We start from the raw sequence: 478213 nt of genomic DNA on the forward strand, positions 1-478213 counted from the left end.
ATGCATTCTAGGGTTAAGTGGCATCAATTGCCCCACAGTTGCTTAAAACGGTTGGTGAGGTGATTTTACCAAATCCTCAAGCTTTTAGTCTCCCCAGGATGACACAGGGGTAGAAAAGTCCTTGCGAATCCATGATTTGTTCATCTTTATGAACGTGAGTCTGTCTATATTCTCAGTGGACAGCCGCGTGCGCTTATCTGTCAGCACACCACCAGCAGCGCTGAACACACGTTCAGAGAGAATGCTGGCTGCAGGGCATGACAAGATCTCCAAGGCGTGAGTGGCGAGCTCCGGCCATTTTTCCAGATTGGAATCCCAAAATGACCAAGGGTCCAGTGACACAGTCATGGCTTCGATGTTCACTTGGAGATACTCCTGTACCATCCTCTCTAGGCGTTGACTATGTGTCAGACTTCTTGTCTCCTGTGGCCTTGCAAAGGATGGTCTAAAAAAGTGGTGAAACGATTCCACAAAATTGCTGTTACCAGCAGATACTGTGTTACTGTTACAGTTGTGTGATGAAGACTCGACAGTCACACGGATTGCAAGTTAGAACTGTGAGATTCACTACGTGCACCACTGGTGTTTTGTGGAAAAGCACATGTAAGATTCTGCAACAACGTCTGCAGATACTCCTGCATGTGTCAATCCCTTTCTATGGCAGGAATTATTACGGCAAATTTACTTTTGTACGGGGGATCTAAGAGTGTGGCAACCCAGTAGTCGGGATTACTTCGAATTCTGACAATCCGAGGGTCATGTTGCAGGTAGTGCAGCAAGAAGTCACTCATGTGTCTTGCGCATCCAGGAGGACCAAGTCCTTGTTGTGTTGGTAGCGAGGTAAGAATCATGCTTCCTTCCTCTGCCCTCTCTCCCCAACCTCGCACAACAGAAATGTGATCAAGGTCTCCCTCATCTGATGAGTCTTACATGCACATCGCCAGTTCGTCGTCCACTTCTTCCTCGGCTCCTGCACCTTCCTCAACAGTTTGGCTGCTACCATGCGCCCTGGTTAATCCCTCTCCCCACCCTCCCATGCCTGCCGCCTTGGTGCTGCAGACCGCCTGGACCTTGGAGATGTTATCCCTTCCGCATACGACTCCTCCTCTACTTCCTCCACCTCCTCTTGTCCCACCACCTGACTCTGAATTCTGTTTAATGTGTGCTCCAGCATGTAAATCACCAGAATAGTCATGCTGAAAATGGCATCGTCGTCAGCATTAAACATCTTCGTCGCCATTTCAAAACTGTGCAGAAGGGTGTGTGGCGCCCCTGAGGGTTCAGTCGCCACAGAGTTACTGCATCTCACCCAGATGTGTGGTATCTCACCCTCAGGTAAGGAAGTAGTATGACTCGGGATCCTAACACCTGCATCCAACACATACCCGCAGTGGGGGTAGGGCGAGATTGCTCCTAAGGGAGAACACAGTCCCAGGTCCCTAGCTGGCGGGAGGGTCCTATGTAGTGGGTGCTTAGGGGAGCAGCTTAGGGGAGCACATGACAGGGAGAGTATAAATAGGAAGCCATCTTAGAAAGAGCAAGCCAGTCAGAGGAGGAAAAGTGACAGGAGCAGAGGCTCGGCATGAACTCTGCTCCGGAGGCGGGCCTAGCCTGGGAGGCCCAGGACTGAAGGAGAGAAGAGAGGAGTGGGAGCAGGAAGGCTCCAGGAACCGAAGGGACCCTAGGGGTGCGGGCCGTGCAGAAGGCCACCCGTACGCCCGCTGCTACCAGGAGGTAGAAGGGTCAGACCAGATAAGGGGAACCGGAGAAACAGCAAGGCTCAACTAGAAACCGGAGGCTGCAGCATTTCATGTACTGCAGGCCAAAATCCACACCAGTCTCACTAAGAAGGTAGCCACATAGGACCCAGGGGACGGAACACACGTCGCCCGCCAATGCCCGAGGATACCGGATAGAAGTGTCACTGGGTGTGAGGTGCAGGGAGAAGGCCAGAGAAAAGACACACAGAAGGGGGTCTTGCTAAGTACTCCAGAGCTATCTGGGGGTGGACTGAGCCCCTCACTGAGTACGCACAGCATGACGGGGGAGATTGCTCTGGTACCTGTAATCTGGACTGCAACAACTGTGAGTAAAGATCTTGGGACTGCATCACACGGACTCTGTGTTCATTACTGACTCCCTGCACTACAACCACCATCATCCACCCACACTGCCCTGAAGCTACACTCTTCCAGTGGGGAGTAATAATACCATTGCTGCAAAACCACCAGCTTCAGAGGACTGTTCCGCAGCGGTGGCCCCTTTGGCCGCACTCCACAGGTGGCGTAGTCGGACATTATAAAACCCATATATACAAATTACCCTTGGATTGACCGCCCTGGGTCACGGACCGGGTCACCGCCACAGTGACTACAACCCCCAGCGTCTACCGGCCCGGCTCCGGGTACCCCACGGCCCAGGGGGCGCGTCAACTTCATAGGTCCCTGATCTGAGACCACTCCTTCAGCGTGATTTGCCCCACCTCTGGATCTCGTTGGCCCAGGCTATACGTCAGAACGTATTGCACCAGGGCTTGTCGGTGCTGCCACAGTCGCTACAACATATGCAGAGTTGAATTCCACCGTGTCTGCACATCGCATTTCAGCTGTTGAACTGGCAGGCCCAACGACTTCTGTAGAGATGTAAGTCGTTGAGCTGCGGGATGCGAACGGTGGAAGTGAGCACACAGCGACCGTGCCCTCTGCAGAAGGCCATCTAGTCCGGGATAGTGGGCTAAAAATTGCTGGACTACCAGGTTCAACACGTGAGCCATACAAGGCATGTGTGTGACATTGCCCCGGTGAAGGGCCGCACCCAGGTTTGCAGCATTGTCGCACACGGCCTTCCCTGGTTACAGGTCCAGTGGAGACAACCATTCATGACCCTGGGTCTCCAGAGCTGACCACAACTCCTCAGCGGTGTGACTCACATTTCCCAGACATTTCAAAGTAAACACTGATGCCGTTGAGCCCTGCTGCCAGCATAGTAAGGAGGTGTGCAGGATTCCTTCTGTGCAGTTAGAAAGCAGGTGGCATTACCAGACAGGCTTTGTGTGCAGGTGGAGGAGGTTGAGGAGGCAGAAGCAGTGGAGGAACTTCGAGATAAAGAGGATTGACGCACAACTCGTGGGGACGGTAAGACTTGGACAGCAGCCCCTTGTCCTGCTGTCACCATAGTTACCCAGTGCCCAGTCAGCGACATGTAACGCCCCTGTCCATGCCTACTCATCCAAGTGTCTGTGGTGAAATGCACCCTGTCACACACAGAGTTTCTCAAAGAAGCGGTGATGCTGAGTGCGACATGCTGGTGGAGCGCAGGCACACCTTTCTTTGAGAAGTAGTGCCGAATGGGCATCTGGTACTGGGGCACTGCGACGGACTTAAGGTATCGAAAATCCTCTGTGTCCACCAGGCGGAAAGGCAGCATTTCTGTAGCCAACAGCTTGCAGATGGTGAAATTCAACCTCTTAGCTTTGTCATGGCTAGGAGGAAATGGTCTTTTACTTGTCCACATCTGAGGGACCGAGGGCTGGCTGTTGTGCTTAGACGGGGTTGAGTAGGGTGTCCCCAGCAAACTGCCGGTCTGTGAGGAAGATGCAGGCGGACATGTTAAGTTGCCTTGATCCAAAGGTGGTGCTCTCGATGTCAGAGAACGCTCAACACCGGCAGGTGTTTCCACTTCCAAATGAACTGACGACCTGCCAATCAAACTGGCTGTTGCGGGTAAAGAGGTGGCAGGTCTGCATCCAAAAACATGTGTGACTGCTGTCCCCCCAGTCACAGAGGATGAAGAGGCCGCGGATGCACAAGATGGGGCAGACGGTGGTTGGCCCGGCCCGCTAGGCCACATTGTAACACAGTGAGTTTCCCACTGCAACTTATGCTTCATATCCATGTGACGGTTCATGCATGAAGTACTCAAACTATGGATTTTTTGGCCTCTACTTAGCTTTTGGTGACAAATATTACAGATAACACGAGTTGGGTCATCCTTATCGATCTGAAAAAATGCCCAGGCTATGCAAGGCTTAGAGCCCATGCGACCTGAAGAGCCACTACGACTTGTGGTTGAGGATGCAGTTGTTGACGTGCTTCCAGTACTCCGTCTCTGTCCAGGAAGGCACAACCTAACCTCGTCGTCAATAGCATCTGTGACGCCCCGCTGCGCTTGGTATCACAGATCCTAGAAGAGTGCATTGATGGAATCATCCACAAGAGGCCCCCATAAATATTCACACATCTCCACCTTCCACTACAGACCAGCAGAGGGAGCCCGTTAGGGATATAAATAGGAAAGGTGGAGCTAGGCAGTTCAGTTCCTCTGAAGAGTTCCTGCAGTAGAGAAGCCTAAGAGAGGTCAGTCTGCAGTGGAGCTCAGTCTAATCTAGAGAACTCAGTTAATAGTTCAGCAGTGGAGCACGAGGCTCCTGCTAGCTAGATTCAGGGAGCCCAGTTAGAGCTTAAGGTGTGCCGGCGCCATAAGATCGGTGAAGCACGGCAAGCTGCCATTAGTGTGTATAGCCTAGTGAGGGCCCGAGTAGGCCGAAGGCGAGTGGCGAGTTAGTACATAAGGGGCAGAGGAGCTTAACCAGCTCACCCCGAAGCATTTACCGGACACCGGATCCGAGCTTACCGGGATCTCTATGACCCAGTAAGGCATAACCGGAATCCCTGGAGAACTACAAGTCCCAAGATCGCTAAGGTGCTGATATGTAACAGAGCCAGGAGACTCTTAGGCCCCGCATACTGGGAGCGTGAACTCCAAGACAAGGCCCTACCATAAGGTCAGCCAGCGCAGGACAGAGACAAAGTTAGGCCTAGCTCCAGGCAGGTCAGAAACTTACTACGCAGAGGCAAGAAACAGGAGGCCCTACACCCGCTCATTGGGGAGGATCCTGATATGCACCCTTCACCCTACAGTGCTCCGGGATGTGCCTGAATTTCCACCAGTAAAAGGTACTGAAGTGACTACCGTGTCCATTCCCATTCTTGCTCTGACCCAGCTGGGTCTCGCCTGTCCTGCATTCCCCCTGCATACGCTTTTCTGAGGCCTAGATCCACCTGTGGGGAGCTATACCATCGAGCTGCCTTATCACCGGCCTCAGTGGACTGCTGCAGCGCTGGTGCTTCTCACCAGATACCACAGGTGGCATCACGAACTCTTATAAAATTAACAATTATCCACCCTTTTAAAGAGTGACCCCAGGGTACGGGCCTGGGAGCCGACCACCGCGACATCCCCAAGGCCAGGCAAAGGCCCGGGTACCGAGTCATCCCCATCCCCTGGGCTAGTCACATCCTCCTCCACCTCCTCTGCTGACCTCATCGACTGGCTGACTGTGGGTTGACAGTAAGTGGGATCTCCAACCTCGTCATCATCACACTGTGTGTTATCACACCCGTCGTCCTCAGAGCCAACCTCTTCCTGCCCTGACAAAAAACTAAAGTTGTCGCTCCAATCAGGTATTTGAGTCTCATCATCGTCTTCATCATTGTCTCCACCAACAGGAGTTACAGTTTGGGAACGAGGGTCTACATTATGCTCAGAACCTTCTTCATCTGGTCCTGGATCCGACTTATAAAGATTCTGGGCATCAGTGCAGATCATTTCCTCGTCTGGATTAACAGAAGCTCTGGAGCAGACCTCCGTTTCCCAGGCTATAGTATGAGTAAACAGCTGTGCAGACTCAACCATCTGTGTTACCCCATACTCAGACGGGCAGCTGGAGACTTGGGAGCTGTGAGGAAGCAAGTGCGATTGGGGTGACACCTCTGAGGACTGGAGTATTTGTGATGTTGAAGTTGAGGTGGAGGAGAGCCCACTTGAAGGAGCACTTGATATCCGTTGAAGCACCTGCTGTTTTTGTGCCTCATCTGGAATTTGTAGCGATGGGCATGTCCGTAAGAAAGGGATCGTATCACATTGTCCATGAAAAGAAGTAGACGTCTTAGTTTGGCTGGAAGATGGTCTTTCTTCGGCAGATGTTACCCCCCCCCACCGCGGGGGGGCTCGACCCACCAGCGGACAGGCACCAGTATTGGGAGAGGGGGGCTGGCCGTCAGGGTCCACCGCGGCTCTGGCACAAACCTGGCGACACGGAGGTGGCACGGGCAGGAACGGACTGGCCGTGTCGGCTTCGCACTTCTTTGGTTTTAGAAGGGCATGACATGCCTATATCTGTGTCTCCCCCTCCTTTTACTCCTCCACCTCTTTTCTTTTCGCATGACTATATGTACTTGTCACTTTTCCATGTGTTAGTTGTGTCTTCTGAGCAGTTTGTCAGCTTTTGGACACCTTTGAAGGTGTTTTCTATGTGTTTCTATGTGTTTTTGTTTGCCTGCCATTGGTTTTAACGGTGTTCGAAGATGTTCGACGAACAGTTCGGCGAACATACGGGTGTTCGATGAACCGAACCGAACTCAAACACTATAGGGGTGGCTCAACACTAATTACAAGCCTTTGCGTTTTGACCAGGAAACCAGCTACTGCTGATAGACCATGGCAATGAGCAGTACACAATTTCCTGAGAGGGGGAGAAAATTTTTAATTTTCAGTTAATTGCAAAGGTGCTTGTTTTACTAAGTAATTTGCAATTTCAACCCTTTATGAAGTTGACACAACACTTTTAAGGTTATGGGTAGGGATGAGCGAACCCGATCTGGAAAGTTCGGGTTTTGTACCGGACTTCTAATGTCTGATACCAGACCCCGAACATGGACTACTTACTGAATGTCCAGCTTCCTGTTCGGATCCGGAAGTCTAATAAAGCTTTTTGAAAGGCTACAACGCAGCCAATCAATAAGCTTTAAGGCTGTGGGCAGTTCCTGTCCATCACAGCCAAGTCAAGTAATGCCATGGCTGTGATTGGCCGGCGCAACACGTGACCCGGCCTGACAGTAGAAAAAAATTAAGTGCGGTCCCCTTAATTTTTAAAACCAGCCAAGGGAAAACAGACAGCTGTGAGCTGGTATTTTTAGACTGGGAAGGGCCAATATCCATGGAGCTTCCCAGTCTATTAATATCAGCCCGCAGCTGTCTGATTTGCCTTAGCTGGTTATTAAAAATAGGGCGGAGCCCTAAAAATATGATGTGGGCTTCCCTCTATTTTTAATAACCAGCTTAGGCAAAATAGAAAGCAGCGGGCTGATATTAACAGGCTGGGAAGGGTCATGGATATTTGCCCCCTCTCAGCCTAAAAATAGCAGCACTCAGCCACCCCAGAAATGATGCATCCATTAGATGCTTCCCAATTCTAGCACTTAACTTCAGCTCTTCCTGATTGCCCTGGTGCGGTGGCAATGGAGTAAAAGTTTATAGGGTTCATATCAGCTTTGTATTGTCAGCTGATATCAAGCCCATAGGTTAGTAATGGAGAGGCGTCTATCAGACGCCTCCTTTACTAACCCAGTAAGTGAAAAGAAAAAAATACACACATACAGGAAAAAAAAAATTATTTGAATAAAAACTCCCCCACACATTCCCTAGTTTACCCATTTATTAATAAGACAAAAATTATCTGCAGATCCGACGACATCCAACTTTGTGTGTTCAGACACTTATTTGGATCACCAGGGTTGTATTTGGATAGAATTTGCTTGACTGTGCACTTCTTGAAAATCAGAAAGATTCTTGACATCCTTCTCTGACCTCTCTTGTTGACAAGTTGGTTATGCCTAAGGAATCCCCTTTTGTTGAATATTTGTTCTCAGTTACACTAATCTCAGTATACTCTCAACATGGTTGCACTAGAAAAAAAACCAAGGTTGGCAATTTTTTAAATACTGGTCCCATCAAACCTGGTCCCATCAAATGTTAGCTCATAACCTATTCTCCATACCGAGCACCCCATGCTACTCCATTTTCCATATCAAACTCTATATGCCACCCCTTCTCCATACCGAGCCCCCCCAAAACCATCCCTTCTCCATACCGAGCTCCCTCCCACACTACCCCATTCTCCATACCGACCTCTCCCTCATGTTCTCCATACCAAGCCCCATCCAAGTTCTCCATACAGAGCCCCCCAATGTTCTCCATACTGAGTTCACCCATATTCTCCATACCGAGTCATCCCCCATGTTCTCCATACCGAGTCCCCCCATGTTCTCTATACCAAGTCCCCCCCATGTTCTCCATACCGAGTCCTCCCTCCAATGTTCTCCATACTGAGTCCCGAGTCCTCACAACTATGTTATCCATACCAAGTCCTCACCCCTATGTTATCCATACTGAGTCCCTCCATGTTCTCCATACCTTCAGTGCCTGGTGGCAAATACATGCCTGCTTACTGACTTGATTTTTGGCTGCAATCCAGGGTCATATGTCTAATACAGGAAAGTTCTAATCGTGAAACGGCAAGTGTCTCAAAAAAAAGCTTATATACCCTTGTTATATATAGTTATATATCTTCACCTATTGAAACTTCTCTGTGTTCCTGTTATATGTAGGATATAAATTCTTTCATAACCTATTGCATAAATCTATTTCTTTTTATAAAGAGATCATTTCGTGATTACTTTTAGTTGTGACACGGATGCATGCATGGGTTTGACTCCTGGAATTTTAGAAGCTGTACTACAATTTAAGGTATGAAAAACATTGTGTAGAATACCGATACCAGACATTGTTTTGACAAATTATTGAATCTTTATTTTGTTATATGTTGTAGTAATGATACACGCAATTTCCAATGCATACCACCCAGGAAGTGTTATGTCCTATGAACACCATAAAATTATGTATGTTTAGTCATATCTGTGTGGAATATTATGTCTGCACTGCAGAGACAGTTTTCTACTGTAGCCGTTCACTTTGTGTAATAGGGTAAGGTGAGAACTGGGCCAATGGTACGGTGATACTGAGACCACCTGTTGCCTGCAACACATAATGCTTTACCGAGGATTGATGGAGGATTTGAGTCACTTACAATCAAGTAAACTGTAAGCAACCGATCACAAGGAATCCATGGCGTGAAATATTATCCTCTGTAGATTACTGCTGCAAAAATAAATTGTTACATGAGGCGATATATGAATGCTGCAAACATATACAGTATAATATGACAACCCTCGGGGTATAGAAGATGTAGTTGTAAAGGGAATAGAGCGATAGAACATAGGGTAAAACCCAAATGGAGGAGGACACTGAAACAATTGGTGGTGGTCACCTGGGTTGGTTGTGTGAGACACAACTACTGTAAAGTAGTAAAGAATACCAGCTGCTGCTGCCCGGTGATGGGGAAAGAAATCCACTAGAAGAAACTGACCAGGGTGGAAAATTCACGTTTATAGTATGCTGCGCTGCTTGAAGAAAATTCTCTTGACGTAGTGGACTTCAAGGTCTTTATTGGCACAATGAGTTTCAACGCGTCTTTATCAAGTGAAAAAAATAAAATGCAGATTTGTTTTTTTCATTTGATAAAGACATAGGTATGGCGTTGAAATACATTGAGGTAATAAAAACCTTCAACTCCACCACGTCAAGAGAACTTTATTCAAGCAGCGCAGCCTACTATAAATGTGAATCGTCCACTCTGGCCATCCTTGGGGAATGAAATCTTCTGGGAATTTCACGTCAACATTATGAATTACATTAAAAACTGATACAACCAACTATTTTTTTTTTCACGCAGGGCAAATAGCTTCACAACAGAGTGCAAAATATATCCTCGAACACAATGTGATGATGATGAGACCCACACTGGCTGGCAGTGCCAGGAGACATTGTATAAGTAAATCCCACCAAACTTTTTAAACAAGCTGTTTAATCTGGTTTCTAAAGCTGGCCATACACTTTAGAAAGCATTTGGCTGACAGCTATCTCTCCTGATTACCCCATACACACAAGTGCTCAGATTGGAAGAGAGTTCCTGTGTTCTCTATGAGACAGCTGCTACAAGAATACTTTTAACAGCAGCTTATCCCCGCAGAGAGCAAAAGGATTGGACGATTGAATTCCAACCGCATGATCATTTACCCCAACAAAATTTGACAGAGAACAGTCAGATACAATAGGTCAGCAAATGCTCCTGAAATTGGCTGCTTCGGATGACTAATTTGTGTAGGGGACTTAACAGGCTTAAATGCTCAAAAAACTGACTGAAGAATCTGTTCATATGCGGTTCATTTGCATAACAATTTAACCATAAATTTATTTTCTAAAATAAAAGTATCAATGTAATCAGCATTACAGTGCCTTTACATTGATGGCATTTATTTGGGATATAATCAGCATATTCCTTTTAAACTAATGCTTTAAGTACCCTTTGAATTTAAGACAGCATTCAGCCTTTTTGTGTAGGAGTCTATCAGCATGGCACATCCAGACTTGGCAATCTTTGCTCACTCTTCCTTGCAGTAGCTCCAAATCTGTCTGATTACGAGGTCATCTCCTGTGTATAGCACCCTCTTCAGGTCAACTCACATATTTTAAATTGGATTCAGGACTGGGCTGTGGCTGGGCAAGATCAAAACTTTGATCTCTTCTGGCTAAGCCATTATTTTATTGATTTTGAGGTATGCTTAGGGTCGTTGTGTTGAAAGGTGAAATTCCTCTTCATCTTCAGCTTTTTAGCACAGACCTAAAGGTCTTGTTTCAAAATTGACTGATATTTGGAACTGTTCATAATTCTCTCCACATTAACTAAACCCCTAGCTCCAGCTGTCAAAAACAGCGCAAAAACATAATGCTTCCACTATGCTTCATTGTGGGTAAGGTGTTCTTCTGGTGATGTGCAGTGTTAGCTTTGCGCCAAACATACCTTTTGGAATTATGGCCAAAAAAGTTAAACCTTCGTCTCATCAGACCATACATTTTCTTACATGATTTTGGCAGACTAGATGTAGATTTTCATAAAGTATAGCCATGATCAGATGTTTTTCTTTGTAAGAAAAGGCTTCTGTCTTGCCATCCTACCCCACAAGCCAGAAATATGTAGAATACGGAAGATTGTTGTCAAATGCACTACACAACCAGTACTTGTCATAAATTCCTCCATCCACTTTAATACTGTTGTAGGCCTCTTGGCAGCCTCCTGGATTAATTTTTGTCTTGCCTTTTCATAATTTGTTGAGGGACGACCAATTCTAGGTAATGTCACTATTGTGCTAAATTTAAGCCACTTCTTGATGACCATCTTCACAGTGTTCCATGATTCCTTTTCACATGGAATAAATGGTGCTATAATAATAATAAATAATAACAATATACAGTTTCTAATGCATTGGAAATTTTTTGTACCCTTCACTTGACTAATAAATTTCATTAATGAGATGTCTTTGGTGTGTTGTCAGCTGTTTACAGACCATGGCTTTTGCTGTAGAATGCAACTAAGAAAACGTCGGAAAAATATCCTACTAGAACAGTTAGACTTTATATTGGGTTAATCAGAAGCACTTTAAATTATTGCAGTTGTGTACACAACCATATCACAAACTATTAGAGGGTGTTCCCACGTATGCAACCACATTATTTTAGTTTTGTTATTTTTATTTTCCCTCTCAAAATTATTTAAATTTTTCTCAATGGATTTATACTGATTATAAGTAGAGATGAGCGGTGTTCGACTAGAACTGTTCGCCAATCTCAAATTCGAGCTGTTTTGGGCGGTGTTCGAGTTGTTCGACGAACCCGAACGATTTGCAAAAAATTCGGCTGTTCGAGGTTATGTTCGATAACTGTTCGTGCACCAAAAGCGTGTCCTGCATGTCTGGCGCTATTTAGAGCACCAATCATGCAGGGATTGTCTGCCACTCACTGTAATGCCACAGCCATGGTGGTTGTGGCATTACAGTGATTGCCCAAATCGATGGGAACAGTGCTCACAGTGAAACATGAAAAGCCGGCAATTCAGCAGCGGCATACACCGGTACCCGACAATTTAGAACAGAAAGAATAGAGAATCACACATAGATTAGATAGATAGAAACATGTCAGTCACACATATAAGAAGCACAGTGACAGTGTTGCTTACTGTACTTGTCATTTAGTGTAAAGGATTTATCAAAAAAAATAATAGTGTTTTCATGCACCGTCTCTTTAAAAAAGCCGGCCGGCAATTCAGCATCTGTACCCGACAATTTAGAATAGAAGGAATAGAGAATCACACATAGATTAGATAGATAGAAACATGTCAGCCACATATATACGAAGTACAGTGACAGTGTTGCTTACTGTACTTGTCATTTAGTGTAAAGGATTTATTAAAAAATATAATAGTGTTTTCGTGCACCGTCTCTTTAAAAAAGCCGGCCGGCAATTCAGCAGCGGTACCCGACAATTTATAACAGACAGAATAGAGCTTAACACATAGATTAGATAGATAGAAACATGTCAGTCACATATATATGAAGTACTGTGACAGTGTTGCTTACTGTACTTGTCATTTACTGCAAAGGATTTATTAAAAAAAATAATAGTGTTTTCATGCACCGTCTCTTTAAAAAAGCCGGCCGGCAATTCAGCATCTGTACCCGACAATTTATAACAGACAGAATAGAGCTTCACACATAGATTAGATAGATAGAAACATGTCAGTCACATATATAATAAGTACAGTGACAGTGTTGGTTACTGTACTTGTCATTTAGTATTAAAATAAAGGATTTATTATTAAAAAAAATTGGCGTGGGGTTCCCCGTAATTTTAGTCTCTAGCGGAGGTTAAGCAGACAGCTGGGGCAGATGTTTGAAGCCTGGGAAGGGGGTAATACCCACGGAGCTTCCCAGACTACTAATATCAGCCCCCAGCTGAATACCTAGCCTTTACTAGCTATTAAAATGGGGGACCCCCCAAAAAAATGACGTGGGGTCCCCCCTAATTTAATAGCTAGCAAAGGCTAGGCAGACAGCTGGGGGCTGATATTAATAGCCCAGGAAGGGAACCATGAATATTGGCCCCCTCCCAGGCTAGAAACACCAGCCGTCAGCCGCCCCAGAAATGGCGCATCCATAGGATGCGCCAATTCTGGCACTTAGCCTCGCTCTTCCACGCTGCCCTGGTGCGGTGGCAGGGGGTAATAGGGTTGGGGTTGATGTCAGCTTATAATGCCAGCTGACATCAAGCCCAGGTTAGTAATGGAGAGGCGTCTATAAGACACCCCCATTACTAACCCCATAGTCAAAGTTAAAAGAAAACACAAACACCCAGAATAAAGTCCTTTAATTGAAATAAAGACACATTCCTTTATTGTTCTAAATTAAACCATACTTACCGTCACGCCCATTCCAGCTGAAGCCAACGATCTCCTGCAATAAAAGAAAAATAATAAAGCAACCTCATCCTTACCTTTCCATGGTTCCCACGACAGCTTCAGCTCTGCTACATCGAGATAACAGGCTGGACCGCAGCAGAACGCTGCCATCCAGCCTGTCATCCCGCAGACACTGAGAAGCGCAGGCATGCTTGCGCTCTGCAGTGTCTGGCTGTGACAGCATAAAGATGAGACGAGTTCATGTCCAATGAACTCGGCGCACCTCATGCACGTCACTGACAGCGTGGGAGAATTCTCCTGCACTCAGCACTTCAGCGTGAGAATTCTCCCACGCTGTCAGTGACGTGCATGAGGTCAGCTGAGTTCATTGGACATGAATGAGCTCACCTCATGCACGTCACTGACAGCGTGGGAGAATTCTCACGCTGTAGCGCTGAGTGCAGGAGAATTTTCCCACGCTGTCAGTGACGTGCATGAGGTGAGCTGAGATCATTGGACATGAATGAGCTCACCTCATGCACGTCACTGACAGCGTGGGAAAATTCTCCTGCACTCAGCGCTTCAGCGTGAGAATTTTCCCACGCTGTCAGTGACGTGCATGAGGTGAGCTCATTCATGTCCAATGAACTCAGCTGACCTCATGTACGTCACTGACAGCGTGGGAGAATTTTCACGCTGAAGTGCTGAGTGCAGGAGAATTCTCCCACGCTGTCAGTGACGTGCATGAGGTGCGCCGAGTTCATTGGACATGAGCTTGTCTCATCTTTATGCCGTCACAGCGAGACACTGAGGAGCGCAAGCATGCCTGCGCTTCTGAGTGTCCGCGGGATGACAGGCTGGATGGCAGCGTTCTGCTGCGGTCCAGCCTGTCATCTCGATGTAGCAGAGCTGAAGCTGTCGTGGGAACCATGGAAAGGTAAGGATGAGGTTGCTTTATTATTTTACTTTTATTGCAGAAGACATTGGCTTCAGCTGGAATGGGCGTGACGGTAAGTATGGTTTAATTTAGAACAATAAAGAATTGTGTGTTTATTTCAATTAAAGGACTTTATTCTGGGTGTTGTGTTTTTTTAAATACTTTACTAGAAATTCATGGTGGTCATGTCTAATATTGGCGTGACCCCATGAATTTTGGGCTTAGGGCCAGCTGATAATGCCAAGCTGGCCTTAACCCCTTTATTACCCAGTGAGCCACCGCACCAGGGCCCTGGATGAGTTGGGTACAGCGCCAGAAGATGGCGCTTCTATGAACGCGCCATTTTCCGGGGCGGCTGCGGACTGCAATATGCAGCGGGTGGGGTCCAGAAAGCTTGGGCCTCCCTGCGCTGCAGATTCCAGCCCCCAGCTGCCTAGTTGTACCTGGCTGGGCACAAAAATAGGGCGAAGCCCCACGCATTTTTTTTTTAAATTATTTCATGAAATTCATGGAATAATTAAGAAAAAAAGGGCTTCCCTATATTGTTGTGTCCAACCAGGTACAAATAGGCAGCTGGTGGTTGGGGGCAGCCCGTCCCTGCCTGCTGTACCTGGCTGGACACAAATATAGTGCGAAGCCCCACGTCAATTTTTTTTTAATTATTTCATGAAATAATTTTTTTAAAAAAGGCCTTCCCTATATTGTTGTGTCTGGCCAGGTACAAATAGGCAGCTGGTGGTTGGGGGCAGCCCGTTCCTGCCTGCTGTACCTGACTGGACACAAATATAGGGCGAAGCCCCACGTCAATTTTTTTTAAATTATTTCAGGAAATTCATGAAATAATGAAAAAAAAATTGATGTGGGGCTTCGCCCTATATTTGTGTCCAGTCAGGTACAGCAGGCAGGAACGGGCTGCTCCCAACCACCAGCTGCCTATTTGTACCTAGCCGGACACAACAATATAGGGAAGCCCTTTTTTTCTTAATTATTCCATGAATTTCATGAATTTAAAAAAAAAATACGTGGAGCTTCGCCCTATTTTTGTGTCCAGCCAGGTACAACTAGGCAGCTGGGGGCTGGAATCTGCAGCGCAGGGAGGCCCAAGCTTTCTGGGCCCCACCCGCTGCAAATTGCAGTCCGCAGCCGCCCCGGAAAATGGCGCGTTCATAGAAGCGCCATCTTCTGGCGCTGTACCCAACTCATCCAGGGCCCTGGTGCGGTGGCTCACTGGGTAATAAAGGGGTTAAGGCCAGCTTGGCATTATCAGCTGGCCCTAAGCCCGAAATTCATGGGGTCACGCCAATATTAGACATGGCCACCATGAATTTCTAGTAAAGTATTTAAAAAAAACACAAACACCCAGAAAAAAGTCCTTTAATTGAAATAAACACACAATTCTTTATTGTTCTAAATTAAACCATACTTACCGCCACGCCCATTCCAGCTGAAGCCAATGATCTCCTGCAATAAAAGTAAAATAATAAAGCAACATCATCCTTACCTTTCCATGGCTCCCACGACAGCTTCAGCTCTGCTACATCGAGATGACAGGCTGGACCGCAGCAGAACGCTGCCATCCAGCCTGTCATCCCGCAGACACTGAGAAGCGCAGGCATGCTTGCGCTACTCAGTGTCTGGTTGTGACGGCATCCAGATGAGCCGAGGTCATGTCCAATGAACTCGGCTCACCTCATGCACGTCACTGACAGCGTGGGAAAATTCTCACGCTGAAGCGCTGAGTGCAGGAGAATTTTCCCACGCTGTCAGTGACGTACATGAGGTGAGCCGAGTTCATTGTCGGCTCATCTGGATGCCGTCACAGTCAGACACTGAGGAGCGCAAGCATGCCTGCGCTTCTCAGTGTGTGCGGCATGGCAAGCTGGATGGCAGCGTTCTGCTGCGGTCCAGCCTGTCATCTCGATGTAGCAGAGCTGGAGCTGTCCTGGGAACCATGGAAAGGTAAGGATGAGGTTGCTTTATTATTTTTCTTTTATTGCAGGAGATCGTTGGCTTCAGCTGGAATGGGCGTGATGGTAAGTATGGTTTAATTTAGAACAATAAAGAATTGTGTCTTTATTTCAATTAAAGGACTTTATTCTGGGTGTTTGTGTTTTTTTTTTAACTTTGACTATGGGGTTAGTAATGGGGGTGTCTTATAGACGCCTCTCCATTACTAACCTGGGCTTGATGTCAGCTGGCATTATAAGCTGACATCAACCCCAACCCTATTACCCCCTGCCACCGCACCAGGGCAGCGTGGAAGAGCGAGGCTAAGTGCCAGAATTGGCGCATCCTATGGATGCGCCATTTCTGGGGCGGCTGAGGGCTGGTGTTTCTAGCCTGGGAGGGGGCCAATATTCATGGCTCCCTTCCTGGGCTATTAATATCAGCCCCCAGCTGTCTGCCTAGCCTTTGCTAGCTATTAAATTAGGGGGGACCCCACGTCATTTTTTTGGGGGGGTCCTCCATTTTAATAGCTAGTAAAGGCTAGGTATTCAGCTGGGGGCTGATATTAGTAGCCTGGGAAGCTCCGTGGGTATTACCCCCTTCCCAGGCTTCAAACATCTGCCCCAGCTGTCTGCTTAACCTCCGCTAGAGACTAAAATTACGGGGAACCCCACGCCAATTTTTTTTAATAATAAATCCTTTATTTTAATACTAAATGACAAGTACAGTAACCAACACTGTCACTGTACTTATTATATATGTGACTGACATGTTTCTATCTATCTAATCTATGTGTGAAGCTCTATTCTGTCTGTTATAAATTGTCGGGTACAGATGCTGAATTGCCGGCCGGCTTTTTTAAAGAGACGGTGCATGAAAACACTATTATTTTTTTTAATAAATCCTTTGCAGTAAATGACAAGTACAGTAATCAACACTGTCACAGTACTTCATATATATGTGACTGACATATTTCTATCTATCTAATCTATGTGTGAAGCTCTATTCTGTCTGTTATAAATTGTCGGGTACCGCTGCTGAATTGCCGGCCGGCTTTTTTAAAGAGACGGTGCACGAAAACACTATTATATTTTTTAATAAATCCTTTACACTAAATGACAAGTACAGTAAGCAACACTGTCACTGTACTTCATATATATGTGACTGACATGTTTCTATCTATCTAATCTATGTGTGATTCTCTATTCCTTCTATTCTAAATTGTCGGGTACAGATGCTGAATTGCCAGCCGGCTTTTTTAAAGAGACGGTGCACGAAAACACTATTATATTTTTTAATAAATCCTTTACACTAAATGACAAGTACAGTAAGCAACACTGTCACTGTACTTCATATATATGTGACTGACATGTTTCTATCTATCTAATCTATGTGTGATGCTCTATTCCTTCATGTCTAAATTGTCGGGTACCGGTGTATGCCGCTGCTGAATTGCCGGCCGGCTTTTTTAAAGAAAGCGTCTTCTGAGCAGTTTGTCAGCTTTTGGACACCTTTGAAGGTGTTTTCTATGTGTTCCTATGTGTTTTTGTTTGCCTGCCATTGGTTTTAACGGTGTTCGACGGTGTTCTAAGGTGTTCGACGAACAGTTCCTCGAACATCCTGGTGTTCGACGAACCGAACCGAACCCGAACACTACGGGGGTGGCTCAACACTAATTATAAGTGACATTAAGAGTGGAAAAAAATCTGAAATTATTTTTTTTGGTATGATTTTTTTTTCATGACAAATCTGCCATTTTAACAGGAGAATGTGAACTTTCTATATAAACTGTATGTAGCTATAGAGTGAAATTACTAAAGGGGGCTTCTCATCACAAAATGACTGTTCCAACCCAACATAGGTGCTCAGTTCCCCTCTGGCATGGTTAGCATTATTTTCCATCGATCTCAACCGCACTCTTCCTTGATTGACAGCTCATGCTTTATAGGAGTTAGAGGAACATAAAGACTGATCACTGAAAAAGTAACTTCCGGTCCACACAAAAGGCGCTGACAGCAGTTCAGATTAGCAGTTACATGGTGAAGAAGAGGATTGGATCGTTCCTAATATCACGAGAAGTGAAAGAAAAAAAGTTACTTCATCACTAGTAGTCCTATGTTCATACCTTCATACTGTCATTTCAAGGTATGCAACCTAGGAGCCCAGTCACATAATTCATATCATTCAGAATCTCTCAATCCCATTCATCATCTTTATTTTAAATAAACACATGCCAAAACTGTTTCTATATTGCTTTTGAAAAAAAAAGTGAGATAGATTCAGAAACTTCCACCAAAATCACTGACATTGTAGTTGAGTCTAGCGCAAGACTTCTAAAATAGCACACCTTCACCAGCATTGTAGATCTGGAGGTTTGCCAATTTAAAAGCACAGTGGAGACAATGCGCTAGTCTCAACTACAACGTTAGTGATTATGGTGGAAGTTTATGAATCTATTGTATGTGGATTGTTGTAATGGAGACATAATTAAATTATTTCTTTCTAAATAATAAGAAACAGCTGTGGTGTGTGCACATTTCATTCCTTTGTTCAATTCTGCAGAATATCCCTCCCCACCACAGTACCTTCAGCCCCCTTCAACTCATAGTTCCATGTAAATAACATGTAAATAATATCACTTCCCACTTTTCAGTACCTTCCAACACACAGTCCCATTTAAATAACATCACTCCAATCCCTTCAGTCCATTCCAGCACACAGTCCCATGTTAAAAAGGTATCAATTAACCCCTTTTAGATGCCTCCTTATAATTAACATCACTCCCTTCCCTTCAACACCTTCCAACATATAGTCCCATTTAAACAATATCACTACCTACCATTCAGCATCCACCAACCTACAGTCCCATGCATCACGGTGGCTCAGTGGTTAGCACTGTTGATTTGCAGCACTGGGCTCCTGGGTTTAAATCCCACTAAGGACAATAGCTGCAAGGAGTTTGTATGTTCTCCCTGCATTTGCATGGGTTTCCCCCAGGTACTCAGGTTTAGGGAATTTAGATTGTGAGCTCCAATGGGGGCAATTATGATAATGTCTGTAAAGTGCTGTGGAATATGATAGTGCTATGTAAGCAAAAGCATAATAATAACATTATCACCCCCCTCCAGCATACAGTTCAATGTAAAAAGACATCACTCTCCTAGTCAATCAGCAACTTCATCAATCCGTGGCGTCTGGACCAGAACCCTGCAAATCTCCTCCTACCTACCATCATCCCCAACTCTTCTTTTCATTAGTTGTCCAGACCCAATGTCATGCATGCATAGCACCTTATCTATGATGTTAAACTGGACCTACTAATCAAATGAGCTAAAAGCAGGGATGCCGGCAGATAGGAGGAGGTTTTCCGGGCACTGGACTAATGTGGCTGCTGCAACAAGGTCCTAAAAATCTTTCAGTGCCCTCCAGCATTCAGTTGCATGTTATAAAAAAAAAGCATTTCCCTTTTGGGGCAACCTCCCCCTTGCAGTAAATCACTCCTCTCAGCCCCTCTGTATCCAGCTCCCTCCTGCAGTACATCACTCCACTCAGCCCCACTGTATACAACTCCTGCGGTACTTCGCCCCTCTCTATACAGCCCTATCCTATAGTACATCCATTTTTCAGCATTCTAAGTATACAGCCTCATCATGCAATACATCACTCATTTAAACAGTTCCATCAATCAGCATGTTACTCCTCAATCTCTCTAAAATATAGCTACATTCTGCAGTACATCACTCCTTTCAGCCCACCTATACAGAGCCCTATTTCTCAAAATATCATGCCTCTCAGCCCCTCCATATACAGTCCCACCCTGCAGTACATTGCTCCTCTCAGTCCTTCTATATGCAGTCTCATCCTGCAGTGCATCACTCCTCTCAGCCCCTCTTTATAAAGCCCGATCCTGCAGTATTTCACTCTTCTCAGCCTCCTGTATACAGACTAATCCTGCTGTATATCACTCATTTCAGTCCCTGTACACAGTCCCATCCTGCAGTACATTTCTTTGGTCAGCCCCTTAATTTATGGCCCATACTGCAATATATCTCTCCTGTCCGTGCCCAATACACTGTTTCATCTTGTAGTACATCACTCCTCTCAGCTCATCTATTTACAGCTCCATCCTGCAATATTATCTTTCCACTCAGCCCCCTTTATGCAGCCATCTCCTGCAATGCATCACTCCTCTTACCAGTATGCAAGCAACTCTGCTTCTTGATATAAGTGTTGCACTGAAATGCGCCTGCCCAGCACAGGTAGAACAATGAAGTGTTGTCATTGCGCCATCTGACATTTCCTGCTTTGTGGCGGCCACCAACAGGCCAAATGGGGCCTGCATCTTGCTGGAGAAACCCTGGAGACAGTCTATTAAAGTGCCTTGTAAAATCTGATCCTCCAGTCATAATTCCTATCATCAACTAAATGTAAATAAAGTGGCAACAATCAGTTTAATAGTTAATGTAATTTTCATAGAAGAAAATTCCAACATTTTCTTGTTTCTGACCTCTATAATTATATATTTCTAAGCTATGGTTTAGGTTAACTCCTTGTAAGAATAAAGTAACTGCATGTGTGTCCTACAAATCTTACAACTGTCTACATGAATAGAGATGGTCGGCAGAATATAGAAATACATTCATGTGGGGGGTTCACGACTACTGTAATGTAAACCAATATGACACATGAAGTGAAGGGGCTGGGATTACTACAAACTGGGTTGAGGAGTTATAAATACTATATATCTATATTTAGGATTTGTGTTCATAGTATATTACTATATTATGTGTGCTCCGACCTCTCACATTTTAAATGATTGCAAGTTTGTCAATAAATACGACATTTGGAGTTACAGGTCTTCCCATGAACCCTTTCCATAAAAGTGGATGCATTGCTATATCTTGACATGGTAGAGGCACAGTGGCATACAATAATAGTAGAACAATTATGTAATTATATAATAGCATCTAAGTTGGTAAAATAGGCACACTTAAGCCCCTCTGCCGAAATTGTTTCCGGAAATTCAGTGCATGGTATCTTTGGTGGTAAGTTGATGTGCCCAGAGCCTTTGAGCCATTGGTTTATGTACATGGAAGGGACTGAGCATAATGTGATGTGACAATTTAAAATAAAAATGAGCTACCAATACAACTCATGGGTGGAGAGTGTGAAGTGACTTTATCTGTCAACACCTAGCAGCTCTAAGAAGGGCTACCATGGGCAGACTTTGCATTGGCTAGTCTATCAGGCTCAAGGGGAGCACTAGCCTTCACCCTTTAACCCTTGTTCAGAGATGTGGACTTACACAGAGGAACAGGGTTGAGTCCTCGAAGTAGCAACTGATGAGTGGTATGGACTGGCGGCAGTGTCAGACTCGGTTGGGAAAGACCCATCAGTTTAACTGATTCTTGGGGCCCACTGTTCAGCTACATGCAAAAATAGTAACAAGCTATCGGGGTAACCACCAAATCAATCAAATCATAAGCAAGGTAGTTAAAATATAACGTTTATTAGATATATATTAAAATTTCTAATTTTAATAGATACATGCAAAAATATACTGATCCTAGTACTCAAATTTATTTTTGCTTCTATGTAAAATTAATTTGGCTAACTTTTTGAATACATTATTTAATAAATTATTAGATTATACCTTTTTCTGCAAATTGTGAATCAAGAGTAATAGCACTACTCATTAGCAGACCTTCACAGGGGCCTATCTGAGCATTTTCCTGGTCCGAGGTGGGTCAGTCCAAGCCTGGCTGACAGGAATGGTCAAGTTGCTGGATAGGTACCAGGAGGAAAGACAAGTGACAAAATCGGAAAACAGAATTGTCAGAAAACACCTCAAGGTCAGAATTAGATAAAACAGGCTTAACACAATGAAGTTGACCAGAGCTAAAATTAACTATAACTGGCAATAGGTAAAGGCATTCAGAATGTAATATAGCCAGCGGCTATCTTACATAATATAATAGATATATATTATATAGATATATCTATATATTATACTAATATATAATAATAATAATATTTTTTATTTATATAGCGCCGACATATTCCACAGCACTTTACAATTAAGCGAGGACATGTACAGACAATAAATTCAATACAAGGTGAGACAGTTTAAACAGTTACATTAGGAGTGAGGTCCCTGCTCTCAAGCTTACATTCTACAAGGAAATGGGGGGGACACAATAGGTGAAAAGTGCTTGTTATTTCAGGTATGGCAATTATAATAAATGGGGATTTTCATATAATGCTGCATGATCAGGTCATCAGCACGTATGTTTAAGTGCAATACTCAAGTACCGAGTGCAGTTATCTTGTGCATGGAGGGTGTGGAGACAGATGAATAGTAGGGAACATATTCTGAATAATATTTAGAAGGAGGGAACAGGGGAAAGTTAATTTACTGAGTAGTTAAGGTGGTATGCTTGTATAGAGAGGTTTTTAAAGCGCGCTTGAAGACGTGGGGGCTAGGCATCAGTCAGATCGCCTGGGGTAGTGCATTCCAGAGAACTGGTGCAGCACTAGAGAAGTCTTGGAGACGGAGGTGCGAGATTCGGTTTATGGGGGATGTTAGTCTTAGGTCATTTGTAGAACGAAGGGCACGTGTAGGAGGATAGACAGAAATGAGAGAGGAGATATAAGGCGGTGCAGAACTGTGGAGAGCTTTGTGGGTGAGTGCGATGAGTTTATATTGGACCCTGTAGCGGATGGGTGGCCAGTGTAATGACTGGCACAAGGTGGAGGCATCGGTGAAGCGGCTGGACAGAAATACGACCCTTGCTGCCGCATTCAGGACGGATTGGAGAGGAGAAAGTTTGGTAAGAGGCCGTTTAGAAGAGAGTGGCAGTAGTCCAGACGAGAGTGAATAAGAGCGACAGTTAGAGTTTTAGGAGTTTCAAAGGTGAGAAAAGCTTGGATTATGGAGATGTTTTTAAGATGCAGGTGACAAGAGCGACTGAGTGATTGGATATGGGGAGTAAAGGAAAGGTTAGTGTCGAATATGACCCCAAGGTAAATTCCATGTTAGGTAGAGTTGGGTTAGTAGAGGGGAGAAACACAAGAAGTTCAGTTTTAGAGAGATTCAGTTTAAGATAGAGGGAGGACATGATGTTAGAGACAGCGGACAGACAATCCTTGGTATTTTGTATTAGGGTAGGGGTGATGTCAGATGAAGAGGTGTATAGTTGGGTGTCGTCAGCATAGAGATGATACTTGAACCCAAATCTGTTGATGGTTTGTCCAATAGGGGCAGTGTATATGACTCACCCCCGGGGCAATGGGGTACTCGGCAGCCGGGCCTATGGATGCTGATGGGGGATATCACGGTGGCTGGCCCGGTCCGTGGCCCAGGGTGGTCACCAAAAAGGGGAATTTTGTTTTTGTTTTTGGGATAGTGTTCGTGACGCCACCTGTGGAATGCGGCCAAAGGGAGCCGCCGCTGCGGAGCAGTCCTCTGGAGCTGGTGTTACGGCAGCAGGGATGGTGTGGCTCTCCATAAGTAGAGCTAGCTCCAGGGCAGTGTAGGAAGTGTAAGTTGCACTGGGCGTTGTAGTGCCGGGAGGCAAGAGGGTGCAGATGAAAGGATGGACGGAGGCAGTACGGTGCAGTCATCCGAGTCTTTACTCACAGTTCTTATGACAGTTCCACTGGTGCACTGTGCAGGTGCCAGCCTCCCACGTTGCGCTGCGTTCACCAGGCAGGGGTTCAGCTCTTCCTCAGGCAGATTAGGAGCACCTGACGGAACCCCACTTTCTCGTGTTCCTAGCTAGCCCGTCTTCACGCTGGGTCTTTCTCCCTCCTGTCCTGCGCTTCCCCACTCTCAATCCCGCTCGGGTGCTCTGAAGTCCCTCCTGTCCTGTCGGAGTTCCTGGACCTGCTTGACCCTCACAGAGATTAGAATGAGGCTTCGGCAACTGACTAGATATGCCAGAAGCCTCCGGCTTTCCCAGCCGAGACTTGGAGTTAAACAACTGGTCCAGGGGCCGGTCCCCTTCTTGCGGCCTACGATCCCTCTGTCTTCTGACAGATTCGGGGTGTACCGGTGCTGTCCCGCACTCGCCGTACCCCCTGGGATCCCTTCTTTAGATCGCAGCCTACTCCTCTACTCCCCTCCTGGGCCTCTAGGACTAGGCCCTACTTATGGAGCAGAGCTCCTAAAGAGACTCTGCTCCCTGACTGTCCTCACTCACTGATCTGTTCTGACCTGCCACCCTAAGATGGCCTCCCTTTTTATATCTCACTCTATAGTGCTCCCCTAAACTGCTTCCTCACCCACACCCACTACTGGTTCCCCCTACCTTTGGGTTCCCCCCACTCCAGCCAGGGTCAGGGCTCAGCTCTACGCACGCATGTTGCCCTTCCAGCCGGCCTGGAGCAGTGTAGTGTTGGATGCAGGTGTTGGGGTTCCGGGCAGCACTCCCTCCTTACCTGAGAGAAGGAGACACCACACCTCTGCGTGAGGTGCAGTAGCTCTGTGGAGACTGAACCCTCAGGGGCGCCACATATAGAGAGAAGAGGAGGGGGCCTAGGACTGACCCCTGCGGGACCCCGATAGTGAGGGGACGAGGAGAGGAAGAGGAGCCGGTAAAAGGTACAGTGAAGGAGCGGTCAGAGAGGTAGGAGGAGAACCAGGAGAGAACGGTTTCCTTGAGGCGTATAGAGCGTAGCATAGTGAGGAGGAGCTGGTGATCCACAGTGTCAAAGGCGGCAGAGAGATCCAGGAGAATCAGCAGGGAGCAGTGACCTTTGGATTTAGCTGTTAGTAGATCATTAGAGACTTTAGTGAGAGCAGTTTCAGTGGTGTGTAAGGAGCAGAAACCAGATTGTAGAGGGTCGAGGAGAGTTATCTGAGAGCGGATTAGACGGGAGTGGACCAAGCGTTCCAGGAGTTTAGAGATGAAAAGAAGGTTAGAGAGAGGACTGTAGTTAGCAGTGCAGTTCTGATCCAGGGATGGCTTTTTAAGTAAAGGAGTTATGATGGCATGTTTAAGTGAGGAGGGAAAGATACCTGAAGAAAGAGAGAGGTTAAATATTTTAGTCAGGTGAGTGGCGACCACCGGTGAGAGAGACTACAGGGGATTTGAAGGAATGGGGTCGGTTGTAGGTTGAGAAGAAATGAGGAGCTGGGTAACTTCTTCTGTAACAGGCTCAAAGATGGCTAGTGAGCATATATAGATAAACTGCAGCAATATAAAGACAAATGTCAACTGCAGAGCTCTCGACCAGGGTAGTATCACAAGTCCCAAAATAACCCTAAACCATCGCTTGGTCACTCCGTGTCACCTGCGCCCACCAATGAAAACAAAGACAAAGAAGACAGACACTAACTCGGATGTCACAAAGAACATGTTTTTACCAATTATAGCAGTAAGTAGATAACAGTTGAAAAATTCAATGTGAAGTTTTATTTTCCCTTTCATTGGAAGTTACCTTGTAATTTTAATGTTTCTTTATACCCTATAAAACTAATTTCTTCTGAGCCAACAGTGTGAAAATAAATCAGTCATAGGTCCTCGCTCCTCCTGTACCAGTCGCTGTCACATTGTGTTCAAGATTAATGTAATTGTTCTTGTATTATACCCCTTTTTCACATGTAAAGCGCCATGGAATAAATGGCGCTATAATAATAAATAATAATAATAATAATAATAGTTCCAGGATTCGCCACTTGTTGGGATGTAGCATTCCTGCCTTGAGGTGGCACTGCAGAGCACTGTGTTTCCATAAGACAATCAATTAGATGCTTAGAATGTGCACCCAAGTGTGTGTAACATGAGAATTGTGAATAATGATGAACTACTCCGGCTCAAAACAAACACAAGGAAGAAAAATGGTTAAAAAATGTGCATTTACTTTTTCTGTATAGCCCATTATCAATTATGCAAGTATATACAAGTTTTAAAAATAAAATCACTAAAGATAAATGTCTTTTAAAGCAGGGAACTTTGTGATTTAAGAGAATGTCTAGAGAACGTCTAAAGACAGGATCCCATAAAGGATGATTTCCCCAGTTTTGTGCTCTATTAGATATATAAAATAAAGAATTGACTTTTTTAATTATGTGCAATAACGATAACCTTCCATTAACTATGTATTAATGTATAACAAATAGTGTTGAGCGAGCACTAAAATGCTCGGGTGCTCGAAGCTCGGGCCGAGCTCGCCGTGATACTCGGGTGCTCGACCTGAGCGAGCCCAATGTTAGTCTATGGGAGACCCGAGCATTTTTGCGGCGGCACCCCCGGCAGTCTTTTAAAAGCCTAACAAGTGCCCAAAACGATAGTGACAGTGCTCAAATGACATGGGGACAGCATGGGGATCGCCCCAGGAAGCATTTCTGACCCCCAGGTCACTGCTGTCAACAACGTGGTCAGAGGTATTAAGCCACTTTTAAGGGCTTACAATAAAACGTTCAAAAACGAAACTGAAACTGCTTTCCTGTGAAATATGTTAAGGAACTTCCTTTCCAGGGTAAAGACTTGTGTATAAGGTAAAATAAATAACCCCCCCAAAAAATACTCCTCCACACCTTGGGCTATGTTCACAAGTAGCATTTTTTATGCGTTTTTGCACTTTTGTATTGCTTTCAACCGTGACAAATGCATTCACTGGGAAATGTCATTTTAACATTTTACAACCTTATCTGGCCATGTGCTGTGTAGCACATGCATACAGTGCTGAAAAGACATGGGAACAGCATGGGGAAGACCCCTGGAAGCATCTCTGACACCCAGGTCACTGCCTAAAAATGTGCCCATCAGAAGTGATCCTTGCCGCATCACAAGATGCAGACTTGCAACTATCCCCGTGCAACTCCTTGTCCCAGGGCAGTGTTCAATTGTGCCTCCCCCATTCCTTGCAATGCAAGCGCAAATATGCAATCAACCACCCACCCACCCACCCGCAGGCTGCAATACTATACTGCTAGCTTGCACTTAAAATAGGGCCTTTTAGTTTGGAGGAGGCCGAAGCTGGCCACTACCTCATGGCTGCTTCGGCAGTGAGGTATCCATACTCAGTCCCCAGCTGCCCGGCGGCCGGGTGTCCACGCTCGGTCCCCAGCCACCAGGGGGCGGCCGGGTGTCCATACTCGGTCCCCAGCCGCCCCGCGGCCGGTTGTCCACACACGGGCGGCCGGGTGTCCATAAACGGTCCCCAGCCACCCCTATTTCTCCTGTCACCTTCCCACACACTTTTCTTAGCCTGGCCTGCTTTAGGGCAGCATTGGACGAGCCCACCAGAGAACCAGACTCCTCCGGTGGGCCCTGGCTTCTCCATCAGGGGAGTTGAGAGTGCCAAGGTGAGGAGCATGATGATGATGATAGAAGTTAGCATCTGCTTTGTCTTCTTTTAATGCAAGCGTAAGTGTGCAGCCTGCCACCCACCCACCCCCAGGCTGCAATGCCATACTGCTAGCTTGCACTTGAAATGGGACCTTTTAGTTTGGAGGAGGTCGAAGCTGGACAATACCTCATGGCTGCTTCGGCAGTGAGGTATGCATACTCAGTCCCCAGCCGCCCGGCGGCTGGGTGTCCACGCTCGGTCCCAAGCCGCCAGGGGGCGGCCGGGTGTCCATACTCGGTCCCCAGCCGCCCCGCGGCCGGGTGTCCACACACGGTCCCCTGCCACCTAGGGGCGGCCGGGTGTCCATAAACGGTCCCCAGCCACCCCTATTTCTCCTGTCACCTTCCCACACACTTTTCTTAGCCTGGCCTGCTTTAGGGCAGCATTGGACGAGTCCACCAGAGAACCAGACTCCTCCGGTGGGCCTTGGCTTCTCCATCCCTGGAGTCGAGAGTGCCAAGGTGAGGAGCATGATGATGATGATAGAAGTTAGCATCTGTTTTGTTTTCTTTTAATGCAAGCGCAAGTGTGCAGCCTGCCACCCACCCCTAGGCTGCAATACCATTCTGCTAGCTTGCACTTGAAATGGGGCCTTTAAGTTTGGAGGAGGTCGAAGCTGGCCACTACCTCATGGCTGCTTCGGCAGCGAGGTATTCATACTCAGTCCCCAGCCGCCCGGCGGCCGGGTGTCCACGCTCAGTCCCCAGCCGCCAGGGGGCGGCAGAGTGTCCATACTCGGTCCCCAGCCGCCCCGCGGCCGGGAGTCCACACACGGTCCCCAGCCACCTGGGGGCAGCCGGGTGTCCATAAACAGTCCCCAGCCGCCCCTATTTCTCCTGTCACCTTCCCACACACTTTTCTTAGCCTGGCCTGCTTTAGGGCAGCATTGGATGAGCCCACCAGAGAACCAGACTCCTCCGGTGGGCCCTGGCTTCTCCATCAGGGGAGTTGAGAGTGCCAAGGTGAGGAGCATGATGATGATGATAGAAGTTAGCATCTGCTTTGTTTTCTTTTAATGCTAGCGTAAGTGTGCAGCCTGCCACCAACCCACCCCCAGGCTGCAATGCTATACTGCTAGCTTGCACTTGAAATGGGGCCTTTTAGTTTGGAGGAGGTCGAAGCTGGCCACTAACTCATGGCTGCTTCGGCAGCGAGGTATCCATACTAAGTCCCCAGCCGTCCCTATTTGTCCCGGTGTGCCTTATACATAAGATTAAGCGCGCATACCAAAACATTACCTGTGCCCTCCCCAGTGCATTTAGTGGGAAGGACAGCCTATTCCACTGCAGTGTGTGCATGCCAAACCCCTGTTCATGGTACATGCGAAGATGCCTCCCACCCTGCACCTGTCATTGCAGACTTGCAACTATCCCTGTTCAAGTCCTTGTCCCAGGGCAGTGTTCAATTGTACATCTCCCATTCCTTTTTTTTAAATCAAATAATTTTTATTGTTAAAACTTTTTTTGTAACACAACAGTAAAACAAATAAAACAACCCAACCAAAGAAAGGACCCAGTCCCTATTCTATCCCCCCCCCACAACACATCGCCCTTTCAAACAAAACATTTTGAGTTAAATGTTCCACAGTTCTATCCACAGCAAATTAACAATCTTACAGTATGAATAGTCACAATTGTATTAAGGGGTATCTAACTCTTGCTTTGGAGCAGTTATATACATTTCTAAAGCAGCCCAATGTAGGATTTTGCACCTGTCAAGTAATCTATACATCAATTATAGAAGACCAAGTCGAAATCTATGCAGTTCTCTGGATACTAGGCTGGAGCCATCAATCCATGGAGCCCATATTTATTCAAATTTGGAGATGGCCTTCCTTTTCAGATATATACTTTTTTCCAGATTTAATAACCCATTAATCTTATTTATAAATTCCGTCACCGTGGGCGCCTGCTCTGCTAACCAATGTTGGGCTATTAGTTTTCTAGCCATGTATAACATGCGTGCCACCGCTATTTTGCGATGTTCATCAGTGCTCAGATCTTCTATATATCCCAGTATACATACTAATGGTGAGGGATCTGAATCGACTGAGTATGTTCTATCAATGATCACTATTACATCCCTCCAGAAGTTTTCCAGAGCAGGGCAGGTCCACATCATATGAAGCATGTTAGCCGGGGATGTTTTACATCTAGCACATAGGGAGTCTGGTCGAAGCTCTATATCGTGGAGAAATTGGGGTGTTCTAGATGACTGGTGCAGCACCTGTAAGTGGGAGAATCTATGGGACTCACTCAGAGATAACTGGGGAACTCTTTCCAGTATTTCAGACCACAGCTCCTCTTCAATAGGGCCTATCAAGACCTCCCATTTTTCTTTTGATCTTATGGGGTGTTTTGCTAATACCAGGTCCAGCAGACCCCTATAAAGCAATGAGAATAGCCCCCCAGAATTATGTGAGCTAGCCATTCTCTGTATTATAGCATTTTGAGGAACTCCGTTACTTAGGACAAGACCCTCTGCCTGATATGCATAGCGTAACTGAAGGTACTTATAAAATTCGGTGTTGGGCAGTCCATATTAATTTTTTATCTGTGAAAACTCCTTGAGTGAATCTGCCGCTAAAACATGAGTGGTACCTCTCCCATTCCTTGCAATGCAAGCGCAAGTATGCAGCCTGCCACCCACCCACCCCCAGGCTGCAATACCATACTGCTTGCTTGCTTGCACTTTAAATTGGGCCTTTTAGGCATGTGGAGGCGGAATCTGGCCACCACGTCTTGGCTGCGTTGGCGGCCTGGCATCCATAATCAGTCCCCAACCGCTCGGCGGCTGGGTGTCCACACTCGGTCCCCAGCCACCAGGGGGCGGCCGGGTGTCTATACTCGGTCCCCAGCCGCCCAGCGGCCGGGTGTCCACAGGTAGGTTCAGCGGTCTCAGCCACAGATCTGCCTGCTCTTTCACAGCTGTCCACAACTCACAAGCAGTGTGAAGTTTCTCACCTAAGCTTATGAGTTTCAGCACAGCCTGTTGCCGCTTGGTGGAGGCAGTACTGCAGTGCTTCCAGCTTGTAACTGATGTGGCGATATCTGAGATGGAGGCTGAACATGAGGAGGAGGATGATGCGCAGGAGCTGTACACTGTGGGGGCAACTCTGACTGACATAGGGCCTGCAATCCTCGGTGTGGGGAGGATGTGTTCCGTCCCAAGGTCCGACTGGGTCCCGGCTTCCACTATGTTTACCCAGTGTGCCGCCAGGGAGATGTACCGTCCCTGGCCACAAGCACTTGTCCACGTGTCCGTTGTCAGGTGCACTCTCCCTGTCACTGTGTTGTTGAGGGCACGGCAGATGTTTTGGGACACGTGCTTGTGTAGTGAGGGGATGGCACACCGGGAAAAATAGTGACGGCTGGGGATCAAGTACCGAGGGACGGCCACCGCTATAAGGTTGCGGAAGGATTCCGTCTCCACCAGCCTAAAAGGCAGCATTTCCAAGCCAAGCAGTCGTGGAATGTGCGAATTTAGGACTGTGGCTTGTGGGGCATTAGCTGCGAATTTGCGCTTTCGTTCAAAGGTCTGGGATATAGACAATTGAACTCTGCGGTGGGACGTGGACGTGGACGTTGATGCTGTTTCTTGAGAAACTGCCATAACAAGTGAAGACTGAGAGGAGGGGGCATCTTTGCATGCAGTATGGACAGGGGATTGCCTTGAACACACAACAGGGGGTTCTATTGCACGCACAACAGCGGAAGAAGCAGTGGTGACACCCGCTGACATTGGTCGTGGACCCTGGGGTTCGCTCCACAAAGTCGGGTGCTTTGCTGCCATGTGCCTGATCATTCTGGTGGTGGTCAGGCTGGTAGTTTTGTCACCCCTGCTGATGCTGGCATGGCAGGTGGTACAAATGGCCTTTTTGGGGTTATCAGCAGAGTCTTTAAAAAAATTCCAGATTCTGGAACACCTACAGGTTGTACTGGCAACGTCCCTCGTGTTGGTGTTACGGGGAACTGTTGCCTGCCTTCTGTGTGCGGCCACCACACTGCTTCTTCCTGCCTGTTGGGGTACTCTGCCTCCCTCACCCTATGTGCTGCTGGCCTCGCTCTGCATGTCCTCCTGCCACGTTGGGTTAGTTACTAGATCATCCACCACCTCCTCCTCTTCCACTTGCACACCACGATCCTCCTCCTCCTCACTTCCTGGCAATTGTGTCTCATCATCGTCCACCTCTTGTGACAAATTGCCAGCGTCGACTTCCTGTGGCCGTGGCTGTTCAAATATTTAGGCATCGTTACATGGGATCTCCTCTTCCACCACTTCAAGCGGAGCAGGCGAGGGGCACAAATCTGGAAATGGACCAGTGAACAGCTCTTCAGAGTGTCCAAGTGTGGGATCAGTTGCTGTCTGACGACACTCGGCATGGTGGGAGGAAGGAGCATCAGGGTGAGGAGGAGTATGAGGTCGAGACTCACGGCTACTAAGATTTGACCGTGTGGAAGACAGAACAGAGGTGGTGATGCCCAGGTAACTGGAAGTATTATCTGCTATCCAATTTATAACCTGTTCACACTGATCAGTGCGCAATACTGGTGTTGTTCTGTGCTTCCCTAGTAATTCGGTCAAGAAGTGGGAGCGAGAAGATGTGGCTGTTGGTTGTGGCACATTTTCACCTTGGCCACGGCCCCGTCCTCTGCACGCACCATCACCAGAACGTCCAGTTCCACGTCCCTTGCCACGCGTCTTGCCTATTGTAAAGGAAGTAAAATAGCTTACACTCGCACTATCAATGGAAAAAGGGTAATAAAAAGTAGATTAGAACCGTGGAAGAGGAAAACCACAGTTCTATTTCTCTGGCCTACACCCGACTCTTTTAAACAATCTGAACAATCAGGGAGAAACTATTACTGTTTTTCTTTACGGAAAAAATAACAAAAGCTGGATAATAGAGATTTTTTACCGTGGAACGGCAAAACCACAGTTATAATTTACTGGTGTATACCAGACTTTTTAAAATATATATATTTGCGGCTGAACAGTGAGCGACACACTCAAACTGTTTTTTTTTAGATACAAATGGCCCAAAAGTGGATAATACAGAGGTTTGAACCGTGGAACTGCAAAACCACACTTCTGTTTCACTGGCCTACACCAGACTATTTTCAACAGATATATTTGTGTCTGAAAAATCAGGGAGACACTATTAGTTTTTTTTTTTACGGCAAAATATGCCAAAAGCAGGATAATAGAGATTTTTTACCGTGGAACAGCTAAAGCACGGTTATAATTTACTGGTGTATACCAGACCTTTTTAAATATGTATATTTGCGGCTGAACAGTGAGCGACACTCAAACTGTTTTTTTTTTAGATACAAATGGCCCAAAAGTGGATAATACAGAGGTTTGAACCGTGGAACTGCAAAACCACACTTCTGTTTCTCTGGCCTACACCAGACTATTTTCAACAGATATATTTGTGTCTGAAAAATCAGGGAGACACTATTAGTTTTTTTTTTACGGCAAAAAATGCCAAAAGCAGGATAATAGAGATTTTTTACCATGGAACAGCTAAACCACAGTTATAATTTACTGGTGTATACCAGACTTTTTTAAATATATATATTTACGGCTGAACAGTGAGCGACACACTCAAACTGGTTTTTTTAGATACAAATGGCCCAAAAGTGGATAATACAGAGGTTTGAACCGTGGAACTGCAAAACCTCACTTCTGTTTCTCTGTCCTACACCAGACTATTTTCAACAGATATATTTGTGTCTAAGCTGTCACAGACTCACTTTTTTTTTTGGGGGGGGGACACCAAAAGGTTAATAAGACGGGCATTTGTACAGTGTGAAGGAGGAAAAAAAAAGAGGATTTAGATGAAAAAAAAGGATTTTTCCTGGCCCCCGAGACCTGGAGCTAAGTCCAGCAATTTCAGCAACAGGAGCACACAGGACTGTAATGCAGCGTTTGCTGGTATAACCACTGCGTCTCCTATACAGCCTGCCTGCCTGCCTGATATCTGGGATGGATATTAGTCCTGAGAAGGACTGTTTGTCTGATCCCAGCCGTCTGTGTCCAAGATGGCGGCGCCCGGTTTTAAATACTCGAGGTGACGCTGTGCGGCCAGCCAATCAATGTAATGCCCACAACCAACATGGCTGCAGCATTACAGTGACTGGCTGGCAATCCCTGCATGTTCATTGGCTCTGTAAAGAGCACCAAACATGCAGGGCAGAGACCCGAGCTCCCGCCCGAGTAACCCGGAAATGCTCGGTGCTCGCCGAACATCCCAAGTAGCGTGACGCTCGGACGAGTACCGAGCAGTGTCGAGCATGTTCGCTCAACACTAATAACTAAACTTTTATAAGTTTTATTAGATTTTGTAGCACCTTAAATTCCCTAAAGATTGATCGGGGTCCGAGTTCTGCGGACGATTGTCATAAAAATGTGCAGAATTGATGAGTCAATACATGAGCAGATGCACGGTGTTGTACGAACCCATAGAAATTCTACTGAGTCCATATACTTCTGTGTGCACACAGGAAATTAAAGTTTTGGCAAAGTCTTTTGAGTAATCGGTGGTTGTCTCAGGACCTGGAACAACACTTTAAACTTGGTAACTTATCCCAAAGATTGGCCATCAAGATCGAAGCATGGCAGTTTCTTTATTGTTAGCAGCAGTTTACCGGCTGCCATACTTTTTTTTAGAAACCACAGAAGATAGTGCAGAATTTTTCCATTGAAGTGAATATATCAACGCCTTTTTTTACCCCTGTGAAAAGTACGGCACATGCAAGTGACGCGCCCCCTGGGCCGTGGGGTACTCGGTGCCGGGCCGGTCGTCGCTATGGGAGATGCCACAGTGGCGGCGACCCGGTCCGTGACCCAGGGCGGTCATTCAATAGGGGATTTTTACAGGGGATTATAGTTTATATACAAAGTTCGTGACGCCACCTGTGGTATGCGGCTAAAGGGAGCCGCCGCTGCGGAGCAGGTCCTCTGGAGCTGATGTTAGTGTAGCAAAGCTGGTGTGGCTCTCCACAGGTAGAGCTTAGCTCCAGGGCAGTGTAGATGTTGGAGGTTGTGTTGGGCATTGTAGTGCAGGGGAGATGGCGCAGATATTAATCACAGAGACAGTGGGGTGCAGTCTTTCGAGTTTACTCAAGTTATTAAGTTCCTCAGGTTACAGGTTCCGGACTACAACCTCCCACGTCGTGCGGCGTTCACCAGGCAGGGGTTCAGCAATCCCTCAGGTAATTCAAGAGTACCTGACAGGACCCCTTTCTATGTGTCTTCCTCAGTCGTATTCCTGCGCTGGCTCTCACCCTCCAGCCCTGCGCCTCGCAATCAGTGTCCCAATCCGGTAGCCTCGGGTCTTGTCGGGCGACCTGCAGTCCCCTGGACCCTCGGTGGCCACCTTTTCGGTGATATAATTGCGGTTGCGGCCACTGCACCTTGCAAGTACAGCAGCCTCTGGTTCCTAGCTGAGCCTTGTAGTTCTCCACTAGTTTAGGGGCCGGTCCCCTCTGCGGCTCGATCCCTCCACCGCCTGGCAGATTCGGGCGTACGGGTGGCCTCCAGCACTTCCTGTACCCCTGGGATCCCTTCTGTTCCTGGAGCCTTTCTCCTGCTCCCTCTCCTCTCTTCTCTCCTTCTCCTGGACCTCTCACTAGGCCCGCCTCCGGAGCAGAGCTCCTGCAGAACCTCTGCTCCTTTCACTTCTCCTCCTCTGACTGGCTTGTCTTTCTAAGATGGCTACCCATTTTATACAGCTTCCTTTCATGCTCCCCTAATCTGCTTCCTCCGCCCACACCCACTACATGGTTCCCCCTTACTTGCTTCCCCTCCACTCCAGCCAGGGACCAGGGACTGTGCTCTCCCTTAGGAGCAATCTCGCCCTGCCCTACTGAAGTGGACGTGTTGGATGCAGGTGTTAGGGTCTTGGGCAGCACTCTATCCTTACCTGAGAGTGGGATACCACACCTCTGGGTAAGATGCAGTACCTCTGTGGCGACTAAACCCACAGGGGTGCCACACAAGTACGAGCCAGTCTGCAAGCCGATGTAAACACTGCTTCAAACAGCTGATCAGATGGGGTGCTGACAATCAGACACCCATCAGTCTTATATTCATGGCCTATTCTCGGACAAGCCCATCAGTTTTAAAATGCTGGATAACGCCTTTAATTTCTGCAATATGTGTTTGTTCTGAATCTGTCATATTTGGATGCAATTTTTTTTGTTTTTAGACCACCTACAAGAATCAACCTAAGCCATGAACCACTGAAGAAGAAACAGCCATGGTCTTTCCATTTTATTTAGCACTGGAAAATACCTGAGAAGGGTTCCTATTGCCAAAGAAATTGTATTTTTAGCAAACAAGGGTGTGAAGAAGTGAGGTAATAGCCCATTTAAACATTTACAGATCAGCGGTCGTTTAGTAGTCTGATTATGTGATTTTGTCTTTTTAGGAATTTGCATGCACTTAGTTGGGTATAGATAGAGTTAATAGTTGGAACTAGCCCAGAATGGGAGGGAATACATGGGGATACAGGAGACAGCTTCCTGTAAGTAACTCAGATAGGGCCTAGCAATCAGTAGTGAAAGACCTAATGTCTAATAGCTTGCAGACTTGCATGTAAAAGTGTGTTGAGTGCAAGGAGAGAAGATAATATGTCCTTAGGACCAAGGAAATGTTAAGAGGCATTTGACAGATTGGAACCCAGGACAGGGAGACCATTAAATGATACAGAACTTTGCCCAGGGAGGGAGCAGAAGGCCTACTTAAAGAGGATTGAAAGCAGAGGGAATTGTATCAAAACGATTAATAAACGATTGTCTACATTGAAAGGAAGCTATGGTCGCCATACTGGGACCTGAATTCTCCTACGGAGAGCAGTGGACTTTCGAGATTCTAATGAAGAGTCATACCGACGTACCTTGAGTATTATTATTATTATTTATTTATATAGCACCATTGATTCCATGGTGCTGTACATGAGAAGGGGTTACATACAAAATACAGATATCAATTACAGTAAACAAAACTAACAGTGACAGAGTGGTACAGAAGGAAGAGGGCCCTGCCCTTGCGGGCTTCCATTCTACAGGATGACGGGGAAGGAGACAGTAGGTGGGGGGGTTGCAGCAGCCCTGGTGTTGGTGAGGTGCAGGTCCAGTGTTGGTAAGGCAGCAACTCCAGTGGTGTTGAGGAGGCAGCAGGGTCATGGCAGGCTGTAAGCTTTCTTGAAGAGATGGGTTTTCATGTTACATCTGAAGGATCCAAATGTGATGGATAGTCGGACGTATTGGGGCATAGAATTCCAGAGGATGGGGGATATTTGGGAGAAGTCTTGTAGGCGATTGGGTGAGAAACAAATAACTGTGGAGGAGAGAAGGAGGTCGTGGGAGGACCGGAGATTACGTGAGGGAAAATATCGGGAGATTAGTTCAGAGATGTATGGAGGAGAAAGGTTATGGATGGCTTTGTAGGTCAGTGTTAGTAGTTTGAAGTAGCGTGGTCCTCATTAATCAGTTGGGAACTGAGAGTAACTGTGAGAGACCTCGACCTGTGCGGCCCTCACAGGGGAAGATGGAGCTTCCCATTGTAACACGGGTACTTTAGATGCAGCGACACAGAAACACAGAGCAGCCAATACAGGGTTAATAAACAGGGGAAGTTTATAATAACAGGGTCAATCTCCATGCAAGGAGTAACAGGGGAAAATATGGGGGAAGACAAGGAAAGTAGCAGGTAAAAGTCTTTAACTGACAGTTCACAGTTTAACTAGATATAGCAGAGTCGAACCGATAGTAAACGACAGTTTTTACACTTAGCTGACTCATTTCCTCCACAAGTTAGTTGCCAGCTGAGGCCGGTGTTGATTTCTTCAGGCTTCCCCGCCCAAACAATGCTCCGTCTTCTGGCGGCAGCGGGCAGTCTCCGGTTTTACCCGCTGAGCCCCTAGTCCATAACACGGCACCTCACGTGCCCGGCTCCACCAACCCTGCGTCTCTTCTCTAGTCAGCTTGACTCCTCCGGTCCACTGCACTCAGCTCTTGCTCCCAGTCCTGGAGCCAGGAGCCTGGACCCTCTCACACTGCTCTGCTGAGCAGGACCCAGCTCCACTTTCCTGCGCAAACGTCCTCGTCTCTTCCTCTCTCTACCCACGCCACCAGTCTCCCGGTCACCTGACCTCCCAGCTCCCACTCTGGACACGTCCCTAGCTTCCCAGTCACCTGACTCCTAGCCTCGCAGTCTGTCTTCCCCATGCAACCAGAGGCACGGCCCCGGCAGTTCCGGATCCCTAACTCTGAAAGTACTTACACCCCGGTCTTCCCCCTTACACCATAAGAGTTTGCTGGACAGTTGTGATATGCAGGATTGTGAAGTGCAAGGAAAGAAGTGTCATTGAATGTAACTGAGAAGTGCCCATGCCTGCTTAATGCAAATGAAACATTCATGAAGCATTATACCTATTATCTTATGTACATAGTTCTTAACAAGTTACTGTTCAATAAAAATAAGTTTATTTTTGGACTCTGGCCTCCTTCACTCATCTCTGTAACATCTGGTCCTGGCCTGCCAAGTACAATGGCAGCATGCGGTCTGCAGAGGCATATCGCTCAGATAACATGAGCACACAGCTAGCCAGGACCCCCATTTTGATGTAGCGTGGTGGGGCATGGAAGACGAGTACCTTGCCCACGACTACTGCGTTACACTTGAATGGGCATTTTGGATCTAGATTGAGAGTCCCTTAAAGTGAATCTTTCACCAGGTTTTTGCTACCCTATCTGAGATCAGCATGATTGAGGGGCAGAGACCCTAATTCCAGAGATGTACCACTTTCTTGACTGCTTGCTGTACTTTTGATAAAATCTCAGTTTCATCTGCTATAAATCTAGCAGTTCTCTGAATGCTGAGCTCTGTCATAGCCCTGCCCACATTAGTGATTGACAGTTTTCTGTGAACACTGTGCATAGCAGAAATTTGCCAGTGATGGGATATGCAGAGCTCAGGAATATGGAGGACTACATGGCAGCAGGTTTTCTAGTCCTCTAGTGATAATCTCCTGTTGATAGAAAAGTGATTTTTTTATCAAAACTACAGCAAGCAGCCCAGTAAGTGACACCTTGCTAGAATCGGGGCCTCTGTCTCTACATTATGCTACACTCAGATTAGATGGCAAAAACCTTGTGACAGAATTATTTTCAGAAGAAATTGGTAAAGTAAATCCCTTTTAATTAGGGGTTCTGTTGGTGTTTGATTAATTTTGCAATGTTCACTCCCTGAGGAAGCTCATGTGAAACGCGCATTGGAGTGTGCAGCATCTCCACCAAGAACCAGGTCAGTAACTTCTTTTCATCTCACTTTTTTAATGATCCATGTGAAGACACTGGGTCTTCTGTGGGCGTAATACTACTCAGACAACACAGGGTGAGGGTAAAACAGTGTGGCAATACATTATTGAACCACAAAACTGGCAATAAAAACATAGAACAATGCCAGCAAATGCCCATGATGGTACAACATTACACAGTCTCACCCTTCTGCTGGCCCACCTGGGATAGAACAGCTGCGACTTTGGTACTTCCAGGGCCAACTACCTCAACCAGTGGCCCCCCGCTTCTGGCGGGCCCCCACAGAGAGAAGGTAACGGCAAGCTTAGGAAGCTAGCAGTCCATTGAGGTACAAGGCCAGGAGAACCGAGGGTCCTACCCTGGCCTCCCCAAGAGTTTCCATTGGGCCAGATGACCGGCTGGTCCCAATCTCGCTTCTCCAAATGTCTCCATGGGTTCCAAGCGACAGGAGGGTCCCACCTGGCAACATCAAACAGCATATCCATGGGGCCAGGTGACTTCATCGTCCCAACCTGGTCTCCCCAAATGTATCCATGGGCTCTCTGTTGGTCAATGGAGCAGATCCGTATCTTTCCAGTCAGGGCCATATACCCTTAGGCTGGAATCATGTAGAATCCAAATCTGTGACTTTTTTGATAAAGCCATGCTACCAAGCTGATGGTCTCTAGAGTCTGATCTTTGATTCTCCTTGTAAAGTCTCTTTCAATTCTGTTTCAAATCTCTTTTCAGCAGGATAGAAAAACCTTTTTTTATATTTACATATGTGGCTAAAGTCATCAGTCACAGGTCAGAGGTAAAGGTGCAAGGCTCACTCAGGTCTCATTGTTTGAGGTAATCAATTTACATAGTTGGTATAGCAGGTGGTTACATTCCTTCTATTATAGGTTTCAGTTAATTTTGCATTGTATTGTATTATTATTATCATAATAAGCATTATTAAAAAGCACACTGTGATCTGTCTAGTTTGGTTTGAAATCACACCAACTAGAAGAGCACCGGATCTATGCTGGAAACTGGAAAAGAGGTCAATTGGTAAAAATTTTAATGCACCTACAAAACATCTCATACGCGTTTAGAAAGCAATAGGGGATAACATTTTTTGATGAGAGTGTTTCTTAATTATAAGTAATGTACTAGAAACTACTGGATATTCTAACTTGTTTTTCTGTTGCCTTCGGAAGGTAGTGACTAAAGCAGTGAATGAACAGGTAAGAAATCTACACATAGTGTAGCGTAGGGCAGTGGATACGACCTAAACCTGCATGCACTGGCTGAGAGCAGCTGAGGACATGGTTCACAATTTATTTTAATTATGGATAACAAGACTGGCATGTACAGCAATTTCCAAAAACAGACTGAGCAGTGGGGGTGGTTATGACTCTGGAGAAATATGAAGAACTTGCCTATATTTAGGATACAGAGATGCTTAGCAAAACCCCAGAATATAATGTTCTATATTTCGATATTGTACAAATGTATCTTTATTAATAATATTTTATTGATCAAAGGACTATTCCCATCTCGTATATGTCCAAAGGATGTCCCATAAATTTATTATTAAATTGCTGGGGAGCAAAAAGAAGCGCAATAGGGTTTTATCCAGTTAAACATTTTTAAACAATTAATGTTTATGCTAACCTGGTTAGGTTGTGATCACACAACAATGAAAAAGCATCTGATCCCAACTGCTGCAGGTCCACGGGTCTTCAGACCAGGTACAACCATGAAGAAGGGAAAAAATTAGGATATCCTGCGCTGCTGATGGATGGTAAGGCAAATCCAGGTACACACATGATGGGTATACAGTTTTTTATTGTCAACGCGTTTTCGAAGTAACCTACTTCTTCCTCAGTATAGAAACCATATCTTAGATATAGAGTACAGACCAAAAGTTTGGACACACCTTCTCATTTAAAGATTTTTCTGTATTTTCATGACTATGGGAATTGTACATTCACACTGAAGGCATCAAAACTATGAATTAACACATGTGGAATTATATACTTAACAAAAAAGTGTGAAACTACTGAAAATATGTCTTATATTCTAGGTTCTTCAAAGTAGCCACCTTTTGCTTTGATGACTGCTTTGCACACTTGTAAGAGGGTGACCAGGACCTGGTCATGCACCTTATCTGTATGTGTGCACATAAACGCTATATCCTGTTTGAAATGTGAACATGTGTTATTATCAATTGTCTGATGTGTCAGTTATAGGGTCAGTATAGGTCAGTGCAGATAGGGTATTAGAATAGGAGGAGAGTAGGCTAAAGAGGGCACTATAGTTTAAAGCAGATATAGTTGCAGGTTAGGAAAGAGTTAAGGGGTTTGGGAGCTGCTCAGTGTGGGAGGAGCAGATTCAGTGAAGCACAGAAACTGGTTGCAGGCAGTTTCTAGAGGAAGTGAGAAAGATGTAAAGAGATTACAGTTGGTGGTCCAGGGGGCACCGTTGGCACGATCTGTCCAGCAGAAAAGGACCCATATTCAGATATTCTGAACCAGATATTTCCGAACGTTCAGGACCTACGGTCCACAGGATTCACAGTGAGGTGTGTGTCCATAAGCCTTCATTGAAGGGGAAGTCGGACGGGAAATAGTACGGGATTCTTAAAACTGCGAGGGTCTCATAGACCAGGAACGTCCGCTATGGAAGGGACAGCTCAGGACAAACGGACAGTGAACATCAATACGTGCGGTGTATCAAACGGTAACCCTGGAATAGTATGTGATCAATGCTGTATGCTGTATGAAGATGATTGCAAGTGTTCTAGTAAAGTTCTTTTTTATAAAACGGAATGGAAGTCCCTAAATGTGTGTGCGGCGGTTCCTGAGGTGAAAGAACCGAAGACAACACAGAGCTGCAATCAAAACGTGAGTGTTCTGCACCACACACACAACACAGGAGATTTGGGACATTTATCTTTGTCATGGGACCAGGGTATGGGAACACATCAGCCCCTCGCCATAACTACTACCCTGAGTCTCTTACACACTCTTGGCATTCTCTTGATGAGCTTCAAGAGGTAGTCACCTGAAATGGTGTGACCTGTCAGGTTTAATAAGTGGGATTTCTTGCCTTATAAATGGGGTTGGGACCATCAGTTATGTTGTGCAGAAGTCTGGTGAATACACAGCTGATAGTCCTACTGAATAGACTGTTAGAATTTGTATTATGGCAAGAAAAAAGCAGCTAAGTAAAGAAAAACGAGTGGCCATCATTACTTTAAGAAATGAAGGTCAGTCAGTCTGAAAAATTGGGAAAACTTTGAAAGTGTCCCCAAGTGCAGGTGCAAAAACCATCAAGCGCTACAAAGAAACTGGCTCACATGAGGACCGCCCCAGGAAAGGAAGACCAAGAGTAACCTCTGCTTCTGAGGATAAGTTTATCCAACTCACCAGCCTCAGAAATCACAGGCTAACAGCAGCTCAGATTAGAGACCAGGTCAATGCCACACAGAGTTCTAGCAGCAGACACATCTCTTCAACAACTCTTAAGAGGAGACTTTGTGCAGCAGGCCTTCATGGTAAAATAGCTGCTAGGAAACCACTGCTAAGGACAGGCAACAAGCAGAAGAGACTTATTTGGGCTAAAGAACACAAGGAATGGACATTAGACCAGTGGAAATCTGTGCTTTGGTCTGATGAGTCCAAATTTGAGATCTTTGGTTCCAACCACCGTGTCTTTGTGCGATGCAGAAAAGGTGAACGGATGGACTCTACATGCCTGGTTCCCACCGTGAAGCATGGAGGAGGAGGTGTGATGGTGTGGGGGTGCTTTGCTGGTGACACTGTTTGGGATTTATTCAAAACTAAAGGCATACTGAACCAGCATGGCTACCACAGCATCTTGCAGCGGCATGCTATTCCATCCGGTTTGCGTTTAGTTGGACCATCATTTATTTTTCAACAGGACAATGACCCCAAACACACCTCCAGGCTGTGTAAGGGCTATTTGACCAAGAAGGAGAGTGATAGGGTGCTATGCCAGATGACCTGGCCTCCACAGTCACCAGACCTGAACCCAATCGAGATGGTTTGGGGTGAGCAGGACCGCAGAGTGAAGGCAAAAGGGCCAACAAGTGCTAAGCATCTCTGGGAACTCCTTCAAGATTGTTGGAAGACCATTTCCGGTGACTACCTATTGAAGCTCATCAAGAGAATGCCAAGAGTGTGCAAAGCAGTCATCAAAGCAAAAGTGGCTACTTTGAAGAACCTAGAATATAAGACATATTTTCAGTTGTTTCATACTTTTTTTGTTAAGTATATAATTCCACATGTGTTAATTCATAGTTTTGATGCCTTCAGTGTGAATGTACAATTTTCATAGTCAAGAAAATACAGAAAAATCTTTAAATGAGAAGGTGTGTCCAAACTTTTGGTCTGTACTATATATATATGTTTTTTTGATCTGAGGAAGAAGTAGGTTACTTCAATACGAGTCGACAATAAAAAAAAGCGTATACCCATCATGTGTGTACCTGGATTTTCCTTACCAACCATCAGCAGCGCGGAATATCCACATTTTTTCCCTACTTCAAGGTTGTACCTGGTCTGAAGACGCGTGGACCTGCAGCAGTTATTAGTGCATGTCCCACGGTTGGGATCCAATCTATCTTGTCAATCGATCAGTGGCCTTACATCGTTATGATTTTGGTGGGTATTCGAAAGCATTCACAGCAAATTTCAGAACTCGCAATGAAAGAAAAATGCCCCACATAAGGCCACCTCTCCATTCCTGGGCAGAACAATATTTAATGGGGCAAATCTGTGTGTGACTGACCTGCCAGAGTTTCCACATGGAATCTACTTCAATAAATGACTTGTTACTAATTTTATCTGCGATATGGATTTGAAACCCCCCCCAAAAAAAATTGGAGTTCGATTTAACTCAGATTTCAGAATCAATGTCAGTCAGTCCTAGGTCCCCTCCTCGTCTCTCTATACACTGCCCCTATTGGACAAATGTGGCGCCCCTGAGGGTTCAGTCGCCACAGGGGTACTGCACCTCAGATTGAGGTGTGGTATCTCCTCTTCCAGGTAAGGATGGAGCATCACTCAGGACCCCACTTCACCACTCAACACTACACCACTCCTGTCCTGTAGGGGGCCTAAATGCACCAGGGTGCTGCCCCGGTGATGGGGGGAACCAAAGATAGGGGGAACCATGTAGTGAGTGAGGGTGGAGGACACAATTTTAGGAAACACTTATTGATTCATATTTAATCCACGGCCATCTTAAGTTCAAGGTCTTTGATTGAGGGTCTTCTGTCAGGGTCCAGCAAGAGTCTGTAGCTGGCTGTAGATTCGCGGTCCTCGTACTCTGCCCTTGAGGCAAGGAGCAGGTCAGAGTTAACCACTGTCTCTACCCGGTCAAGGTCCTGATCTAAGAAGGCCTAGGAGGGGAGCAGAGGAGATAGGCTCCACAGGCAAAAGGATCCCAGGGGGATACGAACGGAGCGGAGTCGCCCCCTGTATTTTTTACTCTGGCCTAGTCAGAGGGATTCCTGCTGCAAGAGGGGTAACCGGCCCCCGATATCTGACTTTGTAACTTCACGTCTCAGTCAGAAAAGCCCGGAGGCTTAGTGGATCCCAGGGGGGTACGGACGGAGCGGAGTCGCCACCTGTATCTCTTAAACTGCGTTTATCCAGTGGGACCCGGCCTTACACCATGTTCATACCACACATGGTCAGGAGAAGACTCAGTGGGAGAACTTACCAAGGAGAGGAACACACACCAGCGGGGTCTCGACAGGTGCTCCTGATCTACCTGGGAAGTGCTGAACCCCCTTCCTGGTGGCCGCAGTATGCCGTGTGTAGCAGAGAGAAGCTTTGCGGCTGAATGTTCATCTAAAGTGAGTAAAGACCCAGATGACTTCATTCACTGCCTCCGCTTGTTTATTCCTGCACGGCACTGCACCCACCATACCTCCACACCGCTTCTCCACCACTGCCCTGAGGCCTACTCCGCCTGTGGGGAGTAGCACCAACCAAGCTGCCTGACCACCGGCCTCAGAGGACTGTAGCAGCGCTGGTGGCCTTCACCAGAAACCACAGGTGGCGTAGTCGAAATACCACTCATCCTTGAAAGCCCATTAATTTTTAATGTGACAGCCCTGGGCACGGAACGGGTCCAGGCCACGACTGCATGCCCGCAACATCTACGTTGACCCGGCTCCGAGTAACCCCACCGCTCAGGGAGGGCGAGGCGTCACACAAACAATCGGCAGATTTGGGTTCCAGTATCATCTCCATGCAGATGACACCCAATTATACACTTCTTACCTTGACATCACCCCTACCCTAATGCAAAATACCAAAGATTGTCTGTCTGCTGTCTCTAACATCATGTCCTCCCTCTATCTTAAACTGAATCTCTCTAAAACTGAACTTCTTGTGTTTCTCCTCTCAACTAACCCAACTCTACCTAACATCGAAATTACCTTGGAGGGTTCAACCATAACTCCCAAGCAGCACGCCCGCTGCCTTGGGGTCATATTGGACACTAACCTTTATTTTACTCCCTATATCCGATCACTCAGTCGCTCTTGTCACCTGCATCTTAAAAACATCTCCATAATCCGACCTTTTCTCACCTTTGAAACTGCTAAAACTCTAACTGTCGCTCTTATTCACTCTTGTCTGGACTACTGCAACTCTCTTCTGATCGGTCTCCCTCTTACCAAACTTTCTCCTCTCCAATCCGTCCTGAATGCGGCAGCCAGGGTCGTATTTCTGTCCAGCTGCTTCACTGATGCCTCCATCTTGTGCCAGTCATTACAGTGGTTACCTATTCGCTACAAGGTCCAATATAAACTCATCGCACTCACTCACAAAGCTCTCCACAGTTCTGCACCGCCTTATATCTCCTCTCCCATCTCTGTCTATCGCCCTACAAATGCCCTCCGTTCTACAAATGACCTAAGACTAACATCCCCCATAATCCGAACCTCACACCTCAGTCTCCAAAGCTTCCCTCGTTCTGCGCCAGTTCTCTGGAATGCACTACCCCAGGTGATCTGACTGATGCCTAGCCCCCACGTCTTCAAAACCCATCTCTTTAAATAAGCCTACCACCTCAACTACTCAGTAAATTAACTTTCCCCTGTTTCCTACTTCTAAATATTCAGAATCTGTTCCCTACTATTCATCTGTCTCCACACAATAACTGCACTCAATACTTGATTATTGCACTTAAACATACTGGCTGATGACCGGATCATACAGCTTTATATGAAAATCCCTGTTTATTATAATTGCCAGACCTGAAATAACAAGCACTTTTCACCTATTGTGTCCCCCCATTTCCTTGTAGATTGTAAGCTTGCAAGCAGGGACCTCACTCCTAATGTAACTGTTTAAACTGTCTTAAATTGTACTGAATTTATTGTCTGTACATGTCCCCTCTTAATTGTAAAGTGCTGCAGAATATGCTGGTGCTATATTAGTAAAAAATATTATTATTAATTATTATGTCTGTAAATTTATGCGCAGGATCATATTTTCAACAGTGTTTGGTTAGTGTGTCAGTTTTTACCATCAAGATTTCACCAGTTTTTCCTGCATGCAAAAATAAAGAAAAAACTGATGGAGGTTTCTCAAGCTTTTCTAGTGTGGCACCCCAGGGGTCTGGTTACCACAGTAATAGAAATATTACGTCTGAGAGCAAGTGGGAGGTTTCTCTGGTCAGGAGCCCTTAAGCATGCAACACTTCCAGCCCAGACCTGGGAGGGGAGGAATCTGCCCTTATAAACTGGGTCTGGGGCGGGATTAGTCAGTCAGAGTCTGGGAGACAGAGCCTGGAGACAGTTCCAGACACAGGGAGAGTTACAGCTAGGAGCTCTGTAGGAGCAGGAGCTGAAGACCAGGGGCTGGAGCTGAGCAGAGCTCGCCCTGGCAGAAGAATCCAAGTACCGGACACCGGAGTCCGAGGCTGTGGGGACGTATATTCACCCAGCAGCAGAACCCAGCCGGCAGGGGATTCCAGGTCCTCTGGCCATAGAAGCCCGGAGGCTCAGTCACAAGGAAGGGACCAGCACCGCCATCGAGGAGCGGAGGCTATCAGAAGGCCCCAAGTCACCAGCCATACGGGTGAGCACCACACGGTATACTCAGGGACGTGGGCTACTTCCACTCGCTTACAGCAAGGTAGCCAGGAAGAGTGCAGATAGACGGGGAGGCCTACAACTCCACCTGGCCAGGGGAACTCCTGTTTGCTCGCAGACTGACCAGGACCCTTATGCTAGCCAGTACTCCTGGGAGGGTCTGCCTTAATATCATCAGTAAAGACCCTGAACTGCACTGCAAAGACTCTGAGTCGTTCCTGCTTTCTCACCGCATACAGCACTACTAGTACTGGGACGCCCGTGCACCATCACTCCCATCATCCACATTCCCTGCCCTGAGGCCATACTCTTCCCGTGGGGAGTTATCCCATCTTTTGCTGTGCACACCACACCAGCCTCAGAGGACTGCCTCGCAGCGGCGGTACACCCTGACCGCAATCCACGGGTGGCGTAGTCGGACAATTGACTTAAAACCCTATAAAGACTGCCACTGGTTTGACCACCCTGAGCCACGGGACCGGGTCGCCGCCACGGAGACTACAACCCCCAGAGACCCAACTCCGGGTATCCCACACACGTGTACACACGGCCCAGGGGGCGCGTCAACTTTTGGCGTAGTTGGCAGGATTTCGTGCCCGCAACCACCGGGTACTGCGCGCCTTCAAAAGACTGTCATACCTGCCGTGGTGAAGGTTCCCGCCATCCGGAGCCGTTTCCCGCCATCTTCAGTCGGTTCCCGCCATCTTCAGCTGTTTTCCCGCCATCCGAAGTCGTTTTCCCGCCGTCGGACACCATCTTCAGGACGCCGCGCAGGAAGAAGAGGGGCGTGGACACTGAAAGCGCACGAGACCTGAAGCTCCGCCCTACGCACCGATGCTGCGCAAGGTCCTGGAAGGAGAGGGAGCGACGCTGACGTCACCAGAGCGCGACGCAAGGTCCTCCACCCTGATGATCGTCTGCGGAGCTGCGGCCTACGGAGAAGAAGCAACAGAAGGTAGGCCACACTTAACTAGGGGGGAGGAAGATGACGGACACAGGGGTACCCTCTACCACCAGCGCGGCCGCTGCCGCAGTAATGCAGTTCACCATGCCTTACATCCCCGGAGCGGCCTGGCTGCCCCAATACTCAGGGGAGTCGCATACCCTAAGCGACTTTAAAGTGAGACTGTGCAGCCTATTTAAGGTATACCCCCTGACGGAGGGCCAGAAAGTGAGCATATTGATAGGCCAGCTAACCGACGCAGCCCAACGTGAAGTAAAGTCCTGGTCAGTCAGGGACAAGGAGACCGTGAAGGAGATCTTAGCCCATCTGAGGGACACCTTTGATACCCGCACCTCAGCAGAGATCAAAATTAAACTCTATGGGTGCAAGCAGCGGGCCCAAGACAGTATAAGAGACTATCCTTTGAATTTGCAAGAGGCCCTGGGAGCCATTAAACAGGCAGACCCTGACAGTGTACGGAATGCAGATGAACTGTTAACTGAGCAATTCATTGAGGGTCAGCTGTCCAACGCCCACCGAACCCAGTTACGTGCAATGGCCTTGCAGAACCCTGGTTTAGACTTTGCAAATTTCAAGGACAGGGCCATCCGGGTGCTCCGAGAACCGGCACCGGATAGCGCTGTAACCCACCGGCGCCCTGCTATAACCTATCATCAAGAGGCGGCGCCCTTGTCAGCAGAGCCTGTAGGAGCTGGTGCGCAGGCTTTGGACAACAACCCGGCTACAGACCTGCACCATCAGGTCCAAGAGCTGACTAAAAGCGTAGCCACGCTAACCCGAACTGTGCAGTCTTTACAGGTCTCTCCTCCAGGAAGGATCAAGCTGGCCACCAGTCCGGAGGACTTCCCGTGGCACCGACAGAGGAGGATCCCATCGTCCAGAGGAAGACGCAGCGACAGATACAACGAGGACGGACAACCCATCTGCCGCCACTGCAATCAACCCGGACATATGGCAAGGTACTGTCATTTAAACGGGCACAACCTGGGGCAGAGGGCCAACCCCCAGGCATAAGATCATCAGGCCCATCGAACTGGCGTGATAAATGCGTAGGGGGACGTCTGGTCTTGCCTGTGGTACTGGATGGCATTCCTATGAGTGCCCTACTAGACACTGGGTCACAGGTGACTACCATCCCGTACGTGCTCTTTAAGCGGTACTGGAATGACTCGGACATAACCCGCTACCCAGATGACGACCTGAGTATCATCGCCAGCAATGGTCAGCCCGTGCCGCAGGTGGGGTTCAAAGAGGTGACCATTAAGGTCGGTAAGGTCGAACTGGCGGCACAAGGACTGATTGTTGTGGACATTGACCGTCATGAGAGTCACCCTAGAATAACCTTGGGAACTAACGTGATTGAAAATTGTCTTGCAGAGGTGATTCTCATTTTACAGCAGGTTGCCAAGAACGCCAGTTCCAGCCAGCAGCGTGTCCTCCAAAAAGAGATCCGGGCACTGATGAAACAGCAACAGGTGGAATTATCTGGTGGTGAGATTGGTAGCGTGAGAATATGTGACCCGTTCCCTATTGCCATGCCCCCGAAAAGTGAGATGATGATAATGGTGCCGGGCAGCTATTGGTCTAAGAGGTAGAGACTACCAAGCAATGGTAGAACCCGTCTACTCAGACAGTAGGCCCACCATTTTGACAGCACGGGGGGTGGTCGATGTACGCCATGGGAGGGTGCCCGTCCACATCATAAATATCGGGGAGAGAGAAGTATACCTGCCCCGGTATGCCACGCTAGCCAAATTGTTCACCATAAACCAAAATTCTGTAAAGGCCGTAGAACCCTTGCCTCCATCTCAACAAGAGGAAGGTAATGGCTCTAAGAAACAAATGGAGGACTGGTGTCAGCAACTGCATTTGGGTACTGACTCCACTCCCTCACACCAAAAACAGGGAGTCTACCGGGTGGTTCAGGAGTACGAAAGAGTCTTTAGTAAACACTCGCTAGACTTCGGGCGAGTAAAGGGGGTAGAACATCACATCCCCACAGGAGACCATCCACCCATAAAGGAAAGATACCGACCTGTACCCCCTGCACACTATCAGCATGCAAAGGGGATGTTGCGGGACATGAAGGAGGCTGGGGTAATCAGGGACAGCTGTAGCCCCTGGGCAGCTCCACTAGTTCTGGTGAAAAAGAAGGACAACACAATGAGAATGTGTGTAGACTACAGAAAGGTCAACCGTATCACACACAAAGATGCGTACCCGTTACCTAGAATAGAAGAATCTTTAGCTGCATTAAAATCTGCTAACTTCTTCTCCACTTTGGATCTTACTAGCGGGTACTGGCAGGTTCCTGTAGCAGAGGTGGACAAGGAGAAGACTGCATTCACCACCCCGATGGGTCTCTGCGAATTCAACTGTATGCCGTTCGGGCTCTGCAACGCCCCAGGAACCTTCCAGTGGTTGATGGAATGCTGTCTGGGACACCGGAATTTCGAGACGGTCCTGTTATACCTGGACGATGTCATTGTTTATTCCAAAACCTACGAGGACCATTTGAAACACCTGGCAGAAGTGTTTGATGCCCTGGCAAGCTACGGCCTAAAGGTGAAACCATCCAAGTGTCACCTGCTGAAACCAAAGGTGCAGTACCTGGGACACGTGGTGAGTGCTGACGGAGTGGCTCCCGACCCCGATAAGATCACCGTGATTAAAGACTGGCCAAGACCCTCCAGCATAAAGGAAGTGCGGCAGTTTCTCGGGTTGGTAGGCTACTACCAAAGATTCATTCCCGGTTTCACCAAAATGGCAGCTCCTATGCAGGACCTCCTGATAGGTCAATCCAGGAAGGCCAAAAACCAGAAGCCGCCCTTCAGGTGGGAAAAGCTGGAAGAGGAGTCCTTCCGCCAGCTGAAGATGGCCCTCACGGGGGATGAAATCCTGGCGTACCCTGACTACAGCCAGCCCATTATCCTCCACACGGACGCGAACAACATCGGGCTAGGAGCCGTACTGTTCCAGATCCAGCAGGGGAAAGAACGGGTAATCGCTTACGCCAGCCGAAAACTACGGCCCACGGAGAGGAACCGTGAGAATTATAGCTCATTCAAGCTAGAGTTCCTGGCAGTGGTGTTGGCAGTGACCGGACGTTTCAAGCATTACCTTGCCTCTTCCATGTTCACTGTGTACACGGATAACAACTCGTTGACACACCTGGACACTGCAAGACTTGGTGCCCTGGAGCAGAGATGGATGGCCCGCCTGTCCAACTATGAATTCACCATCAAATACCGGGCGGGACGCTCAAATGCCAACGCGGATGCCCTGTCCAGAATGCCAAACTTACCGGACGTAGGGGAAGATCCAGAAGAACTGGAAGAAGTCGAACTCCCTGCGTTCCACCATCATGGGATTACCCTGTATTCCCACCGTGTAAGGGACAGACGCTCTGCCACGTTCAATCCCTTACCCCACTACAGCTGGGCGGAGACACAAGACAGTGATCCCGCAGTCCGTCTGGTGAAGGAAATGCTGACACAGGCTGATGCCCGTCTTGACCCAGACGCTCCGGAGGAGACCAAGCAACTGTGGAAGGAGAAAAGTAGACTGTTTCTTTACAAGGAGAAGCTGTGCCGGAGAATGGTCAACTCTAGAACGCATGAGCTGACCTGGCAGGTAGTGGTCCCAAGATGAGACGCGGCTATGGTTCTGGAGGCATACCATGACGGAGCAGGACACTTCGGATGGAAGAAGCTGGAGTTCCTGTTGCGTGGACGGTTCTACTGGGTAGGCATGAGAGGAGCCATCGAGAGGTGGTGTAGAGACTGTGGCCCGTGCAACCTAAGAAGGAAGGACCGCACCAGCCAGAAGACTCCCCTGCAGCCCATCATCACCAGACAGCCACTGGAACTGGTAGCCCTGGACCATGTGAAACTGGCTCCAAGCAAATCTGGGTACGTCTACGCCCTCACCATCGTAGATCACTACTCCCGGTTCCTGGTGGTGGTCCCTGTCAAGGACTTAACAGCTCAAACCGCAGCTAGAGCCTTCCAGCAGCACTTCTGCCGTCCACACGGGTATCCGGAGCAAGTGCTGACGGACCAAGTACCAGCCTTCGAAGCGGAGGTCTTCCAAGAGTTCTGCAATCTGTATGTGTCACGGGTGTGTTGCCACGAAGATCGTCACGAGCACACAGCCTGACTTCTCGCAGCTGACTTGTTGGTGCTTTGTGTTTTCTCGGCAGTGTAGGAGTTAATTCTCTCTCTCTCTGGGCTAGCTGAGGTCCAGCCTCGCCCAGCTGCAATCAATGCTTCTTTAGTGAGACTCCTTTATATTCCTGCAGGTCTGTTTGGGAGGTGTCGGTGAAAGCTTTTCATTCTGACTTACAGAGCGGATCGTGGTGTTTGGAGTTGCTGAGATAAGTGTATTTGGAAGTGTGTTTTCCCTTTCCTCGCTTTATCATTTATCTCCTTTCCCGTTGGTGTTCCCTCTGTTGTAGTTGTTTAGAAGTTGTATGCAAGGTGGTTTTGGTTTTTCCCTTGTACTGTCTCGTTCGTCTAAATACTGTGTGTGGGCATATTATTTCTGGTTCCCTATTGTTGTGATCGGGGTCCTTCTCAGGACTAGATTACTTAGGTGCAGGGATCCTCAGAAGGTAGGGGTTACGCTGGCGGCCTGGACCTCTGTACCTTTAACAGTACCTCCAGGATGAGGGATTAGTCAGGGCCCCAGCTTAGGGTCAGCTTAGGCCCCCTACCTCCAGTATTCTGTGACAGTGTGACATTTTCACCGACCATCTTAGTTTTTCTCCAGCTACCATGGATCCAGTAGCCGGTCTAGCTCGGCAGTTGCAGAGTTTGTCCATGGGGCTGGCGGACGTTAGGTCCAAGGTTTTGCATCCTCTGGAGCAAGCCGGACCAGAACCTAAAGTACCTCTCCCTGACAGGTTCACTGGGGGGCGGGACAAGTTTTTTGTTTTCCGGGAGGCATGCAAATTGTACTTTCGGCTGCGGCCTCGGTCATCGGGCAGTGAAGAACAAAGGGTGGGAATTGTCATCTCGCTCCTACAAGGGGACCCACAATCTTGGGCGTTCTCTCTTCCCCCAAGCTCCCCGGTTCTCCAGTCAGTGGATAGGTTTTTCGCTGCTCTGGGACTCGTATATGATGACCCAGATCGGATCTCCCTTGCTGAGTCTAAGTTACGTAGGATTCAGCAGGGAGATCGTCCGGCGGAGGAATTCTGTTCGGAGTTCCGTAGGTGGGCCACGGACACCCAGTGGAATGACCCGGCTCTTAGGAGCCAGTTTTGTCATGGTTTATCCGACAAATTACAGGATGTGTTGGCACAGTATGACTCTCCCGCGTCACTGGAAGCCGCTATGGCCCTTGCTATTCGCGTTGACAGACGGCTTCGGGAGAGGTGCGGGATAACTCTACCCCCTGTAATGTCTCCACCTCCTACAAGGTCCCCTCATATGGTGGTTCCCCTGGTCAGTCCGGAGGAGCCTATGCAATTAGGAGGGACATCATTTCGGGGAAGGGGACCGGTGGTGCGCCATAAGACAGGAAGGTGTTTTCTCTGTGGGAAAAAAGGACATTTTATTGGGGGGTGTCCATCCCGTCCCTTGCAGAGTAAAGAGTCGTCGAAAAAACTGTTGATCCCAGGTTGTGTTGTGGACGGCAATCTGGGAGTAGGTATTTCGTCCCTAGGTTCGTCTCAGTTTCTCGTACCGGCGGAGGTGGTGGTGGGTACGAGAACTGAGAGGATATCTGTTCTTCTGGATAGTGGGGCCGGGGCTAATCTGGTTGATGCTCGGTTTGCCCGGGTTCAAGGTATGCGATTGAGTGAGTTGGCTAAACCCATCCCCATATTCACAATCGATGCCAGACCTCTCGGTCAGGGAAGTTTTTTGCAAGCTGTGCATGGCGTAAAACTTCAAGTGGGGGCAATACATAAAGAACTGTTGTCTTGCTACGTGTTGGAGGGTCTTCCCACTCCTATAGTGTTGGGCCTTCCTTGGTTAGCTAAGCATAACCCGGTTATTAATTGGCAAACCAGAGAGATAAGCCAATGGAGTAAATTCTGTAATAAAAACTGCATGAACACGGTCATCGGTGCGGTTACTCCTTGGGTCTTACCTCCATTTCTGGCGGACTTTGAGGATGTATTCTCGGAGAATGGGTGTCAGGAACTACCTCCTCATCGCGTGTATGACTGTTCTGTAAAACTGCTCCCTGAGGCCAAGTTACCTAAAGCTAGGTTGTATAACCTTTCTGGTCCTGAGAGGCAGGCCATGAAGGATTATATTTCTGAAAGTCTGGCTAAGGGGCATATTAGACCTTCATCTTCTCCGGTGGCCGCGGGGTTCTTCTTTGTTAAGAAGAAAGATGGAGGCCTACGCCCTTGCCTGGATTTCCGTGAACTTAATCGGATTACGGTCCGAGATCCGTATCCGCTCCCACTTATTCCCGATCTCTTTAATCAGATCGTGGGCGCCAAATGGTTCTCTAAGTTGGATCTCAGGGGGGCGTACAATCTGATTAGGATGAAGGAGGGGGATGAGTGGAAGACGGCTTTTAACACTCCGGAGGGGCATTATGAGAACCTTGTCATGCCATTCGGTCTGACTAATGCCCCGGCGGTGTTTCAACACTTTGTTAATGATATTTTTCGCCACCTGGTGGGACAGTTTGTTGTCATATATCTGGATGATATCTTAATTTACTCGCCGGATCTGGTGTCTCATCAGTAGCACGTTAGACAGGTGTTACAGATCTTGCGGGATAATAAACTGTATGCCAAATGGGAAAAGTGTGTGTTCGCCGTACAGGAACTCCAGTTTTTAGGCTTCCTGGTTTCAGCGTCCGGTTTTCGTATGGACCCTGGGAAAGTGCGGGCAGTTCTTGAGTGGGATCGGCCGGAGAATCTTAAGGCACTACAACGTTTCCTGGGGTTTGCTAACTATTACCGGAAGTTCATTCGTAATTTCTCGTCCATGGTTAAGCCTCTCACAGACATGACTAAAAAGGGGACGGATTTTTCTAGGTGGTCTGACAAGGCTTGTCAAGCATTCTCCTCCTTGAAAAAATGTTTTGCCTCGGCACCCATACTCATTCAACCTGATGCGTCTCAGCCATTCTTTGTAGAGGTAGACGCTTCCGAGGTAGGGGTGGGAGCAGTATTGTCACAGGGTTCGTCCCCTGGTAAGTGGCATCCGTGCGCCTTTTTCTCTAAAAAATTGTCGTCCGCTGAGAGGAATTACGATGTCGGCAATAGGGAACTCTTGGCCATTAAGTTAGCTTTTGAGGAGTGGCGCCATTTTTTGGAGGGGGCAGTTCATCCGGTCACCGTCATCACCGATCACAAGAACCTGCTATATCTGGAGTCCGCTAAACGTCTGAATCCCAGACAAGCTAGGTGGTCATTGTTTTTTACCAGGTTTAATTTCGTCGTTACATATCGTCCTGGGTCTAAAAATGTAAAGGCGGATGCCTTATCTCGTAGTTTCCCTGGAGCCGGGAATACGGACGAACCGATTCCTATTCTTCAGGAGGGGGTGGTGGTTTCGGCAGTATGCTCTGAGCTGGAGGAGGAGATATTGGAGGCTCAGGGAGACGCCCCTGTTGGACCTCCGGGGAGACTGTTCGTTCCAGATCAGTTGCGACAAAAGGTGATCGAGGCACACCATAACTCAGTTTTTGCAGGACACCCGGGGAGTAAAGCAACTGTGGATCTCCTCTCGCGTCGGTTTTGGTGGCCTAACTTGCATAAAGAGGTGGTAACTTTTGTCGCGTCCTGTGGGGTTTGTGCGCGCTCTAAGACCTCACATACCCGTCCGTCTGGGGCCCTCTTACCTTTGAAGATCCCGGAGCGTCCTTGGACTCATCTGTCTATGGACTTTATTACTGACCTCCCTCCGTCTTCGGGTAAAACGGTCATACTCGTTGTAGTGGACAGATTCAGCAAGATGGCACATTTTATCGCTCTTCCGGCTCTCCCTAATGCTAAAACTCTTGCGCAGGTGTTCATTGGGGAGATTGTGAGGCTTCACGGGGTACCCTCCGAGGTGGTGTCTGATCGGGGGTCTCAGTTTGTGTCCAAGTTCTGGAAGGCGTTTTGTGCACGGCGGGGGATGCATTTGTCATTCTCGTCGGCTTTTCATCCTCAGACCAATGGTCAGACGGAACGTATGAACCAGAGCTTGGAGACATATCTTCGGTGTTTTGTGTCAGAGAACCAGGAGGACTGGGCTTCTTTCCTACCTCTTGCAGAGTTTGCTCTCAATAATAGGCGGAGCGAGTCCACTGGTAAGTCCCCGTTTTTTGGGGCATATGGTTTTCACCCCCAGTTTTGTACTTTCAGTAGGGGGGGCTCTTCGGGGGTTCCGGAGGAGGAACGATTTTCCTCATCTCTCGCTTCAGTATGGAGAGGGGTGCTGAAGAATCTGAATACTATGGGGAACCGATACAAACGTATGGCTGATAGGAGGAGAGTGTCTGGTCCGGACCTAAGTGTGAACGATCAGGTATGGTTGTCTACCAGGAATATTAAACTTAAGGTTCCCTCCTGGAAACTGGGTCCCAGGTTCATCGGGCCGTACAGAATCAGTTCTGTTATTAATCCGGTGGCATTCCGTCTTGACCTCCCCCCTACGTTTAAAATTCACAACGTGTTTCACAGATCATTGCTTAAGAGGTATGTGGCGCCGGTGGTACCGTCACCTTTACCTCCCCCTCCTGTGGTTGTCAATGGTAACTTGGAGTTCCAGGTATCGAGGGTCATTGATTCACGCTTTAATCGCCGGTCCCTTCAGTACTTGGTTCATTGGAAGGGGTATGGTCCTGAGGAGAGGATGTGGGTTCCTGCGTCGGATATTAACGCAGACCGATTAGTTCGGGCCTTCCACACGACTCACCCGGATAAACCTGGCCCTGAGGGTCCAGAGGCCCCTCGTAGAAGGGGGGGTACTGTCACGGGTGTGTTGCCACGAAGATCGTCACGAGCACACAGCCTGACTTCTCGCAGCTGACTTGTTGGTGCTTTGTGTTTTCTCGGCAGTGTAGGAGTTAATTCTCTCTCTCTCTGGGCTAGCTGAGGTCCAGCCTCGCCCAGCTGCAATCAATGCTTCTTTAGTGAGACTCCTTTATATTCCTGCAGGTCTGTTTGGGAGGTGTCGGTGAAAGCTTTTCATTCTGACTTACAGAGCGGATCGTGGTGTTTGGAGTTGCTGAGATAAGTGTATTTGGAAGTGTGTTTTCCCTTTCCTCGCTTTATCATTTATCTCCTTTCCCGTTGGTGTTCCCTCTGTTGTAGTTGTTTAGAAGTTGTATGCAAGGTGGTTTTGGTTTTTCCCTTGTACTGTCTCGTTCGTCTAAATACTGTGTGTGGGCATATTATTTCTGGTTCCCTATTGTTGTGATCGGGGTCCTTCTCAGGACTAGATTACTTAGGTGCAGGGATCCTCAGAAGGTAGGGGTTACGCTGGCGGCCTGGACCTCTGTACCTTTAACAGTACCTCCAGGATGAGGGATTAGTCAGGGCCCCAGCTTAGGGTCAGCTTAGGCCCCCTACCTCCAGTATTCTGTGACAGTGTGACAGTATGGCTGCAGGAAGATAAGAACAACGCCCTATCACCCTCAGACCAACGGACTATGTGAGAAAATGAACCAGGTGGTGATAGACTTGCTAAAAATGTTGCCCCTGGAAGAACGCAGTCTCTGGCCCGAAAAACTGCCTGATCTGGTGGACTTATATAATCACATCCCTGTAGGTTCCACCAACTATACCCCGGCTTACCTAATGAGAGCAAGACCTGGTAAGCTGCCTATTGACCTGGATATGGGAGTCCTGAAACCTGAGGACACCTCGCCAGAGGCAGACTGGGATACAGAACGGCCGCAGCAGTATCGGAAAGTACAGGAGAGCGTCGAGCGGAGTCTGTCTCAAGCAAGAGAAAGGCAAGAGAAGACTTATAACCAGCATGCTCCCCCTGTTCCCCTGGTACCTGGAGAGCAGGTCTTGAAGAGAAAAAGGCGGCTCCACAAGTTGGACGACCAGTGGTAGAAGGACCCATACACCGTACTGCCTTCAAGTCATGATAATCCAAAAGTCTGTATAATCAGTAAGGATGGAGGAGAGACCACAGCCATTGTTTCCAGAGACCACCTGAAAAAGTGTCCCGAGCAGCTGCAAAGCCCTGACAAAGATCAAGAGAACCCTCAACCCGCAGAGGAAAGGGAAGAAATGATCAGTACCGTACTCGGAGACTTTCCCCTGTCCTGGACTCAAATCAACAACGCAGTTGTGATACCCGTCCTCACCTTTCTCCAGCCAGCCCCTCAAGGGCCTACAGAAGAACAGGTAGTGTCAGAATAGCAGCCGGCCCAGGAGGCAGAAGAATCCATACCAGCAGCCCAGGAGAATCAACCCTCTGCTAGTAGTGAGCCTGCCGTGCCCCTAGTAAGCCAAAGAGTACGCAGAAAGCTGCCAGGCCTACCCGCAACACCTTATACACCCTGTAGTGCAGAACCAGATAGTGGGTTACGTAGGTCCACCAGGAGCACTAGAGGACAAATGCCCGCTCGCTGGAGAATCTAAAATGTAATGTGAATTTGCTTGTAAATTGCCAATGTTGAAAAAGGTTTATGTTTTTGTTACCTGGTTACTAATTATGTTTCTCTAGTTACCCTTCAGGTTTATTTGGACTGACAGGTTATGAACGCTGAGTAACCGGAACTACATTGTAGATAGTTGCACCTTGGTGCCTCTTGCGAAGATGGCCGCAGAAGAGAAAACCTATCTGGTGTGGCCTCCTTGTGGCCCAAAGTAGCTGGTCTCAGCCTTGCAGCCACGCCCAGGGCCAACGCTTGGGGTTTGCTTTGGACAGGTCCCCTACTCTGTGCCAAGACTTCACCTTGTTGGGTGATATGGACACCCGGTTACGGACACGCCGTGACCTCTAAAGACTAAAGCTTCTTGTATATATGTTATTGTATTATTGTTTATACCCTGTATTTGTGTTTTCTTAAAAATGTGTTTAGTACCGGAGTACTAAAATTTACTAGGGGGGAATGTGGCACCCCAGGGGTCTGGTTACCACAGTAATAGAAATATTACGTCTGAGATCAAGTGGGAGGTTTCTCTGGTCAGGAGCCCTTAAGCATGCAACACTTCCTGCCCAGACCTGGGAGGGGAGGAATCTGCCCTTATAAACTGGGTCTGGGGCGGGATTAGTCAGTCAGAGTCTGGGAGTCAGAGTCTGGGAGTCAGAGTCTGGGAGACAGAGCCTGGGAGACAGAGCCTGGAGACAGTTCCAGACACAGGGAGAGTTACAGCTAGGAGCTCTGTAGGAGCAGGAGCTGAAGACCAGGGGCTGGAGCTGAGCAGAGCTCGCCCTGGCAGAAGAATCCAAGTACCGGACACTGGAGTCCGAGGCTGTGGGGACGTATATTCACCCAGCAGCAGAACCCAGCCGGCAGGGGATTCCAGGTCCTCTGGCCATAGAAGCCCGGAGGCTCAGGCACAAGGAAGGGACCAGCACCACCATCGAGGAGCGGAGGCTATCAGAAGGCCCCAAGTCATCAGCCATACGGGTGAGCACCACACGGTATACTCAGGGACGTGGGCTACTTCCACTCGCTTACAGCAAGGTAGCCAGGAAGAGTGCAGATAGACGGGGAGGCCTACAACTCCATCTGGCCAGGGGAACTCCTGTTTGCTCGCAGACTGACCAGGCCCCTTATGCTAGCCAGTACTCCCGGGAGGGTCTGCCTTAATATCATCAGTAAAGACCCTGAACTGCACTGCAAAGACTCTGAGTCGTTCCTGCTTTCTCACCGCATACAGCACTACTAGTACTGGGACGCCCGTGCACCATCACTCCCATCATCCACATTCCCTGCCTTGAGGCCATACTCTTCCCGTGGGGAGTTATCCCATTTTTTGCTGCGCACACCACACCAGCCTCAGCGGACTGCCTCGCAGCGGCGGTACACCCTGACCGCAATCCACGGGTGGTGTAGTCAGACAATTGACTTAAAACCCTATAAAGACTGCCACTTGTTTGACCACCCTGAGCCACGAGACCGGGTCGCCGCCACGGAGACTACAACCCCCAGAGACCCGGCTCCGGGTATCCCACACACGTGTACACACGGCCCAGGGGGCGCGTCACTAGCAGTCAGAAAAAAACAGACAGCACTACAGTGTAACTGGGATGCAATCTGTAACATACCTGGCGGCGTCCATCTCCCACTGTGCAAGAGCGCGCAGTTGATCTCCAGTCCAGTCTGCCAGTCTGGTTTCCCTCCATGCTGTCTGCTTGCCTCTGTTTCTGCTGCTTAAGGGCGGCGCCCGATCACTTCCTGTTTCTTGTACCTGCTGCGGGCACACCCCTTGTGCGTCCTCAGCCTATTGCTGTCTGTCACCTGGTATTTAAACCAGCTGCTCCAATTAACCCATGCCTGAGCATTGTGTTTCATTCAGTGTGCTCTTTCACTCTGAATATGCCAGGTCCCCTTCTGTGTTTGTTGCCTGCCCTTCCTGGAGGCTGTATTTCCAGGCCTGTCTGAACACGCTCCTTGCCTGTTCGTTCCGCCTTCTAGGGGCCGCATACCTAGACCCGCTCCTGTATCTTGTCTGTCCTGTCTGAACACGCTCCTAGCCTGTTCCTCCCGCCTTCTAGGGGCTGCATACCTAGACCCGCTCCTGTATCTTGCTACTGTGTCTGTTCTTGTCTGTATACTCTTCTAGCCTGTTTCCTGTCTTTCTCTATGTCCGTACCTTTCCTTTTTCTACAGAGTCTGAACTCGTACCTAACTCCTGCTCGTTGTCACTGTACTTCCGTTTGTGAGTTAGTGGTCCACTCGCTACTTCACTGTAAGTACCCTGTGGGTATCTGGTTCTGCCTTTCCCTTCCTGCCTGTTCCGTGTGTACAGAGCCCTGTCCCCCTTGCTCTGCCTTGCTCACCGCTCCGGCGGTTCTAGCCTGCTCTGCCTTTGCTCACCGCTCCGGCGGTTCTGGCCTGCTCTGACCCTTTGCTCACTGCTCCCGCAGTCTTGCTCCGCTCTGACCCTTTGCTCACTGCTCCGGCAGTCTTGCTCTGCTCTGACCCTTTGCTCACTGCTCCGGCAGTCTTGCTCCGCTCTGACCCTTTGCTCACTGCTCCGGCAGTCTTGCTCCGCTCTGACCCTTTGCTCACTTCTCCGGCAGTCTCGCTCCGCTCTGACCCTTTGCTCACTGCTCCGGCAGTCTCGCTCTGCTCTGACCCTTTGCTCACTGCTCCGGCAGTCTTGCTCCGCTCTGACCCTTTGCTCACTGCTTCGGCAGTCTTGCTCCTCTCAGACCCTTTGCTCACTGCTCCAGCAGTCTCGCTCCGCTCTGACCCTTTGCTCACTGCTCCGGCAGTCTCGCTCCGCTCTGACCCTTTGCTCACTGCTCCGGCAGTCTCGCTCTGCTCTGACCCTTTGCTCACTGCTCCGGCAGTCTCGCTCAGCTCTGACTACTCTTGCTCACTGCTCCAGGCGGCCTCGTCCTGCTCTACTCTTGCTCATCGCTCCAGGCGGCCTCGTCCTGCTCTACTCTCGCTCACCGCTCCAGGCGGCCTCGTCCTGCTCTACTCTCGCTCACAGCTCTAGGCAGTCTCGTCTTGCCCTGCTCTCGCTCACCACTCTGGGCAGCCTTACTCTGCAGTGTTTGTCCGCCACATCTGTGGTTCTGTTCCTGAGTCCCAGTGTGTACTGGGTCCTATCCCGCCTGTGTTCCTACCTGCTAGTGCCTCCCTGTCTGCACTCTAGCCGTGCTTGCCTGTACCCCCCTGCCTGCATATGACTCGCCCCCTGGGCCGTGGGGCACGCGGAACCGGGCGAAAGGGAGACGTTGGGGGTAGTAGTGGTGGCGGCCGGTCCCGCGGCTCAGGGTGGTCAGGCCAATGGTAGTCTGCTACGTGCTTTAGATAATGTCCGACTACGCCACCCGTGGATTGCGGTTATTAGGAACCGCCGCTGCAAGGCAGTCCGCTGGGGCTGATGATGGGTGCAGCTGAGGTGATGTGACTCCCCACGGGAAGAGTGCAGCCCCAGGGCAGTGTAGTGGATGCTGGGAGTGATGGTAGTGAGAGTCCTGGTGCTAATAGTGCTGGAGGCGCGAATGAGCACACAGACAACGTACTGCAGTCCAGCGTCTTTACTCACGGTTAATATCCAAGTCACTTCAGCTGGCGATGACTGCCCGAGCCGTGCTGTGTCCACCAGGTGAGGGGCTCGGTCAACTCCCAGGCAGTTCAGGAGCATGGCACAGGACCCCCTTTTATCCTTTCTCTGGCCTGCCTCACCAGTGACCCACTTTTGTCCAGCTGCCGCGGACTTGTGCGGTTAAACGTGGGCCCCGTCCTCCGCTGTCCTATATGGTGCCTTCCTAGCAGGTTTGATGAGGTGTCGCACCAATATATGATCACGACGACCGGTCTTTGGCAGAGGGTTGTTTCTCCTCCACCAACTTGGGATCCGGTACCCTTAATCTGTCTGACCCTGCACCCTGGATTCTCGTGGGTTCTTAGGGTCCCTTCCACCTTCTTGTTCCTGAGCCCTTCTGTTTCGCTGTCTCTCCTTCTTTGCAGTTCCTTTCTGTTTCTGTTCCTTTCTCTTGGAGCTGAGATGAGCTAGAATCTCAGCTCCCCTTCACCTCCTCCTCGGCCTCTTCTCTAGGCCCACTTTTCCTTCTCCTCTCAGGCCCCGGCCTCTTCCCTAGGCCTGCCTCTGGAGCAGCACTCAGCCTGAGCTGCTGCTCCCTGTCTTCTCCTCTCCACAGAACTGAACGAACCTAGATCTAAGATGGTGCCCACCTTTTATACCTCCTTCTAGCCATGAGCCCAGGTGACCAGCAACCAATGGGCTCCTTCCTACACTCAGGAACCGCCCCCTATCTGCCCCTACAGCACTGGGTGTTCCACCCCTCCCTCCCTACTCCAGCAGGGACATGGTCGGTCGTGCCTGCACTTATGTCTAGTGGGAGCACCGTTGAGCTGTCCCTCGGAAATGGGGTGTGTGTGCTGCATGCAGCTAACTGAGCCCTGGTCCATTCTCCATCCTTACCCGGGAGTGGAATATCACACCTCTTGTCTGAGGTGCAATACCCCTGTAGCGGCCGAGCCCTCGGGGCGCTACACATACCCGCCTGCCTGCATACCAGTCGTGCCTGCCTATACCCACCAGTCTGTGTGCCAGCCTAACCTGTCTGTTCCTGTATTCCCCTGTGTGGGTCAACAGCCGTGTCCGGGGTCTGTCCTGGAGTAGCACCTGGTCCCTCTGCTCGGTTCCTCCTTGGTGCACTGGCGTCATATGCCGTCGTGCGACCCTGGTCGGATCGGGTGAATACCTAGTTACGCCCCTCCAGGCATTCACTCTCCGGCACGGTCCAGTGGAATCACACGCACACGCCGCTCAGCCCGGGCGTGTGCATTACATAATCAATGTGATGTCTGAGTTTTTCATGGAGGAGACATGGGGCTACGGTACACACATCACAGGAGGAGACATGAGGCTGCGGTATACACATCACAGGAGAAAACATGGGGCTGCGGTATACACATCACAGGATGAGACATGGGGCTGCGGTATACACATCACTGGAGGGGCTGCGGTATACACATCACAGGAGAAAACATGGGGCTGCGGTATACACATCACAGGAGGAGACATGGGGCTGTGGTATACACATCACAGGAGGAGACATGGGGCTGTGGTATACACATCACAGGAGGAGACATGGGGCTGTGGTATACACATCACAGGAGGAGACATGGGGCTGTGGTATACAGATCACAGGAGGAGACATGGGGCTGTGGTATACACATCACAGGAGGAGACATGGGGCTGTGGTATACAGATCACAGGAAGAGACATGGGGCTGTGGTATACACATCACAGGAGACATGGGGCTGTGGTATACAGATCACAGGAAGAGACATGGGGCTGTGGTATACACATCACAGGAGACATGGGGCTGTGGTATACACATCACAGGAGAAAACATGGGGCTGTGGTATACAGATCACAGGAAGAGACATGGGGCTGCGGTATACACATCACAGGAGAAAACATGGGGCTGTGGTATACACATCACAGGAAGAGACATGGGGCTGTGGTATACACATCACAGGAGACATGGGACTGTGGTATACAGATCACAGGAAGAGACATGGGGCTGCGGTATACACATCGCAGGAGACATGGGGCTGTGGTATACAGATCACAGGAAGAGATATGGGGCTGTGGTATACACATCACAGGAGACATGGGGCTGTGGTATACACATCACAGGAGAAAACATGGGGCTGTGGTATACAGATCACAGGAAGAGACATGGGGCTGCGGTATACACATCACAGGAGAAAACATGGGGCTGGGGTATACAGATCACAGGAAGAGACATGGGGCTGTGGTATACACTTCACAGGAGAAAACATGGGGCTGTGGTATACACATCACAGGAGGAGACATGGGGCTGTGGTATACACATCACAGGAGACATGGGGCTGTGGTATACAGATCACAGGAAGAGACATGGGGCTGTGGTATACACATCACAGGAGACATGGGGCTGTGGTATACAGATCACAGGAAGAGACATGGGGCTGTGGTATACACATCACAGGAGACATGGGGCTGTGGTATACACATCACAGGAGAAAACATGGGGCTGTTATATACACATCACAGGAGGAGACATGGGGCTGTGGTATACACATCACAGGAGGAGACATGGGGCTGTGGTATACAGATCACAGGAAGAGACATGGGGCTGTGGTATACACATCACAGGAGACATGGGGCTGTGGTATACAGATCACAGGAAGAGACATGGGGCTGTGGTATACACATCACAGGAGACATGGGGCTGTGGTATACACATCACAGGAGAAAACATGGGGCTGTGGTATACAGATCACAGGAAGAGACATGGGGCTGCGGTATACACATCACAGGAGAAAACATGGGGCTGTGGTATACACATCACAGGAGGAAACATGGGGCTGTGGTATACACATCAGAGGAGAAAACATGGGGCTGTGGTATACACATCACAGGAGAAAACATGGGGCTGTGTTATACACATCACAGGAAGAGACATGGGGCTGTGGTATACAGATCACAGGAAGAGACATGGGGCTGTGGTATACACATCACAGGAGAAAACATGGGGCTGTGGTATACACATCACAGGAAGAGACATGGGGCTGTGGTATACACATCACAGGAAGAGACATGGGGCTGTGGTATACACATCACAGGAAGAGACATGGGGCTGTGGTATACACATCACAGGAGACATGGGGCTGTGGTATACAGATCACAGGAAGAGACATGGGGCTGTGGTATACACATCACAGGAGACATGGGGCTGTGGTATACACATCACAGGAGAAAACATGGGGCTGTGGTATACAGATCACAGGAAGAGACATGGGGCTGCGGTATACACATCACAGGAAGAGACATGGGGCTGTGGTATACAGATCACAGGAAGAGACATGGGGCTGCGGTATACACATCACAGGAGAAAACATGGGGCTGTGGTATACAGATCACAGGAAGAGACATGGGGCTGTGGTATACACATCACAGCGGAAAACATGGGGCTGTGGTATACACATCACAGGAGGAGACATGGGGCTGTGGTATACACATCACAGGAGACATGGGGCTGTGGTATACAGATCACAGGAAGAGACATGGGGCTGTGGTATACACATCACAGGAGACATGGGGCTGTGGTATACAGATCACAGGAAGAGACATGGGGCTGTGGTATACACATCACAGGAGACATGGGGCTGTGGTATACACATCACAGGAGAAAACATGGGGCTGTGGTATACAGATCACAGGAAGAGACATGGGGCTGCGGTATACACATCACAGGAGAAAACATGGGGCTGTGGTATACAGATCACAGGAGAAAACATGGGGCTGTGGTATACACATCACAGGAGAAAATATGGGGCTGTGGTATACACATCACAGGAAGAGACATGGGGCTGTGGTATACAGATCACAGGAAGAGACATGGGGCTGTGGTATACACATCACAGGAGAAAACATGGGGCTGTGGTATACACATCACAGGAAGAGACATGGGGCTGTGGTATACACATCACAGGAAGAGACATGGGGCTGTGGTATACACATCACAGGAAGAGACATGGGGCTGTGGTATACACATCACAGGAAGAGACATGGGGCTGTGGTATACACATCACAGGAAGAGACATGGGGCTGCGGTATACACATCACAGGATGAGACATGGGGCTGCGGTATACACATCACAGGAAGAGACATGGGGCTGCGGTATACACATCACAGGAAGAGACATGGGGCTGTGGTATACACATCACAGGAAGAGACATGGGGCTGTGGTATACACATCACAGGAAGAGACATGGGGCTGCGGTATACACATCACAGGAAGAGACATGGGGCTGTGGTATACACATCACAGGAAGAGACATGGGGCTGTGGTATACACATCACAGGAAGAGACATGGGGCTGTGGTGTACACATCACAGGAAGAGACATGGGGCTGTGGTGTACACATCACAGGAAGAGACATGGGGCTGCGGTATACAGATCACAGGATGAGACATGGGGCTGCGGTATACACATCACAGGAAGAGACATGGGGCTGCGGTATACACATCACAGGAAGAGACATGGGGCTGCGGTATACAGATCACAGGATGAGACATGGGGCTGCGGTATACACATCACAGGAAGAGACATGGGGCTGTGGTATACACATCACAGGAAGAGACATGGGGCTGTGGTATACAGATCACAGGATGAGACATGGGGCTGCGGTATACACATCACAGGAAGAGACATGGGGCTGCGGTATACACATCACAGGAGGAGACATGGGGCTGTGGTATACACATCACAGGAAGAGACATGGGGCTGTGGTATACACATCACAGGAGACATGGGGCTGTGGTATACACATCACAGGAGACATGGGGCTGTGGTACACAGATCACAGGAAGAGACATGGGGCTGTGGTATACACATCCCAGGAGGAGACCTGGGGCTGCGGTATACACATCATAGGAGAAAACATGGGGCTGTGGTATACACATCACAGGAGACATGGGGCTGTGGTATACACATCACAGGAGGAGACATGGAGCTGTGGTACACAGATCACAGGAGAAAACATGGGGCTGTGGTGTACACATCAAACAGGAGGAGACATGGGCCTGCAGTAAACACATCACAAGAGGAGACATGGGCCTGTGGTATATACAGTACAACACAGGAGGAGACATGGGCCTGTGGTATATACAGTACATCACAGGAGAAGATATGAGCAGTGGCGTAACTAGAGTGTGATGGGCCCCTGTGCAAGATTTGGACCGGGCCCCCTCCCCAATCCTGAATAAAAAATATGTATATATATATACATGCGGCCTTCATCCTGGTTTAAATGTCCCTCATCCTGGCCCCATCCTTGTATATGTCCCCCGTTCTGCTGCTGTTCTTTAATGTATAGAACAAAATAAACCATTATACTTACCAGGGGTGAACTTAGAAGTCATGGGGCTTCATAGAAGAAGTATAATGCAACCCCCATAGTCCTCCATATAGTATAATGCTTCCCATAGTCCTCCATATAATATACTGCACAGCCCATAGTTATCCATGTAGTATAATGCATTTCCCACAATCCTCCATATAGTATAATACCAGCCCATATCCTTCATATAATATAATGCACAGCCCTAAGTTCTCCATAAAGTATAATGCACCCCCATAGTGATCCATAAAGTATAATGCACCCCATAGTCATCCATAAAGTATAATGCACCTCATAGTCATCCATAAAGTATAATGCACCTCATAGTCATCCTACAGTATGCTAATTACCTGTATTGTATCCGATTTTTACAGATACATTACAATTAACATAGGATGACTCTATTTGGTCTTGTACATTTTTGCAATTGCAGATGTATAAAAATGGATGCCATACAGGTGTCATGCACATGTACAAAACAGACATATAGATTTCACTCCTTCCACTGCAAAGTGTGAAATATATGCCGAATTCTGCACAAAGAATGATTTTAAAATTTACATCTTATGTAAATTTCTGTACAAAAATTTTCAGTAAAGTGTAAATTACATTCGTTGAGATCTGATCTATTTAGTTGGTGCTGTATAACATTGTGGAATTTCTGCATAAACAACCGTGCAGGAAATCTGCACCCACCAAAAATAGGACAAGTGAACTTATCCTTAGGCTGGGTTCAGATGGCCATATGAGAACTCAGGCCAGTCGTAGCTGCAAATTGCCAAGTTCTGTGTGCTCAACCACATATTACACGAGTGCAGGAGCTGCTTGCCATTTACATACATTCACTAGTCTGTTCCAGAAATCGGCCATTTACATGCAGTAGTCTGGTCCGGAAATCGCCCATTTACGTGCCCTAGTTTGGTACAGAAATCAGCCATTTACGTGCTCTAGTCTGGTACAGTAATCGGCCATTTACATGCACTAGTCTGGATTCAGAAATCGGCCATTTACATGCACTAGTCCTGTCTGGAAATCGGCCATTTACATGCACTAGTCTGGTACAGTAATCGGCCATTTACATGCACTAGTCTGGTACAGTAATCGGCCATTTACATGCACTAGTCTGGTTACAGTAATCGGCCATTTACATGCACTAGTTGGTCCGTGTGGAAAATGGCACATGTGTACTTGCACACTGGTTATAATGGGTGCGCGTGCCCTCTGTGTGCGGTCCATGTGCGGTCAGAGTGTTTGACAGGAATTACAGGAACAGTCTGTCTCTAACAGGAACCCTCTCACATCTGTCTCTATTCACTGTCTCTTACAACTGCGCTCAAAGATGGCCGCCTTCAACCCGCAGAAATCCTTCAGTTCTCAACAGTCGCTTAAGGCGGCTTAAACCGGTTATTTTCCTGTGTCCCAACTGACACACAGGTGACAGTAGTATAATTGTGCAAACCGCTGCCATCTAATGGCCAAAACCCAAATAACATCTCTTATGTTTATACATGTAATACATATCTGCTAAACACCTGTCAGGTTTATAACATCTTTTATGTTTACACAGGTAATCATATCTAGTAAAACAGCTTTAGATGGGAGTGGAGTGGGAATCTTCAACCACCCCCTCACCCAATCACCCCCAACACACTTCAAAAAGCACCCAGAAATAGACGGAAACAAAGCGCTGGAGAGTTCTGAAGTGGCAGCAATGAGTCCAGATCTAAACTGAACATTGAACACCTGTGGAGAGATCTTAAAATTGCTGTTGGGAAAAGGCACCATTCAAATATGAGAGACCTGGAGCAGTTTGTAAAAGAAGAGGGGTCCAAAATTCCAGTTGTGAGGTGTAAGAAGCTTGTGGATGGTTATAGGAAGCAACTGATTGCAGTTTTTATTCCAAAGGATGTGCAACCAAATATTAAGTTGAGGGTGCCAACAATTTTGTCCAACCTGTTTTGTGTGAAATTATGTCCAATTTGCCTTTTTTCCTCAGTCTTTTTGTGTTGTTCCAATATACACAAAGGAAACCGTGTTTTACAAAACATGTTTAATTGCAATAATTTTCTGGGAGAAATACTTCATTTTCTGGAACAATTTCAAGGGTGCCAACACTTTCAGCTATGACTGTATGTTGATCTGGGCCAGAATGTTCTGCAGAACTGGTATCTACCACTATGTAGGCATCATATGGCGGTAATATCGGTCTTGGTCTTTGTATAGTTGTTTTCTTTTCACTAACAGCATGGTCATTTCCTGAGGTTCCCCTTTATCCAGTATGATTAGGGTGCACCACTGTAGTTGTAAACATGTTAAGGACCCCACTCAGATGTGTTTGGCCCCTTTCATGAGCTGTACCCCTAAATACACCTCTGCTAAAAGGTGTTCGAAGCGAGGTCAGGGCTCCATGAGGACCAGACAAGTTCTTCCTCCCCAAACTCCCCCAACCATGCATTTATGGGCCTTGCTTTGTGCACTGAGGAACACTCATGATGGAACAGAAAAGACCCTTCTCCAATGTGTTCCCACAAAGTTGGAACCTACAATTGTGCAAAATGTCTTGCCGAAGTGCCGAAGTTATAAGATTTCCCTTCACCGGAACAACTCCATAGCATTATCCCTCCTCCACTAAACTTTACAATTGGCACAATGCAGTCAGGCAGGTAACGTTCTCCTGGCATTCGCTAAACCCAGATGTGTCCATCAGATGCCAGACAGAGAAGTGTTATGGGTTATGGCACAGAACATGTTTCCATTGTTCCAAAGTCCAGTTGCGGCTGTTTTTTGGAGCTCTTTAAAACGAGCCATAGTAGCACAAATGTTTGTAAAGGCAGACGGCATGGTGAGGGGATGGATCTTATACACCTGTAGCAATACTTTTGTCCATGTAGCGTAAGTCAGACTATAAACAGACACAGGTCCATCAAGTGCCACCTGTAATCTTAGAACAGAATAGATCAGGTGTCTGTAGGGCCATGTTCACATGTCTGAATTTGCAGGTGAAAAATCAACGGTGAAATATAATAGCAGGAAAGCAGATGCAATCTGCTAAAATCTGCTCCAGAATTTTTTTTTGCATTTTTTTATTGATTTTAAAATAATATCACATTAATTTATGTAGCAGATCAGTTGTAGATTCGGTGCTGATTTTCCCAATTGGGACTGCCGACGTCTTTCTGATTGTCAGCCGGCTCCTCACAGTTAGGCAGCGGGGAGCCAGATGTCAGTCAGCATGACATCAGAAGAGCAGAAGAAAAGCCGCTGCTCTGATGGCGTTATGTCAGCAAAAGCCACCGAATCGCCCGCAGGAGTGGGCTGTGACTGCTCTGTGTAGCAGAGATTGGTGTCAGGCACAACAGGCAGGTAGCTGGCAACTACCTGCCTGTTAGTTCATATACCTGTACTAAAAGAAATATATAGTCCTGGATATCCCTTTTAAGATGATTTTGTCAATTGTTGCACTTTGCATAGGCAACAACCAAGCGGAAGACGCTCTCAGTATTTTGGAGACAGCTTTGTCATGTAAGTCACTGCCTATGCAGAGACCAGCAGCCGATGACAAATTCTTCTTGACTGCTGTGCTTTGCACTGGATGCAACCACAGGGGTTACAAAAGCTGAGCAGCACAGTGTTGTATCATGTGCACTGCGCACATACTGCCTGTGCTCTCCTGAAGCCTTCTCAGTCTCCCCTCACTTGTCATTTTATGACACAGAGATCTGCTAGAACAGTCCCAAATTTTAAAAAGTGTCCCCTGTACAAAAAAAAAAAAAGAAAGCAAAAAAACACCCCAAACCTTAAGATTACGTTCCCATGATCAGCTTTTAGTGTGTCTTTAATGCTGCATATTTTTTCTGTGTCAAAAACGCCTTGTCTTACAATTCCAGCACAGTGGACGGGATTTATACAAATCTCATGCCCACTGCACTTCTTATTTACCCAGCGTAAACTGACCTGCGGTGCGTGCTTCAGATCCGCAACATGTCAATTTCTCTTCTGGCTACTTAGAGTTTTCTGTGCAGATTGTCCCCATAGACTTGCATTAGATGCGGAAAATCGGTATGTGAAAAACGCACATACGTGTTTAGTGACTTTCCATGGTGGAAACGTATCAAAAACACATGTAATCCTCACCTAAGTATGTCAATAACGTTTTGTCAAAGCCAAATATCAGTTTGGTAAAAAAGTAGTTTTATTTAAATCATGACACAGCAACAAGAGACAAAAAATGAAGCGTTAAAAACGCAATAAAAATGCATGTAAAAAAAGCACACAAAAATGCAATGTAAAAACGTAAGTAACCTAATTTAAATAATTGGTGCAAAAATTCTACAGCATCAAAAACGCACCAAAAGCTCATGGTGGGAACATAGCCTAACATTAAATGTAATGTTTTAACACATCTTTTCCAGTCTAAGGCCACGGCCCCACTATCAGTATTTGGTCAGTATTCGGTCAGTATTTTTCCTCAGGAGTGGGAGCATTTATCACCCACTCCTGGTTTTGGCTCCCACTCCTGAGAAAAAATACTGACCGAATACTGACCAAATACTGATAGTGGGGCCGTGGCCTTAAAGGGACTCTGCCAGCACAGAATGACTGTCTAAACCAAGTGCTTCATGGCGGGGCCAATCATTTATATACATCTTCCCACCTGCTTGGTTTCCATCTATCTCCGTCCTTCTCTAGCTCTATGAAGCCAGATCTGTCAATCAAAGAAGAAGTAGGTGGAGATAGAGGGAAAACAAGCAAGTGGGAAGGTGTATTTAAAGAAGCACTCTCATCGAAAATGTTTATCATCTTAATATATTGCAATGATTATATTATATAGCATTGCGTACTTACAATTGCTCATTTTCCCTTTCTACAGTTTACTTTGTTATAAAAGTGACAGCTCTCCATTGTGGGGCTATGGGGAAACCTGATTGGGAAACATTGCTGTAAGGAGTCCATCTAATCACTGCCTTGTAGAGTGTGGGGACTACATGTCCCAGCAGCAGGTTGTGTCCCCGGCAGGTCACCTGCTGCTGGTGACAGTGTGACAGGCAGCTGCTCGGCTCGGTCACCCCTTCCTTCCCTGCAGGCTGCCGCACCAATAGCTCTCCCCGGCCTCCGCTGCCTCCTCCCACTTGTTGCACTGGGACTCCCAGCAGATTAGAGGCAGCCTCACAGGGAGAAGCCCGGTGTGCAGGCTCAGGGCGCAGATCACACACACACTGCCTGCGACCGCTGCGGCTGCTTAAATGACCCCGCAGGACAAGTGAACGAGAAGACGCTGCAACCACCTGCGACACTCACCATGCGCCAGCTGCGGACGCACAGGGTGCTAGTGCTGGGACTGCTGCTGCTGCTGCTGACCGGAGACACATGGGCACAGAGGGGGGTGCTGGAAGCTGCACCCTTGACTTATGGACCTTTGGAAGAGGAGATCCTGGTGGCCAATAATGGGATCAGGGTGCCCTTTGGGAGATCTGTTTACCTGGACCCTGTCCTGGACCTGGTGATACAAGTGCAGCCTGGAGACAAGTGTCACATAAGTGTCCTGAGCAATGACCCTCTGTCCCAGGGACCAGGGCTCCTCTCCCCTAACAGGTTCCCATGTGAGTTTGGAGCTCGGGAAGTGAAATACTCTCACCTGGGTGCCCGCAGTCCTGCCAGGGACAGGGTGAAGCTCCAGCTGCGGTACGATACCCAGAGCAGCACTGTAATCATACCCTTCATGATCGAGGTGGAGGTGCTCTTCACCCAGCTGGAGGTGGTGACCAGGAACATGCCTCTGACAGTGGACAAGCTGCTGGGCCCCAGTAACCCCATAGATAAGAAGGTCCTGGAGTTCACCTATGATAGGACTTTTGAAGTTTGCAGGATCACCCCACTGCTGGACCTTGCCGGATTGCCCAGGTATGGCAGGGTGGTGCACAGTGCTGGTCATATGGTGGATTGTGGGGAGTTTCTGCTGCAAGGGGTGCGCTACCAACACACAGCTTCCACCCAGTCACCCAACAAGGACTATATCCCAATGTTGGTAGAGCTACATGATAAAGTTGGGAATTTACTAAAGCAAGAGCATTTCCAAATTCTGGTCAGGATCAAGGAAGGTTTGGAGAACACTCAGCCTAAGCCTAGCTTCATAGCAATGATGATGATGGAGGTGGATCAGTTTGTCATGACGGCCATCACTCCTGACATGTTGGCTGCAGAGGACTTGGAATCTGACCCTGGGGATCTTATATTTAATATCACTTCTTCCTTTGGTCCAGGACATGGACAAATTGTAAGTACTGATGATCGCAACTTGCCCATCACCTCTTTCTATCAAAGGGATCTGCAGGAATTTAGAATTGCTTACAAACCCCCACCTGAGGACTCTGACAATGAGCGCATCTTTGAAGTAGAATTGGAGGTGGTGGACACTGAGGGAGCAGTATCTGAGCCTTTCTCCTTCATGATTGTTGTCAAACCTATGAATACACTTGCCCCAGTGGTTACACGCAACACCGGGCAGCTTCTGTTTGAAGGGCAATCAAGGCCCCTCTCTAGTGCCCAAAACTTACAAATCAGTGATGAGGACAATCTTGATGATGTTAAAGTGACTGTACTAGATGGACTAAGACATGGACAGTTATACCTGCTTGGTTCACCAGAGGGTTCCAAATTTTTTACTGCTTCTGATCTGGACCAAAGTCGAGTCATTTATCAACATGATGGGAGTGACACCTACAGTGACAACATCATCTTCCGCATGACAGATGGACAGCACCAGGTTGAGTTCCTCTTTCCAATAACAGTAGTGCCAACTGATGATGAACCTCCTATAGTCAATGCCAACACAGGATTAATGATCTCTGAGAAAGAAGTGTCATCTGTGACTCCAGTCGTGTTGAGTGCAACAGATATTGACTCAGAAGACTCAACAATACGTTTCATATTGGACTTACCCCACTCAATACTTGGCCAAATAGTGTTACGTCAATCTGAGATAACTCAAGATCCTTCGGAGTGGAAATTGTTACCTGAACTAAATCTTTATGAAAAAGAAGTAAAAGAGTGGACTCAGCAAGACATATTAGATGGTAAATTATATTACAAGCATGTTGGACCACACAGCACTGTGCCAGTCATGGACCAACTGGTCTTTAGGGTCCAAGATGACAATGATCCTCCTAATCAGTCTGGTGAACACACTTTTGTAGTAAAAATTAATCCCATAGATGACTTGCCTCCAGAATTGTACCAAGGTACCACTCTCAGGATGGTGGTACAGGAATATCATCTAACCCACTTTAGAAGAAAGTTCCTGCGATACACTGATTTGGATTCTGATGACCGGGACCTCAAATACACCGTGACTATTCCTCCAACCGACACAGATGAAAACAACCCAGTTATGATGGGATTTATAGTTCTTACAGAAAATGCAGACCAGGTCGTTACAGAGTTCACACAAGCCCAGGTAAACCATCACAAAATTGCCTACAAACCACCTGACTTGGAACTTGGCATTACCCCACGTGTAGTGCAGTTTCACTATATTGTAGAGGATATGTCTGGGAATACAGCTGGAGGGGATTTTACAGTTTTTCTGGAGCCTGTGGACAACAAGCCCCCAAGTATTATAAATACAGGATTTACTGTGTTTGAACGAGGAAGTCACATTATTACTCCAGCAGAACTTGATGCCACAGATGCAGACACTGACAAAGACAAAATTACATTCACCCTGACCCAGTCTCCGAGACATGGTCAAGTACTGTATTCCAATCATGTGATGGATGTTGGCGAAGCATTTGTTCTGGATGACATTAGAAATGGAAGGATCAGCTATATGCACAGCGGTGAAGAGTCTGCAAGTGATTCTTGTACCCTTGATGTTAGTGATGGAGTGCACGTGCTTACAATCATCATTAAAATCACTGTGCGACTAGTGGATGATGAAGTGCCTAGACTTATGCTTCCTTCTGGAACCATTGGCTCCTATTTGGATGTCTTAGAAGGAAGCTCTGCGGAAATCACATCAAATGTCATTCAAGGCACTGATGCAGATACAGATGATCTCATGTTAACCTTCATTGTGGAAGACCCACCACTCTTTGGAGATATCTTGGTCAATGGCATCCGCACTGAAAGATTTTCTCAAAGGGACATCATTGATGGTGCTGTTGTATATTCTCACACATCCGGAGAAATTGGTTTGCAGAAAAAAGAAGACTCTTTCAATTTAACATTATCTGACATGTCCGAGGAATGGACTGTTGGCGGCAATAGAGTTACTGGAGTTCGTGTTCAAGTGACCATCCTTCCACTGGATAACCAGCCACCTATTGTTTTAGTGGGTGACCAATTTGCAGTTATTGAAGGAGAAAAAAATGTGATTACACCTTCTCACTTAAAAGCTCGAGATAAGGACACTCCCAACGATGACATTCTTTGCACTATTGTAGTGCAGCCTATATCTGGATATCTTGAAAATATCTCACCAGCACCAGGTTCTGAAAAATCTAGAGCTGGGACTTCTATTAGTGCCTTTACATTGAAAGATATTAGATTGGGACACATTTATTATGTGCAGAGCATCCACAAAGGTGTGGAACCAGTTGAAGATAGACTTACTTTCCACTGTTCAGATGGCATAAATTTTTCCCAAAAACATTTCTTGCCTATTGTGATTATACCAGCCAATGATGAAAAACCAGAGATCTTTATGAGAGAGTTTGTTGTCATGGAGGGAATGAGTCTCGTTATTGATATTCCAATACTAAATGGGGCAGATACAGATATTCCAGCAGATGACCTTATCTTCTTCATCACAAAGCCACCCAAACATGGACATATTGTGAACCAGCTCACTAATGGCACTGTGATAGTTGATAGTTTCAGCCTTGATGACATCAAGGAAAGCTCCACCATCCTTTACGAACATGATGACTCAGAGACCAAAGAAGACAGCTTTGAGATAAAACTATCTGATGGAAAACATTCAGTGGTCAAAACTGTTCTGATTATGATTATACCTGTGGATGATGAAACTCCAAGAATGACTATTAATGATGGACTAGAGATAGAAATTGAGGAAACAAAATTAATTAATACTAAAGTATTAAAAGCAACAGATTTGGACTCAGATGACAAGACTTTGACCTATATATTACGCTATGGGCCTGGTCAAGGGCTCTTACAACGGAGAAGACCAAATGGTGGCCTTGAAAACATTACTCTAGGTATGAACTTTACTCAGGATGAGGTGGACCGGGAATTAATACAGTACTATCATTTTGGCCAAGAAGGAATTCGTGATCTCTTCAAATTTGATGTTACAGATGGCATAAATCCCCTCATTGATAGATATTTTTATGTGACCGTTGGGGGCATCGATATGGTCTTTCCAGATGTGATTAGCAAAGGGGTATCTCTAAAAGAAGGAGGGAAGGTAACACTTACAACTGACCTGCTTAGCACGAGTGATCTCAACAGCCCCGATGAACATTTAATTTTTACCATCACCCGGGCTCCTGTGCGTGGACATTTGGAGTGCACCGATCTACCAGGGGTCCCTATCACATCATTCACCCAGTTGCAGTTAGCTGGTAATAAAGTCTATTATACCCATACATCTGATGATGAAATAAAGATGGACAGCTTTGAATTTGAGGTCACTGATGGATATAACCCAGTTTTCCGCACATTTAGAATATCCATCTCTGATGTTGATAATAAGAAGCCAGTTCTGACCATCCTTGAACTGGCAGTGAGAGAGAGCGAGAATAAGTTGATCACTCCCTTTGAACTTACCGTGGAGGACAGAGATACCCGAGATAAACGTCTTAAATTTATAATCACGCAAGTACCAGTTCACGGAAAGATCCTATATAATAATACCAAAGCAGTCACTTCCTTTACAAAGCAGGATCTCAACGATAACCTTATCAGTTACAAACATGATGGTACCGAGTCCACTGAGGACAGCTTCTCCTTCACGGTGACTGATGGAACCCACACTGACTTCTATGTGTTTCCTGACACTGTCTATGAGACCCGGCAGCCCCAGATGATGAAGATTCGGATTATAGCTGTGGATAACGGGGTGCCGCAGATTGTAGTGAATAAGGGGGCTCCAACTCTGCGCATTTTGAGCACTGGTCATTTGGGCTTCTTGATCACCAATAAGGTCCTTAAAGCAGAGGACAGAGATAGCGCCCACATCTCTCTCCGCATCCGAATTATTCGAGGCCCCAGTCATGGATTCCTTATCAACTTGGACAAGGGGAACCACAGCATCAACCAGTTTACCCAAGGTAATCATGATACTACCATTTGGTTCCATCTAGCTATAAAAGTATATTATATCACTTATTAATGTTCTACTTTTAATTAGTTTGTGTTTGTATTATTATGCTGCCTATAATTGAAATATTACTATAATTTGTGTTTATCTCAGCATTTTTCACATAGTTGTCATTTACATTCTGTCATCACTATTTCTACACCGTGTAAAAGTGTATTACACATTTATTTACTCTGTTATGCAGGTTTCATTCTTATGCTGCACACACTTTCTTTTAGATATCGTTTTTATGTGGTTCTCTTTAGAATTTATGTGGTTTTGTATATAGATATTTATTCATTAATATTCAGATACATTTAAAGGGGTTATCCCATCTAGTTCATTTATAGCATATCCACAGGATATTCCATAAATCTACAATATATCTGGATCCTGTTACTAGCACTTACACCGCTCTAGAGAATATGGCACTCAGTACGTGTATGAAATATGAATTGCATTACTGCTCTAGAAAATAAGAAAAAATAAAGATAGCACATAATGTGGCCAATTCATGCATGCCCAGCATCCAACGACAAGACAATCTTCACTTGCTGGGGACCTAACCTAATATGTATACAAACATTGTGAAGATCGCCTTATCATTGGCTGCTAGGCATGTATGAATTGGCCAAATTGTGTGCTAAGAATATTTTTCTTTTCCTATTTTGTAGAGCAGTAATTCATTTCAAATTTCATATATTTCAGGTTTACATGCTTCAGTGTTAAAAAAATACAGAGGGCTACTTTATTTGTTAGTTATGTACCTAGATGGCTACTCTTAGTATGCACCTATGCAGACCAGTATTCTGTTTAGAAGTGACAGTTAGGCTATGTGCCCACGATGCAGAAATGTTCAGGATTTTTTCCTGAGTGTTTCTGCATCTCCCTGGCAGAAAAAAACGCATGCGGATTGTACATGCGTTTTCCTGCCAGGGACATGCGGATGTGAAGCGTTCTTCACATGCATTTCCGCATGCAGGTTGACAAGCGCTTTCCAAGCGATTTTAGCATCACTTGGAAAGTGCTTGTCAACTTGGTCACACTATATAAATCCCTGCGAACGGCATGGATTTATATAGTGTGACCCAAGAGAATGTCAAAAAAAAATAAAAATAAATAAATAATATATATATATGCATGGCTTGTCGTGAGCCTATCTAGGCCTTAAAGCTCCACTAGTTCCCTGTCCCTAGTCTTATACTTACCAGCCACCGTCTTCTTCTGTTATCGGTGCCTTATTGATCCAGTATTTACTGGAGCCATCCGTAGGTCACAATTCAATGTAAGTCTATAAGGCCAGAACAAGGCCAAATTGAGGTTCTCATAGACTTACATTGAGAGCTTGTGACCATTACTACTGACTTTTGGTCAGTCAGAAGCTGCAGTCACAAGATGGGAAGAGCTGAAGACAGCTGCTGGTAGGTATAACATGAGGGACAGGGAACTTACACTAGTGGCACCACTCCAACGCTGAAATAAAGATGAAACGCTGGAATGGTGCTTTCTAGTGATGAGTGAGTATGCCTTATTAACCATTTTGGTGAGAACGCTCGGGTGCTCGCCGAGTATTTTGGCGTGCTCGGCGTTTCATTCATTGTCGCCACGCTGCAAGTGTCACAGCTGTTAGACAGATGTGACATATGCAGAGAAAGCCTGGCGAACAGGCTATCTCTGCATGTGTCATAGCTGTCTAACAGCCGTGACACTTGCAGGTATGGCGACAATGAATGAAACGCCGAGCACGCCAAAATACTCGGCGAGCACCTGAGTATGCTCGCCGAAAGGGTTAATGAGGCATAGTCGCTCATCACTAGTGCGTTCATAAGGCCACCTTATTCACACTTTTTAGTAATTTTTTTCATGCCCGCTAAAAAGCAGACAATTTCATCAGTATGCTGGATCTGCTTTCCATCCATATTTAATGCTTGTATCCATTTTTATCTATTGCTTACTTAAGAAAAAAAACTGATGGAGATTTGCAATATTTCTCCGACCAATCAGTCAATGAAAAATGGAAAGCGCACAGATGACATCTGTGTGGGGTTCATTTTTTGGGGGTGAACTTATTCAGTTTAATGGGTAGGTTTGGTTCTTAAATTGGACCAATGTAGAACATATTTGTTAATAAAAAAAACAGCATACATACAACGATAAACACTAACATGAGAATGAATGAAGCCTTAGGCCTTATTCAGACTTCAGTTTTTCTTGTACGAGTGCTATCCGTATTATTTATGGATAGCACTCGTATCTATGACAGCCTGTGGGGTAGTTCACTTGTCCAATTTTTTCCTCGAACCAAGTGGTCTATGCAAAATCACAGAGACATGTCCGATATTGATCCAAATGTTGGAACAAAATCGGCAATGCAAGTACTGTATATGCATCCGGTTTATTTTTCCCATCAGCGATAATCAGATGAAACTCGGACTAAATTATGAGGAAACTCTAATGAAAATCGCTGATGAAACTATGTCCATTTTTCGTGTGAAAAAAAAAATGACGTCTAAAAGAGGCTTTGGGCCTTATCTATCTCCTGCATCCATATACATGCACAGCAGGTGAACTAAGTATTGAACACGTCACCAATTTTCTAAGTAAATATATATCTAAAGGTGCTATTGACATGAAATTCTCACCAGATGTCAGTAACAACCCATCCAATCCATACAGGCAAATAAATCAAACCATAGATATCCATAAAATAAGTTATGGGTAATAATGAGAAATGGCACAGGGACAAAGTATTGAATGCACTTACTGAAATTTATTTAATACTTCGTACAAAAGCCTTTGTTGCTGATGACCGCTTCAAGACACCTGTATGGAGAAACTAGTCGCATGCTTTGCTCAGGTGTGATTTTGTTCCATTCTTCCACACAAACACTCTTCAAATCCTGAAGGTCTCCTTCTATGAACTCTGAGCTTTAGTTCCTTCCATAGATTTTCTATTGGATTCAGGTCAGGTGATTGGCTGGGCCATTCCAGCAGCTTTATTTTCTTTTTCTGAAACCAATTGAAAGTTTCCTTGGCTGTGTGTTTGGGATCATTGTCTTGCTGAAATGTTCACCCTTGCTTCATCTTCATCATCCTGGTAGATGGCAGCAAGTTGTTTTCAAGAATGTCTCGGTACATTTGTTCATTCATCCTTTCTTCAATGATATGAAGTTTTCCAGTGCCATATGCTGAAGAACAGCCCCACAAGATGATGTTCCCACCTCCGAACTTCACTGTTGGTATGGTGTTTTTTGGGTGATATGCAGTGCCTTCTGGCCTCCAAACATGGTGTGTATTATGGCATCCCAATATTTTACCGCTTGTCTAAATGTTGTTGAGCAAACTTTAAATGCGCTTGAACATGTTTTTTGTTCAACAATGGAGTCTTGCATGGTGAGCGTGCATACAGGCCATGAAGTGCATTACTTATAGTTTTCTTTGAAACAATTGTACCTGCTAATTCCAGGTCTTTCTGTAGCTCTCCACAAGTGGTCCTTGGCTCTTGGACAATTCTTCTGATAATTCTTTTCACTTCTCTCTCTGAAATCTTACGGAGAGCACCTGGTGGTGGCCGGTTTATGGGGAAATTATGTTCTTGACACTTCTGGATTATGACCCCAACAGTGCTCACTGGAATCTTCAGTAGTTTAGAACTTCTTCTGTAACCAATGCCATCAATATGTTTTACAAGAATAAGGATGTGAAGGTCTTGAGACAGCCCACTGGTTTTACTCATCATGAATGAGATGCTTCTTGTGTGAGACCTTGGTAATGAGACACCTTTTTATAGGCCATCAGGTGAACTAGCTGATATTATTTTTAACCAAGTGGCATGATTGTTTTCTAATTACTGATAGACTTTAGCTGGTGTCATGACTTTCCATGGCTTTTTGCACCTCTCTTTTTTCATGTGTTCAATACTTTTTCCCTGTGTCTAGGAGTCATTTACTGTTAAAGGTATATGCCCTTATAAGTACCACCTCTGAGACCATCACTTATTGGGATAATGAGAGTCTGTTGATCTCTATTAACCAATTTCAATTCAACCACAAATTTGCATCCTGTCCATAAAAAGAGTTGTCCACTATTCAGACAACCCTTTCTTAATCATTATGTTTACACCAAGTAAAATAATAACATCTATACTCACCTCCGATGGTGGCGTCATTCTAGCGATGTTGGCACTGGCTCACCCGGGGCTCACAGGACACATGATCCCTGCAGCCTTCGGACAAATCATACATCCAGAGGACATAAAAGACTCTGACTTTCTCCAAATGTCAGAGTTGTCTGAAGGTGGGGAGAGTGAAACGGCTTCTGATTGGCCGCAGGGATTGCATGACATAACATTATCACGCAAGTCCCAGGAGAGCCAGTGCCGACACCTCTGGCACGGCACCAGCTCACGAGGTGATTATAGGTGTTATCATTTTGTGGAAACATAATGATTGATTCATGTATTTGAAGTATCTCCACAGACTTTAATAGCAGAGTCTGATCTGCAAAACTGATGAAAATAAGACCTACTTCGAGACCAGACACGGAGACACAGATCTGTTTTTCAAAAGGATGTGTCTATAGGTCAGTGAAGCTGTATGTGTCCATGTACTGTCCATTTAAAATCGGACACTACACCGATGTGTAGAAAATACTTGTGAGTGTAGCCTTACGGAATGATCTATAACAGCAGGTGGCCGTGTTGGTTGACGCTTGTATTTCTGAAACAGACATGATTACATTGGTCAAAAAAATTGACAGAAGAAGACAATTCAGGACTTATTTTTATAGTATTTGTTTATTTCAGGGAAAGCACACAGGACACCTGTAACTGTGAAAATGCAGACCAATGTGTTAGCAACATATTACAAAGCAGAAAGAATTGAGCAGACATATGGGTCACAATTCATGAAAGTGTTTTTGTCAAAATTCTGGCACAAGACACTTTGATAAGCTACAAAATTTTTGTGCAACTTGTGGTTGCGCAAAAAAATTTAGACTTTTGGCATTTTCAAAACATATTGGGCATGACGGAGTCATGAAGGGGCGTGACACCACAGTTCTTCTAATCCATTGCGCCAGAAATCTTACTAAGATTTAAGATTTGTGGCGAGGCGTACGTCACTTGTCAGATGCTCTCGATTAATCAGTAGCCTCTGACTCACACGTTTCCTAATCAAAACCGGCTTGAGCAACACTGGTGTTGATGAATCGGGGCCATAATTTTGTGGAAAAGATTAATTTTTGAAGCCAAGAGTATTTTTGAAAAAAAAAAAAGAAACATTGGTCTTTTCTTTAGCGATGTCTGCCATTTATGATTCATAGTTGGCTTTGGCTTCAAAAACTGCATCAACAAACCTACATTTGGGAAAACACCCTATAACTTATTGATTAAATTCTCAGCTTTCGCTACACTTCGTAGTCCAATCGAGTCTCAGTGATTGACAGCCTTCCGTTTATGACCGTTCATACTGAGATAGTAATCAGTCACTGATTAGGGCCGCCCACTGGACTCCTAAGCCCAAAATATGAATAACAGCCTTAAAGTCTTCCAGCTATAGAGGCCTGTTCAGAAGTTATCAACATTTAGGTGGTAAAAATAAATTTTTTTATTCCTGTCATGTCACTTTGCATTAATTCCTGAAAAGCACCTGAAAGGTTAATAAACTACCTGAAAGCAATTTTGAATATTTTGAGGGGTGCTGTTTTTAACATGGTATGACTTTTGTTGGCTTCCAATACATAGGAACCCCAAAGTCATTTCAAATCTGAATAGGTCCCTAAAAAATCAAGTTTTGTAAACTTCCTTTAGAAAAAATTAAAAATTACTTCTACATTTTTAAACCTTCTAAAATGTTAACAAAATAAAACATTTTACAAATAGTGCTGATTTAAAGCAGACATGAGGGAAATGTTATTTATCCATGCTTATATGTGGTATGACCTTCTGGATTAAAGGGATAATCATTCAAAGGTTAAAAATTGCAATTTTTTAAAAATTTTTGTTACGTTTTTGATATTTTTATGAATAAACACAAAACATATCAACCTAAATTTATCAATACCATACAGTATAATGTGTCTCGAAAAAACAATTTCAAAATCAATGGGATATGTTGAAGCATTCCAAAGTTATTACTACATAAAGTGACACTGGTCAGATTTTAAAAATTTGGCCTTGGAAAGTAATTAAATTAAATTCATAGATTGAATTATACTAAATTTGATCTCATAAAACTATAAATCAATCTTCTCAGCTCATCCTGCTCTGTATCGTGATGGTGGCAGATCAGACCGCGTGTTAAATGTCACAGGTATCTGCCTTGAATCTCTGTACAGTTGCTTTATTGTGACCGCATGCAGATGAAGATCAGCAGCTGTGTGCGGATTAAAAAACGCTTTAAATAGCAAAAGTTGCTTAGCACTGAAAGACAGAAATGAACAATGCCAAATGGATCTAGTTCAAAGGTCAGCCTTCCAGGCAGCATTCACTGTGATACCGGTACCGGCGGCAGAATATAAATCAATATTACTAATTGCAGTGGGGTTGTAAGTGCCAGATATCCAGCAATATGTAAGCTCGGAATAAACCTCATTATATTAAATACTTAACAAGACTGACAAAATGTTATTTTAGTAGTGGGATGAAGCCATGTTGCAATCTGCTGCATGTCATTTATGCATCTTCAGCTTTTGATCTCCTGGTTCACAATCCTGTAACAAACAATTATTAACTCCATTATTGCTGGAGCAGTTCCAGAAGGATCGTATTTAGGAAGAGCCACAACACAGGATATGAGTTTGAACCTGCTGGCATTCGGTGATTCTACTCCCCTGACTCAAGCCTGGACTGGTCCGTGCACCCTGCAGGCGTATGTCAAATCCTGAAAATCAGACCTCAGAAACAATGTAACTGCTGGTAAATCGTTGAATAAATATAGTCCAGATAGTTATGAACCGATAAAAAAAGGAGAGAGTTTATATAATATATACAATTTTATATCTAACATGCTGGGGAATACGTAGTGCTTTTCTCCCTTTAGGGTATGTGCACACGATGCAGAAATGCTCAGGATTTTTTCCTGAGCGTTTCTGCATCTCTCTGGCAGGAAAAAACGCATGCGGATTGTACATGCGGTTTCCTGCCAGGGACATGCGGAAATGAAGCGGTCTTCACTTTCATTTCCGCATGCGGGTTGACAAGCGCTTCCCAAGCGATTAGCATCACTTGGAAAGTGCTTGTCAACTTCACACTATATAAATCCATGCAACCGGCATGGATTTATATAGTGTGTGAATGTCAAAAAATAAAAAATAAATCTATACTTTACCCTCTGATGGCCCCCGGTGTCCTGCTTCATCGGTCCCGGCTGCCGGCAGTGAAGACTGTAGGACCTTCCGACGTCAGCGTCACGTGACCCGGCACATGACTCTGACGTCAGCGAAGGTCCTTCTTCATTCAACCGCGAAGTGCCCGGGAAGCCGGCAGGACGCAGCGCGGGCCGTCAGAAGGTGAGAATATATATATTTTTTATTTTATTCTTTTTTTTTTAATGGTACCTGGGTCTGGATGAGAGTCCTCTCATCCACACCCGGGTACCATCCACACATTAGACCGCATGAAAAGCGCATCAACATATACAGTGATGCGGATTCCATGCGGTCTAATGCAAGTCAATGGCGGCAAAAGAGCAGCATTTCCGCAAAATTAATTGACATGCTGCGGATTTTTGACCGCAGCGTTTACGCTGCGGAAAAATCCGCATCATGGGCACAGCACATGCGGATTTCCATTGGGGAACATTGCTGCCCTTCTACCATGCGTTTTTCATGCGTTTCCGCGGCGTTTACGCAACTGCAAAAACGCCGCGGAAACGCATGAAAAACGCATCGTGTGAACTCAGCCTAACAGTTTGCAGTCAGGTGCAAAAGTATAAATAAGAAAAGTATAGAAAAAAGAACAAAGTATAGAAAAAAATATACACTTTTTGTTACCAGTAATTACTTATTGAAAAACGAAAAGTCACTAGAAGATAAAAGACAAAAATATGCACACTTTTATCCTGTTATTCAGCCTTTTTCTTAATGTCCCCATACACATTAGCCATTAGGTCATTCGTTAGTGGAAAAAAAAAACATCTCAAACCATATTGGCCATAACTGGATTTGTTCGGCAAATGATGCAGGCGGTGCTTACCATCGGCCAAAAATATCCAACAAACCTGATGGGTCTTCTAAACGATAATCATCAGACAGCGGTCAAAGTCAACAATTGTTCATTTCGCCAAAACAGCCAACAATCGTTCATTAGGGTCAAAATCAGCCATATCTGCCTACTTCTATGTTTTGTGTATGGATGCCTTTAATGCCCCAATACATATTAGACAAACCTGCCAATATCAGCATTATCTACGGCATCAGCGTTATCTGCCAACAGTCAGGGGAGAGTAGGATCTGGCTGTAGGATTTCCAATGGCTGATCCTTTTGTTCTCCTGTAGATAAGCCGCTGCTACGAGTTCTTGGCAGTGCCAAGCAGTCCTGTATATGGGGGACTTGGGAGAGATATCTGTTGGCTAATAGCTATCTAATGTGTATGGGGTCCTTTTAAGGCCAGTTTCACACATCTGTTTTCTACGGTCCAAATACACACTGGCCACAGGCAAGGCTGCCACTAGGAATTTCAGGGACCCATACTGGCAAAATTTTCGGGTCCCCTTGAGACTCCGCCCATGCTCCACCCCAACTCCGCCTCCACCCCTCGAACCTTCCTTAGTCCCACCACCCACTCTTGAAAAACTCTACTTCTGCATCACGTCATCGCATATTAACAGTTCCCATCAAACACCATATCACATACATGGTCATAAGAATTTGTTTTGGCCAAAAGATTTTTTAAGCTCCCACCACGACAAGGAGACTCTTTTGGCCGGGCCCTACTCTACTCTAAACTATTAAAGATTTCTTTCTCTTTTTTTTGGTATATTTTTTATTTTTTTAAAGGGAATATGTCACATACATTTTTTAAAATGACCAATAATACCACATACAAAGGACACATTATGTCACACCATGATCAGACCACATATTACCACCACATAGTGACTGAATATTACAGTGCTGGTCATTAATAAAAAAAAACACAATACTAAGTGACATAACCACAGGAGCTCTGTATATAGTGTACAGGTAATAATACAGTGATCACCAGTGACATTATACACAGGCACTCTGTATATAGTGTACAGGTAATACAGTGATCACCAGTGACATTATCCACAGGAGCTCTGTGTCACGGGTGTGTCGGAGGTGACGGACAGTCGCCCTGCAGTGGGTTGCAGGAGATCTCTAGGTTTTCCTTTCTCCCTTGGTATGGGTTCAGTTGCAGAGCTCGCAGAGCAGTTCCGCCATCTGTCTCTGTAGGTGAATGACCTCCGCTGTGAGGTACAGCAGCAGCATCAGCGGCTACAGGTTGCCAATATGGGGGTCTCTGCTGGTAGGCCTGTCCAGCCTGAACCCAAGGTTGCCCTCCCGGATAGGTTTTCAGGAGGTAGGAACAATTTTTTCGTATTTAAGGAGGCATGCAAATTGTATTTTAAACTTCGTCCCTACTCTTTCGGTAATGAGGAGCAACGGGTTGGTATTGTGATCTCTCTATTGCAGGTCGATCCTCAGTCATGGGCGTTTTCGTTACCACAGGACTCGGTTTGTCTCCAATTCATGGAGGGGTGTTTCGGAGCTCTGGGCCTCATCTATGATGACCCTGACCGAGTCGCCTTGGCTGAGTCTAGACTACGTTACCTTCAGCAGGGGATTCAGTCAGTGGAAACATACAGTTCGGAATTCCGTAGATGGGCAACGGATTCCAAATGGAATGACTCAGCCCTTAGAAGTCAGTTTTGTGAGGGGCTTACTGAAAGGTTGAAAGATGCCTTGGCTGTATATTAAACCCCTCAGTCCTTGGAGGCTGCCATGTTTTTGGCCATACATCTTGGTAGACTCCTTCAGGATAGACGGGTGCAACCACCTTCTCCGGGGCCTTCTTGTCAGGGTTGTGTACCTCTGCCAGGGGAGCGGTCTGGGAATGAACCAGTACTAGAGGAGGTGGAGTAACCCATGCAGTTAGGGGGTGTCTCTACATCATACATCTCCCCGGAGATTCGCAAGAAAAAAGGCGTATGTTTTTTTTGTGGGAAAAAGGGACACTTTGTTGGGACCTGTCCTTCAATTCCTAAACAAAAGGAGCCTCGATTAACTCTCGGTAGTCTGGAGTTGGATAAACAGGGGGTGCATTTGTGGCCAAACTGCAGTTCCCACTTTGTCCTGACAGCAGAGGTGGTGCTAGAGAGCAAAACCGAAAAAATTTCTGTGTTTGTTTACAGTGGAGCCAGAGGCAGCATGGTTGATGCTGAGTTTGTGAAAACTCATGGTCTTGCTTGCTGTGCTTTAGCTGAACCTAACCATCTTTGCCATTGACTCGGCGCCACTTGCACAGAAAGCATTTACTCAAATTGTACATAATGTAAAACTGAATCCGTTGGTGGATTGGCAAGCCGGGGAGATTATTGACTGGGGAGATTACTGCCATGAGAACTGTCTAGATATTTACATTGCTACTGTCTCTACGAAAATATTACCTGCTTTTCTGTCTGGTTTTGAGGACGTTTTTTCTGAGAAGGGGTGTCAGGATTTGCCTCCTCATCGTGCTTATGACTATCCTATTAACCTGACCCCCAGAGCTAAACTACCGAAGTCCAGACTGTATAATCTTTCTGGCCCTGAGAGACAAGCCATGAAGGATTTCATTGCGGAAAGTGTGGAGAAGGGACATATCAGACCCTCATCTTCGCCCCTTCTTTGTGAAGAAAAAAGATGGCGGTCTATGTCCCTGTTTAGATTTCCAGTAGTTAAATCAAATTATTATCTGTGATCCTTACCCTCTTCCTCTGATTCCTGATTTGTTTAGTCAGGTTGTGGGAGCTAAGGTATTCTCCAAGTTGGATTTAAGGGGAGGCTACAATCTGGTTAGAATCTGAGAAGGGGACGAATGGAAGACAGCGTTCAATACCCCGGAAGGACATTTCGAGAGTTTGGTTATGCTTTTGGTTTGACCAGTGCACCTGTGAAGCTTAGCGGGAGCAGTACTTCGTCCTCTCTGGAGCTTGAGGCTGTGTACTTATTTGGAGTTCATCTAAAACTAAGCCGTTTTTCCCCTGTTTTGTCTATCCTTGTTGTCTATAGAGTTTAGCGGAGGTTAACTAGTGCTCATCTCCTCCCATCCCTATCTGTAGCCATATGCCAGGGAGAGTAGGGCTAGGCACGCGTGCAGCGATTGCTGAAGAGGCAATATAGGGATGGTAGTTGAGACAGGGTGACGCCAGATCAGACTAGGAGGTCTCCACTTCCCCCTTTCCCTAGTGTCTGGGCTCCCTTTCCCTTTTCCCTCTGTGTTGCTCTAGTATTTCCCACACCTGGCATGACACTCTGTATATAGTGTACAGGTAATACAGTGATCACTAGTGACATTATACACAGGTGCTCTGTATATAGTGTACAGGTAATACAGTGATCACCAGTGACATTATACACAGGCGCTCTGTATATAGTTTACAGGTAATACAGTGATCACCAGTGACCTTATACACAGGAGCTCTGTATATAGCGCCAGTGTATAGGTAATACAGTGATTATCAGTGACAATATGCACTGTATATACTATATAGTGTAAGTGTACCGATAACACTAACTCACCAGTGACGTCTCTAGTTGAAGATATTCATCTTCACTTTTCTCCTACATCAAGCACAGACCACCATCACTTCTTCCAGCCAGGATTCATCTCTGCAGAAAATAACACACAGAGTACATTTCCCAACTTCTACACTATGCAGCTAAATACAGACGTGCACCCACCATTAATATATAATTAATTATTATGCAACCCACAATTCCAAATATAAATTGTAATCCACCACTGTGCCTCCACTAGCTGTAAATAGCCACTTTCCCTACCTAATAAATATATAAACTATATAAATTAATTAGCACCTGTACTCTTTCCCCCAATTCAATACCAGTCACACTCCTGCATCCTCAACGCCCCCGCCTCTGTACTTCCCGCTCTTCTGATTCATTAGATTTACATGCCCCCCCCGCCCCAATTCATTGTCATGTCCTGTTCTCTCTCCCACCCCCACCCTCTATTCTATTCTATCAAATACTCTCCCCCACATTCAATACATCATTTACTCTACCCCACCCTCAATTTATCATTATTTGCTGCCCTATCCCAATTCATCATTTGTTGCCCCATCCTCAATTCATCATCATTTACTGTCCCCACCCGCAAAATTCATCATTATTTGCTCTCCTCCAGCCCCCTCAAGTCATCACTTGCTCTCCCCACCCCAAATTCATCATTTGCGGCCCCTGCCCCCCTCACATCATCTTTTGCATTCCCCCCTTCAATTCATCATTTGCAGTCCCCCCCACTACATAATTTGCAGTCCCCTCTTACTTCATCATTTGCAGTCCCCCCTGCCCCTTCATCATATGCAGTCCCCCTCCCCTTTATCATTTGTAGTCTCCCTCTCCCTTTATCATTTGCAGTCCCCCTCTCCCTTTATCATTTGTAGTCTCCCTCCCCCTTTATAATTTGCAGTCCCCCTCTCCCTTTATCATTTGTAGTCTCCCTCCCCCTTTATAATTTGCAGTCCCCCTCCCCTTCTCACTTCATCATATGCAGTTCCCCTCCCCTTTATCATTTGTAGTCTCCCTCTCCCTTTATCATTTGCAGTCCCCCTCCCCCTTTATCATTTGTAGTCTCCCTCCCCCTTTATAATTTGCAGTCCCCCTAGCCCTCTCACTTCATCATGCGCAGGCCCCCTCCCCTCACCCATTGAATTCATTTTATAAAGAGAATAAAAGAAAGGTTTTTCATACTTACCTCACTGACGATCCTCTGCAGGCGCAGCTCCACTCCGCTGGGTTAGGGTTATGACTTCTTCACTATCATGGTTAGGAAAGGCATGCCACTCTCCACAAGGGGAAACGTTACTCCTTAAATTTATGATTTATAGAATAGAGTAGTAGACTAGCAAGACAATAATATCAGCACTAAATAAAAAGGGCAATATCTATGAAAACGTATGGCGGATTAAAAAAGAAAAGCGGATTACTCAGGAGCAGCGATAATAAGAGACAAATCTTGACCTGGTGACTGGTCCTCTTTATCATGGTAAGCTGGGAGTGGACTGAGTTTACAAGTTGCAAAGGCAACATTGGATACTACAAGCCTGGCTCACCATGTATTTTACCGGCTAATGCTGGCAGCACAGAACACATGCCGTTAGCTTTAGGGAAAATGTCCTTTCTCACAATTAGTTTAGCTCTGGAAGTAGCCAAAGTAATTGAGAACATTAAATGTAGAGCATGTTGGATGATGTGGAAAAGGTCACGCTGATAAAATCTCATGCATTCATCTCTATTTACTATTCAGCATTGAGTAAGTACAGTAGCCTTAGGTTAAAGGTTAAAGCTTAAATGGGCTGAGAGCAAAAATGTGTTAAAATAATATTAGAAGCAACATCTATCTCTTTAATCCTGGCTGTTCTGACAAAATATTGTCATCTTTTACATTGTAAAAATTACAAAAAGGAAAATGGGCGATTTATAAATTATAAATCTAAGGAGTAACGGTTCTCCTTGTGGAGAGTAACATGCCTAGCATCCAGTGCAAGGAGGCTTACAAGCCATGCAATGTATCTCTGGGAAATTAAATATTCAAATTGCCTCTTCAGAGAGGAGGAGGACTTGAACTCTAATGCCACTTATTGGAAGTAACAATTCTAAAATTCAATATTGACCCTTTAATGAGCTTTGCCACATGACTTAGGATAAAAGCCAAACCGGAAGCTCAATTTGCAGACACTGTTTTGGGGTCTTGCCCTTCATTAGTGCAAAGCATGAGAATTAGCATATTTAATTTCCCAGAGGAACATTGCATGGCTTATAAGTCTCCTTACACTGGCATGCCTAGCATATGACTCTCCACAAGGAGAAATGTTACCCCTTAGATCCCAGTCAGAAGACTCTCAAATCAGCCAAATCAGATCTCATGCTTTGCATTGATGAGGGTCAATTCATCACAAAACACCGTATCTGCAAATTGAGATTCTGGTTTGTCTTATATTCTAAGTCATATGGAAAGGCTTGTCAAAGGGTCGATATTGACTTTTAGGATAGCTACTTCCAATAGGTGAAGAGGCAATTTGCATATAAAATATAAAAGTATATAGATGTACACTCGCAAAAGAAAGGTGAAAAGACAGTCCTCCTATAGTTTTATATGATGTATATGACAGGAGCTTTCCCAGTACATACAACACATGTGCACTGAAAATGCTCCCTAAGACAAAAGTCTTCTGTATAGCCAATGTAAAGCTCTTGTAGCTGAGTCTCGAAGGACTCCTAGGGCCAGGTAATGGGTTTAAAGGTCTCAGGTCAATCTCAGGGTATGTGCAAACAGAGGTTTTTGAGGATCTTTTTTTCTTTTGAGTGACCGCGCTTCCAAAAAAAGCCTGCAAAATCGCTAAGAAATGCTTGAAATACTTTTCCTATTAATTTCTATGGTACAAACCACTTTGCAGTTCGTTTGTATAGTGTTTTGAGTGTTTTTTCCCGCTTTATGTATCCTGGTGGAAAAAGAAAGTGCAGGTAACTTCTTTTAAGCGGCTTCTGATGACATCCGCTCCAAATAGGACTAGTCACAAGGCTGCAAAACACCACTTCAAGAAAAAAAAAGTCATCCAAATTGCTCCAAAGCTACCTAAGGAAACATGTCAGGAAACAAAAAAAACCCTACAAAAAAGGAGCTTCTACTAGAAAACTTGGCTTGTGACCGCGTCAAAAATACTTTGTGTGCGCAAACTCTCACACTTACAACATTCACGGTCTGAAAACCCTAGAATCCATATTTTTTAAAGACCAAGCAATAAGAAATGCAAAGAAAAGAAGTTGATAATATTAAAGTCGGATTCACATTTCCGACATTTACAGTCCAAGTACGGACGGCGATGTCTGGGCTGGCCGTCAGTCTCCTGACGTGAGCTTAGCAGTCTCATAGGCATGCTCGTTGCTCGAGATTTACGAGCATGCACGGGTGAGCAACTATTATCTTCAGCATGCTCGGGGGTTACGTTTTCGGCGCTCAGTGAACATGATTTGCGACTGTTTGACAGCTTTAATACATGTGAGGAATGCCTGTTTTTCCAGCATTCCTCACATGTATGAAAGCTGTCAAACAGTCGCATATCATGTTCACGAGAGCGACAAAACGTAACCCCCGAGCACGCTGAAGATAATAGGTGGTCGTCCGAGCATGCTCGTAAATCTCGAGCAACGAGCATGCTCGATCATCACTAATAGGCGTATATAACGTTCTGAAATTCAAGTCAGGAGACTTGCTGATAGGTTTTGATCTATTATGTGTGTGACATAAGAGCACAATTAGAAAGGTTTAAAAGTTGGAAGCTGCAGAAAGTACTGAGAGTGAAGATATTAAGCTTTACTATCCAGAGCAGAGATCCCCTGCAACTTCCCTGACTAAACTCTGCCTAAGCCCGCTTCACACGTCCGTGTTTCCGGTACGTGTGGGGTCCGTTTTCACAAGTATTGGAGACACACACACCCATTATAATCTATGGGTATGCGCACATGTCCGTGTTGTCACACACACACATAGACATGTCCATTTTTTTCGGCAGCACTGGTGACAATATGTACCACACATGTGTACACAGATGACATCTGTTTTCCATCCATGTGACATGTACCGGAATAGAATGCAGAATAGAAATGAAAGATTTTTATGTGTTAAAGATGTGCAAAGATATAAATAGATAGATAGATACATAGATAGATACCTGTGAGATATATATAAATAGTGCCTTCTGTCTGTAGCTTACTGTACATTGATTAACCTAATAAATAAATAAATGGAAAAAAATGACGTGGGGTCCCCCCATTTTTGGTAACCAGCAAAGGTAAAGCAGACAGCTGAGAGTTGATATTATCAGGCTTGGAAGGTCCATGATTATTGGGCCCGTCCCAGCCTAAAAATCCTAGCCCATAGCCGCCCCAGAAGTGGAGCATCACATTAGATGTGCAAATTCTGGTGCTTTTGACGCACCCCTGGGCCTACTTGGTGTAGCGTTGCGCACGCGGGGACTACCCGGAGCCGGGCCTGTTGGGGGTAGTAGTCTCGTGGCGGCGACCCGGTCCGTGCCCAGGGAGTCAGACTAAGCGGCGGTATATTAGCAGTAGATGTAGGACGACTACGCCACCCGTTGAATGCAGCTATGGAGCTGCCGCTGCAGGGCAGACCGCTGAGGCCGGTGGTAGGATAGTGCAGCGTAGATGGTGTAACCCCCAACGGGAGGGGTATGGCCTCAGGGCAGCCGACGTGGATGATGGGGGTAGTAGGAACCACTCAGAGACGATGCGGTGTAGTTCAGGGTCTTTACTGGTGACAAAGATAGACCCTCCCGGAGTACTGGCTAGCGGTCGGGGCCTGGTCAGTCCTTGAGCAGATGGGATCCCCCTTGGCCAGGCGGAGTTGTAGGCCTCCCCAACTAATTGTACTCTTCTGGCTCCCCTGCTAGAGGCGGGTAAAGGTAGCCCACGTCCCTGAGTGTACCGTGTGGTGCTCACCCGTATGGCCGGTGACTCGGGGCCTTCTAGTGGCTTCCGCTCCACAACGGCGGTGCTGGTCCCACGCGTGTGACCGTGCCTTCGGGTTTCTTGGCCAGAGGACCTAAAATCCCCTGCCGGGCGGTTTCTGCTGCTGGGTCTGGGTTAATCCCCACAGCCTCGGACTCCGGGTCCGGTGGTAACTCTTCAATCAGGGCGAGCTCTTCAGCTGCCAGCCCCTGATTCCTTTTAGCACTGCTCCCACAGAGCTCCTGATCTCTCTTTCCTATAGCTGCTTCTCTTCTTCTCAACTCTTCTTCTCTCTAACCCTGCCTCAGCCCCAGCTTTATATAGGGGAAGTTCTTCCCCTCCCAGGACTGGGCAGGAGGTGTGGCATGCATAGGATTCCTGACCAAGAGACCTCCCACCTGCTCTCAGACATAACATTGCTGTTACTGTGGAAACCAGACCCCTGGGGTGCCACATTCCCCCCTAGTGAAATTTAGTACTCCGGGACTAAACATATTTTTAGAAAAACATAACCAATACAAACAGAAACGGTACAATAATAAAAAAAAAAAAACATATTAGAATGGTCACGGCGTGTCCGCAACCGGGTGCAGTTTTTGAAGAAAAGCAAGGTGTCCATTTCACCAAAAACAGGGAGACGTAACCAGGTAGGGGTCTGTCCTGCCCCGAGTCCTTAACAGTCTTTCAGTCCGTCCTGGGTTACGCTCCAACTATATGCACAAAGGATTCCCGGTAAATCCACCAAAGACTCCTATAAATAACTAGAAACACATAATTATACACAAGCAACAATAAACAGGTAAACATTAATAAAATAACTTGAACATTTAGATCCTCCACCGTATGGGCAACTGGCCTCTAGTGACCCTAGTGGACCTACGGAGCTGGCTGACGGGTCCTGAGCTACAGGGTATAGGAGCTGTCATGGGTAAACTGGGCAGCCGTCTACGGACTCTTTGGCTCACTAGGGGTATGGCAGGCTCACTATAAGCAGAGGGTTGATTTTCCTGGTCTGCTTGTGTGGGGCCTTCTGCCTCCTGGACCGGCTGTTCTTCCAGTTCTACCTGTGTCTCCGTAGGCACTTGGGATGCTGGTTGGAGGAACGTGAGGACGGGTACCACAACAGCACCATTGACTTGAGTCCAAGACCGAGGGAAGTCTCCGAGCACAGTACTAACCATATCTTCCCTTTCCTCTACGGGTCGAGGGTCTTCTTGTTCCTCTTCAGGGTTCCGTAGCTGTTCGGGACACTTCTTTAGGTGATCCCGGGATACAATGGCTGTGGTCTCCCCTCCGTCTTTACTGATTGTACAGATCTTCAGGTTGTCGTGGCTTGAGGGCAGTACGGTGTACGGGTCCTTCTCCCACTGGTCGTCCAACTTGTGGAGCCGTCTTTTCCTCTTCAAGACCTGCTCTCCGGGCACCAGGGGAACAGCGGGAGCATACTGGTTGTAAGTTTTCTCTTGTCTTTCCCTAGCTTGACAGAGACTTCGCTCCACGCTCTCCTGTACTTTCCGGTACTGCTGCTGCCTCTCTGTGTCCCAGTCTGCTTCTGGTGAAGTGTCCTCGGGTGTCAGGACTCCCATCTCCAGATCAACAGGAAGCTTACCAGGTCTTGCCCTCATTAGGTAAGCCGGGGTACAGTTGGTGGAACCTACAGGGATGTGGTTGTATAGATCCACCAGGTCGGGCAGCTTCTCAGGCCACAGACTGCGTTCCTCCAGGGGCAATGTTTTCAGGAGATCTATCACCACCTGGTTCATTTTCTCACAAAGTCCATTAGTTTGCGGGTGATAGGGTGTTGTTCTAATCTTCCGGCAGCCATACAGGGTGCAGAACTCCTGGAAGACTTCCGCTTCAAAGGCAGGCCCCTGGTCTGTCAGCACCTGCTCCGGGTATCCATGCGGACGGCAGAAGTGCTGCTGGAAGGCTCTAGCTGCTGTGTGAGCCGTTAAGTCCTTGACGGGGACGACAACCAAGAACCGGGAGTAGTGATCCACGATGGTTAACGCGTAGACGTAGCCACTTCTGCTTGGGGTCAGCTTTACATGATCCAAGGCTACCAGTTCCAACGGCTGTCTGGTGATGATGGACCGCAGGGGAGTCTTCTGGCTGGCACGGTCCCTCCTTCTTAAGTTGCATGGGCCACAGTCTCTGCACCACCTCTCGATGGTTCCTCTCATGCCTACCCAATGGAACCGCCCGCGCAGCAGGAACTCCAGCTTCTTCCATCCGAAGTGCCCAGCCCCGTCGTGGTATGCCTCCATCACCATAGCTGCGTCCCTTCTTGGCACCACTACTTGCCAGATCAGTTCATGCGTCCGGGAGTTAACCATTCTGCGGCATAATTTCCCTTATAAAGGAACAGTCGACTCTTCTCAGCCCACAGTTGCTTGGCTTCCTCCGGAGCGTCTGGGTCAAGGCGTGCATCTGGCCGAGTCAGCATCTCCTTTACCAGTCGGACGGCAGGGTCACTGTCTTGCGTCTCCACCTAGTTGTAATGAGGTAAGGGATTGAACGTAGCGGTTTGCTTACTTCTTACACGGTGGGAATACTGGATAGTCCCATGACGGTGGAACGCGGGGAGCTCAACTTCTTCCAGTTCCTCTGAATCTTCCCCTACGTCCGGTAGGTTTGGCATCCTGGACAGGGCGTCCGCGTTGGTATTGGAGCGTCCTGCCCGGTATTTGATTGTAAACTCATAGTTGGACAAGCGGGCCATCCATCTCTGCTCTAGGGCACCGAGTCTTGCAGTGTCCAGGTGTGTCAACGGGTTGTTATCCGTGTACACGGTGAACCGGGAAGAAGCGAGATAGTGCTTAAAGCGTTCGGTGACTGCCCACACCACTGCCAGGAACTCTAGCTTAAATGAGCTATAATTCTCAGGGTTTCTTTCGGTGGGTCGCAGTTTTCGGCTGGCGTAAGCAATTACCCGTTCTTTCCCCTGCTAAGCAATTACCCGTTCTTTCCCCTGCTGGATCTGGGATAGTACGGCTCCTAGCCCGATGTTACTGGCGTCGGTGTAGAGGATAAAGGGCTGGCTGTAATCCGGGTACGCCAGGATTTCATCCCCCGTGAGGGCCATCTTCAGCTGGCGGAAGGACTCTTCTTCCAACTTCTCCCATCTGAAGGGCGGCTTCTGGGTCTTGGCCTTCCTAGACTGGCCTATCAGGAGGTCCTGCATAGGAGCTGCCTTTTTGATGAAACCGGGAATGAACCTTCGGTAGTAGCCTACCAACCCGAGGAACTGCCTCACTTCCTTTACGCTGGAGGGGCTTGGCCATTCCTTAATTGCGGTGATCTTATCAGGGTCGGGAGCCACTCCGTCAGCACTCACCACGTGTCCCAGGTACTGCACCTTTGGCTTCAGGAGGTGACACTTGGAGGGTTTCACCTTTAGGCCGTAGCTTGCCAGAGCTTCGAACACTTCCGCCAGGTGTTTCAGGTGGTCCTCATAAGTCTTGGAATATACGATGACATCGTCCAGGTACAACAAAACCGTCTCAAAGTTTCGGTGTCCCAGACAGCATTCCATCAATCGTTGGAAGGTTCCTGGTGCGTTACAGAGCCCGAACGGCATGCAGGTAAACTCACTAAGTCCCATCGGGGTGGTGAATGCAGTTTTCTCCCGGTCCGCCTCTGCTACAGGAACCTGCCAGTACCCGCTAGTGAGATCCAAGGTAGAGAAGAAGTTAGCAGATTTTAAAGCAGCCAAAGACTCCTCTATCCTTGGTAAGGGGTACGCATCCTTGTGTGTGATACGGTTGATTTTCCGGTAATCTACACACATTCTCATGGTGTTGTCTTTCTTTTTGACCAAGACTAGTGGAGCTGCCCAGGGGCTACAGCTATCTCTGATTACCCCAGCCTCCTTCATGTCTCTAAGCATCCCCTTGGCGTGTTGGTAGTGTGCAGGGGGTACGGGTCGATACCTCTCTTTTATGGGAGGATGGTCTCCTGTGGGGATGTGGTGTTCTACCCCCTTGACTCGCCCGAAGTCTAACGGGTGTTTACTAAACACTCTCTCATACTCTTGAACCACCCGATAGACTCCCTGTTTCTGGTGTGAGGGAGTGGAGTCAGTACCCAAATGTAGTTGCTGACACCAATCCTCCATTTGTTGTTTAGAGCCGTTACCTTCCTCCGGAGAAGATGGAGGCAAGGGTTCTACGGACTGTATGGAATTCTGATTGATAGTATACAATTTGGCTAGCGTGGCATACCGGGGCAGGTACACTTCCCTCTTCCCGATATTTATTATGCGAACGGGCACCCTCCCATGGCGTACATTGACCACCCCCCGTGCTGTCAAAATGGTGGGCCTACTGTCTGAGTAAACTGGTTCTACCATTGCCTGGTAATCTCTACCCCTCAGACCAATAGCCGCCCGGCACCAAATCATCATTTCACTTTTTGGGGGCATGGCAATAGGAAAAGGGTCACACATTCTCACGCTACCAATCTTACCGCCGGAGAGTTCCACCTGTTGCCGTCGCATCAGTGCCCGGATCTCTTTTTGGAGCACTCGCTGCTGGCCGGAGCTGGCGTTCTTGGCAACCTGCTGTAAAATAAAAATCACCTCTGCAAGACAATTTTCAATTACATTAGTTCCTAGAGTTATCTTAGGGTGACTCTCGCGCTTGTCAATGTCCACAATGATCAGTCCCTGGGCTGCCAGCTCGACTCTACCGATTTTAATGGTCACCTCTTTAAATCCGATCTGTGGCACGGGCTGACCATTGCTGGCGATGATACTCAAGTCGTCGTCAGGGTAGCGGGTTATATCCGAGTCATTCCAGTACTGCTTGAAGAGCACGTACGGGATGGTGGTGACCTGTGACCCAGTGTCCAGTAGGGCACTCATAGGAATGCCATCCAGTACCACAGGCAAGACTGGACGTCCTCCCACATATTTGTCACGCCAGTTTGATGGGCCTGATGATCTTTTTCCTAGGGGTTGGCCCTCTACCCTAGGTTGTGCCAGTTTAAAGGACAGTACCTTGCCATATGTCCGGGTTGATTGCAGCGGCGGCAGATAGGTTGTCCGTCCTCGTTGTATCGGTCGCTGGGTCTTCCTCTGGCCGGTGGGGTCCTCCTTGGTCGGCGCCACGGGATGTCCTCCGGTCCGGATGCCAGCTGGATCTTCCCTGGAGTAGAAACCTGTAAAGACTGCACAGTTCGGGTTAGCGCAGCAACGCTTTTAGCTAGCTCTTGGACCTGATGGTGCAGGTCGGGAGCCGGGTCATTGTTCAAAGCCTGCGCATCAGCTCCCACAGGCCCTGCCGACAAGGGCGCCGCCTCCTGGTGGTAAGTGGTAGTGGGGCGTCTGTGGGTCACAATGCCACCTGGTGCCGGTTCTCGGAGCACCCGGATGGCTCTGTCCTTGAACTGTGCAAATCCCAGATGAGGGTCCTGTAAGGCCATTGCCCGCAACTGGGTTCGGTGGGCATTGCAATATAGTCCCTCTATAAATTGTTCAGTCAACAGCCTGTCCTCGTTTCCCACGCCGTCAGGGTCGGTCTGCTTAATGGCTCTCAGGGCCTCTTGTAGGTTTAGTGCATAGTCCCTTATACTCTCATGTGCTCGCTGCTTGCACCCATAGAATCTAAGCTTAATCTCGGCTGAGGTGCGGGTATCAAAGGTGTCCCTCAGCCGGGTTAGTATCCCTGCGACAGTCCTCCTCCCAGGTGGCCAGGACTTTACCTCCCTTTGGGCTGCCCCGGTTAGTTGGGCCACCAGGATGCTCACTTTTTGCTCTTCTGTGAGGGGGTACACCTGGAAGAGGCTATCCAGCTTTTCTCTAAAGTCATTCAGGGTATGTGACTCCCCTGAGTATTGGGGTAGCCAGGCTGCTCCCGGGATATAGGGCATGGTAAAAGGCATGACTGCAGCAGCGCTGGCGCTGGCGGGGGTTGAGGCAGTGAAGCTCTCCTCCGTATCCGACATCTTCCTCCCCCCTAGTGGACCGTGGCCTACCTTGCGATGATCCTCTTCCGTAGGCCGCGGCTCCGCAGTGGATCGTCAGGGTTGAGGACCTTCCGTCGCGCTCCTGTGACGTCAGCGTCTGCTGGGCTCCTTCCAGGACCTTACGCGACGTCTGGACGTGAGGCGGGGCTTCAGTTCTCGCGGGCTTTTGGAGTCCACGCCCCTCTTCTTCCCGCGCGGCGTCTTCAAGATGGCGTCCAACGGCGGGAAAACTCCACGGAAGGCGGGAAGAAGGCTGAAAATGGCGCCGGATGGCGGGAATCTTCACCGATGGCGGGAAGAAGGCTGAAGATGGCGCCGGATGGCGGGAATCTTCACCGATGGCGGGAAGAAGGCTGAAGATGGCGCCGGATGGCGGGAATCTTCGCCACAGGTAAGTTTAAAAGTCTCTTTCAGGCACGCAGTACCCGGTGGTTGCGGGCATGTAATCCTGCCGACTACGCCAAAAGTTGACGCACCCCTGGGCCTACTTGGTGTAGCGTTGCGCACGCGGGGACTACCCGGAGCCGGGCCTGTTGGGGGTAGTAGTCTCGTGGCGGCGACCCGGTCCGTGCCCAGGGAGTCAGACTAAGCGGCGGTATATTAGCAGTAGATGTAGGACGACTACGCCACCCGTTGAATGCAGCTATGGAGCTGCCGCTGCAGGGCAGACCGCTGAGGCCGGTGGTAGGATAGTGCAGCGTAGATGGTGTAACCCCCAACGGGAGGGGTATGGCCTCAGGGCAGCCGACGTGGATGATGGGGGTAGTAGGAACCACTCAGAGACGATGCGGTGTAGTTCAGGGTCTTTACTGGTGACAAAGATAGACCCTCCCGGAGTACTGGCTAGCGGTCGGGGCCTGGTCAGTCCTTGAGCAGATGGGATCCCCCTTGGCCAGGCGGAGTTGTAGGCCTCCCCAACTAATTGTACTCTTCTGGCTCCCCTGCTAGAGGCGGGTAAAGGTAGCCCACGTCCCTGAGTGTACCGTGTGGTGCTCACCCGTATGGCCGGTGACTCGGGGCCTTCTAGTGGCTTCCGCTCCACGACGGCGGTGCTGGTCCCACGCGTGTGACCGTGCCTTCGGGTTTCTTGGCCAGAGGACCTGAAATCCCCTGCCGGGCGGTTTCTGCTGCTGGGTCTGGGTTAATCCCCACAGCCTCGGACTCCGGGTCCGGTGGTAACTCTTCAATCAGGGCGAGCTCTTCAGCTGCCAGCCCCTGATTCCTTTAACACTGCTCCCACAGAGCTCCTGATCTCTCTTTCCTATAGCTGCTTCTCTTCTTCTCAACTCTTCTTCTCTCTAACCCTGCCTCAGCCCCAGCTTTATATAGGGGAAGTTCTTCCCCTCCCAGGACTGGGCAGGAGGTGTGGCATGCATAGGATTCCTGACCAAGAGACCTCCCACCTGCTCTCAGACATAACATTGCTGTTACTGTGGAAACCAGACCCCTGGGGTGCCACAGTTTGCTTCGGCCCTTCTCAAAATGCCCTGGTGCGTTGGCAATCAGGGTAATGGTAGTCAGGGTTGATGTCAGCTGGGAATTGTCCAAAAACACAGCTGACATCAAGCCCGGGTGTTAGTAATGGAGAGGTGTCAATCAGACACCCCCATTGCTAACCCAGTAATAAAAAGAAAAAAAAACATGCAAAAATACCATACTTTTTAACAACACTCCTCAACTCTTTCCCTGGTTCACCAATTTATTTAGAAAAAAATCCCACACAAGTCCGACGTAGTCCAGGTAATCCGACCTAGTTCACGAATGTAAACCTGAAAAACATAAAAAGAGAGAAACCAAAGCAAGACACTTTCTCTTGTTCACCAATTTATTATAAAAAAAAGTTCCCTCGCAGGTCCGATGCAGTCCAGCGCTTCCCATGATGATCCCCAAATACTGACGTTACTGACATCACCGCTCTTCACACACGTACACAAAGATGGCACACGGATGGCACACACATACACACGGAAGGCCAACAGAAAACCATACGGATAGTAAAAACAGACCATCTCACGCTTACTTTTTTTTAAGCGGATGTGTGAAGGGGGCCTAACATGGACAGACTATTCAAAGGGAAGTGCTCACTGCTTTATTATCAGAAGGTCACTAGCTCCATCAGCTTATCCTTCATGATAAATGCACAAACAAGGTTAAATATTTGAAGAGACATACAGATAATAGACCAATCAGTCATTGTGCTAAACCATTTTCTGATAAGTTACTCTCCTTTGAATGATACCTGCCTCAGGCACTGATAGACTTAAAAAAGTTAAACTGTATATGGAAATTACCAGGTTAAAAGGGGCGAACATTCTAATTGTTTGACCTCACTGTGTGGTATGAAAGGGTTCATATCAGCTATGTTATTACCTTAATTAACCTATTTTCTGCGTTCAAGCAGTTTCCAGTTACTATCAGGACTATCACTGGTTACTGAACCATGGAGAAATTATTTTCCCTTTTCTTTCTTTATCTGATTTACATTGATACTGGTTGTGTTTTCATCTATGGTCTGATGGTCTGAGTGCCTCATTTTTTTTATTGTTCAGAGCATTTCCACCTGTATTATTTCTCTGAGAGAGAAAAAGAACAATTAAAGGAAATGTTATTATAAATAAATTACTAAATACCTTTAATAAGTAAATCATATTTCTTTTGTCTAGGGAGATAATCACTAGTAAATGAAAATGGCCACTGTTCTGTTACACTGAGAGAAATCTGTTCTAGAATGTTAATAAGACAGGTGTCTGTGAGCATGTGCAGGAGGAAAATCCGCTGATATGACCTGGAGATAACCTATACCACATACTGTGAAGTTATCTAGATGTCATAGCAATCCTAGATGTCATAGCAATCATTCAGCATTCAGATAGAAGGACAGCAGTGTGAGCAGCCTCTTATTACCTCAGCACCCATGGTAACTCCAGTATTAGATCAGATAGGCAGGGTGGACAGCAGTGTGAGTAGCCTTAACTTACCTTAGCACTCCTGGTATTTTTAGCATTAGATCAGGTAGACCGGATAAGCAGTAGTGTGAGCAGCCTCTTCTTACCTCAGGTATTAGATCAGATAGACAGGGTGGACAGCAGAGTGAGCAGCTTCTTCTTACCCCATCCAATCTGGTATCTCTAGTATTAAATTAGATAGCCAGGGTGGACACAGTGTGAGCAGTCTCTTCTTACCTCAGTACCCCTGGAATCTCCAGTATTAGATGAGATAGCCAGGGTGGACAGTAGTGTGAGCAGCCTCTTCTTATCTCAACACTCCTGGTATCTCCAGCATTATATCAGCTAGACATTGTGGACAGCAGTGTGAGCAGCATCTTCTTACCTCAGCAGCTCTAGTATCTCAAGTATTAGCTCAGATAGACAGGATGGACACAGTGTGAGCAGCCTCTTCTTATCTTAGCACCCATGGTAACTTCAGTATTAGATCAGATAGGCAGGGTGGACAGCAGTGTGAGCAGCCTCTTCTTACCTTAGTATTCCTTGTATTTTTACCATTAGATAAGATAGCCAGGTAGGCAGTAGTGTGAGCAGCCTCTTCTTATCTCAAAACTCCACAATTAGGAAAGTTTAACAAAGAAAGAATGAGTGAGAAAATTCCATTTTCTTCTTTTATATAATTGAATTGTAATAATTGTTTTTGGTCTGCACTCAGACTACACAATGTGCAATTACGTTCTTATGTCACTTTTATTTTAATGAACTCTTGGATACTGGGTAAATGTGCGGTCTATGAGTACATGTTTGGTGATTATTTTGGTTACTTATACCTATAAAAAATCTATATTTCAGAGGGTGTCTGTTTGATACAGAGATGTCACATTGATCCCTGTTCATCTACTGTCCCTCTGTTATAGAATCTATCCAAATAGGTTTTTGATCTCCATACTGCAGTGTTGATCAATAAACCAATTTTATATGCACAGGGGCTGTCTCTGAGCTATATTTCTGGTAATTATTAGGTTGGCCCCGGTGACTCACTCCATGTTACTGTGAGTGGCACATTTTAGATTTTACATATCGTATTAAAAGTTACATTTTAGATTTCACAATCTTGCTGTCCAATTATCTCAAAACTCCTGGTATCGCCAACATTATATCAGCTAGACATTGTGGGCAGCAGTGTGAGCAGCATCTTCTTACCTCAGCTGCTCTAGTATCTCAAGTATTAGCTCAGATACACAGGATGGACACAGTGTGAGCAGCCTCTTCTTACCTTAGCATCCCTGGTATCTCTAGTATTAGCTCAGATAGACAGGATGGACACAGTGTGAGCAGCCTCTTCTTACCTTAGCATCCCTGGTATCTCTAGTATTAGATCAGATAGACAGGGCCGGTGGCTGTGTGAGCAGCGTCTTCTTACCTCAGCACCTCTTGTATATCTAGTATTAGATTGGAATGGCATGGCAGACAGCAGTGTGAGCAGCCTCTTCGTACCTTAGCACTCCTGGTGTCTCCAGTATTAGATCAAATAGGCAGGGTGGACAGCAATGTGAGCAGCTTCTTCTTACATCAGCATCCTTGATATTTTTTGCTACATGTGAACATAATTAAATTGTAAAAGGAATGTTCTTCTCATAATTAAAAATCCATGTTTTGAACTCAACAAATACCTATGTTTTCTTACAGCGGACATTGATGACATGAAGATCTGCTATGTGTTACGAGGCAAGGAAAACGCCACCAGTGACATTTTCCATTTTACTGTTGAAGACAGCGGTGAGTGGCTGTATTATATTATTTATTCTGATGTGATTTAATATGGTCAATACAAAATCCCAAAAATTCTTATTTGGTGTGTTTGGGGATTTCGCTCTTGTATGTTCCTCTGCCTCCATTGATCTTGTAATAATTGACTAATTGCTGAATTTACAGGGCGTAACATGGAAAATGTAAGTTTACATTTGGTGAATATCTTAGGTTCGGACCTTTATCATAATGGTCAAGTTTTTTCCTTATGACCTCAATGCAGCTTAATTTGCATGCAAAAAATTGTCTGTGGTTAATAGATGTATGACACATTGGTGGAGACTTTTTAGGCTGTGTTCACACCTGCTTTGTAGGCTTTCTTCGTTGCCTTTTTAAATGATTCTGCCAAGGATGGTAGACAAAATAGCTTAGCAAGCTTCACTACATTGTCTGCTGTTATGATGAACACCATTAGGGAAATCCCAAAGTTGCCCGATAAAAGCCAGTAGGGTTAGTCTGGTGCCATCAGTATGCATCATGTGGCACTGTCATTGTTTTAGTTGTTTTAATCTAGTTACAGAGCAGAACAACAGAAATAACAATGTAGGTGTGAACATTATCATAAAAGGATTTTGAAGTGAATATAAATTATTGGTAAATTACCTACACAGCGCCTGTAAACATACCAAAAATGGCTGGAATTCTTTGTTTATGTCACAATTCCATCACTCACAGTGCCCTAGGGATGCTGTGAGTGACAGGTGAGGCACTCTATAGGATCAGGGGAGTGCTGAGCCACCCAATCTGAGGCAGGGGCGTGCTGAGCTGTCAGTATTGTGAATGACAGCTCAGCTGTCCAATCTGGCCGGGCCTGCTGGGTTTCCTCCAGGTGTCACCCATTCTGGGTTATTACCTGGCTATTTACCTGGCTGGCAATGATTAGAACATTGCCAGTTGTAGCTTTCTACAAGTCATGTGTGCTCTGTGCTTTGATTTCTTATATTCTGATCTTTGTTGCCTGACCTTGGATTTGCCTTTTACTAGCCCCTTTGTCTTAACCCGCCATCTTCTTGGAATTCTGACCCCGGGCTGTGACCAGACTACGCCTTTGTCTCACCAATCTGTTTATGACGTAACCTCCTGGCTTTTGACCTCAGAATCCTTGACTTTCCCGGCTCAGCATCACATTTTAACCAAAAATAGCTGGAAATGCCCTCCCAGTTGATCACTGGTTGAGGCGGTTTACTTTTGTAGCCAGTGACTGTCTAAGAGCGCAGTCAGACGACCATATAAATCGGAGCGAGATCAGAACGCAATGCACGGACTGGCCAGCGGCTCACCCGACCCGAGCGTGACAGCTGCATAGAAATTCATGAAGCTGTCTCGCTCGGGTCGGAAGACCTGTCAGCCAGTCCGTGCCTGCATTTTGATTTTGCTCCAATTCATACTGCCATCTGACTGCGCACTAAGAGAACATTTTCAGGTGTGTCAAGGATCGGACAAGGAAGCAGAGACCTTCACAGACTAGGTAAGGTCAGAACAGGAGCTGCAGGGGATCGCCGAAAGTACAATTTCTTTTATTTTTTTGACACGTGGAGCTTTTTAAACAATACTTTGGAAAACCCCTTTAATACAGGAACGCTAAGTTCTTTGCTACAGCTACATCTACCAGACCTTAAAATTATATTTTTCAATGTAACACTCAAGAAAATTGGCCTAAATGCGGTCATAAATCAGCCCCATTGTTACGTTTGTGACCTAATTTATTGTTTTTTTCGTTGTGAATTCTGATATGTGACAATAGCGTGTTTTTCTATCATTACACAACGTTCTCCTGGTGAATGTCAGGAATGTTTGACTATAATTTTAAGTGGCTGCATAGGTAAACCAAGGAAAAATTATTAAAGCAATAGGGTAATTATGTATTTTGGGTAGACTTACCTTTTCATTAGTGCATGACGATGACCATGTCCTCCTCTGACCCTAATAATGGGCTGTCATAGAGCCAGAAAAGGATTCAGATTATTATTCCCAGAGGCTGACTAGTTATATCTTATCCAATTTGGACACAGATATGTGTGGACAAACTGAACAATTATTCTGCTTCACATGACAGATCAGCCAATGTGTTCCAGTTTATCCCTATCATGCACATCTCCAAGGCTTAAATTCTAGTCTGGAGTTTGATGAAGGGCACTTCTTTCTGCTAGAGAAAGCTGATATTCCAAAAATCTTTGAAAAAGCTGTTGCTGATATTCCAAAATGTTTAGGTTACTATGGGGAATACACATTGAATGTAACCTTGCAGAGTTTGCAGGTTCCAACTGCAAACGACCAACCAATGCCGACGAGACCTATGCATTATAATAAACCTTGTGTTTGAAGCAAATGCTTTGATGTTTTTGGCCTGTTTTAGGCACGGCAGATATTTTTATTATTGAAATGTACTTATTTATTACAAACGATATTACAAACTGTAACAATTTACTTGTAGAAACTTTGTGGGAATGATTAAAACGGAAATGTACGGTACTTGCAGCAGACTTTGCTTAAATCAATAGTACAGGTGATTATAGGAAACTTTGTAATGTATTTTATTAGAGAAATCAGCTTCATTCCCCACTTAGCAGACACTTCTTCCGCTCCCCCCTGTCTCTTGAACTTGTCATGAGCTTTGAAAAATGTGCTAAAGTCCATCCTGCTCAGGTGTCATATCCATTATCCTCTATGGAGAGGAGATGGGGAGTAGTGAGGAGCAGGGAAGGGAACAGACAGAGGCAGACAGAAAACCATTGTGCAGAGCTTTGTAACAAGTGTTTTTCCTCACATCAGAGGTTGATTCAGGTCAACACAGCTCAGCTCTGCTGTATACTGTCCTCTATGGTCCTACAGTCTTTGTGATCTAAAAAGTGAATGAAGAGCAGGCATTCCCCTCTCTCTGTTATGCTGTGTATGGGAGAAATCACTGCAGCTCGTCTTCTCCCCCAGCAAACAGTGGATTGCACATTAAAAATAGAGCTCAGAGAGGGACAAAGTGTTGAGAATGAGGGATATAAGTCATGGTCAGAAATGGTGGTATTCCTTATATACACACACAGTACACCTTATTCTGAATAGTCCCTTGAAAGCAAAGTTACCCTTTAATGATGATTGTTGAGTGTGGAATAACAGAGAATTGTTGGCGTGATTTCATACTGGGGAGAACAAAGAACTTAAAATATCATAAAAAGCAATTTAATGGGAGGGAGATAGAAATGTTTCATTCCTTCCTTCCCTAGCAGTGGTTTATTTCCCCTGAAAAAAATAATTGGGATTTCCACTGCTTAATCCTTAATCAAGGGATCCCAAACACTTCAGATGATCTGCCAAAACCTGCGACTTCTACAGATTTGTATCCGATAGATACAGTGGTACGGAAACTATTCAGACCCCTTTAATTTTTTCACTCTTTGTTTCATTGCAGCCATTTGATAAATTCTAAAACGTTACTTTTTTTTTCTCATTAAAGTACACTCTGCACCCCATCTTGACTGAAAAAAAACAGAAATGTAGACATTTTTGCAAATTTATTAAAAAAGAAAAGCTGAAATATCACATGGTCATAAGTATTCAGACCCTTTGCTCAGACAATCATATTTAAGTCACATGCTATCCATTTCCTTGTGATCCTCCTTGAGATGGTTCTACTCCTTCATTGGAGTCCAGCTGTGTTTAATTAAACTGGTAGGACTTGATTTGGAAAGGCACACACCTGTCTATATAAGACCTCACAGCTCACAGTGCATGTCAGACCAAATGAGTATCATGAGCTCAAAGGAACTGCCCAAGGAGCTCGGAGACAAAATTGTGGCAATGCACAAATCTGGCCAAGGTTACAAAAGAATTTCTGCATTACTCAAGGTTCCTAAGAGCACAGTGGCTCCATAATCCTTCAATGGAAGAAGTTTGGGACCACCAGAAGTCTTCCTAGACCTGGCCGTCTAGCCAAACTGAGCAATCGTGGGAGAAGAGCTTTGGTGAGAGAGGCAAAGGAGAACCCCAAGATCACTGTGACTGAGCTCCAGAGATGAAGTAGGTAGATGGGAGAAAGTTCCACAAAGTCAACTATCACTGCAGCCCTCCATCAGTCGGGCCTTTATGGCAAAGTGGCCTGATGGAAGCCTCTCCTCAGTGTAAGACATATGAAAGCCCGCATAGAGTTTTCTCAAAAACACATGAAGGACTCCCAGACTATGAGAAATAAGATTCTCTGGTCTGATGAGATGAAGATAGAACGTTTTGGTCATAATTCTAAGCGGTATGTGTGGAGAAAACCAGGCATTGCTCATCACCTGCCCAATACAATCCCAACAGTGAAATGTGGTGGTGGCAGCATTATGCTATGGGGTTGTTTTTCAGCTGCAGGGACAAGACGACTGGTTGCAATTGAAGGAAACATGAATACGGCCAAGTACAGAGATATCCTGGATGAAAACCTCTTTCAGAGGGCTCTGGACCTCAGACTTGGCTGAAGGTTCACCTTCCAACAAGACAATGACCCTAAGCACACATCTAAAAGGAGTGGCTTCATAACAACTCTGTAACCATTCTTGACTGGCCCAGCCAGAGCCCTGACCTAAACCCAATTGAGCATCTCTGGAGAGACCTGAAAATGGCTGTCCACTAACGTTCACCATCCAACCTGACGGAAGTGGAGAGGATCTGCAAGGAAGAATGGCAGAGGATCCCCAAATCCAGGTGTGAAAAACTTGTTGCATCATTCCCAAGAAGACTCATGGCTGTACTAGCTCAAAGGGGTGCTTCTACTCCATACTGAGCAAAGGGTCTGAATACTTATGACTATGTGATATTTCAGTTTTTCTTTTTTAATAAATTTGCAAAAATTTCTACATTTCTCTTTTTTTCAGTCAAGATGGGGTGCAGAGTGTACTTTAATGAGAAAAAAATGAACTTTTTAGAATTTACCAAATGACTGCAATGAAACAAAGAGTGAAAAATTTAAAGGGGTTTGAATACTTTCCGTACCCACTGTTTATGGACCTTTAACATCCCCGAAAAGCCCTGCAACATTTAAGCTCCAGTAGTCATTTTTTTAACACTGAGAAACATTTCATGCAGGAGCAGAAACGTTGCATGGATTTGGAAGAAGAAAATACCCTGCTTTTTTACATGACTTTTGCAGTGCTGCCCTTTTTGTATTTTTTTAGCAGGTACCATTTTTTCATATGATTAGTTCCGCTTATATACTGTATGAAAATCTAATTAAAGCATGGCGGTGCATGCACAGATTTAGATCTCAGCTCAATTAAATCTTTAAAGGACATCACGAGCCAACATCTAAATTTGTGCATGGGCTGCCACTGGCGCCATTTTAATGAAGCCTCCAAGAGGTCAATCTGCTCAAGCGCTGCCACCAGTGCCGTTTTATTGTAACGTAACTTGAAGCTATTGGCTTATTGCAGAAGTTCGCATCTAAGACATGATGGCTCAGTAATTTGCATTTTTCTTTTGGAGTTCAGAAGTGCACTGCTCAGCAGGCAGAAAAGCTGATGTCAAGAGTAGAGATGAGCGTTGTTCTACTCGAACTGTTCGCCAATCTCAAATTCGAGCTGTTTTGGGCGGTGTTCGAGCCGTTCGGCGAACACGAACGATTTGAGAAAAATTCGGCTGTTCGAGGTTATGTTCGATAACTGTTCGTGCACCAAAATCATAACTGGATTTTTTTCTCAGTAATGATGAAAATTAATGTTAATACGCAGTTTGAGTGTACAGCGGGGTGGGGGGAGGGGCAGGGGGTGGATCTCTGCAGGAATAATGAAGATCTCCATTTTTTTTTCTCTTTCCTGCATTTACAGTGGGGAGGTGCAATCTGTCAGCCTATCAGCAGCGCACACACGGAGCGAAGTGCTTTTTTTCACACAAGCAAGGGCATGTGTCATTGGCAGTGTATGTCACATGTCCTTGCCCTATAAGACCAAGCCATTTTCCCCATCGCCACCATTTTCTCACTGCTGCAGCTGCGTGTTAGACGGCACCGCTGTTGCTGTGTGCGCTATACCTTGTTAATTTCAAGCCAATTTTCGCACAAATCTACAGATAGCTTGGGAGTAGGGAATAGTTGTGATTGCAGTCCTTTTAAGGACTAGGTTACAGCATTTCCTACGACTTTTATCAGGCAGGTCTGTGCTCTTAAATAGATAGGTTGTGGGAGTAAAGACTAATTGTAATTGGAGTCCTTTTCAGGACTAGGTTACATCAGTTCCTATCAGTTTTTGCCAGGCAGGTCTGTGCCAGTGCTGTGCAAGTTTTTTACACAGCATTTGGCTGAATCTAGCAAAGCTAATCCTTTTTGGCCTATTGCAGAGTGTGTTAGTCAGTGGAGTAGCCTATCTGTGTTGCAAGATATACCACCTGTGTATAGAATACCAATTTTTTTACTGCACCGAGTGAAGTAAAATCTTTTGGGCATAGCATCATTCTATTAGTCCATCTATACTGACCTCCATCAGGTTGCAAATTGAATATAATTTTTTTCTGCATCTAGCTCTGAAAAAATATTTGGCCTTCTAGCAGTGTGTGGGACTTTCTCTATTAGTCCATCTATACTGACCTCCATCAGGTTGCAAACTGAATATAATTTTTTTCTGCATCTACCTCTGAAAAAATATTTGGGCTTCTAGCTGTGTGTGGGACTTGTTCTATTACTCCATCTATACTGACCTCCATCAGGTTGCAAATTGAATATAATTTTTTTCTGCATCTAGCTCTGGAAAAATATTGGGCTTCTAGCTGTGTGTGGGACTTGTTGTATTAGTCCATCTATACTGACCTCCATCAGGGTGCAAACTGAATATATTTTTTTCTGCATCTACCTCTGAAAAAATATTGGGCTTCTAGCTGTGTGTGGGACTTGTTCTATTAATCCATCTATACAGACCTCCATCAGGTTGCAAACTGAATATAATTTTTTTCTGCATCTAGCTCTGAAAAAATATTTGGCCTTCTAGCAGTGTGTGGGACTTTCTCTATTAGTCCATCTATACTGACCTCCATCAGGTTGCAAATTAAAAATAATTTTTATCTGCATCTAGCTCTGAAAAAATATTTGGGCTTCTAGCTGTGTGTGGGACTTGTTCTATTACTCCATCTATACTGACCTCCATCAGGTTGCAAATTGAATATAATTTTTTTCTGCATCTAGCTCTGAAAAAATATTGGGCTTCTAGCAGTGTGTGGGACTTGTTGTATTAGTCCATCTATACTGACCTCCATCAGGTTGCAAACTGAATATATTTTTTTCTGCATCTACCTCTGAAAAATATTGGGCTTCTAGCTGTGTGTGGGACTTGTTCTATTAATCCATCTATACAGACCTCCATCAGTTTGCAAACTGAATATAATTTTTTTCTGCATCTAGCTCTGAAAAAATATTTGGCCTTCTAGCAGTGTGTGGGACTTTCTCTATTAGTCCATCTATACTGACCTCCATCAGGTTGCAAATTAAAAATAATTTTTTTCTGCATCTAGCTCTGAAAAAATATTTGGCCTTCTAGCAGTGTGTGGGACTTGTTCTATTAGTCCACCTATACTGACCTCCATCAGGTTGCAAATTCAAAATAATTTTTTGTCTGCATCTAGCTTTAAAAAAATATTTGGCCTTCTAGCAGTGTGTGGGACTTTCTCTATTAGTCCATCTATACTGACCTCCATCAGGTTGCAAACTGAATATTTTTTTTTCTGCATCTACCTCTGAAAAAATATTTGGGCTTCTAGCTGTGTGTGGGACTTGTTCTATTAGTCCATCTATACTGACCTCCATCAGGTTGCAAATTGAATATAATTTTTTTCTGCATCTAACCCAGCCAATAGTTTTGGCCTAATACCACAGTTTGGCCACTCAGCTCTGCTCGGTTCCCATCCATTGTTTTTTTGTGCAAACAACTCCAGAGTTGTGAATTAGTTAACCACCAAAATGAGTGGAAAAAGGCCTGCTGCTGGTGGAAAGGGGAATAGGCGTGTTGGGAAGGGGAAAAAAGGTTGTGTCCGTGGGGTAGGTGTTAAAGCAACAGTAACATCTGCAGAAGAAAGGCCATCTTCCAGCCAAACTAAAATGTCTACTTCTTTTAGCAGACAATGTGATAAGATCCCTTTCTTACGGCCACGCCAATCGCTACAAATTCCAGATGAGGCACAAAAACAGCAGGTGCTTCAACGGATATCAAGTGCTCCTTTAAGTGGGCTCTCCTCCACATCAACTTCAACATCACAAATACTCCAGTCCTCAAAGGTGTCACCCCAATCGCACTTGCTTCCTCACAGCTCCCAAATCTCCAGCTGCCCGTCTGAGTATGAGGTAGAACAGATGGTTGAGTCTGCAGAGCTGTTTACTCATACTATAGCCTGGGAATCAGAGGTCGACTCCAGCGCTTCTGTGAATCCAGACGAGGAAATGATCTGCACTGATGCCCAGAATCTTTATGAGTCGGATGCAGGACCAGACGCAGAAGGTTCTGACCATAATGTAGACCCTCATTCCCAAACTGTAACTCCTGTTGGTGGAGACAATGAGGAAGACGATGATGAGACTCAAATACCTGATTGGAGCGACAACTTTAGTTTTTTGTCAGGGCAGGAACAGGTTGGCTCTGAGGACGACGGGTGTGATAACGCACAGGGTGATGATGATGAGGTTGGAGATCCCACTTACTGTCAACCCACAGTCAGCCAAGAGATGAGGTCAGCAGAGGAGGTGGAGGAAGATGCTAGTGACGACGAGGTCAGGTTGCGCCTTCCTGGACAGAGACGTAGTACTGGAAGCACGTCAACAACTGCATCCTCAAACACAACTCTGCCTCTCACCACAAGTCGTGGTGGCTCTTCAGGTCGCATGGGTGCTAAGCCTTGCATAGCCTGGGCATTTTTTCAGATCGATAAAGATGACCCAACTCATGTTATCTGTAACATTTGTCAGCAAAAGCTAAGTAGAGGCCAAAAAATACATCGTTTGAGTACTTCATGCATGAACCGGCACATGGACATGAAGCATAAGTTGCAGTGGGAAGCTCAGTGTGCTACAATGCGGCCTAGCCGGCCGGGCCAACCACCGTCTGCCATATCTTGTGCATCCGTGGCCTCTTCATCCTCTGTGACTGGGGGGACAGCAGTCACACCTGTTTTGCGGCGCAGACCTGCCACCTCTTTACCCGCAACAGCCAGCGTGATTGGCAGGTCATCATTTTCTTTGGAGGTGGTAACACCAGCTGGTGTTGAGCGCTGTCCGACATCGATAGCACCACCTTTGGATCAAGGCAACCTAACATGTCCACCTGCATCTTCCTCACAGACCGGCAGTTTGCCGGGGACACCCTTATCAACCCCGTCTAAGCACAATAGCCAGCCCTCGGTCCCTCAGATGTGGACAAGTAAAAGACCATTTCCTCCTAGCCATGAGAAAGCTAAGAGGTTGAATTTCACCATCTGCAAGCTCTTGGCTACAGAAATGCTGCCTTTCTGCCTGGTGGACACAGAGGATTTTCGAGACCTTATGTCCGTCGCAGTGCCCCAGTACCAGATGCCCAGTCGGCACTACTTCTCAAAGAAAGGTGTGCCTGCGCTCCACCAGCATGTCGCACACAACATCACCGCTTCTTTGAGAAACTCTGTGTGTGACAGGGTGCATTTCACCACAGACACTTGGACGAGTAGGCATGGACAGGGGCGTTACATGTCGCTGACTGGGCACTGGGTAACTATGGTGACAGCAGGACAAGGGGCTGCTGTCCAAGTCTTGCTGTCCCCACGAGTTGTGCGTCAATCCTCTTTATGTCAAAGTTCCTCCACTGCTTCTGCCTCCTCAACCTCCTCTCGGTCTTCCACCTGCACCCAAAGCCTGTCTGGTCATGCCACAAGCTTTCTAACTGCGCAGAAGGGATGCTGCACACCTCCTTACTATGCTGGCAGTAGGGCTCAACGTCATCAGGCGGTTTTTACTTTGAAATGTCTGGGAAATGTGAGTCACACAGCTGAGGAGTTGTGGTCAGCTCTGGAGAACCAATTTCATGAATGGTTGTCTCCACTGGACCTGAAACCAGGGAAGGCCGTGTGCGACAATGCTGCAAACCTGGGTGCGGCCCTTCGCCGGGGCAATGTCACACACGTGCCTTGTATGGCTCACGTGTTGAACCTGGTTGTCCAGCAATTTTTAGCCCACTATCCCAGACTAGATGGCCTTCTGCAGAGGGCACGGTCGCTGTGTGCTCACTTCCACCGTTCGCATCCCGCAGCTCAGCGACTTACATCTCTACAGAAGTCGTTGGGCCTGCCACTTCACCGGCTAAAATGCGATGTGCCTACCCGGTGGAATTCAACTCTGCACATGTTGCAGCGACTGTGGCAGCACCGACAAGCCCTGGTGCAATACGTTCTGACGTATAGCCTGGGCCAACGAGATCCAGACGTGGGGCAAATCATGCTGGAGGAGTGGTCTCAGATCAGGGACCTATGCACCCTTCTGCACAGTTTTGAAATGGCGACGAAGATGTTTAGTGCTGACGATGCCATTATCAGCATGACTATTCCAGTGATTTACATGCTGGAGCACATGTTAAACAGAATTCGGAGTCAGGTGGTGGCACAAGAGGAGGTGGAGGAAGTAGATGAGGAGGAGTGTATGCCGAAGGGCTAACATCTGCAAGGTCCAGACGGTCGGCAGCACCAAGGCGGCAGGCATGTGAGGGTGGGGGAGATGGTTTTACCAGGGCGCATGGTAGCAGCCAAACTAGTGAGGAAGGTGCAGGAGCCCAGGAAGAAGTGGAGGACGAACTGATGGAAGACTCATCAGATGAGGGAGACCTTGATCACATTTCTGTTGTGCGAGGTTGGGGGGAGAGGACAGAGGAAGGAAGCATGATTGTTACCTCGCCACCAACACAACAGGGACTTGGTGCTCCTGGATGCGCAACACACATGAGTGCCTTCTTGCTGCACTACCTGCAACATGACCCTCGAATTGGAGAATTAGAAATAATCCTGACTACTGGGTTGCCACACTGTTAGATCCCCGGTACAAAAGTAAATTTGCAGAAATTATTCCTGCCATAGAAAGGGATGCACGCATGCAGGAGTATCAGCAGAGACTGTTGCAGAATCTTACATGTGCTTTTCCACAAAACACCAGTGGTGCACGTAGTGAATCTCACAGTTCCAACTTGCCAACCGTGGGACCGTCAAGTGTTCAGCACTCAAACCATAACAGAACCACAGTATCTGCTGGTAACATCAATTTTGCGCAATCATTTCACCACTTTTTTAGCCCATCCTTTGCAAGGCCACAGGAGACAAGAAGTCTGACACATAGTCAACGCCTAGAGACGATGGTACAGGAGTATCTCCAAGTAAACATTGAAGCCATGACTGTGTCACTGGACCCTTGCTCTTTTTGGGCTTCCAATCTGGATAAATGGCCGGAGCTAGTCACTTACGCCTTGGAGATCTTGTCATGCCCCGCAGCCAGCGTTCTGTCTGAACGTGTGTTCAGCGCTGCTGGTGGTGTGCTGACAGATAAGCGCACGCGGCTCTCCACTGATAATGTAGACAGACTCACGTTCATAAAGATGAACAAATCATGGATCCGAAACGACTTTTCTACCCCTGTGTCATCCTGGGGAGAGTAAAAGATGGATGATTGGTTAAAATCACCCTACCAACCGTTTTAAGCTTTCAAATTACTAATCATGTTTATCTGTATCTTGGCTGGAAAATAATTTGGGCTTTGTAGCAGTGTGCAGCACTGATTCTATTAGGCCATCTATAATAAGCTCCACCAGATTTAAAATTACTAATCATGTTTATCTGTATCTTGGCTGGAAAATAATTTGGGCTTTGTAGCAGTGTGCAGCACTGATCCTATTAGGCCATCTATACTAAGCTCCACCAGATTTAAAATTAATAATAATTTTTAGCTGCATCTAGCCCGGAAAATAATTTTGGGGCTCCGAGATGCGCAAGACACATAAGTGCCTTCTTGCTGCACTACCTGCAACATGACCCTCATATTGTCAGAATTCGAAGTAATCATGACTACTGGGTTGCCACACTCTTAGATCCGCCAAACTTTTCGATCAACCTTTTCATTTTAATAAAGACCAAAAAAATGGTCATTTTTGAAATTATAAGCATTAGCAGGTTATTAGAAACTGAAATCAAACAGTTTTCAACTCAAAACTTTATTCTAGGTGATGTTACATTTTCACATAGGACCCCTTGTTCGAAAGGAGCTTCTGAACTCTCTCGTCCATTGAATTTGTCAGGTTTTGGATGGTTTCTGCTTCAATTGTTTTACATGAGGACAGAATACCCTCCCAGAGCTGTTGCTTAGATGTGAACTGCCTCCCGCCATCATAGACACTCCTTTTGATGATGCTCCAGAGGTTCTGAATGGGGTAAAGGTCAGGGGAGCATGGGGGTCACACCATAAGTTTGTCCCCTTTTATGCCCATATCAGCCAGAGATGCAGATGTTTTATGTGCAGCATGAGATGGTGCATTATCATGCAAAAAAATGATCTTGCTGTGAAATACACGGTTCTTCTTCTTGAACCATGGCAGGAAGTGCTGTTTGAGAAAATCCACATACATTATGGAGTTCATCTTTAGCGCCTTCAGGGATCCTAAAGGGGCCGACAATCTCTCTCCCCATGATTCCAGCCCAAAACATTACTCCACCTCCTCCTTGTTGGCGCTGTAGCCGTGTTTGCGTGGGGTGTCCATCAACCAGCCATCCTCCACTCCATCCATCTGGACCATCGAGCGCTGCACGGCACTCATCCGTGAACAAAACAGTTTTGAAATCAGTCTTCATGTAATGTTTGGCCCACTGGAGCCGTTTCTGCTTGTGTGAAGTGGATAGAGGAGGTCGACAGGATGGCGTATGCACAGCTGCAAACCTCTGAAGGACCCTGCATCTTGTTGTTCGGGGGACGTTGGAGACACCAGCAGCTTCAAAAACTTGTCTGCTGCTATGACAAGGCTTTTTTGCCGCTGCTCTTTTAACCTGACGTAATTGCTTGTAGGAAAGAGTCCTCAATTTGCCCTTATCAGCACGCACACGTGTGTACTGTGAATCAGCTACATACTTCTTGATTGTGCGATGATCAGGATGAAGTGTCTTGGCAATGTTGATTGTAGTCATGCCTTGACCTAAACACTCCACAATTTGTTGCTTCTCAGCAGCCGACACATCCTTTTTCTTTCCCATTTTGGCAGAAAATGTAGGCTGCTTAATAATGTGAGACAGCCTTCTTAAGTAGTCTTGCCTTTCATTGGACACACCTGCCAAACTAATTAGCACAGGTGTCTGCAATTGCTTACAGTGATATAAAGAGCCCTGACACACATCACCATCAATGAGTTTAACTGACAAACAAACAAATTCTTCCCTTATCACTCCTAAACACTTTTTGCATAATAATTTGGAACACAGTGTACATGTGCTTTTCCACAAAACACCAGTGGTTCACGTAGTGAATCTTACAGTTCTAACTTGCCAACCGTGGTCTGTATGGAGTTGTTCAATAAAGGGCCCAAAATTAAGATAACATAGATGGGAGAGGTCTCTATGAATAGGAATTCCTAAGTATTTGATACCCTGTGAGGGCCAGGCAAAGGGAAAGTTGGACTGGATGGAATCCTATATGGATTTGGGGAGGGAGACATCGAGGGCCTCAGACTTCGCTGCATTGATTTTAAAATTTGATCATGTAACAAAGTGATCTATTTCAGCCATAACAGCATGGATGGATATATGTGATTGAGTGATATATACTAGGACATCATCAGCAAATAGAGAGCACTTGTACTCGGTGCCTCCCACCTCAATCCACCTAATATTGGGGTTATGGCGAATTGATGAGAGCAGGTGCTCCGTCACTAGGATGTATAAGAGAGGGGACAGAGAACATCCCTGCCTTGTCCCATTGGTGATTGTGAAAGGTGATGAAAATGTTCTGACGCGCCCCCTGGGCCTTGGGACACCCGGAGCCGAACCCTTTTTCGTGGATGCTAGTGGTTGTAGTCTCCGTGGCGGCGACCCGGTTCCGTGGCGGCGACCCGGTTCCGGAACCGCCGCTCCAGGGCAGACCGCTGAGGCTGGTGTTGTGGGTGCAGCAGAGCGTAGCATAACTCCCCACGGGAGGAGTATAGCCTCAGGGCAGTGTATGCGGAGGATGGGGGTGATGGTGCAGGGCAGCAGCAGTAACGACACGGAGTCAGTGATGCAGTCCAGGGCCTTTACTCACAGTTCTTATTATCCAGACCACGTCTGCAGGTAGCGGCTGCCCACGTCGTACTGTGCTCACCAGGTGAGGGGCTCAGACAACTCCCAGATAACTTTGGAGCGCTTCACAGGACTCCCTTTGTGTGTCCTTTGTCTGGCCTTTCTTACCAACCCTTCTGTCCGGCTGCCTCGGGCCTCCTCTTGGTAAACTTGGCGCCAGTTTCCCTGACCCTATGTGGTGCCTTCCTAGCGGGTGTAGCGAGGGGCTGCGCCACATAAAATGTCACAGCCTCCGGTTTCTAGCTGAGGGTCGTTTCCTGCCTCCACTAGTTTCGGGGACCGGTCTCCCCCTTTGGCCTGACCCCTCCACGCAGGTGGATTCGGGCGTGCGGTGGCGACTCGCCCGTCCGCACCCCTGGGATCCCTTCATTCCTCGTTCCTGGAGCCTTCTCCGCTCCTCTTCCTTCCTTCTCCCTCTTCCAGGCCTGGGCCTCTGTTACTAGGCCCGCCTCCGGAGCAGAGCTCATGCAGAGCCCCTGCTCCCTGCCACTTCTGCTCAGACTTCTCTGCACTGAACTAAGATGGTGCCCACCTTTTATACTCCCTTCTCAATGCACCCAGGAACTGCTTCCTCCCTGCTCCTGCACTACAGGGTTCCCCTTCCTCAGTGTTCCCTCCCCCCACTCCAGCCAGGGACAGGGACTGTCGTGCCTATCTCAGGGGCATATTGGTCGCCCTGCCCCACGGCAATGTGGTGTAATGCATGCAGGTGTCGGGTCCTGATCCACACTCCATCCTTACCTGAGAGTGAGATATCACACCTCTGGGTGAGGTGCAATACCTCTGTAGCAACCGAGCCCTCAGGGTAATACAGTTCCATTTATCTTCAGCCTAGGTGACGTATTGCGATACAGGGCCGTGATTTTGGCTATAAAAGGGTCCCCTAGACCCCTACCCCAAGCTTTTTAAGAGAATCATATATGGCGTGCCAGGAGACTCTATGGAATGCTTTCTCAGCATCCAACGAGAGTATCAAATTACAAAATTTTAACTGCATCTAGCCCAGGAAATACTTTGTGCCTAGTAGCAGTGTCTGCTAGTCAGCGGATTATCCCGGCTGTTAAGCAAGCTACACCACCTGTAGTTTTGACACTTAATTTTTTCAAAGGAAATGCTTCGGGACCACGGGATACTCAGTGAAGAGCATCAGGAGGCACCCCAAGGCATAGGGGCTGGGACTGGCAGTAGGATGCCTTGCGGTGGACAGCCGAGCTCGATCCTTATAAAAGCTTTTTAACTGCAGCAGCTTTAGTGGACGCTACTGGAGCTGGAATTACGCGGCTGCTGGCATGAGACTTGCCCTCCAATAGATCCTTGTAAATGGATTTAAAGTGTATTCATTCAAATTAGAGAGACAATTTAAATTAAAAAGCTTAGAGCTGCCTCCACCACAGGGGGTCTCGCTCGACCCACCAGCGGACAGGCACCAGTATTGGGAGAGGGGGGCTGGCCGTCAGGGTTCACCGCGGCTCTGGCACAAACCCGGCGACACGGAGGTGGCACGGGCAGGAGCGGACTGAACGTGTCGGCTTCTCACTTTTTGGATTTTAGAAGGGCATGACATGCCTATATCTGTGTCTCCCCCTCCTTTTACTCGTCCACCTCTTTTCTTTTCGCATGACTATATGTACTTGTCACTTTTCCATGTGTTAGTTGTGTCTTCAGAGCAGTTTGTCAGCTTTTGGACACCTTTGAAGGTGTTTTCTATGTGTTTCTATGTGTTTTTGTTTGCCTGCCATTGGTTTTAACGGTGTTTGAAGGTGTTCGACGAACAGTTCGACGAACAGTTCGGCGAACAGTTCGGCGAACAGACGGGTGTTCAACGAACCGAACCGAACTCGAACACTACGGAGGTGGCTCAACACTAGTCAAGAGGCAGAGATACCAAACTTTTGCATGAGGGCATGCACAGAGCGGTGTTTAGGCTCAAAAGAAAGTCTATTAGTCTGTACTGCGATCTGTGCGCATGCTCATGCAGCAGCTGAGAGCTCCTGCCTCCTGAGCTCAGGTCTTCTGCCTCCTGAGCTCAGGACTTCTAACTACTGAGCTCAGGTCTTCTGCCTCCTGAGCTCAGCTATTCTGCCTCCTGATCTCAGGTCTTCTGCCTCCCGAGCTCAGGTCTTCTGCCTCCCGAGCTCAGGTCTTCTGCCTCCTGAGCTCAGTTCTTCTGCCTCCTGAGCTCAACTCTTCTGCCTTTTGAGATCATCTCCTCTCTGCTTAGCAGTGCACTTCTCAACAGTCTTTTGAGCAATCGGTGGAGTTCTCAGGATCTGAACCCCCACCAATATGAAGGGCCGACAATGTATAATAAAACTTGTGAAAGTGTAGGTACACTTAGATATATGATCTAATATAATCTTGAACTGGCCATAGAAGGACCTGGTAGCTTTGAGAATCTGGAAATGCTAGTGAGTTTCAAGCCTATTTTCAGGTCTGTTTAACTCTCACTTGAACATTTCATCCCCTTTTGACATCCTCATCTCATCTCAATTCTCCAATGAGTTGATCACAGCATTGGTCTTGCGGTTATAATATGCCAATATTCAGGGGATGAAGCAGGAAAACAAAGCATAAGAAGTTCACTAATTTTACATAGTTGACATCTGTCTTGTCCATTGTTTTTACTGAGTATTTTTTGGTCTGCATGAGTCTCAATGAACAAGTGAGGCTTTTGAGTCAGTTATGTCACCCATAAAAAATAAATAGCTGTCGGCTGAGGCTACTTCCTCCAAATCCGTCATACACAGGAATGCTTGGTTTCTCAGTGAGACGGTCACTGCCAGTTTCTTCTGGCAGTGACTTATCTCCTGGGTGAACTTAAAGATCAACCTTTGGAATTCCTGATCCTTTTGTCCTCCAACATCATCTGTTGAGGGAAAGTCAGGAAGCCCCCATATATAGTACAGACCAAAAGTTTGGACACACCTTCTCATTTAAAGATTTTTCTTTATTTTTATGACTATGAAAATTGTACATTCACACTGAAGGCATCAAAACTATGAATTAACACATGTGGAATTATATACTTAACAAAAAAGTGTGAAACAACTGAAAATATGTCTTATATTCTAGGTTCTTTAAAGTAGCCACCTTTTGCTTTGATGACTGCTTTGCATACTCTTGGCATTCTCTTGATGAGCTTCAAGAGGTAGTCACCGGAAATGGTTTTCACTTCACAGGTGTGCCCTGTCAGGTTCAATAAGTGGGATTTCTTGCCTTATAAATGGGGTTGGGACCATCACTTGTGTTGTGCAGAAGTCAGGTGGATACACAGCTGATAGTCCTACTGAATAGACTGTTAGAATTTGTATTATGGCAAGGAAAAAGCAGCTAAGTAAAGAAAAACGAGTGGCCATCATTACTTTAAGAAATGAAGGTCAGTCAGTCTGAAAAATTGGGCAAACTTTGAATGTGTCCCCAAGTGCAGTTGCAAAAACCATCAAGCGCTACAAAGAAACTGGCTCACATGAGGACCGCCCCAGGAAAGGAAGACCAAGAGTCACCTCTGCTTCTGAGGATAAGTTTATCCGAGTCACCAGCCTCAGAAATCGCAGGTTAACAGCAGCTCAGATTAGAGACCAGGTCAATGCCACACAGAGTTCTAGCAGCAGACACATCTCTACAACAACTGTTAAGAGGAGACTTTGTGCAGTAGGCCTTCATGGTAAAATAGCTGCTAGGAAATCACTGCTAAGGACAGGCAACAAGCAGAAAAGACTTGTTTAGGCTAAAGAACACAAGGAATGGACATTAGACCAGTGGAAATCTGTGCTTTGGTCTGATGAGTCCAATTTGAGATCTTTGGTTCCAACCACCGTGTCTTTGTGCGACGCAGAAAAGGTGAACGGATGGACTCTACATGCCTGGTTCCCACTGGCAAGCATGGAGGAGGAGGTGTGATGGTGTGGGGGTGCTTTGCTGGTGACACTGTTGGGGATTTATTCAAAATTGAAGGCATACTGAACCAGCATGGCTACCACAGCATCTTGCAGCGGCATGCTATTCCATCCGGTTTGCGTTTAGTTGGACCATCATTTATTTTTCAACAGGACAATGACCCCAAACACACCTCCCGGCTGTGTAAGGGCTATTTGACCAAGAAGGTGAGTGATGGGGTGCTATGCCAGATGACCTCCACAGTCACCAGGCCTGAACCCAATCGAGATGGTTTGGGGTGAGCTGGACCGCAGAGTGAAGGCAAAAGGGCCAACAAGTGCTAAGCATCTCTGGGAACTCCTTCAAGATTGTTGGAAGACCATTTCCGGTGACTACCTCTTGAAGCTCATCAAGAGAATGCCAAGAGTGTGCAAAGCAGTCATCAAAGCAAAAGGTGGCTACTTTGAAGAACCTAGAATATAAGACATATTTTCAGTTGTTTCACACTTTTTTGTTAAGTATATAATTCCACATGTGTTAATTCATAGTTTTGATGCCTTCAGTGTGAATGTACAATTTTCAAAGTCATGAAAATACAGAAAAATCTTTAAATGAGAAGGTGTGTCCAAACTTTTGGTCTGTACTGTACATTCGACTGTTTATCGGCCACTCCCATATCAGTGGGTTCTGCAGAATTTTGTCTAATGTGTACAGGGGTCTATACTTTTCCCATGTCTGATTTTTAGCACTGGTTACCCAGGATCCTGGATAGATTTCTGTAGTTCTCAGCTGCACATGTGAAGATGACCCTTGCTTACATTTATAACCTCTGGTTGTAGGAGCACTTTGATGATTTACATGCTGAATATATAATGTTATCGACTGAGCTCTGGGCAAAGTAATGAAATTCACTCATCAATCAGAACCAAAACGTCAGAAGACGGTTGATAGGCAGCTGTGCTTGAGGGCCGTAATCTTCTCCAGCACACTCACTCCGCCACCTGACACCAGGGCTGATCTGGCGTTCTACCTCTCTGTTCAGGCTTGTTGTCCATAGACATATTAATCTGATACTCGTGTAAGAAATTGCTCAGTCAGACATATCCACGATGATGTCACACAGGGATCCTATGATTTATCTGTGTGTATACACCCAAATTCCCTATTAGCTCTGGTGTGCCGACTCTACGGCATTTTGGCCATTTTATGCTATCTCTTTTTGATGCTTTATGTATTTTGTGTAGTAGCAAAAATATAATAAAACAAAGACTAAATCACCGATGCACCCATAGGTTTCCTCATTTGCTTAGACTTTGCTTTGACCAAGTACCTGTTTCATAAAGAGTAGAAAATTCGTACCGCACTAAAGTCACACTTTATTTCACTGTATTGTAAGACCCCTTCAGGATCAATAAGACATGAATGCTTACAAATTTCAACTATTAGCAGAGATTCTAAGTATAGTACAACTAAAAAGTAGCACTGAAAATACCTACAAAACGTGCAATCCGTTTTCCCTATAAAAACTATTAATTTTTATTTATTTATTTTTACCTGATGAAGCTGGTGTACTTACATATAACATCCATTACAGAATGGCTTTCTAATTCTGATATAAAAATTACCGTTTTATAAGTCCAGCTATAGAGTAAGAGAGCCCATGAGTCCAAGTGTATTCGGGTTCTACCCACTCAGCCTGACTGACAGCTGCAGCTTGTACTGAGCAGGGCGAGATCTCGTCAGGGAAGAGATACACCGAGGAGCTGTCAGACAGTCAAGATGGGCAGAGACTAAGTATAAACTTTCATAAAAATTATAAAATTATTCAGTTATTCTGACTAGGATTTTTTACAATAGGTACATGTGACACCCCAGGGGTCTGGTTGTCACAGTGATAGAGATATTACGTCTGAGAGCAGGTGGGAGGTCCTTTGGTCAGGGATCCTGTGCATGCCACACCTCCTGCCCAGCCTTGGGAGGGGAAGAACTTCCCCTGTATAAACCCGGGGCTGAGGCAGGGTTAGTGAGTCCAGGAAGAGTAGAGACAAGAGCAGCATAGGAAGCAGCAGAGTCACAAGGAGTCAGGGGCTGGCAGCTAAAGAGCTCGCCCTGACTAAGAAGATTCTTTACCGGACCCGGAGTCCGAGGCTGTGGGGACTAACTTCTACCCAGCAGCAGAATCCGTCAGGCAGGGGATTTCAGGTCCCCTGGCCCAGAAGCCCGAAGGCCCGGTCACACGCGTGGGACCAGCACCGCCATCGTGGAGCGGAAGCCATTAGAAGGCCCCGAGTCACCGGCCATACAGGTGAGCACCTCACGGTACACTCAGGGACGTGGGCTACTTACATCAGCTTCTAGCAAGGTAGCCAGAAGAGTACAGTCAGCTTGGGAGGCCTACAACTACGCCTGGCCAGGGGAGATCCCATTTGCTCAAGGACTGACCAGGCCCCGTTCGCTAGCAAGTACTCCGGGAGGGTCTATCGTTGTTACCAGTAAAGACCCTGAACGCTACCATACCGTCTCTGAGTGGTTCCTGCTACCCCCATCATCCACGTCGGCTGTCCTGAGGCCATACCCCTCCCGTTGGGGGTTATACTATCACGCTGCACCATCCTTCCACCGGCCTCAGCGGTCTGCCCTGCAGCAGCAGCCCCCCCTGGCTGCATTCAACGGGTGGCGTAGTCATCAACCATTTTCTACCGCTAACAGACTGCCGTCCAGTTTGACTCCCTGGGCACGGACCGGGTCACCGCCACGAGACTACAACCCTAAACAGATCCGGCTCCGGGTAAGCTCCCGCGTGCGCAACGCAGCGCGACACAGGCCCAGGGGCGCGTCAACTTTGGCGTAGTCGGCAGGATCACGTGCCCGCAACCACCGGGTACTGCGTGCCTGAAAAGCAAAGACTGTTCAAACTTACCAGTGGTGAAGATTCCCGCCATCGGTGAAGATTCCCGCCATCCGGCGCCATCTTCAGCCTTCTTCCCGCCATCGGTGAAGTTTCCCGCCATCCGGCGCCATCTTCAGCCTTCTTCCCGCCATCCGTGGAGTTTTCCCGCCATTGGACGCCATCTTGAGGACGCCGCGCGGGAAGAAGAGGGGCGTGGACTCCGAAAGCGCGCGAGAACTGAAGCCCCGCCTCACGTCCGGACGTTGCGTAAGGTCCTGGAAGGAGCCCAGCAGACGCCGACGTCACAGGAGCGCGACGGAAGGTCCTCAACCCTGACGATCCACTGCGGAGCCGCGGCCTACGGAACAGGATCATCGCAAGGTAGGCCACGGTCCACTAGGGGGGAGGAAGATGTCGGATACGGAGGAGAGCTCCACTGCCTCAACCCCCGCCAGCGCTACCGCTGTTGCAGTTATGCCCTTCACCATGCCCTATATCCCGGGAGCAGCTTGGCTACCCCAGTACTCAGGGGAGTCACATACCCTGCATGACTTTAGAGAAAAGCTGGATAGCCTCTTCCAGGTGTACCCCCTCACAGAAGAGCAAAAAGTGAGCATCCTGGTGGCCCAACTAACTGGGGCAGCCAAAAGGGAAGTAAAATCCTGGCCACCTGGGAGGAAGACTGTCGCAGGGATACTAACCCGGCTGAAGGACACCTTTGATACCCGCACCTCAGCCGAGATTAAACTTAGATTCTACGGGTGCAAGCAGCGAGCGCATGAGAGTATAAGGGACTATGCACTCAACCTACAAGAGGCCCTGAGGGCCATTAAGCAGACCGACCCTAATGGAGTGGGAAACGAGGACAGGCTGTTGACCGAACAATTTATAGAGGGTTTATATTGCAATGCCCACCGCACCCAGTTGCGGGCAATGGCCTTACAGGACCCTCATCTAGAATTTGCACAGTTCAAGGACAGAGCCATCCAGGTGCTCCGAGAACCGGCACCAGGTGGCGTTGTGACCCACAGACGCCCCACTACCACTTACTACCAGGAGGCGGCGCCCTTGTCAGCAGGGCCTGTGGGAGCTGATGCGCAGGCTTTGGACAATGACCCGGCTCCAGACCTACACCATCAGGTCCAAGAGCTAGCTAAAAGCGTTGCTGCGCTAACCCGAACTGTGCAGTCTTTACAGGTTTCCACTCCAGGGAAGATCCAGCTGGCATCCGGACCGGAGGACATCCCGTGGCGTCGACCAAGGAGGACCCCACCGGCCAGAGGAAGACCCAGTGACCGATACAGCGAGGACGGACGACCCATCTGCCGCCGCTGCAATCAACCCGGACATATGGAAAGGTACTGTTCTTTAAACGGGCACAACCTGGGGTAGAGGGCCAACCCCCAGGAAAAAGATCACCAGGCCCATCGAACTGGCGCGACAGATATGTGGGAGGACGTCCAGTCTTGCCTGTGGTACTGGATGGCATTCCCATGAGTGCCCTACTGGACACCGGGTCACAGGTCACCACCATCCCGTACGTGCTCTTCAAGCAGTACTGGAATGACTCGGATATTACCCGCTACCCTGACGACGACTTGAGTATCATCGCCAGCAATGGTCAGCCCGTGCCACAGATCGGATTTAAAGAGGTGACCATCAAAATTGGTAGAGTCGAACTGGCCGCACAGGGACTGATCATTGTAGATATTGACAAACATGAGAGTCACCCAAAAATAACTCTAGGAACTAATGTAATTGAAAATTGTCTTGCAGAGGTGATTTTCCTTTTACAGCAGGTTGCCAAGAATGCCAGCTCCGGCGAGCAGCGGGTGCTCCAGAAAGAGATCCGGGCACTGATGCAACGGCAACAAGTGGAACTCTCCGGCGGTGAGATTGGTAGCGTAAGAATGTGTGACCCTTTTCCTATTGCCATGCCCCCAAAAAGTGAAATGATGATTTGGTGCCGGGCAGCTATTGGTCTGAGAGGTAGAGATTACCAGGCAATGGTAGAACCAGTTTACTCAGACAGTAGGCCCACCATTTTGACAGCACGGGGGGTGGTCAATGTACGCCATGGGAGGGTGCCCGTTCGCATAATAAATATCGGGGAGAGGGAAGTGTACCTGCCCCGGTATGCCACGCTAGCCAAATTATATACCACTAATCAAAATTCTATACAATCTGTGGAACCCTTGCCTCCATCTCACCCGGAGGAAGGTAACGGCTCTAAGAAAGACATGGAGGACTGGTGTCAGCAACTACATCTGGGTACTGACTCCACTCCCTCACACCAGAAACAAGGAGTCTATCGGGTGGTTCAAGAGTATGAGAGAGTGTTTAGTAAACACCCGTTAGACTTCGGGCGAGTCAAGGGGGTAGAACACCGCATCCCCACGGGAGATCATCCTCCCATAAAAGAGAGGTATCGACCCGTACCCCCTGCACATTACCAACACGCCAAGGGGATGCTTAGAGACATGAAGGAGGCTGGGGTAATCCGGGATAGCTGTAGCCCCTGGGCAGCCCCACTAGTTTTAGTCAAAAAGAAAGACAACACCATGAGGATGTGTGTAGATTACCGGAAAATCAACCGTATCACACACAAGGATGCGTACCCCTTACCAAGGATAGAGGAGTCATTGGCTGCTTTAAGATCTGCTAACTTCTTCTCTACCTTGGATCTCACTAGCGGGTACTGGCAGGTTCCTGTAGCAGAGGCGGACCGGGAGAAGACCGCATTCACCACCCCGATGGGACTTAGCGAGTTCACCTGCATGCCGTTCGGACTCTGCAACGCCCCAGGAACCTTCCAACGATTAATGGAGTGCTGTCTGGGCCACAGAAACTTCGAGACGGTCCTGTTGTACCTGGACGATGTCATCGTATACTCCAAAACTTATGAGGACCACCTGAAACACCTGGCGGAGGTGTTCGAAGCTCTGGCGAGTTACGGCCTAAAGGTGAAACCCTCCAAGTGTCACCTCCTGAAACCAAAGGTGCAATACCTGGGACACGTGGTGAGCGCTGACGGAGTGGCTCCCGACCCCGATAAGATCACCGCAATTAAGGGATGGCCAAGCCCCTCCAGCGTAAAAGAAGTGCGGCAGTTCCTAGGGTTGGTAGGCTACTACCGAAGGTTTATTCCCGGTTTCACCAAAAAGGCAGCACCTATGCAGGACCTCCTGATAGGCCAGTCCCGGAAGGCCAAGAACCAGAAGCCGCCCTTCAAATGGGAAAAGCTAGAAGAAGAGTCCTTCCGCCAGCTGAAGATGGCCCTCACGGGGGATGAAATCTTGGCGTACCCGGACTATAGCCAGCCCTTCATCCTCTACACCGACGCCAGTAACATCGGGCTAGGAGCCGTACTGTCCCAGATTCAGCAGGGGAGAGAACGAGTAATCTCCTATGCCAGCCGAAAACTGCGACCCACCGAAAGGAACCCCGAAAATTACAGCTCATTTAAGCTAGAGTTCCTGGCCGTGGTATGGGCAGTCACCGAGCGCTTTAGGCATTACCTCGCTTCTTCCCGGTTCACCGTATACACGGATAACAACCCGTTGACACACCTGGACACGGCAAGACTCGGTGCCCTGGAGCAGAGGTGGATGGCCCGTCTGTCCAACTACGAGTTCACAATTAAATACCGGGCAGGGCGCTCCAATACCAACGCGGACGCCCTGTCCAGGATGCCCAACCTGCCGGACGGAGGAGAAGATCCGGAGGGACTGGAAGAAGTTGAACTCCCTGCGTTCCACCGTCATGGGACTATCCAGTATTCCCACCGGGTAAGGAGTAAGCAGGCTGCTACGTTGAACCCCTTACCTCACTACAACTGGGCGGAAACGCAAGACAGCGACCCTGCCGTCCGACTGGTGAAGGAGATGCTGACTCGCCCGGAGGCTAGCCTGGAATCAGACGCTCCAGAGGAAGCCAAACAACTATGGGCAGAGAAGAGTCGACTGTTCCTTTACAAGGGGAAGTTGTGCCGCAGAATGGTTAACTCCAGGACGCATGAACTACTCTGGCAAGTAGTGGTGCCACGAAGAGACGCAGCCATGGTGATGGAGGCATACCACGACGGAGCTGGACACTTCGGGTGGAAAAAGCTGGAGTTCCTGCTGCGCGAGCGGTTCCACTGGGTAGGCATGAGGGGAACCATTGAGAAGTGGTGCAGAGACTGTGGCCCGTGCAATCTGAGAAGGAAGGACCGGGCCAGCCAGAAGACTCCCCTGCAGTCCATCGTCACCCGGCAACCGTTGGAACTGGTAGCCTTGGATCATGTAAAACTGACCCCCAGCAGAAGTGGCTACGTCTACGCGTTAACCATCGTGGATCATTACTCCCGGTTTCTGGTTGTCGTCCCCGTCAAGGACTTAACGGCTCGAACAGCAGCTAGAGCCTTCCAGCAGCACTTTTGCCGTCCACACGGGTACCCGGACCAAGTGCTGACGGACCAGGGACCTGCCTTTGAAGCGGAGGTCTTCCAGGAATTCTGCAATCTGTATGGCTGCCGGAAGATAAGGACGACACCCTACCATCCGCAAACTAATGGACTTTGTGAGAAAATGAACCAGGTGGTAATGGATCTTCTAAAAACGTTGCCCCTGGAAGAATGCAGTCTGTGGCCTGAGAAGTTGCCCGATCTGGTGGACCTATACAACCACATCCCGGTAGGTTCCACCAACTGTACCCCGGCTTACCTAATGAGGGCAAGACCTGGTAAGTTACCTGTTGACCTGGAAATGGGAGTCCTGACGCCCGAGGACACTTCACCAGAAACAGACTGGGACACAGAGAGGCAGCAGCAGTACCGGAAAGTACAGGAGAGCGTGGAGCGAAGTCTCTGTCAGGCTAGGGAAAGACAAGAGAAGACTTACAACCAGTATGCTCCCGCTGTTCCCCTGGTACCCGGAGAGCAGGTCTTGAAGAGGAAGAGACGGCTCCACAAGTTGGACGACCAGTGGGAGAAGGACCCGTACACCGTACTGCCCTCAAGCCACGAGAACCCGAAGGTCTGTACCATCAGTAAAGACGGAGGGGAAACCACAGCTATTGTATCCCGGGACCACCTGAAGAAGTGCCCCGAACAACTGAGGAACCCTGAGGAGGAACAGGAAGACCATCGACCCGTGGAAGAAAGGGAAGATATGGTTAGTACCGTGCTCGGGGACTTCCCTCGGTCTTGGACTCAAGTCAATGGTGCAGTTGTGGTACCCGTACTCACCTTCCTCCAACCATCATCCCAAGAACCTACGGAGCAACGGGTAGAGCTGGAAGAGCAGCCGGTCCAGGAGGCAGAAGACTCCACCCAAGCGGAACAGGAGAATCCACCCTCTGCTTATAGTGAGCCTGCCGTACCCCTAGTGAGACAAAGAGCCGGTAGACAGCTGCCCAGTTTACCCTTGACAGCTCCTACACCCTGTAGTTCAGGGCCAGACAGTCAGCTCCGTAGGTCCACTAGGGCCACTAGAGGCCAGTTACCCGCACGTTGGAGGATCTAAATGTTTAAGTTGTTTTACAATGTTTACCTGTTTATTGTTGCTTGTGTGTAATTTTGTGTTTCTAGTTGTTTTTAGGAGTCTTCGGTGGATTTACCGGGAATCCTTTGTATATAGTTGGAGCGTAACCCAGGATGGACTAGAGACTGTTAAGGACTTGGGGTAGGACAGACCCCTACCTGGTTACGTCTCCCTGTGTTGGTGAAATGGACACCTTTGCTTTTCTTCAAAGACTGCACCCGGTTGCGGACATCCGTGACCATCTTATTGTGTTTCCTTATTGTATTTTATTGTTCTTTGATATACCTTGTTATATTTTTCTAAAAAGTGTTTAGTCCCGGAGTACTAAATTTCACTAGGGGGGAGTGTGACACCCCAGGGGTCTGGTTGTCACAGTGATAGAGATATTACGTCTGAGAGCAGGTGGGAGGTCCTTTGGTCAGGGATCCTGTGCATGCCACACCTCCTGCCCAGCCTTGGGAGGGGAAGAACTTCCCCTGTATAAACCCGGGGCTGAGGCAGGGTTAGTGAGTCCAGGAAGAGTAGAGACAAGAGCAGCATAGGAAGCAGCAGAGTCACAAGGAGTCAGGGGCTGGCAGCTAAAGAGCTCGCCCTGACTAAGAAGATTCTTTACCGGACCCGGAGTCCGAGGCTGTGGGGACTAACTTCTACCCAGCAGCAGAATCCGTCAGGCAGGGGATTTCAGGTCCCCTGGCCCAGAAGCCCGAAGGCCCGGTCACACGCGTGGGACCAGCACCGCCATCGTGGAGCGGAAGCCATTAGAAGGCCCCGAGTCACCGGCCATACGGGTGAGCACCTCACGGTACACTCAGGGACGTGGGCTACTTACATCAGCTTCTAGCAAGGTAGCCAGAAGAGTACAGTCAGCTTGGGAGGCCTACAACTACGCCTGGCCAGGGGAGATCCCATTTGCTCAAGGACTGACCAGGCCCCGTTCGCTAGCAAGTACTCCGGGAGGGTCTATCGTTGTTACCAGTAAAGACCCTGAACGCTACCATACCGTCTCTGAGTGGTTCCTGCTACCCCCATCATCCACGTCGGCTGCCCTGAGGCCATACCCCTCCCGTTGGGGGTTATACTATCACGCTGCACCATCCTTCCACCGGCCTCAGCGGTCTGCCCTGCAGCAGCAGCCCCCCCTGGCTGCATTCAACGGGTGGCGTAGTCATCAACCATTTTCTACCGCTAACAGACTGCCGTCCAGTTTGACTCCCTGGGCACGGACCGGGTCACCGCCACGAGACTACAACCCTAAACAGATCCGGCTCCGGGTAAGCTCCCGCGTGCGCAACGCAGCGCGACACAGGCCCAGGGGCGCGTCATACACAAGCCTCATTAGGGGTATTTGGTAACTTGGACAGTACGGTGGCTCAGTGGTTAGCACTGTTGCTTTGCAACTCTGGGTTCAAATCCCACCAGGTACAACATCTGCAAGGAGTTTGTATGTTCTGACCGTGATTGTGTGACTTTTCTTCTAGTACTCCAGTTTCTTCCCACACTCCAAAGACAGACTGGTAGGAATTTTAGGTTGTGAGCTCCAATGGGGGCTGGGATGATGATGTCTGTAGAGGGATGTGGAAAATTTCCGCAGCATAAACGCTTGGGAAACGCTTGGTAATCCGCCCCCCATGGTCCCCAATGACAAGCGTCAATGCCCATGCTGCGGATTTTTCCGCAGCATTTATGCTGCACTCAAAAATCCGCAGCATGTCCATTAATTTTGCGGACACGCAGCGTAATCGCCGCCATTGACTTGCATTGGAACGTTTGGATTCCGCATCACTACATGTGCACAAGCGGAATCCAAACGTTTCAATGTGCGGATGGTACCCAGGTCTGGAGGAGAGGAGACTCTTCTCCAGACCTGGGTACCATAGAACCTGTAAAAAAAATAATAAAATAAAAAAATAAATATTATACTCACCTTCCGACTCCTTCTCTGTGCTTGCCGGCAACTCGTGGTGGACTGTAGGACCTGCGCTGACGTCACAGTCATGTGACGGCAGGTCCTAGTACAGTGTACCGCGATCTGCCGGCAGCCTGGATGGAGCAAAGCAAGACTGCGGGGGCCATTGGAAGGTAAGTATACATTATTTTTTTTATTTTTAACCATTCTTTACGGTCACACTATATAAATCCATGCCTTTTGCATGGATTTATATAGTGTGACCAAGTTGTCAAGCACTTTCCTAGTGATGCCAAAATCGCTTGGAAAGCGCTTGACACCCGCATGCGGAAATGCATGTGAAGAACGCTTCACATCCGCATGTCCCTGGCAGGAAAAACGCATGTACAATCTGCATGCGTTTTTTTCTGCCAGGGAGATGCAGAAACGCTCAGGAAAAAATCCTTAGCATTTCTGCATCATGGGCACAGAGCCTTAGGCTCTGTGCCCACAATGAGTTTTTGGTGAGGTTTTGATCCGGAGTATTTTTTTTGTGTCACAACGCAGCGTCTTACAGCAAAGTGAATTGGAATTTATAAAAATCTCAATCGCACATACTAAAAATTTGAATAAAACGGGCCGCTTTCTTTGCGGGAAAAGATGGTGTTTTCAGTTATACCATTTTTGTTCTATATGACTTTTTGATAATTTTGTGCCATTTTTAGTAAGTTTTTTTTACTGCTGTTTATCACTTATGTTATGGTACAAGTTTTCTTTATTACTTCAGTTTTTACATAAAACATAATTTTAAGTGGAAAAAATATTTTTATTTTGAACTTCTTTTTAATTTATAAGAATTTTTTTTCCTTTTTTTGGTCCCCCAATCAGCCCATACAGTAATATTGTTTAACAATTATCCCCACATAGTAATTCTGGCCAAAGTCCTGTAATATTGTCCCCCATCCTATAAAAATGTCACCCATCCTGGTACCCATCTTGTAGTAATGTCTCCATCCTACTCCCCTACCTGTAGTAATGTCCCCATCCTGATCCCATCTTGTAGCAATGTCCCCATCCTGGTCCCTTTTTGTAGTAATGTCCCCATCCTGGTCCCCTTCTTATAGTATTGTCCCCATACTGGTCCCATGTTATAGTAATGTCTCCCATCCTGGTCCCCTTCTTATAGTAATGTCCCCATCCTACTCTCCTTCTTGTAGTAATGTCCCCATCTTATAGTTATGTCCCCCATACTGGTCCCCATCTTATAGTAATGTACCCCATATTGATCCCCATCTTATAGTAATGTACCCCATATTGATCCCCTTCTTGTAGTAATTTCCCCCATCCTGGTCCCATCTTGTAGTCATGTCCCCATTCTGGTCCTCTCATTGTAATAATGTCCCCCAATATGCCGTTTTTCCATATTAAAAAAAATCTTCTCACCTGACCTCGCTCCCAAGGCGAATAGCTTTCTCTTCCCTCTCCCCAGCCGGGGTGGCGCATGGCAGTGACGTCATGCGCTGCCGCGAAAGGCACAACAATGTCAGCTGCCGGACTCTGATTGGCCAGTGGCTGGTATAGGTATTGCGGTGCAGAAAGCTGGTCTCTGTGCCACGTACAATTCAATTGAATGTGTGTCCCTGGACTCACATTCAGCTGAAACAAGCTCTGGCATTGGCGCTCCCCTGACTCCCTGGACACGATTGTCTTGGGAGCTCAGAGACATGGGGGCCGAACAATGGAGCCTTGGGAGCCGCATGTGTGTTTGAGACCCCTGGTCTAAGCTATATATATATGAAATAAGTATTTCAGGATATCAGCTGAAAAATAAAAAATACGGCAGTAACTAAACTTATACCTAATGAACAGCTACAGGTGCATCTCACTAAATTAGAATATCATCAAAATGTTAATTTATTTCAGTTCTTCAATACAAAAAGTGAAACTCATATTATATAGAGCCATTACAAACGGTGATCTATTTCAAGTGTTTATTTCTGTTAATGTTGATGATTATGGCTTACAGACAATAAAAACACAAAAGTCATTATCTCAGCAAATTAGAATAATTAACAAAAAACACCTGCAAAGGCTTCCTAAGCATTTAAAAAGGTCCCTTACTCTGTTTCAGTAGGCTCCACAATCATGGGGAAGACTGCTGACTTGACAGATGTCCAGAAGGCAGTCATTGACCAATCCAAGCTGCTTGAGGTCTAGTATGAAGTTTCCACAATCAGTGATGGTTTGGGGAGCCATGTCATCTGCTGGTGTAGGTCCACTGTGTTTTATCAAGACCAAAGTCAGTGCAGCTGTCTACCAGGAAATTTTAGAGCACTTTATGCTTCCCTCTGCTGACAAGCTTTTAGGAGATGAAAATTTCATTCTCCAGCAGGACTTCGCACCTGTCCACACTGCCAAAAGCACCAATACCTGGAGTATTGTCAAGAGGAAGATGAGAGACACCAGACCCAACAATGCAGACGAGCTGAAGGCTGCTATCAAAGCAACCTGGGCTTCCATAACACCTCAGCAGTGCCACAGGCTGATCACCTCCATGCCACGCCGCATTGATGCAGTAATTGATGCAAAAGGAGCCCCGACCAAGTATTGAGTGCATTTACTGAACATACATTTCAGTAAGCCAACATTTCGGATTTTAAAAATATTTTTCAAGCTGTTGTTATAAAGTATTCTAATTTACTGAGATAATGAGTTTTGCGTTTTCATTGGCTGTAAGCCATAATCATCAACATTAACAGAAATAAATACTTGAAATAGATCACTGTTTGTAATGACTCTATATAATATATGAGTTTCACTTTTTGTATTGAAGAACTGAAATAAATTAACTTTTTGATGATATTCTAATTTAAAAAACCAAGCAATGTGAACTGAGGTCTAAGATGGTAGACATGCAAGAAATAGGAGCATGTTCACACTAGCAAAAAGAAGCAAAACCTACAAAAGACAAAAATATATCTCATACCCTACCATCATTATATATAAATGTAAAGCAAAGTTGCATAATAAATATAGGGTACTTAGTGAACTATTTTTGATCAAAAAAAGTATACAAGCCGTCCTACCAGCGGCAAGGTGACCCTAAATTGGGACGGTACCTATACTGTCTATATTAAAAACCTTACTGTATATCAAAGTTGAAGTAATGCATATAAAAGGGTAGACAAATAGGACCGGGTCCCAACTCCAGACCACCTAGGCCCGTGGTAAGCTACATATATACTAATCAGCTCAACAAAGGGGATGCCACACCCTTAAATTGCACAGAATGCAAACAAGACAAATAAAACAAGCAATGTGAACTGAGGTCTAAGATGGTAGACATGCAAGAAATAGGAGCATGTTCACACTAGCAAAAAGAAGCAAAACCTACAAAAGACAAAAATATATCTCATACCCTACCATCATTATATATAAATGTAAAGCAAAGTTGCATAATAAATATAGGGTACTTAGTGAACTATTTTTGATCAAAAAAAGTATACAAGCCGTCCCACCAGCGGCAAGGTGACCCTAAATTGGGACGTTACCTATACTGTCTATATTAAAAACCTTACTGTATATCAAAGTTGAAGTAATGCATATAAAAGGGTAGACAAATAGGACCGGGTCCCAACTCCAGACCACCTAGGCCCGTGGTAAGCTACATATATACTAATCAGCTCAACAAAGGGGATGCCACACCCTTAAATTGCACAGGATGCAAACAAGACAAAAAAACAAGCAATGTGAACTGAGGTCTAAGATGGTAGACATGCAAGAAATAGGAGCATGTTCACACTAGCAAAAAGAAGCAAAACCTACAAAAGACAAAAATATATCTCATACCCTACCATCATTATATATAAATGTAAAGCAAAGTTGCATAATAAATATAGGGTACTTAGTGAACTATTTTTGATCAAAAAATAGGGTCACCTTGCCGCTGGTGGGACGGCTTGTATACTTTTTTTGATCAAAAATAGTTCACTTATGCATTTTACTATACAGATATGACATATAAATACTATTGATCCATTGCTGGCAAAAGCTCTTAAAAGTAACATTATAAAGCATTTGGAGGATATTGTAAGTCTGGAAATACAATAACAGACGACAAGCCTTTAGTTATCTCGCGACGCGACAGTCATACTCCGAAACAATTTGTAGTCTGCTATTTCATGTTGGCATACAATGCTTATCTCTTCCTGGTCACTTTGTTCCACCTCTCCACCACAACAAGACTCAACATCAAAGCCTCGTGAGTCGTGGTTCAGGTAGATGTTGGCACAAGCTCAACCTTGCCAACATTTATTCCTGTGTTCCTGGGAGGGATCCAAGTCCTGCAAGGGTAAACACATTACTGGGAGAATTCAAGGACTCTTTTCCAAGTACACACAGGTTCTTTAAAACACTTAGTGAGACCTCTTATGTCTGTGTTTTTGAGTTTGTCTCGGTTCCTTGCAGTCATAGCCTTAGTTTTGTGTCATTTGTTTGGCGGATCTGTGTTTGAAATTATTAATTTTTATTAATTTCTAGCCGGTCTGCAGCACAATTGCTTTTTTTTTTTCAGTTTTTCGCTTGCCAACCTAATTGAAATCGGTCTTGCTCATTCACATTAGAAGCCATATGATTCATGGCTTGGCACGGCGCAGTGTGATGAGGTTGGCCAAGTGTGGCTGTGAAGTGCGCTGCCAGATGCTCGCTCACACCTGCACGTCTTGTCCAAATGCAATTAAAGGTTATTTAATAATGTACTAATTAAATATATCTTGAAATTCTGGGTTGATTCCAGTCTTTAATAGACACAAAAGAAAACTGGAAGAACATTGCAGCTACTGAATAAAAAAGACCTACAGTATATCCCATTTCAGGTCCCATTTGCATCACTGGGACCGCTAGTTAGACAGAGGTCAAAAGAGCATCCTTCTGGCCTTTATGGAAGTATGGCGTAGCTATACTAGAAGAAAGGTATGGAATAGCATAGTTAACTACACTATGCCATCCAGTAAAAAAATATATATTGTGGTAAAGCAGCTTGCTCGGCTGTACACGGAGATGAACACGGAACACTGTCTCTTTAAGTTACAGGTTGGTTTATTAAAAGGTCATAAACCAACCTAGAGTTCTTAAAATAAACACAGCCCATTCGGCATAATGGAAAAACAAAATATAAAGATGCAGCACAGTCCGTACATCGGCCGGGGTCTGGCCACTCAGGGTTAAATACACACAGTTCAGCTCACCACATGCAAGCTCCTCTCTGGAGCTAGCCTCTCCATATACTGATAACCACCTGAGTGAAAAGGCTGGCTATTTAAAGCCCAGACCACATCCTGGGGTGGAGATATGGAAAACAACCACCGCCCGCTCTATGGTTGTTCTCATAAAACACGCCCTTTAAATATGGCTGATTAACCTTCTCTGCACCTACAGTCATGGCCAAAAGTTTTGAGAATGACACCAAAATTATATTTTCACATGATCTGCTGGCCTCTGGTTTTTATTAGTGTTTGTCTGATGTTTATATCACATACAGAAATATAATTGCAATCATATTATGAGTACCAATGGGTTATATTGACAGTTAGAATGAGTTAATGCAGCAAGTCAATATTTGCAGTGTTGCCCCTTCTTCTTCAAGACCTCTGTAATTCTCCCTGGCATGCTCTCAATCAACTTTTGGACCAAATCCTGACTGATAGCAGTCCATTCTTGCATAATCAATGCTTGCATTTTGCCAGAATTTGTTGGTTTTTGTTTGTCCACCCGTCTCTTGATGATTGACCACAAGTTCTCAATGGGATTAAGATCTGGGGAGTTTCCAGGCCATGGACCCAAAATCTCTATGTTTTGTTCCATGAGCCATTTAGTTATCACCTTTGCTTTATGGCAAGGTGCTCCATCATGCTGGAAAAGGCATTGTTGGGCGCCAAACTGCTCTTGGACGGTTGGGAGAAGTTGCTCTTGGAGGACATTCTGGTACCATTCTTTATTCATGGCTGTGTTTTTAGGCAAGACTGTGAGTGAGCCGATTCCCTTGGCTGAGAAGCAACCCCACACATGAATGGTTTCAGGATACTTTACAGTTGGCATGAGACAAGACTGGTGGTAGCGCTCACCTCTTCTTCTCCGAATAAGCTGTTTTCCAGATGTCCCAAACAATCAAAAAGGGGATTCATCTGAGAAAATGACTTTGCCCCAGTCCTCAGCAGTCCACTCCCTGTACCTTTTGCAGAATATCAGTCGGTCCCTGATGTTTTTTCTGGAGAGAAGTGGCTTCTTTGCTGCCCTCCTTGAAACCAGCCCTTGCTCAAAGAGTCTCCGCCTCACAGTGCGTACAGAAGCACTCACACCAGCCTGCTGCCATTCCTGAGCAAGCTCGGCACTGCTGGTAGTCCAATCCCGCAGCTGAAACAGTTTTAAGATACGGTCCTGGCGCTTGCTGGTCTTTCTTGGGCGCCCTGGAGCCTTTTTGACAAGAATGGAAGCTCTCTCCTTGAAGTTCTTGATGATGCGATAGATTGTTGACTGAGGTACAATCTTTGTAGCTGCGATACTCTTCCCTGTTAGGCCATTTTTGTGCAGTGCAATGATGGCTGCACGTGTTTCTTTAGAGATAACCATGGTTAACTGAAGAGAAACAATGATAGCAAGAACCAGCCTCCTTTTAAAGTGTCCAGTGATGTCATTCTTACTTAATCATGACTGATTGATCGCCAGCCCTGTCCTCATCAACACCCACACCTGTGTTAATGGATCAATCACTAAAACGATGTTAGCTGCTCCTTCTAAGGCAGGACTGCAATGATGTTGAAATGTGTTTTGGGGGTTAAAGTTCATTTTCTGGGCAAATATTGACTTTGCAAGTACAGTAATTGCTGTTAAGCTGATCACTCTTTGACATTCAGGAGTATATGCAAATTGCCATTACAAAAAATGAAGCAGTAAACTTTGGAAAAATGACTATTTGTCTCATTCTCAATACTTTTGGCCATGACTGTACAATGCAGGAGAAAAACTTCCATGTTTCACATCACTGAAGCTAATAGCTTCATATCTCCCCTCCAGTATTCTGCCAGTGACTTTGTCACAATATATACTGTGCGTTATACATTTTTTTTATGCATATTGCCTCTTCAGAGAGAAAGAGGACTAGAACTCTAGTGCCACCTATAGGAAGTAGCAATCCTAGAAGTCAATATCGACCCTATAATGAGCCTTGTCATATGACTTAGGATAACAGCCAAACCAGAATCTCAATTTGCAGACACGGTGTTTCGGGGTACTGCCCCTTGTCAGTGCAAAGTATGAGATCTGATTTGGTTGTATGAGAGGTTAAAGACTGGGATCTAAGGGGTAACGTTTCCCCTTGTGGAGAGTGACAAGCTAGGCCTGGAATGTCAGAGTGAGGAGACTTATACGCCATGCATTCTCCACCATGCATAGCGTATAAGTCTCCTCATACTGGCATGCCAGACCTGGCTTGTCACTCTCCACAAAGAGAAACATTACCCCTTCGATCCCAAACATTTTTTAACATGTGAACCTATAGGTGACGCATATTACTGTATGGCGTCTGTCACAGACACTGTTAAATTAATGTGTCCTGACTGTATTGGATTATAATATGGTAAAACCATTGTGAATTAGGCCTCATTCAGACTTCCTTGTTGCACGTACGTGTTATATCCATTTTTCTCACGAACATAACACGTACTGATTATATTCTATGGTGATATTGACATGTCCGTATTTTTTCACAAAAACTAAGAGATATCTCCATTTTTTTCCGGGAGTACGGATGAAAACGACCAATACAAGTCTATGGGTTCGTGAAAAACACGTACAGCACACGGATGGCATCCATATGTCATCCGTGATTAATATTGCAAAGTATAGGAGAAGCTTTGTAGTTTGTTTCTTTATCTATCCTTGAAAAAAACTGATGACACACTGATGGTAAAAACGGATACATGGACCGTACACTGATGACACAATGATCCAAAACACTGATGACACCGGTACCATTTTTTTTCACGTTCGTGTTTAAATACGGAAATGTGAATGGACCTTTAGGAATGTAATTCACAGCAGTGATACCTTCTGACCACTGGTTGCATGATCCTAATAGGTCTTGCCATAATGAAAACCATTGCACAGGTTATATTTTATTAAAGCGAATATCTATCTTCTGACATGCTTTAACGGTGTCCATTTAGAGCATTATTGAAAAGTCCGTTTCCATTTTATGGCTGCATAAAAAGTTTGTTTTTAAGTTTTGTATTTCCACCTTTCAACACCATTCTGGAGTTCAAGTTTAAAAAATCATTTATATAAAAAGTTGTATAACTAAGTAAATGCATTCTATTTCTTATCTTGCATTGATCTTGAGTTATATCCTGTATTAGATACCAGAGCTGCATTCATAATTCTGCTGGTCTTTGGAAACTGTCTGAGCTCTTATTATTATTATTTATTTATTATTATAGCGCCATTTATTCCATGGCGCTTTGCATGTTTAAAAGGGGGTATACATAGCAAACAACAAGTACAATAATTTGAACAAAAAAGAGTCAGCGACTGGTACAGGAGGAGAGAGGACCCTGCCCGCGAGGGATCACAATCTACAAGGGATGGGTGAGGATACAGTAGGTGAGGGTACAGCTGGTCGTGCAGCAGTATGGTGGAGTGATGGTTACTGCAGGTTGTAGGCTTGTCAAAGAGGTGGGGTCTTCAGGTTCCTTTTGAAGATTTCCATGGTAGGTCAAGAGTCTGATATGTTGGGCTAGAGAGTTCCAGAGTAGGGGGGGATGCGAGGGAAAAATCTTGTATACAATTGTGGGAAGAGGAGATAAGAGGGGAGTAGAGAAGGAGTTCTTGTGAGGATCGGAGGCTGCGTGCAGGTAAGTACTGGGAGACTGGGTCACAGATGTGTGGAGGAGACAGGTTGTGAATGGCTTTGTATGCCAAGGTTAGGGTTTCGAACTGGAGTCTCTGGGTAATGGGGAGCCAGTGAAGGGATTGACAGAGGAGAGTGGCCGGGGAATAGCGGGGGGACAGGTGGATTAGTCGGGCAACAGAGTTTAGGATAGATTGCAGGGCTGCGAGAGTGTTAGAAGGGAGACCACAGAGCAGGAGGTTGCAGTAGTCGAGGCGGGAGATGATGAGGGCGCGCACTAGTGTTTTTGCAGATTTGTGGTTGAGGAATGTGCGGATCCCGGAGATATTTTTGAGTTGGAGTCAGCAGGAAGTGGAAAGGGTTTGGATATGTGGTTTGAAGAAGAGATCATAGTCCAGGGTTACCCCGAGGCAGCGAGCTTGTGTTACTGGGGAGAGTGGGCAGTCATTGACTTTGATAGATAGGTCAGGTGGGAGGGTTGAAAGAGATGGTAGAAAGATGATGAATTATTTTTTATCCATATTAAGTTTTAGGAATCTAGCAGAGAAGAAAGATGAAATAGCGGACAGACATTGTGGGATTCTGGTTAGTAAGGAGGTGATGTCAGGTCCGGAGATGTAGATCTTATAATTTAGTCATACATTTAAAGAACCCCCGCTGTGTACTTAGAGCCGGCCTAGATACTAAGCAATCAGATAGTAGCACAATGCGGCTCTAACACTTCTAAGTAATGACTATCATACTATTTGGGGAGGAGGGGAGTGGATAAGAAATAAAAAATGAAAATACAAAAAAGCATTACTCTGGCATGAGGACATATATTTTTTTTTTCTTAAAAAATAATGATTTTTGGATTTGATTATGATTTGTATTAACCTGGCAGTGGTCCCTGGTGATGTTCTGGGTGGTCTGCTCTCCAGCTTGGCTTGTACCTGACACAGTAGATCATGTGGATTGATGAGTTAACCCTGGAATTATCTCTTATTACTGTTAGATAAATGTCGTCCTCCAGAGAATATCATTTGTATTTTTTTTAATACCTGGCACCGACCACTACGCAATCTGCTAGCGGTTAAGTGAATGGCGCAGGGAGACTTTCATGCAAACACATGTCAGCTATACGGCATGCAGGCTGCGCTCGTTCACACCACTAAAACTAATCCGATTTTAATCCAAGCCACATATGCTATTCTATGGGTAAGGCCACGGCCCCACTATCAGTATTTGGTCAGTATTTTTTCTCAGGAGCCAAAACCAGGTGAGGAACAATCAGAGAAAAGGTATAATAGAAACAAGTCACCAATTCTGCATTTATCACCCACTCCTGGTTTTGTCTCCCACTCCTGAGAAAAAATACTGGCCGAATACTGACCGAATACTGATAGTGAGGCCGTAGCCTATGTGAGATTCATGCTGTGGAAGGGGAAGGAGAGCAGAGAGAGGAGCCGGATGCTTGGTCAGGACACTGCTCCGCCTCTTGATTATTGCTCTTTAGTCCATTAGTTATGTGTACAGATGGTTATACTATGATGGGAATATCCTGTAAAAGAATATTTACATTTTGTACGTAGAGAATTCTCCGCTGATTACCCCCGATGTGAATGATAACCGTCCATGCAGGCAGAAAATTCTAAGCGTGTTGATACATTTTCCACCCTTTTACCCTAAATTTTCTTGCTAAGGAAATACAAATTATCAGTACAAAGACACAACATCGTTCCTATCAGCCAAGTGATCTTTATGTGTGATACTGGATTAAAAACAGACTGGTCGCTGTGCAGACTTAGTGTTAGAAACAACCTTCGTTTAGCCACAAAGCAAGTACAGACACATCTAGTAATAGCTAAACTCAACTTTCATATTTTTGTTTGCTGTCTGTCTATATTACAAAATATTTGCAACTCTTCAGTGTGACGTTCCTCTGTTATGCTTCCTGGAGTAGTATGGAAAAATTGAAATGGAATATAGCTATTGCCTTTGTCCATGAGTGAACCCGAACTCGGGGTTCGTACCATTAGTGTCTGGTGCTAAATGCTGAACAAGGACTTCTCCCGAAAGTCCGCTGCAATGTTCGGAGTTCCAGGGGAAGTCCGGGAGGACAGAGAAAAAATAAATAATATATATATATTGTATATACAAAATATATATACACATGTGGTCTGGTCAAAATTGTTGGTACCCCTTGTTTAATGAAAGAAAAACCAACAATGGTCACAGAAATAACTTGAATCTGACAATAGTAATCATTAATTAAAAATCTATGAAAATGAACCAATGAAAGTCATTCATTGCTTTTCAACCCTGCTTCCACAGAATTTAAAAAAAAATTAAACTCATGAAATAGGCCTGGACAGAAATGATGGTATCCTTGAAAATAATGTGACAGAAGGGACATGTTAAATCAAGTTGTGTCCACTAATTAGCATCACAGGTGTCTACAATCTTGTAATCAGTCAGTGGGCCTGTATATAGGGCTACAGATACTCACTGTGCTGCTTGGTGACATGGTGTGTACCGCTGGAGGAAAATTGATGACAAATCAAAGAGACGGATAATACGAATGGTAACAAAAGAGCCCAGGAAAACTTCTAAAGAGATTAAAGGTGAACTTCAAGCTCAAGGAACATCAGTGTCAGATCGCACCATCCGTCATTGTTTGATCCAAAGTGGACTTCATGACGACCAAGGAGAACACCATTGTTGAAAAAAAATCATAAAAAAGCCAGACTGGAATTTGCCAAACTACATGTTGACAAGCCACAAAGCTTCTGGGAGAATGTCCTATGGACAGATGAGACAAAAATGGAAATTTTTGGCAAGGCACATCAGCTCTACAGTCATGGCCAAAAGTATTGAGAATGAGACAAATAGTCATTTTTCCAAAGTTTACTGCTTCATTTTTTGTAATGGCAATTTGCATATACTCCTGAATGTCAAAGAGTGATCAGCTTAACAGCAATTACTGTACTTGCAAAGTCAATATTTGCCCAGAAAATGAACTTTAACCCCCAAAACACATTTCAACATCATTGCAGTCCTGCCTTAAAAGGAGCAGCTAACATCGTTTTAGTGATTGATCCATTAACACAGGTGTGGGGGTTGATGAGGACAGGGCTAGCGATCAATCAGTCATGATTAAGTAAGAATGACATCACTGGACACTTTAAAAGGAGGCTTGTTTTTGGTATCATTGTTTCTCTTCAGTTAACCATGGTTATCTCTAAAGAAACACGTGCAGCCATCATTGCACTGCACAAAAATGGCCTAACAGGGAAGAGTATCGCAGCTACAAAGATTGCACCTCAGTCAACAATCTATCGCATCATCAAGAACTTCAAGGAGAGAGCTTCCATTGTTGTCAAAAAGGCTCCAGGGCGTCCAAGAAAGACCAGCAAGCGCCAGGACCGTATCTTAAAACTGTTTCAGCTGCGGGATCGGACTACCAGCAGTGCCGAGCTTGCTCAGGAATGGCAGCAGGCTGGTGTGAGTGCTTCTGCACGCACTGTGAGGCGGAGACTCTTTGAGCAAGGGCTGGTTTCAAGGAGGGCAGCATAGAAGCCACTTCTCTCCAGAAAAAACATCAGGGACCGACTGATATTCTGCAAAAGGTACAGGGAGTGGACTGCTGAGGACTGGGGCAAAGTCATTTTCTCGGATGAATCCCCTTTTCGATTGTTTGGGACATCTGGAAAACAGCTTATTCGGAGAAGAAGAGGTGAGCGCTACCACCAGTCTTGTCTCATGCCAACTGTAAAGCATCCTGAAACCATTCATGTGTGGGGTTGCTTCTCAGCCAAGGGAATCGGCTCACTCACAGTCTTGCCTAAAAACACAGCCATGAATAAAGAATGGTACCAGAATGTCCTCCAAGAGCAACTTCTCACAACCGTCCAAGAGCAGTTTCACGCCCAACAATGCCTTTTCCAGCATGATGGAGCACCTTGCCATAAAGCAAAGGGGATAACTAAATGGCTCATGGATCAAAACATAGAGATTTTGGGTCAATGGCCTGGAAACTCCCCAGATCTTAATCCCATTGAGAACTTGTGGTCAATCATCAAGAGATGGATGGACAAACAAAAACCAACAAATTCTAGCAAAATGCAAGCATTGATTATGCAAGAATGGACTGCTATCAGTCAGGATTTGGTCCAAAAGTTGATTGAGAGCATGCCAGGGAGAATTACAGAGGTCTTGAAGAAGAAGGGGCAACACTGCAAATATTGACTTGCTGCATTAACTCATTCTGTCAATATAACCTATTGGTACTCATAATATGTTTGCAATTATATTTCTGTATGTGATATAAACATCAGACAAACACTAATAAAAACCAGAGGCCAGCAGATCATGTGAAAATATAATTTTGGTGTCATTCTCAAAACTTTTGGCCATGACTGTATGTTCACAGACGGAAAAATGAAGCATATCAAGAGAAGAACACTGTCCCTAATGTGAAACATGGAGGAGACTCTGTTATGTTCTGGGGCTGCTTTGCTGCATCTAGCACAGGGTGTCTTGAATCTGTGCAGGGTACAATGAAATCTCAAGACTATCAGGGGATTCTAGAGAGAGATGTGCTGCCCAGTGTCAGAAAGCTTGATCTCAGTCGCAGGTCATGGGTCTTGCAACAGGATAATGACCCAAAACACCCAGCTAAAAACACCCAAGAAGAGGAAAACATTGGACTATTCTGAAGTGGCCTTCTGAGCCCTGACCTAAATCCTATTGAGCATCTTTGAAAAGAGCTGAAACATGCTGTCTGGAACCTTCAAACACGAGACAACTAGAGCAGTTTGCTCATGAGGAGTGGGCCAAAATACCTGTCGAGAGGTGCAGAAGTCTCATTGACAGTTACAGGAATCGTTTGATTGCAGTGATTGCCTCAAAAGGTTGTTCAACAGAATATTAAGTTAAGAGCACCATCATTTCTGTCCAGGCCTATTTCATGAGTTAAATTTTTTTTAAAATTCTGTGGAAGCAGGGTTGAAAAGCAATGTCTGACTTTCATTTGTTCATTTTCAAAGATTTTTAATTTATTATTACTTTTGTCAGATTCAAGTTATTTCTGTGACCATCGTGGGTTTTTATTTCATTAAACGAGGGGTACCAACAATTTTGACCACGTCTGTATATTCCAGGTCAAAAGTTTGGGTCTCCATTGTTTTCAATGGGGTTCGGGTTCTGGCTCATGTTCGGATACAATTCTGGTACCCGAATCTAACTTTGCAGTAATATTCGGGTCGGGTACCAGAATCCGAACTTCCACGGGTCCGCTCATCCCTAATGTACACACTATGACTGTCCAATTAGTGCTGACAGTATTAAACTATGTAAGATGTATCCCGTTCACCAGGGGAATGGTAACACCCAGTTGTGAATTTATTCTTACTTTTGCAGGAGGAATTACAGAGGAAAAACAAAAAAATTATTATTATTTCACAAAGAATACAATTATTTATTAAAACAGGGATGGAAGTCTATGTTTAAAGCACCCAAACCCCTTCAGAAGAAGTCAGATATTCTGAGTATGTTCACACTGAGATTTTTTTACATGAAATTTGAAGCTGATCTGCTTCAAAATCCACATCAAAGAGTATGCAAAGAATATTTTCAGCAGTTGATGTGGATTTTGAAGCAGATCAGCTTCACAATTCACATAAAAAACTCACTATGAATGGCTATGTTCCAACGATGAGTTTTTGGTGAGTTTTTGACAATAAAAGTAAATAAACCAAGTAACAGTATATTGTGTGAAATATGAAACATTACTTGAAGCAGCAACTACCCATGTAACTGCTGTGTCTAATCGCTGACCTGACCAGTGCATCGCTGACGCCAGTGATTGGCTGCAGCGGTCACCTGGTTAGTAGTCGGGGACATCCACTGGAGGAGAAACTGGCAGGGAACAGCTGGAATAGCAGTGGATTTATTACCTAAGTAATATAACTTTTATTATCTTATGCAATGTTCCCCTATGACCCATTTTTTCAATAATTCATAAAACCCTTTTAAGTTGAAAATGTCACAACAATTTAGGGTAAAATATGCAAAAAGAAATCAAGAAGAGACTGGTGCTTTTTCATGGCACTGAATGTCCTGTCTTGCATGCCACCATAGCCAACCATGTAGATGGTACTGAGACATCTCTAATACTTAATCATTAGACTCCTTTATTGAATTATTTGCTCTGTGAATCGAGAATTTAGAATAAACTATGTGTCTGGAGCATTGCTGACACACTCCAGACCTATTTTCCATGACTCCATAAGGGGCCTTCCAGGAAATGCCAAATACCCATCTCAAAATAGAGCTGAGGGACAGAGCGAGAGATCCCGCTGTGCCGCGAATGAAGTGCGACACCATGAATGCAGCAGATGTTAGTAAACACTAGTGCCGCGTGGCATCTGTCTCTTAATACCAAGCCCCGGAGGAATAGCAGCAATTTTACCTTTTTTTGCCTATGAATTAAATTGATTTTCACTCTCTTTTTATTTGATAGCCTTTTCGATTGCTGTATTTTGGGAATTTCCTTTGGTGCTAATGTCCAAGTGGCTTTTTGTATTAGAATTTTTTTTTTTTACTTTTACCTTAGAGTCTAAGGTTCTTCTGATGATGCATTCATGCATTGATGGTTGTTCTGGCGCTGCATTCATGTACTGATGATGGTTCTAATCTTCTACACATGTAGCAATCCAAACCTTGCTTTATTGCTATGTTAAAACTTAAAAATCCTCAAAATTTAGTTTTGCGATTATGAGGAGGATTTGGCCAGATTGTGCTCAGTTTCTGCTTCAAAGACTCAGGGTAAGTTAGCATATGTTCACACTTATCTTTTGGAGCAGAATCTCTCCAAATCCTTCTCAAATACTCAAAACTTGGTTCTGGTGATGTATTCATGTAAGTACCCATTTAAGTTTTTTGCAGCCCTTGGAATTGGTTCAGTATGGCATTGTGGCCCTTTCACCAAAACCTTTTGTGCACCCCTGCCTTAGACCCTCAACAACATTATTATTGTTTATATTGTTTACTCCATAACAGAAATGTTTGCAGAGAAAATATCCTAAACAACTGGTATTTGTCACAATCACCTCTCATGTGATCGCTAGGACAAACAGAGAAAGCTGCATAGTCGCTAAAGGCCCCAAATCGCGAAGTCGGTAATTTTTTGGACACAAATATTTACCAAAAAATTAAAGAAATCTAATTTTGAAACAAAAACATGGCTTTATTCTGACTCCACGTAAAAGATTAATAGTGTGACAGCAATCAAGGCATAACAAGGTTCGGTTACTAGAACTGTACCCGAACTTAAACCAGAACGCGATCCCCATTGAAAATAATGGAGACCCGAACTTTTGATCTGGAAAATTCGCTCTCTCGGCAATGGAACGTCACTCGGAAATCCAAACAATGCAGCGGACTTCAGGGAGAAGTCCATGTTTGGCGTTTAGCACCTAACTGTCCGGTACGAACCCCAAACTGTTCCCTCATCTTTACCCTTAATCCAAAAATGTACCATATTCTAATATTCTATTCTTTAATTCTACAAAAAAAAAAGAAGAAGCATTATTATGTGAGTCTATTAGGCACACTATGACACCTAGCCAAGGTCCGGCTGCTACCTCTACACCCACAATTATTACGCCCCTAGGGTTGGGTAACATTTTGCCGACTGTGCAGTAAATATTCTTTTCCAGTAACTCATGAATGTCATAATATCAGAGGCCACCGATTACAGACTATGACATCACAATTTACTGTCTCCAGGTATATACATGTACGCTTTCTTGGAATGTTTATTAACATTTTTTCCTGACTACTAAGACCATGACTCGTTCCTAAATAAATAAAAGGGAAGACAACTGGGCTATCAGATACCTTGAAGCCACTTCCAATGATATTTAGATCATCTTCATATATGACCAAAGGGCTCAGTGCTGTGAAATGGCAGGTGTCTCGTGCACCTGGTCGGTAAAAAAGAGAAAGGGTCAAAAGACCAACAATGGCTCCAAGCCAAATTTTCTTTCAGATAGTGAGTTTTCTCCTAGTCTGTTGACACCTGTGCGTCTACCACGCTTCTACACATATTGCTGAGTGCAGGGAACTTTTACCGGCGTGGCGACCTGATAAGTTCTGTACTTTACCCTTGTCATATCTTGTCTGGTGTCCTACCTGAAAGGAAACATCTCAGCCTACAGATGATATAATCATTTTAACGCTAACGATATATCTTCATCCTAATGCTGTATTTACACGTATCAACCACTTCATTAAACGATCAGCTAAGGGCAACATTGGCGGTCATTTAATGGCTGGTTTAGCCTGGCGACTGCACCTCCATGTGGACAGAACAATTGTTGATATGATCTTTCTGTGCACTTAGAATATTATAGTTCTCGGCAGCACATGCTCTTTTAACACAGGACGTGCTGCAGAGAACAAAGATTTTTTAACTCATTCTCCATTTATTGGATTTGACCCATCTAAAAGAAGCCTAGGCCTATTTTGAGCCACGACTAACCATTTCTTGATGACAGTTGTGGTAATCTGATGTGGTGTATGGCAGGGTGCTGTACTCCTCGCAGTATACAATGTATCTCGCTGTGGCCAGTTTTCTGTCAGGAGAAGAGTCCTCTCTTCTCAAATTACACACTCACATGAAACTCCACAATATGTTTTTTCCAGTAAATGCCTCCAGGTAGAGGGTGATGATGGTGGTAGTAGTCTGTGCACCCGAGCCCCAGTCATAAAGAAGCCTTAAGAACTTAAACAGAAGTTTCTTTACTGAGGATAATGGGGCAAATTCTTATTCACAAACAGTAGGGAACTGAGGTTCAGGATTACACTCACGGCTGAAGACTGCTGTGTACCTGCAGACAGGCAGATCTTGGTAACCTCTGGTTTCATCAAATCTGAATATTTCTTCCTCAGCACTGCGCTCTGTTTCTGCCCTGAGGTAATTCTTCCTCCTAGAGGTACAGTTGTAATCTTCCTAATATGAAGACTATTAGTTCCCTTATTGTGTTTGTCCCCTTTTTAAGCGCAGCAGTCAGGGAGAAGGTAGGTAACTCCTTCACCTACAAAATGGCTTCCTCTTCTCAAAATGTCTGACCACCAACTGCCACTTCAATCCTTAACTACCTCACAGGATTTAGCTCCTCCCCCTCCCATGTGACTGTTAGAGCTGCCGTCATTGGCTGACTGCCCAGAGGCGTTTGTTCCAGAAGCTTCCAGAGCTGGGTCACATGATCAAGCCTGTGAGAGGAAGATTAACCCTTTTTGTGCTGCCTGTCAGCAGGTCTCACAATGTATTTAAAATGCATGGATAGCACCGGTACTGTTTTTTCCAGTACTGGAAGTATCAGGACATTGCATATACACACAAATTTACTGAAAAGAAGTTAGTGGGTGATGGGATCACGTCACATTCTGTTCGGATGGGAGAGAGGGCTGCGCACGTGAGGCTCTTTCAATTCACTGGTATGTGAGTTCCAAAGATTGACAAATTTGCTTGAAGATTAGAGTATACTGGCCTAGAAGATAGTGCCTACCTTAGATTCACAGCTAAAGCCTATACCACCAGTAATCTGTGCCAATAACCTACAATTGCTGTCCATGTGTCCTAGTTCTCTAATGTGAAGAAACAAAGTCCAGCCCAAAAGTAATGCCAGAATCCAGTCCTGTCCGGAGCGCGGATAGTGTTGCTGCCAAAACACTCAAAACTGAAAGCAAAGAGGAGAGATCCAGCTCCATGGACATAAAAATCTACTTTATTGGTACATGTAAAAATTCCAAATAACATCCATATTGGCTTAGAGAAATAAAAAACACCAACACGTTACTGCTGCCTCAAGCACCTGCAGTCACTGTATAGCTCCCAACCATCCCGCCCGTATTCGGTGGGACTGTCCCGATTTGAGGGATCAGTCCTGTTCTCCCACAATTGCCGCACTCCCCACCACACCCCCCGCCCCCCGCTTACTCAGAGCCCTGGCACATAGTATTTTACATCTCCCCGTTCTGTAGTGTCTAGAACGAAGTTGATTTTTTTAAGAAATAACATCACTGGAAGGAGCGGGGCCTGTTCAGTCCAGGTCAGATCTGATACCAGAGCGGTGCCAGTGATGAGGCTGAGTACACACAATCCAGTGTGGGCTGAGGTGCGGCATACTGGAGCTGTGTGCAGATGGAAATCATGGCTTTTAATTTTTTTACATATAGAACTAAGTGCAAGTGTAGCCTGTCAGAATTACTCATCTAGTATCAGGTAGCTTCTCAGGGGTGTACTAAGATAGCCGATTATAATTGCATGCTAAGGGTAAAGTGGGTGTATAAAGATGGCACTAGGACTACGTTTCCCAGGATTCATTGCATCCTTGGGCTCCTGTTTCCCCAGATGTGGTTTTATGTGGCTGCTGGGGAATATAGTTTCGTACTTGTCAGGGAGAAGTGGGAGACAGACGTGTAATATTGTTATTACATAGCGGTGTGGGGAAGATTAGCATTGTGTATGGGTTGGAGAGCGGAGCTACAAGTCCCAGCATGCAGGCAGCTCGGTCATCATGCAAGTGGCAATAGGAAGGGGTTAGTATATAGAGAGGGGCTATAACGTGCTGTTACTTACAGGGAAGGATTGGGCACTACAAGTCCCAGCAGCTCTGTCATCAGGCAAATGGAAGTAGGAAGGGATTATTTTATATAGGGTTAATAATGTGCTATTATGTATGGGGGGTTAGGCACTACAAGTCCCATCATTCTTGCACCTATATCACTAAGCCAGAGAATTATTACTTTTTTGTCATCATTTGTATTAACATAGTCTTAGTGAGGAATAAAGACTACAAGTTTCAGCATTTGGGGGCTTGCACAGGGTAGGAGGTCATGTTGGGGGCTTTCACAGGGAAGGGGAGCATGTTGAGGGCTTTTACAGGGAAGGGGAGCATGTTGGGGGACTTGCACAGGGTAGGAGGTCATGTTGGGGGCTTTCAAAGGGAATGGGGTCATGTTGGGGGCTTCTACAGGTAAGGGAGGCATGTTGGGCTTGCACAGGTTAGGAGATAATGTTGGGGGGCTTGCACAGGGAAGGTCTCATGTTGGGGGCTTTCACAGGAATTTCTCTGCCGTATCTGTGCATCATGAATCGTGGTCTGTGTTAAAGGGGCCCACTGAGACTCTTTCGCCTGGGGCCCACGAAAACCTGGAGCCGGCCCTGGGAGAAAGAAATGGTAAATGGGCGTGGATTGGGGTGTGGCCAGGGGCATGGCCAAAAGTGCGCTGCAAGACATGTCCCTCTTTTTCTTCTTTCAAAGGTGGAAGGTATGGTCATGACTAAAGTCATGTTTTTTTATTGCTTTAAGCTGTTATGAAAGTTATTTGTAATTTTAACATGTACCAATAAATAAGATTTTTATGTCCGGGTGTCACAATGGCACTATTCGTAGTCGGCTGGTTGCTCCAAAAAACGCTTGGGGCCATTTCCCAGAGCCCAGGCGTTACCCAGGTTTTCAGCTTTTAACCCTGTACAGGGATCTGGTCCTACACCGGGTTCCCTAGGCAAGGTCAACGTAGTCAGCTGTTGTTTGGTGGAGCAGACTGACAAGAAGGATAGTCAGGTAGCTGGTCCAGATCCATGAGGTCATGTCTGGAACAGAATCTTAAGATAAAAGGATGTTCAAGAGGATCAAGAACTAGCGCACAAGGCTGGTAGAAAAACTAATTGACTGGCAGTGGAAGTCAGGAACCCAGGGGTTTAAATAGCAGGCAGTCCCATCCAAGACTGTCATAAAGGAGTAATAAAAAAGACAATCAACCCCATAGCTCCCCAAATCCAGGTGTGAAAAACTTGTTGCATCATTCCCAAGAAGACTCATGGCGGCTGTACTAACTCAAAAGGGTGCTCCTTCTCAATACTGAGCAAAGGGTCTGAATACTTATGACCATGTGATATTTCAGTTTTTCTTTTTTAATACATTTGCAAAAATTTCTACATTTCTGTTTTTTTTTCAGTCAAGATGGGGTGCAGAGTGTACTTTAATGAGAAAAAAATAAACCTTTTAGAATTTTCCAAATGGCTGCAATGAAACAAAGAGTGAAAAATTTAAAGGGGTCTTAATACTTTCCGTACCCACTGTACAATGTAACTAGTAATGGTGATTCTGAGAATAAACCTAAAGCTGGCCTTATACACCAATTAAAGGCAAATATTGGCAAAAGGTTGATCTGCCATGTTAGATATTTAACTTGTTGTCGGGTGCTGTAGTTAAAGGGAATCTTTCATCAGGTTGTTGCTATGTAATCTGAGAGCAGGATGATGTAGCAGCAGAGACCCTGATTCCAGCGATGTATCACTTAATAGGTGTGTTTTGCTGCTTCAGTACAATTAGTGTTTTATCAGCTGGAGATTATTACTGCAGGACAACTGGCCTCGTGCCTGCTAGTCCAGTCACGCCTCCTGCATTGATTAGCAGCGGGTTATACACAACTCAACAACGTGGCTGAGAAAACTGTGACTCTATCATGTTACGGGTCCGGGTGGTGGAACCTCTGTGCTGCGGTGCAAGGAGGGACCAGAGGGGCGTAACTAAGTGCCTACTTGGACCGACCCAGGTCACACGGCGGCTCAGTCAACTCTGTGAACCAGGGAGGGTAGGTGCTCTGGGTAGGCAAGCAGGCGGGCACGGCAGATAACTGGCAAGTGCTCCGGGTAGGCAGGCTGGTGGGCAGAACTGTTAGACAGACTGGCAGGCTGAACTCAGGCAGCGGGACCTGAGGGCTGAAGCAAGTGTTAGCACACAGAGCAACAACCTTGCACAGGCACCTCCATTTTGGAGGAGGTGCCTTATATAAGAGAAGTCCTCCGGCCATTGGCCGGGGACTCTATAGGACGGCGCGCGCGGCCCCTTTAAGAGGGAGGGAGCGCGCGCGCCCTAAGCACAGTGCCCGGGAAGCTGTGTGCAGTGCGCGTCACCGCAGCAGGGGCGCAGGAAGACGCCAGACCAGGACCGCGGCGGTGAGGGGAACGGCGTCTCTGCCCGGTAGGAGGCTGATGCTACATATCATAACAGCTGCACCCAGTATTCGAAGTGATTCATCGCTGGAATCAGGGTCTCTGTCCTACATCATGGTGCTGTCATATTACATAGCAAAAACCTGCTGACAGATTCCCTTTAATATGCCCGAGGCATCAACTTCCATCTGGTTCCCAGACAAGGCCACAAGTTACGGTGAAGGTCGATCAACGAGTTGACATTTTTTGCTCATTAATGTCCAAGACGCCAACCTTCACAGACCAGCGACCAACAACAAGTTCAGAAAATAGTTATGCGAAATCCCCAATATAAAGCCAGCAAACACTATACGTATAGGGGAATACTATTGTATCCGGGGCTGTAAAGTTGGAACCTTGCTTATCCAAAGAGCGAGGACGACTTCCCTTGTAATCATTACTCTTCTGTAGGTTCACTTTTACAACAGGATGGTTTTCCAGTAATTGCGAAGGAAGCAATTTTCCACGAACAGAGACATACAGAACACCTGCGAGTACGGGTGACCTCATAAAAGTGGGACTAGTTGAGTTTAACCTGTTACGTGCCTCCTGTGCGGCTTCCTTTCTGACTAATACACCCCGGTGACCAGCCCTCTGCCGCCCTTTCTCTAGACGACCTTAGAGTCCAGGCGCTTACATGTGAAGTGACACGGCCGCAGTTTTTATTAATGATTCCCACGTGCTTGAGTTAAAAGCTTAACGTGTTTGCTTTTGTTTTAAACGTTTCCATTCTGCACTTGAATTCTTTGCATGCCTGAACTGGCGCTCTACCTGCCGATAAGCAAGCTCAGCCCAGCTTATACACCATGGAGCTTCCCCTGCCCCTCGGTTAATGGAGCATTCAGTACAAGGCTTGTTCATCCTGTTTTATGGGACTTGTGTATTCGGGTATTGCGGCACACTAATTAATTTACATATTTCTAAACGAAGGGTGAGAGAGAAAGGGCACTTCTGTCATTAATAGGACCTGGGAAGAGTGGGATTACCTAATGTCCTGGTAAAATCATATAAAATCTACTTGTCAGATGAGAGAACGTTCAAAACAAATCGTAAAATGTGCTATTATCGTTTGTTAAATCGGGACTCAACTTTTTTTTTTTTTTTGTACTATTTTCCCAGTTGTGTAATATTTTAGATATTTCCATTTTGTTGCCAGAAAAAAAAAGTGATGTCAGAGTTTCTTGGATGCGTTAAAGGCATTGTGCATTAGATAAAAATGATTTTTAAAATGGCTTAGACTGGAGTGAAAAAAAAAAAAAATGCAAAAATAAGTACAGTAAAACTCACACCACCATGGCCTTTGGACATTTCCATACATTACGTGTCAGAATGGGAGCTGCCACCAGACTACTACTTGTTTTGTTCACTTTTGGGCAATTTTTAATATTTATCCTTTGCACATTGCCTTTAATAGAAACACATATAGAAATCACTCTGCAAAAACGTTGCCTGAACCCAACTCTTTCCCTGACCAAAGTCTTCCTAACCTGTGCTATCCAGCAGAGGAGGAAATCTGCATTGCAGGATACTACATAAGAAAGTCTAGCCAAAGGCTTAAAGAGAACCTGTCAGTACAATTGTGTAATATAGGGTAAAGACATGGCTGTAACGGCGCTGTAATACTGATTACATTAATATCTTTGGTGAAGAAATCCCCTTTGTGGTTCTTCTTTAATCTCCATTTGATGTTTTCTGCTAATTATATTTCGGTGCACAGGGGCCGGACTATACAGGGGGTCTCCTCCTCCTGTCATTCGCTGGCCCCTCCTCGCCCTCCTCTGTTTTAAATCTCAGCCGTGACCTGTCAATCACAGACAGGGAGCCAGGCGATCGGGGATCACAAACAGGGAGGAGGAGACCCCCTGTACAGTCCGGCCCCTGTGCACCCAAATCTAAGCAGCAGAAAACTTCACATGGTGATTAAAGAAGAACCACAAAGCGGATTTCTTCACCAAAGATATCAATGTGATCAATATTACAGCCCCGTTAGAGCCATGTCTTTACTTTACATTACAAAATCAAGCTGACAGGTTCTCTTTAACAATTATCATTCAAATTTAAGGTAATTTCCATCACATTAATATTGCATATTCTAATCCTGAGACTGAAGGAACCACAGTATTGCTTTACCGGTGGCCATGCTGAAATTTCCTGCCCAGTCTATGGTGAAGTGCACTCCTGCGCAGTGAAAAATGATATAATGGACTCAGACCTAAATTTGTAGTGGGGTCCTTTCATTCTCAAGATCAATGTGGGTCACAGCCGTCGGACCAAAACTGATGGTGTATCCTAGTGTTCACACCATATGTATTTATATATTGGGTTCAGACGACCCATCATGGAATGGATATTGGTTTGATCAGTCATTCTGCCAAAATCAAGTAGATGAATGAATTCTGGGTTAATAATGGCTTTAATTTTAAACTCATGTTCTCTTTTTTCTTTATTGCACTGAAAGACATCATCAGTAGACTTGGTGCAAATCGATTTTCAGGACTTGGTTCATTGGCCATGTGAATAATCCGTGGCTGCTGGATGTGAGCCCTGAGAACTGTCTCCTACCTGTGGCATCCACTACGCCTCTTTGATTAGCCGGCCTGGTGGAACATCATCATAGCGGCGGAACGCACATGTGACATTGCACCAGGCTGGCTAATCAAAAGAAGAACCAGTAGATGCCACCAGGTAAGAGGCGGTTCTCAGGGCTTCCATCCAGCCACTACAGATTACCAATCTGGCTGAAGGATTGGGTACTGCTGATTAATTGGGTACGGCAGGCTGAGCGGTTAGCATTGGTTCTGTGCAGCGCTGGGCTCCTGGGCTTGAATCTGACCAGAGCAAGACCTACCTTGAGTTTATATGTTCTTACTTTAAAGAAAATGAACATTAAGCTGCCCATTTACATAAAATTAATATTGTCAGGTGTATATGGAGGCCACCCAAATATAACCCAACAGCAGATATCAGGAGAAAATGGAGTGATTGAGGATCAGAAGTTCATATGCCAAAGAAAGTATTTTATTTTCTCAGATTTATTCCTCTCTTCATTCACCTCATACAAGAGAAAAATAATTTTATTACCATTACTGCAATTCATACTAATTTATGCCTTCATACGCTGAGATTGATGGAGTGATATTGAGCGGTGTTCGCATTCGAAAGGTTTCTCTAGAAGACTGGAATGATCACAGTTAAGTGAACGGCTATAAATCATAGCTAAGTGGCCTTGACTTGTTATTGCTGCTCTGAGGATTCAAGTCTATACACCGTGGTGTTGTTTAATGTCGGTTCATAGCGACTGTCAAAGCTGAACATTTCTCATCCTAAGAGAAGAGCGTGCACATTCTGTGATGCAAAAAGAGATATGGTTTAGTAATGTGGAACCGGGTTCATCAAATATATAATGACAAAAGCATTGGGGCACTATTTAATCGTTCAGCCCCATTGCCACAGGTGTATAAAATCCTTCCCCTCGCCATGCCGTAGCCATCATGAACATTTGTGATAGAACGGTTCATTCTGAAGTCCTCAGTGATACCAGCGCGGTGTGATAGAACGGTTCATTCTGAAGTCCTCAGTGATACCAGCGCGGTCCTGTAATAAGACGCCACCGGTGTAAGTCAGTTCATGAGATTTTTTCCCTCCTAAATATTCCATGATCAACAGTGAGTGATATTATTAAGAAGTGGAAGGAAACGCAGCAACTCACCACACCATGTATATCGACAAGGGCATAAATGTCACCAATGCTCTGCTGCCTCCATAACTGAAGAGCCCAATCCTCCTCTGGCATCACACTTCTCTATCTTGCATCTGGTTTTGATGAATAACAAAGGAGAACGTCACCTGCCTGATTTCGTTGTGCCAACTGTAAAGTTTGGTGGAGGAGGGATAATGGTGTGGGGTTGTTTAGGGGTGATCTAAGCCCCTTAGTTCTAGTGAAGAGGAATCTTAATACTTCAGCATACAAGACATTTTGGACAATTGTAGCTTCCAACTTGGTGGGGAAAGTTTGGGGAAGGTCCTTTCCTGTTCCCATGGTTAAAGGAATTTGGTGGTGTGGAAGAATTTTATTGGCCACACAGAGCCCTGACCTCAACCCCATCCAAAACGAACGAATGGATGGATGAACTAATGGAGATTGTGAGTCAGACCCTCTCGTCCAGCATCAATGTTAGGTCACAACTGATCTTCTGGTGAATTTAATGTAGAGCATTTTAAAATTACACTTGTCTACAGTACTATTTTCAGAAATGATGGCAAATTGCTGGGATGTTCCATCACTTCATGGTGAGGTTCCAACTACGGTGAGTATCTGCAGTTGCAGCGGTCTTTTTCAGTCGCTGTGCACTGCAACTAATCCCCATTCAAGTGGATGGAATTGAGGACAATGATACACCATAACTGGTCTGAAAACTCATTTAAGGTTGAGTGGATATTAAATGTTGACATTGTTTTTTTTCTTATACTTGGTAGTTTTCCATCTCAGCTATTCATTTTAGCTACTATTTTGTTGTGTTTGCCTTAGTGCTTCGATTTCCATTCCTCTTAAAGGGAATTTGTCAGCAGGATTTTGCTATAGAATCCAAGAGCAGCATGATGTAGGGGCAGAGACCATGATTTCAGTGTCTTTTATTTGGTACAGTTTTGATATTATCCTTGTTTTGTCTGCTGTAGATGTAGCAGTGGTCAGATTGCTGAGCTGTGTATAACCCCGCCCACACCCCTGATTGGCAGCTTCCTGTGTGCATTGTCAACAGCTACCAATCAGTGGCGGGGGCAGGGATACACAAATTTGCTGGACTGTCTGGCACGTGACACCTAGTCCTGCAGTGATCATCTCCTGCTGTTAAAACACTGATATTATTGAAACCATACCACACAGCTAGCATGTGACATGTCACTGGGATCAGCCTCTCTGCCCCTTCATCAAGTTGCTCTCAGATTAAATAGCAAAAACCTGCTGACAGATTCCCTTTAAATTGCTTACCTACAATTTCTATGGTAAATGCTTGTTCCCCCTTGTTTAGTGGACTTCAGGAAGCAGTATCTTCTTATGGAGATTTGCATCCATTGACAGTGTAAATAATTCATATACTTGTGATAAGAGCAGAGGGCACATGATAATTTATTATTTGTTTTAAAGAGAGCCTGTCACCAGGTCAAAAGTGAGCAGCTTTTCCAAAAATTTAATTCCCGTTGCTCCCCTGAGTATTCTGGGTTTTGTTGTTTTTTTTTTGCTTTTTTTAATCAGCCACATGTTTCCAGAAATATGGGCCTTTTATTTAGTGCTATTTTTTATGGTCTTTACAAAGGGGGTGCGGCCCACAGAATAATAATGTAGAGTAGCCTAAAGACCCTCCCCCAGGGAATCCTGTGAGTCACGCCTGGTTGGTAAAGACAATAAAAATTAGCACTACTTAAAAAAGACCCATATCTTTGGATCTGTATGGGAGATTTAAGAAAACTGAATATTCAGGGGATCAGCGGGAATAAAATGAGAGCAAAAAACTCCACCGAGGACAACATCTACAAGGAGTTTGTATGTTCTCCCCATGTTTTCGTGGGTTTCCTCCGGGTTCTCCGGTTTCCTCCCACACGCCAAAGACATACTGATAGGGATTGTAGATTGTGAGCCCCAATGGGGACAATACTGATAATGTCTGTAAAGATCTGTGGAATGAATGGCGCTATATAAGTGAGTAAAACAAATAAATGAAAAAATGTAAATTTTATTTTATAAACACATTATTATGAATTTGCTACCAACCATCTCCTGTAAAATCAGTTTTGCGTGCGTACTTCCCTTGAATTCCATCTGTTAAGCCCCACGGTCTCTGTATACATTTCTTTACTTCAACAGGGCATAAAAATGATTGTGCTGTTTTTACAATCCTAGTTTCCACTGGCATGTTTAGCGAGCGCGTGCCTGAAGGTAGATGAATGTTACAGCCGGCATTTACAGTCATTTTGAACTGGAAACGATAAAATTAAAGTGCACTTGTCCCATTGGCAGCTTCCATTATCATAAGTACAGTAATATTCACATGTGCAATTTTTAAATACGTTATAACTCTACGAGGAGACTCAAGAAAAGCTCCTGGAAACAGAGGAAACCTACTAAAGTCCGGAAGCATTGGCAGATCTTACGGGTGCTGCAGAAGCGCATTCACATCGGCTTCGAAATGCGTTATATGTTTTTATTATAAGAAATCACTTTTTCATCTTTGCTACAAAATAGTTTGTTCCATTTGGCCACTCTTCGGTATTCTGCACTATCCATGGCCTAATGCCTAAACTGTCAGGCTGACCCCATTGTTACCCCCCAGTGCTTTTCTAATGTGGTGACGTTGAATGTGGCATGGAAATCAATAGTGGGTGGTCAAGAATGTATTACATTGCTGAGAGAATAAAACCTTTCTTCCATTGACTGGTAACAGTACCAGGCACCCCACCAAGTTGTCTTTTTGAAGCTTGGACCATTTTGGACACGTTGTTGGATCACAGCGGTGGGTTTTGACCACTGTGCCTCATAAGTGACAGCAGAGCTGCTGTTAGATGACCGCTGAGGGACCCAATATCGCCTGCCAGGCGACAGCAGTCTCTTTTTTTCCCCTAAAGAAACACCCCTAACAGATGACATCATTGACAGATTGATTTTGTGGTGGTTGAGAACCTTATAAGTTCACTGTATTGGGACTCAGTTTATCTTTTAAGGATACGTCTACATGGGAACGATCCACTGTGGACTTTTCACGGTGGACAATAGTAGCAGAAAGAAATATTGCGAATTTGAGACTTTCCGCAGATTTCATCCTTTGGTTTGCAAAGGATGGCGTCTTTGGAGACAATTGGCAACATAGATAGACATGCTACAGATGTCTGCAACCCGGATTTCCACTGCGTTTTCTCTACCGTGTGTGGATGCGAATGCCTAAAATCATAACCACTTTTCTAGCTCTGTCTCAATCCCATATGGATGTCCTAAAGCTTTAGATCTCCTCCAGACCTCGTGTCTGTAATCTATCCAAATTTTTCACCAATTATAGACTATATGACTGTTCACGAGTTCCTGTTTTTTCTGCAGACCATATTTCTGCCCAAAAAATCATGGAGACATGTCCGTTTGTTACCCAGACACATCACAGATAAAGAACACCCATGCAAGTCTATTGGTTTGTGAAAATTACGAACGGCACCGGGATGCCATCCTTGTGCGATCTGTGTGTTGTCCGTTTTCAGCATTGTAATGGGTGATAAAAGCTTTCCATTATTTTTTTTTATGCCATGCGAAAAAATCACTGATAGTAAAAATGGACACGCTGACCTATAAAGCTACAATAACTGATCTAGTGCTGTGTCTCTGGCTATGCCACAATGTGTATTGTTTGGCTGTAGCTGTAACATCACATCAACATCGCTGCAGTCAATCACTGAGCTCAGCAGCTTATGGCATCTACTTGGGCATGGCCGCTTAGCTCATTGATTGGCTGCAGTGCTGCAGCCTGTACAGAATCACTGGAGCAGAACCAGAGAGACAGCACTTGACCTGGGAGGGTAAGTAAAGTGCCATTTGTTTATTTACAAAGTACTGAGCCGGCAGTCAAAAGATTTCTGAAGGAGAAGTGGAAATACTTAAAGGGGTGTTCCAGGACTATTTTATTTTTTTACTCTGGGCCTAGGAACTATCTGGTAGTTAGTTGCTCTCTACCTGCCTGTTCTATCCGTTGTCGGCTCACAGACCGCTCCTGCCGACAATTTTGCTGCTTCACGTCAGCAGAGCAGTTCTTCCTCTTCCTCCTCTGTCATTGGGGTGTGACTGTTGGCTATATGCTGATTGACAGCCGGCTCCCTGCAGTTAGGCAGTGGGGAGCCGATTGTCAGTCAGTGTGACGTCTCATCAATACAGTGGGAGAGAAGCAGCTGCTCTGTCGACATGACTTCGGTGGAAGACATAGAATCACCGGCAGGAGCGGTCTGTGACCACTCTGTGCCGGCAGAGATTCTCGGCGGCCCGAACAGGCAGGTAGTTAGCAACTACTTGCCTGTTAATTCTTAGCCCCATAGTAAAAAAAATAGTCCCAGATAACCCCTTTACCACTGCAGTAGTCCACAAAATCCTTCCTGGATATTTACTTTACATTCCAGGACAATTTTCTGCATTATCTCCTCACAGCTGTCATCTACTTATACTGAGTGACGGGACAAACTATGCTAAGATGTAAAATGTGTCAGATGAGACTTTTCTTATCCCCAGGCAAATTAGACATAAATGGATTATTTAGAGTCTTTTGGGATTACATATCTATGTTTTATAATTATATCACATGTTGCAATCCCATTGTTACTGTATAAAATAATCTCCAGTCCATCCAGTCATGGGCTGACGCTAGAGATACATTTATGATACATCTTGTTTTATGTTTAAAATTTCATTTCATTTACTAATGTAATTTTATTATCAGTAATTGAAGCGAATGGGAGCTGAGCTGCAGTATTACACAGTGTATGGGCTGTTGTGTCCCGGCTCTGCACATGGGATCTGGTAACAGCCGACCGGTGGTGTGTGTCAGACACCCACGAATCTGATAATGATAGTCTATCCTAAACATAGGTCTAAGGCCTCCATACACATTAGGCTAATGTTGGCTGAAATCTCTGATATCAATGGGTTTGGCCTACAGTCTAAAGCACATATGTCAAACTCTTGTCCGTGGGATAAATCTGGCCGCAGGGTGGTTTTATTTGGCCCGCGACATCAGAACCACCACCTCTATGTGGGTCCATTATTCTGTATGGAGGACTATGTGGGTCCATTATTCTGTATGGAGGACTATATGGGGCTCATTATACTGTATGGAGGTCTATGTGGAGCCCATTATTCTGTATGGATGACTATGTGGGGCCATTATTCTGTATGGATGACTATGTGGGGCCCATTATACTGTATGGATGACTATGTGGGGCCCATTATACTGTATGGAGGACTCTGTGGGGCCATTATTCTGTATGTATGACTATGTGTGGCCCATTATACTGTATGGAGGACTCTGTGGGGCCCATTATTCTGTATGGCGGACTATGTGGGGCCATTATTCTGTTTGGATGACTATGTGGGGCCCATTAATCTGTATGGATGACTATGTGGGGCCATTATTCTGTATGGAGGACTATGTGGGGCCTATTATTCTGTATGGATGACTATGTGGGGCAATTATTCTGTATGGAGGACTATGTGGGGCCCATTATTCTGTATGGAGGACTATGTGGGGCCCATTATTCTGTATGGAGGCCTGTGTGGGGCCATTATACTGTATGGAGGACTATGTGGGGGCCATTATACTGTATGGAGGACTATGTGGAGTCCATTATATTGTATGGAGGACTATGTGGGGGCCATTATACTGTATAATGGTTGGCCCGCGACTTTGTCCAAGTTTTTAATATTGGCCCTCTATGTGTTTGAGTTTGACATCCCTGGTCTAAAGAGTATGGGGGCGCCGGCCAACTGATGGTCAGGAGAGATGTTGATGACGCATGTCAGATTTTGCACTGACATTGTCCTCGCTAAAGTGTCAGCTGGCGCTTTCTCAAAGAGAACACAGGAGCGCTCGGCTGAGCCAACGCTCCTGTTTATGGGAATGTCAGCTGAGATCGCCGTCGGCCGATCGATTGACCGAAGCACCGTTCAGCCTACAGCCATCCAATATGTATGACCAGCCTTAGTGCTGGACAACCCCTTAAAAATAAATGATTATGGCATCTTAAGTGTTACACCAATTACCAGACTCCAAGTTGACAAGTCAGCCTTCAATTCCACCATGTCATCTTTGCAGTTAATCATCAACTGCTAACTCTGACTTTTCATGAGATGTCACATAACCAGTACAACAGAACAAAAAACATTAAGAATTTATAGATATAGAGGAAAAATAAACAAGACAAACACGGATAGAAATCCCATGGCCATTTGCCGGACATGTGCGCATCCCAATGCTGCAGGCAGAGACGGCTTTGTCTCTGCAGCATTGGAGGAGAGCTTGGACAATGAAGATGGCTGGATCTGGCCAGTTTCAGGGCAGCACAGCTCTACAACAAAGAGCTTGTAATCATACGCTCCTTGCCTAGGAGACCGGCCACTGCTGGTAGACGGCAGTGGTGGACGATAGCCAAGGCAACGCACAGTCAATCCCTTTATTCCTGAGAATAAAGGGGATTTTTAATAACAAGTAAATTGCAAAGTTGTTGTTTTTTACAAGCACTTTGCCATTTTACCCATTGATGATGATGAGACTGGCACTTTACAAGTCCGCTTTCCACTATCTGTATTTCTTCTTTCTGTATGGAAACTGGAATGCTGCCTTATTCATGTAAGGACTATAACTTTCCTGCCTTATATGCTACAGACATATTTGATTGTTATACGTTTCCCACAATAACACCTTATTTGTCCTATTATCCGCCTACAAGATGTAACAAATACAGTGCACTGTATACCGAGCACAGGATGCATGATTATGAGCAGGAGGGATAAATTACAGCTATTATCTTTTCGACATGGATCAAATTCTGTCAGTCATGAATGAATAATTGTACTAATGAGGAGAAGGTATTAAATCTTAATCTAATTACCCAGCACTATTGAACCTGCTGTCTTAAAGAAATATTAGTCATGGGGCGCTGATATCCTGCTATATGGTATAACCATGGGGGCAAAAATCCTAATCTGTCGGGGGTTTCCACAACTCCTATAATTTTCTAAGAGCCCAGGTGTGTAGAGCCCTTCCCGGACCCCCCGGTGACGTCACAGGTCAGCGCTCCTCTGCCATTAGTGGATTTCAGGAATGTGACTGCTTTTATTATCACTTTAAGTTCCTTACTGAAACCGCGAACCAAAGAATGCTAGATGGGAGATACTGTATAACCTAGTTATATATTACACACCTGAAAAGCCTGTTGCAAAATAGTAGAAGTGTGCAGCTCTCCAGCGGGCACTGATGTGCACTGTAAATCTCAGCTCACAATCAGCATCCTAGGTTTGGATTGCTGGAGTTTATGGTCTGTGTATTGTACGTGTCATGTGAGCGCGTTATAAACCATTTTATATTATAAATACACTATATTTTGTGAATATTTACGGTATGTCGCAATGCTGATGTGTTACTGTTACTCTGCCAACTTTCCTTCTAAGGTTTCCATTGGGTATTTATCACATGTATGATACAAGTTATGTACATAAAGGAAGATACCATCTTTATTGCATTGTTCCTGAGGTATAGCATGTAAGCATCAGGCAGCTCTTGATATTTCATTCTTGTTCAGTATCTGCAAAGAGATTTGTAGTCAAGTGTAATCTTTGTGCCAAGCATTGTTCAGGAATCTGTTGTTGGAGGAACTAAGGGCCCCCATGAACGTTAGATTAAAGTTGGATGAACTATACGATATCAACAGGTTCAGCCAACGGTCTAATGCAGGGGACCCCCAACCTGTGACTCAGGAGCCACATGTGGCTCGCGGACCCAAGATATGTGGCTCTTGGCTGTGTGCCAGCTTGTTGCATTAGCACCCGATCAGCAAACATTTATGAAGAGAAGGTCTCCAGATGGTGACTTTTACAACTCGTAGCTCAGCAAAGAGGAGCAGATCTGTACGTGCATATACTTGTGGGGTGTGGATGGGAGGAGGAGAGAAATAAATATTAAGCTAGAGATAGGATGATACTGTTAGAGGGGAGCTTGAAGTTCGATGTGATAGCGTAGAGGGTGTCATTGATACGAGAATATCAAATGATGGTAAAGTGGGATCTCTTGGATGTAATTACACTGCCTATATGGGAGAGTAGCACATGGTTTCCATGTGCTTTCTTTGGGGAAGCTTTGGCTGTCTTTATACCAGTGATGGGGAGCTCTGAATGTCACTAGTACTGTAGGGAGGGGGCTATGGATGTGGCTCGCAACCATCTTTCTTAGTCGACTGTGGCTGTCAAGGTAAGAAAGGTTTGGAACCACTGGTCTAATGTGTCTGGGGACGCCGGCCAACTGATAGTCGGGAGAGATGTTGATCTCGCTTGTCCGGGTTCAGACTGACGATCATATTTTTCTACCTGAGATAAACCGCCTGCAGACGTGTCTGCCGGCTGCATTCTCATAGACAATATAGGAGCGCTCAGCCAAGCTGGTGCTCCTCTGTATGGTAGTGTCAACAGAGATGGCTGTTGGCCGAATAATAGGCAGAAGCAAAGTTCAGCCAACAGCCATCTTAATGTATACGGCCAGCCTAACGCCCCCCATGCACTTTAGATAGCTGTTGGCAGCTATCTCGCCCAACTCCTCTGCACATCGTAGTGCTTGCTCAGCCGAATGCTTCTGTGTTCTCTGAGAGAGCAGCTGCCACACATCTCTTATCTCTTAAAGAACAAAAGGATCGACAGTCCGAAATCAAGTCACACGTGTCGGATGCTTACCTTCTCCAACATCATCTGTCGATTGTGAATAGGGGGTCTCCATACACATTAGACTGTCAAACGAACCCAGTGATATAGACATGTACCCAACACATTGTTTACATATGACAGTAGATATGAGTAGGACCAGATGACCATATATATATATATATATTCACAAATATACACCAATCAGCTTTATCACGAAGGCCGTATTTTACAGTCCCTGTATGGACCGCAGTGCCCAGACTGACTTTAGGTTTACTGACCCGAGCTAATAGGTTCCTGTCTACCTATGAGGCTGTCAGATGCGGTCAGGAGACCCGGACATTACAAGTACGGACTGTGAAATATGACCATCTAAACCCAACCTAAACCCGCTGACAGGTAAAGTGAATCAATTGGATTATCTTGATTCAATCCCACCTGCGAATGGCTAAAATGTGTTATGCAGCACGTGACTAGTCAAATCATAAAGATGTTGTGTTGGAAGCGGAAAAAAATGGACCCACTTAAGGATCTAAGAGACTTTGACAAGAGCCAAATTGCAATGTTTAGACGATTTGGTCAGAGTATTTTTATAATGGAAGGTCTATGTCTTGAGGGATGAACCTGCTGTGCAGTGGTTACTACCTTACCTACTAAAAGTGGCCTAAGGAAGGACAACGTGTGACAGGATCATGGATACCCAAGACTTACTGATGCATGTGGAGAATAAAGGCTAGCTCATCTGATCTGATCAGACACAAAACATAACTGTGACCCAACTTGGTGGCTATGATAGAAAGGTCTCAGAAGGCAAAGTGCTACATAGCTTGTCATACATGGGCTGTGTAGCCACAAACGGTCAGAGTGCTCATAATAACTGTTGCCAAAAACATCTGCAATGGTGAGCATCAAAACTGGATCACATAGAGTAATGGAAGAAGGTGACTTGGGCTGATGAATCTCTTATTGTTTTACACTGTACGAATGCGCTATGTGAAGACAATGAAATGTGATGCTGTGAGCAATAGATAGTGTCATATGGATTTTGTTTTCCGACATACAATGTCATCTACCAAAACATTGTCTCAGACCAAGTACACCTCTTTATGGCAATTGTGTTTCCTAATTGCAGTGACCTCTTTCAGAAGGATAATGACCTTCCACAATTCAAAATTTGTTCGGGAATGGTTTGAGGAACATTACAGAGTTCAAAGTGTTAGTTCTTCCAAATTTCTCAGATCTCAATCCATTCAAGTATCTGTAGCATGTTGTGGTTAACAAGTCCATTCCATGATGACCCCAGCTAACATTTTACAGGATTTGCTTATAATGTCTTGGTACCAGGAACCACTGGACACTTGTAGATCGTGTAGAGCCCACGCCTCAGGAGGTCAGAGTTGTTTGGGGCACATGTGGAATGTACAGAGACTACACTTTATAAAGTAAACTTCATAGAACGTTTCTCACACTATTTGACTTCATTACTACCAATGCTTAAAGAGGCCCCCAAATACTGTAACAAAACATCCAGGATTAGCGTTCTTTTTTTTTTCTTGAAAGCAAAGGACTAACCTTTCATATATCCACAATAGGTCCACAATGGCTTTTCTTAAGCCAGCTTAATCATGCTGTGCCATTCAGCCCTATAAAGGTATTACGCTTTTATATGACTACCTCAGAAGAAAAAACACACCACGATATAAGCCAAGGTTCCTCTTGAAAAACCAACCTTCTTAATGGTGTTTTCTTATCAGTCTATAGTCAACCCACCTTTCCAATATTATTGACACACAGTAAAGTGAATATGTTTTCTGTTGGCTATGCACAAACAATATACTAAGGGGGCATTCAGAACCAATTTAACTATGTCTCCCTAATGTAAAAAATGAGACTCAGTTCACTTGTCCGTTTGTATCCAGTAGAAAAAAAATGGACACCACATCCCTGGTTCCTGACACCCCTGTCCACAACAGATATATTTAAAAAAAGTCCCTTCGGGACCGAAACGTTGGTTCATTTCGTCTGCTTTGCCATATGGGGTTGACATAAAATTCACGTTGCATTATCCAAAGTTTTTCCTACATGTAAGAAAACAGATGAAGACAGATACCAAATTAAAATCAAAGTCTCCCTTTTTAAGGGGGCTGTCCAGGACTTTAACATTGATGATCTATCCTTACGATATCCTTACGATAAGTCATGAATGTCTGGTTGGTGGGTGTGCGACACTCGGCACCCCTGCCGATCAGCTGCTCCCAGTCTTGGCGGTAGCCAGAACTGCTCAGTTACATGGCTGCACAGCTCCGCTGACTGCATCGTGGCAGAGGCCAGATACTCCACATCCGCCCCATAGGTGCTGTACCCTGCTGTGGCCACTATTCCGTCCAAAGAGCTGAACTGTGCAGCTAGATATTGTAACTGGTATGGCAGCTCCGTCTATTCCAGTTAATGAAGCTGACTTTCATACCATCCACATGGGGGAGAAAAAAAATCTTGTTTTTATTCTCTCAAGTAACCCTTGAAAGTGCCCATCCAGACAAAATTAAATAAATGCAGAGTTAAGGCACCCATAGTATAACCAACAGACCTAGTCTAAATTAGGTTTTTTTAGGCAGGCTGCTCCTACATATATACACCCAGATCCTCATGCAGCGGTTGTCATGACCTGCCTGAGATCCCATATAAGAAGTCTTTCTGTTCAGGTTCCCAGGCGGGTCATTGTCAAGGAAACACAACTCCTCTCCCTCCAATCATCAGGACAATTACTATGCAATTGGCTGATGAGGGATGGATGAGGCCGTGGCTGCTTCTACTACTAGGCCGGTTATTGGGGAACTCACAGTGAGCGTATGGCATATACACATCCGATTCCAATGCATGGAATATATGTTTATACCCCCCGGTATGGTCACTACTAGCTCCACAATAATAAAAATAAGGAACCACTACTAGCTGCCACCACCAATCGTTTATAAAGGCCGATTGGACACCCGTTACAGGTAGCGCATGACTTCAGGGGTGCGGTTTACAGAGAAAAATGAACAGAGTTATTAAATTTAATATATTTAATCAAGAAAGATAGGCAGTGTTCTATAAAAAAAATATGCAAGATGATTCAAAATGGGAACAACACAATACGATATATAAAATTACATAACATAAAAAGGAATAACGAAAGAAAATTACAAAACCTGGTCACGGAAATGGCTCAGAGCTTAACGGAGGGAAGCGCTCCGATTGGGAAAATAAATGGACAGAACCCACGATGAGCTATGTCTTCCAAGGACTGACAAATGACCCAGATCCAAATGCTGCTTTTTATTAGCTCAAAGTTACGCCCACATACCTCCCCTTGATGAGCTCACCTGGGGGCAGACTATGGGATGTGCTGGGTCTGTTAGAATTTTATGAAATCCCCAAGTTACGGGATATCTTCTCCCCTGGAGGTCCCAGGCGGAAGATATTGTTGTCATATTTCTTATCGTGACTTTACCTTTCCATAGCAATCAATCATGAGCTGGTTCGCATCATCTATCAGATCGTTATTAAGTTGGAGGGGTTCTAGTGGCCCCACAGCGATGTGAATGAATGCGTTATGTTTGTCCCTTCTTTACGGCGCCAAAAATGTATCTCCTATAATTATCGGATCAATGCAAGCCCCAATATTCCCATCTGGATCCCAGGACAGGCTGGCTAGCTGTAATTGTTCAGTTTTCTTTCCTATAGTAAGCTCTTTCCTGGGGAATCATTCTTCTCCTCCTATGCGTAAACAGATCTCAGCCTCGTTGTCTATTTTCCCCAGGAGATATTCTGTTTTAATCACCTGTCCACGGCAGGAGGTCTCTGCTTTAAATGTTGTTTAAATTAGTTTCTCTCTCCCTTCCCCAAATGTTCAATGTGAGGCCTACTTAAAAAGGAGTTTGATGTGTCAGCTCTTCCCCAGTTATAAGTAGTTTTCCCACTTCCCCATATGTTCAATGTGCGGGAGGGGTGGCATGTCTCCTCCCTGGAGATGGCTTATGGATTTTAATTTTCCTCTATGACAGTCATGAAAACCATTGTCTTGTACCTGAGCATGTATAGAGGCGACAGGAGTAGGCTGCCAAAAATACCAGGTCTGTTAGACATTGGGGCCTCTCCACTCCAGGCAATTCCTGTGTTTTAGCTTTTGCTTGGATTATAATTTTAAGCTTCATTCTTATAATATTAGACCCACAGAGATACTGTATATTACCTAGTGCTTGACTATGATTGTGTTTTTTCTACCATGTATGATCTAGCCTCAAATATGTTGTTGTGTGTTTTTGTGGGGATTTAAATTAGATTTATGTTGTTGTAAGCTGTGAAGTTCTGGAAATTGTTATGGCTGAATATTCAGGAAGGATTTTCTGAGGTGACTGATTGTCATTCCTACAGGAAAAGAAAACAGACAATCTTGTCACGTCTTGCACTTTGATCACTAACTTTTATCATTTTTCTGCTACTAGAAAGAAAGTTGAATTTTATTCTTAGCTCAAAAAACTGACATATTGCAGTTTTCACACTTTATAGTTGTAACTGAAAGTTTTAAGACTGACACAAATTTGTTTGTCCACCCACTTTTGAGGATTGAGGTTTTGAGATCTGGAGAGTTTCCTAGCCATGCAACATGGACCCAAAATTTAAATGTTTTGTTCACCGAGCCGCTTGTTATCACTTTTGCCTTGTGAGATGGTCTCCATCATGCTGGAAAAAACAATGTTCACCACCAAATTACTCCTGGATTATTGGGAGAACTTGGTCTTGGAGGATGGTTAGATACCATATTATTTATGGCAGTGCTCTTAAGCAAAATTGTGAGTGAACTCCCTCCTTTGGACAGAAAAGTCCGACACACGTGAATGGTCTCAGAATGCTTTACTATTTTCATGACACGGTACTCAAAGTAGCGCTCACCTTTTCATATCCAGATAATCATTTATTTAGATATCCCAATCATCCGAGAAAATAACTTTATCCCAGTCCTTTGCAGTCCAATCCCTGAACTTCTTGCATAATGCCAGTCAGTCTTCTTTACTGCCCTTCTTGACACCAAACCTCACTTTGCATGCAAATGCACTTACATCTGCCTGCTGCCATTCCTGATAAAGCTCTGGACTTTTATCCAACTGATCCCGTAGCTGAGTCCTTTTTAGAAATGGTCCTGGAATTTTTTGGGCACCTTGAAGCTTTCTTCACAGTGATTGAACCACTTTGAAGTTCTTGATAATGTCGTAATACTGTAACTGGATATATCCCAGGCAATGGGCTCCTTCTTTATCCCTAAATCTAGAGGCACATTGGTTGTCCCTGCTGCCTGGATTACCTCTGATGGTGAGGATGCCGGGGCCATGTGCCTTACTGAGCTCCTAAATGCACACTGAACTATTCCCTCCCCCACCTAGGGAGGTATGGGACCGATGTGAATCGGATAGCATAAACCAGACAGACAGGGAAAACAGACTGGAGTGAAAGATAACTGCAATCATACCAATGCGCTGTTACGCATCCGGGTGGTGGAACCTCTGTGTTGTGATACAAGGAGGGACCAGAGGGGCGTAATTAAGTGCCTACCCCGAACGACCCTGGCCACATTGCAGCTTAGTCGACTCCGTGAACCAAGGAGGGACCGGGAAGGTGAACCAGGTGCCACTCTGAGACCGACCTTTTGTGAGAGCAGGCGATTCCCACGGGACTGATGGCCGAAGCCGACAGGCACAGCAAAGGAGCACGGCTGGTAGACAGGCAGGTGATGCGGGTAGGCAAGCAGGCTGGCACGGCAGATAGACAGGCAGACAGGCACGGCTGATAGACAGGCAGATGGGCACGGCTGATAAACAGGCAGGCGGGCAGGGCTGATAGACAGGCAGGCGGGCACGGCTGATAGACAGGCTGGCGGGCACTGGAACCTGAGGGCTGAGGAGAGTGTTAGCACACAAACAACAACCTTGCACAGGCACCTCCATTTTGGAGGAGGTGCCTTATATAGGAGCAGTCCTCCGGCCATTGGCCGGGGACTCTTTAGGACAGCTCGCACGGCCCCTTTAAGAGGGAGGGAGTGCACGCGCGCGCGCTCTAAGTACAGTGCCCGGGGAACTACGCGTGGTGCGCGCACCCCGGGCAGATGCTGCACAGGAATCAGAGAACACCGGACCGGGACCACGGCGGTGAGGGGATTGGCGTCCAGCAGGAGGCAGAGACGCCGACGCTACAGTACCCCCCCTTTACGCCCCCTCTTCTTTGGACCCGCAAGAAATTTTTCTAGAAGAGCATGAATGTTCTCCCTGGGCTCCCAAGGCCTCTCCTCAGGACCAAACTCCTTCCAATCCACAAGAAAGAAAGTCTTTCCTCTTACCCTCTTGATGGCCAAAATATTCTCTACCTCAAAGACGTCCTCAGCGGAGACTGGAGCTTAAGTGGTACCTGGATCATCAGAGAAAGGATTAAGGACAACAGGCTTGAGGAGAGACACATGAAAGGAATTGGGAATCCGTAAGGAGGCAGGGAGTTTCAGCTGTACGGCACTGAATTTATTTGGTTCAGAATCTTGAAAGGACCGATGAACCGTGGGCCCAACTTGTATGATGGTATCTTGAGACGGACATATTTGGAGGAAAGCCAGACCTTGTCTCCCGGACGAAATAGAGGCGAATACAGACGTATCTTATCAGCATGCTTCTTCATCCGCTCGGAGGACTGAAGAAGCGCAGATCTAGTGTCTTCCCAAATCACCGAAAAGTCACTGACGAGAGACTCCGCGGCAGGATTGTCCACTGAACAAGAGACTGGAAACGGATTTTGAGGGTGTGGACCGTAAACCACAAAAAATGGAGACTTAGCAGAGGACTCACTCACATGGTTGTTATAAGAAAACTCGGCCCAAGGCAGAAGTTCTACCCAATCACTATGGTGAGCGTTGACAAAGTGCCAAAGAAAACTGGTAAGGATCTGATTAATACGTTCCACTTGACCATTGGACTGAGGATGATAGGCCGCAGAAAAGTCCAAAGAGACATCCAGCAGCTTGCACGTGGCTCTCCAGAAGCGAGAAGTGAACTGAACTCCTCTGTTCGAGACAATGTGAAGGGGTAAGTCGTGGAGACGAAAGATGTGACGGATGAAGTCCTTAGCCAGCACAGGTGTGGATGGAAGACCAGGCAGAGGAATGAAGTGAGCTATCTTGGAGAAGTGGTCGGCGACCACCCAAATGACTGTACAACCGGCCAATACCGGAAGATCAGTGATGAATTCCATAGCATTGTGTTGCCAAGGAGCAGAAGGCATGGGGAGAGGAAGAAGATGACCAGCTGGGAGGTGCCTAGGTATCTTGTTACGGACACAGGAGGAACAAGCCGCGACAAAATCCGCAACATCCTTGCGCAGGGTGGGCCACCAATAATGTCGGGCAATGAGCAGAAGCGTCTTCCTCTGGCCGACATGACCAGCCAGTTTGGACGAATGACCCCAGAATAAGACCCTCTTCCGATCCTGAGCCGCTACAAAGGTCTTACCAGGAGGTAGATGAGACAGGTCAAATGGAGCAACAGTCATTATTCTGGAGCGGTCAATGATGTTTAGAGGCTCCTCCTCTTGGTCAGTAGGCAGAAAAGAGCGGGATAGAGCGTCAGCTTTAATAATCATGTCTGCCAGGCGGTAATGGAGAGTGAAGCTGAAACGAGCAAAGAACAAAGACCATCTGGCCTGACGTGGATTTAGTCTTTGGGCGGTCTGCAAGTAAGCGAGGTTTTTATGGTCAGTGTAGATGACCACCGAGTGCAGAGCCCCCTCAAGCAAGTAGCGCCACTCCTCCAGCGCTAATTTGATGGCCAGCAGTTCTCGATCTCCTATGGAGTAATTGCGCTCGGACGAAGAAAAGAGTTTGGAGAAGAAGCCGCAGGTCACCATTCGCCCGAGGATTTCTGGGTGAGCACTGCTCCGGCCCCGGAGGAAGAGGCATCAACCTCTAGGAAGAACTGTTTATTGCAATCTGGACAATATAGCACTGGAGCGGAGGAGAAGGCTTGCTTAAGAGAGACAAAGGCACTTTCCACCTCGAAAGTCCATTCCCTGGGATTTGTTCCTTTACGGGTGAGAGCAGAGATGAAAGCAGTCCGAGAGGAGAAATGAGGAATGAAGAGGCGGTAATAGTTAGCGAATCGCAGAAACCGCTGAATAGCCTTCAACCCCTCAGGTCGGGGCCACTTTAAGACAGCAGACACCTTCTCGGGATCCATCCGCAGTCCGGTCTCAGAGATGATATACCCCAAAAATGGTAGGGAGGTCTGCTCAAAGAGGCATTTCTCGTACTTAGCATACAGGCGATTCTTCCGGAGCCTCAGCAGTACCTGACGAACATCCCTCCGATGAGAAGGCAGATCAGGGGAGAACACCAAGTTATCGTCCAGGTACACCACCACGCAGGAATACAGGAGATCTCGGAAGATGTTGTTTACTAACTCCTGGAAGACGGCTGGAGCATTACAGAGACCGAAGGGCATCACGCGGTACTCATAGTGACCATCCCAGTGTTGAATGCCGTCTTCCACTCGTCTCCCTGGTGAATCCGGACCAGATTGTACACCCCACGAAGATGGAACTTAGTGAAGATCCTTGCGCCTTTTAGGCGGTCAAACAGGTCCGAGATGAGAGGCAGGGGGTACTTTATTTTTGATGGTAATCTGGTTTAGGCCCCTATGGTCGATACATGGACGAAGAGAGACGTCTTTCTTTATGACGAAGAAGAATCCTGCTCCAGCCGGAGAGGTGGATTTCTGGATAAATCCCCTAGCAAGATTCTCTTCTATATATTCAGACATAGCACGGGTCTTGGCCAGCGACAAGGGGTAGATTCGCCCGCGAGGTGAAGCACAAGGATTAGGTCGAATCATACGGCCTATGAGGTAGTAGTGTCTCTGTCTCCTTTTTATCAAAGACGTCTGCATATGACCAGTAGGGTGCCGGCAGGCCAGGTAGGTTAGCTGGAGTAGACGGAGGTAGAGCAGGACGAACCGGAACCAGACAGGACTTATGACATTCCTGACCCCAACGGAGCACCTCATCCGAGCTCCAATTCAGGACGGGCTCATGTCTCTGTAATCAAGGCAGGCCAAGCAAGAGGGGATGAGAGAGACCGGACAGCACGTAAAAGGAGATCCTCTCCGAATGTAGCATTCCCACCTGAAGAGTTACAGGCTCAGTGACAAACAAGATGGTCTCAGAGAGAAGCTTTCCATCCACAGAGGAAACCGTTAAAGGATCAGCCAGACGTATGGTAGGAATCTGATAACGCTCCACAACAGCCTGTTGAATGAGATTCCCAGCAGCTCCGGAATCCAGATAATCAGTCTCGAAGAAGCGGGTCTCATCACTGGTAACTAAAACGGACAGAGTCAAGGGCGGAGAGGAAGAACTTTTGCCTAGGACGACCTCTCCGAGTGGTCCTAGACACTGGAGTTTCCTTGATCTCACCAGAGAGGAGCAGATTAGATGCTCTATACTGCCACAGTAGAAGCAACTCCCCTCGGCGCGGCGGATCTCCTGACAAGACTTGACCATGTTAACTTGGTCTATTTGCATAGACTCTGGAGAAGACACTGGCGGGGATGCTGGTTGCGAGACTGGCCTTTGGAAGGTTGGTGCGAGGCGCAGGGGCCTTCTCTCACGGATCGCCTCCTTAGAACACTTCTGAATACGGATGTCGATCCGTGTAGCCAATGACACCAGGTCATCCTTGATCCATCCGGAAAGGCCCTCCCAAAAGGTGGACACCAGAGCCTCATTGTTCCAGGCAAGTTCAGATGCGAGGGTGCGGGATCGGCGTCTTCCCGGCAGGAGGCAGAGACGCTGACACTATATGCGCTCACAAAACAACAAAGTAGAAAACAGGGAAACAGGAGGAGGGACCGACCAAATGGATAAGGAAATACACACAATATCAACACCATGCAGAAAACTCCAAGAGAAAGCTACAAATATGGGCTACTCCTTCAACACCAAACTGGGTTGTTGTGAGATATCACCAGCCGGGAGCAGATGCAGCAGTAAGGTTTAAATAGAAGCCCCTGCAGAGTGATGGGATAGGCCAATGAGCAAATGGAAAACACCTGCTGTAAGAAAGGAGTGGACGAAAGGCAAAGGGTAATCAGCGCCTAGACAGTGGCAGGATCTGCTGTGGCTAATGGGATAGAGACACCGGCAGACAAACACAAGATTGCCAGATCTTGAGGCATGAAAGATAATCTAATAAATGGTTGATTTAGGGACACACTCAAAGCAGCAATGTCATTGCCTATAAAACCCTTTTGATGAAAAGCAATGATGATTACATGTGCTTCCTTGGAAGTGACAATTGTTAACGAAGAAGACAATGATTTCAAGCACCAGCCTCTTTTTAAAGCAAAAAGTCTGCTTTTATGATTCAATCAGTTTGACAGAGTGATATCAGCTCCTTAGCTAACAAAAATTTAACTGAAATTACGTAAGCAGGTCATTTTCTGACAGGGCTGAAATTCAGTGTAAATGTGTTTTTTGTGAATAAGTTAATTATCACGTAAAGGCGTGACGTTGCAATTTTTTTGCAATTCATGTGATCACTCTTCATAACAATCTTCTGAAGCAAAAACTTTGTAAAACAACAAAATTTGTGTCAATCTCAAAACTTTTGGCCACAACTGTATGATGTTACACTTATAATGTGGCACATTTCATAATGTAGCCAATGTAGTGTGACATAACTTGTTTTCTGCAGCTTACTTGTCAGCTTTGCTGTATAGCTTGGGGAAGAGTAAACAGAATTTATTACTTTGCTTCTTTAGCTTATAAAGCACCAATTTATTTAGCAATGCTGTATGTAGATTGTCACAATTCATATCAGTCCATGTAACTCCCTACACTCTGGGTGAGGACTATGTTCCATCTTGTTGCTGTATTAGTCTAATGACATTTTTTACCTATTCCTATTTTTTTTTCAGTTAACACAATGAACCCACCCTGCTGTACAGTCCATAATAAGATACATATAGGAAATGTGGGTCTTGCATATGGCCATGCCAAAGAAAGTTTTTAGACATAAGAAAAATAGCTGCAACATCAAAAAAATAAACAGATTATTTTCTAGAATATCATTGATTCTTCCTATCTCTGTGTCTGGACGCAGTGAGTGAGAGTTCAGCCGTCCTATCTAGGTCAGGGGCTTGCTGAGCTGTCAGTATAGTGACGGACAGCTCAGCTGTCCAATCAGAGACTTGGGCGTGTTGAGCTCTCAGTGTATTGAGTGACAGTCCAGCCACCCAATCAGGGCCAGGGCGAGCTCAGTTTTCTCCATGTGTCTCCTGTTCGGAGTGATTACCTGGCTGTTTAGCTGGCTCTCTGCCTCCAATTACTGCCAGTTGTAGCTTTTGCTCGGTGGTGTCTGCTTGCTTTGTGTTCCTGTGCTCAGTCTCAGATATATTGTTACCTGATCTTTGATCTTTCTTTTGACCATCCGTTTGCCAAGCCCCTCTGTCTTGATACGCTACCCTCCTGGAATCCTGACCTCGGACCGCGACCTGACTACACCTTTGTCTTACCTCTTTGTTTATGATGAGCTCTCTTGGTATCTTAACCTTGACATCTTGACTACCCAGCGTCACACTTATCTAATAAATGTAGCTAAATTATATCAACATTCTCTTTCAGATCTGTTTTAAGAAACTGAAGACCCTTTTTAAAGGGTTTTACAGGGTCACAAAAACTTGGCTACTTTCTTCTTGCAAGAGCAACACTTTTGCCCACAGGTTGTGTGAAGTATTGAAGCTCATTCCATTTAATCCTTTTACAAGTCACCAATATTAATTTATGTAAATTGCCTTAATTCATACGTAAATCTTATTTGTGTGACTGTGTATATGGTCACCTCATGGGCTGTATTGGTTTATACTGGTATATTGTGCCAGGGTGTGCCAGGTGTTTGGGGCTTCTGGTGAAGCTGATATATACTATCTGCATATTGCTATGCGCACTTTCATATTTTTGCATGTCAAGACTTCAAGTCATGTGATAAAAGTATGTGAACCATCAACAATTCTAGATAGGTAGGGTCAGATGTAAACAGCGGCAGAGAAAAGAATTAAATAACTTGTGCCCATTGAACACTGAAATTTTAATCTGCAGATTTACTTATCTGACCACGGTTGTCTGATGAAAGCTCGTCTTCACCACCGAATGTAGAACGTTGTTGGCAAGTGAAGCCTCATTGGATGAGACTTAAAGACACGTTATCTCTACATTGACATTTCCTTTCAATGAGATTCTGTGACTCTTCCAAAGAATGTTTCAGTGCTGTATCACCTAATATGTATTACAGACATGACATATACTGTATACTGCAGAATAGAGACATTGAGATACAGTTATCAAGCTAAATGTGCCAGAATTCTGGTGTAATTTGTGCCAAAATAGAGTTTTTTAATGAGTTACTCCATATTTATTATGCGTTTTTGACACTTTTTACAACTTGTCCAACTAAGGGAGGGGGGACGATGCAAAAAGGAGATGTGGCATATTGGGAAAGGGGCATGACTTAACTTGCAACAAAATGCGCCAAAAAAGTAAGCCACCCAATAGGTGGTGTAAACTTAGACTAGACAGTCTTAAATATAGATTTATCAAACAGCATGAAGCACTCTGAAAAAATTGGCGCTTTATAAGGCTGTCTAATTTAAGTTTGCACTGTCTAAAAATTAGACAGTATTGATAAATATTGCCCAATGTTTATATGCCAACCTGAATCGGAAAACTAGATCTGAATGGCTGCTAATAACTGCTCTACTTTTTCAGTATTATTGAGTCTCTTGAATCTGTCAGCAGGTTTAGCTAATCTGAAAGCATCATGGTGTAGAGGCAGAGACCCTGATTCCAGCGTCATGTCACTTACAGGGCTATGTTTTGATATTCCAATAAAATCAGTGTTTTATCAGCAGGAGATTATCACTAGAGGACTAGATATCTCGTGGCTCCTGATCCAGACACGGCCCACCACTGATTAGCAGCTTTCTGTCAATATACAATGTACACAGTGGTGTTGGCGGGGTTATACAGAGCTCAGCATTCAGAGCTCTGCTAGATCTGCAGCAGATAAAACTCTGATTCTATCAGAATTGCTGCACCCAGCAAACTAACTGACACATTACTGGAATCAGGGTCTGTGATGAACCTGTAGCCGCCATCTTGGTAATGATAAATCATATCCAGGGATGGCCACACTTCAGCAGCCCCCACCCTTGGGACCTTCTGTTAAAACGTCAACTAGATAGTTTCCCCCCATCCAGGCTCCTGTAAGATAAGAAGCCTACTTAACACTTGAATGCTAGGAGCTTCAAAGACTTCGAGAGGAAACACAGCCAGCAGGGGGGGGTGCTTCGTCTATCTGTACCTGACCATTTGTCCCATAGGACTAGTTTCTTTGTCTGTCACAAGCATGGAGGCATAAGATATAGAAACATGAATAGTACACGCATGTTGCGTGGGATGGGCCAATAAAAAAATATCACGGCGTCCCGGAGCCATTGCGCACACAAGCCTCCGCGGTAGACGTTTGTACGTGCTCTGGAAGCCAAGATATAGCGCGGAGCCATTCCTGAGGACCGTATGGTATCATAATTGATATCAAAAGGTCGGTTACGGCGGCCCGAATCCATGGGAACCCCTGGGGGTATCATGAGACCATCCCAGAAGAAGTTATTGGGTTCCATAGAATTTGGGCTTCTGATCGAAGTTAGACCTGAGGGTGGAGACTGAGCCAGCTGACCTCACCAGCAGTGGGCGGGACGGGGCACTTAAGATAGCAGGACAGACAAGAGACAAGTCAGTTTTTGACCCAAGAGTGGTGTGCTGAACATCTGAGCACCAGCTGAGGCCACCAAGGGGAGGAGCAGTTTGACCATGCGGTGGTAGGCCTCAGCCTGTAACAAAGAACCGTGCCTGCGACCGCAGAATCCTCTCCCTGCGTCACAAGAGAATCAAGAAACCGGTAACTGATATGCTGTGGTGATTCTGTGTGTTGTATTCCATTGTTGTATAGTTTAGCCTGACCTTATACCTGTGTATATTTAGTTGTATATCGTGTATCTAGTGTATTATTATAATCAATTACCTCAAGTAATTGTGGGCCTGCCTTTTATTCTGCATAACGAACGCACGTCCGTGTGAGCTCGGCTCAAGCCAAAACGCTACCCAGGGTTGGTTCCTGACCCGATATAGGCCCATTCACGGACTGGGCGTATATCTAAAATAGGGACTGGTGGCAGCATACCAACTGGGGATTGGGGAAGGCTGGTAGTGACGGTCGGAGGTTCAGATATATATATTCCTGGCGCGGCCAAGGAAGATATATATACCGCCCTCACTACAGAGGGCCCCGATACCCAGTAGGTTACAGGACAGTCTCTCTGGCGACCGCTTATCCTAGGTGCAGTTCCTTGACTGACCTGAGGCTAAGAGGGCGCTAGCGAGTTGTGCTGTTTAGTGACGTTGAAGGGATAACACACTACCGTGTTCCCTGCGCTGGTTGCAGCTTCCTGGCACTACTTTCTCTAGGTGCAGTACCTTGACTGACCTGAGAGGTAAGGGGGCGCCAGAGAGCTGCACCCACCGGCCGGCTTTCATAACATTGGTGGCAGAGCGGTGGGATTGCAGAATAATAGTGTTGTGGGACCCCTACTCCCAGGCACTAAAGACTGCCAGTGGTAACTTCCACTGCTGGAGTCTTAAGGTCAGCCCAACGTTAGACGGTCAGGCTAAAAGTATAACAAGGTGTGTGCAAACTCAGGGTTGCAGCGGTGTCGGTTACCAAGATGGCAGACGGCACCAGGAGCAAGACCCTGCAGGAGGCTAATGCTACGGTCCGTGTGGCAGGAGGGGAGGACATTGTTACTCATGGCGAGGAGGAGTCCAGCCCGGGCACCTCAGGGAGCCAGTCCCCAGTATACGGTCCCGCAGTGGGCTGCCCACCACCTACCCAGCCCAGCCTGTCCAGATCACAAGCCCTTTTACAAGCGGCTATGGCAAGTCTCCAGTCTCATGGCGATGCCGTCTACAAAACCCTCCTGGCAGCATCAGAGAAGGCAGCGGAGGAGGAGCGCGAAGCTGCAGAGCGCCGGGAGGCTGCGGAGCGTGAAGCTGCAGAGCGCCGGGAGGCTGCGGAGCGTGCAGAGCGAGCTGCGGAGCGCCAGCACCAACTGGACCTGGCCCAGCGGGGGCTTCCGCTAGAGCAACCAACCCATCAGGAGACCAAGTCGTCCAAAGTCCGAGCTGAGGACTTCCCTCTACTGGAGAAGGATGGGGACCTGGACTCCTTTCTGGTGGCATTTGAACGGACCTGTCTTCAGCACCATCTGGCCCGGGATCAGTGGGCCAGATACCTGACCCCCCGTTTGAGGGGTAAGTCCCTGGATGCCTTGGGGGACTTACCTGCCGGGGAGGTACAGAACTACGACTGCATCAAGCGGGCCCTGATCCGGCAGTACAACCTCACTCCCGAGTCGTACCGCCAGAAGTTCCGGAGCCTGCTGCGTGGCCCCAAGGACACCTGGACCGATCATATGCGGGCGCTGTTGAGAGCCGCAGAGCACTGGACCTCGGGTCTAGCGCTTACTACCCGCCAGGAGGTCCAGGAACTGTTCGTCACGGAGCAGTTCTTGTGGAACTGCCCAGAGGACCTCCGACAGTTCCTCCGTGACCGAAAACCAACAGGGGCTTCTGCTACAGCCGCCCTGGCAGACGAGTATGCCAATAACAGGGCGCCTGAGCTGAAGAAGTCTGCCAGCAGCACCTGGAGAGGGGGTAAGCCCAGTCATGCCCCTGTTTCCCCGGCCCCTAGAACACAAGGGGTGTATCCCCCTGTTGCCCTCTCCAGGCAAGGACCAGACGTAAGACGTTGTCATCTATGCAACAAACCAGGACACTTTAGGGCTGAGTGTCCCCAGCGCCAAAAGACCCCATCCCATTCCCAGAGAGCGCCCAATGTTTTGTGTGTGGGAGGGGGTGGTGGTAGGTCCCTGGACAACATCCAACCCGTCACCATAGGCCGTTCTGCGGTCATGGGACTGCGGGACACGGGCGCTGAACGAACACTGGTACGGCCTGAGGTGGTGTCCCCCCAGGACTTGGTACCAGGAAAGACTCTTTCCGTCTCCGGGGTTGGAGGCGTGGAGCCGGCACTTCCCGTTGCCATGGTGTATTTGGACTGGGGTGCCGGAAGGGGGATGCGGGAGGTGGGAGTAACGCCAAATATTCCCGCAAATGTTTTATTAGGGACCGACTTGGGGCGTCTAGTATCGCAGTATGTACCCTCTGAACCCCCAAGTTCGGCCCCCCAAGAGTGTATTGATTTGTCTGCTGCTAATGCCAACCATGTTGTATGTAGTGTGTGTCCTGCTGAGGAGGAGGGAGTGAAACCTGAGGGTAACACCTGCACAGACACAACACAAACAGGGTTAGTGAAAGCAGGTGGGGAGTGTGGGGATGCCCGCAGAGGTGCTCAGCCGGCGTGCCGTGACCTCTTGTCCTCCGGTGAGGGAGGGGGCGGGCAGGATTCTGTAGAGGGAAGCTCAGGGATGGAGAGGGGGGCAGCTACCGGCAGTGTAGGGCTCCCAGGGGTATCCAGGCTGCTGAGTATAGGCCCACTGCAGGGGGAGGAACAGGCCATGGGAGGTGGGGGTGTCCCAAGAGAGGAGCCGCCAGGTAAGACCCCAGGGCAGGAGTTCCCCACATCCGAGATGTCCAAAGGCCTAGGAAGCCTGCCTGATCGGGCGGCTTGGTCAGAAACAGAGGGGAAGCAGGCACTACCCACGGTCACAGCGGTCATAGCCGCTGTCACCAGGAGTGGGAGCGCCGGAGCCCAAGGAGCCTTGCAGAGGTCCGACGGCTTCCCCACTTCTGACCAAGTGTCTGCCGGGTCAGACAGCGGCCAGGTGACATGCCCGGAGGGGCTGACAGAGGATGTGGCAGTTTCGTCGATTCTGGCCACATCAAGTCAGGAATTTCAGGCTGCGTTGGAAGCAGACGACAGCCTGAAAGCTCTCAAGGAACAGGCGGCACAGCCTCCCATGGAGTCAGACTGCGAGCGGGTGGTCTGGGACCAGGGACGGCTGTACCGGGTAACGGTCCAGCAGGGTTCACCGGAGGCGTGGCCCAGGGACCGACAGTTAGTGGTACCCTATCCGTTCAGGGCGGAATTGTTGCGGATCGCACACGAGATTCCGATGGCCGGACACCTAGGGATCGCTAAAACCAAGGCCAGGATAGCTCAGCATTTCTACTGGCCTGGGATGGGAGCCGCGGTGGGTGCCTACTGCCGTTCGTGTGACACCTGTCAGAGGGTGGGGAAGGCGGGGCCGCGCCCCAAAGCCCCACTGGTAACTCTGCCAATCATCGAAGAGCCTTTCTCGAGGGTTGCTGTGGATCTTATTGGACCTCTGTCCACTCCCAGCCACTCCGGGAAATGCTTCATACTCACGGTAGTGGACTATGCCACCCGGTACCCGGAAGCGGTAGCTTTGTCGTCCATTCGGGCCGACAAGGTGGCTACCGCCTTACTGGAGATCTTCTCCAGAGTGGGTTTCCCCCAAGAAATGCTCACCGACCGAGGGACCCAGTTCATGTCGCGGCTGATGGAGTCCCTCTGTAAGCAAATGCAGGTGCAACATCTGGTGGCCAGCCCGTATCACCCACAGACTAATGGCCTGTGTGAGCGGTTCAATGGCACCTTAAAGCAGATGCTTAAGATGTTGGTCGACTCCCACGGGAGAGACTGGGAGCGTTACCTCCCACACCTCCTATTTGCTTACCGGGAGGTTCCGCAGGCCTCAACGGGGTTCTCCCCCTTTGAGCTCCTGTACGGGCGACGGGTACGGGGCCCCCTGGCTCTGGTGAAGGAAGCATGGGAAGGGGATTTGGCCACCCCCGAGGTGTCGGTCATCGAGTATGTCGTGCGCCACCGGGACAGGATGATGGCCTTGGCAAAGCTGGTGCAGGACAATATGGCCCAGGCCCAGGCCGACCAGAAGCGGTGGTACGACCAGAATGCTTGTGAGAGGACCTACCAGGTGGGTCAAAAGGTGTGGGTACTGGTCCCCGTACCACAGAACAAGCTTCAGGCAGCCTGGGAAGGTCCCTACTTCGTGCACCAGAAACTCAACGCCGTCACCTATCTGGTCACCCTGGATCACGCCCGTGGAAGGAGGAAGGCCTTCCACGTGAACGTGATGAAGGCTCATCATGAGCGGGAAGCGACTGCCCACCCAGTGTGCAACCTTCCCGAGGAAGGAGAGGTAGAAACCCTCCTGGATCTGCTCACCCAAGCCAAGGCGGGTGGGTCCATCGAGGATGTGGGGGTTGGCCACCAGCTCACGGAGGACCAACGGTCCCAGCTGGGGACCACCCTGCACCCCTTCCGGGGGCTGTTCAGCAGCCTGCCCGGAAGGACTGAGATGGCTGTCCACGACGTGGACACTGGCGATCACCCGCCGATCCGGCGTTCAGCATATCGGGTCTCTTTCGAGGTGCAGGGAAACATGTGCCAAGAGATAGACGAGATGCTGAAGCTGGGGGTGATCCAGGCATCCAGCAGCGCGTGGGCCTCGCCTGTAGTCCTCGTACCAAAGAAGGACCGAACTACACGGTTCTGCGTGGACTACCGGGGGCTCAACGCTGTAACGGCCACCGATGCGTTCCCCATACCACGCATCGATGACCTGCTCGATCGGATGGCCGGGGCTAAGTACCTGACCATCATGGATCTGAGCCGGGGGTACTGGCAGATTCCTCTGACCCCCGCGGCAAGGGAACGCTCTGCCTTTATCACCCCTTTTGGACTGTACGAGTCCACAGTGATGCCGTTCGGCATGAAGAATGCCCCTGCCACTTTTCAGCGGATGGTCAATACGCTGCTTGAGGGACTTGAAGGGTACGCGGCTGCGTACTTGGACGATATTGCAGTCTTCAGTCCCACTTGGGAGGATCACCTAGAGCACCTGCGGCAGGTGCTCGGTCGGATCCACCGGGCAGGCTTGACCATCAAGCCGGAAAAGTGCCAGCTGGGCATGAGTGAGGTCCTCTACCTGGGTCACCGGGTAGGCGGGGGGGTTCTGAAGCCAGAACCGGGGAAAGTGGATGCCATCGCATCCTGGCCCACTCCTAGGACCGAAAAGCAGGTGATGTCCTTCTTGGGGACCGCCGGGTACTATAGGAGGTTCGTCCCACACTATAGCACCCTGGCCAAGCCCCTGACGGACCTCACCAAGAAGAAGCTGCCCGTCGCAGTCGACTGGACAGTCGCCTGCGAGACAGCTTTCGGGGCACTCAAGGCCGCCCTAAGTAGCTCCCCTGTACTGCAAGCTGCCGACTTCGACCGGCCGTTTGTGGTACAGACCGACGCCAGTGACTTTGGCCTCGGTGCTGTGCTAAGTCAGGTCAACACGACAGGCCAGGAACATCCTGTCTTGTACCTGAGCAGGAAGCTACTGCCCCGGGAGGTGGCTTACTCCACGGTGGAAAAAGAATGCCTGGCAATTGTATGGGCCCTGCAGCGTCTGCAGCCCTACTTGTACGGGAGCCATTTCACCGTGGAGACGGACCACAACCCCCTCAGCTGGTTACACACGGTCTCTGGGTCGAATGGCAGGTTGCTACGCTGGAGCCTCGCTCTCCAGCAGTACCACTTCTCCATTCGCCACAGAAGAGGCCGTGACCACGGTAACGCTGACGGGTTATCCCGGCAAGGGGAGGGTGCAGAAGGACGCACGGGGGAACACAGGAATGTGCTACCCCCTCGCGCCCTCGTATAGGGGGAGGTGTGATGAACCTGTAGCCGCCATCTTGGTAATGATAAATCATATCCAGGGATGGCCACACTTCAGCAGCCCCCACCCTTGGGACCTTCTGTTAAAACGTCAACTAGATAGTTTCCCCCCATCCAGGCTCCTGTAAGATAAGAAGCCTACTTAACACTTGAATGCTAGGAGCTTCAAAGACTTCGAGAGGAAACACAGCCAGCAGGGGGGGGTGCTTCGTCTATCTGTACCTGACCATTTGTCCCATAGGACTAGTTTCTTTGTCTGTCACAAGCATGGAGGCATAAGATATAGAAACATGAATAGTACACGCATGTTGCGTGGGATGGGCCAATAAAAAAATATCACGGCGTCCCGGAGCCATTGCGCACACAAGCCTCCGCGGTAGACGTTTGTACGTGCTCTGGAAGCCAAGATATAGCGCGGAGCCATTCCTGAGGACCGTATGGTATCATAATTGATATCAAAAGGTCGGTTACGGCGGCCCGAATCCATGGGAACCCCTGGGGGTATCATGAGACCATCCCAGAAGAAGTTATTGGGTTCCATAGAATTTGGGCTTCTGATCGAAGTTAGACCTGAGGGTGGAGACTGAGCCAGCTGACCTCACCAGCAGTGGGCGGGACGGGGCAGGTAAGATAGCAGGACAGACAAGAGACAAGTCAGTTTTTGACCCAAGAGTGGTGTGCTGAACATCTGAGCACCAGCTGAGGCCACCAAGGGGAGGAGCAGTTTGACCATGCGGTGGTAGGCCTCAGCCTGTAACAAAGAACCGTGCCTGCGACCGCAGAATCCTCTCCCTGCGTCACAAGAGAATCAAGAAACCGGTAACTGATATGCTGTGGTGATTCTGTGTGTTGTATTCCATTGTTGTATAGTTTAGCCTGACCTTATACCTGTGTATATTTAGTTGTATATCGTGTATCTAGTGTATTATTATAATCAATTACCTCAAGTAATTGTGGGCCTGCCTTTTATTCTGCATAACGAACGCACGTCCGTGTGAGCTCGGCTCAAGCCAAAACGCTACCCAGGGTTGGTTCCTGACCCGATATAGGCCCATTCACGGACTGGGCGTATATCTAAAATAGGGACTGGTGGCAGCATACCAACTGGGGATTGGGGAAGGCTGGTAGTGACGGTCGGAGGTTCAGATATATATATTCCTGGCGCGGCCAAGGAAGATATATATACCGCCCTCACTACAGAGGGCCCCGATACCCAGTAGGTTACAGGACAGTCTCTCTGGCGACCGCTTATCCTAGGTGCAGTTCCTTGACTGACCTGAGGCTAAGAGGGCGCTAGCGAGTTGTGCTGTTTAGTGACGTTGAAGGGATAACACACTACCGTGTTCCCTGCGCTGGTTGCAGCTTCCTGGCACTACTTTCTCTAGGTGCAGTACCTTGACTGACCTGAGAGGTAAGGGGGCGCCAGAGAGCTGCACCCACCGGCCGGCTTTCATCACAGGGTCTCTGCCCCCATTACATAGCAAAAACTGCTGACATATTCCCTTTAAATGGACCAAATTCATTATTGCATTTGCGCCTTTTATATGTCTTAATTTTTTACTCATGTTATTTATTTGTGCCTTAGACTTTTTTTTTTTTTAAAGTCTGTTTATGAGTGTTTGCCTGTTTTTTTTTTATGTTTGTCATTTAGGCTTTAGGGTTTCTAGATGTTTTGGCTTATTCTTGAATTGAAAATTTTTAAATAAAAAGTCGCAATATTTTGGGACAAATGTACTCCAGTTACCCCCTGGAGTGATTTTATCTACAGTAGGCCTAAAATGTTTTACACAAATTGTGTGACATTTTAGTGGCACTTTTTGCTTTATCTTTTTTAAAAAGGCTAAAGACAACAAAAATAAAAAGCATTTTTTATTTTGCACAAACTTTGCTAACCATGTAAGCCAGTTTGAACCACGAGGGGCAAAAAACGGTAGCGAATATCACAAGACAAAAAAGAAACACCAATGATGAATTAGGCTCTATATGTCTGTGTCATGTGTAGAAGACTTGGAAATTTTTGGATTGAGCTTTTAGCGGCAATTTTTGTGACTGAAAGCACATTTGTAATTGTGGATAACATCTAACTTTTTGTATCATTGAATATGTTGCAAAATGTTTTATGTACTGTATATGTAGCAACACAACGGAAAGATCCTAAAGGGAACCTCTCAGCAGGATTTAGGCCCCTCAAATTTCCACAACCTCTTGTTATGGACGGTGACAGGTTCATAATGATGATTTTCTATCATCTATCTGCTGTATTCCTACATTAGTGAGAAATCACCGTGGTTTAGCCACTCAGCCGAGCAGTCAAGTTGGCGCAGCATTAGGCATGCGCAGCGTGCACTTGAATTCTAGGACAGTACACCTCTTTTCAAAGCACATGCTTAACCCTATGTCAATAAGCTATAGGAAAACAATATATCTGAGACTGAGCACAGGAACACAAAGCAAGCAGACACCACCGAGCAAAAGCTACAACTGGCAGTAATTGGAGGCAGAGAGCCAGCTAAACAGCCAGGTAATCACTCCGAACAGGAGACATAGAGAAAACTCAGCTCGCCCTGGCCCTGACTGGGTGGCTGGACTGTCACTCAATACACTTGACAGCTCAGCACGCCCCAGTCTCTGATTGGACAGCTGAGCTGTCCATCACTATGCTGACAGCTCAGCAAGCCCCTGACCTAGATTGGACGGCTGAACTGTCACTCACTGCGTCCAGACACAGCGATAGGAAGAATCAATGATAATCTAGAAAATAATCTGTTTATTTTTTTTTTATGTTACAGCTATTTTTCTTATTTCTAAAAAATTTCCTTGGCATGGCCATATGCAAGACCCACATTTCCTATATGTATCTTATTATGGACTGTACAGCAGGGTAGGTTCATTGTGTTAACTGAAAAAAAAATAGGAATAGGTAAAAAATGTCATATAGGAAAACTCCAGTGAATTACAAAAAATGATTAAGACCTTGTGATTTTTCATTATACCAGTGTAAACTCCAAACCACAGAAATTTTAACAAGACTAAAAAAAACCCTAAAACCTGATTACTTTTTTTTATAAAACTGCCCCTTGCCTGTCCATGATTTGTGTCCAATGTTACAGCTCAGCTAAGGCTGGAGGCACACTATAATTTTAGCTGTGACAAAGATTGCGCAGCCAAAGGTCGCTCTTGGTATGGCGACCAAGATAAACAAGTCACCAAAAGTCAGAAACAGTTGGATTTTGTACAACTTGTCCTTAGGGTCGTAATGCATCTCCATTAACCTGCATGACGCTGCACAGACATAGAGCGATTTTTGTGCCAAGGTATCTCTATAGTGGCCAAAATTGTCATGTAAATCCAACCTTAAAACAAATGGGGATGAGCTGCAATACCACCTACAGTGGTGTGAAAAAGTGTTTTCCCCCTTCCTGATTTCTTATTGTTTTGCATGTTTGTCACACTTAAATGTTTCAGGTCACAAAACAAACTTAAATACTAGACTAAGATAATATACAGGGCACTGTAGGTTTGGATTTCTTTTTCCCTTAATAATAAAGACCTTAATTTAAAAAATGCATTTTGTGTTTACTTGTGTTATCTTTGTCTAATATTTAAATTTGTTTTGTGATCTGAAACATTTAATTGTGACAAACATGCAAAAGAATAAGGAATCAGGAAGGGGGCAAACACTTTTTGAATGATGTGTAGCATGTGGACGAGTGTGACACTGTTTTTAGAAGAAAGAAGTTCTGTTTTTCTAATTGTATACAACCTCTTCAATATCTTCTTTCACTTACAAGATATTACTGTATGGGAATAACACTCTGTTATCTAACAAGTCTCCACCTTCATGATAACAGGGGACCAGGTGGGTTAGCAGCAAATTTAAGTATAGCTTTATGTATGTAATACATCTTAGGCCTCCTTCACACGTCCTGGTGGAGACGTACTAGTGAGATCCGTGGTTCGTGTCCGTGTGCCATCCATATATACATACGTGACAGCCGTGTGACATCCGTGTATCTGCTTGCTGTCCGTGTTACACATCTGTGTGCTGTTCGTGTGACACGTACCAGTGCCTGGGAAAAGCCGTACAGTTGGCGCTGATCCCATGCATCGGCTGCTGAAGACAGCTCTCATCATTGTCAATAATGGGAGTTGCATTCAGCACCCGCTGTGTACATGCTGTGTAAAATTATATCAAATAAATGGCGGCCACTGAGAGCTGATGTTGTTAGCCTCTGAGGCGGCTAATATACATGGCCTCTTCCCTGGCTATTAATATCAGCCAACAGCTGTTTAGCCTTTGCTGGTTAGAATTTATAGGGGGACCATACGTCAATTTTTTTCTAGGGTCCTCCTGTAATCTGGTCAGTAAACATTAATCAAACAGCTGTAAGCTGTTATTAATAGCCAGGGAACATTTTTGGCTAATGGCCCCTTTCCCTGGCTAGTAATATCAGCCGCCAGTGGGCGGCTTTCCCTCTGCTAGTTATGAATAATCGGCAGGAGCCCATGCCATTTTTTTATTTAGTTCTTAATTATACACAGGATGTACACAGTGGATGCTGAATACAACTTCCACCCCAGACTTATCTGCGGGTTTTTCACACGGACACACATGGTCCATGTCAAAAGATTGACATGTGCACACACCCATTGAATACAGTGGGTGTGCAGATGTTCGTATTTTTAGGTCCTTGAAAACAGACCGCATACGGACATAAAAAAAGGATGTGTGAAGGGGGCCTTAGTAACTTAGTAACACATTTCAGTGCAAGTGTCTGTGAGCAATTCTGCAATTATGGCCTTCGTGAAAGCATCTTTACATACAGGAAAATATATATTTTTTTTCACTTGTTGGGATTTTGTTCATCTTATCCCCCTATGGTTTTAGCTGTTTCTCTCCCAACACCCATTATGTTATATCTTTATTTATGTATTTTGTACTAATAAAATTATAGTGCTTTTTCATATTTCTTCTGTGTCTGGGTTTTTTTGATATGTTGATTAATTACATGATTATTTCTACCATACCCGCTAGACTTTTTGGTTAGGTTTCACTGCTATCTGGAGATTGCATTTCACATATGGTGATTTGCTTTGTAGGTTTATACAAGAAAATATTGTTTAGGACTACTGTACTCCCAAAATGGAGGAGGAGCCCAAGTTCTAAAAGAAATCCCTCATAACAAAGTCTATCTATACAACACATACAAAAATCAAGTATCAAAGCATCGGCGTGACTTGTGAGGTTCATCACTAATCCCCTCATGGCCACAGGGGTCTGCAGTCCTTTGTAATAACCCCGACCTTCTCACACATGGGGCTTACCCTTCTAAGTAAACACAATTACTCTGATCCATAAGAAATACAGCCTGTTCAATCTCCTATCACAGCTGGAAGTTAAAATGTTTTTGCCTACAGTAGCTGTTACCTTTGTAGGCTTTTCTAAATGGTAAAGGTTTACAGGCTCTGCATAATACATGTGCAACACAAAAGGGTGTACAACAGTATATAAATAAATTAATTAATTAAAAGATGTGTATGTATATATATATATATATATATATATATATATATATATATATACAGTACAGACCAAAAGTTTGGACACACCTTTTTATTTAAAGATTTTTCTCTATTTTCATGACTTTGAAAATTGTACATTCACACTGAAGGCATCAAAACTATGAATTAACACATGTGGAATTATATACTTAACAAAAAAGTGTGAAACAACTGAAAATATGTCTTATATTCTAGGTTCTTCAAAGTAGCCACCTTTTGCTTTGATGACTGCTTTGCACACTCTTGGCATTCTCTTGATGAGCTTCAAGAGGTAGTCACTGGAAATCGTTTTCACTTCACAGGTGTGCCCTGTCAGGTTTAATAAGTGGGATTTCCTGCCTTATAAATGGGGTTGGGACCATCAGTTGTGTTGTGCAGAACTCAGGTGGATACACAGCTGATAGTCCTACTGAATATACTGGTAAAATTTGTATTATGGCAAGAAAAAAGCAGCTAAGTAAAGAAAAACGAGTGGCCATCATTACTTTAAGAAATGAAGGTCAGTCATTCCAAAAAATTGAGCAAACTTTGAAAGTGTCCCCAAATGCAGTTGCAAAAACCATCAAGCGCTACAAAGAAACTGGTTCACATGAGGACCGCCGCAGGAAAGGAAGACCAAGAGTCACCTCTGCTTCTGAGGAAGTTTATCCGAGTCACCAGCCTCAGAAATCGCAGGTTAACAGCAGCTCAGATTAGAGACCAGGTCAATGCCACACAGAGTTCTAGCCCCAGACACATATCTTCAACAACTGTTAAGAGGAGACTTTGTGCATCAGGCCTTCATGGTAAAATAGCTGCTAGGAAACCACTGCTAAGGACAGGCAACAAGCAGAAGAGACTTGTTTGGGCTAAAGAACACAAGGAATGGACATTAGACCAGTGGAAATCTGTGCTTTGGTCTGATGAGTCCAAATTTTAGATCTTTGGTTCCAACCACCGTGTCTTTGTGCGACGCAGTAAAGGTGAACGTATGGACTCTACATGCCTGGTTCCCACCGTGAAGCATGGAGGAGGAGGTGTGATGGTATGGGGATGCTTTTCTGGTGACACTGTTGGGGATTTATTCAAAATTGAAGGCATACTAAACCAGCAGGGCTACCACAGCATCTTGCAGTGGCATGCTATTCCTTCCGGTTTGCGTTTAGTTGTACCATCATTTATTTTTCAACAGGACAATGACCCCAAACACACCTCCAGGCTGTGTAAGGGCTATTTGACCAAGAAGGAGAGTGATGGGGTGCTACGCCAGATTACCTGGCCTCCACAGCCACCAGACCTGAACCCAATCGAGATGGTTTGGGGTGAGCTGGACCGCAGAGTGAAGGCAAAAGGGCCAACAGGTGCTAAGCATCTCTGGGAACTCCTTCAAGATTGTTGGAAGACCATTTCCGGTGACTACCTCTTGAAGCTCATCAAGAGAATGTCAAGAGTGTGCAAAGCAGTCATCAAAGCAAAAGGTGGCTACTTTGAAGAACCTAGAATATAAGACATATTTTCAGTTGTTTCACACTTTTTTGTTAAGTATATAATTCCACATGTGTTAATTCATAGTTTTGATGCCTTCAGTGTGAATGTACAATTTTCAAAGTCATGAAAATAGAGAAAAATCTTTAAATGAGAAGGTGTGTCCAAACTTTTGGTCTGTACTGTACATACAGTGGGAACGGAAAGTATTCAGACCCCTTTAAATTTTTCGCTCTTTGTTTCATTGCAGCCATTTGGTAAATTCTAAAAAGTTAATTTTTTCTCATTAAAGTACACTCTTTTCTTCTCATTAAAGCACCCCATCTTGACTGAAACAAACCAGAAATGTAGACATTTTTGCAAATTTATTAAAAAAGAAAAACTCAAGTATCACATGGTCATACGTATTCAGACCCTTTGCTCAGACACTCATATTTAAGTCACATACTGTCTATTTCCTTGTCATCCTCTTTGAGATGGTTCTACTCCTTCATTGGAGTCCAGCTGTGTTTAATTAAACTGTTAGGACTTGATTTGGAAAGGCACACACCTGTCTATATAAGACCTCACAGCTCACAGTGCATGTCAGACCAAATGAGTATCATGAGCTCAAAGGAACTGCCCAAGGAGCTCAGAGACAGAACTGTGGCCAGGCACAGATCTGGCCAAGGTTACAAAAGAATTTCTGCATTTCTCAAGGTTCCTAAGAGCACAGTGGCCTCCATAATCCTTAAATGGAAGAAGTTTGGGACCACCAGAAGTCTTCCTAGACATGGCCGTCCAGCCAAACTGAGCAATCGTGGGAGAAGAGCCTTGGTGAGAGAGGTAAAGAAGAACCCCAAGATCACTGTGGCTGAGCTCCAGAGATGCAGTAGGGAGATGGGAGAAAGTTCCACAGGTCAACTATCACTGCAGCCTTCCACCAGTTGGGCATTTATGGCAGAGTGGCCCGACAGAAGCCTCTCCTCAGTGCAAGACATATGAAAGCCCGCATGGAGTTTGCTCAAAAACACATGAAGGACTCCCAGACTATGAGAAATAAGATTCTCTGGTCTGATGAGATGAAGATAGAACTTTTTGGTGATAATTCTAAGCAGTATGTGTGGAGAAAACCAGGCACTGCTCATCATCTGCCCAATACAATCCCAACAGTGAAACGTGGTGGTGGCAACATCATGCTATGGGGGTGTTTTTCAGCTGTAGGGACAGGACGACTGGTTGCAATTGAAGGAAACATGAATGCAGCCAAGTACCGAGATATCCTGGATGAAATCCTCTTCCAGAGTGCTCTGGACCTCAGACTTGGCTGAAGGTTCACCTTCCAACAAGACAATGACCTTAAGCACACCGCTAAAATAAAAAAGGAGTGGCTTCAGAACAACTCTGTGACCATTCTTGACTGGCCCAGCCAGAACCCTGACCTCAACCCAATTGAGCATCTCTGGAGAGACCTGAAAATGGCTGTCCACCAACGTTCACCATCCAACCTGACAGAACTGGAGAGGATCTGCAAGGAAGAATGGAAGAGGATCCCCAAATCCAGGTGTGAAAAACTTGTTGCATCATTCCCAAGAAGACTCATGGCTGTACTAGCTCAAAAGGGTGCTTCTACTCAATACTGAGCAAAGGGTCTGAATACTTATGACCATGTGATATTTCTGTTTTTCTTTTTTAATAAATTTGCAAACATTTCTACATTTCTGGGTTTTTTTCAGTCAAGATGGAGTGCAGAGTGTACTTTAGTGAGAGAAAAAATGAACTTTTTAGAATTTACGAAATGGCTGCAATGAAACAAAGAGTGAAAATTTAAAGGGGTCTGAATTCTTTCCGTACCCACTGTATACAGTTGAAACCAGAAGTTTACATACACTATATAAAAAGACACATATTCATGTTTTTCTCAATATCTGACATGAAATCAGAATAAACCTTTCCCGTTTTAGGTAAATTAGGATTGCCATAATTTTTAATATTTGCCAAATACCAGAGTAATGAGAGCGAGAGAATGTTTTAAGGCATTTTTATTACTTACTGCAAAGTCAAAAGTTTACATACACTAAGATTACTATGCCTTTAAACAATTCTGGACTGCCCATATGATGATGTCATATGTTTGGAAGCGTCTGATAATTTTTTTGGCAACATCTGAGTTAATTAGAGATATACCTGTGGATGTATTTTGATGCACACCTGAAACACACTGCTTCTTTGTGTAGCATGATGGGAAAGTCTAAAGAAATCAGCCAAGATATTAGGAAGAGAATTGTGGACTTGTACAAGTTTGGCTCATCCTTGGGTACAATTTGAAGATATCTGAAGGTGCCTCGTTCATCTGTACAAACAATTATATGCAAGTACAAACAAGATGGGAATGTCCAGCCATCATACTGCTCAGGATAATGGACCTCAAAGTTGTCCATAAAGTATAATGCTTAGCCCTTGGTCATCCGTAAAATATAATGCATAGCCCTTAGTCATCCATAAAGTATAATGCACCTCATAGTCATCCATGTAGTATAATGCACCTCAAAGTCATCCATAAAGTATAATGCATAGCCCTTAGTCATCCATAAAGTAAAATGCACCTCATCGTCATCCATATAGTATAATGCACCACATAGTCATTCATAAAGTATAATGCACCTCATAGTCATCCATATAGTATAATGCACCTCAAAGTCATCCATAAAGTATAATGCCTAGGCCTTAGTCATTCATAAAGTGTAATCCATAGCCCTTAGTCATCCATAAAGTATAATGCGCAGCCCATAGTCATCCATGTACTAGTATGGCCACCATGTACTCACTTATTTAAAAAAATAAAATAAATACTCACCTTCCCTCCGCTCTCCCACTGCGCGATGTACTCTTGTGAAGCCGGCAGCTGTCTTCAGCGTGCAAGTGAGGGGAGCTTATGATGTCACTGCCATGTACTCCCAGTCACGTGCAGCTGCTGGCCTCTGTTTTGCTGGCAGCAAGTATTGCCGCCCACACACCCAATGGGTCTATGTGCGACATTACACTTCAATTGGATGTGACTCCGAGGACTCGCCACGTTTTTTGCATTGTGAATTGGAGTGCTGCCTCCTTTTGTATTTGTCCTATTCACTAGATATAGATGATGACCAACAAGATCGTCCTTCTTTATAGGATCATTTACTGCTGATTTGTAGTGATCACTAATAGAACATTCTTAGGCTTTGCTGATATACCCTGAGTCCTTTCTTTTCATTTTCCGCTGTTACGCTGCTCCAGACCGAGATGTTGGGAATGCTCGAACCTCGCCTCGGTCCTAGGACGCATTGCTGACTGTATGACCTACTTCACCCACATAGTTTCCACAACAAAAGTTGGAGGAACAGTTTTTCTGTCTTCTCAGTGCATACATGCGTGATGCCTGTGAACTGTGAGCAGAGGTCCTAATTAATTGCCATTTGTTATATCCAAGACAAAAAGAAGAACAATCTAATTGACTTTATACAGGGGTTTAACCCCTTTATGTCCAAACCCTTTTTGGCATCCAGAACATATTAATTTCATTTTGTTTGTTTTTTGCATCACCATATTTTTATTTTTTTCATCACTGTAGCTGAATGAGGTCTTGCTTTTTTGCAGGATTAGTTATACTTTTTAATTGGCACTATGTCGAGTGACATAATGTATTACCGTAACTTATGTAAACTTTTTTTTAAGGAGGAAATAAATAAAAACCGCATTTGTTATTTTGTGTTTTAAATTTCACTCCGTTCTCCATGGGTCGCCACATTAACTTTTCATGCAAAAATAAAAGCAATTTCTCTGTTGTAATTTTAACATCATTTTTTCACCATGACATGTTAACTTTATTTTATGAGTTGTTTCCCTTCCCGAAGTGGCCAATCTCCGTTTTTTGTTTTCCACCCCTTCTTCCAAGAGACAATGACTTTTTATTTTTCAGTCCACATAGCCATATGAGGGCTTGTTTTTTGCAGGACGAATTGTACTTTTGAGTGACACCATTCATTCTACCGCATAGAGTACTGTAAATCGGGAATATAATTCCAAGATTTGTGAAATTGTAATTCTGACATTGATTTTTGGGAATTGTTAATACTGTGTACATTGTATGGTAAAAATTACCTGGCATCATGATTGTCCAGGTCAATATGATTACGGCGATGCCAAACTTGTCCAGTTGTTTCATTATTTTAATAGTGAAAAAAACAGAAATTTGCAAATTAAAATTTTTTTCCAAGACCCATAGCGTTTTCAATTTTTGGTCAATGGAAGTGTGTGATAGCTTATTTTTTGAGGGGCATAACAGCGTTTTCATTTACATCATTTTTGGCATAGATATGACATTTTGATCGCTTCTTTCTGCATTTTTTTTTGCAGTTTTGAGGCAAAAAGAAAATTTTTTTTCTTTAGGAAGTTTATCGATCGGGTTATTTAATTTTATATTTTGACAGATCGAACTTTTATGGATGCGGTGATATCACACACATATATATTTTTTTAATATTGTTATTTTTAATGAGGAAAAGAGGTGTAATGTGTATTTGTTAATCCTCTTAGGGTACTTAAACCTGCAATCGTCTGATTGCCTTTATATATACATCAGTATTACTGTATTTCGTAAATATCACGGTCTCTCTCTAAGTTCAACCACAGGCTAGGTTTCAACAGAGCTCCAAGATGGCAGGCAAGAGGGTCCGTAGCAGCTCAGCAGTGCCCCCATGCGACCGATGGGCACATGGAATGACGCACCCCCATGCTAGCATGATGTCTATGCTGCTGTTAAAGATTAACAGCAGCATTTAACAGGTTAACCAAGCTCCGATCCCTCCTCGGCTGTAAGAGGCAGTTGCTGACTGTGACAGCCATATTCTGACTCAACCTCACCTCCAGATGGGCCTCTGCAGAACCCTGGTCTCAAGATCAATGAGGGTCCCAATGGTCAAATCCCTTTAAGATTGTGGCCAAACCCTATATGTCTATATTTTTTACACTTTTGCAAAATAAAGTCATTTTTGATATTGCAGTAAAGAATAGTTTCATGTTCCAGGAAAATATTACTATCTTTCGTCAAGAACTGGGAGTCATACTGCGTCTCAACAAGATATGAAGGCTCCTAAGTAGTAAGGCCAGGCACGTGGCTTAAAGCACCACTCTAGCACTGGAGTGGCACTATAAATGTAAGTCCCCTGCTTCCGGTCTTATACTCACTCTCCGGTGTCTTCACCGTTTTTTGGCGCTGCTCTGGTCTGCGCCATCTTGTGCCCATAACTTCTGACTGGCCGGAAGTTAGAAGTTACGTCACAAGAGCTCAATGCAAATCTATGAGAGCCAGAACAAAGCCTTCATAGAGATGTATAGAAGAGTGACTTCCATGAAACATTGGAGCTGTCGACAAGTCATTTTTCACCGGAGACCGACGGTCTGATCAAAAGGCTGTAAAAAAAAACTTTTGAAAATTTAAAAACCTGAAGGAATGTGCACACGACATCTTTTTCAGGCAGATTCTGCCCATAATCCACCTGAAAAAGCGCTGCAAAAGTGCTCCATAAAATGTACGGTTTTATACTCCGCAGTGTAGAGGTAATGCAGCCGCCAGCACTTACCTGAAGCGATTCTGGGAAAACGTAGTCGCTGCGCCGGCATCTGAGTGACACCATGTGGTGCTCATAGCCCGAAGAAGGAGTGTTTGGTGAAGCAGTTTCCAGTAGAAAACTTGTCGGTTTTGACCACCCCAAAAAACCTCTGTGAGCACATACCAGTAACCTACTATCTATAATTACCAAAAGGCTAAAAGCAATGAGTAAGACGTATTACCAATTATCTGACTTCCAAAATATTTCACAACAAACCCCAAAAAAATAACAGTTACACACAGTTGGCCGCTCTTCAAAGTGTTCACAGCTTGTGATTAAAATTTTTCCCACACAAAAGGTAAATGTCTGCGTACAACTTCTGGCTCAAAAACTCTCTTCTAGAATGAAACTTCCGTCAGTTTCACTGTTTCAGACTAATCCAATACTTTTTTTTTATTTGCTTCAAAATGAATTGATCAAACAAGTCATCGGTGTACTTTCTGTTAGGGGGCTTTCACATTGCGTTCAGTTACACATTCATTGGTCCCGTCGGGGCTTGTGTCCGAACACCCCAACCTCCAGCAATACGGGATTCGTACGTATGCACCATCGGGCCAATGGACTATAAAGTGCTGAGTGAACTTGCGCTCTTATGTACATCATTTTTGGGTGTATACGCCTTCTAGAGGCGGACACTCAGACGTAGTAGACTGCATCTGAGTGTCCGCCTCCAGTAGGTGTATACACCCAAAAATGATGCACGTCAGAGCGCACGTTCACTTTGCTCGCACCATTATAGTCTATAGCCCCATCAGCACATATGTCCGAATTCTGTTTTGTGAGGGGGGTTCGGACGCAAGCCCACGAACATGTAACTAAACGAAATGTGAAAGCACCCTTATAACTATATTTTGTGATTGCACTGATGAACACACAGTGGTCTCTCAAGTTACAACCTTAAATCGTTTTGGAAAAAATATTATAACTTGAGCGACCAATGTATGCCTCTGTACAATATGTGCTGTTACGGAACTATGGAGGGCCGTTTAACACTGTGGTGGGCCCAGTGCAAAGATTTATTGAGTAGCTGTCATGAAAGTATACCATGCTGTGCTTCTTTCCACCCAGACAATATCCTATTCACTCCCCTCAATTTCTTTCTAGGACTTTAATATTGTCAATATGTGCCCCCTCGCCAGTCAGCTGGTTGAAAGGTCTGCGGCACACTGATTGCGGCACTCCTCCATACATTATGTATACCGGAATGGTACTGCGCATTCTCTCTCAAACAAGTGATTGGGAAAGAGCTTGCAGTTGCAGCCACTAAAAAATATATAGATTTGTACTAACACCTTCAATCAGCAGATAATGTTGGTGCTGGGACTCAGAACCCCACTATCACCAAAAGTCCCAAAAAACCCCTTTAAGTTCTTATTATTGTAGCTCCATACAAGCTCTTTTATTGCAAAGATTTGTAAAAGAAGAGCAATAAAAATCTACGTCCCCAATTTATCAAAGTGGTTACTCCAGAAATCTGGTGTAAAACACTTTGAAAAGTCACAAAATTTGTGCGCAACGCGAGGTTACGTGTAAATTTTGCGACTTTTGGCCTTTTCTTGTACCATTTTTGGTCAACGCTGCCAAAATGGGAGAAACAGGGACGAGCTGTGGTGAAGTCCGCTAGTCTAATTCATGACGAGCTATGGAATACCTAATGCTACAGGTTTTAATCCAGTCTCTTAATGGAGTAAGATTTGTGGCGAGGTGGATGGAGGCACACGTGACATTTAGGAGACGCCTAGTGTGTCCCTCTCACTGAATCAGATTCCTCTGACTCCAACACACCTCTCAAGACTGGTGTTTAAAAAGCCGGTCTTGATGAATCGGGGCCTATGGGTTTTACTGTACCTTTGTTTTTTTTACTCTTTTATTAATATAAGTGATATCCTTATTTTATTTTTAAAATTAACAATTTATATTCCATCAACCCCCTCACCCTCACCACCCTCCAATCACTGCTGATAAAGGAAATGGAGAAAATATATAAATAAAAATATTATAAATAAATTTAAAAAAAACAGAACATTTATACTTGTTCATTCATTGCTCTTCACATATGATTTAATCATTTCGTACCATAGCGTGACTCTGATTTCATACAGGTTCATACAAAGTGTATCAGTTTTACCCAGAGTGTTTTTTTAAGCGCAGATAGCATTGAGGATATGGGTCAAAGTGGAAGTTGCAGATTTTTCCGACGTGATTTATAGCAAACCATATACAATTTTGTCCGTCCCCCACTTTGTTATCTGCACATAGACATCTATATGGACATCTATATGGAGTGCCATAAATCACACACAACTGGACCATAATTCTTTGTATTGCTACCTAGATCACACAGCCCACTACTCAGTTTGTGGAAATTATGATGTTCTTGGACAATGAGAAGACTTTATTTATTACTGGTGAAGGAAAGGAGGAAAGCCTTAATTAAGTAATAGTGGAGTATGAAGACTTGGTGTATATCTTCTTGACAGATGAAAGCACTCAGCCCCAGGATAGAGAAGTCTTGTGTTAGTCATAAAGAACAATGTCCTAGATTGATGAAATCTATTCTTAGAAATCATATATTTAAGATGGAAAAAAAAACAATGCAGGTGTGCTGAACACCTGTGTAAAGGCCCTCCTCATCTCTTGTAGACCATCATCTTCCATAGATTAAGTCAGCTTCCTTCTCCATGGCCTCCCAATTACCATTCTTGCACCCATCATATCCTCCCTCAACTTTGCTTCCCAGTCAATCCTCCTCTGCCATCAATCCCCAGGGAATTCAGTTAAAAATAGTAACAATGGCTAACAAGGCTGTCCACAGCTGGTCCCCTCCATACATCTCTGACCTCCTCACATGATACCTCCCCACACATTCTATAATCTCTGGCTCTCTCAAGATCTCATTCTTTGCTCCTCACATAATTGTCTCAAAACATGTTGTCCTACCTTCACCATACTCTTTACCCCAACCGGTCAGACTTTCTTCCACCTTAAAAGACCTGCCACTTTGGAAAAAACTATAACCTGCAATAACCTTGGTGCCACTATTCTGCCAAATGAGTAGCTTCCACCGAATGTTCCACGTCTCTGCATTAAACTGGCCAGTCGAGGCTTGTTTTTTAATATATTTAATTATTTTTATTATTTATTTTATATTGCTTACTCAGGGCCGGCTCCAGGTTTTTGTGGGCCCTGGGCGAAAGAGTCTCAGTGGGCCCCTTTAACACATACCACGATTCATGATGCACAGATACCACAGAGAAATATATATATAGTACAATGCCAAAGATTTCACTTCTTACATTACATGAGCGATATCTATTGTAAATTCTACAATAGCTCAGAAACCAGCGAATCGCTCCACACAGTATACTGGCCCCCATATAACACTCCATACAGGATACTGGCCCCCATATAACACTCCATACAGGATACTGGCCCCCATATAACGCTCCATACAGGATACTGGCCCAACATATAACGCTCAATATAGAATACTGGCCCCCATATAACACTCCATACAGAATACTGCCCCCACATAATGCTCCATGCAGGCTGTTCCCCCCACATAATGCCTCATGCAGGCTGTTCCCCCCACATAATGCCCCATGCAGGCTGTTCCCCCCACCTAATGCCCCATGCAGGCTGTTCCCCCCACATAATGCCCAATGCAGGCTGTTCCCCCCACATAATGCCCCATGCAAGCTGTTCCCCCCATATAATGCCCCATGTAGGATGTTACCCCCCTTATAATGCCCCATGCAGGATGTCACCCCCCTCCCTTATAATGCCCCATGCAGGATGTTACACACCCCTTCCTTGTAATGCCCCATGCAGGATGTCACACATCCCCCTCCCTTATAATGCCCCATGCAGGATGTCACACATCCCCCCTTATAATGCCCCATGCAGGATGTCACACCCCCCTCCCTTATAATGCCCCATGCAGGATGTCACATCCCCCCTCCCTTATAATGCCCCATGCAGGATGCCACGACCCCCCCTTATAATGCCCCATGCAGGATGTCACACCCTCTCCCCCCTTATAATGCCCCATGCAGGATGTCACACCCCCCCTCCCTTATAATGCCCCATGTAGGATGTCACACAAACACCCTCCCTTATAATGCCCCATGCAGGATGTCACACCTCCTATAATACCCCATGAAGAATGTCACACACCGGATGTCACACCCCCCCTCCCGTATAATGCCCCATGCAGGATGTCACACCCCCCCTCGCTTATAATGCCCCATACAGGATGTCACAACCCCCCACCCCACCACACCGTATAATGCCCCATGCCACCATACAATAAAAAAAAAGTGAAATACTCACCTGCTGCCGCTGCTCCGGACTCCTCACCCGCTCTGGCGTCTTCCCGCTCTGCGCTGTGACGACTCAGGAGAGAGTGCGGTGGAAAGACGTCACCGCGCCCTCTGACCTGAGACGTCACAGTGCAGCAGCTGCGGAGGATGCAGGAGCTGCTGCGGAGGCACGGGGAGAGGTAAGTATTGCACCAGGTGCCGGAACCGCTCTCCTCCGCTCACATGTCCCATAGCGCGGGTGCCCGACAGCGAGTGGGCCCCCCCGCCTGCTCAGGGCCCCGGCACTTGCCCGGGTGTGCCGGGTGCTGACGCCTACCCTGTGCTTACTTATATAGTAACTAACAGAGGCAGGACAGACATCTGTCTGAGATGGTTTAGTGAATCCTGCATTAATAGGTGGTAGGACATGATGACCCTGGAGGTCCCTTCCAACTCTAACATACTATGATTCTATGATAGTGCCATTAATTCCAAATCGCTTTACCGAAATCATCATCAATGTCCCCATTGGGGATCATAATCTAAATATTAGGCAGAATGAGAATCTGTGTGTGGAGACATATTGAACTGATTTTCCTACTGTTCCCAATCAATGGAATAAGGTTAAAACAATGTCATTAATGCCAGCGGCGAAACAAGCAATTGACTTGCCAAGCTATGATGTGATATACGATCATGTATGGCCACGTTAAAGGGTTTTTGAAGAAGAAAGAAATATTTTACAAGCAACTAACAATGGTATAAAATAACAGGAGAAGTAATATGCACCATACTAATGCTTTGCCATTCACATGATGATGCTTCCCAGGTCTATCACCTTTCTGTTATTACTCTTCTCCAAAGTCAATGTGGAGCATCTACACTTGACCGTTGAAGCGGATCACTGGCTGTAGAGGAGAATTTTATTAAGCCACTAAAGTAATAACAAATAATACTACTTTGGTATCACCATAATTGTACTAATCTGGAGAATCCTGTTTCCAAGTCATTAATACTGCATAGTGAATGCTATAAAAGTGCCTTTGGCAGAATTGCTTTTTTTCACCATTTCACCCCATTTGGAGTTTTTTCCTGTATTTTTAACTACACAGGATTTTTTCTCGTATTTCAGTACATTATATGATAAAGGGAAAAACTTGAAACATGACCTGCAGAAAATAAGTCTTGATACTGCTACATGAACAGAAATGTAAAGTTATGGCTCTTGGAAGAAAGAGAGGAAAAAATGAAATAGAAAAAAAAATGGCAGTTTTCCTCAACTCCAGCCTTCAAGGTCTGCCAAGGGATTATGTTTTCAGGATTTCTTTAGTATCGCACACCTGTTCAAGACGAAGGTAGTCCGAAAAACATGATCTGTTGGTGGGCCTTGACCACTTGAGTTGAGGAACACTGTTCTAGGAGTTTAAAGGGGTTGTCCACCCTTAGGTTACAAGTCTGCGGTCATTGTGTGTGACTGCAGACTTGTGAATCCTTACATTGCGTGCACTGCGTGTGGTGATGATCCTACGGTGGCGGGATTGGGCGATCATGTGACTGGAAGTATGCGTATTACATACTTCTCGACACATTCCGACTAGACTTGTCCGGCCTCGCTCAATACACTTGCATTGAGTGAGGCCACACCAATCTAGTTGGCATGTGACATCATGTATGAAAACCACCGACTTGCAGTTACTTCCGGCGCCAGCATTGGAGAATCCTCATAGTGCACAGTGCATAATTTTTGCGACATTTTAGCTGAACATGCAACTTTATTGTACTAAAAAGTTGCAAATCCAAATTTTTTTAGCTGCGTAAAATTTTGAAGAATTTGACATAAAATCCGTCAACGAACATGAGGAAAAAAAAAGTGAATACAATTTTTTTTGCAAATTGGGTCCATGGAGAACATGAAAAGACTTCACACATGGGTGTAGTGACTTGAGAATAACTCATGGACTTATATTTCCAAGTTCTCCATAAAATTCTGTGAGATTTCTTGTAGACCCCGTCTTTCTTTCTTGTAGACACCATAATGCATGAAGCAAACATTTGTCCTCGGCACACAATGGATCCAGAATGTCTACATCCTTCATTCCACACCTTAGATTACCTTCCAGTCTTGTTATTGTTTTGCTGTGAAGGTTTTTAGCCTCCTAAGAGCAGAGCTTTGTAAATACTTCATGAAATCACTTGTTGGTATGAGGCAGGTAGAATATTGTATACCTTCACTAATACTCTGGAGAGAAGCGACTAAAGCCGGGATTAGGCTGTCAGAAGAAGTAAAAAAATCTAGTAACAACAGAACAGCAGCCAAGAAACCGTCTGAGCCCCTGGATATGATAACAGCCGAGCATGCTGGGATTTTATCCATTTACAACATGGTCAATTGACAAAAGAACATATTTAACCCCTCCCCATCTGGATTTTTTTTTGTTTTCATAGTGTCGTTTATTTATTCCCATTTTTTGAAAGAGCCAAAACTTTTTTTATTTTTCTGTCGCTGTAACCCTATGAGGGCTTGTTTTTTTTCTGTGGGATCAGTTGTAGTTTTGAATTAGACTATTCATTTTACCATATAATGTACTGGAAAAATTAGAAAAAAATTCTAAGTGTGGTGAGATGGTGAGAAAAAAAAAAGTTTGATAATTGTTTTTTTTTGGGGGGGGGGGGGGATTTGTTTTAACAGTGTTCATGTACTATAAAAATTACCTGGCAACATGATTCTCCAGGACAGCAGGATAATGGTGATACGAAACTTATAAGGTTTATATCATGCCAGAATTCTGGTGTAAAAGTTCTGAAAAGTTGCAAAATTTTGGTGCAACTTGGAGCTACATCAAAATGTTGTGACTTTTGACCTTTTTCACTCCAGTTTTTCCAGCTCTGTCAAAATGGGCACAGCAGGGGCAGGACGGGACACAGCAGGGGCAGGAAAGGGCACAGCACAGGCAGGACTGGGCACAGCAGGGGCGGGACTGGGCACAGCAGGGGCGGGACAGGGCACAGCTGGGGTAGGACAGGGCACAGCAGGGGCTGGACAGGGCACAGCATGGGCAGGACTGGGCACAGCAGTGGCGGGACAGGGCGGAGCTGGGGCAGGGCTGGCACAGCAGGGGCAGGACAGGGCATAGCTGGGGCAGGACAGGGCACAGCAGGGGCAGGACTGAGAACAGCAGGGGCAGGACAGGGCACAGCAGGGGCATGACGGAGCACAGCAGAGGCAGGACAGGGCACAGCTGGGGCAGGACAGGGCACAGCAGGGGCAGGACGGGGCACAGCAGGGGCAGGACGGGGCACAGCAGGGGCAGGACAGGGCACAGCAGGGCCGGAAACTACAGGTCCTGTAATTCATGATGAGCTGGGGCATTCCCTACACCAGAAATCTCACTTCTGTCCCTGAGGTGGATACCTCTTCATGAATCACGTACCGCTGACTCTAGCATGCCCCCTCATCAGCATGGACAATGTCTCTCTTAATGGATCGTGCCCACAGTATGTGAGTGCATATATAAATATATATATGTAAATATATATATACCATATATAATTGGTTAAAAACAAAATTTAGAGCTTTTTTAAAATTTGAAAAAAAAAAAAAACGTTTTTATGATGCGGTTTTCTGAAATTTATAACTTTAGTTTCTCTCTCAATAGAGCTGGAGGGGTGGGGCTTGTTTTATTTCTTTGCTGAAATTTAGTTACTTTTTATTGATACCATTATGAGGGACATATGACGTTTTGCTTTTTATTGGATTTTTGTGGTAAAGTGGTTCGATTAAAAAAGATAATTCTGGTGGATTTCTTTTTTTTAGTATTCAACCTACATATTAAACTATTTTATATTTTGATAGCTCGGACTTTTATAGACAGGGATGTCAAAGTTGTTTACTTTTAAGAAAAAATAATTAACTTTTTTTTAATTTTTTTAATTGAGAAAAAGGATTTAACATTTTATTTTTTTATTATTTTTAACATGTTTTTAATATATTTTTTAATACTTTTTTTTTAACCTGCGAAATACTATAATATTACAGTATTGCAGTATATTGTAAAATTACTGATCTCTTATAAAGCCCAGCTTGTGGCATCCAGATGGCAGTCCCATGGGCTTTTAGTGGACTTCTGAATGCTTTGGTAACCCACCAGAGCCAATGGACCCAGGCCTATCCTGCCCAGCTCCTCCCCAGCTCCACACATTTTGGCAGTGCTGCCCAAAACTGGTATGTAAATGGCAAAAGTAGCAACATTTATGCTCAATTAAAAAAAATTGCGACTTTTCAAATTGTATTAGGACAGTTTTCTGTTTAAAGAATTAACATGTTTATTCTTCAGGTTTTTTTGCTAGGTTGACACTCAATACTTACAATACAAAACATAGCAAAGGCTTTTTGGCGCATTTTTTCATAATTTTGCTTCGAAGTTTTTATATTTTAGAGACTAACGCAGTGTGAACAAACCCTTTGATTAGACAGTGCCTAGTTTGTGTTTACACTTAGTCTTTTTTCTGAATTTTTTGGAGCAGAAAGTTTTTGAAAAGTTAGGTATGTTTGTGGCGCCCCTGAGGGTTCGACCGCCACAGGGATGCTGCACCTCTTCAATGGGGTGTGGTATCCCTCCTTCGAGGTAAGATCAGTGCAATGGTCAGGACCCCACCTCTACATCCAACACCACACTTCTCCCACCATAAGGGGGGGCTAATAGGCACCAGTGTGCTGCCCCTCCCGGGATAATGTGAGACTGGGGAACCAAAAGATAGGGGGAACCATGTAGTGGGTGAGGGTGGAGGACGCACATTTAGGTTACACTTAATATTTCATATTTAATAAACAGCCATCTTGGGCTCTTGGTTCTTTGGTTGTGATCTTCATCACTGAACGTGGCTTTCTGTGTGAACCTGAAGATGATGGCGACACGGTCCTCGTACTCTGGCTTTGAGTCGAGGAGCGGGTTTGAGTTAATGGCTGTCTCATCCCAGTCAAGGTCCCTGCCCAAGAAGGCCTGGAGCTTAGGAGTTTAGCTGCATCGCAAAAGGATCCCAGGGGGATGCAGACGGAGCAGTATACGCCACCTGTCCTCGCTGTTCTGATCTAGTCAGAGGGATTCCGGCTGCAAGAGGGTTACCGGCCCCCGACACCTGACTTTGCCACTCTACGTCTTAGTCAGGGAAGCCCGGCAGGCACAGAGGATCCCACCGGGTAACGGAAGGAGCGGAGCCGCCACCCGTACCCTTTTTCTGAGCGTAGTCCAGAGGGAGACCCGGCCTATCTACACACATAGACAGGAGAGGACTCAGTCTGAAGTCTAGGAACACTCTGGTGTGGGGTCCTGATTAAGCACTCGAATTACTCGGAGGTTGTCGGACCCCCGTTTCTGGTGACCGCAGAACTCCGTGAGGAGCAGCGAGAAGCCTTGCAGCTGCACGCTCTACCGTGAGTAAAAAAAACTCTGGAAGTCGACCCCTATGGCCTCTGGACTCTTTATTCCTGCACCGCACCGCACAGCACCAGACCCCCTTCACTACGACTCCCTCCATCCTCGTCTCTGCCCTGAGGCCCTGCTCCGCCTGTGGGGAGTAGTATCAACGTCGGCTGCCACAACATGCCGCCTCAGAGGACTGCAGCAGCGCTGGTGGCCTTCACCGGGTACCACAGGTGGCGTAGTCGATAAGAACCACTCAACCCTGTAAGCCCATTACTTTTATGTGACGGCCCTGGGCACGGAACCGGGTCCAGGCCACGACTGCTCCCCCCCCAACATCTGACCCGGCTTCCCCATCTCCCAGGGAGGGCTGCGAGCGTCACATGTTCATCTAGAATCCACCTTAAAAAACACTGCAAAAGCACCCCATAAAACAAACATAAATGTACAGCAATGTCAAAATGACATTGCTGTAAATATGTTTTTGTCACTTCGTTTAACCACTTCAGGGTCCAAATCGTCAAAAACTCAAAAAAAAATCATCAAGGGCACACAGTTTTAGATAAGTGAGGTTACTTGATCTGTGGTTTGATCGTGTTTTTGAAGCTGTGTTTTTTATCTCTTTTTGGTATGTAATGCCAAAATTTTATTGATAGTCATGTGTGAATCACTTGTTCTTTTAGTTGGTTTCCTCAGCGGAAGCACACTAAAAAGGCATATGCATTTTTTACCTGTGGATTTTCCCCACCTACTGCAAATTCTACGGAGAAATTCTGCTCATAAAACTCAGCGTATCCGCAAGAAAAGTTGACATGTTGCAGAATTTAAACACGCATCGCAGGTCAGTTTACGCTCCGTAAAAAAAAGCACAGTGGGCAGGAGATTTCTAGAAATCCCATCCACTTTGCTGGAACTGTAAGACGCTGTATTTTTGACACAATATGCAGCATCAAAAACTCACCAAAAGCTCATCATGGGCACACAGTCTAAAGTGGATTTCCTGTATAAATGAATAGGAAGATTTTTCCAAGTGTTTTTTAAGTGATTTTTGAAGCATATTTTTAAGCAGATCCACCCTAAACAATTCCAAACATAGCCTTCATTCCTTCTGTCTGTGTTTGCTTGGCAGTCAAATTATCTATATTAGGCCACGGCCCCACTATCAGTATTTGGTCAGTATTCGGTCAGTATTTTTTCTCAGGAATGGGAGCCAAAACCAGGAGTGGATGATAAATGCAGAATTGGTGACTTGTTTCTATTATACCTTTTCTATGATTGTTCCTCACCTGGTTTTGAAAAAATACTGACAAAATATCGATAGTGGGGCCATGGCCTTAATGTATTAAAGGTTTTGGTCTATTATGGCCATTTACAGTAAGATGGGTTTCACACGTCCGAGTTTCATGGTCTGTGCACCGCGGTTTCAAAATCTCCCCCATATGTGTGAGAGGTTTTGGGGAAGTCCCATTTTATCTCCCATACTGGTTCTGATTTATTTAAGTGTTTAAGTTTTAATGCAGGGAAAATATATATTCTTGTACCGTGTTAATCAGTAGATAGAAAAATATTTAGATTTGAGAGTCTTCAGTGGTTGATACCTTTTAATGGCTAACTGAAAAGATGGTAACAAGTTGCAAGCTTTCGAGACTACTCAGGTCTCTTCATCAGGCTAGTATAACACAAAATCTGCAGAGTCACATCAGCTGTATCACATCTAATGTAGTGTACTTAATGATATGTGCCAAGTGTCCAGCTGGGGGTCGTTATGTAGGGTAGACAGGGCAAAAACTTAGGAGAAGGATGAATCATCATCGCCACACAAAATCAAAAATAGTAGATCTACCTGTAGTCAAGCATTTTTCTTCCCCTGATCACAGCATCAAAGACATGAAATTACTGGTATTAAAAGGTAACTTCAAAATGTCAGAGAGAAAGAAGAGTCTAAACTCATATAAACTCATGGTGACCTTTGACACCTTCAGAGCAGGAATGAATGTGTCGCATGGATTTATGTCATTCTACATCAACTAAGGAATGTGCTCATCAGACCTGTGGGGTCATCACAACCCTGGACCAAGTAACAGGACAATAAAACTTTCACACTCCTTATCAATTAACTGCTAAAATATTTATAGCCAGAACTGTTTATCTCTCCCATAGTAATAGCTCTGCTTTCCATCACCTGTCTCATCTATTGCATTATTTCTGTGTCCTATTGTGTATAAATATGTGACTCTTCAGATTTTGCATTATACTAGCCTGATGAAGAGACCTGAGTAGTCTCAAAAGCTTGCAACTTGTTACCATCTTTTCAGCTAGCCATTAGAAGGTATCAACCTCTGAGGACTCTCAAATAGAAATATTTTTTTAAGTTTTAATGGGATTTTCCTATCTTATGTATTTAGAGCATATGTAGAGGATTATATACAAATGCCTAATATTATATATATACATATTATATATGGCATTCCAAGATCTACTGACCTACATTTTCCAACAACTGCAACAACTTCAATAAAAAGGTTTCTGCATGATTCACATGTCCATGGGGTTACCGGAACCCAACCTACCAGAGATGTACCCCTGAGATCCTTTATGGGAGACCTGATGGTTTATTACATGGCCAGAAGCCCCTATAATAGAGAGTCCTTTGTGTTCATAGTCAATTAAATAGATCTCCAAATACACCACTCTTTACTTACCAATTTCTCAAAAATTTCTCTATCTAACCACTTTAGCCTTGGAAATGGAGTTGTGGGGAATGTATCTCCTGCATTATATCATTTAGCAGTACTAATGGCTTTGACTTTTTCAACCTCAATAAAAAAAAATAATTTGTGCTTAGACATCTGACAACAGCTCTAATGTGATCTGGATACTTGGCCAAGTGGCTTTAGAAATCCAACTGGGATTATCCTATACTGCAGACCATTCTTAGCCAGAGTTCGTTCGGTCACTGCCTACTCTGGATTATTAGATTCAATAATATTCTGAGTTTTACAGACTTGGTGAATATAACCAATGTCATGTTAGACATATCTAGATTAATGTCTATTAATTATAGGGTGATTTGTGGTGCCCTTAGATGAGCACAGGCAAACAATTTTAGACATCTGGGCCACCCTTTATCTAAACAAAAAAATGTGCATGGGTAATCAGCTATTATGATTGTACACGTAACCTCAAAAATTTAAAGGAAAGAAAGAAAACTGTATGATGTTGTCCACATCTAAATTTGTCCTCTGGTTTACCATATGAAAGAGTGTGGCAATATCCTCTAGCCTATAGATGGGCTTGTCCGATCCAGTATTAGTGTAAAGGCCCTCAAACACATTAGATAAAAGTAGGCCAAACCCACCATCTGATCTATTTGGGAATCTCCCGACTCTCCACTTACAGGCAGATTATTTTTGGGGCACAGAAGGATCCAACATGCTGAATTTTTAAGGCTGATCCTTTTGTTCTCCCTGGAGGTAAGCTGCCACCAGAGCAGTTTGGCATTGGGTCTTTTACAGAGAACACAGGTGCACTTGGCCGATCCCAGCGTTCTCAGCTTTTCTTGGAGAAGTGGAGACAGATAACTGTCAGCTAGAGATGGGAGAATCGATTTGTGGGACTCTGGTCCATCGGTCAGGATGGGAGGCTTGTGAATCTCCTCATTCCCGGCAACCCCAACTCTTCTTTTGGTTAGCCAAGCTGGCACAACCTCATTATTGAGGCATGACGCCAGCTTGACTACTCAAAAGCAAAGCCGGGAATGCCTGAAGGTGAGCCTCCCTTCCACAGATTATGGACCTGACAGATGGACCAGAGTCCTGCAAATCATTTCTCCCATCTCTTCTGTCAGCCAAACAATTGTTCGGCCTACAATTGTCTACTATTTATGGGGCCCAAAGACAAAGTGTTTGCAAAGCTTTATTCTTTGTGGTGTTGCAGCTCAGCCCTACTCATTCTAACTAAAAAAATCTGGTGAGGACTGGTATGGCGCTGTTTCTGGATGAAAGCAGATGTGAAAAAAAAAATTCTTGTACTGACCTAACATTAATAGATGGAAGAATAGTTTCTGCGGATTGCGTCTATTTAAGCATTATTAAAAACTAAGTAGTCAAGATTATAATGCGCAATTAATCTGAAATAAATTAAAAGTAAATGGAAAAGAGCACACATGGCATTTCTCCACAGGGTGAGTGTGGTATTCATGTGTTCCTTTGCCAAATTACCCAGAAAAGCAGGAATAAAATACTTAATATCTCTGAAATTCCTCAGAAAGATTAATTTTTTTCTGGCTTTTGGCCGGTCTCTGTCTACGGAGCTATTAAGCATCTAGCTTGTGTGCTTTTAGTGGGTTTTTTTTAGTATTTTTTTTAAATGCAGCATGCTCTAGGTAGCATGGTGGCGTTTTTTTCAGATATTTTTTATAGACTTCTGTATAGGAAAAAAAAAGTGTAAAAAAAAAAACGAAATTGTCAAAAAATGTGTTACCAAAAAAGTCCTGATAAAAAAAAATTGTAAAAAAATGAACACCTATTCGTGGCTATTTTACAAATAAGGGTAGCCTTAAAATAGATTTTTTAGATTTTCTAAGATCTCCACTTTTATGAGATCATGAATACATAACCTCATCTTTGCTAACCAAGTTGAAACTTAGAAGCTGCTTTTATTTCAGATCACAGCTAGAAGTAGATTAGATGTTATGGCCTAAATTGACCCTTTTTTGCTAGTACTTTCAAGCTATGTTCAAAGTTTTTTAAGTGGAAATCTCTTCAGGAAACATTCCTTTTTTTCTTAACTTTTTAGAGGAGTTTTTTTTCTTCTCCTGAAACAGTTTTCAAGAGTTTTGGAAGAGTTCATTTCCACCTCTTTATTTCACAGTGCCTAGTTTGGAGTAGTTTGCATCAGGATCGGCTTCAAAAAGGTAATATGGATTTTTTTTTCCCGATATTCCTTTTTTAAAATCTCTTTAGGTAAGAAAAAAAATGCTCAAATACTTCTCATAGAAACAGCAAAGGGGACTTCCTGCAAGTTAATAGGAAGAGTTTTCTAAGCATTTTTAGGTTTTGTGCACGCAGTGTTTTTATTCCGACAGTGGAGTCACCGATAGGGATGAGCGGACCCATGGAAGTTCGGTTTCTGGTACCCAACCCGACCTTTAATCCAAAGTTCAGTTCAGTACCAAAATTGTACCCGAATTTGAACCAGAAGTCGAAACCCATTGAAAACAATGGGAACCCGGACTTTTGAGCCAGAAAATAATCCTCTTTCTTTCTCTCTGCAATAGACTTCTCCCTGAACTCCGAACATTGCAACAGACTACCGGGGAAAGTCCGTAACAGTAACTGTCCGGTACGAACGCCAAACTTTTAAATTTAGGTTCGCTCATCTCTAGTCACCAAGATTTCCTAGGCGAAGTCACTTCGGGCAGAAGCAGGCAGCCTTTTCTGAAGCGGCTTTGCTCATGATTTTGCCTTAGTTTTTGTGTCTTTATTTCTATAATTTACACTATGACTTCCGAGGGGCTTTCTAGCGGAAGCCACCTGAAGAATGAACACCAACTTTTAACCACTTAGTTTCCTAACCCTGAAGTGGTTAAAAGAAGTAACAAAAAGCTGAACTTTTACACAGCAATGTCATTTCACATTGTGCTGCATTAAGTTACCTTTTTATGATAGCTTTACATCCCTTTTTTCGCCTGTAATCTGTCTGAAAAAGATGTTGTGTGCAATACCTCTCAAAGTGCCTTTGAGGAGGATTTGTGACTTGTATCCTGCATTTTCACCAGTTTTCCCCTCTGCAGGCTCTGATCTTAGTTTGCAATTGATTCTGAGCTGGTGGGAGGAGGGTATCTGCTATGATGTCTCTCATACACATCACAGCACATAGGGATGGATTCCTGCTCTTCATTACTTAGTTTGCCCATATAGAGAAGCAGAAACAGCATAGAGGAAATTGCACAGCAGTACTGAGCAGTGTAGATGTATATCCATCTCTGGAGAGAGGTAAAAGACTTGTTAGAAAGCTCAGCATAATCTATCTGTGTTACGGGTCCGGGTGGTGGAACCTCTGTGCCGCGGTGCAAGGAAGGACCCAGAGGGGCGTAACTAAGTATCAACTCAGACCGACCCTGGTCGTACGGCGGCTAACGACTCCGTGACCAGGGAGGGACCGAGCAGAGGGACCAGGTGCTACTCTGGAGACGACCTTGTAAGAGAGCAGGTGGCTCCCACGGGTCAGATGACTGGGACTGACCGGTATAGCGGAAGGGCACAACAAGCAGGCAGAAGTCTCTGGGTTAGTAGACGGGTGGTCACGGCACGTGACGGCAGAGCAGGCAGAAGTCTTTAGGTTAGCAGACGGGTGGTCACGGCACGTGACGGCAGAGCAGGCAGAAGTCTCTAAGTTGGCTAGCAGGTAATAGGCAGGAAACAGGCGAGTGCTCCCAGGTGAGCGGGTTGCAGGCACGGCAGGTAGCAGGCAGGTAACTGGCAGGTGCTTCCTGGTAAGCGGGCGGACTTGCCCATAGACAGACTGGTAGAACGAAGGACAGACTGTCGGGATGGAGAGTAGTCAGACTGGCGGACTGGAACAGTAGTCAGGCTGGCAACTGGACCTGAGGGCTGAAGCAGAGGTAAGTATGCTGTGCATCAACTTTTGCTCGAGCACCTCCATTTTGGAGGAGGTGCCTTATATATGGGAGGTCCTCCGGCTATTGGCCGGGGACTCCTTAGGATGGCGCGCGCGGCCCCTTTAAGAGAGAGGGAGCGCGCGCGCACCCTAAGCACAGTGCCCGGGAAGCTGCGCGCGCCGGCAGCAGCAGGAAGAGGAGCGCAGGAGCACGCCGCGCGGGGAGCTGGGAGGTGAGAGGGACGGCATCTCTGCTTGTCAGGAGGCAGAGACGCTGATGCTACAGTACCCCCCTCCCCTTTACGCCCCCTCTTTTTTAAGCCAGAAAGAAATTTTTCAAGGAAAAGCGGGGCATGGATGTTCTCCCTGGGTTCCCAAGTTCTCTCCTCTGGGCCAAACCCCTTCCAATCCACCAGAAAAAAGGTTTTTCCTCTTACCCTTTTGGTGGCCAGAATATTCTCTACCTCAAAAACGTCCTCAGCGGAAACCGGAGCGGGGGAAGAACCTGGACAGTTGGAAAAAGAATTAAGCACAACTGGTTTGAGGAGAGATACGTGGAAGGAGTTGGGAATCCGTAAGGTGGCTGGGAGTTTCAACTTGTAGGCCACTGGATTGATTTTTTTAAGGACTTCGAATGGATCAATGAACCGTGGGCCCAACTTGTAGGAGGGTATTTTGAGCCGAACGTGTTTGGAGGAGAGCCAAACCTTGTCTCCCAGACGGAATTGAGGCTGATCCAGACTTCTCTTGTCAGCATGTCTCTTCATTCGCTCGGAGGACTGAAGAAGTGCAGACCTAGTATTCTCCCAAATGGTGGAAAATTCGCTGACCAGAGACTCCGCGGCAGGGTTGTCCACAGAAGCGGAGACGGGAAACGGAATCCGGGGATGTTGACCATAGACTATAAAGAACGGAGACTTGGAAGACGATTCGCTCTCATGGTTGTTGTAGGAGAATTCGGCCCATGGCAGGAGATCCACCCAATCAGAACGGTGAGCGTTAACAAAGTGCCGGAGGTAGCTGGTAAGGATCTGGTTGATCCGCTCCACTTAACCATTTCTTGGAAGACAGCAGGAGCATTGCAGAGACCGAAGGGCATCACACGGTATTCGTAGTGACCGTCCCGGGTATTGAATGCCGTCTTCCACTCGTCTCCTTGACGGATTCGGACCAGGTTATACGCTCCACGTAGATCCAGCTTGGAGAAGATCCTGGTGCCCTTAAGACGATCAAACAACTCGGAGATGAGCGGCAGGGGATATTTGTTTTTTACCGTGATCTGACTGAGTCCTCTATAATCAATACAGGGGCGTAGCAAGCCATCCTTCTTCTTGACAAAGAAGAATCCGGCTCCAGCCGGGGAAGTAGATTTCCGGATGAATCCCCTAGCCAGATTCTCCTCTATGTACTCAGCCATGGCCCGGGTTTCGGCCGCCGACAACGGGTAAATACGCCCACGGGGTGGAGTGGCGCCAGGTATCAGGTCGATTGGGCAATCATATGGCCTATGAGGTGGCAGTGTCTCTGCTTCCTTTTTACCGAAGACATCCGCATAGGACCAGTAAGGAGCCGGTAGACCGGGTAAATTAGCTGGAGTAGGTGGTGCACGAGTCGGGCGAACCGGAACCAGGCAGGTCCTATGGCAGTCCTGCCCCCACCGGAGTACTTCACCGGATTGCCAGTTCAGCACGGGTTCATGTATCTGGAGCAAGGGTAGACCTAGCAATAGGGAGTGAGAGAGTCCGGACAGCACATGGAAGGAGATTTTCTCCGAGTGCAGCATTCCCACCTGCAGGGTTAAGGGCTCAGTGACGAGCAGGATGGTCACCGGAAGGAGTCTTCCATCCACAGAGGCGACGGACAATGGTTCCACCAGAGGATTGGTGGGAGTTCGGTATCTCTCTACCAGGGACTGGGAAATGAGGTTTCCAGCAGCTCCAGAATCCAGATGAGCAATTTCAAAGAGACGGTTCTCTCACCAGGAGATAGAGACAGACAAAGTCAGGGACGGAGAGGGCTTACTTTTGCCTAGGACGACCTCTCCGAGCGGTCCTAGACACTGAAGTTTCCCGGCCTCTCTGGGTAGGAACGGATCCGGTGCTCTTTACTGCCACAATAGAAACAGCTCCCCTCGGCTCGACGTGACTCTTGGCGAGATTTGACCATCTTGGTCTGGTCGATCTGCATAGGTTCGGGCGAGTGCGCCCGGGGAGTGACTGGTTGAGAGGCAGGTCTCTGGAAAGTAGGAGCAAGGCGGGGGAACTTTCTCTCCCGGGTGGTCTCTTTGGTGCGTTCTTGAAACCGGATATCAATCCGGGTAGCAAGTGACACCAGGTCATCCAGGGTGGTAGGAATGTCCCGACCGGCTAACTCATCCTTAATCCGACCGGAAAGACCCTCCCAGAAGACGGACACTAGAGCCTCGTTATCCCAGGCAAGCTCAGAAGCGAGGGTACGGAACCGTATGGCATATTGGCCCACGGTGAGACTCCCTTGGCGGAGACGTAGCAAAGAGGAGGCTGAAGAGGCTTTTCGCCCTGGTTCATCGAAGACTTTCCGGAAAGCAGCGAGGAAAGACAACAGGTCGGACACCAGGGGATACCCTCTCTCCCACAGAGGGTTTAGCCATGCCAGTGCTTCCCCAGTGAGATGGGACATGATGAATGCCACTTTGGCCCGGTCGGAGGTGAACTGATGTGCCAAGAGTTCAAAGTGCAGGGTGCACTGATTTATGAAACCCCGAGCTAGAGCGAGGTCGCCTTCGAAACGAGGAGGTGCAGAAAGCCGGGGTCCGGGGCTGGATGCCATGGTATTGGTGGGCAACGGCGCTGCCAAAGCGGGAGTCGTATGACTCGTGGCGGACGCAAGTGGAACATTCAGAGTGTCCAGGCGGGAGTTGACACCTCACAGGTAGTTCAGGATGGTTTCCTGTTGGGATCTCTGATGGGACACCTCCTGGTATAGGTCAGAGAGCAAGGGAGCTTGGGTGCCACCGGGTTCCATGGCCCGAGCAAACTGTTACGGGTGCGGGTGGTGGAACCTCTGTGCCGCGGTGCAAGGAGGGACCCAGAGGGGCGTAACTAAGTATCAACTCAGACCGACCCTGGTCGTACGGCGGCTAACCACTCCGTGACCAGCGAGGGACTGAGCAGAGGGACCAGGTGCTACTCTGGAGACGACCTTGTAAGAGAGCTGGTGGCTGCCACGGGTCAGATGACTGGGACTGACCGGTATAGCGGAAGGGCACAACAAGCAGGCAGAAGTCTCTGGGTTAGTAGACGGGTGGTCACGGCACGTGACGGCAGAGCAGGCTGAAGTCTCTAGGTTAGCAGACAAGTGGTCACGGCACGTGACGACAGAGCAGGCAGAAGTCTCTGGGTTAGTAGATGGGTGGTCACGGCACGTGACGGCAGAGCAGACAGAAGTCTTTAGGTTAGCAGACGGGTGGTCACGGCACGTGACGGCAGAGCAGGCAGAAGTCTCTAGGTTGGCTAGCAGGTAATAGGCAGGAAACAGGCGAGTGCTACCAGGTGAGCAGGCTAGCAGGCACGGCAGGTAACAGGCAGGTAACTGGCAGGTGCTTCCTGGTAAGCAGGCGGACTTGCCCATAGACAGACTGGCGGGTAGAACGAAGGACAGACTGTTGGGCTGGAGAGTAGTCAGACTGGCTTACTGGAACAGTAGTCAGGCTGGCAAGTGGACCTGAGGGCTGAAGCAGAGGTAAGTATGCTGTGCATCAACTTTTGCTCGGGTACCTCCATTTTGGAGGAGGTGCCTTATATATGGGAGGTCCTCCGGCTATTGGCCGGGGACTCCTTAGGACGGCACGCGTGGCCCCTTTAAGCGAGAGGGAGCACGGGCGCGCCCTAAGCACAGTGCCTGGGAAGCTGCGCGCGCCGGCAGCAGCAGGAAGAGGAGCGCAGGAGGACGCCGCGCGGGGAGCTGGGAGGTGAGAGGGGCGGCGTCTCTGCCTGTCAGGAGGCAGAGACGCCGATGCTATAATCTGTATCTCCCTCTGCCTGTTTTCTCACTCTGCTCCTCACTTCTCCTCCCCTTTCTTAGTCCATATAGTATAATAGGTGTACCCTGACACCCCACTGTGCTGGCAGTCCGTCTTGTCTAGAGCAAGATATAGTTCAGCTGTTTTTTTCAAAGTGGATGTCAAGTTCAGGTGGAAGGGGAAGAAGTAGAGACAGAAGCAGATTTCTCTAATAAGATATATTATAAAGTTTCTTATATCTGTCTAAACTATCGATTTATGCAAAGTTCGTTGAAAGTATAGTTCCCTTTTAAACTACTTTGATTATATGCATCCATTAACCCAATTTTTCTTGAGGATTTAAAATAATCCAAAACGCTTCTAAGTAATGATATACTATATGGAATGAAACCTTATTTAAAAAGGTACCAGAACAATGAACTACACTTGTTAGACTTGTTGCTCAGTCACAGTAATTTAAGGTGAATTGCTTGGTTTCGGAGCAGAGCAACCTGCACTCGTTCCCAGCCATGTCCCTGTCAATCCAGTCCTTAATCCTGTTCACCACACTTGTTTCAGCTGTCAGGTATGTTCCTATACTCGCACATCGTCACCCAGGCAGTCAGCCCTTGTTTTTATATCCAGTAATCTGACAGTATGCAGGAAATAGTCTGGCGCCACTAGAGGAATTACACTAGTGTGTGACTATATGCCCCAAGGCCGTGAGGTTTATTTTAAGAATGCACATCCAGTCTTCCAACAAAGTGCTTGTAGCTGCAGGCCGTGTATTTATGGACTCCTGAGCCAGGTGTTTGTAAAAAAAAAAAGAAAACCCACACACGCAGGGCGTGGACCCCAGTGACAAATGACTGCACTGCTTATTGGTTTAGCGCCCAAACATGTCTGCTCTACCTGCCTTGTGGTCTAATTGTACTAGTGATTCTGTTCTTCATATTCTCAGCTTCACATCCGAGGTCGGCAGACATACAGATGTATGAGAGCGGAAAGTTAGGAGTTCTATGTTGCACGACTCATCATTTATTTATTTTTGTCACCTGTGATTTTTGATCTGACTGCAGAAATATCTAAAATGTTATCGTCACTTAGTTATGCAGCTATATTTCAGCTTGATCTGATCACTTATCTAATATTTTGGGTTAAAGTAAACCTTTTCACTGGATTTTATTTTATTTAATGGCGCTGTCCGGTCTTGGGGTACAAGTCTGCAGTTACGGTATGTGACTGCAGACTTGTGAATCCTCATTGCTCACTGTGAGGGTTCTCCGGTGCCAGTGCGGGCGGTCATGTGACCACAAGTATACAATTTGCATACTTCCGGCTACATTCCGACTAGACATATCCGGCCTCGCTCAATTCACTTGTATTGAGCGAGGCTGCGCAAGTCTAGTCGGCATGTGACTGCATGTATGCAAATCGTATACTTGCAGTCATGCGCACACCACCTCCCGGCACTGGCACCGAAGAATACTCACATCGCGTACTGAGAATTCACATAGAGTGACTGCCGACTTGAACCCAAGGCTGGACAACTTCTTTAAACTGAGTACCTCTTCTGGTTGCCTTTGTTCAACTGATTCTGGATTCCCTTTTTTACCTTTATTTGTCAACCACGTGAGACAAATAAAGGTTAAAAAGGAAATCATCTGCTCCCCTATGTTTTCAAATTAGGATTTTGGAGAGCCTGGTGCAGAAGCTGTTGCAAGGCAGTGATCGATTGAAAATAAAGCAGGGAGTTGTCCAGCTCGATGCAAATGGGTTAAAATTAGCACTTTATGTCAAACATTTAAAATTCATAGAAGAGTGGTGAATGGATACAGATCATCAACGCGTTTCAATCTCTGTATGCGTTCTTAATCCTGATGCATTTCATTGGATCGAGGTGGACAACCCCACCTCTTTTTGGACACGAGACAAATGTGATGTCAGGCTCCAGCTCTGACTTTCACTGTGGATATTTATTATTTCGCTTCTGTGATGTGACCGTGTTTTGATTGGCCAGTGTCATAGAGGAGAAAAATCAAACGCCCATAAAGAAGCTATGGTGTTTACGTCCAGTTATTTGAAGGGAAAATTTGCATCTTTATTACCAGGGGCATAACTCTGGAACGGATGGGCACAGGAAAAAAAGAAAAACTGCTCCAGAATCAGTGGAGCAGTGGTAGTTAAAGTGGCCGCCAATCGTATACTTTCAAGCTGAGTGAGGGTTATTTAATAGCCAGTTTAAACAGGGCGACAGCGCTTACAATGTGCACAGAACGATTGGTAACAGATTGTTCTGTGATCATAGAATCAAATTTTTCTTGGTAGCACATATCTTGTTTACGCAGGAAAATGTGCTGCAGAGAACTTTGATTTGTAAGAAAGCTTTTTCAAGTAATTACTCCCCCTTGTAAAATAAAAATACCACATATTCACCTAACACTGGCACCATTCCAGAGACATCAGCGCCAGGTCTCCTCACCTGAGCCCTGTAGCTGCTATTATTGAAATTGTTTCTAGCATAGGGAAAGTGGACTATACCTCTGATATCATCCCATATGTTTTCAGGGGTGTTGTGTAAAAAAGCCGCTGCATGACCTTAAGATGACATCCGTTTTTTGGATATTTGTAGGCCTAATCTTGGATTCTGTTGGTTCTTTGCAAGAGACCAGCTGATACAATTCATGATTAGATAATCCCCCATCCTATTTCAATTAGAAGTGCCTTTACAAATCCTCTTTCCGGTGAAGATAAAGGGGGCAGTGATGCACATCTCACCTTCTACTAAGAATCTCGATTAGGATCATCGAGACCAAAAAGATATGTGTTGCGTTACTAGGGTCTAAGATAAGATTATTTTTCATCATTCATTTATCAAAGCAGCTTTTACGTTACAGAGATCACAGAGGATAAAGTTATGTGATGGTCAGCAGGCAGAGAACTAGGCCATGTCAAACTAGAGAAAGCTCTTCTCTTTAATCAAGATTCTGATAACTTTCTAAAGAGATGTGGAATGGAAATATTTTGCCAGTCAGACAATTTTTTGGGGGTGTAGTGCTGCTTCAAGCCTAAATAGTAATTACACTTGCACATTTGGTTTATGAAAAAATGTTAAAAGTGAAGATAAGAAACTTTGTAATGTATCTTATTAAGGAGAAAAGTTTCTTTCCCCACTTTAATCCGTTTCTTCTCTAAATCTGTCTACCAATCTGTCTTCAGTGAAGATTCAAATTATACCTTCTACCTATAAGAGGTAAGGTTTCTCTTTGTGGAGAGTGACATACCGGCCCTGGCATGCCAGTGTAAGGAGGCTTGCTCCTCTGGGAAATTAAATATGCAAATTGCCTCTTCAGAGAAGAAGAGGACTAGAACCTCCTAGTGGAAGTAGCAATCCTACAAGTCACTATCGACCCTTTACCAAGCCTAGCAATATGACTTGGGATAAAAGCCAATTCAGAATCTCAATTTGCAGACACTGTGTTTTGGGGTATTGCCCCTCGTCAGTGCAAAGTATGAGATCTGATTTGGCTAGGTGAGAGGCTCTGGACTGAGGTCTAAGGGGTAACGTTTCTCCTTGTGGAGAGTGACATAATGCCCTGGCATGTCAAGGTAAGGAGGCTTATTTGCCGTGCAATGCTCTCTCTACCTATAAAAGTCTATATAGTGAGGGAGGGAGGGGGAAAAGTAGGAGAGAGTAAATGGCAGTGCACACAAAAAGAAAATGCTTCTAGCACAGAGGAAAAAAATAAAAAAATTTAAATAAAAGTAATATAAAGGCCAGAAATAGTATTAGTTTTCATGTAAACTTTCCATTATTGTCATTTTCACAATTTTTACTAAATTCTTGCTGAATTAATTTCTATGCTACAGGCTAAAATCTTTTTTACCTTGATTTTCATAAAACTGTAGCAAAATAACGTAATATGATATGCAAATATGTCAGTTGTACATGATCAGGCAGGTTTTTAGCTTCTGTATGTAAACACGAATGTTTCCACTGCCTGGCAGCAATTGTGGATTTTGTAAAAACTCCTGTAGTATGTGCACATGGCTTCTTATAGGTTTTCCAAGGTGAAACCACGTCAGGAAAAAGTTTTGCCATTGTTTTTCCAGGGAATTTTTCTGTTTTTTAAACTGTAACATTACTTCTTTCCAAACCCTGACATGGATAAAAGAAGTAACAAAAGACTGATCATGTGCACAGCAATGTTGTTTTTACATTGCTGTGCATTATGTTCAGTTTTTGTAGTTGTTTTGCAACGCTTTCACAGCCTGAAAAAATATGTTGTGTTTTGTTTTTTTCCAGCAGCACGGATAAAAAGTTTCAATATAAGTCTATAGGTCCATGAAAAACATGAGTGCCATCCGTGTGTCGTCCGTGTTTAAAGTGAACTTGACAGCTGATACATGCTGCCCAATCCGCGCTGCCCTGGATTGATAGGTCTCTGCCTACGTGTCACTCCAGAGCGGCTGGCGAGGAGAAGCATGGATCAGATATCAGGTTCTCTTTAACATTGCAACGGATAGGAGTAACATTGTCATTTAATTTTTTATCCATACGTGAAAAACACTGACTAAACACCAATGACGCACATACAATTTGTTTGTGGACGTGAAAGACACTGACATGTGAATGAGTCCTTAGGATATGTTCACACGTCACATTTTTCATGCAGCTTTCCCCGCACATATTTTTGCAGCAAAAAAACGCAGCATTTTATTGTCCCAGCAAAGTGAGATTTCTGAAATCTTTTATTTTATTACCTTGCAGATTTGAAGCAGTTTCCAATACTTCAGCATATAAATTCTTTCAGTGTTTTGGCAGCGTTTTTCACCAATTCTAATGAATGGGAGAAAAACGCATTAAAAAAAAAAAAAAAAACCTCAGGCAAAAAAACCTGCTGCAAAAATGCATGGTTTTTATGCAGTGTTTTTCCTGCCAAGTTACGCTTTTGAGGTCCTAATGTCTGCAACAAAACTTAAAGGGGCTATCCGGTCCAAATTGATAAGTCTGCAGTCACTCTGAGTGCTTGCGGTGTGGGGATTCTCCGGTTTATGAGCCGGGACCAGAGGGTATGTATGAGTTATACATACTCCCTGCCAGTGGGCACAGCCTCGCTCCATACAAGTATATGGAACGAGGCTGCGACCACTGCCTGGAAGTATGTATAACTCATACATACCCTCCGATCCCGGCTCAGAAATCTCTGCATTGCACAGTGCGTGCGTTGGGGATAACCACTCATTGGAATGATCAACATTTAATATTACATTTTCCCTAGGGAGATGCCTTGCTGCCCACAGCTTCACCATTTGACCTTAGCGGATCAGCAGGGGTTCGATCTGGTGGTCGCTGGGACTGTTCCTTTATCGTCATGAAAGGGCAGCTAAAGATGTTCCCTGTGCCATGCCGAGCAGCCAGAGCCCGCCGGATAGGAGATTCTTGATTTTCCACTCAATCATACGCTGCATGTTGTGATCATAGATTTGTTTGACAAACTGCAATTGTTTGTTAAGAAAAAGATGATGCTAAACTGCAACTTTACATTTTGCAGGAGGAAATAAACTGAAGAATCAGCATTTTCGTCTCAACTGGGCCTGGATCTCTTTAGAGAAGGAGTACTATGTGGTGAATGAAGATGCCAAGCATTTAGAAGTTATCCTAAGACGTAGAGGCTACCTGGGAGAAACATCGTTTGTTAGTAAGTTATGTCATTGTTCATGCCATGATGTACATCGGCATCGTCTTTCATACCTCTCATCATCGTATATATTGGAATCACTGTATTAGGGCTCATTCACACATCCGATTTTCTCGTATCAGTGCTATCTGTGGTTTTCATGGAGAGCACTTGTGCCTGTGATAGTTTATGGGGCCATTCACACCTCCATGATTTTTCTCAGACCAATATGTCCGTGGAGCATCGTAGAGACATGTCCAATTTTGATCAGAGTGTTGGATCAAAATCGGCAATGCAAGTCAGTGGGTCCGTGAAATAATCGGACTGCACTCGGATGACATCAGTGTGTGGTCCCATTTTCAAGGACTGTCAGAATGGAGAAGGTGGAGAAACTTTTTTTTTTTATTTCTCCACGTACGAGGATTTCGGATGACACTCGGACCACTCTCTGATCAAACTCTGATCAGAATAATCAGTCCGTTTTATTCAAACGTGGAAAAATCGTACGTGTGAATCTTCTCTGGCCTCGTCTCTAATTCTTACCATGACCACTTTGGTTGGTTATATTTCTAAACATCAGGAAAGATGATATTGTTCTTGTACCTAATAAGCAGTAATAACAATATTATTAATAAAACCTGTAATGTTATGATACGCAAAGTTGCAGTCAAAATTATTCACACTTCCAATGTAAATCTATAGACTTTCTGATCTTTGCAATAAACCAATAAAAGAAGAAAAAGTGGTTTCCCCAAATGTATCCCTAATAATGACGGCTACAGACTTCCAAGTTCTGCAGTCTTTAGTGGGGGGTGAGAGGGGCTGGTGGACAATTTTTGGGATAAAATGGTGAATTATGCTATTTTATGGGGGATTTTGTTTTTACAGTGCTCATTGTCCAGTAAAAAATGACTTGGAAACATGATTTCTCAGGTCAGTACAATTACAGTGATACCAAAATTAGTACTTACACTAATTAGGCCACGGCCCCACTATCAGTATTTAGTCAGCGGCAGGGAGATTTATCCAGCACAAAATCCAGGGAATTAATTAAAAACTTGAAATTTATTTAAACATGATTAAAATGAGTACATGTTAAAAAAAATGCTCTAAACAGCATGCTGTCTGACGCGTTTCGAACTGTGTGTTCTTATTCATAGTATAGTCAAAGTATTTGGTCAGTATTCGGTCAGTATTTTTTCTCAGGAGTGGGAGCCAAAACCAGGTGAGGAACAGTCAGAGAAAAGGTAGAATAGAAACAAGTCACCAATTCTGCATTTATCACCCACTCCTGGTTTTGGTTCCCACTCCTGAGAAAAAATACTGACCGAATACTGACCAAATACTGATAGTGGGGCCGTGGCCTTAGGAGAACTGGAGGATTTGCAGCAGAGAAAACAGTGATTTTCTCTGCAAGTAGCCCAGTAAGTGATACATCGCTGGAATTAGGGTTTCTGCCCCTACATCATGCTGCTCTCAGATGGGGTAGCAAATACCTGGTGACAGATTTACTTTAATTATATAATGTGATCTTAATTCAATTTAGTCTGAATATGCTAATTTAAAATTCGAAAGTGCACTGTATGCAGCTAATTATGCTCTGAAGTCTCTCCAGATCCCAAAGCACAATATGCGGAAGCGGGGAAGAGGGGTTGAAAATGATAACACACTTTATACTATCTCCTTCTAGGCCTTCACCTGACTTCTCAAGCCACCTCTACTGCTGCTGCAGCTCTCCGGTCCTCCTCTCTGGATGATCTTTGTTTCTTCCAGGGGCTGAGGCATGTGAGAGGCAATGCATATCATTGCCTTCCCTCGTGTGACTGCATGGGCCTCAGTGCCAGAAGAAACAAATGCCATCTAGAGTGGAGGTCTCAGGAGCTGAGATGGAGGTGTCGTAAGGATTTAGATGATGGCCTAAGAGAAGTGATATAGGAGAAACTAATAGAAGAAACTGGAAAACTTCTAGCAGTTTTTTTTTCATGCTCGGAAAACTCATGACACTGATTGTATAAACTGATACACTGACCAAGCACTGGTGAAAATCTGAGAATGCGAGAAAAATGTCTTCTGAATAGAGATGAATGAACCAGACAGTTACTGTTCGGGGCTAAACACCGAATATGGACTTTCCCTGTAAGTCCATGACAGTGTTCGGGGTATACATAGCAAACAACAAGTAAAATAATCAGTGTTCGGAGTTCTGGGGTAAGTCCGTCCGAGGAGAGACAGAGCAAATTTTTTCTTTCCAGTTCGGGTCTCCTACATTTTCAATGGGGTTTGGGTTCTAGTTGAAGTTTGGGTACTGTTCTGGTACCTGAACTGAACTTTGGAATCAAAATCGGAGTTAAATGAATGCAGAGCAAGCAGTTTTTTATGCTGTGAAGAGTGTAAGCTGTGCCCAAAAGTATAAAAACTAAAAAAAGGGCTGTCATAACATAAGTGCTTGTCAGCCATGCTGCCTGAAGCTGATTTCATCAACTTGTACTGAACTCCCCCTTCACTGACTACTGTGCTGCTTTTCAGTCTGTTGGCAGTCAAAGTTGATACCGGAGTTGTTGAAAACTAATCAGTCTCAAATGAGCCAAATGGTAAAAATGAGCAGACTCCACTGCATGCTCTACTGGATGACATTAGTTTTTGGCTACCGCTGGGTGTTTTCTGTTAACAAGATAACACATACGGTATGATATGTATAAGGCTACGTTCCCACAATGATCTTTTGGTGAGTTTTTGACGCTGCTGAATTCTGCACAATTTCTGCACCTATTATTTAAATTAGGTTATTTCCATTTTTTCATCGCGTTTTTATGTGCTTTTTATACACGCGTTTTTATCGTCTTTTTGATGCTGTGATTTTTGTCTCTTGTTGGTGCTTCATGCTTTAAAGAAAGCTGCTTTGTTTTTAATACTTCCTTGTATTTCACTTCGACAAAAGTTTATTGATATACTTTGGTGCGGATTACACACGTTTTTGATGCGTTTCCGCACGTGCGTTTTTACCTGCGGATTTTAAGTGTAAGTCTATGGGAAAAATCCACACAGAAAACTCAGCGTACTCGCAAAAGAGATTGACATGTTACGGATTTGAAACGTGCACCGCAAATCAGTTAACGCTGAGCAAAACGTCGCACAGTGGGCAGGAGATTTCTATAGATCCCATCCACTCTGGTGGAAATGTAGGATGCTGTGTGTTTTGACACAGCAAAAATACAAAGAGTCAAAAACTCACCAAAAACGCATATTGGGAACGTAGCCTAAAAAAAGCTCTGATTATCGTAGAATTATAGATGGATTTTAACCCTTCTGTGACCGGGACATTCCTTTTTCATTTTTGCCATTTTGTTTTTTGGTTATTTTTCCCCTACTCTTCTTACAAAAGCTATTTTTTTCCCTAGACATAGCCTATAATAAAAAAAATTTTGTGGGAAAACATGGTTCGTGAAATTATGAAAAAAGTTTCATCTGTTTATCGGGTTTCCTTTTTACGGCGGTTCTAAAAAATTACCTGGCAGTATGATTCTTCAGTAAGGCCTCTTTAACACGTCCGTGTTTCCAGTATGTGTGGTGATAGCTTCCACACGTACTGCAGACACTGACACATGTAGACCCATTCAAATCTATTGGTCTGCGCACATGTCAGTGTGTTTCCACGGACCATGTGTCCGTGTGCTCTGCACGCTGACATGTCTGCTTTTTTGCGAATGCAGGGTCCGCAAAAGTGTCTCATGCTGAACACAAACAGATGTCACCCGTGTGTCATCAGTGTGTCACAGACCGGCGTCTGGGAATCAAGACTGCAGTTAGCGCTGTTCCCAAGCGCCAGGTGCTGAACGCTGCCCTCATCATGGTTCCTGACGGAGCTGTGATCAGCACCAGCAGGGACAATGATGAGAGTAGTAGTGTCTGCTCCTGCAGTGGCCTGTGTGAAAATAAGAATAAAATAATAAAATCCTTATACTCACCTGTCCAGAGGTATCCCCTGCTGTAATCCTCTGACCTCTGAAACCTAGGAGCCGGGGAGACCCGGAGCTGAGCTCAGGAGCTGTGTTCTGTCACTCACTGAGCACAGCTCCGGGGCCTGCATGCTGGAGCGGCTCATTCTCCCCGGCTCCTCTGCGTCAACGGTCAGAGGATTACAGTGGGGGACATCTCCGGACAGGTGAGTATAAGGATTTTATTATTTTATTCTTATGTTTACACAGGGACACTGCGGGAGCAGACTACTACTACCCTCATCATTGTCCCTGCTGGTACTGATCACAGCGCCGGCAGGAACCATGATGAGGGCAGCTGTCATCACCCGGCGCTTGGGAACAGCGCTAACTGTACACTGATTCTCAGGCACCGGTATGTGTGATCCTGATGCGGCACACGGCTGACACACACATTATTATTATTATTTATTATTATAGCTCCATTTATTCCATGGCACTTTACATGTGAAGAAGGGGTATACATACAAGAACAATTACAATAATCTTGAACACAATGTGACGGCGACTGGTACAGGAAGAGCGAGGACCCTGCCCGCGAGGGCTCACAGTCTACAAGGGATGGGTGAGGATACAGTAGGTGAGGGTAGAGCTGGTCATGCAGCATTATTTGTGGAGTGGTGGTTACTGCAGGTTGTAGGCTTGTCGGAAGAGGTGGGTCTTCAGGCTCTTTTTGACACACACGGACACACGGGACACGGATATCTCCGGTACCGTTTTTTCCAGTACCGGAAATATACGGACATGTGAAACCGGCCTAAGTAAGATTACATCAACACCAGAATTTATAACGTTTTTTATTATTATTATTATTATTATTATTTTATTGGTTAAAAAAAGAAAAAGGTTTTTTTGTCGCCGTTTTCTGAGACCCATAACTTTTTTATCTTTCCTACTACAGAGCTGTATAAGGGCTGTAGTTCAATTCTAGTTTTATTGATACCATTTTGGGATTCATACAACTTTTTTATTGCTGTTTTTGGGGTAGATGTGGTGACCAAAAAATGGCAATTTTGGCTTTTACTTTTTCTCTGCATGCAGTTTGCCGTTTGAGCTACTTTATTTAATACTTTGAAAGTACGGATTTTTATGGAAGTGGCAATAACAAAAACTTTTTTTTTTTATTTATTTTTGAAATTGGAAAAGGGAGGGATTTGAACTTTATGTATTTAATATTTTTAAAAACATTTAATAATGAATTTTCACCTTATGTTTTAATACTCATAGTGGACTTGAACCTGTGATTGTTTGCTAGTTCTAAAATTTTGCAGTACTACAGTACTGTAGTATATACTGAAATTGATGATTTCCATATGAAGCCCAGTCAATGGAAAGGAGGACAGAGATGGCAACCACTGGGGCCTTTAGTAGGTTCCCAACTATCATGACAACTCATCGACATCCCAAGAATGCGTCAACGGGAGGCATGGGCGCTGGTAATAAAGAGCTCCAGTGACCGAGCCATTTAAATGCCACTATAAGTGATTGACAGTTACGTCTAAATGGTTGAACAGCAGTGATCAGAGTTAGCCGCGGCCGCAACTGGGAAAGGTAGATGCCAACTGTATCTGTCCTGTATGGAGTTGGCTCACTCGTACATAACTTTCACACACAGTTCAATTCCTTCCTCGTTACTCGTTCGTTCTCTGTCTCCACTAGTTCACTTGCCTTCACCACAACCTAGCTCAGTTCTACAGTCCAGTTAACTAGAGTCCTATTCTCAACCCGCAGTTCTGCATCTTCTTTCCCCTAAAAGGAACTATGGTGCCAATGTGACCGGTACTTAGCTTTTCTGCTACTGATGCTCCGGAACTCTCCGAGTTGTAAACTTGGGGCTGTACTGCTAAGCATCCCTACTGCTAGGCATCCTTTCTTGGGATCCAGCTCCGATTAACCACTCTGTCCTTCCATCTGTTCTCCTTTCCTCTTGGCTCCGGTTCACAATAACCACCGTATTGGTCTCCCCTCACTTCAGGATACCCACATTATGCTGCACTGCTACTGTCTAGACCTTAGGTCTACTTCAAACACACACTGGGCCCTATCTGACATCCTGACAGGAAACTGTCTCTGTCCCTTCACCTTAGCCCCTCCCACTCTGGGCTAGTCCCAGTGTTTAACTCTAACTCTCCCTACTGTCGGGCAACCGAAAACATAACACCATTAATGCATTTCACAGTTCACATTACACAATACAATAATACACTTGTTCTTCAAGGGGGAACGTGGGCAGTAAGTCCATCTGCTTACACATTTACCAACAGGCCACACAATGGGCCATATTTATCAAAACGGTTTGAAAGATTAACTGCCATGGGCAACCAATCACATTGCAGCTTTCATTTTCTCATCACAATTTCAGAAATGATAGAGGAGCTCTGATTGGTTGCAATGGGAAACAAACAGTTTTGATCATGAGTTCCATTATTGTGTCGATAAGACTGCCTCTATCTAAAACCAATCTACCTCCTCAATGGGCCATTGTATGATTCACTCAAAAAAATGTGTTTAATGTTTTTATAATGGAGATTACCAAGTAGTAGCTGAGGGATTACAGTATATGACCAGAGATAGAGCAGGGAGTTCAGGAGACCTGCACGGCGGAGATACTGGGACAATGCACTTTATTATATAGCGAGGCCACATTGAGTCACACACTGCTCCATCTCCTTCTGATGCGGCTATATTCTCTGGCAACCTTTGCCAGTAATTCCACGGGCCATTTGAAGATGACAGTTCTATAAAAATAACTCTGTGTCACTGGGAAGCTGACTGAGCCCTTATCAACTAGGATCCATTTCATTTTGGTTGCCAAATCATGACAAAAATATATATTTGTAGATGAGCCAAAGATAAATTAGTCATGATTTGTGTCTTGTGACATTCTTCAAAAAGTGAGTCAAGATAATGGTATAGTTCTACATACCAATATATAGAAAGTAACCTTGCTTTAGACGCAACTCTTAGGCCTCAGTCAGACTTGTTTTTTGTCATACGTGGAAAACAGATTAATTTTCATCAGTGTTTGGTCAGTGATTACCATCAGTGATTTTCTGGTAAGCCAAAAAATTAATGGATCATGATACTGTAATAGAACGCCACCACTGTAACAAGTCAGTTCATGAAATGTCTTCCTTCCTAAATACTCCATTATCAACTGCGGGGAGAATTAGTGGAAAGTGGTAGAACTACATCAGCTCAGCTGCAAAGTGGCAGACCACATAAAGTCACAGGGTGAGTTCTGAGCTGCATAGAGCATAATAGTCACCAAAGCTCTGCTGACTTAAAGGGATTGTCCACTACTCGGACAACAACTTTTAAATCCGTATGTAAAATAATAACACTTATACTCACTCATAATGAACTCTGTCACTCCTAGGGATTACGTGACATTGTTATGTCACTCAATCACTGCCGCCAATCAGTGCTAGTTTCACTCTCCTCTCCTATGAACGTAATTGACATCCAGAGGTAGTAAGAGCTGCGGCTGCTCTCTTACTTCCTCCGGATGTCTTGATTTGTCCATAGTAAAGGAGAGTGAAGCCAGCGCTGATTGACAGCAGTGATTGCGTGACATAACAATGGTTGGGGGAGGTCAGTGTAGGAAAACTTGACTGGATGGCACAAAATCCTGACCTCAATCCCATCGAACACCTTTGCGATCCATGCCGTCTTGTCCAAATATTACAAATTTAGAGCACAATCGGTAGCTTACCAAAGCCTATCTATATATAAAGAATATATGTATGTATAGATCAGAAAATAATAAAATGTGCATCAATTCTGAATCTTCACCAATTATAAGTCCTCTTATAGATTGTCATTTACCTGTATGATACAGACAGAATGGGTTTTAGCCTGAGTGCTTGGGTATGTACTTTTATTAGGGATCTATTTTATTCCGATCAGGTAACATGTCGGATAGATTTAAACATAATCCATCCAAAAAAAAATTGCCATGTTCAAACATGAAGTGTTACAGAAGTAATGGTTTGGAGGAAGAACATGATGCCTCACAAATGCACTGTATCAGTTCTCCGTATGAAGCCATACAGGACATGTGTACATGGGATTAGACCTCATTTAAACATCCGCTTTTTAAATGTACGTGAAAAAAATTACCTATTTCCATCAGTGTGCTGGATCCGATTTTCATCAGTGCTTGGTCAATGTGTTATCAGTGTTTCATCAGTAATTTTCTTGCCTGCTTATAAAAAATTGCAAACCTTGTCCTGCCCACTATAAAATAATAAAACAAAAAAAGCACACAGTTTGCACATGTAGGGCATTTGTGTGCTGTGCGTGATGCTCACAGACCCATTGATTTGTATGGGTGATTTTGCTCCAAGACTCGGATCAAAACAGATATGTCCATGAATTTTTTTGTTAGCACGCCATCCACAAAAAAAACACAATGATTCACTGATGTCTGAGGCCCTACTGGGTGCGCTGGCCCCAATTACTCACCACAGAAATGATGTCATTGGACCTTTATAGGGTACACAGTCACTTCATAAAGAAACATTGGTCCAAATACCTCCATGGTCCAAATACCAATATTGTAGGGTCCATGAGTCCTTTACATACAGGGCATACACAGATTACAACATCAGCGTATAGTAAGGACTCATATTTCGCCAGGTGGATCCTCTGTGTTCCTTCACAAGGCAAAGTATTGTCCCTAGATGCATAACTATATACAGCAAACAGAATTTTGCAGGCCCCATATTCAGAACTCGTGTGTTACTGATCCCGAAAAAGGCCATGTGCATGAATGCATAGGCTATAAGCAAGAATATTTCTATTAATTGACGGCAAGATTCTAAAATTGATGAAGGATTCTAACACTATTGGATAGGTCTACTAATCCTGTGTAATATTTAGGCAGTATGAACTACAGACTAGACAATCTCGAAATGCGTCAAATTTTCAAAGTGTCGCATGAAAATTTGGTGCATTTTTAAACCGTGTAAATTTATCCCATCTATTGTTTGACTTACTTTATACCAAAATTTTGCCAGAATTTTGGTGCACAGTGTCACATTTAAAAACACTTCCATTTTCTATTTAGGCCGTGCTCTTTTGACGCGTCAGTACATAAAAAAAGTGGCAGTTAACAAATGTGTGGTAAAAGGCATTTATTCCAGTTTTGGTGAAAAATCGCACCTAAATGTTGGTAAATTTACCATAGTAAATCTCATAATGAGTTTAGGAAAAATCCCATCTAAACCTGAGAAAGTGATTTAGTGTTACGTAAACCATATTGATTTATCCTTTAATTGGCTAAAATGACCATTAGCAGCACATGAATCCATTCGTTGTCTGCTCCCTGATGAAATGGGATGATGAATGAATCTTGGTAATTGTCCATTAAGCTGAAGATTGCACATTCCTAACATTTCTCAAATTGGCTTCTTCAGGTATTGGCACTGCAGATGGAACAGCAGAAAAGGACAAGGATTTTAGAGGAAAGGCCCAGAAACAAGTACAGTTCAATCCTGGGCAGACCACAGCAACATGGAGAGTGCGGATCCTGGCTGATGGAGAATATGAGCAGTCCGAAACCTTCCAGATCGTCCTCTCAGAGCCTGTCATGGCGGCACTGGAATTTCCCGAAGTGGCAACAGTGGAGATTATCGACCCAGGAGATGGTACATTTCATATCTAGTCTATGTTCTCTGTTTATTTTGGCCTTTTAGCTTTTTAATGTGCTGTCTGTGACGCGCCCCCTGGGACATATTCCTTTTTGAGGGGAATACCCGGCACCGGATCAGATGGGGGGTTGTAGTCTCCGAGCGGCTGTGACCCGGTCCCGTGCCCAGGGCGTCAAGCTAAGTGTTATGTGGCAGTCCTTACTGATGTTATAAGAGTTCTTTTGTGTCGACTACGCCACCCGTTGTAATGCGGTCACTGTGGCCGCCGCTGCAGCAGGGTCCGCTGAGGCTGATGGTGGATGTGCAGCTTGGTGGGATAACCCCCAACGGGAGGGGTATAGCCTCAGAGGGGACAGGCGCAGAGGATGGGGGTTGTGGTGGTGCGGTGCAGCCGGCAATGAAGACAGACTCGGGTTGTGCAGTTAAGGGAGTTTACTTACTGCGGATGTTTCGGTCACTCCAGCTGTTAGTGACCACCCGAGCCGTGCTGCGTCCACCAGGTCCTGGATCCGGCCAACCCCCAAACAAGTCCGGAGCGTGGCCCTGAGCTCTCCCTCTGTCCTTTCTTCAGCCGTCCCCACCAGTGATCCACCTAGGTCCAGCTCCCTCGGGCCTTCTGCTGGGCAACCCTTGGCCTTAGGTTCCCTGACCCTCCATGTGGTAAGCCTTCAGGGTGGATGTAGTGGGTGGCCGTGGCAGATGCTGCCCACAGCCTCCGGTCTCTGGCTAGGGATGTTTTTGCCCCCACCAGCTTGGGTTCCGGTACCCTTGTGCTGACTCCTCACCCGGTGCTCTAATTTGGGTTCTTGGGTCCCTTCAGTCTTCCCCCTCTGGGTCTTTCTCTTTCTTTCTCCTCTCTCTCTCTCCAGGGCTGCTGTTTCCTTTTCTCTCTCCAACTGACTTGTTCTCAGCGTCTGACCCTGATCTAAGTTGGTGCCCTCCTTATATATCCCTCTATGTGTGAGCTCAGGTGACCAGCACCCAATGAGCTCCTATCACTACCCAGACTGCTCCCCCTATCTGCCCCTACACTACATGGGATGTACCACCCCCCTCCCACTCCAGCCAGGAACAGGCTCGGTTGTACCTGCACATTTCTAAGTGGGAGTACCGTCGGCCTGCTCCTCTGGAATGGGATGTATGTAGTGCATGCAGTCTATCTGAGCTCAGTTCCACACTCCTTCCTTACCCGGGAGTGGAATATCACACCTCTGGGTTGAGGTGCAATACCCCTGTAGCAGCCGAATCCTCAGGGTGCTACATTCCCCCCTGGTAAATCACAGCACGTCCTCGGGCTGTAAGACATAAAACACCAAAACATACAAAATTTTTATATGAACATATAAAACATATAAACATTATATATATATAAAACTTTTTATATAAACATTCTCGTAGACTTCTCTTGTCTCTGGTTCCTCCTCCGGACACTGTGCAACGTGTGTCCGGGAAAAGTGCGACAGTCTCTTAGAAAATCTGGTTTTCTTATAAAACCGGTAGGGGGCGCTTTAGGACGCGCAACTATATACAGGGAAGTTGGAAGTTGGCCGCTCTCAGTCCTCGGCCAGTTAGAGGAAAGGGAATGGCTGCTCACAGTCCTCAGCCTGTAGGATGAAGGGGTTAACGGGTAAACAGTTCCCTGGTCCCAACGGGGACTATTTTAGCAGCAACAGTTTCAGTTCCTTTATACCCTGATTGGGTAACTATTTACAACACCTGCTCTGCCGCACTCAACGGCGTCTTCCTCCTGCTCTTTGCTTATAGCTGGTTGTTACTTCAGACCCGTCCGGGTCCTCTTGTTATGGGCGCGGTGGTGTTAGCGCCCGGGTTGCCCGGGCCTTGCGGCCAGGCCTGGGGTATCTGGAAGGTGAAGGGCACCGTTAGGACGGCGGCGCCCTGGGCTACCTGGCCTTGCGGCCAGGCCGGAGGCTCCGCGGAGGTAGGGGGCGCTGTTGGTGGTGCGGCGCCCGGAGGTACTAGGCCTTGCGACCAGGCTGGTGGTAATTCCTGCTTTGTCACGCTCCGGGTCGGTGCGTGTGACGTCACAGGGGTCGCGGCGGCGGCTTCCGGTCGGGGCCTAGTCCATGGCGGTGACCTGGCGGCTACGGGCACAGCAGGGGGACTTTCGGGCTCTGCGACGGGGAGCTGGGGCAGGTGAGCGGTGTCACGGCTTGGGGTATAGGCGTCCCCTTTACCTGCCTCCATGCGTTCGGCTCCCTCCTCGGCGCCGTCTCCGGCCTTAGGTCCTCCCGCGCCATCCTCAGAGGCGGTCTGCTTCCTCTTCCAGGGTAGCGTGCTCCGCTGACTGGTCTCTGCGTGCTGAGCCATCTCCCGGCTCCACTCCGCCAGTATCTCCCGCTGTACCCGGGCCATCCTCCGTGCGAGGCCCTCCAGGGCTGTTTGTGCACACTCCCGGTCTCGGGGGAGCTGCGCTAGGATCTCCGCTAGACCTAGCGGGGTTGTGGACTCTAGCAGGCTCCTGACCATCGGGTCGGTGCTGCTCTGCTCTGCTTCCGGCAGGCTCCTGGCCAGCGGGCCGGTGCTGCTCTGCCCTCCTTCCTCGGTCTCTAGCAGACTCCTGGCCAGCGGGCCGGTGCTGTTCTGCTTTCTTTCCATCTCCGGGTGAGCTTTTCTGCTGCTCCTTTCTAGGCTTCCTGCCTCCGGGTGCGCTCGCTCCAGACTGCTCCAAGCGACACCCATCTTTTCTCTTCTCTTTCGTCTCCTCCCACTTAGAGGGCGGTCCCGGGGCAACTCGGTGACTGTCAGCTCCAGGGGGAGTTCTTTCACGCTGACAGACACCTCCAGCATCACAGTCTCTGTTGGTGGGGGCGGTTTCCACTTTTGGCGCCATTTTCTGTCCTGGCCCACGATGGGAGGTGGCCTCCTGCCCTCCTTTGGCACGCCCATAATGGCGTCCGCTGCTCTTCCAAGGCGGGAAATCTGCGGTTTTGGCGGGAAGCGTCGCCCAGTGGCGGGAAACTCTGCAGATGGCGGGAACAAGCTGGAAATGGCGGACAATCGGCGGGAAACGACTGGTGATGGAGTCCGATGGCGTGGACCCTCCGGAACCGGCGGGAGACTTCTTTCTGAGGTAAACTTGCACTTTTCTTCAGGCACGCAGTACCCGGGTGTTGCGGGCACGTAATCCTGCCGACTACGCCAAAGTTGACACGCCCCCTGGGACATATTCCTTTTTGAGGGGAATACCCGGCACCGGATCAGATGGGGGGTTGTAGTCTCCGAGCGGCTGTGACCCGGTCCCGTGCCCAGGGCGTCAAGCTAAGTGTTATGTGGCAGTCCTTACTGATGTTATAAGAGTTCTTTTGTGTCGACTACGCCACCCGTTGTAATGCGGTCACTGTGGCCGCCGCTGCAGCAGGGTCCGCTGAGGCTGATGGTGGATGTGCAGCTTGGTGGGATAACCCCCAACGGGAGGGGTATAGCCTCAGAGGGGACAGGCGCAGAGGATGGGGGTTGTGGTGGTGCGGTGCAGCCGGCAATGAAGACAGACTCGGGTTGTGCAGTTAAGGGAGTTTACTTACTGCGGATGTTTCGGTCACTCCAGCTGTTAGTGACCACCCGAGCCGTGCTGCGTCCACCAGGTCCTGGATCCGGCCAACCCCCAAACAAGTCCGGAGCGTGGCCCTGAGCTCTCCCTCTGTCCTTTCTTCAGCCGTCCCCACCAGTGATCCACCTAGGTCCAGCTCCCTCGGGCCTTCTGCTGGGCAACCCTTGGCCTTAGGTTCCCTGACCCTCCATGTGGTAAGCCTTCAGGGTGGATGTAGTGGGTGGCCGTGGCAGATGCTGCCCACAGCCTCCGGTCTCTGGCTAGGGATGTTTTTGCCCCCACCAGCTTGGGTTCCGGTACCCTTGTGCTGACTCCTCACCCGGTGCTCTAATTTGGGTTCTTGGGTCCCTTCAGTCTTCCCCCTCTGGGTCTTTCTCTTTCTTTCTCCTCTCTCTCTCTCCAGGGCTGCTGTTTCCTTTTCTCTCTCCAACTGACTTGTTCTCAGCGTCTGACCCTGATCTAAGTTGGTGCCCTCCTTATATATCCCTCTATGTGTGAGCTCAGGTGACCAGCACCCAATGAGCTCCTATCACTACCCAGACTGCTCCCCCTATCTGCCCCTACACTACATGGGATGTACCACCCCCCTCCCACTCCAGCCAGGAACAGGCTCGGTTGTACCTGCACATTTCTAAGTGGGAGTACCGTCGGCCTGCTCCTCTGGAATGGGATGTATGTAGTGCATGCAGTCTATCTGAGCTCAGTTCCACACTCCTTCCTTACCCGGGAGTGGAATATCACACCTCTGGGTTGAGGTGCAATACCCCTGTAGCAGCCGAATCCTCAGGGTGCTACATCTGTATTTGGGGGGAATATGTCATCCATCAACAGTTGGTAAAAACGAGGAGCAACACCTCACTAATTCCACGCCGCCCCCATGTCAACAGTTCCCAGACCTTTATGGATCTCCATCTCACTTCACCAATGATGTCTCAACACCACCGAGGTCATCACCGTGGCCGGTGATTTTATGCTATGGTCATATTCCACGTTGACACGTCATGCCTGAAGTCAGGTGATCAAAAACTGATGGGGAACTAAAGAAATATTGTATAGGGATAGCTGAGGATTACTTCAGCACATTGTAAGCTGTTTCTAAAACTATTCATGGGGTTTTCATGGGGGTGCCCTGAAACACGTGTAGCATCTGTGACAACATGATAGGTTCTGTGTGATATGGTGAGAGCGGAGCATATCTCATCTATTTGTAAAAAATTCAGAGAAACAAAAGTATGGCACTGCTCCCTTTCACATACTGTGCCCTTCAACGATAATGGTTTTCAGTACCAATATTTAGGCGCAAATAAACACTTTGATGGTGCTCACCATGAAAAAAATCCAGTAGTGACAATATTTCAAGAAAAATGGGGCACTCACCACTTTGCATTAAAATATTACTTGATTGCGTTTCCATGGACAGAGATTGTGGAGACAATTATGGCTGACAACCGTTTTGCATGAGAGTCACGCTTCCCCTGAAACTCAGAGGAAGTGTGACTCTCACGCGAGACTGCTGTCAGCTATAATTGCCTCCACAATCTCTTTTCATGGAACCGCAAAACAGTAATATTTTAACACAAAGTGGTGAGTGCCCCATTTTTCTTGAATTATCCTCATATATTTGCGTTGCATGTCGCTCCTTCAAAGTGAATGAGAGAAGCCACTTAAATAGCTTAGAGCAAAGAGCACACCTGACAATGTAGCAAGAAGGCCATCATGTTGACGGCTACTATATCTGTACATGAATCCCCAAAATATATATTATCAGAAAAAAACGGGATCATGTGCTTAATTCCATCAGGAACCCCACAGTGGAAATTAAGCTCGTATTGAAATTAATGGGTTCTGTATGTAATGCACAGATGTGCCAGGCAGGTCCTCCAGAATTAGAGACGATCTGGGCAATATATTCTACTGTTTGCTTATGCCATGGCATACAGGAGGTTTTCATGAGTGATATAGGATTGTCTCTTGACCATTCTTCTAACATCTGCAATCCATGATGACCATTTTCACTCCTATTTGTTTGGGTGGTTATGGCATAATTGAATTATTTAGCTTGGTGAAGACTTAACCGTGGGAACTAACACACCTAAGGCTTCTTCTCTCCCCATAAAGTAGTGCAAAGAGAGAAATGTCATATTTAAAATGATACAGGAGAACTGGTTTGTGTAAGGTGATACATTTAGGAGTGAAGAAGTGATAAAATGATTGCTAAATGCAACTTAGTGGAGATAACTGATAAAGAAGGCATGCACTGGCAGGGGGCCCGCTCAACATCTGGTCTTTATTCCTGAGCCTTACTTAAAAGGTGAAAGTTAAATGCCTCAGACCTGTATTGGTATGACTTGTACTTGTAGGCGATACCCCTGGATGTATCATTATCCATTTTACTAGGCATCCATAATTAATGGCCTGTGTTGGCATTTTATGAGATCATAGAGGTAGAATTTCAACTGTTAATTAAAGGGGTTATCTACTTTGAACATTCTCCTTTTTTTTCTAGAACGGCCCACAGATGAACAGCTGTTTACAGGCTGTCCTGGGGCAGAGACCCCTAACTATTAGCTTTCATCTTTGATGTACCCTAACAGCAAGTGTTCAGTTTTCCTGCAGCACCACCACAGAATAAAGGAAGAATTAAACAGTTCCCTTTAAAAATAATGGTTTCTCCTTGTTACGCAGGGAGTTGCTTGGTCCTCCAAAGACACGATTTGCGGTTTTCTTCTCCCTTGCCCTTAGATAAGGATCCTTGATATTTCTAGATCCCTGAGAGTTTACCTCCCATTCCCTTTAATAAATGGTCTCTGCTAACTTGGATGCAGAAGGTATGATCTTGGTTCCTAATTTCTGCACTTGCAGCTATTGTTTTAGGGGAATATACACCCTACTTAGCAATAAGTAGGGGTAGTAGGAGGCTCAGTGGTGGGGTCCTGGGTTCAAATCCCACCAAGGACAACATCTGCAAGGAGTTTGTATGCTCTCCCCGTGTTTGTTTAGGTTTCTTCTAGGTTCTCCGGTTTCCTCCCACACTTCAAAGATATACTGATAGGGAGTTCAGATAGTGAGCATTTAGGGGACAAATAGAAGGGACTATGGCCCTGATTCATGAAAGCTTTTACTCCACAATTCTGGCATTAAAAGCTTTGAAAAGTCTCAAAATTTTTTGTGCAATGCAAGACTGCGCAGAAAATTTTCACACTATTTTTACCCCAGATCTCAGTGAATGTAGCTGGGATGCAATGGGGGAGTGACTAAGTGTGGTTACCCTAGCTCGTCAAATTCATGATGAACGGCCGTTTTTCTCATGCCTGACTGGAGTAAAATTTGTGGCAAGGCACATATACGGATGGAAGTTGCTTGGCGCCTTGCTTGATTCATTAAGAGACATGTGCCTCTTAATGAACCAGGTGCCTCGTACTCCACGCTCTCATCAAGTCCAGCGTGACAAACATTGATGAATCAAGTCCTAAGAATCTAGGATCAGACTACACCTTTTTTTTGTAGTCTGTTACTATGGAGATTTGGGACTCAATAGGAGCTGTAGACACAATACAGTAGGAGATTTGTTAATCCTATTTGTAGATTTGCTCCTTTTCTAGGTGTATCACGGCAATAACTTTTTTTACGTTGCATTTTTTAGATGTATTCCTAGTTGTATTGCTGCCTAGCTTGCAGCACAGCGCATACTTTCTTCACTAAATTATCTATTAATGTATAGACAGGAGTGAAAAGTGATTGCGCAGTTTTTATTATGTAACTCTAAGCCGACAAATATGTTTTCCTAGTACAAGCTGGCAGTCGTCGCAAGTGCGGCCCTGATTATATTTCACTCACTCGTGGAATGTGCTGCATTCTGGCCATAATACACGGGAAATCGACTTCATCTCATGGTGCAGCTCACATTTCAGAAAGAAAATGGTCATGTAAAAAAACGCCAGCTTGTAATGATAACATGGCCACAGATTTGTCTCAGTAGTGCGATATAGGGATTACAATGGGGCAGTTTTATTGTGTATATAAGCCATTATTCTGAAGTGAGCACATGGCTACAGAAGAACAGCTTGTACCGGCCGCCATTACTTCTCACTTCATGGTGTACTATTACATAGAATACTGATTGCAACATCTAAGTGTTTATATAGAAGATGGGGGCTCCCCTATTACTCCGCTCCCGCAACACAATAGCTGGGTACAGATTAATGGCCCCCACGCCTGCCGTTATTGTACAGGGGCAATTAGGATGCTTATCAGTATTAAGCTGGCACACACAGTAATACACTGCAATGCAGAAGTGCTGCGGTGTATTATGGAAATTATAAGGCTCATTCATGTTACAGTCCCCTAGGGGGACTATAAAAAAAATGCTAAAAATTAGCAGAATTTAAATAAAATCAAATCAAAAAATATTTACAAAAAAAAAATACATATACAGAAAAACATATATACAGGAAAAAATACTTATACTTAGTGTACTTAGTAACAATGCGTGCTATAAAATAATCACGCTATTTAACCCACACAACGAATGGCATAAAAAAGTTTTCTTCTTCTGCCCCCAAAATGGAATTAAAAAATGATCGAAAAGTCAAAATGGTACAAAAACACCTAATCTGCAGCACATATATAGCTCCATCAATGGGGTAAAAAAAATCTGTGCAATAGTACATAATACAAAAATTATATAAATTGGTAGAATAATGCGTCATTTTAATGTTTTCTCATTTCATCTACCCCTGTCTAAATGCCCTTTAAAAGTTTCATTCGGATGTCCATTATTTTATTTACAAGAAAAAGAGAAGACCACTTTTTGGCAATGTGTTGGACCCTGTGTTCACCCACATTTGGTCCTGAAGTCCCTTTTTACCATCTGTGGGACACCCATTTTTCTTGTATGCAAAAGAAGAATAAATTCCATGCTTCTCCTACACATTAAACAATAAAAAATTGCCAGCATTCGGGTGACATAGAGATGGTACCATGTGCTGTCCATTTTCTTCAGAGACTCAACTATTTCAATGGCAGATTTCATTGATGAAATTGTAAAAAAAAATGGACGGGTCTCGTTTTTTGGGGGGTTTGCAACAATTGCTCTGCAAAAAAACAAAAATTGACATGTGAACATTCCCGTAGACTATAATGGATAATGTTACATTCATGGTAAACATGGATGTACCGTAATACATGTGAAAAAAGAATGTCTGAATGAGGTCTAAAAGTCAGTTCTTATTCTAACAGCTCCTCCTCCATCCATGCATTACATGGATGACCATTCATTTAAATCAGGAGTGGGGAACCTCAGGCCCATGGGCCATTTACGGCCCACGATGACCCTTTTCTCCGACCCCCGAGCAGATTCCTGGGGACCACAGTGCTTGGGCCTGCAGCTATCTTTTGATGGCCACCGGCCTTTTAATTTCTTCTTGCTCTGTGAGCACATGAACCCTGATGCGTGTGCAATGAAGGATTAAGTCCTGACACCTGTGCCAGCGTCAGGACGTATTTTGTTGGCAGAGTTAGCGCCCAATTTGTGCGGCCACCAAAGGATGGTATCAGTATCCAAATGGCCCTTGGCAGAAAAAAAGTTCCCCACCCCTGATTTAAATGAAGGGATGTACCCCATAATGTGTCATTTCCTCCCTCAATATCTCTACTTGACAACTGTTTTTGGCTGTAATTGATTAGACCTTTTACTGGAATTCACATACTCTGAAAGTACCTGGCGCACTCCTTGTCTCTGTACTAATGTCTGCAGGTCGGCGGCTGCCAAAACAAACCGGAAGTTTGCATAGAAAATTGTACATGACGGATTAGTATTTTAAAGAGGTAAAAGCCACACTGAAAGGATGTCTGGGATATATGATGACAAGTCAGGGGCGTCATTTCAAGGTTTTTTGTCCTTGCATACTAGCACATTTGGTATTTTTCCAAGGACTTACATTAGGGAATTCTATAATCCTCTATGGGAACAGAAATGAGAATAAACATTATTAACTCTAAAAAGATATTTCCAAAAACTTGCATGTGGGCAGCTATTGTGGATCAACCAGATGATTAAAGAGAAGAGAGATGTGTTCCTTTATGTAAGGATATATTTACTGTTATATTTATGTAACGTACCAGGTTTTTCTGCTTTTTAGCCGATGTACAGTACAGACCAAAAGTTTGGACACACCTTCTCATTTAAAGATTTTTCTGTATTTTCATGACTATGAAAATTGTACATTCACACTGAAGGCATCAAAACTATGAATTAACACATGTGGAATTATATACTTAACAAAAAAGTGTCATTTAAAAGTAACTTGCATTGTTTGCTTCTACTCCTCATGTGATGATCATAAAGGTGTGGGGCTGAATAAAGCTAGTGTACACCCACACATAGCAATCTGAGCTAAATATGTCATAATTGGGGTTTTGTTTATCTTAAAGGGAGTCTATCACCCCAAATTCAGCTACTTAAACATTTATATAGGGAACGTAGCCACTATAAAAATCACACGAGTAACATACATTGTAGTGATATAGTTGCAGAAAAATTCCCTTTTAATTTGCAAATAATGGCACTTCCATGTACTCTAGACATGGCCGGTGGCTCGGTGCACCGTTACGCCCATTTGATCTAGTACCATCCCTGAGCTTAATTGACAATGCTCACTTTCTCACTCCCAAAACCTGAGCCACTTTTCCTGCGCTTGTGCACTAACACTGAAAGATGCCAGCAGCGCTCTTGCAGTGTCGATGCGGGCGTGCACTCAGCGTGGGAGTGGGCGCTCTCTGATCTTCAGCTCCTGTCTGAAGTCATTTGTGTGCTATTCTTCTGGGTGTAATGAGCGCCGGCTACAGATTGGCCCGGAAATGAAGATCAGTGCTTCAGGGGCGGCTCAGACATGACTGCCATTAATTACAATATCTCATATCAAGCTTGGACCTGTATATATATTTTTGCGCCGGTGTGCATTGCAGGTTTTATCTGCAAATGTGGCATGCACCAAGTGCTGTCCTTTTTTACCTTTTAATGGATAGGAGAGGCGTGGACTTTTTTGCATACAAGAAAATCGAATCTAGCATACTCATAAAAAATTGGCCATTTTTTCTTATGCGCAAAAAAATGGACGTCTGAATGAAGCCTTACAAGGATAGCTAATGCCCACTCTGTATTGTATTGACTCTGTATCAGTCAAAAACAACTCCCCATTGTCCAATCTAAGCTAAACGTGGAAGTTATTGTTGGATTAGTGATTATAATTGTAAAAGTGTGTGGCCTGTATCTTTCGTCTAACAATGGCATCTGTTAATGTGTGTCCTTAGTCACATAAAATAATCTTCTTCTGATTTTTTCCAATTAGAATCATCAGTGTTCATACCTGAAGGAATATACAAGATTGAAGAGGACATCGGGGAGCTGTTCATACCCGTCCGGAGAAGTGGAGATGTCAATCAGGAGTTGATGGTTATATGTTTTACACAGCAAGGTAAGAATTCTTCTGTCTATTATGTCTTTTAATATTTTTATTTAAAAGCGATGTAATCATTAGAACAGGTTTATAAAAAACTATTTTAATATTTTAATTTGATATATTTTTTTCATTCTTGTGCTTACATAAATATGAAATATTGATCACTAGATGTCAGCCCATGAGGCTAAACTCCTTACTGATAAAACATCATCTCAGTTTACAGCCTACAGTAAAACTGAACTTTACCACTGGTTATTGACTGGAAGACACATTTGTTGTGAAATCAGGGCTAAGTTAAGGCTCCTGTACACTAAGCGACCCTATACACAATAGATAGCTGTCAACTGAAAGATGGTTTGGCTGATCATTTGGCTGTCAGCTATCTCCCCTGACTCCTCCAAAAACAGAAGGAGTCTTTTCTATGCAAAGGCCGCTGCCAGAATCCTCTGGCAGCGACTTATCTCTCCAAGGACAAAAGGATCATCAGTAGAGATAAGTGAACCCGAACTTAAAAGTTTGGCTTTCGTTCCATACAGTTACTGTACGGTGCTAAACGCCAAACATGGACATTTCCCGGAAGTCCATTGTAATGTTCGGGGTTCCGAGGAAAGAGAGGGAGAGAGAGAGACCCAAAGTTCGGGTCTCCATTCTTTTCAATGAGGTTCTGGTTCAAGTCCGGGTACTGTGGTAAAAAGGTCGGGTACCAGAACCCAAACTTCCACGGGTCCACTCATCCCTATTAATCATCAGTCCAAAATTGGACAAGCCAAATTGTTATCAACCCTGACATCATCTATCAGGGGAAAGTTATGAGGCCTTCATACACATTAGACTGTTGGGCAAACCCACGCCATTGGCGGATTTGGCTGACGTTAGTCTAATGTGTATTGGGACCTTAACAGTGGCAATAACAGAGTGTGTGGCCATGTTATGTGCTGGTATTGTCACTAAGCATCTCTATTAATACACTCTGCTGATCCTGCGACAAAGCATACTCTTTTGTGGCATAGTCTTTTGTGGCATACTCTTTTGTGGCATAGTCTTTTGTGGCATAGACTTTAGTGGCATAGTCTTTTGTGGCATAGTCTTTTGCGGTGTGGCGAGAGAATGATGAGTCGTTGCATTACTGACTAGTGTAAAAGAAAATGTAAAGTTCTCCTCGTTTGTTAATTGATTAAGTAAAAAGAGCTCATGAGACTAAAGGCCCCGTCACACATAACGAGATCGCTAGCGAGATCGCTGATGAGTCACGGTTTGGTGACGCAATAGCGATCTCGCTAGCGATCTCGTTATGTCTGACAGGTAGCAACGATCAGGCCCCTGCTGTGAGATCGCTGATCGTTACAAAGCTTCCTGGACCATTCCTGGGTCGTTGCGCTCCCGCTGGACAGTGTGCATCGCTGTATTTGACACCTTGTCAACGACCTCGCTAGCGATTCAGAACTGAGACACGTAGAGGTGCATAAATTGGACTTTTCTGCGTTCATCGTCCCCGATTGGTGGTCGCTACTGCGTCCTTGTTTTTCAGATCCCACCAGCGTTCTCCGGCTGTGACTCCACTTTGAACAAATTAGACATCTTTAGCGAAGTAGGTATTGTTTGGGGTCTTAAATGAGTTTCCATTTTTAATTCATTTATAGGACATCTATCAATTATCTGCTATCATTGCTCTTCAGGGAGGGAGGGCTTGACTTCTATCTGTATATATATGCTTTTGCATGGGCAGATATTTTAGGGGTCTCATGCACACACACCCACACAGCACGTTTTCTGACACGCTGTCGTGGCCAACCGCTTCAGAGTTTTTCATACGCCAATTAACATGAAGCTTAAATCAATAGACTCTGTTCTTTTGGCCTGTTGCACGCTTCAAAACTTTCTTCGTCGACGTGATGCAATTACGTACTGTCCGCCTGGCTTTGTGGACTCTGTGGACCGAGCCAATGGGGAAGTGGAGCTCGGTGTATAGCGTGCAAACGATCCTGCAATTGCAGGCCTTCAACCAGTGGGACATGGCAGAAACACCCATGATGCGAAGACCTGCTGCGACAACTGCTGCCAGTATTTTAACGGTCCTGGTGCCCCGTCACACATAACGAGATCGCTAACGAGATCGCTATTGAAGCCAAGCCCTCACTCCCTGAAGAGCAATGATAGCAGATAATTGGTAGATGTCCTATAAATGAATTAAAAATGGAAACTCATTTGAGACCCCAAACAATACCTACTTCGCTAAAGATGTCTGATTTGTTCAAAGTGGAGTCACAGCCGGAGAACGCTGGTGGGATCTGAAAAAACAAGGACGCAGTAGCGACCACCAATCGGGGACGATGAACGTAGAAAAGTCCAATTTATGCACCTCTACGTGTCTCAGTTCTGAATCGCTAGCGAGGTCGTTGACAAGGTGTTAAATACAGCGATGCACACTGCCCAGCGGGAGCGCAACAACTCAGGAATGGTCCAGGAAGCTTTGTAACGATCAGCGATCTAACAGCAGGGGCCTGATCGTTGCTACCTGTCAGACATAACGAGATCGCTAGCGAGATCGTTATGTGTGACGGGGCCTTAACACCCAAGAGCAAACCTGATTGAGCTTAAGCCTGATTTCTCATTATAGACAGAGCAATGGTGGGGAGGTTTCTGCATCCCAGCCAGAGATTGATTGGATTTGAGGTCAGAGGATTGGGGGGATGAAAACAATGTGGACACTCAAAAGGACTATTTATTTTCTTATTTTTTGCGCTTAAGTAGAAAGAAATACAATGCCGGCAGCATTACTGACAGTGTTGCTAATATTCTCTAGGTTTATTATAATTTTTAGCTATTGTCCCTTTAAATTTACCATCAACCATTGATCGTTTCTTATTCTTAGAGCAGATTTTTTTTTTACTCCATTCTCCAATCTGTATAATATATGCTCTGCCCTTCAAAGCCATTTTTGACAAAATTATGTCCGTAAGAGTAAACCACGATACTCAAAAATAAGTAGGTTCGGTATCCACAAAGCATCAAATGTAAATCTTTATTTTTCACTTTAAAAATATTTTTTTACATGAGAAAATATCAGTTTACATATAGAAACAGAGCAATGGGCAAGCATGGAAAATGCCCTCTAATACATTAAACCATATAATGAGATCCGACACTACTGTATAATACAAGTCGAGAGGGTAGGACCCTTATTACAGACACCCTAGATTATAATATCAGTTGTAGGCTGTTCATCGCTACAACAGTTTAGTATAATGGTATGAAAACCAATATAATACACAATATCGTGTGGATTTTGAAAATCCTTATTTTTGAGTAGGATGTCATTGTATAAAATGAGGTAACGTTAATATACCAACAAATCAGTACAAGCGAAGATGAAAAACTTTGTCATTTATCTTTGTAAATTGCTTCTTTCTCCACTTATGAGAGTCTTTTCCCTTCGCCTGTGCCTCCGTGCCATCGACTCCGAAAGAGATCCTTGATCAAAGTAATAAGGACTGCCAGCTTGCCCAACTATCAGTTTACGCCTCCTATTATGCTCTATGGAGAGGGGAAGGGCGACATTATGATCATCAGGCAGATCCTGTTGCAGCTTATTACAATTTTTTTTTTACACTTCAGTGCTGGATTCACAGGCACACAGCTCAGTACTGCTATATAATGTTCTCTCTACAGCTGTTGCTTCTGAACATGTGCTACATAGACATGAGGTATTCCCACTCTCCTACTGTATCTCTATATGTGATGTGAATAGAAGACATCATACCAGCTAGTCTCCTCCCACCAGCTCAGAGAAAACTAGAAATAATAGATAAAGTCTACAGAGGGGAAAACTGGTGAAAAATACAGGATACAAGTCATAAAATGTCAGGAATTAGGGTTATTCCTCATATACACACATGACAGTTTATTCTGAAACGTTACACTGTATGGGGTTAATTTTAGTCTGGGCAGTCAGCTATTTAAGCCCCTGAAGCTCTGACTCTCAATGCCAGTCAGTAACATTACTGTCCTAGTCTATACCGTAGTGTTGTGCTTCTGTTTGAATGTTTTGATTATTCCTGTTCTCTAACCTCAGCTAGTTTACTAACGTTGCTCCTGCCTTACGATTTTGTACCTCCTGGTTCTGACCTGGCTTTCTGACTATCCCTCTTGCCAGCTTGCTCCACTGAACAGCAGTTGACTCTTTGGCCCAGCCTAGGGGTCCCTATATAAGTCCAGATCCCTATACAGGGGTTAAAGGGTGAAGGTGAGGGCAACCCGTGGGACTGGAAAACTAAATGACTAGTGCCAAGCCTGTTTGTGGAGCTGCCAGGTGACCATGAACGGTGCCCTCATGATACATATAGTATCAATATATAATTCGCTCACAAATGTCCAGCTAAATAAATTACTTGCTACTTTGAAAAGTATCACATTAAATGTTTGAGTTTTAGATTATACATGATTTTTCTTTTCATTTACCATCGATGTACTGTGCAGACATATTTTGTAATCGGTAGTGAACAGTTTCTATTTAGGATAAATGGGTGATCTGTATATGGTTGGGAATGGGATCCCCATGGCGTATCATATACCTTGGTATGTGTGTCACGTGTCCATCACTGATTCTTTTACTCACTATACCAGCAAGCTTGGAAATCTGACAGCCTTAGGGATGAGCAGGCAGTATTAGGAGCGGTACCTAAAACATCTAGGGCTGTTTTGCCACGTCAAACTCAGCTAAATATGTTCCTACTCTTGACATAAAATATGGAACACCCCCTATTTTTGTAGGTATCTGTTACATATTACTATGTTAATGATGAGTCTCAGTTGCACTTTTTGTTTGTATATCCTTAACTAAAAGCAGAAGAGTCAAAGTAGAGGCCAAGTTATACTCTATGGAAAGAAAATACATCTTTATGACACTATATTTATTTCAATAAAAAAAAAATCTAGAAATTATGATCCAGGGTGGTTTATCTCACTTTTTGTTGTTTAGTTTGGTAAGGAGCATGGATGGGTGGTAAAATGCATATTTGCTATTAATATGTCATCATTACGGGAGTCTGTGGTTGGAGATTATTGAGTAATGGCTGTTTTTTAATTAGGCACTAGCCCTCTTTTATGGGGGAGCAGGGGGATTCTGCACCTGGTTGTTATTAAGGAGAACTTCCTAGCTGTATGTTTTTACTTATGGAATTAGTTGAATGGCTATATAGGAGTTTGTTCCCCAATAAAAAGGATATAATTTTTGTAGATATCCAATGTGCCAGGCATGAGAAATCTAATGTAGAAATCATATGCAAATCAGACTGGAAGTGCACTTGGGGTGTGTCAGTGCACTTGGGATGTGTCAGTGCACGTGGGGCAAGTCAGTGCACTTGGGGTGTGTCAGTGCATTTGGGGAGTGTCAGTGCACTTGGGGGTGTCTGTGCACTTGGAGGTGTGTTTGTGCACTTGGGGTGTGTCAGTGCACTTGGGGTGTGTCAGTGCACTTGTGGCGTGTCAGTGCACTTGGGGTGTGTCTGTGCACTTGAAGGTGTGTCTGTGCACTTGGGGTGTGTCAGTGCACTTGGGGGTGTCTGTGCACTTGGGGTGTGTCAGTGCACTTGGGGGTGTCTGTGCACTTGGAGGTGTGTCTGCACTTGGGGTGTGTCAGTGCACTTGTGGCGTGTCAGTGCACTTGGGGTGTGTCAGTGCACTTGGGGTGTGTCTGTGCACTTGGAGGTGTGTCTGTGCACTTGGACTGCTTTTTCTAAGCACTGTGCCTCACCTTAGGGGTTTCTCATTGTATGCACTTCCTTTTTTCTCCCTCCAGCTTCTCCCCTCTCCATAGACTTCTAGGCAGAAGTTATAGTTTGATCCCTCACTGAAAACAGATTTGTAGACAGATTTAAGCAGTTTTCGAGAATGAATGATCAGTGCAGGGAAAATGAGAAGTGACTGATGAGTGGGAAAAGAAGTATGTTTCTCTAATAAGATATATTGCAAACTGTATTTTCTTTACAAGTACTATTAATTTATGAGAAAAAATAATAAAAGTATGGTCACTATTAAATTTCTGTATAAGTTTTCCTGAGTCTCGAGGATTGCTCCTTTTGTCATCTGTGTCGCGAGTCTCTGCCTTTCACGGCTTTTGTTTTCAAGGGCTCTATCTCCCAAACGTTTGTCTCACAATTAGCCCATATATTGGTAAAGAGGAAGCGCACTCTTTTTCAAAATGGAAGGTATAGTTGTTCTTTTTGCTATTTATCTATTCAAAAATATGACATTTCGGTCAGGGTATATGACCTTTCTCAAACATCGGATTACAATGTAGAAAAAAATGAATGACAGTAAAACTCTCTGGTGAGAGGCGCTGTGTTCTGCTTCACTTTCCTGAGACACTTGTTTTTTTTACCTTGAGAAAGGCGCCAGTCTGGTGCCAAAACGCATTGGTTAATAAAAAACCTTGTTTATACTCTCCGGATCTCATCCTTTCAATGATCGCAGTCCACTCATCGTGATAATCTCCGCTTTGCCAAACTGTTATTTGCACAATACTCTTCTCCAGCCACGGTGACTGCAGCTATGGCACATCTGGCTTCTAAAGGCTTGTGTCCTTACACAACCCTTACAGGTGAGCGCTATCATCACGATCGCCCCCATCTTGCTCCTTACGTTACTGCCCTATCTGAGCGCATTTGTCCCATCCAGATCTTCCCCAATTTCCCCATACGGGCATTCTCACCACTGGACAATAAGGCCACTCTCCAGGTTTTCTGCACACATCAAAAACCTACAACCACGCTGCCTTCCACTCACACCCTGTCTCTTACAGGACTACCCTTTCCACTGTGTACACTCCACAGTCCAACTCAATCCAGGGCCGTGTCTCTCCGACAAGTTTTAGACCTACACGGCAACCAGACTGCCATGTTAGTGCTTACTGGCCTAAAAGGATTCTCTTAACCATACTAGAGATTCCAAGTACAGTATCGCCCAGGTTTTCTGCGGGCTTCATTATTAAAGGTGAATTTACATGCTACGCAAAAATAAACAATTGACTTCATATTCCGATATATTCCCCATGGTTTAAGCTCACCACTGTCACTCACACAGGTTTCCCACCTGTTGATCGTTTGTACAGTCCTCTGGAGATTTGGCACCTTCATGCTCTGCACTTGGCGCCTTTGCCCTGCTTTCATACTGTATGTTCACATGTTCCTTCAACCCTGATTCAGAATACGAAACGTTTCTTCAAATATTCTGTTTCTTTGGTTCATGTCCACTCAATAGAGTCGTGAATCTTATCTTGCGTTGGATAATAAATCTATATTAAGTTAAACTATGAGTGCGGTGGTCATTCATCAAAAACATGGCACCGTAGTTGTTACCATTTAGGCGCAATCACACGGAACTCTCCCTGGACAATTCTATACACAGCTCAATTCTATTATCACTAGACCACTGCTGGTCATTGGCTTGCTCACCGTCCATTCTGTGACTCACAAGCTAACAAGCCAAACCACCTTCTGCCCCATCGTCACTTATGAGGCGACCTTTCCCTACTGCTCCTTACAGGTCTTTCCTTTCCCTACTGCTCCTTACAGGTCTTTCCTTAGCAACTTCTGACCCAGGTCCACCACCCAATTCCAGCAACCATCCTGCCACGCTCTTCTTCATTGCAGAGGGACCATTTGCTACTTCTGGTGACCAAGGTCTTTGACTATTCCATACTAAGACCAATTCTCCTGGTCTAGCACGGCACATGGTAAACCATACAATCCCAAAATGGTGCCAGCCCTCCTCGATTTATGGACTTCTGCTATTCCTCATCTACTAGAGATTATAGTGCTTTGGTGACACCACATATCGTCCCCCTAGCTAGTACAAGGCCCTTCAGCTAGGACATCATACCTTTCCCATGTCTATCCACCAAAGCCTGTTATTATTTCACACAGTCACAGCAGCACTAACCTACAGTAGTATTACAGGTTCTGTTCTCCTTTAACAATACATGCTGAACATTGACTGGAATCCACCATGAACATGTCAATTACTGAGGATTTATGGTTGTAGCTATCAAATTGAACTTCAAATAAACTGGGCAACTGCCGAGATCCTCAAACCCCATGGAGTATGGCTCTCCTTACTCTTCTGCTAAGGTTTTAGCTTTTAGTGTACAGGAATCTTATTGATGGGCCAGAATTTTTTATGTCTATGAGCTTCAGCAATGTAAATGAGATACTAGATATTTGTGTTTTTATATATTTTAGAGTGTTTGCCTTCCAGACACTTCACAACATGACAAAGTACACATGTAAAAATGTAAAAATGCATTCCAATGATCTGTTTTACAGGTACGGCTACTGGAACCGTCCCAACATCAGTTTTATCCTACTCTGATTACATATCAAGGCCCGAGGAACATTACAGCGTTTTGAGGTTTGATAAAGGCGAGAAGGAGAAGATGTGCCGCGTGGTTATAATAGACGATTCCTTGTATGAGGAAGCGGAGACTTTTAATGTCACGTTGAGCATGCCTATGGGAGGAAGACTTGGAGCTGAGTTCCCCTCTACTCAGGTTGTCATTCTACCTGACAAGGATGACGGTAAGGACTTTTATACTTTATTGGGGCATCAATACAAAGTACATGCTGTTGTGGGGTTGCTTCATAGAAGTCTACAATGACACATAGAGGGGGAGATTTGCTATATACTTCACCACACTGTTCTATCACAATTCTGTTGTTATTTCTGGTTCTAATTATTTCAGGCAAGTTCATTAACAATTTGGAGTGTCTATCAAAGAGGCCTCAACTTTGTCTACCTGTAAGAAGTGAAAGATGTACTACTCGCTTTACTGCACAAGTGGTTAAGTGGCTAAAATTCTGCTAACAGATCCATTTTTAAGGTTCATTTACATGAAGGTTTTTTTTAATGTGTATTTTTAGCTAAATCCGTCTCGGATTCTAACGCTTGGGACACACGACCGATTTCTCCACATCCCAGAAAAATCGACCAATTATTCTGATCAGACTTTGATCGGAGTGGCAACAGTATTTCTTGGACGTGGAGAGAAAAAAAAGAAAAATTTCTCCACCTTGTCACCTTGTCCATTCTGTCAGTCTGTTAAAATCGTATCACACTTGGATGTTACCTGAGTGTGGTCCGATTTTTTTCACAGACCCATAGACTTGCATTGCCGATTTTGAGCCAACATTCAGATCAAAGTGGGACATGTCTCCGATTTTTTTCCACGGACCACTAGGTTCGAGGAAAAAAATCAGACATGTGCATAGCCCCATAGAATATCATAGGTACGAGTGTTATCCGTGAAATCCAGAAAAACGAGAAAATCGATCGTGTTCATGAGCCATAAGATTGTATTCAGATATTCAAGTATTGCCGTCTAAGTATGGGCTGTGGTTTCCCAGACCAGCCACGGGTCTCCTCCTCTAAAAGCTTCATAGGCATATAGGAGGCTACTGAGATAGGGTCAGAACCAATCTGGAAACCAGTCTGTCAGTCTCTACTCAACCATACAAACTGGTTTCTGCTATGAAGCTCCAGTTTGATTTGCTGTGGGACTGCACACGGTTTTGCCACATTCAATCGGGCTAATCTACATACGGCTGGCTACCTGCTGCGGCAACTAGATTATTAAATAGGAAAGACTAGAAAAATTGAGCATGTTCAGCTTGAAAAAAATGTACTTAAGATGTATTCCCATCTCTAAGATCCTATCCCAATATGTAGTAGGTGTAATAATAATAATAATATTAACAAATATCTCTAATTAGAAATGCAGTATTGTTCTTATGATTCGCTATGTCGCTTACCCCATGTGCAGGGCAATGAAATAGTTTAGTTGTCGGAGCCATGGATACCTAAGCCCTGTACATGGGGTAAGCGACATAGTGAATCAGAAGAACTATACTATATTTCTAATTGGAGGTATTTGCTGATATTATTATTATTATACCTACTACATATTGGGATAGGTTCTTGGAGATGGGAATGCCCCTTTAAAGATAAGCTTGCGTACATCTATATATATCTACTCCAGGCAGGTGTTTAATTTAGCCATTTCATTTATCCAAAGAGCTCAAAAATTATCTGACCATGTTGTGACTTCTACAGACTTTCAGGAATACCGAAGTTATTTTTTCATTACTTTTCTGCAGCCAAACTCCCACCAAAGCTGTCATATTAGTCAGCACATTGCAGGGACCAAAAGAAGAGTGAATTGTATGGAGGAGTTGGCACTTGAAAGCTTTGTCAGCGCAGGCTCATTACTCAATGACAAAATAAATTGTACAGCTCATTAGAGCAGAACTGTGGAGTGGACACTAAAGTCTGAGCACTCGTTTGTAGTGCCTCGAATAATGTAGACTTCCCTGTTCTCAGTGAATGGTCATTATTATAGACAAACATTGGTGAGCTGTGCCTATGTGTGCTGTGAGCAGTATCCATCAAACCAAGGTGATGAGCGACGACCTGGAGAACACAGCGCCATCCATCACTGGCGTATCCAGAGCTGGTTAAACATTCAAATGGAAGGGAAGGGCAGAAGAGATGAGAAGTAGAAAGGAAAAGAAAGAATTGAACAGGTTTCCTAACTTCCTTTCCATCTTCTGACCTTGATTCCTAACCTGACACAGGATGGAGAACAAATGTCACCCCTCTTTGCTTTGCACACATTTCTGCCCCCCCCCAAAATGGGATATCACATTTCAAGACAGTTCTGCAAAAAGATGACTTAAATATCTTAAGATTCTTAGGCTATGTTCACACACTTTGTGTTTTGCTGCGTATTTTGCAGCAGATTTTTATGCAAATTTAAGTCATTTGCAACAATTTGCCCCTATTGACTTGAATAATTAGACTATTTTTCATATATGACTGAAGTAGACGGAGGCTGTGCTGCAATATTTGGCACAGTCCATTGACAAAAGTGTCTAAAAAAATGCAGATAAAAAAGGTGTCTAAAAATGCAGATTGTGTTCCCATCATAATCGCCATATAACTTTGATATGTCATCATATACTGATTAGTGGGAGTCTACCTTCCTGTACCCCCAGCAATCCCAAAAGTTTGTGACTTTCACCCAAAACCTATAGGAAAACATGGTCTTGCTGCCCTCATCTCTAAAACTGATTTTAGTGCACATTCCGGTCTAATATATCCCGGAACTTCCCTGAATCTCATGCTCTGTAACTTGCTATCCACTACTTTTAGTAAATGATCCCTCTTCATAAGTATTCTGCCAGCATTGTAGTTACTGGAACTTTCTTCGTTTCCCAATATGCACTGCTGGTGCCATCATCCAATGGCTTTCCTAGACTTGCCCACAAACGGAAAGCCCGCCTCTCTAATATTCCTATAAGCATTTTGACACACAGGAGAGCAGAAGCAGAGAGACAGCAGCCTGATCTGCTATAGGCTTGACAACTGACAGTGTACAGCAGGTTAGACAGAAGGGTGACATCTTGGAGTGATTTTTCAGGATTCAGCAACATATTACTTTTAAAGAAAGGGGTTACAGCAGCTGCTTCACTACAGTGTTGTACCGTGCTATAGTTGTGAAACTACAACTCCCAACAAGACTGGACTGCAGATGACAACAGCAAGAGAAACCCAAGTTGCTCACCAGTGGGATAGCGGAATTGTACAGCAGAGTGGTAAACCAGTGAAATATCCTTGTCTGTCCGCACTCCTGACACTGCACCTCTGCTCCCAAAGCCACTGAAGCTGCTTATAACTTCCAGGAACTCTGGTTCACACGGCTGCACAGAGGACACAGAGGCTCCGATTCATCAAAGTGTTTTTGCCAGATTTCTGGCATAGAACACGTTGAAAAGTTTCAAAACCTTTGCACAACTCAAATTTTTCGCACCAGTCCCAGCCAGATACATCAAAGTGGGCATAGCATAGGTTGGATGGGACGTGGCGATGCCTGCCCAGAAAACTTTTCCATAGTTACTTTTGTGGTGTAACCTTACACCAGAAATGTACTCCAGTCCCTCCCGTCAGGAGCAAGGACAGAAAGCATGTATGGACTAACTGTCACGCAAGGTGTAGGAAAGACTAAGTGAAACACGAAGAGAAGAGGGGAAGGCAGCCCAGACACTACGGGGAATGGAGACCTCCTAGGCTGATCTGATATCACCTTGTCTCCCCCATCGTTCCTATATTGGTTACTCACCAATCGCTGCACAGGAACCTAAACCCTGTATTTCTCTGGCGCTTGGCCATAGATAGGGAAGGGGAAGATGAGCACTAGTCAGCCCCCACTAACAACTAAAGACCACAAAGGAGACAAACACAGGGGAAAGTAACTTAGCTTGAGCCGACTTCAGAGAGATTACACCAAACGTCCTCCAAGCACCAGAGAGGAAGTAAGCAAACTGATATAGCTCCAAGCCTTCACAAGGGAAAACGTGAATATCACCGGTGCCTCCCTGTAGCAAACAGAAAGTATTTAAAAACCCAGGCCTGGGTTTTAATTAGCAGGAGGGAGGTAGCTGCTGGGTTCTAGAGTGAGACAGATTTTTAGAAGGTGTCTGGAATGCCAAACAAAGAAATCTTCTGCAACCAACTGCAGGGTGACTGTCTGTCACATCTGACACACCCATGACACTAACGCTGTGTGCACACCGCTGGGCCCCTGGAGTGTCTGTGCTTGACTACCTGGCAGAAGGTAGAAGGTCATAAAACTGTGATTTTATCAAAACTACAATAAGCAGTCCAATAAGTGACACATCGCTGGAATCAGGGTCTCTGTCTTTACATTATGCTGTTCTCAGGTTAGGTGGCAAAAACCTGCTGACCAATTCCTTTTAAATCTCCTATTTGACTGTACCCTTTGTTTAATTGTAGTTTTGGGTGTGACAAACTCCCTTTACCTATAAATGAAATATTTAGTTACATGAATATAGTATGAACGGAAGATCATAAGGTCACATGAGCATCTGGGTGTAAGAATTTGCTACTTATGCTGAATCCATGCAAAAAGTGCAACGTTCATCAGAATAAGTTGCTTGAAAAAAGCAAAAACATTCTTCTGAAACCTTGAGCTTTTTGTATGGGTGACAGGTTTTCACCAAGCTGATGTTGTGACCTTCGTTGCACACTGTGGATTGGTTTATACCCAGTGGGAGTGGAGTGGACCTCCGTGCTGACTTTTAGTAGGCTAAAATCCAAAAATGGTAACGTGAAAAATGTAGCGATATTGGCAGAAAAAGGTAACTAGGTAAAAGGTCCGTTCAGGCAGTTCACCCTCTGCTCGAGTCCCATTCACTTTTCTTTATCATACTAGGGTGTAGAAGATTAGGGCTGAAATATTCCCTCTGTCAAATCATGTTCTGGAAGAGTGCACTGTGTAGTCATCCATGTGCAACCGCTGGCGATAGGGAACCATTGCTAATGTAACATTGTATCCTCTGTGGCTTATTTTATCTTTACTCTTAGGACGTTGCTCCCCCTTTCCACTACAAAGTATCCAATAGTAGCTATCACTCCACAATGAATACCGAAAGGTCTATCTAAAAAAAAACTGGTCTATAATGAATTATTAACCCATAATAGGCCCAGTGCCATGAATGTGTCCGATGTGAAATCAGCATGAACGGTGCCTTGTGAGATTAGGAGAAAAGACGAAGATGAGGGAGAGGAAGCAAGATAGCGCAGCGAGTTCCATTAACATTTTTGGTGGAGCTGTCACCGCGGCTTTCAATAGGGGGAACTGAGCCAAGGAAAATGAACTGTACACAGATCTGTTGGCAAACTCTGCGAAACTGGGAAACCAAAAGATACTTTTCAGGCAGATCTGAATTAACATTTGTTACATGAGTTGTAGCGTCAAGTAAAACAAATGCCGTTCATTTGGCTTCCGCACTGGGAGATTTTAGAATGAATAAACTGGCTTAAGCCTTCACAGTTTACTTAGTGATAATGCACGGTACTCCTGCGTTTCTCCTGCCCCCCGCGTCTTCACCATTTTAGTGACCGGCTGCCAGTTCCCTTTGAACACAATAGACATATTCTGCTGCCTCGATAGCAATGAATAATATGACCGGCTGCATCGTCCTACACATCATTCTCCAGGTGCGGCGACCTCGAAATAAAATATATGCCCCATAATAATGTCCTAATCACCGCTAAGGTGGGAGGGTGGGTTCAAAAGGGGTCCTCTTCTATACACATTAAGCCAATCAAAAATAAACCTAAATTAGCTTTAAACAGTAAGTTATCTAACTTACTAATATAGTTCAATAAGGCTAGGTGTCATTGTATTGAAATGACAGCATGCAGACCAGCAAATGACACATCACTGCAATGAGTGCCTCCGCCCCTGTCTTATGCTGCTCTCACATTACATAGAAAAACCTACTGACAGATTCCCTTTAAGTGAAATCCCGCACTCGAACAGGGTCTAATAAATGTTATTAAATTAAACAGTAAGGCTATGTTCACACATTGCGCTTTTGCTGTGTTTTTTTTCTGCAGCAAATCCTGATCTCTTGCCAGGAAGGTTTGTTCATGACTTTTCTTGCTTTTTTGCTGCATTTTTGGTGCGTTTTTTCAGCGGTTTTTGCTGCTTTTTTTTTCATTGTCTCTTTATGCATGTACATAAAGTTCAGTGAAAAAAAAAAAACTCATTCTATTTCATCAGATTTTGGCACAAAAAACGCTGAAAAAACTGACACCTATGTTTTTCAGCACTCATTATTTCCAATGGGTGAAAAACACTGAAAAACCGCTGAAAGAAATGACATGGTCTATTCTGCAAAAAAACCTGCAAAGCACAAAATACTGATAAAAAAAAACAAGATGTGTGCATGAGATTTCTGGAATCTCATAGACTTTGCTGGTACTGTAAAACACAGCAAAAAATTTCCATAAAAAAACACATTAAAAAAAAAACGCTGAAAAAAACGCAATGTGTGAACATAGCCTAAATCAAGTCATCTTTAATAGTGAACTGCTTATAAGATTCAAATGTTAGTTTTTAATCAAATAAGTCAATCATCGTTCAACGTAACACTTTACGTCAAGATCATGACACTATGCAAATGTATTTTATTGTTTATTTTAAAACACAGTTAATTTCAGGGAGCTGTACACATGAAGAGGGTTTACCTGCATAAAATGCAAAGCAAGTTCAATTAACTGTGGAAAAACTGGAACAAGCAGGGGCAGATTAGGAGGGGCCAGGACCCCAGGCTGGTTTAGAAGGTGTGTCCCCCAGGTACACGATGTATCACGTGACATGTCACATGATCCCCTGTGATAAATCATGTGATAGTGACGCGCCCAGGGGATGGGGACGACTCGGCGCCCGGGCCTTGTTGCCTGACTCTGGGGGATGTCGCGGTGGTCGGCTCCCGGGCCTCGCTACTCTTCACCGCTCTTTTGGCGTCTGCATGCCCTAGGCTCACTAACTCGAGCTCTCTGAGTGTGGACTGAACTGACTGAGCTCCACTGCAGGCTAGCTTCTGCAGGAGCTTCTCTCAACAGGCTCACCTGACAACCTCTCTGGCTGCAGCAGACTCCAGACTCCAGACTGACTGCCTAACTCCACCCTCCAGTATATATATCCCTATCCGGGCTCCCTCTGGTGGTCTGAAGTGGTAGGGTGGAAGTGTGTGAATGCTATGAGGGCCTCTTGTGGAGAAGTCCATTCATGCACCCCTCTGGGATCTGTGGCACCAATGCGCAGCAGGGTGCCACAATAGGTCATGTGAGTAACACACAGGTGCTCTGGTGCACATCTGTAGATGGAAAACAACAGAGATAGTGGCACGCATAGGGCAAATTTTTCCCTCAATTCAGCGTTATGCATAACATAGTGCTATAATAGAGCAGGGGTGGGAGATTAACTTTCCCAAGGGGCCACATGAGAGACCGTGACTGTTGTGGAGGCCCCACCAATAGGCTGAAATTAATTCATCTCAATATTAATATTGAGATATTAATTATAATTATTTTTGATATTAATTGTATCACTTATTATTGAGCATAATTAAGTATGCTGACATCCTTCTATATACAGTATGACCCATCACATAGCCCCCTATATACAATGATCACCCATATAGCCCTCTGCATACAATATGAGTCCACACACAGCCCGCTACATACAGTATGAGCCCCCACATAGCTACTTAGATACAATATGAGCCATCACATAGACCTTCTAGATACAGTATGAGCCCCCACATAACTCCCTATATACATGATAAGCCCTCACATAGATTCCTATATACGGTATAAGCCCCCACATAGCCTCCTATATACAGTTTGAGCCCCCACAAAGCTCACTAGATACAGTATGAGCCCCCCACAAAACTCCCTATATGCAGGATGAGCCCCCACATAGCTCTCCATATACAGTATAAGCCTCCACACAGCCCTGTACATATAGTATACACAGCCCCTGAGATATAGTATGAGCCCTCACATAGCCTCCAATATACAGCATGAGCCCCCACATAACCCCATAGATACAGTATGAGCCTCAACATGGCTACCTAGATACAGTATGAGCCCCCCACATACCTCTATATATAGTATAACCCTCAAATAGATTCCTATATACAATATGAGCCCTTGCATAGCCTCCTATATACAGTATGCGCCCGCATATAGCTCCCTAGATGCAGTATAAGCTATTATATAGCTCACTATATATAGTATGAACCCCCACATATCCACCTATATACAGTATGAGCCCCCACATAGGCTCCCATATCCAGTATGAGCCCTCACATAGGCTCTCATATACAATATGGACCCGCACATATCTCCCTAGATATAGTATGAGTCCCCACTGTAGTGCCGGCGTCCCTGCCCTCTGCTAGGCAGGGACGCTGTTCCCCTCACCGCTCTGCTCCGTGCCCGGCGTCCCTCTCCCGCTCTGCTGGCAGCACGCGCTCCTTCCCGGCCACTGTGCTTAGGGCGCGCGCGCGCGCCCTCCCTCCCTCTTAAAGGGGCCGCGCGCGCCGTCCTAAGGAGTCCCCGGCCAATGGCCGGAGGACTTTACCATATATAAGGCACCTCCTCCAAAATGGAGGTGCCCGAGCAATGTTGTTGCACCGTTCTACTCTGCTTCAGCCCTCAGGTCCCGTTGCCAGTTACCTGCCAGTTACCTGCCAGATTCCGGCCAGCTTGCTGTCCTAATCCTGCCTGATTTCCTGTTACCTGCCTGCTTGCCTGAGGTCCGACGGTCTGCCTTACAACTCCGGTCAGTCTGTCTATGGACCAGCTTGCCCGCTCACCTGGGAGCGCTTCTCCGCTACCTGCCTGCTTGCCTGCCCGGAGGCTCCGCTGTCACGTGCTGTGACCACCAGCTATTCCAGACTCTTGCCCGCTCACCTGGGAGCGCTTCTCCGCTACCTGCCTGCTTGCCTGCCCGGAGGCTCCGCTGTCACGTGCTGTGACCACCAGCTATTCCAGACTCTTGCCCACTCACCTGGGAGCGCTTCTCCGCTACCTGCCTGCTTGCCTGCCCGGGGGTTCCGCTGTCACGTACTGGGACCACCAGCTATTCCAGAGACTCTTGCCCGCTCACCTGGGAGCGCTTCTCCGCTACCTGCCTGCTTGCCTACCTGGAGGCTCCGCCGTCACGTGCTGTGACCACCTGCTATTCCAGAGACTCTCGCTTGCTCACCTGGGAGCACACATTCTCCATCTGCCTTGCTAGCCTACCTGGAGGTTCAGCCATCACAGGTCGTACCTACCCTTTACCTAGAGACTGCCCCGGTCACTTGCCGTGACCTCCAGCCCGTTCTTCCAGAGACTGCCCCGGTCACTTGCCGTGACCTCCAGCCCGTTCTTCCAGAGACTGCCCTGATCACTTGCCGTGACCTCCTGCCCGTACACCCAGAGACTGTCCCGGTCACCTGCTGTGACTGCCTGCCTGGTCGCCACCCGCTCCCTTACAAGGACCGCTCCCTTGTATAGTAGCCCAGAGGTTCCGCCTCCCAGACCCGTTACAGTTTGCTCGGGCCATGGAACCCGGTGGCACCCAAGCTCCCTCGCTCTCGGACCTGTGTCATGAACTGTCCCGTCAAAGGTCCCAAGAGGAGTCCATCCTGGGTCACCTGCGGAATGTCAATACTCGCCTGGACACTCTGACTGTTCCACCAACAACCTCCGCCAGTGCCATGTCTCGCAATCCGGCAGCTCCGCTGTCCACTAACACCATGATATCCTACCCCGGACCTCGGCTTTCTGCACCTCCTCGCTTCGGAGGCGACTCAGCCCAGGCTCGGGGCTTCATAAATCAGTGCACCCTGCACTTTGAACTATTGTCCCACCAGTTTAACTCCGACCGAGCCAAAATTGCATTCATCATGTCCCATCTCACCGGGGAGGCCCTGGCCTGGCTAAATCCTCTATGGGAGAGAGGAGACCTCCTGGTGTCCAACTTGCCTGCTTTTCTCACGGCTTTCCGGAAAGTCTTCGACGAACCCGGACGGAAGACCTCATCCGCATCATCGTTGCTACGCCTCCGTCAGGAAAGTCTCACCGTGGGCCAATATGCCATACGGTTCCGTACCCTTGCCTCGGAGCTGGCCTGGGATAACGACGCTCTGGTTTCCGTCTTCTGGGAGGGTCTGTCCGGCCGTATTAAAGATGAACTTGCCGGTCGGGACATTCCTACCACTCTCGATGACTTAATAACTCTTGCCACCTGGATTGACCTACGGTTCCAGGAGCGTGCCAGAGAGGTCACCCGTGAGAGGAGGTTACCACGTCTAGCTCCTACTTTTCAGAAACCCGTCACTCCTTCTGTCTCTAACCAGGTACACCCTCCTGAGCCTATGCAGGTCGACCAGACCAAGATGGTCAAGACCCGTCAGGACTTACGCCGTGCCGAGGGGACCTGCTTCTACTGTGGCAGTAAGGAGCACCGGATCCGTGCCTGCCCGGAGAGGTCGGGAAACGCCTGTGTCTAGGTTCGCTCAGAGAGGTCCACCTAGACAAGAATAAATCCTCTCCATCCCTGCTGTTGTCAGTTTCAATCGTCTACGGGGAGAACCGTTATTTCGAACTAGCCCAACTGGACTCTGGAGCAGCCGGGAATCTTATTTCACAGTCCCTGGTAGAGAAATACCGCATCCCCACCAAAACTCTGGCTGTACCCTTGTCTGTTGCTGCCGTGGATGGGGGGCTCTTACCACGCCCCATCCAACTCATCACCGAATCCATTACTCTGCAGGTGGGAATGCTGCATTCTGAAAGTATCTCCTTCCATGTTCTGCCTGGACTCTCTCACGCCCTCTTGCTAGGCCTACCTTGGCTCCAGAAACATGCACCCGTTCTTGACTGGCAGACCGGAGAAGTCCTTCGCTGGGGACAGGGCTGCCATAAGACCTGTCTGGTTCCCGTTCATCCCGTCCGTCCTTCTCCTACCCCAGCTAATCTACCTGGACTTCCGATTCCTTATTGGTCTTATGCTGATGTCTTTAATAAAAAGGAGGCAGAGACACTACCCCCTCATAGACCATACGACTGCCCTATCGACCTGTTACCTGGTACTTCTCCTCCCCGTGGGCGTATTTATCCATTATCCGCTGCTGAGACCCGGTCGATGTCCGAATATATTGAGGAGAATCTGGCCAGGGGATTCATCCGGAAATCTACCTCCCCGGCGGGAGCAGGCTTCTTTTTCGTCAAAAAGAAGGACGGCTCTCTCCGTCCCTGTATAGACTATAGAGGCCTTAACCAGATCACGGTGAAGAATAAGTACCCCCTTCCGCTCATTCCGGAGTTATTTGATCGTCTGGGGGGGGCTAGAATCTTCACCAAACTGGACCTCCGTGGGGCGTACAACCTGGTTCGTATCCGTCAGGGGGATGAATGGAAGACGGCATTCAACACCCGGGACGGCCACTATGAATATCTGGTAATGCCCTTTGGCCTCTGTAACGCTCCTGCCGTCTTTCAAGAGTTGGTCAATGACATCTTCCGGGACCTTCTCTACTCCTGCGTAGTGGTGTACCTGGACGACATCTTGGTCTTCTCTCCGGATCTCCAGACTCACCGGAGGGATGTTCGTCAGGTCCTGCTCAGGCTCAGGCAGAACCATCTCTACGCTAAATATGAGAAGTGCCTCTTTGAGCAGACCTCGCTTCCGTTTCTGGGCTACATTATCTCTCAGACCGGCCTACAAATGGATCCTGAGAAACTGTCTGCCATCGAGAAATGGCCCCGACCAGAGGGGTTGAAGGCTATTCAACGGTTCCTGGGCTTCGCCAACTATTACCGCCTCTTCATCCCGCACTTCTCTTCCCGGACTGCCCCAATTTCCGCGCTCACCCGTAAGGGTACTAATCCCAAAGAGTGGCCGCCCGAAGCAGAGGAGGCCTTTCTTTCCCTAAAACAGGCCTTCTCTTCCGCCCCGGTGCTGCATCGCCCGGACGGCAACAAGCAGTTCTTCCTGGAAGTTGACGCCTCCTCCTCTGGAGCCGGAGCGGTACTTACTCAAAAATCATCTTCCGGGAGAATGGTAACTTGTGGCTTCTTCTCCAAACTCTTCTCCTCTTCTGAGCGCAACTATTCCATAGGAGACCGAGAGTTATTGGCCATCAAGCTGGCGTTGGAGGAGTGGCGTTACCTACTCGAGGGGGCTCTTCATCCGGTAATAATTTACACTGACCACAAGAACTTGGCTTACCTCCAGCATGCCCAGAGACTTAACCCGCGCCAAGCCCGGTGGTCCTTGTTTTTTGCTCGCTTTGATTTTGTTCTTCATTTTCGCCCGGCTGACAAAAACTTCAAAGCAGACGCCTTGTCCCGATCCTTTCTGGTGTCCGATCTCGAGGAAGAACCTAAACATATCATCGATCCCGCCAGAGTAATGCAGGTGGCTCCCGTGAGTCTAAATCGTCTCCCTCCCGGTAAGACGTTTGTTTCAGTACCTGATCGGGAGAAGATCCTACACTGGGGCCATTCGTCTAAACTAGCTGGCCACGCCGGTCAGAAAAAGACCCTCCAGCTTATTGCCCGGCACTATTGGTGGCCTACCCTGCACAAGGACATAATAGACTTTGTTTCTGCCTGTGTGTCCTGCGCCCGCGACAAAGTCCCGAGACATCTGCCAGCCGGACGCCTCCTTCCGCTTCCTGTACCTGCTGCCCCCTGGCAGCATATAGCAATGGACTTTATAACTGATCTCCCCGTCTCTGCCGGTTGTACGGTAATTTGGGTGGTCGCTGACCGCTTTTCCAAGATGGCTCACTTTATTCCCCTGCCAGGCCTTCCGTCTGCACCCGAGCTGGCTAAAGACTTTATCTGCCACATCTTCCGTCTTCATGGCCTGCCCCTCCACATCGTGTCGGATCGTGGGGTACAGTTCACCTCACGTTTCTGGAGAGCCACTTGTAGACTACTAGACGTCACCCTGGACTTCTCTTCCGCTTACCACCCACAGTCCAATGGTCAAGTGGAGCGGATCAATCAGAACCTGACCAGTTACCTCCGGCACTTCGTTAATGCCCACCATTCTGACTGGGTGGATCTCCTACCATGGGCCGAGTTCTCTTATAATAATCACGAGAGCGAATCCTCCTCCAAATCCCCGTTTTTTGTAGTCTTTGGTCAGCATCCTCGGATTCCTTTTCCTGTCTCCACCTCTGTGGACAACCCGGCTGCGGAATCTCTCGTTAGCAAATTTTCCTCCATATGGGAGAGTACCCGGTCCGCACTCCTTCTGTCATCCGAGCGTATGAAAAGACACGCTGACAAAAAACGCCTGGATCCTCCACAATTTCGTCCAGGAGATAAAGTCTGGCTCTCATCTAAATATGTTCGACTCAAGATACCTTCTTACAAGTTAGGGCCTCGGTTCATCGGTCCTCTGGAGGTCATCAGTCAGATCAACCCGGTGGCCTATAAATTGAAACTCCCGGCCAACTTACGGATCCCTAACTCCTTCCATGTATCTCTCCTCAAATCCGTGGTGCTTAACTCTTTTTCCAAGTCTACAGGTACGCCTCCTGCTCCGGTTTCTGCTGAGGACGAGTTTGAGGTAGAGAACATTCTTGCCACGAAAAGGGTAAGAGGAAGGACCTTTTTTCTGGTAGATTGGAAGGGGTTTGGTCCTGAGGAGAGAACGTGGGAGCCCCGGGAGAACATCCATGCCCCTCTCATCCTAGCTAAATTTCTATCTGGCCTAAAAAAGGGGGGGCCTAAAGGGAGGGGTACTGTAGTGCCGGCGTCCCTGCCCTCTGCTAGGCAGGGACGCTGTTCCCCTCACCGCTCTGCTCCGTGCCCGGCGTCCCTCTCCCGCTCTGCTGGCAGCGCGCGCTCCTTCCCGGCCACTGTGCTTAGGGCGCGCGCGCCCGCCCTCCCTCCCTCTTAAAGGGGCCGCGCGTGCCGTCCTAAGGAGTCCCCGGCCAATGGCCGGAGGACTTTACCATATATAAGGCACCTCCTCCAAAATGGAGGTGCCCGAGCAATGTTGTTGCACCGTTCTACTCTGCTTCAGCCCTCAGGTCCCGTTGCCAGTTACCTGCCAGTTACCTGCCAGATTCCGGCCAGCTTGCTGTCCTAATCCTGCCTGATTTCCTGTTACCTGCCTGCTTGCCTGAGGTCCGACGGTCTGCCTTACAACTCCGGTCAGTCTGTCTATGGACCAGCTTGCCCGCTCACCTGGGAGCGCTTCTCCGCTACCTGCCTGCTTGCCTGCCCGGAGGCTCCGCTGTCGCGTGCTGTGACCACCAGCTATTCCAGACTCTTGCCCGCTCACCTGGGAGCGCTTCTCCGCTACCTGCCTGCTTGCCTGCCCGGAGGCTCCGCTGTCACGTGCTGTGACCACCAGCTATTCCAGACTCTTGCCCGCTCACCTGGGAGCGCTTCTCCGCTACCTGCCTGCTTGCCTGCCCGGGGGTTCCGCTGTCACGTACTGGGACCACCAGCTATTCCAGAGACTCTTGCCCGCTCACCTGGGAGCGTTTCTCCGCTACCTGCCTGCTTGCCTACCTGGAGGCTCCGCCGTCACGTGCTGTGACCACCTGCTATTCCAGAGACTCTCGCTTGCTCACCTGGGAGCACACATTCTCCATCTGCCTTGCTAGCCTACCTGGAGGTTCAGCCATCACAGGTCGTACCTACCCTTTACCTAGAGACTGCCCCGGTCACTTGCCGTGACCTCCAGCCCGTTCTTCCAGAGACTGCCCCGGTCACTTGCCGTGACCTCCAGCCCGTTCTTCCAGAGACTGCCCTGATCACTTGCCGTGACCTCCTGCCCGTACACCCAGAGACTGTCCCGGTCACCTGCTGTGACTGCCTGCCTGGTCGCCACCCGCTCCCTTACAAGGACCGCTCCCTTGTATAGTAGCCCAGAGGTTCCGCCTCCCAGACCCGTTACACCCACATAGCATCCTATATACAGTATGAGCCCCCTATATACAGTATGAGCCCCCTATATACAGTATGAGCCCTCACGTATACAATATGAGCCTCCACATTACTCCCTATATGTAAGATGAGCCCCCACATAGCAACCTATATATAGTATGATCCCTCACATAAGCCATATATATAGGCACATATTACATACATATTAAAAAAAAAACAACAACACATACTCACCTCGCTCCTGTTGCCCCGGCGCTCTGCTCCGGTCCCTGAGATTCCATTTCTACTTGTGGCCAGCGCTTACATGCTGGTGCTCGCTGGCACCAGCTGATGACGTCATTGCGCTGGCACGTCACATCACAGCTGACGGGAGCTCCCCTTGAGCGTCACTGCCATTCTTTATTGTCAGCAGCAGAGCTCCAGGATAGCTACCTGCCGGGATATGTGTTCCTCCATCAGTGGGGTAATCTGGCCATGGGCCCCCCATAGCCTATAATCCACCTATGGGTACATGAGAGTAGAGGATACTGCCCATTTAGGTTTACAATCTACAAGATATGGGGAAGGAGACAGTATGTTATGGAATGGATTGCAGTTGCATTGTTACAGCTTAGATTAAAGGGAATCTGTCAATAAGATTAACCCTTTCTCCCAAACTGCATATATGAGCATTCAGGTCTTTGAAATGTAAAATCCATTGACACCTTTATATCTTTTATCTGTTGCTGCATTCCCAAGTAGTTAGCATTTTAATTCATACATACTGTAGTATAAGTGAGGCGTTAAGTGCTCCAGGCATGACAGAGCACTAAAGGAGCCCTGCCTCTCGAGGTTGTCTCCCAGCCCAGCACCAACTTCTCATAGAAACACAAGAAACAATGGAATGAAACTGAATGGGAGAAGATACAGATTAGAAAAACCTTTTTGACAGTGAGGGTGATCAATGAGTTGAACAGGCTGCCACGAGAGGTGGTGAGTTCTCCTTCAATGGAAGTCTTCAAACAGAGACTGGACAGACATCTTTCTGAGATGGTTTAGTGAATCCTGCATTGAGCAGGGGTTTAGACCAGATGACCCTGGAGGTCCCCTCCAACTCTAACATTCTGTGATTCTATGAACTTGATTCAAACCTCACTGTCTGTGTGAAATCAGGCCTCAGCCAAGGAAATCAGACAATGCAATGAAAATGTTGGTGGTGGGCCGTAAAACAAGTTCTGAAGACAGTGGCTTCTTAAGTTCTTTGTTACACCTAGAGCACTTAATGACTCTTTTGCACATGAATTACAATTCAAACTACTCGGGAATGCAGCAACAGAGAGAAGATTTAAAGGTGTCAATTTAGATTTTTAAGACCTGCATGCCTATAAATTAATTTGCGGCACTTTGATGTTATTGACAGATTCCCTTTAACCTGTAAAATTGTGTGAAATAGCATGCGTAGATGCTGTATCATGTGCAGCGATTTTATATGACCAAAAATATGACTTTTTTTTTTAAATGATTGTCTCGTGCTTATTAATGGTTAAGATTACCCTCTTATTAAAAATCCTCTCTATTCTCTAGGTTAGGCCAGGAGCTTAAGCTTTCAAGCCTTGTGCTATAGGCCACGGCCCCACTATGGTCAGTATTTTTTCTCAGGAGTGGGACATAACCAGGAGTGCGAGATAAATGCAGAATTGGTGACTTGTTTCTGTTATACCTTTTCTCTGATTGTTCCTCACCTGGTTTTGGCTCCCACTCCTGAGAAAAAATACTGACTGAATACTGACCAAATACTGATAATGGGGCCGTGGCCAAAAAGCATCATTCTGAAGCTGGCCTGATAGCTAGATCCAGCCAACTTCAGTACTCCTGTGCTCCCCACTTACTGCGGAGGCAAAGCTGCCTCTGCTTGCAACACTGGACTGCTGACAGTTCCAACCAACAACGAAACCATGCCGTAGGTCTGAGCTGTGAATCTTCAGAAGCACACCGCCACCAGGAAGCAGAAGAGCAATGCGCTCCTGAAGACAAGATGAGCGCACCCTTTTTAGCTCCTCAATGGTACATATTAGCTTCCAGACTGGCTACAGGGACCAATTTCAAGATGAAAAGCCTGGATATTTTGGCTTACATTCTTATTCCCCAGTGTCATCCCCATGCATTCTCGTAGCACCATAGAAGAATGATTCAGTCACTTGCATGTAGGGGGGTTGGTATGACAATGTACATTTCTATATCTATGGCTTTAAGCAGCAGCAGTGTTTCTTTACACACCTTTTAAGATGAAAGAACTTCCGAAGGACAAAGCTAATATTTGCATTTTTTACAACCTCTCTCTGGCTCCATGGAGATGATCCGGTAATAGTGGTCTGCCCTAAATAGGTTTGTTTTTAGTTTTTCAGCCATCATGTCTGTTATAGTGTTGAGCCACCCCCGTAGTGTTCGAGTTCGGTTCGGTTCGTCGAACACCCATGTGTTCGCCGAACTGTTCGTCGAACTGTTCGTCGAACACCTTCGAACACCGTTAAAACCAATGGCAGGCAAACAAAAACACATAGAAACACATAGAAAACACCTTCAAAGGTGTCCAAAAGCTGACAAACTGCTCAGAAGACATAACTAACACATGGAAAAGTGACAAGTACATATAGTCATGCGAAAATGAAAGAGGTGGAGGAGTAAAAGGAGGGGGAGACACAGATATAGGCATGTCATGCCCTTCTAAAATCCAAAAAGTGAGAAGCCGACACGGCCAGTCCGCTCCTGCCCGTGCCACCTCCGTGTTGCCGGGTTTGTGCCAGAGCCGCGGTGAACCCTGATGGCCAGCCCCCCTCTCCCAATACTGGTGCCTGTCCGCTGGTGGGTCGAGCGAGCCCCCCTGTGGTGGAGGCAGCTCTAAGCTTTTTAATTTAAATTGTCTCTCTAATTTGAATGAATACACTTTAAATCCATTTACAAGGATCTATTGGAGGGCAAGTCTCATGCCAGCAGCCGCGTAATTCCAGCTCCAGTAGCGTCCACTAAAGCTGCTGCAGTTAAAAAGCTTTTATAAGGATCGAGCTCGGCTGTCCACCGCAAGGCATCCTACTGCCAGTCCCAGCCCCTATGCCTTGGGGTGCCTCCTGATGCTCTTCACTGAGTATCCCATGGTCCCGAAGCATTTCCTTTGAAAAAATTAAGTGTCTAAACTACAGGTGGTGTAGCTTGCTTAACAGCCGGGATAATCCGCTGACTAGCAGACACTGCTACTAGGCACAAAGTATTTCCTGGGCTAGATGCAGTTAAAAATTTGTAATTAGATACTCTCGTTGGATGCTGAGAAAGCATTCCATAGAGTCTCCTGGCACGCCATATATGATTCTCTTAAAAAGCTTGGGGTAGGGGTCTAGGGGACCCTTTTATAGCCAAAATCACGGCCCTGTATCACAATACGTCACCTAGGCTGAAGATAAATGGAACTGTAGCACCCTGAGGGCTCGGTTGCTACAGAGGTATTGCACCTCACCCAGAGGTGTGATATCTCACTCTCAGGTAAGGATGGAGTGTGGATCAGGACCCGACACCTGCATGCATTACACCACATTGCCGTGGGGCAGGGCGACCAATATGCCTCTGAGATGGGCACGACAGTCCCTGTCCCTGGCTGGAGTGGGGGGAGGGAACACTGAGGAAGGGGAACCCTGTAGTGCAGGAGCAGGGAGGAAGCAGTTCCTGGGTGCATTGAGAAGGTAGTATAAAACGTGGGCACCATCTTAGTTCAGTGCAGAGAAGTCTGAGCAGAAGTGGCAGGGAGCAGGGGCTCTGCATGAGCTCTGCTCCGGAGGCGGGCCTAGTAACAGAGGCCCAGGCCTGGAAGAGGGAGAAGGAAGGAAGAGGAGCGGAGAAGGCTCCAGGAACGAGGAATGAAGGGATCCCAGGGGTGCGGACGGGCGAGTCGCCACCGCACGCCCGAATCCACCTGCGTGGAGGGGTCAGGCCAAAGGGGGAGACCGGTCCCCGAAACTAGTGGAGGCAGGAAACGACACTCAGCTAGAAACCGGAGGCTGTGACATTTTATGTGGCGCAGCCCCTCGCTACACCCGCTAGGAAGGCACCACATAGGGTCAGGGAAACTGGCGCCAAGTTTACCAAGAGGAGGCCCGAGGCAGCCGGACAGAAGGGTTGGTAAGAAAGGCCAGACAAAGGACACACAAAGGGGGTCCTGTGAAGCGCTCCAAAGTTATCTGGGAGTTGTCTGAGCCCCTCACCTGGTGAACACAGTACGACGTGGGCAGCCGTTACCTGCAGACGTGGTCTGGATAATAAGAACTGTGAGTAAAGGCCCTGGACTGCATCACTGACTCCGTGTCGTTACTGCTGCTGCCCTGCACCATCACCCCCATCCTCCGCATACACTGCCCTGAGGCTATACTCCTCCCGTGGGGAGTTATGCTACGCTCTGCTGCACCCACAACACCAGCCTCAGCGGTCTGCCCTGCAGCGGCGGTTCACTCTGACCGCAATCCACGGGTGGCGTAGTTGGACATTTAAACATCAAAACCACATAAATAGTTCCGCCACTGGTTTGACCACCCTGAGCCACGGAACCGGGTCGCCGCCACGAAGACTACAACCACCAGCATCCACCAAAAAGGGTCCGGCTCCGGGTGTCCCAAGGCCCAGGGGGTGCATCAGAACATTTTCATCACCTTTCACAATCACCAATGGGACAAGGCAGGGATGTCCTCTGTCCCCTCTCTTATACATCCTAGTGACGGAGCACCTGCTCTCATCAATTCGCCATAACCCCAATATTAGGTGGATTGAGGTGGGAGGCACCGAGTACAAGTGCTCTCTATTTGCTGATGATGTCCTAGTATATATCACTCAATCACATATATCCATCCATGCTGTTATGGCTGAAATAGATCACTTTGTTACATGGTCAAATTTTAAAATCAATGCAGCGAAGTCTGAGGCCCTTGATGTCTCCCTCCCCAAATCCATATAGGATTCCATCCAGTCCAACTTTCCCTTTGCCTGGCCCTCACAGGGTATCAAATACTTAGGAATTCCTATTCATAGAGACCTCTCCCATCTATGTTATCTTAATTTTGGGCCCTTTATTGAACAACTCCATACAGACCACGGTTGGCAAGTTAGAACTGTAAGATTCACTACGTGAACCACTGGTGTTTTGTGGAAAAGCACATGTACACTGCGTTCCAAATTATTATGCAAAAAGTGTTTAGGAGTGATAAGGGAAGAATTTGTTTGTTGGTCAGTTAAACTCATTGATGGTGATGTGTGTCAGGGCTCTTTATATCACTGTAAGCAATTGCAGACACCTGTGCTAATTAGTTTGGCAGGTGTGTCCAATGAAAGGCAAGACTACTTAAGAAGTTTGTCTCACATTATTAAGCAGCCTACATTTTCTGCCAAAATGGGAAAGAAAAAGGATGTGTCGGCTGCTGAGAAGCAACAAATTGTGGAGTGTTTAGGTCAAGGCATGACTACAATCAACATTGTGCGATGATCAGGATGAAGTGTATTGGCAATCAAGAAGTATGTAGCTGATTCACAGTACACACGTGTGCGTGCTGATAAGGGCAAATTGAGGACTCTTTCCTACAGGCAATTACGTCAGGTTGAAAGAGCAGCGGCAAAAAAGCCTTGTCATAGCAGCAGACAAGTTTTTGAAGCTGCTTGTGCCTCCAACGTCCCCCGAACAACAAGATGCAGGGTCCTTCAGAGGTTTGCAGCTGTGCATACGCCATCCTGTCGACCTCCTCTATCCACTTCACACAAGCAGAAACGGCTCCAGTGGGCCAAACATTACATGAAGACTGATTTCAAAACTGTTTTGTTCACGGATGAGTGCCGTGCAGCGCTCGATGGTCCAGATGGATGGAGTGGAGGATGGCTGGTTGATGGACACCCCACGCAAACACGGCTACAGCGCCAACAAGGAGGAGGTGGAGTAATGTTTTGGGCTGGAATCATGGGCAGAGAGATTGTCGGCCCCTTTAGGATCCCTGAAGGCGCTAAAGATGAACTCCATAATGTATGTGGATTTTCTCAAACAGCACTTCCTGCCATGGTTCAAGAAGAAGAACCGTGTATTTCACAGCAAGATCATTTTTCTGCATGATAATGCACCATCTCATGCTGCACATAAAACATCTGCATCTCTGGCTGATATGGGCATAAAAGGGGACAAACTTATGGTGTGACCCCCATGCTCCCCTGACCTGTACCCCATTCAGAACCTTTGGAGCATCATTAAAAGGAGTGTCTATGATGGCGGGAGGCAGTTCACATCTAAGCAACAGCTCTGGGAGGGTATTCTGTCCTCATGCAAAACAATTGAAGCAGAAACCATCCAAAACCTGACAAATTCAATGGACGAGAGAGTTCAGAAGCTCCTTTCGAACAAGGGGTCCTATGTGAAAATGTAACATCACCTAGAATAAAGTTTTGAGTTGAAAACTGTTTGATTTCAGTTTCTAACAACCTGCTAATGCTTATAATATCAAAAATGACCATTTTTTTGGTCTTTATTAAAATGAAAAGGTTGATCGAAAAGTTTGGGGGATCTAAGAGTGTGGCAACCCAGTAGTCATGATTACTTCGAATTCTGACAATATGAGGGTCATGCTGCAGGTAGTGCAGCAAGAAGGCACTTATGTGTCTTGCGCATCTCGGAGCCCCAAAATTATTTTCCGGGCTAGATGCAGCTAAAAATTATTATTAATTTTAAATCTGGTGAAGCTTTAGTATAGATGGCCTAATAGGATCAGTGCTGCACACTGCTACAAAGCCCAAATTATTTTCCAGTCAAGATACAGATAAACATGATTAGTAATTTTAAATCTGGTGGAGCTTATTATAGATGGCCTAATAGAATCAGTGCTGCACACTGCTACAAAGCCCAAATTATTTTCCAGCCAAGATACAGATAAACATGATTAGTAATTTGAAAGCTTAAAACGGTTGGTAGGGTGATTTTAACCAATCATCAAGCTTTTACTCTCCCCAGGATGACACAGGGATAGAAAAGTCGTTTCGGATCCATGATTTGTTCATCTTTTTGAACGTGAGTCTGTCTACATTATCAGTGGAGAGCCGCGTGCGCTTATCTGTCAGCACACCACCAGCAGCGCTGAACACACGTTCAGACAGAACGCTGGCTGCGGGGCATGACAAGATCTCCAAGGCGTAAGTGGCTAGCTCCGGCCATTTATCCAGATTGGAAGCCCAAAAAGAGCAAGGGTCCAGTGACACAGTCGTGGCTTCAATGTTTACTTGGAGATACTCCTGTACCATCGTCTCTAGGCGTTGACTATGTGTCAGACTTCTTGTCTCCTGTGGCCTTGCAAAGGATGGGCTAAAAAAGTGGTGAAATGATTCCGCAAAATTGATGTTACCAGCAGATACTGTGGTTCTGTTACGGTTTGAGTGCTGAACACTTGACGGTCCCACGGTTGGCAAGTTGGAACTGTGAGATTCACTACGTGCACCACTGGTATTTTGTGGAAAAGCACATGTAAGATTCTGCAACAGTCTCTGCTGATACTCCTGCATGCGTGCATCCCTTTCTATGGCAGGAATAATTTCTGCAAATTTACTTTTGTACCGGGGATCTAACAGTGTGGCAACCCAGTAGTCAGGATTATTTCTAATTCTCCCAATTCGAGGGTCATGTTGCAGGTAGTGCACAAAGAAGGCACTCATGTGTGTTGCGCATCCAGGAGCACCAAGTCCCTGTTGTGTTGGTGGCGAGGTAACAATCATGCTTCCTTCCTCTGTCCTCTCCCCCCAACCTCGCACAACAGAAATGTGATCAAGGTCTCCCTCATCTGATGAGTCTTCCATCAGTTCGTCCTCCACTTCTTCCTGGGCTCCTGCACCTTCCTCACTAGTTTGGCTGCTACCATGCGCCCTGGTAAAACCATCTCCCCCACCCTCACATGCCTGCTGCCTTGGTGCTGCCGACCGTCTGGACCTTGCAGATGTTAGGCCTTCCGCGTACAACTCCTCCTCCTCTACTTCCTCCACCTCCTCTTGTGCCACCACCTGACTCCGAATACTGTTTAACATGTGCTCCAGCATGTAAATCACCGGAATAGTCATGCTGATAATGGCATCGTCAGCACTAAACATCTTCGTCGCCATTTCAAAACTGTGCAGAAGGGTGCATAGGTCCCTGATCTGAGACCACTCCTCCAGCGTGATTTGCCCCACCTCTGAATCTCGTTGGCCCAGGCTATACGTCAGAACGTATTGCACCAGGGCTTGTCGGTGCTGCCACAGTCGCTGCAACATGTGCAGAGTTGAATTCCACCGGGTAGGCACATCGCATTTTAGCTGGTGAAGTGGCAGGCCCAACGACTTCTGTAGAGATGTAAGTCGCTGAGCTGCGGGATGCGAACGGCGGAAGTGAGCACACAGCGACCGTGCCCTCTGCAGAAGGCCATCTAGTCTGGGATAGTGGGCTAAAAATTGCTGGACAACCAGGTTCAACACGTGAGCCATACAAGGCACGTGTGTGACATTGCCCCGGCGAAGGGCCGCACCCAGGTTTGCAGCATTGTCGCACACGGCCTTCCCTGGTTTCAGGTCCAGTGGAGACAACCATTCATGAAATTGGTTCTCCAGAGCTGACCACAACTCCTCAGCTGTGTGACTCACATTTCCCAGACATTTCAATGTAAAATCCGCCTGATGACGTTGAGCCCTACTGCCAGCATAGTAAGGAGGTGTGCAGGATCCCTTCTGCGCAGTTAGAAAGCTTGTGGCATGACCAGACAGGCTTTGGGTGCAGGTGGAAGACCGAGAGGAGGTTGAGGAGGCAGAAGCAGTGGAGGAACTTTGACATAAAGAGGATTGACGCACAACTCGTGGGGACGGCAAGACTTGGACAGCAGCCCCTTGTCCTGCTGTCACCATAGTTACCCAGTGCCCAGTCAGCGACATGTAACGCCCCTGTCCATGCCTACTCGTCCAAGTGTCTGTGGTGAAATGCACCCTGTCACACACAGAGTTTCTCAAAGAAGCGGTGATGTTGTGTGCGACATGCTGGTGGAGCGCAGGCACACCTTTCTTTGAGAAGTAGTGCCGACTGGGCATCTGGTACTGGGGCACTGCGACGGACATAAGGTCTCGAAAATCCTCTGTGTCCACCAGGCGGAAAGGCAGCATTTCTGTAGCCAAGAGCTTGCAGATGGTGAAATTCAACCTCTTAGCTTTCTCATGGCTAGGAGGAAATGGTCTTTTACTTGTCCACATCTGAGGGACCGAGGGCTGGCTATTGTGCTTAGACGGGGTTGATAAGGGTGTCCCCGGCAAACTGCCGGTCTGTGAGGAAGATGCAGGCGGACATGTTAGGTTGCCTTGATCCAAAGGTGGTGCTATCGATGTCGGACAGCGCTCAACACCAGCTGGTGTTACCACCTCCAAAGAAAATGATGACCTGCCAATCACGCTGGCTGTTGCGGGTAAAGAGGTGGCAGGTCTGCGCCCCAAAACAGGTGTGACTGCTGTCCCCCCAGTCACAGAGGATGAAGAGGCCGCGGATGCACAAGATATGGCAGACGGTGGTTGGCCCGGCCGGCTAGGCCGCATTGTAGCACACTGAGCTTCCCACTGCAACTTATGCTTCATGTCCATGTGCCGGTTCATGCATGAAGTACTCAAACTATGTATTTTTTGGCCTCTACTTAGCTTTTGCTGACAAATGTTACAGATAACACGAGTTGGGTCATCTTTATCGATCTGAAAAAATGCCCAGGCTATGCAAGGCTTAGCACCCATGCGACCTGAAGAGCCACCACGACTTGTGGTGCGAGGCAGAGTTGTGTTTGAGGATGCAGTTGTTGACGTGCTTCCAGTACTATGTCTCTGTCCAGGAAGGCGCAACCTGACCTCGTCGTCACTAGCATCTTCCTCCACCTCCTCTGCTGACCTCATCTCTTGGCTGACTGTGGGTTGACAGTAAGTGGGATCTCCAACCTCATCATCATCACCCTGTGTGTCATCACACCCGTCGTCCTCAGAGCCAACCTGTTCCTGCCCTGACAAAAAACTAAAGTTGTCGCTCCAATCAGGTATTTGAGTCTTATCATCGTCTTCCTCATTGTCTCCACCAACAAGAGTTACAGTTTGGGAATGAGGGTCTACATTATGGTCAGAACCTTCTGCGTCTGGTCCTGGATCCGACTCATAAAGATTCTGGGCATCAGTGCAGATCATTTCCTCGTCTGGATTCACAGAAGCGCTGGAGTCGACCTCTGATTCCCAGGCTATAGTATGAGTAAACAGCTCTGCAGACTCAACCATCTGTTCTACCTCATACTCAGACGGGCAGCTGGAGATTTGGGAGCTGTGAGGAAGCAAGTGCGATTGGGGTGACACCTTTGAGGACTGGAGTATTTGTGATGTTGAAGTTGATGTGGAGGAGAGCCCACTTAAAGGAGCACTTGATATCCGTTGAAGCACCTGCTGTTTTTGTGCCTCATCTGGAATTTGTAGCGATTGGCGTGGCCGTAAGAAAGGGATCTTATCACATTGTCCGCTAAAAGAAGTAGACATTTTAGTTTGGCTGGAAGATGGTCTTTCTTCTGCAGATGTTACTGTTGCTTTAACACCTACCCCACGGACACAACCTTTTTTCCCCTTCCCAACACGCCTATTCCCCTTTCCACCAGCAGCAGGCCTTTTTCCACTCATTTTGGTGGTTAACTAATTCACAACTCTGGAGTTGTTTGCACAAAAAAACAATGGATGGGAACCGAGCAGAGCTGAGTGGCCAACCTGTGGTATTAGGCCAAAACTATTGGCTGGGTTAGATGCAGAAAAAAATTATATTCAATTTGCAACCTGATGGAGGTCTGTATAGATGGATTAATAGAACAAGTCCCACACACAGCTAGAAGCCCAATATTTTTTCAGAGGTAGATGCAGAAAAAAATATATTCAGTTTGCAACCTGATGGAGGTCAGTATAGATGGACTAATACAACAAGTCCCACACACAGCTAGAAGTCCAATATTTTTTCAGAGGTAGATGCAGAAAAAAATATATTCAGTTTGCAACCTGATGGAGGTCTGTATAGATGGATTAATAGAACAAGTCCCACACACAGCTAGAAGCCCAATATTTTTTCAGAGCTAGATGCAGAAAAAAATATATTCAGTTTGCAACCTGATGGAGGTCTGTATAGATGGATTAATAGAACAAGTCCCACACACAGCTAGAAGCCCAATATTTTTTCAGAGGTAGATGCAGAAAAAAATATATTCAGTTTGCAACCTGATGGAGGTCTGTATAGATGGATTAATAGAACAAGTCCCACACACAGCTAGAAGCCCAATATTTTTTCAGAGGTAGATGCAGAAAAAAATATATTCAGTTTGCAACCTGATGGAGGTCAGTATAGATGGACTAATACAACAAGTCCCACACACAGCTAGAAGCCCAATATTTTTTCAGAGGTAGATGCAGAAAAAAATATATTCAGTTTGCAACCTGATGGAGGTCAGTATAGATGGACTAATACAACAAGTCCCACACACAGCTAGAAGCCCAATATTTTTTCAGAGGTAGATGCAGAAAAAAATATATTCAGTTTGCAACCTGATGGAGGTCTGTATAGATGGATTAATAGAACAAGTCCCACACACAGCTAGAAGCCCAATATTTTTTCAGAGGTAGATGCAGAAAAAATATATTCAGTTTGCAACCTGATGGAGGTCTGTATAGAGGGATTAATAGAACAAGTCCCACACACAGCTAGAAGCCCAATATTTTTTCAGAGGTAGATGCAGAAAAAAATATATTCAGTTTGCAACCTGATGGAGGTCAGTATAGATGGACTAATACAACAAGTCCCACACACAGCTAGAAGCCCAATATTTTTTCAGAGGTAGATGCAGAAAAAAATATATTCAGTTTGCAACCTGATGGAGGTCAGTATAGATGGACTAATACAACAAGTCCCACACACAGCTAGAAGCCCAATATTTTTTCAGAGGTAGATGCAGAAAAAATATATTCAGTTTGCAACCTGATGGAGGTCAGTATAGATGGACTAATACAACAAGTCCCACACACAGCTAGAAGCCCAATATTTTTTCAGAGGTAGATGCAGAAAAAAATATATTCAGTTTGCAACCTGATGGAGGTCTGTATAGATAGATTAATAGAACAAGTCCCACACACAGCTAGAAGCCCAATATTTTTTCAGAGCTAGATGCAGAAAAAAATATATTCAGTTTGCAACCTGATGGAGGTCTGTATAGATGGATTAATAGAACAAGTCCCACACACAGCTAGAAGCCCAATATTTTTTCAGAGGTAGATGCAGAAAAAAATATATTCAGTTTGCAACCTGATGGAGGTCTGTATAGATGGATTAATAGAACAAGTCCCACACACAGCTAGAAGCCCAATATTTTTTCAGAGCTAGATGCAGAAAAAAATATATTCAGTTTGCAACCTGATGGAGGTCTGTATAGATGGATTAATAGAACAAGTCCCACACACAGCTAGAAGCCCAATATTTTTTCAGAGGTAGATGCAGAAAAAAATATATTCAGTTTGCAACCTGATGGAGGTCAGTATAGATGGACTAATACAACAAGTCCCACACACAGCTAGAAGCCCAATATTTTTTCAGAGGTAGATGCAGAAAAAAATATATTCAGTTTGCAACCTGATGGAGGTCAGTATAGATGGACTAATACAACAAGTCCCACACACAGCTAGAAGCCCAATATTTTTTCAGAGGTAGATGCAGAAAAAAATATATTCAGTTTGCAACCTGATGGAGGTCTGTATAGATGGATTGATAGAACAAGTCCCACAGACAGCTAGAAGCCCAATATTTTTTCAGAGGTAGATGCAGAAAAAATATATTCAGTTTGCAACCTGATGGAGGTCTGTATAGATGGATTAATAGAACAAGTCCCACACACAGCTAGAAGCCCAATTTTTTTCAGAGGTAGATGCAGAAAAAAATATATTCAGTTTGCAACCTGATGGAGGTCAGTATAGATGGACTAATACAACAAGTCCCACACACAGCTAGAAGCCCAATATTTTTTCAGAGGTAGATGCAGAAAAAAATATATTCAGTTTGCAACCTGATGGAGGTCAGTATAGATGGACTAATACAACAAGTCCCACACACAGCTAGAAGCCCAATATTTTTTCAGAGGTAGATGCAGAAAAAAATATATTCAGTTTGCAACCTGATGGAGGTCTGTATAGATGGATTAATAGAACAAGTCCCACACACAGCTAGAAGCCCAATATTTTTTCAGAGGTAGATGCAGAAAAAATATATTCAGTTTGCAACCTGATGGAGGTCTGTATAGATGGATTAATAGAACAAGTCCCACACACAGCTAGAAGCCCAATATTTTTTCAGAGCTAGATGCAGAAAAAAATTATATTCAATTTGCAACCTGATGGAGGTCAGTATAGATGGACTAATAGAATGATGCTATGCCCAAAAGATTTTACTTCACTAGGTGCAGTAAAAAAATTGGTATTCTATACACAGGTGGTATATCTTGCAACACAGATAGGCTACTCCACTGACTAACACACTCTGCAATAGGCCAAAAAGGATTAGCTTTGCTAGATTCAGCCAAATGCTGTGAAAAAAACTTGCACAGCACTGGCACAGACCTGCCTGGCAAAAACTGATAGGAACTGATGTAACCTAGTCCTGAAAAGGACTCCAATTACAATTAGTCTTTACTCCCACAATCTATCTATTTAAGAGCACAGACCTGCCTGATAAAAGTCGTAGGAAATGCTGTAACCTAGTCCTTAAAAGGACTGCAATCACAACTATTCCCTACTCCCAAGCTATCTGTAGATTTGTGCGAAAATTGGCTTGAAATTAACAAGGTATAGCACACACAGCAACAGCGGTGCCGTCTAACACGCAGCTGCAGCAGTGAGAAAATGGTGGCGACGGGGAAAATGGCTTGGTCTTATAGGGCAAGGACATGTGACATACACTGCCAATGACACATGCCCTTGCTTGTGTGAAAAAAAGCACTTCGCTCCGTGTGTGCGCTGCTGATAGGCTGACAGATTGCACCTCCCCACTGCAAATGCGGGAAAGAGAAAAAAAAATGGAGATCTTCATTGTTCCTGCAGAGATCCATCCCCTGCCCCTCCCCCCACCCCGCTGTACACTCAAACTGCGTATTAACATTAATTTTCATCATTACTGAGAAAAAATCCAGTTATGATTTTGGTGCACGAACAGTTATCGAACATAACCTCGAACAGCCGAATTTTTCTCAAATTGTTCGTGTTCGCCGAACGGCTCGAACACCGCCCAAAACAGCTCAAATTTGAGATTGGCGAACAGTTCGAGTAGAACAACGCTCATCTCTAGTCTGTTACTTAATCACTTCCACTTGGATTAAATCCTACATATTAAAGAAGGAACCAGAATCCAGGGCTTAAATTCGAAGGATTAACATAGTCAATGTTTAAAGAACGTTAAAGGGGCTTGTCCTGAATGTAGTTTTGTTGAGTTAGCCCTCTTGAAGGATGACCGAGCTTCTCAATATACTGTTTGTTAAACATTTTCAACCTAACATTTTTAAAGTTTCCGTTGATCTGAGGACGCATTCATTGATTTCAAGTCTATGAATGGGCACATGTAGACAGGCAGAGATGTCCCCACCCCACCACCATCACCAGCTGTATATCACATTTCAACATTAGAAGGTCAGAGCCTAAAACTTGTAGGACTGTGAAGAACTTCAAAGTAGGCCCTGACAGCAGAATACCAGCGCTTGTGAGGACAGACTTGAGAACAGCCTCTATCAACACTGGATTGAATGATTATGGGTTCTGGTATACATCTGCCGGTGCCTACAGAGCAATGATGAGGAATATGCCATTTTTTCAGTCTCCCATGATTTTCTACACCATATCATTTTGTCTACACCTTGTAGTGTGCTTTCAATAATCTAATTTTATAAACTTCCCTAATACTAATTATAATTAAATAAAACCTTTCCTACCCCCTTCCCTCCACCATCCCCATATCATTTAGGTGTAAAAGCAAAATCTAAAATTTCCACCCTAAGTGGCCTGCAATAATCTGCAAGTCAATTTATTTAAAATTTTGCTGTCTTACCCAATGCAAATCCTTCCAAACTTATGCAACTAGGTGTCTCGACTTCTGTCTTACTTGATGTCTGCTGCATGTTATCAGGTGTAATCCGTATATAGCAGGTGAGAAGCCGAGAGAGATTACAAGAAAGGAGGGGACAGGTCTTTGTCACTTGGCTCCCGCTTTCCTGTCTGTCAAACCGCATAACAGAGAACTTGCTTACAGTTCAGGGTAAAGCAGTCCTTTGGACAATGGCAGGTACAATACACATTGTGAAGTGAAAGAACAGAACCTATAATGCTGGCAGAATTTCAAAGAAAAGGAACTGCACACATGTCAAATTACAGAGCAGATGAATAAGGACAGTTCCTGGTCAAATTAATCATATATATGGCCCCAATATAGTCTTAACTTATTGTGGAATATGAGGGCAGCATGATCAAGGTTTGCTACCGCTATTGTATGAAATAACAAGTTACTTAAATGGAACCAGTCACATTGGATAACTCCATTAACCTGCAGATCTAGGGTTAATTTGCAGTTTAATGCCATGTCCAGCCGCTGTACTGAAAGTGATGCTATTGGGAGAAAATGGACTTTATTCTTCCCGGGAGCCACCAGATTTCAGTCATACAGGCGTGCATCAGTGCAGAGCCGGCTGCCAGTCTAAGTAGTGGGGTGTGCTTACAGTTGTCAATCGCTGTGTATTGAGTGGTGACTGCAGCCGCAGCAGCATACCCCCATGACTGAAAGCCAGCAACTTCAGGGAGAAATAAAGTTCACAAAAGTATAAAGAATTTTATTCATCTCAAGAGCCTCCGGATTTCAGTCATACAGGCGTGCATCAGTGCAGAGCCGGCTGCCAGGCTAAGTAGAGGGGTGTGCATACGGCTGCTGCTCACTGTGTATTGAGTGGTGACTTGTAGCCACTCCGGCACACCCCCATGACTGAAAGCCGGCGACTCCCGGGAGGAATAACGTTAATTTGTTTCCCAGTAGACAAGCTTTCAGTTCTACGTCCTGACAGCATTGTAGCACTATTAAGCTGCAGATCAACTCTATATGTGCAGGTTAATAGCATTAACTGATGTGACAGGTTACCTCAAATGATATAAATCTTACCAAAGATGGGGAGAGAACAGGGATGGAAGTGGGAGAAGTAACTCTTTATTTCTGCTATTGATCCAGAAAATTAAAAGCCATTAGCCAATCTGCCTTAAAAGTAAAAAAATATTTCATTCTTGACCCCATGTAGCAAGAGGCTCCAAACTAGTTATTGATAATTACTACGGACACAGAGTGCCATAAGTACATGTGAATTGTCTCTTCAGAGAGGAAGAGGACTAGAACTCTAGTGCCAACTATTGGAAGTAACAATCCTAAAAGTCAATATCGACCCATTTACGAGCCTTGTCACATGACTTTGGATAAAAGCCAAATCAAATCAAAGCTTTATCCTAAATCAAATGTCAAGGCTTGTTAAAGGGTCGATATTGACTTTTAGGATTGTTACTTCCTATAGGTTGCACTAGAGTTCAAGTCCTCTTCCTCTCTGAAGAGGCAGGTTGTATATTTAATTTCCCAGAGGAGCATGCATGGCGTATAAGTCTCCTCACTCTGACATGCCAGGCCTGGCTTGTCACTGTCCACAAGGAGAAACGTTACCCCTTAGATCCCATAACTAGATGTGAGAATTCAATGAAAGGACGAGCACGAGATATAAATGTATAGTTGTAGCCTCATCCCAGAATTCATTTTTAGTCTTGCTAATTGGAGATCAGGGATCCAGTGAATGGTCTGACTCAACCTTCTGCTCTGTTAGAAGTGATGAAACTTCATCCTGTCAGCAGGAGAGTAACAATAAATAGATTTGTTCCGCATGGCTCTCCTGTTACCAGTATGTGAGCATGATCAAGTTCAGTGCCGGGGAAATCAGAAAGATTCAAATATCCACTTACAGTACAAGCAGGAATAGCGTGACGCACATTTCACGGATATTTGTAGCTTCACAGCTGCTTTCTTGGCAAAAAAAAAAAAATGCTTGAAAGATGTTTCTATTATTGGAAGATTTCAGCAACTGTAAAGTCTATTTTCCAGTACGAAAGCCAGTCTTAAGCATTCGGGTTTTTTTTTATTTTTGACAATTTTTGGAATAATATTGGTTTTGATGGGGAAGAAACATATTGGAAATTAGATTTTTGCTGCTCTGGGGGCCACTGTTCAACTACATGTAAATATTATATTAATCCCATTCACTAATTTACCTGTGAGACTATATAATAATGACAAATTAAGTAGTTTGATAAATGAATGATGAGCTGCTGCCTTTCTTTGTACATAGTGAAACAAGCATATTGTGCCAACTACTGCTCTTTCAGAGGGTTTACTTCCGCACAGGGGCCCACCGGGGGATTCACCGGTTCCCCTGCTGGCCAGTCCATTAGACCAATGGAACCTGGCTTGAATTTGCATTGACTTGTATGCTATGGTTCTAGTTACTATATGGGGTTATAGTATTAGGAGTTAGCTGTTAATCCAACTCTCACGTTTTCTGTGTGGTAGATCATATTTGTTTCACATGAGATGTTGTATTTTGATTTTTTTTTTGCAGAGCCAATCTATGCTAATGTGCTTCTTTAATTAAAGGGGTTGTCCGGTCTAAATTGATAAGGCTGCAGTCACTCTGTGTGACTGCAGACTTATGAATACCCCCCAGCGCAGGCACTGTGCGCTGCGGGGATTCACCAATTTCAGACCCGGTAACAGAGGGTATATGTGGGTTATACATACCCCCGGCCAGTGGGCGTGGCCTGGCTCTCTATACACCTGTATTGAGCAAAGACGCACCTTCTAGTCGTATGCGTCCACCGGCCGTCTGCGTCACTAGACGGAGCGTGGCCTCGCTCAATACAAGTATAACTCATACATACCCTTCGGTCCCGTGTCTGAAACCGGTGAACCCCCGCAGCGCACAGTGAGTACGCTGGGGGGATTCATAAGTCTAAAGTCATACTGAGTGACTGCAGACTTATCACTTTTGGCCGGACAGCCCCTTTAATATTCCCATACAAGTGAATGGGAGAGAGCTTGCAGTACTACTCATGGCCACTACACAATGTATGGCACTGTGGCACTGCCGGCCGTCATGTCAGACGCCCACTGATCTAATATTGATGATCTGTCCTTAGAATAGATGATCAATAATAAAGTCTCAGAAATTTTCCTATTAAAGCGACTGTGTGATCAGTAAATTAATTATTTTTTAAATCCGGTCTTTATGTTAAATGTATTTTTTAAGTTGATAATGTTTTAGTTTTTTTTTTTTCACATCACAATCTATATATAAATAAAAATCTTAGAATTTTCACTTTGGCCACAAATATTTTCACACCCTGGAGAGCTGGGGTGCGACACAGACGCAACAAGGGCGAGCTGTGCTGAGAGGAGTGACATTACCTATTGTGAATGGTGGATCCTGTGTTACCTTTGTTTATAGTGGTATCATTGCTCAATTTAATCCTGCCTGTGATGATAATGAGGCTGCTGAAAAGACTACTGTAAAGATCAGGGAGTGTGAGTATAAGTATAAGACTTAGAGGCTGGTATGAAAATTGAAAGATTTTTGTTTTTAATAATGTTTAAAGTTTAATATTGTTTATTGGCCACCATGTGTCACTATTTAATCCCAGAGACTGGTCAGAAACTATACCATGGCTACATCTTACTTTTCATAGGCCTCCAGAGTATTTTAAGATGCTGTTTACTATAATATTAATAATTTATTATTCCTTTTATTTCTATAGCGCCAACATATTCTGCAGCACTTTACATTTTAGAGGGGACTTGTACAGACAATAAAAGACATTACAGAATAACAATAATCACATAAAGCAACAGATACCAGGAGGAGAGAGGACCCTGCTCACAAGCTTACAATCTATGAGGAAATGGGGGAGACACGAAAGGTGGATGATAACCATTGCTTGTATTGTACGGTCAACCATCAATGTAATAAATAGGGTGATCACGTAATGCTGCATGAGCCGGTCACCAATCAATATGTGTACACTACAGACACAGAGGGCTATTAAGTACATGGGGGTGTGTGAACAGATGATACCAGGGTCCTGATTTGGAAGGAAATTTTATATGGGAAAAACAGGGATAGTTAGATAAGTATATTGAGGTGATAGACCAGTCTAAAGAAATGTGTTTTTAGGGCACGCTTAAAACTGTAGGCATTGGGAAATAATCAAAGTGTCCTGGATAGTGCATTCAAAAAAATTGGTGCAGCACGTGAGAAGTCTTGGAGACAGGAATGGGAGGTTCGGATTATTGAGGATGTTAATCTTAGGTCATTAGTAGAACAGAGGGCACCAGAAGAGTGGTAGACTGAAACGAGGGTGGAGCTGTAGGGTGGTGCTGAAGTATAGTATTAGAGCACAAGGCCACAAATGACTATTCCAGATGACCATGCTCTTGGAAAAATGCAACATTGGATGTTGGATTTCGGCCTGAGGGCAATGAGCTTGTCCGCTGGGTGAAAATAAGCTTAGCTAGGCTCTGTTTTTGGTGACATTTATTCATAGACACTAGCAGATCTCCTAGCTGTGGCTAGCTAAGAGAAGAAGATGTCAACCAGTATCTAGTAAAAGACTGTGAGTTATACATATTTTATTTTTTTTTCTCATTTGGATATTGACATGTTATAGAGCAGATCAAATATACAGTATATCACAAAATATATGTAATATACAGTATAGACCAAAAGTTTGGACACACCTTCTCATTTAAAGATTTTTCTGTATTTTTATGACTATGAAAATTGTACATTCACACTGAAGGCATCAAAACTATGAATTAGCACATGTGGCATTATATACTTAACAAAAAAGTGTGACACAACTGAAAATATGTCTTATATTCTAGGTTCTTCAAAGTAGCCACCTTTTGCTTTGATGACTGCTTTGCACACTCTTGGCATTCTCTTGATGAGCTTCAAGAGGTAGTCACCGGAAATGGTCTTCCAACAATCTTGGAGGAGTTCCCAGTGATGCTTAGCACTTGTTGGCCCTTTTGCCTTCACTCTGCGGTCCAGCTCACCCCAAACCATCTCGATTGGGTTCAGGTCTGGTGACTGTGGAGGCCAGGTCATCTGGCGTAGCACCCCATCACTCTCCTTCTTGGTCAAATAGCCCTTACACAGCCTGGAGGTGTGTTTCGGGTCATTGTCCTTTTGAAAAATAAATGATGGTCCAACTAAACGCAAACCGGATGGAATAGCATGCTGCTGCAAGATGCTGTGGTAGCCATGCTGGTTCAGTATGCCTTCAATTTTAAATAAATCCCCAACAGTGTCACCAGCAAAGCACCCCCACACCATCACACCTCCTCCTCCATGCTTCACGGTGGGAACCAGGCATGTAGAGTGCATCCGTTCACCTTTTCTGCGTCGCACAAAGACATGGTGGTTGGAACCAAAGATCTCAAATTTGGACTCATCAGACCAAAGCACAGATTTCCACTGGTCTAATGTCCATTCCTTGTGTTCTTTAGCCCAAACAAGTCTCTTCTGCTTGTTGCCTGTCCTTAGCAGTGGTTTCCTAGCAGCTATTTTACCATGAAGGCCTGCTGCACAAAGTCTCCTCTTAACAGTTGTTGAAGGGATGTGTCTGCTGCTAGAACTCTGTGTGGCATTGACCTGGTCTCTAATATGAGCTGCTGTTAGCTGCAATTTCTGAGGCTGGTGACTCGGATAAACTTATCCTCAGAAGCAGAGCTGACTCTTGGTCTTCCTTTCTGGGGTGGTCCTCATGTGAGCCAGTTTCTTTGTAGCGCTTGATGGTTTTTGCAACTGCACTTGGGGACACTTTCAAAGTTTTCCCAATTTTTCGGACTGACTGACCTTCATTTCTTAAAGTAATGATGGCCACTCGTTTTTCTTTACTTAGCTGCTTTTTTCTTGCCATAATACAAATTCTAACAGTCTATTCAGTAGGACTATGAGCTGTGTATCCACCAGACTTCTGCACAACACAACTGATGGTCCCAACCCCATTTATGAGGCAAGAAATCCTACTTATTAAACCTGACAGGGCACACCTGTGAAGTGAAAACTATTTCTGGTGACTATCTCTTGAAGCTCATCAAGAGAATGCCAAGAGTGTGCAAAGCAGTCATCAAAGCAAAAGGTGGCTACTTTGAAGAACCTAGAATATAAGACATATTTTCAGTTGTTTCACACTTTTTTGTTAAGTATATAATTCCACATGTGTTAATTCATAGTTTTGATGCCTTCAGTGTGAATGTACAATTTTCATAGTCATGAAAATACAAAAAAATCTTTAAACGAGAAGGTGTGTCCAAACTTTTTGTCTGTACTGTAAGTCATGGAAAATTGGTTACAAATGAACAGCCCAGAAGAATACTGGCAAAATATACTGTGAGATCAGGGGGACTTAATTAAATGACCCAAAGCCTACTGTGACACGGCAAGGTGCCCGGAGACAAAACAAGTTTACATATTACTACGTGTCTCCAGTGTCTAGAGTGGAGATTACATCTACACCAGGGCCCCATGCATCTGAAATTTAGCTTGGGTTGCCTGTGTTATGAAAGATAAACCCTGTTCCCATAGTAGGATTGTGCTAACCATTGCGTTGCTTAGATTAATGGACAGGGATTTGTTGGGCATCCAGTGAAGAGCAAGCCAAACATAAAGGAACCGATTCATTTAAGCTTTTACACCAGAATTCTGGAGTAAAAAGTTTTGAAAATTCACAAAATTTTGCCTGCGCTAAGGCAGCTTCACATCATCTCCGCCCAACTCCACAAAGTGGGTGAAGCTGGGGTGAGGGCATGGTGTCCACCACTCATCAAACTCATAACAAGTGGCGGTGTTGACTATGCCACTAATCTTACTGCTGGAGTAAGATTTTGTGGCGAAATTCATGCCACTTTACACCTCTCTTGATTCATTAATGAATCAGAAGTCTCAGACTCCACCTCGCCCCCTCATCAAGAGTAATAATAGGTAATTTTCTCCAATATTTATTCTAGTACATCCTAAATTCTCACTGACTCCTAGTTCTTATTTGTGGGACACTAATACTGCAGGATTGGAGTTCTCTCACTGGAATTATGGTAGTTTTATAGGTATTTTGTAGGAAGCTGACAGGAGAAATCTTCTTTTCATCTCAGTAATTATGGAATGTTCGTTATAAATAAGAGTGGCTAGGAACAGTATAAGTATGGTATAAGTACGGTGTACACATGCCAATGAACAATTTTTGGAAGCAAATAATTCTTTGTTCTTTTCTAAATCATTATGTTTATTATCTTTTCGTTATTACCGTCAATTATGATTTGGTAGTAAAAAAAAAAAGAAAAAAAAGAAAATTAAACCTGCTTTTATAGCAAATGAGCAGAAGATGTGAGAGACATATGATTGTATATTTCTAAAGGGTGACTAACAAAATGTGCAATGCACTTAGTATCATCCTCAGAACTGAACATTAGAGTGACTTTGTAAAAATGTGTCTAATTGTGTTCTGCAGAGGTGGACATATCAGTGGTGCAACCTGTGCAGCTGCACGGGGGCCCAAGAGGTAAGGGGGCCCGTGTCCATCTCCAAAGCTGGCGGCATTGTGTATTATGATGAGCTATCGGACTGCAGAGGGCCCATATACTGTTCTTGCACAGGGGTCTCTTCTGTCTGTGTCTGCTCTTGGTGTTATGAATATGCAGTCATTATGGAGGAGTCATTCTGCACAGGGCCTTCCCCATGGAGCTTTTCTCATACAGCGGGGAAAATAAGTATTTGATACACTGCCTATTTTACATGTTTTCCCACCTACAAAGAATGGAGAGGTCTGTAATTTTTATCGTAGGTACACTTCACCTGTGAGAGACAGAACCTAAAAATAAATCCAGAAAATCACATTGTATGATTTTTACATAATTAATTAGCATTTTATTGCATGAAATAAGTATTTGATACAATAGAAAAACAGAACTTAATATTTGGTACAGAAACCTTTGTTTGCAATTACACAGGTCAGACATTTCCTGTAGTTCTTGACCAAGTTTGCATACATTGCAGCAGGGATTTTGGCCCACTCCTCCATACAGATCTTATCCAGATCTTTCAGTTTTCAGGGCTGTCGTTGGGCAACATTGAGTTTCAGCTCCCTGCAAAGATTTTTCTATTGGGTTCAGGTCTGGAGACGGGCTAGGCCAGTCCAGGACCTTGAAATGCTTCTTACGGAGTCACTCCTTAGTTGCCCTGGCTGTGTGTTTTGGGTCATTGTCATGCTGGAAGACCCAGTCATGACTCATCTTGAATGCTTTTACTGAGGGAAGAGAGAAGGAGGTTGTTGGCCAAAATCTCACGATACATAACCCCATCCATCCTCCCTTCAATACTCTGCAGTCGTCCTGTCCCCTTTGCAGAAAAGCACCCCCAAAGTATGATGTTTCCTTCACCATCTTTCACAGTTAGGATGGTGTTCTTGGAGTTGTCCTCATCCTTCTTCCTCCAAGCACGGCGAGTGGAGTTGATACCAAAAAGTCCTATTTTGGTCTCATCTAACCACATGACCTTCTCCCATGCCTCTGTTAGAACCCTCCTGTTTGTTTTTTCCTTCTTGTGTTTTGCGGTCACGTGACCACCTGCCTTTATATTCCAGCTCCGCCCTTCTGGCTGTGTTGGACTTCAGTGTTGTTGACTGTTTTTCTAGCCACGTGCTTCGGTGCCTTTCTCTGTCAGTTCACTTGGTCCTTCTGGGACCTCTAGTACCTTTTTGTCTGTTTTTCTTTTTGTGTTCTGCAACAACTTCTCTGTTTAGGAGGTGTCCCATTTTTGTTCCAGTCCTTAGTTCTTTTAGGGACCCCTCCCCTTATGCTATAGGTCTTCGTTCAGACTAGCCGAGGACTAAGGCGGGTCTGTTCGCTAGGAACAGGCAGCCCGCTACATCATAGGGATTCAGCTTAGTCTTACTGTAGGGACAGCTTCCCCTATCTTTCCTTAGTACATGTTGCAGATCATAACAGTAAGTCCAGCCCAAAAAACTAAAAGGAAAGAAATTCGGGGATCAGTATGGTTTCCGTCCAAGATTTGGCTCAACGCTTGCAGGGATTGTCTCTGGAGGTGGCCGAGCTCCAGCAACACGTGAGTAGCTATTCTGGAGCACATTTTGTGGAACCCAAGGTAGGACTGCCTGATGTTTTTTATGGTAAACAGCAAGATTTTTTTTCCTTTAAAAATGCTTGTTATATTTTCATTTGAGACCAACGTCCTCTGGGAATGAATCACAGTGCATTGGTTTTATTATGTCACTTTTGAATCAGGGGTCAGGTGATGTTGAAAATTATTGCACACACTTTAGAAGATGGGCTTCAGAAGTCAAATGGAATGATCCTGCTCTGAAATGTCTATTTCTTGCTGGTCTGAGTGAAAGGGTTAAGGATTTGCTAATTCCATTCCCCTCACCTGAGACTCTGCAGGATGCCATGCAATTAGCTGTTCGTGTGGACAGGAGGCTGAGATTTAGGCAGAATGAGGTAAAGACTCCTGTAATGGCAGGTCCTAGTCCCCAGAAAATCTGCTCTGACGGCGGAGAACCGATGGAGGTGGGGGCGAAGTCGCTCTCCTCTCAGGAAAGAGACCGGAGGTTCGCCGAGGGATTGTGTCTTTATTGTGGTAAAGCTGACCATTTGATTAAGAATTGTGAGCTTCATTTAAGTAAAGAAAAAAAAAGAGGTCAGGTACGCCCGTATAGCTTGTTTACGCTCTGCAGGAGTATTTCTTTCAGGGAGTACTACTTTGCAGGAAAAGTGTTGAACCACAATCCACAAATACCTGAATATTTGTGGATTGTGGTTCAACCCTTAATGTGATTGATAAAGGGTTTTTGGAAAAACTTAAATTGAGATCCAAACCTTTGTCATCACCTATTTCTGTGATTGCAATTGATAACACTCCCTTGAAATGTATTACTCACAAGGTTGCTGCATTTCCCCTCACTATCAATGGAGTTCACCAAGAAATTTTGGACTTGGTTGTATTAGATAATTTACTCTCTCCGGTTGTTCTAGGTTTGCCTTGGTTAAAACTGCACATTCCTTTACCGGACTGGTCTACTAATGTGATTAAGTCTTGGAGTCCGAAGTGCTATGATAAATGTTATAATGGTCGCATTGCAGCTGTGGAAAAAGGGGAATTACCGGTACCTATTCAAGATTTTTGGAGGGTTTTTTCGGAGGACAAGTCACAAGTTTTACCTCCTCATAGGGATTATGTTTGTGCCATTGAGTTTGTTCCGGGAGCTACTCTTCTCAAGAGTCGCTTGTTTAATCTGACTATCCCTGAAAGAAAGGCCTTGGAGGAGTACATACAGACTAGCCTGGCTGCTGGTCACATTAGACCTTCTAAGTAATTGTGGCTGTTGGATTTTCCTTTGTTAAAAAAAGGACGGGGGTTAACGTCCATGTCTGGATTTTCGTGAAATTAATAAGATTACCGTACGCAATTCCTACCCATTGCCGTTAATTCCTGACTTGTTTAACCAGTTAGTGGGGACCAAGTGGTTCTCTAAAATTGATCTCCGGGGGGCATACAATTTGTTACGAGTGAAGGACGGTGATGAATGGAAAACTGCTTTTAACACTCCAGTAGGTCATTTTGAGAATATGGTGATGCCTTTTAGTCTTACCAATGCACCTGCATTTTTTCAGAACCTTATTAATGACATCCTGAGACCTTTGATTGGTACGAGTGTGGTTGTGTATTTGGATGACATTTTGATTTATTCACCAGATCTGGAGTCCCATTGGCAGAGTGTACGTGAAGTTTTGCAGTTATTGAGTGATAATTCACTCTTTGCTAAGCTGGAGAAATGTGAGTTCGCTGTGCAGAAAATTAGTTTTTTGGGCTACATTGTCTCTTGTTTGTTTTTTCGTTCTTGTGTTTTGCGGTCATGTGACCACCTGCCTTTATATTCCAGCTCCGCCCTTCTGGCTGTGCTGGACTTCAGTGTTGTTGACTGTTTTTCTAGCCAGGTGCTTCTGTGCCTTTCTCTGTCAGTTTGCTTGGTCCTTCTGGGACCTCTAGTACCTTTTTGTCTGTTTGTCTTTTTGTGTTCTGCAACAACTTCTCTGTTTAGGAGGTGTCCCATTTTAGTTCCAGTCCTTAGTTTTTTTATGGACTCCTCCCCTTATGCTATAGGTCTTCGTTCAGGCTAGCCGAGGACTAAGGCGGGTCTGTTCGCAAGGAACAGGCAGCCTGCTACATCGTAGAGATTCAGCTTAGTCTTACTGTAGAGACAGCTTCCCCTATGTTTCCTTAGTACATGTTGAAGATCATAACAGCCTCCTCTGGATCATCCAGGTTGTCACTGGCGAACTTCAAATGGGTCTGGATATGTGCTGGTGTGAGCAGGGGAACCTTGCGGGCCCTGTAGGATTTTAATCCATGACGGCATAGTGTGTTACTAACGGTAGTGTTTGAGACTGTGGTCCCAGCTCTCTTCAGGTCATTGACCAGGTCCTCCCATGTAGTTCCTGGCTGATTCGTGATCTTTCTCAAAATCATCCTTAACCCACGAGGCAAGATCTTGCATGGAGCAGTAGACCAAGAAAGATTGACAATCATCTTGTGTTTCTTCCATTTTCTAATAATTGTGGCAATAGTTGTGGCCTTCTCACCAAGCTGCTTGCCTATTGTCCTGGAGCCAATGCCAGCCTTGTGCAGGTCTACAATTTTGTCCCTGGTGTCCTTAGACAGCTCTGTGGTCTTGGCCATGCTGGAGAGGTTAGTGTGAGCGTGTGAACAGGTGTCTTTTATATAGTTAATGAGTTCAAACAGGTGCAATTAATAAAGGTAATGAGTGCCGAGTAGGAGGGCTTCTTAAAGAAAAACTAACAGGTCTGAGAGAGACAGAATTCTTGCTGGCTGGTAGGTGATCAAATACTTATTTGATGCAATAAAATGCAATTTAATTATTAAAAGTCATACAATGTGATTTGCTGTTTTTTATTTTTAGATTCTGTCTCTCACAGTTGAAGTGTACCTACAGTTGAAACCAGAAGTTTACATACACTATATAAAAAGACACATATTCATATTTTTCTCAATATCTGACATGAAATCAGAATAAACCTTTCCCGTTTTAGGTCAATTAGGATTACCATAATTTTTAATATTTGCCAAATGCCGCAATAATGAGAGAGAGAGAATGTTTTAAGGCATTTTTATTACTTACTGCAAAGTCAAAAGTTTACATACATTTCATTAGTATTTGGCACCATTGCCCTTAAACTGAATGACTTGGGTCAAACGTTTGGGATATCCTTCCACAAGCTTCTCACAATAGTTGGTTGGAATTTGGGCCCATTCCTCCTGACAAAACTGGTGTAACTGATCCAGGTTCGTAGGTCGCCTTGCTCGCACCTGCCTTTTCAGCTTTACCCATTTGTTTTGTGACCTGAAACATTTAAGTGTAACAAACATACAAAAGAATAAGAAATCAGGAAGGGGGCAAACACATTTTCACACCACTGTGATACATACTCATTGGATTGGGAGGTGCCATAATGCAGGGATTTGTATTTGTGATGCTATAGCAGTGACTTCTTATTTAGAACTTTAAAGGGAATCTGTCATCCCCTGGGACTTATCAGACCTCTAATATGGGCATACAGGTGATAGAAATGTAAATCTATACCTACCTGTATGGCCCATAGCAGAGGTGTGATTGCTTTGAAATATCTTTTTATAAAATATGTTTTTCTATGTTTGGCGTCCAGGGGACGGGAAGAAATCCCCACCTACTTACTTAATTTAAATATTTCACCCCTCCCCTCCCCTCCCCTGCACTTCACAGGGCCCTGGGGAGGGGGGGAATATTTAAATTAAATAAGTAGGCGGGGATTTCTTCCCGTCCCCTGGGCGCCAAACATAGAAAAACATATTTTATAAAAAGATATTTCAAAGCAAGCAGACCTCTAATATGGGCCATACAGGTAGGTATAGATTTACATTTCTATCACCTGTATGCCCATATTAGAGGTCTGATAAGTCACAGGGGGTGACAGAATCTTTTTAAGCTGTGTACACACAAAGAATCAATTTGACAACCCCTTCTTAAATTCTAAAGTGCCGCAGATAAAATTAAGTATCTCATACTCACCTCCAGGACCAGTGCCGTCCCAGAGATGTCGGCATTATGTCTCCCGGTGGTCGGGTGATATTGTTATGTCACGTAAGCGCTGCAGCCAGTCCCGCTGACAAAATGTCTGACAACACTGAGAAGGCTGCAATCTATCAGCAGTCACTGATTGGCTGCAGATATCACATGATCGTTGGGAAACACAATGCCAACACTGTTGGAATAGCGCTGCTCTGGAAAGTGAGTATGCATTTTTTTAATTAATTTAACTGGGGCACATAAGCATTCAAGAATGGGTTCCCCAGTAGTGAACACCCACTCTAACATAGAACTGCCTTGACCTGGCAACATATATAGCAAGATTGATTTCATTTCTAATTGTACGAGTTATGCCAACAATGAATAGAAGATGAAAGGTGCTAAGATTACTGCTCAGAAACTCAGACGCTAATTTAAACCACATCAAACAAAACCACATTGGCATTATTACAGAATCCTTCCTCTAACTGACTATGACCCAGCTCTTATAACAACCCTCAGTTTAGCATTTGGAAGACAGGGCAGTGTAGACAAGAGAAGGATTTTTTTTTTATTGAACTGCTAAAGTAATTTGCTTGGTGTAAGAGTAATGTACGTAAAGTTTATTCATTGTACAGTTGTAATCAAAATCATCCAACCCCTATTGTAAAATATTAGCAAAGTTTATAAACCTTCTGCTATTTGCAGTAACATAAAGAAGCAAGAATAATATACAATACATAGATCAACACAACTAATATAACCAGTGTTTTCACCAAATTCAACAAAAAATGCCACTTTTACTGAATACTGCAGTCTCAGAATTACCCAATTCCTTTCTTATCAAGCATCTTTGGTACTTAATAGAGCGCCATTTGGCTGTTATGACCTGCTGCAAACATTATCCAAAGCCACACACAAGCTAGAAATCTTAGTCCATTTTTTATGGCCAATGGAGTCCAATTCACTAATTTATTGAGTTGTCAAGACAATAGTCCAAATAGTTAAGAGAAGAGATTACTGCTTTGTACAAATAAGGACAAATTATAAAGGCAATACAGTTGGAAACATTGTTCACCAATTCAAAGTTAAAGAAACACAGGCTACACTACCTGAACATGACAGAAAGAGAAGGCTATCACTGGCTGCCTCCTGTCAGCTTCAACACACCTAAAACATATAAATAAGTCATTAAAGTTTTGGGATGATGTTCTGAAGAGCAGTGAAACAAAGCAATAATTTTTCCATCCTGTGGATCCGTAGTATTTTTGGAGGAAGAAGGATGAAGCGTACACTGAAAAGAACACCCTGCCTACAGTGAAGTATGGTGGTAACTCGGTGATCCTACAGTGAAGAATGGTGGTGGCTCAATGTGGAGCTTCTTCTAGCACTGGAAAACTACAGCATGAGAATGGCAAGTTGGATTCAATCAAATGTAACAAAAACGTAAGGTAAAATGTCATGTCTTCTGTGAGAAAGCTGAAGATTTTGGGTTGTTCAACTTTCACACAGGACAAATGACTCCGTGAAGACTTGGTTTCAGATTAAATCCTTAATTATTCTGGAGTGTCTGTCACTTAAATCCCATAAAAAATCTTTGCTGGGATGTCAAGAAGGTGACTGTAGTATGTAAACCCAAGCATATTAGTGAACTGGAGTTCATTGCCCATGAGAAATAGGCTACGATTCCTGAGGAGCACTGCCAGAAGCTGGCTTCTGACTATGCATCATTTTTACAGAAGGTCATGTGCCCTGCTAATTACTGCAGACACTTATCGTGAAGGGGTGGAATAATTCTGAGACGGCGCTGTCCTTGTGATGTTGGAGCCTGATCTCCCAAGGCTTGCTAGAAATTTTAGCTCATAAGTCCGAAGTGAGAGTGCAGCAGACAATTAGAGAGTGCTGATTGGCTGCAGGGCTTATGTGACATAACAATGTCATGCAAGACTTGGAAGACCCTGCGCAGATGTCGCATGAACAGGGCCACTATGGAAGGTGAGTATGTGGTGTTTTTAATTTACATCAGGGAATTATAGTATTTAGGAAGCGGTTGTCCGAGTAGTGGACATTCCCGTATAATGAAACACTACTAATATTACAAATTATATATGGGAGATTCAGACAGATATCTTTCACATTTAGGGCTTGTGCACATGGCCGTATTTTCAGTCCGAGTGCATTCCGACAAAACATTGGATCGCCCTCGGACCATTGTTATTTGATGGGGATTTGCATATGTCCGATTTGATGCATGCCTGAGTTTGACCCAATATTCGGCCATGCAAGTGTATGAGTGCATGGAAAACGTCGGACTGCACTCGAATGACATTTGAATGCGGTCTGATTTCTGTGAAGAGACAGAATGGAGAAATTTTTTTTTTTACATCTCCTCCTCATCCGAGAAAATCGGATCACACTCTGATCAAACTCTGATCAGTGTATGTTTAGCATAATCTGCCCGATTCTCTCGGATGAGAGAATATTCACTCCTGTGAGATGAGAGAGTGTTCACTCGTATGACCTGAGCCTAAGGCTGTGTTCACATGCTGAGTATATGATAGATTTTTGCAAAATCAAAACTGACTCCAATCTATCAAAATTTGTTTCTTTGTTTTTTAATATCAGCTGTTACAATCTGCTGCTGAAAATCCGCAATAAACTTTCAGGTGAATTTTGCTGTCCACTCTTAGATTTGCTGCAGTACTTAGGCTATGTTCACACGTTGTGTTTTTGCAGCGTTTTTTACAGTACTGACTAAGGGTACGTGCACATGGTCAGTAAACACTGCAGCGGCCAGTTGTTAGATCATAGTGGATGGGATTTCAAGAAATCCCATGTCCACTATGCGTCTCCATGCTCCTGCGGCTCACCTGCGGAGACGGACATGCGGCGCGTCGACACTAGTCTGCCGCAAGAGAAATTCTATCAGTGCAATGTATAGGATGCGGTGAATCCGCATGTGTTCAATGAACACATGCGGATTCACCTGCGTGCAGTGCTTGGGTGCAGCACAAGTATGCTGAGTTCAAAGCGCTGCGAAAAAGGATCGTGTGCACATACCCTAAATTCGAAAACTGCAGCATTTTTTAAATCTGCAGCATGCCAATTCTTTCAGCGTTGTTGCAGTGTTTTCATAGAAAGCAATGAGCAATGCAAAAAACACAACCATGCGTTTTTGGTGAAAAAATAACTTTATTTACACAAGTGGCACATATTATCCATATAAAAAAAGCAGCAACAACATAGCAAACCCTGCTTCTTTACTGCCAATAGTACAGGTTTTGCCTGTGTAAACAGGTGATCGGATGCAATGGCGCAGAAGATGAAGACTCAGTGGTAACTCAACCAAATATTATTTATTTTATCTAACTCAACTGATTGGGTAACTAGGAAATAGAATTCAGAAGGAATGACAAATTAAATGCAGTGGAATACTTTACAATTGGAATGGGTACCACTTTTGTGAGTGGAAGTTACTACAACAATTCTAAGGCCACTGCCCCACTATCAGTATTTGGTCAGTATTCGGTCAGTATTTTTTCTCAGGAGTGGCAGACAAAATCAGGCGAGGAACAATCAGAGAAAAGGTATAATAGAAACAAGTCACCAATTCTGCATTTATCACTCACTCCTGGTTTTGGCTCCCACTCCTGAGAAAAAATACTGACCAAATACGGATAGTGGGGCCGTGGCCTAACCATTGTACTCTACAAGGCAAATAAACATTCACAATAAATAATTAATGATGTCTCAGTCCTGATCCTTTCTAGTGCGTCAGTCAGTCTCCTACTTGTGACTTTTTTGCAGTAACAATAACAGTACAGGCCCTAACAGGAGTCAGTGGTACTACTCCGTTTGGCCGCAAGTCTCTTAGCCATCAGTCACTTCAGTGAGGCTTTTCCTCGGGCCGCCTCCGTCTCCTGAAAGACAGTCCCGGTCCCCTGTGTATCGTAATTTACACCGCAGTCACAGCTCACATGATTGTCCGTATTCTTCTCTCTGGTCGTCTCTCACAGTTCTGATTCCAGTTCCACTCACTCGTCTCTGGTCCCGCTCACTCGTCTTTGGTTCCGCTCACTTGTCTCTGGTTCCGCTCACTCGTTTCTGCTCCCTCTCACCCGTCTCTGTTCCTGCTCACTTGTCTGTGCTCCCGCTCACTCGTCTCTGGTTCCGCTCACTCGGCTCTGTTCCCGCTCACTCATCTCTTGTTCCGCTCATTCTACTCTCTCTCATTAGGATCACTCTTCTTCACTCAGGGCTGAGGCTTCACTTCACTGATTTGTCCCATGCTGATAATTGTTGCTATAAGCCAGCTCAGGTGTTTCCATATATCTGCCCTGATACAGGCTCAGGCGTCGACTCCTCCCCTTCTCTTCCCTCCTGGGCCTTTTATAATTCCTAAGTGTGACACACCTATCACCTGACCTGGTGTCTCCTCTAATCTCTCCCCTCAAGGAACATGTGACTCGCCCCCTGGGCCGTGGGGCACCCGGAACCGGGCTTCAGTGCAATGATGGAGGTAGTTGTGGCAACCCGATCCCGTGGCTCAGGGTGGTCAAACTAAATGCTGTGGCAGTCTATTTGTAGGGTTTTGAATGTCCGACTATGCCACCCGTGGATTGCGGTCAGGGAGGACCGCCGCTGCAAGGCAGACCGTTGAGGCTGGTGTTGGTGTGCAGCACAGGGATAGGATAACTCCCCACGGGAAGAGTGTAGCCTCAGGGCAGTGTAGGTGGATGCTGGGGGTCGTGGTGCAGGCGCAGCATAAATAACACAGAGTCCAATGATGCAGTCCAGGGTTTATACTCACAGTTGTTATCCATGTCACTTCTGTCAGCAATGACTGTCCAAGCCGTGCTGCGTCCACCAGGTGAGGGGCTCGGTCAACCCCCAGGCAATTCCGGAGTATGGCACAGGACCCCCTTTTGTCCTTTCTCTGGCCTCTCGTGCCCCACCAGTGACCAAACTTCTGTCCAGCTGCCACGGATCTGTGCGGGCAAAAGTTGGCCCCCGTTTCCCGCTATCCTATATGGTGCCTTCCTAGCAGGTTTGGCGGGGGGTCGCACCAATAGATGATCACGACCTCCGGTCTTTGGCTGAGGGATAATTTACCTCCACCAACTTGGGAATCCGGTACCCTTCCACGGCCTGACCCTTCACCCGATATCACGCGGGTTTGCAACGGTTGCTGTCCGTTCTGCTCTCTCTTAGGGTCCCTTCTGCCTTCTTGCTTCTGGAGCCTTTCTACTCCTCTGCCTCCCCTCTTTCCTTCCTTCTCCTTCTTCTCTTCTCTGGCTCTGGCCTTCACCCTAGGCCTGCCACCCTACAGAGCCCCTGCTCCCTGTCACTTCTCCACTGTACTCCACTCCCACTAAAGATGGCTCCCACCTTTTATCTACCACTGTGTCTGAGCTCAAGTGACCTGCACCCAATGAGCTCCTTCCTATGCTCCAGAAACCGTCCCCTTCTGCTCCTACATCACAGGGTTCTCTCCCCCCTCCCCACTCCAGCCAGGGACATGGTCAGTTGTAGACCAACAAAGAGGTATAAAGAACTACAATATAGACAATTATTAATACATAATTTTTATTGAATACATGAAGAAATAAAAACAGACAACAAGACTAAAAAAAATAAATCTAAAACATAATTAAAATAAGACTCAAGAGGGGGAAGGGGGATGCTCACAAAAAATATATAGTCAAATGGGTCTATCACATAGATTTAATTACTAGGTAGATTATTCATAGTCGCCATTTCAACACATACTCATCTAGATATGGCGGTATAGTGTCAATATATACCAAGAATGTAAAAAATATAAAGTGCCAGTGCAAAGAATATATTAATTATCAAATGATCCAAACTTAGAAAAATTAAGTAAAAATAGCAGACAATATGTGTTGAATTATTGCTATAAATACCGCCATATATAGAGAAGCACATAAATTAGCCCAAAAAAAAAAACAAAAAAAAAAAAAAACCCACACTATTATAAATTAGGCATATGTAGTCACTTAAAAAGTGAAAATGTGATGACAAAAATATATATACCAAAATCAATAAGCGTAAAGTGCTTGTGCAATAAATATAAGAAAAAATCTAATTTAATTCATCACAGAATACCCATTCAGGAAAGATCAGCTGCCATACATTTTCTTAAATTCCTGCCATATGCAGGCTCTCACTAATGGGGAGATCCTGAGAAATTCATATAATACATCCAAATATGGGAGACCACATAAACATAAAGAGAATGAGCATACCCTGGCCCCCTCACACCACTCCAACGCCTTTTTGCTCCTCGCTTCTTCAGCTTCTACATGGTCAGTTGTGTCTGCAATAAATGGGAGCACCGTCGAGCTGTCCCCCGGAAATGGGGTGTGTGTGCTGTATGCAGCTACTGAGCCCTGGTCCATACTCCATCCTTACCTGGGAGTGGAATATCACACCTCTGGTTCAGGTGCAATACCCCTGTAGCAACCGAACCCTCGGGGCGCCACACATGCACTACTCTCATCAGTTCCTGCCAATGCAATTCACTCCAGTGTTCCCTTTCTTACAATCTTTGATGAGCAGATAGTGTTGTTCACTTGTAGACACTCTGTTATACTTTAACTGTGCAGTCTTCTCAATTTTCCACCTCCTTCCACCTGCAGAACAAATTGCTGCAAAAAAACAACTTGTGAACATTGCCTTAAAGGGAATCTGTCACCCCCTGGGCGATATCAGACCTCTACTATGGCCATACAGGTTATAGAAAAGTAAATCTATACTTACCTGTATGGCCCATAGCAGAGGTTTGATTGCAGAGAAATGTGTTATTATAAACTCCGTTTTCCACAGGCTTGGCATCCTGTGACGTGCACTGTGCTCCCTGACCATGCGCAAAGTGCCGCTCACATACAGCGCGCTTTGCTTTATCCTGGCCCCATCTGCCTGTGCACTGCGCCGCAGAGTTCTATTGCGCAGGCGCCGGGAAGTGACAGTTACTTCCCGGCGCCTGCTCAATAGAACCCTGCGGCGCAGTGCACAGGCAGACGTGCCATGATGAAGCAAAGTGAGCTCTACGTGAGCGGCGCTTTGCGCATGCCCTTGAGGTCAGGGAGCACAGTGCACGTTACCGGGTCCTGTGACATGCAGGGGAGGGGGGGAATATGGTAACTAAGCATATACAAGGGGATTTCGGGGAATAATAAACAGATAGGCAGGAATTTCTTGGCGTCCCCCGGACCCCAAGCCGGTGGAAAACAGAGTTTATAAAAACACATTTCTCTGCAATCAGAAACCTCTACTATGGGCCATACAGGTAAGTATAGATTTACTTTTCTATAACCTGTATGCCCATAGCAGAGGTCTGATATCTCCCAGGGGGTGACAGATTCCCTTTAACGTCATGTACAGTGTTTTAGACAAAAAAAATATTATTGCTTTCCATCTTATAGTACACATGGCTTCTTTCCTTTTGCGATCTGTAGGAGATCCAACATTAGGACCTGCACAAATTAAATAATGGCATACTGTATGGACAAAATACCTTTTAAAATGCTATTTCAATTTGCACATACAGTATTTGCTAGGTATTCACCACTTGTTTTAGACTGCTCATCATGGGAGGTTGACTGTGGCTTTGTATTGCTTTAATTTCTCAGGAATGTGGAAGCTTAATGTGCCAAGATATCTTTTCAGGAGTAGCAATGTTATGCATGCTTAGCTTGGTAATATCTCCAGGTCTTAAATTGGGTTAGGAGAACCCAGTCTGACGACCTTCTAAGATGAACTTTTTTTGTGAATGCTGAAGCCACAATCAAGTGAAAAATAAATAGTAATGAACATACAAGTGCTCATCAAAAAGTTTATTTATTTCAGTTCTTCAATACAAAAAGTGAAACTCATATATTATATAGAGTCAATACAAACAGAGTGATCTATTTCAAGTGTTTATTTCTGTTAATGTTGATGATTATGGCTTACAGCCAATGAAAACACAAAAGCCATTATCTCAGTAAATTAGAATAATTAACAAAAAACACCTGCAAAGGCTTCCGATGCATTTAAAAAGGTCCCTTAGCCTGTTTCAGTAGGCTCTACAATCATGGGGAAGACTTCTGACTTGACAGATGTCCAGAAGGCAGTCATTGACACACTCCACAAGGAGGGTAAGCCACAAAAGGTCATTGCTAAAGAAGCTGACTGTTCACAGAGTGCTGTATCCAAGCATATTAATGGAAAGTTGAGTGGAAGAAAAAAGTTTGGTAGTAAAAAAGGTGCACAAGCAACCGGGATAACCGCAGCCTTGAAAGGATTGTTAAGAAAAGGCCATTCAAAAATTTGGGGGAGATTCACAAGGAGTGGACTGCTGCTGGAGTCATTGCTTCAAGAGCCACCACACACAGACGTATCCAGGACATGGATAAACCCTTTAATTTTTGGTTTGATACATTGTACAGGCATGGCTGTTCAGAATAATAGCTCTTTTGTTAGAATGTTGTGTCAGAGACTTAACGTAGAACTCTAAAGTAGACTATTTTTTTCTTCGCACATAAAGGGCTAGATAATTAGCAATATTTTAGCTGTGCAGTTTGTTGCATCCAAGCTCAATTGAATCCATAAATCCTCCCTCTTTCATTATCAGTAGTAGTGTTATGTGATCTCCAATCTTGCTACCAGTCCAATACATGGTCGCATGTAGACTGTAAAACAGACAATCTCTAACATCCTGTGAACTACAAGATGACACCATCACCTAACAAATCCCTCAACTCTTAGATCATTCCCACCCAGCTTGGCCTTCCTTGTCTTTCAGTATGTCCCGTATGAAGCAGAAAATATAATTCCTGCTTTATTAAAGAGAGTAGTAATATAGCATTTGAATTGATACAATTATTTGTTGCACATTTCTAGAGGTTCCCTGCCTCACACTGACTGTCTATATGTATATATGCAATGTGCAGTATCTCCACTGTATTTCTATGAGATGCAGGTTCTCACTAAGAGCTGACAGGGAGAAACTTATCATTAGCAGGAGCCAGGGAAAACTTCTTCACATAGGATAAACTGGTACTCTACAGTATGCTGAACGTCAGGTGATAGCAATTTTATGCCACTGATTTATCACTCGCTGCCATTAGATAACAGCAAAAGAAAAGTGAGGAGACTTTCCCTACTCTGGAAATCCAGAGGCATTGTTGGTAATGTATTCTGCATATTAGATGGAAAAGGAATAAAGATGGCAGGCAACCCAGAAATATCATATCAAGTTAAGCAAGGTATACACCGAAACTCCCTACATTATTCTTTAATATCATGTGCTGGGAAAATTAAGCTTTCTACATGAAGTGAAAAATTAATCGTACAATTAAGAAGTGACAATGGCAATATAAATTAAGCCCATTGGAAGGACGTTAATTCGTTATTTGCATTATTTTTTCAATTACTTTTTATGCCTTGTGGTATATGTTGACGTTTGCTACACAATATCATAACAGTTACTCCAGCAGGGAATGGAGTACATGCTCTCGAAAACGTTGCGATTTTTTAAAAAGTCACAATCGATGAATCAGCCAAAAACATTAGGAAACCCCCAAACCAGCCCACAATGACAAATATGAAAATAATAAAACAAGTGAATACATATAAAACGCACATTAAAAGAATAAGGCGCAAATTGAAAAACAGACAAAAAAACGCCAAAAAACAGACCAAATAAGACGTAAGTGCAATAATGAATCGGGCCAAATGAGACTAGTTCCATTCATCAATGAAGCAACATCAATGTAGAAGCAATGTGGGAAAATACTGATATACACAAATGTACAACAGCGCAGATTTAATGCTAATTATATCCGAGCTTTATCCCTGTAACAAGCCGTGACCTTTAAGAAAGCAAAGGTTTGTTTCATGATTATGTGCGGTACAGGACCGGAGAGGTAACTGCAAGAGTAAGAAGAGCAGGATATGAGCAAACAAAGAGCAGATTTAGCTTTTTTAGCACAGTCCTCACAAAGCGAAGGCATTCTCAATTTACTAATTGGTTCTTCTTTAAGCCTGTCTTTCCTTTTCCTCTACTTGGGTAAATCTACTTTACATACTTATAGAGCTTTGTTTCTAAAGAAAGGTCATTAATATTTGAACTTGTTTCTTGCAGACAGCTTACTAGATAAAAGATGTGCGGCATGTGAAGCCACATTCATTGTAGCTTGTTCCCTTTGTGACCCATGCCATTCTATACTAATCGTGGCCCGTACATTGCCCCCCGCTAAATCTGCTTTCAGGAAATTAGCTCTGAAATCGAAGTAAAGGTTACAGTCTGAGCAAACACTCTAGATAAGTCGTATTGTACAATATTGATAGAACACTTGAATTGACTCTGGAGGTTACAGCCTTGGATTCGGCATTTCTTAATTTGAGAATATTCTTCAGAGGAGCAGTAGGAAATATAGAATGAGGAATATGGTAATGTATAGTGTTATTAAAGGGGTTGCCCACTACTCGGACATTTCCTTCTCAACCCCTGTGTTTCTCCCCCAGTAAAATAATAACTCCTATATTCAACTCCAGTGCCAACGCTGTCCCAGAGGTGTGGGCACTGCTCTCCCAGGGCTCACATGACATTATGTCATGCGATCCCTGGGGCCAAACAGTAGTGGTTTCACTGTCTTCTGCACACATAATGAACATCCGGAGGTAGTGAGAAGCGCAGCCAGAGCTCTCACTTCCTCCAGATGACTTGATTTGTCTTAAGGAAGAGAGTGAAGCCAGCGCTGATTTGCCGCAAGGATTGCATAACATTGTGGTAGGCAAGCCCTGGGAAAGCCAGTGCCCACATCGCTGGAACAACGCTGGTATAGGTGTTATTATTTTGCTGTAGAGAAACACAGGGATTCAGAAGGGATTGTCCAAGTAGTGGACAACCCTTTTAATAGTATAAATTTAGGCTAGTGCTATGAGTCATGCGACAGAGTCTTCGACCCCCGTCCACACTACACTAATGCCAGTTGCACCCATCGATATCGACGAGTACTGCCAACACTCTAATGTGTATGAAGGCACCAGCCATCTAATTGTCAAGGAAGATGTCGATCGGGCATGTCCGATTTTAGATTGTCAATCGCTTTGTTCTCCCAGAGGTAAGCCACTAACAGAGATATAGTAACATAGTTTTTAAGGTTGAAGGAAGACTAAGTCCATCTAGTTCAACCCATAGCCTAACATGTTGATCCAGAGGAAGGCAAAAAAAACCATGTGGCAAACACTAAGCTCCACATTGGGGAAAAAAATTCCTTCCCGACTCCATACGACAATCAGACTAGTTCCCTGGATCAACGCCCTATCAAGGAATCTAGTATATATAACCTGTAATATTATACTTTTCAAGAAAGGCATCCATGCCCTTCTTAAATTTTAATAGTGAATCACTCATTACAACATCATGCGGCAGAGAGTTCCATAGTCTCACTGCTCTTACAGTAAAGAATCCGCGTCTGTGATTATGATTAAACCTTCTTTCTTCCAGACGTAGAAGATGCCCCCTTGTCCCCGTCTCTGGCCTCAGAGTAAAAAGATCAGTAGACAGGTCTTTGTACTGTCCCCTCATATACTTGTACATAGTAATAAGATCACCCCTAAGCCTTCTTTTTTCCACACTAAATAACCCCAAGTGTAATAACCTGTCTTGGTATTGCAGACCCCCCAGTCCTCTAATAACTTTGGTCGCTCTTCTCTGCACCCGCTCTAGTTCAGCTATGTCTTTCTTATAAACCGGAGACCAGAACTGTACACAGTATTCTAAGTGTGGTCGCACTAATGACTTGTATAGAGGTAACATTATGTTCTCCTCATGAGCATCTATGCCTCTTTTAATGCCTCCCATTATTTTATTTGCCTTTGCAGCAGCTGCCTGACACTGGCCACTAAACGTGAGCTTGTCGTCCACCAATACACCCAGGTCTTTTTCAGTTACAGTTTTGCCCAGTGTTTTACAATTAAGCATATAATTATACATTTTATTTCCTCTGCCCAAGTGCATTACCTTACATTTATCCCCATTAAAGCTCATTTGCCATTTATAAGCCCAAGCTTCTAGTTTACATAGATCCTCCTGTAATATAAAATTGTCCTCCTCTGTATTAATTACTCTGCAGAGTTTAGTGTCATCTGCAAATATTGAAATATTACTCTTTATGCCCCCTACAAGGTCATTAATAAATATGTTAAAAAGAAGGGGCCCAATACTGACCCCTGTGGCACCCCACTGCTAACTGAGACCCAGTCTGAGTGTTTTCCATTAATAACCACCCTTTGTTTCCTATCACTGAGCCAGTTCTTAACCCACATACATATATTTTCCCCTATCCCCATTGTTCTCATTTTATGTATCAACCTTTTGTGTGGAACCATATCAAAAGCTTTTGAAAAGTCCATATACACAACATCCACTGCATTTCCTTGGTCCAGTCCTGAACTTGCCTCCTCATAAAAACTGTTCAGATTAGTTTGACAGGAACGGTCCCTCTTAAACCCATGTTGATATTGGGTCATGAGTAGTGTTGAGCATTCCGATACTGAAATATCGGGTATCGGCCGATATTCACTGTATCGGAATTCCGATACTTAATTCCGATACTTTTATAATATCGAATACCGGAATCGGAAGTTCCCATAATGCCTGCGCTCTGCAGTGTCTCTGAAGGATGACAAGCTGGATGGCAGCGCTCAGCTGCGATCCAGCTTGTCATCAGAATGCCATCCCAGCGTGGGAGAATTCTCCTGATTGTTTAAAAGCCGGCGCGCGGTAAAAAGCCGCCGGCTTTTAAACAATCACGCAGCCCCATACTGCTTCCCCGCAGCCTCCCACCCCGATCCTCCGCTCCCCTCGCCACCTCCCATCCCGATCGTAAATTAGGACCGGGCGGGGAGCGCAGCACCAAGGAGCGAAGGACCCGGGCGGGGAAGCCGGCAGTGAAAAGACTTCACCGCCGGCTTTCCCGTTCTGTGCTGCGCTTTCCCGCCGGTTATTTCAAATGAACAGCTGAGGTATCAGGTGATGCCGATCAGCTGTTCATTTGAAGTAGCCGCGGTGCCCTTAGAGGGTTCATGTGAGTTCATGCTTGACTGCATGAACTCACATCAACTTTCCCACGGCCGCACAGGTCAGCCTCACCTCCCGGACCCGTCATGATTAGTGTGTGCGGGGTGTGTGTGTGTGCGGGGTGTGTGTGTGCGGGGTGTGTGTGTGTGCGGGGTGTGTGTGCGGGTGTGTGTGCGGGGTGTGTGTGTGCGGGTGTGTGTGCGGGTGTGTGTGCGGGCAGACATAGGCCGATGTGACACTACTACTCCCATCGGCCTATGTCTGTCCCCCGTCCACTCCTGCCAGCAGGATCAGCTCGATGGGAGCAGTAGTTCCCATCAGCCTGATCCTGCTATTTAAATTGCCCTACTGTGTCCCCAATAAATTTTAAATACATGTCATTGGTGGCCAGTGGTTACCTAAAAGAAATTAGTTCATACATTACCTGTCCCCGCCGATCGCCACCTAAAATAAAGTAAAAAATAAAAAACTACACCTATACTCACCAAGACACCTAATTCCCCGAAGCCATCGATCTCCTGTAATAAAATATAAAATAATAAACCACAACCTTATCCTTACCCCTCCGTAGTAGTCCACGAGTGTCCCACGAAGATCTCCAGTTCAGAGCAGCCACATAGAATGTGACCGCTCTGAACCGCTGCCGCCGCTAGAATGACGGGGCCGTAAGGGTTCACCGGAGTTCAGGCAGCGCTGCTCCGGTTAGCTCCTTTACGGCACTGCTGTATCGTGAGAAATTCCCACGGTACAGCACTGCCGTAAAGGAGGTCTCCGGAGCTGCGCTGCCTGAATGCACTCCGGTGACCTCAGTCAGTGGCTCCCGCTGCCGGGAGCGGACGTGTTCCCGGCAGCCTGAGCTTACAGCAGCCATGCACAGCTGTCACCATCTCCAGATGTGACAGCTGTGCATGGGAGATCAGCGCAGGAACGTGGACAGGTAACTATTTTTTTTTTAGTAAACTAAGAATTAAATAAAATGGTGTTTTATTTCAAATAAATTATTTTTTTCTGGGTGTAGTGTGTTTTTTCTTTTTAACACTTTGTAGGTTAGTAATGGGGGTGTCATATAGACGGCCATCATTACTAACCTGGGCTTCATGGCAGCTGGCGCTGACATGAACCCCACCACTATTACCCCCTGCCACCGCACCAGGGCAGCGTGGAAGAGCGAGGCTAAGTGCCAGAATTGGCGCATCCTATGGATGCGCCATTTCTGGGGCGGCTGACGGCTGGTGTTTCTAGCCTGGGAGGGGGCCAATATTCATGGCACCCTTCCTGAGCTATTAATATCAGCCCCCAGCTGTCTGCCTAGCCTTTGCTAGCTATTAAAATAGAGGGGACCCCACGTCATTTTTTTTTGGGGGGTCCCCCATTTTAATAGCTAGTAAAGGCTAGGTATTCAGCTGGGGGCTGATATTAGTAGCCTGGGAAGCTCCGTGGGTTTTACCCCCTTCCCAGGCTTCAAACATCTGCCCCAGCCGTCTGCTTAACCTCCGCTAGAGACTAAAATTATGGGGGATCCCACGCCATTTTTTTTTTAAATAAATCCTTTATTTTAACACTAAATGACATTTGAGGACTTAATAAAGATGCAGTCCCTAAATTATTATTTATTTTTTAATAAATTTTTCCCAAAACTTTTGACGTGGGCTTCGCCATATTTTTGTATGCCAGCCAGGTACAGCATCCAGCTTCTATGAACGCGCCATTTTCCGGGGCGGCCGCGGACTGCAATTTTCAGCGGGGGGGGGGAGGGCAAAAAGCTTGGGCCTCCCTGCGCTGCAGATTCCATCCCCCAGCTGCCTAGTTGTACCTGGCTGGACACAAAAATAGGGAGAAGCTCCACGTTTTTTTTTTTTTAATTATTTCATGAAATTCATGGAATAATTAAGAAAAAAAGGGCTTCCCTATATTGTTGTGTCCGGCTAGGTACAAATAGGCAGCTGGTGGTTGGGGGCAGCCCGTTCCTGCCTGCTGTACCTGGCTGGACACAAATATAGTGTGAAGCCCCACGTCAATTTTTTTTTAATTATTTCAGGAAATTCATGAAATAATTAAAAAAAAATTATGTGGGGCTTCGCCCTATAATTGTGTCCAGCCAGGTACAGCAGGCAGGAACGGGCTGCCCCCAACCACCAGCTGCCTATTTGTACCTAGCCGGACACAACAATATAGGGAAGCCCTTTTTTTCTTAATTATTCCATGAATTTCATGAAATAATTAAAAAAAAAAATGTGTGGCGCTTCGCCCTATTTTTGTGTCCAGCCAGGTACAACTAGGCAGCTGGGGGCTGGAATCTGCAGCGCAGGGAGACCCAAGCTTTCTGGGTCCCACCCGCTGCAAATTGCAGTCCGCAGCCGCCCCGGAAAATGGCGCGTTCATAGAAGCGCCATCTTCTGGCGCTGTACCCAACTCATCCAGGGCCCTGGTGCGGTGGCTCACTGGGTAATAAAGGGGTTAAGGCCAGCTTGGCATTATCAGCTGGCCCTAAGCCCGAAATTCATGGGGTCACGCCAATATTAGACATGACCGCCATGAATTTCTAGTAAAGTATTTAAAAAAAACACAAACACCCAGAAAAAAGTCCTTTAATTGAAATAAAGACACAATTCTTTATTGTTCTAAATTAAACCATACTTACCGCCACACCCATTCCAGCTGAAGCCAACGATCTCCTGCAATAAAAGTAAAATAATAAAGCAACCTCATCCTTACCTTTCCATGGTTCCCAGGACAGCTTCAGCTCTGCTACATCGAGATGACAGGCTGGACCGCAGCAGAACGCTGCCATCCAGCCTGTCATCCCGCGGACACTGAGAAGCGCAGGCATGCTTGCGCTCCTCAGTGTCTTTCTGTGACGTCATCCAGATGAGCCGAGGTCATGTCCAATGAACTCAGCTCACCTCATGCACGTCACTGACAGCGTGGGAAAATTCTCCTGCACTCAGCGCTTCAGCGTGAGAATTCTCCCACGCTGTCAGTGACGTGCATGAGGTGCGCCGAGTTCATGGGACATGACCTCACCTCATGCACGTCACTGACAGCGTGGGAAAATTCTCACGCTGAAGCGCTGAGTGCAGGAGAATTCTCCCACGCTGTCAGTGACGTACATGAGGTGAGCCGAGTTCATTGTCGGCTCATCTGGATGCCGTCACAGCCAGACACTGAGGAGTGGAAGTATGCCTGCGCTTCTCAGTGTCTGCGGGATGACAGGCTGGATGGCAGCGTTCTGCTGCGGTCCAGCCTGTCATCTCGATGTAGCAGAGCTGGAGCCGTCGTGGGAGCCATGGAAAGGTAAGGATGAGGTTGCTTTATTATTTTTCTTTTATTGCAGGAGATCGTTGGCTTCAGCTGGAATGGGCGTGATGGTAAGTATGGTTTAATTTAGAACAATAAAGAATTGTGTGTTTATTTCAATTAAAGGACTTTTTTCTGGGTGTTTGTGTTTTTTTTAAATACTTTACTAGAAATTCATGGTGGTCATGTCTAATATTGGCGTGACCCCATGAATTTCGGGCTTAGGGCCAGCTGATAATGCCAAGCTGGCCTTAACCCCTTTATTACCCAGTGAGCCACCGCATCAGGGCCCTGGATGAGTTGGGTACAGCGCCAGAAGATGGCGCTTCTATGAACGCGCCATTTTCCGGGGCGGCTGCGGACTGCAATTTGCAGCGGGTGGGGCCCAGAAAGCTTGGGCCTCCCTGCGCTGCAGATTCCAGCCCCCAGCTGCCTAGTTGTACCTGGCTGGACACAAAAATAGGGCGAAGCTCCACGTTTTTTTTTTTTTAAATTCATGAAATTCATGGAATAATTCAGAAAAAAAGGGCTTCCCTATATTGTTGTGTCCGGCTAGGTACAAATAGGCTGCTGGTGGTTGGGGGCAGCCCGTTCCTGCCTGCTGTACCTGACTGGACACAAATATAGGGCGAAGCCCCACATCAATTTTTTTAAATTATTTCATGAATTTCCTGAAATGATTTAAAAAAAATTGACGTGGGGCTTCGCACTATATTTGTGTCCAGCCAGGTACAGCAGGCAGGAACGGGCTGCCCCCAACCACCAGCTGCCTATTTGTACCTGGTTGGACACAACAATATAGGGAAGCCCTTTTTTTCTTAATTATTTCATGAATTTCATGAAATAATTAAAAAAAAAAAATACGTGAAGCTTCTCCCTATTTTTGTGTCCAGCCAGGTACAACTAGGCAGCTGGGGGATGGAATCTGCAGCGCAGGGAGGCCCAAGCTTTCTGCCCCCCCCCCCTCCCCCCGCTGAAAATTGCAGTGCGCAGCCACCCCGGAAAATGGCGCGTTCATAGAAGCTGGATGCTGTACCTGGCTGGCATACAAAAATATGGCGAAGCCCACGTCAAAAGTTTTGGGAAAAATTAATTAAAAAATAAATAATAATTTAGGGACTGCATCTTTATTAACTCCTCAAATGTCATTTAGTGTTAAAATAAAGGACTTATTTTAAAAAAAATTGACGTGGGGCTTCGCCCTATATTTGTGTCCAGCCAGGTACAGCAGGCAGGAACAGGCTGCCCCCAACCACCAGCTGCCTATTTGTACCTGGCCGGACACAACAATATAGGGAAGCCCTTTTTTAAAAAAATTATTTCATGAAATAATTAAAAAAAAATTGACGTGGGGCTTTGCACTATATTTGTGTCCAGCCAGGTACAGCAGGCAGGAATGGGCTGCCCCCAACCACCAGCTGCCTATTTGTACCTGGTTGGACACAACAATATAGGGAAGCCCTTTTTTTCTTAATTATTCCATGAATTTCATGAAATAATTTTAAAAAAAAATGCGTGGGGCTTCGCCCTATTTTTGTGCCCAGCCAGATACAACTAGGCAGCTGGGGGCTGGAATCCGCAGCGCAGGGAGACCCAAGCTTTCTGGGCCACCCCCGCTGCAAATTGCAGTCCGCAGCCGCCCCAGAAAATGGCGCGTTCATAGAAGCGCCATCTTCTGGCGCTGTACCCAACTCATCCAGGGCCCTGGTGCGGTGGCTCACTGGGTAATAAAGGGGTTAAGGCCAGCTTGGCATTATCAGCTGGCCCTAAGCCCAAAATTCATGGGGTCACGCCAATATTAGACATGACCACCATGAATTTCTAGTAAAGTATTTAAAAAAACACAACACCCAGAAAAAAGTCCTTTAATTGAAATAAACACACAATTCTTTATGGTTCTAAATTAAACCATACTTACCACCACGCCCATTCCAGCTGAAGCCAACGATCTCCTGCAATAAAAGTAAAATAATAAAGCAACCTCATCCTTACCTTTCCATGGTTCCCATGACAGCTTCAGCTCTGCTACATCGAGATGACAGGCTGGACCGCAGCAGAACGCTGCCATCCATCCTGTCATCCCGCAGACACTGAGAAGCGCAGGCATACTTCCACTCCTCAGTGTCTGGCTGTGACGGCATCCAGATGAGCCGAGGTCATGTCCAATGAACTCCGCTCACTTCATGTACGTCACTGACAGCGTGGGAAAATTCTCCTGCACTCAGCACTTCAGCGTGAGAATTTTCCCACGCTGTCAGTGACGTGCATGAGGTGAGCTGAGTTCATTGGACATGACGTCACCTCATGTATGTCACTGACAGCGTGGGAGAATTCTCACGCTGAAGCGCTGAGTGCAGGAGAATTTTCCCACGCTGTCAGTGACGTGCATGAGGTGAGCTGAGTTCATTGGACATGAACTCGGCTCATCTGGATGACGTCACAGAGAGACACTGAGGAGCGCAAGCATGCCTGCGCTTCTCAGTGTCTGCGGGATGACAGGCTGGATGGCAGCTTTCTGCTGCGGTCCAGCCTGTCATCTCGATGTAGCAGAGCTGGAGCTGTCCTGGGAACCATGGAAAGGTAAGGATGAGGTTGCTTTATTATTTTTCTTTTATTGCAGGAGATCGTTGGCTTCAGCTGGAATGGGCGTGATGGTAAGTATGGTTTAATTTAGAACAATAAAGAATTGTGTCTTTATTTCAATTAAAGGACTTTACTCTGGGTGTTTGTGTTTTCTTTTAACTTTGACTATGGGGTTAGTAATGGGGGTGTCTTATAGACGCCTCTCCATTACTAACCTGGGCTTGATGTCAGCTGGCATTATAAGCTGACATCAACCCCAACCCTATTACCCCCTGCCACCGCACCAGGGCAGCGTGGAAGAGCGAGGCTAAGTGCCAGAATTGGCGCATCCTATGGATGCGCCATTTCTGGGGCGGCTGACGGCTGGTGTTTCTAGCCTGGGAGGGGGCCAATATTCATGGCACCCTTCCTGGGCTATTAATATCAGCCCCCAGCTGTCTGCCTAGCCTGTGCTAGCTATTAAATTAGGGGGGACCCCACGTCATTTTTTTGGGGGGGTCCCCCATTTTAATAGCTAGTAAAGGCTAGGTATTCAGCTGGGGGCTGATATTAGTAGCCTGGGAAGCTCCGTGGGTATTACCCCCTTCCCAGGCTTCAAACATTTGCCCCAGCTGTCTGCTTAACCTCCGCTAGAGCCTAAAATTAAGGGGAACCCCACGCCAATTTTTTTTTAAATAAATCCTTTATTTTAACACTAAATGACAAGTACAGTAATCAACACTGTCACTGTACTTCATATATATGTGACTGACATGTTTCTATCTATCTAATCTATGTGTGATTCTCTATTCCTTCTATTCTAAATTGTCGGGTACAGATGCTGAATTGCCGGCCGGCTTTCTTAAAGAGACGGTGCATGAAAACACTATTATTTTTTTAAATAAATCCTTTACACTAAATGACAAGTTCTGTAAGCAACACTGTCACTGTACTTCTTATATATGTGACTGACATGTTTCTATCTATCTAATCTATGTGTGAAGCTCTATTCTGTCTGTTATAAATTGTCGGGTACAGATGCTGAATTGCCGGCCGGCTTTTTTAAAGAGACGGTGCACGAAAACACTAATATTTTTTTTAATAAATCCTTTACACTAAATGACAAGTACAGTAAGCAACACTGTCACTGTACTTCATATATATGTGACTGACATGTTTCTATCTATCTAATCTATGTGTGAAGCTCTATTCTTTCTGTTGTAAATTGTCGGGTACCGGTGAATGCCGCTGATGAATTGCCGGCTTTTCATGTCATTCTACATTATTCTTAGTTGTTTTACTTCATGTAGAATTAACCTACAAGGAAAGAAAGGGTTTATTTTCATTCCGATATTTGTGTCCCATTGACTTGCATTGGTTTCCGGTATCGGAATCGGCGATATCCGATACTTTTTGGGTATCGGCCCGATCCAATCCGATACGATATTTCCTGATATCGGAAGGTATCGCTCAACACTAGTCATGAGGTTATTCTTCTTCAGATACTCTAGTATAGCATCTCTTAGGAAACCCTCCAGGATTTTACCCACAGTAGAGGTTAAGCTTACCGGCCTATAATTTCCAAGTTCAGTTTTTGTCCCCTTTTTGAATATTGGCACCACATTTGCTATACGCCAGTCCTGTGGTAGAGACCCTGTTATTATGGAATCTTTAAAGATTAAAAATAATGGTCTATCTATGACGTTACTTATTTCCTGTAGTACTCGCGGGTGTATCCCATCCGGGCCCGGGGATTTGTCAACTTTAGTGGTTTTTAGACGCCGCCGTACTTCCTGCTGGGTTAAGCAAGTGACATTTACTGGAGAATTTTTATCGCTAATCATGTTTTCTGTCATGCGATTTTCTTGTGTAAATACGGTTGAAAAAAAATCATTTAGCATATTGGCTTTTTCCTCAGCCTCATCCACCATTTCACCCAGACTATTTTTAAGGGGGCCAACACTATCATTTTTTAGTTTTTTACTATTTATGTAGTTAAAGAATATTTTGGGGTTATTTTTACTTTCTCTGGCAATGATTCTCTCTGCCTCAATCTTTGCTGCCTTGATTTGTTTTTTGCATAATTTATTTAATTTTCTATATTTATTTAATGCCTCATCACTACCTACTTGCTTTAGTTCTCTAAATGCTTTCTTTTTGTCACTTATTGCGCCCCTTACAGCTCTATTTAGCCATAGTGGTTTCCTCCTATTTCTAGCATGTTTATTCCCAAAGGGTATATATTGTGCACAGGTCCTATTCAGGATGTTAATAAATGTCTCCCATTTGCTTTGTGTAGCTTTATGTCTCAGGATATCGTCCCAGTTTATTGCACTAAGATCATCTCTCAACCGTTGGAAATTTGCCTTCCTGAAGTTTAGTGTCCTTGTAACCCCTCTACTACACATCTTATTAAAGGTTACATGAAAACGTATTATTTTGTGATCACTATTACCCAAGTGACCCCCAACTCGTATATTTGATATGCGGTCTGCCAGCAGTTTTCTCATAGAGAACATAGAAGTGCTCGACCAAAGCATCATTCATCTGACAGCCATCTAATGTGTATGGGGGGGCTATAAGGTGCATTTACACCTGACGGCACTAAATGACTGCCGATCAGCTACTTGTAAGTAACAGATCACTCATTGCTCATGGGCTGTCATTGTTCTCGGCAGAATCAGTGCTGTTTACACCAGATGATGTGTTATTGAGAACAATGATCTTTTGTGCAAACCAAAAGATTATTTCACCTGGCGAACAAGCGTTTTGCTCATCCATTGGGTGAGCGGCAGCCTGTTTAGACTGCATGATTATCGTGAAGCAAGCATTTCTAGAAACTTTTGTTCACTATTTATCGCGCACAATAGTGTAGCTACCGGGGGGGCAGAGGGTGCGGTCATCCCGGGCCCTGTGCTCAGGGGGGGCCCACCATGGAGCACCCACCCAGAGCTATGCTACCCTTAACTATATTGGAGTGCACAGCGCTCCGATATACTTAAGCTAGGGCTGAGCAGCGTGCGACTCTCCGCCAGCTCCCTACTCCCTGTGCTCAGATGTACTTACATTTTGACGTGAAAAACGAGCCTTACAATTTTTGTGCTTTCCCAATTAAAGCAGAGGAGAGGGAAAGGCGCAGTGGATGCTGCCCACAGCCCATCAATCAGGGGGTAGCGCGTCACGGGGTCACCCCGGTTGCAGTCGGAACTTGACGAGACATGAGCGGATACCAGAGCCGGCTGCAGCCGGAGTCACGTGATGCCTAGTGAGCGGTCAGCAATAGCGCCGATCACAGGCATTAAAGACCACGCAAGGTAATTACAAAAAGACTTGTTTACACAATTTAAATCGGTAGCACTGGACAACCTCTTTAACACACATGTAAAAAATTTGAGGCGCTTAGTTAAGATTTTTTTATCAACAACTATATAAGCCATCCACTGGTGACAAGGTGGTCTCATTGAATGGATTCCAGCTCCATTAACTCACTTGTCTATGTGCCCAACAAGGCATCAAGTGAATTGAGAAGACATAGGATCCAGGCTTGGCACTAATTAAAACCTGAGAAACATGGATGGATGAGGGTTACAGGCCCTGTGGTGGCCATATCCACTGATGCATAATGCATAAAATATAGAGCAAGGCCAGCACACCTATAGTAATAAATCACTGGGCAGGTGCACCTACGCTGTGGCCAATATATAGACATATATGCTAGCACTATGCATCAAGCACTCTGCAATTAGTGAATGCATGAATTACACTAATGCTACACGCATAAAAATGTGAGATACTTAGTTAACATTGTTTGATCAAAAATCATATAAGCCATCCACCAGCGATGGAATGACCTCATTGGATGGAACCTAACGCTATTGACTATTGCATAGTGTTTGTATGAATGTCAGCATCATAGAATAGGTTTCCCTCTCAGGACCCCCCTTAATAAGCCGCAATAGAGAGCTAGTAAGACCGGCATGCAATATCACGTCTCCTGCAGTGGCTGCTAACATCTCGAGGAGCCTACACCAGGAATAATTTCTGAACTTCAGAATTGCGGCAGCCTAATTCTTCTAGGGGCCAGTTACCTTTTTCCATAATTATTAAAAAGCAAAATTGTGCATTTTTTTAGGTTCCCATTATGTAATACTATATTTTGGAAATGTTTTTTTTTTTAACAGCATTCAGCTCGATCTCGAGCCATCATGGCAACTTGATGGATGAACGATCTGTAGGAAGATCGATCTTGTGCAAGCCTAGATAGGTCCACCAGGGTCTTCTCCGCCATCATCTTGATAGTATCAAGCCATTAGGTTGCTGGTCTTCCTCTTTGCCTTGTTCCTGCTATTCTTTTATTCTTTCCATCATGATGTCCTTCTCCAGTGATTGCTCTCTTCAAATGATGTCTCCAAAGTAGGCAAGTCACAGCTTGGTGACCTTGCTTCGAATGACATGTTTGGCTTGATTTGTTTCAAAATTGATGTTTGTTCTTCTTGCCATCAATTGTACTGATAACACCCTTCTCCAGCACCACATTTTGAAGGCGTTTATTCTTCTTCTGTATTGGTTCTTTGGAAAAGCAGAAAGTGGAATAATATGGAATTAGGAGACATCTGGGAAGACGGCACATTCTTGTAGCTCTGTCGTTGCTTATAGAAATGTGTTGCGTTGTTTCCAATGTGCTCCTTCCAGTCTTTAGGATATTTGTAATATGTGCGACATGTGGAAATGTAACATCACACACGTTATTAGAACAGCTGGCTAATCCTGTCCGTGCTAATGTTTCTTGTCACACGTAAGTATGCCATGCCTTTGCTCGTGGTGCGCAATGTATCAAATAGCATTTTAATGTGGAAATGAACTCTAGAGACTTCTCCGTGCTCAGTGAATTCAGAAGAGCTTAAAAACATGAAGCTAAAATCATAACCGAGTCACCTACAAATAATAGACTTAAAGGAGTTGGCACTTTACCCTTTATTGTACTTTCTGTATGCATTTTAATTCATTACCTCGTTAAAAGGGTTGTCCAGGACTTTTATATTGATGAGCTATCCGTGGGATAGGTCATGAAAATCATACCTGGGGGAGTTAGACAACCAGGGGTGCCGGGTGTTGGATCCCCACTGTGTACATTCACCCACAGAGGGGGTGTCGGGTGTCGGATCCCCACTGTGTACATTCAGGCTCAGAGGGGATGCATGTTGTCGGATCCCCACTGTGTACATTCAGCCACAGAGGGGGTGCCGGGTGTCGGATCCCCACTGTATACATTCAGCCACAGAGAGGGTGCTGGATCCCCACTGTGTACATTCAGCCACAGAGAGGGTGCCCGTTGTCTGATCCCCACTGTGTACATTCAGCCACGGAGGGGGTGCCGGGTGTCGGATCCCCACTGTGTACATTCAGCCACAGAGGGGGTGCCGGGTGTCGGATCCCCACTGTATACATTCAGCCACAGAGAGGGTGCTGGATCCCCACTGTGTACATTCAGCCACAGAGAGGGTGCCCGTTGTCTGATCCCCACTGTGTACATTCAGCCACAGAGGGGGTGCCGTGTGTCAGATCCCCATTGTGTACATTCAGCCATAGAGGGGGTGCCGGGTGTCGGATCCCCACTGTATACATTCAGCCACAGAGAGGGTGCTGGATCCCCACTGTGTACATTCAGCCACAGAGAGGGTGCCCATTGTCTGATCCCCACTGTGTACATTCAGCCACAGAGGGGGTGCCGTGTGTCCGATCCCCATTGTGTACATTCAGCCACAGAGAGGGTGCTGGATCCCCACTGTGTACATTCAGCCACAGAGAGGGTGCCCGTTGTCTGATCCCCACTGTGTACATTCAGCCACAGAGGGGGTGCCGGGTGTCAGACTCCCACTGTGTACATTCAGCCACAGTGGGGGTGCCGGGTGTCGGACTCCCACTGTACATTCAGCCACGGAGGGGTGCCGGGTGTCGGATCCCCACTGTGTACATTTAGCCACAAAAGGGGTGTCAGACCCCCACTGTACATTCAGCCACGGAGGGGGTGCTGTGTGTCGGATCCCCACTGTGTACATTCAGCCACAGAGAGGGTGCTGGGTGAAGGGTCCCCACTGTGTACATTCAGCCACAGAAGGGGTGTCGGACACCCACTGTACATTCAGCCACAGAGGGGGTGCCGGGTGTCGGACTCCCATCGATCTGATATTATTGACCTATCACAAGGATAGATATGTTATCAATATCTGAGTCCTGGACAACCCCTTTAACTAAGGCAAAGAAACCTCCTTTTTATCAGTCCATTGGTGATATAAATTCTGTAACTACCACACCCTGGTGGTTACATTTCCATTTTGGCATTGAAGTTGTGTAAATCATTTCAGGAATTTACAAGTTCTCCTGACTCATCAGTTTCTCTAAGTGTATTGAGATACTGCCCCCCTGGTTGTATATACATACTCCACAGAGTGGGCACAAAGGAACGAATGAATGTTGATAAAGCCGGAATGAAAGAGAGATAGGAAAAGTGTAAAAATCAGTGAATCTTTCTGCTTCAATCTTCAAAGCATTTCTGTATATTTAATGTGCGTTATCTCCAACCACTTTCCCTTTTTCATATTGGGGCCTATGGACCATTGTCATCTTACCCCTTCGATTAGCCAAAGCAAAGAGCCACCAGCAAAGAGTGACACTTACAACACAGCAATGACCATTACATCACAATGTGCATATAGTTGTAATCTGTATATACTAAAAAACTCCAGAAACATACTGGTGCATATGTTCCTATTAGTCTTTGTTATAAAACTGCACAATATAATGTAATGACTGTCATTTAGATAAATTTTGCTACTAACTTATTAGGTTTTTCTTACTATAGTGTTAAAAAGTGGATTTCCAAAGGATAAAAATTATTTTTAAAAGGTCTTGTTAAGTGGTGACTATCCGTAAAGAATATTGTGAGTAAAATGAAGTGAATCTCCTATGTGATCAATCACCACAGATCAGTGGTCTCAATCCTAACTATTTGTTTAAATATACAATAAATGCACATCACAGTTCTGTTACTAACAAATAAAAGAGAGGAATAGAATGTAATTTCAGCAGTATATACTGACACACATCATCCTGCCCTAAAAACCAGGTAGGGCTTGAAGTAATGTGATCATAAATCAAAGAAAGCTGATGTACAGTGACAAAAATCAATCTAACCTGATGTCAATGTTTTAACAAGGTATATATCAAATATGTAAATCTACAATACTAGATAGATTAATGTGTAAACAGATACATTAAAATGCATAATTATTAAACATTATTAGAGTGCTACAAGGCCCAAATTGTATTACCTGTAGGTGGTATAAAGGCTGGATGGAAGAAAATGTCAGGTGTGGTGTCCTCTCACCCCAACGCGCGTTTCACCTCTAGATTCTTCTGGGGACATGTCACTCCTAGCTCCCTTTCCAATGCTTACCAAGTCCCCATTGGTCTCTACTTCTAGTCCCATTTCGACGCATTAGATATTGCCATAAATACCAACTGGTTTCTGCTGAAGCCAGCGATTGGTTAAGAGGTTATTTCTGGCATGTTTAGACGAGACCAGAAAGTAGTGATTAGTGGGCCCAGGTAAACATCTCAACTAGCGTTGCAGGGATCTGTGAGGGTGAGTATTACTTTTTTTCATCACTCTGAGCCTTATTAAAAATTCTTGTCATCCACTGGATAACTCCTTTAAGCACTTGTGAAGAAGGAATTCATAACAGAATCACGAGTCAGGAGTGGACCCTGTGACACTCAGGAGACCACTCAAGAAAAGACTGCACTGGAAATAATTGAAACTTGCAGACCACTCAGTGTCAGATGTTGGACTGACTTTTTGGGATATTAGATGTATTACAACAGCAACTGTATTAGGGCATATAAACGTCCTAGAAGGTGGACCACCATATAAGAGCCAAACCTGGGGCTGCTAACACCGGATCAGCGTCAATCAGCTGATTATCCGGAGGCTTCAGTATAAAAGGGGGATATTGTGAGACAATCTTGCAAGTGATTGCTCTGCATCTTGTAGCATGACCACATTACATTATATAGTATGAAGGTTTCTATAAATGATTATTTACACTTCTTTTCTACTTTTATCATTTGATTGTGAAGTAGTTCCTATATTCCAATCATATTATATCTTATTGTGTTATACTTATATATCCTTCTTCTTTTCCAGAACCTGCTTTCTACTTTGGAGATGTGGAATTATATGTGGATGAAAGTGCGGGATACATCGAAGTACGTGTGTGGAGGACTGGAACTGATCTATCAAAAACTGCTACCGTCACGGTGCGGTCACAAAAGACCGAGCCAGCGTCAGCAATAGGTAAGTCCAGAGAAAACATTAGACAGCGTTATGTGATTAATGTAGAGAAATGACATTGTGGGATCTCTTTTGAAGAGGGGCAGATGTGAATATGTATGTACTGCTGTGCCTCAGAATATGTTAACACTATATATATGAATAAAGATACAATATTTTAATAAAATTAATCAGCATGGTATTTTTGACCTACAAGCAAAATGGCAGACATATAAAATATGTTGGATTTTTTTAAAGATTTTTCTTAAGATATATTTTTTTAATATGTAAGAACCATACTCATGTCCTCTCATCATATATATATATATATATATATATATATATTATATATATAAATATATATATATACATATATCGTAAGGTGCCTGTAGGACACCTAGTGGATGGGAGATAAACCTGGAGAAATGCTTTAGTACATATAGGACTAAAATGGGTTAATCAGCCATAATAGATTGATTTCGAGCAGCTGAGGAGTTGGGAGAAACGGCTGCTCACCATATCTCCATCCCTGAGTGTGGTTCACTTTGTAAAATGAGACTTGTTTGTCTCACACATGTCTGTGTGTATGGAGGTGTGCGGATCTCCTGGATTGAGTGGACTAAGAAACTGGACTCTAAGCCAGGCAAAACCAGCACTATAGTATTGACTGTATTTAAGTTTTCTGTGATGTGGTTTATGAGGATTGAAATAAACCAGATAGACTTTAAATAGAAACGGTTCCTGTGATACCTCATCTCGCTCTCAAGTAAGTAGCATTGTTACGATAGATATATACTGTATATATGTATATATATATATATATATGTGTGCTGTAATTATACTTCTTTTGCCTGTACATCTATATTTTTCAGAATGTGATCCATTGGAGACTGCACTGGATTATTGTAGGAAATATACTCATAAAATGCATTTCTTTTCTCAGCTGGCATTGACTATGTAGGTATCAGCAGAAATCTGGATTTTGCTCCTGGCGTTAACATGCAGACTTTCCGTGTGGTCATTCTGGATGACTTGGGACAGCCGGTGCTGGAGGGCATAGAGAAGTTTGAATTAGTGCTGCGTATGCCAATGAATGCTGTCCTCGGGGAGCCCAGCAAGGCAACAGTATACATCAACGACACGGTCTCTGACTGTAAGTGAATCGATCATGAAAAATGTTGTATCTGGTATAGGTTTTTCCTGCTTTCTTACTTGGATGGATACTTTCTTACTTACATGCATGCCTTCATCACCAGACCGGCACTTTGACCATTTGGTGAGTGCCATTGCCCTAACTAATCCCTGATTAGATTCATTATACAAACAGCATGGTGGCTCAGTGGTTAGCACTGTTACTTTGCAGCGCTGGGGTCCTAGGTTTAACGCCCACCAAGGACAACATCGGCAAGGAGTTTGTATGTTCTCCCCGTGTTTGCCTGGGTTTTCTCCGGGTTCTCCGATTTCCTCCCACACCCCAAAGACATACTGGTGGGTAATGTAGATTGTGAGCCCCAATGAGAGCAGCAATGATGATGTCTGTAAAACGCTGCAGTATTTGATGGTGCCATATAAGCAAAGCATAATAATGATATAATTTTTTTTGCCACAGTGCCAAAGGTTCAATTCAGGGAGGCCATGTACATGGGTCGTGAGAAGGATGGGAAGATCACAGCCATGGTGTACAGAAGTGGAGACGTCAGCTACAAGTCCACAGTACGTTGTTACACTCGGCAAGGCTCTGCACAAGTGATGCTAGACTTTGAAGAGCGACCAAACACTGATAGTTCAATCATCACCTTCCTTCCAGGTACTTTGTATTCAGCTCTGAAACTTTTCCATTGTTGTCGACCATTAGATTGAAATTGGGGAAGAAGAGCATGCTCATGTTTCCAAAATTGCCCAGAATTTATTATTTATATGCTATAGTCATATCTAATCACTATATAAAAGGGTTACGTGAGTCATACGTGATGGCATATTATTAGCATCTGTGATGGCATCTGACCTCTGGAACCCCCACGATCCTGAGACTGAAAGACCCAAAGCTCATATTTAGCCCTGCTTCCGCTTTACAGTCTATTGCTTGGTGCATTCCCGGCCACACACTGCAACGCCGTTCCATCACAGCTGGGTGGTCAGAAGCATCAGAAAAAGATGAGAAGGGGCTACAACCCCTTTATCCACAGATAGATGGGGGTCCCAGAGGTAGAACCCTCAACAATGATTACTCAATGGAATATCCTAGCATTATGCCCGTAGGCTAAATGGGATCAAATACAGTCAGAGACAGCTCCACAGAAGTCTGGTTCAAACAGTTCTTTATGGCTGGTGTACAAAATAGATAAAAAGCCTTTACATTCAGTCACAAAACACAAATTAACCCCTGTTCAGCTGAGCATCAGCGTCCCTGGCTGTACAGGTGGACAGCAACCAACCGCCCTCAAAAAACTCAAAAGATTGTGTGATACTTCACATCAATGGCATCAACTGGACATTAGCAGCTTTAATAACAAAGTTTCCTGGACAGACACCTGCACCTTCAGGAAGTGTTCCACTATCTAAAGTTCACACTCTTCTATACCTAGTATACACCTGGACTTAGTGCTACGGAGTCTGTACGACCCCTGTAAATTACTATTTTATTTAGCTGGGACCCTGGTTATTGGAATATAGAAACCCTGTCAGCTTTTCAGTACAGGGATAAAGATTTCCATATTACTCATATTACTTAAGACAAAATTGCATATTGTTTTTCAGGTGAGACAGAACGTCCTTGCACCGTGACCCTGATGGACGACACTATCCATGAAGAAGAGGAGGAGCTGCGACTTGTCCTCGGGACTCCCAGAAGTGAATCTCCTTTTGGAGCCTCCATAGGAGAACTCAATGAGACCTTAGTAAAGATTAAGGATGACGCAGACAGTAAGAAACTAATAAAGAGCCATCGATGTATATTCAAGAGTTAATACCCAATAAAAATGACTTGTAAATTTGTTATTCTTTTTTTCAGAGGCAATAATAAAGTTTGCCGACACTAAGTTTAGTGTAAGTGAACCGAAGGAACCTGGACAAATCGTGGTAGTAAAAATTCCAGTTGTTCGCCAGGGAGACACATCAAAGGTTTCCATTGTGCGTGTGCACACAAAGGATGGCTCCGCTACCTCTGGGGAAGATTATAACCCTGTGTCAGAAGGTACACACCACTCCATTTATGAACTTTTGATCAATACCTCTCCCACATAGCAACATTCTGGCATTTGTCTATGACGAACATATTGACTACATGATGCAATGAGGGAACACACAAGAAGGGTTGGCCGTATGCTGGGACGACAGGAGATACAGTGCGGAGCTGTTTCAGATAATATGCATTATGTTCTTTTTCTATCTTTAGTTTGATTACTTTATGAAAGAAAAATATATAATTCCTAACATAAGGGCCAACTCCAGGTTTAAAAAAAGTGATATGTTCATTGTTCAAGCAGCTTCACAAAACGATGGCATAGCCACTGGCAAAGACCTTTCAGGGATTTGCCTGGGAAAACTTGCCAGCTGCGCCACCGTCTAAGAGACGATGTGTGCATATAAACTAATAGAACAACTTTAAATTACGAACAATGGAAGAAAACGACTACTTTTTAGGCTTTAAACAAAAACCTAAGGAGATGAACTGGAATATAAGTTGGTGTGCATGCAGCTTGTAAGCGCATATTCACACTGTCCACTAAACAGAAAACCTGAGATAAAAACAAAATAAGCAAATACTTTGCAGTAAATAAATAAACAGTAATAGTGCATGAAAACCATATAGGGTACTTAGTTAACATAATTTTGATCAAAAAATGTAAAAGCCATCGAACCATGTCATGGTGACCCTATTTGGAATGGTCCTAACCTCTAGTATTAATACCTTACTACATGTCAAGTGACGTACATGTGGATAAGGACTGAGAAGGACTGAGACCCGGCTAATGGACACCCAGGCATTGAGAACTGTATGAATGTAATGCATAGCTCAAGGAAAAGGGAAGCCACTTCTTTATTAGAACAAAGCGCAAAAAACATGGTGTAGGCTTTATGGACTATATAGAGATACTGTATATATACAGTATATGGTGCTGCATCATTTCTATATATATAGAGATACTGCGTGTATGTATATACAGTGTATATATATATAGTATCTATCTCTCTATCTACATCTATATATCTATTTACAGTATATATATATAGATAGATATAAAAATGATGCAGCATCAGCTTCAGAGTTAAGGATAGGAGCCAACTCATTGGTTATAGCCCAAAAACCAGATAATAAAAAAGTAAAAAAGAAAGCAGGCAGCACTCAAACTACCAAAAGTCCAGTGAAACTTTTAATAAGCTATATGGGCATTAGGCTTTATTATATATAACCTCCACAAAGAAAAAGCGAATAGACTTAAAATATTGAATGAATTATATAGTTTATTTATTAATACATAGGGATAAACATAGAACAAGGGAAAAATGGGAAATTACACGGGAAAAGACATGATTCCAGAAAAAGAATGTGGAGAGTGGGTATATAAAATAGATAATGGTATCCCTGAATGAATATAGTATAAATATATATTGATATAAATATAGCAGCAAGCATATATACAAAACATTTAAATATATAAATACAATAAATAAATCCAAGTGGATAGTTTACATATAATCATGTTGTGAAACATGTATCCACCACTAAACACAGTACATTGTATTCAAAAACCAGGAAAAAAGAGGAAAGACAATACCATATGAAGGTACCTCAAAAACTCCAAAGCTTTTGTTTCGCCTTGTGGCTTTTTCAAGGAGTGAAAAAAAGTAACGAATGGATGCAGCAGACAGAGCAATATAGCAAAAAAACAGTGGTTTATTAGCCCACAGTGACAGTGGCAACGTTTCGGTTCTAAGTGGTAACCTTTCTCAAGACACTCAGAACTGAACCGTTGCCACTGCCACTATGGGCTAATAAACCACTGTTTGTTTGCTATATTGCTTTGTGTGCTGCCTCCATTTATTATTTTTTGTTTGGATGGTTTGGTCTTTGCCAGGAGGCTCTGCACCCACTTTATCCTACTACTGCTTTTCTATTATATACAGTACAGACCAAAAGTTTGGACACACCTTCTCATTTAAAGATTTTTCTGTATTTTCATGACTATGAAAATTGTACATTCACTACATTCACACTGAAGGCATCAAAACTATGAATTAACACGTGGAATTATATACTTAACAAAAAAAGTATGAAACAACTGAAAATATGTCTTATATTCTAGGTTCTTCAAAGTAGCCACCTTTTGCTTTGATGACTGCTTTGCACACTCTTGGCATTCTCTTGATGAGCTTCAATAGGTAGTCACCGGAAATGGTCTTCCAACAATCTTGAAGGAGTTCCCAGAGATGCTTAGCACTTGTTGGCCCTTTTGCCTTCACTCTGCGGTCCTGCTCACCCCAAACCATCTCGATTGGGTTCAGGTCTGGTGACTGTGGAGGCCAGGTCATCTGGCATAGCACCCTATCACTCTCCTTCTTGGTCAAATAGCCCTTACACAGCCTGGAGGTGTGTTTGGGGTCATTGTCCTGTTGAAAAATAAATGATGGTCCAACTAAACGCAAACCAGATGGAATAGCATGCCGCTGCAAGATGCTGTGGTAGCCATGCTGGTTCAGTATGCCTTCAATTTTAAATAAATCCCCAACAGTGTCACCAGAAAAGTACCCCCACACCATCACACCTCCTCCTCCATGCTTCACGGTGGGAACCAGGCATGTAGAGTCCATCCGTTCACCTTTTCTGCGTCACACAAAGACACGGTGGTTGGAACCAAAGATCTCAAATTTGGACTCATCAGACCAAAGCACAGATTTCCACTGGTCTGATGTCCATTCCTTGTGTTCTTTAGCCCGAACAAGTCTCTTCTGCTTGTTGCCTGTCCTTAGCAGTGGTTTCCTAGCAGCTATTTTACCATGAAGGCCTGCTGCACAAAGTCTCCTCTTAACAGTTGTTGAAGAGCTGTGTCTGCTGCTAGAACTCTGTGTGGCATTGACCTGGTCTCTAATCTGAGCTGCTGTTAACCTGCGATTTCTGAGGCTGGTGACTGGGATAAACTTATCCTCAGAAACAGAGGTGACTCTTGGTCTTCCTTTCCTGGGGCGGTCCTCATGTGAACCAGTTTCTTTGTAGCGCTTGATGGTTTTTGCAACTGCACTTGGGGACACTTTCAAAGTTTGCCCAATTTTTCGGACTGACTGACCTTCATTTCTTAAAGTAATGATGGCCACTCGTTTTTCTTTACTTAGAATTTGTATTATGGCAAGAAAAAAGCAGCTAACAGTCTATTTAGTAGGACTATCAGCTGTGTATCCACCTGACTTCTGCACAACACAACTGATGGTCCCAACCCCATTTATAAGGCAAGAAATCCCACTTATTAAACCTGACAGGGCACACCTGTGAAGTGAAAACCATTTCCAGTGACTACCTATTGAAGCTCATCAAGAGAATGCCAAGAGTGTGCAAAGCAGTCATCAAAGCAAAAGGTGGCTACTTTGAAGAACCTAGAATATAAGACATATTTTCAGTTGTTTCACAATTTTTTGTTAAGTATATAATTCCACAAGTGTTAATTCATAGTTTTGATGCCTTCAGTGTGAATGTACAATTTTCATAGTCAAGAAAATACAGAAAAATCTTTAAATGAGAAGGTGTGTCCAAACTTTTGGTCTGTACTGTATATTGTGGTAGATCGCTCACTCAGCTGCACACGGAGGTAGACACAGGTACATTGTCTCTTTAAAACTTCTGGTTGGTTTATTAAAATGCAGCATAAATCAACGCTGAGTTGATAAAAGAAAATACTGCCCGCTGAGCAAAACAGGAAAACCAAAACAAAATGGTAACACAAAAGCACAGTCTTTGTGACAGCATGGATCCGTCTGCTCAGCATTCAGCAAATCCACGTGGTTCAGGCTAGCTACAACACAAACATGTCTGGAGTTCCTTTCTCCAGACTTACTGAACACTGAATGCCTCTGCAGGCCAAATATTTAAACCCCTCAGACCACACCATGAGGTGGAGATATGGTGAATGGCCTCCAGCTCTTCACAATGGCCATTCACAAAAACCACTCCCTTTTACTATTGAGGTTTAACCTCCTCAGCAAATAACATGCTGGAGCACACTTTATGGTTTTAATTCACGGAAGCTAATAGCCTCCGTGAAACAAATTTTCTGTCTATCACTTTACCAGTGACTTTGTCACAAAATATATTTATATATATGTGTATATTATATATATATACATATATATATTATTGTTTATAGATCTCTATCGGAAACTCACAGGTAATAAAATATAGAAAAAAAAACATGTAAAAAAAAATTCTATGTAACACTGTTTAATAATGTACCGTATCTGTATTTAGGACCTTCCAAGTACAGAGCAAATGCTTAAAGGGGTTTTACCATGAACAAAAGTTCATTTTGATCAATAGATCTTTGAATAATATTAAGTCCCACAATTGAATGTGTTTAAATAAATCCCGTGCTGTCCAGTCTGTATACTCTCTTGCTTCCTCCCCCCGCCCAGGAGCTGTGGTATGATCAAACCATGTTCCTGCACGGTCAGACACAGCCATTACACAGTACACAGCAGGGGCACATTTATAAGATTATCTCAGCACAGGAACATTTTATTTAAAACATACAATTGTGGAACTTATTATTATTCCAAGATCTATTGATTAAAATCAACTTTTGTTCGTGGAAAAACCCACATGACAAATTCATTCAAAATACTAGTCATAAAGTAATAATAGATATAATATTTTAATATGTTAAACAACAAAAAAATATTCCAAGAGCGTTCTGTACTCTGAGCTTTCTTTATTTTTAACAAAGGTAAATGGAAAACCAGAGTCCGACCTGACCTGACTCACAAGCTAGCGCTCCATTGTTGTAGGGACTTGTGTAAACACAGTCTGTTGACCTTGTGAAATCAGTTCTCAATAGAAGGGATCTTTTTGTGGGATATCCCAATATTTACTTGTAACTGTGTTGATGCAGGTATTGGATCGTTACTTGTGTTTAACCCCTTAGCGACTGCCGATGTACACACACAGCCAAAAAGCGCCTTCCCCTCATGGAGCGGACTCAGGAGCTGAGCCCACCGGCACCTGAGTGCAACTGCTGAGATCGGAGCAGGGTGCTGATGGGCTCCAGAGTGACTGCTCCCATCTTGTAGGGGTTTTTAATGCATCTTGAAAGTAGAATTAAAGGGGTTGAAGTGTTGCAATCAGCATGACAAAATAATTGCCGATCTGCTCTGCCCCATAGTATAACATTGGGCCAAGTTCTCTCCGATAAAACATCAGACAGCACTAGTCTGAGTTATATGCCAGTGTGAACGAGCCCTTAGTTTCACTGAATAAGTAATTCTCAACTAATAAAACAAAAGAAAAACAAAACCTCGTACAATGCTATTGATCGAAAAGTAAAAAAAAGTTATGACTCTCAGCGGTATTTGGTATCACAATATCGGACTGACTCATAGAACAAAGTCATCTTTCCCTCAAGGTGAACTTTATAAAATAAAAAAAATGCCATCATTTTTTAAAACTTTTTTTCTATTTTTAAGTACATTATAAGTTACAGTGAATGGTGTCATTCAAAACTACAATTTGTCCCACAAAAATGTGACCCATCATTCCTATGTACATGGAAAAATATCAAAGTTATGCAGGGGGAGGGGGGAGAATGAAACTGCAAAAATTAAAAATTGCCCTGTCTTTAAAGCAGTATATTAAAGCCGCTTTGTGACCTATGGGGATTTAAGATCAGTGTTGTAGTTTTGGCTCTTGAAAGTTACAAATAATGTATCACCAATGTGAATGTATCACTAAATTTCAGGATTTGGTGTAAAGATGGCTCATTGACTTCTAGTGTTGGAACCGTGTTGTGGGCATGCTCTGTGACATCAAAGGTGACAGTGCAAGGAGGAGAAGCTGCCCCATTGTTAAGATACTGGTGTAGCACTGCTGGAAACCAGTGGCCGAAGGAGCACAAGCAGGGACAGCAAGCGGTAGTAGAAGTTCTTGGAGATAGCAAGGAGTTGTAGGGAACAATCCATAGATAAATTAGAACAGACTGGGTAAGAATGTTAAGGAGCTGGAGACTAAAGCTAAGCTAACAGCTAGACACAATGCTCAAGCAATGAGTGAGAGATCCATGTTGCTTTAAGTAGGCCCAAACAGGAAACAAGATGGATTCCATAGATTCAGAATTTGCCATCTTGAAAAAGAGCAATTGTAGAACACAACTGTTAGAACCCTCCTGTTTGTTTTTTTCCATCTTGTGTTTTGCGGTCACGTGACCACCTGCCTTTATATTCCAGCTCCGCCCTTCTGGCTGTGCTGGACTTCAATGTTTGACTGTTTCTCTAGCCAGGTGCTTTTGTGCCTATGTCTGTCAGTTCGCTTAGTCCTTCTGGGAGCTCTAGTACCTTTTTGTGTTCTGCAACAACTTTCTCTGTTCAGGAGGTGTCCCATTTTTTGTTCCAGTCCTTAGTTCTTTTAGGGACTCCTTCCTTTATGCTATAGGTCTTCGTTCAGACTAGCCGAGGACTAAGGCGGGTCTGCTCGCTAGGAACAGGCAGCCCGCTACATCGTAGGGATTCAGCTTAGTCTTCTGTAGGGACAACTTTCCCCTATCTTTCCTTAGTACATGTTGCAGATCATAACAACAACAGCAGCCTCCAGTGGTAAGGAGTGAAACTGCAGCACAATTATTAAAGTGAACAATAGCGGCCACTAGTGGTCAAACTGTAGAAGGCAACATAATTCTTGACACCCATCCGCTGTTGTCAGTGGAGGATCCTGTGTTATCTGAATGCAGCTTTTTATAGACGTGTTACCTTTCATGGTATGCCTCTGAAGATAATCAGATGACTGCTGAAAAATGTTCTCTTTATAACAGAAGGTGTCAGCATAGTGTGAGGCTCAGTTTTCTGAGTTAAAACTACAATATTGAAAGGGAACCTGTCACCAGAAAAAATGCTATTAACCTGCAGATATGGGGTTAATCTGCAGGTTAATAGCATTACAAACCTGCCCGGCGCCTGAATGTAGCCGAACGCTGCGGGGAGAAAATTTACTTTTTTCCCCCTGCCGCGTTCCGGGTTCAGTCACTGGGACGGCGCCGGTGCGGGTTCAGTCACCGCTCTGTATACTCAACTATAATGTCTTGTAAAATGAAAAGTATTATACAGTTAGGTCCATATATATTTGGACAGAGACAACATTTTTTTAATTTTGGTTCTAGACATTACCACAATGAATTTTAAACAAAACAATTCAGATGCAGTTGAAGTTCAGACTTTCAGCTTTCATTTGAGGGTATCCACATTAAAATTGGATGAAGGGTTTAGGAGTTTCAGCTCCTTAACATGTGTCACCCTGTTTTTAAAGGGACCAAAAGTAATTGGACAATTGACTCCAAGGCTATTTCATGGACAGGTGTGGGCGCACCCTTCGTTATGTCATTCTCAATTAAACAGATAAAAGGCCTGGAGTTGATTTGAGGTGTGGTGATTGCATTTAGAATGTTTTGCTGTAAAGTAAACATGCAGTCAAAGGAGCTCTCCATGCAGGTGAAACAAGCCATCCTTAAGCTGCAAAAAACGAAAAAACCCATCCGAGAAATTGATACAATATTAGGAGTGGCAAAATCTATAGTTTGGTACATCCTGAGAAAGAAAGAAAGCACTGGTGAACTCATCAATGCAAAAAGACCTGGGCGCCCATGGAAGACAACAGTGGTGGATGATCGCAGAATAATCTCCATGGTGAAGAGAAACCCCTTCACAACAGCCAACCAAGTGAACAACACTCTCCAGGAGGTAGGCGTATCAATATCCAAATCTACCATAAAGAGAAGACTGCATGAAAGTAAATACAGAGGGTTCACTGCACGGTGCAAGCCACTCATAAGCATCACGAATAAAAAGGCTAGACTGGACTTTGCTAAAAAACATCTAAAAAAGCCAGCACAGTTCTGGAAGAACATTCTTTGGACAGATGAAACCAAGATCAACCTCTACCAGAATGATGGAAAGAGAAAAGTATGGCGAAGGCGTGGTACAGCTCATGATCCAAAGCATACCACATCATCTGTAAAACACGGTGGAGGCAGTGTGATGGCTTGGGCATGCATGGCTGCCAGTGGCACTGGGTCACTAGTGTTTATTGATGATGTGACACAGGACAGAAGCAGCCGAATGAATTCTGATGTATTCAGAGCCATACTGTGTGCTCAGATCCAGCCAAATGCAGCCAAACTGATTGGTCATCGTTTCATACTACAGATGGACAAATGACCCAAAACATAAAGCCAAAGCAACCCAGGAGTTTATTAAAGCAAAGAAGTGGAATATTCTTGAATGGCCAAGTCAGTCACCTGATCTCAACCCAATTGAGCATGCATTTCACTTGTTAAAGACTAAACTTCAGACAGAAAGGCCCACAAACAAACAGCAACTGAAAACCACCACAGTGAAGGCCTGGCAGAGCATCAAAAAGGAGGAAACACAGCGTCTGGTGATGTCCATGAGTTCAAGACTTCAGGCAGTCATTGCCAACAAAGTGTTTTCAACCAAGAACTAGAAATGAACATTTTATTTACAATTATTAAATCTGTCCAATTACTTTTGGTCCCTTTAAAAACAGGGTGGCACATGTTAAGGAGCTGAAACTCCTAAACCCTTCATCCAGTTTTAATGTGGATACCCTCAAATGAAAGCTGAAAGTCTGAACTTCAACTGCATCTGAATTGTTTTGTTTAAAATTCATTGTGGTAATGTCTAGAACCAAAATTAGAAAAATGTTGTCTCTGTCCTAATATATATGGACCTAACTGTATTTTCTTTTCTTTAAAACGATCATTTGGACCCAGCCTATTAGGGGTCCACACAAGTGTGTTTCATGGTCCACATACAGCCGCGATGCCCTGACTCGCCGCGATCACTCCGGGCATCGCACTAAGGACTGTGAAATATGCTTGTGTTAAACACGCGTAAGGGCACTTTCACACACAGCATTTTTGAGCGTTTTAACCATTTTTCATGGCATTCATAGCAGAAGATTTAACAGCACTAAACATGTTTTTCTTTAATAAAGCATCCACGTTCATCGTCCCTTTGAGAGTTATAGTTGCGGCACATCAATTGTAATTTGGTTATTCCACAATTAGATATAATGATATAACATTAGGGATGAGCGGACCTGTGGATGTTCGGGTTCAGTCGAGCTCTAGTCCAAATTCTACCCAAACTTGAACCCGAACCCCATAGAAGTCAATGGGGACCCGAACTTTTGTGCTGTAAAAGGGCTGGAAAATGGTCGTAGTAAGGGTTAGGGGGGCTGCCAAAGGAGGCAGAGATCCCCCCACAGAATATCTCTCTCTCTGGGGTTTATGTGATGTCTACACTCGTACTCATGGTTAAAGCTTTCTTTATTTTTGTACATTTTTAGAGATTGAATTTAAAGAAGGTGAAATGCAGCACATTGTGGAGATTGAAGTCCTCTACGATGGAGTTAGGGAAATGAGAGAGGCTTTTACTGTGCACCTGAAACCTGACGAGAACATGGTTGCAGAAATCCAGGTAACATTTGGTTGTCAACGGTCCTCAATTTGGTGGGTCTGTTACAAATTTTGAAAACAATTGCTGGAAATTTTGACATCGACCCATATGTAAAGGGCCGGAATTTACCTAAACCCGCAAAAAAAGTGTGCACTCCCATTCACTTACGGCACTGGATTTAAACATCTTGACTTTAATATCAGAGACATTCTTCAGCATGAGGTTTATGTTATTAAAGCTTAAAAAAAGGTGTTACTAGATTTCAGAACACAAACTACATACATTATTAACTAGATCTCTTAGACCTGGTGATGCTGGTTGGCTTACTTTGAAAATCAATGTCAGCTTGGCTGTATAATCCTGATATTACGAGTATTTTAGTTCAGCTATAAAGTGAAAAAGCTCATAGCACCCAATTTTATTCAGTCTCCTCCCACCCAGCCTTGCTGACAACTGCAACTTGTACTGAGAAGTGTGAGATCTCAGCAGGGAGGAGGGACAATGAGGAGTTGTCAGTCATGCAGTTTGTACTGTGAAATCTTGTGTCAGATACGCTTTAATCTTTGTGTGATTACACATACACAGATGCAGGAACGTTTGCCTGTTTATGCTTCCAATTTCGTCCATAATGCCATTCATTACCTGATGGAGCGTCTCTGCAGTGGTGGATGTCACATTGAGTGCAGAGTGATGGCATTAGAGAAATCATAGCCATTATGTATTTTCTTACTTTATATTTTTAAATAATTTTTCTTGAGTTAAAAGAAAGTTGATAAAGGGGGCTTCCATTGGGTGAAGTAATGAAAAAAAAATTAATATGCTCCCCTCCTAGACTGCTCTGCATTTTCTACAGTGTCCCCTGCCTTTCTCAGGGCTTTAACATCCAGATGACGCATCCTGTAACTGCTGCAGCCATTTAGCATCCTCTGATTGGTTAAAACCTTCACACTATGTTCAAGCAGTCTATTTCCAGCTGCTGCCGGTCAGTAGCCACTGATTGGCTGCAGCAGTCACATGATGATCCATCTGGATGTTAATGCCCCAAGACTGGTGGGGGACACAGTATCTAATGTGGAAGAGCGTCCCCAGTCCAGGAGGTGAGTATAGGTGTTTGTTTTTTCATTACCCCACCCTGGGAACAATAAGAATAATTTTTAAATAGAACCTGTCACCAGGTATTTTCTACCTCTGCAAGCCGCATAGCAATGTATCACTTAGTTTGTGGGTGCAGCATTTGTGACACAATCAGAGTTTTTAAATGTTTCATGTAGGAAAGCTCAGAAGGCTGCACTGCACACGCCCACACCACGACTTTGTGTACATTGTCTATTGACAGTGAGCTGCTTATCAGAGGAGGGGGCGTGGTTGGACCAGCACGAGGGAGCTAGTCTGGGCAGTGATAATCACCTGGTGATAAAACATTAATTGTATGGAAACAACAGCACACAGCCTAACAAGTGACACATCCCTGAAATCAGTGTCTCAGCCTCTACCTCATGCTGTCCTCAGATTACATAGCAAAAACCTGCTGACAGATTACATTTAAAGTAGGGGAAAATGCCTATAAGAGTCTTCAAATATTTAAAATATAGGGTTTATTTTACTGATAATTACTTTATTTGCTGCATTTTGTTTTATACCAGTATTATTTTAATATTTTTTTACCCTAGAGATAACTGATTGGTCCCAAAGTCATGTCCGAATAAGTTTGTGGTCTGCTACACGATTAGGGGTCATTATAGTGCCAGATGCTAAGCCCACCGGAGGATCCTCCAGTACTTTGATGGGCGAGTCCGACACTGACTAAGCTTTATTTTACAGTTGTGGGTCAGCACACGGCTGTTGATCACTTCTGTATTGCATATCATACATTTTGCATCACAAAGGAGTGACATAGGATTTAGTAGTCACTAGTCCTACATTAATAGATGCATGGAGAAGGCCTTAGTTTTTGCTGTTATTTCAGAAGGTTTTATATTTTGTAGATGGCCAAAGCCATTGTGTACATTGAAGAAATGAACAGCATGGCAGATGTGACCTTCCCCTCAGTCCCTCAAGTTGTCTCACTTTTTATCTACGATGATACCTCAAGAGCTAAGGAGAACCCCGCTCCCATTGCCGGTTACCCGGTTGCTTGCATCACGGTGAGTTTTGTGTATGAAGGGAATATGTTGTCTCTGCAGTTTTCATCTTCTGCTTTATACTTATATTTAGAATAGTGAGCATAGGGATAATCAGAGTTGCCAACACACCATCAAGCATATGATTAAAGGGGTTTCCTAGTTTTGTGTAATTAAAACTTAAACCCTTAAGCCTTAAGCTTATTTTGGCTCTACTTTGGTTAAAGACCAAAGGCTTTTTTTGTGTTTGTGTTGTCTCGTTTAGAGAGCTACATTGAAGGTTTACATAGTTTCATAGTTTTAAGGTTGAAGGTAGACAAAAGTCCATAGAGTTCAACCTATATTCAAACATGTTGATCCAGAGGAAGGCAAAACCCCCATGGGGTAGACAGTAATAGCTCCATATTAGGGGAAAAATTACTTCCCGACTCCATATACGGCGATCAGACTAGTTCCCTGGATCAACGTCCCATCACTTTGTATTGAAAATTCTTCATTCTATTTTTTATTTTTACCACTTAACTTTTACACTAGAGGATTGAACGTGTAATCGTTTGATCTCCTCTGTAATACACCGTATTCTCCCTGTCAATGCCAAGGTTAAGGCCACCAAACACATTAAACTTAAGTTGCTTGAACCCGTCGATATCACTGGGTTTGTCTGATACTCTAATGTGTATGGGGGCTCCGGCTGACTGATGGTCGAGAGAGATGTTGATCAGACATATGTGATTTCGGACTGATGATTGTATTTTTCTCCCAGAGATAAGCCTCCGACCGATGTGTCAGTCTATGGCTTTCTCAAAGAAAACACAGGAATGCTGAGTCGAACGAGCGCTCCTGAGTATGGGAGAGACGGCTAAGATGGCCATCGGTTGGATGATTGGCGGAAGCATCATTTGGCTGACAGCCATCTCGTGTGTATGGCCGGCTTTAGGGATGTAGTTATCTTCAATTACAACCATTACAAAAGTCTGGCTGTCTGTCACCACCTACTTTCATGGTGATCAATTCTAACAAAAGTTTTAAGCAGTTGTAGGAAAAATGTTGCAAAAATAGAAATGTTAACAGGTATTTTTATCAATTAACAAAATAAAAAATGAATGAACAAAAAAGAAATTTAAATCTAATCAATATTTCTTGTGAGCACCCTTTGCCTTTCCAACAAGCAGGCTCGGCCTCACTCAAAGAAGATTTGGCTCGGTGCAAAGGGCGTGACCAAACATGAGACAACCTGTGCCAAAAAATGCAGTAAAACTGTGCTCCAAATTTATCTCACAAAGTCAACTAGTAGGTGGTGTGAGCTTCGAATAGACAGTCTAGTTTGGTACAAATATTTTATAAAGGGGGCTCATTTCTACAGACAGTGTAGTTCTGCTTCCTGGATATTGTTTTAGTTGTCTTGCTATCTCTAACTTTCCCTTCTCTGATATATCTTTCCAGGCATGTAATCCAAAGTATTCTGATTATGACAAAACTGGATCGATATGTACCAGCGAAAATATTAACGACACATTAAGCCGTTACCGCTGGCTGGTCAGTGCCCCTAGGGGCCAGGATGGAGTCACCAGTCCTATGAGGGAGGTGGACTTTGACACTTTCTTTACTTCCTCAAAAATGATTACGTTGGATTCCATATACTTCCATGCCGGATCCCGGGTGCAATGTGCTGCACGTGCTGTGAACTCAGAGGGACAAGAAGGTCTGGAACTTACCAGTCCCATTGTAACCATAAGCTCAGAGGATGGTGAGCATTCATTGTCTATGTCACATATCGCTTCTTAGCTACAATTTGTATAGATAGCAGCAACATAGTGTTACATTACAGTCGTATTTTTTAGTTTAAACTGGATGTCTTCCCGGTTACTTCAGAAATTACTTTAAAATGTTACTTTTATAGCGGAACACTGAAGAGGTTGTTACCTTGTCCAAGCTATAACTTACTACACTTCATATTCTACCAAAGTTAAGGCCCTGATACACATTAGACTAAAGTTTGCCAAACCCATCGATATTGGCAAGATCGGCTGGCAATCTAATGTATATGCAGGCACCCGGACTCTACTCCTACACATGATATTGGGAGGAGAGAGGGATCGGCACATTGGAATAACAACAGCCAGACTTTATGTTCAGCACGAAGATAAGCCGCTTTCCGAGAGAGCTCAGGAATACTCAACGGAGCGTTCCTGTGTATGGGACGTCGAGGGATATAGCCGCTGTCCGGACGATTAGTCAGACAACAGCTATTTAATGGATATAGGTTCCTTTCTGTCTTGGGAGATCCTTTACACTTTTTTTTAGGCCATTGCTATAGAGGTGTTCTTTCAGCCCATCAGTCCCATGGATATTTCCTTGAGCTATCCCGAGTCTCTAAAGTCAAAATCTTCCTTTGCTGGTTAGCTGAAGAGGCATAACCTATATAGACCCTTGGGAAGCTGATGAAATACCACTCAAAAATAATTCTTTTGGTGGACATACATGTTACATAGCTATCAGTAATGATCTGTTACCCACTACTAGCCCAATCATATGCACACAAGCCTCAACCAAGCATATTTGTGTTCTCAACAGTCAAGATATGCTGTCAACCATCTCTAATGCCTGCTTATTTTTCCTTTAATACAGTGGGTACGTTGGCACTGCGACATACTCATACACATTACATTGTCAGCCAAAGTCGTCCCGTTACGTCAAGGTTCACGGAATGTGTATGGCCAACTTTAGACAAGTTAAGCTTAGGAGGGATGGAGGAGGTCATTACGGTACATTAGATTAAGTTTTCTTTTTTTGCATGAAAACGTTGAAGGGAAATAGCTTTAGGTTCTCTAGGTCCCATCAAAACACAGATGGGCACAGTAGTAAGGGAGAACTTACTACTTGCTCAGCTCTTTCCATAGCTATTCATAGATCAATGGAGAAAGCTATCAACAAGTGTATTACCTCTCTGTAAAGGATAGCGGATATGAACCAGCAAACGGGATGCCTGTTTGTATTCAGTCTTTAAACATTACTATGCCCCATCCTTTCGTTACTACATCAAGTAGGAGGTCATGTATAGAAAACTTCGTATATTATTAATAAGTGAGGACTGCCTTTAATTTTATCAATCCTCATTTGAAAAATTGCAATTGGAATCTGATTTTCCTTATGAAAAAAAACAATAATTTTTTGTATTTATCCTGATTCTAGCAGTAGTGCCTACTTCAGATCTCAGCACTAGATATGACACTTGACTTGGTACCCACTTTCCAGTCTTCCACCTTGACACTTTCTTGGATTACACTTTCTTGGATTAATGAATATTTGTGTATTTCTCATTGCAGGTCTTTGCCAACCCAGAGTGCCAGGAGTAGTGGGAGCGGAGCCGTTCTCTGCGAAAATGCGATATACCGGATCTGATGATTCTGACTATCCAAACCTTATAAAAGTGACTATTACTATGCCTCATATTGATGGTAAGTTAGCTGAACAGCATATACATTATGGCAATTGACAAAGCCTGGTTATCACTACTAGTCTAGGGATCACACATGGGGTGCAAGGTTTTTGTGGTTTTTCATGTGTGAATATTTTTGAATGGTGTAGATATCTTATGCATAACTGGACAAATCAAGATCCTAGTGTCCTATGTCCACATTTATACTGTCCACAAGGAGAAACTTTACCTCTTAGATCCATCAGAAGCTCCTCACCCAACCAAACCAATGCTCATGTTTTTCATTGATGAGGGGTAAACACCACAAAACACGTGTCTGCAAATGGAGTTTCTTGTTTGGCTTCTTGTGTCATATGACAATGACCTTCCTGTTCTCTTCCTCTCTAAAGAGCACATGAGTGCTGTCACTTATTTAAATATATAGCCCCCCATATAGGCAATTAATTTTTCGCTATGTATTTGGAATAATATAATTTATATTTTTGTATTAAAATGTATATTATTATTATTTATTTTAAAGCACCATTGATTCCATGGTTCTGTAAATATAAAATACAGATATAAAATTCATTGAGCAAACTAACAGTGACAGACTGTTACGGAAAGGAGAGGGACCCGCCCTTACTGGTTTACAATCTATGGGGTATCGTGGAACGAGACAGTAGGATGGGGGGTTGCAGCAGCTCAGTGGCAATGAGGTGACAGTAGGGTTATTGCAGACTTTATAGGAAAAAAGGAAGGTAATTCCAGCTCCATAAAATCGGTCTTTATTAATTCATCATTAAAAATTCATTAAGACCCAAGGTTCATGTGAAAAATCCATATAGCAACGCGTTTTAAACGCTCACTAACATTCTTTATCCAGCTTTATTGCAGACTTTAGGCTTTTCTGAAGAGATGATTTTTCAGGTTGCATTTGAAGGTTTCAATTGTAGAAGACATTTGGAAGTGCTGGTGAACTGAGATCTAGACAATCTCAGGAAATGTCTTGGAGACGGTTGGGTGAGGAGTGAAGCAGATCTTGTAAGGACCAAAGGTTATGTGTGGGAATGTATCCGGAGATTAGTCTGGAGATGTATGGAGGGGACGGCCTTGTAATTCTATTTATTTTATTTCTATTTTCTTTCTTATTTTCTGTATTTAGTTAAACCCATAAAGACATTTATATTCAACATATTTTTCATTTTCAGGCATGCTTCCAGTGATATCGACACGGGAACTTTCCAATTTCGAGCTTACACTTAGCCCTGATGGCACACGGGCTGGAAACCATAAGTGTTCTAATCTGCTGGATTACAATGAAGTGAGGACTCATTATGGCTTCTTGACTGATGCCACCAAGAATCCCAATGTAATAGGGGAGACCTCTCCTTACCAATATAGTCCACAGCTCAGAGGGTCTAATGCTTTGCGCTTCTACAGAAATCTTAACCTAGAGGCCTGTTTGTGGGACTTCACCAGCTATTATGACATGTCAGAGCTCCTTACTGAATGTGGGGGCACCATTGGCACAGATGGACAGGTAAGCTTACTCCTAGATTCTTTCACAACTCTCTGTCCAGAATATTCACATTGCTTATGTATTGATTTTATATAACAGATCATAGGATCCATGGTGATGCGATTATTCATTAATAGTGATGAGCGCAAATGCTTGTTACTTGAGTTTGCCGAGGGTGCTCAGGTTTGCACAGAGTATCGCGGGTGCTCAAGTGACATGTTCGAGTCCCTGCGGCCGCATGTTTTGCTTCTGTTAGACAGCCACAAAACATACAGAGATTGCCCGAGTTTGTCAGGCAATACCCGCATATTTTGTGGCTGTCAAACAGCCGCGAAACATGCGGCCACGGGGACTCGTGAACATCTCACTTGAGCACCTGCGATACTTGATGAATACCCGAGCACCCTAGGCAAACTTGAGTAACAAGCACTTGCACTCATCACTATTCATTAATGATTTTCAAATGTCTAAAAAATAAAACCATGAATAGATGATAGATGTTATTTCCAGTACACATGATGTGAGGATCCCATGTACAATCATCAGAGGTAGTCTGAAGACTTAGTGGGCCGAGGAGCACTTATAGGAAGCCAGTAGAGTGTCAGGATGATTGTCATTTCAGAAGCCATACCAGAATATACCATTCTAGTTATACAATCATCTAATTGCTCTAGACTTCTAATTGACATGGTCCATATAGATCTTCTACACAGATGTCACCACCATGACGTGAGAACCTTGTCTCTGACTTTCCTTGAGAGCAGATTAAGCAACATTTTAGCAGATTTACCCACACTTCCCATTTTCTAAATTTGATGGGGCAGTCCAATTCTCTATTTGTGACTCGCCCAGGGGGATATGGGGGGGGGACTCGATACCCAGGCCTTTACCTTCTGTGAGATGTCACGGCAGTCGGCTCCCGAGCCCGTACCCTGGGGTCACTCTTTAAAAAGGGGTTTTGTTACTTGATGGGATGAATAACAGTTTTGTCTCGTAACGCCACCTGTGGTTCCCGGTAATGGGTACTGGCGCTGCTGCAGACCTCTGGGGCAGATGTTAGGGCAGCTGGGTTGGTGCGGCTCTCCACAGGCAGAGCACAGCCTCAGGGCAGTGTAGGTGCAGATGGTGTTACTGAGCGTTGTAGTGCAGGAGCGACAGCGTGGTAGAAATAACTGACAGAAACAGTGGGGTGCAGTCATCCGAGTTTACTCACAGTTCTTTAGGTTCTTCAGGTGGCACTGTACAGGTGACCATCTCCCACGTCGCACTGTGTTTACCAGGCAGGGGTTCAGCACCCATTCAAGTATATCAGAAGCACTTAACGGGACCCCCTTTATGTATGTTCCTTCCTTAGCCGACTTCCCGCGCTGGGTCTCTCCCTCCTGCCCTGCGCCTCGCCACACAAAGTCCCAATCGGGTGCCTTGAAGTTCCCGGACCTGACTTGGTGCCCTTTTCGGCGGCTTAGGTGTGAATGTGGCGACTGCACCCTGAAAGTGCAGAAGCCTCCAGTTTTCCAGCCGAGACTTGAAGTAACTCGGCTAGTCCAGGGACCGGTTCCCTTCTTGCGGCCTGATCCTTCTGACACCTAGCAGATTCGGGCGTACAGGTGCCGTCCTGCACTCACCGTACCCCCTGGGATCCCTTCTGTTCCTGGAGCCTTCCTCCCTGACTCCCCTCTCTCTCTTGGGCCTCTCTTACTAGGCCCCACCCTGGAGCAGAGCTCCTGAAGAGACTCTGCTCCTCTCCTCTTCTCTCTCACTGAATCCACGACTGACCTGCTACTCTAAGATGGCTCCCCTTTATATATACCTCCTATTCAAGTGCTCCCCTGCTCTACCTCCTCCACCCACACCCACTACTGGTTCCCCCTCACTTTTGGTTCCCCCCACTCCAGCCAGGGACGGGGCAGCAGAAGAAGTGCATAATGACCTTCCAGCCGGCCTGGAGTAGTGTAGTGTTGAGTGCAGGTGGTGGGGTCCCGGGCAGTACTCCATCCTTACCTGAGAGAAGGAGATGCCACACCTCTGGGTGAGGTGCAGTACCTCTGTGGCGACTGAACCCTCAGTGGCGCCACATTTGCTTTGGACAACAAGAAGGTAATATTGTCCCTAAATAATGTAACTTGATATAATTGGAGATTTGGTGATGAGTTCAAGAATGGTCCTGAATCAATTGCCAGCATTTGCTGAAAAACCTTAATTTAGACATATATAACCAAATGTCATTCCTTGAAATAACAGGAAATTACTGATAAATGTGAGTTGTCTGGAGCAGTTTTTCTCTACCAGCTACTTCTACAGGTCAATTATCATCTAGCTGCACAATATTAAGGAAATCCTAAAAATATGACATATTGGGATTACAGTTCTTCAGGACTGGACAGGTCTAGAGAAATATTGGCCGGTGGCAGAGAGGTGGCTGGCACTGTGCCCTTCTTTATGAACATTGTTGTTTCTTTCAGTCTGGATTTCGAAGTTGCAAAAAACCCATACTGTAGATTAGTGTTTGATCAAACTTGCAAAGATCCTCTGCCTGCATGGTGGTAGAATTTAGCAGATCTTTTTTTAATCTTTATTATAAGCCCTGTGTGTGCGAGCAGTTGCTCTTTTAGTCTCTCAGTCATGTAAAACATGAAAGACTCCCTGATGCTTTCTAGAGACGACCGTCTTCATGTATCTTTAGCTGAACAACTCAGATTGGAAGAAATACATTAAAGTAAAGGCCATATAAAGGTAGAAGCCACTCTCGGGAGGGTGCCAATTCTGTGTCACATTTAGATCTACCAGTTGACTTTTTCCAAATGTCACTTCGCACCTTATAAAAAGTACTTTTTATAGTCTGGTAAGACTGTGTACAAGATATATTTGATATTCAGTATATATAGACTGTACTGAGCCAAAGGAAATTATTCATTGCATTTGCAGTTCACAGATGGACTTCCTTTAACTACTTGAGATTCGGCTTTGGCTTTTATCCTAAGTCATGTGGCTGTTTAAAAGGTCGAGATTGACTTTTAATATTGCTACTTCCAATAGGTGATAGTAGGGTTAAAGTCCTCTTCCTCTCTGAAGAGGCAATTTGCATATATAATTTCCCAGAGGAGCATGCATGGCTTATAAGTCTCCTCACTCTGACATGCCAGGCCTGGCTTGTCACTCTCCACAAGGAGAGACGTTACCCCTTAGTCCCTTTTCTCGGCTTAGAAGATACTTTTTTAAGGATCCAGGTTATTAGAAATGTTGTTACAGCACCCAGCCTAGATAGCACCGCTCACTGGTCATGGCGACGGTGGCCTTACCTGCATGGACCAGACTAATCTGCATGTATGCTAGTGTTAAAGAAGGAATCAAGGTAAGTATGGTAGGCGCTCAACAGTAAATGTAGACAGGTGCTCAATGGTAGAGTAGATCCTTAAATAGAGAAGATACCATGGCACTTCCAATTTTCAGAAAAAAATGATTTTTATTTCAAGTCAGCAAGTCTGTGCATGTAGGCCAACATTAACATTTCAATCAATAGACCTTGTTCACAGCCTCAAAAAAATTAGATAAATGCATTTGTAAGTATTTGAAATGATATGTTAATTGTTCAGGATAAACAAGGAATAATTGAACAAATAAATTTAATAAGAATAAAATAAATCAAATTGCTTAGATGAAATATAATTAAATAAAATTAAAATAGAATAAATTGCCCAGATGAAATGTAATTAAATCGCAAATTAGAAACAAAACATAAATATGGATCAAGTATGTACTGAAAATGGCACATGACATGAACCATCAAAAGCAGCCTTAAGAAAATTAACTGCGATAAAGAGCAGAATACATGTATGTGTATACACTGTGTTCCAAATTATTATGCAAATAATATTTTCTCAGATTTTCCCAAATTACCTATATGAATTGCAGTCATTGTAATTTTCCAGTCAAATAACTATTAGAGTACAATTGAAAGGTTTTTGTACAAACTGCCTATGATAACAGTATATTTTTAAAAAAATAAAAAACTCAAACTGCACTCAAAATGCATGTTCCAAATTATTATGCACAGCAGAGTTTTCAACCTTTTCATTTTAATAAAGAACAAAAAAATTGTCATTTTTGAAATTATAAGCATTAGCAGGTTATTACAAACTGAAATCAAACAGTTTTCAACTCAAAACTTTATTCTAGGTGATGTAACATTTGCACATAGGACCCCTTGTTCGAAAGGAGCTTCTGAACTCTCTTGTCCATTGAATTTGTCAGGTTTTGGATGGTTTCTGCTTCAATTGTTTTGCATGAGGACAGAATACCCTCCCAGAGCTGTTGCTTAGATGTGAACTGCCTCCCGCCATCATAGACACTCCTTTTGATGATGCTCCAGAGGTTCTCAATGGGGTTGAGGTCAGGGGAGCATGGGTGCCACACCATAAGTTTGTCCCCTTTTATGCCCATAGCAGCCAGAGATGCAGATGTGTTATGTGCAGCATGAGACGGGGCATTATCATGCATGAAATGATCTCGATGGTCCAGATGGATGGAGTGGAGGATGGCTGGTTGATGGACACCCCATGCAAACACGGCTATGGCGCTAACAAGGAGGAGGTGGAGTAATGTTTTGGACTGGAATCATGGGGAGAGAGATTGTCGGCCCTTTTAGCATCCCTGAAGGGGTAAAGATGAACTCCATAATGTATGTTGAGTTTCTCAAACAGCACTTCCTTCCATGGTTCAAGAAGAAGAACCGTGCATTCCGCAGCAAGATCATTTTCATGCATGATAATGCCCCGTCTCATGCTGCACATAACACATCTGCATCTCTGGCTGCTATGGGCATAAAAGGGGACAAACTTATGGTGTGGCACCCATGCTCCCCTGACCTCAACCCCATTGAGAACCTCTGGAGCATCATCAAAAGGAGTGTCTATGATGGCGGGAGGCAGTTCACATCTAAGCAACAGCTCTGGGAGGGTATTCTGTCCTCATGCAAAACAATTAAAGCAGAAACCATCCAAAACCTGACAAATTCAATGGACGAGAGAGTTCAGAAGCTCCTTTCGATCAAGGGGTCCTATGTGCAAATGTGACATCACCTAGAATAAAGTTTTGAGTTGAAAACTGTTTGATTTCAGTTTGTAATAACCTGCTAATGCTTATAATTTCAAAAATGACAATTTTTTTGTTCTTTATTAAAATGAAAAGGTTGAAAACTCTGCTGTGCATAATAATTTGGAACATGCATTTTGAGTGCAGTTTGAGTTTTTTATTTTTTTAAAAATATACTGTTTTCATAGGCAGTTTGTACAAAAGCCTTTCAATTGTACTCTAATAGTTATTTGACTGGAAAATTACAATGACTGCAATTCATATAGGTAATTTGGGAAAATCTGAGAAAATATTATTTGCATAATAATTTGAAACACAGTGTATATCTGTCTATATATGTATATATCTATATGTATATATACATATATATTTGTACAGTGGATACGGAAAGTATTCAGACCCCTTAAAAATTTTCACTCTTTGTTTCATTGCAGCCATTTGGTAAATTCTAAAAAGTTCATTTTTTTCTCATTAAAGTACACTCTGCACTCCATCTTGACTGAAAAACAACAGAAATGTAGAAATGTTTGCAAATTTATTAAAAAAGAAAAACTGAAATATCACATGGTCATAAGTATTCAGACCCTTAGCTCAGTATTGAGTAGAAGCACCCTTTTGAGCTAGTACAGCCATGAGTCTTCTTGGGAATGATCAACAAGTTTTTCATACCTGGATTTGGGGATCCTCTGCCATTCTTCCTTGCAGATTCTCTCCACTTCCGTCAGGTTGGATGGTGAACGTTGGTGAACAGCCATTTTCAGGTCTCTTCAGAGATGCTCAATTGGGTTTAGGTCAGGCTCTGGCTGGGCCAGTCAAGAATGGTCACAGAGGTGTTCTGAAGCCACTCCTTTGTTATTTTAGCAGGGTTCTTAGGGTCATTGTCTTGTTGGAAAGTGAACCTTCGGCCAAGTCTGAGGTCCAGAGCACTCTAGAAGAGGTGTTCATCCAGGATATCTCTGTACTTGGCCGCATTCATGTTTCCTTCAATTGCAACCAGTCGCCCTGTCCCTGCAGCTGGAAAACACCCCCATAACATGATTCTTCCACCACCATGTTTCACTGTTGGGATTGTATTAGGAAGGTGATGGTGATGATGCCTGGTTTTCTCCACACATACCACTTGGAATTATCAGCAAAAAGTTCTATCTTCATCTCATCAGACCAGAGAATCTTATTTCTCATAGTCTGGGAGTCCTTCATGTGTTTTTGAGCAAACTCTATGCGGGCTTTCATATGTCTTGCACTGAGGAGAGGCTTCCGTTGGGCCACTCTGCCATAAAGGCCTGACTGGTGGAGGGCTGCAATGATAGTTGACTTTGTGGAACTTTCTCCTGTGGCGCCCCTGAGGGTTCGACCGCCACAGGGATGCTGCACTTCTCTAATGGAGTGTAGTGTTCCTCCTCTGAGGTAAGAACAGTGCGATGGTCAGGACCCTTCCTTCACATCCAACACCACACTTCTCCCACCAGAGGGGGCTAGAATGCATTAGGTGCTGCCCTCCTGGTTACAGGGAGACTGGGGAATGAAGAGATAGGGGAACGATTTAGTGGGTGAGGGTGGAGCACTCACATTTTAGTGACACTTTAAATTTGATATTTAATACACAGCCATCTTGGTTCTTGGTCTTTTCTTTTACTGTCGGTCCTTTCTGTCCGTCAGCCCGTCCGGCTGTCCTTCAGTCTGACCCATGATGGTTCTTTGACTGTTTTACTGTGACCTCCTATCCTGAACGCGTATCCTGTGTGGGCCTACATCGGATGGAGCCACAGCCCTCGTACCTTGGCCTTGGGTCGAGGGGCAGGTTGCAGATAATGAATGTCTCAACCCGGTCAAGGATCATGACCAAGAAGGCCCGGAGCTCAGGAGTGTAGCTCCACAGCAAATGGATCCCAGGGAGGATGCTGACGGAGCGGTATACGCCACCTGTCCTTGCCAACCTGATATATTCAGAGGGATTCCGGCTGCAAGAGGGGTACCGGCCCCTGACACCCGACCTTGCTACTCCATGTCCTGGTCGGGAAAGCCCGGTAGGCCCTGAGGATCCCACCGGGTATCGGAATGAGTGGAGTTGCCACCCGTACCCTTTTTCTGAGAGGAGTTCAGGGGGAGACCCGGCCTATCTACACACACACAGACAGGAAAGAGAACCCGGTCTGTAGCCTAGGAACACTCTAGTGCGGGGTCCTGATTGAACACTGGACTTACTCGGAGGTTGTCGGACACCCCCCGTCTCTGGTGACCGCAGAACTCCGCGAGGAGCAGGGAGAAGCCTTGCAGCTGTACTCTACAACGTGAGTAAAAACCCTGGAAGTTAACCCCTATGGCCTCCGGACTCTTTATTCTGCATTACACCGCACTACACAGCACCAGACCTCCCGGACTGCTACCCCCGTCGTCCAGTAGTAACAACGACAGCCGCCATAACACCATGCCTCAGCGGACTGCAGCGGCGCTGGTAGCCTTCACCAGGTGCCACAGGTGGCGTAGTCGAGATCAGCCACTCAACCCGGATAAGCCCGTACCATCTCTTTTGTTTTAGTGTGACGGCCCTGGGCACGGAGCGGGTCCGGGCCATGGCTGCACCCCCCCATCAACAACTTAGGACCCGTCTCCGAGTCCCCATCTCCCAGGGTAGGGCTTCCGTCGGTAGTGTCGCACACTCCCATCTCCCTACTGCATCTCTGGATCTCAGCCACAGTGATCTTGGGGTTCCTCTTTACCTCTCTCACCAAGGCTCTTCTCCCATGATTGCTCAGTTTGGCTGGATGGCCAGGTCTAGGAAGACTTCTGGTGGTCCCAAACTTCTTCCATTTAAGGATTATGGAGGCTACTGTGCTCTTAGGAACCTTGAGTACTGCAGAAATTGTTTTGTAACCTTGGCCAGATCTGTGCCTTGCCACAATTCTGTCTCTGAGCTCCTTGGGCAGTTCCTTTGAGCTCATGATTCTCATTTGGTCTGACATGCACTGTGAGCTGTGAGGTCCTATATAGACAGGTGTGTGCCTTTCCAAATCAAGTCCTATCAGTTTAATTAAACACAACTGGACTCCAATGAAGGAGTAAAACCATCTCAAGGAGGATCACAAGGAAATGGACAGCATGTGACTTAAATATGAGTGTCTGAGCAAAGGGTCTGAATACTTATGACCATGTAATATTTCAAGTTTTTCTTTTTTTAATAAATTTGCAAAAATTTCTACATTTCTGTTTTTTTTTCAGTCAAGATGGGGTGCAGAGTATACTTTAATGAGAAAAAAATGAACTTTTTGAATTTACCAAATGGTTGCAATAAAACAAAGAGTGAAAAATTTAAGGGGGTCTGAATACTTTCCGTAACCCACTGTATATATATTTATAAATACATGTATAAATATGGATAGATAGATAGATAGATAGATAGATAGATAGATAGATAGATAGATAGATGAAAGACCAGACACACCTAGGTAGTTACATATAAAGTGCAAAGTAATGAGTCAAAATATAGAGGAGAAAATCCCAAAGACAGGTATAAGGATTAAAGATGAAAGGTAAATGAACAGGAGGCATATGTAAAAAAAGAAATAATAAAATAATCCAGGAGTAGGAGAATAACAGCGAAAGTGTAAAATAAGGTTTAGCCGCCGGTACATACCAACAGAAGGGACAGACAGGTGCATGCTGGAAACATGTGGGCGAAGATGCTGGTGAAGCGGCATTTAAATGCGCTGCACTGGATGGAAGAGACATGTCGCAGGGGAATGATGACACGCATCCCCCAGATGTAGCAGGTAACGTGTGGTGTGTACTTGAAGTGGGGCAGTAACACTTCCGGAGGTGTGGCAATACAGGATGTCAACTAATGTAGGAGTGGGACCGGAAGTGGGGCAAAAGGAACAGAAAGTATAAGAAAAAGGAACAAAAGAACAACAAGGCAGTACAACAGAGTGAAATATACCAATAGAGGGTGGCATATGTCATTTCATAGGCCATGAACAAGGTCCATTGTCCGAAACATTATTGTTGGCCTACATGCACAGTCTTACTGACATGAAATAATAATAGTTTTTTTCTGCAAATTGGAAATGCAATGGTGTCTTCTCCATTTAAGTGTTAATGAAGAAAGCTCTGGAGTAAGTAGAGCCATATACATTAAGATGTGTGTGCCTCTTCATGAATTAGGTGCATCTTATAACTGCCGTGTGCCTCCGCTAGAAATGTTACTCCAGCCTAGTGCTAACATACATTCCTGACGTAATTTACTACAATTATGATGAGTTTTTCACGTGTGCTTGCTCACGCCCCTTCCTGCACAAGCTTCTCCCACTTTTTTAAAAAGATGGCTGAGCTAACCGGGACTGACATAGAAATGCTACAAGTCGCACGTGGGGTCAAAGAGATAGGGGGGCCACTAACGCCTCCAAAGCAGGTGTAATTGTGCACTATGATGATCTATTGGACTACAAAGGGCCCATGTACTGTTCTTGCACAGGGGCCTCTTCTGTCTGTGTCTGCTGGCATCGATTTTCCTCCCTTGGAAATAAAAGTTGGACTGTTGAAATCAAACATAAGCAATCCTTCTGCATCTGCCATCAGTAAGAGTTAAAGGTAGAGATGAGTGATTAAATTTGAGTGCAATTGAATTCTACTTGAAATTTACAAAAATGCGCATTTTCCAGAATGCAGATTTTTTGTAACTAGGATTCAGCAAAATGGTTTCTACACTGCTCAAAAAAATAAAGGGAACGCTCAAATAAAACATCCTAGATCTGAATGAATGAAATATTCTCATTGAATACTTTGTTCTGTACAAAGTTGAATGTGCTGACAACAAAATCACACAAAAATCATCAATGGAAATCAAATTTATTAACCAACGGAGGCCTGGATTTGGAGTCACCCCCAAAATTAAAGTGGAAAAACACACTACAGGCTGATCCAACTGTGATGTAATGTCCTTAAAACAAGTCAAAATGAGGCTCAGTATTGTGTGTGGCCTCCATGTGCCTGTATGACCTCCCTACAATGCCTGGGCATGCTCCTGATGAGGTTGCGGATAGTCTCCTGTGGGATCTCCTCCCAGACCTGGACTAAAGCATCCGCCAACTCCTGCACAGTCTGTGGTGCAACGTGACGTTGGTGGATGGAGCGAGACATGATGTCCCAGATGTGCTCAATAGGATTCAGGTCTGGGGAACGGGCGGGCCAGTCCATAGCTTCAATGCCTTCATCTTGCAGGAACTGCTGACACACTCCAGCCACATGAGGTCTGGCATTGTCCTGCATTAGGAGGAACCCAGGGCCAACCGCACCAGCATATGGTCTCACAAGGGGTCTGAGGATCTCACCTCGGTACCTAATGGCAGTCAGCAGTGAAGAGCACAGGGTGCCAGTGGCAACTTTGCCTATCCTGGTGTTCTGTGGCAAATGCCAAGCGTCCTGCACGGTGTTGGGCTGTGATCACAACCCCCATCTGTGGACGTCGGACCCTCATACCACCCTCATGGAGTCGGTTTCTAACCGTTTGGGCAGACACATGCACATTTGTGGCCTGCTGGAGGTCATTTTGCAGGGCTCTGGCAGTGCTTCTCCTGTTCCTCCTGCTGCTGGGTTGTTGCCCTCCTACAGACCCCTCCACGTCTCCTGGTGTACTGGCCTGTCTTCTGGTAGCGCCTCCAGCCTCTGGACACTACACTGACAGACACAGCAAACCTTCTTGCCATAGCTCGCATTAATGTGCCATCCTGGATGAGCTGCACTACCTTAGCAACTTCTGTGGGTTGTAGAGTCCATCTCATGCTACCACGAGTGTGAAAGCACAACCAACATTCAAAAGTGACCAAAACATCAGCCAGAAAGCATCTGTACTGAGGTGTGGTCTGTGGTCCCCACCTGCAGAACCACTCCTTTATTGAGCGTGTTTTGATAATTGCCAATAATTTCCATCTATTGTCTATTCCATCTGCACAACAGCATGTGAAATTGATTGTCAATCAGTGTTGCTTCCTAAGTGGACAGTTTGATTTCACACAAGTTTGATTTACTTGGAGTTATATTCTGTTGTTTAAGTGTTCCCTTTATTTTTTTGAGCAGTGTATAATTTTTCTGAACCGTAAAAGGCCATCAAAATGTAAAATAAAAATCCATATATTCACCTCACCACTCACCTCTACAGCCCCTCCACTCCTCATCATCACCCATCTGGTCCTCGTCTCATCTTCAGATCACCACCACTCGTGTTTAACTCCCTTTGGCCTCTTACGCTGAGCCAGCGATTCCAGGTTTGAGCAGACCCGGGTTATGACACCATGACCTTTGACTTGCGCTTGCTCAGGACCCTCTCGGGCCTCATCAGACCGCGGCGATATGAAGATGCAGTGAGGACCGAACAGGTGACGGTGAGGAGCAGAGGGGCCAGAAAGGTGAGCGGTGAGGTGAGTATAAGTATTTATTTTATTTTTTGCATATTATGTTCAGTATGTATTAGGGTCTTCAGATTAAATTAGTCAAAGGTCATCTGTCATTAAGATCAACCCTCCTAAATCTTTATAGGCATTCGGAACAGAAAGTTGAATCAAATGATGGCTTAATATCTGCAATCTGACAAATGTTTCCCGGGAAATCCATATTTTTCTTATATGCAAATAAACTGATAAGATCTCTGTGCCTGATTAATCGCCAATTTCTGATGAGCTTAATCTAAAATCTATTGGTGTCTAGGGTTTTGCTTACCTTAGAGGAATTCTTCTGGCTCATGGATGAGCAGGCGGTCAGCAAGGATTGTTATGGACACATCAGACAGTATCATCGCAGGCAGATTATGGCACCATCCAGCCGATGAGATGTGGGGTCTGCCTTAAAAAAACTAGATATTATAATTAATAGATGGTCATGACTATCAATATCTTTTGTTTAGCAGCAGCAATGACGGATATGTATATAGGATGCTGGACTGACCAATTTCCAGTAGATCCTGTTTAATAGTGATCTACAAATATCTGAAGTGCTGTCACACTGTAGAAGGATCAACTTTATTCTCATTTGCACATGGAAACACGAGAAGCAATGGGATGAAACTGAATGGGAGGAGACACAGATTAGATATTAGAAAAAACTTTTTGACAGTGAGGGTGATCAATGAGTGGAACAGGCTGCCAGGAGAGGTGGTGAGTTCTCCTTCAATGGAAGTCTTCAAACAGAAGTTGGACAGACATCTGTCTGACATGGTTTATTGAATCCTGCATTGAGCAGGAGGTTGGACACAATAACCCTGGAGGTCCCCTCCAACTCTACCATTCTAGGATTCTATGATCACAGATCCTAGTACTGTCAGAATGATCTTGGACTCTAGAACATTTTTCTTACCAATTGCAAATTATAATTTGCAATTTGCAACAAGAGTTGGAAGGGACCCCCAGAGTCATCGTGTCCTACCTCCTGCTCAATGCCGGACTCACTAAACCAATTAGACCTGAACCTATTAGTGAACCGAAATAGCTGTATGTATATCTGGATTTTAGTTTTAAATTTCATGTGTATGTATCATTTCAAGCGTGGAAGTCCACTTTATCAGAATTAGTGTCACCCGCTATAATACATTGCTTATTGTTTTCAACTAATGAACCATAGTCAAGACATATGGTGAAAGAAACAATGCGGGACTGATGTGAAAAGTGCTACTCTAAGGTCACCGAGTTCAGTTCACACTGCCGGGCACACTACGGGGTCACTTCATTGTGCCCATGGTTCAAAATAATACATTTCATGGGTCACTGATATTACCTGTCCAGCTTTATGTTTGGTTGAAAAAAGGCATTAACTTAAAAGGATTGTCCACTTTGGACTGTTCCTACCTTGCCGTGTGGCACAGCCATAAATGTGCGTTCTACAATTATATCCATGAGCAGTACTGTGGCCATAGACATTATCATAGTCTCGGATGAAAGAAGCAATACTGAGCATATCTGCTGTCTATTTATTTATTTTACTCTCTTATTTAGCACCGTCATTTTCCACAGCGCATTACAGACATTATTATTTCTGTCCCCATTATGGCTCATAATCCAAATTTTCTATCAGTATGTCTTTGGAGTGTGGAAAAAAAGTGGAAGAAATCCATGCAAACATGGGGAGAACCTACAAACTCCTTGCAGATGTTGTCCTTGGTGGGATTTGAACCCAAGACCCCAATGCTGCAAAGCAACAGTGCTAACCACTGAGCCACCCTGCTACCCAGTCAGCCATTTATTGCCATTTCCATTGACTCCAAGATGCCAACTAACAAAAGATATTTTTTTTTTGCAAATGTTGGATTTTGATAGAAATCTGTTCCCAAAATCTTCGTGTCACTTACATGCAATTAAAAGTTTAAGAATGACCCTTTAGGGTTAAGGCCCCGTCTCACATAGCGATATTGCTAGCGAGATCGCTGCTGTGTCAATGTTTTGGTGACGCAACAGCGGCCTCACCAGCGATGTCGCTATGTGTGACACTTTGCAGCGATCAGGCCCCTGCTGTGAGGTCGCTGATCGCTGCAAAGTGTCCTGGACCATTTTTTGGTCGTTGGCCTCCCGCTGGCCAGCACACATCGCTGTGTGTGACCAGCGGGAGCAGCGTTCAGGCTGGTATCCATGGTAAACATCGGGTTACTAGGGGCACGCGCGCACTTAGTAACCCGCTGTTTACCATGGATACCACTCTGCTACGGTGCACGGGAGGTTACCGCTCATGGTAGCAGAGTCGTATCCATGATAAACATCGGGTTACTAAGTGCGCGTGTGCCCCTAGTAACCCGATGTTTATCATGGATACGGCTCTGCTAAGGTGAACGGTAACCTCCCGCGCACCATAGCAGAGTGGTATCCATGGTAAACATCGGGTTACTAGGGGCACACGCGCACTTAGTAACCCGATGTTTATCATGGTTAGGAGCCTGCTCCTGCTTCAGCAGGCTGGTAACCGGGAGCAGGACATCGTGGAACGATTCTTTCCACGATGTCGCTGCTCCCCTGATCGCTGGTGAGCCTGCCTGTTTGACAGCTCACCAGCGACCACATAGCGACGCAGCAACGATCCCTGACAGGTCGTATCGTTGTCGGGATCGCTGCTGCATCGCTTAGTGTGACGGGGCCTGACAGCTGCTTTCCAGATCAAAGGTTAAAGGTAATGTTTAAATAGTATTTACCTTTCAGTCCAAAACTGACTACTGACTTTCCCATAAAGATGCAATGTTCATTTCAATAGGAGAAACGTGTCTGCCCGTGTAAATGGACTATGAAATGACCACCGACTAATAAACATTTACCTATTGGCATTCCTTTAAAATCAGGTAATGAGTGGAGTTGGAGGAGCCCTTTTATGATTTCAATATGCCCTAATAGGTCATGTTGTTTCTTAATAATAGAACCCCTTTAAGGCCACGTTCTTGGAGTGAGGTTTTTAAGGCCGTTTTAATTGTCTGCCAAAAAGCTGAATGCTTACAAATAGAAGAAAAGTACACGGCTGCTCACATTAGCATTTTTCCATCACACCACGGACTGGAGTCAGTGGAGGTAGTGAATATATTATAATATTATATATTTTTTGAGCTTGTTCGTTTCAGCAAGACGGTGGCTGCTGTTTTGCTGAATTCGTGCAAAGCAAGTTGCAAAAACTCTGTATTCTGGATAAAATTATTTTTTTGTAAAATTCGAGGAGAATCCAGTTCCTCTCTAATAAATTTGCTCATAGGTAGAAGGAGGCACTGGTAACCCATTTGTTGCTCGATTCAATACAAAACAAGTTTTCTGCTACTAAAAATAGAGGGAAAAGTAAAGTACGTGACATCGGCCCCGCTGTTCAGGCTCCATAGAGGAGACATCTGTGCCGCACTTTATCCCCCTGCGTCTCCAGGAGAAATCTTCCGGCTGGTTAGACCTGTTATAGGTGTTAAATGTGCAGTGAATGGCTCAGTGTGCACAGATCTGGGCTATTTACTCACCTTTCTGATGATAACATAAGAACACTATACTATTTCCGGACTCAGATTTATATCCTGAGGTTTACTTTACACAAGTATTATGTGAAGGCTGCGACCAAAGTGCAGATGTCTATGGATGTCCTGCCTGCTGCCAAATGCTACTATTCAAGGATTACCCACACTGCTAATAATACACAGAGTATTAGTAAAAAACAAAAATGTGCTACTGACAGCATGTAACAGTGATTGCTTATTGTCACCAGAGACCAGGGGTCTCAAACTCGTCTGGGTACATGGGCCGCACATACAAAAAATTTGAATTTGAGGGACCACATTCTTTGCAGGACAAAGTGACGTTTTTAGTGATACCATTCCTATTTCTATACAACTTTTGATAATTTTTTTGAACTTTTTTGCTGTGTTTATTTTATTTTTTTAAATGGCATCCATCATATTGGTTATGGTCCAGTTTTATAGCTTGTGTCGTTATGGAAGTGGCGATAATAAACGTGCACGTTTTTGGTTTACTTTAATTCATATATAGTATAGCATTTTTAGTTTCAAAATATTTTTTCATGCTTTATTTTGAATTGTTTTTTTACTTTTTTACAATTTTGTTTCCCCCCAGTTGGCCACCTTCAGTCAGGGCTGTGGAGTCGGAGTATGTTTTCATAAGAATTTGGGAAAGTTATGTCCTATAAATGTCTGTTCTGTTCCTGATCTAAGGATCTCTGCTTTTAGTTGAGATGAATCTATGCTGCACTTTATGTACACGCTCAGTAGTGAGGCAGGGCTGTGGTCAGAGTTGTGGAGTTAAAGTCAGAGTTGGGAGTCCGAGTCAGAAGTCAGGGAAATTCAGGTGTCAGAGTCAGAGGTTTGGCTTACCAACTCCACAGCCTTGCCTTCATTAATATTGTCTTGCAATGTGCACCAGATAGTACGAGGGTCAGTCAATAAGTAATGCCTCCTATTTTTTTTCTCCTTTTAATTGGCAAGAAATTCAAATGCAATTACATAGATTGAAAACCACAACATTAACGATTAATTTGTCACTTTTCAATATAATCTCCATCCATTTCCACAGTCTTGGTCCACCGTTTAACAAGGGCATGTATTCCAGCATGGTAAAAAGCATTCTTGGGACCCACCGTGCACAAACTTTTCTGTATCCCAGTTGTCCAATCATTTTCATCACATTGCCTTTACTGAAGCAGATAATGCCACACAATTCACCTGCAGTCACCTGGCGGTCACCACGAATGATGTCATCGACTCGCTGAATGTTGCTTGGAGTCACTGCGGTTACTGGCCTGCCACTCCGCATTTTGTCAGCCAACGGTGATGGCCCTTCAGCTGTGTTACAGCGACGAACCCATCGTCTAACAGTACTGACATCCACTGTTGCATCACCCTACACATATTTCAGTCTCTCATGAATTCGAATGGGCGTTTCACCTTCTGCATGCAAGAATTCAATCACAGAACGTTGTCTAATACGAACATCGGTGTCAGCCATTTTGCAAACGGATACAGTCCAGCCACCTGTTGGTGCAGGAAGTTGCAATTGCTGTGGATTGGAGAAGAAGGTTTGAGGAATTGTGCCAAATTCGAATATTTAACATAACTACCTTATTTAAGGAGAAAAAAAATAGGAGGCATTACTTATTGACTGACCCTCGTAATTGTGGCAAACATCTTGTAGTACTGTGCCCCATCCTGTTCCCCATCTTGTAGTAATGTGCCCCATCCTGGTCCCCATCTTGTAGTAATGTGCCCCATCCTGGTCCCCATCTTGTAGTAATGCCCCATCCTGGTCCCCATCCTGTAGCAACACCCCACCTTGTCCCCTTCTTGTAGTAATGTCCCCATCCAGGTTCCCATATTGTAGTAATGTCCCGATCCTGGTCCCCAACTTGTAGTAATGCAGTAATCCTGGTCCCCAACTTGTAGTAGTGCCCTAATCTGGTCCCCATCTTGTAGTAATGCTCCATCTCTGGTTGCCGAGATATGCTACTGCGCATGCGCTGCACACAGCGCCATATTGCTGCAGGCAAATTATTTTTCCTCCAGCAAAATAGCGCCCGCGCATGCGCAGTGGCCTCTCTCGGCAACTGAGAGATGCTACTGTGCATGCGAGGGCCATTTTGGTGCATTTAAATTTCATGTGTGGCTCACAAATTACACAGGCAGTATTTAAAATAGTAGGCAGGTTACTGAAAGCACAGTGACCTGTCAGAGGCCAGAGATAGGAATACATAAGCAGAGCACAAGCTAAAGCCCCTCCCCAAAGGCCGCCCCCAAGCACGAGTGTCTCATTATGTCAGAAATGAAAATAAAGATTATAAAAGAACCACAGCATGGATTTCATCAACAAAGGTATCATTTTACTCAGTGTAATGTCGCCCACCTGCCAGTGTATGTGGTTTACTAAGCACAATCCTGCTGACAGGTGCGCTTTAAGAGTAACTGTCGGTTTAATTTTTATTTCAAAAATTAGTAGAAAACATGAAAATAATCAACTTTGTAGTATATCATATCAGAGAAATCTACTTCTTTCTCCACCAGAACTGATCATTCACTTTCAAAATTCTCAAATCACTGATAAAATCTGTATTCAGTGAAGACAGATTGTTACATTACTGACATAGGAGATGGCAGCTGGTGCTGATAAGGTTCTGTGTAGAGGAGAGGGAGAGTAGGAGGGAGGAGCTCTGCCTCCAGCTCCTCTCCCCCTTCCACATAGAATCTCATCAGCACCAGCTGCCATCTCCTATCTCAGTAATGTAACAATCTGTCTTCACTGAATACAGATTATAGCTGCGAATTGAGAGTTTTGTGACTGAATGATCAGTTCTGGTGGAGAAAGCAGCAGATTTCTCTGATAAGATATATCACAAAGTTGTTTATTTTCATCTTTACTATTGATTTATGAAATAAAAATTAAAATGATGGTTACTCTTTAAATGCATACATTTAGTTTAGTTTTGCAATTGGTTGTCATCACAAATTTTGCACCAATTTACTTCTACAGGCTCTTTGTTTCACTGCACATTCTACTTTGTCATCTGTAGCCATAAATCAGCTGAAAGGAGCTGAGAAAAAGACAAATAAAAAGACTTACAAACTTTCCTGTTAGATGCCAGATCAAGCTCACTGATGGGTTCTCAGTTAGAGGTCGCCTACTTTCCCTTGTTTGCGCAGGTTTTCTCACACACTGACCAGAACTTCTGTCCATACAATGGCTGCTGGTGGAGGAGCCTGTGACCTGACCTGTCCATCAGCCTCTTTTGTGTATTTGAAGAGTAATGCTGACACTGTAACAACCAGTCAACCAGTTAAGTGTATGGTCTGAGTGAGTTGTGAGGGATAGATATTATTTAAAGCGCACCTGTCAGCAGGATTATGCTCAGTAAACTACATACACTGTCAGGTGGGTGACATTACACTGTTTAAAACAATAACTTGGTTGATGAAATCTGTCCTGTGGTTCTTGTGTAATCTTTACTTTCAGTTCACTGACCTGCCTCCTATTTTACATAATGCATTTAGTAGTGCGGGGCTAGGTAAAATAGGAGGCAAGTCAGTGAAGGTACAGTGAGCTATCATAAGAGCATACAATTGAATATGTAAGCAGAGCACCAGATAGAGCGCCCCCCACAGGCCGTCCCAGAGCACGAGCATATCATTATCTCCAAACTGAAAGTAAAGATTACACAAAGACCACAGGACGGATTTTATCAACCAAGGTATCATTTTAAACAGTGTAATGTTGCCCACTTGACAGTGTATGTAGTTACTGAGCACAATCCTGCTGACAGATGCGCATTAAGGGCTGCCTTCAATCCATTCTATGTCCAGATAAAGCAAGGATTCTTTGCCATAAGATCTATTAATCTATGGAATAGCCTACCTCAAAAGCTTGTCACAGCGGGAACTGTCGATGGTTTCAAAACAAGCTTGGGTGCTTTTTTAGAAGAACATAACATATGGTAAATGGTTATGCTTCTTTTTGAATCTATGGTCTAGTGGATTGACAATTGTGGTTGTACATGTGCCCTCTCCCCTTGTCTGTTCCCATCTCTCGGTTCAACTTGATAGACATTTGTCTTTTGTCAGCCGTATTAATTATGTAATAATGAGTCCCTCTCTTGTCGGCTATGTCCTGTATTTGGGAGACATCATAGCATCTAGCCTCGTCTGTCACGGGTGTGCCAGAGGTGACATACAGTCGCCCTGCAGTGGGTTACAGGAGATCTCTTCGTTTGGCATTGCAGACAGTTTCTTAGATAAGAGGCAGTCTTTAGGACCGAGCGGCTACCTCTCTCTTGCTAATTAGCTCTCTGGCATGGGTGTATATATACCTGGTGTGTCTGAGAGGGAGTCGCCGGCTATATCCATTTCTACTTGTGAAGCTTAGCAGGAGCAGTACTTCGTCCTCTCTGGAGCTTGAGGGCGTGTGCTTATTTGGAGTTCATCTAAAGCTAAGCCATTTCCCCTATTTTGTCCACCCTTGTTGTCTATAGAGTTTAGTGGAGGTTGACTAGTGCTCATCTCCTTCCATCCTTAGCTGTAGCCGTACGCCAGGGAGAGTAGGGCGAGGCACGCGTGCGGCGATTGCTGAGGAGGCAATATAGGGACAATAGTTGAGACATTGTGACGCTAGACCAGACTAGGAGGTATCCACTTCCCCCCTTTCCCTAGTGTCTGGGCTCCCTTTCCCTTTTATCTCTGTGTTGCACTAAGTCTTCCCCACACCTGACGTGACATCGTCCCACCAGCTTAGAGTCAATTGCAAATTTTGAGATAGAGCCTGCGAAGGGGAAAACTTGTAAAAATGCAGGATACAAGACTTATAAGGACCAGAAATAATGTTATTCCTCATGAATTAGGACAACTAATTCTGAAAAGTTACTTGAAAGTACAGTCACCCTTTAACTTTTCAGCCTATGTCCATACAGAGAATTTGGAGATTTAAATCAGGAAAAAAAAATATATATATCAACCACTGTAAAAATAGTTATGTCAAAATGTTGAACCTATTTAGATAAAAAAATATATATTTGGTAGATGTTAACATTGAGTAATTTAAAGGGGTACTGTTAAAAATGTATGTAATGTATGGATCATTTGAACAGCTGTTTTTGCCTAAAGGTCACCAAAGCTGGCACTTGATAAATAGGTTTTACAAGGTGTTAGACTGATGTACAAATGCTCCATTGCCCCAGCGACTGCCCCTAGGTTCACCCAGCTCATAGTAAGCCAGCAGAAACCAGGCCTGATCAGCAGTAATGCCAAGCTGAGTGACTGAGTCTCCACATAGTCTGCACCACTAATGTCCCCGTAAGCAGCCATTAGCCGACACTAAACCACGAGAACTTGGAGCAGCAGTGTCATACTGGTGTATGGAGAAAGCGCAGTGCAAGACCCTGATATTAGATCTGAAAATGATGATTGTCCTTTTATTTATAGATACTGGAGGCGTAAGGGTATGTGCACACGATGCAGAAATGCTCAGGATTTTTTCCTGAGCGTTTCTGCATCTCTCTGGCAGGAAAAAACGCATGCGGATTGTACATGCGGATTGTACATGCGGTTTCCTGCCAGGGACATGCGGAAATGAAGCGGTCTTCACTTTCATTTCCGCATGCGGGTTGACAAGCGCTTCCCAAGCGATTAGCATCACTTGGAAAGTGCTTGTCAACTTCACACTATATAAATCCATGCAACCGGCATGGATTTATATAGTGTGTGATGTCAAAAAATAAAAAATAAATCTATACGTTACCATCTGATGGCCCCCGGTGTCCTGCTTCATCGGTCCCGGCTGCCGGCAGTGAAGACTGTAGGACCTTCCGACGTCAGCGTCACGTGACCCGTCACATGACTCTGACGTCAGCGAAGGTCCTTCATTCAACCGCGAAGTGCGCGGGAAGCCGGCAGGACGCAGCGCGGGCTGTCAGAAGGTGAGAATATATATATATTTTTTATTTTATTCTTTTTTTTTTAATGGTACCTGGGTCTGGATGAGAGTCCTCTCATCCACACCCGGGTACCATCCGCACATTAGACCGCATGAAAAGCGCATCAACATATACAGTGATGCGGATTCCATGCGGTCTAATGCAAGTCAATGGCGGCAAAAGAGCAGCGTTTCCGCAAAATTAATTGACATGCTGCGGATTTTTGACCGCAGCGTTTACGCTGCGGAAAAATCCGCATCATGGGCACAGCACATGCGGATTTCCATTGGGGAACATTGCTGCCCTTCTACCATGCGTTTTTCATGCGTTTCCGCGGCGTTTACGCAACTGCAAAAACGCATGAAAAACGCATCGTGTGAACGCAGCCTAATAGTTTTACAGTAAATAAGTTATTCTCTTTTGTGAAGCTGTTTGTCATCTATTGTGGCTAATATTTTGAAGCGTAACTAATCTTTGAACATATTTTCTCAACTTTGGCGGGTCCTTTAATTGCCTGCTGATTGGTGGTGGTTCGGGTTCTGAGCCCACCGCTAATCGCTCAATAAACCCCCCGAACAATGCACTCCTCAGCAGACAGGAGCGTGCAACCATTGCAGGGTATGGATTCAATAGAAAGTATACGGGTCTCAGGGCCAAGTCCCCCACCGATCAGCGCTCAGTTAAAGTGCCTGCAAAATTTGAAAGAATATGTTCAAAATGTGGTTGCACTTTAAGCCCGTACAGGGGGCTGTCATATTCCTAACCTTGTGGAGTTGGGTGACAACCCTTGTTAACGCTGTGATGGCCAATATAATCAATTGTCAGACAGTTTTCCTGAATTTTTTCTTTCTTGTTTGGAGGCTGCTATAGTTTATATATTTATACACTAGTTCCCATATGAAGCGCGATTCAGATACGCAAACATTTATACACTGATAAACGATTATGTAAATATCCAGATTTAACTTGTAGCGTATTTTTTATCTAATGAGTAATAATAACGCACTGTTTCTAAAGTTTGGGGTTTTTTTGATTCTCGGTACAGGTCTTGAATCTTGTGCAGTCCTATGTAACGCTGCGGGTGCCGCTGTATGTGTCCTATGTCTTTCACTCTCCGGTGGGAGTTGGCGGGTGGCAGCACTTTGATCTACAGTCCGAGCTTCGGTTGACCTTTGTGTACGATACTGCCATCTTGTGGAAGGATGGGATTGGCAGCCCTCCAGAGGCTGAATTACAAGGTAACAATATCAGTCTTTAATGTATTTTCCACAGGTTTTATCCCTTTCTGTTTCTCCTGGCTTGGAATCTTCACAAAGTATTCATCATTTACATCTTTTTTTTTGTCTTGTGTCTCTTTTTCGATTGATGAATTTTGAGACAAAATGTTGGACGACAGCACAAAATCAAAGATCCTTTTTTTTTCTTCGCTTTTGCTTTTTTTTGCTCCTTTTTTAGAGTAGAAGGTTGCACAATTCTCTCAGTAACTTTTAAAATGCGACACGTTGCTATTCAACTGCTCCAAAAAAGTTTAATTTTGTTCTCCATTTTGGTACTGAAGTACGACTGAACAAATGTTTTGCAAGTTTTCGAAATGTGATAAAAGTGAGGAATTACTCTGCACAATAAACACAACAACAATGTACACTACCGTTCAAAAGTTTGGGGTCATTTAGAAATTTCATTATTTTTTAAAGAAAAGCACATTTTTTTTCAATGAAGCTAACATGAAATGAATCAGAAATACAATCTGTACATTGTTAATGTGGTAAATGACTATTCTAGCTGCAAACGTCTTATTTTTATTGCAATATCTACATAGGTGTATAGAGGCCCATTTCCAACAACCACCACTCCAGTGTTTTAATGGTGCATTGTGTTTGCTAACTGTGTAAGAAGGCTAATGGATGTTTAGAAAACCCCAAAAACCCTTGCACAAGTATGTTGGCCCAGCTGAAAACGGTTTGGCTGATTTGAGAAGCTATAAAATTGACCTTCCTTTGAGCTAGTTGAGAATCTGGAGCATTACATTTGTTTGTTCTATGAAACTCTCAAAATGGCCAGAAAAAGAGAACTTTCATGCGAAACTCAACAGTCTATTCTTGTTCTTAGAAATGAAGGCTATTCCATGCGAGAAATTGCCAAGAAACTGAAGATTTCCTACAACGGTGTGTACTACTCCCTTCAGAGGAGAGCACAAACAGGCTCTAACCAGAGTAGAAAGAGAAGTGGGAGGCCCCGCTGCACAACTGAGCAACAAGACAAGTACATTAGAGTCTCTAGTTTGAGAAATCGACGCCTCACAGCTCCTCAACTGGCAGCTTCATTAAATAGTACACGCAAAACACCAGTGTCAACGTCTACAGTGAAGAGGCGACTCCGGGATGCTGGCCTTCAGGGCAAAGTGGCAAAGAAAAAGCCATATCTGAGACTGGCTAATAAAAGGAAAAGATTAATATGGGCAAAAGAGCACAGACATTGGACAGAGGAATATTGGAAAAAAGTTTTATGGACAGACGAATCAAAGTTTGAGGTGTTTGGATCACACAGAAGAACATTTGTGAGACGCAGAACAACTGAAAAGATGCTAGAAGAGTGCCTGACGCCATCTGTCAAGCATGGTGGAGGTAATGTGATGGTCTGGGGTTGCTTTGGTGCTGGTAAAGTGGGAGATTTGTACAAGGTAAATGGGATTTTGAATAAGGAAGGCTATCACTCCATTTTGCAATGCCATGCCATACCCTGTGGACAGCGCTTGATTGGAGCCAATTTCATCCTACAACAGGACAATGATCCAAAGCACACCTCCAAATTATGCATGAAGTATTTAGGGAAGAAGCAGGCAGCTGGTATTCTATCTGTAATGGAGTGGCCAGTGCAGTCACCAGATCTCAACGCCATTGAGCTGTTGTGGGAGCAGCTTTACCGTATGGTGCACAAAAAGTGCCCATCAAGCCAATCCAACTTGTGGGAGGGGCTTCAGGAAGCATGGGGGGAAATTTCTCAAGATTACCTCAGCAAATTAACAGCTAGAAGCCAAAGGTCTGCAATGCTGGAATTGCTGCAAAGGGAGCATTCTGTGACGAAAGCAAAGTTAGAAGGAGAAAATTATTCTTTCTAATAAAAATCATTATTTCTAACCTTGTCAATGTCTGGACTATATTTTCTAATCATTTCGCAACTCATTTGATAAATAAAAGTATGAGTTTTCATGGAAAACACAAAATTGTCTGGGTGACCCCAAACTTTTGAACAGTAGTGTATGTGCTAGAAAACCGTGTCCTATCAATGATACCTAACTACACTGCTCAAAAAAATAAAGGGAACACTTAAACAACAGAATATAACTCCAAGTAAATCAAACTTCTGTGAAATCAAACTGTCCACTTAGGAAGCAACACTGATTGACAACGACGTCCACAGATGGGGGTTGTGCTCACAGCCCAACACCGCGCAGGACACTTGGCATTTACCACAGAATACCAGGATTGGCAAAGTCACCACTGGCGCCCTGTGCTCTTCACAGATGAAAGCAGGTTCACACTGAGCACATGTGACAGATGTGACAGAGTCTGGAGACGCCGTGGAGAGCGATCTGCAGCCTGCAACATCCTTCAGCATGACCGGTTTGGCAGTGGGTCAGTAATGGTGTGGGGTGCCATTTCTTTGGAGGGCCGCACAGCCCTCCATGTGCTCGCCAGAGGTAGCCTAACTGCCATTAGGTACCGAGGTGAGATCCTCAGACCCCTTGTGAGACCATATGCTGGTGCGGTTGGCCCTGGGTTCCTCCTAATGCAGGACAATGCCAGACCTCATGTGGCTGGAGTGTGTCAGCAGTTCCTGCAAGATGAAGGCATTGAAGCTATGGACTGGCCCGCCCGTTCCCCAGACCTGAATCCGATTGAGCACATCTGGGACATCATGTCTCGCTCCATCCACCAACGTCATGTTGCACCACAGACTGTCCAGGAGTTGGTGGATACTTTAGTCCAGGTCTGGGAGGAGATCCCACAGGAGACCATCCACAACCTCATCAGGAGCATGCCCAGGCGTTGTAGGGAGGTCATACAGGCACGTGGAGGCCACACACAATACTGAGCCTCATTTGGACTTGTTTTAAGGACATTACGTCAAAGTTGGATCAGCCTGTAGTGTGTTTTTCCACTTGTTTTTCCATTGATGATTTTTGTGTGATTTTGTTGTCAGCACATTCAACTTTGTACAGAACAAAGTATTCAATGAGAATATTTCATTCATTCAGATCTAGGATGTGTTATTTGAGTGTTCCCTTTATTTTTTTGAGCAGTGTAACATGAACCACTCGCGGAAGAGACCCCTGTCAAAAATCGCTCAACTTAAAAATTCATCCAATATAGGATTCAATCACAGAGCGATATCATGGCTCTGTCCCCAGATGATGCCATATACTGATCTGGCAGGGATGATCTTGTTTGTACTGTGATGTGCAGCACAGCATCCTAGACGTGTGACCTCACAGCTGATTTAAAGGGAATCTGTCACCAGTTTTTGTTACCTAATCTGACAGCAGCATAATGTAGGGGCAGAGCTCCTGATTCCAGCGATGTATCACTTAGTCATGATACAATCAGAGTTTTTAGATGTAGCAGAGCTCAGAAGGCTGAGCCCGCCCCACCCCCGATTAGCAGCTTTTTGTGTACATTTTCTATTGACACTGAGCTGCTAATCAGAGAAGTAGGCATGGTTGAACTAGGAGGCATGCTGGCAACTAGTCCTATAGTGATAATCTCCTGCTGATAAAACAATCATTATATTGAAACAACAGCATGCAGCCTAATAAGTGACACATCCCTACATCCCTGAAATCTGTATCTCAGCTCCTACCTCATGCTGCTCTCACATTATATAGCAAATCCTACTGACAGATTCCCTTTAATGCTCCCCAAACTTCAGTACTGCTCCTATGTGTTTCCGAAGATTTGGCCCTCATTTTTTCTAAAAAAAAAAAAAAAAGCCTTAAGGGTTGCCCTTCTTCTCATTCTCTCCTTAGTTTATTATTTTAAAGCATTACCAGTCTCTGGCGAATTTGGCCTCAAGATGGACACCCCTTTACCTTTATCCCAAGAACTATCCAAAACGAAAAAGCTGAGACCCTGACCCTCCCCACAATGAATTTTCAGTTTTGCCCACAATAATCTGGGAACAGGACAACCTCATTCTAGTCTTGTAGTCCCAACAGGTGATGACTGTAAGGAAAAAAACATGGCCAACCCGCAAGAAAACCTTGAACTTTGGTCACATGACATAAAAAAGTATGAACTTTGTAGTCCTAACCTAAACTTTATATATTTTTTAAGTATATTAAAGGGGTATTCAGGTCAGAAGCATTAATCACCATTGGATATTTAATAATTGCTAGATTAGTCTGGCGCTTATCTCTTATACATTGGATAGGTGATGAATGCTTTTGACTGGAATACACCTTTAGGAAAGAACATCTGTTTTATGTTCTCATATTCCTTATGATCTGACGTCACTATGAAGAAAATTAATGATAATATTTCTATCTGTAATGAAAATGAAATGTGCACGTAATATTTCAGAGGATTGTGCATTACAGATGTGACATGACACATACCGTTCATACACTGTTCATTGGTTGTGAGAATTTTGTAGACACAAGCTGCACATGTCATTGACAACAGTGACATCTGCTGGTGAAAACTGATACTACTACTAGACTGCTTGATATTAGTATACTAGAATCAATGATCTTTTGATAATTTTTAAAGGGGTCCAGTTTTATCATGTCCATTAACTATGCGAATATCGTTGTTACGGTTTATACCTGATCATTATGACCTTTTTTTTTAGTAGGATCACCCCTGCTAAGCCATCTCTATGAGCAGGTAGGTCATAGGAAGCTGAATAAATTGATACCTTGATATCTGCGATCTGACGTCTTATTCCAGAGAAATCCACAATTTTCTTATATATAAATGAGCTGCTAAGATCTATGGGCCGGACATAGATCTCCCCAAGAATCTGGATGCAGAGGTCATTATAAATGAAAGGGGAGTTACCAGTGTGAGACATGTGATAACTAACAGTCTGCTCTCCTGATCTACATGTCTCACACTGGTAATGGTCCCTTACATTTACAATAATCTCTGGAGGCAGATTCTCGGGGAGATCTATGTCCGGCCCAAAGATCTTAACAGCTCATTTATATATTAAGCAAATCGTTGATTTCTCTGGAATAAGATATCGGTTTGCAGATATGAAGGTATCATTATATTCAGCTTCCTATGACCGCCATGCCCATATAGACGGCTTAGGAGGGTTGATACAGTGGTCAATGACAGTAGTAGATATAATAAAAGTTGTACTATAGCTTTAATAACAGATTAATCTGTGTATTACTCGCAGTTTTATCTTATTTTTTTTATCTTATTCTATATTTTCCTTTAGGCTCCCTCTACCCGACCAGCATGCGTATAAATGATGAAGGACGCTTGGTTGTCAACTTTAAAACAGAAGCTCGGTTCTACGGTTTATTTGTTATGTCTCATCCTGGTAAGAACATAACGATCAGTCAGGATAGATAACAGTATGCTAATAAATGATGATGAGATCCTCAGTGAATCTGCATCCACTACATCACTGTAATCCTCTCCTCCAGTGGATGCGTGCTTTATATAGATCAAGATGTCTGAGATACACTAGACACATACAGGGCCCGATTCATCAAGATCGGCGTTCGGCGTTGCTCTCATTGTTCTTGATGAGGGGTGTGCTGGAGTAAGGTGGATTATATTCCCTGGTGTCCAGTGAAGTAGGAGAGGTGGATTACATTCTCTTGTGTCTAGTAGTGGAACAGTTAGACACCAGAGAATATAATGTAGTAGTGGAAGAGTTAGATTATATTTCCTGGTGTCTAGTAGAGTGGGAGAGGTGAATTATATTCCCTGGTGTCTAGTGGAGTGGGAGAGGTGGATTATATTCCCTGGTGTCTAGTGGAGTGGGAGAGGTGAATTATATTCCCTGGTGTCTAGTGGAGTGGGAGAGGTGGATTATATTCCCTGGTGTCTAGTGGAGTGGGAGAGGTGGATTATATTCCCTGGTGTCTAGTGGAGTGGGAGAGGTGGATTATATTCCCTGGTGTCTAGTGGAGTGGGAGAGGTGGATTATATTCCCTGGTGTCTAGTGGAGTGGGAGACGTGGGTTATATTCCCTGGTGTCTAGTGAAGTGGGAGAGGTGGATTATATTCCCTGGTGTCTAGTGGAGTGGGAGAGGTGGATTATATTCCCTGGTGTCTAGTGGAGTGGGAGAGGTGGATTATATTCCCTGGTGTCTAGTGGAGTGGGAGAGGTGGATTATATTCCCTGGTGTCTAGTGGAGTGGGAGAGGTGGATTATATTCCCTGGTGTCTAGTGGAGTGGGAGAGGTGGATTATATTCCCTGGTGTCTAGTGGAGTGGGAGAGGTGGGTTATATTCCCTGGTGTCTAGTGGAGTGGGAGAGGTGGGTTATATTCCCTGGTGTCTAGTGGAGTGGGAGAGGTGGATTATATTTCCGGTGTCTAGTGGAGTGGGAGAGGTGGGTTATATTCCCTGGTGTCTAGTGAAGTGGGAGAGGTGGATTATATTCCCTGGTGTCTAGTGGAGTGGGAGAGGTGGATTATATTCCCTGGTGTCTAGTGGAGTGGGAGAGGTGGATTATATTCCCTGGTGTCTAGTGGAGTGGGAGAGGTGGATTATATTCCCTGGTGTCTAGTGGAGTGGGAGAGGTGGGTTATATTCCCTGGTGTCTAGTGGAGTGGGAGAGGTGGATTATATTCCCTGGTGTCTAGTGGAGTGGGAGAGGTGGATTATATTCCCTGGTGTCTAGTGCAGTGGGAGAGGTGGATTATATTCCATGGTGTCTAGTGGAGTGGGAGAGGTGGATTATATTCCCTGATGTCTAGTGGAGTGGGAGAGGTTGGTTATATTCCCTGGTGTCCAGTGGAGTAGGAGAGGTGGATTACATTCTCTTGTGTCTAGTAGTGGAACAGTTAGACACCAGAGAATATAATGTAGTAATGGAAGAGTTAGATTATATTTCCTGGTGTCTAGTAGAGTGGGTGGGAGAGGTGGATTATATTCCCTGGTGTCTAGTGGAGTGGGAGAGGTGGGTTATATTCCCTGGTGTCTAGTGGAGTGGGAGAGGTGGATTATATTCCCTGGTGTCTAGTGGAGTGGGAGAGGTGGATTATATTTCCTGGTGTCTAGTAGGGAGGGAGCGGTAGAATATAGTCCAGGCATCCAGTGGTGATGGTTATGTTCCTGGCCATGGCTTCCACTGGTGGTGGGATAGATTAGAACAATGGAGAACAGATGTGATCTATAATGATGGACATTATGGGAAAACACTTACCGTATTTTTCGGACTATAAGACGCACCGGACCGTAAGACGCACCTGTAAGCAAAAAATGTGGTCATGATGCACTTTTAAGGGGGAGGGGGTATTCTGCTGACACTGGTATAGGGGTAATGTCCCCCAATTCTGACAATATCCCCCATCCTGGTATATGCCCCCCCTTCCTTTTATACGTGGTCCCCATCCCCATCCTGGTATGCCTGGCATCCCTCCATCCTGGTATGCATGGCACCCCTCATCCTTATCCTGGTATGCATGGCACCCCTCATCCCTATCCTGGTATGCATGGCACCCCTCATCCCTGTCCTGGTATGCATGGCACCCCTCATCCCTGTCCTGGTATGCATGGCACCCCTCACACCTATCCTGGTATGCATGGCACCCCTAATCCCCATGCTAGTATGCATGGCACAGCAATCCCCATCCTCGTATGCATGGAAAAGCAATCCCCATACTGGTATGCATGGCACAGCAATCCCCATCCTGGTATGCATGGCACCCTCATCCTTGTCCTGGTATGCATGGCACCCCTCATCCCTGTCCTGGTATGCATGGCACCCCTCATCCCTGTCCTGGTATGCATGGCACCCCTCATCCCTGTCCTGGTATGCATGGCACCCCTCGTCCCTGTCCTGGTATGCTTGGCACCCCTCATCCCTGTCCTGGTATGCATGGCACCCTTCATCCCTGTCCTGGTATGCATGGCATCCCTCATCCCTATCCTGGTATGCATGGCACAGCAATCCCCATCCTGGTATGCATAGCAAAGCAATCCCCATCCTGGTATGCATGGCACAGCAATCACCATCCTGGCATGCATGGCACCCCTCATCCCTGTCCTGGTATGCATGGCACCCCTCATCCCTGTCCTGGTATGCATGGCACCCCTCATCCCTATCCTGGTATGCATGGCACCCCTAATCCCCATCCTAGTATGCATGGCACAGCAATCCCCATCCTGGTATGCATGGAAAAGCAATCCCCATACTGGTATGCATGGCACAGCAATCCCCATCCTGGTATGCATGGCACCCTCATCATTGTCCTGGTATGCATGGCACCCCTCATCCTTGTCCTGGTATGCATGGCACCCCTCATCCCTGTCCTGGTATGCATGGCACCCCTCATCCCTGTCCTGGTATGCATGGCACCCCTCATCCCTGTCCTGGTATGCTTGGCACCCCTCATCCCTGTCCTGGTATGCATGGCACCCCTCATCCCTGTCCTGGTATGCATGGCACCCCTAATCCCCATCCTGGTATGCATGGCACAGCAATCCCCATCCTGGTATGCATAGCAAAGCAATCCCCATCCTGGTATGCATGGCACAGCAATCACCATCCTGGTATGCATGGCACCCCTCATCCCTGTCCTGGTATGCATGGCACCCCTCATCCCTGTCCTGGTATGCATGGCACCCCTCATCCCATTCCTGGTATGCATGGCACCCCTCATCCCTGTCCTGGTATGCATGGCACCCCTCATCCCTATCCTGTATGCATGGCACCCCTCATCCCTGTCCTGCTATGCATGGCACCACTCATCCCTGTACTGGTATGCATGGCACCCCTCATCCCTGCCCTGGTATGCTTGGCACCCCTCATCCCTGTCCTGGTATGCATGGCACCCCTCATCCCTGTCCTGGTATGCATGGCACCCCTCATCCCTGTCCTGGTATGCATAGCACCACTCATCCCTGTCCTGGTATGCATGGCACCCCTCATCCCTGTCCTGGTATGCATGGCCCCCCTAATCCCTGTCCTGGTATGCATGGTCCCCCTCATCCCTGTCCTGGTATGCATGGCACCCCTCATCCCTATCCTGGTTTGCATGGCACCCCTCATCCCTGTCCTGGTATGCATGGCACCCCTCATCCCTGTCCTGGTATGCATGGCACCACTCATCCCTATCCTGATATGCTTGGCACCCCTCATCCCTGTCTTGGTATGCATGGCACCCCTCATCCCTGTCCTGGTATGCATGGCACCCCTCACCCCTGTCCTGGTATGCTTGGCACCCCTCATCCCTGTCCTGGTATGCATGGCACCCCTCATCCCTGTCCTGGTATGCATGGCACAGCAATCCCCATCCTGGTATGCATAGCAAAGCAATCCCCATCCTGGCATGCATGGCACAGCAATCACCATCCTGGTATGCATGGCACCCCTCATCTCTGTCCTGGTATGCATGGCACCCCTCATCCCTGTCCTGGTATGCATGGCACCCCTCATCCCATTCCTGGTATGCATGGCACCCCTCATCCCTGTCCTGGTATGCATGGCACCCCTCATCCCTATCCTGTATGCATGGCACCCCTCATCCCTGTCCTGCTATGCATGGCACCCCTCATCCCTGTACTGGTATGCATGGCACCTTCATCCCTGTCCTGGTATGCTTGGCACCCCTCATCCCTGTCCTGGTATGCATGGCACCCCTCATCCCTGTCCTGGTATGCATGGCACCCCTCATCCCTGTCCTGGTATGCATGGCACCCCTCATCCCTGTCCTGGTATGCATAGCACCACTCATCCCTGTCCTGGTATGCATGGCACCCCTCATCCCTGTCCTGGTATGCATGGCCCCCCTAATCCCTGTCCTGGTATGCATGGTCCCCCTCATCCCTGTCCTGGTATGCATGGCACCCCTCATCCCTATCCTGGTATGCATGGCACCCCTCATCCCTGTCCTGGTATGCATGGCACCCCTCATCCCTGTCCTGGTATGCATGGCACCCCTCATCCCTGTCCTGATATGCTTGGCACCCCTCATCCCTGTCCTGGTATGCATGGCACCCCTCATCCCTGTCCTGGTATGCATGGCACCCCTCATCCCTGTCCTGGTATGCTTGGCACCCCTCATCCCTGTCCTGGTATGCATGGCACCCCTCATCCCTGTCCTGGTATGCATGGCACCCCTCATCCCTGTCCTGGTATGCATGGCACCCCTCATCCCTGTCCTGATATGCTTGGCACCCCTCATCCCTGTCCTGGTATGCATGGCACCCCTCATCCCTGTCCTGGTATGCATGGCACCCCTCATCCCTGTCCTGGTATGCTTGGCACCCCTCATCCCTGTCCTGGTATGCATGGCACCCCTCATCCCTGTCCTGGTATGCATGGCACCCCTAATCCCCATCCTGGTATGCATGGCACAGCAATCCCCATCCTGGTATGCATAGCAAAGCAATCCCCATCCTGGTATGCATGGCACAGCAATCACCATCCTGGTATGCATGGCACCCCTCATCTCTGTCCTGGTATGCATGGCACCCCTCATCCCTGTCCTGGTATGCATGGCACCCCTCATCCCATTCCTGGTATGCATGGCACCCCTCATCCCTGTCCTGGTATGCATGGCACCCCTCATCCCTATCCTGTATGCATGGCACCCCTCATCCCTGTCCTGCTATGCATGGCACCCCTCATCCCTGTACTGGTATGCATGGCACCCTCATCCCTGTCCTGGTATGCTTGGCACCCCTCATCCCTGTCCTGGTATGCATGGCACCCCTCATCCCTGTCCTGGTATGCATGGCACCCCTCATCCCTGTCCTGGTATGCATGGCACCACTCATCCCTGTCCTGGTATGCATGGCACCCCTCATCCCTGTCCTGGTATGCATGGCCCCCCTAATCCCTGTCCTGGTATGCATGGTCCCCCTCATCCCTGTCCTGGTATGCATGGCACCCCTCATCCCTATCCTGGTATGCATGGCACCCCTCATCCCTGTCCTGGTATGCATGGCACCCCTCATCCCTGTCCTGGTATGCATGGCACCCCTCATCCCTGTCCTGATATGCTTGGCACCCCTCATCCCTGTCCTGGTATGCATGGCCCCCCTCATCCCTGTCCTGGTATGCATGGTCCCCCTCATCCCTGTCCCGGTATGCATGGCACCCCTAATCCCCATCCTGGTATGCATGGTCCCCCTAATCCCTATCCTGGTATGCATGGTCCCCCTAATCCACATCATGCTGCACATAAAAAAAAAATAAACGATCCTACTCACCTTTCTTCTCTCCCCCAGCGCTGCGTCCTGTCTGCCTGCACTGATCTCTCCATGTGAGCCGCGCATGACGTCACTGCCATGCGCGACTCACAAGGAGAGATCAGCTGCCGGAAGTCACTGCTCCCCACGCCGGAACTGTGTGCGCGGGGAGCAGTGACTTCTCTCTCCTTCATAGCCGGCACACAGTGTAGCCGCGCTGTGGCTCCTGCTGCTGCCGGCTATCTCGTGTGCTCGCTTATTAAAGGGCATGAATATTCACCCCCTCCCCACACCCATGGGCGTGGAGAGAGGTTGAATATTCATGCCCTTTAACAGCGGGCACAGGCGATTCCGGCAGCAGCAGGAGCCGCAGCGCGGCTAAACTGTGTGCCGCTATTAAGAAGAATGAATATTCAGTGCTTCCCACGCCCTATGGGTGTGGGGAGGAGTGAATATTCATTTTCTTTAGCAGCGGGGACAGTGTAGGCGGCAGCGGGCAGCTGCTGCCTCCTGTGCCCCGCTCCTCCACCGCTACCACTCCCCCCACACTCCACATATATATACACCCTCCCCCAACATTCGGACTATAAGACTCACCCCCCATTTTCCTCCAAAGTTTTGGAGGAAAAAAGTGCGTTTTATAGTCCGAAAAATACTGTAGTTTGTAGATATGATGGTTATTCATCTGTATATGGATTTTTCCGGATCTAACTGATTCTTTTTTCATCCAGCAACGTCATTGACCTCCATGATCATGTCGGCCGATCATCCTGAACTGACCTTTACCTTGATCCTTGTGCGGAATGAACCCAGTTATAACCAGCCCATTCAGCAGTGGAGTTTTGTCTCTGACTTTGCTGTAAGAGGCCGCAGCTTCTCTATATACAATTCTTACTATGATTCGGAACACGATCTCACTTAATCAGAACACTGATCATTTCCTCCTCAGGTTCGGGACTACTCTGGCACCTACACGGTTAAGCTCATCCCCTGTACCACCTCTCCCTACCAGGAGTACAGTATCCCCACTGTGTGTAACCCCCGGGAACCCATCAATTTCGATGTTGATATCCGATTCCAACAGGTAACATAAAAAGCAACAAACTAAGTGTCTCCATCACTGTATTTGTTTGCTGCCCTCATGACGAGAGTGATCATTTACCCACAGGTCAGTGACCCGGTCGCCACAGAGTTTAGTTTAAATACCCAAATGCTGCTCCTATCTAAAAAATCCCTGTGGCTGTCCGACGGATCGATGGGATTTGGACAAGAGAGTGACATAGCGTTCTCTGAAGGTAAAATGCTTGTTAAAGCGAATGTGCCATCAGAAGATGAACTATTGTTTAAATCCGGTTTTAACATTGAATGCATTTTTTATAAAAAAAAATATATTTTCCATATCTCTGTTTATGTAAAAATAATATTAATAAATTTTGCAATTTTCACACAGTCCACTAAATTTAATGCCAAACTCATAATTGCTATCCTGTAGAAAAGACTTTTCAGAAGTCTCGTTATCAGCACAGGCAGGATTGCAACACTTCTATATCACTACATAACACAGGATTCACCATTCCCAATAGATGATAGTTACATCTCACCTCCTCTCTCTCCCTTCTTAATGACCTGCACCCAGATCAGAGCATGCCCAAAAAGTGCTCCTATAGAAATCAATGGGTCACAGCCTGTCTATTGCTGGCTATGTGCATGTAGCTGCTGAAAAGTCATCTGTCCAGTCATCTGTAGCTGCTGAAAAGTCGTCTGTCCAGAAAAAGAAGTGTAGCCCCGATTCAGCATTTGTGAGGACGGTTTAAGTCACTTTCCTTTTTTGTCTAGTTGTATTAGCTGACGTTTTTTGGCGCCAAAAGTAATAAAAATGGCGCACACAATTCATGAATTTGGCACAAAGTAAAAAAATGGACTTCTTTCCTGTCTTGAACTGTTTCTACAACTTCTGGTTCAAAAAGTCGCATATTGGCGTCAAAAGTCATAAAAATTGCATCAAAATTTTGGTGTAGTCAAAAATACACCACATAAGAGTTGGAGTGAAGTCGCGCCAAAATTTGAAACTTTTTAGAAATACGTAATTGATTAATCAGATGAAGACATCTGGAATCACTAAACTCGGCTCACAAAGCAGAAAAAAATAAAAAAACAGGTGAGCACATAGGAAATAGACTTCACAAAAATTGAAAATAGAACAATGAATTGGTTGCAAGCCAAAAAAGGCGAAAAACACACAAAACTAGACATAAAAACAAACATCTAGGAGAAAAATTCCAACACCAAACAAAATTAAAAATAGGAAAATGTATTATTGCGGCTTTAAAATCACATATCAGAAAAAAGTATAATTAAAAAACAAAAAAGAGGGGTAGAAGGGGGAGAAGAAACACCCTACGCAGACAAACATGTCCTTAATCAGAGGTATGATTAAGGACACGTTTGCTTTTTTCTGAGATGTGATTTTAAGCCGCATTAATTCATTTCTCTATTTTTAATTTTTCTCTTTGTTGCTTGTTCGCATCCCAGGACACTGGCCACGTTCATTCCGTGCATCATCTTTTGGATCATCCAATACTGCGCTCTTCCTTGGTACGCTGATGAACCTTTTTTCCTTTTTGTATAGACAAAAACCAGGTGCAAAGGCAACAATGAATTAGGGCCTATGTGTCTACTATGTGTCTACTATCAGGCTTAATGGCCAGGGTGGAAATTGCAAAATTTCAGAATTTTTATTTACTGTAGGCAGTAATATTGGATATTAAAAAGAAAAAAAAACTATAGAAAAAAACATAAAAACCTGATTTAAATGAGTAATTTTCTGATGAAATATTCCCTTTATTGTTTTTATCAAGCTGCTCTTCCAATAAATAGTAATTTCTGGATTTTGATGCATATATCCACTGGATTTCACCCTTATTATACTGTATATTCAAGGGGTTAAATCTGAGATTAAACTTTGCAGCAGAATTTGACATGGTGCAAATTTACAAAATCTGCCTTCAAGATCTAAAAACTCTGCATAATGTGGATGAGATCTGAAATATCTCATCCACATGGCTGGTACTAAAATTCACTGTAAATTTTGCCTGTGAAAATCCACAGCCATTCCAAGCCACATGGACTTACACTTAATGTTCCTCTTTATGTTTCCTGCAGGTGATGTTATTTATGGTCGAGTTATGGTCGATCCAGTCCAGAACCTGGGAAATTCTTTTTACTGCAGCATTGAGAAAGTTTTCCTCTGTACTGGAGCAGATGGCTATGTACCAAAATATAATCCATCCGATAATGAGTATGGCTGCCTTGCGGACTCTACATCTCTCCTGTACCAATTTAAGATATTGGTGAGTTTTATGTTTGATGGTCTCATTTCATGTATTAGGGCACATTCACACGTTCAGTATCTGGTCAGTATTTTACCTCAGTATTTGTAAGCCAAAACCAGTAGTGGAACAATCAGAGGAAAAGTATAATAGAAACACGTCACCACTTCTGTATTTATCACCCACTCCTGGTTTTGTTCTCCAAATACTGATGTAAAATACTGAACATGTGAACATGGCCTTGTAGTGAATGGAGCCTGTGAAATATTAAAGAAAAACTTGCTTGTCAGGATGTGGTCTGACTGTAGGCTGCGTGGAGACCGAGATTACTGAAGCGGTCAAAAACGGCAAACAGTGGAAACTGCTTCAGGAAACGCCCATTCTCTGGGGAGTTTTTGGAGGATTTTTTTTTAGCTCAAGTCGTTTTGAAGAGTTTTCGAAAAGTTCTGGAAGAGTTTTTTACATGAAGCATGTTCTGCGGTCTTTTGATTGGACAGTGACTAGTTTGGAGCAGATTCTATCAGAGTCTCTTCAACGAATTGACAAGCACTTTCTATTTTCCCACCAGGCTTTTTTTCAAAATCTGAAATGGGAAAAAAAAACACTCAAAACACTAAACAAATGAGCAAAGAAAGTGGGTTTACAATAGAAATGAATAGGAAAAGTATTTCCGCATGAAGAATGGACTGGTCACTTCATTTAACTCATTAACAGCTTAGGATATGTTCATTCTTTTTAGGACTTATTTAGCACATTTTCAGGCAGATTACAGAGAGTACTGCCTAAAAATAATATGTTCATAGGATATGTTCATAAGGAGTTTTTGAGGTGTAAAAAAGCCACAAAGTTTCAAGAGGAAACTGCTTTTGGAATCTCCTGTTTTTGAGGGGTTTTTAGAGTTTTTCTTTACCTGAAGAATTTTCTAAAGCAGTTTTGGAAGAGTTTTTCTTTTCTTGAAGGGTTCATTTAATTTTTTTTCATTGGACAGTGCCTAGTTTAGAGAGGATTCCTTCAGGATCTGCTTCAAAGAAGTGACATGAACTTTTTCTTTTCCACCAGGCATTTTTCAAAACCGCTTCAGGAAAAAACTCCTCATATGAACAACATAGGGGATTTCCTATAGAAATAAATAGTTTTCAGAATGTTTTCAGGAGCATTTTAAAGAGGATTCGTTCATAAAACTCTTCAAAAATCTCCATCTGTACAAAGCCTTACCCTATGCTCACATGTTGTGTATTTTTTCTGGATTTTATACATGGATTTCTTGACTGAAATACACAGCGTTTGTGCATCTAAAATCCACATCTACGCTGAAAAAAAATAAACCAAAAACACAATAAAACATGCCAGGCTAGCATTTTAACCTGCAGATATAGCATCCCTATTGACTGTTATTCAGCAAAATCCATACCCAAGAGGTAGCCGATACTGACTGTAGATTGAAAAAACTCAACTAAAAGTTAATTTCCGCTCGGATTGCCCCGGTAAATTTGCAAGCAGAAAATCTGCAGCCTAACACAGTACCAGCTAAATAGATGAGATTTCAACATATCAGAACACATTGCTGATATTTCCGGTGCGCAGATTGACCTGTGATACAGATTTTTATATACACAGCATGTCAATTCCTTGTATAGATTCGGCATGGAGAGGGTGAAAGCCATACCAAATCCGCTGCAGATTTGCTGAGGAAAAATATGCACCAAATATGGAAAGTGTTAACTTAGGGGGCGATTCATTAAGACTGGTGTAGCCCATGCTAGTCTTTATGGGGACTGGTGTATATTTCTGGAGTAAGTTACTCCACTTTTGTGACGTAACATATGATGTGTTTGACAGACGAGAGTGACCACACCTCGTACCACCCATGTTACCATGCCCATATTGGCATAGCTGGCCAAGGCCAAAATTCAACTTCTGAGTTGCACAAAAAAAATATTGCAACTTCTTAAGATGATTATTTCAGATTTCATAAACACATTAATGTATCAGCCCCTTGGCCATTTGGCAAGTTTCATACATCTGTGAAACACGGATTGTTCTTGCATCAGAAGACTCAGCCCGACCATCAGAAATCCAGACCTGGGCTAATTGCTTCATAGCCATAAATGTGTATCTCATGCCATGTTTATATCAGTCACGTTGGGTGTTCGGGGTGGAGTAAACTGGCGTTACACGTTACAGACTTGTCAGATTAGTTATGTGGAACTCCAGGGACCCAATGCCAAATCTGTAGCAGTGGACGCCCAGCTCATGACCATTAAAAGGAATTTGTGAGCAGGTTTTTGCTACTTTATCTGAGAGCAGCATAATATAGGCAAAGAGAAGCTGAATCCAAGGAGCTATCACTTAGATTACTGGGTGCAACAGTTCTGACATAATCAGAGTTTTTGGATGTAGAATGCAGCAGAGCTGTGAAAGCTAACCCCGCCCACACTAGCTCTCTATGTACATTGTCTGTTAATAGTGAGCTGCTTATCAGAGGAGGGGGCGGAGTTAGACTAGCAGGTGTGTGCACATCAGACCATGCCGTGATAATCCCCTGGTGATAAAACCTTCATTGTAAGTAAACAACAGCACACAGCCTAATAAATGACATATCATTGAATTCAGTGTATTAACCCCTACCTCATGCTGTGCTCAGATTACATAACAAAAACCTGCTGACAGATTCCCTTTAATAGTAGTACTGTATTCCTATGCAGCAGGTACCAGGCCTTAATACAGTTGCAGCCACTGTACCCCTATAGTTGTGTTTAATTCTTTAAATGTTATCACTTTATTTCTTTGTCATGACTGACACATTACATCTGATGTTACTTTGTGGTCGTGCAGGATAAAGCGCAGCCAGAAACTCAGGCTGGTAGATTTGGCAGCATCACGTTTAATGCCAGACTGGCCGCCGATGATCCCGAGGCATTACCGCTAGTCAGGCAGCCGGGCTCAGATGGATTTAAAGTGGACTCCACTCCTCTGTTCCAGGTGAGCGATCCCTGATAACAATCATGGAGTCCGTCCTCTGTTATCTCAAATGTTATTTCTTGTCATTTACTGATAGACGGACGGAGTAATTCTGTCTTATGTTCTCCTCAATGTATTATAGAAATTGTACATCCATATAATAAATAGCAAATCTGACCTGACCTTATAAAGAGGTAGCAATCCATTCTGCCATCTCCCCTTATAGAAGTCCTCGGATATGTTGGTTATGGAAATTGCAAATTTTACTGAAAAATTAAATCTGTAAAATACAAAAGTTCTGTTGAAGCTAATTTGATTTCGATCCATATTAAATTTGCGGCCTGAGAGTTTTTTTTAATGATTTCGGCAGCTGAATAAAGTTGTCACCATGTGAACTCTCATTGGTTGTAAAAGTGAAAAGCAAAAGATATTTCAAAGTTGCAGATTTTAGCATTTTAAAGTTTGCCCAATAATAATCTGTTCTCCGTGCTCCCTGTATACGATTGAAACCTCCAGTAATCAGCTCTAATCTTTGGATGAACCTAGAAACAAGAGTTAATTTCTCCTGTAGCGCCATCACTGGAGTGATGAGGCACTACAGAGTTATAATTGAGCTGCCCAGTTGAGTTGGGAGTCCAGTGGGGGGTCCCATTTAGTCAAATAAAATAATATACAGGTGCTTCTCACTAAATTAGAATATCATCTAAAAGTTAATTTATTTCAGTTCTTCAATACAAAAAGTGAAACTCCTAAATTATATAGAGTCATTACACACAGTGATCTATTTCAAGTGTTTATTTCTGTTAATGTTGATGATTATGGCTTACAGCCAATGAAAACACAAAAGGCATTATCTCAGTAAATTAGACTAATTAACAAAAAACACCTGCAAAGGGCTTCCTAAGCGTTTAAAAAGGTCCCTTAGTCTGTTTCAGAAGGCTCCACAATCATGGGAAAGACTGCTGACTTGACAGATGTCCAGAAGGCAGTCATTTACACACTCCACAAGGTCTCAGAGTTCAAATTTTTGAGGTCTAGTGTGAAGTTTCCACAATCAGTGATGGTTTGGGGAGCCATGTCATCTGCTGGTGTAGGTCCATTGTGTTTTATCAAGACCAAAGTCAGTGCAGCCGTCTTCCAGGAAATTTTAGAGCACTTCATGTTTCCCTCTGCCGACAAGCTATTGGGAGATGGAAATTTCATTCTCCAGCAGGACTTGGCACCTGTCCACACTGCCAAAAGTACCAATACCTGGTTTACAAACAGTATCACTGTGCTTGATTGGCCAGCAAACTCGCCTGACCTTAACCTCATAGAGAATCTATTATAGAGAATCTATGGGGTATTGTCAAGAGGAGGGTTTGAGAGACACCAGACCCAACAATGCAGACGAGCTGAAGGCTGGGCTTCCATAACACCTCAGCCACAGGCTGATCGCCTCCATGCCACGCCGCATTGATGCAGTAATTGATGCAAAAGGAACACCGACCAAGTATTGAGTGCATTTACTGAACATACATTTCAGTAGACCAACATTTCAGATTTTAAAAACATTTTTCAAGCTGGTGTTATAATGTATTCTAATTTACTGAGATAATGACTTTTGTGTTTTCATTGGTTCTAAGCCATAATCATCAACATTAACAGAAATAAACACATGAAATAGATCACTCTGTAATGACTCTATATAATATATGAGCTTCACTATTTGTTTTGAAGAACTTTTTGATGATATTCTAATTTTGTGAGATGCACCTGTACTGTATTGATCTGTTCATTCTCTTCTTTCCTAATACATGAAGCTAGTAGATTGGACAGATGACCGGAACCTTTTAAAAGCGAGAGATGGTACCAGATATTATAGATTCTGTCTAGGTTGAAGCATTGGCTTACTAGTCATATAGGTATAGGCTGTATATGCAGGATACTGTCCCTATTGGCCATTATAGGCAAGATACCGTCCTATCGGCCATTATAAGCAGGATACCGTCTCATCGGCCATATAGGCAGGATACCGTCCTATCTGCGAGATACCATCCTATCCGCCGTATAGGCAGGATACCATCCTTTCTGTGAGATATCATCCTATCTGCGAGATACCATCCTATTGGCCGTATAGCCAGGATACCGTCCCATTGGCCGTATAGGCAGGATACCATCCTATCGGCCGTATAGGCAGGATACCATCCTATCTGCCAGATAACATCCTATCGGCCGTATAGGCAGGATACCGTCCCATCAGTCGTATAGGCTGGATACCGTCCTATCGGCCGTATAGGCAGGATACCATCCTATCGGCTGTATAGGCAGGATACCATCCTTTCTGTGAGATAACATCCTATCGGCCGTATAGGCAGGATACCGTCCCATCAGTCATGTAGGCAGGATACCATCCTATCTGTCGTATAGGCAGGATAGCATCCTTTCTGCAAGATACCATCCTATCTTCGAGATACCATCCTATCGGCGTATAGGCAGGATACTGTCCCATCAGTCGTGTAGGCAGGATACCATCCTTTCTGCGAGATACCATACTATCTGCGAGATACCATCCTATTGGCCATATAGGCAGGATACCATCCTATTGGCCGTATAGTCAGGATACCATCCTATCGGCAGGATACGGTGCTATTTGCCATATACATAGGATGATATTTGTTTCAGTTGCTTCAGTTTTTTAGTGACTTGAGTTTGATATGAGGAAGAGGAACAAAATCCTTGTAGCCGGGAAGTTTTCTTTTACGTAGTAACTGATAACCAACACATACACAAAGTCAAAGTATTTTTCTATAGTTTGTAGCTACTTTGGTCCTAAAATGATCCTTTGTATATTTTTTAGGTTTCCACTGGAAGAGAGTGGTATATTCATGCAATCTACACTGTGAGGTCCAAAGAAAATACCAACAGAGGCATTGGAAAGAGAAGCGTAGATCACCAGTACCATTCTGTATTGAGCACTGGCACCTCCGGAGATTCCAGGAACCGTCGTAAGAAGAGAGATGCCAATGAAGTCCCAACAGTTGCTCAGGAGATTGGTATTGAGAGCAACAGAGGAACCAATATCCAGCATATCATTTTGGAACGTAACAACAAAAAGACAATTCATGAGAAAGAAATCTCCCCAGACGGAATAATGCCAAGAGAACTAAATAAGGAGGAAAGTGAGATTAATGTGGTCATCATTGTGGTCATCATCGCCGTTATATTGTTATTAGTGGTTTGTGTGATAGCAATTATTTTATTTATGGCTAGACGTAAGCAAAAGTCTAAAAAGAAAGAAGAAGGGAGAGAGTCGGGAAGCAGCGAGCCCATGATGCCTCCTCGGGGATACAGTACAGACAGCTCCGAGGTTTGACATAGTGGATCCACGAGCCAAGTCATGTACAAGTGCCTCAAAAATAGCAAACTGAAACTGTTTTTAACTCTTTCCGGAAAACGCCTGCTTACTCTGTGCCCCATGATGATCCGTCTGCTCTTAAATACCTCATGTATGTCTAAAGTGTTGGAAGGACCAGGAGGGGCACAAATGGGACCGAAACATCAAACCATTGTTTGTACAACTAGAATTCCTGACAACCTGAACTCATGCACTAAACATGAAAAGGCGCTTAAAAAAAATACAAAAAAAAACTGTAAATGAGGATTATCCTCTTGTATTTCTTTTATATTATTTAAAAATGAAAATATTCAAAGGTGCTGATAGCTCATCTCTTCGTTCACAGGGAGAGCTCTTTCTAATATTATCCATTCGAGGTTCAATGATCGTACTCTACATGTCAGTTTTCGAAGATCTTTCGCCAACAGACTTTCCGATCATGGTTGTGAAGATTGCTATACAATATTGTTCTTGTCTCATATGCTTTGGGATATGGAAACAGATGACATGGTCAAGTTTCCCCACAGACATGAATTTCTTCCCAATGTTTCCATCTATTTTTATTATTTCTTGTTAGCCAAAGATTCCTCTGAGGTTAAAGGTGTTAGTCTAAGAACGTTTGGGTTACCCAGTCCATGAAGTTTCACTATGAGGACGGCATAGAGCATTAGATCATAACGAGGTACGTGCGTCGGAGAAGGACTTTATTGCACTGATTGCCATCATGCTGGTCATGTGAGGTTCTACTCATCCACCGGCTACTGAGACGCACACAACATCGTAGTCTAAGGTATCATAGTCCTTTTCTGATGTGACCCAATCCTTAAGAATTGGACCTTGTCCATACATATTTATACTGTATATATCTACTAAGTAAAAATAATTGCCCTTTAAGTACAAGAAAGGGGCTAGGTAGAATTAGGTAAACCATATTTAAGCATTGTACTCCATTAAAGCAGCACTGCAGCAGAGTTGTATTTGTGACTGTGTTGAATGTAGTTACATACTCACTAGTCAGCGTCTTCATCTCTTTTCAGCCCTGCTCCGGTAGCTCCGGTACCACGTTGCAGCTTTTGTAACCCCGTGAATCACTGTGTGTTCTAGAAGTCACGTTTCTCAATACAAGTCTATTGGACTCATGGTGAAGCTTTATGAATTCCCATAGACTTACATTGAGAAGATTTTTAAAAAAGTGGCCTACACTTCACACAGCAAGAACTGTGTGTCCCAACTGCAGTCACATGATGCCAAATCCGGGCTGAAAACGGGTGCAGACGGCTACCGGTGAAGATGGTGAATACATGCAGTACACTCACATACATGATCTCTAACAAAGTGGTTAAAAAATTGCTGGAGTGGTGTTTTAAGGTTAAGAAGAACACATTTCTAAACAATATAGACTATTTTTTTATTAATTTTTGGGGGGGGGTTTTGTTTACTTTTTTAAAAGTTACAGTTGATGCTGCTGCCTGACAACGATAGCGCTGGTGTCCGGTCACACCGTGTCACATATTTGTTCTAGATGCTCTAGGAATCTCACCGTCATCAGTCACATAAAACAAGGTTCCCTAGAACCAAACATAGGAGAATGATACTCCGGGAACAAGTAATTTATTATTATGGCAATCATTGAGCCTCTTAAGGGTACATGTTTCAAATGAATAGCATGGTATTATATTTTACCATTGTGCACAGTATACATAAAGCTCATATTATTAAGTATATTTTGTAGCATTTCATTGTCCCGTTCATTCTGATAGATGCAAGTTTTATTCATCATTTCATCCACCTTCCTTTTCCATTCATTTCATATGGTAAATATCTTTGTCAGATCGAGATGATTAGGTATTACCATAATTCCACATTTTCCAAGATGTTTTATGACCTATTTATATACAATACTAACCAAAAGTGAATGTAGATACAGTATATAGTTTTTCTTTTAATTTTACTAACTTTAGTTGTCCCGTTGTTTTGTACAGAATTAGTCTGCACCATATTTATCCTAAAGAAACATAATACTATAAAAAAAAATCACTTTAAACCATCACTATATAGTATCCCTAACTTTTACTTTTTGGGTACTAAACTAATGTTAATGAAACATGGTCATGGCACTGTTTAGAATTTTCCATTATTATTCTGGTCTCATATACCGTTTTTATGTAGGATTTATCCCCACAAAAATGTTACTTACATTGCATTGCTTATCATGTACTGATCCTCAGAATAGATAGTATTATAAATTCCAGAGCTGCATTCACAGTTCTGCTGGTCATCATTGGAAACAGTCTTGTCACTGGACATTTATTATTTAACGGCCTTCTGCTTGATCTCGAGCCATGGCGACTTGATGGATGAACATTCTGTAGGAAGATCCATCTTGTGCAAGACTAGATAGGTCCACCAGGGTCTTCTCCGCTGTTAACCTGATAGTATCAAGCCATGCGGTTGCTCGACTCCCTCTTCGTTTTGTTCCTTTTCTTCTTCTGACCATGATGTCCTTCTCCAGTGATTGCTCTCTTCGTATGTATGATGTGTCCAAAGTAGGCAAGTCGTAACTTGATGATCCTTGCTTCCAGTGACATGTCTGGCTTGATTTGTTCCAAAATTGATTTGTTTGTTCTTTTTACCATCCATAGTATTGATGACATCCTTCTCCAGCACCAACCACCTATCAAAATAGTTGGGCGTTGGTACATCAGGTTACTTTCCAGTGTCTGCCCTAAAGACTGGACATTAAAAAAATTCAAATGAAGACACTGAAAAAGCAGGGACAGCCTAGAAGTTTAACCTCTAAAGCCAGCAGGATTGTACCTGCAGCTCTGAACTATATTACAGGCTGTAAATCAGGATTACTGGTAAATTACTGAAAAAACATTACAACACTTAAGGCCCTCATACACATTAGACTAACACTGGCTGAATCGGAAGTCAATGGCATGGCTCAAGAGACACCTGGGCATCTTTTTCAGCCTTTTCCCAGCGTTATCATTTCAAAAAGCACCAGTGGTTTCTTTATTGTTGAATGAATAAAAAAATATCTGGAAAGCGCCAGTACAAAATTTGACCCAAAACAATGGAAGAAAGCTTAAAAAAATACCGGCGGTCAAAAACGACGATCAAGCAATCAGAAAAGAACCAAAACGACGCAAAAAGCTTCAGGACAAAAAACACTGACATGTCGTGAAGCATTCTTCGCTTGGTGAGCTTGGCGGGTTTGCCCACATGAGCCACCCTCAGAGATCTCTAACAGCAGCACTCTCATAGAGATCAAAGAAGCACTCAGCAGATGGGTGAGTTGGGCTTCTGAGAGCTGCCAGCTTTCTAAAGTGTAGGGGGACTTAACATCTCTGGGTACTTAGTATAAATATACCTATATTGCATTTATAGTAATAAAAAATCTTTATTACTGTCTCGTGTGGCTTGTAAATCATCCAGCCAGTGTTCACTGGCTATTGCCAAGCCGTGGAAAGTGCCCTATTTTTTCATCAATAATCTCCATTCAGCGTGGCTGACGGCGCTAGTATGGACACTGTATATAGAGCAACATGTGCCATGTATAACTGAGGCTATTGCCCACCACGGGGAAAGTCACTGTACAGGTGCCACCTGGAAGCCAAAGCCCCCAATCAAGATGAAAAAGTAGAGGTTGGGGAGGCATCATTGACAAAAAGCCAGGACACTTCCCTGTTTTGATGCTTGTCAGCTAAGTTACATCTGATGAAATTACCACAATAGATTACAATAGACATGTTTACCCTCTGTTATATGTTATCTACAGTTTGGTCTCAATGGTAGAGTTTAATGAAATTAAATTATTCATTCTGGTAGGACACAGTGCTGTTTTAGGTAATCAATTAAAATTTGAGGGTCCTCATCTATGGAAATATCATACAACTCAAACAAATGATTTAATAAGAGCAACCGATAAGTTATTACACCGGACAGTGCCTTAGAGGGTTAGTTTAGAATTAAAAGAATGGTCTACCTTTTTTACAAAAATCAGCACCATTCTTGGCCATGTGCTGTATCTGGTATTATAGCTTATCCCTATCCCAATGAATGATGATGAGCTGTGATACCATGCAGATCTTCCATAGTGAACAATGGCTGATCATCACCTTAGATTACTCTTGCACTGGATATTGCCATATAAATGCTACAGCCTATCATGCTACTATTTCATCCATACATTGAGCACGTATCTCTTCAACCAGACCCTACTGTCAAGTGATTCCCTTCAATGTGAGCTCGAATGGGATTGTCTTCTGCTGCTGGACCTTTAGGTTCCATTACTCGATCCACTGAAAAGTCCTCTAATACTAACTAATCTGATCTAGCTTGTTTGCTAGATCTACTATAACCCATCACTTATTTCGAGACTTACCACAAATTTCACAAACTTCTGAATAATACCAGATTGTTTTCTTGACCTGCTCACGTTACATCATGCACATCTCTATCCAAGGCATAGACCATTGTCAAGGGAAAAGTCAAGGAATGCCGTAGGTAAGAAAATTGTATGCTTTGCTATGCCTAATGTAGGGCTAGGAGACAGTACAGGACAGAAGGATTCCCTCTTCGCTGTTTTTACATCCATGGGTTATGCACACCTTCCTCGGGCCCTGCACTAACCATAACAGGTCCATACTTTGTTAAATAGTTGTGCACAGGCTTGGACTGGCCCACAGGAGAACAGGAGAATCCTCCGGTGGGCCCCTGTGCAAGAGTGGCCAACACCCTCTTATATGAGCAGTACTTGGCACAATATACTTGTGCATAAGATTCTAGAATGTACAATGTTTTACAGACCACACCCTTCCACCGTGTACCCCAGTAACTGCCAGTGGGTGTCTGGACATTGGGATGTGGACCTTTGACGAAGCATCCCAGCGCAATATACAAGAAACCTTCTGGGAGCACTGCAATCCAAGTAGTTCTTGGAGGCTTTTGTTGTGCCTGGAGATTTGTCTGGGATCCTCCTGGATATGCTGGGAGAGTTCGCAAGAATGACCAAAGTATCCAAAGTATATCAGACTTGCATGGAGCGTTCCTTTAAGTAGGGTCAGTACGACTTATTTTGCTGGTAATTTGCTAAGGCCACGGCTTTGCTATCAGTATTTGGTCAGTATTTTTTCTCAGGAGTGGGAGCCAAAACTAGGTGAGGAACACTCAGAGAAAAGGTATAATAGAAACAAGTCACCAATTCTGAATTTATCACCCACTCCTGGTTTTGTCTCCCACTCCTGAGAAAAAATACTGACCGAATACTGACCAAATACTAATAGGGGGACCGTGGCCTAAGCCTGCACATATTTCTGATCAGTTTTTTGGTTCGTGCAATGGCGAATGACAATGTGCTGAAAGCTCTCAGCTCAGTTATGCAGATGTTTACAGATGAAATGTTTTATATAAGATATCTAGATTCTTAGCTGACCCTTCATTTTCACATAAATTATATATACATATATGTATATGTATATGTGAAAGTGAAGGGTCAGCTAAGAAAAAAAAAATAAAAAAAATATATATATACAGTACAGACCAAAAGTTTGGACACACCTTCTCATTTAAAGATTTTTCTGTATTTTCATGACTATGAAAATTGTACATTCACACTGAAGGCATCAAAACTATGAATTAACACATGTGGAATTATATACTTAACAAAAAAAGTGTGAAACAACTGAAAATATGTCTTATATTCTAGGTTCTTCAAAGTAGCCACCTTTTGCTTTGATGACTGCTTTGCACACTCTTGGCATTCTCTTGATGAGCTTCAAGAGGTAGTCACCGGAAATGGTTTTCACTTCACAGGTGTGCCCTGTCAGGTTTAATAAGTGGGAGTTCTTGCCTTATAAATGGGGTTCGGATCATCAGCTGTGTTGTGCAGAAGTCTGGTGGATACACAGCTGATAGTCCTACTAAATAGACTGTTAGAATTTGTATTATGGCAAGAAAAAAGCAGCTAAGTAAAGAAAAATGAGTGGCCATCATTACTTTAAGAAATGAAGGTCAGTCAATGCAAAAAATTGGTAAAACTTTGAAAGTGTCCCCAAGTGCAGATGCAAAAACCATCAAGCGCTGCAAGAAACTGGCTCACATGAGGACTGCCCCAGGAAAGGAAGACCAAGAGTCACCTCTGCTTCTGAGGATAAGTTTATCCGAGTCACCAGCCTCAGAAATCGCAGGTTAACAGCAGCTCAGATTAGAGACCAGGTCAATGCCACACAGAGTTCTAGCAGCAGACACATCTCTTCAACAACTGTTAAGAGGAGACTTTGTGCAGCAGGCCTTCATGGTAAAATAGCTGCTAGGAAACCACTGCTAAGGACAGGCAACAAGCAGAAGAGACTAATTTGGGCTAAAGAACACAAGGAATGGACATTAGACCAGTGGAAATCTGTGCTTTGGTCTGATGAGTCTAAATTTGAGATCTTTGGTTCCAACCACCGTGTCTTTGTGCGATGCAGAAAAAGTGAACGGATGGACTCTACATGTCTGGTTCCCACCGAGAAGCATGGAGGAGGAGGTGTGATGGTGTGGGGGTGCTTTGCTGGTGACACTGTTGGGGATTTATTCAAAATTGAAGGCATACTGAACCAGCATGGCTACAACAGCATCTTGCAGCGGCATGCTATTCCATCCGGTTTGCATTTAGTTGGACCATCATTTATTTTTCAACAGGACAATGACCCCAAACACACCTCCAGGCTGTGTAAGTGCTATTTGACCAAGAAGGAGAATGATGGGGTGCTACGCCAGATGACCTGGCCTCCACAGTCACCAGACCTGAACCCAATCGAGATGATTTGGGGTGAGCTGGACCGCAGAGTGAAGGCAAAAGGGCCAACAAGTGCTAAGCATCTCTGGGAACTCCTTCAAGATTGTTGGAAGACCATTTCCATTGACTACCTCTTGAAGCTCATCAAGAGAATGCCAGGAGTGTGCAAAGCAGTCATCAAAGCAAAAGGTGGCTACTTTGAAGAACCTAGAATATAAGACATATTTTCAGTTGTTTCACACTTTTTTGTTAAGTATATAATTCCACATGTGTTAATTCATAGTTTTGATGCCTTCAGTGTGAATGTACAATTTTCATAGTCATGAAAATACAGAAAAATCTTGAAATGAGAAGGTGTGTCCAAACTTTTGGTCTGTACTGTATATATATATATATATATATATATATATATATATATACACATACACACTCCAAAGGTCCAAGTACAAAATTTTGTAACTCTGTAGGAACATTGCTTACCTTTTGCTGATCCGAGTTGCAGCCTGTATTATAGTATTATAGAGCTGCATTCACTGCTGGAAACAGTCAACAGGTTTGTCATTTGATAACTTAACAATTTTACTGGGCTCCGCACATTTTGCCAACAATGAATGCTGGTGGATTTCAGCTCTGAAGCCTCCAGCATTATGAATGCAGCTCTGAGCTACAATATAGGCTGTGACGAACAATCAATATAAGGTAAATGTTTGTGATGTATTTTGTTTATGCAGATTTGCTATGTAAACTGTAGATCTTTTATTCCCATTCTAACCACACCTTAGTAGTTGGTAAATGTTACATATCTCCGTTTCTATGCTAATAATAATAATGTAATTTGACAAATAACATCTCTGTGCCGTTTACTGACCGCATCCCCTTCTTCATCCGTTACTGTAATTTTTCATTTCTCCCTAGTGGTAATGGCAGCAAAACTGGTACTGTTTTTACACAAAGATAATGGTGACCGTATAATGTGTAACTTGGACCCCAACTCACTGTGGTCTGCAATAAACATTGTGTTATTCCCACTGACTCATGTTATTTTATGCCGCTCCATTCACTTTATAAACTTTGAAACCATACTTGTCATACAATGCCAGTCAATTGGCTCCATCCTCGGGCAAGGAAAGAAAGTGGAATGGTAAAGGACTGTTCACAGAGGCAGGTTTCATTTAAAAAATAAACATTTAAATGGGTTGTCCGGCCATAGGCTATAAGTCTGCAGTCATTTCATGCACCCCCATAAACATCCATAGTAGTATAATGCACCCTATCCATAGTATTATAATGCACCCATACACATCCATAGTAGTATAATGCACCCCATCCATAGTAGCATAAAGCACGCCATGCGTAGTAGTATAGTGCACCCCATCCATAGTAGTATAATGCACCCCATCCATAGTAGTATAGTGCACCCCATCCATAGTAGTATAATGCACCCCATCCATAGTAGTATAATGCACCCCATCCATTGTAGTATAATGCATCCCATCCATAGTAGTATAATGCATCCCCATAAACATCCATACTAGTATAATGCACCCATCTATAGTAGTATAATGCACCCCATAAACATCCATAGTAGTATAATGCATCCCATACACATCCATAGTAGTATAATACACCCCCATAAACATCCATAGTATTATAATGCACCCCATAAACATCCATAGTAGTATAATGCATCTCATACACATCCATGGTAGTATAATGCACCCCCATAAACATCCATAGTAGTGTAATGCACCCCATTCATAGTAGTCATACTAGTATAATGCATCCCATACACATCCATAGTAGTATAATGCACCCCATAAACATCCATAGTAGTATAATGCACCCCATAAACATCCATAGTAGTATAATGCACCCCATAGACATCCATAGTAGTGTGATACTACCCATAAACATCCATAGTAGTATAATGCCCCCCATAAACTTCCATAGTAGTATAATGCACCCCATCTATAGTAGTATAATGCACCCCATCGACATCCATAGTAGTATAATGCTCCCCATAAACATCAATAGTAGCAATAGTAGTATAAGGAGGTTTATGGAGTGCATTATACTACTATGGATGTCTGTGGTGTGCATTATACTACTATGGATGTCTATGGGGTGCATTATACTACTATGGATGTCTGTGGGGTGCATTATACTACTATGGATGTCTGTGGGGTGAATTATACTACTATAGATGTCTATGGGGTACATTATACTACTATTGTTGACTATGGGGTGCATTATACTCTGCTTGTGCAGTATATTATATGGAGGACTATGGGGAATGCGTTTATGCTTCTTCTTTGTACGCCCCTGGTAAGTATAATAACATTTATTCAGGGTGGCGGGGGGCCCCAGTCAAAATCTTGCACTGGTGCCCATCAGACTATAGTTACGCCACAGTTGAGAACTATCCCACTCCTAGAGATTGACAACTATCCCACTCCTAGCGATTGACATCTATCCCACTCCTAGAGATTGACAACTATCTCTTAGGGGATACGTGGAAAGGAGTATGAACAGGTACAGGCCTGCAAAGAAACTGGAGAAACAACAAATACAAAGAGATTTTTAATCATGCTTTATGACAAGGTCGCTTTTTTATTATATTTTACAAGCATTGGAGCAATACAAATCTTATTTTATTGCATAGTTATTAACATTTAGGCTCAATTTGAAGTACAGTATATACTCGAGTATAAGCCGACCCGAGTATAAGCCGAGGTACCTAATTTTACCACAAAAAACTGGGAAAATTTATTGACTCGAATATAAGCCTAGGGTGGGAAATGCGGCAGCTACTGGTAAATTTCCCCATCCTGGTACGCATGTCTCCCTCATCCCCAATCCTGATATGCATGGCCCCCTCATCCCCAATCCTGGTATGAATGGCCTCCTCATCCCCCAATCCGGGTATGCATGGTCACCACATCCCGCAATCCTGGTATGCATGACCTCCTCATCCCCCAATCCTGGTATGTATAGGACCCCTCATCCCCCAATCTTGGTATGTATAGGACCCTTCATCCCCCAATCCTGGTATGCATAGGACCCCTCATCCCCCAATCCTGGTATGCATAGGACCCCTCTTTCCCCAATCCTGGTATGCATAGGACCCCTCATTCCCCAATCCTGGTATGCATAGGACCCCTCATCCCGCTATCCTGGCATGTGTGGCTCTCTCATCCCCTAATCCTGCTATTTATGGCCCCATCACTACACTCATAAAAAAATAAACACTTATACTCACCTTCCTTCCTCACCTCTGCTCCAATGCTGCGTCCTGTTCTCTCGCTGCGGATCATGTCAGCATCTGAGAGCGCATGATGTCAGTGCCATGTGCTCTCAGATGCTGATGTAAGCTGCTGATGCTGCCAGCATATTCACTCCTCTCCACGCCGGGACAATGGGCGTGGAGAAGAGTGAATATTCATTCTCTTTAGTAGCGGGCACTGTCAGGAGTCGCGGCTCAGCGCTCCTCTCTGCCCGCTACTAAAGAGAATGAATATTCACTCTTCTCCACTCCCATGGGAGTGGAGAAGAGGGAATATTAATTTTCCTTTAGCAGCGGGCACACATGGAGCTGCAGCAGCGGCACCTCTGCCGCCACAACCCGCTCCTCCACCACCGCAGCCAACCCCCCCTCCTTACTATCCACCAATGGAATTTCTGTATAAGCCGAGGGGGGCTTTTTCAGCACAAAAAAATATGCTGAAAAACTCGGCTTATACTCGAGTATATAGGGTAATTGTTTGATTTACAAAAAACAAATAACAGAGTTAAATCATACTGAGCGCAATAAATGAAAAGCAGTCGACCAGTAGAGTCATGTAACAACTGACTGCAGAATCCTACATTACTTATATAAGACCCATCCATTTTTACATAGCGCACTATTTACATAGGCTGTGTGCCTGCATGAATATGTATATGTGACTTTTCAGAGGCGACCGCTATGTACAGAGAATATCCCATAAGATCCACCTCTGCAATTACCCTAGAGCCTGGCAGCAGATCATTTCTTCAGAACGCCTTGCAGGAGGTCGATGGGGATGGGGAATATAATTGTGGAGTTGTTCTCTGTTGCAATGGTGTTCAGGGTCTGCAGGTAACGCAGCTGTAGGGCTGCCGGGGATTCACATATCACTATGGAGGCTTCTTTCAGGGCTCGAGAGGCATTCATCTCCCCTTCTGCTGCCACAATCTGTAATGGTAGACACACGAGTGTTAGTTTATGGTATTCATTGCTGTCTCTGATATTTGTTTCTATGGCTGGGGTCACACCAGTGAATTCGAGAGAATCGGGCAGATTATGCAAATCACACTACGATTAGAGTTATTAGAGCAGGGGTCTCAAACTCAGCTGGGCATATTGGCTGCACACGGAAAAACATTTAATTTGGGGGGCCGCATTATTTGCATGACAAAGTGACATTTTTAGTGATACCATTTTATTTTCTATACACCTTTTGAACTGGTCCTCATCTTGCAAACATGGTCTCCCCTACAGGTCCCCCATACTGCAGACATGGTCTCCCATCCAGGTCCCCCATACTGCAGACATGCTCTCCCATCCAGGTCCCCCATACTGCAGACATGGTCTCCCATCCAGGTCCCCCATACTGCAGACATGCTCTCCCATCCAGGTCCCCCATACTGCAGACATGCTCTCCCATCCAGGTCCCCCATACTGCAGACATGGTCTCCCATCCAGGTCCCCCATACTGCAGACATGGTCTCCCATCCAGGTCCCCCATACTGCAGACATGGTCTCCCATCCAGGTCCCCCATACTGCAGACATGGTCTCCCATCCAGGTCCCCCATACTGCAGACATGGTCTCCCATCCAGGTCCCCCATATTGCAGACATGGTCTCCCATCCAGGTTCCCCATATTGCAGACATGGTCTCCCATCCAGGTTCCCCATAATGCAGACATGGTCTCCCATCCAGGTCCCCCATATTGCAGACATGGTCCCCCATCCAGGTCCCCCATATTACAAACATGGTCCCCCGTATTGCAGACATGGTCTCCCATCCAGGTCCCCCATATTGCAGACATAGTGCCCCATATTGCAGACATGGTCCCTCATATTGCAGACATGGTCTCCCATCTAGGTCCCCCATATTACAGACATGGTCCCCCATCCAGGTCCCCCTTATTACAGACATGGTCCTCCATCCAGGTCCCCCATATTACAGACATGGTCCCCCATCCAGGTCGCCCATATTACAGACATGGTCCCCCATCCTGGTCCTTATCTTGCAGACATCCAGGTTCCCCCCATACTGCGGTCAGGGTCCCTGTCCCCCCATACTGCGGTCAGGGTCCCCGTCCCCCCATACTGCGGTCAGAGTCCCCGTCCCCCTATACTGAGCACAGGTCCCCTGTGCTGTATTTCACATGACAGAGAAAAAAAAAAAAAGATTCTCACCTGTCCTGCGTTCCCTCGGCGTCCTTTCTGCACCTGTGGCCCGCAGGCACAGACCCCGTAACGATCGCGGCTCGCTCCAGCAGCCGCAGACATCAGCGCTGTAGTCCAGTGTATTGCCGCGCAGAGACCGGCTCTCTGCACAGCAATACCGGTGTCAGCCACCGGCCTATCAGAGGCCAGCAGCTGACATCTGCGCATGGCAGTGACGTCATACACCGCTGCGCTGGGACGCAGATGTCAGCTGCTGGCCTCTGATAGGCCGGTGGCTGACACCGGTATTGCTGTGCAGAGAGCCGGTCTCTGCGCGGCAATATACTGGACTACAACGCTGATGCCGGCGACGGCTGGAGAGAGCCGCGATCGTCATGGGGTCTGTGCCTGCGGGCCGCAAGAAGCAGCCGGAGGGGCCGCATGCGGCCCGCGGGCCACGTGTTTGAGACCCCTGTATTAGAGTGTGATTATGGTGTGATCCGATTTTTTCGGATGAGGAGAAGATGAAACAAAAAACATCTCTATCTTCTCCATTCTGTCAGTCCGTAGAAATTGGACTGCACTCAGATGTCATCCAAGTGCAATCCGATGTTTTCCCTGGACTTATTGACTTGCATGGCCGAGTGCAATCTGATAATCGAATCCAACTTGTGCATGCCGCAATTTTTTTGTCGTCAGTCCGACTCGATCCGAGAAAAAAATTGGACATGTGCACCGCCGCATAGAATAACATTGGTCCGAGTGCAGTCCGATGTTTTGTCAGAACACACTAGGACTGAAAATACGGCCATGTGCACGAGTCCTATCCTTCAGTCATTACCATCCTGCAGTCATTTAACCTATTAGATTTTTTAAAAACAGATTGACGACTCAGTGGATGAATAAATATCCAAATTCTTTGAAATGCAAACCTTTCTTGACTTTTTCTGCATTAAATTGTTTTAAAAGGACCTGCCATCAAGTAAAAAGTGTCCAGTTGTTTTTGTACTTATTTTACTCCTGTTTTTTTTTTTTTATAAATCCACTATACGGTTCCAGAGATATGGGCCTTTTTATTTAGTCACAATTTTTATGGTCTTTACCAAGAGGACTTTGCTCACAGGGTAATAATGCAGAGCAGCCTAAACATGCGCCCCTGAGGAATCCTGTGAGCACCGCCCCCTTGGTACAGACCTCAGGAGTGCAGCGGGAATATAATAAAAGCAAAAACTGGACATTTTTAAATGAAATGTGTCATCAGAGAATTGCATAATATTTAAATGAGCTCTTTATGTGAAATGTATTTTTTATCCTTTTTTTTTTTTTTTTTTTTTACAGCTCTATCTATATTTTAGAAAATCTTCCAATTTTGACACTTGCCACTAGGTCTAATATTAGACTCCCATTTCCAGTTCTTTACATGGACGTTAGCTATAGACGGAGCTAGAAACTGTTTGTATACTAGTATAAACTGGGCATGCTCTAATCTCAACAAAGGTTATTGTGAAGGAAGAGGGAAGAGGTGAGCTGTGATATCCCCTAATATTAATGGTGGATCCTGTGGTTATCTATTTTATATGGAGGTGTAATCATTCATTGTACAGGATGAGGAGGAGGTGAGTTATGCCTATCAATGATTGTGGATGGTTTCTCCTGTGTTACCATCCTGGCTGTCATGATAATGAAACTTCTGAAAAGTCTTTTGTACAGAAAATGAAGTATGAGTCTGGCAGGAAGCTAAATGGACATTGTGAAAAGTGAAACATTTCTGAATATTAATTTGATAGAATTATATTGAAAATACAAAAAAAAACATTGAGATGACTGAAATGGCAGTCCGCAGAATAATAACCAATTAATGTGTATGGCCAGCCTTAAAGTGTATTTTTTTATATATTTTTCACCAGGGCTTGGTATATGTATGCTGCTTGCAGATTATATAGTATGACACTTACCTTGGCTCTGGCCTCTCGCACCGCTTCTGCCTCGGCAGCCATGGCTCTCTGCATCTGCACAGGAAGGCGCACGTCCCTCATCTCTACACGTTCCACGTTCACTCCCCATTGGTGTGTAGCATTATCGAGTATTGACTAAGAAACATGAAGAATGGAACAATTTTATCACTCTGCAGTTGTAATCAGGAATGACCACATTGGCCCAGGCTAAGAGAAGTTGACCATAATCTCCAAATATTAAAAATTAAATAATTTTGCAGTTAAGCCCATAAATGCACAATGAAGTCACTGCATAGGACAAACTTTTACAGTTAGTATGTCACATGAATAATGAAAACACTGAGAGGTCAGCACAGGGTTAATGAATATAGTGACGTCAGTACAAAAACACAGTGATGTCACAGTACAGAGATAATAAACACAGTGATGTCACAGTACAGAGATAATAAACATAGTGATGTCACAGTACAGAGATAATACATATAGTGATGTCACAGTACAGGGATAATACAAACAGTGATGTCACAGTACAGGGATAATAAACATAGTGATGTCACAGTACAGAGATAATAAACACAGTGATGTCACAGTACAGGGATAATAAACACAGTGATGTCACAGTACAGGGATAATACACACAGTGATGTCACAGTACAGGGATAATACAAACAGTGATGTCACAGTACAGGGATAATAAACATAGTGATGTCACAGTACAGAGATAATAAACACAGTGATGTCACAGTACAGGGATAATAAACACAGTGATGTCACAGTACAGGGATAATACACACAGTGATGTCACAGTACAGGGATAATACGCACAGTGATGTCACAGTACAGGGATAATAAACACAGTGATGTCACAGTACTGAGATAATACACACAGTGATGTCACAGTACAGAGATAATAAACACAGTGATGTCACAGTACAGAGATAATACACACAGTGATGTCACAGTACAGAGAATACACACAGTGATGTCAGAGTACAGAGATAATACACACAGTGATGTCACAGTACAGGAATAATAAACATAGTGATGTCACAGAACAGAAATATTAAACACAGTGATGTCACAGTACAGAGATAATACACACAGTGATGTCACAGTACAGAGATAATACACGCAGTGATGTCACAGTACAGAGATAATAAACACTGATGTCACAGTAAAGAGATAGTAAACATAGTGATGTCACAGTACAGAGATAATAAACACAGTGATGTCACAGTACAGAGATAGTAAACATAGTGATGTCACAGTACAGAGATAATACACACAGTGATGTCACAGTACAGAGATAATACACACAGTGATATCACAGTACAGGGATAATAAACACAGTGATGTCACAGTACAGAGATAGTAAACACAGTGATGCCACAGTACAGGGATAATAAATACAGTGATGTCACAGTACAGAGATAATACACACAGTGATGTCACAGTAAAGAGATAATAAACACAGTGATGTCACAGTACAGGAATAATAAACCATAATATCACAGTACAGAGATAATAAACCATGATATCACAGTACAGGAAAAATAAAGACAGTGATGTCACAGTACATAGATAATAAACACAGTGATGTCACAGTACAGAGAAAATAAACACAGTGATGTCACAGTACAGGGATAATAAACACATTGATGTCACAGTTCAAAGATAATAAACAATGATGTCACAGTAAAGAGATAATACACACAGTGATGTCACAGTACAGAGATAATAAACACAGTGATGTCACAGTACATAGAAAATAAACACAGTGATGTCACAGTACAGAGATAATAAACACAGTGATGTCACAGTACAGAGATAATAAACACAGTGATGTCACAGTACAGGGATAATAAACAGTGATGTCACAGTACAGAGATAATAAACACAGTGATGTCACAGTGCAGAGATAATAAACACAGTGATGTCACAGTACAGAGATAATACACACAGTGATGTCACAGTAGTGAGATAATAAACACAGTGATGTCACAGTACAGGGATAATACACACAGTGATGTCACAGTACAGGGATAACACAAACAGTGATGTCACAGTACAGGGATAATAAACAGTGATGTCACAGTACAGAGATAATAAACACAGTGATGTCACAGTGCAGAGATAATAAACACAGTGATGTCACAGTACAGAGATAATACACACAGTGATGTCACAGTAGTGAGATAATAAACACAGTGATGTCACAGTACAGGGATAATACACACAGTGATGTCACAGTACAGGGATAATACAAACAGTGATGTCACAGTACAGGGATAATAAACAGTGATGTCACAGTACAGAGATAATAAACACAGTGATGTCACAGTACAGGGATAATAAACACAGTGATGTCACAGTACAGGGATAATACACACAGTGATGTCACAGTACAGGGATAATACACACAGTGATGTCACAGTACAGGGATAATAAACACAGTGATGTCACAGTACAGGGATAATAAACACAGTGATGTCACAGTACTGAGATAATACACAAAGTGATGTCACAGTACAGAGATAATACACACAGTGAAGTCACAGAACAGAGATAATACACACAGTGATGTCACAGTACAGGAATAATAAACAGTGATGTCACAGTACAGAAATAATAAACACAGTGATGTCACAGTACAGAGATAATACACACAGTGATGTCACAGTACATAGATAATACACGCAGTGATGTCACAGTACAGAGATAATAAACACTGATGTCACAGTAAAGAGATAGTAAACATAGTGATGTCACAGTACAGAGATAATAAACACAGTGATGTCACAGTACAGAGATAGTAAACATAGTGATGTCACAGTACAGAGATAATACACACAGTGATGTCACAGTACAGAGATAATACACACAGTGATGTCACAGTACAGGGATAATAAACACAGTGATGTCACAGTACAGGAATAATAAACCATAATATCACAGTACAGAGATAATAAACCATGATATCACAGTACAGGAAAAATAAAGACAGTGATGTCACAGTACATAGATAATAAACACAGTGATGTCACAGTACAGAGAAAATAAACACAGTGATGTCACAGTACAGGGATAATAAACAGTGATGTCACAGTACAGAGATAATACACACAGTGATGTCACAGCACTGAGATAATAAACACAGTGATGTCACAGTACAGGGATAATAAACACATTGATGTCACAGTTCAAAGATAATAAACAATGATGTCACAGTACAGAGATAATACACACAGTGATGTCACAGTACAGAGATAATAAACACAGTGATGTCACAGTACATAGAAAATAAACACAGTGATATCACAGTACAGACATAATAAACACAGTGATGTCACAGTACAGGGATAATAAACAGTGATGTCACAGTACAGAGTTAATAAACACAGTGATGTCACAGTACAGAGATAATAAACACAGTGATGTCACAGTACAGGGATAATACACACAATGATCTCACAGTACAGAGATAATAAACAGTGATATCACAGTACAGAGTTAATAAACACAGTGATGTCACAGTACAGAGATAATAAACACAGTGATGTCACAGTACAGGGACAATACACACAATGATCTCACAGTACAGAGATAATAAACAGTGATATCACAGTACAGGGATAATAACCATAGTGATGTCACAGTACAGAGATAATAAACACAGTGATGTCACAGTACAGGAATAATAAACCATGATATCACAGTACAGGGATAATAAACACAGTGATGTCACAGTACAGGGATAATAAACACAGTGATGTCACAGTACAGAGATAATACACACAGTGATGTCACAGTACAGGGATAATAACCATAGTGATGTCGCAGTACAGAGATAGTAAACACAGTGATGTCACAGTACAGAGATAATAAACACAGTGATGTCACAGTACAGAGATAATACACACAGTGATATCACAGTACAGGGATAATATACACAGTGATGTCACAGTACAGAGATAATACACACAGTGATGTTACAGTACAGAGAATACACACAGTGATGTCACAGTACAGGGATAATAAACAGTGATGTCACAGTACAGAGATAATAAACACAGTGATATCACAGTACAGAGATAATACACACAGTGATATCACAGTACAGGAATAATAGACACAATGATGTCAGAGTACAGGGATAATACACACAGTAATGTCACAGTACAGGGATAGAAAACGTAGTGATGTCACAGTACAGGGATAATAAACCATGATATCACAGTACAGGGATAATAAACACAGTGATGTCACAGTACAGAAATAATAAACACAGTGATGTCATAGTACAGAGATAATAAACACAGTGATGTCACAGTACAAAGATAATAAGCACAGTGATGTCACAGTACAGAGATAATACACACAGTGATGTCACAGTACTGAGATAATAAACAGTGATGTTACAGTACAGGGATAATAACCATAGTGATGTCACAGTACAGAGATAATACACACAGTGATGTCACAGTACAGGGATAATAAACACAGTGATGTCACAGTACATGGATAATAAACACAGTGATGTCACAGTACAGAGATAATACATACAGTGATGTCACAGTACAGGGATAATAACCATAGTGATGTCACAGTACAGAGATAGTAAACACAGTGATGTCACAGTACAGAGATAATAAACACAGTGATGTCACAGTACAGAGATAATACACACAGCGATATTATAGTACAGGGGTAATATACACAGTGATGTCACAGTACAGAGATAATACACACAGTGATGTCACAGTACAGAGATAATACACACAGTGATATCACAGTACAGGGATAATATACACAGTGATGTCACAGTACAGAGATAATAAACACAGTGATGTCACAGTACAGAGATAGAAAACATAGTGCTGTCACAGTACAGAGATAATAAACACAGTGATGTCACAGTACAGAGATAATAAACACAGTGATGTCACAGTACAGAGATAATAAACATAGTGATGTCACAGTACAGAGATAATAGACATAGTGATGTCACCGTACAGAGATAATAAACGCAGTGTTGTCACAGTACGGGGATAATAAACACAGTGATGTCACAGTACAGGGATCAAAAACACAGTGATGTCACAGTACAGAGACAATAAACACAGTGATGTCACAGTGCAGAGATAGTAAACACAGTGATGTCACAGTACAGAGATAATACACACAGTGATGTCACAGTACAGAGATAATAAACACAGTGATGTCACAGTACAGAGATAATAAACACAGTGATGTCACAGTACAGAGATAATACACAGTGATGTCACAGTACAGAGATAATACACACAGTGATATCACAGTACAGGGATAATAGACACAGTGATGTCACAGTACAGGGATAATACACACAGTGATGTCACAGTACAGGGATAGAAAACATAGTGATGTCACAGTACAGGGATAATAAACCATGATATCACAGTACAGGGATAATAAACACAGTGATGTCACAGTACAGAGATAATACACACAGTGATGTCACAGTACTGAGATAAACACAATGATGTCACAGTACAGAGATTATACACACATTGATGTCACAATACAGAGATAATAAACAGTGATCTCATAGTACAGAAATAATAAACACAGTGATGTCACAGTACAGGGATAATAAACACAGTGATGTCACAGTACAGAGATAATACACACAGTGATGTCACAGTAAAGAGATAATACACACAGTGATGTCACAGTACAGGAATAATAAACCATAATATAACAGAACAGAGATAATAAACCATGATATCACAGTACAGGAAAAATAAAGACAGTGATGTCACAGTACATAGATAATAAACACAGTGATGTCACAGTACAGAGAAAATAAACACAGTGATGTCACAGTACAGGGATAATAAACAGTGATGTCACAGTACAGAGATAATACACACAGTGATGTCACAGTACTGAGATAATAAACACAGTGATGTCACAGTACAGGGATAATACACACAATGATCTCACAGTACCGAGATAATAAACAGTGATATCACAGTACAGGGATAATAACCATAGTGATGTCACAGTACAGAGATAATAAACACAGTGATGTCACAGTACAGGGATTATAAACACAGTGATGTCACAGTACAGGGATAATAAACACAGTGATGTCACAGTACAGGGATAATAACCATAGTGATGTCGCAGTACAGAGATAGTAAACACAGTGATGTCACATTACAGAGATAATAAACACAGTGATGACACAGTGCAGAGATAATACACACAGTGATATCACAGTACAGGGATAATATACACAGTGATGTTACAGTACAGAGAATACACACAGTGATATCACAGTACAGGGATAATATACACAGTAATGTCACAGTACAGAGATAATACACACAGTGATGTCACAGTACAGAGATAATAAACACAGTGATGTCATAGGACAGAGATAATAAACACAGTGATGTCACAGTACAGGGATAATAAACACAGTGATGTCACAGTACAGGGATAATAAACACAGTGATGTCACAGTACAGAGATAGTACACACAGTGATGTCACAGTAAAGAGATAATAAACACAGTGATGTCACAGTACAGGAATAATAAACCATAATATCACAGTACAGAGATAATAAACCATGATATCACAGTACAGGAAAAATAAAGACAGTGATGTCACAGTACATAGATAATAAACACAGTGATGTCACAGTACAGAGAAAATAAACACAGTGATGTCACAGTACAGGGATAATAAACAGTGATGTCACAGTACAGAGATAATACACACAGTGATGTCACAGTACTGAGATAATAAACACAGTGATGTCACAGTACAGGGATAATAAACACATTGATGTCACAGTTCAACGATAATAAACAATGATGTCACAGTACAGAGATAATACACACAGTGATGTCACAGTAAAGAGATAATAAACACAGTGATGTCACAGTACATAGAAAATAAATACAGTGATGTCACAGTACAGAGATAATAAACACAGTGATGTCACAGTACAGGGATAATAAACAGTGATGTCACAGTACAGAGTTAATAAACACAGTGATGTCACAGTACAGAGATAATAAACATAGTGATGTCACAGTACAGAGATAATAAACACAGTGATGTCACAGTACAGAGATAATAAACACAGTGATGTCACAGTATAGAGATAATACACACAGTGATGTCACAGTACTGAGATAATAAACAGTGATGTCACAGTACAGGGATAATAAACACAGTGATGTCACAGTTCAGATATAATAAACAGTGATGTCACAGTACAGAGATAATACACACAGCGATGTCACAGTACAGAGATAATAAACACAGTGATGTCACAGTACAGAGATAATAAACACAGTGATGTCACAGTACAGGGATAATACACACAATGATCTCACAGTACAGAGATAATAAACAGTGATATCACAGTACAGGGATAATAACCATAGTGATATCACAGTACAGAGATAATAAGCACAGTGATGTCACAGTACAGGGATAATAAACACAGTGATGTCACAGTACAGAGATAATACACACAGTGATGTCACAGTACAGGGATAATAACCATAGTGATGTCGCAGTACAGAGATAGTAAACACAGTGATGTCACAGTACAGAGATAATAAACACAGTGATGTCACAGTACAGAGATAATACACACAGTGATATCACAGTACAGGAATAATATACACAGTGATGTCACAGTTCAGAGATAATAAACAGTGATGTCACAGTACAGAGATAATACACACAGCGATGTCACAGTACAGAGATAATAAACACAGTGATGTCACAGTACAGGGATAATAAACACAGTGATGTCACAGTAGAGAGATAGTACACACAGTGATGTCACAGTAAAGAGATAATAAACACAGTGATGTCACAGTACAGGAATAATAAACCATAATATCACAGTACAGAGATAATAAACCATGATATCACAGTACAGGAAAAATAAAGACAGTGATGTCACAGTACATAGATAATAAACACAGTGGTGTCACAGTACAGAGAAAATAAACACAGTGATGTCACAGTACAGGGATAATAAACAGTGATGTCACAGTACAGAGATAATACACACAGTGATGTCACAGTACTGAGATAATAAACACAGTGATGTCACAGTACAGGGATAATAAACACATTGATGTCACAGTTCAACGATAATAAACAATGATGTCACAGTACAGAGATAATACACACAGTGATGTCACAGTACAGAGATAATAAACACAGCGATGTCACAGTACATAGAAAATAAACACAGTGATGTCACAGTACAGAGATAATAAACACAGTGATGTCACAGTACAGGGATAATAAACAGTGATGTCACAGTACAGAGTTAATAAACACAGTGATGTCACAGTACAGAGATAATAAACACAGTGATGTCACAGTACAGAGATAATAAACACAGTGATGTCACAGTACAGAGATAATAAACACAGTGATGTCACAGTACAGAGATAATACACACAGTGATATCACAGTACAGGGATAATATACACAGTGATGTCACAGTACAGAGATAATACACACAGTGATGTTACAGTACAGAGAATACACACAGTGATATCACAGTACAGGGATAATATACACAGTAATGTCACAGTACAGAGATAATACACACAGTGATGTCACAGTACAGAGATAATAAACACAGTGATGTCACAGGACAGAGATAATAAACACAGTGATGTCACAGTACAGGGATAATAAACACAGTGATGTCACAGTACAGGGATAATAAACACAGTGATGTCACAGTACAGAGATAGTACACACAGTGATGTCACAGTAAAGAGATAATAAACACAGTGATGTCACAGTACAGGAATAATAAACCATAATATCACAGTACAGAGATAATAAACCATGATATCACAGTACAGGAAAAATAAAGACAGTGATGTCACAGTACATAGATAATAAACACAGTGATGTCACAGTACAGAGAAAATAAACACAGTGATGTCACAGTACAGGGATAATAAACAGTGATGTCACAGTACAGAGATAATACACACAGTGATGTCACAGTACTGAGATAATAAACACAGTGATGTCACAGTACAGGGATAATAAACACATTGATGTCACAGTTCAACGATAATAAACAATGATGTCACAGTACAGAGATAATACACACAGTGATGTCACAGTAAAGAGATAATAAACACAGTGATGTCACAGTACATAGAAAATAAATACAGTGATGTCACAGTACAGAGATAATAAACACAGTGATGTCACAGTACAGGGATAATAAACAGTGATGTCACAGTACAGAGTTAATAAACACAGTGATGTCACAGTACAGAGATAATAAACATAGTGATGTCACAGTACAGAGATAATAAACACAGTGATGTCACAGTACAGAGATAATAAACACAGTGATGTCACAGTACAGAGATAATACACACAGTGATGTCACAGTACTGAGATAATAAACAGTGATGTCACAGTACAGGGATAATAAACACAGTGATGTCACAGTTCAGAGATAATAAACAGTGATGTCACAGTACAGAGATAATACACACAGTGATATCACAGTACAGAGATAATAAACACAGTGATGTCACAGTACAGAGATAATAAACACAGTGATGTCACAGTACAGGGATAATACACACAATGATCTCACAGTACAGAGATAATAAACAGTGATATCACAGTACAGGGATAATAACCAAAGTGATATCACAGTACAGAGATAATAAGCACAGTGATGTCACAGTACAGGGATAATAAACACAGTGATGTCACAGTACAGAGATAATACACACAGTGATGTCACAGTACAGGGATAATAACCATAGTGATGTCGCAGTACAGAGATAGTAAACACAGTGATGTCACAGTACAGAGATAATAAACACAGTGATGTCACAGTACAGAGATAATACACACAGTGATATCACAGTACAGGGATAATATACACAGTGATGTCACAGTTCAGAGATAATAAACAGTGATGTCACAGTACAGAGATAATACACACAGCGATGTCACAGTACAGAGATAATAAACACAGTGATGTCACATTACAGGGATAATAAACACAGTGATGTCACAGTAGAGAGATAGTACACACAGTGATGTCACAGTAAAGAGATAATAAACACAGTGATGTCACAGTACAGGAATAATAAACCATAATATCACAGTACAGAGATAATAAACCATGATATCACAGTACAGGAAAAATAAAGACAGTGATGTCACAGTACATAGATAATAAACACAGTGGTGTCACAGTACAGAGAAAATAAACACAGTGATGTCACAGTACAGGGATAATAAACAGTGATGTCACAGTACAGAGATAATACACACAGTGATGTCACAGTACTGAGATAATAAACACAGTGATGTCACAGTACAGGGATAATAAACACATTGATGTCACAGTTCAACGATAATAAACAATGATGTCACAGTACAGAGATAATACACACAGTGATGTCACAGTACAGAGATAATAAACACAGCGATGTCACAGTACATAGAAAATAAACACAGTGATGTCACAGTACAGAGATAATAAACACAGTGATGTCACAGTACAGGGATAATAAACAGTGATGTCACAGTACAGAGTTAATAAACACAGTGATGTCACAGTACAGAGATAATAAACACAGTGATGTCACAGTACTGAGATAATAAACACAGTGATGTCACAGTACAGGGATAATAAACACATTGATGTCACAGTTCAACGATAATAAACAATGATGTCACAGTACAGAGATAATACACACAGTGATGTCACAGTAAAGAGATAATAAACACAGTGATGTCACAGTACATAGAAAATAAATACAGTGATGTCACAGTACAGAGATAATAAACACAGTGATGTCACAGTACAGGGATAATAAACAGTGATGTCACAGTACAGAGTTAATAAACACAGTGATGTCACAGTACAGAGATAATAAACATAGTGATGTCACAGTACAGAGATAATAAACACAGTGATGTCACAGTACAGAGATAATAAACACAGTGATGTCACAGTACAGAGATAATACACACAGTGATGTCACAGTACAGAGATAATAAACATAGTGATGTCACAGTACAGAGATAATAGACATAGTGATGTCACCGTACAGAGATAATAAACGCAGTGTTGTCACAGTACGGGGATAATAAACACAGTGATGTCACAGTACAGGGATCAAAAACACAGTGATGTCACAGTACAGAGACAATAAACACAGTGATGTCACAGTGCAGAGATAGTAAACACAGTGATGTCACAGTACAGAGATAATACACACAGTGATGTCACAGTACAGAGATAATAAACACAGTGATGTCACAGTACAGAGATAATAAACACAGTGATGTCACAGTACAGAGATAATACACACAGTGATGTCACAGTACAGAGATAATACACACAGTGATATCACAGTACAGGGATAATAGACACAGTGATGTCACAGTACAGGGATAATACACACAGTGATGTCACAGTACAGGGATAGAAAACATAGTGATGTCACAGTACAGGGATAATAAACCATGATATCACAGTACAGGGATAATAAACACAGTGATGTCACAGTACAGAGATAATACACACAGTGATGTCACAGTACTGAGATAAACACAATGATGTCACAGTACAGAGATAATACACACATTGATGTCACAGTACAGAGATAATAAACAGTGATCTCATAGTACAGAAATAATAAACACAGTGATGTCACAGGACAGAGATAATAAACAGTGATGTCACAGTACAGGGATAATAAACAGAGTGATGTCACAGTACAGGGATAATAAACACAGTGATGTCACAGTACAGAGATAATACACACAGTGATGTCACAGTAAAGAGATAATACACACAGTGATGTCACAGTACAGGAATAATAAACCATAATATAACAGAACAGAGATAATAAACCATGATATCACAGTACAGGAAAAATAAAGACAGTGATGTCACAGTACATAGATAATAAACACAGTGATGTCACAGTACAGAGAAAATAAACACAGTGATGTCACAGTACAGGGATAATAAACAGTGATGTCACAGTACAGAGATAATACACACAGTGATGTCACAGTACTGAGATAATAAACACAGTGATGTCACAGTACAGGGATAATACACACAATGATCTCACAGTACCGAGATAATAAACAGTGATATCACAGTACAGGTATAATAACCATAGTGATGTCACAGTACAGAGATAATAAACACAGTGATGTCACAGTACAGGGATAATAAACACAGTGATGTCACAGTACAGGGATAATAAACACAGTGATGTCACAGTACAGGGATAATAACCATAGTGATGTCGCAGTACAGAGATAGTAAACACAGTGATGTCACATTACAGAGATAATAAACATAGTGATGACACAGTGCAGAGATAATACACACAGTGATATCACAGTACAGGGATAATATACACAGTGATGTCACAGTACAGAGATAATACACACAGTGATGTTACAGTACAGAGAATACACACAGTGATATCACAGTACAGGGATAATATACACAGTAATGTCACAGTACAGAGATAATACACACAGTGATGTCACAGTACAGAGATAATAAACACAGTGATGTCACAGGACAGAGATAATAAACACAGTGATGTCACATTACAGGGATAATAAACACAGTGATGTCACAGTAGAGAGATAGTACACACAGTGATGTCACAGTAAAGAGATAATAAACACAGTGATGTCACAGTACAGGAATAATAAACCATAATATCACAGTACAGAGATAATAAACCATGATATCACAGTACAGGAAAAATAAAGACAGTGATGTCACAGTACATAGATAATAAACACAGTGATGTCACAGTACAGAGAAAATAAACACAGTGATGTCACAGTACAGGGATAATAAACAGTGATGTCACAGTACAGAGATAATACACACAGTGATGTCACAGTACTGAGATAATAAACACAGTGATGTCACAGTACAGGGATAATAAACACATTGATGTCACAGTTCAACGATAATAAACAATGATGTCACAGTACAGAGATAATACACACAGTGATGTCACAGTAAAGAGATAATAAACACAGTGATGTCACAGTACATAGAAAATAAATACAGTGATGTCACAGTACAGAGATAATAAACACAGTGATGTCACAGTACAGGGATAATAAACAGTGATGTCACAGTACAGAGTTAATAAACACAGTGATGTCACAGTACAGAGATAATAAACATAGTGATGTCACAGTACAGAGATAATAAACACAGTGATGTCACAGTACAGAGATAATAAACACAGTGATGTCACAGTACAGAGATAATACACACAGTGATGTCACAGTACTGAGATAATAAACAGTGATGTCACAGTACAGAGATAATAAACACAGTGATGTCACAGTTCAGAGATAATAAACAGTGATGTCACAGTACAGAGATAATACACACAGCGATGTCACAGTACAGAGATAATAAACACAGTGATGTCACAGTACAGAGATAAACACAGTGATGTCACAGTACAGGGATAATACACACAATGATCTCACAGTACAGAGATAATAAACAGTGATATCACAGTACAGGGATAATAACCATAGTGATATCACAGTACAGAGATAATAAGCACAGTGATGTCACAGTACAGGGATAATAAACACAGTGATGTCACAGTACAGAGATAATACACACAGTGATGTCACAGTACAGGGATAATAACCATAGTGATGTCGCAGTACAGAGATAGTAAACACAGTGATGTCACAGTACAGAGATAATAAACACAGTGATGTCACAGTACAGAGATAATACACACAGTGATATCACAGTACAGGGATAATATACACAGTGATGTCACAGTTCAGAGATAATAAACAGTGATGTCACAGTACAGAGATAATACACACAGCGATGTCACAGTACAGAGATAATAAACACAGTGATGTCACAGTACAGGGATAAAAAACACAGTGATGTCACAGTAGAGAGATAGTACACACAGTGATGTCACAGTAAAGAGATAATAAACACAGTGATGTCACAGTACAGGAATAATAAACCATAATATCACAGTACAGAGATAATAAACCATGATATCACAGTACAGGAAAAATAAAGACAGTGATGTCACAGTACATAGATAATAAACACAGTGGTGTCACAGTACAGAGAAAATAAACACAGTGATGTCACAGTACAGGGATAATAAACAGTGATGTCACAGTACAGAGATAATACACACAGTGATGTCACAGTACTGAGATAATAAACACAGTGATGTCACAGTACAGGGATAATAAACACATTGATGTCACAGTTCAACGATAATAAACAATGATGTCACAGTACAGAGATAATACACACAGTGATGTCACAGTACAGAGATAATAAACACAGCGATGTCACAGTACATAGAAAATAAACACAGTGATGTCACAGTACAGAGATAATAAACACAGTGATGTCACAGTACAGGGATAATAAACAGTGATGTCACAGTACAGAGTTAATAAACACAGTGATGTCACAGTACAGAGATAATAAACACAGTGATGTCACAGTACAGAGATAATAAACACAGTGATGTCACAGTACAGAGATAATAAACACAGTGATGTCACAGTACAGAGATAATACACACAGTGATATCACAGTACAGGGATAATATACACAGTGATGTCACAGTACAGAGATAATACACACAGTGATGTTACAGTACAGAGAATACACACAGTGATATCACAGTACAGGGATAATATACACAGTAATGTCACAGTACAGAGATAATACACACAGTGATGTCACAGTACAGAGATAATAAACACAGTGATGTCACAGGACAGAGATAATAAACACAGTGATGTCACAGTACAGGGATAATAAACACAGTGATGTCACAGTACAGTTATAATAAACACAGTGATGTCACAGTACAGAGATAGTACACACAGTGATGTCACAGTAAAGAGATAATAAACACAGTGATGTCACAGTACAGGAATAATAAACCATAATATCACAGTACAGAGATAATAAACCATGATATCACAGTACAGGAAAAATAAAGACAGTGATGTCACAGTACATAGATAATAAACACAGTGATGTCACAGTACAGAGAAAATAAACACAGTGATGTCACAGTACAGGGATAATAAACAGTGATGTCACAGTACAGAGATAATACACACAGTGATGTCACAGTACTGAGATAATAAACACAGTGATGTCACAGTACAGGGATAATAAACACATTGATGTCACAGTTCAACGATAATAAACAATGATGTCACAGTACAGAGATAATACACACAGTGATGTCACAGTAAAGAGATAATAAACACAGTGATGTCACAGTACATAGAAAATAAATACAGTGATGTCACAGTACAGAGATAATAAACACAGTGATGTCACAGTACAGGGATAATAAACAGTGATGTCACAGTACAGAGTTAATAAACACAGTGATGTCACAGTACAGAGATAATAAACATAGTGATGTCACAGTACAGAGATAATAAACACAGTGATGTCACAGTACAGAGATAATAAACACAGTGATGTCACAGTACAGAGATAATACACACAGTGATGTCACAGTACTGAGATAATAAACAGTGATGTCACAGTACAGGGATAATAAACACAGTGATGTCACAGTTCAGAGATAATAAACAGTGATGTCACAGTACAGAGATAATACACACAGCGATGTCACAGTACAGAGATAATAAACACAGTGATGTCACAGTACAGAGATAATAAACACAGTGATGTCACAGTACAGGGATAATACACACAATGATCTCACAGTACAGAGATAATAAACAGTGATATCACAGTACAGGGATAATAACCATAGTGATATCACAGTACAGAGATAATAAGCACAGTGATGTCACAGTACAGGGATAATAAACACAGTGATGTCACAGTACAGAGATAATACACACAGTGATGTCACAGTACAGGGATAATAACCATAGTGATGTCGCAGTACAGAGATAGTAAACACAGTGATGTCACAGTACAGAGATAATAAACACAGTGATGTCACAGTACAGAGATAATACACACAGTGATATCACAGTACAGGGATAATATACACAGTGATGTCACAGTTCAGAGATAATAAACAGTGATGTCACAGTACAGAGATAATACACACAGCGATGTCACAGTACAGAGATAATAAACACAGTGATGTCACATTACAGGGATAATAAACACAGTGATGTCACAGTAGAGAGATAGTACACACAGTGATGTCACAGTAAAGAGATAATAAACACAGTGATGTCACAGTACAGGAATAATAAACCATAATATCACAGTACAGAGATAATAAACCATGATATCACAGTACAGGAAAAATAAAGACAGTGATGTCACAGTACATAGAAAATAAACACAGTGGTGTCACAGTACAGAGAAAATAAACACAGTGATGTCACCGTACAGGGATAACAAACAGTGATGTCACAGTACAGAGATAATACACACAGTGATGTCACAGTACTGAGATAATAAACACAGTGATGTCACAGTACAGGGATAATAAACACATTGATGTCACAGTTCAACGATAATAAACAATGATGTCACAGTACAGAGATAATACACACAGTGATGTCACAGTACAGAGATAATAAATACAGCGATGTCACAGTACATAGAAAATAAACACAGTGATGTCACAGTACAGAGATAATAAACACAGTGATGTCACAGTACAGGGATAATAAACAGTGATGTCACAGTACAGAGTTAATAAACACAGTGATGTCACAGTACAGAGATAATAAACACAGTGATGTCACAGTACAGAGATAATAAACACAGTGATGTCACAGTACAGAGATAATAAACACAGTGATGTCACAGTACAGAGATAATACACACAGTGATATCACAGTACAGGGATAATATACACAGTGATGTCACAGTACAGAGATAATACACACAGTGATGTTACAGTACAGAGAATACACACAGTGATATCACAGTACAGGGATAATATACACAGTAATGTCACAGTACAGAGATAATACACACAGTGATGTCACAGTACAGAGATAATAAACACAGTGATGTCACAGGACAGAGATAATAAACACAGTGATGTCACAGTACAGGGATAATAAACACAGTGATGTCACAGTACAGGGATAATAAACACAGTGATGTCACAGTACAGAGATAGTACACACAGTGATGTCACAGTAAAGAGATAATAAACACAGTGATGTCACAGTACAGGAATAATAAACCATAATATCACAGTACAGAGATAATAAACCATGATATCACAGTACAGGAAAAATAAAGACAGTGATGTCACAGTACATAGATAATAAACACAGTGATGTCACAGTACAGAGAAAATAAACACAGTGATGTCACAGTACAGGGATAATAAACAGTGATGTCACAGTACAGAGATAATACACACAGTGATGTCACAGTACTGAGATAATAAACACAGTGATGTCACAGTACAGGGATAATAAACACATTGATGTCACAGTTCAACGATAATAAACAATGATGTCACAGTACAGAGATAATACACACAGTGATGTCACAGTAAAGAGATAATAAACACAGTGATATCACAGTACAGGGATAATAAACAGTGATGTCACAGTACAGAGTTAATAAACACAGTGATGTCACAGTACAGAGATAATAAACATAGTGATGTCACAGTACAGAGATAATAAACACAGTGATGTCACAGTACAGAGATAATAAACACAGTGATGTCACAGTACAGAGATAATACACACAGTGATGTCACAGTACTGAGATAATAAACAGTGATGTCACAGTACAGGGATAATAAACACAGTGATGTCACAGTTCAGAGATAATAAACAGTGATGTCACAGTACAGAGATAATACACACAGCGATGTCACAGTACAGAGATAATAAACACAGTGATGTCACAGTACAGAGATAATAAACACAGTGATGTCACAGTACAGGGATAATACACACAATGATCTCACAGTACAGAGATAATAAACAGTGATATCACAGTACAGGGATAATAACCATAGTGATATCACAGTACAGAGATAATAAGCACAGTGATGTCACAGTACAGGGATAATAAACACAGTGATGTCACAGTACAGAGATAATACACACAGTGATGTCACAGTACAGGGATAATAACCATAGTGATGTCGCAGTACAGAGATAGTAAACACAGTGATGTCACAGTACAGAGATAATAAACACAGTGATGTCACAGTACAGAGATAATACACACAGTGATATCACAGTACAGGGATAATATACACAGTGATGTCACAGTTCAGAGATAATAAACAGTGATGTCACAGTACAGAGATAATACACACAGCGATGTCACAGTACAGAGATAATAAACACAGTGATGTCACAGTACAGGGATAATAAACACAGTGATGTCACAGTAGAGAGATAGTACACACAGTGATGTCACAGTAAAGAGATAATAAACACAGTGATGTCACAGTACAGGAATAATAAACCATAATATCACAGTACAGAGATAATAAACCATGATATCACAGTACAGGAAAAATAAAGACAGTGATGTCACAGTACATAGATAATAAACACAGTGGTGTCACAGTACAGAGAAAATAAACACAGTGATGTCACAGTACAGGGATAATAAACAGTGATGTCACAGTACAGAGATAATACACACAGTGATGTCACAGTACTGCGATAATAAACACAGTGATGTCACAGTACAGGGATAATAAACACATTGATGTCACAGTTCAACGATAATAAACAATGATGTCACAGTACAGAGATAATACACACAGTGATGTCACAGTACAGAGATAATAAACACAGTGATGTCACAGTACATAGAAAATAAACACAGTGATGTCACAGTACAGAGATAATAAACACAGTGATGTCACAGTACAGGGATAATAAACAGTGATGTCACAGTGCAGAGTTAATAAACACAGTGATGTCACAGTACAGAGATAATAAACACAGTGATGTCACAGTACAGAGATAATAAACACAGTGATGTCACAGTACAGAGATAATACACACAGTGATGTCACAGTACTGAGATAATAAACAGTGATGTCACAGTACAGGGATAATAAACACAGTGATGTCACAGTTCAGAGATAATAAACAGTGATGTCACAGTACAGAGATAATAAACACAGTGATGTCACAGTACAGAGATAATAAACACAGTGATGTCACAGTACAGAGATAATAAACACAGTGATGTCACAGTACAGGGATAATACACACAATGATCTCACAGTACAGAGATAATAAACAGTGATATCACAGTACAGGGATAATAACCATAGTGATATCACAGTACAGAGATAATAAGCACAGTGATGTCACAGTACAGGGATAATAAACACAGTGATGTCACAGTACAGAGATAATACACACAGTGATGTCACAGTACAGGGATAATAACCATAGTGATGTCGCAGTACAGAGATAGTAAACACAGTGATGTCACAGTACAGAGATAATAAACACAGTGATGTCACAGTACAGAGATAATACACACAGTGATATCACAGTACAGGGATAATATACACAGTGATGTCACAGTACAGAGATAATACACACAGGGGTGTTACAGTACAGAGAATACACACAGTGATATCACAGTACAGGGATAATATACACAGTAATGTCACAGTACAGAGATAATGCACACAGTGATGTCACAGTACAGAGATAATACACACAGTGATGTCACAGTACAGAGATAGTAAATATAGTGCTGTCACAGTACAGAGATAATAAACACAGTGATGTCACAGTACAGAGATAATACACACAGTGATGTCACAGTACAGAGATAATACACACAGGGATGTCACAGTACAGAGATAACACAGTGATGTCACAGTACAGAGATAATAAACATAGTGATGTCACAGTAAAGAGTTAATACACATGGTGATGTCACAGTACAGAGATAATACACACAGTGATGTCACAGTACAGAGATAATACACACAGTGATGTCACAGTACAGAGATAATAAACACAGTGTCACAGTACAGGAATAATAAACAGTGATGTCACAGTACAGGGATCAAAAACACAGTTATGTCACAGTAAAGAGTTAATACACATGGTGATGTCACAGTACAGAGATAATACACACAGTGATGTCACAGTACAGAGATAATACACACAGTGATGTCACAGTACAGAGATAATAAACACAGTGTCACAGTACAGGAATAATAAACAGTGATGTCACAGTACAGGGATCAAAACACAGTTATGTCACAGTACAGAGACAATAAACACAGTGATGTCACAGTACAGAGATAATACACACAGTGATGTCACAGTACAGAGATAATACACACAGTGATGTCACAGTACAGGGATAATATACACAGTGATGTCACAGTACAGAGATAATACACACAGTGATGTCACAGTACAGAGATAATACACACAGTGATGTCACAGTACAGAGATAATAAACATAGTGATGTCACAGTACAGAGATAATAAACGCAGTGTTGTCACAGTACAGGGATAATAAACACAGTGATGTCACAGTACAGGGATTAAAAACACAGTGATGTCACAGTACAGGGATTAAAAACACAGTGATGTCACAGTACAGAGATAGTAAACATAGTGATGTCACAGTACAGAGATAATACGCACAGTGATGTCACAGTACAGAGATAATACACACAGTGATGTCACAGTACAGAGATAATAAACAGTGATGTCACAGTACAGAGATAATACACACAGTGATATCACAGTACAGGGATAATAGACACAGTGATGTCACAGTACAGGGATAATACACACAGTGATGTCACAGTACAGGGATAGAAAACATAGTGATGTCACAGTACAGGGATAATAAACCATGATATCACAGTACAGGGATAATAAACACAGTGATGTCACAGTACAGAGATAATACACACAGTGATGTCACAGTACAGAAATAATAAACACAGTGATGTCACAGGACAGAGATAATAAACACAGTGATGTCACAGTACAGGAATAATAAACACAGTGATGTCACAGTACAGGGATAATAAACACAGTGATGTCACAGTACAGAGATAATACACACAGTGATGTTACAGTACAGAGATAACAAACACAGTGATGTCACAATACTGAGATAATAAACACAGTGATGTCACAGCACAGAGATAATAAACACAATGATGTCACAGTACAGAGATAATAAACAGTGATGTCACAGTACAGAGATAATACATACAGTGATGTCACAGTACAGAGATAATACACACAGTGATGTCACAGTACAGAGATAATAAACACAGTGATGTCACAGTACAGAGATAGTAAACAGTGATGTCACAGTACAGAGATAATGAACACAGTGATGTCACAGTACAGGGATAATAAGCACAGTGATGTCACAGTACAGAGATAATAAACACAGTGATATCACAGTACAGGGATAATAGACACAGTGATGTCACAGTACAGGGATAATACACACAGTGATGTCACAGTACAGGGATAGAAAACATAGTGATGTCACAGTACAGGGATAATAAACCATGATATCACAGTACAGGGATAATAAACACAGTGATGTCACAGTACAGGGATAATAAACACAGTGATGTCACAGTACAGAGATAATACACACAGTGATGTCACAGTACAGAGATAATAAACACAGTGATGTCACAGTACTGAGATAATAAACACAGTGATGTCACAGCACAGAGATAATAAACACAGTGATGTCACAGTACAGAGATAACAAACAGTGATGTCACAGTACAGAGATAATACATACAGTGATGTCACAGTACAGAGATAATACACACAGTGATGTCACAGTACAGAGATAATAAACACAGTGATGTCACAGTACAGAGATAATACACACAGTGATGTCACAGTACAGAGATAATAAACAGTGATGTCACAGTACAGAGATAATGCACACAGTGATATCACAGTACTGGGATAATAGACACAGTGATGTCACAGTACAGGGATAATACACACAGTGATGTCACAGTACAGGGGTAGAAAACATAATGATGTCACAGTACAGAGATAATAAACACAGTGATGTCACAGTACAGAGATAATACATACCGTGATGTCACAGTACAGAGATAATACACACAGTGATGTCACAGTACAGAGATAATAAACACAGTGATGTCACAGTACAGAGATAGTAAACATAGTGATGTCACAGTACAGAGATAATAAACACAGTGATGTCACAGTACAGAGATAATAAACACAGTGATGTCACAGTACAGGGATAATCAACACAGTGATGTCACAGTACAGAGATAATACACACAGTGATGTCACAGTACAGGGATAATAAACACAGTGATGTCACAGTACAGAGATAATAAACACAGTGATGTCACGGTACAGGGATAATACACACAGTGATGTCACAGTACAGGGATAATAAACCATGATATCACAGTACAGGAAAAATAAACACAGTGATGTCACAGTACAGGGATAATAAATATAGTGATGTCACAGTACAGAGATAATACACACAGTGATGTCACAGTACAGAGATAATAAACACAGTGATGTCACAGTACAGGGATAATACACACTGTGACATCACAGTGCAGTAATCAACAGTGATGTCACAGTACACAGATAATAAGCAGAGTGATGTCAAAATATAGGGATAATACACAGTGATGTCGCATAGCAGGGATAATAGACATAGTGATAGAGGCAAGCAAACAGCGTCCAGTCCAGGGTGATGCATTTCAAAAGTTGAAGTTTATCCCAACATCATACTGGCTTTGAACGAGCGTCCATCTTAGTGAGTGCTGTCAGCATTCCTTCTTTTTTGTGAATAGACAAAGTGATGTCACAGTAAAGGTATAATTCACACAGTGATGTCACAGTAGAGAGATAATAAACACAGTGATATCACAGTACAGAGATACTATTATTATTATTATAATTTATTATTATAGCACCATTTATTCCATGGCACTTTACATGTGAAAAGGGGGTATACATAATAAAACACAAGTACAATAATCTTCAACAAAACAAGTCACCGACTGGTACAAGAGGAGAGAGGACACTGGTTTGAAGGAGAGATCAGAGTCCAGGGTTACCCCGAAGCAGCGAGCTTGAGGGACTGGGGAGAGTGAGCAGCCGTTGACTTTGATGGATAGGTCTGTTAGGGAGGTTGACTGAAGTGGGGGAAAGATGATGAAGTTTGTTTTGTCCATGTCAAGCTTTGGAAATCTAGCAGAGAAGAGAGATGAAATAACAGACAGACATTGTGGGATTCTGGTTAGGAAGGAGGTGATTTCAGGTCCAGAGAGGTAGATCTGTGTGTCATCAGCATAGAGGTGATACTGAAAGTCGTGAGACTATGAGCTGTCCCAGGCCGAAGGAGTAGATGGAAAAGAGCAGGGGCCCTAGAACTGAACCTTGGGGGACACCAACTGATAAGGGGGCTAGATGAGGAGGTGGTGTGTGAGTGGGAGATGCTGAATATCCAGTCTGTTAGGTATGAAGAGATCCAATACAGGGCCAAGTCTTTGATGCCAAGAAATGAGAGAATCTGTAGTAAGAGGGAATGGTCCACTGTTTCGAAGGCAGAAGATAGATCCAGGAGAAGAACAGAGTAGCATTGCTTGGATTTGGCAGTTAGTAGGTCATTGGTGACTTTAGTCAGGGCAGTTTCAGTGGAATGATGTGGTCGGAAGCCAGATACACAGAGGATGCGTCAAGGGAGGGCCTTTTGAGGATGGAAGTGATTGAGGCATGTTTGAAGCAAGAAGGGAGGACACCAGTTGTTAGTGACAGGTTGAAGAGATGGGTTAGAGTTGTGATTAAGACTGTGGTGAGGTTTGAAATGAGGTGGGATAGGATCAGGTCAAGTGTACAGGTGGTGACTTGTGATCTGGAGAGTAGAGAGGAAAGTTGATCTTCCGTAATGGCAGAGAAGCTGATTTTGGAGGAGGAAGGCTGAGTAGTTATGATGAGGGGCTGTGGGGACTGTATGCCAAAGCTTTGTCTGATGTTGCAGAGATGAAATGGGATAAATCCAGCACATCCACTCAGGTAGAATAAAATCTTTTTTTTAAAAAAGAAGATTTTATTCTACCTGAGAGGATGTGCTGGAATTACCCCTTTTCGTCTCTGCAATCTTGTCAGAAGTCACCAGCAGGTAGAGCACCTACCAGTTATATTTGCCTGCAACGATTCTTATGCTTTTCTAGCTGTAGCGTCGGCGTCCCTGCCTCCTGCTAGGCAGGGACGCTGTTCCCCGCACCTCTCCGCTCCGTACCCGGCGTCCTCCTCCCGCTCTGCTGGCAGCGCGCGCTGCTTCCCGGTCACTGTGCTTAGGGCACGCGCGCGCGCGCTCCCCCTCTCTTAAAGGGGCCGCGCGCGCCGTCCTAAGGAGTCCCCGGCCAATGGCCGGAGGACTTCACCATATATAAGGCACCTCCTCCAAAATGGAGGTGCCCGAGCAATGTTGTTGCAAAGCTTTCACTCTGCTTCAGCCCTCAGGTCCCGTTACCAGTTACCTGCCAGTCACCTGCCAGATTCCTGCTTGATACCTGCCTGATATCCGCTTACCTGCTTGCAAGCCTGCGGTCCGACGGTCTGCCTTCCGACACCTGTCAGTCTGTCTATGGACCAGCCTGCCTGCTCACCTCGGAGCGCTCACCTGCTACCTGCCTGCTAGCCTACCTGGAGGCTCTGCCGTCACTTGCCGTGACCACCTGCCAGTCCAGAGACTCTTGCCCGCTCACCTGGGAGCGCTCACCTGCTACCTGCCTGCTAGCCTACCTGGAGGCTCTGCCGTCACTTGCCGTGACCACCTGCCAGTCCAGAGACTCTTGCCCGCTCACCTGGGAGCGCTCACCTGCTACCTGCCTGCTAGCCTACCTGGAGGATCTGCCGTCACTTGCCGTGACCACCTGCCAGTCCAGAGACTCTTGCCCGCTCACCTGGGAGCGCTCACCTGCTTCTTGCCTGCTAGCCTACCTGGAGGCTCTGCCGTCACTTGCCGTGACCACCTGCCAGTCCAGAGACTCTTGCCCGCTCACCTGGGAGCGCTCACCTGCTACCTGCCTGCTAGCCTACCTGGAGGCTCTGCCGTCACTTGCTGTGACCACCTGCCCGTCCAGAGACTCTTGCCCGCTCACCTGGGAGCGTTCACCTGCTACCTGTCTGCTAGTCTACCCAGAGACTGTCCCTGTCACTTGCTGTGACTACCTGCCCCTCTACCCAGAGACTGTCCCTGTCACTTGCCGTGACTACCTGCCCTTCTACCCAGAGACTGTCCCTGTCACTTGCCGTGACTACCTGCCCGTCTTCCCTGGGAGCCACCCGCTTCCTTACAAGGACCGCCCCCTTGTATAGTTGCTCAGAGGTTCCGCCTCCCAGACCCGTTACAGTTTGCTCGGGCCATGGAACCCGGTGGCACCCAAGCTCCCTCGCTCTCGGACCTATGTCATGAACTGTCCCGTCAGAGGTCCCAACAGGAGTCCATCCTGAGCCACCTGCGGAATGTCAACTCTCGCCTGGACACTCTGACTGCTCCACCAGCAACCACCGCTAGTGTCATGACTCGCAGCCCGGCAGCGCCGCTGCCCACCAATACCATGGCTTCCTGCCCCGGACCCCGGCTTTCGGCACCTCCTCGCTTCGGAGGCGACCCCGCTCAAGCTCGGGGCTTCATAAACCAGAGCACCCTGCACTTTGAACTCCTGTCCCACCAGTTTATCTCCGACTGGGCCAAAGTAGCCTTCATCATGTCCCATCTCACGGGAGAGGCACTGGCTTGGCTAAATCCTCTATGGGAGAGAGGAGACCCCCTGGTGTCCAACCTGCCAGCCTTTCTCACGGCTTTCTGGAAGGTCTTTGACGAACCCGGACGGAAGACCTCATCCGCATCATCTCTGCTTCGCCTCCATCAAGGAAATCTCACCGTGGGCCAATATGCCATACGGTTCCGTACCCTTGCTTCGGAGCTGGCCTGGGATAATGACGCCCTGGTGTCTGTCTTTTGGGAGGGTCTGTCCGGCCGTATTAAAGATGAACTCGCCGGTCGGGACATACCTACCACTCTCGACGACTTAATAACTCTTGCCACCCGGATTGACATCCGGTTCCAGGAACGCACCAAAGAGGTCACCCGTGAGAGGAGGTTTCCACGTCTAGCCTCTACCTTTCAGAAACCTGTCACTTCTCCCGCTACTCCCCAGGTGCACTCACCCGAGCCTATGCAGGTCGACCAGACCAAGATGGTCAAAACTCGTCAAGAGTTATGCCGTGCCGAGGGGAGCTGCTTCTACTGTGGCAGTAAGGAGCACCGGATCCGTTCCTGCCCGAAGAGGTCGGGAAACGCCTGTGTCTAGGATCGCTCAGAGAGGTCGTCCTAGACAAGAGTAAACCCTCTCCATCTCTGTTGCTGTCGGTCTCTATCATCTGCGGGGAGAACCGTTATTTTGAACTAGCCCAACTTGACTCTGGAGCTGCCGGAAATCTCATTTCTCAGTCTCTGGTAGAGAAATACCGCATTCCCACCAAACCTCTAGCTGTACCCTTATCTGTCGCTGCCGTGGATGGGGGCCTCTTACCACATCCCATCCAACTCATCACCGAATCCATAACCCTGCAGGTGGGAATGCTGCACTCTGAGAGCATCTTCTTTCATGTTCTGCCTGGACTCTCTCACGCCCTCTTACTAGGCCTACCTTGGCTTCAGAGACATGCACCCGTGCTTGATTGGCAGACCGGAGAAGTCCTTCGCTGGGGACAGGACTGCCATAAGACTTGTTTAGTTCCCGTCCATCCTGTCCGTCCTTCTCCTACTCCAGCCAATCTACCTGGTCTTCCGGCTCCTTATTGGTCGTATGTGGACGTCTTTAATAAAAAGGAGGCAGAGACATTACCCCCTCATAGACCATACGACTGCCCGATCGACCTGATGCCCGGCGCTACTCCTCCCCATGGGCGCATTTACCCTTTGTCCGCTGCTGAGACCCGATCCATGTCAGAATATATTGAGGAGAATCTGGCCCAGGGATTCATCCAGAAATCTACTTCCCCAGCGGGAGCAGGCTTCTTCTTCGTCAAAAAGAAGGACGGCTCACTCCGTCCCTGTATAGACTATAGAGGCCTTAACCAGATCACGGTGAAGAATAAATACCCCCTTCCGCTCATTCCGGAATTATTTGACCGTCTGAGGGGGGCTAGAATCTTCACCAAGCTGGACCTCCGTGGGGCGTATAACCTGGTCCGTATCCGTCAGGGGGATGAATGGAAGACGGCATTCAACACCCGGGACGGCCATTATGAATACCTGGTAATGCCCTTCGGTCTGTGTAACGCTCCCGCCGTCTTTCAAGAGTTGGTCAATGACATCTTCCGGGACCTTCTCTACTCCTGCGTAGTGGTGTACCTGGACGACATCTTGGTCTTCTCTCTGGATCTCCCCACACACCGGAGGGATGTTCGTCAGGTTCTGCTCAGGCTCAGGCAGAACCACCTCTACGCTAAATATGAGAAGTGCCTCTTTGAGCAGACCTCGCTTCCGTTTTTGGGCTACATAATTTCTCAGACCGGCCTACGAATGGATCCTGAGGAACTGTCTGCCATCGAGAAGTGGCCTCGACCTGAGGGGTTGAAGGCTATTCAGCGGTTCCTGGGCTTCGCCAACTACTACCGCCTCTTCATACCGCACTTCTCTTCCCGGACTGCCCCAATCTCTGCGCTCACCCGTAAGGGCACTAATCCCAGAGAATGGCCGCCCGAAGCTGAGGAAGCCTTTCTTTCCTTAAAACAGGCTTTCTCTTCCGCCCCGGTGCTGCATCGCCCGGACGGCAACAAGCAATTCTTCCTGGAAGTTGACGCCTCCTACTCTGGAGCCGGAGCGGTACTTACCCAAAAATCGTCTTCCGGGAGAATGGTAACTTGCGGCTTCTTCTCCAAACTCTTCTCCTCTTCCGAGCGCAACTATTCTATAGAAGACCGAGAGTTATTGGCCATTAAGCTGGCATTGGAGGAGTGGCGTTACCTGCTCGAGGGGGCTCTTCACCCGGTAATAATTTACACGGACCACAAGAACTTGGCTTACCTCCAGAGTGCCCAGAGACTTAACCCGCGCCAAGCCCGGTGGTCCTTGTTTTTTGCTCGCTTTGATTTTGTTCTTCATTTTCGCCCGGCTGACAAAAACATCAAAGCTGACGCCTTGTCCCGATCCTTGCTGGTGTCTGATCTTGAGGAGGAACCTAAACACATCATCGATCCCGCCAGAGTAATTCAGGTGGCCCCCGTGAGTCTAAATCGTCTCCCTCCCGGTAAGACGTTCGTAACGGTACCTGATCGGGAGAAGATCCTACACTGGGGTAACTCGTCTAAGCTTGCTGGCCACGCCGGTCAGAAAAAGACCCTCCAGCTTATCACCCGGCACTACTGGTGGCCTACCCAGCACAAGGACGTAATAGACTTTGTTTCTGCCTGTGTGTCCTGCGCCCGCAACAAGGTTCCGAGACACCTGCCAGCCGGTCGCCTCCTTCCTCTTCCAGTACCTGCTGCCCCCTGGCAGCATATAGCTATGGACTTCATAACAGATCTCCCTGTCTCTGCCGGTTGTACGGTCATTTGGGTGGTCGCTGACCGCTTTTCCAAAATGGCTCATTTCATTCCCCTGCCAGGCCTCCCGTCTGCACCCGAGCTGGCTAAAGACTTTATCCGCCACATCTTCCGTCTCCATGGCCTGCCTCTCCACATCGTGTCGGATCGTGGGGTTCAGTTCACCTCACGCTTCTGGAGAGCCACATGTAAGTTGCTAGACGTCACCCTGGACTTCTCCTCCGCATACCACCCACAGTCCAATGGTCAAGTGGAGCGGATCAATCAGATCCTGACCAGTTACCTCCGGCACTTCGTTAATGCCCACCATTCAGACTGGGTGGATCTCCTGCCATGGGCCGAATTCTCTTACAATAATCACGAGAGCGAATCTTCCTCCAAATCCCCGTTTTTTGTAGTCTTCGGTCAGCATCCTCGGATCCCATTTCCCGTCTCCACCTCGGTGGACAATCCGGCTGCGGAATCTCTCGTTAGCAAATTTTCCTCCATTTGGGAGAGTACCCGATCCGCACTCCTTCAGTCGTCCGAGCGGATGAAAAAACACGCTGACAAAAAACGCCTGGATCCTCCACAATTCCGTCCTGGAGATAAAGTCTGGCTCTCGTCCAAGTATGTCCGGCTCAAGATTCCTTCCTACAAGTTAGGGCCTCGGTTCATCGGCCCACTAGAAGTTATCAAACAAATCAACCCAGTGGCCTATAAATTGAAACTCCCGGCCAACTTGCGGATCCCTAACTCCTTCCATGTATCTCTCCTCAAACCCGTGGTACTTAACTCTTTTTCCAAGTCTACAGGTACGCCTCCTGCTCCGGTTTCCGCTGAAAACGAGTTTGAAGTAGAGAACATTCTGGCCACCAAAAGGGTAAGAGGAAAAAACTTTTTTTCTGGTACATTGGAAGGGGTTTGGTCCTGAGGAGAGAACGTGGGAGCCCCGGGAAAACATCCATGCCCCTCTCATCCTTGATAAATTTCTGTCTGGCCTAAAAAAGGGGGGGATACTGTAGCGTCGGCGTCCCTGCCTCCTGCTAGGCAGGGACGCTGTTCCCCTCACCTCTCCGCTCCGTGCCCGGCGTCCTCCTCCCGCTCTGCTGGCAGCGCGCGCTGCTTCCCGGCCACTGTGCTTAGGGCGCGTGCGCGCGCGCTCCCCCTCTCTGAAAGGGGCCGCGCGCGCCGTCCAAAGGAGTCCCCGGCCAATGGCCGGAGGACTTCACCATATATAAGGCACCTCCTCCAAAATGGAGGTGCCCGAGCAATGTTGTTGCAAAGCCTTCACTCTGCTTCAGCCCTCAGGACCCGTTACCAGTTACCTGCCAGTCACCTGCCAGATTCCTGCTTGATACCTGCCTGATATCCGCTTACCTGCTTGCAAGCCTGCGGTCCGACGGTCTGCCTTCCGACACCTGTCAGTCTGTCTATGGACCAGCCTGCCCGCTCACTTGGGAGCGCTCACCTGCTACCTGCCTGCTAGCCTACCTGGAGGCTCTGCCGTCACTTGCCGTGACCACCTGCCAGTCCAGAGACTCTTGCCCGCTCACCTGGGAGCGCTCACCTGCTACCTGCCTGCTAGCCTACCTGGAGGCTCTGCCGTCACTTGCCGTGACCACCTGCCAGTCCAGAGACTCTTGCCCGCTCACCTGGGAGCGCTCACCTGCTACCTGCCTGCTAGCCTACCTGGAGGCTCAGCCGTCACTTGCCGTGACCACCTGCCAGTCCAGAGACTCTTGCCCGCTCACCTGGGAGCGCTCACCTGCTTCCTGCCTGCTAGCCTACCTGGAGGCTCTGCCGTCACTTGCCGTGACCACCTGCCAGTCCAGAGACTCTTGCCCGCTCACCTGGGAGCTCTCACCTGCTACCTGCCTGCTAGCCTACCTGGAGGCTCTGCCGTCACTTGCTGTGACCAACTGCCCGTCCAGAGACTCTTGCCCGCTCACCTGGGAGCGTTCACCTGCTACCTGTCTGCTAATCTACCCAGAGACTGTCCCTGTCACTTGCTGTGACTACCTGCCCCTCTACCCAGAGACTGTCCCTGTCACTTGCCGTGACTACCTGCCCTTCTACCCAGAGACTGTCCCTGTCATTTGCCGTGACTACCTGCTAGTCTTCCCTGGGAGCCACCCGCTTCCTTACAAGGACCGCCCCCTTGTATAGTTGCTCAGAGGTTCCGCCTCCCAGACCCGTTACACTAGCGAACCGAGCTCCTACCCTTTCTCCCTCCCCTTCCCTATCCCTTTGTCTGATATTATCAATCTTCTGCTTGCAGAATGAGGCAAAGTCTTCAGCTGAGATGAGAGGAGAGAGAGAGAGGTTATGGGGGACGGAGGAGAAAATTGAAAGTGTTGAATAGCTGTTTAGGGTTGTGAGACAGGGAGGATATGAGAGATTACAAGTAGGTCTGTTTTTCTGCAGTGAGTGTGGACTTGAAAGTAGTGAAGGACTGTTTAAATGTGATGAATTGCTTGGTGCAATTGGATCTTTTCCATCTCCATTCAGCAACCCTGGAAGCCCGCCTCAGTTCTTTAGTGAGGCTGGTGGGGAGGCTGTGTCAGAGGGGGTGATGCAGAGGAAGGAAAGTTTGTGTAATGAAAAGATTATGGATGTATGAAAGTTTGTTGCAGACAGCATAAGCTTTCCATAGAGCTCCTGTTAGAGGGACTGGAGAAGCAGGGGCTGGGCAAATAGGTATACGGTTAGAAAGGTTGTGGAAATTTGTGATAGATTGTGAATGAGAGGTAGAAGTGACTGTGGGGATGTGGTGAGGAGGACCAGGATTTGGAGAGATATCGCTGGCAGTGAGGTGGAGCAGTGAAAGTGTTAGTAGGTGGCAGAAGGAGAGGGCATGAGATGGCTGTCTGTGTTTGGATACAGAGGATTTTATGTTGAGGAACAGTTCTGAGGAAGAGGTGAGATGGGTGGGGAGGATGGAGGGAGAGATGATCAGTTCATTACTAGATATAGGAATTAGAGGGTTTAGTAGGAAGTGTAGGACTATGGGGGTGAAAGTGAAAACAAACAGAAACATTGTTTACTGTGACTGTGTATCCAGTTGTCTTCAGTTCCCTTCTGGTTCAATTTTGGTCTAATTTATTGCATTACACTTAAGTGCTGCACTTAGATGATACACAACAGACTACGTCATGCAGACTTACTGCTTACAATATATTTGCTAACAAATGCATTCAGGTATGAAACAGAAGGGAGAGGCCTGTGCTCATCTTTATCAGATAATTACAATTGAGCCAGATGCAGGATATATTACAGGCAGAGTAAACAGGCTGGTCGTAAAGAAAAGTGGTGAGTGGAGTAGTGCAGTGGTCAGTTTAAAAACTGGAGAAGTAAGAACTTTCACAGGTTGGAAAAGCTAGGTGACATACCAAGTAAAATAATATACACAGTGATGTCACAGGACAAGGATAATAAACAGTAAAGGGTTTATAAACAATATAGTGATTTCACAGTATGGTAATAACATACACAGTTGATCACATTACAAGGATAATAAGCACAGTGATGTCACAGTAGAGGGATCATAAACACAGTCAAATCACAATACAATGATAATACAGCAGAGAACTCACAATTCAGATACTAAGTAATGTTACAAAACAAGAATAGCAAATATAGTCAAACACATGGGAAATCATGGGAAGGGTTCTTACTAGGGTTGAGTGAGTATGTTCTGTCTGAGTATGCTCGGGCTGAGCTCCGAGTATTTACAGCTGCTCAGTGATATGGTTGAATCGCTCCCGTGTGCATGATTTGCAACTGTTTGACAGTTTTATTACATGTGAGGAATGTGTAAGAAATAGACATTCCTCCCATGTAATAAAACTGTCAAACAGTTGCAAATCATGCACACGGGAGCGATTCAACCATATCACCGAGCAGCTATAAATACTCGGAGCTCGGCCCGAGCATACTGGCCGAAAGGGTTAATAGAACATACTCGCTCAACCCTAGACTTCTTACACAGTGATGCTACCATACGGGAATAATGTGCAAGTGATGTCACAGCACAGGGATAAAAGAATATCACAACTTATGACTGACGACCATAGTGATATCACAGTACAGAGAAATAAGCAGCAATGTCTCCTTACATGGTTATTGAGCCCCTCAGGCCCTAGGGCCCAAAAGTGATTTTAAACTCTGCACCCCGTATAGTTTTGAACAAAACCCTTTTCTCAAATGCACTAAAAATATTGTATGTTGCGTGCCAGTCTTCCCTTTTCACACCTGAGCACAGCTTTATATTGAGGTCTATGGAGGATTATCACATAGGCCTAAGTCTTCCTATAAGCACAGTGCCACATGGCTCAAGGTTACTCCTATTACCCAGAGGATGGACAGAACTGGCAGAAGAAATATGGACCACAGAAAACAATCTACAGGAAATCAGGACTCACCTGAATGTTGTGGGCAATCTCCTCACGGTTTGACAAGATGCTGGAAAGCGTTTGTGTTCCTAAGATGTTCCTCAGCGTTGTCTGTGCCAGCTGGGCAGTGGCTAGGTGAACGTTGTTAACATTTGCCACAGATTTGATGGCATGCTCAATCTTGTAGTACACAACTCCATCCACTGTGGTCGTCACTGAATCCTTAGTAAGAATCTAAAAAAAAAAATCAGATAAACTCACAATAAGTACTCATCAGCGTTGGAGCCTCCTTAGCAGATTCTGTCCCAGAAATAAACACCATAGCAGACATCACTACTATTCCTAGTAAAACAGGACAGACTCGCAATATAATTCCGTAGGATCTGTTCAGTGCGCTGTGTTATTCACCAAGTGATAAGGGCTGTCACTGCTTACATTTCATTTCTTTCTAATCTGATGAAACTGAAAAACAGAATTTATAACACCATCATCATGGCAGGAGAGTAAGACATGATGATGACGCGTTTCGACCTTTTGGTCATAGTTGTAATATTGATGCATTTCGATCTTCCTGTCTTAGTTGTGACATGTTACAACTAAGACCAGAAGGTCGAAACGCGTCAGCATCTTGTTTTACAGTACTGCCATGATGATATTTTAATGATATTCGAATAAAATTTATTTTATTGGAACTTACAGCTGTTTTTTTTGCATGGATAATATTCTTATACAGATTATCCTAAATGGGAAATTACAAAAAATGGCAAAAAATCCCAAAAGCATTCTCTTGTCACATGATCAGGTCATGGCCATTACATAACCTGACCTGGTCACAGACAATGGTTAATTTTAAAGAAGAACTTTGATGAAAAACCACCCAAATATACAGTATTGTTTTAGGCAGATGTGAAAAAATGCCAACAAGTAAGAATACTTTCAAAAATAGAAATCTAAATAAGATAAATATTTGGTGTGACCGCCCTTCGCTTTTGAAACAGCATCAGTTCTTCTAGGCACACTTGCACACAGTTTTTGAAGGATCCACAGATCTTCTGTGCATGCCGCTTGTGCAAATCCTATTGTCTCTGTGATGTTAAAATCAGGGCTCTGTGGGGGCCATATCATCGCTTCCAGGACTTTTTGTTCATTTTGCTGAAAATAGTTCTTAATAACATTGGCGGTATGTTTGGGGTCATTAACCTGCTGCAGAACAAGTTTGGAGCCGATCAGACGCCATCATGGTAGTACATAATGCATAAGTCTCTGCCTGCATTTCTCAGCATCAAGGACACCATTATTCCTGATCAAATCCCCAACTCCACTTGCTGAAATGTAGCCCCAAACTTGCAAGGACCCTCCACCATTCCTCACTGTTGCTTGTAGCCACAAATAATTAGATCGCTCAGTCTCTAGCCCTTTGGAGAACAAACTGCCTTATGTTACAGACAAATATTTCACTGGTTAGTCCAGAGCACCTGCTGCCAATTTTCTGCACACCATTTCCTATGCTTTTGCGAATAGTTGAATCTCTTGGCCTCATTTCCTTTTCAAAATTATGTTTTTTGGTCGCAATTCTTCCATGAAGACCACTTCTGGTCAGTCTTCTGTGTACATGGGTAGATGGGTGTAGCTGGGTCCCACTGTTGCTACCAGGTCTGAGCTGATGGCACTGCTGAATATCTTATAGAAATTAAGTAATCATAATGTGTCTTTCATCTGCTGCACTAATTTCCTTGGTTGACAACTTCAGCTGCGGTCATCAGTGTTGCCCATTTCTTGATGTTCTCAGTGTTGAGAAATACAAAGCAGATACTTACCCATCATACAATACCATCAGGGAGACCTCTGATTGGCTCCAAATTTATTCTGCAGCAGGACAACGACCCCAAATACATAGCCAATGTCATTAAAAACTACAAGCGTATATTATATTATAATGAGGGTGCTCTGATGTACAGATCTTACATGTGGGCCTGTGCTGTCTATATTCAGCCCTATCATAAGGGAACTAATGTTGATCGAGCACTGAAATGCTTCAGTGCTCGGTACTCGATTCGAGCACGTTAGACGCTCGGACGTCCTTGACTGGAATAGCGAGCATAATGGAAGTCAATGGCAAACTCAAGCATTTTTCCAGAGGATGGAAAAATTGTCTCTCTCCACCCGGCTCAGATAATTGCACTTACGGGCATCCGAGCACACGTGATATCCTGCACTGCTCTCTACTCGATCGAGCACCCCGATGCACGCTCGCCCATCACTAAAGGGAACATGTTTTCTGTGTTCTGCAGGACTAACCAGTCATAGAACCATCACAGGATATTTCTGCACACCTACCTCTTGTGGAGGGATTGCAAATGATATAACTCTAAGATCCACTTTAATAAAGGTATCTGTGCAGGGAAGAATGAACATCAGCCCTGTGTACAGAGAAAGGAGTGTCAGTAAAGAACATTCTGGGTATTTATGCTACACATTAGGTCTACACGACGACATCCATACCCTGCAGGGCCAATAGCCTGGGTTAGCCGGCTTGTTACAACCTGTCACCTCTGCAATGCCATAGTTATATTTGTTATGTTTTGAAAAAAACATCAAAGTCAAGGGGTGAGGACATAAAGTGGCAGATCAGGGTACAACATTTTTGAGATTTATGCCCTGATCATTTAAATAGACATGTCCCCAACAGATCTGAGTAACACGCAACCAAATACGTGTACCCCCTTCTGCACACAACCAAAATTAATAGATACTACCTACACACCAGACCCCCTTAAAGAACACAGACCCCATTCCAGACCACCTAACCAAAAAACAGATCCATAAAATATACATGTTCCCCCAAACCTCCTAAACTAAAAAAGTATACCAGAGCTCCTAAAAAATATTTTAATTAAATACATGCCCACTTAAACATAAAGCCCCCAGACCACACTGTTTACAGACCCCAAACTAGGTATCCCCTGTTTTACAGATCCTAAACTAGGCTTCCCCTATTTATAGGCACCCTATAAATTACATTCCTAAATCTGGTCCCCATCTACAACCCCCAGACCAAACTACCTAAAAAATACATACCCCGATCAGACACCTCTGTTTACTGACCTAAGATCAGACCCCAAACTACAAATGTACATATCCTCAGACTAGACATTCAGATATTTATTTATTTTACTCACTTACATAGCGCCATTATTTCCACAGCACTTTACAGACATCATCGCTGTCCCCAATGGGGCTCACAATCTACATTTCCTATCAGTATGTCTCCGGAGTGTGGGAGGAAACCGGAGAACCCGGAGGAAACCCACACAAACAAGAGGAGAACATACAAACTCCTTGCAGATGTTGTCCTTGGTGGGATTTGAACCAAGTACCCCAGAGCTCCAAGGCTGAAATGCTAACCACTGAGCCATTTATCTCGCATTTATGACCATCATCTCTCTCACAGGGACATAGAGGCTCAGCTAAGCTGTTAGTCTTATCTACTGTTCCCAATAACAACCAGCAGAACTGAGAATGCGTTTTTTTCGCATCATGAGAAATGAGCCTAATAGGATTAGTGCAAGGTAAGTGTGGGCATAAAACACCACAAGAGGCAGAACATTGTAAAAGGCAAAAAATATCAAAACAGTAAAATAAATTATTAGTCATTGCTTTTTAAAGTACAAATTAAACATGGAGAGAGCATAAATCGTCTCTTATTATATTAGGCAGACCTTACCTGGTCCTCGGGCTTTTCCGGAGATTATACGTCCGAGCCTAAACACCACAGCGCGTTCATATTCCTTAATAATCTAGAATATTGACGTACAATATAATAATTAAGATGGCATGACCAGGTTGTAGCTCTGAGTAGGAATTTACAGTAATGACTTGAGTTACCTTAACACAGAACCAAATGGAAAAAGGGAAGGTGATGGCCGTCAGTAGAGCGGAGACTAACAGAATGATCCAGCCACAAACACCAATATCTCCTTTCATGGCATCTACAAAACACAAATATGAGCTATGATCCAAAAGGGCAAATGAAACCGCATTGGATATTCTGTAGCTATAGATACAGATGTAATCAGAACTGGATCAGCTCGATAGGCCTTTTTCCTCTAACCCATTGTAAAGTCCTACATCCTTCTTGTATGTTATAACACCACAGTACATTCTGACTTACACACTTTGGTTGGTTCTTACAGTCCACATTTCGGAATCAATTTTTGTTATCCTGCATTTAAAGAGTTTTGATAAATAACGGTCTTTGATAAGTATCAGTGTGAAAAACATTGCAGCGTCTACTATTCATTTCTGAGTATTGGCTGAGAATCACCTATACAAGCCTAGGGGTGTGCAAAAAATCAGATCCCATACAGATCAACCTAATAGCATCCGATTATTACAGATAAATTTGCATTATTTACATAGGAAAGTATTTTATGATGCACATTTTAAAATGTTGATGTATAAAAACAGATGCCACATGGGCATAAAAAATAGACACATGGATAGCACACGGATAACAATATCGATGAATATCATCCAAGTTTTGGGGATGAAACTTGAACTATTTTTCAGATGCTTATCTGACCCTGGCCTCAGGGACAGAAACACTGTGACCTCGGTGCCAGACTGGCTTTGCTCGGCTCTACACAAAGATTTAGTCTGAGCGGTTTATGGATCCATAGCCAGGTATATGAACCAGTACACCACTGTACCCATGTCTCTAAGGAGAGCTGAGCAAAGCCAAAGGGTCATAGTATTATAGTTTCGTGACCCGTACCATCTCAGGTAGCATAGCGCAGTGTCTCAACAAGCCAATTTTAGAACAAATCAAGCCAGACATACTGCTTGAAGCAAGGATCACCAAGCTACAACTTGCCAACTTTGGACACATCATATGAAGAGATCAATCACTGGAGAAGGACATCATGGTTCGAAGAATAGAAGGAACAAGGCGAAGAGGAAGGCCAGCAACCTAATGGCTTGCTACTATCAAGATAACAGCGGAGAAGACCCTGGTGGACCTATCTAGGCTTGGACAAGATTGATATTACTACAGTGTTCATTGATCAAGCCGCCATGGCTCGAGCCCGAGCTGAAGACCGATAAAAAAAGCTTCTCAAGACTCTGCTCTCCAAAGAGCAATGCTCTGCCATTTCACTATGACGTCAGAAGATTTTTCAAATGTTAGTTACCCATAAACGAAAGGGCAGACCACAACTGAACAGAGAAAAAAACAGACCTGCATAAAAAGGGGTTATCCAGGTTTAGAAAAATAGCCTTTTCCGAGATACAGTAATGCAAAACCACTGAGGATAGTGACTGGCTGCAATGGCACATGGATAGACGCCATGTCATCTCCACAGGACAGTCAACAGAGGCCAATGGGGCATTTCCTCCTTTTGACAATTTTTTATAACCTTAAAAAACTTCTGGATCAATGAAAACCTTCAATCCCCGCCTCGTCATGTGTGACTTTCCTTAACCTGCTTGGTTTCTCCTTCAGACTCTCATATCCTTGAGCACCAATCAGTTTTTCTTAGTAATTCTATTTGACGACTGATAAATCAGTAATAAGAATGATGATAAGCTGCCAGCTTATCAGGTGCAAAATGTAGGGTGCGAGGAGTCCCAAGAGCAAAAATACCAAAAATGCTAAGCTGAGATGTCCATATTTCACGGTCAGTATACAGACCGCAATGCCCGTAATTGACTGCAAACTTACAGTCTCAATTATGCATGATTTATTGCCATCTTTTTATGGACCGTGAACCTGGCCTAGTACTAATTCTTTACCTTGGGTTGTAATTCCCAGCACCATGATAGAGGGTGCAGTGTGATATTTCCTATGGAGACCCTTGTCTTTCATGCATAGGACTGAAAAAATATGATATATTGAGTTATGGAGACGTGAATATATCTACAATGTAAACAATGGCATCTATTTCTATTTTAAACTTCATATGAAAATTCTTTACATTTTTTAAATCGGGAATTTGCAGAAAGCCGACATATTATTCCCTGCAGGGTTTATACAGAATGTGTTTTTGTTGTCACCTCTGTGAATTATTGTACCTCTGATTATTTGCACTTTGGCATATTTTAAAGTACACAGATTCTCTTGTTTGCCCTTCATTACTTATGAACATGAGCGGAATAAAGTTTTAAAAGCAGCAGGTTCCATGTAGCTGATAAGGAAGAACAACAATTACTTTCCCCAAACCCAACTTAGCAGGCTCCGCATTAGGTGTGTGGCTACTTAGGTCTGGACTTTTAAGGGATTGTCTAGTTTAGAAAACACTTTTTCGTGTATACGGTTAAAAAAATTCTAAAACCCCCAAATACAATTAGAAAACTTTTGGCCGAATACTCATTTCACCGCAGCTTTTTCTCCCGATTCCCCCATACACAGGCTCAGACACGTCAGAAAAGCAACCACCCTTCCTTATCTATTTAAAGGGAATCTGTCAGCAGGTTTTTGCTACCTCATATGACAGCAGCATGATGTAGGGAAAGAGACCCTGATTCCAGCGATGTATCACTTAGTTTACTTGGTACAGCAGTTGTGACACAATCAGGGCTCTTAGATGTAGCAAAGCTCAGAAAGCTGACCCCCAACCACACCAGGCTGTCTATGTACATTGTTGATAGTCAGCGAGATGCTTATCAGAGGAGGGGGGCGTGGTCGGACCACTTGGCACCTGGGAGCTAGTCTGGGCAGTGATAATCTCCTGGTGATAAAACACTCATTGTATAGAAACAACAACACACAACCTAATAAGTGACACATCCCTGAAATCTGTTTTCAGCCCCTACCTGATGCTGTGCTCAGATTACATAGCAAAAACCTGCTGACAGATTCCCTTGAAGGCATTTGAACACCATAGTTTAATAAGAAGAATGTATGTTCAATGCCAAATTCATCATCAACCTCAAGTCTCTTATTCACACTCAAAACAGACATGTCATAAACACCATAGATAAAAGTGAAAGAAGCTGTTAATTGCTGAAAGGTCTCGGTGGCATTGGAAGAGATTAGAAATTTTGGAGTATTTTATAATCTCATTATTCTCTCATCTAAGGTCAACAGGAGACATCTCAGTCTTGTTGGGTTTGGGCAGCTTTACAAATAGAATACAACATTGAAACATGAAGGCAAGCCTATAGTAGATATCATCTCAGTAACATTTAGGTAGGGGTGAGTACTTACCAATCAACTCATCTTTTGCTTCTCTCTTGTGTTTAGGAACGGGAGACCCTGTATTCCCCTCCATGGTTTCCTGTTTAGAGGAAATGGGTTATATTGTATCAAAGAGGGCATTACTGATAAATACATAGAGGCATGAAGGTAGCATTATTAACTTATGGAGCCCCACAGGGGTATTATCAGTATATTAAGGCACAAGAGAGCATTATGAATATATAGAGACTCAAAGGGGGTATTATTAATATATTGAGTCTCAAAGGTGGCATTATTAACACAGGGAGGTACCAAGGGGGCATTATTAATACAGAGGGGTACCAATGGGGGCATTATTAACACAATGAGGTACCAAGGGGGCACTATTAACACAAGGAGGTACCAAGGGGGCATTATTAACACAAGGAGGTACCAAGGGGGCATTATTAACACAGGGAGGTACCAAGGGGGCATTATTAACACAAGGAGGTACCAAGGGGGCATTATTAACACAAGGAGGTACCAAGGGGGCATTATTAACACAAGGAGGTACCAAGGGGGCATTATTAACACAAGGAGGTACCAAGGGGGCATTATTAACATAAGGAGGTACCAAGGGGGTATTATTAACACAAGGAGGTACCAAGGGGGTATTATTAACACAAGGAGGTACCAAGGGGGCATTATTAACACAAGGAGGTAACAAGGGGGCATTATTAACACAAGGAGGTACCAAGGGGGCATTATTAACACAAGGAGGTACCAAGGGGGCATTATTAACACAGGGAGGTACCAAGGGGGCATTATTAACACAAGGAGGTACCAAGGGGGCATTATTAACACAAGGAGGTACCAAGTGGGCATTATTAACACAAGGAGGTACCAAAGGGGCATTATTAACACAAGGAGGTACCAAGGGGGTATTATTAACACAAGGAGGTACCAAGGGGGTATTATTAACACAAGGAGGTACCAAGGGGGCATTGTTAACACAAGGAGGTACCAAGGGGGCTTTATTAACACAGAGGGGTACCAATGGGGGCATTATTAACACAAGGAGGTACCAAGGGGGCATTATTAACACATGGTAGTACCAAGGGGAGGTACTAAGGGGGCATTATTAACACAAGAAGGTACCAAGGAGACATTATTAACACAGGGAGGTAACAAGGGGACATTTTTAACACAGGGAGGTAACAAGGTGGTATTAACACAGGGAGGTACCAAGGGGGCATTATTAACACATGGAGTCATTATTAATATAGCCAGACATACAGTGGGGGTTTATTACTATATGGAGGTACAAAGTGATCTTGCTAGTAGTGGGTGCACTGTTACTACAGGGGGAACAAAAGAATGGGACATAGTATTAGGGTATGTGCACATGACATCCTTAAGATGCCTGTGGACCCACCAAGTTTTCCCAGACGAAGCCGCTTCAGGTCATTTTCCTGAAGTGGCCTCACCGTCGGTTTTGCTGTTGTTCTTTTGCCGTCTTTTACTCTATACTTTCATGCATATGTAGGCAGGAATTACCATGTTTCCGAACCTTGAAGTGGTTAAAAGAAATGACGTAGATCAGGGCCGTATTTACAGTACATGCTGCCCTAGGCACAGAGCATAAGTGCGCCCCCATTAAAGGCCCATTTATTCTCACCACTTATTGGTATGGTATGCTCAATGTTAATCGGTCAGTGGCAACAAAGGAGATCATCAATAATAAAACTATTATCTGTAATTGATCACTAGTTATGAGTCTGAGCTGCCTAGCGAGCAGCCTGGTCCTGGTGTCAGTGCTGTGGGTTGTGTTCTCCATCATGTGGTCTTCTTGGGCACATAACAAATACTGAGACCAAAGATTAATCCTATACGGAGACTTTATCATGACGTAATAACACCATCATACCATGACTAAATACTACAGCATATAAACACCTCCTTACTGGGATTGGATAACCGCCATACAGAGACTGAATATTACCGCTATATTGTGACTGAATAACACAACAAGACACGCGATAATACTGACATATAGTTGCTAAATAAAAAAAACACTATGGGAATACTGACAATACAGGAAATGCCGCTGAGTGACTATGTGCACATGACATCTTTTTCAGGAGGATTCCACAGCGGGAACTGCCAGAGACTCTGTCAAAAAAACTTTCAAAAAAATATGTAAAAACTTGCTGCTCATATGTTCAGGCTTTTAAACATCTTTTAACAACTTCAGGTTTCTATAAAACGCCAAGTGGATAAAAGAAGCGATATGTCCATTCCTCTGGCGTTTTACAAAACCAATCAATGGGAAAGATGATCGTTTTGCTGTCATTGTTGCTTTAAAAAATGCTAGCGGTTTCTTCATTATTCAATGGACTGAAAAATAACGACCAGAAACTTCACTAAAACCATAAAAAAAACACCGACAGCCAAAACTGTGGGAGAAACGCTCAGGAAATGACTGAGAAGAAACTTCAGGAAAAAAATATAGAGTTTCGTGAAGCGTTTTCTGCGTGAAAAATTCATCAGGTTTGCCTGAGTTTTAAAGACGTTGTGTGCGCAAAGCATATGGCAGCGTTCTGCATATGTACAGTAATAGGAAGAAAAAGTGTTAATCAGCAGTAGGAGAATAGAGGGAGCGAGCTCATAATGACCACATCTAACATTGCACAGCAACTATTAAAAAGTGAATTTAAAGATGTTGTCTCCTTTCAGAAAATCCTGGTTCCCAGGCACAGATTGTTATAAAAAACAAACCGCGCTTTACTCTGCATCCACGAGTCCACCGCTGAGTCTCCTCTGGTGGTCCCGAATACCGGTACTTACTGCAGAGCTGACGACACATTGTCAGCGGATCAGTTAGCTCAGCTCCTCCGCCTGTGAAACGGAACATCCCGCTCAGAGCCGATGAGCTCACTGAATGGCTGAGTAAGCGAGGTGTGTTTCTTTATAACAAAATGTGCCCAAGGACCAAGTTTTCTGAAAGTGGACAACCCAGTAGCGTACCTATCGGGGGAGCAAAGTGTGCAGTCGCCTCAGGCCCCGTGCTCTGAGGGGCCCACCCGGAGCTACGCTACTTTGAACTTTATCAGCGTGCGCCGATACAGTTAAACTCTGCAGAAGAGCAGGGAGACATGATCTCCCTGCACTGCCGCTATTGGGCCCTTGAGCTGGGGGGCAAGTTCAACAGTATTGGCAACTGCTGATATAGTTGAAAGCAATGGAGGAGGGAGCGTCAGCTGAAATGTGCGATGCTTCAGAACACAAGCTGCGGCGACCAAATCAGTGGGGAACGAAGAGAGGCGAGTATTGTATTTTATAGATTTATTTTAGAACATTGTGGAGGCCATGAAACTGTATTGAGGACTATAGGGTGAATTGTACAGTATGGGCTATGGGGGTGCATTATACTGTATGGGGGTGGATTATACTGTATGGGGGTGCATTATATTGTATGGGCTATGGGGGTGCATTATACTATATGGGAGTGAATTATACTGTATGGGCTATGGGGTTGCATTATACTGTATGGCCTATGGGGGTGCATTATACTGTATGGGCCATGGGGGTGCATTCTGCTGTATGGGCTGTGAGGGTGCATTATACTGTATAGAGTATGGGCTGCATTATACTGTATGGGCTATGGGAGTGCATTATATTGTATGGGCTGTGGGGGTGCATTATAATGTATGGGCTATGGGGGTGCATTATACAGCGTGGGCCATTTATATGGATACACCTAAATTAAATGGGAATAGTTGGTGATATTAGCTTCCTGTTTGTGGCATATTAGTTTATGGGAGGGGGGAAACTTTTCCAGATGGGTGGTGACCATGATGGCCATTTTGAAGTCGGCCATTTTGGATCCAACTTTATTTTTTTCAATGGGAAGAAGGTCATGTGACACATCAAACTTATTGAGAATTTCATAAGAAAAACAATGGTGTGCTTGGTTTTAAAGTAACTTTATTCTTTCATGAGTTTTTTTACAAGTTTATGACCACTTATAAAATGTGTTCAAAGTGCTGCTCATTGTGTTGGATTGTCAATGCAACCCTCTTCTCCCACTCTTGACACACTGATAGCAACACCGCAGAAGAAATGCTAGCACAGGCTTGCAGTATCCGCTGTTTCAGATGCTGCACATCTCATATCTTTACAGCATAGACAATTGCCTTCAGATGACCCCAAAGATAAAAGTCTAAGGGGGTCAGATCGGGAGACCTTGGTGGCCATTCAACTGGCCCAAGATGACCAATCCACTTTTCAGGAAACTGTTCATGTAGGAATGCTGGGACCTGACACCCATAATGTGGTGGTGCACCATCTTGTTGGAAAAACTCAGGGAACGTGCCATCTTCAGTGCATAAAGAGGACAACACATCATCATGTAGCAACTTCAGATATCCAGTGGCATTGAGGTTTCCATTGATGAAGAATGGCCCCACTATCTTGGTACCCCATATACCACACCATACCATCAAGATACGAGATGTGCAGCATCTGAAACAACAGATACTGGAAGCCTGTGCTAGCATTTCTTCTGCGGTGTTGCTATCAGTGTGTCAAGAGTGGGAGAAGAGGTTTGCACTGACAATCCAACACAATGGGCAGCAGAATAAAGAATAAAGTTACGTTAAAACCAAGCACACCATTGTTTTTCTTATGAAATTCTCAATAAGTTTGATGTGTCACATGACCCTCTTCCAATTGAAAAAAATAAAGTTGGATCCAAAATAGCTGACTTAAAAATGGCCGCCATGGTCACCACCCATCTGGAAAAGTTTTCCCCCTCCCATATACTAATGTGCCACAAACAGGAAGTTGATCTCACCAACCATTCCCATTTAATTTAGGTGTATCCATATAAATGGCCCACCCTGTACTATATAGGGGTGCATTATACTATATTGGGGTGCATTATACTATATGGGGGTGCATTATACTGTATGGGCTATGGGGGTGCATTATACTATATGGGGTAAATGATACTGTATGGGCTATGGATGTGTATTATACTGTATGTTCTATGGGGGTGCATTATACTGTATGGGCTATGGGGGTGCATTATGCTGTGTGGGCTGTGGGGGTGCATTATACTGTATAGAGTATGGGGTGCATTATACTGTATGGGCTATGGGGGTGCATTATACTGTATGGGCTGTGGGGGTGCATTATACTGTATGGAGTATGGGCTGCATTATAATGTATGGGCTATGAGGGTGCATTATACTATATGGGGGTGCATTATACTGTATGGACAATGGAGTGCAATATACTATATGGGCTAGGGGAGTGCTGTATACTATATGGGTGTGCATTATACTATATGGGGGTGCATTATACTGTATGAGCTATGGGGGTGCATTATACTATATGGGGGTGCATTATACTGTATGGACTATGGAGTGCATTATACTACATGGGCTATGGAAGTGCATTATACTGTATGAGCTATGGGGGTGCATTATACTGTATGAGCTATGGGGGTGCATTATACTATATGGGGGTGCATTATACTGTATGGGGTGAATTATACTGTATGGACTATGGGGTTGCATTATATTATATGGGGGTGCATTATACTGTATGGGCTATGGGGATGCATTATACTGTATGGGCTATGGGGGTGCATTATTCTGTATGGACTATGGGGTGCATTATGCTGTATGGGCTATGGGGATGCATTAAACTGTATGGAGTATGGGCTGCATTATAATGTATGGGCTATGGGGGTGCATTATACTGTATGGGTGTGCATTATACTATATGGGTATGCATTATACTGTAAGAGCTATGGGGGTGCATTATACTGTATGGGCTATGGGTGTGCATTATACTATATGGGGGTGCATTATACTATATAGGGTGCATTATACTGTATGGGCTATGGGGGTGCATTATACTGTATGGGCTAGGGAGGTGCATTATGTTGTATGGGCTATGGAGGTGCATTATACTGTATGGAGGACTATGTGGGGGCCTTTAAATTATATGCTATCAATTATACAGTTTGAAGGTTTGTGTGGGCTCCATCATGCTGTGTGGGGGACATTATACAGTGTTGAGAGGTGGGGGCCATTATATTGTATGTAGGCCCATTATACTGCATGGAGGGCTGTGTGGGGTCACAGTTGGGGACCATACTGTGTTGGGATCACCATACTTTTCCGGGGCATTTGAGGGGTGGGGTACAGTATGGCCCCATCATACTTTACGAATGCAATGAAAGGGGAATGCAGGGCTCCAATAGATGTAAAATTAGAGGGCACACAGTACCACACAATAGGTGCAGTAATAGGGACACATACGGCAGCAGCAGCTCAGTATTGGGATATCAGCAGGATGAGGAGGTTGTGCAGATTGGGGATATATGGAGACGGTGCCTGAAATGTGAGCAGTCGGATGTGTCTTTGTTGTAATCTCTGCAGACGAGTCCTGGCTAGAAGAAGTTGTCATGTCAGTCTGGGCCAGATGGAAAAGGCGGGAAAAGTGAATGACTCCACCGGAAAGAACGTCAGCTGTAAGTCACAATATATAACTGTACTGTAATCTTTTATATGTTCTGCAGGACTGGTATCTACCACTATATGGTCACCATATGGCTGTAATATCAGTGTTGGTCTTTGTATAGAGAATTTAGTTAGTAACAGCACAGTCATCTGCCGAGGTTCTCCTACATCCACTATTAGGGTGTGCCGCCATAGTTGTAATCAGGGTTACCTGGTTAGGGGACCACTCAAAAGTTTCACCCCCTCTGAACCAAAACCCTAGCTACGCCTCTGGGACAACCTCCTTTAACTGATCAAGTGCATATAATTCACACATAACAGATGCTGCTGAAATCAAGGCGCCTGTCACTATTTCATGCAGCATAAATGTGGGGACAAATTCTCAATCAAAAAGAACCTGTCATCACATATGAAGCCCCTACACTGCCCCATAGCGTTAAAAGGGCTGCTAACTACTAGGACAACCCTTTCTCAACTCGCCTTAATATAAGTAATCAAGTGGAAGTGAGAGCTGCGGCTGGTCCCTCGCCTCCTCTTGATTACTTATACGTCTGAAGGTGGGGACAGTGATGCCAGCGCTGATTGGGCATAACATAACAATTTCACATGACCAACTCGAGTGCCGACACCACTGGAACGGCACCGGAGGTGAGTTTAGGTGTCTTTATTTTAACGGGGGCAAGCATTCAGATTGAGAAAGGGTTGTCTAGTAGTGGACAACCCCTTTAAAATAGATAATAATTGACTTTTAAGAATATCACTCTCTAAAATGTCACTTTCACCAGGCAACGAAAAACTAAAGTTTTTAGGTAGTGCTCAGTACCTGTGAATAGTGATGGAGGCAGTGAGCCAGTCTCATGCAGTCATTGCTTGCAGATAATGTTGATTTAACAGAGGGTTACTTGCCTCAGCTTCAACTACCACAGTATATGCAATGGATGTCACGAACGCCTAATTGCCTCTTTAAGAAGTCGAGTAAGTCGACCTACCACAACACATATACCCATATAAATGCACATCCCAATCGAAAAGGGAGGCAGGGAGTAGAGAACCAGCAAAAAAAGTCTAGGTAAGCCTATTCAAAGAGAGGGGGAGAGAATAAAAAGTGTATAAACAGCAAGTAATCAAACAGAGTCTAAATATTACCCAACAGCCGTAAAGAGTAATGTCAGTCAAAAAAAAAGAGTAAACAGCCAGGGTCCCACCGGTGAACGGCCAGGGTCCCACCGGTAAACAACCAGGGTGCCATTTTTCACTTCTACTGTCACGTTCCAAGAGATATAACTTTTTTATTTTTTAGAGGGTTTGTTTTTTTTCAGGATAAGTTTTGTTTGCGAGTATTAACTTATTAACAAACTTTTATTAACTTTTTATTGGAAGGAATACAAACAAAACAACAGTTCTGCCATTTTTTTTGTGTTTTACATTTTATGCTATTCGCGGTGCTGCATAAGTAACGTATTGACTGTCGGTCAGTACAAATATGACAATACCAAAATTGATATAGTTTAATTTATTGTTTATTAGTTTTGTACAATTAATACACTCTTTGAAAAAAACTAAATAATTCGTTTTGGGGCTGCCATATTCAGAGAGCCATAAATCAAACAATTTTCCATCAGCGGAGCTGTATGAAGGCTTATTTCTTGCATGACAAGCTATAGTTTTCATTGGTGCCATTTTGTGGTACATGGGAATTTTTGATCACTGTTTATTAACTCTTTGGGAGGCAAAAAGAAAAAAAATATAGGAATTCTATAGTTTGTTTATTGTCTTTTAAACACCATTCACTGTTCGTTATAATTGTTAGGATATTTATTATGATATTTATTTATGATATTTACTTTATTTTGTGGGTTGATATGATCATGAGAATACCAAATTTATATAGTTTTTTTATGTTTTGCTTCTTTTACAAAAGAAATTACACTTAAAAAGAAAAATCTTTTTTTTTCTTTTTTGGTCAACATATTCTGATACCATCACCTTTTTTTTAATTTTTCCATTAATGGAGGTGTATGAGGGTTTTTTTCTTGCAGGATAAGCCTGTAGTTTTTACTGGCACCATTTTTGGGTATGTACAACTTTTTGATTACTGTTTATTTTTTGTTAGCAGGCATGACCAAAAATACATTAAAGTGAATATCCGGGACTTTTCAAAAAAATAAATAAAAAATATGCACTCAGTGCCAGCAGAGAATGGCAAAGAGCACAACAGGCAGGTAGGTCGCAACTACGTACCTGTTAGTGCTTAGGCAAATTTTTTATATCCCCCTTTTAAATTTGGGACTGTTTTTAAATGTTGTTTTTTACAGAGTTCTTCGTGCAGTATAATTGTCATGGTTGTGTACTGCACGTGACAACAATCTCTAATTTTCTTCATATGTCTGGCCTGTGGGGTAGGGTGGTAAGACAGAAGTCTTTTCTTCCAAAAAAAAAATATTAAAGTTCAGATATGTTTTGCCAAAATGTACAAGTCTGCCAAAAGCATGTGAAAAAACGTGTTATGTTCTAATAAGAACAAGGTTGAACTTTTGTCCTAAATTTCAAAAGGTATGTTTGACACAAAGCCAACACTGCATATCACAAAAATAACACAATACCCAGCATGAAGAATGGTGGAGGCAGCATTATGCTTTGGAGATGTTTATTGGCAGCTGGCTTTAGTCAAGGTGCAGAAAATTATGAACAGTTCCAAATATCAGTCAAATTTGCAACAAAACCTTCAGGCCTCTGCTAAAAAGCTGAAGATGAATTTCACTTTGCAGAATGACAATGAACGTAAACATACAATAGAATGAAAGAGCCCAGACCCGAATCCAATTGAAAATCTGTGGTTGACCTGAAGAGGGCACTGTACACAGGAGATGCCCTCGCAATCTGACAGATTTAGAGCGCTAACGCAAGACAGAGTGAGCAAAGATTGCCAATTCTAAATGTGCCATGCTGATAGACTCCTACCCAAAAAGACTGAATGGTGTATGAAATTCAAAGGCTACTGCAACAAAGTATTAATTTAAGGGTGTGCATATTTATGCAATTAATTAATTTTTTTATTTTTATATTTCCACCCGAAACGATTTCAGTTTATTTTTTTCAATGAAACTATAAAGATTATAGGTGACATTAAAGTTGGAAAATGTTCCTATCATATACCCTGAATTATTAGGGCAGCATATTTGTGGGTTGTTGCTACATTGGTTTGTATAATATATATATCTATAATATAATGCTACAAGCATCCCTCTGTCTGAAGCCTCTATAGACTGATCAAGCGCAACACGCCTGCGCAGTGCGGCTCCAGACAGAAGAACGCATGGAGCCGTTGCAGGTAAGAGGAGTGTATGGCGCCGGAGATCGCGTTATGCATAGACACTGAACGCATACCGCGATCTCCGGCGCCATACTTACCTGACCAGGAGGAGTGTTGCCGCGGCGCCTCTCTTCTGCCCAGAGACCGGGGGCAGAGTGAAGGCGTCGGAATCGACACATGCGCATAGTGCAGTATGTCTTCAGCAAAATGGCGCTGGACAGCGCGGTATGGGCGTGCGTGTACTCCAGCACCGCACTCCTCCCCTGGCCTCCGACAGAATGGGACACAGCAGCGCTGAGCACAGGGCAGAAAGGTGAGTATAAGTGTTTTTTTTCATATGTGTGCAGCCCGAAAGGGATGAGGGGTGCCATAAATACCAGGATTAGGGGGTGAGGGGGCCACACATGCCAGGATTGGGGGGTGAGGGGGCCACACATGCCAGGATTGGGGGATGAGAGGGCCACACATGCCAGTATTGGGGGATGAGGGGACCACACATACCAGGATTGGGGGATGAGGGGGCCACACATACCAGGATTGGGGGATGAGGGGGCCACACATACCAGGATTGGGGGTTGAGGGGGCCACACCTACCAGGATTGGGGGTTGAGGGGGCCACACATACCAGGATTTAGGGGTGAGGGGGCCACACATACCAGGATTTGGGGATGAGGGGGCCACACATACCAGGATTGGGGGGGTGAGGGGGCAACAGATACCAGGATTGGGGGAGAGGGGGCCACATATACCAGGATTGGGGGGTGAGGGGTATCATGCATACCAGGATTGGGGGGGGTGAGGGGACCATGCATACCAGGATTGGGAGGTGAGGGGTGCCATACATACCAGGATTGGGGGTGAGGTGGCCATGCATACAGAATTGGGGGTGAGGGGTGCCATGCATACCAGGATTGGAGGTGAGGGGTGCCATGCATACCAGGATTGGGGGATGAGGGGTGCCATGCATACCAGGATTGGGGATGAGGGGTGCCATGCATACCAGCATTGGGGATGAGGAGTACAATGCATACCAGGATGATGGATGGGATGCCATGCATATCAGGATGAGGGGTACCATGCATACCAGAATAGGGATGAGGGGTACCATGCATACCAGAATAGGATTATGTGGTGCCATGCATACCAGGATTGGGGGATGAGGACTGCCATGCATACCAAGATAGGGATGATGGGGCCATACATACCAGGATAGGGATGAGGGAGCCATGCATACCAGGATGAGGGGTTGGGTGCCATGCATATCAGGATTGTCCCAGACAATCCCTTTAAGTTTGCCCATTATTACTATGTCCATTATACCTAAATCAGCATTCCCACAGTCATGCGACTAGTCCTAGTGCTGTCCGAGTTTATCGAAAGCACTTGAACTGGATGTATTTACGCATCTGTTAAAATCATGGATCTGAGTGAGAGATTCGTGAGACTCAGAACAGATCCTATTCTCATCCATTTTGTGGTTCAGACTTGACCATTAAAGTCTATGGAGATCTGTATAAAACAGATGACACACGGAAGACAGACTTTGCTAAGAGTCCATAGATAAAAAAAAAGTTCAGACTGTCCACAGAGTGCTGTCCGTTTTTTTTTATGGACCCATAGACTTGCATTGCCAATTTTGATCAGACTCTCAGATCAAAATCGGCATGTCTCCACGATTTTGCATGGATCACTCAGTCTGCAGAAAATCACAGACATGTGTATGACTCCATAGACTATCACAGGTACAAATGCTATCCGTGAAAACCACCGATCGTGACCTGGCCGGTGCAGGGGGGGGGTCCGCCGATTCACTGCAATAGAAGCTGGCCAATCAGAAGCTGGCCACTAACGTTGGCATGTAAGTCACTTAAGGTGCATATATCATGTGCTACCTGTTGCTTGCACATTGAAGTCAGCTGCCGGCTTCTGCGCCAGCGATGGAAGAGGACGCCACACGTCGTGGGAGCGGGGGAAGGTGAGTAGAATTGTTTATTTTTTATATTTGTTGGAGAACAGTGGCAGAACAGGGACATTATTACTGGAAGAACCCAGGATGGCCACATTATACCAGGATGATGGAAATACAGTATATTACTGGAAGGGGCCCAGGATGGTGGCCATATATTACGGGAAGGGGCCCAGGATGGAGCTCATTATACCAGGATGGGGGACATATATTACTGGAAGGGGCCCAGAATGGTGGACATATATTACTGGAAGGTGCCCAGGATGGGGGACATTACACCAGGATGGGGACATATATTATTAGAAGGGGCTCAGGATGGGGGGCATTATTCCAGGATGGGGAACATATATTACTGGAAGGGGCCCAGAATGGTGGAAATATATTACTGGAAGGGGATCATTATACCAGAATAAAGGACATATATTACTGGAAGGTGCCCATAATGGGGGACATTATGCCAGGATGGAGGATATTATACTATTAAAAGGAGACATATCAGGAAATATGAAGGACATTATATAAGGAAAGGGAGAAATTATACTAGGAAGGGGCCCAGGATGGAGACATTATACCATGAAGGTGAACATTATTACTGGAAGTGGCCCAGGATGGGGGACATTATATCTGGAAAAGGCCAGGCAGGATGGGGGACATTATACCTGGAAAAGGCCCAGGATGGGGGACATTATACCTGGAAAAAGCCCAGGATGGAGGACATTATACCTGGAATGGGGCAAGATGGAGGACATTATTACAGGATGTGGGACATTGTTAAATAAGAGGGCTATGTCTTCACAGGACCTGGAATGCTACAAGGGCCCATACATCTGACAAACATGCAGGTGAGCACTCAAGTGAAAATTTTGCACTGTGGCCCATCGGACTCTAGTTACGCCACTGATGAGACTCCCTTACTGACTTACCATAATGTATTTATTTTGCTACTTCAATTATGTATTGCTGGTTTACTTTGCTGCTACATATTGAATTTATGGTACTACATAAATTGAAATTACAAAATAAATGGCAAATAAGGAGAATGGCTATTCTGATGTTGAGGGTGTCATTTTCAATAAAACTGGCCAGGTCGACACTATACTGGTAATTGGAATGGGGGCTCCCTTAAACACCTGTACAAATTAGAAGGATATCTTCTACTGCCACAACGATCATGCCAGAGAAGGCGCGACCGCCCGACACAAGACCCTACCTGAGTCGATCCTGTTCTTTCTTCTCCAATCAACACATCTGATGGCCTTCCTCCTGTACTCAACTTTCTTACAACACCCACCGAACCAAGAATACTCATCTGTGACGTTCAAGTTGTTATATCCTTTTTTTTGTATATAAGTTAATATAGCCATATGGACTGATATGCTGAGACTCTGATTAGGTATTCCCTTGTTGCATATTGTTCCAGAAATAGGTTAAAATTAGCAGACAAGGGCAGCGGGGGTAGTGGGTGGGTGGTGAGAAAGGAGGGGAGGTTCATATATTTATCAGATACAAATCTGAATTCTCATGTTGCTATTTCTCTCTGTTGTTATTTACTTTCTCTATATGGGATTCATAGTTTCTCCAGTTCTTATTAGATCTATTAATAATACACTGTGAATTGTTTCTCAAATGAATAAGCCTCTTTCTGACTATTACACAGAAATCATAATTTATGAATAGGAGAAATGGGTTTTGGCAGTGATTTTTGTATTGATACTTTCATTAATAGGTGTCTGGTGCCCTTACAGCACCCCTTTTTCTCCCTAGGGATTATCTTAGACATTTTGGACCTTATTTTTTGTCCCTATCTTGTTTAAGTCTTTTCCCGGTCCATTGTCTATCCCCTTTTCTTCCCGTCTCCCTACCTATCCCAACCTAACACAATGACACATGAACATTGTTCAGAGCTTACGGTGGGCTCTTTAAATGTTAAAGGACTACACAGCCTTGAGAAAAGGTCTATTTTATTTAATCTCCTTCATAAAAGGAAAATGGACATCGCTTTCCTGCAGGAAACGCATTACTGTCAAAATAAACCTTATAAGATGTCTAATTATAGGTTTCCTACGGTTTGCCACAGTCCTTCTCCTGACTCAAAGTCCAGAGGCTTCTGCATACTCATATCTCGCTCAGTACCGTGGAAATTCACGGATTCTTGCACAGATGGAGAAGGTCATCTTCTGATGGTTAAAGGCCTCATAGGTCCCACCAAGGTTACATTCGCCTCCCTATATTTACCCAACTCGGGATAGGACAAGGCACTTTCTGCATAACTAGACCAAGTGGCGACTTTCGCAGAAGGAATATTGATACTGGGGGGTGACTTTCATATAGCCTTCGATTCTTCTATAGATAACTCCAGGGGAGTATACTCTCTCTCGCGACCCACGCAACGACGTATACTGAAAAGCCTGCAGGAACACCAATTGATTGATACGTGGAGACTTCTCCACCCAACAGACAGAGAATTCTCTTTCTACTCAAACTCCCATCACGTGTATACAAGAATTGACTATTTCTTGTAAGACATCAGGACATTTATTTGTTTCTAGGAACCAATATAGATATCATCTTCTTGGATCATGCACTTGTTAGTGTCTCAGTAGCTCTTCCTGAATTTAGGGCCAGACAGTGCCATTGGCGTATGAATTCATCCGTCCTTGACCCTGCCGTGAGGACAGATTTACAAAATTCTCTGGACACATATTTCACAGAAAACTCTGTTGAGGGAATGGACCCCTGTATTTTATGGGATGCACACAAGTGCTGGATTTAGAGGTATCCTCGTTAAGCATGGGGCCCGTAAAAAAAGGAACGTGCTCAAGAGATCACCCGTTTGTTGGGAGAGATTGAAAACTTAGAGAGATTACACAAACACTCCCCATCTGATGCCATAAAAAGGTCTCTGATAGTCAAACGTGAATCTCTGCGTTGATTACTCATACACAAAGCAAAAGCCGACCTCACCAAATACCGTCATCATTATTATGAACACGGCAATAAAAGTGGGAAGTCTCTAGCTGGAGCCCTAAGAATACAGAGAGTTAACACATATATACCTTCAATCATGGAGCAAACGCAAAGACGCAAGCACCTCCTCTCTGACATCGCGGAAGCGTTTAAAAATGTCTACTCTTCATTATATTCAGTAGACTCAACTAATCCTTCTACACAAAGTGCTGACTTTAAATCACGTATTCAGACATATATTGAGGAGTCTGGTTTTCCTTCTTTGTCTAAAGCTGCAAGAGATTCCCTCGAACTACCATTTGCAATAGGAGAACTACAAACAGCTGTAAAGGAAACCAAAGCGGGTAAGGACTCCGGCCCAGATGGGTTTTCTTTACCATATTATAAGTTGTTTTTGGATTCTCTTTCTCCCCATCTTATCTCTAGCCTCAATGCTTTATCCAAAGGATCCTCTCTCCCAGGAGATACTCTGCGAGCACACATATCGGATATACACAAGGAGGGGAAAGACACATCTCAATGTGCAAGCTACAGACCTATTTCCCTTCTTAATGTAGACATTAAGCTGTTCGCAAAAATGATTGCATGCAGACTATCTCCACTATTATCAGATATTATCCATCCAGATCAGACGGGATGGTAGAGAGGCAAGGGATAACACAACCAAAGCTTTGAACCTAATATACAGTACCAGACTTAAATCTCAGCCCCTAATGCTTCTGTCTACCAATGCAGAAAAGGCATTCGATAAGGTGAACTGGATATTTATGAATGAAACGCTTTCTCGACTGGGCCTGAAATCCAATATGTTACACTGGATTTCAGCATTGTATTCAAAACCAACTGCTTGTGTAAAAGTTAACGGGGTCCTTTTCTTCATCAATAAACAGACCATTTCCTTTCGTAAATTGATGACAGAATTCAGTACATATAATAGCCTTTCAATCTTCAAAATTAACTTTTCCAAATTGGAAGCCTTGAACATTAATATTCCACATACAGTCCTGGCACCCTTGAAAACAGTCTTTAGTTTTAAATGGGCTAAGACAGCCATACATATTTAAGAATTTTGTTACCAAATAACATTAAACTAACGTACTCTCTTAATTTTCCTAGGTTACTTAAATCGGTGCAGGGGGACTGCTCGATATGGACGAGGAGTGCCTTTACATGGTTTGGCAGAAGCGTAATCTTTAAGATGAATATCATCCCTCACATTTTATACGTCATTCAGGCTATTCCGATCGGCATTCCCTCGTCCTTCTTTAGGAGTCTCGTGGCGGTCCAAACTAAATTCATATGGTTGGGTAAACCTCCATGTTTTGATAGGGCCACCCTGTATCTTCCAAAGTCCTGAGGGGGTATAGGGCTACCTGATTTCAGATCATATTATATTGCCTCTCACCTCTCTAGAGTTATGGATTGGTGTAGGAATGGATCTGAAGCATGGGTTTGGATTTAACAAAGTTTTACAAACATCCCTCTAATAACTACCCCTCGGCTTGATTTATCTACAATTTCTACACTCAAAACTCATCCGTTAATTGGGACCACTCTGACATGCTACTGTGGCGCCCTGCTGCGCACTGGTGCCACAGATCCCAGAAGGGTGCATGGATGGAATTCTCCACAAGAGGCCCTCACACATTCACACACCTCTACCCTACCACCTCAGACCAGCAGAGGGAGCCCGTAAGGGATATATATAGGGAGGGTGGAGCCAGGCAGCTCAGTCTCAGTTGGAGTTTCAGTGAGGTAGTTAGTCTCTCGGACACAGAGAGGGACAGAGCTCAGAGTTGAGCTGAGAGCGTGCTGACGCTCAGAGAGCAGCGAAGAGGCAGCACGCTGGCTGCTGTGCTTAGGCGAGCCAAGGCCTACAGCACGTGTGAAGGCCTAGTGAGGGCCCTGAGTGTGGCCGAAGGCGAGAGGAGAAGGAAGAAGTAGTGAGGGGGCAGAGGAGCATACCAGGCTCACCCCGAAATATATACCGGACACCGGGTCCGCGCCTACAGGGACCCTTTACACCCAGTAGGAACCACTGGAACCCCTGGAGGACTACAGGTCCCAGGATCACCAAATGCTGATTGCAGTACCAGGGCTAGGAGTCACGGAGACCCCAGCGTCCAGGGAGTGTGATCTCCAAAGAGAAGGCCCTACCACCAGGTCAGCAGGTGCAAAGAGAGACAGTAATCAAGCTAGGCCTAGCTCCAGGAGGCCCTATACCCGCTCACTGGGGAGAGTCCAAAAGTGCGCCCTTCACCCGGAGTACCCTGGACCGTGCCTGCAGCATCACCAGTAAAGGTACTGAAGCTTACCCCCGTGTGAGTGTCCGTCTTTCCTCCGGGACCATCCTGCCGTCTCTCCCCTGCACCACCATTCATTACACCCCCACACTGCCCTGGAGCTAGCTCTACCTGTGGAGAGCCACACCATCCCTGCTGCCGTATCACCAGCTCCAGAGGACTGCTCCGCAGCGGCGGCTCCCCTTAGCCGCATTCCACAGGTGGTGTCACAAACTTTCCAAATCCCCTATAAATATTCCCCTTTTTACTGACCGCCTTGGATCACGGACCGGGCCAGCCACCGTGATATCCCCCACCGGCATACGCAGAGGCCCAGCTGCCGAGTATCCCACGGCCCAGGGGGCGCGTCACTACAATAATCCCTCGGTTCGTTCATCAATTCTGCCCCCATATTCCTCTATGTACCCTATCTTGGGCAATCCACTTTTCCTCCCGGGAATAGAGGATGACATTTTTCGATCCTGGTTAAACAATGGCAATTTCAGAGTGACACACTTCGGACAGGGAAACTTGTGGCCTTCAAAAGAACATTTTCAGGGTCTTTTAACTATTTCTCCCTTGGGACACTCGAGAATTGGCCAACTTTAATTTTTTTTTCAATCTCTCCCACCTAGAGCCTTTTATAAAAACGATAAAACAATTTTTGGGGTGGAATGTTCAAATACCGACATACTTTGTCATTCTCGTATTCCCTACTGATTGAACCCCTGGACCAGTCAAAAACACGCTTCCAATCTCAATGGGAGAGAGATCTGGGTTGCACCTTAACGAGGGATCAGTGGAGGCGTATATTCACCTTGACACATAAATCATCCATCAGCTCACGATTTCAGGAGGCCAGCTACAAACTGTTTCTCGATGGTATAGGGTCCCAACTCACCTACACTCTATATTTCCAGATGCTAGTCCTATGTGTTGGAGATGTGGGGAGGAGGAAGGTGACCTACTACATATTTTCTGGACCTGTAAACTTCTTTCTCCTTTCTGGGAAAAAGTACAATTAGTGATTCTTAAATTCACTGTAGCATCGGCGTCTCTGCCCCGTACTAGGCAGAGACGCCGTCCCTCTCACCTCCCCGCTCCTGGCGCGGCGTCCTCCAGCGCTTCTCTCCCCGCTGCTTCCGGCACGCGCTCCTTCCCCGGCAGTGTGCTTAGGGCGCGCGCGTTCACCCTCTCTTAAAGGGACCGCGCGCGCCGTCCTAAGGAGTCCCCGGCCAATTGCCGGAGGACCTCCCATATTTAAGGCACCTCCTCCAAAATGGAGGTGCCCGAGCAATGTTGTTGCAAAGCCTTCACTCTGCTTCAGCCCTCAGGTCCCGTGACCAGTTACCAGCCAGTCACCTGCCAGATTCCTGCTTGTTACCTGCCAGTCACCTGCCGGATTCCTGCCTGTTACCTGCCAGTTACCTGCCAGTTACCTGCTTGATACCTGCCTGATATCCGTTTACCTGCTTGCAAGCCTGCGGACCGACGGTCTGCTTTCCGACACCTGTCAGTCTGTCTATGGACCAGCCTGCCTGCTCACCTGGGAGCGCTCATCTGCTACCTGCCTGCTAGCCTACCTGGAGGCTCCGCCGTCACTTGCCGTGACCACCTGCCTGTCCAGAGACTCTTGCCTGCTCACCTGGGAGCGCTCACCTTCTACCTGTCTGCTAGCCTACCTGGAGGCTCTGCCATCACTTGCCGTGACCACCTGCCCGTCCAGAGACTCTCGCCCGCTCACCTGGGAGCGCTCACCAGCCACCTGCCTTCTGTCCTTCTACCCAGAGACTGTCCCTGTCACTTGCCGTGAGTACCCGTCCTTTTACCCAGAGACTGTCCCTGTCACTTGCCGTGACTACCTGCCCCTCTACCCAGAGACTGTCCCTGTCACTTGCCGTGACTACCTGCCCCTCTACCCAGAGACTGTCCCTGTCACTTGCCGTGACTACCTGCCCGTCTTCCCTGGGAGCCACCCGCTTCCTTACAAGGACTGCCCCCTTGTATAGTTGCACAGAGGTTCCACCTCCCAGACCCGTTACATTCACTGATCTTACTACAGACCTTGACCCCGCTCTCGTCCTTCTCCATCACAGCAACATCCCTTTAAAAACATATAAAAACTCGATACTGAGACACTTGATCACGTCTGCTAGAGCATGTATTCCCTTGTTATGGAAAAGTAAAAATATCCCGACAATCTCACTTTGGTTCTCTAAAATAAATGAGATTATGTTAATGGAGGAGCTCACCTTCACGATCAATAACTCCCATAATATATTTTATAAAACATGGTTCTACTGGCTGGAGTTTAAATCTTCCGCTGATTACCTTGACCTTATAGGGGAGAACTAAGTCTATACTTCAGGAGCCTCTCTGACATTACCCTTACCCATATATCCCTTCCCCCACTTCCCTTTGTCTTTGTGTGTATTTGTGTTTCTGGTTTTAACTTCTTCTCGTTTTTTCTTTTATTACCCCTCTTGGTTAAGTCACATGAATATGTAATGACTTAATGTTTAAGTCTGAGTCACCACGTCAGTATATCCTAAAACACGTTGGACCAATGTAATATCAGCTACTCTACCTTGGATTGCGTTTACTTCTTTCATTTTGTTTTCAAATGTTTTGGAAACACTGTTTATTGTTATGGTGATGTGGTCATGTTTGACCTACTACGCAAGGTGTGGGAAAGACGTAGTGCAACACAAAGGGAAGAAGGAAAGAGAGCCCAGACTCTAGGGAAAGGGAGGAAGTGGAGACCTCCTAGGTTGATCTAGTGTCACCCTGTCTCCCCTAACGTCCCTTTATTGGCTCTTCACCAATCACCACATGCGTGCCTCGCCCTGTCTTTTCCTGGCGTATGACTAAGGCTAGGGAAGGAAGGAGATGTGCACTAGTTGATCTCCATTAAACACTATAGACAACAGGGGTAGACAAACAGGGGGAAATTGCTTAGCTTTAGATGAACTTCAGACAAATGCGCACACGTCCTCAACCTACAGAGAGGATGAAGTACTGCTCTTGCTAAAGCTTTCACAGGTAGTAGTGAATATGGCCGGCACCTCCCTCTGAAACACAGCAGGTATTTATACACCCAGGCAGGGTGTTAATTAGCCAGAGGGAGGTAGCTGCTGGGTCCTAGAGACAGTCTCTAAGAAGATGTCTGTAATACCAAACGTAGAGATCTCCTGCAACCAACTGCAGGGCGACTGTCTGTCACCTCTGACTCACTCGTGACAGTGACACAACTAGTACCCAGTGTTCGCATTTGCATTTGTATTCCCTTTTCAAAATTTAATAAAGATAAATTTCTAAAAAAAACAAAACACCAGTACAAATGTAAACCAAATATAAAAACAGAACTAAATGTTTTTAGAATTCAAAAGGAGAAACGTTGCAACAAAAACACCACACACAGTCCACACTATGACAAAAAAATATCAGCTTTTATCAAGGCTGCAAAATCAGAATTCCCAAATTCCCAAGCAGTAAAGTTGCTTATGTGCACGTAAGGAGTCTTAAAATAGGATTTTGCCTTTTTTATGCTGTCGAGAATGGGAAGGAACAATTTTTTTGCCTTCTTCTGTTGAGATTTGCACTAATTATTGGCCTGCACACGTCGTAAATATGGATGTACAAATGTGTTTCTAAATTGCTAATGAATCTTTATAATGCCCCATAGTCTTCTCTGGGTGGCGTACTACTCTTCCATAAAATTTGGGGTTAGTATGGAGATATAGTACATCTGTGTCCATGAAGCCTAAAGCCGATTGCAGAAAGACATCAAAAATTGTTTGTTTTATGTCCTAAACAGAAGAAGGATCTTGTTCATCTGTATGATGTTTTTTATGTGCAAAAATCACGTCTGTATATTGTCCGTATGTCAGTTTCCAACATCCACATGACATCTATTTATTATGATGTTAACTAAAAAAAAGAACCAGTTCAGTTTCTTGTATTATTTTTGCAATTGATTCCTAAAAAAAAGACACCATACAGGTATTGTCCATGTTTTCTGTTTAATCATCCATTGAGTTCAGTGAGAAAGTCCTGTACATATGTTTTTTTTCTTTTTTAATCACAGTCCCTGTATCCATATGGAAAAACCTTTGTCTGAATTGTACCATTTACTTAACCGCAAAAAAAAAAATTAACTGGAGTATGAGTTGGTATGCATGCAAAATAGAAGCATGTTCACACTGGCCAAGGCAGAAACAAAATGAGCAACCCTGCTGTTAGTAAATAAGTAAAAGCAATAGTGCATATAAATAATATTGGGTACTTAGTAAACACCGTTTTTTGATAAAAAAAATAAAAAGTGTAAAAGCCATCATACCAGCGTCAAGGTGACCCCAATCGGGATAGTCCTAACCTCTAGTATTAAAACTTTACCATGCGTCATAGTGACGTCAGTGTGAATAAGGACCGAGCAGGACCGGGTCCAGAACATTAGTACTCAGTTTACTAAGTACCGGTACCCTTTTTATTTATATGCACTATTGCTTATACTTACAGCATTGAATATGTTCATGTACATTTTGTTTATGTCTTAGGTTTTGTTGAATTGTACCATTGACTTAGATCGATCCTGTCTTGCACACGGACAGACAATTACTCAGCTCTAAAGCAATATATATATTTCTTTGAAGACTATGCTAAGCAACAAGTATACTTATTGACCTGTATGGACAGGTAGAATTAACTGGAAATGTAAAACTTTTATCAATATTAGAAAATATTTCAGACTTTGCTATACTTTAGAAGTTGTGTGTACTTACCTGCAGGTGCTGATTGCAGTTCTAGCCCCGTGAAGGTGTGAGCGCCCTTCTGTGCCTCTACTTCTTTTGCATGGTGTGTACACGCCTCTTACACTTTAGTATGTTGTCACCAACACGGATATCCTTCGGTTTGATTCAGAGCAGCACTGAGAAAAGGGAATTCATTTCTATAGAGACCGCAGTCGCCATAGTATCATAACTATGCATAGATAGTGATACCAGTGCACTACAGTCCAGTGTTACAGCCAGGTATCACAATGAGCTCAGTGTCAACTTTGCGACAAAAAAAAAATGTATTTACACTACAGAGCCGAGATCAGAAAGTAGAAATGCAGGTTTTAATTCTCTACTTAGAAATGCCTAAAACAAGATACAAAGGTGATACTATTGCACTGTAGTGTAGAGAAAATGGCATACTACGAGTCCAAAAAAGTGCATTGGTGTAATGAAAATAAATAAACCTGACCAAACAAATATTATATTTTAAAGGGAATCTGTCACCAGGTTTTTGCTCCTGTATCTGAGAGCGGCATGATGTAGGGGACGAGACCATGATTCCAGTGACGTGTCACTTACTGAGCTGCTTGCTGTCATTTTGATAAAATCACTGTTTTCTCTGCTGCAGATCTAGCAGTTCTCTGAATGCTGAGCTCTGTATAACCCTGCCGACATCACTGATTGGCAGCTTTCCGTGTACACTGTGCATAGGCAGGAAGCTGGCAATCAGTGGTGGGGGTGGGGGTTATACAAAGCTCATGAATATGGAGGACTCCCTGCCTTCAGGTTTACTAGTCCTCAAATTATATTTATCCTGCGAAATAAACATTGATTTTGTCAAAACTACAGTAAGCAGCCCAGTAACTGATACATCGCTAGAATCAGGGTCTCTGCCCCTATATTATGCTTCTCTCAGATTAGGTAGCAGAATCCTGACAATGATTTGATAGGTGGTTGATATTAGAACAGTGAAGAACATGGCTGCTTTCTTACATTTACAGTGCCACTCTTGTCCATGGGTTATGTCTGGTATTGCAGCTCAGACTTATTTGAATGGACAAGAACTACCATACCATATACAGCCTCTAGACAAGAGTGGCGCTGTGTCTGATACAATCTATAATTAGTGGATAGACTTTTTGAGACTACATATAGGGGAATTTGAGATCTGTCTGAACAGTTAGGTGGCAGAGAGGGGATAAAAATATAAAAATCAGCGGAAAAAAAATCACTTGTTTTGGGGTCGCCATATTCGGAGACCCACAAGTTACATTTTTTTCCATCAGCAGAGCTGTATGAAGGCTTATTTTTTGAGTGACAAGCTGTAGTTTTCATTGGTGCCATTTCGTGGTACATGTGAATTTTTGATCAGTTTATTAACTCTTTGGGAGGCAAAAAGAACAAAAAAATAGCAATTCTATACTTTGTTCATTGTCTTTTAAACACCATTCACTGTTTGGTATAATTGTCAGGAGATTTATTTATTTCATTTATTATGATACTTACTTTATTTTGTGGGTTGATATAATCATGAGAATACCAAATATATATAGTTTTTTATGGTTTGCTTTTACAAAATAAATTACATTAAAAACAACACCATATCCTGACACTACCAATTTTTTTTTTTCATAAATGGGGTGTATGAACTTTTTTTCTTGCAGGATTTGCCTGTTGTTTTTATTGTCACCATTTTTGGGTATGTACAGCTTTTTGATTACTGCTTATTTTTTGTGAGCAGGCATGAACAAAAAAAAAAATTTAATTTCGGACTGTTTTTAAATGTTTTTTTTTTTTTTTTACAGAGTTCACTGTGCAGTACAATTGTCATGGCTATGTACTGCATGTGACAACATTCTCTAATTTTCTTAATAAGTCGGGCCTGTGGGGAAGGGTGTCAAGACAAAAGTCTTTTCTTAAAAAAAAAAAAAAGAAATTAAAGCCCAGATATGTTTTGCCAAAACCCAAAAGCATGTTGAAAAACGTGTTATGTTCTGATGAGAACAAGGTTGAATTTTTGGCCTAAATTTCAAAAGGTATGTTCGAAGCCAAGCTAACACTGCATATCACAAAAGAACACAATACCCAGAGTGAAGCATAATGGAGGCAGCATTATCCTTTGGAGCCATCTTTTGGCAGCTGGCTTTAGTCAAGGCGCAGGGAATTATGAACAGTTCCAAATCTCAGTCAAATTTGCAACAAAACTTTCAGGCCTCTGCTAAAAAGCTGAAGAGGAATTTAACCTTTCAGCATGACAATGACTGTAAGCATATAAATCAACAATATAATGGTTTTGCTATAAGCCAGAGTGTAGACCTGAATCAAATTGAAAATCTGTAGTTGACCTGAAGGCGGCGTTATAAACAGGAGATGCTCTCAAAAAAAGACAGATTTTGAGCGCTAACACAAGACAGAGTAAGCAAAAATTGCCAATACTTGATGTGCCATGCTGATAGACTCCTACCCAAAAAGACGGAATGCTGTCATAAATTCAAAGGCTACTGCAGAAAAGAAGTAGTTTAAGGGTGTGAATATTTATTCAATTATTTTAGTTTTTTATTACTATTTTTCCACCTGAAACTATTTTAGTTAATTGTTTTCAATGAATTTATACAGATTATAGGTAACATTAAAGGTAGAGAAAGTTCTGAAATGATTCATCTAGCTATTATTTTTTTTAAAAAAAAAACAATTTCTACATACAAGAACAATTTGCTACAAAGCAAAATAAAAGTAAGTGTGGACTGGGTCAAGTTCTTTGACAAAGTCAGATTTAGGAAAATCTGATATGGACTTTTATTTTTGGAAAGATCTGTAGGAAGGTAGTGGGACGGATCTTTCCCTTCAGTCTGGGTCTTGCAAGTGGCCCGTGGCCACGATTCACATTTAATCCTGCAGGTAAGGGTTGGGTGTGTCAGTTTTTGGTTTCATGTGCAGAAGAGCTAGAAGTTCTGAGTATGCCTAGCTGTGTGAGATTGAACACAGACCAGAGTCTGAGCAACCACAGCTCTCGTGATTCCTACAGGAGTGCAGGTGCAAGAGGTAAAGCAGACATAGGACCCAAGATTCCTATAGTGGTGAAGGCGCCCACAGCACCGAACTGTATACGGATGTTATCAGCTGTGATCCAGATGTGAAAAGGTTTGTGCTTTGAATGTGAAATAAAGCCTTTGTGTTGAAATTACCTGGTGGAAAAGCTGCTGCTTTACTATATATATATATATATATAAATATATATATATAGTACAGACCAGAAGTTTGGACACACCTCATTTAAAGATTTTTCTCTATTTTCATGACTATGAAAATTGAACATTCACACTGAAGGCATCAAAACTATGAATTAACACATGTGGAATTATATACTTAAGAAAAAAGTGTGGAACAACTGAAAATATGTCTTATATTCTAGGTTCTTCAAAGTTGCCACCTTTTGCTTTGATGACTGCTTTGCACTCTTGGAATTCTCTTGATGAGCTTCAAGAGGTAGTCACTGGAAATGGTTTTCACTTCACAGGTGTGCCCTGTCAGGTTTAATAAGTGGGATTTCTTGCCTTATAAATGGGGTTGGGACCATCAGTTATGTTGTGCAGAAGTCTGGTGGATACACAGCTTATAGTCCTACTGAATAGACTGTTAGAATTTGTATTATGGCAAGAAAAAAGCAGCAAAGTAAAGAAAAACGAGTGGCCATCATTACTTTAAGAAATGAAGGTCAGTCAGTCCGAAAAATTGGGAAAACTGTGAAAGTGTCCCCAAGTGCAGTTGCAAAAACCATCAAGCGCTACAAAGAAACTGGCTCACATGAGGACCGCCCCAGGAAAGGAAGACCAAGAGTCACCTCTGCTTCTGAGGATAAGTGTATCCGAGTCACCAACCTCAGAAATCGCAGGTTAACAGCAGCTCAGATTAGAGACCAGGTCAATGCCACACAGAGTTCTAGCAGCAGACACATCTCTACAACAACTGTTAAGAGGAGACTTTGTGCAGCAGGCCTTCATGTAAAATAGCTGCTAGGAAACCACTGCTAAGGACAGGCAACAAGCAGAAGAGACTTGTTTGGGCTAAAGAACACAAGGAATGGACATTAGACCAGTGGAAATCTGTGCTTTGGTCTGATGAGTCCAAATTTGAGATCTTTGGTTCCAACCACCGTGTCTTTGTAGAAAAGGTGAACGGATGGACTCTACATGCCTGGTTCCCACTGTGAAGCATGGAGGAGGAGGTATGATGGTGTGGGGGTGCTTTGCTGGTGACACTGTTGGGGATTTATTCAAAATTGAAGGCATACTGAACCAACATGGCTACCACAGCATCTTGCAGCGGCATGCTATTCCATCCGGTTTGCGTTTAGTTGGACCATCATTTATTTTTCAACAGGACAATGACCCCAAACACACCTCCAGGCTGTGTAAGGGCTATTTGACCAAGAAGGAGAGTGATGGGGTGCTACGCCAGATGACCTGGCCTCCACAGTCACCAGAACTGAACCCAATCGAGATGGTTTGGGGTGAGCTGGACCGCAGAGTGAAGGCAAAAGGGCCAACAAGTGCTAAGCATCTCTGGGAACTCCTTCAAGATTGTTGGAAGACCATTTCCGGTGACTACCTCTTGAAGCTCATGAAGAGAATGCCAAGAGTGTGCAAAGCAGTCAACAAAGCAAAAGGTGGCTACTTTGAAGAACCTAGAATATAAGACATATTTTCAGTTGTTTCGCACCTTTTTGTTAAGTACATAATTCCACATGTGTTAATTCATAGTTTTGATGCCTTCAGTGTGAATGTACAATTTACATAGTCATGAATACAGAAAAATCTTTAAATGAGAAGGTGTGTCCAAACTTTTAGTCTGTACTGTATATAGGTTATATTTTAAGACTGTTTTCTTTTTGAAAATATGTAAACCATTTTCTGCAACCCTATTTTTGATCCAAGTACTAACCACTGCGAACATCCTTCCAAATTAACCCAAATGTCAGGCCATCACTGTTTGGCCTATATGGAAGACGATCAGATGCTTAAAATGGTTGGTACTTTTTGTATAGATAGCACATCCTTAGGAGAGGTAATCTACTCTATAAGATGGGGGTGCGACACCCGGCACCTCCATCAAACTGTTGTTCTCAGAGTTGGCTAGATGTGCTCAGTTGCGTTTGCTGCACAGCTCCATAATGGCCATTTCCAGGTATTCTAATCAATAGGGGATGGATATGCAGTACACAGCCCGCTGCCACTGTGCCATGCAGCTCCGCAACTCAGCACATCCGACAACAAGCTGATTGGGAACAGCTGATTAGCGGGAGTGTCGGATCCCACCGATCAGATATTGATGACCTATCTTAAGAGTAGACCACCAATACAAAAATTCCAGACAACCCCTTTAAGCTTGCCCATTATTACTGCGTCCATTAGATCTAAATCTGTATTCACATATCCACACGACTTGCCCTAGTGCGGTCTCATTTTATCGAGAGCACTCAAACTGGATGTATTTACGCATCCGTTAAAATCACTACTAAATATTAGGTTAATGATTCACAGGAATGCTAAATCCTCAAAAAAAGAGTACATATTGTGAGTTTGTAAGGACAACTGCAGACGCATACCCCCAAAAAAAAAAAAAACACCAATGGTAGTGTATTTTGGCTTTGTAAAAAAAAGGGGTTTAATAGAAGGCTAGTACAGATTCTAATTTGCTGGCTTCCATCTTTCTCCAGTTTTTATTGTCCACATCAATGAGAAATAATCTTACAGAAATGTATACACCTTTTAAAGACCCATACAAGACGACACAACTGTAACGTTCATCCTAACGCAGCAAATCTGTTGTATTTTAACAAACCCTTAGTAGGAGGTTATCATTTTTACCGTCCCTTGAAACTACATCTTTTCACCCTGGTGCTTTAGTTGCTTGTAGTATATAATAGACATTGGCCCCGATTCATCAAAGTGTTTATACCGGTTTGGGTGTAAAACACTTTGAAAAGTCGCACAATTTTTGTGCAATGCAGTTGTGCAAATATTTTGAGGTTTTTGGAGTTTCCACACCAGTTTCAGGCTCTTCTAAAATGGGCCGAGTTGGGAAAGAAATGTGGCGGCGTTTCTTATGTCAGAAAGGTTACTCTAGTCTCCGCTTGGAGTAGCATTTCTGCTGAGGTGCACCACAATAATAAGATGCGCCAGAATTCATTAACTGGCATGGGCCTCTCAAGGAATTCGGCGCCTGTTATTCCTGCACGCCCCCCCATTAAGACAGATGTATGAAACACCAGTCTTCATGAATCAGGGCCATAATCTTTCTATCCTTGGTATAAAAGAAATCAGGGCAGTGTAGACTGTAAATCCTGAGCAGTCAGATATTCTCTTCTCTTGAGTTTAATGTATGCAAGCAAAAAATAATGGGCACTCCAGATATTTGGTTGTGTACCTACCTAACATTTAGATTTTTTTCATTTTTGGGAAGGAGGGTTGAGTTTTGTTGAAAGAATAAAAGCAAAATATTTTAAATAATGCAGATATTTAACTATGCATGTTTGTTCTTGCACACCTGTTTTATTAGACTACACATGTCACACTCTGGCCCGTGGGTCAAATCTGGCCCGCAGAGTGGTTATAGTTGGCCCACGACATCAGAACCGCTACCCCTATGTGGGGTCATTATTCTGTATGGAGGACTATGTAGGGCCCATTATTCTGTATGGAGGACCATGTGGGGCCATTATTCTGTATGGAGGACTATGTGTGGCATATTATTCTGCATGGAGGACTATGTGGGGCCCATTATACTGTATGGAGGACTATGTGTGGGCCATTATACTGTATGGAGGACTATGTGAGGCCCATTATACTGTATGGAGGACTATGTGGGGCCAATATACTGTATGGAGGACTATGTGGGGCCATTATACTTTATGGAGTACTATGTGGGGCCCATTATACTGTATGGAGGACTATGTAGGGCCAATATACTGTATGGAGGACTATGTGGGGCCATTATACTGTATGGAGTACTATGTGGGGCCCATTATACTGTATGGAGGACTATGTGAGGCCCATTATTCTGTATGGAGGACTATGTGAGGCCCATTATACTGTATTGAGGACTATGTGGGGCCCATTATACTGTATTGAGGACTATGTGGGGCCCATTATTCCGTATGGAGAACTATGTGGACCCATTATTCCATATGGAGGACTATGTGAGGCCCATTATTCTGTATGGAGGACTATTGGGGCCCATTATACTGTATGTTGGTTGGCCCGCGACTTTGTCCAAGTTTTTCATTTTGGTCCTTTGTGTGTTTAAGTTTGACATCCCTGTACTAGACCAATCTGACAACTGTACACGTCACACCCATATTACTGCCTGCTGACACATTTTGCACCCTGTACCTACCTATTACGTCCTTTTTGGCAAGGGTTGATAAGATGTAAAGTTATTTACAAAATGTATAGTAGAAGAAAAAGTGGCAATGACAATGCACAGGGTAGTTTAAAAGAAAAATAGACATATACACCAAAAAAAGCATACTGTGGCTAAAACTAGGAAAAACAGGTGCACCAAACCTCCACTGGCATCCAGGTAGTAATATTATCAAATGCAGGTCACAAATTGGACTCTATTGCCTTTCGCCAAGTGTATTATGGGAGGAAGTGGAGAGTGTTATGGAATATGTGGCACACCATTTATCTGTCACAGCGAGATGATGTTACCTCTGACAGAGACACTGTCTGAGTCAGTGTTCTGCATGTGTACATTAAAAACTGATGTGCGAATGTGCCCTTATTGACTAGAGTAATTTAGATGAGTAGTCCAGCTATACTTATTACCCAATTTCTAGAGGATCTGCCCACAATCTAGTGTGTTAGAGCAGGGTTCCCCAACTCCAGTCCTCAAGGCCCACCAACAGGTCATGTTTTCAGGATTTCCTTAGTATTACACAGGTGATAATTGCATCACCTGCACAGGCAACAATTCCATCACCTGTGCAATACTAATGAAATCCTGAAAACATGACCTGTTGGTGGGCCTTGAGGACTGGAGTTGGGGAACCCTGTGTTAGAGGAATGCCATCTGTCTATCCATTGTTTATCAAACTGAATGTAACCCATCAGTTTCTTTGTTTTCCTAGGAGACAAGTACTGCCAGTAGCTGTCACACCACGTGAGGTAAGGAATAAGTGTACAATGACGGAAAGAGAGGGAAGGGAATCCAACAACTAGGGAAAGGGGGAGTGGAGACCCCTAGGCAGATCTAATATCACCCTAGAGAGATAACGTCTTTGGTGTCCTCCAAGGGCACCAAAGACGAGACTAGCCGACTGCTATTACTCCAAGCCTGCACAGAGGTTGAAGCCTGCACAGGGGTACATAGAACTATCACCAGCGACTCTCTGGAGAAACAAGTTTTTAACTACCAAGCAAGGGTGTGTCAATCAGCAGCAGAAGGTAGAGGTCGCTGCTGGGTCCAAAAGGGAGAAGGCTATAACTATACTACAGAGAGGATTAAGAAGGCTTCTGCAATGCCAGGCGCAGCGACCTTCTACAGCCGGATCCAGAGCAACTGTCTGTCACACCCGGGAAATAACCTGCTGATCTAGTTGATCTCATGTCGTCATAACTCAAGTGGCTTCCATGTGCCACGTTGAGAAGGAAATGTATGGCCTGTCACCAGGGAAGAGGAAGATCACTACTGTGGCGAATGAGCAGGCAACAGTCAAGCCTAAATGTACATTTTAATCTAGCGGATGACAATGTGAAATAGTGAAACATTTTAATCAGAAAGTACAAACATCCGATACACAGGACACAAGCTACATGTTTGAAAAGGTTTTTCCATTTATTACCATTGTCAACTCAGAAGAATGACAGAATTATTATTTTACACAACGCATTTAAAGAAAAGTTAATTCATTTCATGATTCCAGAAAATTCACAATATTATGACTGGCAGATGGTGGTCAGCGCAGCATAATTTACACATCTGTAGCACGTAGGTACCATATTACACAGCTTGTCCAGTGCTTTGTCCATAAAGAGCATCTACAGAATTCATTTGGTACATAGACACATAGATGACATGTATCGAGGGAAAACAGCATTCATTATAATTCATATAATTAATTATATTCTTATACCAAGAATAAATTAAAATTTTTTTACTTTAAGGTCATAATCACATGGCGGATTTTATCTTTGGAAAAATATGACAAAATCTGTAGCAGAAATCCTAGGCTGACCCGTGAATTTCTGCTGCAGATTTGCCATGCTGTGGATTCACATGTGGATTAGTCCTATTCAATTGTACTATCCAACGTGATTTCCTCTCAATCTGCATCAAGATATGACAGGTCACTTTCCCACTACACGATTTTTAAATATTTTTATTCATCACCCGCAGATTCGCTTTGAAAAAATGGTAGGCGAAATACAAGTGGACAGTAATTGGATTTTGTTGCTGAATACATGTGAAGTTTGTGCAATGTGAAAAGGACTAAAATGATTTTCCAATTATCGTTTTTATTATTATTTATATTTATGAATTATTATTTGATTAATACTTCTGTAAAACTGGACTCATGGGTGCACTATTAAAATTATTGTAATTTAATATTTAAAGAAATTAAGTTCAGATTTAATACCCATTTCTCTTATGGCTGTGACATACATAGAAATAAATAGAAAACATATGAATTGAAGTTTGTGGACTGTCGAGGTGCACGCGGACTGCTGAGGTGAACGCGGACCATCGAGGTGCATGCGGGCTGCCAAGGTGCACACAGGCCGTAGAGGTGCACGCGGGCTGCCAAGGTGCACGCGGGCTGTCAAGGTGCACGCGGGCTGTCAAGGTGCACGCGGGCTGTCACGCAGCTGCTGCTACTTCAGTTCTCAACTACTACATAGAAATTAATGGAAATCTATGAGCTGGAGTTTGCAAACTGAAAAGGAGCGCGCCGACTGCCAAGCAGCTACCGCTGCTTCAGTTCTCATTTACTATTCTAAAAAGGCAGATTACACAAGTACAAGACTATAGAGTGATAGATAAAGAGGTATTAGTGTACACTTGTATGTAAGTGGTAGCTTACCAAATAAGAAATTCCATCGAGGCAAGTCAAGTCATAAGCATGCTCACTAGTGACTTAAGCTGGTCAATCACATTAGATGGCTGTCTGCTGATCGATGCTTTGGCCGTCAGCCATCTCTTTTACAGGAGAGCTCGTTCAGCCAAGTACGCCTGTGCTCTCTATTACAGAGCTTCTGACTGACCTCTCTACCCATGGCTTATCTTCAGAAGAACAATGCGATCGGCAGTCCAAAGTCGGACATGCGCGTTCAATATCTCTCCCGACCGTCAGCCGGCACCCCCATAAACATTAGACCGTCAGTTGATATTGGCGGGTTCATCCGACATTAGTCTAATGTGTATGGGAGCCTTTCAATCACCTAACTAAGGCTTATGGCGGGGGATCTAATAATTGGATGTCCAGGACATTTGAGATCTACATGATATGGATCGGGAATAAAGTTGTCAGCATGGAGCTCAGATTGCGGTTACCTGCATCGCGGCACGTGTAACACTCTGCGTAGCTGGAATAGGCGGCCTTTCCTCAGAGAATTCCTATCATTTGAGCGCCCAACACCCAACGTGATTAAGTCGAATTTAATGGAAAAAACAGCAGCAATCCAAACATTTCTCCTTAATCCAGTAACAAAGATACATAGCTGCCATATAAATAAATGCCTGCTTGCCGAACTCCTCCTGACTTATACAGGGCATCACCCTATAATGCGCATATGTCTCAGCAGGTCACATGGATCTACACATTTACTGTCGGCCTTTAACCACCGACTATTGCCTGCCTGACATACTTACTGGTACAGATCACAATCACTAATTAAAGTGGTTGTCCGTTGTTGGGAACAATTTTCTTTTTTCTTAAATGCATTTTATTTTTTGCTAAAAATCTATTTTGTAATTGGGTTTTATTTTATTTTTTAATTCTGCCTCTTATTCCTGTGTGCAGAATGAGTTAACTGAAAAACCATTAGTGAGCTAGTATCCACAGTCTAAGAGGAAAGTTAGTAATGCTTTTAGCTGATTTATGACCACAGATCACATCAAAGTTAAAAGTGCAGGAAAACAAAAAGAATGTAAAAGCGAAAAAGGTGCAAAATAGTAAATGAACTCAAATTGCAACAATTATTTTTAGCCCCCAATACATGGATTTAAAAAAAGAAAAAAGAAGTGGACAACCCAGTGTGTTTTATTGGAGGCCCAATACTAATCTTAATACATTATATTCATTAGAAGGTCAACATTGAAACCTCCTTAGTAGTACAACAGATTATAAAAGTGTAAAAGCAGCAAAATATCCGGTTCTCATATTAAGTGCTATGAATGAATGAGAAAGTTGCAGGAACATATTTAAAACTGGAGTTTCTCAATATTTTATTTTTAGACTAAGACTATTCTTTGACTATATATAATGCATTTCCTACATTCACGGGGATCATATATATGTAACTGTAGTGTAACGTGAAGCTTGCTGGGCTCCAGGGCCGGGTGTGACTGCAACCCCTGCACCCACTATAGTTACGCCTGTCCCCTGCACCCACTATAGTTACGCCCGTCCCCTGCACCCACTATAGTTACGCCCGTCCCCTGCACCCACTGCTGTGAACGGTATGTGACACAGGGATTTTTAGCATATTATGTTGATTGCCATAACCTAACCATATTGTACAAAAATAATACTGTATCTTCGTTGTAAAACTGATGCAAACCTGATTACAGAATTGCAGTGGACAGTAGAAAATACTAATGAAAAACCTAATATTTAAACCTCTGTGTTTCCTCAATAGGTTGTTGTGAAATATGCACATTCATTTTGTAGTTGGCTTTACTATATATGGCACCGGCTCTATGCCAAGGTGATTAGTGGCCTGTCAGAGTCTTCAATAGTTCACCCAGTGGGGGCTTCATATAACATCACCCACCCGAATAACAAACTGATACCATGTACAAAAAATAAATGATATGTTAGGCCATGTAGTCCTGATTGCAGCTCCTAATATTTGGAAAAAGCTCATTTAATTATACCTGTATATTATCTCAGTGTTACAGTGAAAACAAACTAATAAGTCGCTCACCAAGATTACAAAGAACCCAAAGTGTAGAAGGTACAAATGTAACGCTCATTGCTTGGGTTACAGACAGTGATTGTGTTACACCAATGTTGTCCATTTCATGCCCAAGATGGGTTACTATAGTTTATACGCTTAGAGAGGTCCTATCACCGGGAAAACTTTAAGGTGGCAAAAATGTCTATTTAGTAAAATTAATAAAAATACTGTCTAATTTAGTTTAATAGCTGTGGAACTAAAAGGAGACGGACGTCAGCTGAAGGCTCTTCACCGTCTCGCTGTTCTGACAGCTGTGTGAGACTTCCTGCTTCTGATCTAGAAGACACCACAGCTGAGAGAGATGTGAGAGCACCATAGAAGCATAGGGGAGATGTTATCTTCATACTAGAGGTCATTATATAAGAGGTAAAAAATTATTTCTCTGTATTATGAAGGCTAGAAGGAAAAAAAGAGGTAAATCAGGTCCCAGCTTCTGCTCCGTAGGCTGTGGCTGCACGTGTAACAAGGATGAATTGAGTCTCCATTCCAAACCATTTCCAAGCAACTAACCCTTTACAATCTACTGTATCCTCATATATTAGCTACATAGTGACATCTTATCCTATTGCTGATACATAGCAATAGTCCAGGCTCATGACTACAGGGGAGGAAAAATTTTGCCTGAGCTGCTGTTCGTTGGGATGCATTAGTAAATTAATTCTCTTTTCTGTAGAATTCCATTATATTATATGGACTAGTGATTCAACCAAAATAGCCACGCGGGCTACGTACTGCCAAATCTCAGCAGAAGCCTCCACTTTAGCCTTCAGATGTTGTATAGATTCAGCTTACCTCCAAATAGCTGGGTGCATCCCGCCAGATATTGTGCTCACTCTGATAAGGTGAAATTAAGACCTGCGCCCCATGGGTTATTGAGGAAAATCATCTGATATGTATTTGAGAAATGTCTTATAATTTAATCTACAGTCACTTTTTAGACTTTTCTCATAACCGCTTGGTCCTCTTTAAACTGGCCATACCAATTAAAAGACAGCAAAACCCGACAATTGTGGCAGGATCAGCCAACCATCTAATGCAGGGGTCTCAAA

At 44.5% G+C, this 478213-nt stretch overlaps 2 protein-coding genes across 3 annotated transcripts; one reads left to right on the forward strand and one right to left on the reverse strand.

Annotated features, from left to right (window-relative positions):
- Positions 1–72478: 72478 nt before the first annotated feature.
- Positions 72479–389047, forward strand: FREM2 (FRAS1 related extracellular matrix 2). Its single transcript, XM_073662574.1, has 24 exons — positions 72479–77640; positions 104985–105074; positions 226316–226462; positions 235857–236087; positions 247008–247133; positions 255440–255691; positions 325895–326044; positions 326964–327173; positions 327630–327827; positions 328778–328942; positions 329031–329213; positions 338577–338707; positions 340672–340830; positions 342250–342553; positions 344133–344264; positions 345436–345767; positions 367780–367972; positions 373182–373286; positions 379849–379976; positions 380067–380201; positions 380286–380412; positions 382280–382467; positions 385282–385428; positions 388247–389047. The coding sequence occupies exons 1-24, from the start codon at positions 72648–72650 to the stop codon at positions 388760–388762; spliced, it is 9342 nt and encodes a 3113-aa protein (XP_073518675.1). The 5' UTR covers positions 72479–72647; the 3' UTR covers positions 388763–389047.
- A 9098-nt stretch (positions 389048–398145) lies between these two features.
- STOML3 (stomatin like 3) lies at positions 398146–465235 on the reverse strand. 2 transcript variants are annotated; one of them, XM_073662575.1, is made up of 8 exons: positions 464986–465234; positions 443195–443264; positions 439876–439979; positions 439715–439787; positions 438328–438410; positions 436021–436224; positions 402939–403073; positions 398146–399783 (listed from the first exon to the last, which is right to left on the reverse strand). In XM_073662575.1, the coding sequence occupies exons 2-8, from the start codon at positions 443256–443258 to the stop codon at positions 399595–399597; spliced, it is 852 nt and encodes a 283-aa protein (XP_073518676.1). In that variant the 5' UTR covers positions 443259–443264; positions 464986–465234; the 3' UTR covers positions 398146–399594. The 2 variants fall into 2 exon arrangements, with proteins under 2 accessions (XP_073518676.1, XP_073518677.1); XM_073662576.1 differs by lacking the exon at positions 443195–443264 and having other exon boundaries at positions 464986–465235.
- Positions 465236–478213: the final 12978 nt, after the last annotated feature.

Source organism: Phyllobates terribilis, unplaced genomic scaffold (assembly GCF_046119375.1).
Source record: "Phyllobates terribilis strain yellow unplaced genomic scaffold, ASM4611937v1 Scaffold_2__4_contigs__length_985480577, whole genome shotgun sequence".
Taxonomy (NCBI): Eukaryota; Metazoa; Chordata; class Amphibia; order Anura; family Dendrobatidae; genus Phyllobates; species Phyllobates terribilis.

Coding starts and splice junctions, on each gene's coding strand:
- FREM2 (XM_073662574.1), top strand. CDS start 72,648: ATGCGCCAGCTGCGGACGCACAGGGTGCTAGTGCTGGGACTGCTGCTG. Junction 236,088..247,007: donor GATTATCGACCCAGGAGATG/GTACATTTCATA, acceptor TTTTCCAATTAG/AATCATCAGTGTTCATACCT. Junction 344,265..345,435: donor TACTATGCCTCATATTGATG/GTAAGTTAGCTG, acceptor TTTCATTTTCAG/GCATGCTTCCAGTGATATCG.
- STOML3 (XM_073662575.1), bottom strand. CDS start 443,258: ATGGAGGGGAATACAGGGTCTCCCGTTCCTAAACACAAGAGAGAAGCA. Junction 438,411..439,714: donor CGGAAAAGCCCGAGGACCAG/GTAAGGTCTGCC, acceptor CTCTGTACACAG/GGCTGATGTTCATTCTTCCC. Junction 399,784..402,938: donor TGCGAGAGGCCAGAGCCAAG/GTAAGTGTCATA, acceptor CTACCATTACAG/ATTGTGGCAGCAGAAGGGGA.